This window comes from Dipodomys merriami, unplaced genomic scaffold, assembly GCF_024711535.1.
Source record: "Dipodomys merriami isolate MVZ:Mamm:240054 unplaced genomic scaffold, mDipMer1.0.p SCAF_30, whole genome shotgun sequence".
NCBI lineage: Eukaryota > Metazoa > Chordata > Mammalia > Rodentia > Heteromyidae > Dipodomys > Dipodomys merriami.
The window spans coordinates 10,084,235-10,660,950 of NW_027204493.1; the positions used below are offsets into that span (position 1 = coordinate 10,084,235).

Below are 576,716 nucleotides of genomic sequence, written 5' to 3' on the forward strand. Positions count from 1 at the left end.
GATCATAAAAATGATAAGACTGAAGCTGAGTAGGGAAAGAAGATGACCAATGAAATCTTACTTTAGAATGACCAGCTGGAGAAAGTAACCTAGCTAATATAATGGAATAGATACCAAGAATGGAATCTTAATGATTATCTGTACCAAGCTCCAGGAATCATTGCTGAGGAGATATGCTATACTTTGAATGCCCTCTCCAAACCATGTATTTAAGTTTAATTGTCATTTTAATGGAATTGGAAAGGAGTAACATTATGGGTTGTTGCATTGAGGCTTGAACTCAGAGCAGGGCTCCACTTCTTACTTGGGGTGGTTATTGGAGTTAAGAGCCTCACAGACTTTCCTGTGGCACTGTCTTCCCACTGAGATCCCCAAATCTCCACTATCTGAGTCACTAGGATTTCAGGTGTGAGCCATCAGCATCAACTTGTCCATGTTCTTTTGTTCTCCCTCACTTTTCTCTCACACACCTTCTCTCGACATGTGACATATCCTCCATTATGGGAAGATGGGGCATGAAAGTCCCATCCAGATGCCTGCACATTAACATCAGATTCCCACCCCCTGTAAGGAATACAATACTTTTCTAAGTTACCTATGCTGTTATATTGTTGATAGCAGCAGAAAAGGCAATTCATACTGTGTAGTTTTCATTTGAGCAAGGGATTCCACTGCCATGCAATATATTTCTCATTACTTCTGAAATGATGGGTGTAACTTCTGTTGGAGGAAGAAATGATCGCGTTAATCAAAGTCCAGCTGGTCCTGGCCAGCCTTCAGAGCCACATTGGGACAGCATAAGGCTGGACAATCTCTACAGACTACAGTGAGTTTTTTAGAATTTCTTGTCTCTGTTATCTCAGTTTCCTGAATGAAAACTGTGAGACAAGAATATGTCAAGATAGCAATAGAACAAGATAATGGGTGTAAAATGACAGAAAACAGAAAACCTCTTCCTGAAAGATAACAAACTAATAAGAGCCAGTTAGGCCTGGAAAAGGTTTAATTTTAGCTCAGAACTGATGAAATGATTTGTTTCCTGGACAATAATCTTGGGAATTACTGGCCAACAAACATCACGTGCAATTAGCAGAGTAAGACTAAGGAATAGACACAGTGATTTTTTTGTAATAAGACTATTTTATAAGTTACAGCTTGGAGATTACCTCCATATGTATAATCTTGCCTTTACTATAAACTAAGAAAAAAAGTCTCAGTAAAACAGAAAGTCACTATTCTACTCTAAAACATCAAGTACTTTATATATTATATTAAAGGAAATACATATGAACATGTATATAAATATATATACATACACATGTTTACTGAATGGCATTCAGAAAATGTAAAATTATAGCAAGATTTTTTGTGAGATTAAGATAATTTGTTTCATAATGTGTACCAATAAAACAATTGCTCATGCCTATGATTTTAGCTACTCAGGAGGCTGAGTTCTGAGGATCACAGTTTGAAGCCAGCCCAAGCAAGGAAGTCCTTAACACTCTTACTTCCAATAAGGTATACTCAGATAAAGCTGGAGGTGGTGTTATGGCTCAAGTTGTAGAGCTCTAGCCTTGAGCACAAAGAGGCTCAGGGACAATGCCCAAGTCCTGAATTCAAGCCCCAGGACCAGCCAAAAAATTCATAACATAAAATAAACAAAATATTTCTCTCCCCACCAAAGCAGATCCTCACATAGAAGATAACTGATAAGGATGACTGCATTTATTATAGGGATTCTCAAAGCAGTGTGTGACTTTTATCAATATTTTGATTGCTTTAACGTTTCATTTGTTATCAAATCTAGTGAGAAAGTTGGCAGAATTAATAATTAATTTGAAAAGTCTCTAGCAGTGACCTATATTATAGTACATTACTTTCCTTCAGCCATTTCCCAGGTAATAGCATTTTTAGATCCTTGGTATTGTGTTCATTTTACTTCAAAGTATCTGGCTTTAAAAACAATTCTGGGGTAAATAGTGATTTTTATTTTATTTTAAAACTTTATATGAAAACAGTAACATTCTTACACTTAGTGATTCAAGTGTGATTCTAGTTATTGTGATCTGTTGATTCCAGAGCAATCTATTAGGACTATAACTAATTTGTCTCTAAATCATAACTGAGCTATTGAAATTGTTGAAGATAATTTCCAATGTTTTCTTTTCTCAAAGGTTAGGAATTCCATCTCCTTTTCTCTGCTATATTATTTTCTTTCTCATATTTATTGTCCTCTTTGAGTGTGAAGCAGTGTATCTGTATTATCCAATCATAAACAAAGAAGTACAAGAGACAGTTTATTAATGTAGTCAAAGAGAACAGTGGTTTTTCTAACACTTATTTTACCAAAATCCTTTAATTAATGTATCATGTTTTAGATTTTTACATTTTATGCACACACATGGAACTATACTATTTCCCTCTGTCTCTGATCCAGGTTTTTCTCAATCATAATTAAAGACTTACATTACATTTTATTATAAAACGATTGGATCATACTAATGTCTTATATGTTAACTTTTTATTTGTTACATAACATGCATTAGCACATGCCCAGATTATAATACATTATTGCTTATTATTTCATAAAATATGGTTTATTACTTACATAGATCCAAAGTATTACACATACGGCAATTAAGCCTATGTGCACTCACATAGTAACTGATGAAAATGTTAAGATCAATGTGAAGCAAAAACTCTTGTGAAAAAACAAAATACCTAGGAATTAACTTAACCAAAAAAGTGAAGGACCTCTATGATGAAAGCTTGAAAACCTGAAAAAGGAAATCAAAACAGAACTTAGAAAGTGGTAAAACCTTCCATGCTCCTGGATTGGAAGGATCAACATCGTGAACATGGCAATACTTCCCAAGGCTATCTACAAATTCAATGTGATACCTACCAATATTCCAACCTCATTCTTCAAGGAAATAGAAGAGGCAATCCAAAAATTCATATGGAACAGTAAAAGGCCCCAAATAGCAAAAACAATCCATAACAGAAAGAACAGTACTGGAGGAATATCAATACCAAATTTCAAACTCTACTACAAAGCCATAGTAATCCAAACAGCTTGGTCTGGCACAAGAACAGACCTCAGGACCAGTGAAACAGAATGGAAAATCCAGAAATGAACCCACAGACCTATAGCCACCCAGTCTTTGATAAGGGAGCTAAAAAAATAGAGTGGAAGAAAGACAGCCTCTTCAGTAAGTGATGCTGGCAAAACTGGTTAATCACTTGTAGAAAACAAAAGGTAGATCCTTATATATCACCCTGCAGTAGAATCAACTCCAAATGGATCAAAGACCTCGAAGTCAAAGCAGACACTCTGAAAACATTACAGGATGTATAGGAGAAACCTTTGGTCTCCTTGGCACAGGCTGAAATTTTCTTAATAGAGACCCAGAAACACAACAAATCAAAGAAAGGTTCGACAAGTGGGATTGCATGAAATTGCAGAGCTTCTGCATGGCAAAGGACATAGCTAGCAAGATCAATAGAAAGCCCACGGATTGGGAGAAGATCTTTACTAGCCATACAACAGACAAGGGTCTCATATCTAAAATATACCTGGAACTCAAAAAAGTAAATCTCCCAGCAACAAATTCTCAAAGAAACAACTGCCCAAAAAATAAGTGGGCTAAAGACTTAAAGAGAAATTTCTGTAAAGAGGAAATAAAAATGGCCAATAGACAGATGAAGAAATGCTCAACCGCTCTAGTCATAAAAGAAATGCAAATCAAAACAACATTGAGATACCGCCTCACCCCAGTTAGAATGGCTATAATCAAGAACTCTAATAGCAACAGATGCTGGAGGGGATGTGGACAGAAGGGAACCTTACTGCATTGTTGGTAGGAGTGTAAGCTTGTTCAGCCACTTTGGAAAGTAGTATGGAGGTTCCTTAAAAGACTACTCATAGAGCTCCCCTATGACCCAGTAATCCCACTTTGGGGCATTTGCTCAAATGATCACAAACAAGACCATACTAAAGCTACCAGCACAACTATGTTTATTGCAGCATTATTTACCATAGCTAAGATATGGAACCAACCCAGATGTCCCTCAGTAGATAAATGGATCAAGAAAATGTAGTATATTTACACAATGTAATTCTATGCCACCATCAGAAAGAATGACATTGCCACATTTATTAGGAAATGGAAAGACTTAGAATAAATTATATTAAGTGAAGTAAGCCAGGCCCAAAGAAACATCGGTCCCATGGTTTCCCTTATTTGTAATTACTAGTTTATGTCTGAGACAAGCAGAAATGGTCAGATACGTTGATGTTAGACAAAATGAACTCCAAGATAAGGACTCAAATGTTTTTTTTTCTTTCTTGTAATTGTTCCTAACATATTTATAAGATGATTTTTTGTTACTTTTTATGTCCCTCCCTCATGATATAACCCCTGTTTTCACTGTATTTGATCTTTCTATAATTTGTGGACAGTAAGGGAAAAAACAAATTGTTTAAATAGGAATTCAGATGGACTCATTGCAACAATGAGATGTACAAGATGTTATGTCGAAAATGAACTTTACAACTTTGGCGCAGGGACACGGAGATTGGAAGGGATAGTAAGGGGAAACAAAGAAAGAGGCAACAATGCTTGATAAGAAATATACTCATTACCTTGCCCATGTAATTGTTGCCCCTCTGTACAGCATTTTCACAATTAAAAAAAACTTTTGTGGTGATATGTTATCAGAGATCTTACTACAAATTGGTAATGTTTTATTCAACAAAATAGTTTTCTATAAGAAACCAAGTAATTACTTATGATTACCTTTGTCATTGTAATAACAATCCCAGAAATAGTGAGTAATACTGGTCACAGTTCTTATGAGGAAATAAAGCTCTAATAGAGTGAGTTTAGTTCTAAATCTACCACCAGTTCGCAATCTTCTTCACTTCTTTCTTTGTGAATTGAGACCCACTTCTGTCTGACATTCCTCTAGTTGCTTTTTATTTTCTTATATTACTTCTCAAGTGACCATCTTCATTATAACTTTGACTCTATAAAACACAAGATATCAGAGTATTCTGAAAGGAAATACTTATACATATCTGTTTGCTTAGTTTTAGGAAATAGATGCTCTTATATAAGACCATGTCTTCATTATAACTTTGACATATAATCAAAAAGGAGTCATTGATTTCTTCTGACTACTCTATAAAACACAAGATATCAGAGTATTCTGAAAGGAAATACTTATACATATCTGTTTGCTTAGTTTTAGGAAATAGATGCTCTTATATAAGACCATGATTCATCTTCCTTAACTTAGATCAATCAAGACTTTGTTTTAGAGCCCTATAACATATAAGTCCGTACCAAATAATCTAAGACATAGAGAACATGCAAAATATTTGGAGTCTATACAAGCCTATTATCCATATAAGATAATCAGTACCTTTGCTGAAAACCTAAAGAATGAAGAACTTGGGTTCTTCTGCCATCTAATGGAGCTATGTCCCAGTAGATTTCACCATGGCCTATCTGAGAGCTTCAGTAGAACAATTAGTTCACTGATGCTGCAAAGAAAACACATCTCCAGCTGGTGTCAGCAAGGAATGTTTGCTTAATGTTTCCCTCTTTCCCTTTGCCTATTTTTAGTTTTCAGAATTAAATCTTTCAGCTCAAAGACTGTGCAAAATCTCTTCATCTATCTTTGCTCTAACACAAATGTCTTATATCTGGACAGAAATCATGGTATGGAAAATCCAACTGGTAATGATTTAGGCCAGGAAATATTGGGTAGAAGCCACTATGCTATATGGCCACACCTACATGTCCGTTCTTGGACTGGCACAAGGGCTCTATGGTATATCTTTTATATAGAGAAACATTATCATTTTGTTTGACATGAGGCTTGAAACTGTAATACTTTTAGAAAGAATATTAGGGAAACAAGTGGTTTTACATTCATTCTAATGATGATTTATTACTTCTCAACAAAAATACCACTAAGAAAAGCAAAAATAGAGAAAAGGATGACATCAAAGTGAAAACACTGCTGAACAACAAAGAAAATAACAGAAAAAGAAGATGGCTTCAAGAATGGGCAAAAATATATGCAAGCAATGAATCTGATAAGAGATCCTTATCCAAAAAGTAGGAGGAAATTATATAATTGAAGAACAAAAAAACACATTTTTAAATGAGAAAGAAACTGATTATATATTTCTAAAATAAGATACAAAGCAATCAACAGTTATTTGAAAACTGGTTAAACATTAGGAATCATTATAGAACACAAGAGTGAGTTACCTGTACATCTATTCGAAAGGCTGCTAAAAAAAATCTTGAGTACTAAGTGTTATGAAGTTCTGATGAAATTGAAACTCATATGGGGTTATCAGCATATAAATGGCAATTCTAAAAAATGTAAAATCAAAGCTATTACATGACCCAGCATTCTGGGTCATATACCCAAAAAGATTGAAGTTAAAATTTCATACTATATTTCTGTGTTCATTGTAAATATTCACAAAAGCTAAGTTATAGAAATAACTCAAATGCCCATAGATGGATGAATGGATAAAGGAAATACTGCATATACACAAAAAGGAATAATCATAATTAAAATAAAATCTTACCACATGCAAAAGCACAGATGATCCTGAAAATATGGTAAGTAAAATCAATGTGTCATAAAAGGACAAATATTAATGATTTCTTTATACAAGGCACTGAAAGTATGTGAACTTGTAGGAAAAGAAAATAGAACAGTGGTTAGCAGAGAACCAAGGGGAGAGATGGAAAATGGGCAGTTGCTGTCCTCATTTCACTTTCAGATGTTTTTCCTTTTTCTTGATTCAGACCTACATAGCACTATTTTTAGGCATATCTGCCAGAGCTAGGACCTACATCAGATTCATAAAAGAAATGAAGAGAGAAAGATAAAAAGAAATAAATAACTGAGAAATATCAAAGTGACTTTAACTGAATTCTGAAGGACAATGAAAAAATGGTAGAACCAATAGATTGAATAATTCAAGAGTCATCAGTGGAATTCTCTGCCCTGATCCTCAAGTTTAGGAGTATCTGAATAAATCAACTAAATGTGGGGAAAGTTTATTTTTTATCTTTCTAATGCTTACAAAGTGCTCAATATCAACCCCATAAAACATTTTAAGTAGTTCTTTAAAATCCAGATAATAAACGCTTACTTTAATTTTTTAAATTTGTTCTTTCATATGGGTCTGAATATTTGAAAATACAAAGTAATATAATATTGCTACCAATTTCTGGGTCTAGATATATTGAAGGATTCTACCACATATAAAATTGAATGAAAAATATAAGATATTATTATTTGATATGTATGCTTAAGGTCTTCAATTATGAAGAATACATTGCAGTTACATACAGAGAGATAAAAATAGCTAAGATGATAGAAGGATGATTAGATAGATAGATAGATAGATAGATAGATAGATAGATAGATAGATAGATAGATAGATAGATAGATAGATAGATAGAACTATGTCTCTTGGTTGTATTAGTTCCAGTTGATAACATTGTAAATAGTCAAACTCTACTCAAATACCTACCTTCTTGGTCTGGGAGAGAGAAGTCCTTAATTACCAGCAACTTATTTCAGATGTCTGCAAAATGCTAAGTTTCTAGCATCCAAAGTCAGGGAACAGTTATTGCACTCTCTATAGTGATGTCCAAAAAACAAATGTACTCTTTAACTGACTTTGTAACTGTAACCCCTGTGTACATCATCTTTACAATAACAATAAAAATGTTTAAAAAGACTCTATAGTGAGAATTTTACCATATTATATGAGCAATAACTACTCTGTTTCTCCATGTTTCTTATTTCTAAAATATCCATAGGATACTGCGGGGTGAAGATGGTAGGTTGTTTCTGCTTTATCTCTTTCCACAGACTTTTGGCTACTATTTTCACTCCCCATTAATCCTGAGGGTCCATCTTCCTCGTTATGCTGGTGGATTAGATACTACTTTTACTCATCACGGGACCTTAATCCTACTGAACATAGATCTACGTATCATGATAACAAAATATGATCCTATCTCTTCCTCTACTCATTATTGTTCAGTGGATTGAATACCATGAAGACTCTACTCACTAACTCATAAGTGGATTATAATTTCTTTTTTTTTCTTTTTTTAATTGTGAAAATACAGTACAGAGGGGTTACAATTACATGGGCAAGATGATGAGTACATTTCTTATCAAGCATTGTTGCCTCCTCCTTTGTTTCCCCTTCCCAACCCTTCCCATCTCCCTCCTCGCCCCAGCAGCTACCCCCCCACAACCCCCCCCCCCCCCGCCGCCCGCCGCCAAAGTTGTAAAGTTCGATTTTCGACCTAACATCTTGTACCTCTCATTGTTGCAATGGGTCTACCTGTATCCCTAGTTAAATGATTTGTTTGTGTCCTTCCCCTCCACAAATTATACCAACATCAAATACAGTGAAAGCAGGGGTTACACCGTGGGGGAGGGACATATAAAGCAATAAAGAAATCATCTTATAAATATATTAGAAACAATTGCATGAAAGCAAAAACATTTGAATACTTAAACCACCAGAAAACTGGAAGTGTCGCTGTGGGTCAAGTTGTAGAACGCTAGCCTTGACCTAAAGAGCCAAGGGATAGTGCTCAGGCCCAGAGGTCAAGCCCCATAACTGATGCCCCCTCCCGCCAAAATCTATCCTTCATATGTTTAGAGTATTTGCTTACCATAGTTCTCTTTGGAAGTTTTTGCTATGTCCAAAACATTGTAATTACAAAGATAATTTCACTAAGACAGTATTGAAAATAGGTATTTTGAATAACAATTGGTAATATACAAATCGGTACTCATGAAAAGTATTCTTTATTGTGAGTTTGTCTATTCCAATCGTGTGGAAGAAAAATATAGCACGACCATTATATTTCTGTTTATATTTTGTATAAATTAATCTGTGACTATAGAAAAACATAATATTCCATATCTACTACATTTTTTCTTTCTTTATTAATGCATATTAATTGTATAAAGTAAAAGGCTCAATTATGACATTTCCATATATCATACAATATATTTTGATCATATTCACTCCCTCCATGACCTTTTCCTCTTCCTTCTCAGTCATATCCTTTTCTCCTTTCACATTCCTGGTAATTCCCATTCTACTTTCATGTCCTTTCCCTACACACACACCAGAAATTACACTAAAGAGAGAAAATGTGATCTCTTTTTGTGACTGATTTATTCCATTTAACAAGACAATGTCTAGTTTAGTCCATTTTCCTTATGGAATATAAATCCATTGTGTAGAAATGTTATGTTTAACGTTTTTCTTGTTCCTTGGGTTTGATCTCAGGCTTTGAGCTCTCATTTTGGCTTTTTTGTGCATGCCTGGTGCTTTTCCATTTGAACCACATGTGTTATCCATTTTGAGTTTTTTTGTGCAAAAGACAAATTATCTAGTTCCAATGCTGTACATATTTATACTCAATTTTTCTAGCACCATTTGTTAAACATTCTGTCTCTTTTTAAAATGAATATTTTTGGCACCTTTGTCAAGAATCAGATAACCAGAGCCATTTGGATTTATCACTAGACATTTGTTTCTATACTGTTCATCTTCTTGTCTGTTTTTGTGTCAGTACCTTGCTGCTTTTGTTACTATGGTTCTGGGGTATGATTTGAAGTCAGATATTCTCCAGCCTTGTTCATTTTGTTTGGGATTTTTTAGTCATTTCTTCATATTTCTATATTTATGTTAAATATTTTCTATATCTATAGAGAATGTTATAGGAATTTTAAAGGAAATTAACTGAATTTGTACAATGCTTTCATTAATATAAGCATGGTTGAAGATCCCTGGTAATGTTTACCAAGTACCCTAATTTTTATTTTATCAAGTACCCTAATATAATTATATACTTTCTAAAGAATGAGGCTTTCCTCTTATTGATGGATATGTATCAGATTTAGATGTTCTTTTGGTTGATATTTTTATTTTATTTTGACATTAAAACTACTGAGTTATAATACACGAAAACCATGAACACCCTGTTATTAAACTAAGTGACATCATTTAACTTCCTTGACATGATGAAGGTAAAGAAGAGTGCTTGCTTCTAACTTAAATTACATTTAACACAGTTTTAACAATTTTTTTGTGCCACATAACCACTAACCAAGTTACCTCATGCTTGGTAAATAAAAGGGAAACATGATGAATATCTTTATACATTTTAATCTACTTCATTCACCTCTTTTAATGCAGTAAATGTTAACTAAATGATTAAATAGAGAGAGGAACTATAACATTGTTTATAATTTTTTAGACCAGAAGATGATTACACTACTGAACATATGAAATTAAGCAATAAAAATTACCCAGGTAATACTGAAATGCAAGTATGGAAGTCACCTATAGTGCTCTTTGAATTCAGTATTTGACCCCAATACTCTTTTTCAAATATATATTTTGGAGTATGTAAAATTACTATCAAAGTTCTTTCAAATACTTGTATCTGAGCGAGTGAAATGATCACCAGACTTTGTTTAAATTGTCATCACATCCATTTGTCCACTCCACAGCACTGTATGGTTGGGCTGACCTGAACCTATCTCAAGAACTGGTGATAGATACTTCAGGAATGACAGAAGGATGTCCATTTTCTCCACCCCTCTTCAATATAGTGCTGGAATTCCTAGCAAGAGCAATAAGGCAAGAGAAAAACATAAAAGGGATCCAAATAGGGAAAGAAGTACCACTATCCCTCTTTGCAGATGACATGATCTTCTATTTAAAGAATCCCACAGAATCCTCCCCCAAGTAATTAGAGCTGATCCTAAATGCTGGCAAAGAAGCAGGATATAAAATCAACCCAGAGAACCAAGTTCCGGTGGCTTAAACCTATAATTCTAGCTACTCAGGAGCCTAAGATCGTGGTTCAAAGCCAGTCCTGGTCCCCTGGTTAATTGGAAATAAGAGTTTCGCCATGAATTAACCCCTCAATTAACCCCTCAAAAACCAGAAGTGGTGTTATTCCTCAAACTGGTAACGCTAGCCTAGAGGAAAAGAGCTTAGGAAGAGTACCTCAGCTCCAAGTTCAAGCCCACAACGAACAGAAAAAAATCAACCCAGAAAAATCAGTGGCTTTTCTATATGCCAACAATGAGAAGATGAAGACTGAAAGCAGGAAAGCAACCCCAGGTATAATAGAATCAAAAAAGAAAAAAGAAAAAAAATACCTACAGATTAATTTAACCAAAGTTGTGAAAGAACTCTTTTAGGGAAACTTTTAAAATATGAAAAAAGAAAGTAAAGCAGAATTAAGGAAACTGAAAGAACTTCCATGCTCCTTGACTGGAAGAATTAATATTGTGAAAATGGCATTACTTCCAACACAATTCAAAGCAGTACCCATCAAAATCTCAACAACTTTCTTCAATGTAGAGAAAGCAACACAAAAATTCATATGGAATAATAGAAGATATCGATTAGCAAAAACAATCCTTAGCAGGAAAAACAATGTTGGAAGATTATCAACACAAAACTTTAAACTCTATTACAAAGCCATAGTTATTAAAAATAAACCTTGGTACTGGTATAAGAATAGGTCTGAGGACCAAGGGAACAGAATAGAATACCCATACAGACAGACATACAACCATCTGATATTTAATGAGGGAGCCAAAAACACAAGTTGGACGGTAACCTCTTTAACAAATGGTGTTGGCAAAATCAGCTATCCACATGTAGAAAACTGAAGCTTGGGCGTTGTCCCTCAGCTCTTCAGCTCAAGGCGAGTGCTCTACCACTTGAGCCACAGTGCCACTTCCGGTTTTCGAGTGGTTTATTGGAGATAAGAGTTTCACGGACTTTCCTGCCCGGGCTGGCTTTGAACCTCAATCCTCAGATCTCAGCCTCCTGAGTAGCCAGGATTACAGGCATGAGCCATTGGCGCCCTGCACATAATCAACTCAAAATAGATCAAAGACCTCAACGTAAGGTCAGAAACCATTCAAATATTACAGGAATGATAGGGGAAACACTGGGGCTCTAACACACAGATCAAATTTTCCTAAGATCCAGAATCATAGCAAATGAATGACTAGATAAATGGGACTGCATCGAACTGACGAATTTTCATAGCAAAGGACATGGCTAGCAAGAATAGAAATAGCCTATAGAATGGCTGATTTTCCTAGCTATATATTAGACAAGGGCCTCAAGTCTAAATATTCCTAGTGCTCAAAATATTAAGCCCCTCATTATAAACCCTCAAAAACTCAAGAACTCAATCAATAAATGGGCTAAAGACTTCCAGAAAGACTTCTCAGAAGTAAGAATGGCCAAAGACTTATGGAGAAATGTTCAACATCTCTGGCCAAAAAAGAAATGTAAATCAAAACTACATTGAGATTCCTCCTCACCCCAGTTAAAAATGGCCATTATCAAGAAAACTAACAGTAACAGAGGCTGACAGGGATGTGGCCAAAGGGAATGGTACTACACTGTTTGGGGGAGAGGGGAGGAGGATGTAAACTTGTTCAACCACTCTGGAAAGCAATATAGGTTCCTCAAAAGCTACAGAGCTATTCCATAACAGTAATTCATCTGTTGGTTATTTAGTCAGTAGAACACAAACAAGGTCATACTAAAGCTACCAGCACAACCATATTCAATGCAGCTATTTACCATAGCTAATGTGATTAGCTCAGGTGCCCCTCACTGGATGAGTGGATCAAGTAAGTGTAATATATATACACAATGGAATTATACTTATCAGAAAGAATGATATTGTACCATTTCATAAGAAAATGAAAGACCTGGAAAAATTATATTAAGCAAAATAAGCCAGATGCAGAGAAACATTGGTTCCATTGTTACTTTCATTTGTGGTAGTTAGTATGAGCCTGTAAATCTACAAGTGAACACAATAGATGGTGACAAAAAATACACAAATGCACAAACAAATGTGCAATATGTATGTACATCTAACCATATAAAGTAAGATTCATCGAAATGAACTTGCTGTTTTCATTGTCTTTTCTTTTTGTCTTGTTTATCTATCTTTAGGAGAGTAAGGGGAGGTACAGAAATGGTGGGACAAAGGGTGAACAAATGCAGCAGTGGTATTCACTAGACATTATGTTGAAACCAAACTATACAACTTGTGGGTGGGGAATGGGATAGAAAAACTGGAAGAGAGTGAGGGAAGGAGTGATATTGTTCAAAAAGAAAGGTACTGTTTATCTGATTTATGTAATTGTGTCCCCTCTGTATATTACCTTTAAACTAACAGTAAAAATTCATGAAAAAGAATAAAATTTACTTATCTCTCTCTCATATATACACATGCACAAACACACTTACTTCCAAAAACATCAAAATATGAGTAAAAACACTTTTTTATCTGAGCATTAACTCTATGTCCACTGGTGGAAGCATAAAAAATGAATTTCTTGTTTCATCCTGAATTAATAATAGACGGTCTTGTCATTCTCAGTACATGTACAACAAATGTTTTAGGAAGATTGCTTAATAAATCCAACTTATTAATTGCCCCAGGTGCTACATTATCACTTTGCCTAATATTTTTTCACTTATTTTGTCCAATTATGGTTCTAGGCAAATTTCAATAATACTTAGTTTTATTAATTATGTTCCCCTCTGGGCACTAGTTCAACTCTGCTCTTTTTTATTCCTTCTAGTCACACCCCCAAATATTGTAGATATTTTCCTTATTAAGACCGTATTTAAGACAATTAGAGCATTAAAAAGAGTCTGATATACCAATTAGCACTAGGGTGTAAACAGCTGAGAATCTCTAAAATGTGTTAAGTAGTCAGAAGTACTTACATGTTAATAAAGCAAAGAGCATTTCTCCAGAAATCTGAAGTCTTCACAAAGGAATTTAGCAATAGGGAGATATTGGCAATTTTGAAGGGAGGAATTGTGTGAATTCCCACTAATTTTACCCTATTCACAGATGGTTATGGGCAACTAATGTATGATAAGCTTTCATATGAATATTTATGAATATATATATGAAAGGGCTCCAGGCATCAAGAAACTATATTTAGATAGATAGATAGATAGATAGATAGATAGATAGATAGATAGATAGATAGATAGATAGACATACATGCAAATACATGTGCATTTTTTTTCTGAAAAACAAAATCGAGCATGCCATTGACTGTGCAGAACCTTCTGCCTCAGCTCTAGGGCTGGGATTCAGCTGGTCCATTTCATTTTAGTAATCAAACCTCACTCAGCAATACATGATGAACTTAGTGAATTGCTTCCCTTCTTCACTACTGGTGCATCCAAAGCATTGATAGATTAAATTCATAGATCTCTCTCAATTCCAATTCTCAAGAGAAAATTTCAGGAGGAAAGATGGAAGGAGAAAGGAAGGAAGGGAGAAAGGGAGAGAATAAAAAGGGAGGGAAGGAAGGAAAGAAGAAAGAAAGAAACAGAAAGAAAGAAAAAAAGAAAAGAAAGAAGGGAGGAAAGAGAAGAAAGCAAGAGAGCAAATGAAGGAGAAAGCAGAGGAATATATTTCAAAACCCCTTTAATTTACTCTTTAAGTAGAAAACAAGTAGATGACAAATTATAAGCAATACTTTCTTTTTTTCACTTCAGTGGTTAGATATTTTAAAATACATTTTTATTCCAAATTTAGTTAACAGATAGGAAACTGTCACCACATAGAATTTTACTTTTCATATTGCAAATTGGGCTTCTTTCCAGAGTTGTCATATTTTAAAAATATTATGTGTAGTTAATAAGGTGTGTTTGTGTTTGGACTAAAACTAGTAACAAGTTCAAAGGGTCAACTAGATGAATCTAATGCATCATCAAAATTGAAGTGAGCTTACTTTTACTATGAGGTGGCTGTGAGGGAGGGGTGTGCTGGAAGCTACGCATATACATGAACATGTCTGCAACCATCAGGGTATGTCATCAGAATCAATTCTCAACCCAATATTATCCACGTAATGGTTATTTTTCATCACTTATCTCTCGGTGTCCATAAATTTAATATTGAGATTATGGCCCATGACCTTATGGTAACTTTTTGTTCTGCCAGCATCCTGCATTTAGTACATTAGTCTCATTCATGGAAGTGCCAAATTCCTAAGCCAAGACTTCCATTAGGTTAAGATTAATGTAACTAATGAGAATTCTGTGTCTGTGTTGGGAAACCTCCCCCCCTCAGTCATTTGCACTCCCCTTTCTGACCTGTCATCATGACACAGGCACCTTTGATGGAAGGGATGCTGAGCCAAGTTGGACACCCTGTCACTGAAATGATTCTCTTTTCTTTGTTCTACCTCTACTCTTCAGCTCTCACTTTCTGATAGAGGGGTTAGACTTGTGATTCTTATTATTAAGGTAGTAAATTCCTCTTTAAGAACTCCACAGGAAAAGATACAATGCTTACTTAAAAACTGAAAGCATTGACCTTAGTTTACCTGGCTCACTGGTTATTCTCAATTGTTTCCTCCATTAGAGTTAGACACGTTAATGAGGACATGTACTACTTTCCTTCCAATAAGCCAGAATAATTGGGAAGATTAGAAAATTAATTGTAAAGAGCCTTCCAAAAGCTTTTTCCTAGAAATAACCAAAACCTTAGCAACATAAATACAATATTTTGAATTATAATCCATTGAGGGTTTCAAACTTTGTTGTCTATTACCTGTCGTAGTATCTTTGGGCATAATGTTATTACATCTTAAATTTTTTAAGCTGGTAAATTCATAAAAATTGTTCATATATATGGGGTACTAAATGATATTTTGATGCAAATTTTATTTCAAAACAACAATTGTACATTGTTGTATTGTGTGAACTGACACAGTATGAATACTACCTGAAATGGCATGTGTATATAAGAAAACAAAAAAAGATCTTAATTAGGTTTCAAATATATGATCAAACTATTTTAAAAAATAAATAACTTCATACTTTTCCTTTTCTCCAATCTCTCAACATAACTCTTCTCTTGCCTGTTTTGGCAATAAAAGATAAAGGTAGAAATTATATTTAGTTTCTTCAAAGTAGAAAAATCTGTACTAGCAAAAAAAAAAAAATCTCTGTCTCCTAGGTTGAAATTTGGTATTTAATTCTGAGGAATGAACTGATGATAGATCACTTAAATGGGAGAAAAGCTTACAGATTCATTCTATGCACTGGGCATCATAGTGAAAAGTATGTATCAAGTAGTATATCAAGTATATCAAGTATAATCAAGAAGCATATGCACTTCAGGAGGAAAAGGAAATATGAAGGCAATGTAGATGAATAGTAAATGAATTATGGGAACTCAAAAAACAGTGTCCTGAGACAAATTTTTCCAGGACCTGGGTGTGGTTTTTGACTTTCACTCTTTTCTGTGATGTGAGTTTTGTTTGATTTTCTCTGGTTGATGAAATAACAGAGTGAGTGAGGATCGAAGGGAAATATGTGCCATTTTGGATAGTCTCTGGGAAGATAAAGGAGCTTCAGAGAAAATCCTCTTCTAGCATGTGCTGATAACAGAGTACACTCAACTAATGTAACAATGCTCAGGCCAGGAGTTCAAGCCCTAGTACTAGCACACACAGAGAAAAGGAATAAAGGATAATGTTATGACAACTGCAAGATTTTATGAGAAGGAAATATTTTTCCCCCTGGGGGATGGTGGTATTCAAAGAAATACTTGTGGACAGGAAGCACTGAAGATGAATAAAATATTGACCATGTGCTTCTAAATACATTTTAATTTCCAACATTCTGTTATTCAGTATTGCAAGCACTCAGATAGTGGGTCATTTTGCATACAATCAAAAGTCTTCTCGTTGAAGTTGGGGGAATCCTAAAAGGACTTAGAAGATGATTTACACCTAATTCTTACCTTTATATGAACAGAAATGTCAGAGACAGCCCAATGATCCAAACTCTAATGCACAGACAAGTTATTACATCACTTCAAGAAATCATTTTTAATTTAGTTTTTAATGCAGTTGTATATAACAATATTAAATTTTAAAAAATTATGGATTCAGATTGAATGTATCACTGAGTTGTATAACAATCAATAAATTTGAACTTAGAAAATGCACTGCAAAGAAGACCGGAGGAAATGGTGCTGGCAAAATTGGTTAACTACATGTAGAAAACTTAAGCTAGATCCTTATATATCACCCTGCACCAGAATCAACTCCAAATGGATCAAAAACCTTGAACTCAAAGCAGACACTCTGAAAACATTACAGGATGGAATAGGAGAAACCCTAGGTCTCCTTGGCTCAGGCCGAAATTTTCTGAATAGAGACCTGGAAACACAACAAATCAAAGAAAGGTTGGACAAATGGGATTGCATAAAGTTGCAGAGCTTCTGCAGGGCAAAAGACATAGCTAGCAAGATCAATAGAAAGCCCACGGATTGGGAGAAGATCTTTACTAGCCATACAACAGACAAGGGTCTCATATCTAAAATATACTTGGAACTCAAAAAATTAAACCCCCCAACAACAAATCCTCAAAGAAACAACTGCCCAATAAATAAGTGGGCAAAAGACTTAAAGAGAAACTTCTCTGAAGAAGAAAGAAGGATGGCCAATAGACACATGAAGAAATGTTCAACATCCCTAGCCATAAAAGAAATGCAAATCAAAACAACATTGAGATATCACCTCACTCCAGTTAGAACGGCAAAAATCAAGAACTCTAACAACAACAGATGCTGGAGGGGATGTGGACAGAAAGGAACTTTACTTCATTGTTGGTGAGAATGTAAACTTGTTCAACCACTTTGGAAAGCAGTATGGAGGTTCCTCAAAAGACTTCACATAGAGCTCCCCTATGATCCAGCAATCCCACTTTTGGGCATTTACCCAAATGTTTACAAACAAGACCACACTAAAGCTACCAGCACAACTATGTTTATTGCAGCATTATTTACCATAGCTAAGATATGGAACCAACCCAGATGCCCCTCAGTAGATGAATGGATCAAGAAAATGTGGTATATATACACAATGGAATTCTATGCCTCCATCAGAAAGAATGGCATTGTCCCATTTGTTAGGAAATGGAAAAACTTGGAAAAAATTATATTAAGTGAAGTAAGCCAGGCCCAAAGAAACATAGGTCCCATGGTTTCCCTTATTTGTAATATCTAGTATATGTATGAGTCAAGCGGAAAAGGTCAGATAATGTGATGTTAGGAAAATGAACCCTTAGATGTGTATTTTAATGTTTTTTTTCTTTCATGCATGTGTTTCTAATGCATTTATAAGATTATCTCTTTGTTGCTTTGTATGTCCCTCCCCCACAGTATAACCCCTGCTTTCACTATATTTGATGTCAGTATAACTTGTGGAGGAGATGGGGAAAAACCAGTTGTTTAAGGATACAGGTGGACCTGTTGCTACAATGAGAAGTACAAGTTGTCATGTCCAAAACGAGCTTTACAACGTCGTGGGGGGTGGGGGGGAGAGAAGGAATAGGATTGGGATTGGGGGGGAGGAGGGAGGCTGGGAAGGAATGTGAAGGGTAAACAAAGGAGGAGGCTGCAATGCTTGGTAAGAAATGTATGCATTATCCTGCCCATGTAATTGTAACTCCTCTGTACAGTATGTTCACAAATAAATTAAATTAAAAAAATAAAAAAAGAAGAAGACCGGAGGAAGATGTCGGAGATGTAGCTGGGCTCTATGTGTGCTCTCCATAAGAAACCAGTTTTCACATTTCAGGAAATAATTCACTACGGGAAAATCACACCAAGTAAGCTGTAATAGTAGAGAGATTCTGCCTAGCAAGGAAAAATTGAGGAAGTGTGCACCAGAAGTCAGATGTGAGCACAAGTTGCCCGGCCGCGGGCAACTGCTGTGGGGCCAGACAGACAAAGCTGCAGACTGAGGGCCACATCTCTTCAATCACATAGCTGGGACTGGACGATCAGGAGTGGAACGCCACATCGTGTTGACCACAGGCGCAGATCAGGACGGGCCAAAAAGCCAAGGGACTATCCCCACTCCTTTCCACAGAACAGCTGAGGGAAGGCAGCCCCGGCCCCCTGCCTTCCTCACCAGAGAAGAACACCATATTGGATACTGGCAAAGACTCCACCATAACAGTTAGCAGATAGTTTGGGACACAAAAGCAGCAAGCAGCACTATTTTTCTCAAGGGCAAGGAATTGGACCTATGAGAGTCGGCTCCGCCCTGGGGAAGGCTGGCCCACCCAGGTGGAGGGAACTTCTCACTAGGCCAGGGCACAACAACCCTCAGTACCTGTTGAGTCAGCCACTGCCCCCTGCAGGCAACAAAGGAATTCCATCCTTACCTCAGCCAAACCAGCACCTTAGCTTGCTGTGAGAAGCTCACTAAAATTCGTTAAAAATAACAAAGAAAAGCTGGACAGGCTATAAAAGCTGAGAGAGGATCCAGGTTAGTAGTCCAAAGGGACTTCCCACTTTGGGAAAGACCACTGACTCCAGACTGGCCAAAACCCCAACCACATCCCACTTAGTCCCAGCAGCAACAAACTACAGTCTCCAGCCACCTCCTCCAGCAGCACAAAGCGGGAAAATAAAGCAGACCATGCGTTTTAGTCTGGAAAGAAGGTCGCAAAGTTTCCAAGACTGTAAAGCAGAACTTTTTTCTGCACACCCAAACGAGCTGATTTGAGAAAACAATCAAGCAAGGAGGAAAACTGTTCCCTACAAGTTAATCAAAGCTGCATCAAGGGACTGGAAAGCGGGAGATGTAAGAGCCCCCCAAACGCATAGAAGATACCTTTTTCTCTCTTTCCTTTTTTTCCCCAATTATAATTATTTTAATTTCTTCGTTGTTTTCTTAAATTTCTTTAATTTTTTCTTTTCCTCTTTTTATTTTTTGCAACTAGTTCAACTCTCTGTTATCTTTTTTTCCTGTCTTTTTAAATGTGTTTTTGGTTTTAGCTTTGCTTTTATGTTATTGTTTTTTTTTAACAGTCCTGTTCTTTTTTCTTTCCTTCCTCATTGCTGTTCTGTTCACAACTTCATACACATCCAACAGTGACCACTAGGCTTCCTCCATAATTGTGTATAGATTTAATTCAGAGTATAAATTGATTACCTGATTCCCTCATGTACAATATTGGTATTCTTAATTTTAACATTATTACTTTATATGTTTATTTAACTATACTTTGTAATTATTCTATTTTTTATTATTTGTATTTTTCTTCTTTTTTGTGTGTTTTTTTGTTTTAATTTTTCTTCTGTCTCTCTTACATAGAAGTTAAGTCACACCTTTCCTGCTTCTGTTCCTTTCCTTTGCTACATCCCTCTAATCTGATTTTTCTCCTCCTGTATTTCATTGTATGTCTTAATCTTTCCTCTAACTATACCCCATTCATTAACAATTATTTCTATGCCTTCATTCCCTTTTTGCTTTCTTTACTCTGTTGATCACCAAGTGTGAAACATTGAGCTAGACTATATCTGTAGTCAGTGAGACTGTGCCAAAGTGGCTCAGGGTGTTATCCCTACACCCCAAACCATTCTAAATCTCGTAACATAGCTACTCACTGATTACAACTGTTTATAATCCTCACTTCTGAAACACAATACTCCCCCCCTGACAAAGGAGAGATAAATAAGGGAATACCTATATACGATTGCGAACCTCTAAAATCAGTGCAAAGATACTGCCTAGGTGGAATTTTGTCCTAAAACTGGGCTCAGTGGTGGTATTGGGTCTATTTACATATCTAATACTGGAGAGATAGAGTGAAATACTTATTTGGATTGTATACCTCCAAAGTCTGCACAACCACAGTACTCTGATTAATTCTTATGTTAAAATTGTGTTCTGATGAGGGACTGGATATACTTTCATCACCAAAGAAGGAGAGATATAGGGAAAACATCTATCTTTGCATGAGAACTTCCAAAGTCTGTGCAACTGCAGGGCTTTGGGTTCAGTTCTGGTTGGGAACCAGAGATGTTTTCAATTCCAAAATGGAGAAATAGAGTGAAGATACCCATTTTGAGTGCAAACCTCCCATTCCTGTGTAACTATAGGGCTCTGGGTGGGGGCTTGCTTGCCTTAGAATTGTGATTTAGTGTGTAATTGATATAATCTCATTCCCCCAAAAAGTGAGAGACTGTGAAAACTCACATTGTTGATTGTGAACACCCAAATTCTGAATTACTACAGTGCTCTTGGTAAGTGCTAGTCTTAAATGTGTGTTCAGGTGTGTAACAGTATATAATCACACTTGAAAAAGGTAAGATAGAGTGAAAATACCCATCATTGATTGTAAACTACCAAAACCTGTGCAACTACAGGGCTCTGGGCAGGTGCTTAGAATTGTGTTGTGGTGTGTAATTGGATGTTGTAATTACTTAGAAGTTAAGTCATACCATTCCTCCTTCTGTTCTTTTCTTTGCTACATCCCTCTAATCTGATTTTTCTCCTCCTATATTTCATTGTATATCTTAATCTTTCTTCTAAGTATACTTCATTCATTTACTATTATTTCTACTCCTTCTGCTCTGGTGATCAACAGAGTAATATGTAATTGTAATATGTAATTGTAAATCTCCAAAATCTGTGCAACCATAAGGCTCTGGGTTGGTACTTGTGTTCCAGTGAGGAATTGGATTTGCTTGCATTCCCAAATGGGCAGAAAAAGCCAAAGATACACAAGAAAAATGGCAAGTCAAGGAATTTCAACTGTACCCCAAGAGAAACAGGCAACAGAGCAGTTAATAAAAAATCCAGAGGATACCTCTCAAAATGCTTTACAAACACTACTGGTAAACATGCTGAATGAAAAAATGGAAAGCCTAAATTAGGCTATGTGTGAGCATGATTTGGCAAACAAAACATTAATAGACAAATTCATGAAATCCACAACTAGAAAGCTGAATGAATCCAACAAAAGGAAAGGGAGTCCAGCGAAAGTATAGCTACTCAACTACGGGATCTGAGAGTGAACAATAAAACCAAATCAAAGAGGCATACAAATCCATACAAGACCTAAAACAAACCTTCATCAAAGAAATTGAAGCCATTAAAACTAAACAATTAGAGGCAGGGAAATAAAAAACAAAGTAGAAAAATCTGGACAGTAGGCTAGACCATGGAGAAGACTGTATCTCTGGGATTGATGCCTGATTAGACATTACAGAGAAAGAGCAGACAAGTACTCAAAATAAATCCAAAAAGAGCTGGGAAGGTGGCTCAGTGGTAGAGCGCTTGCCTTGCATGCCTGAGGCCCTGGGTTTGGTTCCTCAGCACCACATAAGCAAAAAGAAAAAACCCGGAAGTGGTGCTGTGGCTCAAGTGGTAGAGCACGAGCTTTGAGCTGAAGAGCTGAGGGACAGCACCCAGGCCCCACAACCAGACCCTCCCCCCAAAAAATAAATAAATCCAAAAAATATGATCTATCCAGCATATAGAAGATACCATTAGAAGGCCTAATTTAAGAGTGTAGAAGAGGGACTAGAAACAGAAGCCAAAGGTCTAGGAAAATTATTTAACATAATCTTAGCAGATAATTTCCCAAACATACATATACAAGAAGCCTTTAGAACCCCAAATAGACCAGATCCGAACAGGCCATCCCACCTCCACATTATAATCTGCACAAGATCAGTAGAAACCAAAGAAATGATCCTTAAAGCTGTCAGGAAGAAAAGATCAATCGCCTATAAAGGAAAACCAATCAGGATAACTTCAGATTTCTCAACAGAGACCAGGAAAGCAAGAAGAGCCTGGAATGAAATATGCCACACCCTAAAGACAATTATCCACCAAGAATAGTATACACAGCTAAATCTCCTTCATAACTGAGGGAAAAATAAAAACCTTCCACAGCAATGAAACACTGAAAGAATATGTCTCCACCAAACAAGCATTACAAAAGATACTTAAAGATGTCCTACACATAGAGAACCAACTAGAACACAATGAAGTCAGAGAAACAGCCTCCAAACACAGAATTAGATAAACATAGGCAGAACCTAGGTGACAAAGCCCCTAAAAAGGTAAGTAACATGACAGGAACTATCAATCACCTCTCAATCTGAACTCTCAATATTAATGGCCTTAACTCTCCAATCAAATGACATAGAATCTCTAGATGGATCAAAAACCAGGATCCATCTACCTGCTATCTTTTTTTTAGGGGCTTTGTCACCTAGGTTCTGCCTATGTTTATCAAACTCTACTACAAGGCCATAGTAACCAAAACAGTTTGGTACTGGCACACGAACAGACCTGAAGACCAATAGAATAGAACCAAAGACCCAGAAATGAACTCCCAGACCTATAGCCGCCTAATCTTCCATAAGGGACCCAAAAAAAACAGAACAGAAGAAAGTCACTTCAGTAAATGGTGCCAGAAAAATTGATTAAACACCTGTAGAAAACTAAAATTAGATCCTTATCTATCCTTATCTATCTGCCCCAGAACCAACTCTACTATCTGCCCCAGAACCAACTCTAAATGGATAAAAGACATCAAACTTAAAGTAGTCACCCTGAAAATATTACAGGAAGGAATAGAAGAAACTCTAGGGTTCCTTGGCACAGGCCAAAATTTTCTTAATAAAGACCGAGAAACACAACAAATCAAAGAAAGGTTGGACAAATGAGATTGTATGAAACTGCAGAGCTTCTGCATGGCAAAGGACATAGCTAGCAAGATCAATAGAAAGCCCACAGATTTGGAGAAAATCTTCACCAGCCATACAATAGACATGGGATTTATAGCTAAACTATACGTAGAACTCAAAAAATTAAATCCTCCAAAAGCAAATCTTCAAAAACCTAGTGCCCCATCAACAAGTGGGCTAAAGACTTACAGAGAGATTTCTCTGAAGAGGAAATAAGTATGATCAATAGACACATGAAGAAATGCTCAACTTCCCTGGCCATAAAAGAAACCACATTAAGATTCAAAATCAAAATCACATTAAGATTCCCTCTTACCCTAGTTAGGATGGCTATAATCAAGAAATCTAATAACAACAGATACTGGAGGGGATGTGGCCTCCGCATTGTTGGTGGGAGTAAAAACTTGTTCCCACTTTGGAAAGCAGTACAGAGGTTCCTCAAAAGACTACACATAGAGCTCCCCTATAACCCAGAAATCCCACTTTTAGGCATTTACCCAAATGATCACAAACATGGCTATACATACTAAAGCTACCAGGACAACTATGTTTATCGCAGCATTATTCACCTTAGCTAAAATATGGAACCAACCTAGATGTCCCTCAGTGGATCAAGAAGATGTAGTGTTTGTGTTTGTGTGTGTGTGTGTGTGTGTGTAATGGAATTCTATGCTTCCATCAGAAAGAACAACACTGCCCCATTTGTTAGGAAATGGACAGATTTGGAAAATATCATATTAAGTAAAGTAAGCCAGTCCCAAAGAAATTTAGGTCCCATGGTTTCCCTTATTTGCAATAGTTAGTATCCACATAGGATAATCTAATCGGATGAGCTGAAAAGGTTAAAGATGTGGCTAAGTAAAATGAACCCCGAGATATGGATACAAGAAGTCTGTCTTTGTTGTTATTGTTTTAAATGTACTATGTGATTTTTTTTGTTTCCTTTGTATGTTCTTCCCCTATGGTATATCCCTTGTTTTCACTGTACTTGATTTTGTTACCCTGCATCTTGCATATACATTTGTCTAATCTGGGGAAGGGAAGGAAAATAACAAAACGCTGAAAGAAGGGCACAGGATGACCCATTGCAACAGGCTACCCATCGGAGAGTATATTGGAAACTGAACTTTACAACTTCGGGTGGGGGGTGGGTGGGGTGGGGAGGAGTGTGGGAGGTTGGGGAGGGAAGGGATAGTGGGACAACAAGGGAAGGAGTAACAATGATCCATAAGTAATGCACTCACTACCTGACTTATGTAACTGTAACCCCTCTGCACAGCATCTTTACAATAAAATAAAATAAAATATATTTAGAATCTAAAAACAATCCCATTTTAAAAAATCAATATTTGCTTGGCTTTCAATAGGAAAGCTGGAGTAGAAAATTTGAGGCAGAAAATTGTCATTCTATCTTGTACCATTTGTAAGGAAATGGAAACAGTGAGAAAAAATATTATATTGAGCAAAGTAAGCCAAACCTAGAGAAACCTAGGTTGCGGTGGTTTCTCTCATGTGTGGTAGCTAGGATGTATCTATAAATCAATAAGTAGACACTCTGGGTGGTAAGCAAGAGGGTACAAATGAATTAACTTAAGTGCAATGGACTCTGTGGAGAGGACTAATAGTGTAATTCTTTCAAAAGTCTAATTCAATATGTAAAACTAAGTACCAAGATACGGGTACTTGCCAGAGGGGAGGGGAGGGCCAAGGAGAGAGAGGTAGAAGAATGAAGAGGGAAGTAGGGAGAAGGCAGGCAAGAATTTATTGTATATACACCAGAATTGAGAAATGCAAGGGGAGGGATTGATTAAACGTGGGTAAAGATATTGAAGTGATGACACAGATCAAGATGCGTGCTAGTCATAAACTGCTTTGGTGAATGGCAGCTCTTTTGTACAACTACTTAAAGACAGTAACAGTGGAAAGTCTTCCATTAATTGTGGCATTCTCAGGCCATATTTGAAACAATGTTGTCAAGTGAAAGGACAGTCTTATCTTCCTAAAATAATATCACAAGTCCTCCAGCTTCTTTTTGTGGGGTCCCTGCCTGAGACCGGGTGTGGTCCGCAGCACTCTCTGACTAGAAAATGCGCTATGTGTGATGCATTTCAATGGAAGATTGGCATTAGAACCAATGTTCACAAGGGAGTGAAATTCTGTGCCTGGTCCAATTATCAGTAGTAAGTTGGTCAAGGATCCATTTGAAGCTACACAAAAAGCATTTATAAAAGCCCTGTGAATAAATTTTATGGTTTGTCCAAAATCCCTAGACCTTCACCTTAATAATTAACAGCCTAAGTACTAAGTATTAAGTACTAAGGAATATTAACAGCTTAAGTACTGTGTTTGTTAAATTGGGGTAGTTTTAAAACATGGTTTCATCTTGTCCCAGAAAAAGAAGAATCTTAATAATACCTACTAACTTATTTAAATATATGGAATACATAAGAAAGTATACACTTTATTGTGTTCAGCAAAGGTACTTTAGAATTTTATAGGTAACCCAAGATATATCAACTTAAATTTATGAATAATTCAAAGCAATTTTTATAAACAAGTTAAGTATTTACTAGTTGTTAGAATATTTTTAAAAATGTCAAATATTGTAAGGCAATACAAATGTTTTGGTAACATTAATTTTGTTATATGATAATTTCATTGTATAATGAAAATAACTCCCTATAACACTTAATATTAAACTCAAAGTAAATATACAGGAATATTATGCTACATATAATGTTAAATATAATTGTGTAGTGCAGAGAAATACAATAGATTTATTCTTTCCTACAATAATACATTTTAATAATAAAGACCTGAGGAATAGATGAAAAGATGTAAAGAAATCTACCCAATTGACATTGCAATATCAGAATTAAAAGTGAAATACCATAAATAAATAAGATAGACAGATAATAGATGGCAGATAGACAGACAGACAGACAGACAGATGGACAGACAGACAGACAGACAGACAGACAGACAGATAGACAGACAGACAGATAGATAGATAGATAGATAGATAGATAGATAGATAGATAGATAGATAGATAGATAGATAGATAGATAGATGGATGTATGGATGGATATCTCTATATGGGCTATGAGATACTTAGCCCATGACTGTATGTATGTATGTATGTAAGTATGTATGTATGTATGTATATATAAATATATCAAAAATGCCAATGTACTTGCCAAAAATGATGCAGTCAGCTAACAGCACATTAATTTACTAGTTCAATTGAGTTCAACAACCATTATTGTTGATGAAAACATCAGGCACATTTTGCCTTTGATTGACAGTATTGTTCTGTACTTTGCTTTCAGCAATAAAACATTACATCATTTGTTTCCCTGTTGCCAGAAAACTGTCATGGTCAAGGAAACAAGCTGGAGTAGATTCCTTGGATTCAAGTTGTTTTTGTTGTTTTAGTTTTTGGCCTCTTACATACTGGTACATCTGTTCAAGATTAACACTTCACTTTCTGTGGCTTCTTTGGCATAGCTCCATCATCATTCGGATAATTCAATAAGGTCATTAAAGTTAAGAAATGGCACAAAGGCTTGGAACAGAAAAGCTCAGAGAGTCTCAACAAGTATTATTCCTAACTCCAAAGTGCTAACAGTGTAGGCAGGTTGCATAGTTCTCATTCTGGTGCTTTGAACAAATAATATATCTTAAAATCGATTTTCTTTATCTCTTCCATAAAGTTTGTAGTTATAGTTATTCAATATAATGATCACTAGCAATATGTAATTGCTATGTATTTAAAACTTGGCTTATCTAAGCCTGGCTCTAGTGGTTCATGCCTGCAAATGTATGTATTCAGGAATTATGGTGTAAAGCCAGTTCATACAGAAAAGTCTGTCAGTCTCCCTCTCCAGAATAATGTGAAAAAAAAAACTGGACGAGCTGAAGCATTGTTCAAGTGGGAAAGTTTTCTTCAAATCTTCTTTTTCTTTTTTCTTTTATTTCCTTCTGATGCTGTTTTTGATCTCTGTACCCTTTGTCTTGTATATAAGTTCATCTGATTTGAGGAGAGGATGGGGAAGCACAGAAATGGTGGGACAAAGGGTGACAATTCAGCAGTGAAACTCACTAAACACTATGTTGTAAAAGAAAGATACAAAGTGTGGGGAGGGAAGTTGGACGGAAAAAACTGGGAGAGAATGAGGTAGGAGGTGACACAGTTCAAAAGGAAATACACTCATGACATGACATATGTAACTGTAACCCCTCTGTACATCACCTTGACAATAAAATTTTAAAAAGGAAAAAGGAATACCTGAAAAATAATAAAATAATTTAAAAGGAAGGAGAATAAGCCCTATCCTGTTTTCATTATGGTTTCTGTTTCCATGTGACCAAGGAAGATGGCTCTCTCATCATTCCTTTTTTCTTCTTTTTTCTCCTCCCTCTCCTTCTTTCTCCTTCTTCTCTTTTTCTTCTCCTTCTCCTTTTCCTCTTTCCTCTTCCTCCTCCTCCTCCTTTGATTTAAGATCCAGTAATTACACTTATTCTGGCACCTTTACCCTAGATTGCTAACTTGCCTATTTTCCTTCCCTTTACCATGTACCTGCAGCAGACTGAACAAAACACAGGATATCCATCCCTGTCATCAATCTGCCATTTTCCTCCCCTCAAGTGTCTTTATTTTTAATCATGTGTATAATCACCTTAATTAATTTATTTTTATTGTTGTTGCTTTCCTTAGTTATACACATAATAATAATTAACCTGTCCCACATATGTTACCAGCTAATGAGTACTATCCTTAGAAAAACATTAAAAATAACTTGAGTTAAGAGTTGAAAGAGAATTGAATCTTTTTTCTCAGTTTTCCTGTTATATAATCATTCATATTCATTCATCTTTAAACCCAATGAATGAGCAAGGGTTTGATTTGAGCTGTCCTAAAGCATGTCTTGTCTCGTTTCAATTAACTTGTCCTTTACTTCATAGCAAACTTTTAAAAACATCATGGTCTCCTTTTTATTTATTTGAATTACTTCATTGGATTTTTCTACATCAAAATTCCTGTAAAGATTGGGCTTTTCTACATCAATATTTCTGTAAGCAGAAACAAGAACACCATAACAAAATGTGTTTTCTTCCTACTGTTTGAGAGGAATGTCTGCCCTATTTGAAAATAACATATTTATTTGAAAATAAACACATTTAGCCAAAAGGCTGTCATCATGTATAGTCAAATTCCATTGATTTGATTTTTTTCTGAATGTCTTTCCTGTCATCATGCTTCCTTTCATCTTCATTACCATCAAAGAGATTTTCAGTCTTAACTTTTCTAGATGTTTTTCCAGTAGTTTCAACCATATGGTAAGCTTTTCAACCTGAACTTAGACCTCATTGCAAATCACTTACTCTAAGACAGTGATGTTTGAATCATTACTTCTTTTCATATTGTTCACTAGTTCTTCAATATTTATACTACCTATATGGTACATAATAATTGTCCCCCTAGTATGCCTTAAACAATGGGCCACTTTTTCTGACATTTTCAAGTTAGATCATGTGCTAATTATACTGGCAAGCATTTTTTGGTGTTCCTATTTTCTTTGGTGCAACATAATATTATGGATACTTCTATCCTGTACCATATATATATTACAATTGCGTTCAGGTTATTTCATATATATATATATATATATATATATATATATATATATATATATATATTCACTCAATAAGTGTTATTGTGAATGTTGTATATTAGTACAGTGCTTGAATATTTTCAAAAAATAAAGGATTCCCATTTTCTGAATTTTATGGACAACTACTTTTTTTAGTCTAATAATTATGTTATAACAAGAGAAGAACACAGTCTGATTTGAATTCCATCAACTACCAACACACTCTCGGTCCCTACTTATATTAGCTTATCTGTCTGAAAAATGGAGGTGTTATCTTATAGCAATGTGAGTTTACAAGCAATTTAGGGTTTACAAGTGTGAGGTGGTTTTAGTAGCATTTAGAATTGGGCTTTCATCTCATTTTTGCTAATAATGAGTAATGTGAATAATGCATTAAGCAACATAGTCATTCCACTATACTGCCATTTGTTTGAGGTATTCTTGGTTAAAAACCTCACAGTGGAAAAATGGATGGAAATAATTGTTGTATAAATATACAATGGACTTTTATGCAGCCATCAGGAAGAATGCAATGATGTCATGTACAGAAAAATGAATGAATCTGGAAAAAAATCCTACTAAACAAAGTAAACCAGGTCCACAAGGACAATAGGCATATCTTTTGTTCTCTCGTATATGGATTGTTGACCCAAAATACCTTCCTTTGTCAACACACACAGGGGCATATGATATAAACATTATTAAGTAGATTAAAGTATAATATATGCAGCAGAGTAGAGAATATGGTATATTTGAACAATTAACAGACATTTAACAAAATAAATAACAGAAAGTTGAAAGAAGTTTGAATAATGGAAGAGGGAGGCAGATGAATTAAAAATTAAAAAGGGAATGGGGACGGATACAGTCAGAATACTCAATATACATATGTGATAAGGATGTGGGAAATGTGAAATGTATCTGGATTAAGGGGCAGATGAGGAGGAAAATGATGGAAGAAAGGGTACTCTGATCAAGAAGTGCTGTATGTATAAATGGACATTTAAAATTTTAACCCTCTTGTAGAATCATCTGACGTTAAAATAACACAAATCCTGAATTTAAAATGTGTGCAGGTTTATGCTGAAAAGAGAGCTGAATTTTTACTCAAAAGCATCTTTGAAAGATTTTGTTGCTGGCTTCTCTTCCTGTGAAGCAATGACATTACAATAAAGATGCCAAAGAAATACAGACTGAATTCAGTGTCTTCTTAAATTGAATTTTTTTTTCATTTAGTCAGATCTAGTACCAACTATTTAAAAAAATGAAGTTAAAATATCAATGGTATTTAAAAGATATTACTAAAAGTGATGTCTGTCCTATTTTTTTTTCAAATAAATGATGCATTTTGGGTGGGAATAGAACTTTCTGATTGAAGTACTGGAATACGGGTCAGGTCCACAACTGCAATCTTAGCTACACAAGAGGCTAAGTTTTTTTTTAAGGTGTTTTAATAATTTTATTTGGCAAAGAGAAGCCTAAGAATCTTTACAAAAACATTTCCAGAGGGAATATATTTTAGTATAAAATAAACCTATTTGGTTGGAGAGAACAGATCTCAAAGGTGTATGTTTGACTTTGCCAATTTTATAGCCAGTACAAAAAAGATAGTTCATTGAAATATTTAAAAAATGTAAAGTTTTTGAAGCCAAGTTGAGCAGACAAAAATCTATGCACTTCTTATTTCAAATTGACCAGCAAAATGCTGGAATTGGAGGCATGGACTAGTTATAGAGTACCAGCCTTGAGCAAAAATAAAAAATAGCCAAGTGAAAGCATGAGGCCCTGGGTTCATACCCCAGTACTGGCACAAACACACAAAAGGTACTGGCATGTGTATATGATCTGAAATCTTTGACTAGGAAGATATTTTATTGATCATTTAATGCATTTTTAAACTCAAATAATAAAAATCTTGGGTAATGTATGAAACCAAGAGTAGAAGCTTCATTTGAATTTTAAAATTCATTTATTCCAAATCTGATCCAAAATGAAATAAGCTTGGGAATAAAAATTGAAAACATCTCTGATGGTGCTATTTTTATTCTCCTCAAATTAAAAAAACAAAAAACTACTTCATTATCTATATTGGTTAGTCAGCTTTGATTATTATGCCATCTTAAAGATTAAATTAAATAGCATTCTGAATATATTTAGTTTTGTTATTCAGAAAATAAAGTTATAAAATGATTTTCCACTTAATCCACACTGTACTTAACAGTACTATTTACAAAGTCACAATGTTGATTAGATCAACTCTTACTAATATGATAACTTTGAAAACATATTCAGAGATGCTAATATCATCTTTATGGTCTCGTGCCACCCAGAAACATATTAGCCAATTTATTCTTCACTTAAAAATGGATTGCTTCTTAACCTTAGACAGGTCGCCAGCAATACTTGTCTCTTGAAGAAAAAGTCCCAATCCATATTGAATGTCTATGTTTGTGTCTACTAGAACGTAAATATGGATTAAATTCTAAGTCATCACTAATATTAGATCTCAGAAACAGTTAAGGCATATGATTTATATGACAGCCTAACATAAAGAATAATGCCATGATGAGCAGAGAAACTCCGTCATCTGAGACCATTGAGATCTACAAATTGACTCCTTTAGGGCATCAGCTGTACCATCTGGGTCTGTAATATGTACAGGACAGTTGCAAAGTATTTCAAAATAAGATCTTCTAATTTTAGCATCCTTTTCTAAAATAGCAATTTGTGAAGATATCCAGCTGGAGCAACTCACTGAATTACAATTTAAATGAGCGGATTGGCTGAGATACCATAAAGTAGGTTAATTCAATATGTGATTTCCAAATCCTTGATTCTATCCAATGACCTTGACAATGGGAAGAGTTATACACCACAAGATAGACAATGTCTTATCACTTAGAAAGATGGATTCTTTCATGTATATGATTCTTTCCCATTTGCCCAAATGCACTCAGATGAACCTTTCAAAAATATGACAACTTGCAAACGCCTCTGGCAAATATATCCCACCAGCCCAACATTTCTTCTTATGCCCTTTACTGGAAAATATTGTTCAGGGTGCTCTCTGCAATGCATGAGCCAACAAATTAGCTCACGGCCTTTTCTGATAATAAGTACACTAGCTAAATTCTCATCTGACATATGGAAATGAAAACCTCATTACTTCCTTAAAGTTCCCTGGGGTGCATCTTTATAATTTACTCAGTGAGAAAGCCTCAAATTGAAATTCTTAAAAGATCACTATTCTAATTACACCTAAGACTAGCCAAGTCTAATTTCTAGATCCATTATCATTTTTGACAATTGTACTTAATTCCATAGTAAGTCAATGATCATTATTCAGACTCAATGAAAACTTTGGAGAAATAAATAAATATGAGAGTGATGTGTGCAATATAGCACATATAATAATAATACCAAAATATTTAAAATATGATACTTTGCCTAAAGAGGAAATTTCCATTTGAATCTTTTCATTTGCAGAAAAGACTTTCAAGAAAAGACTGAATGCAAATGGTGGTAAGTGACTATCATTATGTAACTTGATAATTTTCACATTGGTTAATAACACTTAATGATGGTGGTAATCACATCCACAGATGGATACTTACCACATCAAGGAGTGCAACTAAGCTTAATTTAACTCTATAGGGAATAAATGCTGGGGAACCTATTTTCCCTGGAGAATTAGGAGTTGGATGATTTTTAGATACTATTACTGAAATGCACTTACTATCTAGCATGGCTATGATAATTAATTTTTTAATATCTAAAATTACTACCTGTGACAAAGTATATTTACTTTGTTTCCCTTGGGAATTCATGCAGCATATCTATCTTAAAATAAATTAGAGCACAGCAGTAAATGTGGAAATCAAAAGATACAGTGGAAAAAAAAAACAGAATTTGCTGACAGATTCCTCTCTTCTCTTATTTCACTGAAAAAAGGTAATGGGAAAATACATTATGTTGATGAACTATATATTGAATCTTCTTGAAATTATGAGGCTATTCTTTAAAGAATCTTTCTGATTAGACAACATTTAACATAAGATATACCCAGGTTATTTATGCAGCATATTGCTTACACAGATTATTAGAACAGCATATTTTAATGTTGACTTTGAATTTTAGAAAAGACCAGTAGAGTTATGGTATCTGAAGGATTAAAAATATGTTATTTAGTTTGAATATTTCTTTTCAGACAGCATTGTCTTTCCCACTAAGGCCTAAAACTATTGTCCCAAATTGGACCTAAAACATGTTTTGGATTTGGGTTTTTTTCTTCCCCTCTCCCTCATCCTTCCCTCCCCTCTCCCCTTATCCCTCTAGAAGTCTGTCCTTCACCTCCTCCCCTTCTTCCACTCTCCTCCCATCTCACACTCTCTCTCCCTCCTCCACACTCTCTCTGTGTACCAGAGGCTTGAACTCAAGGCTTGTGCACTGTCCTGGGCCCTGACCTGAAGATTTTTGCTTAAGGCTAGTTACTACTTGAACCACAATTCCACTTCTGGCTTTTTAGTGGTAAAGAGATAAGAATCTCACAGACCTGGCTGATCTCTGTGGTTTTGAGCCTCAGATCCTTAGATCTCTGCTTCCTAAATTGCTAGAATTGCAGGCGTAAGCATATTTTGACGATATTTTCTGGATTTGATCATGTTCATCCCTCAATTGATGACCTGTTTCTAAACACGTAAGTTAGTTCTATTCCACTAATTCTTCACTTGTTTCACAACTTTATGAACGGTGTCTTGACTTCCTAGTTCTTGATACTTTTATCTACACTTAATTTTAGGAAAAGAAAATCAAAAGAAAAAGGAAAAATTAATAGTGCTGCATTCAAAATAAATAATCACATCTCTCTGAAAACTTAGGAAGATTCAATTATGAAACTCAGAAAGCATTGTTTTAAAATGATGGTAAGTCTTTACCCACTTATTTATTGGGCAGTTTTTGTTGGAGGATTTAATTTCTTCAGTTCCAGGTATATTTTAGATAGGAGACCCTTGTCTGTTGTATGGCTAGTGAAGATCTTCTCCCAATCCGTGGGCTTTCTATTGATCTTGCTAGCTATGTCCTTTGCCATGCAGAAGCTCTGCAATTTCATGCAATCCCATTTGTCCAACCTTTCTTTGATTTGTTGTGTTTCTGGGTCTCTCTTAAGAAAACTTTGGCCTGTGCCAAGGAGACCTAGGATTTCTCCTATTCCATCCTGTAATGTTTTCAGAGTGTCTGCTTTGACTCCGAGGTCTTTGATCCATTTGGAGTTGATTCTGGTGCAGAGTGGTATATAAGGATCTAGTTTTAGTTTTCTACAAGTGAATAACTAATTTTGCCAGCACCATTTACTGAAGAGGCTGTCCTTATATTATTTTTTTAGCTCTCGTATCAGAGATTAGGTGGCTATAGGTCTGTGGGTTCATTTCTGGGCTTTCAATTCTATTCCATTGGTACTGAGGTCTGTTCTTGTGCCAGTACCAAGCTCTTTTGATTACTATGGCTATGTAGTAGAGTTTGAAATTTGGTATTGATATTCCTCCAGCTCTGTTCTTTCTGTTAAGGATCGTTTTTGCAATTCTGGGTCTTTTATTGTTCCATATGAATTTTTGGATGATCATAAACAAGACCATACTAAAGCTACCAGCACAACTATGTTTATTGCAGCATTATTTACCATAGCTAAGATATGGAACCAACCTAGATGCCCCTCAGTAGATGAATGGATCAAGAAAATGTGGTATATATACACAGTGGAATTCTATGCCACCATCAGAAAGAATGACATTGCTCCATTTGTTAGGAAATGGAAAGACCTGGAAAAAATTATATTAAGTGAAGTAAACCAGGCTCAAAGAAACATAGGTCCCATGGTTTCCCTTATTTGAAATTACTAGTATATGTCTGAGTCAAGCAGAAACAGTCAAGTAAGTTGATGTTAGGTGAAATGAACCCCAAGATAAGGATTCAAGTTTTTTTCTTTCTTGTGATTGTTTCTAACATATTTATAAGATTATTTCTTTGTTGCTTGGTGTGTCCTTCTCCACGGTATAACCCTGTTTTCACTGTATTTGATATTGGTATAATTTGTGGAGGGGAAGGGAAAAACCAAATTGTTTGAATAGGATACAGGTGGACCCGTTACAACAATGAGATGTTCAAGACGTTAGGTCGAAAAACAAACTTTACAACTTTGGCAGAAAGGGGGGGCAGGAAGGGAGGGTAGGTAGGTAGGGATGGGAAGAGGAAACAAAGGTGGAGGCTACAATGCTTGATAAGAAATGTACTTATGGGCTGGGAAGGTGGCTCAGTGGTAGAGTGCTTGCCTTGCATGCATGAGGCACTGAGTTCGATTCTCAGCACCACATAAGCAGAAAAAGCCAGAAGTGGCGCTGTGGCTCAAGTGGTAGAGTGCTAGCCTTGAGCTGAAGAGCTGAGGGACAGCACCCAGGCCCAGAGCTCAGGTCCCATGACTGGCAAAAAAAAAAAAAACAAAGAAGAAATATACTCATTACCTTGCCCATGTAATTGTAACCCCTCTGTATGGTATTTTCACATAAAAAAATGTGACACGAAAAAAATAAAATAAAATAAAATAAGATGAGGGCAAGTGGGAGGGAGGTTAAAGGAATATAATGAAACAAGGAAAACCTGTTCCAATTACACTGTATACATCTATGGAATTATGACTATGAAAACACTTCATACTATTCATGTGTGGATAAATAACAGAAAAAAATGGAAAACTTAAAAGACATGGCAAGTATTAAACAAAAATGCAAAGCCATGAGGATGAAGTTAATGTGTTCATAATGAAAAGGGAAAAAATCAGTCTCTTGATATGACTATATAGCTGTACATATCATATAATCACTCACATCTCAACAGAAATCATACTGCGGAAGCCAGGAGCAGAATTGTTCTTCTAAGTGAGTTAGTGCCTTTCAGAAAAAAGGTTCAAAACTTCGTAAATTTAGGAACCAGTTCTAGACAAGGTGATCTTATTTTATTTCCTTGCTTTTGGGTTTCTAGAGACTTTTCATTTATTTCTGGAATGAAGGGTTTTGTTTTGCTGAAGCAACTGATATATTTAACCATGCTGGAGCCATTTTCTTTTTCAGTTTCTGTGCTTTGTTATTCTATTAATCATTTGGAATTAATTATGAAAACATGCATTATCTGTGTTTTGTGTATTGTTTTACTCTGATTGAAACTTTTAAAATGGCAGCACAGTACCCTTAAAGAGTTACTCATTGGAGGTGTAGCTGTGGCTCAAAGTGGTAGAATACTATCCTAGAGCAGAAGAGCTCAGTGACAACACCCAGGCCCTGACAGAAAGCCCCATGACTCACAAAAATAAAAATAAAAAACTAAATTTCTGGCCAGGAGAAGATAATTCACTCCTATAATCCCAGCTACCCATGAGGCAGAGATCAAATGCAGCCTGAGCAGAAAGTCCCTGTGAGGCTTTTAGCTCCAATTAACCATTCAAAAACCAGACGTGGTATTGTGGCTCAAATGGTAGAGCACTAGACTTGAGCACAAAGAGGCTCAGGAACAGATTTCAAGCCCCACAACTGACAAAAAAAAAAGAGTTACTCAGGAGTTATTGATGATATTTGTTGGATTCTGCCTTGATTGATGTGTGCTAATAAGGTGCTAAACTGGTGAGAAATACCAGTTGGTAGCTAGGTATCTAATTGAAGAAGTAATAACAGAGTGTATTAATGTTCAGTAATAGAAGAGGAAAGGATGAGTTAAAGCTATGTCTATTTTGTTAAGAGGCAATTATACTCTGAGGATCTGATAAAAGCTGCCAGAAGTGACGAATTATGCTCCACTTTTTCCCAGGTGTCTCCATTTACTAAGCTGTGGTTTTCCTAATGCTTCCATCTCTGGACATAGGCAGCCAATAGTTTCTTATAAGAAATTTGTTAAGTAAAATTTCTTAGTATGAATTGCTAACTCTGGACTGGCTAATGCATTTATCTTTGAAAAAATTATGTTTGAATAAAATTCTTCTTCTTCTTTTGGTAGTATGGGGGATGTAAACTCAGGATTCCAGGCTTGATTTTGTACATACTCTCTCTTGAGCCACAGCCTCAGACCTTGATTTTTTCCCCCTTTTTGGAATTGAACACAGTAAGATCAAGGCAGCAAAATTTTCTTGGATAAAAAAGGACACCCAAAGAAAACAATAGAGAATAGAAATGTAAATATGATAAGAAATGATCCAATTTATTGAAAGTATTGATAGAGATGACAGGCAGAATATTGAGGCACATGGTTCTCTCATCTCTGAGAAGTTTGGAAGCAAAGCTAGGCCCAAGAAACTTCTACTTTTCTGAATATACATATCCATTAACTTAGTGTTCTGCATTTCTCTCTTCCTTGACATCTAGAAGAAGCTATTACGAGGTTAAAATTAAATTTTATCTAACAATGCTAAACTTCTTCATTGAATGTAGAACAAAATGCCATCATGTCAGTCAGCATGCCTAACTAATGAGTAGCAATTCATTCACTTCTTTAGGTAGAACCTACTGAAGTACACAACAATGACAAATCTAACGAACACTGAGTGGAAATACAAGTTAGGAGGTTTGGTTCTGCCAGGTGCTGGTGACACACACCTGTAATTCTAATTAGTCAGGAGGGATGAGACTGGGGATCACTGTTTGAAGCAAATCCAAGCAGGAAATTCTCCAATTAACCACCAAAAAGCTCAAAGTGTGGCCATGGTCCAAATAGTGGAGCAATGAAGTTCAGACACAGCACTCAGGCCCCAAGTTCAAGCCCCAGGACCAACCAGTATTAAAAAAATCTGTTTTACTCCTAAAGAACTGGAGAAAGATAAAAAGGAAATCAAACACTGGGGAAAAGTTTACTAAAGGTTGATGAAGATTGTTAGGGAATACATACAATGGCACACAACCAGGATGTGAGTAATGATGCAAGCATTTATAGAGATGATATTTGAAATTATACTAAGATATAGAGTGGGTCACTCCATTGAAGAAGATGAATGAACATCTTTAGCTGGATGCCCTTCTAAAAAACTTTCAAGTCTGAGGGACCCAAGCATCATTTATAAGTGACAAAGGGTTTCATTACTGGGAAATGAATGAATGATGTGATAAAGTTTGAGTGACTTCAGGGACAAAACTTGTCATCCTAATGAGAAATCAGGCACAAGGAGAGACTGAGTTAGACAGAGAAACATTTCTAGATTGTACATTAAGGAAACGACTTATTAATATTAGAAACAAGTTCAAATTATTACACAATTTTTGTGAAAGATTATACCATTTTATGAAACATTAGATACTTGACTCCTCCATCTAATGAATATTTAATCTATGAATAATGAAAGCCAGGGCATTTTCAAAACTTTCAGTGTCTAGATCTGTGATGTTTAAGAATTGCTCATCACCCCCAAAGACACACACACACACACACACACACACACACACACACACACACACGTGTGTACACACACATGTGTATATACACATAGCTAAAGAGAATGAATTGCTTGAAGTATGCACCGTTTGCAGCTGTATCTGCATGATGGGGACACATTATGATATCAGAGATGTTCATTTTGTTTACTGAAATATATCTTGTTTTCAGTATACCATTTAAAATAAGGACATTCTCCTCATTTTTCATACTCAGCTCCTCAAAAGGTTTGGAATCCACTCATGAAAGAAGTAGCTTTTAATTAATTAATTAATTAATTAATTAATTTTTGTGGGTGGTGCTGCTTGAACTCTGGGCCTGGGCATTGTCCCACAGCTCTTCAGCTCAAGGCGAGAGCTCCACCACTTGAGCCACAGCACTACTTCCGGTTTTCTACTGATTAATTGGAGATAAGAGTCTCATGGACTTTTCTGCCCAGGATGGCTTTGAACTGTGATCCTCAGATCTCAGCCTCTTGAGTAGCGAGGATTACAGGTGTGAGTCATTGGTGTCCGGCTGCTTTTAATTTTTTGAGCAACAGAAAATTTGGGGGAAAACGTCTTTCTTTTTCACAGTGCTGGAGATTTCACTGAGGATCTTCTGCATACTAGGCAAGTATTCAACTGGTAAGATCTACTCCCCAGCCCAGTAAAGTGAGTTATGGAAAAAATTAGGTTCTAAAACTTCTAATTTGCATAAATAATCTTTCTACAAATCTCATTATTCTTCTTAAATTTTGGTTGCCACTACTTCTACTATCTATTGATGTAAATCTGAGCGTTTATGATTCTTACTAAGATAATCATAAACCCTCAGGTTTACATCTCTTAATGATTTGCCCTCTTCATGATGAAAATAAAGGTCACCACTCATTCTCTGCATAGTAGTTTCCTGTAAACCTGTGAGCCTTTTCCTTCCAGGACTGAGATTGTTGTTACAAAAGTATAGGCATAAGGTATATACAAACTTATTACTGCTGCTGTGCTAGACCACTTCATACTCTTACTTCTTATCCTTGTATCCAGCAGTGCTTGAGTGAACAATCATTAATGCCGTGAAAGTGTAGCCAAAGATTTCTGCAAAATGTATAGCGTCTAGCTTCAAGATCTTATGAATTATTTTATGCATCAAAAGCTATAGCTATATCGTGTGAAGTTGGCAAGATAGAAAATATGTACAGGGATAGTATAATTAGCATTGTAAATAAAGCTTTACAATAATGTAGCCATACTCCACTCACATATTCCATGTGGCTTCTGCTGTGCTACAACGGAAGAAAGGAATAAATGAGACAAAGAATGTCAGACCCACAATTGCTGAAAGGTTTTGCTCTTTGATCTTTTAGAGAAAAAGGTTGCTAATATAAAAGATCTTTATTGATCCTATGTCAGAACTGTCTACTCAAAAACCACTCCCAGAAGAACTAGTTGCCAGTTATTTTCTTCATCAATAAAACAATAATGTACATTTATACATGAGTTTATAGTTCATCAAACTATTTTGATATTGTACAATTTCTTTAGGTAAATTACTTATGCATTTTCACCTTAAAATTTTGCATATTCAAGTAGACAAGTATATTGTTTGACATTGCAGAATTCCTCATCTAGTGCATGTAATTTAAGGAAAAGCTTCACCTCACATTCTAAAGGAGTCTAAACTCCTCTACAGCTGGTTCTTTCCTCAGTAAATACAGAAATCTATAAATCTTGAAGAGGTCATAATGTCTGTAGCCTACTTCTCATTTTTTTAATGATCATAGTAACGTGCTTGGCTTATCTAGGCTTAAAACTAACTACTTACTATTTGTCATTCTGAAACATAAGAAGCATTGGAAAAAAAAGTTTATTCAAGGAAAACCTGAATTGATTTGAATACCCCATTTGTTACAAACATCCATATGCTGCACTGTTGTTCTGTCAATATATTTGATTATGAGATAGCTCACATCATTGTAGAGGTGAATAAATTGTGTGTGTGTGTGTGTGTGTGTGTGTGTGTGTGTGCACGTATACGTGTGTACAGTTTTTAAAAGTCAGAAATATTCTGAATTCTGAAACGCATTCAGTTACAAACTTCCTAAATACCAGAATGGGGCTTGCTAAAATAGGAAAGGGAATAAAGGGTGTGAAAAATCTACCTTGTGAGTTACTGAGGAGGGAGTAGTATTGTTCCTTCACTTTCTCACAGCCTTCACATTTCCTACACTGTCCAACACATACTTGCAAACACATGAACTAATACACAAAAGACATATAAAAACATACACATTTGAAAGGCAAGATGTAATAGAAGAATGGGTTTGTAATGAGCCCTAGTTTGAGGATGATGAGATAAAGCCCCACTGGAACCTCCATAAAGTTTCTTGATAAGTGTGAATAAAATGCTTATACCATATTCTATGCTCTTACTCATAGAAGTCTATAATTATAACTTTTTCATATGGTTGGGTATTAGAACTAGTGATATAACTAGATTGTGAAGGTACACTCACCTGCTGCAAATCAGAACAGTGTAAACTATGAATCTGCCATTGACTAAGTATGCAAATTAGTAGCATCTTCACCCTCACTTAATCTTGAATTTTTAGTTCAAATCCATCAAAATAATCGTGGCTTTGTGCTATATTAACAACAAATCTTTTCATGGCCCAAGGTTCTATAATTCATTTCCTTAAAATTTAATTTTGAAATAAATGAAGTTTTTGTCTATTTTAGCCAAAAGAATTGTATACAGAATCACAATATAGCTAACACCTTCATTCTTTAATGAATAATTGGCTATATTTGTCTATCTATATATCTGTCTGCCTGCCTGTCTGTCTGTCTCTCTATCTATATTCCTTTCTATTCTAAAAATTCACTATTCCATTCTCCTTCTTATTTCTCTTTTTGTGGACACTGGAGATTGATTGAACTCAAAGCCTTGCACTTGATAGGCAGGTGCTATATCACATGAGCCATGTCCTCAGTCCCTATTTGCATTGTTTATTTTCAAATTAGGGTCTCACTTTATATGTGGGCTAGCCTGGGCTGTAACCCTCCTACTTGTGTTTCCCTGCAGCTGGAATAACATGTCATGGCATTATGTCCAGTGATTGATTGAATGAAGTCTCAAAAACTTTTATGCCCAGACTGGTCTTAAACTGCTATTCCCTGATTTCTGCTTCTCAAGTAACCCATCCCATTTATATAGCATTGTATTAAATTTGGTGGGGAGGGGTTAGTTTACTGACCTCATATATTAGAAATTAAAGATACTCTTAGTTTCTCCAGTGTCTCACTTAAGTTAAAGAAAATGACTCAAATGCAAAATATTCAATATCATGATAAACACTAATCATAGATGCTTCTTCCATAAAATCAAGGACTAGAGTGAATGAGAAATAGCAAAGAAAATTTACACTCCGTTTTATCACTATTAGCCAGGAAGTTGTGTGTGTGTGTGTGTGTGTGTGTGTGTGTGTGTGTGTGTGTGTGTGTGTGTGACACACATAAGAAGTATGTTGCCATGCAGAAGCTCTGCAGCTTCATGCAGTCCCATTTGTCCAACCTTTCTTTGATTTGTGTTGCATCTTTTTTTTTACAATGACCTTTAGATTTGAAATGAGTTAACATATAGTTTCAAAGAGCAGTCTGATCTAAGATCTCATTTTATACTTATAATTCCTTTGACTCCCTCTCCACTCCCTACTCACAATTTGTCTTACATCCATATTTAGCTCTTAGTGGTTTCCTTAAATAGCTTTAAAGATCACGTTAGCTAATCAATACCCATTTGAGGTAGGCTCATTACCATTTCTACACTTGAGGGAACAAATGCAGAAAGGCTAAGTAGAGACATTGTCAAGGTCATGTCACTTGAAATTAAACAAGAACACTCTATATTATATTTGTTCCACTGATATGCTTCTGTAATCTCTCTTCTAATGATACAAAACAGCATTAGAAATAATGGTGGGAAAATATAAAATTCAGATTTTGCAGATACCTATAATATTTAAAAGCATAATTAAAAATTACAAAACTTTAGATAATTTAAATATTTAAAGGATGACACAATTAAACATGTTTTAGGATCCTGAAGGAACTTCAAACTTTTGTAGTGTACAGATAAAGATGCATTTGTATATGTAAAGTCATTGTTAAACAGCCAAAAAAACTCAATACCTAACCTAAAAATTAAGAAAAGTGAAGGAAGGGGTAAGGGGGAGGGGAAAGTGAGAATTTTAAAAGGGGTGATATTGATCAAGAGGCCCTTTTTAAAATAAACTATTCTTTTAAATGGAAAATCCTTTGTACAACTACTTAAAAAGAAATAGGCTGCATCATTTTTCTCATTTGTAATCATCAGAATATATCTATACATGTACAAGTAAACCCAATGGATAACAAAAGACAAATAATTACACTTGGATGTGATTAATTGAACAGCACTCTAAACATTCACACAGTGAGAACAAAGGAAGACATTCTTAGGAGAGGATCATAAGGGCTCAAAAACTATATGCATACGTTCATATAAAATGATGCTTGTGGAAATGAACTTCAAGAAATGGAAATAAGAGGTTTTATATTATACTGCTTACAGTTATTTTTTTCTTTTCCTTCTTTCCTTGTTTCTTTGGTTTATTCCTTTCTGTCACTATATTTGATTTCTGTACCCTTTTTACAGGGGAAGGAGAATCACAGAAATGATGGGACAAAGGGTAAAGCAATTCAGCAGTGATACTCACTAGGCACTATGTTGGAAATGAGCTATACAACTCGGAAGGGAGGAAGTTGGGAGAGGAAACATTGGGAGAAAATGAGGGAGGAGGTGACACTGTTCAAAAGGAAATGAATTCATTAGCAAACTTATGTAACTGTAACCTCTCTGAACATCAACTTTACAATAACTTTTTTAAAGAAAATATTTTTTAAAAGAATTAACTTTCTTTTTATAATTAAAAATGAAAACTTTATGATGTGATGATTATCTGCTCAAACATGAAAACTCTTCTACTTGTGAAGGACTTCTAGCTATGTGGTAGTTTATAGGGCCTCTCTGGTTTTGAAATGGCAGATACTATTCTAGCTGCAAGGGCTGCTCTGGTGGAGCACATAGGCTGGTTTAAAGGTAGTAAAGCAATCAAACATGGAAGAATAACTATAGCGGCTAATTTTTGGCAGTGGTGATATATGTTCAGGCAGTTACTAGAGAATAATGGTTAAGATTTCTATGGCTCCCATTGTTTAGAGTTTAAACAATTTTTAGATCAAGTCATACTCTTTTAGAGGAAAAACCATATCTTTTCACCTTGTTTTCAGGAACATTGGGTTTTTATTAACCAAGAAACACAAATTTAAATAAAACATAGTTGTTTCTTCTCATTTTTGTCTGCCTTTTTTCTTGTCATTATGAAGTGGTTAATATCTCTGATAAATTCTTATGCATATCTATTTAAGATCAGTCTGCTTCCAAATAATTACATGACGAATTCTGATCAGCATGAGAATTGTAATAACTAGTTTTTTCAGATACAAATATTTGGAAAAATAGTGTATGGATTTTCTATGCTGTACTATAATTATAGCAATTTAAAATAGCTATTAGTTCTGCTGGTCTTTAGGTCAGAAGTCATAGTACATTGTGGCTCAGTGAGGGCCTTTTATTAGATTTTCATGATGCTGAAATGAAGATGTTGACAATACTTTGTTCCTTTTAAAAAATTTATATTCTGGGGATGTAGTTGCATCCAAGTTAATTTCTGTCACAGTCCAAGTTCAATTTTTTGAGGTGTAGAATGAAGATACCTATTTACTTGCTGGCTGGCCTCTGAGCATAGGTCTCTTCTTCCTAGTATCAAGTAAGTTATTACTTTCCAAATGGCCCAAGGTCTTTTACTAGCTTCTCTGTAACTCTAAAGAAAGTCATCTGCTTTTAAGAACATATGTGTAAAGAGGTTCCGGGAAAATGGCTGAGGAGAAGCTGGAGTCTAAGCAGCTCTCCCATAGAAAGCAGTTTTAGAGTTCCAGTGAACAGTCCTAAGCCAGAGAATTATACCAAGTGGGCCATCACAGAACAGAGAGATAGGCCAGAGAGGGGAAACCCAGGCAAGGAGACACTTCTGAGCCCTTGCCAGCAGCTGCCGCGGCGGTGGCAGCTGTGGTGGCGGCAGCAAGTGCAGGAGCCATACCTAAGCCACAGAGAGTCCGGGACGAAGGAGCCAGATGCAGTGGGCGAGCGGATTCTACTCAACACCAGCAAGAACCGACAAGGACCAGACATCTTCATCCTGCAGTTCGCAGACCAGAGACGACCCAGGAACCAAGACTTGGCGTGAGTAGAAGCCCGACGTCCTCACTCCTTCTCAGGGAGCAGAGGAGGGAAGGCCACCCCCCCCCCCAGCACTGGAGATCTCCATCTTGGATACTGACAAAGCTCAGAGGAGCTGCTAGCTCCAACTCAGGCCTTGGAATAAAACGAGTCATTTAGCAGGTCACAAGAACCTAACGGCAGTGTGACCTGCCAGACTCAGCTCCACCTAGCGAAAAGTCATCCAGGTCGGGCACCAGCCCTAGGAGAGACTTTCTTCACTGGGTAATCAGAGCCAGAGGCTGCCCCTCCCTCTAGCAGCCTCGACAATCAATTGAAAACCAGTAAACAGAAACCCTGAGAATAGCTCCAGGCTGGGCTCTGTGAGTTTTTCACAAAATAGCCCCTGGGAAAAGCTACTGTCTGTTGAAAGGCCTCAACTCTACCCAGAAACTAGCCTCATCACTGCATCCCCCTCTTTTGTAATACTCAAAGCAGATCTGCCTCCCAATGAACTAGCCTGGGAGGAGGATCGCCAAATCCTGGGTAAAGCAGAGCATTTTTCTGCCTGTTCGAACAAACTGACTTAAGAAACCAACCAAGCCACAGGACCACAAGCAAACCAGAGACTCCAACAAGAAGCTGGTTACAGACACAAGGGAGATACAGGATTTTTCCCACCCCTCCCAAAAAAATCAAAGAACTTTTTTTTTCTTCTTCTTCTCCTTTTTTTTTTTTTTTTTGGTACCTTATATAAAAATTTTTTTTTCTTTTCTAAAACTTTTTTTAATCTTTAATTTTTGCCTTTTTTTGAAAAAAAATGTTTTCCAGAAACTTTTTTTTCCTCTTATAATTTTTATTTTAGGGATACGTGAGTGTGCGTTTTTCTTTCTTTTTTTGTTTTCTTTCTCTTTTTTTTTCTTTTTTAATTATCTTTTTGGTTTTTGTTTAGCTCTACAGAACTTCTCATCTTTTTTATCTTCCTTTCTTATTTTTTTCACCTTCTCCTCTCTTTCATTCTTCTTTATGTGACTTAATTCTTGTCCTGTACATCCTCAGATAAACCCGTGGTTGACTATTAGACCCTTTCCCCCATTGTGTACACACTTAATCCACAAATTTATTACTCAATTCAAAACCTCTGAGACTTAAATTCCTTAATAGCAGTACTACCTCTTTATACCTATATAATATTTTAAGCATTTTTATTTTTAAGTTTTTCACATCTCCTTTATATCCCTCCCCTTGTCTCAATAAATTCACGTTCTTCTCTAAACAGATTGTTATCAGCTCTACATAATTTTATTAATTTTTACTTTTCTATTTTTTCTGGTCTCTTTTCTTTTCCCTTTCCCTTTCTTCATTTTCTCTCTTTCTCTACTTTCATCCTACCCAACCTATTTCCTGCTTTGAGATTAGGACTTAGTTAACTCTCCCTGAGCCTCCCCACATCAATCTATTCCTATTTTGTACCCACATCTCTCACTAACCCTAATAATTTCTGGTCTTCCAAATTCTTCTTTGCGGTTCGAAGCCCATTAACATATAGTTGTTTGATGTGGAATAGATGTATCTGTTGAACTAGATTGTATCTGTAGACTATTGACTGTGCAAATTCAGACTTTGGTTGATGCTTGCCTTAAGATAGTGTTCTAGCACAAAACTGGTGCTATTTTCATCTCAAATGGGCAGAGTAAGCCAGAAAAACACAAGAAAAATGGCAAATCCGGGTATCTCAATTTCCAATCTTGATAATCAGGGGACAAAACAGATAATGAATAATCCAGAGGAGAATTGCCCAATTAGCTCCACAAACACTGATGGCAAACATAATTAATGAAAGGATTGAAAGCACACAAAGGACTCTGTATGAGCGTGATAGGGAGAGAGAGGAGGCAATCCCAAAGTTTATACAGGAATATCATAAGCATGAAGAAGCTACTCAAAAACTGATACAGGATTTGCATGAGCAGCTTGAGAATACTCAAAGAGAAAGGCAGGAATGGCATGAGAAGGCTGAGAACACTCAAAGAGAACTACAGGAATCCCACGAACAGGAGAAAGCGAATCAAAGAGTAATACAGGAATTGAGAGAGCAGGAAGAGAATACACAAAGATCACTAAAGGCATTCATGGAATCCATTAACAAAGAGCTGAAAGAAGTCAGGGAGACCACAAAGGGAATGCTGAATGGAACCCAACAGAAGGAATGGGAGTCCAAGGAAACCATAACCAATCAACTAAGTGATTTGAGAATAAACACTGAACACCAAATTAAGGAAGTAAAGAAGTTCATACAAGATCTAAAACAAAGCTTCAACAAAGAATTTGAAGCCATCAAAGCTGACCAATTAGAAGGAAAAGAGATAAAAAACAAAGTGGAAAGTCTTGAAAGCAGGTTAGACCATGCAGAAGATCGAATCTCAGGGATTGAAGATAGCCTAGATATTATAGAGAAAGAATATACAACCATCCAAGACAAGTCCAAGAAATATGATAGATCTATCCAACATCTAGAAGACACCATCAGAAGGCCTAATCTAAGGATAATGGGTGTAGAGGAGCACCTAGAAACAGAAGTTAATGGCCTACGAAATTTGTTTAACAGGATCCTAGCAGAGAACTTCCCAAACATGCAAAAAGATAGGCCTATTCAGATACAAGAAGCTTTTAGAACTCCAAATAGACCAGACCAGAATAGGACATCCCACAGTCACATTATAATCCACACAGGATCAACTCAGACCAAGGAAAAGATCCTTAAAGCTGTCAAGGAGAAAAGATTAATCAACTACAAAGGGAAACCAATTAGAATCACCTCAGATTTCTCAGCAGAGACAATCAAAGCAAGAAGAGCCTGGAATGATGTATGCCATGCCCTAAAAACAAACCACTATCACCCAAGAATACTGTACCCAGCTAAACTCTCCTTCATAACTGAAGGCCAAATAAAAACCTTCCATAGCAAAGAAAAATTGAAACAATACATCTCCACCAAACAAGCCCTACAAAAGATTCTTAAAGATGTCCTACAAATAGAAAACCAACAAGATCACAATAAAGGCTAAGAAACTGCACCCAAACTGAGAATCCAAGAACCATAGGAAGAACCCAGTTTTCACAGCCCCCAAGAAGGTGGAAAACATTGCAGGAACTCCCAAATACCTCTCAGTCCTATATCTTAACGTTAACGGACTGAACTCTCCAATTAAGTGACATAGACTGTCTAGTTGGATTAAAAAACAAGACCCTTCTATCTTTTGCCTTCAGGAGTCACATCTTGCCCGTAAAAACAAACACATTTTCAATGTTAAAGGCTGGAATAAAATCTACCAAGCAAACGGCCCTCATAAACAGGCAGGAGTTGCAATCCTAATATCAGATAAAATAGACTTCAAATTAAAATTCGTGAGAAGAGATAAAGAGGGTCGCTAAATACTAAATAAGGGATCTCTCCTTCAAGAGGATATTGCATTTCTAAATATCTACTCGCCAAACAATGGAGCACCCAAATTTATCCAAGAAACACTACTTTTCCTCAAATCCTATATAGATCCAAAGACATTAATTGTTGGGGATTTTAACATAGCATTCTCCCCACTAGATAGATCAACTCCGAAAAAACTCAACAGAGAAACCACAGATCTGAACAGCTGCATAGATCAACTAGATTTAACAGATATTTACCGAACATTTCACCCAACAACATCAGAATACACGTTTTTCTCAGCAGCACATGGAACATTTTCTAAATAGACCACATTTTAGGCCACAAAGCAAACTTGTCTAAATTCAGAAACATTGAAGTTATACCTTGCATTCTCTCTGACCACAAGGGAATAAAATTAGAACTCAACACCAAAAGCCACCAAAGAAAGTCCGGTAACACATGGAGGCTGAACAACACACTGCTGAATCATGAGTGGGTCATGGAAGAGATTAGATAGGAAATTCAAATGTTCATGCTATTCAACAAAAATGAACATACAAATTACCAGCTTCTCTGGGACACAGCAAAGGCCGTACTCAGAGGCAAGTTTATAGCTCTGAGCTCCTACATCAACAAATTGGAGAGATCTGAAACTAACAATTTAATGACACATCTAAACCTCTTTGAAAAAGAGCAGCAAGATAAACTCCAATCCAGTAGATGGAAAGAAATAATTAAAATTAAATCAGAATTATATGAATTAGAATCCAAAAAAAACTATAGAAAGAATCAACAAAACAAAGAGTTGGTTCATTGAAAAAATTAACAAAATTGACAGACCCTTAGCAAATCTTATCAGAAAAAGAAGAGAACACACCCAAACAAATAAACTCAGAGATGAGAAGATGAGAATGGAAACATCACCACGGAAACAACCAAGATTCAGAACATTATAAGGGAATACTTCTCAAAACTTGATGCTAATAAGTTTGAGAACTTGACAGAAATGGACCTTTTCCTGGCAAATATTGACATGCCAAAACTAAACCAAGATGAGTTAAACCAGCTTAACAGGCCCACATCAAGCATTGAAATAGAAACAGCAATAAGAGACCTTACAGCTAAGAAAAGTCCAGGACCAGATGGTTTTACAGCGGAATTCTACAAGGCCTTCAAAGCAGAGCTCACACCAATACTCCTCCAACTCTTCAATGAAATTGAAAGAGAAAGTTCAGTACCAAACACGTTCTATGAAGCCCTGATAATCCTCATCCCAAAACCAGGCAGGGACTCATCAAAGAAAGAGAACTATAGACCCATTTCTTTGATGAACATTGATGCAAAACTTCTCAACAAAATTTTGGCCAATCGACTTCAACAATTCATCCAAAAAATCATACACCATGATCAAACAGGATTCATTTCAGGGTTGCAAAGCTGGTTCAATATATGCAAATCAATTAATATTATTCATCACATCAACAGAAGCAAGAATAAGAACCACATGGTTATCTCAATAGATGCAGAAAAAGCATTCAACAAGATCCAACACCCCTTTATGATGAAGGTTTTGGAAAAATTAGGAATCCATGGAACATTCCTCAATACAATAAAGGCTGTATATGACAAACCTACAGCCAGCATTATACTTAATGGTGAAAAACTAAAGCCATTTCCTCTTAACTCAGGAACAAGACAAGGATGTCTACTCTCTCCACTTCTCTTCAATCTAGTATTAGAATGCCTAGCTACAGCAATAATACAAGATGCAGACACAACGGGGATCCAAATAGGGAAAGAAGAAATAAAACTCTCCCTCTTTGCAGATGACATGATCTTGTATTTAAAGAATCCCATAGACTCCACTTCCAAATTACTCAAGCTGATTCAAAACTTTGGCAAAGTAGCAGGGTATAAACTTAACCCCCCAAAATCAATGGCTTTTCTGTATGCTAACAATGAGAAAAGTGGCTGAAATTAGAAAAGCAACTCCATTTATAATAGCCCCACAAAAAATAAAATACCTAGGAATTAACTTAACCAAAGAAGTGAAGGACCTCTATGATGAAAACTTTAAAATCTTGAAAAAGGAATTTAAAACAGAACTTAGAAAATGGCAAAACCTCCCATGCTCCTGGATTGGAAAGATTAACAGCGTGAAAATGGTAATACCTCTCAAGGCTATCTACAAATTCATCGCGATACATATCAAAATTCCAACCTCATTCTTCAAGGAAAGAAAACTTTAAAATCTTAAAAAAGGAAATCAACACAGAACTTAAAAAATGGCAAAACCTCCCATGCTCCTGGATTGGAAAGATTAACATCGTGAAAATGGCCATACTTCCCAAGGCTATCTACAAATTCAACGCAATACCTATCAAAATTCCCACCTCATTCTTCAAGGAAATAGAAGAGGCAATCCAAAAATTCATATGGAACAATAAAAGACCCCAAATAGCAAAAACGCTCCTCAATGGAAAGAACACTGCTGGAGGAATATCAATACCAAACTTCAAACTCTACTATAAAGCCATAGTAATCAAAACAGCTTGGTATTGGCAGAAGAACAGACCTCAGGATCAATGGAATAGAAGTGAAAACCCAGAAATGAACCTACAGACCTATAGCCATCTAATCTTCGATAAGGGACCTAAAACAATAGAATGGAAGAAAGACAGCCTCTTCAGTAAATGGTGCTGGCAAAATTGGTTAACTACTTGTAGAAAACTAAAGCTAAATCCTTATATATCACCCTGCACCAGAATCAACTCCAAATGGATCAAAGACCTCGAAATCAAAGCAGACACTCTGAAAACATTACAGGATGGAATAGGAGAAACCCTAGGTCTCCTTGGCTCAGGCCGAAATTTTCTGAATAGAGACCTGGAAACACAACAAATCAAAGAAAGGTTGGACAAATTAAATGCCCCAACAACAAATCCTCAAAGAAACAATTGCCCAATAAATAAGTGGGCTAAAGACTTAAAGAGAAACTTCTCTGAAGAAGACAGAAGGATGGCCAATAGACACATGAAGAAATGCTCAACATCCCTAGTCATAAAAGAAATGCAAATCAAAACAACATTGAGATACCACCTCACTCCAGTTAGAATGGCAAAAATCAAGAACTCTAACAACAATAGATGCTGTAGGTGATGTGGACAGAAGGGAACCTTACTTCATTTTTGGTGCGAATGTAAACTTGTTCAACCACTTTGGAAAGCAGTATGGAGGTTCCTCAAAAGACTTCACATAGAGCTCCCCTATGACCCAGCAATCCCACTTTTGGGCATTTACCCAAATGTTTACAAACAAGACCACACTAAAGCTACCAGCACAACTATGTTTATTGCAGCAATATTTACCATAGCTAAGATAGGGAACCAGCCCAGATGCCCCTCAGTAGATAAATGGATCAAGAAAATGTGGTATATATACACAATGGAATTCTATGCCTCCATCAGAAAGAATGGCATTGCCCCATTTGTTAGGAAATAGAAAAACTTGGAAAAAATTATATTAAGTGAAGTAAGCCAGGCCCAAAGAAACATAGGTCCCATGGTTTCCCTTATTTGCAATATCTAGTATATGTATGAGTCAAGCAGAAAAGGTCAGATAATGTGATGCTAGGAAAATGAACCCTTAGATAAGTATTTTAATGTTTTTTTCCTTTCATGCATTTGTTTCTAATGCATTTATAAGATTATCTCTTTGTAGCTTTGTATGTCCCTCCCCCACAGTAAAACCCCTGCTTTCACTATATTTGATGTCAGTATAACTTTTAGGGGAGATGGGGAAAAACATGTGGTTTAAGGATACAGGTGGACCTTTTTTCAACAATGAGAAATACAAGTTGTCATGTCGAAAACGAGCTTTACAATGTTGGTGCGGGGGGGGGGGAGGAGGGGAGGATTGGATGGGGGGGTAGGGGGGAGGCTGGGAAGGGATGTGAAGGGTAAACAAAGGAGGAGGCTGCAATGCTTGATAAGAAATGTACGCATTAACCTGCCCATGTAATTGTAACCCCTCTGTACAGTGTGTTCACAAAAAATAAAAATAAATTTTTTTAAAAAAGAACCTATGTGTACTAAAACTACTAAAGTTTGTTTCAAGACTCATTATTTCCTGATTGATCCCTTAAACTGAAACAAATAAACATCCAAGGGAATCTATCCATCTATCTATCTATCTATCTATCTATCTATCTATCTATCTATCTATCTATCTATCTATCTGTTATACAATTTTCTATGTTATACAAACTTTCCCCAAACCTCAGTTCTTAGGTTAATCTCCAGTCATTGTACTTTGGTAAATTGCTGCCCTTGTAAATGAACTGATACCAATGTGAAGGAGTATATACCAGTACAACCATTTATGGTTCCTTGTATAGCCAGAAATTAAATCAAAAGTAAGAAAAAGGATGGGGGGAAGGAAAATAAACATTAGAACAGAAATCAGTGACACAGAAAATAACTAGAGAAATTCAATGAAGCTGAACAATTTTCCACAAGATTGATAGATTCATTGCACCTTTAAATAAGCCAATTTTTGAAAAGGCGCACATATTTCTTATTTCAGAAACAAGAGAGGGACTTTATTATAAATCTCTCTTTGAAAGTCTTTATTCCCTAAAATTTGATAACCTAGATGAAATGGACCATTTTGTTAAAACATGATCTGCCAAAACTTGAAAAAGGAGACACAGGTTAATTGAATAGGTCTATATCTACTAACTAAATTAAATCAATAAGTCTTCTAAGCCAGATTGCACACATCCAGATACGTTTTTTGTCTGGTGAATTCTGACAAATATTAAAGAATAAATTACAAAAACAGTCATTAAGCCTCATTAATAAGGTCGAAGCAGAAGAAATACTTTTTTAAAATCTCATTTTAAGAAGCTAGCATTACCCTGACAGGAAATCACTGGCTCATGCCTCCAATCTTAGCTACTTAGCCGGTTAAAATCTGAGTATTAAGGTTCAAAACCAGCCCAGGCAGAGCAGTACATGAGGTGCTTATTTCTCATTTGTAAGGTAAATTAGTTAGGTTAAATTAGGTTGCCAATGAAGAGAACACCACTTCACCAGAAAGAGAAGATTTATTTTATATTTAATAATTTCTGCCCCTGACTTGCATGGTGAAGACCACACAACCGAAAAGAGGAGAGCTGAGGTCAGGCCTGGGTTTAAGTAGGAAGGGGCAGGGAGAAGGTGTGACCGGGTTAGGGGAGATATGGCTACACTGGATGTGGATGTGGATGTGACCTCAGGACCTGGGACCCTTTCCTCGTCTGATGGGAGGTGTGACCTGGCTGCACAGGATGTGAACTTGGAGGAGAGGGAGGTGATTACCCAGGTGTGCCAGTTACCTAGGTGACACAGGTACTGGGCAGAGATATAGCCAGAAGGAGGGAGGAGTCTGCCTGGTCTTCCAGGGAAGACCTTACATAATGAGCCATCAACAAAAGCCATTTTAGCTCAAGTGGTAATCAACCTTGAGAAAGGAAAAGAAAAGAAGAAAAGCTATCTTTAACACAAAAGCCACACAACCAAATTAGAAAAAAGTGACAAAACTATATTTCTCTTGAACATAGATGTGAAATTTCTCAACAAAATAGTTTATTAAGTCTTATAATCATAAGAAGTATATATCCTAAGTGAGTATATAAAATTACAAATCCCAGGCTTACAGACAGTATTTTTTATTCAAAAAATATAATTCATGTCACCTATTTAATCAGTAGGCTAGAAAAGAATATCATATAACCATATCAAAGTATGGAGAAAAGAATTTTGACAAAACCTAACAAACATCCATTTTCTAGTAAGCTAAAAATAGGGAGCAATTCCTTAAGTTAACAAAAGGTATTTGTGAAAAACCTGTCCCAAACATTAAACTCAATGATCAAGAACAATACCGTTATGGGTCCTTTCATTACTGCGTTTCACTCTAATTTCAGGTCCTGATGAATGCAATAAGAAAAGGAAGTAAAAATATGTAGAGTGAAAAAGCAGTTATAAAATTGTCTTTTTGAAGGATAATATGACCTTTACATAGAAAACATAAGGTTGTGTGGATATATAAAACTCATTAAATCTAATAAACTATTAGCAAAGTTTAAGATATATAACATCAATTATTTTCCTATATACAAGCAAGGAACCATTGGAATATAAAATTTAAAATACATTACTATTTATATAAATGGTTCTCAAAAATTACATGCTTGGGTATAAAGCAGAAAGGGTACATATGCAATCTAGATGAGGAAATATAGAAGTAAATAAATGAAATAAGTTCCTTGTTTGGGAATAGAAAAACTCCCTGTTGTCCAGATGTAGATTTGTCCTAACAAGCAAGAATTACAATATAAACACTATCTGGCTTCATGATATGCTACAAATCTATATTAATGAAGGCATATTGCTCATAAGTTCTTAGATGATGTGTTCCTGATGCATGTGTTCTGTTTATTCATGTACATATAGAGATCACAAAAATTTCCAAAGAAGAGCCAGGTGTTGTCAGATTATCACTATCACCCTAGATAATCATGAGGCTAAGACCTGGAGGATTTGGGTTCAAAGTCATCCGGGCCAAAAAAAAAAAAAAAAAAAAACTGCAAACCTCCATCTCCATTAACCAGCAAAGTGTCAGACTGGAGGCATGAATTACGTGGTAGAACACCAGCTAGAAACAAGCAAGCCAAACAATGCAAGGCCCTGATTTCAAACACAGGTAACAAATTTAAAATACAAATAAAGGAAAAAACTCTAAAAATTACAAATAATAACAATGATCATACATTCTTTACACACATTTCATTTTACTTTTTGATCCATGGGGGACTGAGAGAAACATCTTTATTTATATTCACTTGAGTTATGAAGACAAGATGTCAGTTTGTAAGTCTATTGAGCTAACAGGTCATTGTACTGCAAGTTTTTTTTTAATGTCCAGACATTCGATGTATTGTGCAGCCTCTCCATTTATGTACTATTCTCTGCTCTGTATTCCATGTCATGTGGATTGTGTATCATGATAAAGCTCTCTTTACTTCTTTAGAATGGCATATAGTTCCCTGTATATACATAAACTCAGCAAAGTTCAAAGCCTAGAAGTAACTAAAGTTTAATATTTTCTCAACTGTGCTATTTGAACATATGAAAATAGGAACTTGTGAAAGAAGCAAAGTAGACAGAGGGAATTTTTATTTAAAAAAATGAGAAAAACAGAGAGGAGAAAATGGCCTAGTTATTTCCATGGTATTCATATTAGAAAAGAGAAAATGGAAGATATAGAAATTAAAAGACAGGAATCAATTAGAAGTATGTCACAATGAATATGTCCATGTGTTCACAGATTGCTCTGAGTAAAATGCCTTAAATGTTAGGGTTGAGGATTATATTCAATTCAGAATAAACATTTGTTTAAAAAAATGTGTTCTATGCTTTATCCAGGCCACACAGTATCATTGGTATATGTTATACAGGAAAAAAAATATTGAAAATGTTCATCAAAAAGGATTTTATTTAATGTTAAATTATTAAAGTAATAGCATTTTATTTAATAAAAGTATGATACAATGTACCCAAAGTTTTTCAACTGCCTTTCGAAACGCTGATGCTACACATTGTTGATGCTGTTTTTAGTTTAGCAGGTGGGCATCGGATAATCAACACTCTTAAGGTTAAGAAGGTCAGCCAGTATAGAAGGTGTGTTGAATGAAAGAGTGGTCAATTAGAACAGAATTTGTATGGGGAAATCTGCTTATTCTTTTTCCACACATTTAACTTCAAGATGACATTTTATGGTAACACAGTAGAATCTTTAAAGCAAGAAGCACCATGCCTGGGAACCCTGACATTACTTTCTGATTCCCTAAAATAACATGTAAATGTTACTGCTTCCCTTATTCCTAACATATGCCTATATTATTAGAATGTTAGTTTATTTGAAACCATACAACTTTCTGATACCTATTGCTTTTATATTCAGCTGAAACCTCTATGTGTCAAAGTTCAAATCCCAGAGAGTTATTGAAGGCAATCTATAGCAAGCTAGAATCTAGACTTTTCAACTAAGAGCAATAAAAACGAAAAGTATTGACCAAGTAGTATGTGTTCAAATAGACAAAAATATACTCTGAATTGTGTGGCTTCCAAAAAGTATTAGTCAGGGATCATTCGATTCTAAGTAACAGAATCCTCTTAGTGAAGCTTAAAAGTGAAGTTGCATTAATGAAAAAGATAAAAGCTCTGTGTCATAGAGCATAAGACCAATAGCAAAGGTCACATAAGGCATTAGATTTGGGGACTAGGAAGTGAGGTAAACAAAATCTGGTTGATGATTTGTGTATATACTTGTAGTTGTTTTTTCTGTTTATGCACACTCTCATCACACTTAATCAAGGAAATGACTAATTCATCTCCAGACTCACCTTAGCTTTAAGTTCAAATATCCAGGGATTATTACCTTATTCTTCCAAACTCCATGTATCCAAGTCCAGTCCTGGATGATCATAGAGGCAAAAACATGGGTTGGACTGCCTATCCGTTCTTTGTACAAATCATAAACTAAAAGCAGCCTTTGATATAAGCTTTCCACATAATTTCTCCATGACTACAAGCTGTAGACAAACTTTTATGGAGAAAATTAAACACAGAATTTTTAATCAATAAGATACTCAAATGTGACCAGCAATCATAAATTTTTTTCTCCATGAAATTCTCCTTTTTCTATTCCAAAGTTTTTTAAATCCCTTTCAAAAGCCTACTTATTCACATTAGGGAATTACAATCTGGTCTCCTATTTCATTGTCACAACATAAAATATTGCATGTTAGTTTCTCCACTTCCAGGTGTCCCTCAAGGACATCATCATTATCACCTTCCCCTCCCCCCTCATAATCATCATCGTTGCATCAACACATCATTCACCTCACCAACATATGCACCTAAAGTTTTGTTTGTGGTCAGTTATAATGGGAAAAGTCCCCCCCCCAATATAAATATGTCATTGATAATTCAAAAATATTTTCCTTCTTTCAAAGATCTTTTCTTGAACAAATAAGATCTTTATTCTGTAAATTGTACTAATTCTCCTGTGCTACCTAGACTTTCTTCTATACATCATAACCAGAAATATGCACTGCAGTGCATATTCAGATACTATAAAACACTATGTATATATACAACTCTCCCTTCCTAACTCTCTTGCCAATTCTCCTATGGACAGTTAGTTCTAGAACCTTCCAAATATACCTAAGTCAATAGATACTCAAACATTTATAATTGTGTAAGATTTGAATAACAATGAGCATTCCCCCATACACTTTAAGTTGTCTCTAGAATACCCACAGTGACTAATACAACAGCAATACTGAGTTAATAGTTGATCTGCATAGTTGTTATAATAGCTGTTCAACATCCTTAATCCAAAACTCTGAAATCTGAAATGCTCTAAATTCAAAGCTTACTGAGCACAAACATGACACAAGTGGGAAATTTGCATACCTGTCCCCATTTAGTGTGGGTTGCACTGAAAATCTAGTACAAATTTATATTGAGGACTGGGGGCCAGTGTCTCACACCTGTAGTCCTAACTACTCAGAAGGATGAGATCTGAGGATTATGGTTCAAAGCCAGCCCTGGCAGGAAAGCCCAATTAATTACGAGCATACCAGAAGTGGTGCTGTGGTTCAAGTGGTAGAGTGCCTTGAGCCTTGAGCTGAGGGACATCATTCAGGCCCAGAGTTCAAGCCCCATGACCAACCCCTCCATATATATATATATATATATATATATATATATATGTATATATACATATATACATAAATATGTGTGTGTGTGTGTGTGTGTGTGTGTGTGTGTGTGTGTATGTACACATTGAGGCTGCATTTTGGGGTATATAAAATGCATGAGTTTAATGTTTAAGCTTGTGTCTCAATCCCAAATTTATTACACATGTAATAATATTTATTATGTATGCAAAAATCCAAAATATGTAAAACTGGACTCCAAGTTCTATATGATCCCACGTATATCAGACAAAGGAGATTCAACCTGTGCTGTATTATTTAGGGAATAATAGAAGGAAGACATATTTGTAGATATTCAGTACAGATGATTGGTTTTATCCTCCAAATGTGGAGCTTACAGATATGGAAGGCTGATAATAAATCTAAGCACAGATTGTAATTTTTTTCAAAAGTTTTCATGAGAAAATGGGAGGGAAAGTAAAGTTCGTAAGTTAAAAAAAGAAAATATGCTGAAGTTAAACAAGAATACCATAGAGAATCAGAAATCTTGAATATTCAACATAAAGAACATTTTTATTCTTGTGGTGCCAGTTTTGAGGCTAGAACACAGGGCTCTGTTACTAAGCTTCTTTTCTGCTCAAGGCTAGTATTCTACCACTTGAGCCACTGAGCCTCTTCCAACTTTTTTCTGAGTAGTTTAGTGGATATGAGTCTCATTGACTTTCCTGCCCAGGGTTGCTTCTAACTGTAATCCTCAGATCTCAGCCTCCTGAGTAGCTAGGGTTACAGGCAGGAGCCACCAGCACCCAGCTGCATTAAGAACATTTTCATGGTTTGTAATATCATGTGACAGAATTCCATTGTTATTTTTAAATGCTTTCAAGTCTGAGAATTACTTAAAACTGAAATAGTCAGTTTAAGTCAACAGTAAAAATTGGTGTAAAAATTATATTTCTCTTTAAAATAGTATATGTCACATACGTCTTAATTCAGCATATCCTATTTATAGGATTACTATAAATAAACAAAATACATACATATGTATGTATGCACATATATATTACATATCATATATTTATCTTTATAATTTCATGTAACATTTACATATCATGTAATAGTTACATTTCATGTAATATTTCTGAAAGTAACAAAAGTGTTAGCTTTCTTTTTTCATTCTATTTTTGCTTATTTATTATTATATTTTCATAACTGTATGAAGGAATTACCATTTAATAAAGCAATTCATAAGTAAGTGCATCTTGATCAATCTTACTTTCAACATTCTCATCCTTCCCTCCTCTACCTACCCCTTCCCTCTCTCTGCTCTTCTTAATTTTGTAGGATATACATTGAATTCTTGAGTGCATTCTCCCCTTTTCTCCTCTTTATTTGTCTACCCTTTTCCCCTTGACCCTATTCCATCCCTTTTAATTACCTGTTTCTTAGTGTTTACTTTGTTAAACGTTGCCTTTCTAAGGAATTACACTATTTGGGATTCCCCTGACTCTATCATATTTCAGTTAATACATTTGTATACATTTGCATACCACCCTATATATTTACTTATAAGTTTATATGCTAAATCTAGACTCTACAATATTTTATTTTAAAAATCAAGTCTTACCTGTGGCAGCATTAGCAGCAATGAAGGCACACTGTGATAGAGAAAAGGCTATATTCATGATCTCTTAAAATTGCTTTCTTCAACCTTTGTATTTAAGATTACCCCTGCTTTACACAGAAGGCTAAGCTGAAATTTTATCTTATTAAGGTACAATTTAAAGGTCTTCCTATGTCTTGTGACCCAACTGTAAGCCTTAATTATGTGTCTTTCTTCTGTGCTAGTATCCTAATCCTTTAAGGATAAGATCATATTTCTTTTTCTTAAACTAGTTGATCTTAAACAAACACTTATTGATTGGAAAACGTATTTTATGCATGAAGCATTGGGTTGTTAGCTTGCTCAGTCACTTTTTGTTTGATGTCTTACTGATTGAAGAGTTTCATTATGAGTGCTTTCAAATGAATGCAACATAAACCAGGCTGCAAGTAGATTTTTAAAATTATATATATATATATATATAATGTTGTATAGAGGGTTACAGTTACATGAATAGGGTAATGAGTACATTTCCTAGAGAGCATTGTTACCCCCTCCTTTGTCTTTCCCCTACCATCCCTTCCCTCCCCACTTCCCCAACTCCTCCAGCACCCTACCACCCCGACATTGTAAAGTTCATTTTCAATATAGTGTCCTGTACATCTCGTCGTCACAGTCGGTCAGCCTGCATCCCCATTTAAGTGTTTCCCCAGATCCCTTCCCCTCCCAAAATACAAAAGGTGCAGAACACTGGCATCAAATCCAGTGAGAACGGGGGTTATACTGTGGGGGAAGAACATACAAACAAAACAAAAGAATCACAAAGTGCATTGTAAGTACATTAAACACCCTAGCAAGCGAGAAAAAAAACCCACTGTATCCTTGTCTTGGGGGACATTTTGCTTAACATCATCTCATGTGGTCATATATACATAGCCTTTGATCTTCTCTGCTTGTCCTAGACATCTCATACCTAAAATATACTTGGAACTCAAAAAACTAAATCCCCCAACAACAAATCCCCAAAGAAACAACTGGCCGATTAATAAATTGGCTAAAGACTTAAAGAGAGACTTCTCTGATCAGGAAATAGGAATGGCCAATAGGCACATGATAAATGTTCAACTTCTCTAGCCATAAAAGATATGAAAATCAAGACAATGTTGAGATTCCACCTTCTCCCAGTTAGAATGGCTATAATCAAGAACTCTAATAACAACAGATGCTGAAGGGGATGTGGCCAAAGGGAAACCCTACTGCATTGTTGGTGGGAGTGTAAACTTGTTCAAGAACTCTGGAAAGCAGTATGGAGGTTCCTCAAAAGACTCCACATAGAGCTCCCTTATGACCCAGCAATCCCACTTTGGAGCATTTACCCAAACAATCACAAACAAGGTCCTTGCAAAGCTACCAGCACAACCATGTTTATTTATTTACCATAGCTAAGATATGGAACCAACCCAGATGCCTCTCAGTAGATGAATAGATCAAGAAAATGTGATAGATAGATAGATGATAGATAGATAGATAGATATAGATATAGATATAGATATAGATATAGATATATGAATTCTATGCCTCCATCAGAAAGAATGACATTGCCTCATTTGTTAAGAAATGGGAAGACTTGGAAAAAATTATATTAAGTGAAGTAAGCCAGGCCCAAAGAAACATAGGTCCTATGGTTTCCCTTGTTTTTAATGACTAGATTTTTTGAAAGCAAAAAACACTAGACTTTACTGATTTTTGTTCCTTTTTATGAGTGTATATTAATTGTAGAAATTGTGTTCTTCCATACATGAGTATAATGTACTTGGATAAATTTCATGGGTCTATTATATTTTATCCTTTTATCTTTTTAAAAAGTTTTAAAGGGCTTCAGTTCTCTATACACATGTAAGTGCTACACCACTGTCGCCCTTGCAGAACCTTCTTCCTTTGGGTCCTCCCTTTTATGGATTCACAGAACAAACAGTCCTTGTTTTATACTGTATTTTTATTTTTCATATGTAGATATCATTGCACAAGAGAGAACATGCAATATTCTTTTTCTATTTGAATTATTTTACTTAACATAGTACCTTGTTCCATCTATTATTTCTCTGGACAAAGTAATTTTATTATTTTTTATGACTGAATAACAAACTATTGTGAATATATATCATAATTTCTTTATCCATTCATTGGCTGATGAGAATCTATGCTAGTTCTATTGTTTGGATATTGTGAATAGGGCTAGAGTAAACATGGATTTGCTACAGAGACCTAGCAACAAAATGAACATGATACTGACACAAAAATGGACCAATAAAAGAGAACAGAAGACCACAATTCCAACAAAGATGTCAAGAATAAACATTAGCAAAATGACACAGTCTCTTCAACAAGAAGTGTTGGGAAATCTGGATGCCCATATAGAGAGAAATAAAAATAGATCTTTATCTCTTCCTATACGAAAATTAATTCAAAGTGGATCAAGGATGTTCATGTAAGACCCAAAACATAAAACCACTGATGGAAAATACTTGAAATTACTGATCTTAGTTAACCCTCAGTAAGAAACCAGAGAGGACCTCGTATTTTAGATACTTAAAAAAGGACTTTCTCAACCTTACTGATTTTGATGTCATTCCTGTATTTAAATAATTTTCATCTTCCTCCTCCTCTTCTCCTTCTTACTCTCCTCCTCTCTTTTCCCTCCTCCTCCTCCTTTTCCTCCTCCTCCTCCTCCTCTTCTTACACTTCCAGAAAATATTTTTCTGAATGAAGTACAGTAGCTGGATTTAGTGGGCTCTTTATTTGCATACATCAGTTGGAACATCTAAGATAATGTAACTAAGGGTTCTGAAAGAAAACATATCAATTTGGTGTGTTTATTTCTTGTATCAGCCATTATTTTGGGGAAAGAGAAAATTTCAATATGGGTTTGATTTATCAAATGTTAGTATACTATATGGAAGTCAATGATTTATAATACAGTTTTATAGGACAGCAATTCCTATTGAGTTGTCTGTGTAGTTCTCATCTTTGCTGTGCTTTTTTATGAAGTTCAAGTCAAGGGTACTGTCTGTTAGAAGCTGGCTCTTCTAGGATGGCCCAGACTGGGTGTCATGTTACTATTTAATGGGCTTTCCTGTGTTTTCTGCAGGCTATCATATTCTGAGGCGGTTCAAGATTTAAAACTAGAGACTGGAAGTTTATAAAATGTCTCAAGATATAGGGTGGGATTGAGACATCTTCATTTCTACTGAAATCTATTAATTCAAATAAAATGAATCCCAGTTCAGGCTGAAGAAGCAAAGATTTTTGGTGGGATGACTTGCAAGTAGAGGATGTACAGATAAAGACAGGATTCTGGCCAGCTGTGCAGCCTGTATCAATAGGACTGTGCTGTAGATGGGATGATTCATTACTCATATCCAGGGAGTATGAGGAAGTGTAAACATCAGAGAAAATATCGCAACACTTACATAGCCAGAACAACCATTGTTTTAGATTCACAGTTACTTCTGTTTCTGTCACCTATTTTGGTCTTCCCACTCTCAAATAAAAATATTTTGGACTCTCTAGGTTTAGTATTGTTCTTCATTGATTTCCCCATGTTTCTGATGCTCAAACCCACTGATACCATTCTGCAAATCTGATCCCTCCTTAGATTTTAGATCTAGTCTGATAGGTTATTAATAGAAAACCCATCACCTCTGGATAGCATTCTGTAATTTCTCCCGTGCAGATAGTTTTTCCCTTTAGAACTTATAGCAGTGGTTCACAGTTTTGTTTACATGTTAGGATCTTTTTAAAAATCTTATCGCCAAGGCTATTTCTATAACCAACACAATCAGAATCTTGGGGAAACCTATTGTAAAGTCAAAGTCTACCCAATATCCTAAAGCAATACCTGGTAAACTTACTCATTCATGAATAAATATATCAGGGCTACAGTTGTTGATTTGTGCTCCATATTACAAACTGAGGGCAAGAAACAAATATAGTGCCCAAATATAGGCACAAATATAGTGCCTAAATGACACGCCCTATACAGTTGTTGATAAAATGTTCTGCCCTAAATGCATATGTCCCTACAAATTTTACGTGCTGTTAAAACCCTTGTATGTGATGTTATTAATAGTCACAGTCTCTAGAAGGTCAATACATGAAGTTATGAAGATGGAGCGCCATTGAATGGGATCCATGCACTTATAACAGTGCCAAAGAGCATCTTTACTTCTTTCTGTCACATTGGAACCACAGCAAGAAGTGAGACAGTCACATCTATCAAGAAGGCAATTTAGGTCCCTGATCCCAGACTTCTTCCTCAGCAATGGTGAGAACTAAATTTCTGCTGTTTGAAAGCCTCCCAGGCTTAGAGAGATGCATTATAGCAGCCTAAAACTGAATAAGATAGTAAGTAAGTGAGCTATATTTAATATCCATTGTTATCACTAAATTCAAAATAGCTCTATAAATTTTTAAAGGAAATAGCTTTTCAATAATCCTGACATGTCCTGATATTTAGAAAGTCAGTGCACAATTAGTTTTCCAGAAAAGTTTGTAAGATCAATCATTTAAATTACTAAAATCATTGGCTGATATTTGATTTGAAAGTATTTTCCCACATGGATATATTTATTTTGTTTTGCTGTCTCTTATTACTCTAAGGAAGTCTTTAAAAATTTATTTAGTATTCCTCTGTTACATATTCTTATTCACGCCCATTTCCCACAGATTTGGCTAAGATAGTGTTAGTTGCTTGATGTGGTGTTTTTAAATTGGTCTTAACAGCCACATTTAATGGACAGAAAGTACATAATTTCAATACACATACACACACACACACACACACACACACACACACACACACACACATCTCCTTAAAACTTAAGCTTTGATTGCCACAATGGCAGTGTGGGTGGCTGTAAGAAAAATGTGTTATTTTTGCCTTCAGACATAAAAAACAATATCAGCTAAACTACAAATCAACTTTAACATACAAATATGCCTTCATCGTGGCAGTAGATGAAGAAGTTTTGGCTGTAATTGCTAAGTTATTTCACACACTGACTCCAGAGTACAATATTTCAAAATTGTTCTTACTGAACATTTTTTTATTCCACCCACATCCACAGAAGAAAAAAAAAGAAATCACTACACAACCGAAGTGAATTTATGTGGAATCTGAACTTGCTCAGAGTAGAATGAACATGAAAATTTTCTTTTATTTCCTTAGGACATAGTTGCTTAAAAATATATTTCAAAAGATTTTTCCACCTCGTGGAGCTGGGAAGGTGGCTCAGTGGTGTGAGTGCTTGCCTTGCATGCATGAGGCCCTGGGTTCGATTCCTCAGCACCACATAAGCAGAAAAAGCTAGAAGTGGTGCTATGGCTCAAGTGGTAGAGCGCTAGCCTTGAGCTGAAGAACTGAGGGACAGTGTCCAGGCCCAGAGTTCAGGCACCATGACTGGCAAAAAAAAAAAAAAAAAAAAGATTTTTCCACCTCGGTTTCAGGTATTTATTGCCTTAAAAGTTAAGTTGTCCTGGACGCCCAAGGCTCATGCCTGCAATCCTAGCTACTCACGAGGGTGAGATCTGAGGATTGCTGATCAATGCCAGCTCAGTCAGAAAAGTCCATGAGACTCTTGTTTTTAAATATATGTTTTTTAATTGTAAAAATATTGTACAGAGAGGTTACAGTTACATGAGTAAGGTAATAAGCAGAAAAGGTCAAAAGCTATGACCATATAAATGATGTTAAGCTAAATGAACACCAAGATAGGGACACAAGTGGTTTTTTCTTTCTTGCCATTGTTTTGAACATATTTATAATGTACTATGTGATTTTATTTTATTGTGAAAATACCGTACAGAGGGCTTAAAATTACATGGGCAAGATAATGAGTACATTACTTATCAAGCATTGTGGCCTACTCCTTTGTTTTCCCTTCCCATCCCTTCCCATCCTCCCCTCCGCACCCCCCCTACCCAATCCTCACCCCCATCCCCACCCTGGACCAAAGTTGTAAAGTTCGTTTTTCCACCTAACCACTTGTATATTTCATTGTTGCAATGGGTTCACCTGTATCCCTATTTAAACAATTTGTTTTCTCCCTTTCCCTCCACAAATTATACCATCATCAAATACAGTGAAAGCAGGGGTTATACTGTGGGGGAGGGACATACAAAGCAACAAAGAAATAATCTTATAAATAGGTTAGAAATAATCCTATTAAAGAAAAAAAAACATTTGAAAAGGATCCTCAACAGAAAGAACAATGCTGATGGAATATCAAGACCAAATTTCAAACTCTACTACAAAGCCATACTAATCAAAACATCTTGGTATTGGCACAAGAACAGACCTCAGGGCCAATGGAATAGAATTGAAAACCCAGAAATGAACCTACAGACTTATAGCCATCTAATCTTCGATAAGGGAACTAAAAAAATAGAATGGAAGAAAGACAGCCTCTTCAGTAAATGGTGCTGGCAAAATTGGTTAACTACATGTAGAAAACTAAAGCTAGATCCTTATATATCACGCTGCACCAGAAGCAACTCCAAATGGATCAAAGACCTCGAAGTCAAAGCAGACACTCTGAAAACATTACAGGATGGAATAGGAGAAACCCTAGGTTTCTCCTTGGAGCAGGCCGAAATTTTCTTAATAGAGACCCAGAAACACAACCAATCAAAGAAAGGTTGGACAAATGGGATTGCATAAAATTGCAGAGCTTCTGCATGGCAAAGGACATAGCTAGCAAGATCAATAGAAAGCCCACAGAGGGAGAAGATCTTCACTGTATGATTTTTTTTGTTTCTTTTGTATGCTCTTCCCCTATGGTATAACCCCTGTTTTCACTGTATTTGATTCAGTGAGACTCTTATCTTCAAAAAAACCACCAAAAAACCCAGAAGTGGTTCTGTGGCTCAAGTGGTAGAGTACTAGCCTTGAGCTGATGAGCTGAGGGACAGCACCCAGGCCCAGAGGTCAAGCCCCACAACTGACAAAAGAAAATAAAAATAAAAATGTTGTAGTTGGAATGAAGACTTGAGGGGAGCCTGTATACGATAGTCTATTTAAATGGTAGTTTCTGCAGCTGTTATGTGTGCTTTTATATATTTGATGTAAAATTTTATAAGGTATTAATTCATTAACCTAAAACAGTACATTGCTTTAACTTCCCTCAAAGTGAAAAACAAACAAAAATAACAATATTAGGTATAGCTACAAACAACCAAAGCAGGACTGATGGTTTCAAAAGGGGAAAAAATAACTTTCCCTTTGAGCTCAGGACTTGAAGTGCAGGCAGTGGCTTCAGAAATTGTTTTATACCACTTAAGTGTCACAAGTTGGAACTGTAGAAATAATATTCCACCCAAATTTATTCACAAGATCACAAAAAAACAAACAACATAGCACCGAACATTTACAATAAATATTTGTCATGCTGATTTTCATATACTTTGGCTATTCCATCATTTTGAGTAATTAACGATGAACATAAAAATTATTCATTTGTAATAATTATTTGGGAATCATTTGATTATTCAGGAAACCTTAACTGTTTTATTTGAATCTTATTCTTTTGGTTATGTAGAAAAGAGGAAAGAGGAATTAAGTCTGAACTGCCAGAAGTAGTAGATATGCTGGATGGAAACTACAAGGAGACACAAGAAAGTTTACCCTATTTCAAATTTAAACCCCTACTTAAAATGTTACTAAATGTGACATCTGGTTAATTGCTTCTGTAGAATTTTTTGTAGAATTAATGTTTTATCTGAACAATGATTCAACAACTATCACTGCTGGAATTATCATTTAGAGATGGGTATTGTTTTATACATGGTTGTTTCTGGAACCATTAACAGGAAGTTTACCGGTTCAAAACATTTTCTGGTCAGGCCCCAGTGTCTCATGCATGTAGTTCTAGTTAATCAGGAGGCTGACATCAGAATATCAAGGTTCAAAGCCAGCCCACACAAGAAAACATATGAGACCCTTATTGCCAACAAATCACCTAAAAATCAGAAGTGGTAAAGTGCTAGCCTTGTACAAAAAAAGCTCAGGGACAGCATCCAGAGACTGAGTTCAAGCCACATGGGCGACAGAAAAAAAAGAAAAGAAAAGAAAAGAAAAAAAAATGAAAAAGAAAAGCGACCAAGATATAACACTAGAACCAAATGATATAGAAAATTTAGAGTGACTATTTCAATTCACTCAGTTTATCCATTCAACTAAGATTTATTGGGTGCTTACTATGTTGACACTACACTTTACTTTTCAAAATATGATTTTTATAAACCACTATTGCCATTGGTATTTATGCTGCAACTGGAATTCAGACCAGAAACTACACAAATGGATTGAATTTTCCATCTGATACCAGTTTACAATTCCATTTATCCTGTTTAAAGATAATCTCTCTAAAAGTATTGTTTTCACTAATTTTCAACCATTTTCTCACTGTTCTTCTACTTCAAAGCTATCAAGCGCTCCTTCAAGTCTACCTAGTAAAAATGAAATTCTTTAAAATCATCATTAAGTCTTTCCTCAAAGTCTCCTCTCTCAAACACAATATCTGATGTTAGACGAATATATATTCATGATCCATTCTTATACTGAGGGGCATCTGGGTTGGTTCCATATCTTAGCTATGGTAAATAATGTTGCAATAAACATAGTTGTGCTGGTAGCTTTAGTATGGTCTTGTTTGTGATCATTCGGGTAAATGCCCAAAAGTGGGATTGCTGGGTCATAGGGGAGCTCTATGTGGAGTCTTTTGAGGAACCTCCATACTACTTTCCAAAGTGGTTGAACAAGTTTACACTCCCACCAACAATGCGGTAGGGTTCCCTTCTGTCCACCTCCCCTCCAGCCTCTGTTGTTATTAAAGTTCTTGATTATAGCCATTTTAACTGTGGTGAGATGGTATCTCAATGGAATTCTATGCCTCCATAAGAAAGAATGACATTGCCCCATTTGTTAGGAAATGGAAAGACTTGAAAAAAATTATATTAAGTGAAGTAAGCCAGGCCCAAAGAAACGTAAGTCCCATGATTTTCCTTATTTGCAATAACTAATACATGTCTGAGACAAGTAGAAACGGTCAGATACGTTGATGTTAGGCGAAATTAGCCCCAAGATAAGGACTCAAATGGTTTTTCTTTCATGTTATTGTTTCTAACATATTTATAAGATGATTTTTTTTGTTGCTTTGTATGTCCCTCCCCCAAGGTATAACCTCTGTTTTCACTGCATTTGATGTTGGCATAATTTGTGGAGGTGAAGGGAAAAAACAAATTGCTTAAATAGGGATACAAGTGGACACTTGCAACAATGAGATATAAAAGTCGTTATTTCCAGAACTTTACAACTTTGGTGCTGGGCGGGGTGAAGGGCGCGGGAGGCTGGGTGAGGGGTTGCGGGGGGAGATGGGAAGGAATGGTATTGGGCAACAAAGGAGGAGGCAACAATGCTTGATAAGAAATGTACTCATTACCTTGCTCATGTAATTGTAACCCCTCTGTACGGTATTTTCCCAATTATATATATGTATATATATATATATATATATATATATATATATATATTCTTGCTGTTAAAGTTATACATATGGCAAAAATCCTGGAACATACCAGCTACATTTTATTTTCATTTTTAAAAATTACTCACGTTGATCTAAGAGGCAATAAAATCATATAAATCATTTTAGAGCTTTACAACTTCATAGTAGAATGAATCAAGAGCTTCAGGTGAGTTATAGCCTTGAATCTTCATGAAATCATGTGATGCTGTGATCTGTTTTTTCTTCTATAAAAGAGTTCAACTAAATAAATTCTCAGGACCTTCCTAACTTCCTAAAACTCTCTATTTTTTCTTGTTCATTTGATAAGTGTATTTCCTGGCATAACTGAAATATAAAAGCATGAAATAATATTGAAAAGGTTAGCTAGAGAATTTAAAGGAAACAACATTAATCATTTGTGCATAAGGATATGAATTGTGGGTTAGTCATGAATCTCATCTCTAAAGAAAAAATATATTGCCGGGCGCTGGTGGCTCACACCTGTAATCCTAGCTACTCAGGAGGCTGAGATCTGAGGATCGCGGTTCAAAGCCAGCCCGAGCAGGAGAGACCGTGAGACTCCTATCTCCAATAAACCACCAGAAAACCGGAAGTGGCACTGTAGCTCAAGTGGTAGAGCGCTTGCCTTGAGCTGAAGAGCTGAGGGACAGTGCCCAGGCCCAGAGTTCAAGCCCCACGACCGACAAAAAAAAAAAAAAAAAAAGAAAGAAAGAAAAAATATATTGTATAATCATTTATTTGAATTAAGGAAAGGAAGGAGAACAACAGAATGGTGAGACAAAGGATGAGGGGGAACCAATGCAACAACGATATTCACAAGGAAATAGCTTGGAAATGAGCTGTATAACTTGGGGGGGTTGGGGGGACGGAAGGTAGGAGAAATATGAGGGAAGGGGTAACAGGTTTGAGAAGAAATGTACTTATTACCTTATTTGTGCAACTGTAACCCTCTATCACCTTGCCAATAAAAAATCCAAAAATAAAGAAGTATTCTAAAAATGACCGAAATATTAATAATTGACCAGATGCTTAGAGAAACAAGCATATGAAGAACATTGGAATAAACCTTTTATGTCCTACCAATGTCAAAAGTTCATGCTTGTATAAATTGTAGGATAAACTAAACTTCTCACTTGCATTTAACATTAAAGCAAAAACAATAGGCATATATAGTGCTGTGATTAGAATACACAATGAATTATTTCTTTTAAAATAACTTTTTTCATATAAAATTTAGTTTTTATTTGTCAGTCACATTTAGTATAATAATTAAATAGTTGCTAAAGAACTAAAAGAAAATACAAATATAAATTTTCTGCTTTGTCTAATAGGTCTGTGGTCACCCTTCCCTTAAATCTCTTTTTTAACGTTAGTGTTTATCAATAAAGCCTGCATGAAAGGAATAGGGTTCTCTGGACTTCTGTCATTGGACCAAGCATCTGATTAAGTAGACGCAGCTGTTTTGAAACTCCCAGAAGCTTCCATTTCCAGACTTCACGGTTCTTTATTTCAGTTCCGTACTTTTATCACCTGTCTGCAGATCTCTGACAAAAATGTTCACCACAGTAACATTAAAGTGCTTTTCACTGAAGTGGATGTTTTTTTTTCCTACTTAAAAAAATAAATAAATCATGAAACACTAGCGAGAAGCTGAAATCTCAGCTCATGCTGTGAATAGTGCTTTGAGAATGGAGTCCTGATAATCTCCCGTAGAACCAAGCAGCTCCAAAGACTTTGTGGTTTTGTAGTAAAAGATTTCAAAGTATAAGTTCTAAAAAAATGAATGGTTTTATATCAACTTCTTAAATTCTTACTGTCTAGCAGTAAGCCTCAATTTAAAAGTCAGAGCAAGAAGGTCAACGTCTTGGGGCACAGTGTTCAGGGCATGCTGGAGGAGTTGGACGCATGCCACTTAGACATCTACAGAGCCTCAGTTATATAGTGGTCGGCAGGCTCAGCACATGAAATAGGCACTAGATGCTTATGTGGGATCTATATATCAAAGAAAGAAGAAAGCATTTGGGCATCCTGTCTTTAAGAAAGCTGCCTCTTGTCAGGTAACAGACAAGATTTTATTTGTGTAAAGTGATGTCTCAATATGAATGTACAGACATGTACGTTTTCATTGCTACCAACTTAACCAAGAACAAGATGATTATTGTACTCAGTCATGATGCTTATTTTGAACAGGTGTGGTTACAGTGATGTTTATCATCAAATATAGTAGATCTAGCATCCAAGTTGAGTTCAAGGCAAATTTCACTGTCACGTGGTAGTTATTAAGAGTTAGGATCATATGCCATTTTGTATTGTCCTCTTCTGCCATCCCATGGAGAGCCTTGCTGAGGTCAGTGAGTTAGTGTGCAGCATTTCCATCATGTCATTTTACTACCTATAGGACATATAGAAGAAAGCAGCTTTATCCATCATCTGATTAATTGACTAAACATGTGTCAACTGCTCATAAAACTCATCTGGAAATATCAGCTACCAAACAGGTGTTTGTATGCCAGAGAAAGGTTGCAGTTGATGGAAGGTGCCATTCCTCGGGGAAGTTGAAATTGCATGCAATAGTCCCTTTTGATCAGAAGACTATGCCTGAGTGGCCAGGCCCAACTCATTCATTGTGTAGGCTACCTGGCATGACTTAGAAAAATCTGCTCATTGTATCTTGAGGGTTGGATGAGGGCCAAGAGTTGGGGTAAGGTTTTGGGTTTTTGGTTTTTGTTGTTTTAAATAACATATATGTTTATGTAATTCTTATGACCACCCATAACAGAGAAGTTATTTAATTTCCTTTGTGCAATCAAAGGAATAAATATATGATAATGTAACACTACTGAGGCCACAAAGGTATATAAATACTGACAATTTTTGTAAATAGACTTTCTAGACCCTGAAAGTATATGTGTGCAGCAGATGAATAGAAGCTCACTTATAACACATTAATCAAATTTACATTTACAATGTGAAAATATTACTTTTAGCATTAAAGTGTTACAGAAAATGATAGATGTATCAGATTGATTTGATGTGAGATTACAGAAAAACATTGATGGCTGTGACACCAAAATTTATTCAAATGGAATGATTGCATATAACACTTATTAATTTCTTCCTATTTCTTAATATGTGCCAAAGCTGAGTGCATTCACACACATCTAACATAGGAGGCAAAAGAAGTATTTTGAGCTCAAGGTCAACCTGGGCTACATAGTGAGACCCTTTTAAAAACCAAATATACATGCAAATCAAGATCTGAGGAGGAAGCTCAGTGGTAGAGTTCTTGTCTAGCATAGGCAAAGATTCCTGGGACAACTCCACTATAACAGAAAAAGAAGTTGAGCAGGAAGCCAGCTAAGAAGATAGCATGACCTGCAGTCAACATATTGGTATATTGATTGCAGAATAAAAATATTAAATTGGTGATTTGTCACCAATTCCAGATTTTTCATTTATCTTTAATGCCCTCCTTCTCTCCTTGCCTAGGCAGAAACTTTTGGTGTGTTATCCTTCTGAAAATGGTCCTCATATTTAAAATATTATTTAACATGCCCTTCAAATTTTCCTGCCCAAGGCCTATGCCAATTGTTCATTATCTAGCTATTCTGGAGGTCCAGATCTGGGGGTTCTAGTTTGAAGCCAGCCTTAGCAGGATGACACAGGAGACTTTTATCTCCAATTAACCAGCAAAACTAAGCTGTGGAGATGTGGTTTAAGTGGTTGAGTGTCATCCTTGAGAAAAAATGCTAAGGGATAGCACCTAGACCATGAGTCAAGCCCCTAGTATTGGTAAAACATAGATAGATAGATAGATAGATAGATAGATAGATAGATAGATAGATAGATAGATAGATAGATAGATAGAAAGAGATAGATAAGTGTTGATTCCAGAGTCTATCAAGCTTTGTTAATATATAGAGTTATAGTTATTTATATTGTGATATGTTATATATATTGTTAGTATATATATGTATACATATATATATATATAGTTAGCAAAAATTCTTGGGGTTCTTGTCAGCAAACAGAGACCTACTTTATGTAAAGGGTGAAACTCAGCATCTTGCACTTTTATAGGCTCTGGGGTGGTCATGATAGCAGCGTATAAGCCTCACTTTTAATAGTGAGACACAGTGACACCAGGTTATGTGATTGTTTTACGGTGATAATTATTTAATTATTTCTTGTCTCTCTTGAAGCACTCTTGATCAGGCTTCTTTTTTAACCCCCCCCCCCGAATCTTTATTTTTAGCATTCCTTTCCTTTCCTTCTGCCTTGTTTTTCTTTTTCTTTTCTTTTCTTTTTTTTGTGAACATATTGTACAGAAGTTTCTTGTGTTTCATTTTTCTTACTTATTTTCCTATAGATTTCTTCTTCAAATGATATAATCTTGATCAGAGTACAAGTTTTCATCCTTCCTGTTCATTATCTGAGACACTTCTTTGCATACCATCTGTGCTCAAGGAGTGAAGTTGAATTAATGGAGCACTTAATTTATGAGTAGAATCAATGACTCAGTTGGATCCTCAGGGGTAACATATATAGCAAGAACTTGACATTACTGAAGGTGAACAGAGTGAAGTAGTAGTAGAGGTTCAAGCAACATGGAAAAAATTATCTAACCAGTATCTTTCTCATGTTGTCATTTCAGTACTTCTATGCTGCTCAGTAGGCTCCTATTAGCAGTTTAAAGCTTCATTAATGGAAACCCATGTTTTTGTACCCTTAGGTTATTTTTACAATATTTTGTGTTTCAAATTTATAAATAGAATTGTAGGAAATCTACAAAAGCATACCATTTTGTTACTTCTAATTTACTACTTTTTTCTGTGATGCTTATTGTTACTCAGGTTTATTTGTCCAAAGTCCAATCACTTATTTTTAAATTATTAAGTGTACTATCATGCAGAATTTGAAAATCTATTCATCACTAGGCTATTATAGAAATTTTTGAATATGCCAGTACTTAGGATGTCAGTTCTCAACTATATAAAGATATCTACTTTTATGATTATTATTTATGACTAAAATTTATATTAGAATGAATCATGTATTATTAACATTAATATAAATTTTATAACCGGTATTTTATCATGTCTTTTTTCTCTCCCTAATCAGTACTGATTGAAAGAAAAAATATACATTTATAAATATAATGCATTATATATGACAGGAAGAGACTAAAATATGTATAGTAAAATAAAAAATTTGAGGATGTGGTGCACAAAAATGGTTACAAAGAAATCCTTTAGAAAAATGTTTCAAAAGATCAGTAAAAAGCCCATGGATTGGGAGAAGATCTTCACTAGCCATAAAACGGACAAGGGTCTCATATCTAAAATATACCTGGAACTCAAAAAATTAAATCCCCCAACAACAAATCCTCAAAGAAACAACTACCCAATAAATAAGTGGGCTAAAGACTTAAATAGAAACTTCTCTGAAGAGGAAAGAAGGACGGCCAATAGACATATGAAGAAATGCTCAACCTCCTGAGCCATAAAAGAAATGCAAATCAAAACAACATTGAGATATCACCTCACCCCAGTTAGAATGGCTATAATCAAGAACTCTAATAACAACAGATGCTGGAGGGGATGTGAACAGAAGGAAACCTTACTGCATTGTTGGTAAGAGTGTAAACTTGTGGTTGAACAAGTTGGAAAATAGTATGGAGGTTCCTTAAAAGACTCCAAATAGAGCTCCCCTTATGATCCAGCAATCCCACTTTTGGGCATTTACTCAAATGATCACAAACTAGACCATACTAAAGCTACCAGCACGACTATGTTTATTGCAGTCTTATTTACCATAGCTAATATATGAAACCAACCCAGATGCCCTTCAGTAGATGAATGGATCAAGAAAATGTGGTATATATACACAATGAAATTCTATGCCTCCATCAGAAAGAACGACATTGCTCCATTAGTTAGGAAATGGCAAGACTTGGAAAAAAATACATTAAGTGAAGTAAGCCCGGCCCAAAGAAACAGGTCCCATGGTTTCCCTTATTCGCAATAGCTAGTATATGTCTGAGACAAGCAGAAAAGGTCAGATAAGTTGATGTTAGGTGAAATGAACCCCATAATAAGTATTCAAATGTTTTTTTCTTGCGATTCTTTCCAACATATTTATAAGATGATTTCTTTGTTGCTTTGTATGTCCCTCCCCCACGGTATAACCCCTGCTCTCACTGTATTTGGTGTTGGTATAATTTGTGGAGGGGAAGGACAAAAACAAATTGTTTAAATAGGGATACATGTGGACCCATTGCAACAATGAGATGTACACGTCATTATGTAGAAATAGGAACTTTACAACTTTGGCCGGGGGGGGGGGGGGGAAGGGGGGTTTAGGAGATGAGAAGGATGGGAAGGGGAAACAAAGGAGGAGGCAACAATGCCTGATAAGAAATGTACTCATTATCTTGCCCATGTAATTGTACAGAGGTACGGTATTTTAACAATAAAAAAAGAAAATAAAAGAAAAATGTTGCAAAAGAAGAAAGATACAAAATGGTGTAAGGAAGGGTTAATAAGCAAAAAGTAATAGAAGACATGGCTATGATGAAATATATGCATATGCATGTATGGATATATCACAATGGAATCCTCTGACATAATGGTGGAAAACTACTTCAGAAAATTTCTTGTCTCACTTTCCCTTACATACTCTTTGTATATCCTGGGTTGAATTTTGTACACAAAGAATGCTGCTAAATACAATGAAAACAAACAAGATGGTCCTTTTGTTAGACATCTATTCTCAAAAAGAACCTTGCTGCTGATAGTTTGAGAGACATTGAGCAATTGGGCAAGTTTGCAAAGTGTTAGGAAAGGTTTCACATGTAAGGTATGCAAAACGTTATCCATTTTATATTCCTTTGTTCTCTAGAAAAGCAGGTATCTTCACTGTGTTCGGCTAACTGAAGACTTTCCCACCAGAGGAGCCATGCTTTCCTAGATGTTTATCTACCTGAAGGCTTTTCGTGTGTGTGCGTGTGGTGCACACTCCATTCTCACTTCTGACAACACTCTCCCCTCTTCTTAATGGCTACATTCCTATTAAAATACACAGGCTTTATACTGATGTGATTATAAAGATTTCATGGATAAGAGAACTATGGCTGGATCTAAAAATAAAAGCATAAAAATGACTCCAAGATTGTTTGCCCCAAATTTTCCTTTTTCCTGCAATATATCCTGCATTTCCAATTTATTGAAGCTGAGCTCCTAACAGCTAAACATTGGTATCCTTCTCCTTTATCTTCCATTACTCTTATGAATGATTTGTCGTGCGGTATTTCTAATTTATTTCAAAACATTTTAGGGCATCCTTTTGGATGAATATATTTAAATAATTTACACATGTTAACTCCATTTTAAACAACACACAGTATTTGAGTGGATTTTCATCACACACAAGTATATTAGTAAATACATTGTTAAGCAAGCTCAACAAAATTAAGGTTTAAAATGTGTGAAGAAAAATTGAAGAATGCATGAAGAAATTACAGACAGCAAGTGAAAAGAAGGAGGTGGCAGTAAGTGATTATCCTGTCTTCCTAACCTTTTCAGTAGTGCTATGTATACTTGACAACTGAAAGTGTACATATACCTTTAAATCAAAATGAATCTTTAAAGATGCTTTCAGAAATGCACTGATCTTCATTGGTGTCGTTCTCTTTCCTTTCATGCATTTTACATGAATTGCTTTTCCCAACTTACGTTGTCATCATCTTAAATTTCTTTGACTGGGGATCCAAGGACTACAGACCTTGTTTGTGCTTCCTAAACCAATCCCCATTAAAGGAGGAAAGTAGAATTTTTTCACTGTAGTTATGAATAAAAGATGAGGGAGTTGAAATGTGATGCATTATTATTTGGCTAATGGTCAATTCTCCTAACTTTTGTTCCTGCTCTCATATTCAACTAAAGCAATAAAGCAATTTGTTTTCAAATTTTCTGGTTTTCTTACTCAATGTAAGTGATGGATGTCATAATTTTTGAGGTATAGCACCTTTAAAAATGTTGTAGTTTCATCAAGAAATTCTACTTTCTTTTTTGTTTGCTATCAGAAATAGCATATAATGAACGATATATGTTGCTGAGGTAACTGGCAAAAATTGCTTGAGATTGGTTACAGATATTTATGATTTTGCAAATACAAAGAAACTTATTGAGTAGTCTTCACTATACAAGTCATTCAAAAATGTGTGTAGGAAGCATGCTGTTGACTCTCAAATAATACATACCATTTTTAAAGAACAAAGTGTACCCCAAACTTAAGGTCAATATTTTGTCTATAACATTTTCCCTTTAGCAAATCATTTAATATTTCTAATAAAATACTTGAACAACTCTGAAAAACTTTCAAAAAATGGAGAATTCTACAAGGAATATTTCCCTCTATGCAACTAATATTCTGATTAATGATGAAGTTAATAATATCCAACCAGTTAATTTGGTTGAATCAAACCCTTCCTTCTCCTTCTTTCCTTCCTTCCTTCTTTCTTCCCTTCCCCCCACCTTTTTCTCTTTTCTTTCATTTCTAGCTTCCTTCTTCCCTCCTTCCTTTTCTTATTGTCCTTGTTCTCTAGATAGATCTAGAAGGAATCTTTGTCTTACACAGAACTAACTCCCTTGTCAATGTTGGACTAAAATGTTGATATATACCTTAAATCAATTTAACTGAAATAATTGCTTTAACTGAAAAAATAGTATGAGCAAAGCCAGCTTTAGTCCTCTCATAACTTGCCACATTTCAAAATCTGGAGTAGCAATTAACAAAATAATGTGATAGATTTCTGCTTATGTAGCTCATATAAAGACTAATAGGATGCTAGCTCAGATCATCACAAAAACTGATTTAAGAAGGTACTCTGGCAAATAAGAAGTCAGCCTTTACACATGAAATAATGTCATGCATAAAGTAAATAAGTATCATCTTTAAAAAGAAATATACAAAATGATAGCAGATGAATAGATTTAATTTGTGATTGCCTATGAGAGTAAAAGTAATTCAGGTTATTATGCTATGATACATTAGACGTATCTAAATGTCACTAATTGTATACATTGTGCAGGTTAGAATCTGAGAAGCATATTTGGAACACTTTCTAGAAGGCATTCAGGATTATGAGTTACACAAAATTGTAATCACAGTTTTATATTTGATATCAAAGAGTAGTGACCTTAATCTAGATTATATCCCAGATTAAGAAAGTATGGCTTGCAAGGAGTTTCATCTGAATGGATAAAACAGTTCATAAAGGGACTGCTGTTATTAAGAGACAAAACATTGATGAGAATACTGGTAAACTTAACACTAGGGCTGGAAGCTATTCTTAATTCAGAAGTTAAACATATTTTGATTTATGGTATCTTTGGGTTATATCTTCAACACTTTAAGGGGCTATATATGAAGAAGATAATCACCGCTTTTTGCACCCATGTTCATAGTCAATCAAGTCAATATGTATTTGATCGTGGAGAATATATTCTTAGTATGCTCAAGCCTTCTATATCTATCTATCTATCTATCTATCTGTCTGTCTGTCTGTCTGTCTGTCTGTCTGTCTGTCTGTCTGTCTGTCTGTCTGCTTATCTGTCTGTCTGTCTTCAGTCTGTCTGTCTGTCGAACTATTGGACTACCATCTACTATCTGGAAACCTGGGATCTGAAAAGAGGACTTCATGCTTTCTAGGAAGGCACTCTTGTACTTTTGCCATCTTGCTAGCTTTTTGCTGTGGTTAATTTTGAAATAGAATGTCATGTTTTGCCCAGGCCACCCTGGATCAGGATTCTCCAATTCTTTTACTGTAGATAGCATGACATGTGTGTACCACACACATATCTTTTTCATTTATGGTTTTTTTTCAGATGGGGTCTCATGAACCCTTTTGCCCAATTTGTCTTGGAAGCACAAAACCCCCTAATCTCAGCCTTCCCAATAGGTAGGATGATGGGCCTGCTAGAAATCAAATCACCATACTTTCAACAATTCAGAATTGTATATTTTAATAGTTGTAGAATTGTTAGTTTGGCAATAGATCTCATAGAAGTTAAACAACAATTTTCATCTTTAAAAACTAAGATAATAAGGTCATGTGTAAACACAAGAAAGAAGAATATATTGGTAAATTCCACATCATTTTATCTATGTTCTTCCTTCTTTCAAGTGTCTTTTTTTTCCTTTTGTGTCTAAAAACCTGAATTTTCTCTATAGGAATCTATGATAACTCTGCTATATTTCAAAATTATTTTGTAATATTCCATTATTAAAAAAGAAAATAAAGCAAATAAAAGAAGTTTGACTATGTTTCATATAACTTCACAAATCTGATGGAAACATAAAAGGGTTTTTTATCTTTGAAGACTTAATATATATTTTAATTTACTCAGATGTGCTTAATTGAATAAATAATGTTTTCTTTTCAAATGTTATTGTTTACAATTAAAACAAGTGAAGACTATTTTCTCTTTGGCCACAAGTGAACATTTATGTTGTGCTAGAAATAAAGCATATTCAAAACATGTCTACTTTTGTTAATCTTTGGAATATGGTTCTTGTGGTAAAACGTGGATAGAAAAAGCTTCATTTTATCAGTTATTTTCCATCTTTCACATTCTAATTCCTTAGGTTCTGACTTTCATGTAAACCTAGCCTGTATGTTGTGTTATTTTCTTCCATATTGGTTGCATTATGAAAAGCAAGTGAAATTTAACTATCATCTCATTCCGGTCTCCTAGTAATCTTATGCTTTCCACTGGGCCTACAACCCACATAAGGTGATATGGGCTATAAACAGCCTCCAGGTTTGGTCTCTGAAATTATGAATTTTTTTTCAGGTTAGCACTACATACAATTTTAACATACAGCTTAACTGATAATCATTGTTACACAACATTTTGATGTTATAGAACCTTTGGCCTGATGACAAAACCTTTTTTTAGATGGAGATTTTAAGTCTCTACGTCCTTTGTGGTGACAGATGTGTAAAGGTGTTATTCCTATACAGAGAACCTTGTATCTTTCATAACTTAAAGCTGAGAATATGAGTTAGAGCAATGATATATATTAATGAAAATAATAATTACTCTCTTGGGAATGAAAAAAAAAGAAATGGCCTTTGGTTAAATCTCCAATGTGGGAGCAGGATGCATATGTGTACTATGGAATAATTTTCTACTAAATCCCTGATGGACTTAGACAAGGTCATTTATACTTTTTAACAATTCCCATTAAAAGTAGGAGTTCTTTTTGTGATCAACTAAATAATTTGCCTGTTTTTATGATGCCATTTGTAAACAAAGAAAGAATTAAAATTGCTTAAGAGGGTCACTGTTGGACAGCTGTATGTGTAAATAACTTTAAACATAATGACAGACCTTTTAAAGAAAATCTCCAGTTTGATTTTGGAAAAAGTTCTTGAATTCTGTTATAGGATTAAGGTGCAGCCCATACCAGGCAACTACTGATACCTCCTTAAATGTTTGCCCATTCTTTTCAGAACTCACAATATCTCAGAATTCAATTCTACATGTCCATACTTCCTTCTCATGGAATAGCATAAGAAAGTTCACATTGTCCTAAAGTGTAATAAAACTTTGTTAGGTACAGTGCATATGAATAAACTGACTATACTTATATTTTATAGCACATATTTTCAAACGATAAAGAGAGAAAATCTTGTTCCCACAAGATTTCATAGAGCAAAGCACTGGTGGCTCACACCTGCAAACCTAGGTACTCAGGAAGCTAAAATATGAGGATCACAGTTAAAGACTGCCCAAACAGGAAAGTCCGTGTGATGTGTATCACCATTTAATCATGGTGGAAAAAATGATGGAAATGGAGCTGTGGTTTAACTGACAGAATTCTAGCTTTGAACAAATAGTTCAAGCCCCAGTACCAGCATACACACACACACACACACACACACACACACACACACACACACACACACACACACACACACACACACACAAATGAAAATGAATTCCTTAAGAGGAAACAGTAATATTAACAAATTTCAGAACTTAAATCTGAAAAAGAATGTATAGATATTTCAAAATAATACTGAGAGATAGTAGAGATCACATTTAAAGTATAAATCATCTGATTTTCAAATTTTTACATTTAGTGGCCACGGGTGGTACCATAAATTTATAATCCAGTTATGCAGGCAGGCAGTAGAGAGGACTGCACACAGTTCAAGACCAACCCAGGCCAAAGGTTGGTGACACCTTCATTTTGATAAACAAGTGAAGTGATACATACCCATAATTCCAACTACCCAGATGGCATAGATAGGCTCTCTGAGAAGAGTCCATCACCTCAATAACTGAAAATGAAAGTGGTTGGCAAGGAGGATATCTGTATTCCAATAGTAGAGCACTTGGCCTCAAAAGCACAAGGTCCTGAGTTCAAAGTCTGGTACTACCAACATAAAATGAAATGAAACAAAATAAAATTAACAAAATATAAAAGGGCTGATTTCATTATTTTGTGGAATTGCTTAAACCTTGTAGGAATCATTTGAATAACATGGACTTTGTGATATGTTAAAAATACGACACCCATTTAAGCATGTAAATTTCAAAATAGCCACCTTTTAGAACTAGAAAGGCTTTCATCTGGGATTTTTTCACTAATGGAGAGGTCACAGAGAGGTAGTTGGAGACAGGCTATGTACTTGATGAGGAGAATCTGTTTCCAAGCCTACCATTTATCCTTAGTTTCAGATGCACCTCACTATTTATCATCATTCTCATGAACACCTCACTATTTATCATCATTCTCATGAACTCCAGCTCAGGCTTTCAAGTCTGATTCAACATTAACTTATATGGGAAGGTAACACTACTACTGAAAAGCCTTTGCAAGTTCAAAAGCTGTAACAAAATAGGTCTACAGGTCAGTAATTTCTTATTCTCATATCCAACAAGAATGGCTGTTTGGAAATTCAGAACCAATCACACTCTAAGAAGGCAAAGAGCAGAGAATAAACTCAAATTTAATATGAGAGGAAAATCAAAGGAATGGTTGGGAAGCAAAGGTTCTAACTAAAGGATTCCAATTTTACAATTCTACATTTATAATAAGTTTGTATGATGATTTTCAAATTCAAGCTCGCTTGGATGTCACTTGATAAAAAGAAATACAGAGGCAAATCTGCACTCATTAATGGAGCAAAGTATTAGATTAGAGCATATTGATAAATAAGGTATTCATGATTGTAGTTCATTTTGTAGAATTTATTAATAATCTTATATATATATATATTCATATGTGTATGGCTTTGAGCAAAGACAAAAGAAATACTCTACTTCATCCCTGATCATACAGTTGTAAGAATTAGCTATTTATCAGCTAACTTTCCAGCAGCAAAAGACTAGTCTTTTCAATAATACATTTCTTTCTGTACAGATTAAAACTCCATACTTATGGGCTTAGCTATGTACAGAAAAAAGAGGTCACTTCTGACTATCAACAAACCTTTTATAATACAGGAATGTGAGTCTTTTTATCTTAAATTAAACATATATACATTCATACATATAGGTGCATATAATTTACCCTGTACCTTTTCATTAGTTTAACATATAAACCTTAGGGGTTTTTTCCATTCTATTACAAAGTGAATAAAAATTGTATGGTTGCACTGAAAGACCATGCAATTCAATTATGCTTATGTGTCCCAATAGTGCTTAAAATAAAAACCCAAAAATTCATATATATAAAAATATTTTACTACCAAACCCATTAATCCTATCAAATGTAAACCTTTAATAATTTAAAGGACCAATGCATGATCTTAATAAGTTGGTGTTAATTCTCACATTTTAATAAAATAAAGTTTTGTACTGATATGTAAATGGTCTTGCAGCTCTCCCATAAATTCTAGGTAGACCAGACAATCTCACATAATTCCTGACATGCTACCATTTGTCACCAACATAGCAATGAGAACATTGTGTTAACTAGTATTGTTGATTACTTCCACACAAGTTGGGATCTGTTGGAAAGTAAATGTGACATCTTATTTTGGTATTATAGGTATCCATAAAAGGCATAACAGGCAGTATGGATCCACTTTAGAGTTTTTGCTTTTGTTCTGTTTTCTGTCTTCAAATCTGTCTGGAGGCCCTGCCCCCTGTAGTATGTCATCTTCATTAAGTTCTTCTTAAATGTATCATCAGTGCCAGAGATGTCGAAGACCTCCACTTTAGCTCATATTCTCAACTTGAGTTATTTACAGAAGTTGGGTATCAGGAATCTTCCCAATGTGTTCCAGCCATCCACCACATTTGTGGGATGCATTAGGCACAAATGATTACTAAAAAGACTTCTTTGAGAAGAAGCTGATGCTCACAGACCTTAAAAACAATTAAGGTAACAAACAAACAAGCAAACAGTACTCATAGACATTCAACATTCAACATGATCCCTGCTTTCAGTCCACAGTAAAAAATCAAGCCCCTTATCTAAGGCCGATGTTAGTCACCACATGCCTTAAGATTTACCAATCACTTACAAGATACATAGAGTAAAAAATGTGTGTTCTCAAACAGACATGATGGTATATTGTATTTATTTAAATTAACACCACAGTAAACCACAACTACAGTGAAGACACAGAACACACTATGATCACAACCCTAAATCAACTTGTGGTTTACAAATAATTATTAAAAATAATAATCACTGCAATAATATGAAATGAAAGTGTAAAACCTCACTTCTAGACTTAAGTCAGAGATCCAAGTCAGCTTTATAAGAATTTTAAGATAGGCAATTAATGAATTGTTATACTTTTCTAGAAATGAGAAACACGGTAAGCCTTTCCTTACAATGACTGATTTGAACCTACTTGCCCTCCCCCCCACAAAAGCATGCAGGAACTATTTTGAGATGCTTGATTATGGCAAGAAGGAAGAAAAGTAATTATTTTTGGGGTGAGACAAGCAATTTGGAGATTCAAGCATACAATTTTGCATAAAACATTGCAGGTTAAAATAATAGTATAGGTTTCAAGCCATTGCATTACAATTGAATAATTGTCACAGATTTTTTTTATGTAAAATTTAAAACTCTAAGTTTTGAAGTGAAGCAATAAAACTAAATTATTCAACAATGACTTTTACCCTCGTACAACACAGAAGAGCTATTTTTATTTGGATTGAAAAAGTTATTTACAACTAACATTGAGTCTTGGTAAAAGTCCCATAACACATGAAGACAAATACCCATGCCCTCAAGGTTTCCAAGAGATCAGTGAACACGTTCGCAGTTAGAGAGATATAGCCTTAACTATGGAAATAAATGCTAGTTTCTTATGGTGCCCAAGCCTGCAGTGCATACTTTTATTCTCCTACTTCAGATTTGAAAGCACCAAGATATAAATTAGATCTACAAAATGGGATTTGCTATTTAATCCCCCGTAATGAAGGAGTAACAATTTAGATTCCTAGATACCTCTAATGTAAGAAATAATTGACTGGTGCTATTCCCAACCTCAGTTGATTTGCCCCCATCTTGTTTTTAAATCAGAGTTTTGTTCCCATTGTATCCAAGAACTCTTCATAAGATAGAGAAATACATTTATCAAAGGAATCAAGTAAAAATAGATTCGAAATAAATAATCTTACAACAACATTTTAAATCCTTTAATGATTTTTGAAGAAAGGAAGACACATAACACTGAATGCTAAACAGTCCTCTTGAACTTCTTTTTTGGGAATTTCAATATATATATATATTTAATAGTGTATGTGTGTGTGTGTATATATATATATATATATATATGTTTTGTTTTTTGTTTTTTACATTTTACATGAAGGCCAGAGCTGTCTAAAATATCTCTTCGTGATAGGCTATATGATCTATCAGGAGATAGAATAAAAGGAGATCTGAGGAGATTCTCAGTTTAATTATTAGAGTGTTTTTCCCTCTGCTTCGATAATCAGCAGGGATCATAAATTGGAAGCGAACCGTGGCTTTTCTGCGTCTGGGTCTGTGCTGAGGACGGAGGAAGGCTCTCTCTGCAGGGCAGCTGGTGGAGGGGGCGCGGGTGGGACTCCTCGGTTGGGGGGGATGGCTCCGGATGACATCTGTCGGAAGAGGGTGACCCTCTGCGGGACAGTGCTCCTGCCTGCGGCGGGAAGGCCGGTGCTGTGGACGGCCGTGACGGGCTGAGGGATGGAGGCCAGGGACTCGCCCACGGTAGGATGAGGTCTGGAGATGAGAGTGGACACCTCGTGGGGCAGCGAGGGCTGCGAGGCCGAGAGCGGCCTGACCTCCCGCGTCAGGGTGGCGTTATGAAGCGCCTGCGTACTCTTGTGCACTTCGTTTTTCGGCGTGGAGCTGCTGGGCGTCTGTGGCTGTTGGGGTGGCTGCTGAGGCTGAGTCTGCGGGGCCTGGGGCTGCGGGAGCTGCGGTTGCTGCATGAGCGACAGCTGGGAAGCGGTGGGAGAGGCGTAGTGGAAAGTTCGCGTGGCCAGCGGGCTCTGTACTGGAGGGCTGCACACGGCAGTGGTGTAGGAGCAGGGCGAGAGGATGGCCGAAGGTTGGGGGGTCTGTGTGCTGGGGTTCGGGGAGTGCAGGTTGCTGTGAGGCAGGCTGGTGGCGGTGTAGACGGGTGGAGATTGTGTCCGTAGGCGAGAGGTCGGGGTCGTGCTCGTGGATGTGGAATTCAGGCCCGTCATTTGGGGATAGTTGAGAGGAGCGATGGCTTGCACCATCTCCCTGTCATGCTTCACGATCTGCTTCAGGATCTCGTTCTCCTGATTGTTAAAAACACCAGTGTTCAGATCCTTCTGGAACTTTTGCAGAAGGATGGAGTTTTTCTTACCTGCCAGCAAGAGGAAAGATAGACACTGAGAGAGGTTGCACAGAGCTCGGGGGACAGCAGCTGGGAGCCACTCCTGGCAGCTGAGGGGGCCAGTGTTTGCAAGCACAGGCTTGGAAGGCAAGCACGAGAACAAACCAACCAGCAGATCTCACCTTGGGACACCAAACGGAGATGGATTTCTGCCTTATGGTTCCCTGTTATCAGCCTGGAAAACTTGACCTCCTACAAGCTGACACACACTCTCCTTTCAGAGGAAGTAGAGATGTTTAACAGGAGAACTATTTTTTTAAGTGAATGTTTAATTTCATCCCGTGTGCTCATGAAAGCACCATGGAGCGCAGAGCTAGCTGCTGAGTGCTGTCCTGACAGGTGGACTACCAAAGACTGTAGGTAGGTTCCTTGTGGCTGTGGTTGTCATTGTGAATTTCATTCTGTAAACTGGTAAGCAGTGTGTTTATAACCCTGCTTTTACTAGAAAGGAAAATTTGACAGAGGAAGACCAAAACAACATCAAGAAAGTTAGAAAGAAACAGGGCTGGGAAGGAAAGAGAGAAATCTGCTCATGCATACCTGATGGGGACAAACTCATGTGCATCTATGGTGATCCGGTGCACCTTACATCAGACCAGGCTTACTGAATTGATGCTGGCTATTATCCTACAGCTCCAGGAGATTTCCATGTGCAAGTTCAAAAAACACTAGATCTTGGTTTTTGATCAGTGCCCAGAATCAACGATTCTTAATTCTAGCTGTATATTTCTCTCATCTCTAGAGCTTTAAAAAATATGTATGTCCAGTCATGCCAATTAAGTGTAAATAAGCTGGCATGAGGTTTAGATTTCAGTGTTTCAAAAGCAAATTTCCCCAGGGAATCCTTATGTGCAGGCAGATTGAGAACTGCTTCATGATTATTCCTCTTCTGAACTGTCGCTGTGAGCGCCAGGGCATAGGGCTTGGCAGGCTTTCCACTCACTCCAGGACCTCAATAAACATTAGCTCTGCTTCCTGCCATCCTCTTTGCATTGGTTTGCAATAAACTGAAATTCTCTGGCAGGAGAACAATTAAAATCAATAGTCTATTGATGAAAGAAAAGGACCAGCTTGTCCATTACCTCTTGATGCAATAATGCCCAGGTGGATATAACTGAAAAGTGAATCAATTTGCTGAATAAAATATCATATCTAAAGTTACAAGAAATGTGTTTTTCAGGATGGAACTAGATATGCTTTTCTGAGTGCTGAAAAAAGTAATAATCATAATTATTGCCAATATAATTATTTGTCTTTGTCCCAAAATGATACCACTGTCTCAAAGAGCAATATTTCTACATTAGTAAGCAATACAAATACTTACATGGAGGCAGGTACATGTGGCTCACACCTGTAATCCTAGTTACTGAAGGGTAGGTCCAGAGGATTGTGTCTCAAAACTAGCCTGGAGAAAGGAGTCTATGAGACTCTAAAATCATTAGCAAAATACTGGAATGGCTGTAGGACTAGAGTGCCAACCGAGCAAGTATGAGGCAATGAGTTCAAACCCTAGTACCAGCAAAACCAATCAATCAATCAAAAACAATCAAAACTCCACTTTACTTGGCACATTTCCTCAAGGATCTACAGTGTCTGGTTGCAAGCAATGGTCACAAAACAAGAATAATCCTTCTAGGCATTTGAATAGTCAAAATTTCCTAATCTTAGTGCCTCTAACTACAGGAAGAATTACTGGAGAGCTTTTCATTCACTGTTAACAATAATAAAGATCAAAAGTGCAAAAGCCTGGGGCTTAGCAGTAATTATATTGCCTATATAATCAATTGTAAACCGTCTCACGCAGACTTTCTTTAACAACTACAATAATTTGGGTAAAAGTTAAACTATGTCGGACTAAGAAAATCTCAATTGAAATGTCTTCAATTTTGTCCTTTACCTAAAGATGTCTATCGTTTGGGGAAAAAAAAATCAAGTACTCAAAGAGTATAGTCTCTGTGTCTAACCTAAATACTATAAAATAAGTAGGTTTATTTTTTCAAATTATGCTTTCAGGAGTTCCCACTTCTTTCACAGACACTGTCTCCTTGGGTAAGAGTACCCTGTTAATTGTTAATATAAATCTCTTATATGTTCTTTTTTTTTTTTGTGTGCTCTCCTGAGGCTTGAACTTTGGGCCTGGGCGCCATCCCTGAGCTTCTTTATCTCAAGGTGAGTATTCTACTTGAGCCACACTTGAGCCACAACACCACTTCTGGCTTTTTTGAGTAGTTTATTGGAGATAAGAGTCTCATGGAGTTTCCTGCCCAGGCTGGCTTTGGCCTGCAATCCTCAGATCTCAGCTTCTGGAATAGCTAAGATTACAGGCATGAGCCTCCAACAACTGGACTCTTGTATGTTCTCAATAAGCAATGGTAACATCCCTTTGTACCTTTACTTCTCCTAATTTCATAATCTTCGTCCTGTCTATGGTTCTATAGTATAGAGCAGAAAGATGGGAGGTACAGAAAAACTCTGATTTAATCATACATCAAATACCTTACCTTTAATAACAAGAAAACAACTCAGTAACTTTGTTTACTTCTGACTGATCTCAGCCCCCATCTCCTTAGAATCCACTTATTTTCTCCTCTTTTCCTCCCTCCTATTCTTCAACACAAGAGCACTGTGTACAAGGTACTTTGAATGTAATAGTAAATTAAATGTTATCTTTCATCTATTCATTCATAAGGCATAATATCCTTAGAGCAATTGCTATATGAAGGTGGCGCTAGCTTACAGAAACTAGAATATAGGGAAGGCCTAGTAGGGGGTGGGAATTCAGAGTAGGTTTGTCTGGGAATGATATTTAACTGAGATATGACAAAAGTTAGAATTAAGCTGAGAAAAGGGGCAGAGAGGAGTAGGGTGAGTAAAGAGGTAGTTTTGGCATTATGACACAGAATTTTTCAGGATATCTAGGGAACTTAGTAGCAAGCCAATTTGATCTAATTTTACTGGCATTTATACAAATCTTCAAACTAGCAAAACTAATGAGGTCTAATATATATTTTGGGGAAGTTAAGAAACATTGATGTTTGCAAAGGAAAACATCTATGTGGGACTCTTCTATTCAGGTGCTTTCTACTGGAGTCTGTATTACAAGTATTTCATTACATTTCTACTGAGACCAATTTAAATGTACACATTTTCAATTTGTTAACAGAAAGATGAAATATAAAGTTGAACCTTAAACATGAAAAATGTGCCACATGAGGAAATTTGATTTGTAATACAGACTCATGCTATTATATTTTAATTCTATGTTAATACTATTTAGAATTTGTGTCAGTGCTTTTGTTACCTGAAGATTCAAACCGTTTTGGCATCATCATTTGGAGTTTCAGACTGCGCAGCTGATAAAAACAGACATAAATAAATAAAACCAGAGTACTTACAAAAGCTTGATAGGACCTCAGATCTTTCTAGAAGTATGACTACAATTAAGTGGTAGTTCTACACAAACTAACAAGGAAGGCATGAGCTAATATTGGAGAGTGACAATTATATATTTATATCACTAAGGACAGTAGATTCAAACTATATTGGATTTGAAGGAAATTAAAAACGGAACAGTACCTATTCGATCTAGTCGGTCAATGGCAACTGTCTCGAAAGCTCTCCTCATCATTGGGTATTCTTCCAGGACCTCATTGAAATTGTCCACAGAAAGAGAATAAAGACGACAGTACGTATCAGCACGGACACTGGCAGTGCGGCGTCCCTTGGTCAGCAGGCAAATCTCTATTAAAAAAGAAAAAGAATGGCTATTGTTTTGCAATATGTTCAGACATTTTATCATTAATGACACCTATCATGTGGAAAATCCCAGTGTTTAGCAACATGACAATTAAATGTCTTCAATTGTCAGTACCAATTGAAGAAAAGAATATTCGTTTTTTGAGCATTTAAGACTTCAGGTTTAGGAAGGAAGACATATATTCTTCCTCTCCCACTCCAATCAGTCTGAAATAGCAGGAACTAAAAGAGATGAATTAAAGGAAACTTTAAAATCCACACGGGAGTTCCAAAAAGGAAGGGTTATAATCAGACAGACGATTTCCTGAATTCTGGAGAGCAAAAAGCAGATGGTATGATATAGAAAGAAAAGAACATAAGTCCAAACATTGGCAATGAAAAGATCTATGACCATGCAAAACTGGAAAAGAGGCTCAGATAAATATAGTCTATATATTGCTACTGAGATCAGAATGAAGGAAATTATAAGTCAAACATAAAAAAGCATTATATTAACATCTAAGAAGAGTTCTTTGGTGAAATTTACATTCTCAAAATATAGTAAATGAACATTTCTAATTTGGATTTCCTTTTTTTGCTAACTAAAATCTACAAGATATAATTTTTCCAGCTCAATTTTTTAAGTTTTATGAACTAAATCAAATTCCTCCAGGCTTGGAAATTTTAAACTTGGAAATACTTAAGAAATTATATTGAAGATTACCAATTTAAAAATGGTAAAATAATTTCTAAAATTTATAGTTCCCTAATGAAAACAGCAAAACAATAATTAAATATCTAAATTCATATTTTTCTAAACTTACTTTGTTGAGTAGAAATTATATATACATTTTTTTTTTTTTGTCAGTTGGCCCTGAACTCTGGGCCTGGGCTCTGTCCCTCAGCTCTTCAGCTCAAAGCTAGCACTCTACCACTTGAGCTTCAGCCCCACTTCCGGCTTTTTCTGCTTATGTGGTGCTGAGGAATCGAACCCAGAGCCTCATGCATGCAAGGCAAGCACTCTACCACTGAGCCACCTTGCCAGCCTGGGATTTTTATATTTTCAAATTGTCTCCTCAGTACTAGTTGTATCTTGCTCTCTGGTTTAAGATTATTTGAAGACAGTAATGATTCATTTGTATTATTTTATCCCCAACAGTGCCTTTTACAGAAATCCTGAGCCCAAGCAAAATGATGTAACAGTCTTTAAATATGCAAATGATAGTATGCAAACTCAAGATTAACAGGAAGTTCTATACTTAAAATCTTAAGATTTAGATAATAGAATATCTCCTGCTAGATGGTTCTGTGTTTTAATGATACTTGCCAAATGTTTCCTGTATTTCTTTAAGCAGTATAATATATATTTCTAAGGCTTTTGTGAAGTCTATAATGAAATATTAGAGAATTTGGAATTTTTTTTCTTTCCTTTAAGAAATGTTACTTTAAAGGTGATACACAGAGTGGTTACAGTTACATAAGTAAGGTAATTAGTACATTTCTTTTCAGACAGTGTTACCCCCACCTCCTTCCCCACTTTCTCCCGCGTTCCCTCTACTCCTCCTGTGCTCCCCCCAAGCTGTAAAGTTAATTTCCAGCATAGTGTCTTGTGACTATCACTGAACGGTTTCATTGGCTCACCCTTTGTCCTTCATACTGTATAAATCTACACCTTTTTTTTCTTTTTCAATAGAGATATGCACTTAGAATTAAAATGAGTTTTGGGTGCCCAGGCAGTATTCACAAAAGATATAAAATACAATTTATGGAGAAAGCTAAGTGCAGCTTACAGATATAAGCTTTCAAAAGAGTACCATTGCATATTTTCTAGAACCAGTTTGTTCTGATCTTTTTACTTTTCTTTGTTCACATTTTGAAAAGTTGAGCTAGGAATTTTGTAGTAGTGCATTCACTTCTGTAAGAACCTTAGTGCAAATTTGCTTAGTTGTATGCTCATTAACCAATATTTTATAATCACCAAATCTACAAACATTTCACATTACAATTAAATGTGCGAATAACGAGACGTGTATACATTAAATTCCATTTGTTCAAGTTTTTTTTCAGTTTCCTTTACAGTGCTTTGTGGTAGCAGTGGATATGTATGGTTATTGTCCCGTGGCTTTTTCACTCAAGGCTGGCACTCTACCACTTGAGCCATATCTCTCCTTCTAGCTTTTTGGTGGTTAACTGGAGATAAGAAGCACACAGATTTTCTTGTCCTTTGCTGGCTTTGAACCATGATCTTCAGATCACAGCCTCTTGAGTAGGTAGGAATTCAGGCATGATTCCCTGATGCCCAGATTTACAGTGACTTTTTGAAACAGCTAACAAGCTATTTCACTTGGCTAAGAAGAAACTGTCAGTCGTGTACCCTGTCAAAGGCACACACACACACACACACACACACACACACACACACACACACACACACACGTTTTCTCAATTTTGGCATCAGAAACCATGAGGCCTGGGGGATTGGATTTGGCCTACCACACTATGTCTACTTTCAATAATCATAGGTATGTGATATATCATCTCTGCCCAGTGCTATTTTTGCTGATATTCATTAACCCTGATTGTAAACATTGAAGTTAACTTGACTTTGCTGTCACCTATATAAGCAGTTATTTTACAAGGTAAGGCAAATAGCTTCAAGCATTTTACAACTCAGAAATATTTTCCTGACCTCCAAAACAGCTTGACATTGACAGAGTTTATCAGAAACTTGTGGCAGAAATCTCTAGTATGTTCATCTCATGTTTCTACAATTTTTCATTGTAACCTAAGCATGATAATTCCTTCTATTATATCCAATACTGTGCAACAGAATTTCACATTTCAGAGAAATTTCTTGGGTTCCTAATACAGTGTCCTTAGCATCATTCAAGCAAATACTCAAATTTGATTTTCCTGCCATATTTGTACTTGTATTTTTTACATATTTATTGCAGTGGACAACAAAAATATTGCATCTGGGTGACAATGGAGATAGTAATATCTGGCTTAAACAATTTACGTATCAAACTCAACTTCTGGAAGTATTCTTGGTGTTAAATGAATTTGATTTGACTCTAAAGCATTTTACATACCACAGATTATAAAATAAATATTGATTATGTGGTATCTGTTGTGTTTATATATTTAGTGTTTTATATCATTTTCTCAAACTGGAAATTATAAAAGAGTGATTATAAACATGCACAATATGTATATGTGAACATATATGCATGTATATGTATACATGTGTAAGTGTGTATGTATATATATAGAGAGAGAGAGAGAGAAAGAAAGAGAGAGAGAGAGAGTGAGAGAGAGAGAGAGAGAGAGAGAGAGAGAGAGAGAGAGAGAGAGAGAGAGAGAGAGAGAGAGAGAGAGAGAAAGGCACAACAAGAAACTGCCTTTCTCTAAAGCTATAACTGGTCATTTCAATACAAATACATATGGTCCAATTTACAGTTACTTGTCCTCTCTTCTATTTATGTTAACTATTATTTGTGATTTTCTGGTCATGTCACCTTAGCACCTTTATAGAAAATCTTTCCTATCCCTACAGGTTTAATCATTTCTCTTAAAACATAAATTGGAGAGCTCACCTGGGGCTCTGAATATTGATCTAGAAGTCTCACCTCGGACCAGTTGCATATTGGTGAAGTTGTCATGTGGATAACTAGAATAGTGCCTATGAAAGCCTTGCAACAGTCTAGATATTTTGGGTCCTTGAAAAGTATTAGTTTCTTTCCATTTCCCTTTATACTCTTTCTTGTCTCCTTTAAATTCTTTGTGATTTGGGCTTACCCTGACAGAGCTAAGGGAAAAGTAATGTGTCATATATCAAGCAGCCTTGTAAGTTGTCCTCATAAATAATTTTCTCATAAACAAACCATGCCAGTTCCTTATACTGAGTCATAAGTAAGATGGCCGCACAGCACTGTGAGGCCATTTTTTAAAACTGTCCAAGGAGGATTGTCTTTGTGCTCATTTTCTACTTTGACCGCCTTGCATCCTTAGCTCCCACAGTGCATTGTTGAACTTACTTGCATATATTTCTCTATACAAATCATAAGATGATTAAAGCTAAGTATGGCCATCATGTTTGCAATATTTACCACTTACCATAGACTTATACAGATAATGTGTGGTTGTAAAATATGGACCAAGTGAGTCAATAAGTATAAACAGAATATCTTATTCCAGATCATACATATTTTCCATCAAATGAGATTTTCACATTGTATCACAATATTCCTAAGACCCACATTTTTGTATTTGTTTTTGAGAAGCAGCTTTGGCCTTATTTTCTAGAAGTTATGATGTCTCCTACTTTTTTTTCATTACAAATAGTTTATTTTATTTTATTTAGCTGGTTTTTTTTAATTGAGAAAATACTGTATAGAGGGGTTACAATTACATGGGCAAGGTAATGAGTACATTTTGTATCAAGCATTGTTGCCTCCTCCTTTGTTTCTCCTTCCCATCCCTTCCCATCTCTGCCTCCCACCCCCAACCTGGCCAAAGTTGTAAAGTTAGTTTTTTCTACATAAGGACTTGTACATCTCATTGTTGCAATGGGTCCACCTGTATCCCTATTTAAACAATTTGTTTTTTTTCCTTCCTCTCCACAAATTATACCAACATCAAATACAGTGAAAGCAAGGGTTATACTGTGGGGGAGGGACATACAAAGCATGATGTCTCCTACTTTGTTTAACTTGATTATAAACATGTTTAGGAATTCAGGTGATTTCTTGTTCTTCAATTCCTTTGTGTTTCTTTAAGTAGTCTCATGCTTATAAAATTATACTTAATCTATAGTTATGCTACTTACCTTTGCATATTAAATTACTTGATAGACTTTATCTGAAGATAACTACTGGTTAGAAAAAACACTTCTAGCCTCATGTTAACACAAATGTTAAACACAGAAGATTTAAATCTGTATGTGATTGGGATAAAAGTCACATAAAAATATTAAAGCTAAGAAGGACAAAAACCAGTTTTCTTGCTTCTATCCAACTTAAAAACCAGCCAGATTATTTCATATTTTTCCTTCTTATTTTAAATCAGCGCTCAAATCTTTAAAAGTTAATCAAACACCTTGAATTATAAATGCCTTTAAAAGCAGCCAGGCTTTTAAAAAATTCATCAAATGATTTCAACTCTTAGTACCTCATTTTTTTTTGAAGTGATATCTTGACAGCTGTTTTCCTGGTTGGCTTAATATACTTGCATAAAATGGGGGAAAAAAAACAATAGTTTCCGCAGAAAATATATTTTCTAGCAAGTTTCTTTATTTAGGAGTAATTTGAAAATAGAATGGAAGAAAAAGAAATAAATTAAGGTTTATGAGGGAAATCAACAGGAAAAAGTTTATTTTTGGCTTCATGCATCTCTTCCTCTCACAAACACATTCTTACATGTCACAGTGTAAGCATAATAAATTATTGATAAAATACCCATTTTCTTTAATATAAAAATAAATGATGAACACATTCAAATTGAACTGTTTAGTGAAGATTTTGTTTAGCTTTTATGCATAGAATCACCTGGGTGTCATTTTAAATACAAGATTAAAATTCAGAAGATATAAAGTAGGAACCTGCATTTTAACAAGTTCCTATGTAACAAGTGCTCAGGAATGACTTTTTATGCATGGAATGAATGCTTGAAACTATAAGATTTACACCTAAAGCAAGTTTCTTTATTTAGGAGTGATTTGAATCTAGACATGAAATATTAAAGGCATCTGTTCTATGGGTGAATATAAAAGGTTGTTTTAGGGGAATAAAAGTTAAGCAAGAGCTGACATCAGAGAAAATTTCATTTCATAATATTTCTTTACATCAAGCCATTTCTTTCTCTCTAATGATACTTCAGAAACAATGTTTGTGTGTGCCCACAAACTGGAAATAAAATGGAAAGAAGAAAGAAGACATTAAAGGAAAATAGTTGTTCAAGTCAAGGAATAATTTCTCTGAAGCCAGAATCTTGAAGGAAATTATGGGGAATGCAAGAAAAAGGAATAACATTTATCTTGCTTGAGAACTGGCACTCCATTGGGAATTCAATCATAATATTTTTTAAAGTTTCAGAATAATTTCAAACCTAAATTTTCTGCTATTGACTTTCAAAAACCTTAAATAACACATGATTCATCACAGTATACATAGTTCTGAACATCTTGTGTGACAAGCATGGCCTTGCATAAGAATTGAAACAAGTATAGGAGTTGCATGCCATAGGCCATGAAGATAGAAAGGAGAGAGGAAGAGGATGCTAGGATGAAATAGTATGAGTGCAGGTTCAGGAAAGAGGTTGTGGGGGCAGAATGTGAAAGAACAGAATCATAGGAGTTTGCCTAGGCATATGAATGGAATACCATTCTTCGGAAGCCTGGTCATTTCTACAGTCTTATTTCAAGGTTCTTTGGGCAGAATCTGAAGGTAAAATACTTTTTAGGGAACAGGGCATCATCTCTTGTCATGGATGGGAAAGGTACTCAACTTCTATCCTTCTCTAAAAGGTGATTTCTCTCACAACTGTTTACAATACAAGAATATATATATATATATATATATATATATATATATATATATATATATATATATATATATATATATATAATTTGTAAGACAACCTGAGAGGGAAGGTCTTAGCAGTCAAACTAAAGATGTTTTGATATTAAATGTACAAATGAGAAACAGGGATTTTCCCTGAATAAAGCTGTCACACTGAGAACGAAAGCAGTCTCTCCCAACAACCACCATAATGTGAAGCTTCAACAGAACTTCAAAGGAGTGAGGCATTTAAGATTTTGAACCTAGACATAAAACACTGAAGGCATTCATTCTACGGGTGAACATAAAAGGTTGTTTGAGGGGAAAAAATTAAGCAAGTGCTGACATCAGAGAATTTCCTTTCATGACATTTCCTTAAATCAAGCTATTTACTTCTCTCTAATGATACTTCAGAAATAATGTTCGTGGTGTGCCCACAAACTGGTAAACTTTCATTATGTTCCCCAGAAAACCTGTGATAATAGTTTAAGTTGGTCTGCAGATGATTGCTCATGATCCAGCCGGGGAACTCCACTCAGTAGGTGTACTTTTTGTTGTTGTTATCAGACTGTACATAGTAAAGAAGCCTAACACTATTACGAACAGTTTTAAAGTAAGAAATGGACATCTTGGAAAGTTTAAGCATGTCTGCATGTTAAGCATCTTAGTCCACTGAGAAGGTTCCTGGCCTTCAGGGGCCAAAATAAATCTATCTCTGACATTTCTGATAGGGTTCCTTTTTTTCAACTCTTCTTTTCTATGTAGCCTGCAATTCATTTAGTTACATTCAATTAGAAGGTGCCTGACACATACACACTTATATCCGTAACTTTGTTTTGGTGTAGATGGTTAGTCAATACATTCTGTTAAAGGACTCTACCTTTTCTTCTCTTCCACTGTCTTTATAGACAATAATGCATTCTAGGAATTTAGTATGTGAGTAGCTATTGAGAGACCATGAAGTAAGAAACTAATAGTCTCTTTATGGAGTACTCATTTTCTGCTTCTGAGTATTCCAAGGTATAGGTTGACATTCCAGTTGGAAATATGTTTTTCTGGCATTTACCAGCAAAAATTTATTATGTAAATAAAGTAACTATATTAACAGCCATCAACTAAACCTGCCCATACCAGCCAATTAATCAAATGAAGGTAAATATCTGTTCACTGTTTTACACCCTAAGAAATATCAGTCTATGTGAGAATTAATGAGCATATTAAAGGCAATAATTAAAATCATAAAATGATCATGAATTTCTAAATATAATTATTTTTTGATAGATTTAAGAATAAATTGATTATAAGAAATAATTCACATCAGTAATTTCCTGCTTTGGTCAGTAGAATGAGTTGATAGAGGTAAACTGCATATGTAGTGCAGTGGATGCATATGGATGATACTATACTAAGGAATACTTTTTCTTATATTACCTTACTCAAAATACATTAAATTTGGAGAAAAGCATAATTTTGAAATTATGGGTTAAGACAGAAATCCAACAGTGAAATCTTACCATTGTGTGTTTTTGTCCTGAGGTAAGAAAAGGGTTTTTGTTGTATTTTTAATGGTTTGCTAATTTTAAGAAAAGGACAAATGTCAATCCCTTCATTATACACCCTTCCCACCTTACAAATACTAGTCTTTAACTTAACCAGTAACAAAATCTGAAAACAATGGAAATATGAAAACTACAAATAAATTGGTTTTATCCTTTGATTTTTAAGCAAATGGAAGTGAATTAAAACTATGAATGTGTATCCAATCTTAAGATTATCTTGTATATAAAAAACCTTCTCCAGCTCATTTGGTTAGATGATAAAAAGACACCAGTAGGGTACCATTGAAAATGGTCGGATGCTCATTACAGAGAAAGAAATGTACTCATTCTTCAAAAGATTAAATGAGGTGTGATTGCATCCTTTCAAAAAATGTCCAAATGTTCAAAAAATGGTGGAGTCCACCTTCACCAGATAGTAAATCAACCAAAATGTCTGTGTCTATGAAGGAAGAAGAAGGATCAACTGTTTAAAAGATAAAACATTAAAAATGCTTATTTTTCTGCACTCCTCTTATTTTATATTATTGTTAATTTCTTTATTGTTGGAAATTATAAATACACAAAAGGTAGACCATTATAAAATACATTATTATATCTGACTGTTTCCTCTGTACACTTTCCCTTCCTTTCTTTTATTATTTGGATATACATTTCAGCCATCTTACTCCACCTCAAAACAGTATTCATTAAATGATTAGTAAAAATCTCTGTGATATCATTAGCACATCAAAAATAACAATTTCCTAATATTCACAAATATTCAGTTAGCATTTGATTACTAAGCAGGTACAAATTTTAAAGAACACTTTCCAGGACATGTCCATTCTCTGATCTTCCCAAAGGAGCCTAAATAGAATGATTCTTACATCTTAAACCACTTACAATGATTAAAAGTAAGTCTTGAAAAATAAAATAAAATTCCATGCCAAGGCAAGAAACTTATATTCATATATTCCTTTCATGTATAAGATACAAACATATTTTTGAAAGAGGATCCACTGAAATTATAAAGGCATCTTTGCTTTTGTTGAATACTAGCAAAATATCATTAAAATATATTGGGGCAATGTTCATTTATTAATATAAATCTTTATTTTTTCCCCATCATTATTGCTATCATTAACAGAAATCTTAAATAGAAAGATGAAGGAACATAGGAACTTCACATGTCAACTGACAATAAAAGAGCAGTTGAAGGATGTAAGGATGAAAACAAAATAAATGCAAAAATGGTAACTTTTACATATGACTACACCAGTACCAATTACTGGGTTATGTACCATATGTATAACTAACTTTGCTGTCTAGGGTTTGTCAATATCTTTGTTATTGACATTTGGGCCTGATAATTCTGTCTTCTATATTTTAAAATATAGAGCTTGGCTGGCAGAAATATTTTTGAAGCATTGTAAATGTTTACAACTTTCATTGTGTTTACATACTAGTTTCCAGTAGCCAACCTCCTGAACAAGAGGTAGTATGACTGTGATTTGGTAGGGACATGCTTTCATCTCCTATCTTTATTAATCTTACTCTAAGATTCAAGATGGAGAACAGTGTCTTTGGATGATCTTTATACCAGAAGCTCAAAATTGTGCTTTAGATATCAAAGCAATTATAATAAAACTCTTTGGGACATTTGCTTTAATTATGTAGTCTTTTTGGATTATCTTCTTGGAACATTGTAAAATGAATGCTAATCACTTTGTTAATGAGATAAATCTATTTAAACACATTAGACATGCTTTTCTAAACCCCTATGTTTTCTCTTTTCCTTTCAAATGTCAGGTAATTCTTTCTAATTAAGAATGATAAAAATGTTAAATACTCCGTGACTATTAGACATAGAAAAAACTGAGAAAATGGGGACATAAATTTTATGTTAGTGTTAATAAGCAATAACCAATGTGGAAATTGCTTAGGACAGGAAGTTTGATTTGAGAAATTTTGCAGACAGAAATGTATTTGAATGCTTGTAGGCTAAGAATATGTGTTCTTAATCTGTACCATGTGAATGAAAGAATGTTAGAAATAAGCCACATGTAAGGATGAAATGTGAAATTTCATCATACATGAATTGTTTTAACAAACAAAGGTGTTTGTGGTAGAGAAAACTGCAGAAACTATGCTCAACATGGCAAATAGCATTGTTATATATCTCTAAAATGAATTTGTGATATCTACACACATATATATGGAATTGAAAAATAGGTATATAAATTTAATGGACATTCATTATTATCTATTCCAGTATAATACCTAACAGAGTTGAAAGCCATTTTGGAGTTACATTGACAGGATTGTTTGACTTATTTTAAGAGCATTGAAATTACCTTGCCAATACTAATATAAGAGTAAACAATTTTTTTGTTATTGGGTTACTCAAAATATGCTACAAATATCTTGGAAACACTAAAATATGAATTCAAATTTACACTTAGTGAATAGTGAGAAGAAAATTTATGCTGCACAATCTTTCTTTAGTTGATTTTACAGCTAAATATAGTAGACAATTTTTCATAGCCAAAGAATTGTCTTTACAAGTTTTCCCCCAAACGAGTTAATGTTTCATAAAAATTCATTGGTGAATGCACTTATCCTTGGAAGTAATTTCAGATTCTTATTTCCACAACCTATCATAATATCATTGCATGTATCCAGTCAGGATGACTCTCATCCTAATCTCAAATGCTTCGTGTCAGAATTATCATATACTTACCACCAACCATGTGTTTCATACTGTGTTCTATATATGAAACATCAAGATTGATTACTCATGTCAGTTTCCCTTATAGATCTAAACACTAATTCTTTCAGTCAGTAATTCCTTTCTTACAAAGACTGCTTTGGTCATTCTCCTAAACCTTCTTTTGTATGGTCCCCTGAAAATATAAATATCAGTTTCCAACAAAGTTTCAGATTAAGTAATAATCCCATCCATAATCTCTTCCCCTAATGCTACAGAGAATATTAATGGGAACACTAAGCTATACATCACGAAGGTTTTGGCCATAACCTATACATTAATGCTTTCTCCTTAACACCTATATCAATCTCAAGATGTTTGTCAAACCATTTGAACCAGATCATAATGAATATGTGACTTGGGAACTAACACATTAATATTTTAGACCAAGATTTGATTGCCCAATATACGGGAAAATTAACTATAATAATATCACAGTTCTAAATTTGGTTCTATAAGTAAAATTAATTATTTAAATTAAATTAAATTAATTAAATTATTTAAATTAAACATATCTCTCTTTTCTGTATCTCACTTAATCTATAACACTTAATGTATCAATAATGATATTAAGAATATAATAATATTTAGAATAAGCATAAACTTGTATATCATTTCCTGCATTTGAGTATATAAAACACACATAGTATGCGTTCAGCTTATGCTTTTGAAATCCAATTAAATTTATTTCAGTTTTTAGATATATTCCATTTAAAATCATGTTGATGTTCAGATTAAAGTATAACATTTCTTTTATCATTCACAAACCAAAATAATGGACATTATTTTCTTTCAGTGCAATTTTATGTTTTTAGGTTCCCAGTGCAACTAAGCAGAAAACATAGAGATTTTCTTTATCTCCCTGCCCCTGTTAGTTTGACTAAGAATCTCTCAGAAAAAGAAGAAAATAAATATCATTTGAAATTTCAATTAATTCTTCCTGTAAGCTATGTAGTATTGTCCTTTATTACTGCAGGGCTTTGATTTTCCAGCGATCACAACCGGAAACACTGTCAGCTCATTACATTACATGGTCGGTTTAATATTCATGATAGGCCCACAACTTGATTATTTGCCTAGACATGCATGAATTTTAGGTGCTGCTGTACAAACTATTTGGGTAGCTGGTGGTAAAAATGGTCTAGGACCTACACCTCTGCCTGTGATTAGTCAGTTAATAAGGAGAATAGACTCAGAATTAACATACAGCAGCAGCAACATTTCAGGAGGAAAACATAAGATTATACATTGAAAATACTTTTCTGGCTTAAAATGACAATGCTACACTTCACTTGTAGTGATTCCAAACTGTTCCTTTCACTCTAAGAATAAATGTTTATAAATAGTTTTGAATAAACTGTTATCAAGCTCTGATTAGAAAGGCTTAAAAGTGTGTACGTTTATATTCCACTGAAATTTATATCTACCACTGATAAATCTTTCTGCTCATCAATAAGTATTTATGTATATAACAACTTAATACCATTTAGGGGTCATAAATGATATTCAATTTTATAGATATGATGGAATTCACAGGATGGGCTCTCTTTAGATATTTTAATGCTATTTATAATATAAAAACATATACCAGCTATCTATATGGAGATTATCTGTGGATAATATAGATATCTATAACAAAGTATAATATAGATTAAGAATAGAAATATACAAATACTATTAGTATTAATGTAGATTTGTCTTGATCAGGATAGCACAAAAGGAAACAGCACCTTTCAACTTTCATAGGAAAATGGAGTAGACCGCAGCCAAATTTGAATCCACAGATGATGATAAGGACAGAATAGGAAATGAAAAGGTCAACACGTGTCAAACTTCATTCTGATACATAATAAAGGCATATTTTCTACTTTTCACTAAATGATAAAAAGAAAGCCAATATCTTAGGATAATCTCTATTACTCTTAATATACATAAGAAAAAATTATCTTGAAGTGTCAGAATAAGCGTCTTCAAAATATTGTGAACAATATCTTCAACAACATGGCTATTGTCCATGAAACAGTTTACTCCATGAAGTAGATTATGGGTAACTAGACCAGATAAAAATGATCTACTTCTACCCATAGAGACTTCTTATGTAGAAATGTTTTTTATAGCTTTTTCAATGCATTCACACCTGCAATGACATTATTAATTCACTTTCTTGGTTATGGTCTGACTCCTTTAACTAAACTATACATTGCATTGGGGCAAAATAATACTTTTCTTCATTCCTCTGTGTATTACCATTATCTTCTACAGTCACTAACACTTTGAATTACTCAACATAGGATTGTTTGAGGAGCCATTAATAAATCAGTTAATGAATGAAGTGGTTCTGATGCACCTATACATTGTGGACCAATAACATACTTAAATCTTGGTTTAATGAGAAACAAGAAATAGTTGGCAAGTTTTTTTCCTGTGTATGGACACTAATAAAACAATAAAAAATCTGGGCAGTAGTAGCTCATGCTTGTAATCATAGATACTCAAAAAGCTGAGCTCCAAGGGAAATGGTTTGAAGCTAGCCTGACCAGGAAAATCTATGAGATTCTTCAATTAACCACTTAAAAAGTCAGAAGTGGAGCAGTGACTCAAGAGGCAGATGATTATCCTAGAGCAGGGAAGCTCAGGGTAGTACTCAAGCCCTGAGTTCAAGACATAAGACTAGAATATATAAACAACAACAAAAAAATCCGGCAACAATCTACAACCATCTACAAACAGAAACAGTCATCTAAATTTTTAAAAGCCCATAAGATAGAATAAAGGACAATTGAATAAACTCATTTGTAAGGATAACTTATCATATTGTTTTTATATTTCTTATTTTTCTATCTTCCTATTTATTATTTGCCTTACAGTGTAATGGCTTTTTTTTTCATTCAAGGGTCTTGAACTGAAGGTGCTGTCCCTAAGCTCTTCAGCTCAAGGCTAGTGCTCTACCACTTGAGCCACAGCACCACTTATATTTCTTATTTTATCACAGACCCATACAAAGTTGAAATAAATGAACACAAAACTTTAAGTAATGTGACTATCAAAAGTGGGCTTCTCCAGTAGAACATGGAAAAGAAATTGCTAACATTTTAACATAGAAACATATGTTTCTTCTCAGCTTCAGACTACTGGGCTAGAGTATTAATTTGTCACAATATGAGTGTGGAAAAGAGAGCTGAGTAATCAGTATTTGGGCCAAATGACTGTCATGAATGTGAAGGTTTTTCTTTTTTCTCATTATCTTTTTCCAAAGAAGACACTGTAACAAGCCGGATGCTGGTGGCTCATACCTGCAATCCTAGCTACTCTGGAGGCTGAGATCTGAGGATCACAGTTCAAAGCCAGCCCAGGCAGGAAAGTCCATGAGACTCTTATCTCCAATAAACCACCAGAAAACCATAAGTGACACTGCGGCTCAAGTATTAGAGTGCTCGCCTTGAGCTGAAGAGCCAAGAGACAGTGCCCAGGCCCAGAGTTCAAGCCCAACACTGTAATTGCCATTTATATAAAGTTTATATTATACTTGAAAAAATAGGTATTCATGATATGGATTAAGTACGTGGGAAGGTGAATGTAAGTTATATGCAGATAATATTGCCTTGTATCAATTAGCTTTTGTTACACTTGGAGTGCTGGAACCCATATCCTTATAAACAATGAGGGAAGGCCATATAGACATACAAAACCATCTACTCCTTACAGTTGTCCTACAAAGTATTATTATCATTACTTCATGTTTGCATTCAAGGTAAAACTTTCCAATGTCCTTTAACCTCAAATAGTTGAGTCCAACATGACAGCATTTGAATCTCAGTCTTTTTGACATGATCCATATGTCTCTGCTACTCTGTCAGATACTTATTGGGCTGATTAAAGTGGCACTCACAAAATAAGAAACTATTTTAATATACTTTCTTCCCCCAAAGAATATTTTTGAAGTATCTTGTGATAATGACATTCATATAAATTGCTTTAAAGATGAAACTTAAAAAAAAGAAACTAAAACTTAAATATATTTAGTTGATAGCTAAGTAGGGGAAAAGTGATCCAGAGCATAGCTCCAAGGAGACTTGGCATCTGTGCACTGAAACACTTGTTTTAACAAGTCCAACTGTGTTTCCTAACTATGTCAACCCTTTCCTTTGGCTAATTCAGAATCCAGTTTATAGAATATATCAAGCTGTAGCTTTCTTGCTGAGAGGAGCTGAATGCTGCTTTAATTTTACAGCCGGAAGTTGGTATTTCATCTTGAACCAAGCATATTAAATTGTTGTGTAAGTGGTAAGACCACAATGTCGGCCATATTGCAGCTTGCGTTTGCAGAAGAAAGGACTGCAAACCAAACTGTTAAATCTGAAAACATCTGATGTCACAATGATCAATTTGAAGATATGGGCAGATTTCTTTTTGTCTTCTGAGTATCAAGCCTTCTTTCTAGTGTCCTATAAGAATAATGGTCCATTCAAAGGGAAACACCAACAAGTAACATTCTGGGTCAACCTCATATATATCATGCTCCATGTGAGATAATCATTATCTTTCATGTCATAACACAGGGGAAATGTTACTTTAAGATTAGTTTTTCAGGCTCACATTTAGGGTCCTACTTTGCTCTGCATCAAGCTGGAGAGAATCTCAGATTGTCAGAAATGGGAAGAAGCACAGCTGAGTACACATAATTTTTAATGCAAGCCTCACTTTCTCACTTGCCACATCTTACCCGACTTTTAGTGGTCACACTTTTTAGTTTCACAACTCAGCTCAGAAGTTACCTCATTCATCCTCTAAATATTTTTACATCACAGGCCCACTCTACGTCAGGAATCTAAATGCTGTACATATACTCTCATGAAACTCACATTTTGGGAATCAGATGAAAATACACAAATAAGAAACACAACATGAATAATGAATCTTTTTTAAAAAAACAAGTAATATGATATAATCCCTGATAATTATAGCATTATGTGTTGAGAACTCTGGATGTTCTAAATTGATTGTTAGGTGTTTAATGCTTACTCCCTGCCCACAGGATTCTCTTCTCTTCCCTTTAAAATGCATAGTTTTCTGAAACCCAGTCTCAGTGTGTAGTTCTTCACAGACATGGTCACAGCTGTGTCTTCCCTCCCCACTATAGTTGTGGAAAATTCAAGTTCAATACCTTGTAATCATGTCATTAGACTTACAGAAGAAACTCTTTCATGAAAAAAAGGGCCACTGGCAAAGGCAGTCACGAAGTTCACCTCTTTTACAAAACAATCACTTCTGTCTTTGCTGTGCAACAATCCTTCCCTGGCCCTGACCACTCTCAAGCTTGACATTTGACGCAGGTATAATTGGGCCAACATACACAGCAAGTGTGAAGAAATGAGCCACAAATCAAAAATATCTTTCTAAAATGTTTTCTTCTAGGTTGAAAATGAAATTTCACATCTCCCAGTGCGATCTCCTTTCCTCATTTTCACTTTACTTGTGTCATTACAGACTTCTTGCTAGGAAGTAAGTGGGAAAGAGGTTTATATTCTTGGGTATTCCTGAGGTCCTGCAGACCTATAGACACTTTTGGAACAATATATTCATTTGGAATTTTATTACACTTAAACATTTGTTTTTGCTGAATTTTTTCATCTTTCTTCTTTTAGTTTTAAATTTTACAGGGTATCTGTAATTTGGATTGTGAGTTCATTTCCATGCTATCTGAGGACAACATTTCTTGATAGTTTCTCAAAAAGTAGTCATGACCAATTATCACTCATTTGTGTTGTCTTCGGTTCTATCAATAAAAAAAGATTTGGCTCAAAGATATTCCACCTCAGGATGGCAGGGAAGTTGAGGTTGTTTTCTTTCCTAAAATAACTCAAGCCTTCCAGCAAAGCACAAAGCAGAAGCTTACATCACAGAAAAGCATGGGGATTGTGACAAGCACGATTCAGAAAGGCCCCAGAAACCAGAAATGACCACGCGTGCATTCAGTATCAGTCACTTTATGAATTTTTATACACTTACCAATGCTTACCATCATTCCTGTTATCTTCCACAAATCTTATTTTTCTACTGTCTGAGAGTATACACAAAGTGCAAATTTAAATACTTAAAGGACTACAAAGTTAAGGAACAATGGCATAGCTTTATTAGGTAAGGTTCAGATTTGGGGGAGAGGAATTATAAACAATATTAATATATCTCCCTTTTCTGAGTAATTACACAAGATTATAATCTGCAACAAAAATCTAAGATGCAATACGATATGCTCCTAACTAGAACATAAAGAAGCACTTCATAAATCTCTAACACCTATATTCCTCTCTGTAACACCTTCTTGTTCTTCCTTCTTAATATTATTGTTCAACAAAAATCAAATAACTCAAGAGGAATAATATCCATCTATAATCCAATCCTTTGGTAAGTTTGTGTCCATACTAAGAAGGATCAAACTATCAAATACATGATGAGAGAATTGGCTGATGGGGGATAACCGAGAACAAATAGAAGAATGAGAGGAAGAAATGACAAAGAACATACAGGTTGCACCCTTCAGGGATCTCTTCTCTCTACTAGAATTCTAATTCTGGTATTTTGATACCACACGCATTGCTATTTTGCTTAGAATTGTTTTGACTATTCTAGATCTTTTATTGTTCTTGAATTTTTGGGCTGTTTCCTCTATTTCAATAAAGCATGTCATTTGGATTGTAAATTTGAACAATAACATATGCTGATGTGGATGAAAAGAAAAAAGAACCCTATAGCACTATTGGTGGGAATGTGAACTAGTACATCCACTCTGGAAAGCAATCTGGAGGTTCCTCCAAAAACTAAATCATACTACTCCTGGGGATCTAATCTGAACATCATGGGCCAGGATATGATAAAGACACCTGCACATCTGTGTTCACTGTGGCACTATTCACAATAGCCAAAATATGGAAACAGCCCATATATCCCACAACAGATGAGTAGAGCTAAAAATGTGGTACCTCTGTATAATGGAGCTTCAAACAGCCATTAGAAAGAATAAACTAATATCATTATATAGGGAAATGTACTGAACTAGAACAAATCATGTTAAGTGAGGTAAGCCAAGCTCAGAGAGACAAATGGTGCATGTTCTCTCTGATATGTGGGAATTACATCTGAAATGAATTGGGGATTTGATCAGTTACATAAGATTCTAGATACTCACATACAGTAAGACCCAAAGAGGATACTCTTAAGAGAAAATCACAAAGGTGTAATGCCTAAGTGCCTCTTCATAATTATATAAAATAACATACTTTCTGAAACAAACTCCAAGATATAAGTAACAAGAGGCTTCTTTTCTTTCATTTTTTTAGACCTTGATGATTCTGTCTTTCTCACCATATGTATTCTATAGTCAAGAGTACATTTTCATTGGGGGGGGAACAGAACTTGAGGGAAAAAAGATAAAAAAGTGCAGCAGTGGATTTCTCATGGGTGGTGATGGGAGGGAGCATCTGGGAGAGAACGAGGGAACAGAAGACATTATATGAAAGGAAAGGTATTCATTTCCTGACTCATGTAATTGTAACCCCTCCGTATATCGCCTCTCCAACAAGAAAGTAAATTAATAAAATAAAAACACTGTTAGCAATTTTAGTTTGCTAAGGATAGTTAAACATTTCAATGAGTTGATTATACTTTGAAAAATAGATGCTCATGTATTCTGACTTTTTTTCACAAAGTAAATTCAATTGTGGTGGAAAAGTGTTTCCTTGGATAATACATAAGTCAAAAGAGTCACACTTAATTAGAGAATTATTATATTGAGTAAATTCAAGTTATCACTATGTTAGAGAAAAGTGTGTGTGTGTGTGTGTGTGTGTGTGTGTGTGTGTGTGTGTGTGTGTGTGTGTGTGTGTGAAAAATGACTTTCATAGTTCCATCCAAGTGGAAAGAATCCTTATTTCCCCACATGTTGTACAGTAAGATCAGTGATAACTTACACATAATGCACTTGTAATCTAAGAACAAGGCTGATGAGTGATTATCCTGAGCACTGTTATCATCAATGTTTGAGCTTCTTCATCTTTAGGCTACATTCAAGGTGATTACTGAATTGGATCTATCTGAATTCGAAATTTACAGACATGTTTCTGAATAATTTCATTTTGACAACTATATATGTTCATTCATTTTCTTGAAATATATTTGTGAATTTGGTACTAAAAATAGATAAATCTTACATGTTTTTAGTTCTTTGTGTGTGTGTGCTGGACCTGGGATTTGAACTCAGGACCTGGGAGCTGTCCCTGAGCTTTTGTGCTCAAGGCTAGAGCTCTAGTACATGACCACAGATCCACTTCTGACTTTTTCTGCTTGGACTGGGTTCAAACTGCAATCCTCAGATCTCAATATCCTGAGTAGCTAGGGTAATAGGTATGATCCACCCGCACTTGGCTATTTTTACTTCTTTTTAACAGATATATAAAACATAAATATGGTACATATTCAGGACACTTTTGATGTTTTGATTCATATATACTGCATAATGTTTAAATCAGATTAAACGTATCTCCCAAGATATTCATTATTTATTGATAACAAAATCCATTATACATACATGGCATTCATTTCTGGAAAATTTAGATTTTATAAATCCTGGATTGCTATTTCATGTATGAGAATGGTTGTTGGTGTGTATTCACATTTTTGTGGAGGATCAGGTGTATAGAATTTGCAGGTGATCCTTAGGTTAAAAATATATTTCAGACTATTTTACCAAGCCTTACTTTCATTCCTTACACCATGCACACAATTGATATAGGATCATAACTAACACAAGACCTGAAGAATATACAAATTAAAAATCAGATTCTCAAGTGTTGGTTCATTGTTACAAGCAACGAATCAATAATTCCTAGGTAATGTTTTTTGTGTGTATCTTTAGCTATTTTGCTTATGTCAATATTTAACATATAACACAGACTATATGAAAACATTTTAGACATGTTGAATTATCTAATCCTCTAAGCAAACGTAATCATATTAGCTCAAATTTGCAGATATGGAAATAGTGCCTTAGAAAAGATCCATGATTTTTCTCCTGGCCCAAGAACATCTCCAGGTCTTCTACTAATATCCTTCTGCTTCTCACATTTTCACAAGCTTTATAGCTCAGACTCTGACAATTTTTTACTTTTCATTACCTATGAGAAAATAGCTACAATCCTTTCCCACCAGAACATGAATCATCACAAGTATTACCTGCGGCTGTTTCATTTTAAAATGTTATGTGGTTGGCTTAGAAATCCTCAACAGTGCTACAAACAAAAACATAGCCATTTTTCAACAATACTGGGACTTTAGAATAGGCAAGGCATCAGTTTAGATGCCCACAAAGTGACTAAAATAAAACAAAGCAAATATGCCTTCCCCCAAGAGCCTCATTCCAACAGAATTGTCATGCTGTTAGGATTGTAAAGAGTGTCTGTCTTAGTGACCTCATTTTACAGATGATGGCCTTGAGCCTTTGGACCTTAAACAAATTGCCTGGCAGCTCCATCCTACCCGGCCCTATAGGACTAGCACATTGCCACATCATGCTGCTTCCTAATCCTTTTCATCCTAAAAATAGAATTTTGATCATTTAATTTGCAATATTATGAGAGACAATCAAGTACTAAAATATGTTTAGGCTACTCAGAAACATCCAGTTAAATGACACACAGCGCAAAGTTCCAGAAGAGCAAACCCATTGGTACAATTGCAAGGTGTGAGTTATTTAGACCTGCAGACTTGAAGTGAGGTCTAAATTTAAGAGCACACAAAACCTTCATAATAAAGCCATTTGCTATTTGCACAGGTAGAAGGCCACATGGAAAAAGAACAAGCTACAGACAGAGTTGAAATAAGGACACAGTAAGAAATTAGCCATCTGTCTACCAGCAATGATGCCCATACAGTAACCCAAGGGCATCACTGTCATCCAAATCTCAGATTCCTGAGATTAGTGCTTTTGTCTTAAAACATTCATAAAGTTGCCTGGGACACTTACCAAGTACGACCTTAGGAATGTGTTAAATAGCACAAGACTAAAAAGCCCAATATCTTATAGATGTATGTCTACAAATCATGGATGGGAAGGGGAAACAAAGGAGGAGGCTACAATGCTTGATAAGAAATATACTCATTGTCTTGCCTATGTAATTGTAATCTGTCTGTACAGTATTTTCACAATAAAAAAAAAAAGGAAGAAATCATGAAGGAAAATTTTTTAAAAATCCAACTGTTACTTTGAGAAAGTCAAAGAAGTTTTCATTAATTCTGGATGTACACTTATGTTTCCAAAGGTAATATTGACTTTTCCGAGGATGACTTGCTCTACTTCCTCAATTCTGAAATGATAATATAGAGTTTATATGATCAAAGGAGCCCCACCCCCTTTTTTGTCACTTGTGGGACTGAGTTCTTTTGCTCAAGACTCAATCAATTTGAACTACAGCTCCTTTTCCCAGCTCCATTTCCAGTTTTCTGGTGGTTAACTGGAGATAAGAGTCTCATGAGGCTTTTCTGCCTAGGCTGGCTTCCAACTGAGATCCTCTCCGGAGTAGCTAGGATTAGCAGCATGAGCTACCAATTCCTGGCTAAGAGGGCCTTTTCATATGTAAATTTTTTGGGGGGGGGTCTGGTTGTGGGCCTGAACTCTGGGCCTGGGCACTGTCCCTCAGCTCTTCAGCTCAAGGCTAGTGCTCTACCATTTGAGCCACAGTGCCACTTCCGGCCTTTTTTTTCTGTTTATGTGGTGCTGCGGAATCGAACCCAGGGCCTCATGCATGCAAGGCAAGCGCGCTACCACTGAGCCACCTTCCCAGCCCTCATACGTAAAAATTTTAACTTCAGTTCTCGCAAGCAGTTGCTCTCCTTGCATGCTTCTTAGGAGCTGCGGGTTTCTTATAGACACATTTCTCCTTCGCTTTCTCTCCTACACTCCATAAATACAAGGAAGTTGGATGGTGGACATTAAAATAGTGCTGCAACATGCTAGCAGTTCACTCAACTTTACCCAAAGAATGTGATACACTTTACTAACGTCAGCACATTAATCACACCCAGTTGTGACAGAGGAGGAACATATTTGCTCAAGTAGGACAAAGATCTTAGTCAGTGAAGTTGTACTGAGACTCTGAAACCCACATGTGATGCTGCAGAGCAAAAACAGAAATAAATGAGGAAGAAATCAAACATAGTCTAGCTACTGTATTTAGCAATGTCACGGTCAATTTGGGCTACTGTAACAAGAGACCATGGACAGGATGATGTATGCACGACTGAAATACCTTTCTCTTAGGAGGCTGCGAGTGTGCCAACATGGCCAGTCTCTAGTTTCTGCCCTCTCACAGATTGCAGGCTACCCATGTTCTGCATAATCACATTAAAGAAAGAGAAATATCTTTATCCTTGACACAAGTAGTCCACTTTCAGGACTTAGTTTGTTACCAAAGGCTACTCTTCCTAGTACAGTTACATTAGGATTAGAGATTCAACATACAAAAGTAGGGGGAAAAAACACATCTAGGACATAGGAAGCTCAAAAATCGGTATTACCAAAAGATTAAATCTAGTTATTTCATCTATTTTATAATGCCTGTTAATAATTTCTATAAATATCAAAGATTAGAACATGGTTTTATATTTGAAAAATTACAGAAATATTTAAATATCCAGCATTTATTAAGACTTTGATAATGTTGAATATCTGATTCATGATAAGAATTATGTAAAGATGGCTTCAAAATTAGATTTATTTAGCCAATAAAATGATATATCAATCACTATGCTAAGGATGAAGGTCCAAACTGCATATACCCAAGTGCACACATTTAGCAGTTCAATAAAGATAATTTCTTAAATGTTTGGTTTTTTGGGGGTCCGGTCGTAGTGTTTGAACTCTGGGCCTGGGCGCTGTCCCTCAGCTCTTCAGTTCAAGGCTAGCGCTCTACCACTTGAGCCATAGCACCACTTTCGGCTTCTTTTTCTGCTTATGTGGTGCTGAGGAATCGAACCCAGGGCCTCATACATGCAGTACATGCAAGGCAAGCGTTCTACCACTGAGCCACCATCCCAGCCCCTCTTAAATGTTTTTCTATTAGCATGTATTACTTTTAGAAAGAGTAGTATACATGTATATAATCTAATTGGATCAAATTTGTCTCCTCTTTCATCTTTTATCTACAAAGATGTATATTAAATATATTATATATAAAATATATATTCAATTGTATTAGAATTGACAGGAAGTGTAAGCTATAATTCTTATTTAAGAGGACAGAATTTCAAATGAATTGACAAAGAGAACAATCAGTCTTATCAAACACAGGTTAGTGAGATTTACCTCCATTTAAAATATTCATAGGCTTCAATCCAGTAGTTAAATTTCTACATGTATACAAGCATAAATGCCTATTTTGTTATAGTAAAAAAATGCTTGAATAATCCAAATCCTCACACTTTTTCCCAATATATTTGCTACCTAAGTAGAGGATCAATTTCTCCCCTTCACTTAGAGCTAGAGGTGATACCACCCCTGGCCCAGATATATGTGAATCACTGTCATACTGGCACCTTTGTGGCACATAACTGAAGAAAAACTGCCACATATTCCTTTTCTTCTTACTGTATATCAAAATATAGTAGAAAGAATCCCTCACATGTAGCTAAGGACAAATAAAAATCATGAGAGACCAATAAAATAAATAGAATCAGGGTCTCTAAAAACTACAGTGGAGACAGACATGTAACTCTCTGAGGACTTCTGTGTCAGGAAGAAATATTTTCCATGTGACTTAAGCTGTTATTGTTTAGTTCCTATAAAAGAGGTTGAAACAATACCCTACAAGGTGGTAGTAAATACACATGTCCTGAACTTGTAGCCCTGAAAGGTGAAAAAAATTACAGAAACACTTAATAGACTTCAAAAACAAGTTCATATTAGCAACAACAACAACAACAAATCATATTAACATCTCCAAAATTCTGAAAAAGACATACAACTCAAGGAAGTTAGATTTTTATCTCAGAAAAGTTAAGATTGCATTTTATATGTACCAACCTCCAAAATAAGAGCCGTCTGTCAGCTTCATTTCTTTACTGGATTTTGTAATGACACCAGCAACACCATGTTGAATGAAATACATTTTCTTCCCCACAGCTCCTTCTCGAATAATATAATCTCCAGGTTGAAATACCTCAAATCTCAACTTGCTCAGCATAGCAGTCACGAAATTAGGATCGGCATTTGCAAAAAGAGGCATCGTAGCCACCAGCTTTCGACAGTTGAAGTTGACAATCTCCTAAAGTTGGCAAGAGTTAACAAATATAAAGAGAGATATAAATCACATTTTAAAATTCTGTAGTACAAAACTGCAACTAATTTTAGAATAAAAATACATCAGTTCCCAAGTCTCCCTTATGTCAGAGATAATCAGAAGGAGTTCTGAAACAAATACCCACCTATGTCAATAAAGGCATTTTGATGCTGTTTCATTAATGTCATTCACCTCAGAGCAAGTAAAATGCAGTACAAAGAAAGATTATCAAAGGACACTAGCTAGGCATTGGTGGCTTATGCTGGTAGTCACTCAGGAAGCTGAGATTTGAGGATCATAGTTTGAAGCCAGCCCAGGCAATAAAATCTATGAGACTCTTATCTTCTATACAGTACTTAGAAAAAGCCAGAAGTGGCACTGTGGTTCAGGTGATAGAGTGCTAGCTTTGAGCACAAAGAAGGTCAGAGATAAAACTCAAACTCCAAGTTCAAGCCCCAGGACTGGCAAAAAAGAAAAAAAAAGAGAGAAAGAGACTTATCCTAATTAATTTTTTTTCAAAACCTATTTTGTCCAAACCTCCTTGATTTCCATAAGGAATCAACTGAGAATGGTTCCTTTTCATTGCCTGAATTGTTTGCTTGTTTGAATTCTAGGCTCAGGCCAATTCTAAATTAAAAAAACAAAAACTAAAACAACAAACAACAAACTAAACAACCCAAAACACAAAAGTGAACATTCTTGATTCTGGTGCAAATTAGATGTGTTGTTATCTCTCTGGAATGGAACAGGAATACTTCACTTGTTTATGGATAAAAAGATGCAATCCTTACCTTAATAATAAGGTGCTCTTGGTAACAAAAACAGTTATGGCAAATGTACCATACTAAGAGTACAGTGGGCATATGTTTCTATTTTTATATTTACAAGTATAAATAGCCATAAATGGTTCAAAGTTTGAAATATGTTTTACAGCATTAGAGTCACCAATAATGAGAAAGAAACAAAAACAAATGTCACAAATGTTCCCAAAGTAACATTTTCTTACAAAATTCACATAGTGTCAGTCTGAATTGTTTAATGTTCTCAAGTTGCCATCTAGCAAAATGATGAATTTCAGATAGCAAGGCTAAGACAATTTCACTTTCTTCTTACATTTGAAAATCAATTCATATTAGGGAGTTAATTTGAATGGGACTGATCATTTTTGTTAAACTTTTACTTTGTTAAAATGACAACAAATATTTGGTGTAAAGAAAGTATTCATGCCGGGCGCCAGTGGCTCACGCCTGTAATCCTAGCTACTCAGGAGGCTGAGATCTTAGGATCATGGTTCAAAGCCAGCCCGGGCAAGGAAAGTCCATGAGACTCTTATCTCCAATAAACCACTAGAAAACCAGAAGTGGCGCTGTGGCTCAAGCTGTAGAGCGCTCGCCTTGAGCTGAAGAGCTGAGGGACAGAGCCCAATGCCAGAGTTCAAGCCCCATGCCCGACAAAAAAAAAAAAGAGAGAGAGAAAGTATTCATATAGAAATCAGATACTGTAATTATACAATATTAAATTCTTGAAAATGGCCTCATTTCTTAAAGACTCATGATAATTATGCTGAGTGTCATGATCCATAAATTCTATTTTGCATATAAAAGCTACAATTCCATATATATGTTAATTAAATACATGGCAAGAATGTCTTTTTTGCAAGCCTTTTATATAAGGTGTCTCATAGTAAAATGAACAAGGCCTGATGATTCACTGATTTCTTTGAGAAACTGAGATCAGGCATTACACAGACAGAGTATCCTGTTGCCTTGGTGCCAGGAGGGTATTTTCTCCTGCTGTGTTTGCCAACTGTGTTCTCAAATTCCTAGCTGGAGATGAAACACTGGGAAGCCAAATAAATAAGCCTCAATGCTTTGAGAAATGATGCACATTATTCCCTCTAATATTTCACATTGGAAATGATATTTGTTATCCATTGTATCCAAGCTGTGAAGTATGTTTATTTGTTAAGAGGATGTATTTTAACTACTATATAAAATAGAAATTTAACCAGATTTTTCTGCTGCTGTTTGAACAAGCAATAGTTTCAAGATTTCTAAGACATTCACCCATGCACAAGCATGTAAAATTTTCTCTTTTCTTGTATGTCTTCAAGATGCTTTCAAATACTGGAGGGCAGTAGCCCTATTAACAAGTGTTTTATGACTTTACATCAACTTCTATCTATTCCAAAAATGGCATATGAAAACAAGCAAATTACAACCAATTACAACCAATAATTCATATTTACAACAAATGCTGACAAGAATGTGCGGTGACAATGGAACCTTCATATACTGTTGGTGGTATTGTAAATTACTGCACCCCATTTAGAAAGCTATCTGGAGATTTCACAAAAGATTAAAATCAGAGCTTCCTATGAGTGTTTCATACCGCTTCTCAGCATATATTTGAAGAAGTATAAATTAATATACCAGAAAGGTATCTGCTTATCTCTGTTCACAATATCCACCAGTTAAGATGCCCCATAGTAGGTGAATGGATAAAGATTACACAATGAAGAAAAGTGAGATCAAGATACTTCCAGAAAATGGTCAAAATAGAAGGACATCATATTGAGCAAGATGAGTGCAAAAAGCAAAGTATTCAATGCTTTCACTCATAATGTGGAAGCTAGAACTAAAAGACATGCATATTCATGTACATATTGATATATATGTATGTATAAATGTATATATAAATTTGTAGGCATAGGTGTATATAGGTATAGGTATATGTACATATGTACACCCATTAGATAGATAGATAGATAGATAGGTAGGTAGGTAGGTAGATAGATAGATAGATAGATAGATAGATAGATAGATAGATAGATAGATAGATAGACCACATGAATCTAGCTAAAAGGACTACTTACAGGCAAAGAGATGAAGGTAAAAAGAAAAGATAAAGAATTATGTGATACAGTAGAAGTAAATATGTATACAGCAAAGTATATAGCAAAACTCAGTGAAAGCTGTTGATCAATATGGTGATGGTAGAGAAAGGGAAGTAGAGGGATGATACATCATTAAATATAACCTTCACCATGTAAATTCCATTTTACAAAGCATTGAATTCTGCTCCATTCTAAAACATTATTACTAAACAGTTTAAACATGATAGCTCTAACTACAATTGCCATGATTACATAAATTAATCACAGAGTAAATCATAACAAAATGGACCTGTGGCGACATCACTCAGTTCCTGCATGCCAAAACACCCCATATTTTTAGTGTCTGCTGAGCAGTTAAGAGCATCCTTCTAAGAACTGAGATAGACAGTTGAAAGTCATCCAGAATCAGAGATTTCTAAATTGTTTTTAGAAACATTTTTTAGAAAACACTGAGTTCCTAAGTTCAAACAATATCAATAATACTTCATCATTTAGAAAATTCAAAGCCCCCTTTTCATTCCCATTTAGTAGCCTCAAAACAAAATTGAATGTTTGTGGGGGCTTCTTAAAAGGAGTAATTTTATTTCAAAAATAAAAGAGCCAACATTTATTGAATTCACAGAATTTAAGATGTTGCTTGTATTTTACAAGTGTTAACTTACTTTATTCTCACAACAATAGCCTGTCCTAGGTATAACTTCTTCTCGTTTTAAAGTTATTACATAATCTCCCCTGAGCACAGACAAGGCTAAGAATTCCAATTTATCAGGCGGCCTGGTTCCCTGGCTTGGGGTATTGATGGATTTTGACAAGCCACTGTGGAGTTAATATCTAGAATCATCATAAACCCTGAAGGCTTAGATTTTAACCATACATTGGTTCTTTTGAATTGTACATAAATTTTACAAGTCTGCCACAACTTTTTGATGATTGTGAGATGGCAAACTAATAGCTTTAAACTTGGCCCTTCCTATGTCTCACAAAGTGATGGTTTTTACAAATCTACGTGTAGGTGTCTTTATAAATGGTATGCATATTCCAGTTTGGCACAGTTTTGAAAACACCATCTGTGTTTAATACTTTGCTACTTCCTACAGTTAGGCTATTCTGACTGTCTGCTTGAGGCAAGAGCCTTCATGTCCTTTTGGTCTGCGCAGCAAGAAACTGCAAAAGAACAAAGTATATTCCGTAATCATTCATTGGGGGCAAGTAATGGACCATGGCAGTGTCAATACGCTACATCTTCCTCATGGCTTGTCAATATCTTCCTTTTATTTCAACCCTTGGAAGAAATGTTCTAGTTCACTGGTGTGTGTGTGTGTGTGTGTGTGTGTGTGTGTGTGTGTGTGTGTGTGTGTGTGTGTGTGTGTATGTGTGTGTGTGTGTGTGTGTGTGTGTGTGTGTGTGTGTGTGTGTGTGTGTGTGTGTGTCTTTTACTCTATAATGCCAAGGGAAATTGTCATTTGAGTATAAACTACAGATACAAAAGGAAAAGGGAAGGTAACAGGACTTACAAAGTCTACAGCTCTCTATAGCTAGTAGACCTTGCTGCATTCTAGGAGAAAATAATCTTGAATTCAGTTTTGCTTTTTCACGTATACAGAAGAAAGCAGGATTAGAGAGAGGAAATGCATGGCCTAGTCTGCAGAGATGATAATATCTAGAGCAATTAGCCATGCCCATTCAACCATACCATGGGACCTTGCTATCGTCTGGGCCAAAGACATAAAAGCTTGGCACCTTATATTAATCCACATTTTTTAAATTTTGCAATTGTATTTGCTTAAAAAAGAAATACTTTAAGTATATCATAGGCTCTTTAATCTAAAAGTTCATTCATCTTAGCATAGCTACTACTTTTATACCCAAATGTATTTCTTATTAATATTTTAACAAATTTGATATCTCCATTGCATGAACTCTATAATTTTTCTGCTGTATCATTTAATGGTGACATATAGTTGTTACTGTGGAATTTAATACATAGTTCTATTTAATAAAATATACAGAGATACTTATGTATCCTTCTTAGATAATTACAAATTTATGATCAGCATGTAAGTTCATTGTTTCCTTTTCTCTACGTTTATAGTATGAACTATTTCTCATGTTGTGAGGTGGTTCTCACTGACATTTCATCTCATCTTTGTAACATCTAGACAATATTCCATCATAGCATACTATAAAAAAATCCTAAAAAAAATCCAGTCAGTATAAAGAAAAGTATATCACAATGGGCTTCTATACAATAATGGGTGGTAGTGTTTTTCATTATTACTTGTTGTGAAACCAGCAACATTATTAATTACTTGGATAATAATCATCAATTTACAAATCTAAGCTAATTAGTCTACAAGCTTCTGCATGTGCAAATGGGAAATTATGATTGAGTAGCATGAATTAAATATAATTGTTTGTAAATGATAGATCAGAACAAGCTATATTTAATGTTTCTGTAGGTATAGTTTTCATATTCATCTAATTTGTTTTTTAGCATTTTTAGCAATTATATTTAAATTTACACTATGAATGAACATGAATTTTTAAATTAGTTTAGTCAGCATAGTCCCACTGCTTTGCTTCTTAGAATATAAAAACATTTTGTTTTGAAAAAGACCAAGTAGGGTGAAAGCAGATGAAACATATGTAATTTTCATAGCATTCAGTTAAATTTGATTATAAAGTAAAAGGATAAAGGTAAAAACAAACACTCAAAAAATGCAATTTAGCCAATGAAACATCAAGAAGTTGTTTCTTTATTTGGGGTTTATTAGTCTGTTTCTCAGCTTCACTGTGAGATATCAGTTGATGGTGTTATAATTTGATCTCTGTAAGTTCCAAATGCAATTTAGTTCCAGCTGACTCTGATAAGGCATAAGAAAGACTTGCAAAATGGCTGTTAAATCTATTGCATAGAAAAACAGATTAAGTTGAACTGTCAAAGAGATCTTACTAAAAATATATTCCCCAAATTGGAGTGGACCACTTGACAGGAGAGTGACTTAAGTAAGAAAGAAAGTTATTACAGAAATTGCTAAAATTTTCCATTTAAATTTTATACTCCACAAAATGCATGTTCATCATCAACAAATAAGAACTAGAAACAAAAATCTATGCACAAAAATTATTATATGAGGATGAGGTAAGAGTTAAGCTTTATTGGAGAGGTTAATGGAAAGGTGGAGTAAGTGAGGTAAGGAGAAAGAAATACTGTTAGTAGCGTTTAGTTAGGGTATGGTGGAGGTGAAAATAGGAGAAATGAGTAGGTTTGGGCACACACAAGTAAGTATGAAGCAGGCAGCACTGGGTATCAAGGAGGAGGAATGAGAAATGGAAAACAAGAGAAAGAAAAGATAAATGATAAACTGCAAGTAGTAAGAAGCAAAGCAGAAAGCAAAAGAAAGAAAAACAAAATGAAGAACAAATATTCCATTCTGTCAGTGAGGTTTCCAGGTAACATTTATGTTCTTAATAAGATTAAATGGTGAGAGAAAGTGACAGAAGAGACCATGAGTAAGAGAAGAGTTTCTGTCAGCTGAGCATATGTCAAGAGAGTATAAATGGGGTGGGACTACAGAAAAGAGATGACATTGATTTAAAGGAGAAGGCTAACAGATAATGTGGCTCAGATAGGATGATTTCCATTAAAAAGGAAGAAGAGAAGCAAACAACAATTAAATGGGAATGGGTACTGGGACTATGCTACAATAACAGAACTGAAAGGTAAATGCCATTTTTCTGATTTATAGAAAGAGAAATCATAGAGTTAAACAAATACAACATTCAGTACAGTTGAACCAATTTATTTTAACAAAGGCAAACAGACATATACTGTACAACAATTATGAATATTAGGTTGATCTTATTTGTACACACACATACACACACACACACACACACACACGTACTGTTAAGTGCAACAGTTTTGTTTCTTCATGTAGAGCATCAGAGTTAGGCTATTGTTTGGCAAGGAGTTCCAAAGGGGCTAACCTGTCCGTATAGCATAGCTCTCTCTATAGACTTTTTTGAGCTACCATAGTTTGGCAGTCCAAACTGGCTTTGAGCTGTGACACTCTGGATTTCTGCTCAAATCTCTAGAATTACAGACATGTGCCATAGGCATTTGGTTTTACTCAATTTCTATAGATTTTCCTGCTTATGTTCTTTGGAGGCCTTTAATAATATGAGGTAAAGTCCTCATATTAGTAGCTCAAAACATTTCAATAAACTACAATTAGTATAAACAGTTCCTAGCCCAGTAATCATAAAATAATATTGAGCAGTTCTTTTCTCACTAAGGTCTTTGCTTAGTGTTGGATTTCCTAAGCATGACACCTAAACAGAGAGAGAGAGAGAGAGAGAGAGAGAGAGAGAGAGAGAGAGAGAGAGAGAGAGAGAGAGAGAGAGAGAGAGAGAGAGAGAGAGAGAGAGAGAGAGAGAGAGAACTTGCTAGAGAGCAGAAATAGGCAGGTCTCTTCTCTATAATTAAATTTACTTTTACTACACATAAAGTACATTGTTTTCACTAAACACAGGTATATAAATAGGAAGAGAGTAACAATGTTGGACAAGAAACGTACTCATTAACTTACTTGTCTAACTGTAACCCCTCTGACATCACCCTTACAATACAATAAAATAAAATTTAGCTGGGTGCTGGTGGCTCAAGCCTGTAATCCTAGCTGCTCAGGAGGCTGAGATCTGAGGATTGTGGTTCAAAGCAAGCCTGAGCAGGAAAGACCGTGAGACTCCTATCCCCAATAAACCACTAGAAAACCAGTAGTGGTGCTGTAGCTCAAGCACTCGCCTTGAGCTGAAGAGCTGAGAGACAGCACCCAGGCCCAGAATTCAAGCCCCATGACAAAAATAAAATAAAATAAAATAAAATAAATTAAATTAAAAAGGAAAACAGAAGTCTGATGATTTCAGAGGCAAAATATAATATTCTTTCAGGATATATTAATATTAGACTTCCAAATGATTAACATGTATATTTTAAATCACAATTCAACTGGATCTAATCCAAATGTTCAGATCTTCATAAAATTACAAGTTTTGAGCTAGTTTTAAATTCCCAGAATATATTGTTTCTATGCTTATTTTATTATCCCTTAGTGGAAGTGATTTATCTCAGAGCTGAGATGCTAAAAACTAAACTAAAGTACCCAACAGTGACATGCGGTTTCACTTAATGTAGCTGTTTACAAAAAAGTATCCGTCATTTCTTCCTCCTCCTCCTCATTTTATATGATGATATAATCACTATTTACATAATGTAATAGTATGAATCTCTAGTCACATGAGTCTATTTGAGGGACATTTTAAACAATAAGGGGTTGGTTTGTATCAGCTATAAAAATGCATTTTAGATATTCTCCATTGAGGGTACAAATTTAAAATTATGGAAATCAGTATTTTCTGTTTATGCTTTAGCTCAGTGATAAAAAATACATGTCTCAAAGCCCACATGTCCTTTTAATCTTAATATTTCAAGTTTTAGATGTAATTTTAATATGTAACACTAAAGGCATTGACTTTTTCCTGATAATCCAGGTTGCTTTTCAGTTTGATTTTCAATTCTAAACTTATTTGAGTTCTATGATTTGATTCTCTACCTCAAGACTGTTTAAATAATCTTCACTACTACAATAACATGAAGAAAAAAACTGCTTGTGTCCTTTCTTAAAATAATTAATTACAATGATGAAAAACAGCTTATTTGATTTGTAGTCACATACACTTTATACTTCTGTGATTTCATTGGGAAAATTTTCTCTTCTTGGGACCAAAGAAAAGGTAAAACAGCAACTGGATTTGGGTGTTAAAGCATCTCTTTTATTAATCCAGTGTTCTCTACCTACAGCCTCATCTTGTATCCTCTTAGACTATATGAGTTCCCCATGTACATCCATTCAAATCTTCCCCTTTGAAAGCTTTCAACTCTACTCCAAATCATGCAATTTTTCCCTTCTGACAACTTTTTCTTTTGTACGCATAGGCTGTTTTAAAAATATAAATGATTTCCTACATTTCTTCTATTTTTAGTAATCTGCTTTACTTTCTCTTCATAGTGTTTTAACCCCTATTTATTTACGTATGCTCTCCAAGCATACAATAATTACTTCCTTCAATGCTGAAAACTACATCTTATAATTTGTTTCTCCTATCACATGCACTAACAAATCATTAACTGCTTTTGTCTAGTTCTTGTCTACAGGCTGAGGAAAAATAGAAAAAAGAAAATTTAAAAAACACTTGAGGCCAAAAGAGAAAAGACTTACATGTTACATGAATGTATAAAAACTTCTAAGATCTCAGTATAGCCTTAAGATGTTATGATTCTAGGCCATTTTACTTAACTTTAACTGAAGTACATTTTTAGAAGGTATTTAAAAATCAATGAATATGCACTTTAAAAGTGATGCAGAATATAGTATATAAATACACATGCAACTCATACTTCCTGTGTTACAATCTATTTGACAAACTAAAGGTCAGAAGGACAGGATGACACTCTCAGTCCAATTCATGTTCTGTGAAAATGAAATATACTGACATTCTTTATTCCACTGGGACACGTGATTTGTACCTATTTTCAGCCCATGGCTCTTCACACTCCATTGTTTAAAAATAGATCAGTTCTGAACTTTGAAGACAGGCTCAGAAGGGCATTAACCTCCTTCTTGAGTGTTAAGTTTGCCATTTTGCTCTAATCAAATCAGTTTAAGTCTGATCATGTTAAAAATAGAGATAACTTTGTACACATTCTAACTAACCCTTATATGTAGGGGGTAGCATAGAATCGAATTTTTATAATTAGTTCTTATTTTTTAATATGCTGCCAGCCTCTGCAAAAGCATACATCAGTCTTATGATCCTAATATTTCAATGTCAAGTTTTGATGCTAAGACATTGCCTCCAGAAAGCTGGCTGCTAAAATGAAGGAAGAGTTATTAGCAGATTGAATTTGTTCCAAAAGAAATAGGACATAGGATAAGGCAGGGCTTTGTGTCTCTCTGGTCTAATAACTTTGAATCACCCTCTCAGCAATCATAGAGGTAATAAAGATAAAAAAATATTTTTGCATATCCTTTGATGTGACTGAGTTATAATGATGGGACAGAACATTTATATAGCTTTTATAATAGTCTTCTACTGGAATCCTTTGCCCCATCCCACTGATTAATGCATAAGCACAGAGAAAGTTAGGAAAGAACGTAAAACATCTACATGAAAAAAATAGAACTCTGGCTGGGTTTGGCGATGCATGTCAAGTAATCCCAAGTAATCCCATCTATATGAAAGGCAGAGATAAAGGATCATGGTTTGGTTTGAAGTCAGGCTTAGACAAAATAGTTAAGAAGAGTATCTCTAAGGAAAAGTCACATGTGATGGCAGATCAGTCAGGATCAGAGTTAGAAGCCAGTCTCATGAAGAAACCCTACCTAAAAAATAATGTAAAAGAAGTTGGGGACATGGCCTAACTGGTAGAGTGGTTACTTAGCAAATATGAATCCCTGAGCCCAGTCCCAGTACTACCAATCTTTTGATTCCCATTGGATAGAGTAGAGCTTTCAAGCTCTAAGCCATAATATGTGCACTCACCTCAAACACAATGGGTGAGGGATCTAAAAATGCCTTTTGTATCACAATAGAAAAAATGCTGAGTACAGTGAAATATACAGTTATAGTAAACTTGAGCACAGCTACTCAGCATGGTGAATACTGTTTTCATTAGCCATACAAATAGCTTTGTTTATTTACAAAATACTTCCTATGCCCCTCCCCCCAACCATCACTGATTCTTTGCGATAGTTTGCTGAGTATGTGATCCCTATTTAAGTTGAATGTGTTTGTTTATCATTACTAAGTATATATTACCGGTGGTCTGGAATTAGGGTAGACATTAAGAAAGAAGTCTTTCCTTGCTGAATTATGAGTTCACATGGCAGAGAAGATAACAAAATTATAAATATTGAGGTTTGAAAGCAAGGTTGGAGAGTAATGTGCAACTCAGAGAGATGCTGACATGAGGAAGACTTGACTACAAAGGATCTAGCTGGATGAGTTTCTCAGGAGAGGCCTCTTCAGGGAGGTAACGTTTATAGAGACTGAACTATAAGTTTTTCTCTTTAATGTGTTACAGCAATTTGCCCCTAGTATATGACAAAGATAAATCACCTAATTTTTGCCATAAATGGAAACAGAATTATATCAACAAAGCAGTATTTTTGAAATATCAAAAACAATTATGAGAGTTGTTTGCAAAAGTCATCTAAATGAATTTATTCCTACTATTTTAGATCTTAGGCATATCTTAAAAATATTCAAACACATTTAAAACAAAGGTTTGATTACAATGAACTAAAATCATACAAACTAAATTTAATATGAATATACAATAATTTTTACTTTCCTTACATTTTTGTTTTTCCTCTTTTTATTTTTAAGTTATAAGCTATTTATGTATTTTTAAGAGTCCTCAGCTATAATGTATCCTTCATTTTATAAAACCCCTAGTCCCTAAACTTCTATTAGGGAAGATCATTACTGTTAACTATTTGTTAGCACCTTAAATATGCAAAATATTTATATAAAATGAGATTCCTGACAATCAAATATTTTAAATTAGAAGTCTTAGTATAAGATTTCATGATTGACTCATAGTGAACAATTTTATATTGTATATGTGCATATATGTACAATTAATGTCTTATGTTTTTGCCTCTTTACTATAAAATAAATATCACATACTCAGATTTCCCTTATGAGGGCCCTGGTTCACGCACTGGATATACATCGTACCTTTGTTCAATGTCTTACATGTAATCAAACACCTTCTTGGTACTAATTGCAGAGTGGCAAATCAAAATATACCTTTAGGAAAGTTTACGGTTTATCTCCTAGCTAAAATGTAACCTGTGAAAGGTGGGATGATGTGTTTTGCTGTTATTTTATAAAAATAGTTCCAGTGATCTAACATGACAATTTAACTGTGGTAGGTCTTTCAGGGAGAAAGGTCTTTCAGGGCTCTGTCATTTCTCTTGTAAAACATTTGTTCAGCACACATTTGAAAGTTTTAGATTCAATTTTTTCTTTAATAATGATTTTTGTTACTATCTTTCTTATGTTCCTTACTTGTCTTTTCAACCCATGTTTTTCAGATCAACATGCAAAGTTGAGTTTTGTGTGATTCTGGTGCCAAAAGCTGGGGAGTTCTACAGTAGATGTTGAACATTTAATGTTTTCTAAAGAAGTTAAACTTCTGAATATTTTATGCATCTGTTCACAGGAAATCTACTTTTATTAGGTAGCCATGACTTTCTTTTGGTTTTCGTTCATAATTCTTTTAAAGAAGACTGTTTACTCAGTAAATATTTCATAAGTTCCTGATACATGCTGGTTGCTAGAGAAACAAGAAAAATTAAGACACAGATTCAAGAGAATATGATGATAACCTGAAAGATGGAAAACAGTGCTTGTGGTAAGTTTGCGCAGAAGGAAGTGGATGGTAGAAGGCAAAGGGAAAATGAATAGAAAGGGTTGAAGGTAGAGAGAGCAACGTGACAAAAAACAGATATCATCAACAATACCCTATTAAATCAAGTACTGATATGAGGAAATGATGAAAAAACAATCCACAAAGAGCCTCCTGCCTCATGTTACATTACGGAGCTTGAACAGTTTTCCGAAAGGTGAGACGTCATAGTCATGTTCTAGAAATAGAACGACATCATCACATTTGGTCCAGATGCCAATTAGTCTAGTAGCACTCTTAGGGAATTCATTGAGCCAGTTGATTTTAAAGACAAAGAGAGAGAGAGAAGGTGTGAATACACTATAGAAGTTGAGGCCAAAGATGTTGAAGAAACTACACTATGGTCTTTGAATAGTTTGGGGCATATTCTAGAATTGTAGCAGGTGAGGAAATGGAAGGTTTTTCTGGATGCAGATAAAGCAGAAAAATGTATTCCAGTTAAGACCATGTAAATTATAGTGTGAAAATAGTAAATAGTTGTAAATATATTCCCATGATTTTAACCACAGAGGAGTCTCACACTTCATGGTTTAATTCCTTCCTCCCCCCTTCCTTTCCCTCTTTCCCTCTTTTCCTTCCTTCCTTTGACTGTATTCCTTTGTCTTTTCTTTGATGTATCTGGGGTTGAACTCAAGACATCACAGGTACCAATGAGAAATTCTTCCATTTCAGCTTTGTTCTCAATCTATTTTGCTTTCATTATTAATGAAGTAGCGTCCCTTTTTTTTGTTGCTTTGTTTTTTTTTTTTTTTTTTTTGTTTTTTGCTCTGGCTAACTGGGATGAAAGACAGGAATAATCAAACTCAGTTTTTTTGCTAGTTGAGAAGGTGGGGGGTCTCATGAAAGTTTTGCCCATATGGGCCATGGTAAACTAGGGGACCACAATCCTCTCCAATTATAGTCTCCTAAATAGTTAGGATTACAGGCATGAGCCATAATTTCATAAGATTCATTTTTATGTTTATTCTGTTGACTTTTACATTCTTGATTTTGCATTCTCTCATGACATTTTATGCAAGGATCCTAAATTTCCTTGGAATAAATCTCAGTTTTAGCCTCCTTTCCTATTTCTGATGTGATCTTTGTCTCTGATACAGTACCTTGAATTAATTAGTTGCCTCCGTGTTTGTGACCTGTGCGGACTCTGCCTGAAATCATCCAGGCCCTTGAGAACTCAACCTTGTTCCCATGAGTCAAGCTTTTCATTTTATTGAAAATTTTGATTGACAAAAAATTATGCATTTTAAAGCTCGAAGCCTATTGGTAGCTCTTTTTAAGTAAATAGAATATTTCTTTCTTTTACAAAAATATGGAGATTTTTGAGTTATGTGCTGCAAAGAATAAAAAATTTAAAACTTCTAATTTTATTGAATACTGGTAGGAGAATAACCTTCAAATATATCATTGATAGATATTTAATTGCAAAACATTTAATTGACATTTGATAGCTCTTTAAAAATATGAGTAACTTTTATGGGGCATAGAAATTTAGGGTTAATTATAAAGAAAAAAGCCAGCAATTGAGATGAAAATACTTGTGTAATTTATGGGGAATGTACTAGGAATTTCAAGGAAAAGATACAATGTATACTAAGGGCTCTTGCTCGTAAGGAACTTTCAAGATAAAGATGGAGAAAATAATGAGAGAAGGAAGTCAACATAGACAGAAAGGATAATAACCCAAAAGTTTACAAAGTAAGCACATTGGAGGTAAGAAAAGCATGGTATTGTATCTGATCAAAGAAGGGAGAAAGTAAGAGACACTTGAATTATATTTTGCCAACAGATGACAAACACTTGTGGAAAACATAGAATACAAGAGTGAAAAATTATAACTGAGTATCACATCAAGTTGACAACAAAATATTTTGGCAACAAAGCATTTTGTCAAATGTAGGGTGATAGCAGAGAGGAGAGTTGGAAAATCAGCTGGTAACAGAGTGTAGCAGGGCTAGGATATGAGCCTTAGGGTCTATACTTGATCTGATTTGAAAGGAAAGAGAACATTTCTGAGAAGAGACATGATCAGCTAAAAAAATTAGTCTGGTAGTGTTGTTTTAAGTTATAGACAGAGAAAACACTGAAATTTAGAAGGCAAACTAAGGGGAAAGTTAAAATATTGCTGTGAGAATTAGGTTACTGTGGTGAGTGAGGAAGTAAGCAAGGCAGGGAAGTGGAGGTCTTGCTAAGATGTACCAGTATTTGAAATCTTATGAGGAATTTGGACATAAAAGAAAGCAGAGGGTTAAGCAGTCTAAGAAATATAAAGAACGAAGCATGCCTTTCTCTTTCGGTCTAGGAGGGATGTGACCATGCTGGTGGGTGGCAGGAAGAGTTGGCTCGGGGGAGAAATAAAACAAAAGACAAAGGGTTGTCATTGATATTGCACAGTATTTTAGTGAGGTAGTAAGAGAGGAATTGCTCAAGGTAGGTCAACTGCTCCTGCTCAGGGCAAGAGATGATTAAAGAGAATGAAGCTGAAAAGAAAAATTGAAATGGAAGGAAGGAAGGAAGGAAAGAGGGAGGGTGGGAAGGAAGGAGGGAAGGAGAGAGGAAGGAAAGGAGGGAGGGCGGAGGGAAGAAAGGGACGTATTTACTAAGCATGAGAGAGTAGAGATTGGGAAAATGCAGAAAATAAGGGTTCCAAATGGAACTTTTGAGAACCACAGATACTGGCTGTCACATAAAATGGAATACTCAGAGAACATAGTTAGAATAATTTTCTGCTATGTATGTGCGCACAGGTATGTGCGTGCGCGTGTGTGTGTGTGTGTGTGTGTGTGTGTGTGTGTGTGTGTGTGTGTGTGTATGTGTTTGGTTCTGGAGCTTGAATTCAGGGACTGGGCACTGTTCCTGAGCTTTGTGCTGATGGCTAGCACATTACAGCTACAGCTCTATTTGCAGCTTTTTCAGAGATACATAGTTTCACAGACTCTACTGCCTGGGAGATTTGAACCATAAACCTCAGATCTCAACCTCTAGATAAGCTAGGATTACAGGCATGTGACACTATTGCCCAAACAATTGAAAATCTTTCTAGAAGAAAAACAAGAAAATATATTAATATTTAGTTCTTATTTTTCTTTTGAGCAGTTATGACATAGTCTAAATGACTTCCCCTGAAAACAGAAAATAAACAATAGTTTTTTATCATGGAAGCTGAGGACAAGAACCTTACCTCTCTCAAAGGATCATTAAGTTCATTTAGAATATTTTCTTCATCGAATATTTTGCCTTGATATCTGTGTTCATAATAATCATGTATCTTCTGACGCATATCTGCCGGGAGCTTGTGGAAAGACATGTATTGTTCCACTTGCTTATACTGTCAAGAAAAAAGAAAGAAAATTAGAAAACATTGTCAGATGAGAAACTGTGACATCGCTTTGCTGTGCTATCTTCAATATTTGAAGTCCACAGAACAAAAGAAGAAATCCTTTAAGGGGAAGGAACTAATGTACTAAGTCCTTGTGTACCTATTCAATGTCATGTGCTGTAGAAGCCCTTGTATTTAGATAATCACTTCCTGTAAAGAGACATCAAGGAGACACGAGTGGAATTTAGAGTAATTTTTTTAAGGTCTATACAAGCCAATGATGATACAGGGGAAAAATGAGGTGTTAGGCTTTTTTAATCGAGTCCTAAGACAAATAAGTTGCTGTTTGGCTGTTGATTTAAAAGAAAAATCTTGTTAGTGAATAGCACAAAATGTTTTATCTTAAGCTTTCTGAACCCAATTAAACATTGATTCTACAGGAAGAGAGCTTGGAAATCATACACACTTACGTGATATAATGTCCTGTTATGTGCTGAGAACTAAGAGAATATATCAGGTTCCCAATTTAGGGTTTAAGAAAACATGAGGATCAAAATAGATTTGTTCAAGGTTAATTTAGATGTTTAAGTTAATTTAAGCAACACATCTTTAAGTGAGTTGTTTATAAAACCTAGAAAGGAACTTGCAGACTTCCTCTTTTGGAGGGCAGCACTGGAGACTTATGAACAGCCTTATGTTTTGGTAGGTAGGAACTCTCCAACTTAAGCCCTGCTGCTCCCCCTTGGATCTTCTTGGAAGATCTTTGTCTTCCAAGTAGATGGGATTACAGACATGTGCCACTATGCTCAACAAAGGAGCTTGTTTCTTGAGAAAAGCAGACCTTCCGATTGAGTTCTGGAGATTGGTTCTATTGATGTGCCAACTTTTCCTATTTGTGCACATACATGTACAAGGTGTTTTAATGTAACATCCTTGCTAGTCATCTAGGAGCAAACAAGCAGGGGTATTTACCTGTCAGTCTATGAGAAGAGAAGAATTTTAGCTCTTACTCTAGGCAATGGGATCAGAATCTGCATCTTTTTTTTTAAGTACACAAAATAAGAACATAATATTAAAGTTTCAGAAGCCAGGAAAATTTAATCAGACAGCAACAATGCTTGATAAGAAATGTACTCATTATCTTGCTTATGTGATTGTAACCCCTCTGTACAGTATTTTCACAATAAAAACTTATTTAAAAAAGTGTTCTTGAACTTGTGGTGCTTTACTTGCATTCCTTTTCTCTTGCTATGTAGTATCTTTGCCTTATTCTGTGGAGTATGGTAAGTCTTGAAAATATCTAACCTTAGAAAAGCAATGGTAATCACAATAATCTAGGACTGAAATAATTTTTATACTCACTGGAATACATCCATGGAGTCCTATAATTTCTGACTAAAGAAGGATTCACTCTTCTTTGGGGCCAATAGGTGGTAAGCTATCTCTACTTTCTTTCCATAATGCACTGTTTAAACAAATTCTTGGAACCCTAAGAGTCTGTGGTCACAACCTACATGTTACACCTTAGTTTCTTCTTTCCTTTCCTACACGACACAAGGATGTGGGGGAATACTATATCTGCTATCTCCATCTCTGGTATGAGAAAATTCATCCTCAATTAGCAGTACAAATGTTACACGTAAAGATAGTATATTTTATTGAAGACCGAAGTTGTTCGATCAAGTCATCTCATCTCTCTGCCAATTCAGTTGTATTAACTAGAGAGCGCTCTGTTGAGTAACCTTTCTTAATTATTTTACAGTCACAATGTTCTATGGACATTGGATGTGCATATTTTAGTATATATATATATTATTCATTTTAATGATTCATTATTGTATACTAGCTATTGATCTCACAAATGAGGAATGATTTCTATGTGCCAATGGTATTTTAAACCATTGTCAAACCAACCATATTACCCAGAGCTTGACAGTAATACATAACCATAGTTGCTACCAGACATCTACTGAGTCAGAAAACTCTGGAATTGAGTCCTCACAGATTGTGCCTTAGCAGGCCTTCTACGCACTAGAATTTTAAGCACCATGTTATCTTAGGACATAAGGAAGCAAGCCTGAGTGAGAGCAGGAGAATGATAAATTTAGTTGTGACAAGTTAAGATTTAGAGACTCATGGTATATCATCATGCTTACATATAGGTCAGGAACCCAGAGGAGGAAATCACACATCATCAGTGACTAAGGGAGTGTGAAGGGATGATGTGTCAAATGAGAAGAAAAGAGGAAAAATCATGGAACTGGTACTTTTGAAAGCAGTTGGATCATAAAGATTGGAAAGGGGTGACATTGATCAAGATGCGTTGTACTCATAAACTGACATGCTGAACTGAAATCTCTGTGAACAGCTACTTAAAGAAAATATTTTTAAAGAGTATTGTTAATAACCATCAAGACATGAGAACAGTGTTTGCTTGGGCAGCACATATACTAAAATTGGAACAATACAGAGAAGATTAGCATGGCCCCTGGGCAAGGATGACATGCAAATTCGTGAAGTGTTCCATATTTTTTGGAACCAACCCAGATGCCCATCAGTAGATGAATGGATCAAGAAAATGTGGTATATATACACAATGGAATTCTATGCCTCCATCAGAAAGAATGACATTGCTCCATTTGTTAGGAAATGGAAAGACTTGGAAAATATTATATTAAGTGAAGTAAGCCAGGCCCAAGGAAACACAGGTCCCATGGTTTCCCTTATTTGGAATAACTAGTATATGTCTGAGTCAAGCAGAAAAGGTCAGATAAGTTGATGTTAGGGGAATGAACCCCAAGATAAATATCCAATTTTTTTCTTTCATGCAATTGTTTCTAACTTATTTATAAGATGATTTCTTTGTTGTTTTATATGTTCCTCCCCCACAGTATAACCCCTGCTTTCATTGTATTTGATGTTGGTATAATTTGTGGAGGGGAAGGGAAAAAACAAACCATTTAAGTAGGGATACAGGTGGACCCATTGCAACAATGAGATGTACAAGTCGTTATGTCAAAAAACGAACATTACAACTTTGGGGGGGGTGGAGATGGGAAGGTCTGGGAAAGGGAAACAAAGGAGGAGGCAAAATGCTTGATGAGAAATGTACTCATGGCTCAGTGGTAGAGCGCTTGCCTTGCATGCATGAGGCCCTGGGTTCGATTCCTCAGCACCACATAAGCAAAAAGAAAAAAGCCAAAAGTGGCGCTGTGGCTCAAGTGGTAGAGCGCTAGCCTTGAGCTGAAGAGCTGAGGGACAGTGCCCAGGCCCAGAGTTCAGGCCCCCAACCGGACCCAAAAAAAAATGTACTCATTACCTTGCCCATGTAATTGTAACCCCTCTGTACAGTATTTTCACAATAAAAAATTTTTTAAAAGACATGAGAACAGAACCAAAGAAAGATGATTAATACAACTCAGATATCAACTAGGAGTGGTTAGAAGGTACATAGTCAAAAAACAAACCCAATACAAAGCCAACACAACAGATGCCAGCTATTGGCCAAAAATTTGGAAATTGGGCAATACCTTTTCTTGGAATAGGGCACGAATAAAAGCCTGGACTGTTTCTGTCACACTTAATAAGCTTTGCAAAAGTAAATGGAAGAATCATTTCTATTTAAAATGTTTAATTAAAAATGTGTTAGATTTTAAGAAATACTCTTTGAAAAGATAATAGTGATGGCTTCAAATTGAAATAAACTAAAACCTAGACATTGTAAATAAGTTGGGAAATTCGAATTTGCCAGTCATTGCTTGATACATTTATTAGTGATCAGCAAACCGACTTTTTGAAAGGCAGAGGTGAAAATACAATTTTTTCTTAGACTCAAAAGATCAAATGTACTGGGGCAGTGACTTGTGGAAAATAAAGTCTAGCAAGTGTGAGGCAGGGCTAGAAGAGGTAGAGAAAGAAGATAAAAGAGGAAAAGAGGAGAGGAGTGGGAAAGAAGAGCTTAGAGGAGAGGGGAGAGAAGGAGGAGGAGGGAAAGGAAATGGGAGGGAATATTAGAGAGGGGGAAAGGAAGGAGAGGGGGAAGTGGATGGAGGGAAGAGGAGAGAGTTGAGGATGGAAAGGTGTAGTAGAAAACAAGTATTTTTAAAATTTGAAGTAATTCATGCATATAGTATTAAAATATGATCGAATAGGAGTGTTAAAATGGTAGATAATGAATACTCCATTTTCAAACCTACCCGTTGTCCGTCTCCTATAATAGACTTGACTTTTTGCCATGAATATCAGGGTTAGCCACATTTAGTATCCCAAATCTTCCTTTATTTAAAAAAAAGATTGCTATGATTAGGTCATGTCACTAGTGTATCTTTCCTCAGTCTTCCTTGTACTTTAATGTATTTCTATTGTTCAGAATACTGTGGACAGGTTATACAATGAAAGTAATAAATCCACTCCCTCTTTCCAGCTACCATTATCTCTACTTTACAATGCTCAGAGGGATTAAAACTTTGTACTTGTGATTTGCTTTCCCAACTCATAAAGTTCTTTCATTTTCTGACCATATAAATATTGACAACAATTCCAGGTAAAACATTTTATGACATTTACTTTCCTTTCTTAGACATTTAGAAATTTTCTTTTTCCTGAGAGTTTCCTGTTTTCTGAGTATGTTCTCTTCCTTTAGGATATCCCAACCCCCAGGATTGCCTTTTGGCTTATTTATTCCTGTTGCTGGAAATAGCACTCAATAAACAGCTCAGAAATGTTATGTGAAATAAAGATTCTGAATCTTCCTATGTGTGAAAACGTAACTACTACCATCTCTTTTCTCCCTTTTCTCTTTTTCGATTGTCAATGTGATGTACAGAGGGGTTACAGTTACATAATAAGTAATAAGTACATTTCTTATCAAACGTCTTACCCCTTCTGTCATTTTCTCATACTTTCCCTCTCCCCCAAATTGTACAGATCATTTCCAACATATATTCTTGTGAATATCACTGTTGCATTGTCTTTTATCTCATCATACTGTTGTTCTCCTTCCCTTTCCTAATTCAGATAAACATATATACAATACCAGGGTACCAAAATCAAATACAGTGACAACAGGAGATATACCATGGGGGAAGAACATACAAAAGGTCAAGAAATCACATAGTACTTTAAAAATAACAACAACAAAGAAAAACATCTTGTGTCCATGTCTTAGAGTTCATTTCTCTTAGCATACTCTTAAATGGTCATATATACATACCTATTGAGTTATTCTGCTCATCTGCATATCCTAGACATATTATCCTAGACATATACTAATTATTGCAAATAAGGGAAACCATGGGACAAAGGTTTCTTTGTCTAGCTTACTTCACTAAATATGATTTTTTTCAAGTCTTTCCATTTCCTTACAAATACATTCTTCCTAATGGAAGCATAGAATTCTATTATATACATATATATGTGTGTGTGTGTATATATATATATAAATATATATCATATTTTCTTGATCCATTCATCTACTGAGGTTCATCTGGGTTGATTCCATATCTTAGCTACGGTGAATAATGCTGTGATAAACATAGTTGTGCTGGTAGCTTTAAAAATATTTTTGTGAAAATATTGTACAAAGGGGTTACAGTTACATGAGCAAGGTAATGAGTACATTTCTTATCCATTATTGTTGCCTCCTCCTTTGTTTTTCCCCTACCATCCCTTCCCTCCTACCTCCTCAGCTACCCCCCCCCAATACAGCGTTGTTTGTGATCATTTGGGTAAATGCCCAGAAGTGGAATTGCTGGGTAATAGGGGAAATCTAATGTGCAGTGTTTTTAGGAACCTCCATATTGCTTTCCAGAGTTGTTGAACAAGTTTACAACCCACCAAGAGCGCAGTAGCTTTCTCTGCACAGTTTAAACTTAGGAACTCTTAAGCAATGACCTAGCTCTTTTACTTGTTTCAAATAGGATTGTGCATTTATACCTGGACTGGCCTGGACCATAATTCTCCTATTACACTTCCTAAGTATCTGGGATGATAGGAGCTTCACACCACTCAATGCTTGCTTATTTATTTATTTATTTATTTATTTATTTATTTATTTATTTGTTTGTTTGTTTGTTTATTTATCAGTCTTGGGGCTTGAACTCAGGTCATGGTACTGTCCTTCAGCTTAAGGAAAGCTCTCTACCACTTGAACTATAGGGCCTCTTCTGGTTTTCTGGTGATTTATTGGAGATAAGAGTGTCACGCAGTTTCCTGCCTGGGCTGGCTTTGAACTGCAATCCTCAAATCTCAGCCTCCTGAGTAGCTAGGATTACATGTGTGAGCCTGGCCACTCCATGCTTTTTATTAATTGACATGGAGCACTAGAGAACTTTTTGTCCAGTTTTCCTGGAACCATGATCCTCTTGATTTTAGCTGCTTGAGTAAGAAAGATCAGCCATAGATTGGCCATACTATTAGTATTAATTAATAAACTGACCACACATATGATGAATTTCACAAATGTATACATTTCTCCCACATTCTAGGATATTGTGTGAAGTTGTAAGAAATGATTTTGTTATAAAGTAGTTCTTCCTGTTTGATTTCTATAATCTTAATATTTTAGGTTAAAAGATACAAACGTTTTAAAATATTTTAATACTTGTAGGGAATAAGAGCCATGCAAATGTAAGGCCATCCAACAAATATAGGAAACAATCCTTTTAAATATCATTTATATTGTTCTCAGGGGCAAAATATGACATCTTTATCAACCATGAGTCATCAGATGCTTTCATCTTGTTCCCCAAGGCATCAACAATTCATATAAATTTTACCAAAAATTTCAATAATTTTCCCTTTGTCTGCATCTTCATTATTGCCCTTCTTGTCAAAGCTACTTTATCTCTCCTACACTCATGATTACCTTTCTAACGAGATTTACTGTATCTATTTGCATATGCCTCTTTTCAATTATGAATCCATTTTTATGATTCAGCAAGGCAGAGTAAGATTTCAAAACAGTCAACTTAGCAATCTTTATCACTGAATCCATTTTTATGATTCAGCAAGGCAGAGTAAGATTTCAAAACAGTCAACTTAGCAATCTTTATCACTTAACTAACCAAGTACATGAAAACAAATAGCAATAATGTGAGGTTAGTAGATTTAATAATTAGAAGAAATTGCTTAATTCCTAAGCTGGTAAATCATCCATATAAAACATTCTTAACTTATTTGTAATTATGGAATAAAAATCAAGGAGACAGATTATTTTCAAAAATAAAAATAGTCCTTAGAACAGTTATAGTCCAATAAAAATGTGCTCGTTTCTTTTAACAATCTTTTGCAAGAGTTTGCGGTTTAATGACAGATGATCATTAGTATAATATTTCTTTATATTTACATATATTGATGTTTAAATAAGAATACAATGTGCTACAGCATCCCTACTATGATAACTTATCACTCCTTTCCCTTTCCAGAAGATTCTATGCTCCACAAACTTACCTTACTTCCTCCCTTCCACGATTTCCCTCAATTATAATGGCTTCATCTAAAATTTCAAAAGCAGAAATTTCCCAACAAAATATCCACTAGCCCGTTTAGAAAGGTACCTATTCTTTTCTACTTCTTTCCTTCTCTTGTAAACAATGGAAGAGGTGGGTCTTCTCCACTGGAAGTTAATATTTCCACTTTTTTTTATTAAGTATCTTCATATTATAGTTGCAGAAACTGTCTCTTACAGTTCTTTGTATCCTCCATTATGTCTTCATATCTACTCTACTCAAATAGCATTTATTTGCTAGTTTTTTCTTTAATTTTATCTTAATTGATAAAGTATAATCATACATATTACAGAGTATGATGTGATGCTGTGACATATATATATATCCATCCATCCATCTATCCATCTATCTATCTATCTATCTATCTATCTATCTATCTATCTATCTATCTATCTATCTATCTATCTATCTATCTATACATTGTATAACAATTCAATTAGGGTAATTAGTCTAAGCATCTGTCACCTCCAACAGTATTATTTTTCTGTAGTAAGCAAATTGAAAGTCTTTTGTTTTGGAATATATTATGCATTAATAACCTTCATACTATGTAAGAGTACAATTGCTTATAGTTTGTACATTTTATTATTAATCCTATTTGGCTTTGTGCCTATGGCCATCTTCCCTTATCTTCCTTTCTCTTATTCCTCCCCAGATTCTGGTAACTACTAGTCTAGTCTCCACTTCTTTTTGAAAAATATTTTTAGGCATGGCATATGAGGGTACTCCAATTAGTTTCTTTCTGTGTCTGCCTCATTTTACTTCACCTAATTTTTTATGTGTTTCGTTGCAAGTAATGGGATTAATTCTTTCTTTTTAATTGTAAAATTAGTGTAGAGAGGGGTTACAATTACATGAGTAAGGTAATGGGTACATTTCCTATCGAGCATTGTTACCTCCTCCTTTGTTTTTCCCCTACCATCCCTTCCCTCCCCCCCTCCCAAACTCCCCACTCCCACCTAATTCTTTATATAGTTAAATAATATGTGTTGTTTAAATATACAACATATATAAATACATTCAATTCTCAAGTTAAAAATAATCTATCATACCAGGTGCTGGTGACTCACACCTGTAATTCTACTTAGTCGGAGGCTGAGAACTGAGGACTTCAGTTCAAAGCCAGCCCAGCAAGGAAAGTCCATGAGTCTTGTTTTCTCCAATAAACCACCAGAATACTCAGAAGCGGCGCTGTGCTTAAGTGGTAGAGCACTAGGCTTGAGCTGAAATGCTCAGGAGAGCATCTGGGTCCAGAATTCAATCCCCACAAGAAACAAAAAAATCTATCACAATCACAAATACATTGAGAATGCTTATGCTATTGAATTATCAGATAATTAAAGCTCTTTGCTAGACATTCAACTAAATATTCACATTTATTTATTTTATCCTCATACAAAGATTTTAAGATTGCTAATAGCATTAATACTTTCTAGCTGATGGAAAAGGCACAGAGAATTTATATAACTATGTAAAGACACAGATAACTAATACTAATGCCAGTGTCTGAACCTAGGCAAAATGCCTTCATTGTCTGTCCTATTGTATAATATATAATATTCCTGTCTTCAAAGACATCATGTCTATTGTTCAAAGTGTCCTGAAACCTGTCATCCCAGTTTTCTTTTCTCTTTTAGCAAATTCCTTAAAGAGTGGTATTCACTCACCCTTTCACTATCTCCTCTCAGTAAAACCATATACTTCTTATATAGCTGTGTTCCTCTAGTTCACTAATAATACTCATGTATTTCCATGATTTTTTGAATTATATTTAATTAGTTGTTTCACAAAGTTGATCATATTTCTTATCTGATTATTACTGAACATTAGTGGCAGCAACTAACAATGTTCCATGAAACCGTGTATCCTTACAAACTGACTCACCTATGACCTCTACCATATCTACTCTGGACTGTCCATATCAGGGCTTTGTATTACAGCTATCCATTGAGCTTACAACAAGCATTTCATGAATGTTTGGTATAAGGGAGAGGTTTGGTGACCTGTTTTAAAGCACTACTCAACCAATGAGGGACTTGTATCTATAGACTACTAACAGCCTTTCATTCTTCAGTGACAATTCTAACTTAGGTTCTATAACAAGGCTTCAGAGGATTCTCAGTGGAACTACATATTACTTGCCTACAGTAAAAGACAGCTTAATGAAACACTCCTCATTACATTTCTTTTGTCCCAACCAATTCTTCTTATTTCCCAATCCTGCTTCATAATGATTACTTCTCAGTAAATTATCTATATCCAGATTCATTCTTTGGGCTCTGCTTGTGGAAGAACCCATATTCCATAATATTACTATTGAGTCTAACTAATTATCAAGCAAAAGCACATCTCAAAAGCACATCAAATACAGAAATAAACTTCCCATTTTGACTCCTGTATCTAGCCATCACTAGAAGCTGCATACTTGCAGTGAACCTCACTTTTATGTCTGTAGATTTTTTTTTCTTTCTCATCCATTTCTTTAATTTTGATGCTGAGATTGAATTCAGGGTCTCAGGAAGAAGCTCTCTACCACTGAACTAAACCACAACCCCAGTCAAGGAAGTTAATTTCTTTTGTCATTGATTACTGACAAATTCTATCCTGTATATAGTGTGCATGTGCACGTGCCTACTAAGTTCTTAATGAAAAACATTTAAGTTTAGGTATGTTGGATCTACAATGGAAATACATATTCACTCCTTTCAATAAATTAAAAATCTTGTAATTTTCAATATCTTGTTTCCATACTTCTAGTTAATTTTTAATTTGAAATAGGATATGATTTTAAAATTACTGATAATCCTTGTCAGTATTTTTAGTCCAAATATGTCTTAGCATTAGCAATAGCCTGGTTTATATTTCCAAGTCTCTGAATTGCTTTAAATACAGCTGTTTCTAACTCTATTTTTCAGGTTTTCCTAATTTAAAGCAAGTAAATATCTGAGGATACTCATAAATTACTAAGAGCAAATATCATCCAGACAATAATTAATGAATCAACAATTAACAAGAAATTAATAACGCACCAGAAAGCCAGGCGCTGGTGGCTCACATCTGTAATCCTAGCTACTCAGAAGGCTGAGTAGTCCAAAGCCAGCTGAGGCAGAAAAGTCCGTGAGACTCTTATCTCTAATAAACCACTAGAAAACCGGAAGTGGTGCTGTGGCTCAAGCCATAGGGCACTAGCCTTGAGCTGAGGAGCTGAGGGACAGTGCCCAGGCCCAGAGTTCAAGCCCCATGACTGTCAAAAAACAAAACAAAACCCAAAACGACACCAGAAAATGGGGAAGCAGTGTGTGATGAAAAAAGGGCTTTGCATATACTTAATTTTTATTTTCCTTTGGGGTAACCCATTTTTCAAGAGTGAAAATTCTAATGAAGATATATTCCTTAAGTACAAATTAAATTAATGGTATATTTTAGGTGCATGATAAGAAACAATATTTAAATGGATGTCCTTGTAATACTTGCCAATTCTAACATGTTGTGATTTGGGGAAGCAATGAAGCAGCAAGTACAGATATTAAGCATAATTATTCAAAATTCCAGCTTCAAATTTATGTGCTGCTTAATACGAGTCTTCTTCTCATGAGAAAATTCAATTCCTGTGTTAATCCAATGGTTCATATAACATTACATAATCACTATTGTAACCTTTGGCAATTACCTAACCAAGAATAACAAGATATTATTGTTCAAGATAATGCAAGATATTGCATTTAAGAATAAGAAAATAGCTAAGTGACCGAGAATCAAGTATCAATGTTATTGTCTATTGGTGACTGATTTTAAAGATAGTCATTTTTATATGTGAAATATGAATTTTGACTCTTTTCAAAAGATAGCCATTGTTTCAGTTCTAAAACATCTTTGCTGAAGTAGAAAGAAAAAAGGATAGTTTGAATAGTTAGTAATTGAAATTAGAACTATTCACGAAAGCAAAACAAGTTTTCCTGGTAAACATCATCATAGCTAACAGACTATTCTCCTAGAAAATGAGGGATCCATTGAAGGCCAACTGTTTCCCACACAATATGAAGGTGAGTCAAGACAAACATTATAAGACAGCTAGTGGCCAAACAGTGTCAATTAATAGAGTCTTACTAATAGATTAATGGGCCATTCACCATACTTCATCAAAATCAGCTGTACAGGAACAACAATAGAGCAAAGAATTTCCAGACACATTTCACTTAATCATAAAAAGACTCAAAATTTACGTTGTTACTCAAAAATCAACAAGATTTTGCTAATTTATTCTAAAAAAGAAGACTAGCTTCTAACTCAATTGATAAGTATTATGGAGTCTCAGAAGATAAATAACATTTTAAATATGCTGAGGCTTTATTATAATGATGTGTTTAATTTTTTCCTCTTGCAAAGTTTTCTTCTCCACAGTGAATGATTGTAAAGAGTTCTATTCAACTCATAGTCACTATTAATGAGAATCTTATTACCCAAACAATAAGATGATAATATTCATTTTGCTTGATGAACGTTGTGTGAAGAATTGGATGGGTTATAAACAACATATCAAGAAAATAACTAACAGAATGTAGAAATTATTTTAGTGTTCTTCTACTATAATCCTGTTTTGTTGCTAGCTTGAAGCTTTGTGTCACATACTAATTTGCCTTAAATGTACATTATTGAAGAATTTGATTTTATACAAGAGTCTAATTAGCATCTCCATTCAGTAAATTTTAATAAAGATATCATAATTTACACATCTAAAGCTGAAATCCTCTACCAAAACCTCATCTTAATGGTTTTCTTCATGTAAATATATCATGTAGTTTTCCTGGTGACTGATATTGCTGCTAAGTTTTCCCTTATTTCTTTTTCTCATACTCCACTTCTGTCACAAATGTAAGTACTGAATGTACTTATATTTATAGCTTTTCTTCTGTACATACAATAAAAGTTAACATGCTTTAAGTTGACTTTCTATGAACAATCATAACCACGACCAAAGTTAGAATGTCCCCATCACTTTCAAAAGTTCCCTCTTTCTTCTTTATGGTTAAATTATCTCCCTATCCTTAGTCCCAAGAAACTACTGAGCTAATTTTTTGTCACCCTTGTTTTTCAAAAATAATGCAATATTTAGTCATTTACCTGTGTCTTTTTTTCCCACTGAGCTTCTAAACTGCATCCACTGCAGAGCGTGTGTGTGTGTGTGTGTGTGTGTGTGTGTGTGTGTGTGTGTGTGTGTAAAAGAGTTGGTATTACTTTTTCCTTTTTCATTGCTGTGTGTGTGTGTGTGTGTGTGTGTGTGTAAAACAGTTGGTATTACTTTTTCCTTTTTCATTGCTGTGTGTGTGTGTGTGTGTGTAAAACAGTTGGTATTATTTTTTTTCCTTTTTCATTGCTGAACAATCCTGGTAGACTCACTTTTATTATACATTAGCCTATTTATTCCTGTGAACCTTTATGTGGATTATTGGCATAATTCTTACTGGTGTCTGTATCTACACCTAGTTTCCACTTAAAATTTATTCTTAATTACAAAACTGTACTATTCTTGTAAAATTTAAGTCTGACCACAGCAAGACTTCATTTTACATTCCAATTATTCTAATCTGAGAGGGAAAACTGGGCCTTTAAAATGAACTATATGGACATGTGAATCTCAGCCCCCTGTCAGGTCTCTCCTATCAATACCTCCTTGTCACACATCTCCAGCCCAGCTGGAATTCTACGGCCTATTGAGTCAGAGGAAAAATGGAAGTTTTTCAGCCAGGGGATGCATTTATTCCTATGTAGCCAGCTGTCCTCCGTGGTGAAAAAATTAAACGGATTATATTTAGAAATATAAATTGTGATACTTACTGTAAAATTGGTCCTTGAAATATATTTTCAGTTACTGAAGCTAATCTGCACTTCTAAATATCTTAGCATATGTGCTTAAATTTTGCTACATTTTAGTTGTTCTCAGTAAGAAAGTGTGAAAATCATTGACTTAATTGACAATTATAGATGACAAGCATAAAGAAATTTAATTATAGTTCAGGCTGAGCTAAGATATGTGCAGAAAGAAAACCCTCAGGAATACAGAACATTAGTTCTGAATTGTGCTAAATCAAGTTCTCAGGATTTTAACAAGAATGTCAATGACACCAACAAAATTTATTGTGCTAAAGGATTTGATGTTTGGCTAATATTTTGCTTTCACTGGTTAGAATTCAAAAAGCTAAACTAATTTAGAGGATGCAGAAAATAGTATGATTCATATTTCCTTTATAAGACTATTTATTTCACTGTTTATTCACAATAATTGAATGAGAAAAACGAGTTATTTGTTCCTCAAAAAGATAAAACTATGTGAAATTACTATTAACAAACTTGTTTAATAATATATTTCTCCAATGTTACCAAATACAAAAAAGTTACACTTAAAAATGGAAGGGTCAGCAAACTACTCTAAAATTATGATGTTTAACCAAAGTCTTGATTCATTAAGCATTTTCAACTGAACTCTCTTAAAAGTAATGTCATAGAACATTAATTTTCTTCTACACTGAATAGTCTGAATGACTCAGAAAACACTGGGGACATATATGTATATATATCCATATATAACATTGGTGAGATAAGAAAATGATGCATAACTTTGTCTCCAAATTTCTAAATTTTAAAAACAAGTTTTTGAAGAACAAAAGATAATTGGGAAATAATAAATAAAGATATAAACAAAAGTTATAAATAGTACAATCTATGTAGATTTTTGAAAATTATGATATAATTTTCCTGTAACTGTTGAATATTTACATTACATTCATATACTTCCTTAACTTTTCCAATTATTTCTGTATAACAGCAAAGGCTGCAATGTTCTCTTCAATGCTCCACAGGTACTCTTAGTCAAATACAGACACATACACACACACATACACATAAACACACTCACACTCACTCACATGCACATTGAAAATGAACATAGGAGCTAAAGGTAACATAGGCAAGATACTGGATATACCAGAAGTCAATATTTGATAAGTTAAAATTTATTTTTTATACTCTTTTGAATACAAATATGTATATTTTGAGACTTTTCAAAGTTTCTGTATTTTAACTGAGAAAACCTAAAGAAACAAAACAATAGCCCAAAGTTAGAAAAAGAAGATAATGATGCAGATAGGAGGTTATACACTGAGTAAGCAGAGATACGGACAAAGATTGAAGCTGACAATAGTGACATTAATAAGATTTTTTATGATGACTTAAAGTTTATAAAAAAAACTTGGTTGTTCCAACTACTTTATGAGTCTGGACACACATGACTATATTTATATTCATCAAAATATAGGCTTTGTAAGTAGAAAATTACATAATTAAGGCTACATAGCAACTTCTCTATGTTATGGGGACTCTGAACCCTGCTTCTTAGTTTATTTCACAGCAGTGCTGAAGATCAAATCCACTTACTAAGAAATATGCCTACGTACACCACCACTGCTTGTTTGAGTTAGTGCTTTGTTGTGCACTGGTAGCAAAGCAAATGAAATCAACTGCTATTTGCTAATGCTATTATTTCTTAAAGATTCATATGCGATTCTACCCATCCAATCCGGGGTTGAGTCTAAGAAACATGCAGAAAGGAGTTGGCATGTGTCTGTTGATAATAGTAAGCTCTAGTAAACCAGGCAATAGGGACAGTGGCTAAGGGCTCTTGAGAGTCAGACTTCTAATATATTTTTCTTTTCATTGTAACCTTTAAGTAGTTGTACAAAGAAGTTACCTTTTAACCAAGAACTTTGTGAATACAATATTTCTTTCTTTATTTTCTTTTTCTTTATTTTTTTCTTTTGTCAGTCATGGGTCTTGAACTCAGGGATTGGCTGCTGCCTCTGAGCTTTTGTGCTCAAGGCTAGCATTCTACCACTTGAGCTACAGCTCCACTTCTGGTCTTCTGGTGACTAACTGGGGATAAGAATCTCACAGACTTTCTTGCCTATACTGGCTTTGAAACAAAACCTTCAGATCTCAGCATCCTCAGTCACTAGGAATACAAGCATCAGGCACTAGAACCTGGAAAATGCAATATATCTTGATCAATGCAATCTCTTTCAATAAATTTTATAAAATTGACAAAATTGAGACAGTTCAAAGGAAACGTATACCTTCTGAAGTTGTAACCTTCACAAAAGTGCTCAGGTAAAAAGTAGACTGCCAAAGATCAAGGAAAATGGTAAAAGCCAGTAATCAAAGGTGTGAGATATAAGAGACAGTCCAAAGGCTCTGTAATTTCAGGATAATTATGTACTTTCTAGTTTGGAAGTGTGACTTCAGTGGTAAAGTGCTTGCTGTAGCATGCATAAAGCTCTGAATTATACCCCATTATCATCACACAAAATAATGCACTTTCTCAATTGCTATGAACCTAACTTCCATGCTTTTATGATAGTTGAAATTTTGTTAAGTGTGTTAATTACTAGAAATATAAATAAATGTGTTCATTTAAAAGTTACCTTGGGAATTTTCTTGCCTTGTAAAATATGAGAAAGAAATACATTTTGATAGAATTAGAATGATGCCATTATCTATGTTTCCTTGGAGATATTTGGATGCAGAAAAAAGCGCATGTTGAACAAACCTTGCTCACTGGAGACAGATGAATTCAATTTCAACCCTGTTCTTTTTGCATTTCATGCTTTGAACTATTAACTTGACCACCCAGATCCTCTGTTTCTTCAACTCATAAAATATTACCGCAAATTACAAAAGCTATGTTTCAGAGTAAAATATCTCAACCAATGTCTGGATATTGTGTTGAATGCCTGTAATCCCAGCAATATAAGAGACATAGTGGCAAAGGTCAGTATATGTACCTGACATCCCCAGAAACACAGAAAAAAAAAATAGGAGGATCATAACTCAGGTTGGCCTATTTATAAGGCACAAGAAGAAAGATCACATCTCCAACTGGCCTGTTCAGAAAAGAAGTAAAACTAAAGGGGCTATAAATATGGATTGAGTGCAAGGCACTTTCTTTGCAAGCATAAGCCCCTGAGTTCAATCCCCAGTACTGCAAAAGAAAAAGTGTGTTTCATACATACGTATTAGAGAATAAATGTTTTCCAAATTATGGCCACCTTAATTAGAAACAATTTATACCAATTGTACAAACAAGGATACTTGTAAAATATCATCCAGGACATTCAATGATGAACAGATAATAAAGTATCATAATTATGTTAATTTTTAAATAGAATGAGACAGGGAGATGCTCCCTTGCCAATGTTGGGTATCTTCACATTCTAGGGCAGACATTTCTCTTAGCTTAGAAACTTGTATTTCCCAATCAACAGACTACCTTTTCTTCATGACACAGTAAATCGAACTTACTCAAAATAATTTAAACTGCTCTAGATGATTCAGGGGAATCATACTTCAGCTTTAATTATTAAAGTGCCTACAAAATCTATCCTGGAGTAAAATGAATGCCTTTTGATAGAAATAGTATAAAGTATTAGACAAGTGATAAAGGAAACAACTGCAAAGATTCACTGTATCTGTCTTCTGATACTCACTTCCCTGACTCATGGAAATTATACTTTAATTATTTTAGGTGTATGACTGATCTAATTGAGATGTTTGGAAGACATGATGTTATTATTACATGGAATAACACAACTTGTTAGACTGTAGTTCTAAAATAGAAACTAGTGGAAATAAAATTGTCCAAGGGAATAGTATGAAAAGTGTGTATTTAATTTTTGTATTGTTGACATAAGACCACAGTCATTTATAAAGAATAAAAATAGTCTGATGACTAAGAAAAGTGATTTCCTTACACTAAGTCCCCAGCTAGTCCTATATATTAATGAGTTATGTGTATAAGGATGACCCAAAGTCATTTAAAGTGTCTTTTGAATACAGAGAAGATTAACATACATTTAATAGAAAGAGAGACATTCAGAGCTGGAGGGCACCAGAGATAATTGATTCTAATCCACTCATTTTACAGATGAGAAAAAGAAGCCTGGAGTAGGAAATTTATTTCTACACATCTTACATCTAGTTAGCAAATGTCTTCAAGGAAAACCCAGGTCTCCGAATTTCTAACCAGCATCTACTTTGAATAATCCTCATGGACACCATACTATTCCATATTCTTGGCTCAGAGTTTTTGTTAACAATAGTAATTAATAATATAGAACACTATTTTCTTCATATGTCAAAATAGAGTTTAAAAATGGGTGAGAGAGAGACAGAGAGAGAGAGACAGAAACACAGACAGAGACAGAGATTATCTTCTGCAACAGTAGTGCATTGTATATTTGAGCTGGAAGATGGAATAAGATTCTGGCAAGATGGGGATGTTTTCTCTAGCCCTGATTGGGAGCTTATGTACCTTTCTTTCTATGCAAACCATCTACCGTGATAGATCCCATCCATTGATTCATTGGTCCAGCTATTCATTGATCAATTTTATAATGCTGGGTAACTAGCATGTATTTCTAGTTTCATGTGAATTTTACTGGAATTTTCCTTTTGATCTAAAATCTTATTTAGGGAAATTTTCACTTCACATATGAATGTGAATGGTATATGTCATAAATACTCTTTTTATTGTGAAGTTAAACTTTAACATTTAGTGATGGCTGTTTTGTTTATTTGAGACCACATAGAATAGATGATTGGGAACAGCCTGGATAAAATCTACCAGCTGATATAAAACTTAGTAAATTTTTATTTCAAGTAAGTATTAATCAAAAGCAATGGTGTAGTCTTTAATTATTGAGTGTCTTCAGAAATGTCCTATATGTTTTTTGGCTTCTCAAGGTAACAGTAAAGATAAATGTAAGTATTTGTACATAGGATGTATGAACAGAGCTTTAACTAATAAATCTTTCATGGGAAGGATAGTAAGGTATATGGGTAGCACCATAGAACACAATCTTGGGTTCTGTTTGTTACTTCTACTTTAAGTATTAGTTGATAGCAGAAATATGGCTTATCTAAAAGTTAATAAAAACTACTAGGAGTTGGGCAGGGGTGGCTCATGCCTGTAATCCTAGCTACTCAGGAGGCTGAGATCTGAGGATAGCAGTTCAAAGCCAGCCTTTGCTGGAAAGTCTGTGAAACTCTTATCTCCAATAAACTACCAGAAGAAAAAAATGGAAGTAGTGCTGTGGATCAACTGGTAGAACACTCACCTTGAGCTGAAGAGCTCAGGGACAGTGCTCAGACCCAGAGTTCAAGCCCCACGACTGACAAAACAAAAAACAAAAACAATACAAAAAAACCTACTAAGAGGCATGGTAAGTTATTGTTCAACTGAGAGATTTCAGTTTTGGATAGAGAATGTTGTAAAAATGACAGCACTAATAGTTGCAAACCAGAAACAAAAGGCAGATTATTAGAAAGGTTTGAAAATACATTAAAATTATTAAATCAAAAAATAAAACTTGAAAACAAGTTTGAAGAATCTGAATCCATTGTCTAGTTTCTATAAAGGCTTAGTATATGCTAAGTGAATATTGTAGAGGATCCAAGTTACGCTGGGTCTTGGGATATTAACATTGTAGTTTGCTAAATTATTTGCTATTAAATAAGTTTGTAATGTTTTCATTTTCATCAAAAAGTTAAATAGTAAATTCAATTGAATTATATATATATATATATATATCTACACATATACAAAAAATAAACACAGATACACAAATGTAGGTGGTACTGGAGATTGAACTCTGGGTGTTGTGCTTGCTAGGAAGGTGTATTACCACTTGAGCCATGCCCCTAGTCTTTTTTAAGTTTTAGTTATGTTTAAAGAAAGTCTCATATTCCCTGGCCCTGCCTGAGCCATGATCTTCTGTTTACACTTTCTGAATAGCTAGCATGATTAAACACACCACCACGATGGCTGAAATGGTGTTTTGCTAACATGTGACTTGGACTGGCCTCATACAGTGATCCGCTTGATCTCTAGTATCCAGGTAGTTAGAATTACAGGTGTAAGCCATGCCCGGCTTAATGTTACAAATGTTTGAACACTCACCCACACAAAGAAAATCAAAATGAAACAAAAACATAAGATTTCATGGTACTGACACCAGATGATACTTCTTAATTTACGATACATGTTGTGCCTTTTTCATACTTGTACCTGTACCTCCCTTTTGTATCTATAGTTTAATCAATACTGTGTTTTGGTGGCTGGTATGATTCTGATATTGAAGGTACTCTCTAAAATCCAGGCATTACAAGCTTGATCACCAAGGTGGCACTACTGAGATAAACTAGAACCTTTAAGAGGTTGGGCCTAGTGGGAGGACTTTAGATTATTGGGAGGGAAGCCTTAAAAGGTACACAGACCCTGATTGTTTATCCTAATTTCTTCTGCATCATTTTCATGAGGCAGGGTGATTCCATTCTACCACGCATCCCTATGATGTGCTGTCTCATCACAGGCTTAAAAGCAGTAATTTTTCTTATCAATCTGTGAGCCTAACCAAGCCTTTTCTCTCTCTTCAAAAGTTCTTTCAAAGACTTTATTTCAGTAATGGAAAGCCGATGCCTTAACACAGGATTATAAGAAAATCTTATTTCTTACATGATAAGAATTTGCCTGGGAACCAGACAATAAGGCATCCTATTGAATATTCAATGTGGAGATTATTCTAATCTATGTGAAACTGGAAAAATATTAAATGCTATTTCCTTTTCTAGAGAAAGATGGCTCAGATCAGAGTGTCATGAGCACAGTAATTATTAGCCACTATCTTGAGCTACACTGAATCATAGTGTTTTTCTTTAAAGGAGAATTGCTATGATATCACAAAGCTCTTTTTCGAGGAAACAAAGCCATACTCATTCAATTTCATAAAATTAATTTGTGTAAGATCTCAATAATAATGATTGGATTAGCAGGTATCAAAATGAACACATGTTAGTAAGATATTTAATAAGGCTTATACTCTATAAACTCTGACACTTTGAAAATAGTTTGACATTTTTCAGACAAAGCTCTAAGAAATACTCAGATCTGGCAGAAACTCACCATATAATATTCTAAAGCAAATTCAGATAAGTTTTTTTTTTTGTTTTTTGTTTTGGGTCCAGTCATGGGGCCTGAACTCTGGGCCTGGGCACTGTCCCTCAGCTCTTCAGCTCAAGGCTAGCACGCTACCACTTGAGCCATAGCACCACTTCTGGCTTTTTTTTTCTGCTTATGTGGTGCTGAGGAATCAAACCCAGGGTCTCATGCATGCAAGGCAAGTGCTCTACCACTGAGCCACCTTCTCAGCCCATCAGATAAGTTTTGACACAAACTTAAATCCCATGCTGCCTCTCTTGTCATTATGGAAATAAAAAAGTGAGTGTCTACTTTCTGATGCACCATTCTATGTCCATGAATTATGTACTAAAAGAGTAGTTACAAATATAAGACAGAATTAAATTTAAAAAAAGTAAAATACAATTTTGCATATTATTAGAGTTAGTGAGTAAAATTACATTGAGTAAAAACAATTCACTTGTGAATGTAATTGTGAACTTCAATTGTACACATGTGTTCTTTGTTTCTGGTGTGTGTAAGGGGGTTTTACATCTGAAAAACATAAAAAGCTTCTAATTAAGGCACATGGAATTGATGTTATACCTGTTTTTATTACAAAACAGTGAAATTCTCTGTGTCCTGAAAAAGACTTTATAATCTATATATACTAAAATTTCTACCTATAAAATAGGAAAACTAACTCTTCTATGAGTTTATAGAGGAAATTCTAAAAATAAATACACTCACAAATCCCTTTAGTTCTTAGTGCAATATTGGATGTTCTGTAATGAAGCTTATAATGCCCAGTTCGTTTCTTTCAGGTAAATCAAACTTCTGTTTATAAATCTAGTGGAGGGAAGTAATAGGATACTAACCACCTTCACTAATATGGGAATGAGATTATGTTACACTGTAAATAGAATCAAAGAAAAATGTGGGGAAATATGAAATATGTGATATTCCTTTTTAAGTTAATAGAACTCATAAAAATTAATAATGTAGTGAAAATGCATTGTGTACACAGCCCCAAGAACTTAAACTTAAGCAAAGTAAACTTTTTGCAGTGAAAAGTTATGTATATTCACACACTGCCAATTTACATCTCCTTTTACAAACACATGTAATTAATCAGAGAATGATTTAATTATCCTAGTCATTAGATGCTTCAATGGTTCCAAGATCAAACTTTTTGTACAGATTTTAAAAATCTTACAATTTTAATTCTGGCTCACAGTTCATGTCTTATGGTGTGTTTGGTAAATGTAAGAAAAATATAAAGTCTGGTTCTCAAAGTACTTTTGGGGGTGAAAACTAAAGTCAGCAATTACCAAGATATTCCTTCAAAGTACATTGGGCTGGAAAAGAAGAAAGGTAGTCAGTTGTAAGAATGAAGGAAATGATTTAATCTCTTTGCACTTCAGTATATTTTTAATCTCTAACATATGAATTGAGAATAAAATGAGTAACAAAGCAGAAAATCCAGGCATCTCAGTACAACACACACCTAAAATATGATCGGACAGATTTTTTTTTCTCTCCCCATCTCTCCACTTATTTGGAGGTAATTTAGCTATTTTAAATGAAGTCTTTTATAAGTCTGATGAGCTCCATGTAAACTCATGTAAACACTACATTCCTGGTTATTATTCCTCAGTATTGTGTGAATTTAGAGTCCTGATAATATCAAAAAGTGGCCTGAAAATTAATTACTGCTTTATATATTTTTAAAAATAAAATATGGCAATCTACTACTATTTTTGGTAGATTTTTTTCTGGTTGCTAATGGAAGCAATTTTGGCTGTGATCACATAAAGAATATTTTATTAATTTTATGAGGTTTAGAAGTAGGATATCTCACTTGTTAATTAAAAAACAGAATTTCTTTGTAACTTTAATTTGTAAAACAGCATATTCTTTTTTTTTTCCTTAACATACAACTTTCCAGTACTTGCATACTGGACCACTCTAATACTCTTGCCAGAAAGCAGAGAAGAATGAGCCATCTGCTCAAGAAGAAAGGATTAAGGAAAACATACCTCACCTCTTAGGAAAACAGCAACAACAACAACACAAGAACAAATTTTTAACATATTTCCACAAAATCAAATCCATTGTGAAGTTTCTTCAAATCCAATGTAATATTTCCAGGTATTAAATAGTGTTTACCACCTCTTTAAGAGTTTATAGAAAAATGTATATACATGATGCAGGGCATTGGAATCAAATACTGTGAAAACAGTGGTTGTACCATGGAGGAAGAACATACAAAAGAAACAAAAATATATAATAGTACATTAAAAACAACAGCGACAAAGATAAAACGCTAGGAAACAAGTACTTAAAAAGGGTGGGATGGGGGGTCCAGGGGAAAGTGGTAGAGGAATAAAAAAGACAAAGAGGGGAGGAATGCAAATAAGAATCCAATGTATATTCTACAAAATTAAGAAGAGTGAGGGAAGAGGTATAGGGGATGGATGGATGAAAATGTTAAAAGGGATTGACATTGATTATGATACACTGTATTATGAAATGGACTCATTATCTTACTCATGTAACTGTAACTCCTCTGTAGCAATAAAAATATATATTAAATAAAAAAGAATCAATTTTGCCCTCTTACCTTAGAAATATGAAAGGTTGCTGTTAATATTAAAATTTATATCTTTATTTCAGCTAAAAAAGATACACTGTATTTAACACACTTTGTTAAATGTCAATACCTCTGTACAACTACCCACAGATAATAATAAATAAAAAATGATCAGTGGGTAAAAAAATAAAAGTTTTTAGAAAGATTATTAAAACTTTGCTTTTAAGTACTTAAAAACTGAAAGAGAATCTCCACAAATTATATACCAAATTATATACCATTTCAATTAAAAATAAAATATTTGGGTAATTGGTAAAGAAACATTCTCTTCAGATCTGGGCTGAATAACTAATATCACCTTCTTCACCTTCTTTTTCTACCCTGTGTAATATTTCCCCCTAATAAAAACAAACTCTTTCTTGTGTGTGTATATGTGTTTTGTTGTTGTTGTTGTTGGTAGTGCTTCTTGAACTCTGGGCCTGGGCGCTATCCCTCAGCTCTTCAGCTCAAGGCTAGAGCTCTACCACTTGAGCTACAACACCATTTCTGGTTTTCTGGTAGTTTATTGTAGATAAGAGTTTGACGAACTTTCCTGCCTGGGTTGGCTTTGAACCCCAATCCTCAGATCTCAGCCTCCTGAGTAGCTAGGATTACAGGCGTGAACCACCAGCGCCGGGCTTCTTTCTTGTGTTTTTGAAGTTAATATTAGTCCATTTGCTTAATGGCCAAATATTAGGCCATTTTTCATTTTCTTTATTCTATTTTGAATACTGTTTAATTCATTAAAATTAAAATCAGTGATTTTTATTATCACCACCCTTCCATCTCAAATTCCTAGTAGATTTTCATTGCATTTAGAGTAAAATACAAGATGCTGAACTAGGCCTGCAAGGTCTCCTAATCTGATCCCTGTGGGTCTCTTTTATCTCATATCACCTTTCCCAAACTTTAGTTCTTGAAGTATGGCAAGTCTTTTTATACAACCATATTTTTGCCCATTCAGATTACTCCAAAATTTCCCTCCTCCTCTTTAGATCCCTTTACAAATAAAATTTCTTCTCCCTTCTAACTCCAATATGGATAAAGACACTGACTTTATTTCCCTCAGTAGCAGTTTAAAGCATTTTTTATTCTATATCACTTTCTATAAATCTTGTTAGTGGATGTTTTTACCCTTTCTTCCCCACACATTATACTATGTGATAATATGTGACTTAAGGTGAGATGTTATTTTTATTTGTGTATGCCCAGCATGGAGAACCAAGCCTAACATATATGTATGCATTCAACAGATATGCATTTAATGTATCAAATTTTAAATGGCCAGGTGCTGGTGGCTCATGCCTGCATTCCTAGCTACTCAGGAAGCTGAGATACGAGGATCACAGTTCAAAGCCATCCCAAGCAGAAGTCCTGTGAGCCTCTTATCTCCACTCAAAAACTGGAAGTGACACTTTGACTCAAAGTGGTAGAATGCTAACTTTGAGTCAAAGATCTCAGGGACAATGCCCAAGCTGAGTTTAAGCCCCATGATTTACAAAAAAAAATTATCTGGAACATAACTCACATTAGATTTTATTCTGAAGACTAATTTGATACTGATTTCTAATAAAATAATGTTATTTCCTGGGGTTTTAATATGAGAGTTCTTTCTACATACAATGTTGAAGTTCTTGCTTAATATATTCATATTAATAATTTTATTGGAAAATGTTTATGATCTAATGCATCTGACCATGAAACCTTATAATCTAGGCAGGGCAGTAGTACCAAATATCTCACTATGGTTCTGATCGCTTTTCTTAAGGCATAAGTCTAATTGTACATACTATCACCAATATTTTGCAATGCATATCCATCTTATCACTCTAGCATTCAAAACTATTATTAGAAGAAATACACATTTTGTTTTTCTCACATATTTCTTTCAAAATAGGATGATTTTGCTTCATTTGCATTAAACAGCTAAATAGTATATCTCTATCATTGACCACTGCACATTTTATTCCTTAACTTCTGGGACTCCTTTCAAAAGTGGAGCTTTTTTTAGGTCATTTCTCCCTTGGCGATTATGTCTGCTGATTTCTTCATGATCCTTCAAGGCCTATTTCCAACTCATCCCAGTGATCCTGATAATCAATCTCAAATTATATTCAGAATGAGAGGATCAGTTTTAGTCACAGAGCCTCTCATCAGGTCACCTGTGAAAGTGCTTCATGAAGCACTTAATCTTATGATATATAAGATACAAATATACTAAAAGCAAATTCTTGAAAGAGAAATTGAGTTGGTTTTTGTCCACAAAGTCAAACACATATAAAAAATCAAATCCATCTATCAATCAATAAAAGAATACAGGAAATGCAATTCAAATTTAGAGCTACTTAACAAGCTGTTTTATGTGTTCTAAATAATAAATAGAGATGTCAGAGAACTAACAAAAACATACTGAGGACAAATTTTAACACTTCTTATAGTTCTGAAAACATGAATGCCTCCAATATACATGTGAACATTTTAATCATGGAACACAGAGTCATAGTATGGAAATCATCACTGTAGAGAAAGAGTACCACATCTCTCTAGGCATATCTCAAATATTAAATATGAAAATCACTGAGATAAATGATTAATAACCAGAAAAATACGTTTTCTCTTTAGAATCAAACTTCCGTCCTTTACTTGCTTTAGTTTTTACAACAGTCTTAGCTAAAGTCAATTCGTTCTTCCAGATGAGAAGATGTAAAATATTTGTAGCCGAACAAGTGATTAGCAAGCAGGAAAAGTGATAATACAAGGTTAGCATTGTTATCTCACAGAGATTCTCAGCTCTAAGATTGGCCTGGCCTGACCACATATGGAAATACTACCAATTTAACATAAAACATATATTAATTTCAGTTCCCAGGATGCACAGTCTGCATTGATTATTCACAGATATTTTCTGCACTAATTAACAAGCCATGTGGGAGTTGTGCTCATGGTATTTTCGTTTGTGAAATAAGAAAAATGCATTTATGAATTAGGAAGAAAACCAAGGAAAACTGTTTTCTGTTGAATGGACATGGATTTCAGATTTATCTTTTCTTCTTAAGAATGATCCAATTGAAAATTAGAGAATCAAATAAATTTTCATTTAATTACTATATATATATGATTTTCTTAAGTCAATACCAACATAAATTTTAAATCCTCTTTTCTGAAATTAAATACCCCATGAAAATCAGAAAAGTACAGTAGTGGTTTTATTTAAAGAGAAACAGGTGAAAACCAGGATGTAACTTTGGGTTCAATTCCATGAGTTGGGATAAAACATACAACAGCAAAGATGCAAATGTTCCTAACATGGTATTTATATTTCCTTTGGACAGAGATAGTATACACAGAACTCAGAATATTGTAGGTAGGAATGGTCTGGGAGACATATAGCTTTCCAAAAGAAAAATGAAGTGTGAGCCTTGGTGAAGGTGAGCAAGGAAAGTGAACAGTGTAGCAGAAGGATTTCTTGTGTTTGTAAAGGACAATGATTAGTTTCCTGGAAGAGAGATTTGGGTAAGATATTCTTAAGAGTTTAGAAGCTGATCTGCTCTATCATTCATTCAAATTCCTCTTTAGATCTCACCAAGTGAAATAGAATTCAATAGATCCCACATGGTGCACAAAAGATTTCATATGGAATATATCACTTGTAACCAGCAACAGACCCACTCAGAAACATCTGCTTAGTACATCTGCCGGTCAGATTTGAATTGTTTTTTTTTTTTTTTAACCTCCTCTTAACCCTTCCGTTCTATCCTAGAAAGATAACACCTTCTACTTAGGTTTATGATAGGAGGGAGGAAAGAGACTATGAGCCAATCATCTTTTGTTTCTCTGAGCTTCTAGCCCCTAAAAAATTATAAGTTGAATTTGTGAAGAACTGAATTTTCTCAGGAAAGATAAAATTCATCAAATTAAAAATAGACATTTTCACCCCAAATTAAAACTGCTTTGGTTCTGTCTAAAGTTGAGTTTGTTCAGTACAGTTAAAGAAACTATTGAAATTTCTTGTAATGCATACAGGATAAGTGTAGACACATTTTAAATACTACTTTCACACCATAGGTCTTCCTGAGAAAATGGTAGAATGGAGTTATATGAAATATAAAATATGATAACCCATGAGATCATAAGTATTTCTTTTGATTGAAATGAAATTTTAATCTTCAATGCCACATAAAGATTATCAGATGCATCTAGCCATAAAAGAAAACTAAACATCAAAATGATAGTGGTGGTATGATGAAAATGATGGTGCAAATGTGATAGCCCTGTCATATTTTTAGCACTGAAATATCACTTCGTTAAAGGTCTCACAATTAATAATTTATGCTACTAGTTATGATGATAGAGCTACACAGACACAGAAAGTTCCCTGGGAAGGATGACATTTCAAATAAAATTTCAAAGAATGGGATTTCAAAATAAAACAATGGGCTTATGACTTGGACCAGATCAAACTTGATCAATCTGTTTACTTACGCCAGTGTGATAAATGATATAACTCAGTGCAATATTACTGCAAAAAGATAGTACAGCTTGCTTTGATTACATAGAAATGTTATCACTGGCTATCAAGAAGTAAAACATAATACCAATATTAATTATACAGGAATTATTGACAGAGTTTCAAGATACCTAAAGGGAATTATTAAACATGAGAATAATTAAGCAGTTCTCCCAGCACTTAATAGAGTTATCTTATGATTCAGTGACTCTACTCCTAAGTGTATACTCAAAAGAAAATAGATACTCAAACAAATACTATTGCAGAAATGTTAGTAGTACTATTTATAGTAGGCAAAGATGGGTAGAAACATCTCAAAAGTCTATCAACCATTTAATGAATAAGTCCTGTCATTCATTATGATAATAATGAGTCATAAAATGGAAAATATTGATAGATAGGAATGAATCTTATAAGATTTTTAAAGAAATATTCAGAACCAGGAAACTGAGACAAAATTGACTAATAATTGACCTCTAGTAAAGAAAGATGATATGAGGAATGACTACAAGGTTCTTCCTGATGAAGGGAACATGTTTTAGAACTAGAGATACTGGTAGCACAATATGAGAATAGACAAATCATCAACAATTTTATACGGCAAAGCAGCCAATGGTGACTTTGAGATTATGGGAATTTCATTTAAGCAAAAACTAATTTAGCCAAGAAGTCAAATGGCTAAATCACAGAAGAAGCTCTCATTCAACCATACATTATTCAGAGAAATAAAGAAACTCTATAATATTGCTAGAATGCTAGGAGTTATATATATATATATATATATATATATATATATATATATATATATATATATATGCATGCATGTATGTATGTATGTATGTATATATATCATAAAAGTATGATTGTGAATATCTGTGTAAGAATAGTAATGATTCTGACTAAAAATAAATACAGTTGGGCTGGGAAGGTGGCTCAGTGGTAGAGTGCTTGCCTTGCATTCATGAAGCCCTGGGCTCGATTCCTGAGCACTGCATAAGCAGAAAAAGCAGGAAGTGGTGCTGTGGCTCAACTGGTAGAGCACTAGCCTTGAGCTAAAGAGATGAGGGACAGCGCCCAGGCCCAGAGTTGAGGCCTTACCACCAACAAAATAATAAATAAATACAGTAAGGTGGAACTCAATTTATTGGCAGATCTTGGTTAGAAGACAGATAATTATATATATCTATATATCCATATATAGATATATATAGATAGATCCCTCAGCACCACATAAGCAGAAAAAGCCAGAGTGGTACCGTGGCTCATGTGGTAGGGCGCTAACCTTGAGCTGAAGAGCTGAAGGACAGCGCTGAGGGATAGCTGAGGGGCTATTCCAGTTTCCTTGCTCTGTAACAAGCATTTGACAGATTAACAACTTTATAACTTGAAATACAACGAAATTAACAATATTCTTACATATAAATGTCTCTGATGGGACTAGAGGTTTGGATCGAGTGATATACCACCCACCTAGCAAACTCTATGCCCTGACTTCAATCCTCATGCTAGGCAAAAAATAAAAATAAGAATTATGATTGTAGTGTTACATAAATTTTGTCCCTGAATTAAATTTGGCCTATATGGCTTCCTCAACCCAGTAAATTAGGATTCATTTACTATGCCAGACAATGCTAAACAGTGAAATTTTGAAAATCTGTTTAAGACAATATAAACCAGTGAAGCAGAAAAAAATCAGAAAGGATTGCTTTTACATATAGCCAAAAGAAAGTAAGAAAAGGCAAGACTATAAGCCCAAAGTCCATTTGAGTTTATCAATTTTAGTCAAATTCAATAGAATATAGACTCTTCTCTCTTATTATGCTTTTTGCTCTTTACAATTTAATTGGAGCTTTCATTTCAAAAATCTTTAAATCAGTTTTGATGGCTCCACTTTTTATTACTTGACTACTAAAATACCATCTTTCTCACTTTAATGGTTTGTGGCAGTGTAATATATTGAAGGGAAATAAAATACCTAGGTTCTTTTTCCTTATTGTGTGATTATAGTTTGAAGATTTCTGTAAGTAAAGCCACAGCTAAAATAATGTTCAGTTGTTTTAAAAATAATTGAAATAAAGCTATTATCAGTTGGCACATGTATTCGAGACCATTTTAAGGACAACTTTCAGAAATGCTCTTTTGGAAAGTGAATGTCGTGTTCTGTCAGGAGAAAGAGAGCCATGCTAAGACACTGAGAGAACTCTTTATTATTAAATAGCCTAATAAAACTGTTATACATTTTTCAACTATAAAATACTTTTGATTTTTCAGAATGTTATTGGCCTTTTTCCAGGAATTTTAGTAGTGTACAATGATCTAATATTTAACTCCTCAATGTAATACATATTTTTAATGCAATGAATCAATCATTGCAGAAACTTACTTTAGTCCCTCTCTTTTCAGAAAAGTTTAAAACAGCCATCATTTTAATTAACACATTGCAAATAAGAATACATGATAGCAGCTGTTAACATGCATTTTTAAGATTGTGGGGTGTGGTAAGTTATCTAGATATAAGTGCAACATATGCTCAGCTAAGTGTGTGGATTGTAATAGAAATTAAGATTATAGCATGCAGAGAGAGGTTCTACAATGGGGTCTGTTCCTATTGGGTCACTGATGTCCTTCTGACCTATACTAGAGAAGGGTTATTATTATATAATATTGAAATATCCCTTTGAAATGTGATATATTTTGAACAATAATAACACATTACATTAGCTTCATACATCTTAAGACACATAGCTATAATTGTAGACCTATTTTTTAATTGATTAGTCCAGACAGGAACTAAAAATAAATGAGTACTATGAGGCTCATGAGAAAACCTCAAAATATCAAAACAGATTGTTTTCTAATTTTAAGCATGTTAACTCATTATAATTTTGATCAGAGATCATTTGAGTTGCTTTAAGACAATTAACTGAACTTAGTAAGTAGTGTATTGAAGATATGAGAGATAAAACAAAATACCTTCTCTTGATATTGCCGCCTGGAAGAATCCAATGACTGGATTAAAGCTGTGGCGTGGCCCACAAACATGGCATAGCAAGTTGCTCCCACGATCATACTGAGCATGGTGATCCATAGATCGGACATGCTGACTGGGGCTTGGGCTCCATACCCAATGCACAGCATGTGACTCATAGCCTTGAAGAGTGCATAGGAATACTGCTTTCCCCAGGAATCATTCTAGAACATAAGAGGGAAAAACAACCAGAGCGAGCCATTAGGATAGCAGAATGAAAGTATGATTTTACTAAGTCCCAACTCAGCAGTCTGGTCTGCAGTGTGTCTAAGACATATCTGGGTCCAGATTAACAGCAGTAAGATCAGTGGCAGCAAAATTAGCAATCAGAAGAGACAGGAAAGGCTCCCCTTGCCAGCAGGGAGAGCACTCATGGTGATCAGCTTGCTAGCCAGGATTCTATCCCTGTACTCTCTACATAAATATCAAAGCTGTCACTTAAATTCCCTGACAATGCATGTGACATTCAGGCAATAACCTTTGCTGATAATTTTAAAAAAGAAGTGTATACACACATTTTAATAAGTAAAGTGAGAAGTTGGAATTTTTCAAAATACATAAGTAACAATATTTTAAAATGAGCAATGAATTGAAACAGGCATTTCTTAAAAGAGACCCACAAAAACATGGAAAAAATGCTCATCATCATTTAATCATGAACCAATCTAAGAACCAATAAGAATGGTTATTACTCCAAAAGATTAAATAGATATAAAGTACTTGGAAGAGCTAGAATGAGCATGTAAACTTATAAGTTGATATTTTGGGTAATGTGCAAGTGAGTACAAATGTTTTAACTGAGATATGGTAGACTCAAGGGAAAGTTCAAATAATGTAGTTCCTTAAAAAGTCAAAGTCAAAATTCAACAAAATAAACACCAGGAAAGAGTACTTGAAAAGGCTGGAAGAGTACTTAAAATGTCAAGGGACAGAGATATACTAATGAAGAGAAGAAGAGGGTTGGAAGTGAGAAGTTGGAAGTGAGAAGACAGGCAAGAACTCAATGTATATCCTACAAAATAAAAGTGAAGGAAAGGGTGGTTTGGGAAGGATAGGTAAGAATGTTGAAAGAGTGACACTGTTCAAGATGATCATTCACATCATCAAGATGATGGTTTGTTAAATGGTGACTACTTTGTACAACTAAAGGTAATAAAAAATTAAAATTAAAATTAAAAGAGTGCTGGCAAGAATGTGGGAAAATGATGAATAAATAAGTATACTATTATGGAAAACAGAATGGAATTTTCACAAAAAAGTTGAAAATAGAGCCATCATCTGATCTAGCAATCCCACTTTGTGGTAAATACCTAAGGGAAATAAAATATTATGTGGAAGAAATATCTTCAGTCTCATGTTTATTGCAACAGGTTCTACAAAAACCAAGAAATGTCTATTAGGCTCATCACCTGATGAATGCATAAAGAGAATATGGTGCATCTATGTGATGGAGTATGTTTACCTTGATTTAAACATTATGTCATATATTATTATATTAAAATGATTACACAGTACCCATTAATAGGTATAATTTTTAATTGCTTTAAATTAGTGATATCATATATTCCTATATTAAAATGATTACACAGTATCTATTAATAGATATAATTTTTAATTGTTTTAAATTAGTTATGAAGTAACTTAAAAAATGTCCTTCACTGCATATTGACTCTGTGTATATTTGTGTTTGTTTCTACATGAAATATTTTCATGTTTCTAATCTATTTGACTATATTTAGGATGAAACCTTATGGCTTTATTTACAGCGATGTTTTAGTTTATGTTAATTTTTATGTAAAACAAAAACATCCTTTAAGCTACAAGTAGCAATTAAAGTGAACTATTTAGGTGTAGGAATTTGCATAAGATCTTGAGATAAATGGGTAAAACTCCGGATATTCAATGATGGATGCAGGACCATCAGAGTCATTGGAAAGATAGTATTGTTAAGAATAGTCCTCAAATTCAGAAAATCCCTATGTATCCAGACATGAGGCAACTGAGAAATACACATAAGTGTTCAAGTACCAAAAGAGTAGAAAGATAATTAAGTGAAGACAACAGAAATGCAAAAAAAGTACCTCTTCCATGTAGGGTCCCAAATTTTATATCAGTTATAGCAATCCCAATTAGGTAGAAATTACATTAAGGGTTAGGACAAAAAATAGAATATAGTAACATTTTCTGATGTCACAAGAGTAGCATGACAAGTTGCTAATTCCTGAGACTGTTCATTTGCATGTATCATATTCTCTGTTTATGAGAAGACTGTCAGAGTAATAAATGGTTGGTCTTTATAGATTTCACAGTATCAAAGTATGATATAAATAGAGCAAGTTTTTCACAACTAATGGTCCAAACAGAAATATCATTGCTAAAAGTATGAATTTGATTTTTGTATGATATAAAGTACATTCCCTAGAATTACTACAAACATAAACATTGTGATTGTCCCTGAGGAGAGGGGTTTTACTGAAAGAAAACTTTTTTTTTTTTTTTTTTTGTCGATCATGGGGCTTGAACTCTGGGATGAGCACTGTCCCTCAGCTCTTCAGCTCAAGGCTAGCACTCTACCACTTGAGCCACTGTGCCACTTCCTCAAAGAAAACTTTATATGATACTTTAGGAAGACAAATAGGAGGAAACTGACTCAATTTGGTCAACTCTAGTACTCTTCAGCAGGAATATGTATCCTAAGGCTACCTGGGGCAAATACAAGACAAACTTAATGAAGGTTCAAAATGGAAACCGTCAAATAGAATATGTGTTAAAATACATATAGTTAAATAAATAAATTATATATGCATACATAAATACAATGTTATGTACCATTATATATAATTATATTTATATTATTATATAACATAGACAATATATGATATATTTTACACATAACGAATTATATATTTGTGTACATATATGTATATGTGCATACATGTATGTACCTATGTGTGTGTAAATGTATCAATAGTTCTCTATATTATAAGAAAAAACAAAGCAAATGTAAGACTGCAAAATATGAGGTAGTAAACTAAGCTACTAAATAGTTGTTTGATTTGATGACTGTACAACTTGATACACATTAAATTTATATCTTTATATTTGTTGGAAAATAGTACATTATTTCCCTTCATTTTGCATAATAGATACGCCTTTGATCCTTGAATTTAAATATCTCCAGCAATAATGTTTAAAGAAAAAAAATCTCATACAGAGTTGTTCGCCAGTGACTCAGGCCTGTAATCCTAGTTACTAGGGATGTTAAAATATGAGGACTGCGATTTGAAGCCAGCCAGGGAAGGAACGTCTGTGACACTCTGATTTCTAATTAACCACCAAAAAAGGCAGAAGCAGAGCTGAAGATCAAATGATAGAGTATTAGACTGAGCAAAAAGCTCAGTCAGGGACAGTAGACAAACTCTCAGTTAAGCCCCAGGCCCAGCACACACACACACACACACACACACACACACACACACACACACACACACACACACACACACACACAAACTCACAGACATGCAAATAACCTTATATTATTTTTCTGTTAGAAAAGTATATTTATTTTTGAGATAGTCCTGTGATCCACATGCAAACATTTGTACTCCTTTGTAATACAGGTAGATTAAAATGGCTGTTAACAAACTATAGAAATGATCCCTGAAAGTAAGCAAAGTAAGCTAGACTCAGAAACATAAGCTGCATGCTTTCCCTCATTTGTAATAACTAGAATATGTTTAAGGTAGTCTTAATAGAGGATCCAGAGTACCTCAATAGCTATCTGGATATGACCATATAAAACAATGCTTATTAAAATGAACTCCAAGAAATGGAAACAAGTGATTTTTATTGTACTGTGCACAGTTATTTCTTTTTTCTTTCTTTTTCCCCCTTTGATTTATTCACTGTTGTCACTTTTTTATTTCTCTGCTTTTTGACTTGTATATAGGTTTATCTGATTTGGGGATGGGAATCACAGAAACAGTGGGACAAGGTGTAATCTAATTCAGCAATTTGTTCCTAGGTCAATTTAGGCTTAAAATCCTAGGTGTACTTTTGCTGAATTCAGTGATGATGAAAAAACACAAAATTAACAGTAACTAGGTTTGTAAATTAACATTTAATGATGTTAATATCATAAATATTTTTCTCATATTTAGTTTAATGTATATCATTTTAAAATAAAAATTATACAATCTAAAGCGTGGCATTTTTGTTAACCCATTTTGTGCCAAGATTTCACTGATATTTCCTATTAAATCTCAAAATTATCATACTTTAATATTTTAAGCTTCAAGTTTTATATTTGAAAGATTTCATATTTTTATTTCAATTTTAAGTGAGCTTTCAAGTATAATTACCTAGTCAAGGAAATCAAAATATTTTTCATAGGACCTCATTGTATAAGTAAATATGAACAAATTTATATATGTTTGTCTGTAAAAATTTCATATATTTTGTAAGTTTGCACATGTATATACATATGTAAAGCTATACAGTGTAAGAAATAAGTATTAGCATTCTCTTTGTGAGGTATTATTATATCAGCTCCTTATTCTTTCCAACAGTCAGCAAACCTGATATGATATTAGAGTTCTATCATAGAAACAGAGAAATTAAGAAATTTGCTCAAGACTACACACTTATAGATGTCACAGATTGAATCCAAGAAGAGCTGAACAAACACCATTATAAATTTTGTTCATTCTAACTGCTATAGACATTACTCTCTGGAGTATTTATGTGAATTGGTCATGATAATTATAATTCAAAAGAAATCCCTACTACACCTCAATTAAATTTAGAGCAAATAATGCAACGTTTTGATTACAATTTTTAAAAAATGCTTCAGGGAGAAAATTCCTTGTTGACTTTGAAGACAATATTTGGCCATACTATTGTTCTTTCTTTATATGAGAGTTTTGTATTAGAGTCTTCCTCTTTCTACCTCTCTTGAAAGCCTAGGCTTCAGAAATCTATAAGCCAGGCCCAAAAAAACATAGGTCCCATGGTTTCCCTTATCCTGTTATTTAATAAGAGTACTTCTCTGAAAGGAAATGCTTGCCTGGGGCTTTATATTCTACAGTTTGGATGGACAACAATATCATATATCTTAAGCATTATTATTTATTATTTAAAATCATTTCATTGGTTTTAATCAGGCTAATTCATACTATTGATCATCTTTTTATTGTATTAACAATTATTTAATTTTGCTACTGCATGATTGGAGCATATTGGCCATGTTCAAATTTTCTAAAAACCCAGAGTAAAATTAAAATAAGTCACAATTCATTTTCTATGTTAAATATTTGTTCTTAATAAACAAATGTCCTTCTGCCTGATACATAAAAGAAGCTGCAAAGTGAAGAATGACTTTTCAGTACTTGTGGATAGACCTTCAGTGTTTATTTTCAGTTTTTATATAGTAGTACTTATTAACAATTCATTTTGGTTAATATAAATTTTATGCTATCATAAGAAAGACTAAACCATTTGAATTTCATTCTAGAAAATCTACATGTAAATCAATTTATATGAAATATGGTACCATGTTGAAAAAATTTCACTTATTTTAATGACAAAATAAAAATAATAGAAAAGTCTGACAGGGGAAAATGCTATAAATTGAAGGGCTAAGAAAATTGTAAGTTTACCAATTCTACCTAGATAAAAATATTTGAAGGAATAAATTTATTAATAGTATGTGTGAATTTAACAAGAATTGTATAGTATTTTCTGCTCCCAGGCCCAACAAACCTAATTACAAATATGTACATGAGAATATTACTAAAATCTAAGTTTCACAGAGTGATATCTCTAATATAAAATTTTAAAGCATGGAAAAATAAAATATGTGTATTGATAAGATTATTTAGCACTTGGTTATCTGGTTTAGTTATATATAGTCACAATATGCATGCAATCTCTCAACAAATTGTAAAATTCTCCCTTAGTAATTTTAAAATTGTTCCTTAACATACTTTGTTATTTTAATAGGGTGGTCCAAATTTCCCTCCTTTTTCTGACTAAAGAGATTTGCTAGCAAATGTATTTCAGAATTTCCATTATTACAGGATGGAAATATACATATGTACATATATGAAAATTACATATATTGAGAGATATTTGTATATGTAATATTAAGCTCTCAATATACAAAAGAAGGCAAAATGTTCAGAATGTACATTTTATGTTACTCTAATGAACAATGCATCTTCAATAGTATTGTTTTACCCATGAATTGGAAAACAAACAAATATATAAAAATCATTCCCTATGTGCTTGCAAGTATTATTTTCATTAGATTTGAATAATCATAATAATGAGCATAACACAACAACAAAAACATTGAGTGGATGGTTTTACAGATCATTTTTTATAAATGCCTTATTAGTCCTGATTATCAAAATAACCTTGTATTAGCTGGATTAGCTTCTATTAACTTCATTTTACTGGTGAAGATAAAGTTTCTGATTTTATTAACATGTTCATGGTAAGTAGCAGCATCTCTTCAGTATATCTCTGGCTTACTATTGAAAATAGAATAAATATCAAGCTTATCTGTGCTATCTGGACTCTGTCCCCATATATCCCTCTTAAGAGGGATAAAAATCAACTATGGTCTGTTTAAACCATATCCATTTCAATAGCATAAGGTAAATAATTATTTCAATCACCAGGACACATGCTATCACATGCAGTATGATCTGTGCTGTTCAACATCACCAAAAGAGTGCTTGTTTTAAGTATGGACTCAGAGGAGATGAGCAGCTCACTGTATTTTACAGAAAAAAGGAAGCCCTTTTCTAAAGTTGCTTCAGTTATGAATATTCTAATGAATAGTTGATTAAAACGATTTCAATACTTTAAAAAGTCTTCTTATTAATAGTTAAGTGATTACACAAATGAGCAATGATGCATGTTACTAAACTCAAAAGGCATGACCTCAAATTCCAGACAAACAAGAACATCCTTCAATTATAAGTAATGCTAGAACTTGGTGTATTGATTATCCAATCTAACAAGATAAGCCTAGGAAATCCTCTGCTGTGTAAGGGTGTGTAAACGGAAGAAAGTATTGAGCATTTACAGTTATTTTTAGAAGCCTAACTCCCAACTTAAAACTCTTATCCTGTGATGCAATTTAGTATATTCTTAGTAGCTAAAAAATTCTGTGTCAGTTACTCCTCTGAGAGAATATCCTTTTTTGAATTCTAAGTCTAGATAATCCTTATACAAATTTAAGTTTTAGAAATGCATAGCCTCCTTTATCTCATGTACAACTTCACACAAATCCTAATACGAAATGATTCTTGAGTATCAAGATACAACTTCTTAGGTAAAGAGTAAAGCAAAATGCCTTTTTATTCCTACTTAGAAAAATGTTTAATTCCTAGAAAACTTAGTAGTGTCTTACAAAAGATTTCTCCTCTTACATTTAGCTTTGTGTATGTGTGAGTGTGTGTGTGTGTGTGTGCATATGTAAGAAAAAGACAGAAGAGACAAAGAATGATTAGAGAGTAATACAGAGAAAGGAAGAGAGAAAGAGCCTTCTTTCCAAGGTTATGATGATTTCTCAGTCATAACCCTGAATTGAAATGAAACTAAGTTGAAATTGGTATAATCAGACACAGAAAGAATATGTGAAACATGTTTTTTAATTCTGATTTTGGCTTTTTAGTTTCTAAGATTTTATTTTATCAGGCTTCAAGACTAGTAAAATAAAATGGTGATTCTTGCATAATTTCTATAGATGAGTTCCATTAAATTCTCTAAAATCAGAACAAAATACATAGATAAATGTCCCATATCCAGCCATGCATTGCTAACCAAAGAAAATGATGTGAAACAGGTTCCCATCAAACAATATACTATTTTTTAAATCATGTTAATGAGGATATCTTATCTAAAATAGAAAAGGAAACTAGGATTATCCTATTTCTAAGAAATAAGTCGTTTTTACTGCATTTCTGATAGCAAATAAAAGATAATAGAAAGGTAAATGTGAACCAACTAATATTAAAATCCATTATGAGGGTTTAGTTTTCCAGAATGAATAATAAATGAGAAAGGTAATCAAATGGCCAAGAAATGGAGCTTTCCCAAATTCTTCCACAGAATTATGATCAGCTTTCAATTATAATACTATCTAATGCTAATATCATCTCTGTCTGTACACTTTGATTGTGAAGCATAATAATATAGGTTTGCGGAAGGGAGCACAATACTTTGATTTTTCTAGAACTACATCTTAGACTATCAACTTTGCCAAAATTGGAAGATTATTCTCGAAGAACACACTCAGTGAATCTTGCCTTAACTTCTTTGGCATAGAAGAAAACAGGACTATGGTTCATTGGCAAAGGTGGTGTCTTAATAATTAACAGTATGCACTTCTTAGTCAATAGGGATTGTTCAGGAAAAGAAGTAAACATTAAAACTTAATGATTTCGCCTATGTATCACTTTCACATTTCATGACAAATTTTTCCATGCTAGCTCTAAAATGATTTTTTTGCTCCATTGATTCAATAGCTTTTCATCTGCACATTTCTCTAAGCATTACAAACAATAAAATTATCTGTATCTATAAAGGTGTGAGAATACATGTATTTCCACCCTAGGCCTCGAAGAAGGAAAAGTTAGTGATATCTCTCATGTACAACTGACATGATACCCACAGTTCTGTGTATAGGCAGGCACAATAATAAACCTGGGGGAGACAAGAACTCTCACATCAAAGAAGAGACATAGAGGGAGGTATCCAGTTCCCCAAACAGGGGAAAAACACTGAAGATATCCACAGCTACTCAAAGATATCTCCCTTAACTTCTAAGAAGCTTGAAATTAACTCCATTGAATCTCTCTCTTTAAGACAAGAAAATAACCTCAATGTTGATGACTCTGTAAAACTCATATTTAAGTTTCTATACATTGATTTTAAAACTCATTATCCAAATATTTTCCATCCATGGCCTAGAGGTTTTATGGATGATGCCAATAGGGTTCAATGCTGGCTCACAAACTAAAATTTAGTGAACAGGTTAACACAGAGAAGAGAGAACATGGAAGCATATAATGACAAATTGTTTAAGGGAGAAAAAACACTATCAGATAGTTACAGGTGTACTGATGTCAGGTCAGGATATTATTGGCTTGACTCCATCTACCATTGGAAATATAATGTGTGCTTAATTTCCTCCTCATATTTATGATGCAGCTATATGCTACCACACTTTCTCTCACAGTTTTTCCCTTCTATCTCCACCCACAAATTGTAGAGTTCATTTTCAACATAATGTCCAGAGCTTGGCTTACCTCACTTGACATGATTTGCTCTAGGTCCATCATTTCCCTGTAAATGACATAATATTATTCTTTCTAATGGCTGTGCAAAATTCTATTGTATATAGGTACCACATTTTGTGCATCCACTTATCTACTGTAGGATATCTGAAGTCTGCTTCTAAACTTAAGGAAATCAGGATCTCTCATTGAAATTCAGAATATTTCCAATGTGCTTGAAATATGAACTTTAAAACTAATGAAATTTAACATATGTCTTTAGCTCTTTGATCAACTGTTCTCTGAACTGATATCAACTGTTCTTTCAATTTTATATCAGCATATATTTAAATAATGATATAAAATTGAAATAATACAACATATTTGAAATTTGTTAGATATTGTCTTTCTCATGAATACTTATGAGGAAGTCAGGATCACTGGCTAATTTTTCAGATACACACTGTCCTCACATTATTTGCTTTCAGGAGGAATGCAAATGTCTCTTACAATGATAAATTTGTACTTTATACATGAAGTTAAATTTGGAAATGTCATTGTAATAATGTATATATTATCCATATATTTTCTCCTGGACACAAAGATGGAATGTATACCGGATATATATCATCTGGAAAGCTACCTAGCACAAGTTGGTCTGGGTAATCTAGGTGAGGATAATAAATCTAGCATTTGCATTAGAAATAAAAACTTGGTTCGATTACTCAAATATATAGATATGTGGCTAGCCTGGGTGGGGGGAGGAAACAGTGCTTAAACTTCTGGTGAGAAAAAAATGGATGCTAAACCTAAAAGTTGAAGTTTTATTTATAGGGTTTTCTTATTAAGTCTGATCATTTCTGCACATATTACAATTGAAAACAACACAGAGCTATTTTTACTTTTTAAACAATTTATTAGATAAGATTATCCTCATTTTGCTCTAATTTTTTAATGGTAGAGATCAAAAGTGGCAGAAGTTTCTTCTCATAAGAATACAGTAGATGGGCTGGGAAGGTGGCTCAGAGGTAGAGCGCTTGTCTTGCATTCATGAGGCCTTGGGTTTGATTCCACAACACCACATAAGCGGAAAAAAAGCCGGAAGTGGCGCTGTGGCTCAAGTGGTAGAGTGCTAGCCTTGAGCTGAAGAGATGAGAGACAGTGCCCAGGTCCAGAGTTCAGGCCCCATGACCACCACCACCACCAACAATAATAACAACAACAAAAGAACACAGTAGAAATCACTTGGCATAGAGGGCACTGAATCTTACCCTTCCAGTTCCTATTCCCCTTCTACCACTCCTCATGCCTCCTCACTCCTCAAATTAGAAAAGTAGAGACCATGCAAAGGATGCAAAACATATTGCAAATGTTGCATTACATATTACAATATCTGATTGTCTATCCCAGAATCATTCCCTATGTATAGACCAAAATAATGAAATATATTTAAATTTGGTAAAATTTGAATTTAGTTTGCCAACAACCCTGAATAATTTTGACACAGTATAAGGCTTAAACCTCTGTAATAAAACCAATATTTCGAATTTTTTCTTACAGTTAGATCAGGCACAAAAATGTACGTAATTTTTTTTTACTGGATTATATATTATTGGTGTATGATTTAAGGTGTTACTTAGTTATGCCTATATTGCTATATGTACAACTAATTAAACAAATGGTCCCTAATAACTTTCTTTTCTTACTACTATGTTCATGAAATAATTGTGTAATAGTTTAGTGTCTAAACAAACAACAGAAAGTCTCCAAGAAATATTTTATTTTTAATTTACTCTTTGGCACTAAGGTTGCAGTTAGGGGTGAGATTTATAGTTTGGATTTACATATTCCTATAATATTTGACCTCTAAAGTACTATTTTGTCATGCAATAGCTATTATAGAGATAATGCTATATCAAGTTAAATTTCTAAAATAAATTCAAGGTCATTATTTCTAGCAAGTGAATTACAAAAATCCATTGTAATAATGTTAATTGTGACTCCTAAACATACAAAAAAATTCAGGCCTTTTTGAATTAACCAAAAACAAAAAATAAATAAAACAATAGGCTCTCCAAAGCCAGTTATGATCAAATTAATCTGACTAAATAGATAAAAGCTGCTTCCTTAAGAGTTACCCAAGGTATCATTAGTGCAGAGAAAAAAAAATCAAGGTCATGATCAAGGTATAAGACTTCATGGTGGAAAATTTCAATCCTCCAAATAATTCCCAGAAAATAAACCAAAAGCTAGAGGAACAAGAAACAAGATTAAAAATTTTTGTTTGGGCCTGACACTGGTAGCTCTTGCCTGTAATCCTAGCTACTCAGGAGGCTGAGATCTGAGGATCGTGGTTCAAAGCCAGCCCGGGCAGGAAAGTGTGAGACTCTTATCTCCACTAAACTATCAGAAAACCAGAAGTGGTGCTGTGGCTCAAGTGGTAGAGTGCTCACCTTGAGCTGAAGAGCTCAGGGACAGCACCCAGGCCCAGAGTTCAAGTCCCAGGAACAAAAAATAAATAAAAGTTTGGATTATTAGCAAAATAAGAAAAAAGTGGAAATTCTGAATATGATGAGTTAAGTTGGACAAGGTTGAAAGTTGGAGGTGGGTATGAAATGTGGCTTACTAGAATGGAGTAATGTTTATTATCACAAAGTTTGAATCCATAAAAGAAGGCAGCTCAAAACACTAATGTACATATATACATATGTATACACACATATTACATATATATAATATATATCAAGAAGAAAAACCAATGGACTATAAATTGCTATTATGAATAGATACAAGTATATTATTGATATATCTTAATTTTCTCTTTATATATTGCAGAAGAGAAAATGATCATATTGTGTACTGTATTAAAATGCAAGCAAAAGTGAGACACAATATTCATTAAATTGAATTTATTTAATAATGCATGCAAATCTAAGAATAAAGATATGTTTGCTTCTATCTAGTTCTTTCCATTTACTTCCTTTGAGAGTACACTATCACAGAGTTCATCTGAGCTAAGATAATGTGATAGCATTAATGGACTTACAATAAATGTGATTTTTACAAACAGCTTCTAAGACTAAGTAATCTAGTTTTTCCTAAATGACATGTTGGTACGAGAAAACAACCATAGGTTTAAGCAGGCAAACCCATGAGGAAAATAATACCACATTTTCCCATTAATATCTGATACTGATAAATCAATATAACTACCAACAGCTGGATTCTAAGATTAAAACAGATGTGGGAAAAGAAAGCAAACGCAACTGTAGAAATGGAAGCAAACACTATGTAATGGGTATCAGCCATATGGGAATTACTTCTTTGAGCAAAAGATGCAAAACTGCAAGCCAGTTTACCTGTGAAATATTCTAATAGTTCTCTGAAAGAATACTTTAATTCGGAGATTTATATGTTATTCTAATTGCCACTACTCTACCTCAATCCTGAAGTACTATCAGAGCCTAAGTTAGGCATGAGCACTGGACAGAATATATCTCTGGACTCCTTTGCATATACACTAGAAAGTACAAATGATGGAGAAGTCATTGCTTTTTCTTAGTACCTTCCTGAGACATTTTTAGGAATAAAACATTGTTTAGGATCAACTTTGGGGATGCTCCAAGTATGATACACTATGATAGTATACTTGTGTATTTCATTAAATCTAAAGTGAATGTGAGTATCCAGAAAAAGTGAATAAGTGAATTACATATCCTGAATTTTCTATGATATAGCTAATAGGATTGGACTGTCTCATGAAAATAATGGAAAAGTTTGTCAAGAAGCTTTTTATCCATTACTTGCAAATAGCTAATGGCAAGCATAAGAAACCAATTTCTTAAGTAGTTGAGACCCTAAAGAGGTTGATCCCTTCAGTTTTGGGAGGAAGTAATAAACAATAGCACTCTAAGCAGGCCTCCAAAGGTATTCTTGTCTAACAGGCTAGGACAATCAAGCATAGGAAGTCACCTATGAAATTTGAATGTGTGAATGTTTTCATAGAAATATTTAAAATGAGGTATGGTGCTGGAAATCAATTTGTCTCTCTGTATTGTTAAATTAATATTTATACCTTAAAGAGCCTCTCAATATATTTTAATTTTAACCTAAAGATTTTTCTTTACATAGTAAACTGTAACCTGACCACATGTAAATAGCCTCTAACCATTCACAAATAGGTAAGTCTTTCAACCATGTTGAAATATGGCAAATTAGAACTATAACCCATTGGGCTGCTTGTGCATAACTTCCTTTTCTGTTTGTCACTTCCTTTTCCCTGACTATAAATGCAGCCTGCTACGTGCGAGGGAATGGCACAGTTTTTTTATTTTTATTTTTGAAAAATGAAGACAGATGTTTATTTCAAGTTAAAAAACTAAGCAAATGATACAAACATTTTCATCTTCAAAACAAAGCAGTTTTCTTTAAATGAAACAAACAAAATATCTATGAAATGATTTTTTAGAAGTATTCATGTAAGTGGTTAAAAATTACAGTATAGCAAAGTAAGAGAATAAAAGAAAACTGAAGATGATGGTTGTCTATCTCTTTAGGGCTATAAAGGGATGTAATATAGACAGCTACACAAAGAATGCTGAATAAATAGTGTGTGGGTAGTTGTTGGACCCTCATTTCTTAGCCCCACGCATGTGTGTGTGTGCATGCACACATGCATGCACGTGTGTGCATGCACACACACACACACACACACACACACACACACACACACACACACACACACACACACACATACACATTGCATGTAGGAAATAGCCTGCAATGAAAAGTTCTTTGTTGGTTACCACCATTCATCACGGGCTGCCTGAAACCAGATTTTGCTCTCAGCTATTACTCTCTACAAGAAAAATATTGAGCTCCTTGGTTGGAAGATGCATTCCTATCTTGAGGCTTGAAATTAATAAAGAGGGCTGGAGTCTGAGTTGGTGGAGCAGGCCTGTAATCCAAGGGAAAGTGAGCAACGCCAACCTGATCCACATAGTGAGACTGTCTCAAAACAAAGAAAAACCTAAAAGCAAAACTGTACAGGCATTGTCAATACAGTCAGAACATAAGTATACTGTTAAGACAGTCTAAAGCTGGTGCTGAAAGCACAAAGAGGTCAGCTTCAAGGCACACCATAGCCAGTGTGCGATGATGGGACATCAACAAGAACAATAACCACGGTTAACTGAAACAAGCTGATTTTGTAAGGATGGTTGAATTACAAAGTTAATTTAAAAAAAATAATTGAGGATAGCTTGGTGCTGGTGGCTCATGCCAATAATCCTGGCTACTCAGGAGGTTGAGATCTCAGGCTCATGGTTTGAAGTCAGCTCCAGCAGGAAAGTCCTTGAGACTCTTATTTCCAATTAATCACAGAAAAATAAAAAAAAGAAATGGTCCTGTGGTTCAAATGTCAGAGTGATAGACTTGAGCAAGAAGAATCTCAGAGACAGCACTCAGGCCAAGAGTTCAAGCCCCAGGAGCAGCAAGAAATAAAGGTTAATAAAGAGGGAGAGAGGGAAAGAGAGGTGGGAAGGAGAGAAGAGAAGAGACAAGGAGATTTGCACTCTAATTCAAATCTGTCACCTAGATTTGTTGTAATTTGTTCTTCTTTTAGCAGCCAATAAAATTTAATTAATGAATCCACAAGACCTTTAACAAATTCATTCTGTGGCTACAAACGTCCTCCAGATCTGCAAGTACATCAAGGATATTTTGTCACTTCACCTTCAGAACATCTCTCAACTTTTAAAACAGAAGTTGGCAAGAACAGATATTTTGTCTTCATACTCATACGTGTGTTTTCTCTTTTCTTTTTGTTCTCTACAATTTCTATTGCTTATTGTGCTGCTTTTTTTTTAAATTGTGAGAATACCGAACAGAGGAGTTACAATTACATGGGCAAGATAAGGAGTACATTTCTTATCAAGCATTATTGCCTCCTCTTTGTTTTCCCTTCCCATACCTTGCCATACTACCCTTACTTCCCCCTACCTAATCCTCCCCCCCCACCAAAGTTGTAAAGTTTGTTTTTTGACATAACATCTTGTACATCTCATTGTTGCAATGGGTCCACCTGTATCCTTAATTCAATGATTTGTTTTGCCATTCCCCTCCACAAGTTATACCAACATCAAATACAGTGAAAATAGGGGCTATACCGTGGGTGAGGGACATACAAAGCAACAACGAAATCATCTCATAAATATGTTAGAAACAGTTACGTGAAAGAAAAAAAGCCATTTGAATACTTATCTTGGGGTTCATTCCCCTAACATCAACTTATCTGACCTTTTCTGCTTGACTCAGACATATGCTAGTTATTGCAAATAAGGGAAATCATGGGACCTATGTTTCTTTGGGCCTGGCTTACTTCACTTAATATAATTTTTTCCAAGTCTTTCCATTTCCTAACAAATGGGGCAATGTCATTCTTTCTGATGGAGGCATAGAATTCCATTGTGTATATATACCACATTTTCTTGATCCATTCATCTACTGAGGGGCATCTGGCTTGGTTCCATATCTTGGCTATGGTAAATAATACTGCTTTTGACCCACTTTTTTGGCCTATTCTTTTCTATACTTTCAGAATTTTTATCAAGCTTCTTATTTTGTTATTAGTTCAGACAGTTTTTGTCTCTTTCTCCCCCAGAACTGACACTGGGACCCTGGATATTGAATTCCTACACTTTAATCCATATTCTGTGTTAGCTCTCATTGTTATTTTCTCATACTATGTTGGAAAAATAATCTTGGTGAACTTCTGTGGGCAACATGCCTTCACATTTTTGTCTGGGCTCCTCAAAGGAAAACCAACCATCATTCATCCTGAATAAAATAAGGTTTACATGTTGCGCAGGTATCTTATTACAATGGTCTATAATAGGTAAGAATTAAAAGAGCAAAGGGGGCTGGGAAGGTGGCTCAGTGGTAGAGTGCTTGCCTTACATGCCTGAGGCCCTGGGTTCAATTCCTCACCACCACATAAGCAAAAAGAAAAAAGCAGGAAGTGGCGCTGTGGCTCAAGTGGTAGAGCGCTAGCGTTCAGCTGAAGAGCTGAGGGACAGCACCCAGGCCCAGAGTTCAGGCCCCAAGACCGGACCCCCACAAAAACAATAAAAGAGCAAAGGTATATTGGAATACTGGAGTAACAGAACTTTTTAGAAATATCATGAATTGTCTTCTCAATGTATCCAGGAAATAATTATTACTTACATACCAGAGTGTTATTAGTATTAATTGTTAGTTATTAGTATTATCATACTATATTGTATATAGAGTATGTTTTTGCACTGTATTGCATTCTTTTTTATTTTTTTATTGTGAAAATACTGTAAAGAGGGGTTACAATTACATGGACAAGATAATAAGTACCTTTCTTATCAAGCATTGTAGCCTCCTCCTTTGTTTCCCCTTCCTATCCCATCCCCCCCCCACTCTACTCCCCCGACACCAAAGTTGTAAAGTTCGTTTTCAAGATAACGACTTGTACATCTCATTGTTTCGATGGGTCCACCTGTATCCCTATTTAAACGATTTGTTTTTCTCCTTCCCCTCCACAAATTATAACAACATCAAATACAGTGAAAGCAGGGGCTATATCGTGGGGGAGGGACATACAAAGCAACCAAGAAATAATCTTAGAAACAATCGCATGAAAGAAAAAACATTTGAATACATATATTAGGGTTAATTTCCCTAACATCAACTTAACTGACCTTTTCTGCTTGACTCAAACATATATTACTTATTGCAAATAAGGGAAACCATGGGGCCTATGTTTCTTTGGGCATGGCTTACTTCACTTAATATAATTTTTCCAAGTCTTTCCATTTCCAAACAAATGGGGTAATGTCAATCTTTCTGATGGGGGCACAGAATTCCATTTTGTATATATATGCCACATTTTCTTGATCCATTCATCTACTGAAGGGCATCTAGGTTGGCTCCATATCTTAGCTATGGTAAATAAGGCTGCAACAAACATAGTCGTTCCGGTAGCTTTAGCGTGGTCTTATTTGTGAACATTTGGGTAAATGCCCAAAAGTGGGATTGCTGGGTCATAGGGGAGCTCTATGTGGAGTCTTTTGAGGAACCTCCATACTACTTTCCAAAGTGGTTGAACAAGTTTACACTCCCACCAACAATGCAGTAGGGTTCCCTTCTGGCCACATCCCCTCCAGCATCTGTTGTTATTAGAGTTCTTGATTTTTGCCATTCTAACTGGGGTGAGGTGGTATCTCAATGTTGTTTTGATTTGCATTTCTTTTCTGGCTAGAGAGGTTGAGCATTTCTTCATGTGACTATTGGCCATCCTTCTTTCCTCTTCAGAGAAGTTTCTCTTTAAGTCTTTAGCCCACTTATTTATTGGGCAGTTGTTCCTTTGAAGATTTGCTGTAGGGGGATTTAATTTTTTGAGTTCCAGGTATATTTTAGATATGAGACCCTTGTCTGTTGTATGGCTAGTGATGATCTTCTCCCAATCCGTGGGCTTTCTATTGATCTTGCTAGCCATGTCCTTTGCCATGCAGAAGCTCTGTAATTTCATGCAATCCCATTTGTCCAACCTTTCTTTGATTTGTGTGTTTCTGGGTCTCTATTAAGAAAATTTCATCCTTTGCCAAGGAGACCTAGGGTTTCTCCTATTCTAACCTGTAATGTTTTCAGAGTGTCTGCTTTGACTCTGAGGTCTTTGAATATATTGTATTATTTTTGCACTATTTTAGAATACTCTTCCATACATTAAGCTACGTTATATTTCATTGGCATAAATTCTAAGCCATGTAATGAGATATCACAAGTACATTTTTCTTTTACAATATATTATTTCAGAGTTAATGGTTAAGTATTACTAGAGTGCTGACATAAATATTTCCTCTTTGTTTTTAAAGTATTTGTTCATAGGAAGTAGATTGACCTCTTTCAGGTTCTTGTTCATTGTCTTGTGAGACTGGAGGGCCACTAGATTTTCAGTATCTTTTATTTTTTAAACCTTACTTGGTAAGTTGATAACTAATTAATGCTTAAAACTTTTATTCATGTACATTAATTGTATAAAATGGGCTTCAATATTACATGATTCATGAACAATCTAGACAACAAACCAAATCTAACAGCCAACAACAGTCCAGGGAAGGACTCCAGTGAGAATGAAAAAGAGATGGAAGACAAAAGAACCATCAAAAAGATGGTGACAGAATTGTTCAATAAAGTAAAAGGGAGATGCAAAACAACTACAATAGCACAAAGAAGAAATGACAAAAATATCCAAGACTCTCAGAAAGATACTGAGAGAAAAATAGACACGCTATATACCTCATTAAAAGGTTAAGTGGACACAATGAGAGCTGATCTCACAACCTAAAAAGGTTAAATTTCCATAATGCAAACCACAGTGGAATCCATAAGTAACAGAATAAATGAAATGGAAAACAGAACTCCAGAACTGGAGAATAAAACTGAAGAACTAGAACAAAAAGTCAAAAGTACGGAAAAAACACTCAGAACTTATCAAAGAGAAGTCCAGGAATTAGCAGACTCAGCTAAGAAATCAAACCTACACATAATTGGAATCAAAAAGGGGAAGAATTTAATAGTAAAGGCATAGAAAATCTATTCAATAAATCAATAGCTCAGAACTTCCCTAATCTTAAGAGAGAAAATCTCACCTGCCTAATAGAAGCATATGGAACCCTCAGTGACTGGATCCAAGAAGGAACGCTTCTAGACACATCATAGTAAAAACAGTCATGAATAGCCAGGAACTGATTTTAAATGCAGCAAAATTAAAAAGGAGTTACACGACAATGGAAAGAAAATCAGAATCGCTGCAGACCTCTCACACAAACCCTCAGTGCAAGGAGAGCCTGGAATAGTATATAATCGAAGCACTGATGATCAACCACTGTCAATCCAAACTGAGCTACCTAGTGAAGCTATCATTTACATTAGATGGTGAAATCAAAACGTTTCATGACAAACAATAATTAAAGGAATTCATGATCACTAAACCAGCATATCCAACAATTCTAAAGGGAGGAATACAATCTGAAGAAAACAATCAAAATAGAAGAAACACATCAGACAAAAACCACTAGAAGATGAATTTAATAACCAAAGGAGAGTAAAGAAACAAAATATAGGAAATCAAGAAAAATAACAGAAAACATGACATCTCTTTCTATAATAACCCTAAGCGTTAATGGATTCAATGCCTGAATCTAAAGATAAAGAAAAGCAGATTGGATCAAAGAACAATATCCATCCAATGTTTGCATTCCCTTTTGGGTCATTTTTTAATTCATTAAACCTTCTGCTAATTATGATTTATGGTTTTTACTATATTACCCATATATCACACTTATTGAATAAATAAAAGATTAATCTCTGCTTTTAAAGAATTGAGAACCAGATAGTTGCATAAAATAATATACATTTAAATATAGAGAACTATATGAATTATATGCAATTCACAAATAGAATTCTCTTACCTTTACATAATTTTCAGAAATAGCTATTCCCTTTGTTAATAAGTTGATTATATGATAAATGTTATAGTCAAGGACAACAAGCAATGAATATAAATATAATTTCACATACACATCATCAAAAAAGCAAAGATTCATCTTCATAGTCACTTCATAGTCACTTATGACAGTATTTCCTTCCCTTGTAAATAGTGAATGATGATTCATATACATTCATCCATTCACATTTTTAAAGGCTATTAACATAACATATGATAGAAAATAGTCCTAGTGCAAAAAATGGACTTTATTATGACACTTTTATACATGTACATACATACTTTTGTCAAATTTGCTATCTTTACTATTCCATTGATGGGCTCTAGAATATGCTACCCAAAAACACAGCACCTTAGACATTTGGCAAAAAAGCAGAAACAGGAAGGATATTCTTTGGTATTTCCCCAAGTTTCTATGAGAAAGACTATTAGAAAATCTTATGATATATCTACTTTGAACATTAAGTTATAAAACCCTCTGTATGTCATTTGATCTGCCTTATATCCAGTGGAAAAGGAAAAAAAGACACAGATATATGAAAAAGAATCTGAACAAACAGACCTTGTTAAGTTTCAACCATTCATTAGCAGTAATATTCCCTTCATGAAATCATACTTTTACAAGACTGCTCACTCCTCATCAAACCTAAAGTTATATATGGTATTTATTCCCTGGGGTTGTGGAAAGTCTTCTTTGAAAATGATATGTTGTAATGAAAATTTTCTTTTCAAAATCTCTTATGATTTTCCTAAACTCATCTGTTTTTTTCCTCACAGTTATATCAGTCATGAATCTGATAAGGGATGAGGAAAAAGTACAGGATCTACTCTCACTGACCCATAAAAACCTAGTTATTTACAAAAGACCAAACCTGCAGATGCACCACATTGGAGACTATAAATTTTGGAAGAGACAACAACATTGTCATTACTGTAAATTTTCTAACTTACAATCTTAAAATAACTATTGTTACATGTACATATTTGAAGACAGACATTTATCCTGAATTTTCACTTGGAAATTCCTGTGCATATAAGATGTGTAAAACATGAAAAAATAAATACACTAACTAATAAATATTTTGCAGGCTCACTTTTCTCCATGAATCAGTTCTTCACAAACAACCTTTTAGGGTCAGAAAAACTTCCTTGCTTTTTAATTTTTACACTTCAATTCAGGAAAAGTACACTATCAGCAACTCATCACTCATGAAGTCATTCAGTGTCCAAGCTAGCCTCTTTCTTGTTACTGAGATATTACTGCAATAAACATTATACTCAAGATATGGAGCAGACATTGATTACTGTGTGCTGTTTAAGAGCAAGAGATGCAGATATCCTTCAGGGGTTCTCCAAATCTTTAGTTTCCTTTCATCAGCTAAGTACTCAAATTCTCATACTATCAGGCTGAAGCTTTCCTTTCTTTTTCTCTATCTCAAACCCTATCCCCAAACTCTCTACTGTAACTGAATTCCTCTTGAGCTTCCTCTCCCTCACAAATGTCCATAGATGTCAACATTTCTCCACTGGGGAAGAATAATGAAAGACTTATATTAATCAAGATGCATGGTACCTGTAAACTAGAATATTCAAGTGAATCTCCTTTGTATAATTTCTTACTGAAAAATTTTAAGTGTTCATTTTGACAATATTGTTGTGTACTACATGTCTAAATGGCAGCAAAGCACTCTCTCCTGATAAAATAAATTACAAAGACAGCTGGTGATCCTTTATTTTAATTGTATCCATCCTTGAAAATTCAAGACAGTTTTATCTTCTTCGAAAACATTCTTTAGAATTGCCATCAAAATTTTCATTAATATAAAATTTATGCCACGTTCTATGGTGTTATATGTTTCTGGGGCATGTTCATTATCTCATTGTGCCAGGCTGTAACACAGTGCTGAGTTTGTGCAACAGGCTTTCCTGGCCTTTGTAATGTAGTAACTCCAAAGAATATGTCAAGTTTCTTTAAATTGTATATTTCACATTTTATCTTGCCTCTGCTAAACTTCTTTATTATATAGAACTATATTTATAATATACTCAATTTGCCTGATCTTGTCAAGTTCTTCATAAAAGTGCTCCATGGAAATTGATGCTTTACTTTAAAAAAATAAAAACATTAAAGTCACGGCTAAGAGTTGATTTATTAAGTTTGTTTTTTGTACTTTTGAAAGTGTATCAATTAACAAAGTGCTATAGTTCCAAATACATTAGAGATTAATTATTTATTTTCTGAGGTTGCATTAAGGTTCAGAATAAAAAATATGAATAAAAAATCTATTTATAAACCCCTGCACTAAATTTTAGGAGAATATATTTCATGTAAAACATACAGTAATAAAACATTTTAGGTACATTCACTTTTATAAAATTTAGTGTATTTGAACATTTAATGTATGTTTTTAACATTTTCAATTTATTACTGGTAATGTAGAAAATTAATCCAGATTATAGAGGTGGACTCCACTCTTTAGTATTTATTGATGAATATGTTTCATTAGACTTAATAAGAATCTTAATAAATAATAATGTTTATTTCTACTGCATAGCCTGGGAAAATACTTATATTTCCCATAATATCTATATGTATCTACACATAGCTCATGTATAAGATACATTAAACTATCTATATAATTTATAATGAGCAAAGGGATATTTCTTTAATTTTCTCTAATCACCTGTTTTGCAGGGGTTTAGTATATGATCAAAGAGCAATTACTTATAATGATAAAAAATAATCAACAGTGCCAAGGGTTTAGTATGTGAACAAAATGAAATCAGTGATGACAGCATGTTGTTTTAGAATAATAATAAGAGATATTGGATGACTTGTGATTTCTAAACCTTTAAAATAACTTTAGTGCATAAGATAGTAGGAAACCTTTATACAAAATAAACATTAGTCTTTTTTATTGTGAAAATACCATACAGAGGGGTTACAATTACATGAGCAAGGTAATGAGTACATTTCCTATCAAGCAAGCCAACTCTTAGCTGTTTGTGCCTTCTTACCTATATATCATACAAAAAGTATTTGTATACTTTATGTGCACCCAATTCTAATTGTGGCAATTCATTTCTTACATTACTCAATAAAGTCAGAAAATTTTCATTAATGTAACACACACTTGTAATCCCAAATACAAGATGGGACAATGGGGAAAACTTTGTTTGTCTCCATTCTGTTACTGAAATCCTATGTCAAAAAGCAAGTGCACAGTGATACATCCTGAAATATCAACTACACAGAAGGCAGAGGTAGGAAGATAACTGTCCTTGGCTAGCCCTGGGCAAAAAGTGAAACCCTATCTGAAATATAATGAGAGCAAAATGGAATGAGATGATGTCTTACGTGTCAAACTCACAAATCTACCTCCATAAAACCCCGAGTTAAAGCCCTACTACCACCCAATAATATTCACCAAATCCTTAGAAATGATTCCAAAAGCATGAAATAACTACAGGGAAATTCTTGGCAGTATGTTAACACTCACATTAAGGTTTCAAATAGAACCTTCAAGTACCTCCTAGTGATTTAGTTATAGATATGGCCAAGGTTATTTCACATGAGGGTGATCAGGAATGTATATTGAGAAGTCAAAATAATCTAATCCCCAGTGAGTGTTATCAAAGAAATAACTGAAAGACTAAGATGGAACATATTTAAGAAAGAATTCTGAATAAACATTGTCACAAAGTTCAAAATGAATTTAAGAAGAGACAGATCCTTAAATTTCTGGGCCATTGTGATAGATTTTTTATTTATCTATTAGATTGTACTATCAGAACAACCACATACAAAAACAAATCAGAGGAAATGAAGGCTAGAAAGTTAGGCTATTTCATCTGAACCTTGAGTATGAATGATGGCTGGAAACATAGATCTTGAGGATGGAACATGGAACACACATAAAAACATACGGCAAATTACAACATTATGTAGAAGCAAAGATGAGTGTTGAATAGAGTCATTTTAATTCTGTGGAAAGAAGAAAATAGATACTAGATACTCATACTTCTGAGCCATGATGAATAAGGTTCTTCAATGTCCTTTCTTCATCTTCAAGCCTCTCGGTAGTTAATACGACTTAAATGTTGGAATGGGAGCGACAAACTATGTAAATGAATTGTGGGTGATATAATGGATGTGATTATTGTATTGATGCTCTCTCTGTCTCTCTGTCTCTGTCTCTGTCTCTCTGTCTCTGTCTCTGTCTCTGTCTCTCTGTCTCTGTCTCTGTCTCTGTCTCTCTGTCTCTCTGTCTCTGTCTCTCTCTGTCTCTCTCTGTCTCTCTCTGTCTCTCTCTGTCTCTCTCTCTCTCTCTCTCTCTCTCTCTCTCTCTGCCCTATCTCTTTTTCTCTTTTAATAACTATTTCATTGGGACCACTAGAAACTAGTGGATTATGCAGAAAAAGTGCATCGTCAGTCAGTAACAAAAACCTCTCATTTCTCTTCTAGAAGCAGCATTCTTATCTCTGCTCATGAAAACGATCTAAGAATATTTGGATGAGCATGATAGCACATAAGTATAACCTCAGCTACTTGGGAGACAAAGGTAGGAGGACTGAATTGTGAAGCAACTGACAAAAGTGAAGGACCTTATCTGAAAAATAAACTAAAATGTGAAAGGAAGGGGTGAGGTATGGATGGAGTGGTAGCATGGTTTGCCTAGCAAGTGCAAGGTCTTGGGTTCAGTTCTCAGTACTGCCATTAAAAGAGGACCCTGTCTAAGAATGTTTCATCTGAATATGTACTTGTCTTTCCCAATCAAATGCTAAACAATAGAAAAGGAAAACCGTAAACTATAATGCAGATCAAATGAAAGTTTAACCTGAAATCAGAATGCAACAAAAATTTGCACATTATATGACAGTATGAAAGACATATTGGTAGACTCATTTGCTTCATATTAATTAATTACAGTATTAGTATAATATGTATGTATAATATTTTAGAATTATATGAATTATATACAAGGAAATTTGAAGCAGTTTTGTTTTACATGAGCCAGGTTTAAATGTATTTTGCATACTAACATTTTGTAGGAGTTGACTTCTATATAGATAGCGTGCTGGCCCTGGTCAGCTGTATTTTTCTTCCAAAAAGTGAAGTGTTTATTTTAAAGCTGCTTGTTTCTAAAATACTAAGATATCAAGGACTGAATACATCACAAATTCCTACTCTTAATGTCAATATACACACACACACACACACACAAAGGTGGCTACTGTTCACAGAACCTTCTTTCTATTAGTTTTTCATGACAAAAAGTTTTAACTTGTTATAAAACAAAGACCTTCTGTGTTTTCTGTATTTAGGAAGAACCTGGATAGTTCTCCAATTTTATTCAAGCATCTCCTAGTTTTCCTATGAATTCGCTTGCAAAGCAGCTACATTTGGCTAACATGTAGGTTTATGATGAAAATTTACCATTCATTCAATCCATTCAATTTACAATGAGAAAATGTTTTCTAAGAGTGAGTATCCTTTTCTAGTGAGTATGGTTCAATTACATTGGAATCATGTGAATGTGTTTTTGAATATAGTTATTGCTAAAATCTTTGCAACTAAAACATTGTGTAAAATGCATGTAAGGTCAATCATCAAGTTTGATATATACCCTGGGAAACAATTCTTTAAGTTTAAGTACCAAAAAATAAAATTGTCTGTTAGTAAATGTTGATAGAGCTACTCAACTCAAATTAGAATACAATAATAAGATATTGTTCTTATTTCATATAAAATACCAGGGAGTGTTTCAGGACCTGATACAATTTGCCATATCCTATTTTGCTATGATTGAATTCAGGTAGCTCTTTGATTACTCTCCATTTTTAAAATTGTTGGCCATTAATGGAAAGAGAACATTATGTCTTTGGCCAGTAAAATCTGTACCACAGATGAAAAAGGCACATTTTGTTGTGTGATAGGTCTTAAGTAAAATCTTGGCCCTACGCTAACAGTTTTATATTGAGTATCACTTAGTCTTCCCAAAGCTTCTCTGCCTTTTATTCTTTTTCTGTGGATAAAATTAGTAGAAATACTAAATGGGCTACATTAGATACCAAATGCAAAACCCCTGCCATGGAATGGAAATACCATTGGTAAATAACCTTATAAAACTTCTCCATGCAATACATTATATGAAAGGTAAGTAGCAGAATACAAACTAAGTTTTAGAAATGAATTTAAATGTTTTTTGCTATGAAGTCAATTTTTCTTTTAATCTTAATGATTTGGATTCATTTTTATTTAAGATTAGGGTTATTCAATTCAAGAGTCACTTAGAATCTTACTATTTCTCCATTACGACACTTTTCAGTCTTTTAATGTTAACTTGAAATAATGAGAAGCATTCACTCTAATTTACACTGTACTTTCATGAATGTGTAAAATACACAAGTAAAATTTATATTTTAGTGTTTAATAGCTAATTTGTACGTAAGTATTTAATTTACTAGCAATAAAGGTTATTAAAATTTTAAACATGTAATATGATTTGTAATGATTTAATCTTTCATGTATTTCTAAGTAACTGTTATTGATACCCTGCAGAATTTCAAAATCAAATTTGAGATGGGAGTGATGTAGCAGAATGGTAGAAAGGTTGGAATGGCAATTTTTCTGTGTCAGATAAAATACAATATGCTATTTCAGTTCCCTGTACAACCTGAGATGAAATAAAAAAGAAAAGGTTGAATTGCATTGTATTGACGTTTCACTATATTGTGGTTCATATAATAAAGGCCCTAGATCGCAAAAAATATTGTATTTGCAGATTAGATTAAACTAGAACTTAAAATTGCAATACTCTCTTTATGTTGAGACTAGTGAAAGAAGACCCCTAGTCAAGGTTAATGAAGATATTTACTTATATTCAGATAATAATAGCATAAGAGTATATAGTATAGGTGAATGAAGATATCCATTCATACTCTTATACTTATTAGCATAAAATACTTTTAATTATATTTTTAAGAAGAAGAAAATATTTAGGTAAGCCAACCTATAATTTATGCTATAGTTTCATAAATTACACAATTCAATCATTAATATATTAAAAAGGAAATTCATTACTGCAGAAAATGAAATAATTTTCCAATCTATTGATATTGCCATTGATATCTAAGGCATCATATATTATCAACATAAAATTTTCTTCTTCTGATATATTGCTTTAAAACAGAATTCATATATTAAATACATATTTCACTTAAGGCTTTCAAAAGTCAATTATTACCTAACTTTCTCAAAAATTACTTATCCTGAAATATAATTAATTTTTGAAAAAGAAAATATATAAAATTTTGATGATGAGACAAATTTTCACTTTTGTTTTTTAGTGTTTTTAATTTAATTGAATTTGTAAAGGTGTTGTACAGAGAGGTAATAGTTACACAAGTGATGTAATAAATACATTTCTTGTTGAGCATTGTTACTTCCTATTCTCCTACTTTCCTTCACCCCTGATTCTCCCCAACACCAAAGTTGTAAAGTTCATTTCCAACATCGTATCTTTTGAGTATTGCTGGTGAGACAAAGGACAAAGGATAAAACCAATGCAACTGCTTTGTACTTTTGATAAATAAATTCCAGGAACATGATTAAAAACTATCAGCCTGGTGCCAGTGGCTCACACCTGTAATCTTAGCTACTCAAGAGGCTGAGATCTGAGGATCACAGTTCAAAGCCAAACTGGGCAGTAAAGTCTGTGACACTTATCTTCAATAAACTACTAGAAAACTAGAAGTAGCACTGTGGCTCAAGCGGTAGAGCATTTGCCTTGAGCTGAAGAGCTGAGGGACAGTTCCCAAACTAGGGTTCAAGCCCCACGACTTACAAAAACAAAAACAAAAACAAAACAAAAAAACCCCACCACCAACAAAAAAAACTATCAAGGAAATACTAAAATATTTTGTATTATAAAATAGCTTAGGTAAATAATTTTTAGTGGTAAAAATAAAAAACAAATCACAAAGATCTGTTAGACTGAAAATGACAAACTAGCTATTTATAACATTTTCCAAGGTAGAACATAGATTTATGCTCATATAATAGAAAGGGTGAAATTGTTCAAAGTATAATATATGTATGTATAGAATTATCACAGATAAGCCTCTCTTACTATTAATGTATGTTAATTTGAAAAATAAAAATTATTGTTTAAAAATTCATTTACAATGAAAAGGAAAAGGACTACTTAAGATTTTGATAACCTAGATTCTACCAATCAAAATTCTCACATTCTTTATATTTAATGCTCATAAATATGTGAAAAAAAGATCTCAGAGATTAATTAAAATAACAAATTGGCTACTAATGCAGCAGCACTTAGAATGTATTTCTGGGGAGGCAAATCTACAATAAGTGTAATGTTGAAATAAATTCTAGAATATGACTTCAGATTTGAGGTATTTTCCATAAACTCCTGCTCTGAGAAAAAAGAACAAAATTTTATGCGAATTAGAAAATTCGCCTACAATAAAGTCTGTATTACTTCAATATTTCAGCTGGACTTCTTGAATTGTTCCATTTGTGTTGTAAAAAAAAACCACTTCCAACTTCATTTTCTTCTCTATTTACAAATATGCAACTCACATACACATAATGCATATATATTTGCATATATAGACAGCACATATGCAATCTGTTGTATGGCTTGTGAACTATAAGCAGGAAAGTCTCCTCACATCCCACATATGCCTATTCCCACAGTTTTTATTTCATATTGTCACTAGATTATTCAGAGAATTTAGGTTTGTCAAGTGAGTTCTCACTAAACCCAATACATACAACCAATAACAAATGTCTTACCCAAACTAAAGTAACTACATAAAATACTCCACATGTTCTTTTTAGATCAAACATATGTTGCTTAAGACAACAGGAAGTCTTGTACTAACTATGCCCATAGTAACCCCACTAAATTTTGATGTAGGTCACCACAAAGAGGTTACATATTATGATACAACAATGAAATAGTGTTAAGTTATTCATGTGTAATAAAAAGAAAAGTGTTTATGAATGAAAAGAGGTATAAATGAAACTCATTTAACTTTCCATTTCATGGCAAGTAGCATATACTATATCTGTCTGTCTATCTATCTCTATCTACCTATCTATCTATCTATCTATCTATCTATCTATCTATCTATCTATCTAATTAAATGGTTGATGAGTGTCTTTGAAATGATATAAAAGCAGTGACCATAGGAAGCACTGAATCTGTTTTGTTGCTATATCATGTTCTCAGCAGTGCTATCAGAGAAATGGAGCCTGTGCTCTATGACCCCACTCTGTGTCAGCCAGATCAGTTAGGCTTTAATTTTTATTTGCACATTTATTTATTGAAAACTATTAGCAGCTTTGTTTGAATTCTAATACTAAATATCAGTGTTAGGAATTTAGAAGAGCACTTGCCTAGTAAGTAAAAATCCTTTCGTTTGTCCTCAGCTCTGAATGGAAAAAAAAATACCTTAAGTTAAATATGAATGATCGAGGTCCTATGTTAAATGAGTCAAGAAGGGCCACAGGAAATACATTCTACTTAGAAGATTAAGCAGTTCAGAAAGGGAAAACTTTGCATTAGAAGTTTTGTTAATTCTTTATGAGTCATAAAGAGCAGAGCACACATGACCATTGACTTCCTACAGCAGATAAACCAGGAGAAAAAGGTTATAAAAAGAATGTGATCTGATCTCAGAAGTGGCATACCATCATCATTTCTGCCATATTTTATTGGCATCCCAGAACAACTTCCATGAATACCAGTGAGCAGAACAATTGTGAGATGGATGGTACACCATATGAAGATGTGCCAGGTCACAGATAAACTAGAAAGAAGAATGAAAACTGATTAGCTAGACACTGATGTCACAGATACTGAGATAAAATGACAAAGTTACAGGCATGGAAGTCTCAGCCCAGTTCCTTTGTCATAATATTAGGGAGAGCATCATGTGCTTCGAAGTTGTCAAAGAAAAATGAGATTGTGTGGACATCAGAGTTCCTAATTAATAAGCACAATTATTAAAGAACCAAAAAGAAAGAGAAGTATGATTTCAATTTTGTCTATGAGAGTTGTTACAGCCCTAGCTACAAGAAGAATTACTACTTAAATTGTACCTCTATGCAACTATTTCAGTGACAATTTCAGCAGTGGCACCAAATACCTGGTAAGACAGCAATCACACGAAAGAATGATGTGCCAGTCTGGATTCTCTTTAAGCTTTTGGTATATATTTCTTTTGTTAATAGAAAACATATAGCTCATAAAGAATAGGAAGATATATTTTAGAGGAAAATCTATATGCATTTTTATTCCATTAATGTATTTTAATGAAGTACTATTTATTGTGGATGCTAGGGTTTGAACTGAAAGCCCACAATTGCAAGGCAGGTAGTCTACTAGATGAGCCAAGACCCCAGTCCAACAGTATTTAAATCTAATGAATTGATAAATTTATTATTTCAACTACCAATAGCCCACTGAAGTCTCATCAGAAAGGTTAATAAGAAATATTTTCTTTATTAGTTAAAGTTCTGTTTTCTCTTTTTAGGGAAATTTAACTGTAATTAATTCAGGAGACTATCTTCTTGAATGCAAATCTATATATTATAAAATATATATAAAATTTTTTGGGGGGTCCGGTCATGGGCCTGGGCGCTGTTCCTCAGCTCTTCAGCTCAAGGCTAGTACTCTACCACTTGAGCCACAGTGCCACTTCTGGCTTTTTTCTTTTTGCTTATGTGGTGCTGAGGAATCAAACCCAGGGCCTCAGGCATGCAAGGCAAGCGCTCTACCACTGAGCCACCTTCCCAGCCCAACAATATAAAATATGTTATTATTGAGAAAATGTGATGGGTAAATGATAATTTAATATTCAAATTAAATGCATAGGTATTTGATACTTTAGTGATTTTTCTTTTTTTTAGTTAAATTTTTATTGTCAAGGTGATGTACAGAGGTAAGGTAATAAGTGCATTTCTTGTCGAACTTGTTACCCCTTCCCTCATTTTTCTCCTACTTTTCCTTCCCTCACTCCTCCACAAGTTGTACAGATCATTGCAACATGTTGTCTTGTGTATATTGCTGTTGCTTTGGTTTCCCCCTTGGTGAACTTTTCATCTAAAGAAAAGATGTAAGACAAGCACGTTAATGAAGGAAATTTGCATACTCGTGTTACCTTTTATCTTCCTTAGCAAAAATTCAGGTAAATTCCAATCTGTTTATATTAAAAGACATTTGTTTTATTTACATGGGATTATCCCTGTATTATGAATCATAAACTTTGAACTTTCTCTGCAATGTTATAAGAAGCCATCTTACCAACAGTATATTATTTTAATAGTTATAGAAGTTTTAAAAATTGATTTACAGTGACTTCATTTGTTATAAGGCAAGTACATTGAATATTTAAAGAATGACGTCTTGAAAGAGATGCTATTGAAGGACAACACTACAAGAAAGATAAAAAGAAAGTGATACATTGATACTTCATAAACTTATATACATTGACAGAACAGGGCTCTGTTTGAGCTAAGAGTTGAGAACCCTTCAGTGAAGACAGAATAAACAAAGAGCTCAACTATCAAAAAAGGATCAATAGTGCCAGAAATCCAGTGCCAAGTTTTATTTCACAAATCATAATGCTTAAAGAAGTAGAGTTTATCCTCCATTTTCTCCTATATCATAACTAGTCAAATTTGAACATTGAATTCCCAGGGAGGGATAATAGTCCTACAATAGTGAATGGCTCAGAATGGACAGTAGTGTGAACTGGTTGACATAATTAAAGTGATTCTTCCTAAATGACCACTTCACAGTATAACACATGTGCTGCTTAGTGACTGTACCTAAATTATGTACTTAGTACCTCTAACACACATGACTACACAAACACATGCCTCTGTGATCGTTACTCCCCGGTGCTGGAAAATATGTCACACGTGTATTCAAACAAGTCTCATATCTTCATGTAGCTTCTATCCCCAAAATACAGGGAACTGCAGGCCATGTATTTGGACCTCACTAATCTGCATCAAACTGGATATGCTGCTGTGTTGCTCTGTGTTAAGTGTCGCAAACGTTGATTGCGTACTACTAACCATTATTCTGTTCTGACCAAGTTGCTGTTGACTAGCTTAGACATTTGCTCATACCCTTTTGCCTTAGTACTTGGTGCTGTAGCTCATTCTGTGAACTAGGTAAATAGGCATCCTTTCTCAGAAGAGCTAATCAGGCCTCGTCTAGCTTTGCATTTCACCCCATGTTTTCATTCTCAAAAATTTCCACTCCAGCTATACCATTAATATTTTTCTGGACTGCTTTTCTCGCACATGCATAACTTCTTCAGTCATTTCCTTCAGTTTTCTGCCCAAATGTCACCTTTTCAGAGATGGCTTCTATAAACTTTTCTATATTAAATAAATCTTCTTGACCCAGGTCACAGTGTTCTCTCCTGCCTTAGATTTTTCAATAGGATTTGTGTCACCTGACATTGACATTGTATTTTATAGCTGTTTGTGTATGGTCAGTTTTTCTGGAGGGGGAAAACATGTTGGTGCAAGACTATTTTATCAATCTGTTTTCCCACTAGATTAGGAAATATAAGTTTATTTGTAAATAAACAAATAAATAAATGTAATAGTATTTGCGCATCGTAATCTCTTGCAAGTTGATCTTCTTGTATAAGAAGTTATTTATATACGTGCAAATGCAATACTTTCTGAGATATTTTTTGAGTCTAACTTAAATACCACATTTAAAACTGAAAAGTAATTCTTAGATAAATTTGAGAATCTGAATATATTTTGATCTTGTCACTGTCATGAAGATACTGCTGCACAGCCCATCATTTAAAATGCTTATGTTAATCAGAGATATGTAGAATGGAAAGCTTAAATTGATGTCCCTGGAGACACATAACTCTCTACTATGTCTATGGATTCAGGAAAGCTTTAGACGTTGAGTTATTAATTACAGTTGGACATCAAAATACCCTTATCAATAGGTAACATGAGAAATGAAGGAGATGTGGTATTAACTTTGAGAAAATTTGCAACAGATAGAGAATTGTTCTCTAACATCATAACAATACAGATGCAGTACTTTTCTCCTTGGAGCAATACAGCATCTTCAGGAAACTGATTGATTTAATGTCTGTCATTTAAAAATTATGTATAAGAAGCTTTCAGTAATTATTATATCTACTTAATAACTTTTTAATAATTTTTCATATTATATTGAAACAAATTGCTAAGTTACAATATTTTTTACAAACATAAATTCAGGTGAATGAGATCACTCAGACTAGTCCACTTGAGCAGTTATTGTGAACAAATGCAATTTTTCCTTGTTTTTATCAGGTTACATTTCATATTCTTTTATTCCATTTTTCTTTTGAAAAAGGAATAGAAAATGGAAATTCTTCTAGTTCATAAGTCTGAGAGAGCAGATCAAGGGATATTGTGCTAAAGCACATATGCATACTCATGTTCTCCACTCTGTCAACTATTTTTGATCAGTTTCACAATAGGAAACTGATAAGCTAGTACTGTAAATCAAGATGATTTGTTTGGTGTGTTTCTTTTGGAGGGATGCTTGTTCCTTTGGTGAAAGTAACAATTTATCAAATGATATATAGGTATATTTGCATGGAAAGTTATTTTGAGATGTATCACCATGAATTTATCACCGTAAATAGCAGAGGCCAGTCACTCTACATGGTCTTTTGATACAGTCAGGTGGTATAGTAAACATGATCTGGGTGAGGCTGCTGCCCAGCTAACAGGTCATATTGTTTTACAGTAAACTTGGTGTTTTATATGTAGAAATACCTCTGAAATAGCAATAACAAGTACTGCGTAGTAAGTACATAAATCAGTTACATAAACTTTTACTTGCATTATCGAGTTTTATGTACATTAGATAAGGCAGTATTTGTTGAGTGGAAGCATATTAGATTTGTTTACATTAGCCTCACCATAAATATACAGGAGTAATGCATTGTGGCATGACATGTCAACAGCAATGATCACACTAGGTGTAGCAATTTTTAGCTCCATTATAATGTTTAGAAACTACTGTGAGATACATGGGATCTCTCCTATATTGAAATAATATGCAACATATTAGTATATGTATTGTATATACATATAATTTATATATGCATAAATCCATTATCATGTTTCAAAATTTTAATTTCCAGTATATAGCTAAATATTTTCATTTTCTTGATAACTCTATACATGATTGTGTGTACTATTCACATGACATTTTCTTCTATGTTGATCTACACCTGTTGCTCTTTATGATGTGAGGGCAAGAAATAGTTATTCAACCAACTATGATCCCATTCAGTTCTGGTATTCCTTACTCTAAATATTTCATGATGATGTACAAAGTACCTTGCAAAAATCCTCACATAAGTGCATTACTTGTGAAATGTTTGATACAAATAAAGTCAATACTGAGTAATATTGTCTGGTACATTTACTTAACAAGGCTTTCAAAAGCCCTGCCTCCTATATTATCATATATATATATATATATATATATATATATATATATATATATATATATATATATATATATATAAGGGACAAAATGGAGAGGAGTTTGACTCTGACATGACTTGATTTCCTTAAGGCAGTTCTTGTTCCAACCACAGAGAACTACCAATTCAAGTTGTTCTGGGATATTTTCTTTCATAAATTAGTGCTTAATACTATCTATAATTAACAGAAAACATTGTGAGACTCATTTTTTTGTCATTGTAACGTTGTGAACTCACACATGACTTTCATATTCCAGGGACACACGGTTCTCCTCACTTTATGGATTGTGAAAAGCACTATGCAATTGAGCCAGCCTTTCTTCTCTAACATTTGACTCTTTGGTATGTAATTCCTGTGATCCTGGAGCCAGAGCTCACTTGTAGTGCCCAACTAATGCTTGAAGAGTTCAATTTCTCTAAAATTGTCTTTAGTCTACTCAGTTTTACATATTTTATCTCAACAGGTGACAATATTTAAAAAGACTGAGAGTATTCTACTTATATTCTTTTATTTATTACTACTCTCTAGATACCCAGCAGAGAGTTCTGTAATTCCTAATCTTCCTCTATCTATGATTGAATTCCATTTATGTGTCTCTCTTTGGGGAAATGCCAGTGGGTTCTGGCTTTTTGTTTAGTATTCTGTAGGTTGTAACAAAATAAAAGCAAATTTCCACATCTGAATTCTGTTGGATTTTTTAGCCAGGTTTACACAAACTTTTTCACTGTGCCTTTTCTATTCATATTTCTGGACTAAATTATATCCGAGTATTCACAGCTTCCTTAAACAACTATTTTTAAATGAGAATATTGTATGCCAATGTAAAAACAAAAACGAAGTCATACAAACTACAACTTTTTATAATAACCTGTGGTTTTGGAGCTGAGAAATGTAGTAAGATATGTTCTAGTACTTTACATGTGAAATATATTGTTTCCCTCAAAATTCTGTGTGGTAATTATGATTAAGATTCTTACTTTATAGAAGGAACTAAATTAAAATTATGTTAAGTAACTTGTCCACAATCACACAGCTAGAAGACATAAGAACAGAAGATGAATCTAAGTAATCTAGTTCCAGGGCATAATCATGATTAACTACTTCTTTAGTTTAGTTTAAATTAGTGTAAAGTTACTTACATGCTTCCTTTCAGGTGTTCATTACTTAGCCCTAGTCAATGAGTTCTATAACTGTGGTTGAAGTGGACCTTCACAATTTGCATTATGTTTTGTGTATCAAAGAGACAAAGCCAACAGTCATCAGTATTGTGTATTAATGAAAGTAAGTGTCCAGATAGCATCACTGAAGACCTTCTCCAGTTCTATGGTGTACCAAAACTTTCCTCCATTTACCAGCTTCATATCCTCTACTATACTCTTAACAATTCCTTTCTCTTCATGTTTCTATTCCTTTCTCTTAATGTTTCTATACAATAGAATTATTCCAATATTCCCTAGCATGGTATATTTCTACATAGATGGCGTACGAATCTGACAGTATTCTCCAATTAGGTCAATAACTGTTAAAAAATATATCATAAACCTAACATGGCAAATCTTATATTTTAATTTAGAATTTTTAATCATTCTGTCAAAACTATGAAATACAGTGCTGATAATCTAAGAGTGCAAGTTAATTACAATTATTATTCATACTATTTCTTTAAGACAGGTTTTGCTAAGCTATACATTTTTCTCTCCATTTCAGTAGCAAATTACAGGGTGTTAAGATAATACTTAAAGTGAAAAACAATGAAAGGGAAGAGAATTTTATTCATATACTTGTGGAAATAGAGATTGCAAGTAGAATCTGCTGGCTTAACTCCAGTTTGACCACTAACTCTTGCCTGACATTTTTTTTGCGCTGGTCCTAGGAGTCTAGGCACTGTCCCTGAGCAATGGTTCTCAAGGCTAGCACTCTACTACTTGAGCCATATCTGTGCTTCTGGGGATTTGGTGGTTAATAGAGATAATAATATCACAGATATTCCTTCCTAGGATAGCTTCAAAGATCAATCCTCACATGTCAGGGTCGTGAGTAGGTAGGATTACAGCTGTGAGCCACCACTGCCTGGCTTATATGACTTTTGACGTATATTTTTAGTATGTTTCCTAATTCATACTATGTTCTCAATGTTGGTTTTTGAATATTAAAGTACTTTTAAAGATATTTATGACAGTATAATTGGTAAGTTTTTATTAATAAAATCTGCTGCACTCAACAGTAGATGGTATTACAGAATTGCCAAGTTCACAAATAACCAAATAACAACAGCACTGGCTGTTGTGTATTAAATATTGTTGTGTATACTAAATATTATATATATTAAATGACTAATACATATGCTGCATATGCTAATGACTGCATAAATACCTGTATTTTTACATATTTCACACAGAACAGATGAGATGAAGTAACAGACACCTTTCTTAGAATTGATTTTAGTGCATGGTGATCAACCCACTTTTAGCTTTCTGCATATGGATGCTCAGTTTTCCCAACACCAGTTTTTAAGAGGTTATTTTTTCCCTACTGTATGCCTTTGGATCCCTTATTAAATATCAAGTAACTGTAAGTGTATGGTTTTATTTCTTGCTATTCTATTCCATTCATCTTCAGGTCTGCCAACTGATCTGTTTTTGTTATTGTAGCTCTGTAGTAGAGTTTGGGGTCTGGAATTGTGATACCACTCACATTGCTTTTTTTGTCTAGAATTTCTTTGGCTTTGCTAGTCCTTTAATTGTATCAATTCAAAGTGGATCATCAATTCAAAGTGGGTCAAAAATCTCAATCTCAGAACTGAAACTTTGAAAGTACTGCAAGAGAGAGTAGGAGAAACTATAGAACTTGTTCATATAGGTAGACACATCTTGAAGAGAGTCCCAGGGGAACAACAAATAGGACAGAGACTTGACAAGTGGGATTACATCATTCCAGAACAGCTAAGGACATAGTAATAAATTACAATGACAGAAACAAATTAGGAGGAAATCTTTACCAGCAATATATCAGACAAAAGCCTAATATCCAATATATACAAGGAGCTCAAAAAACTAACTCCTCCCAAACTTAATATGCCAATTACTAAATAGGCAAGGGAGCTAAGGAGAGACTTCTCAAAAGAAGAGGTAAGAATGACGAAGCAACACACGAGGAAATGCTCATCATCCTCAGCCATAAACAACTCAGATTCCATCTCACCCCAGTTAAATTAGCCAACATTGTGAATTTGACAACCACAAATATTGCTGGAGATGAGGGGGAAAAAAGAACCCTACTGCACTATTGGTGGGAATATAAACTAGAACAACCACTCTGGATAGCAGTCTGAAGGTTCTTCAAAAAAACTAAATACTCAAATCCCTATGACCTAGCCATACCATACTCCTGGGCATCTACCCTGAACATCATTAGCAGGGATATGGTAAAGATAACTGCACATCCATGTTCATTGCTGCATTATGCACAATAGCCAAGACATGAAGACATCTGTGATGTCCCCCAATAGATAAGTGGATCCAAAAAGTGTGGTACCTCTATAATGGGATTTTTCATAGCTATTAGAAAGAATAAAATAATGTCATTTTCAGGGAAATAGATGGAACTAGAACAAATCATGTTAAGTGAGGTAAGCCAAGCTCAGAGAGACAAATAACAGATGTTCTCTCTGATATGAAGAAATTAGATCTAAAATACACTAGAAGATGATGAATTATGGAGGATTCTAGATACTCACACACAGTGAGACCAAAAGAGAATAGTTTTAGGAGAGAAACACAAAAGTGCAATGCCTGAGTGTTTCTTCATAATCACATAAAATATATAATCCTAAAACTTGAAGATATGGAAACAAGAGATCTCTTTCTATTTTTTTTATTTGAAGCTTTTAGTTTTTTGATTATTTTTGTCTTCTTCATCTTATTTATGGTGTATTCAAGTGTACATTATTGAAAGGGGAAGGGGAAGGTACAGAACTTGAGGTGAAAAGGGTGGAACTCACTAGATACTGATGAAAGTGAACTATACAACTGGGTGGAGACCAGAGGGTAGGACTGGGAGACAGTGAGGGAACAAAAGACACTGTACAAAAGGAAACATATTCAGTACTCATAATCTAACTCCTGTAATTGTAATCCCTTTGTATATCACCCAGAGCAACAATAATGTAAATTAATAATAAAAAAATTTCAAAGACACACTCAAGATAAGATATGAGAGCTAATTTATTAAGGGTAGTAAATTTGTGTTTTGGGAAATATTAGACTGCAAATATTTTGGGGGTTTTCTTCAGTTTTAGTTGGTTTTACTTTTTAGAAGATATAACTTCATGAATGATATCTCTTTCAGACATTCGTTACTTAAATTTAATAACTAGTATATAAGGACAAATGTTTAGGACTTATTATACCTTGGTTTGGAATTGCTAAGGCATCTTAATTTCATTATAACCAACAGATAACAGCAGTATTTTAAATTTTCTCTATTAATGAGAACTATGATTCAAATGAAAGGTTTTCTGGAAATCAAATTATATTTGAAAATGAAATAAGAAATATAAATTTTATTTTCCAGCATGTTTTTCCCATAAACAATACACATCTAAGTAAGAAGAAAGAACACTGTATGCAAACCACATTCCTTTGTGAGGTGCCAGAGTCTATTCAATAGAGAGTGGTTGCCAGGCAGACTTTCCTAATGGGTAGAAACAGGACAGCAAAGGAGAAATCACGATACTCAGCAGGATGATGACCTACTTTATTATTATAACTCATAGAAGTTATGAATGCTTTTTTTCATAGTAAAGCTACAATGATTTGTCAGCAAATTACTTACCTTTTGTTAGGACAGTTTTAAAAATTCTATGATGGCAGGACTTTCTATTTAGAGCTAATAATTTTATAACTATACAATTTGTAATGCATAGAAAACGAAATCCATGTATATTATTTAAACTCATGATAAGAGAGGTGTATTTCGTCAGTACCTATTTCCATTATATTTACTTCATTTCTTGGATATTTTAGTGTAGTTATGTGGTTTCATTCGTCAGTTTTCAAAGAGTTGAATGGATTTTGTAAAAACAATGTATATATTTAAATTTCACCTTTATACATTTTCTAGAATATCAATAGATATCAGAGTCACCTTAGGTTTCATGTAGTACTTCTATATGGCAGCTTACATGTAATAAATACTTTTTTCCAACAAATCATTTACCTAAGAGACAGCAAGACCTCCAGCATACATTTATAGTTGTAAGGACAGATGTTGAGCTAGAAGTAACTGAAGTGATTAGATTCTTTATGTTGAAAATGTTTTTGATCCAAAGCCAATTGAAACTAATTGAAATAAATACTCCCCGTGTGTGTCTCTTTAGTGATTAGTTTCTACTCCTCAAAGACATTCTGTCAATGTATACAGGCAGTAATCAAGTAGGAATAAAATATACTTACTGAGTAGCTACAAAGGAGGGTATGGGAGAAAGAGAAATGGGGAGAGAAAAAGGGAGGGAAGGAGTGAAAGCAACAAAAGGAGAGAAAGAGAGCAAGCCTCCTGTGACATGCTTCACATTCAAAGGTACACAACTTGGTCAGCAGAAAGAGGGCAGTATTTCACCATGTTCAGGAGTGTTGGGTAATGCCTGTATTTCAGAAGCCTCAGTCCAGATTCATAATAGATAATATACATAATTTCACAGGAATATGAATTCTTTCATAGAAGGGCTTAATTTATTAAAATATGTGTAGGTTTCACAACAAGAAAAAATGGAATGAATAAAAGTTTGTTAGAACACAAGCTTATCAAAGACATTGTTTCATTCTCCACTGTATGTTTGACACCTGAGATAATGCCTGCACACAGAAGTAATCAATAGATAATCTAGATGAAGAACAAATCTTAAATACTCAACTCCAAGCTGAAGAATCTAAGTGCAGGAAAGTTATGTGATATGTCTAAACTCGTGGAGGTATTAGGAGTAGAGTTATTGTGGAATGAGATTCTAACATTCAGTTCTGATAATACAACCTCCCAGGTAATCATGTAGATTATGAGAGCAGGAGTTGTCATATGGGTTGCAAAACTAAGATATGACTGTTGAGATAAAGAAGCCAGAGGAATGTTGTTTGCAGTGTGTGTAAATTTAAACATTGTATAGTTGTGCTATAAAGTGCTTTCTTCTGTGTAACAACTATGTATCTATTGACTACGGGGGGGGGCCGCGGGGGGAATTTTGTGCAACATTGGCTCCAATGTCATTTAACTGTTATTTGGTACAGATGCAGTATTTATTTGTCATTCTCATAAAGCAAGATTGTTTGATGCAACACCTTGAAGCAAAATGTGCTCCAAACAAAAATCATAACCATACTTATTCCATGTGTGGAACATTGGGTGGTCCTAGATTCCTAATTAATTTATATATATATATATACATATATATATATATTATATGCCTTTAAAACTATTGCCAACATTGCCAAATGCAATGAACTATGAACTAATCCTTGTTATTCCCATTAAAATAATGTGTTAAACATCAATGAACTTCATACATATCTCATTTTTTGTGTACTGAGGAATATGCCTTGGTATGTTTGACAATACCTACAACTTTGCTTAGAGAATATTAAAAGCTGAAAATAAAGGTCAAAACATAAAAGGAATTATCTGAGGAATAGTTTCAATAAAGCATGTATGGTGATTATGTGTATATTTGTACTTGTGAAATATAACATGTCCCAATACACACACAGAACAAATCTTATGAAAATAGGTGCTGAAAGATACACATTGCAGAGAGCATGAGAATGAAATTGTGTTGAACAAAATACATGTGGTTTCATATCTATAGAAGCAAAGTCAAGAATTCTTTAAACATTTATGGATGAGGCAGAAGACTATTCTAGCATACGTACTTGAATGATTTAGGCAAACGGTTGAAAAGGTAGGAGGTAAAAATAATACGAAGTACTTACAACCATTTCATTGAGTGACACCCAGCAATCTGGTGGGAAATCCTGCAGCAATGGGACCAAAAATTGAAGACAACCATCCCAGTGACACAGAAGCAGCATCATGCCGATGAGATTAAAAATCCTTACCACCGCACTAGCAAGGTCATATGTCATGTGGAATATCTGTTAACCAAAACATCAAATCAAATAATTAGAGATCATAAAAAAACAGCTCAATATTAACATTAGCAGTGCTGCCCAGTTTGTAAATGCTGATTTAAAAAATGGGAGCACTTTCTTCAAAAATAGAAATACAGATTTTGATTATTTGCCTTTCTACTCACTGAGGTTAGCATTAAGCTTGATGAACATAATAGCCTTTTCAGTTAAAAATAGAAAGGAATGAAATGTATGTATTATATAACATTAGTTTTGTCAGCTATTTTCATTTACTGTCTGTGACCCTTTGAGTCAGACTGCTTGAAAACAAGGAAGTAAAATTAAAAAGATAGCTTTTTTTCTCTGCTTCTCATCCCTTAAGAATTAAAAATTATATGCAAAAAGAATCCATTACAAAATATAATCAATACAAAATGTAAATTAAGATTAAGATAATATTGGTTATTAGACAGCGCTCTAAACATTCACACAGTAATAAGAAGGATATTCTTAAGAGAAGATCACAAAGGCTCATAACTATGAGTATATGATTATATAAAATTGTGCTTATCAAAATGAACTCCAAGGAAGTGATGTTGTGGCTCAAGTGGTAGAGCTAAAGGGCTGAGGGACAGCGCCCAGGCCCAGAGTTCAAGCCCCATGACCAAAAAAAAAAGAAAAAGAAAAAGAAAAAGAATCAAAGTGTACTCCAAGAAATGGAAACAAGAGTTTGTTGTGGTTGTGGTTGTTGTTGTTTTTTCTGTACTGTTGCAGGTTTTTTTCTTTCCTTTTTTCTTTACTTTATTATGTTTTGTCACTATTTTTTTTTATTTCTGTACCTTTTGTCTTGTGTACATAAGTTTATCTGATTTGGGGAGGGAATAAGGAAGTACAGAAAGGGTGCTACCAAGATTAAACCAATTCAGCAGTGATTCTCACTAGATTTTACCTTGGAAATGAACTATACAACTTGGGGGAAGGAAAGTCAGGGGGGGGAAATTGGGAGAGAATGAGGGAGGAGGAGACACTATTCAAAAGGAAACGTACTCATTACCTAACTCATGTAACTGTAACTCCTCTCCACATCACCTTTACAATAAAATTTAAATTAAAAAAGAATAATATAGTTAATATTCTGTCTTTGAGTAAAATGGTTCTTAATTGTGCATATTAACTTTGAATAATTACTTTTTAGATAAAATTACCAGGAGTTGATTTAAAATGTGTAATTATTTAAGATGTTAAAACTAGTTGTGTTACTTTTCAAATTTTTATGGTGGGCAACATTACTTCATTAAAAAGAAAACATAAAAATATGACCAGTCATTATCTTCCAACAAAATTAGAAAATATATGTGCAGTTTTCATGTATAATTCCTCATTTTTTATTAAAAAAACTAGAATATGAACCTACTCTTTTCTCTTAAGTGGTTTACAGAACTCTCCCACATATAATATTTTACTTTTTTAGAATAACAAACCCTATTTGGAAACAAACCTACACTCTAGATTGATAGCCAAAAAAGAAAAAAAACAGTGAAAATAATTACTAATAAGTGCAATAAACAAATATGAATAAGTCTACATTAACACCTTGAAATACTGAAAATTATATGCACAATTCACCCCTGAATTCTCTGATTAAACATAATGATTTTTTAGCTAACAAAAACTTTCTACAAATAACAGAAGAAAAGAAAATCACCATGGAGTTAGATATACTGCAAATTAGAATTCCATATTCATATTTAATTATTTACTTATAAAATCATTATGGAATTCTTGTAGCTTCAGTACTTGCAAGAAGTAGAATAACATTATAAAATATATACTTCTGGATCAAAAAAGACACACTACTTTTCAGTCTAATTACTTGAATAACTATCTGAAACTCTGTCGAAATTACAAACTATAAGCATGATTGAACTACGAGGACTCTGAATGGACTCTAGGGTGTTCTAGAGCATGAAAGCTGACTTTTTTGTCTTTAAGGAATTGGATCTTTTTGTATATTAAGTGTTCAAGATTACTTACTAAATGGCATGTGCTATCGATTACCATTTCCATTAGGAACTCTTTATAATGTCTAAAATGTTCTCAAAAGAACCCTAACCATACAAAATCCTAACCATATAAACCCCTTCATAACATGTGAGAAATATTTTGGGTCCTTTTCTGCTGTGTCATTATGAACTTTTCTAAAAGGCAATCCTTAGATTTGAGGTTATCTTCTCCATCCCTATCCATATCACTAGAATGTTAGTACTTGGCACTAGTATTATGCTAAATAATCATAATACTTTAATAACCAATACAATTATTAAATAATTAGATATTTAGTAAATAGTGATAGAATGTAATTTTGCTTTAGATTAATCATCCTACTAATTTGTTATTTTTAATCTGAACACTCTTAAAATAGAGAGATCGCTTCATTTTACCAGTTCTCATAATGAACTGTTATAGTGGAGAAAATTTGGAGGAATATGTTTAAACCCATTTTACATAGCTTGTGAGTTCTACTTCCATAGACAGAAACTTGCAGATACTCCATAAGCAATAAATAATTATTTTCAATTCTACTTTAATATTGTCCAAGAAGAATTCTATAGCATCCTTAATCAGATTGTTTTAAATTGTCCCTGAAATATGTTTACAGTATATTACATATTTGGAATATGTTTGCTAATGTATTTTAATCATATCCCAAAATAAGCCATGTACTACAATTTCTTTTATTTTCTGAGAGTGAATCTAATCCAGTAGTTTTACTCTCACATTCCTGATGTTGGCTAAATTTACAGATAAGTGATTATTGATAAATATTTCGCATATCATCCAACATATTTGGCTTACCTACTGCCAATGGTAGACTTTTTGGTGTGGCAAAAATCTTAATTTTTTTCATCACATATACTTTTATGGAATATTAACTGAAAAGTACATAATATATATATATATATATATATATATATATATATATATTTCAAATCCTGAAATAACCATTTCTAATCTTAGAAACAACAAATTTGCTAAGAAGAAAAGGGGAAACTTATTAAGGAAGCATAACTTGAGACCACAAGACCAGAATTCTACTCCTCAGTTTGGATTAATCAAGTCCCAAAAACTGACTAAGCTTTCCACTAAAATAAAATAAGGAGGAGCAATGACTTCTAAAGTTTTGCTCTGCCTTTCTTAGGCTTCTCTACAAAAGGCTTGGGTGCTAGAAGCTGGCTCCAATGACGTGGCATGGAGTGGAATTGAAATGACATAAAGGGGATATTTAAGAAGGGGGTCCCGGTGAAAGTGCTGAGGTTCTGAAAGGTACCCCCTTCCAAATCAATTGTCATTCTTGAGCAATTCAGTTCTCTCGTGACCGGATTATGTCTCACAGAGTGAGTTTAAGTCTTTCAGTAGAATGCTAGTTACTAAAGAGTGGTTTACTTTTAAGGTAGAGAAGCATCATCTTTCTCTCCTTCAAGATTCTTCCACATGACCCCTGTACCCCTTTCTGCATTTTTTCTGTGATAGGATGCAGTGGGGTCCTTTCCAAAAGCTAAGTCAGTATCAGTGCCCTGGACTTCAGTCTCCAGAAATGTGAGACAAAATAAACATGTCTTCTTGATAAATTTTCCAGACTCGGGTACACTGTTATAGCAAGTGAGAATAATCTAAAGTAAATCTTCCATTGACATAATTCTATAATAGTTTTTTTCTTAAAGAGAAAAACAAATGGACTTTTTAAAAGTTAAAATACAAACTTCCACTTTATCACACCATAAACTATAGTTTTATTATATTTATTATTATATTATTATTACTATTATATACCTATATACATGACATAAAACTTTTTTCTAAACAAGCTTCATTTTTTGTTGGTAAAATAAAATTGAAATTAAAAGTTATAATTCAACTGATACACTTGTTTCTACCTGTAATAGCTACTCAGAAGACTGAGATGCAGAACATGGTTCAAAGCCAACTGGAGCAGAAAAGCCCACAAGATCCTATCTCAAAAGTAATCAGTAGAGTGGAGCACCCACGGCTACTTCTAGCTACTCAGAATGCTGAGATCTGAGAATTGCAGTTTGAAGCCAGGCCAGGCACGAAAGTCTGTCAAACTCATATCTCCAATTAACCTCCAAAAATCCAGAACTGAAGCTGTGTCTCAAGCAGTAGACTATTAGCCTCAAGTACAAAAGCACAGGGACAGCCCCCAGGTCCTGACTTCAAGTCCTAGGACCAGCACCAAAAATGAGCAAAAGAACTGGGAGGGGACTGTGGCTCAAGGTGGTAGAGCCTAGTTTAAGAGCACCATGAAAATATGAGTGCAAACACTAATCTTGGCAAAAACAAATAAAGAAAATGGTGTAATGAGTAAAACCTCCCAGAGACCATTGTATTTAAGTCCATTTTACACTATCCCTCATAAAATCCCCAGCCTATTCTCACCATTTTCAACATAGAAAGGCTGCAGTCAGCTCACTGCACCATCTTCCAAGTGAAGTTAATAGTGCAAAGAAGAGAAAGAAACTGTGAAGACAAAAACAATCCATCTTTCTAACTTTTTATACTGTGGCTATCAAAGTGACATCATGCATTGGCACTCCCTCCAGAGATTCTGGCCAGCAGAGCCAGTCAAGCTGAGAATACTCATTTATCTGAGTGGTTGTTATGTCAGAGATGCTCTGGAAAAAAAAAAGCAGAGCTGTTCACTGCCTTGGCAGATGGCTTCAGAAGGAAATCACTAAGTACATAACTTTGATAGGATGCCAAAAAGACAGAAGACAGAGAGAGAGAGAGAGAGAGAGAGAGAGAGAGAGAGAGAGAGAGAGAGAGAGAGAGAGAGAGAGAGAGAGAGAGAGAGAGAGAGAGATACAAATCTTAGTGAAGAAACCACACATTCTGCCATTTGATAAAACCTAATAAGAGAAAAGCTTACTGGCTATACTCCCCCAAAAAGAAACTAAACCTTACAAAATAAACAAGTGTTGGCAAGTTGTTAGCAACAACCCTCCCAAAGAAAACAATTGAGTAAGATCTGTTCTATTGAAAAATGTCATAATTTCATATTTAGAAGTGGGATAGTAACCTAATCAATTTGAATGATAGTACATCTAGATATTTTCAAACCCCTGAAGTGTCAAAATTACTTAGTTTATCATAATTTCTGTAAGTATATTATTGTTTTGACTTTTATCCAGAAGGTCTCTTAGAAGGAATAAATCCTACTTGTGAAAACTGAATTTTCAAATCACTAAAACCACTTAAATATTTGCTATAGTCAGATTATAACCTTAGACATTGTTCACATGTCTCCAACTAATATCATCTTCCTCAAAGATTCCTCACCTATTTCAGTCAGTAATCATTTTTTTTCTCTGCACCTATCACAGATTTCTCATGAATGCTGTTCACTTTTAGCACATTCTGGAGTAAGTAACACTTATCCATGAAAGCAGAATCAGAATAAGTTTGAGAGTATACTGTATTTCCCTTTTAGCTCTAGATCGAAAATTATTATTCCCACAGATAATTACAAATTCAATTTTACCCTTTTTAACATTCAGTGAAATCCAATTATTCCCTAAAAAATATGTTTCACTATTTTAGTGAAGAGTTGGAAAATTTTCATAATACTGGACAAATTCTGTGAATGTCCACAGAGGACAAGGGGCAAGCTATGGGTAATGACGTATGAACTTGTCTCATCAACCTCAAATTAACCTTTCCTATGTTCAGGCCTCCTGCTCACTTTTTCTTTAGCAATATGTCTTCAGAATACAACTCCAAATATCTCAAACATTGCTTTGTACAGACTGGATCCTACAGTTTATCTTGGTTTTGTTTCAAAAACTCATTTTTTAATTTTTTATTAACTTTAAGTAGTTATACAAAGAAGTTCCTATTCTACAAAAGTTTGTGAATACAAAGTGTCTGACAACATTGTCACCCATCACTCCTAACCCACCCTTTCTCTCACGTTTGTTAATGTTGAAAGATGTACACTGAAGTTTTGACTGCATTCTCCCTCCTTCTTGTTTTGCAAATTTTTCTAGTGTTTTCCAAAAGGTGCTTCTTTCTTTAGTGCACTGGTTTCCCATATTTTTTTAAATCTGAGGATTTTCTTTTTATTTATTTATTTATTTATTTGTTTTTATTGTGAACATACTGTACAGAGGGGTTACAATTACATGGGCAAGATAATGAGTACATTTCTTATCAAGCATTGTAGCCTCCTCCTTTGTTTACCCTTCACATCCCTTCCCAGCCTCCTCCTGCCCCCCACCTAATCCTCCCCCCCCCCCACCAAAGTTGTAAAGTTTGTTTTCGACATGACAACTTGTACTTCTCATTGCAAATCTGAGGATTTTCTTCTTTTAACTCTACTGAACTTTTTAGCCTTCTGCTATTTCAGGTATATTCCATTTCTCACCTGATTCTTTAATTATGTTGAATTCTTTGAAAGCACAAGAAACCCACATGCATTTGTTTTCTACTTTCCCAGCAATCCTCTTTTATAATGTATAACTCCTCAATCTTTTATAGTGTCAATTCTACTATAAATGATTCATATAACCCAAGTTCATAATTGCACTTTTTCTCTGGGCCATTCATTGTATTCCAATAAACTGTTGATCAATTCAAATGTCAATAAGCAATTACTTAAATCAGTTTTATTTCATAATAGATCTTTCTAATCTCTAAACCATCCTATCCTAATAATTTTCTTTGGAAACAGTTCATGTTTAGCACACTTATATTTCAAAATAAATTGAGAATCAACTTGTCAAATCCCTCTCTCATTCATAAAATTAATTTTTTTCTTGTGATTGAATTCATAAATTAGATGTTAGTTGAATCTATCACAATTTTATCAACAGTATGACCCCACATGAAATCTCACTCTCTTGAAAATGTAGTGAATGTGAGATCCAGGATTGCCATTATATGAATTAACTTTGATCTTGCAAGTTATCTGCTGAGATTTCCACTAGAGAACAAAATAATTTTCATGATGCCCAAACTCCTTGGCCATAGATGAAAGACCATTTGTGATCTTTCTTTCCTTCTACCAAATAATGATACTCTCTCACCTTTAGAAGCTACTCTGAGTTATCTGGGCATCATTTCTTCATGCCCAAGCTATTCTGAAGGCTGAGATATGTGGACTGCAGTTCAAAGCCAGCCCTGACAGAAAAGTTTGTGGCACCCTTTCCTCCAAGTAACTACCCCAAAGCCAGAAGTAGAGCTGTGGATCAAGTGGTAAAGTACTAGCCTTGAGCAAAAATGATTAGGAACAGAGTCCAGGTCTTGAGTTCAAGATTCAGGACAGATAAAAAAAACCAAAAAAGTATAATCTGAGTTCAAGGCAAACCAAAGTTACCAAAGTTGTCACAGTGGCTTTTATTTTTTTTAATTTAATTTTATTGTGATGTACAGAGGTGTTACAGTTACATAAGTAAGGTAATGAGTACGTTTCTTGCTGAACATTAGTACCCTTTCCCTAGTATTCTCCCATGTTCCCTTCAACTTGACTCCTCTCACCCTTAAGTTATAAATTTCATTTCCAACATAGTGTCTTGTGAGTATCACTGTTGCATCGGTTCACCCTTTGTCCTTTGTCTCACCATTTTGTCATCCCCCTTCCCTTCCCCAAATCAGATAAGTGTATACACAAGACAAAGGGTACCAAAATAAAGAATAGTGACAACAGGGGATACACCAAAACAAACAAAAAGAAACAAAACAAAAACTAAAGAAAAAACAGATAACTTTACACAGTACATTAAAAACAAAAACAAAATGCAAAAACAAAACAATATTTTGTTCCCATATCCTGGAGGTTATGTTGAGTAGCATCATTTTATATGGTCATATGAACATAGCTATTGGGCTATTGTGATCCTTTTCTAGGATTATCTTAGACATATACTAATTATTACAAATGAGGGAATCCATGAAACCTAGTTTCTTTGGGTTGGACTTAATACAATTTTTTCCAAGTCTTTCTATTTCCTTATGAATGGGGCAATGTCATTCTTTCTGATGGAAGCATAGAAATCCATTGTGTATATCCATTGTGTATATATACCACATTTTCTTGATCCATTCATCTACTGAGGGGCATCTGGGTTGGTTCTATATATTAGCTATGGCATAAAAAATGTTTCAATGAACACAGTTGTGCTGGTAGCTTTAGTGTAGCACAGTAGCCTTTATACAAGAACTCATCAGGGATTTCACTTGTTGATAGTCTACTCTTATGCTGTTATCATATCTCCTATCTTTTTCTTAAGTGGTGATTTTTTTGATTCATATTTACTACACTTCTTCACTAAAGGCTTCTATGACTTCTCCTGGGACAGAATTAGGTGCTTCCTCCCAGAGGATAGTCTATACTTCTGTAGAAGTGTTTAATACATTGCATTAATTATTTATGTATCTGTGTTTTCTTTAGATGGTGAACCCTAGAGATAAAGGATTGCATTCACAAAACATTGACTTCACATACAGTTACAATATACAAGGAAGAGAAGGGGTGGAGGGGGGATGAAAACAAAACACAAAGAAAGGGAAGGAAGGAAGGAGGAAGAGTTCCCAGTTTAGAAACATGTAGTATGTTTGTGCAGTTCAGAATCTCTACCATAACAAAGAAAGTTTGTACTCAAATTTTGTTTATGACTCCTTAAATCTAGAATATCTTTGTTATATTCGTTATCACATGAATATCTACAGAGATGATTGTCACCATTTTTGCCTTGTCCTCATTTTGAGCCTTTAGTTACCAAAATTTAGTTCTCTGATCACATTAACTTTATAGCCATATTTTACTCTCCATGTCTTACTTTCACTGTACTAATTTTTCCCATTCTTTGAGACCTAACAATTAAAAGTTCTATTTAGCCAGGCGCTGGTGGCTCACACCTGTAATCCTAGCTACTTAGGAAGCTGAGATCTGAGGATCACAGTTCAAAGCCAGCCCCAGCAAGAACTTTGTTTTGTTTTGTTTTGTTTTGTTGTGAAAATTCTGTACAGAGGGGTTACAATCACATGAGCAAGGTAATAAGTACATTTCTTATCAAGCATTGTTGCCTCCTCTTTGTTTTTCCCCTACCATCCCTTCCCTCCATTCTCCACAACAACATTCCTCCCCTCCCATGCCCTCACCCCCCATGCCTCTACCCTGTCTTGTAAAGTTCGTTTTTCTACATAGCGTGTTATACATCTCCCTGTTGCAATGGGTCAACCTGTATCCCTATTCAAACAATTTGTTTTTTTCCCTGCCGCTCCCCAAATTATACCAACATCAAAAACAGTGAAAACAGGGGTTATACTGTGGGAGAGGGACAGACAAAGCAACAAAGATATCACGTGGTACCTTATAAATACGTTAGAAACAATAGCAAGAAAGACAAAAACACTTGTGTCCTTATCTTAGGTTCATTTCCCTTAACATCATCTTATCTGACCTTTTCTTATCTCCAATAAACCACTCAGAAAACAGGAAGTGGTGCTGTGGCTCCAGTGGTATTGCACTAGCCTTAAGCTGAAGAGCTGAGGGACAGCACCCAGAGGTCAAGCCTCAGGACGAAGAGAAAAAAATAAAGTTCTATTTATCTCTTTCCCTTTTCCTCACTCAGCATCACTGCCTTTCCCTCCTAACCTGAGATTATCTTAATGAACATCTTAAATGATAGGTGATTGCAGGCCCCATTATTTGACCTCTCTATACATTCACCATGTTACAAATGACTAGTTTTCACACTGTTTTCTGTTTCAGAAATTCGTATTTCTTTCATGCTCCTGGCATATGCTCATTTCTTGGGTCATTCACATATTGCTATCCATTAACTCATTCTCTACAATATCTAGTTTGAAGTCTCCTGGTTCTGCTCTGCTGTTGTATTTTCATGGTAATATGCAAATTCTCAGGGTGCTCCAAGACAGTTTTTCTTCATTCTCATTAGTATGTAAGAGCTTTCATATATTTCTAGGAAAATCTTGCAAAACCATAAAACTGCCTCATGGTATGAACACCCTCTAGATATTCAACAAGGTCTGCTGGGATTGTCACATTCCTGGGTAACACACTGGAATCTCCCTGAAAGGACCTTATCAACCTTCCTCACATCAATTACTAGAATGTTATTAACTTCCACCTATACTGAGGAAATATTGTCCTTTAAACATGGTTACATTCATCCTCTTCTACTGGAGTGTGATGCACAGTGTCATTTTTATTCTCTCTAACACCTCTTCTTTTATAGATTTAGTTTCCATTTTTTGTTCTTGGAATAGTGAGTCACCTTGCTTCTTTAATCACCTCCACTATTCTTCCATAGGTTCTTCCCCATATTCTTCATCAGCCTTTTAGTCTACCTATGTTAAATATATATTCTGTTCTATCCATTCTACTAATGTCTACTTCCCAAACATACTCAAACACTATTTATACAAGGTCCACTTCTTTATATTGACTTTGTAAATCAGTTTATCTCCTATTTTGTGCACATCAAAATTTGCACATATTGTTGGTATTTAATCCACTGTACAATTTACAAGCTACATAGACCTCACCTCTCTACACTCTTACCAGGTAACAAATTCCTGTGCTCTTACATTTCTTTCTCTTTCTGTAAAGCATATATCTTTCTTGCTCCTGGTTTATGCTAATTACTTGGGATTCTCATTCTCTGTTCTCTCAAGTTGGAAGAGGTCAGGTTATACTCTCCATATGTTGCTTGACAGAATCCTTCCTCATTCATAACTCCAACTATAACTTCTTTTAGGTCTTTATTTAAATTTTATTGTCAAGGTGATGTATAGAGGGATTACAGTTATATAAGTAAGGTAGTGAGTACATTTCTTGTTGAACTTGTTACCCTTGGCTTCATTTTTCTCCCACTTTCCTCCCATTCCATCATCTCCCAACCCTAAGTTGTACAAATCATTTCCAACATGTTGTTTTATGAATATCACTGTTGCATTGGTTCCCCCATCGACCTTTGTTTCACCATTTTTTGTTCCCCATCCCTTCCCTAATTCAGATAAACATTTTTTGTTTGTCTGTTTTTTCTTTATTTGGCAGTCCTAGGGCTTGAAATCTGGGCGTGGGCCTAAGCATTGTTTCTAAGCTGCTTGTGCTCAAGGCTAGCATTCTACCATGTGAGCTATAGCAGCACTTCCAGCTTTTCCTGTGATTAATTGGAGAAAAGAGTCTCACAGACTTCCCTGCCTAGGCTGGCTTAGAACTGTGATACTCAGATCTCAGCCCCCTGAGTAGCTAGGATTACAAGCTGGAGCCACCAGTGCCCAGTTCCAACTAAAACATGTAGTCAAGTTATTTCACAAACTTCACCTCTGCTGACTAGAATAGTCTTAATTTTGAAGCCCACAATCAAGTCATTCAGAAGATTGCTGGTTTTATTAATATTTTCATAGTCCACATTTTTATTGTCACCTCTAAAAAGATGCATCCTAACTAATGATTTTTAAGATCATCATATTGCATTAAAGGTATGATGAAGAGGAGCTCCTTAATTATAACACAGAAGATCCTTCATGATCTGGCCATCACTTACTTATCATACCTCATTTGATTCCCTTTCTCTTAGCCTACACATTCATTTTGTTCTGTCATCTCATTTGTAAAATTTATGAGTCACTATTCTTCCTAGTCTGGGGTTATGTAACCACTGTCTCTATTAAAATATAAACTCTTGGATGGAAAGGATCATATCTTACTACCTGAGAATCTCAAGGAATTTGACACATATTTAATTGGAATAAAAATAAGGAAAGGGAAAGTGAATGAAGTCTACTATTTATTAATGTTCATTCAATTTCAATTCATGTACAATAAAGTGAGTGTAAAGATTACATAAAAGTCACCTTTTTTCAAAAAATCGGCATGACTTTGTGAATGTATTTATTTTTGTGTCCATTTTATAGAATCAAATTGAAATATTTGTTGGTTATCAACATTGTAATAGTGACTTGTATAATAAGTGCATCAACTAATGATTAAATTTTGATTACACATAATCAATGTATGAGAGCCATTTTAATTACTTCTATGGGCATTGTCACATGCAATAATAAAGTTACTATTAAACAGGAAATTGGTTTATGTGTTCTGTTCTGAATACATTATATTCATGCAAAAATTCTTAAACTTTACAAGACTGTCAATATTTGATATTATGATAATGCAGGTTATTTCAGATCTTCAGATTATTTTGACTGAACAAAAAAAAAAAAACTAGTTTCTGCTGATAGTGGTGCTGACAACATAACTCACAAGAAATTCCAGATCCATTACCAATTTCAGTAACAGGCTATCCTTGTAACAGACACCTAAGCTGTGCCAAAATCCACTCTAAAAAATGAGATTTGGACTTATTCCTATTGAGTTGGCACTATGTAAACTCAAAAGAATTCAGGATTTTTGACAAGTTCTAAGTGGAGGAATTTAAAAGGTTACTATCCTCATAATCCTGGCTTTCACCCAGCATTCAAACTAACAAATCACTGTCATGCTTTGAGCAAAATCCAGCATTGGTTCCTGCCTCTGTATATTCCTTTCAATTTGGTGTATTTTTGTAGCATGGCAGTTCAAAGAAGATAATATTTTTATAGTTTGTTTAGCAATTTATTTAAAGAAAAATCCAAATCATTTTAAGATTATGAAGAAAGAAAAGTTTTAATATTAACTCTATACTTAAATTCTTGTATTTTTATCACGAATAACTGTTTCTAACGCCCTTCATAAAGGTCCTCACCCAAGGGCTCAATTTCTGTGTTCAATATTCACAATGATGTGAGTTTTTTAAATTGTAGGGTTAAATGTTACATGAAAATATTTACAAGTCATTTAAAAAATCCAGGTGAGAATAGTTATGTGATAAAATTTTATACCTAAAGGAAACTAATCTATTCTCAGGAGTTTTACAGATATAATGTCACAATGCTTTTTTAAATAATTTCATATTTTTATTACTCATCAACCAAATTTACTGATCTATCAGTGGCTCTTTAGAAGACTCAATGTTTATGGCTCTTTCAAATTTGTATGTTGAAACCCTAACTCTGTCATGATTTTAGGAAGTAAAGTGAAGTGTCTGTGTTTGGGAAGCAACTAGCATGAAATCCTCATGAAGGGTTTAATTCTTATAGAACAAATGACTAGGCAACTTTACTTAGTCTATCTGTATCAAGAAAATATACAGCACAAAAGAAACATTCTAAGGATCAAGGAAGAAAACATCACCTGTTTTCTGAAACAGAAAATCAGAGACAAATATACCAAGGGGCTTAGAGATAGCACGGTATATGATATAGCATGAAAAATATTCAAACAAATCAGGAAGATCATCCAAAGTCCCATAGCAAACCTTCCAAAGACGTAAATCAGAAACAAAGAGAAAGAACAGAAAAACACAGGAATTATGGGGGCAGAGCAAAAGTAAATATCATTTCTACTTTTTCCTAGAGATGGGTACTGGCCTATATACAACTGCAGTGAACCAGTTCTGATATTTTATTACATTAAAACATTTCAATGGAAAATATGCCACTATTTTAATAATATTTTTATAAATTATATTTTCAATATTTTAATTTAATAATTAAATGGAGTATGTAAATTTTTCCTTATACACACACAAAATAACTTTCAGATAGTATAACTTTCAGATATAAATAACTTTCAATAGTATTATGAAATTTAAGTTTTCCTCTTAGTGCAGATACTTTCTCAAAATCTTATGTATTTTTGACAAAAAATTGATGAATAGAAAGTCATGGATGAATGGAAAATTTGAAGGGCAATTCCATCCTTCAACAACACAGCGATGACCTCCAATGCTGTCTTTAGAAACCATATACCAAACTATTGTTGGAATTTTCTCTGGAGCACTCAGCCCTTGTGGGGTAAAAAAAAAAAAAATCAAGTCTCATGCTGCAAAAGTACTTACAGCTTAGTTAGATACAATTCTAGTTATTACATAATTCAGAATCACAAAGAAAATGCTTGGGATCCATCTACCCAACTCTCTTGATAAAATTCAGAGACACAGATGGGTTGGGATACTCTTAGTACAGCGATGAGTGCTTACTTTGAAAAGGAGCTCTTAGACAGACTTATTTTCAATATGACCCTGAACAGAATGCTCAGTAAAGAAGCATCTACAAAATCATACAATTTCCCATGTCCAGTGAATACCACTCAAGGCTCTCTGAGTTGTCCTTTTGTAGGCAGAAAAGATGAAAATCAGATAAACTAGTACGTTCATTGATTGCCATAACTATAAGAAGAATCAAGGGGACTGAGTTTGTAGCTTAGTAGTAGAGTAAGTGTTGAATTTCTCTGATAGAAACTGTGTTTATCTTGAACATACTCCAGTCTCTGTGTGGGAGTATTCTATTTTTCCATATTTGTAACAGATCATTTGAATGTGACGTCCCTTATCATGCTGAAAAATAAGAAGACATTTTTCTTTTGCCGTTATATTTTGTTGAAACGAGTTTAAATTACTCTAGATATACCATTGTTGTCTTTTATATTGCCTATACAATTATTTTAACCCAAAGGTCAGTAAAGTGTGTATAAGAGAATGGCATATGAACATATTTTTGCTTATCTCTCGTTTGAAGTTGAAGAAGAGTTCTGAAAAGAATCTATTTGCCCATTGAGGTATGTACATTAAAAAGCACAAATTACTCATCAAAATATATAAAAATATTAAAAACTAATTGATTGGAATTCATGCAACAGGCTATCTATTTTACAACGCAAGTGTATAATGTATATTCAACAGGAAATAATGCTGCACTGGTCACCATAAAAGATTAAAAGGAATAAAAATATCTTGTCTTCTACGGTGACATGGCAGTAATGATATTCTAGATTATGTTATTGATATTCTAGATTATGTAATTGTACATTTACATTTAGCAATATTTTATTATATGTGGTATTAATACTTATCCAGAAAAAGGTAATTTCTTCCAGTTTATAAATAGGTTAGTCTTAATTTACAGTGTTTACTTAAGTTTATTGTGTAAACATGCCATTTATCATTTTAACTGAAACCAGAATAAGATAGAAATAGTTTATGACACAGTCCTTTTAACTCATTTGTAGAATTTCGTGCATAAATACTTGTAGGTATGTGTGTGTTTACATCTACATGATATACATACATTTACATGTATACATATATAACATATAATATATGCTATGTACATATGTATACATGTATGTAATATATATAAAACCTATGTAATACCTATTGCCAGTCTGCAGTCAGTTACACAAGAAATGTTAGCTACTCAGGAGGTTGAGATCTGAGGATTACAGTTTGAAGCCAGCCTAGGGAGACAAGTTTGTAAAACTTATCTCAAATTAACTATACAAATACAAAAAGAAGTCTAGATATGGCTCAAGTGGTAGAGCACTAGCTTTAAAAAAAAAAGCCCAAAGATGATGCATAGGACCTGGGTTCAAGCCCCAGGACAAGCACACAGACACAGAAAAATTAATATATATACATATGCATTTGTATATATATGTATACATGTACATGCATATCTATAGTATACATATGTTTATAGATATGGAAATATATAATAGCTATTTCATATATACATATATGTACTATAAGTTATATATATGTAAATATATGTATGATACCATAACTATAAATTACAATATAAACACTAATTATATTTTCAATTGCTATTTTTGTTTACTGCATAGAAGCTTTTTTGTATTTATGTAAAGAATATATTCTAGAATATAAAGAAAGCTTTTTACTATGTTTAAGTATAATTTTATTCTTCTTAGTAGGCTTCTTTATTGAAAACATGAAAAGAGGGGCTAAACTGTAATATTAACAAACAAATGTAATTTTCAAATGGCATATCCATGCATCTAAAACAAGCTAAAAAATAAAAACAACTAATAATGCCCATGAGTCATATTTGTACTATTTTTATACGGCATTTAAATATCTTATCGTTGCACTATTAAGAAAAAGAAGTGATGAGGTAATTGAAGTGACTATGAGCCACTTTAGATTTCTTGACCTTTTTCACCTTCTCTGTAATTTCATCTCGTTTCTTAACAAACAGCCCTACTTCCTCTAGAAAATGTTTCTTGTGTCTCTGGGGATTGTGTTGGAAATACTTCCTCATGTGTTCCCACAGCTCCCTTGTGTTTATTTTAGTATTAATCATGCTGAAATATAATTGCCTATTTATTTGCCCTCTTCATTAATCCATATGCTTCTTAAATATAGGAATATGTTTTGCCTTTATTATATTTCTACTAACTTGCTTCAATTTTAACTTCATATCAAGTTCAGTGGATACTCTTGCATTATAAATTCAGGAACATTAATAAGTTTTCAAGGGCATAGCTCTATCTAATTTAGAACTATACCAGTCCCACAATATATTTATAGAAATACTTCCTTATAAATACATCAGAATACAGCATACAACCTAATTTCAAAAATTTTGCTACCTTGTAGTATAAATTAGTACTCTGTCAACGTCAATACTTTATAACTTCTCAACATAAAAGCATTCTTTTCAGAAAGAGAAACCTCTACATTTTGCTACATTTTATCACATCATTGAGAAGTTTTGGGTGCATCGAAAACTACACAGCAGTGAAAGTAGATTATGGTTATCTTAACAATATTGTTCATTATAATGGGTGAATGTACATTTTTCAGTGGTTTGTAAAACTTGACTGAACCTACAGAATTGCTCAGATTGGTTAATTCACAGTTATTCATAGATGAAATACTACAAAAGAAAGTGCCTAAAACATTCTCTGTGCAAAATCTTACAGAAAGTATTGCTAGGATTATATAAGGTTGAGAGAATGCTACTTGGTACTTGCTGTTGACAGTATGTGCAGAATGAATCTGATAGTATTTGGTGATGAACTATATGCAGAAGAAAAGTAACCAACCTGAAAACCTCCAAGTTTGTCACAGTATTTATATGGAACAGCATGTGACATTTAATACTGGAAATAAAAATATTTTTTCAGGATTTAATAGCATTTCATGTTTGGTTTTCCAGTATACTTTATTGGTGTATTTATTTTTTATATTGTAAAGGTGATGTACAGAGGGGTTACAGGTACATAAGTCAGATAAAGAATATAATGCTTTTTAACAATGCCACCCTTTCCCTTTTTCCTATTTTTTTCCCTCTTGTTCCCTACCCCCATGTTACATAGTTAATTTCAACATAGTGTCTAGTGAGTATAACTGCTAGATTTATTGATCCTTTGTACCACCATTTCTGTCTCCCATTACTTTCCTAAAGACAAATGAACAGACAAGACAAAAATGACAATTAAAACATCAACAAAAAATGTCTTATTTCCATGTCCTGGAGTTCATTTTGATAAATATTTTATATGATTAGATACATGTAGCTATTGCTACTCTCCTAAGAATATCTCCTTTGTTCTTATTCTGTGTGTCCAGTTTACACTGGGACATGATAAGTTATTGGTGCTCTTTTTGTTTGAACTGAAGACCTCATGTTTGCTAGGTGCTAGTGGCTCATGCCTTTAGTTCTAGCTACTTAGGAGGCTGAGATCTGAGGATCTCCGTTTGTAACTATTTTAATTTTTGTCTTTCAGTTGGCCCATGTGTTCACTCTTATCTTGTGACCTATCATGTCCATGATAAACTCTATGGAAATGATTTAGACTAAATCATATAATTTCAGACATCTCTTCATCTTCCATGTGTTGCAAGGTCTGGAACTGGGAAATAAGCGGGTTCAAACACAGCAGCAGGAACAGTGCTAGGAAATGATGCCTCAGAGCTTTCACCCACAGTCTCTATCCCCCAGTTCTTTCATGTGCACCAGGGGAAGGTTCTCAGTATTATTTAAAGAACTTTATTTCTGCAGCATCCAAAATTGTTCATAGGCCTCATTCCTTTTTCAAGAGATGCCTAAGCTCCTACAGACATTCTGGATTTGAAAAATACTAAAGGAAGGAATATCAAAAAGACTTTGCAGAACCACAGCTGGAGGAGAGATACAGAAGGGTAAGAAGGTTCACAGACAAGACTTCTGAAGGGATTTCTGAACATTAATCAGCTGTGGGAAACATATCTCTAGAATTTTGTTAAATAACCCCCAAGTTTGATATTCTATAAAGTTTGAGAAATCAATTTAATTATAATCCATGGGAACAATAGGTACTGCAATGGTTAATTTTCACTGTCAAATCGGTTTGGTCGAAAAAAGCCTAGGAGATAAGTAAAGCATCCTTTGGCATATTTCTTGTAGAATTAACTCTGGGGCCTTTATGGTACAGTCTGCTTTTCTCTGTCACATTCTCCCTGCCATGACTGACTAAAACCTCTGAAACCATATGTCTCAGCAAATTCCTCTTCCTATAAATTTTCTATGTCAGTTGTTTGTCACAGAAAGGGAGAATTTTACTTATACAGATATATTTAAGGGGTATGCTGAGACGTTTTAATCTAGGTACACATTTCAGGAACAATTTTATTAAGCTATCTAGCATATTGCCTCATTAGCTTATTTTTTCATTGACTTTAAGTAAGTAAAGTTTCAGTAGTTTTGAATTATACAGTAAAGTGTTCTGAACTGTGTTCACCTTGTTGAACAGATATCTGCAAATTCACGTTCTTTGAAACACTATTCATAATAATTAAGATACAAAGGCAACGTAAATGTGTTTGTCAGTACATGAATTGATAAAACCCTATATGTACTCGATGAAATAAATACTCTCCAACCTGTAAAAAGTAAGATATCTTATAAAATAGATATTGAACAGGATTCGTTTGAATCAATTGTGCTTAAGCTAAGGTAGAGCCCTATAAAGCTACTAGTTATACTTATTTACTACAATATCTTTATATAATTGGTAGATGGCAAAAACTCCTGGTAGCTTATCCAATAGTCTTGTGTCCTTAAAGTCATTTTACTTTACAGTATTAGAAATGTTGCTAATTACAACTTAAAATCAGCAAGTTCCCTTACAGATAGGAGAAGGCAATTAGAACTCAACAGAAATATCCCTATTGGGTTTCCCAGACCTTTTAATGGAACAAGATAAAGCAAATAAGATGTTGCCTTTTGCCCTCACCTCTTCTTCCTTTTAAAAAGAGGATATGGTAATGAGGAACCCAGAAGTTATGTTGTGGTTGTAATGTTACCTGTATAAAAGAAGCCATAGACAGATTTATCGGAAAGAGAATTGGCCTAGGTCTCTGATGACCACAAAACTGCCAAGTAAGCCTTGGGCTTTATTTGTTACCATGGACCTAATAATAACAAGTGGATCTAATCCTCACGGATACAGAGCATACACATTATTATATTTGCCAAAGGAAAATAAAAGCTTGTGAGCGAGAGTCGAGGGCATTCAAAGTCAAGGTGAATGTAGATCTTTGGTCCAAAACTATTGATGCTATGCATGGACAAACACTTTGGTGTGTAGAGGGCTGCTGTCCCAGAATCCTGAGAAAGAATAGCTGTTCTGAAGCACACTTGTGGTATATAGGGCACAGGTGGAAATTTGGCAACTAAAAGCCTGATCTTCTGAGTTGCATCCAAAGCAGAATCTGAATAAACTCACCATTATCATGAATGCTCTAATTTCCTGACACCTTTTAGTCAAATGTAATTTTCTGCAAATCTTCCTTATCTTATCACTTAATATATTTGCTGAAGGAGAAAACTGGTCTAGAATATCCAAGGCTAATTAGTTGGTGTGTACATTACTTCAGGCTCTTAAAAATTCTATTTTAGAAGGGAAGACTGGGAGAAAATGAGGGAAGAGGTGACACTGTTCAAAAAGAAATGTACTCATTACCTGACTTCTGCAAACTTATGTAACTGTAACCCCTTGGTATAGCACCTTTATACTAAAACATTTCTATGTTAAATGAAGAGTGATTTAGTGACAAAAAAAAATCCTTCCAGCAGGCTTCATTTTATATTTTCCTACTAACAACTATGATTATCCGAATTAATAATCATAATGGAAGTCATGTTCCTGTCCTCCTCTCTCTCCATTCTTCTGGTTGTAGTCTCTCATAAGGCTTAAAAATACATTTTATCAAGCATTATTATAAACATAGCAGAAAAACAGAAAACAATAACAAAATGTAACTTTAATTTTAATAACAATCATGACCAAACTTAAAAGCTATTTTCCTCTTATTTGAATCGTTAAAAGTTATTTATGCTTCATAAAGCCCAAACTACTTGTAAAATAAAATATTCATATTTTATCTCAAGGCTCTTTGTTATCTATCAAGTGTTTTAGTAATCTTACTTGGTCTTGCTTTCTTAAACCATATGTTTGTAAAACCTTGAGTTCTCCTCTACCTATTATTGAAACAAGCTGAAACAGAAATATTACTACATTTACAAATCTGTGTCCTTATTCACAATATGCTTAATAATAATTTTAGTTTTGCAGGGGTTTTTATGGTACAGGGAATTGAAATTGGGTCTTCAGTTTTGCTAGCAGGTGCTTCACCACTTAAGCCATATCTTTGGCCTAGTGAACTTTTCTGCCCAGATTGGCTTGAAACTACAATCCCCTCATCTCTTTCTCCCAAGTACCTAGTGTTAGAGGCTAGAGACACTGAATCTGGTACCAATGATAATTTATGTTACTGTAAAATATTTCTGACCAATAGAGTTAAAATAACTGTTAGAACAAAACACATTTAGTATTTAAGAATTTGAAAATGGTGAATGCATAGTTTTTCCATAGTTTGCATTTGCTGATTTTAGACAGGACAACAGTTTCATACAGTGACTCACTCAAGCTTTGTTAAAAATATTTTTTGTTCAATACCAAATGCATTTCTGAGAATAGCATGTACACTTAAAAGGTCAGGAAGAGCATGGAGATTGTGCAGAATCAGCTCTTGGTTACAGAGCAGTCGATGGTAGCCCAATCATTTTTTTAAAAATATATCTAGGCCATTTCAAAACTTAAAGGCATATTTTTTCTGAGTTTTTACCCTAGTGTATTCTGCAACAAACAAAAAATCCATTTTTTGACCTTTTCGAAGACTTACATGCAACTCTGAGGATGGTTTTTTATTTTATTTCTTCTGAGAAAATAGACTAAATAAATAATATTAATTATTTTAAGTTATATAGCTTAGTCTTTTTATTAATTTCACAATAATGCAACAATATTATTATTAGGATGTAGTATGTTGTATATAACAAGGTTTTGAAGAATACAACAAATAATGAATAACTTATGTTATTCATTTCCTTGAAATGAGAATATCCAGAGAAATGAAGTCAAATTAATATACTAAAGGGAAATTTGGAAAAAGAAAGATTAACATGTATATCCCATAGACAAATTAGTCTTAGAAATTTGGATCCAATGAATCAGGGATCCCATTAAGAAGAGATGGGGAAGAAGCCCTGGCACTTGCACTGAAAAGATTAGTTTGGTTCTGTTCTACTTTTAAAGGAAACAATTGATTTTAATGCTTAAAGATCTGGTATTGCTCTATGTTTACAGTAATCTTTCCTGACTAATACACAGCTTGTATGAAATAAGGATTATCTAAAACTAGGTGAATACAGAGACTTACCACCTTTTAAGACTGGCTCAAATTTGATATTTTAGTGATTCTTTCCCCCAGCAGCTGGTTGCTTAGTGCAAACTGCCTTGTCCCAACTCTTTGAGAACAAGCTCATCATCTTCCCATGGTTTTACAAATTTCCTCTGTAAGCCTTGTAAGTCCAGAACACTTTATAACTGATTTTTCATATTTGTACCTTTACATAAATCTCTATTAAGGTATAAACTTGGCAGAAGCCAGGCTTTTGTTTATCTTTTTCTCTACAATGGATCCCAAACAATCATGGAAGGGCATTTAATAGTAGTTTAATGAGTATTTGCTCAAATAGGATAATATATAAAACATTTAATTTCATTATATTACCATCACTCACTTTAAGAAAAATAGCTTGCTTATATTCTGATATCATACAAAGTAACAACACAAACCAATTGTACTTTTATTTTATTCTTTGTACAACTACATTAAAAGATGTATGCTGCCAGGCTCCAGTGGTTCACTCCTGTAATCCTAGCTACTCAGGAGGCTGAAATCTGTGGATCATAGTTCGAGGCCAGCCTGGCGGAAGGAAAGTCCATGAGATTCTTATCTCTAATTGACCACCAGAAAGCCAGAAATGGCACTGTGGTTCAAAGTATCCTTGAGCAAAAGAGTTCAGGGACAGTGCCCAGATACTAAGTTCATGACCAAAAAACATAAATAAATAAAAATTTTAAAGAAGACATATGTTGGGCTGGGAAGGTGGCTCAGTGGTAGAGCGCTTGCCTTACATGCATGAGGCCCTGGGTTCGATTCCTCAGCACCACATAAGCAAAAAGAAAAAAGCCGGAAGTGGCGCTGTGGCTCAAGAGGTAGAGCGCTAGCCTTGAGCTGAAGAACTGAGGGACAGCGCTCAGGCCCAGAGTTCAGGCCCCACGACTGGATGCAAAAAAAAAAAAAAAAAAAAAAAAAAGAAGACATATGTTATTTCTATATTTACAGAAGATATATTGCAATGCCCTAAGGAGGTTCTAAGTTCAAAAGAACAATCTTTGAAATCTGTTGTAAAAACCTTCATACTGGGACAATTAGAAACAGTTCAGAAAATCTAAAAGTTACAGGTCTATTGAAAAACATCTCATAAACCAGATAATTGGGGAAAATACCTACAAGACAAAACTTAAGTGATGAATAAGACTGTAGTTACTACTTTTCTCCATACATTCCTAGGGTTGGTGTTTAAGTGTTTTTATATAGTGTGGAATTCAATATTCTTTGTTTTTCCCACAGTATTCTCAGGCTGAGGAAACACATAGTTTCAAAACAGCCTCAGGACATCTGTGTGGCGTTTTCAGCACAAGTTCTTGACCATGAAGTACACAGGGTTAAAAAACAAAGTTACTAAATCCTGCTGAAGTCATGTCCCATTTTGGTCCCCAAATATTGCATGTTGCTTTGCGGAAATCTTATCAATTGGCCTCATGACTCTCTCAAGAGAGTCCCCCTGTGTTAGGTATTGATTTGTGTTTAAAAAAGTGAAAGATGGTAGAGTGCTAGCCTTGCGCTGAAAAGCTAAGGGACAGCGCTCAGGCCCAGAGTTGAAGCCCCATGATGGACAAAAAAAAAAAAAAAAAAGTGAAAGATGTGGCCAGTGAATTGCTCCTCTTGAGGGAAAAAGTGGTAGGCAATACAATAATAGGTATTATGAAAAAGTATCAAAACCCACCAACCTTGGTGTGTATTTCTTTTGCTACTAATGATAGATTTTAAATTTTAGCAAATACGAGTAGAAAGCAATTAAATTTGTATTTGTTCAACAATTAATGGGTTTTAAATATGGCTGTTCCTGAATATTAAAATTTAACTAGCCATTCTAAATTTTACCTGGCAACCCTGCTGACAAAACCTGCTGGATATAATGCTGCAGGAATAATATCTCCAAGGAGAAGAACTGAACAGGTGAAACACTAAGAAGAAAATTTCAGACAGAGGGAGCAACATATGGAAGCATGAAAGAAAATCGCTCATATGGAAAAGCAGAAGGAAATTGACTATGACTAGATCGTAGAATTCCAACAGTGATGACAACGCAATAAATTTGTAGGAGAAATCATGACTCAGATAGTGAAGATGATGATGGGATTGGATTGTCATCCTAAAGGAAACACAGATATTAGAAGTCTTGCTGGTAGATTTGCCATGGATTCCTGCTTTTACAGAATTTATTGGATCTTCTGATGGTTAAAAATTATATAGACCACAGTATCTTTACTTATATGTCACGATATTACTTGTCATTTCTAAGTAGTTATTTCTAACGTTTATAATTCTATCTTCCTTGTACCTTCTGGTTTCTCAGTATTCTTTTCAAATGACTTTCTGTGTAAAGGAGGAGGAGGAGGAGAAGGAGAAGGGGGAGGAGGAGAAGGGGGAGGAGGAGAAGGGGAAGGAGGAGAAGAGGGAGGAGGAGGAAAGGAATAGGAAGAAGAAGAGAAAGAGAGGAAAGGGGAGGAAGAGGGGGAAGAGGGGAAGAAGAAGAAAGGGAGGAGGAGGAAGGGAAGAGGAGGAGGACTTGTAACTTGAACTTATTATTTACAAACTAAAACTTTACAAAATAAAACTTATTGCACAAAAATTCTCAACACTAAAGCCAAATAATGAAAAGAATAAAGATTATGAGAATAAAATGTATATATGCAGAAAATTGTAAGTTAATTAATATTTTTTCAAAGTCATTAAAACCAAAAAAAGTCTTGAAATATGTTTGAATGGGAGAGCCATACATGTTATATAGTTACTTTCAGTGCAGTCCAATTTCTAGCATGACTTACGATAGAAATTGACAAAACATGGATAATCATTTATTCTGTACCATCATTTATAAAAATAAAAAAAATCGAATGTTAGTGTAAATACATGTGATAGAGTAAAGCACAATAATGAATAAGTTGATGGAATCAGGCACTTATTTTGATTTTTGCTATAAAAATTATGAAACATTAGTAAAACATTTGATAAAGTAATAGGTCCTCAATGAATATATCGAGAGAGTATTTGTATTGTAGTGCTGGTTTTGCAACCTTTTATGAAGTCATGGGTTTAGATAAAGGTGGTCACCAATAGTACAAAAAGAAACATACTGTTTTCCTTCTGATATAAGTACTTATCTCTGCCTGTGTTACAGTTTTGTCAAACTCAAAACAAAACATAACTACCAATTTATAAGAAATAGAAAAGAGGAAATATTTGGAAATCTATAAACTCTAAACCTATGTAAACTTTCATCACCAGTAGGTAGGTTTCTCCAACAAATAAATAACAAGGAAAGCAGAGAAAGAAGGAAAAAAAAGATACTGAAACTGACTTAGATATAGATTTAGAGGTGCAGATATTTAAAATATACATTTATTTGATTTACATGATAAAACAAGTTTTACATTACTTACAGAAAGGAGGCAAGGGGCTGGGAATGTGGCTTAGTGGTAGTGTGTTTGCCTAGCTTACACACAAGCCTGCATTTGATTCCTCAGTGCCACATAAACAGAAAAAGCTGGCAGTGGCACTGTGGCTCAAGTGTAGGAGTGCTAACCTTGATCAAAAGAAACTTAGGGACAGTGCTCAGTCCCTGAGTTCAAGTCCCAGGACTGGCAAAAAAAAAAAAAAGAAATGAGGCAAATTTGGAAAACTTGAACACTGAGAATTTAATAAAAATGAATATCCTTAATTACTTAAGGCATTATAACTTTTTTTAATTTTTAAAATCCTTAGTTATAAATTCAAAATTTTAACATTTTAATAATTTCTTTGATTTTCTACATAATCATATTGAAAAAGTTTTATGCACATATAAATGAATACACAAATATTACCAGTGGTTAATGTGGATCAAATCTACTTAAGTCAAAGTGCAATCTTGCTTGTCTTTTCCTTGCTCAAGGGACAACAGTTTACATGAACTAAAATTAAATAAATATTAATATTCCCAAAATTTATTAAATGATAATTGTAATTTACATTAGTTTTTTACAATTTATACATTTTTACTTCCTAAATATAATTCACACATAGAGGAGGTCATAATTTTCCATAATATTCTAAAAACATTTTGGAAATTATTCTTGTCATCATATTTCAGGTATATATGTTCATATAACTTAGGAATTACGCTTCAATAAAATCAAAAGCAACCACATTTCCATGTAGCTGTAATAACCAGTGGGACCACGATAATCAGAGGTCTGAGGTTTACAGACCAACTAATTGGTGGTTTGCAGACCAACTAATAAAGGTCGGGGGGTCGGGGCGGCCTATTGGAGGCTTGGAGGTTTGGTGGTGGAGTATCTAGTCCAGGACTAGGTAGCCACAGGCCCCCTTTCTGGTGTAAATAGTGTAAATAAACTTCTTTTGTCCACCTTTAGCTGTGCCTCAAAGGATTGTCTTGATCTCCAGAGGTCAGGGAATAAGAGATCTCAATTATAATTCTTAGGCCACTCATTCCTACAATTAAGGAAAAAAAAAATCTCTTTCAAAATTATCCTTCAGTTTAAAACTTCTTTAGAAAGTAATGTACCATGATGAAAATATCAACATTGTTTGGCTCATTTATCTTTTCTAAGTTATATTTTCATTTTTAATAAAATAATAAAAAATGTTCAGGTGAATTATGATATGAAAAATGAAGTTACCATTTAAATGCACAAATGTATATTTTAAGATGTTTTATTTCACTCATTTCGTTTCTATCTTTATACATGAGGCTTTACAGCCTCTTGTTCAGATATATTCTTTGATAAAAGTACAGCTCTCTAGAGAACTGATTTATTGATATATCAGGTGTTATTCTTTTTCCTTCATTTAATTTTGATCTTCAGTATAATTAAAGCTCATCAAGAAGAGAAAATCTTATCCCTAAAGAAACTTATTTAGAATACTTATAACAGAAAATGTCATGTAGTTGGCAAATTCAAGATGGTAAACTTATATTTCCTACTGTAACCATCAGTAATAAAGAGATATAATGGTAATGAGAAATAGAATTATTTGTGAGAGCAGGAAGGAAGACAGGATAAAAAATTTTATTTGTACAGAGAATATTCACAGAAAGAACATTAGAACGAGTTTACATCATAGTCTTTTTCAAATCAAGCACAGATAGCATGCTCTGTACTATTTAACAAAATGAAATAGGACATAAAGACTTCAAATTGACATGGCCTACACTCTCAAGTGAACAAATGCTCAGATTACATGGTGCCCCACAGTTTCAGCCCTTTTCCTTCCCTTTCCATTTTGCCTATCTATGGGTGAGGATTAGAAACAAGTTCCAATTCATCACTGCTACACACAGCTTCCCTACCATGCTGCCACTGGCACCAACTCCTTCCATCTGGCCTTAGTCTGAGTATGGTTTCCTCTACAACTGTTGCCAGTCTGTTGCTATAGCAGCAGCTAGGGCAGGATAGGAAAGGTATAATAGCACACTCCATTCCTGTTAGGATTTTGGAAATGGTTCCTAGGTCCTACTAAAATTGTGAAGCAGTTTAAAAAATAAAAGATCAAAAACAGCTTCACAAAAAGATAGCATAATCATAGATATACCTTTAAAAACATAATGTGTATGGGTGAAAATATTTAACTGTGTAAATTAAGGATTAAGGGGACCTTCATGTGGTTGAAAGGTTACCCATGGATTACATGATTAGCAAAGGATGAAAATGATAAAAATAGTTTTTAGGATTTCATTTATGGGAGATTAAAAGGAGAAATTATAAGCAAAAGCATGAGATCAGTGGAAATTCTTCATTACTAAAAATTATGTGCTTATCTCTCAAAAGGCTACCTCAAAATACAGGTATTTAAAAGCTACATTAACATAAGTATGTTAATAATTAGTTTATGATTTTAAAAGGACATATTGTGCACCTTTTGGTATTTTTTAAAATATATGTTCAATTAAACTTTTACCAAAACCATATTTTAACTCTAGATTCTGAAAATTATCAGGAATACTCTTGGCACTGACATGAACAAAGCCAAAGTCATGAACCAAAAGCACCAGGATACCAAAGAACAATAGAAATTGTTGAATTATAATTTTGACCAAAAAGAGCCTTCCTGGTAACTTTAGACAAGAAGAAATTTCACTAAATTTTAGTGTTTGTGTGAGCATTACTGTGGAAATGTGACTTAAAGCGATCATATTAAAACTGCCACTACTCCCTTCAAATGCATGTCTGCAGAATAACCCATGCCAAAGCCACTGTGTCCCATTTTGAAAGTCACAGCGTCAGGTTATGACATTTGACACATAATCCAGACTATTCTCTATGCTCCTATTTTCAACTACTTATCAGTTAACAATAAATAACTGCCTGAATCTCCTTCAAATATTCAGCATAGTATAATTGAATATTGTCTATTGTCTTGTCTGGGAAAAATCAGAGGAAGAGAAAAACAAGGAACATAACATTAACAATCATAGCTCTGGCATACACAATGAAAAATATGAACATTAAAGCATTCTCATTCAAGGCCAGACTATCCTATCTATAATATCTGTGATTTACTATCATCCAATAATGGAAAACTTACTAACAAATATATTTTTATTAGACAATGCGTAAATATCAGACACTTCATGAGCGGAAGTGGCTGCATTTTATTACTGGGAAACTTGGCTGTACTGTCTTATTTCAGAAACAAGAGAGAGATACAATGATAATGCAGAGATACAAGGATAATGCACAAGGCCTTCAAAGAAACTAATGCTGATGAATAAATGAAAAAAATGCAATAATTCTTACATAATGTCATTTTATTTCTCCTGGTATGCATCTGCTTTTAAAATTGCTGCTAATATACATGGTAAATTGTGCAAATATTTACTAAGTCATACTATAACCAAGCCTCTGGGGCAAAAGTTACTTTCCTTGCTTTCAAGATTTTAAACATAGCCGGGCGCCGGTGGCTCACGCCTGTAATCCTAGCTACTCAGGAGGCTGAGATCTGAGGATCGCGGTTCAAAGCCAGCCCGGGCAGGAGAGACCGTGAGACTCCTATCTCCAATAAACCACTAGAAAACCGGAAGTGGCGCTGTAGCTCAAGTGGTAGAGCGCTCGCCTTGAGCTGAAGAGCTGAGGGACAAGCGCCCAGGCCCAGAGTTCAAGCCCCACAACCACCAAAAAAAAAGAAAAAAAAAAAGATTTTAAACATGATTTACAAATAACATTCTTCTCTGAGCTTTAAAAGAAATGACAATCATTCACAGTATTTTTTTTATTGAACTGGGAATTTTGTTTGTTTTATGGTACTCGAGATTGACTATAGTGCCTTGTGCATTTTTAACAAGTGCTCCTATTACTGAGCTATACACCATTTCTTAGTATTAGTATTTAACATATTATTATATGGACTTCTGCTAAACTGATGGTGTTCATTTGTAACTAGATTGTTTTTTTTTTCACTCAAGCAATACTATTGAGATTATCATGAAGTAAATGTGATATCATAGGTGAACATAGTCTAGAGATTTGATTGTGCTACATCTAAAAAGGTCCCTAAAGACAAACCAATTATGTCAACTCATCCAAGTAAATGAACATGATGTATTTTATTTCAAGAGGAAAAAGTGACTCTGTTGTACCTTCTGATTATACCTTATATCAGACATCTTGGATCTGATGTCATATTAGTGGGTAATATTTTTTTTTCTTTTTGAATGAAAAGTTACAACCAATCTTCAAAAGCTTGTGGTGGACTAGAAAAAATGATATAATGGCAATGAGCTTTACAATGTATAGTACCTGTTCAAATGGCTACATGAACAAGTGAACAAGACCACTTTCATATACAGGAGGAGTTCATACAAAGAGTTTTTATTCATGCCATAAAAATGACTGATACCACTTTTAGAGGTACATTTAGAAATAATAAGGGATTGAATTGAGTATTCAGGAAACATCTTACCACTTGACTGAATTATAGACTCAATTGGTAAGGGCTGTTTTTTAAAAAAAAATATTCATTTTAAAATTTCTTCCTAGCTCCAATTATAGAGCCTGTCTCACAGAAATGCTCAATAAATATTTCTTTGATTAGATGCAATTGACTGGCATTTGTAGTCATCTAAATTAGGTATGCCAAATATAGTTAGAATTAGGTTGGGTTATGGTGACCAAATGAAGAAAAGCATGTGTCCATAATCTAAGGATCAGAAAGTTCCTTCAATCTATTTTATCTCAACTTCAGGAATTGTGAAAAGGTCCATTCTAATCTGCAGTTTAGCTTAGAAATATGGGTGGCTAAATCCAGTCCATTTTTAAAAATTGCTGTAGATTAAATTCTATCTCCAAAACTCATGTTGAAAAGTAATCACCATAGTAATAGCTTTGAAAAGTAGAATCATTAAGAAGTGACCACACCATAAGGGTCTGTTCCTGTGAATAAATTAATGTCAATATCATAGGCATTAACTTATCATATGGTCTCTGCCACTCTTCCCCCATTTCCTACTCTCTCTATCTCTTTGTCTCAGCCAGGCTCCCTCCCCCCTTCCCTCCCCCTCTCTCCCTCCCTCCCTCTCTTTCTTTCTCTCTCTCTCTCTTTCTGTTCTCTCTCCTTTTTAGGTGCTTTACACTTCTCAAGGCAAGATTGAAGCTTCTCAATCTTGAAATTTCTAGTATCCTGAACAGCATGCCAAACAAACTCCCAATAATTTACCCAGTCTGTGGTAATCTGTTACAGCAACAGAAAATGGCCAAAGGTAAGTAAGTGTCCTATTGAAGGGAACAATGGAAAGTAAGTGCTGTGTGAAAATGATATATATCTGCTCCTCAATCTAATAGTGTTTGGATTTTTTCATTTAAATAACATGATTGTAACAATTACTTAGACTAATTGTGTGTGTTCACTTCACAAAAATGTAATGCTACTAGCACTAGCAATGAGCACACCAATGTTATCTCTTATGAGCTCCAAGTGGGAAAATTTGAACTACTGAAGCTACAAAAATATGTAGTATTGGATAGAAACCCAAACTATGGAAAAATTGTCAAAACAATATAATAATAAAAATGAATAATGTAATCAATATGTGTGAAAAAATGAAACAACTTACTATGCAAAAGTACTACAAATAATGGCGATACACTCTCCTTAGAGAGGGCACACAGATGATAATTCTCCATCCCGTAAGTATAGACTCTATGTCATGATTCCTTTCCAAATACACATCATGTTTGGAGAAAAAATACAATGTATAACCTTGAACACACTACCTCATATTGTTCACTGAATCCTGTATCAAAGGTTACCAGATCAATGATAAACAGTATTCACTTTTTAATCTCTTAATATGAATGTGACCTCAGAGAGCTGACAATGATGCCTTATTCTCAGCTCTTCCTCCTTATGACATCTAAGACATCTCTCATCTAACCATGAGGAAAAACATAGACAACCCCTAAACAACAAATATTTTTAGCTAATACTATTTTCATAACAATATGCTGAAATAAGGATACAGGTTATGGGCTGGGAAGGTGACTCAGTGGTAGAGCGCTTGCCTTGCATGCATGAGGACCTGGGTCCGATTCCTCAGCACCACATAAGCAAAAAGAAGAAAGTCGGAAGTGGCGCTGTTGTTCAAGTGGTAGAGCGCTAGCCTTGAGCTGAAGAGCAGAGGGACAGTGCCCAGGCCCAGAGTTCAGGCTCCACAACCGCACCCAAGAAAAAAAAAAAAGGATACAGGTTGACCCAATGTAACAGTGCATGTACAAGACACTATGTTGAATCTGAATTTTTCAACTTGGGGGTGAGGAGGAGGGAGAAACTGGGGAGGTGGAGGGAAGGGATGGTAGGGGATAAACAAAGGAGGAGGTAACAGTTCTCAATAGGAAATGTACTCATTACCTTACTCATGTTACTGTGACTCCTCTATACACTATTTTTACAATAAAAAAAATTAAAAAGCAAAAGAAAGTTCTGAGAAATGTAGGGGAGAAAATACCACACCTATATGCCATCTAAGGCCTATAAAACCACTTGTATGAGACAGGACCATTATATATCCTTTGGCCTTCTACTTACATTGATAATTTTGTAAGATCTGGCAAATTATGTTATAATTACCTAAATGGCCCTTGACAGATAAAATGTTCTGGATAAAATGTTCTGAACCTCTAGGAGGATCTTAAGGGGACATGAACATTTGATATTATGTGGGTATTCTTTTGAGATTCTAGAACTGAAAAATAAATGGCATAAACAAAATCTCGAAAAAATCTGGATAGAAGCATGTACTTCATTTGCTAATATTCAACATGTTGCTTCATTAGTTGGACAAATATGTCATGGAAGATGTTATATAGAAGAAATTTAATATGTGTTATAGAGAAATGTACTATCGATGCAATTTTCTATAAATATAAAACAAAAAAGTTTACCTAGTAAAATTGTAATGTCAACTTTTAGGGAAAAAACAAATTGTTTAAATAGGGATACAGATTGACTCATTGCAACAAGGAGATATACAAGATGCTATGGAGAAAAAAACATTACAATTTAGGTGAGGGGGGGAGAGGAAGCATGGTGGGGAGGGTATGTAGCTGAGGAGGTGGGAGGGAAGAGATGGTAGGGGAAAAACAAAGAAGGAGGCGACAATGCTGGATAAGAAATGTACTCATTACCTTGCTCATGTAACTGTAACCCCTTTGTACAGTATTTTCCCAATAAAAAAACTTAATTAAAAAACAGACTTTGAAAAGAAACAGAGCATCTAATTCACTTTCTATAGAGTTGAAACTAAAAATTCATCTAACATGTATGTATGTATTCATGTAAATATGTATTCATCTAATAGAATTTCATCAAATCCAACTAGAAATGTTTAAAAATCACACCTTGAAAAAATATGGGTTTAGTGAATCTTCACGGATCTGATTTAAAATCTTTTCAGCCATGTCAAGGAAGAATATCTGGACACCCTAATCCCCACTCCAAATTCAGACTCTCTGAATATTGCAAAAGTAATTGGTTGCTTCACTAAGAACTAATCGTTGAAGATTGTTTTTCGTTTTTAGTTAAACTGAAATCATTTTTATGCCCCTCCACATATCCCAAAAATTCTGTGTCAGTTGCAGTGTTTTAAAATATCATTGGCATTAAATTTTACTGGTAATAATATTCCTTGTATACTTTCTTTTCCATCAATGAAAAATTAAAGATAGAAACTATACAACTACAAATATAAGCCTTTAAAAAACAAACCTTACCCTGGTATAGAGACCATATGTGTACAGTTTTCATTTTAACATATGGAGGACAGAAGGAAAATCAGAGTTGATGTCCAAACACAGGACAATCTTACCATTCATTCTGTGAAGTTAATCAAGCAGTATTGTTTTTTTTTTTGTTTTGGGTTTTTTTTTTTTTTGTTAGAGAGAACCAAGCTACTTGCCCAGAAAAGTCCTAATTATTGGTAACAAATAATACTTCAAGATATAAAATGGAAGAATAACAGAAATAGAATTTTTTGCTAACAGTGGAGTCACTGCTGAAATTTCAGTAGTCATTTGTTCATTCCACATCGTCCTTTCTATTTATTGATATGTTTGAAAATGAGAAAAAATAATGTCAGAATAAGTTACACTCTAGTCAAGAAAAACATATAAAGCTTTATTCTCTATAAGCTACAGTGTTAATTAAAGATAAAGCCCTTTTGTTTCCTAATCATTGTCATATACCTGGGATCCAAAGATCAGAAGTTATAAACCCAGGCTTGACTAATGTAAAAATGCATACAACATTGATTCAATAATACCTTAAAAGTTAAATCATAGTTCTAATAACTTCTCATATGGTGTGTCTCTGGAGAAAGTTCACCTCTCCAGCTTGTTACTTCATACTCAACTCAAAACCACATGATGTCTGCTTTCTTCAGATTCTTAGAATACTTGCTATTGGTTTCATATTAGAGATTTAAAGAAAGCTAGTATTTCATCTTGTGGTGATGGGTTGAGTATGGAGTAGCTAGCTAGATATTCTTTTTTTTTTTTAAATTAAACCACATTTAGTTTTCTGGTAATTATAACATCTGTATCAACATCATGAAATGTATAGAAATACATATATATACGCTGTATCTACTTTTTATATATTTTTATTGTAAAGATACTGTACAGAGGGCTTACATGAGCAAAGTAATGAGCACATTTCCTAAAGCCAGATATTCTTTTTTTGGGGGGGGGGGTCCGGACGTGGGGCCAGGACTCTGGGCCTGGGAGCTGTCCCTCAGCTCTTCAGCTCAAGGCTAGTGCTCTACCACTTGAGCCAAAGCGCCACTTCTGGCTTTTTTCTTTTTGCTATGTGGTGCTGAGGAATCAAACCCAGGGCCTCACGCATGCACGGTAAGTGCTCTATCACTGAGCCACCTTCCCAGCCCCAGCCAGATATTCTTAAGAGAGGATCATAAGGGAGAAAGAGTATTTAATTCACGGTCTATGGAGTTGAAGATAAAATTTTATCTAACATGTATGTAGATATTCATGTATGTATTAATCTATCAGGTAGTCCCAGTAGCTAGCTATGTACATATGATTATATAAAATGATGTTTACTGAAATGAACTCCAAGAAATGGAAATAGAAAAGTTCTTTGTTATTTAGCTTTTTGTTTGTTTTTCTTCGTCACTGTTTTTGATTTCTGAACCTTTTCTATGTAAGTTTATCTGCTTTGGAGTGGGTAAGGAGGAGCACAGAAAGGATAAACAAATGCAGCGGATATACTCATTAGACATATGTTGAAAACTGACTATACAACTTATGGGGCAGGAGGATCAGGAGGGAAAAATGAGGAAAGAGGTGACAGTTCAAAAAGAAAAGTGCTCAATACCAAATTTATGTACCTGTAACCCTTCTATATATCACCTATACAATGACAATAGAAACATATTTAAAAATTATTCCCTGAAGAGAACAACATATGAGCTCATCAAATAACGTATTAAATTTACCAATAAATATCTCTTTCAGATAAAATATAAAAACATTTTCAATGACAAGAAAATGTAATTCTTCATTTTATGTAAAATAATTTATGATACTTAAATTGAGAAAAACCAACAGCTATTTTTTCATATACAGCCCTCACTCATAATACTCATTGCACAAATACGACAGTTCCTATTTCTGTCTTTCTATATTATATCCCCACATTGGATTGACTCATCTTCTGAATGTAACCCATTAATTACAGCAGCTCACATCTTTTGTCATCCTCCAAGGCCGAAGCCTTTCAGTTTCAAAAGGTGCATGTTACTTCTGCTTAAATTATTAGACTATTTATACTTTGGATAAAACATTTGGCATTTGATTAAAGTATACCATGTAAATCCCCAAAACATGGTTTGTGGAAAGTAACATATATGTTATAAAGACTTTAAAACAAATAAAACATTTTCTGTTTTCTTTTTCTTCTTCTGGTCCTAGGGCTGGAACTCAGGACCTATGTGCTGTCTTTGAGCCTATTTGTGCTCAAAGCTAGTGCTCTACTATTTGATTCAAAATGCCACTTCTGCATTTTTCTGGGTAGTTTATTGGAGATAAGAGTCTCATGGACTTTCCTGCCTGGGATAACTTGAAACCATGATCTTCAGATCTCAGCCTCCTGAGTAGCTCGAATTATAAGTGCAAGCCACTGGCATCTGGATAACATTTTCTTACATATTTTCTTTCTCATTTGGTCTTTTCACCAAGCCTAAGATAAAATAGATTTCATGATGTCTTATCCAACTGAAGCATAATATAGTTTCAATCTGGAATGTCAATTTAGGTATGAATTTGTAACTCCACTGAAAATTGTTTTCCTGGTTTAATAAACACCAGACTTTGTTAAATTCAGATTTCATTTTGGAAATAGGCCTTGGCAATATTTACTGTAGAGTAGGCTGAATTCAAGCTAATGTTTCTGTGTAATATTCATTACCTTACTTACACATTTCCTCTTTTATTTTTACCTTATCAAGTATTTGATAATAGATATGAGAAATTCTTAACAAATTATTGTTATTTCAGTTTCCACTTTATTGAAGACACACTCTATTATTTAAAGAATTACGTTGTTCCCTACTAACTTATTAATAACTCATCTAAGATACAAACAAATGCAATTTTTTAATTTTTAGGGATAACACTAAAAACTGTAAGTTCTTATTTACCTATCTGTAAAAATAACTGTAGACAGCTGTTTAAAAACATGTAAGCCTGTTTGGAGGTTTTATTGATATGTTCTTTGATTCATGATGAAATGTTATGAATGTAAGTATTATGATCTCAAGGTATATTCATGGATATTAGTGACGACTAATAAAACTATTCATAATTGAGCTATGACAGTAATAACCTCTAATAGATATTCTAAGCGAGTTATGGGGATATATTCTGATCACTCTTTGCTTTTACCTATGACTTCTTTCTGATCCTGACCCTACTCCTACCACTCATGTATGCATGCTCAAATTTTATATTGTTCAAAGAAATTATTTTATCCACTACCTTATCTTCTCTTCTATAGCAGAGTCTTTATTTGTAATGCCCTCTTCTTTAAAAGTAGAACTATGATTTTTGCTTGGGTTAGAATATTGCCAAAGTAGCATTTCTAACTCCCTCTTAGAAATATCCATATGGTGTTTATCAGAATGTTTGTATTGAATTTTAATGAGGTTTACTGAAATGGTTTATACTCTAACCATTGACTCTTCATGCTTTATACTTTTTTAATTGAAAAAAAAACATATTGTCTCAGGTTCCAGTGAAAATGTTGTAAATGGGGAATAAAAGAACTGAAAAGAATTGAAAGGAAATTACCAATGAAATCATGTTGTCACCATGCCAATTTCTCCTTGCTTATCTTTGGATTTATCCATATGCAGAAAACAAAATCACAAAGCAATCTTCAAAGCCAGGTGTGAGAGCACATGCCTAAAATCCCAACTAATTGGACGCAACGTGGTTTGAGGCCAACTTAGGCCTAAATTACTGAGATTGTTTCAACAATAAACCAGTGTGGTGGCACTCACTATTTCATCCCTAACTGTAAAGGAAGGCAAAGTTAGGATTGCAGGTAAAAACAAACAAACAAACAAACAAAGGACACTTAAAGCAAAACGGGCAGGAAATATGATTTAAATGAGAGAGTTCTTGCTTAACAAGCACAAGACCTAGAGTTCAAATCACAGTAGTGAAAATGAATAATAATCTTTAGCTTAGTAATTCCTACTGATATTCTGTCCTAAACGTTGTTAGAAATGGGAGCTTCAGATTAATAAGTTTTAAACCAATGTAAGCAGTTGTGATTGATCATATGTATAATATTCAAGGCCCATGGTTAAAGTACTCATATTTTAGATTCATTTATCTTGCTGTTCAGCAACTGTATACTAAGAGATGTAATATAGATATAGCTCTATACTCTTAAATCAAATACTTTCAGGGTAGTTTAGTAATGCTTTTGGTAATATTATATAAAATTTTAAGGATAAAAGTATTGAGATTATAGTTTATGATATGAAATGTGCTATCTCTATTATTTTTCTTAACATTAAAGGAGACCCTCAATTGTTGCAGGCAATCTCTCATCAAAGTCTTCAGGCCTTCTGGACCACATGAAAGAATTGTCCAAATGCCCCATAATAAAGCTCATTCTCATCTGCGGGAGTATACTGAAGCCATTGTTCACTAGGCAACATGTTTGCCTTTCCATGAGAGCTCACCGCTGTGAGTACTTGCAATATGTGTGTATCAGTTAATACCTAGTTTGCATGTAACTTGTGGACAATGTTAGTTAGGCACTGCTCTTATTTTGTATTTCTATTATCTGTTAGAAGGCACAAGATCCCCCTGATAAACCTTGTATAATTATATATCATAATATGATATGTATTAGTCTACTTACTACATCCATATATTCTTTCTCTGACCATATGATCTTCAAATATTTAATATTCTCTGGTGCTTATATTTTTGTTATCAAAAGTTTCTTTTTCATGTGAAAGATAAGATATATAAACACTGTACAAATAAATATCAATCTATGAATTTATTCATTAAGTGTATATTAAAAATTGCATTGTATCAGAATCTATTTAAGGTATTTGCTGCTTTACAGTAGAGAAGTAGCTTTGAAGATGGACATACCTATACAAGCTAGTTATAATAGTATAATATAGCTAGGAGCCGCTATCTCATGCCTGTAATCCTGGATACTAATGAGGCAGATATCTGGTTCAAAGCCAGCCCAGGCAGGAAAGTCTGTGAGACTCTTACTTCCAGTTAACCATCAGAAAGATGGAAGTTGTGCTGTTGGTGAAATGGTAGAGTGGTTGCCTTGAGCTAAAGAGCTCAGGGAAAGCTGGGTGCCGGTGGCTCATGCCTATAATCCTAGTTACTCAGGATGCTGAGATCTGAGGAACATGGTTCAAAGCCAGACCAGGCAGGAAAGTCCATGAGACTCTTATCTCCAATAAACCACTAGAAAACTAGAAGTGGTGCTGTGCCTCAAACGGTAGTGCGCTGGCCTTGAGCTGAAGAGCACAGGGACAGCGCCCAAGCCCAGAGTTCAAGCCCCACGACCGACCAAAAAGAAAAAAAAAGAGCTCAGGGAATGTGCCCAGGCCTAGACTTCAATCCCCATAATCAACAGCAAACTAATAATGTAATATAACATTTTATTTTATGTACAGTGCCCAGTAAAACTATAGAAATTATAAACTCTATTTCATAGAAGAAGTGCTGTATCAATCAACACCCTGTCAAGAAAACCTGTCATAGGCAATCTCAAAGGAGTTGATAGAATAAATATGGGAAAGAATAAGACATGACAAGGGTCCTAGAAGGTTGCCACAGTAAGGAACCTTCACTGCCTGTACATGAAAAGACAAAGAGAAAGAGGGAGGGAGAGAGAGAAGTAAGGGGGTACAGAAACAGAGAGAGAGACAGAGAACACGCTTCAGGAACCATAGGAGATATACTAGGAGAGCACCATAAAGAACAGTGAATCTCAATCAAAGATTTCTGCTACCAAAGAAACACAATAACAAGTACCCCACCTCCTATAAGCCTGGTCTCCTCCCAACTTCTGATGTCTCCCATTGCTTTAACATAAAGGGGAGCCATAAGGAGAGTATATTAACTACCACAGATTACCATATTAAACTACCACAAATCAGGCAACTTTGAAAGGACAGTAACTGACTGCCTCAGTTCCAGAGACTCAAAGTCCAAATTCAAGGTATTGGCAGGATTGGTTGCTTCTGAGCACTTAAAAAGAAAATTTGATCTATGTCCTTCTCTTAGATTAATAGTTTCAGGTATTCTTGAGTTTGTGTGATTTCTAGTGCTACTGCCTTTTTCTATCATCTTTCCTCTGTGAGTCTCTGAGTAATGAACTCTTCTAAATCCTCTATGTAAAGATGTCAATTATTTTGTAAAAGGACCCACCCCAATGATTCTTTGTAACTTGGTGACTTCTGTAATATCTCTGGAAATAAGGTCACATTCTGAAGAATGGACAGTTAAAACTCCAATTTTGAGTGGAAGTGACACAATTCAATCTATAATAGCAAAGACTGATATAATGAACAGCTTTATAATTCTATATGCTTATTATCAGCAGAGATATAGTCCAGCACTTTCAATAATCTTCAGTTACCTGTATTATATTTGGCAGAATAGTATTAGAGTATTAAAGGGGAAGTTTTTTAATTAAATTAAAACTCAAATGATTTTAAGATTACACTAAACTTTGCTCATAAATGAAATTGAAGTACAGCTTAAATTTTAAAATACTACAAACTAATGACTTTGCTATTTCATTCAACTATGTGTCTCCATCTTATCTAATAGTCATACAGCCAGAATATAATTTATTCCATTATTTTAAAACATAGAAATTTAAGTACTAAGTAGTCATTCCATTTTGATTCCCCTAAGTTATTATAAAAGTTATCTGTCCAGATTTATTTTGCTTTCAATACCTATAACTTTCAATAACTATGACTTCAATTCAGTGTAGATATTTAAAATTAGTATATAAATAAAAATATCTGAAAATGTTAACAGATTATAGAAACTATTATTAAATTCTTCAACTAGCTATCTTAAAACAGCTCCAGGTTTACTCATTAAATAAAATTAATTTAATAACATGAATGAAATTCATTGTCTACCACTTCCAAAAACACTGTAAGTCTAGATTCATATCCGTTCATCTGGGCCTGGTAACTAGGCCAAACAGCTCCTTTGAGAATAACAACCTACTCTAACTCCTTGGACTGGGGCAAATACACATTCCTAAAGATATAAGTTATTGTATTTACCGATTGTCACTGTTTTTTAACTACATGATTCATCTCCTAGACTAGATTTCTTCTTCTTCTATTTTTTTTTAGGCTAAACAGTTCTTTATTACTTTATCAATTCACTTTCTTCAAACTCTCTTTTTTTTCTTTTTCTTTTTTCAAACTGGAGACTTGAACTGGGAGTCGACACAGACTTCCTGATTCTAATTGTGTATCCCTGTGGCACAGAGGATGACAGGCAAATGCCAGTGCTTTCAGGCACTGGTTGAGACGGAGTGTTACAAACTTAATTTTGTACGGGTATAGATGCAAAGTGGGGTTCTCCAGTCTCCACCTTCTAGCTAGTTAAGATTACATGAGCCACACAGCCTGGAGTATAATTTCTAGGGTTAAAATAAAAGTCGAACAATGCTTGATAAGAAATGTACTCATTAGTTTGCCCATGTAATTGTAACCCCTGTACATGGTATTTTCACAATTTTAAAAAAAAGTAAAAATAAAATAAAAATAAAAGTCGGAGGTATTAGGGTTTGAACTCGACTTAATAGGCAGGTACTCTACCACGTGAACCGTATGTCCAGTCTCACTGACAGCATTTGAACATAGGCTGAGACTTATTAGGAGGCCAGAAGCATACGTCACAATATAATTATGTGCATTCTTTTTTATTTGCATGCATTAATTGTTCGAAGTAAAGTATTTCACCATGATATCTCCAATTAATGTACTTTGGTCACATTCATCCCTCTCTATTGCTGTTTTATACACTTCTCAAATAGAATATGAGGTGACTAAAGGAGAAAAGACATATTATGGCTTTTTTTACTGAATGGCATGTAGTGCATATTCAGTGAGCATTAGTGTGTTACATCTCAGAAGGAAATATGTTCCATAATTGTGGGCCTGGGACCCAAATCAAGCTGTAATTCCAGTGAAGGCTGAGTTCCTACACCAGGTAGCCTCCATACTCCCAGGAAAAGAATTTATAAAATCATTCAGTGCACTTTAGTTCCATTTATTCTTTACCAATGAGTAGAGAGATTATTCTAGAGTTTTAACTGTATAAATAAATTTAAATTATGGAGATCTTTATATATATGACAATGAAATTTTTACTTGCTTGATAATGAGACACTAACCAAGAAATATTGTACTCATAACCTGACTTATGAAATTGTAACCCCTTTGTACAACTACATCATCATTATCATCATCAACATCATCATCATCATCATTAACAGTTTATTCAATCTGCTGTAATAAATTCTGGAAATATCTATTTAATCTATTTTGATGATATCTTATGCTTATTTATACTTGTAAATTAAGATTGTATTTCGTGAGACCCATCTTCAAATATTTCTGCAAATATTTTTACTAGTAATTCGTATTTCAAAGGTCCAGCCATGGAGAGTTGTAGAAAATGGTTTACCTCAGCACTATTAGCTTATGTGATCCAGTGCTACAGACTAGTTTGTAGTCATTACTAGATTTACTGGTTGGTAAATATTTTTATTAATACTATTCTTGGAACACACACTTTTCATATTGAATTTGGGGATTTGAATAAGCTTAGGTATATGAAAAGACATTATTCTATCGATTTCATTAAAATAGAATCTGGCTCCCATACGGAGAAGTGAAATGACCTTCCTAAAATGTTTCATTAATGTAGAAAATATCTAAAAAAAAACAAAAATATTCAGAAAGTAGGAGTAGGAAGAAACCAAAGAAAACATATCTCTCCAAAACACTTGCTCCACACAGTCTTCAAAATCTAGGAACTATGACAAAATAATCCTTTGACAATCACTTGGTTGTGATTTGGAGTAGCAATGTTTAGATCATATCACAGAAATTAAAATCAAAGATACTGAAGGAAAGTTTACTTGACATGGCAATTACAGATAACATCTATGATTAGGAAGGAAAGACAAGTAAAATTTAGTAAAGTTGTCATTAGCTTTACAAAACCCAAAAGTTCAATGGAGATAAAGATGGAAAGAAATCTACTATTCTTTTAATGGATTCAAACACAGTAGAGACTGACAGATAATTTTAAAATTTAAATGAAAAAGGAAGTAGTTTTCCCCATTATTTCAGGAGGATTCATGAAGATTTCTTAGTGTTTCAACCACCACTTGTCACTCGATAAAAAGAAAAAGAAATCTACCCTAATGAATTAATATCATAACTTTTATTATATTAAACAAATTCAAGAACTCTTTTCCTAAACATTTATTTCTTTATGTATATACTGTCTGAAAGTGAGCAGAATGTACTCTCCAGTGGCAACAAAATAAAGCTTCTATTGTCCTTTATTCTTTTAACATATATGAGTTAATTAGTCACTAATCAGGTAAGTAATAAATAATGAGAACACATCAACTCACATAAAGCCAATTTTCATGGCTTCATTAAATAAACACATAAGCAGTGAATTTTAGCGATCTCTGCGGAATTTTGTTGTTATTGTTTTGGGTTTTTTGTGCCAATCCTGGGGCATGAACTAAGACTCAAGAGGACTACCCTTGAGGGTTTTGTTTTATTTTTTTTTTTTGGTTTGGTTTGCTTTTTGCTCAAGGCTAGCTTTCTACCACTTGAGCCACAGCTCGACTTCCAGCTTTTTCCTTGTACTTTATCAAGATAAGAGTCTCATAGACTTTCTTGTTCTTGCCAGCTTTGAAACTTGATCCTTTTATCTCAGCCATCTGAGTAGCTAGAATTATAGACATCAGCCATGAACATCATTTCTTATTATTAATAATTTTTATTGTGAAAATACTGTACAGAGGGATTACAATTATATGAGCAAGGTAATGAGTACATTTCTTACAAAGCATTGTTGCCTCCTCCTTTGTTTCCCCTTAGCATCCCTTCCCTCCCATCTTCCCCTTCCGCAGCCCCCCCGCCCCCGTGAGTTGTAAAGTTCGTTTTTTCGACATAACGACTTGTACATCTCGTTACAATGGGCCCACTTGTCCCTTCCCTCCCATCTTCCCCTTCCGCAGCCCCCCGCCCCCGTGAGTTGTAAAGTTCGTTTTTTCGACATAACGACTTGTACATCTCGTTACAATGGGCCCACTTGTAACCCTATTTAAACAATTTGTGTTTTTCCTTCCACTCCAGAAATTATACCAACATCAAATACAGTGAAAACAGGGGTTATACCGTGGGGGAGGGACATACAAAGCAACAAAGAAATCATCTTATATATGTTAGAAACAATAGCAAGTAAGAGAAAAAAAACATTTCAATCCTTCTCTTGGGACTTATTTCACCTAACATCAACTTATCTGATCATTTCTGTTTGTCTCAGACATATACTACTTATTGCAAATAAGGGAAACCATGTGACCTATGTTTCTTTGGGCCTGGCTTACTTCACTTAATACAATTTTTTCCAAGTCTTTCCATTTCCTAACAAATGGGGTGATGTCATTATTTCTGATATACTTGGAACTCAAAAAATCAAATCCCCCAACATAAATCCTCAAAGAAACAACTGCCCAATAAATAAGTGGGCTAAAGACTTAAAGAAAACTTCTCTGAAGAGGAAATAAGAATGACCAATAGACACATGAAGAAATGCTCAACCTCCCTAGCCATAAAAGAAATGCAAATCAAAACAACATTGAGATACCACCTCACCCCAGTTAGAATGGCTGGAATCAAGAACTCTAACAACAACAGATGCTGGAGCCTGGAGCAGATGTGGACAGAAAGAAACCCTACTGCATTCTTGGTGTGAGTGTAAACTTGTTCAACCACTTTGGAAAGTATGGAGGTTCCTCAAAAGACTCCACATAGCGCTCCCTTATGACCCAGCAATCCCACTTTTGGGCATTTACCCAAATGATCACAAACAAGACCATACTAAAGTCACTAGCACAGCTGTGTTTATTGCAGCATTACTTACCATAGCTAAGACATGGAGCTAACCCAGAGGCCTATCAGTAGATGAATGGATCAAGAAAATGTGGTGTATATATACAATGGAATTTTAGGCATAGGACTTTCAAGGTCGGGGGATACATATTTGTCTTAACAGCACATGATGTAAGACATTTGTGTTCATATTATATGGTATAGAAAAATGAGTCTGCAGTCATTTATTTGTGTTTATGTTAAAGCAGAGCAAAGATATTTTAAGAAACTTTTAGCAGCCTTCTACGTGGACGTTTTATTAGTTCTCACAATTTTTATTAAGCATATACTTTCCAACCTTTAATAACAAAGATTGACACTGTATACTTTATAATCATGTATCAAAATGGAATAAAGAAAATTTTAAATTGTTGAAAAAGTGAGGGGAAGGGGTAAGAAAAACAAACAAGTGGTAAATTGAAATTGCAGTATATGTGTATATGGATGCATCACAATAAACCCTTTTAAACAATTATTAAATAATTATTAAAAATCAATCAATAAATAAACAAATAGCACTGTAAGGTACAGGAATTCAGTTTGAACCTAGTAGACATTTATATTAAATATTTAAAAAATAGTTGAGAGACGCTGTATCTAATTTTAAATATAAAAGTTCTATCCATCGTCTATTCTTGGAATGAGACAAAATCTACCCCTGAATTAAATAATTAGAGTGGCATATAGGTTTTATTTTTATCACAACATATGGTACTAAGGCACTTCTAAATTGAGTATTAAGAGATTATCCTGTATAACTTGCTGTCCTTCAGCCAAGGTGGATTCATTCAGGCCAGTGAACACAGTTCTTTCTGGAAGAATATTTTTATATCCAATTTCTTCACCCATAACCTGTACTTTTAATTGTAAATGAAATTTCCTTAAGAAAGAAAAATTAAGTAATTCCCTAAGATACATTACAAAGCATAAGCTTCCCCCCTCCCCCCCCCTTCTTTTCTTGTAAATTGTTCTATTCAAAGTCGCTGTGAGACAAACCAGCCAGTATGTCCTGGCTCTTGAGAACATGTCACTGACAAAGACAAATAAGTCTTAATGAGTTTAGGGGAAGTTTGATAGCTAAGATTTGGAGTTCTGAGGGAAGAACAACTGCATTAGGGACACAGTTCTAATCTGTCAGGTTCCAAGTGAACTATGTAGAAATCAGTGCACTGATGTATGTGGTGTAAGTTTTGGTAATGTAATTTTTTTCCACAAATACACAAAGCCAGGCCCAAAGAAACATAGGTCCCACGGTTTCCCTTATTTGCAATATCTAGTATATGTCTGAGTCAAGCAGAAAAGGTCAGGTAAAGTGATGTTAGGGAAATGAACCCTAAGATAGTATTCAATTTTTTTTTTCTTTCATGCAATTGTTTCTAACACATTTATAAGATTATCTCTTTGTTGCTTTGTATGTTCCTCCCCCACAGTATAACCCCTGCTTTCACTGTATTTGATGTCAGTATAATTTGTGGAGGGGAAGGGGAAAAACAAATTGTTTAAATAGGGATACAGGTGGACCCATTGCAACAATGAGATGTACAAGTCGTTATGTCGAAAAATGAACTTTACAACTTTGGTGGGGGGGGGGCGGGGGGGAGGATGGGAAGGGATGGGAAGGGGAAACAAAGGAGGAGGCTACAATGCTTGATAAGAAATGTACTCATTATCTTGCCCATGTAATTGTAACCCCTCTGTATAGTATTTTAACAATTTAAAAAATGTAATTTTTTTCGATAAATACACATATTTATTACATAGGAACTATTTAAAAATAAAACAATATCCTTACTATAATTCAAAGATACAACCAATCACTCAAGACATACAAGTAAAAGCAAAATCAACACACTGAAGTTTGCAACTTTCAGTCAGTTCCTTTTTATCTGCCCTAAATTTCAATTTATTCCACAGGGCTGACATATTCGTATGTCATGCTTTCCTATTTTTATTGATGGGATAAAGCACAGAAATTCTATCCCTTGTCACACATTCTGAAGAGTCTCCAAGGTTCTGCAGAATCTTCCTAAGGTAACTGATAAACTCTATTTATTTTTTAGGATTAAAATGTATCTTGGCACACAGTGGTGAATGGCTGCAATCCTAGTTACCAAGAGGAATACATAAGAAAATGGGGGTCTGAGATCAGCTCCAAGCAAAAAATTATATAACCTATTAAGAAAAATCTTAAAGCAAAAAAGGACTGGGTCATAAGTCAAATAGTAGAATAGTAAACTACATGCCATGTGAAGCCCTGCATTCAACCCAGTATGAAAGAAGATAGGGGGAAATGTATTTTCAGGACACCAAAACTCAATGACTTCTCTAACCAATTTACAGGTAAAGTATCGCTTTCAGTTCAATAATTTTTTTGCAAAAATAAAAAATAAAAAAAAATTGATTCTTGCGAAGAAGAGCCTGAGTCTGGGTAGAGTCAGACAAGACACAGAGAAGGGCCTTTGTACATTCAACAATATGCACAAAACATGGCAGTTTACTGCTAATGAGAGGGTACTGGTGAAATGCAGCATGGAGATCTGTGGGTTAGAAGCCATCTTCTAAGCTGCAATGGAGGGGAGGAGAGAGAATAAGAAGCGGCAGAAACTGGCACCTATTTTCAAGATGCCTCGTTATAAATATATGAAATTTAAAAGAAAATCCAGTTCTACCGGCCATGGATTTCAGTTCACAGCCACCTACATATTACCAACGAACATCTACAATGTATATTTCTAACATTGATTTCTATATTGAAAATATAAATCACAAATGAAGGTTGGTATGGATTTGGGGTTTTATTTTACCACCATTTCTGTTTGAAATTTTAAATTGCCAGTAGAAGTGCAAAAGATGTATCTCAGCAATTCTAAAACAAATAAGAATCAGGCTTATCTTGAATCAATTGATGGTGAAAATTTGATCATCAGGAAGGATATGGAAAATGACAGAGATAATCTGCTAAAATTATACTTGGGTTCATGATTTGGAGGCACCTGACTTTTATTCAGAGAAAGGAAAAGGTATTAACCCAAATGAAATATTTCTTCAAACCCAAAAGTCAAAATGTGAAAATCCATTTAAAGCATAACAATCTATTTTAATAGACTCATACATTCATTGCATGCCTGACTAGAAAAAAGGTAAGACAATAAGACCTAGCTACGCTCTTTTCAAAATACCAGCATTTTCCTCAGGGACACCGTTGACATGCTATGAAATTAAATCACACACTATAAAATAAAACTAAACAAAAAGTCACGCCTTTGTTCTCAGAGTGCAAAGCATACAACTTGAATAAGGGAAATTGTTTTACACAAAGTGAAAAAATAAATAAACTTTAGACTCTTTTAATACTGCACTATAGAACTGGAGAATATCATTGCACAAATTCCACAAACATGTTTGCTAGTAAACTACACAATGGGTGTGAAGGTCTTTATATTCCTCAGCCTGTACTTTTATGTGAAAAAGAGAGAAAATTTAATTTCATAGATCTCATTGCCTTGTAATAAATAATAGCTTCCCATATCAATGCAATTTCTCCATGTTCTTTTCAATAATAAAGCTGAAAATTAGTCTATAATATGAATATATGAATATGTAACATATAATAGGAATAAATATACACATATTTATTCATTATTCTTCATTATTCATTATTCTATGCCTGGGATTTTGTATACTTTTCTGTACCCTTTCTTCTTGTAGATGTGAATCTCCAGTGGGTGTCATTTCCCTTCACATTAACAACGTCATTTCCCTTCACATTAACAACTTTCCTTTCATTGGTTTGTACTACACCGTTTTTTAAAGTTATGAAATCTGTTTTCTATAGATCTATGTTCCTATAGAATTCAGATTGACAAGGGGGCTTGTGACGGTAGTAGTAGCAGTGGTGGTGGTAGTGGAGAAGGTTATTATTTTTCACTTCCTTCAGCAAGTTCCTTAGCTCTCATTATTTGTAATGAAAAGTCCACTGTCATTTCTATCACCTCTTCATCCTCTGCTAGAACTTCAAATTTTTCTTCTTCATTTTCAAATTCATGTAGTTTTCTTTTTGTACCTATCTTTTTAGAGTGTATTAATCTTTAGGATCTGTATGTTGATGCCTTAGGCAAAGTTTTCAGCCATTATTACTTCAAAATATTTTTTTCTTGTTCCAATTCTTCTCTCATCTTATTCTAGAATTCCAATTATATAATATTAGACACTTACATTGTCTGTGAGGCTACACTCAATATCCTTCAATTCTTTCCCTCTGTCCTTCAGTTTGGATAAGTTTCTTCTTTAATTCCACTGACTTTGTTTTCTGTCACCTCCAATCTTCTAAGCATACCCAGTGATTCGTTTTTCATTTCAGTCACTGCATTTTCAGCATTAGAGTTTTCATTTTATTCTTTTAATAGTTTCTATTTCACTGCTGAGATTCCATTCTGAGTCTATTCATTACACTCGTATTTTCCTTTAAGTCCTTGAAAAATGTAATAGCTGCTCTAACATTCCTGTCTACTAATAGAAACAAGTTAGTCAGCCTTTGTCATATTCTATCAAATGCTTGTTCTTGAGTATAGGTCACATTTCCTGCTTTTTCATCATTCTATGCATCTTAGTTGGAAAATAAGTAGTTGATAGTCAATATAATTGAGAGTAAATAGATGGTCAATATAGTTGAATTTAAATTCTACACACATCATGTCTTAAGGTTAGCAGCAAATAAAATCCCCAATCAGTTTTCCCAGCTGAAGTTGCTGCTCTTGCTCTAGCCCTTCCAAGGCCATGCACAACTTTGCAACCAGCATCTGTAATTTACAGGTCACATAAAACTTTAGACAGATTTTGTGCCAAGATTTTTGTTATTTCATCCCTTCTGAGTACTTCTTCCTTTCAATAATTTCTGTTAAATTTATAGTTGCTCTTTCAGTTTTAAATTCTGTCCTCTGACAGTTGAATTTAGGAAATTACAACTTTTCTGTTCTCAAGGTTGTATAAAGTGTAAAATTTTCTACTGCATCAAATCTGCAAAATTTAAAATCTTATTAGATGCAATTCCCGTCTTTTCCAATAGCTGTGATCTTTGATCAATCTCTAGTGGCTTAAATCAATGAAAATATTTGACTTTATATGATATTTATTATCTTTTTATTTTGCCAAATAAGGAATAATTCAATACTGAATATAAAGTTATCATTTAAGGACCATATTAAAATAATGGTTCAGAAGCAAATAGCTATGAGTTTTATGAATACCATCTTTGCCAGAAAATATTTGCCACATGTGTTAGACCTTCATTACTTTATAATATGTTCATTTTTTTGAGTTTTGATTATTATAAGATATAATTTTATGTTTCATTTATTTGCTACCTTCCAATCTTCTTACTGTAGAGCTCGAGAGTTTGGAGTTTTCTGGTTTGTTTGCTTTGTTTTTTGTTTTTCCCAGTTTCTGTTTAAACATTTTGGATATTTGACCACAATCTAAAGAATATTCCTAGATGAATCTGGGAAACTGAATCTATCTAAAGGATAGCACTAACTTTGTAATATACTCCAGTATTAATAGAGCTCTGACTGAAAACTGAATAGACCAGGTTTCTTCCTAACTGACATGAAAAGAGAAATATCCCAATTGTATTAACTGGCCCTGCTATGGAATGTGATTTTTTTCTTTCATGCAATGTAATTACAGTTAATTAACAGTTGTTAGATAAACGATGCAAAATTAATATAAATCCTCCTAATTTGGTGGGTGGTGACACTGTAACTTCAATTCCAATCATAAAGGCATTTTGGAAGAGTTTCCATAGTTAATCATGGAAACTAGGATTTGAACCTGAGAGAATTGTTCAGACTGAGCACCTGTAGGTAATGCCTATAATCTTAGCTACTTGGGAGTTTCAGATTGGGAGGAATAGTTTGAGGCCAATCCAGGATGAAAAGTTTGTGTGACCACTTCTCAACCAAAAGTTTGAAGTATGGTGGCACGTGCCTATGGGAGCTTAATACAATGCCTCAGTGAGAAGTGAGACCCTATCTCAAAAGGAAAATAACGACTGTCCAGCTGCTGGTGGCTCATGCCTTTAATCCTAGCTACTCAGGAGGCTGAAATGGGAGGATCTTGTTTCAAAGCCAACCCAGGCAGGAAAGTCCATGAGACTCTTATCTCCAATTAACCACCAGAAAACTAGAAGTGGTTCTATGGCTCAAGTGGTAGAGAACTTGACTTGAGTTAAAGAGTTAGATAGAGCTTAGAGTTCAATCCCAGCAACCAATAATAACAACAACAACAAAAATAAAAACATGGTACAATTAATTAAGAATTAATTTTTAAGTGCTGGAAGTATGACTAAGTAGTAGAGCTGCTGCCTAGGAAGCATGAGGCCCTAAGTTCAAACCTCACTATTGAAAAAACAAACAAACAAGAATGAAAGGGATTAGCTATCTCATCTGCAATATTCAATGAAAATTTTGAATGAGCAATAAATTAAAAAACACACCTAATCCATCTCAAGTTAAAATAATGCACTAAAATTGTAACAGTATACTAAATAAATATTACTTATTTGTAATGAAATCACACATAAATTGGAAGATTTCCCATGGTAAGAACAAAATAAAAGTAAGTTTATTATTTATACAAGAATTCCTTTAAAATAGGATTTGCTATAAAGTAGATAGACCCCAATAATACATTTCCATGTTCAGATATTATCAAATACAGTTTCAAATGTACGTTGATTTTGTTCTTTTATTATTATTATTTTTATTGTGAAAATACTGTACAGAGTGGTTACAGTTACATGGGCAAGATAATGAGTACATTTCTTATCAAGCCTTGTTGCCTCTTTTGTTTCCCCTTCCCATCCCTTCCCATCTCCCACCCCTCCACTACCTTATCCCCCACCCCCAGCCAAAGTTGTAAAGTTCGTTTTTCAACATAATGTCTTGTACATCTCATTGTTGCAATGGGTCCACCTGTACCCCTATTTAAACGATTTGTTTTTTCCCTTCCCCTCCACAAATTATACCAACATCAAATACAGTGAAAACAGGTGTTATACCGTGGGGGAGGGACATACAAAGCAACAAAGAAATCATCTTATAAATGTGTTAAAAAACAATAGCAAGAAAGAAAAAAATATTTGAGTCTTTATCTTGGGGTTCATTTCACCTAACATCAACTTATCTGACCTTTTCTGCTTGTCTCAGATGTATACTAGTTATTGCAAATAAGAGAAATCATGGGACCTATGTTTCTTTGGGCCTGGCTTACTTCACTTAGTATAACTTTCTCCAAGTCTTTCCATTTCCTAACAAGTGGGATGATCTTATTCTTTCTGGTGGATGCATATATATTTATATATATATATATATATGAAATACATACATATATATATATATATACATATACACATCACATTTTCTTGATCCATTCATCTACTAAGGGGCATCTGGGTTGGTTCCTTATCTTATCTATGGTAAATAATATTGCAATAAACATGGTTGTGCTGGTAGCTTTAGTATGGCCTTGTTTGTGATCGTTTGGGTAAATGTCCAAAAGTGGGATTGCTGAGTCATAGGGGATCTCTATGTGGAGTCTTTTGCAAAAATCTGACATTATATCACTTAGGGTTTTGTTGTTGTTACTGTTTGTTTTATCACTGTGACAAATATATGAGAGAAACAACTTAAAGGGAGGAAACCTTTTTTTCAGAGCTTCATAGGTTTTATTTCATCATGAAAGAGAGGGTATGTCAGGTCAGCAAAGGTCACACTGGAATGTCCAGGAAGCAAAGAAAGAGAAAAATTTCAGAGTTAGAAGACTTGATCCTTTTTTCCCCTTTTTGTTTCATAAGGGTCACAGCTGCCTACCCTATAATCAAATCTTCCTCACTTAGTTAATCCTCTCTAGAACGGTTCATGGAATCTTCCAGAGGTTGCTTTACCCAAGTGCTTCTCAATCAATGTAGTAGAGCTGATAATCACACTTCACCATGGCAACTGGCAATCCCCAATTTATCCTCCTGGAGGCAAAACAATTTACTGCTTCTTATAATTTTAGTTTTCGGATGTATTATGCCATATGATCTTAAAAGTAAAAAAAAAAAAAACCTGGTTCTATAACCTTAGCTGATAAATGAGTTCTTACTACAACAGAACAAAATTAAAACTCAAAGGAAACAAGGAACCCTTGATACATTCTTTAAAAATGTTTTTAAAATAGTAAAGGAGATTCTAATTTTATAGATGATTGTTACAGATTCTACTAGAGTGTCATTGGTCTATTCTGTAAAGATGGTACATACATAAATGTTAATTTAATCTTGTGTGGAAAAGTCACCATCATATTAAAGAAGCACATTTAATGCATTTTGGTAACTACCATGAATATTTCTAAATCTCCCATCTGCACTTGCTTAGAAGTGCAGTATAAAACTCATTTGAGAATTGAAGTTTTCTTCAATGTAGTTTCTAGGAAACCATTCATAAAATCACAGCTGTAGCTAATTTCCATTTCTACAGATTTTGCATTTGTTAAAAGTAGAGAAAAGGGTTCATATTATTTTTGAAAGCTATGCACTGAAAACTAAATTGCATCATTTGAAGTATAGAGATCTTAATAATTCACAAAATGACAAGTCATTATTCCTATTCTTAAGTAAAACTCTGGTGCATGCTAGCAACCTATAATAGTCAATTATATCTCTCTACTTTATAAACTAAAATTTTGAAAAATCACTTCATATTCTGTGATACACATGTCTGCCAAAATTATCTGACCAACTTCCAGACTGGATATTACTATGAAGATATGGACAGTAACTAATAATAGAAAACCAATCAGTGAGTAAAGAATTAAAAACAATACATGCTATTTTTGCACATTTCATTTCAATTCAAGCAAATGAACAAAGCAATTTGATAAAATCCACCAATATTGTTTTGTTTCTATGATGGATTATGTCATATCTACATAAAGACATATATAGACAGATATATGTACATACATATACATATGTGTATATATACTTATATATTTATATGTATATATATATTTATATATACACATTTGTAGAGAGACAGAAAAAGTGAGAAAATAAATGATAAAATAAGGTCCTAATGCATTTTTAAGCACTCATGGAGAAATGTGTAAATATTACCTCATGTGTAAAATATTACCTCATCAAGCACATTTTTACCTAAATTGTGGTTAATACAATGGTACAAAATTTCATTGATAAAGATGATCATTTTATATTCTCAGCAGTTATACTCTAACAACTTTTATTCTTTAAATATACACAACTTGTCAACTCTACAGAATGACTATATAACTCCACAAATAATTTATAAGCCAGAGGGCTCAGGCTTACACAAATGGCTGAGAACAAAGGATCATGGTTCACAAATAAGCTAGGGAAAAAAACGAGAGCTGGAGATCTGGTCCAAGTGGTAGTGCAATAGTCTAATGACCATGGGGCCTACGTTTATGAAAAAATTGATATAATTGGAAAAATTATTTTCAATGGATGACTACTTTCCAATTAAATATAAATTACAAAAATACTATCAGATGTTAAAACTACATTTTTGTATTATTTCTAAATAGTACAAAGTATAATAAATTAAGATCCATATAGTGATTAGATTTATAATAAGATATATCAAAATTTTGAAGTTAAAATATATGCATTGTGATCAATTTCCATTTTTTGCCATTATACCCAAGATCATCCCACATGTTCTGCTAGAAACCATGATCCAGATAGTGATTCAAAGAAGCAGATTTATTGTAAAATTTTGCATATGATCTTCACCTAAGGGAAAGGCAGGTCTATAAATAATATCTTTAGTAAAATCTATCACATTTCTCCAAAGAACTGAAAAGGCTTCATTAAATCTGATTTCTCCACTAACATCTGCAGCAGTATTTCTCTCTTTAATGTCTGATCACTACTTCCCATCTCTCAAACTGTGAATTTGCAATACTGTTGGTTTTGATACCATATAGTTAAAAAGGTTCAGGGAGGATTAGGCAGCACTGAATTCAAATAATACAGTAGTGATCAAGCAACAGCATTTCATTTCACCTAGCAAGTCAATGTTCCCTTGCAGTGTAGTAATATCTTGCAAATGTGGGACAAAAAGAGAAATGTACTAAAATGTACTGCAAAACATCATTTTATATTAGTTTACTACTACCAGCTACAAATTTAATCAAGTAAAATGCTTGAAATCTCCTCCTAGAATAAGCAGAACAGATTTCAATAACAAAAATATCATCAATAGATTTAATTCTGTTTAAAAATGGTCACATCTGAAACTGTTTTTATCAGATCTTTGATTTCAAGGAAGAATTAAAGTTTCCAAAGTTAGTAAGCAAGACTTGATAAGCCCAGAAATAAGCTTTATTTTCTTCTCCAAAAAATGTGACTTACATTATAGGAGAATTCTCAGAAAAATCATTATGACTAAACTGCCTATTTCTGTAAGTCTATTATAAGAATTCATACCAAGGAGTAGTACCGAAAAACAAGTGAGTTTATATCAGCAAAAGGATATATGTCTTCTATCGTAAACAATGTATGTGAAAATAAAAGACTGGATATAAAGAGCCTCATAATGCCAGATGACACACATCTGAAGATGAAATTAACCAAAACTTAAAAATAATCAGGAAATGCCACACCAAAATAAATCATTGTAGTGTACAGATTCCTGTAAACATAGGCAACTTGGAGAAAGCACATGGAGAGATGAGCTTTCTCTGAATATCCCTTATCTGACAGAGGCAAATCCTTCCAAAGGAATGCAATGGTCATGATTCTGCTCCCAGGAATAACTTCCACCAAGGAAAATTAAATGCCCCACTGGAAAGTGAACTGGAGAGTGATGTCAAAGAGATACAGACTTCATCACAAGCCATCTAGTATTCTGCAGATCCATTTATCTTTCCCCCAAATCATTTACTCTCCCCTGTAGGAATATACCTCAAAATACATTATATCTAATCTAAGAAAGTTAAGAATGAAATATTCTGTCACTCATTTTCACTCACTTTTCCACTTACATAAAACTTGTATTGCCTCAATACCCAATTTAGCTATAGGATGCACTGCATTCCCCTCAGCTTCAACCCTAACCACTAACCCACTGAGGATTTATCATATTCCCCTCTCACAACTTAAAACCTGGTTAACACAATAAAAAGTATCTATGCCATGCTACTAAAATTCAGAATAGCCATTAAATAACCAGTAGAAAGCCACAAAATCCAGTAAACCTAGACAAGGAGCTATTTAATTGCCTATGAATTATCAGTGTGGCAGTTTGATAAAGCTAGCTTGACCTTAATATGTAATCTTCTCATGAGACAGCCTGATTAACTTTTTTATAGTAGTTGTTTTTTATACTGTACAGAGGGGTTACAATTACATGGGCAAGGTGATGAGTAAATTTCTTATCAAGCATTGTTGCCCCTCCTTTGTTTCCCCTTCCCTTCCCTTCCCATCTCCACCTCCTACCTCTTCCTCCTCTCCCCCCTTCCCCCTTCCTCACCCCCCCCCACTCCTGACCCCTCACCCCGGCCAAAGTTGTAAAGTTCATTTTTCGACATAACATCTTGTCCATCTCATTGTTGCAATGGGTCCACCTGTATCCCTATTTAAACCATTTGTTTTTTTCCCTTCCCCTCCACAAATTATACCAACATCAACTACAGTGAGTGAAAGCAGGGGTTATACTGTAAGGGAGGAACATTCAAAGCAACAAGAAAATCATCTTATAAATATGTTAGAAACAATTGCATGAAAGAAAAACCATTTGAATCCTTATCTTGGGGTTCATTTCGCCTAACATCAACTTATCTGACCATTTCTGCTGGTCTCAGACATATACTAGTTATTGCAAATAAAGGAAACCATAGGACCTATGTTTCTTTGTACTTGGCTTACTTCACTTAATATAATTTTTTCCAAGTCTTTCCATTCATCCTTAACAAGAAGCCTTCCTCTGCATTTTTAGGAGGCAGATAAATAGGGGTATATCTCAAGCATGAAAAGTAAGAGATTTCTTTGTAAATAAAAAAAGTTTACATTTTCATAGCTGTTTTGATGCCACTGCTTCGAAATTCACTGAAGGCAAAACGCCCACACCAAAACACTTGGCTTTGAAATGAAACTGCTCGCAGTCATTTTCCTTTAAAATCTAGCAACATTTAAGATATTCTGAAATTTTCATTTTCTCCCTGGGGGGGGGAATAAAAATTTCAGAAACATTTCTATAATTATGTAATTAATACTTATTTGACTGAGACTTTCAAGTGATTCATAGACTTTTCGTATATCCAACAGGTGAATATTATAAGCAGTGTCTTTAGCTATAATTATAAGCAATTATAATTGCAATTATAAGCAATTATTTTAAATATGGATCAATTGATTTCTGAAATAAAAGCCAGCCTTCAATCTCTTGGATGTCTCCTGAAACATCACGTTGATGGTCTTTTCCTGAAACTCTTTCTGTGCTTTACCTGTCCTTTCCTTGTCTCTTCCATGTCTGTTGATTCTCATGTAGTTTATGGAGCTCTCTCTCTCTCTCTCTCATATCACTCCAATCTCTTTCATGGTACAAGCAATGAGAAGTTGGCATTCATCTTTTAGAGGTCCCATCTAACTTTAAACACCACTCCTTACACTGGGTTTCTCTCTCAATCCTTTCTACCAGCTGCTAAGCAGCTATTTTCTCAAAATTCATTTTCCCGAGTCTTCCCAATTCTATCACTCCTTTCTCCAAGACTTGCCATAACTTCAGCTATCATTTAAAATTTGGAAACTTCTTTGTTCATTGGTATTAAACATGATTAACGTACCAACACTAAATCCTCCTGATTTCTCCCAAACTCTCTGCTTTTTCACTTCTGGAGGTTGGTATTGTTGTTCTTATTCTGCCTTTTGGTTTTTACTTTGATCCTTTTAACCCCATACCCATAGGTAGGGACACCTAAAATTCTCCTAGGTACTCATCCCTAGGTCCCTTCAGTTGATAAGAGAAAAGAATTCTTGCTTTTACTTCTTTGTCCACTGCTCTTTTTGTACTGTTGTCTCATTCTACATTACTAAGCCAACTCAGAATAAAAAGGTTGAGCTTATCACGCACACTTTTGAAATTGTTTTGACACTTCTTATCATTCCTCTTATGTAAGGAATATAGGCATTTCCATCCATGTCTTGGCAAGTTATGCAATATGGTTCTTTCTAATGGACAAATAGAATTCCATTGTTTGTATAATCCCACAATTTCTTCATGCATTTTCCATTGAGTGACATGTGTGCTAACTACACACCTTGGCTATGGTGAGCAGTGCTGCAATGAACATGCTATGCAAGTATCCTTACTACACCCTCACTTGTAATCTTTTGGATAAATGGCCCCAGGGTGGAATTGCTGGGTCATAGACAAGATGTTTTTCAGTTTAGTTGTTGTTAGTGGTGGTGGTGGTAGTGTTCATGGGGCTTGAACTCTGGGACTAGGCACTGTCTCTGAGCTCTTCATCTCAAGGTGAGTGCTTTCCCACTTTAAGCCATAGTGCCGCTTCTGGTTTTCTGGTGGTTCATTGGAGATACGAGTCCCATAGACTTTCTTGCCCGAGCTGGCTTTGAACCATGATCTTCAGCTCTCAGTCTCCACAGTAGTTAGGATTACAGGCATGAGCCATCAATGCCCAGCAATTTTTAGCTTTATGTAAACACTAACTCTTGAAGGTTGATGTAAGAAATCAACCTAAGTGTACAAAAACAATATTAAAGTTTCTGACTATACAAGTCCTCTGAGTTTGTCTTTTGTTTAAAAAAAAGTAAGATATTTTCACTAATTTACCCAAACAATAATTACTCATATTTTAATTCATTGAAACTATTAACATAGCATTTAAAAGATGAAGACATGATTTTTAAATAAACTTAGTCATTAATTAAACAAGGTAAAGGACAATGGCCCTGAGACTATGGAATAACTAGACTTATATGAATAACTTTGGATGAAATTCCAAATTAATTATCTATTTGTATCTCTCTGTGTGTCTCTCTCCATGTGTTTCTGTGTCTCTCTGCATCTCTCTTTCTCTCTATCCATATGATGTATCTTCAATCTCAAAGTAGAATAAAATAAAGAAAACATTAAATTTTGCTATGTCAACTTGGTAAAACAATCAAAAAGATCATTAATAGACAACTGAGTTGGCACATTTTCTAATTTTTAAGTACTTTGTTAAGTTATAAAATTCAATGCATATGCTACACAATTAAGAAAATTGACCAAATTGGTAGGGTTGGGAAGAGGGAGAAAATGATGAAAGGGATGACATTGATCAAGATTAACTGTATTCATATACTATTTTGTTGAATTGCAACTCAAATACTTACAGATAAATATACAATTAAAAAGGAAGAAATGCCGGAGATGTGGGAAAACACAGGGAACAAGGTTGGTGCTTTTCCTAAATCATGATTATAGTATGGAGCAAAGAAAGAAAAGTATGTTACTGAGCTGGAATTCATATTTATATTTAAAATTGATAGAATCAATGCTCATGAATAAGATTTTGACTGGTTTTATCTCTGGTTCCTGTGAGGGAACCTAAGTAATAAAAATGTTTTTAATATTTAGAAGCCCTTTGGATCACACCTGATTTGTACTAGGAATATAACTCAGAATGGAGACTAACAACTGGAATAATGAATTATGATTAGAAGGGGATGGGGCTTTGAGCCAGTCTGACTCCAGGAAAGGAAAGGGTCTTGAGAGAGCAGAAATAGCATTCAATGACATGACTAATAATTCAATATTCTAACTAACAAGATACCAATAAAACTGTAGACATGGCCAGGCGCCATTGGCTCATGCCTATAATCCTAGCTACTCAGGAGTCATATCTGAGGATCATGATTCGAAGCCATGCCAGACAGCAAAGTCCCTGAGACAGACTCCAACAATCTCCAATAAACTACTCAGCAAAAGCCAGAAGTGCACTGTGGCTCAAGTGGTAGAGCACTATACTTGAGCACTAAGAGGCTCAGGGACAGCAGCCAGGTGCTGAGTTCAAGCCCCAGGATCAGAAAAAAAAATAAACAAAAATAAAAACCTGTCAGTGGGGGGGGTGAGGGAGGATGGGAAGGGATGGGAAGGGGAAACAAAGGAGGAGGTACAATGTTTGATAAGAAATGTACTCATTATCTTGCCCATGTAATTGTAACCCCTCTGTACAGCATTTTCACAATAAAAAATAAATAAAAATTAAAAAAAGAAAATAAAAACCTGTCGACATCATAAGTTCTGGTTGACAAATGGGTCACAATAGTAAAGCAAACCTAATTTAATGGGGAGAAAATAGCATCTTCTAAGACTCAGCTAGATTTTAACCACCTATTCTTAATTTAAATATTTCACTTGGGAGCTAGATAAATAACACTTTCTGGATCTCTGTAAGTCAATCTATGAAATAATCAACTGGGAATACACCAGGTTTGTAGCCAGTGAGTTAAAAGTATATGTGACTTGGGGTCCCTCAACATATTGCTTCCAGGTGATGTGACCTTACTCTCTTGAGGATCATGACTTTAATGCTGTGAAGTCTGTTCATATCCCTAAGAGTTTAACATCAAAATTATGTTGCACTGTATTTTGTGGTTCTATTATTCTTTGTGTTACATCTTCCTAATCTACCAACAACTGTTTTCCTACTTTTTCTCTAGGTAACATCACCCAAATGCTGTTACCTAAGCAAAGGTATTGCTTAGGTCTGTTCACTTAAAATGTAGTTAAATTTTGCACACATATACATATGCTCATGCCACATAAGAAGCCATAAATTAATATTCAGGCAAATATTGCATCCTCAAAGGCAATTCTTTGACATGAGCCTTGTGATTTAGAATATTAAGACAGTGAGAAAGTGCCAAAGTAAATGTGATACAAGAAAAGACTTAAAGAAAATTTTCCACATTTACTTTCTATAGACTAATTTGGAATAAAGTTAGCTCAATAAATGTGCAAAACCAAACTTTGTCTACATTGTACTTGTCTAGATCACATTTAATGTAAATGTAATGATTTCTTAACACCAAAGCTAATACCATTTTCTGACTGGAAAAGTAACCAAACAAAAATCAATTTTATTTTGAATTCAATGAAATATATAGAGTATTGGATAGGACACTGAAAAGCAGCACATGAAAAAGAGAAAAATACACTTGGAATAGAAGTAAACAGGAGATATTCTAGTGCATGCAACAACCTTTTGTTCAGAGGGAGAAACATGGATGAGTCAGTTGTAAATATTCTGATAGGTTTCTCTGGAACAATCTCTTAAATCAACACAGAAAAAAACAAGTTAATATTTATCATACATAGAGTTTTAATTTAATTATTAGCAAACTTACAATACAGTCATCTCACTAATGCATTGAATGAAATGTTGAATGTGATGTGACATAAGCATTCCTTTTATAATGGAATTCCTACAGTAAGCCGAACCAGTATTAACTATTGTCCAATCAGTCATGTAATATAAGATTTTCCTAAACCGGGCGCCAGTGGCTCACACCTGTAATCCTAGCTATTTAAGAGGGTGAGATCTAAGGATCACGGTTCAAAGCCAGCCCAGGCAGGAAAGTCCGTGAGACTCTGATCTCCAATAAACCACCAGAAAAACTGGAAGTGGTGCTGTGGCTCAAGAGGTAGAGTGCTGCCTTGAGCTGAAGAGCTGAGGGACAGCGCCCAGTCCCAGAGTTCAGGCCCCACAACCTCCCCCCCTCCCAAAAAACAAAAAAATTCTCCTAAGTCTTTGACTCTCATTTCCTGTGTGGGGAGCAGGGATTTATTTATTCTCCATTTCTCCCCACATTAAACCTACCTTACTAAAACAAAGTTTTACTAAAACTAAAGAAAAATTAATATAAATCATTATGGAAAATTTTCAATAAAATTTCATATCAACTCATAAACAATTTTTCTATGCTGTTTATTCAACTACTTAAGTGAACCAATAACAAATATTCAAAAGCAAATATAATATACATCTGGTAATACCAGAAAATATTTCATAAACTTTGTATTTTTTTCTCAGTAATTTTGGAATTAAATTTATATGCACAAATGAAAATCTTGAGTCATGGAAAAGCAAGCAATACAGCAAAAACTAAATAGTTCTGAAGTAGCTGACATGGGAATTTTTAAACCAGGCTTTCCTGCCTTCAAAAATCTAAGACCTTAAAGTTAATTGTACATATGCTCCCTTATTTCCTTTGGAGTTTCCTCCAGAATCTTACTTAGATCAGTTAAACTCTGACTTAGTACTGCATATAGTGTCATAGGTTAGAGCAACATATTAACAGTGAACTTACAAAAACACTTTGCATCTGGGCAGAAGTTTTTTGTTTTTTTGGGGGGTCTGGTCATGGGCCTGAACTCTGGGCCTGGGCACTGTCCCTCAGCAATTCAGCTCAAGGCTAGCGCTCTACCACTTGAGCCACAGCACCACTTCCGGCTTTTTTTGTCTGTTTATGTGGTGCTGAGGAATCGAACCCAGGGCCTCATGCATGCAAGGCAAGTGCTTTACCACTGAGCCACCTTCCCAGCCCCTGGGCAGAAGTTTTGTCTTTGATATTAACCTTCAAGATCCTGAGACCAAATCATAAATATCATAAATTTCACCTGACAAAAGATAATTTTGTATTAATGAAAATCTAAAGGCTGAGTAAATTTAAATCCATTCTTCTCCACAAAGACAATATGAATGAGTAATTCCACTCTGGTTAGTCACATATAAGTCTCCCAGCCAAAATGTATTTTGTGAGCCAGAAAGAAAACTCTTAACCTCCAGTCAAACACCTACTCTACAACAAGTGTTACATCTGCAAAGATAATGCAGTGCACATTCTCTTTGCTAAGGATTTACTCTAAAAATGACAGCTGTGTTGTTCTGAAGATATGCTCTTGTATGCTAGTAGCTTTTAAAACGAGGAAATAGCAAACTTAGTCTTTACAAAAGGCCCCCTTTCAACAGGCAATTTAATATTAAAACAAGCTAGCTATAATTGTCAGTGTAAAGAAAGAGAGAAGATTTCTTAAAATCTTAAATAAACAAGATAAAGGTGGCAGCCTCAATTACATCTGTTATTAATCTGTATCAAACCAAGAGGGGAAAAAAAAGACAAGAGAAAAACAATAAAAGAATCTGTAGCATGCTGGTGATACATATCAGTGTTTGTTAAGAACTTTTCTTTTTCTGCCCTGTAAGCTAAAAATACCTTTGTAATATAGCCTAAAGTAATTATCTTGTCAGACTCTTCTGTGCATCAAATTAAATTGAACTGAAATCCATCATAAGAAGAAGATACCAGACAAAAAACAATGAAACTGCCAGACATTAAGGGCCTATCCAATGGCACTTACTAAGAAACTCATGAGTTAACTTCACAATATGGTACTATTCTCTCATATTTTATCAGGAGAATGGTATAAAATTTATTACAGACATTTTTTAAATCTTCATGAGCCAACAGGAGCATTGAATAAAGCATCACCATTAATCTGACAAGATTTTCCCCAGTGCTTAATAAACTACAGAATTAGTAGACTGATGTGGCCTAAAACAATCTTAATGTGAGTATCATTTCCTCTATTGAATATATTTGCATGTATAACAATGCATTAAGAACTGTTTTAAGGTGGAAGGCAATTTTCGTGAGAAGTTGTATCTTGTGTGTACAGGAAACAACTTGTGATATTGTAGAAGTTGTAAAAGTAATAAACAAGCATTCTGTTTGTTAAGATCTCTCTGCTGTCTTAGGAATGAGATTAATTGGACATGATTGAAAGCCTTGAGAAAAATTAATTGAATAATATCTTCATTGAATTGCATCCTCCTATGTTGGTGTAACAAGTTGTAAAAAGACAACAAAATCTGAATACAACTATTTCATTGTGGTTTTCTTACACTGAGGTATACTCCTACAACAAATTACTCTTTTGTCCACATAGGCAAGCCTAATTCTATTATGTTAAGGATCAACTCATGACTTTTCTCATTGTTCCTAATCAGAAATGCTACTCTGATTATCATATATTTGAACTTATTTTTTAAAATTGTAAATCAGGCTGTCTCCACTACAGGATGAAATTGATGTAATAATCTTAATATAAGAAAGGCAATTCCATTGAAGTAATACCCTATTCTAATTATTTTCTCATATTTGTAAAATCCAAAAATTAATACACAAATACTTTTAATTACTCAAAAATGTCTACTGATTTATATTTCAGAATTCAGTATTTAACTTACTTAATTCTACTTAACTTACACAAGGATATTATAAGTATATCAAATATATTAATATATTAAATTAAATGTCCACATACATTAAATTATTCTAACTTAAGACAAATTGAGATGAATCAATATTTGATTGAGTCACATAGATACAGCAAAAGTCTCAATTTTTTCCTTTCTCACTAATTCTGGTAAAGTATCAGAAAGAATCCAGAACTACCTTGCAGAGTGATTGATTTGCTGTAACTGTACATATGGAGCTTTTAAAACTAGTAAAGTTTCAATGTGGGTGCTAGTAGGCCCAGCTTCTCAAGATGCTGAAACCTGGAGGATCACAGTTTGCCCCGTGAGTCTTCAAGACTCAATTTTCAATTAAATAACAAAAAAAAATAAGCTAAAGGTGGGGCTCAAATAGAACAGTGCCCTTTATGAGAAAGCATGCCAAGAAAGCACAAAGCCCTGGTACCAAGAGGAAAAAATATCAAATTTTGCTGGTAGGCAGAAAGGTTTTGGAGGAGCAGCTCCAGTTCACATCCCAAAAGCAAAGTAGGTTTATATATTTAATTCCATTTTTTAGTCTTGATTTTCTCTCCGACATTCTTTTCCTATCTTCATTTTTCTTTCTCTCCCTCTTTCTATCTTTACTTACCTCATCTCTATAGAAAAGCTTACATAAATGAAAGCAATTATTCTGGAGCGTTTTTATTTCTATCATTACCATCTTTTTGAATTCAGTATCTTCTAGAGCATAGAATCCACTGACATACATATTTTCCATTTCATCATCTGCATGTTTACCAAGCAGCCTAATAAACTGTTAAAAGGGCTTTCTGCACCAGTCTTTCACCAATAATTAAAAGAGAAGCAAGTAAGTTATTTTATTGTTTTCATAGTTTAGACAGATAGTTTTATCACTTAGGTCATTTAACTGACTTTTATTTTTTCCTTTCTATTTTTCACTAGGTGGTTAGATTGCTTTAGCTAAGGACAAAAGAAAATAAATACGAACAAATTACTCTCATTTCCATTTTTAAAAAATAAGACTTCCAGCTATAAGTATTTAAAGATAAACAACAAATCACAGACAATGTATTTGATTTCTAATTACCTTAAGAATTAATTGATATTTCTAGCAAAACTTTACAATAAAATCTGCATGGGAAAACCTGCTAAGAAGGCTTTAATTTCTTATTTTAAAGTTCGTTTTCAACATAGTGTCTTCTACATGTCATTGTTACAATGGGTAGATCTATATCTTTATTTCAGCATTTTGTTATTTCCCTTCCCTTCCCCAGATTAGAAAAGTGTATATACAAGATGCAGGGCACCGACACAAAAACAGTGAAAATGGGTTATACCATAAGGAAAGAACATACAAAAGAAACAAAAAAAATCTCATAGTACATTTTTAAATATGTGAAAAACAATAGCAAGAAAGAAGAAACAAGTTGTGTCCCTATCTTGGGGTTCATTTCACTTAGCCACCATCTTACATGGTCATATGTACATAGCTTTTTACCTTTTCTGCTTGTCCCAGACTTATACTAGTTATTGTGAATAAGGGGAACCATGGGACCTATGTTTCTTTGAGCCTGGCTTACTTCACTTAATATAAATTTTTCCAAGTCCTTCCATGTGTGTGTGTGTGTGTGTGTGTGTGTGTGTGTGTGTGTGTGTGTGTGTGTGTGTGTGTGTGTGTGTGTGTGTGTGTCACATTTTCTTGATCTATTCATCTACTGAGGGGCATCTGGGTTGGTTCCACATCTTAGCTAAGGTAAATAATGTTGTGATAAACTTAGTTGTGCAAAGCCATAGTAATGATAACAGCTTGGTACTGGCACAAGAACAGACCTGAGGACCAATGGAACAGAACTGAAGACCCAGAAATGAACCCACAGACCTATAGCCACCTAATCTTCAATAAGGGAGCTATAAAAGAGAATGGAAGAAAGACAGCCTCTTCAGTAAATAGTGTGGCAAAATTGGTTAACTACTTGTAGAAAACTAAAGCTAGATCCTTATATATCACCCTGCACCAGAATCAACTCCAAATGGATCAAAGACTTCGAAGTCAAAGCAGACACCCTGAAAACATTACAGGAAGAAATAGAAGAAACTATAGGGCTCCTTGGCACAGGCAGAAATTTTTTTAATAAAGACCCAGAAACACAACAAAGAAAGGTTGGACAAATGGGACTGCATGAAACTGCAGAGCTTCTTCATGGCAAAGGGCATAGGTAGCAAGATCAATAGAAAACCCACAAATTGGGAGATCTTCATTACCCATACATCGGACAAGGGTCTCATATCTAAAATATATTTAATTTATTAAGTGGCCATTTTATTTTGTGGCAAGGATATTAGTTTGGTCCTACAATATCACATTTGATACTCTCAGCATCAGCATGGATGAATGTTATGGGTAGTCATGCTAACTTTCATAATCTTATATATGATAATTACTATATTTTACTTAAACACTGTGGAGAACTATTAGTATTCTTTCATTTAAAAAATTCTATCATGTTTACATCACTGACTCAGTGATTCTAGTATCTAATGCTTTTTTTTGGCAGGCACAATTGTTTGTTCAACTATAGCTGCTTCTTCATTTCTACCTAATAACATAGAGAAGATGGATTGTTTGGTGTGTGCACTGTTTCTCATTTAATTTATATAAACCTAAATTGGTGAAGATAGCTACCAATTGGAATATGTACATGTTATGGTTTCATAAATAATTCATATATATATATATATATATATATATATATATATATATATATGTCCTGGCTTTTAAAAGAATCAGATAAATAGGTGAGTCCTTTGAACATAATTTTTCCTGGACATATTACCTGGGTTACTGCACCCATCAACTGAAGACCAAAGCAGACACACTAGAATAGCAAGGCTGATAGATGACATACACATGATACTTCTTGAGCTCATGAGCCATCAAATAAACTAACTTAATACCAACTCTACCCTCAGAATGTTATTATAAATTAGAACATATATATTGAATTTAATGTTACTATGATTTATGACAACTTCCCTTTTGTGTACAAGTCATAGGAAAGTGTAGAGTATCCTTCTTTTTAGGTCCTATGTTTGATCTAATCAGAACAATGAAACTGTTGGTTCCTAGAAAATATTTATCTTCAAAATTCCTAATATAGGGATTTTGAATTGTTGTTGTTCTTTGGGAGTTTAGAAATTAATTCACATGGTACATTCATTCTACTTTTAACTACATTCCTAACCTCTTCATTCATTTTTGGATATGTTGAACACTGTTAGGCCCCACTTAGTCTGATTAGATAAACTGCTTTAATATCAATGTCAAAAGACAGTATCAAATACATACTTTACATCATATAAAGAGTTTTAAAATACACTCTAACCCAAAAGAATGGAATGTCTAAGATAAGTGATAGAAATAAAGGAAGACTTGTAGGAAGGGCGTGTCATTGTTTTACAATATCCCCCATGACATCCTCAAGATTAGCCCACTCTGACTATAAAATTTCATTTCAAAGCAGAAGTGCTCAATATATTTGTAAGAAAATGGATTTGAATATTTGCACACTGCACAGAACTAATAATACCATGACAACACCAATTTGAGAAATAGCTATATGTAATCAAATAACAGGGAAAGCATGCAGACATATTTTGTATGTGTGTATGCATAATAGCAGCACTTTAACCCTGAGTATAGAGCCAAGATTGAAAATGACAAGATCATAATACTTTCCTTTTTTTTAACAAATGAAGAAATGAGATTATTCCCTTTTAATAGTTAGATAGATTTACCAAAAATAAGTTTGTTGGTACAAAATTGCAGGGTATGATAGTACACTATGATATTAATTTATCCAACAAAATCGTTAGTATTGGTTAAGTCTCAGACAAAACTTCAAGGGCCCACATGCCCCTGAACTCACAGACTTTTAGTCATGATGTAGATGATTAGGAAAAAGAGATTTTTTTAAAACACAATTGTAGAAAAAGTCAAATAGAGGACATAAGGCTAACAAGGATTAATTTTTATTTCAAAAACAGCAAGTCAGGAAAGATTTTATCAGAGCATAACATCTGAGAAAACACCTGTGTTAACATTCCTTCTACTATATTAGGATATATTTTGGAGATATAAAAATAATTTGAGAAGTTGATGATGACTTAGTAACTTTAAGAAGAGTTTATGGCAAGGTGCCAGTTACTCATGCCTGTAATCCTCAATACTCAGGAGGCTGAGATCTGAGGACCACTGTTCAAAGCTAGCCCAGGCAGGAAAGTCTGGGAGACTCTTAACTCCAATTAACCACCAGAAAACCAGAAGTGGTGCTGTGGCTCAAGTAGTAGAGTGCTTGCCTTGAGCTGAAGAGCTCAGGGACAGTGCCCAGGTTGAGAGTTCAAGCCCCATGATCAACAACACCAACAACAACGCATCATCTATGTACAAAATGAAATAGTATGTATGCATACAATAACCTCTACTTCAATTTCCCAAAAGACTTTCAACTTCAAAATATCTAAAGGGAAGCTCATCATCTCCTAAATCCATCACTCTCTGTTTCTCCTTTCTCTTTCAACATGGTATAAGTAGCACAACCACAGGCATTTTTACTTTGTGTGATCAGCTTGAACAGTACAAAACTCTGGGAACCATTAAGAGAATACTCTTTTAAGTGAACACTCCAGGCCTAGAAAGGCATTATTTCATCAGGGAGACTGTGTTTTCTATCCACAACCCATGGCTAATGGTGCCAAATAAAAACAACAATTAACTGAACTCTGATTTTTATATTTTTACTTTATAAGTGTGTTTATTTTCAGAGAACTAAAATCAATGGAAGAAGGGGGAAAAAAAAGTTTTATATGCTCTGGGTAGAAATAGTGCCTTCCAGAAATAGACTTGCAAATTGCTCCCTGAGTGAGTGCCATCCCATTTGCCTTGTGCTTGTTTAAAAAAAAGAAGAAGAAGAAGAAGAAAGAAACCTATGTGGATTTATGGATTAAAAATGTGAAGATGCTTGATTTACTATGTATGACATTGCTGACTGACATTTTGCCTTTGTAAATTATATTCAAATTAATCTGCAAAAATAATAAAATGAGGTTTCTAAACAAAAGAAAGACAGTTGAATAAGGTATTTAAAGCATGTCCTTAAAATATTATAATTTGTAATAACAAATTTAACATAAGCTGTTCCCTAGCAATACACAATGAAATTTGTTTATAAACAACCATTAAATATAATTATCTCATTAAATGCTATAGTAAAATAAAAATTCCTCTATTTATAATATCATAAAGATACGTGGACGTAGAAGAATTTATATCAATTCATCCCAACTGTCCAATTAGCACATCTTCCAGGTTCCTAAATTATACTGAAACTAGATCTTTATTTCTCATCCCCAAAAGACTTTGCTAAGGCTTTTAAAATATTTTAATCTTACAAATCATGTCCTAACATGGTTGTGGACAAAATGAAAACCTGACATTTACCTCTGATAGAATACTTTCTCCCGGCTCCTATACTTTTATTTTGACAGGGTTGAAATATCACTGTTAATTCCAAGTAGTCATGCTCACTATAAAGTCATTTAATCAAGAAATATTAATATCATCATGTGTTGTTTGAGATAAATAAAATGAACAAAGTTATATTTTCTTTCAAGACAAATATATTCTAATAAGTGGAAAAATACATGTGAAAAATAGCATGATGAATAACATATACATGAGTTAAAATAAAGGATAATGGTGGCAGCAATACTAGTTATGGGTGAAGAGGTGGTATTTTAATATGCCAGAGTGATCTTGCATGTAATAAATATTCTGTTTTATAAATGTATAAGATATTTATACCATTCCTATTCCTTAGCAAAAAATAAAACAAGTATTTCTGGAAGATAATCTTTTGTTTGTTTGTGTTGTCAGTTCTGAGATTGGAACTCAGGGCCAAGGTATTGTTCCTGAGCTCTTCTCTCAAGGCTACATTGAGCCACAGCACCACTTCCAATTTTCTGGTGATTAATTGAAGAGAAGAGTCTTATGGACTTTCCTGCCCAAGCAGGCTTTGAACTACGATACTCAGATCTCAGCCTCATGAGTAGTTAGGATTATAGGCATGAGCAACCAGTGCCCAACAAGACAATCATTTTAAAAACATAATTGACATAGCTTTCTATTTATAGTTAAGCTATATGTTTAATTCTGATATGCAAACTATAAAATGATCTTACATTACAAACTTATCTCTCAGTACTTTTACATATTTTTATCTAGTCTCCTTAGCATCCTTAGAAATATGAATGAGCAAGTCTGTCCTTTGAACTAAGTTTGAAAGAAGAAACTAAAAATTGAGAGACCATAATGCTGTAATGATGGATATCAAATAAACAATGTTGAACATATGCATTTCTAACTCTCAGAATTAGAACATATGCTCAGAGCTCAAAGCAACATTTTGGATTGTGATTGGTCAGAATTAAGTATTCTTAAACCCCAAGCACAGCTAAGTTGAGATTTGAGTATTGACATTGCTTATTGCTACACTGTTATTTCTTTCAATAATCTTCCAGTGTATCATTAAAAGCTAACAGGAGACAAGGGAAGCCTATTAGAAGGCATAAGGCCTTTTCTACAGGACTCACCTAGGTACTTGCTTGTCAGCACTAGGCTGGAAGCACATAACAGGCAGTGATTAGGCTATGTCTTCTAAGCAGTGAATATAAATTAGTATTAGATATAGCCTTGACAGTAAAATATCTCAAGGCTTTTGACCTAACATGCAGCACAGATTGTTTCTTTCCTGTAGTTATGGTGGGAAAACAAATGCTGCTAGTCAGCTTCTCACCAGTGTACTCACAAGGATACTCCAGTATTTCCAGGAAGCATTGCATAAGAGTGTGTGGGGAAACTCACATTAAGTGAAGTAAGCCAGACCAAAAGAAATATAGGTCCCATGGTTTCCCTTATTTGCAATCATTAGTATATGTATAAAATAATCTTATCAGATTAACAGAAAAGTTCAAAAGCTATGTACATGTGACCATATTAGATGATGCTAAATATGGACACAAGAGGTTTTACTTTGTTGTTATTGTTTTTAATGTTCTCCATGATTTTTTCTTTGTTTATTTTTTATGCTCTTCCTCCTATCGTAAATGCCTGTTGTCACTGTATTTGATATTGGTACCTTGAATCTAGTATATACATTTATCTAATTTGGGGAAGGGAAGAAGAATAACAAAATGCTGATACAAGGACAGAGGATGACCCATTGCAACAAAGATATTCACAAGACACTATGTTAGAAATGAACTTAATAACTTTGAGGGGTGAGGATGGAACAGGTAGGGAAAGGAAAGGATAGTGGGAGAAATACAAAGGAAGGGCCAACAGTGCCTAACAAGAAATGTACTCATTTACCTTACTCATGACCTTACTCATATAACTGCAACTTCTCTGCACAGCATCTTTACAAGAAAATAAATTTTAAATTTAAAAAGAGTGAGTGGGGGTGAGTGTCAACCCCTCCTTTAGTCAATTCTGAGACCACCTGACTTCTGACTAATAAATGCTCATCAGTGCTTATGGTTCATTTCACTTAAAATCATCTTATATGGTCATATGTACATAGCTTTTGACCTTTCTGTTGTTGTTGTTGGTCGTGGGGCTTGAACTCTGGGCTTCGGCGATGTCCCTCAGCTCTTCAGCTCAAGGCGAGCTTAAGGGCTCTACCACTTGAGCTACAATGCCACTTTCAGTTTTTCTGTTGGTTTATTGGAGATAAGAGTGTCATGGTCTTTCCTGCCCGGGCTGCCTTTGAACCATGATCCTCAGATCTCAGCCTCCTGAGTAGCTAGGATTACAGGTGTGAGCCACCAGCGCCCGGCTGAGCTTTTTACCTTTTCTGCTTGTCCTAGACATATATTAGTTAATGAAAATGAGGGAAACCATGGGACCTATGTTTCTTTGGGCCTGGCTTACTTCACTTAATATAATTTTTTCCAAGTCTTTCCATTTCCTAACAAATGGGGCGATGTCATTCTTTCTGATGGAGGCATAGAATTATATATATATATATATATATATATATATATATCATATTATATATATTTTTTCTTGATCCATTCATCTACTGAGAGGCATCTGGGTTGGTTCCGTATCTTTGATATGGTCAATAATGCTCCAATAAACATAGGTGTGCGGGTACCTTTAGTATAGCCTTGTTTGTGATCATTTGGGTAAATGCCCAAAAGTGGGATTACTGGGTCATAGGGGAGCTCCATGTGGAGTCTTTTGAGGAACTTCTATACTACTTTCCAAAGTGGTTGAACAAGTTTACACTCCCACCAACAATGTAGTAGGGTTCCAAAGTAGATGAAGCAAGGTTTCCCTGGGCAGGAATTGAACCCAGTGGTAAGAGCACAGAATGCTAACCACTGGACCACCAGGGAGCACTGCTGGCGATATTGGATGTGAAGTCTCACATTCTTTTATGTCACCGATAACCTTTAATTGTAGTCTTCTACATCTCAGCCATTTTTGTAGCTAGGACTACAGGTGTGAGTCAGTGTACCTGGCTACAACTAATTTTTCAAATGTGGCATCACTGTAATCTCATGATGTTCTCCAATTCTCGAAAGTAGCCAGTCTTTATAAACAATGTGTTTCTAAATGAAACTTTGTTGTGTTTGTGTATAAATACTTACTTTATCCTATGTTAACAGCTATTATCATAGTAAAAATATATAAATAACTATTGAGTCAATAGAGAAGATATGCTATGAACATGTAAATACTAAAACTTGAAGATACCTTAAACATTTAGACCAATTATCAAAGTTTACAAATGAAAGACAGACTTACTTATGGTCAAATATACCTATTAGGTGATTTTGTATCTATATCTTTTAGTTTACACTATGTTATGGCTACAAAATCATTATTACTTGCTAGGCTGTACATCAGCTCAGAAGTTGGGTTGCCCTAAAAACTGGCTCAACTTTGCTCGTTGCCCTATAACTTGACATGTATGAAAAGTAAATCTTCCGTTGTACCTTTCTCCATGCTTCTGTTTCTTGCACATACCTCCAAAGGCTTTGCAAAAGAGGAGAAAAAAAGGAAGTGGAATAATGTGTTGATTTAAGATGGAATCTTTGTGATACCATTTCAAAACTGGGTCAAAAATCAGAAGCCATACTTAATCTGAAACATACACAGAAAAAGAGGCAAAAAAAGGAAATATGATGGGGTTTGTTTCGTGTGTGTTCAGGAGTGCAGCAATGCAGTAATACATGAGGAATGAGGTCCCTTCAAAATAAGGGATTCACTACGTCTCTGTCCCAATTGTGTTATATTTGGATAGCGAGTTTGTCAAAAATAATGCCTGTGGTGTAACGGTCAATATCTTTTTCCTCACAGTCTTCTGGAATATTTCTTGGAAGAGATAAACCAAGTTATCTTATATTCTTGAAAGAGATAAACCAAGTTACAGGCCTAATACTCTCAAATAATCAGAAGGCTGAATAGTGGTCTCCAAAGCTCTATTTCTTGATCCCTGATTGAAGTTTATGAAGTATTAGCTAACACGGTAACAGAAATCATACATGAAATTAGGTGTTGAATAAACACAGTTTAAAATAGGAAGAGTATCTTGCACTTTCTGAGTGAACCCAATGCAATGACAAAAGCCTTTAAAACTGGAAAAGGGAGGCAAAAAGAGAGAAACCAAGAGTGTGATTGCTGAGTTATAACAGAGTGATAGCTGTGAAAAGGACTCAAACTGGTTGTGTTCACTTGGAACATGTGAAGGGGCCACAAGCTAAGGGAACACCTAGGTGGTAGCACCTAGTAGCTGAAGAGGGCAAGGAACCAAAGTCTCCTTAATCTCTAGGAGGTTATAAAGGTGGCCTGCAGCATGTTTTAGTAAGATTTTTGTCTGGCTTCAAAAACTGTAAATTCCTTGTCAGTTTTTTATTTTTTATCTTTATTTTTTATTGTAAAGAGGGGCTACAGTTACATGAGTAAGGTAAGTGTACATTTTTTATCGAGCATGTTCCTTTGTTTTTTCCCTACCATACCTTTCCTTTCCACCTCCTCAACATCCTCTCCCCTCCCAATACCTAAAGTTGTAAAGTTCGTTTTCAACATAGTATCTTGTACGTCTCATTGTTACCATGAGTCAACCTGTATCCTTGTTTCAGCATTGTGTTATTCCCCTTACCCTCCCCAAATTAGAAAACAGTATATTCAAGTTGCAGGGCACTAGAATCAAATACAATGAAAACAGGGGTTATACCATAGGAGGAAGTAAATACAAATCCTTGCCATTTTAACTCACTAGGACTGTGGCAATCCTTTATAACTGCAATAGAAAACTTACTCATCTATATAGATTCAAGTTAGGGGTCATCCCCTCTAATAAGATGTCACTGAATGTTCTCCATGTTAGATTAGGCCTTCATATTTCTACACACACACAAACCTGTGCCTTTTTCTCTTACTGCCAGTAGTAATAAATAACAGCACAAGCAGTGGTCAATGTTTCTCTGAGTGGTCAACTTTTGCTGAGTATGCTGAGCTCTCCTGTGCATCATGTTAGGTATTTCACAACTGATAAAGATGGATTGATAACAGCAGACATGACAGTAGCTCTAAGGATGGTTTGCATGCAAAAAGAGCTAGAATGCTGATTTTGTTTTCAAAGTAGAACAAAATAAAGATTGTGAGGAGGTAAAGCTAGCAGCAAATTGGAGAAAAATAAGAAAATCAATTTTGAACAAAATTTTGAGGAGTATAAGGTCTGACTGGATTCATTAATTTCTACAATATCTAATTATTGAAACATTCCTTCTCTCCATTGTATAACTTTCATTGTAGAAAACTTCCTGGGTTCTCTATTTTAGTCTATTGATCTATTTATCCTTTTCTCCACATTTCTAGTCTTGATTACTATAACACACTTTTAGTGTCAATCTCTAATTTGGTGAATAGCTCTAAGCATGAAACAGTAATTTGAGTTTAGTATCTGGCTGATTTTAACACAAGCTTTAGTATCTTTAACACAAGCTTTTTTTTAACACAAGCTTTTTTTAACACAAGCTTTAGTATCATTTAGTATTTAGTATCATTTAGTATTTTAACACAAGCTTTAGTATCATTTTTTCACAGAAATGATAGCGGTCTTAAAGAAAATAAATATCAGATAGCAATTAGCTATTATTTTCTATTTAAATTTTATTTCATTATATTACATATTCTAATTAAAAATAATATATTTACTTGAGAATCTTTCTCCCTTGCATTGACTTGTTTCTTCGACTATTGTTTATGATCTTATTTAAGGGAATTCTGTTAAAGTATTTCAATATGACCGTATTAATTTAATTTATTGGGATTTCTGTTTAGAATAAGGGACTGTAAATGATCCATTGTAATGTCAATTTTGATATAAGTAAAAGAAAGAACCTACTGAAGAATTCAAAGTGGAGTAAACTATTTCCTTCAGTTCTACAATCACTAAGGATAATGAGGCATTGGAGATACTTTAATTAAAAATGTATCATGCTATTTACATTTTCTAAATGTTATAAATATAGAAAATTTATTCATGTATGCTAATGCATTTATTTTAAAACAGCATTTAATAAAATCACTAGTTGTTTAATTTTCAGTAAGGATAATAATTTGGAAAGAACACAGGATGCTCATCACCAAATCATTTGGATCACTGAACAGCAATGTTTGTCAGATAGCATTTTATAGCTAACATTTCCTATTTACATTAATCCTTATAGGAAGACATATAAACACATACTGGCAAAGCTAACCAGTTAGAAACAGACACACACACACACACACACACACACACACACACACACACGCACAATGCACACACCATACACAGGACATCATGTACTGCATTTATATTGGGAAGCCACAAGTTTTCTCATCACAACTTCACTTATCCCTGATGGTGAGCCATATTTAGCAGACAGTAAATCTGGTAAATCTCTGTAACACCTGGGCAGAATTCCAATGGGAATACCCGCATGCTTTACAGACAGACCAGAAACCTCATTTAACCTCCCTGCTGCCAACACGAAGATGCAGAGGAGCAAATGAAATGTGTTCTGAGCTTTCTAAATGACTACAAGAGGGAAGCTCTTTTAGTGATAATCTATTACTTTTCCCTAAATTTAGAATACGGCTGTTCTTCTGTAGGTCTGGGCCAGTCCCTTTGGGAGGTCCATTAATACTTCCAGACCTCTTAGGAGAACCTGAAAAGTATTTCAGTGGCTATTTAGTAAATGGTTCTCCCTAATGGAATGAATGGCTTACCATGTCAACCCAAGTACACCAGGCTCAAAGAGTCTGGAGGAAAAAGGTGTTCACTGGGTGGTTTGATGATAACACCATTTTCCAGCTTTGCTTTCAGGTAGCCATTATTGCAGCAAGATATGATGATATATAATGATTCTTATGTTTTAATACCAGATAAATCACCAACTCTGGTATCTTGTGTCACAGATGAAAGAAGGGTCAGTTTTGCTAAATCAATCACAGGTGACAGAATGTGAGGCTTTCCCAGCCATTGATTGAACATACTACCTCACTATTCTGCAACTCAGTTTTCTCAGCTGAAGTGTTCAGGTGATTCTACTGAACACTGCAAGGCCCAATTATGGCTTATCATTATCTGAATTTTAGGTTCTTAAACTTCACCTTTAGCACGGTCACAGGAGAAACAAATAGACAAAGATTCACCTATTTTTCTAAATTATAATTTTAGTACAGCCTGCAGATCTTTATATAATGTACTAGAGATGTGCCCTGAAATACACTGCATATGATGTTAAACAAATCTACCCACTTCCTTACCCTCAATTATTCTTCTACTTAGTCAGATATGACCAAAGGACAGAAGCTGCATCAGCAACAGTAGGTAAGTATCAAGAATCCAATCAATTAGTAATATGGGTGAAGTTTTACCTGGAAATCCTGTCCTGTGGACTGTCTGAGTTAAAACTTCTAAGAATAATCTCAATTTGGAGTTGAAGACAGAAATGGAGGTAAAATATCCATGTGGATATCTCTTTATTAGATACTGTAGATATGAGGGACAGAAATAAAGTAGAAAATAGTAGGATTGTTTCTCAAATAATAAAGACTGATAAACACTGAAATGGGGATAAATAGAAAAATTCTAAAAGTAAAAAGCCTGAAGCCTTCTTACATCCAAGCTGTCAGGATCAGTCATGCACAAGGAACTCAACCCTCAGGACTGCCTTTCAAAGCCTGGTTACTTCTCCCATTATGAGTAAGTTGGCAAATGTCACAGTAATCACAGTGACATGAAGGGAAGAAATACATAGTCAAACACTCTGTGGAGCTCCAGTTGTTTGCCTAATTTGCTTAAAAGATGTATAGAATCTTATACCTTTGATTGTGCCATATTTCAATTTCAGTAAGTGGTTATATAACTCTACAAATATATTTATGGTCTTACTTGTGAAAGGAGCATGACCTCATAATCTACTAGCTCATTCTACTTCTTAAAAAGCTAAAAGACTTTACAATTTTCTCTTCAGTGCATAAAAAATAAAAAATAAACATCTGAATACCATTCTCTGCTCAACATCATATGGACAAAAAAAATTGGATTTAACTTGGAGTTCAAGAAAACATTTGAATGATGTAGTTAAGAGCAATGCCGAGCATATAGTAAGTAATAAAAAATATCAGTATTTTTAAGTTTTTCCATCATAGTAACTGCATAATGGAAAAGTTTGCATGAAAACTACAATCTGTGAAGAGATCCAATTTGATTTCCCATTTAATAGAAATGAGCTGACAGAATACAGGTTTCGAAGTTTAAATAGTGCCTACATACAGTCATACACACATAAACATTGACTCATGTATGGGATATTCAAGTGGCCATCACTGAAGCTCCTGTTGCCTTTCCAGAACAATGAGTTAGAATATAGATTGGCTGGATGGCCCAGTGATTTCTTTGTCTCCCATTGCCAATTAAATACCTGTAGCTAGGTCAGGTTAAGGGTGACTGTGAATCTTAGGAACAAATATGCCAAGTTCGGTATAGTCTCTATGTATGTATTTTCATATAAGTCTGTAATTTGCATCATAATTAAGTTCTGAGGGGAAACTGCTGACTGGATAAACCAAATTAGAATAGCTACAGAAATTCTGCATCACCCAATGTAAAATTAGAAGAGTATTTTAAGGAAGATGAGAAAGAATGAGAAAAAATGAGTGCTTAAGGTTTCTCTCAAAACAGAACAAAGGTAATATTTTCTTTGTTTGGTTGCTAGTTTATTTGTTAGCCTTAGAAAGTAGTTTTTTAGAGTTTAGACACAACTCCTAAGACTTGCAGTAAACTAGTTAGATAAATAAATATATAAATAAAATGGAAATCTTCATATGTTTGGGTTTCAGCATAACTTGAAGTTCCTCCAGTATCAGATAGTTCTTTCTCCAAAAATCATAGCTAATGAGTTGCTTCTTATCACTATTGGTATAAAGTTTTTTGATATTTCCCAGAGAGTAAGTGTGTTAAAAGGCCTTTGCAAACACATTTTTTGGTATTATTTTCTAGTCTTCCACTTTTTAAAAAATATTTTTTCTTTGCACTTTCACTGAAATTAAAGTAAGATCGCAATCAATGCAGGTGTTAGCATGGATGCCGCTTTGCTATGTCATTAAGGGTAACAGGGCACAATACCCTTCTAAGAAGTGATAATGAGAGCATTATTACTTGTCCTGACTGCCCACAACTCAGCACATATTGGCTTCCGGAGGCTAAAGATTACAACCATCAAGCTAGCAAGTAATTACTGTGATATGTTTAGATGTGTGTCCAAGGCAACTTATCAAAACTTACTGTGTAAAAAGTTACCGTTTTAATCACACTATCACAATATTCATTGGGTCTCTTTGTCTTTCTGTATCTCTTTTCCTCTCTCTCTCAGTCACTGTCTCTTTCTCTGTGTGTCTGTCTGCCTCTCTCTCTCTCTCTCTCTCTCTCTCTCTCTCTCTCTCTCTCTCTCTCTCTCTCTCTCTCTCTCTCACACACACACACACACACACACACACACACACACACACACACACACACATACATACACACTCACATTTGCAAATGTAGGTTGACAAACTCAACAAGAGACCTGCAAATTTTGAGTGGAAAAATTTATTAATCATACCTGTTCTCTTACTCTCATCCTACCATCTCTTTTTTCTAGAAATACCACTCTCTTTCCCCCATCCGTCATATAACCCTTCTTGGATCAGAATATGTTAAATATACTCTTAAAATCCTGGAAGTTCAGCAGTTTATCATAAAATTAAGAGTCCCTGGAATTCTTATTTATAATGCAAGTTTCATTGCTATAATTTCAGAGTCTAAGAAAATATTTTTCCATGTAGAGTTCTACTTAGTGTATACTCTGTATTGGGAAATTCCTCGAGAAGTTCAGCACCTGGAAAGAGCATTTTGAAGACCAGAAACAGGACAGGAGGAGATATAAAATGCACTTCTGTGCATCACTGGCTGTTCCTGAACTGAGAGTCAGCAATTTTGTACAGATTGAGCAAACCTTTCTTGTCAAGAGGTTTGCAATCAAAGTTAAAGGCACAGTGTTAGCCATACAAGCCAGGAAGTGTTACTGATGACATCAGAAAAGAGAGGACTCTCTATGGGTTACAAAAATTTGGACACACTTCCTAGGATATAATTAAAGCTCAAGTAGCCAAAATTATTGTCACTTCAGAAAAGTAGTAGAAAGCTGTCCAAGAGCCATCTAAAATCTAAAAGTACAATTTTCTCTTAGTGTTAGGGAATTACAGCTGAAATAATTACATATATACTAGATGAGATAAAGGGAATATTTTTTCTATTTTTTATCAAAACAACTATTAGAATAAAAAGGTAGATGAAATTCTACATTGTAGAATGGAGAGGGAGGTTGATGTAGACTAGTCCAATTTAGGTAGAAGATGAACAAGTCGAATTTTGTCATTGTGTCTATTTGTTATATATCATTTGACTTATCTTAATGAGTGGGTATTTTGTCTATCAAATGAAAATCAATCATTTGAAAATCTATCATTTGAAAATCAAATGAAGTGTTTGACTCTTCTGCCAAAAGGTAACTGAAGTAAACTTTTCCGATAGGAATAGCTCTTACAGGGAGAATCTCATCCACAATCTGCAAGCTGCCCATGGACAACAGGGTAGGACAATTTTTACTGTGGGTTTTTCCATTGACCTAAGGAGCCTATATGTTTCCTGTCTGTAAAATTAGGAGTTAAGCATAAAATGGCTAAAATCACTTCCCTTTCAATCCTAATCCTTTTCTAATGCTATAATCCCAGGAAATCAAATAATCATTTCTGTTACATGCATGGATAAATAAATGCAAAGTAGATCACATCTGTGTGAGGAATTGATGTGCCGCTGTGAGCAAAGCATGTGCTTTTGTTTCACATGGTTCTGTGACATCTGTTTAGGCTGCTTAGAATCTTTAAAAAATATTGGTTAAATTTCAGTTATTTATAATTAGATATAAGTAGTCTATCTGCTACATTATGTTTTAACCTCAAGTAGCTAAAGAAACTTTCTAGCAATGCATCTGTTTTCCAAATATTAAGTGAGCAAGAATAGAATGAACACAGTTATGTAATAAATTGTGTCCTCTCCAAATTCCTGAGTTGTAGCTCTAACTCCCAGTACCTCAAATGTAGTTGTGATTAGGAAATGGCCTTTAAAAAGAAGTTCCCCAGTTGCTAAACAGCAGTAGCTCATGTCTATAGTACTAACTACTCAAGAGGGTGAGATGTGAGGATCATGTTTCAAAGCCAGCTCAAGTGGAAAGTATGTGAGAGTCTCATCTCTAATTCAACACTAAAAGGCCAAAAGCAGGAGCTCAAGCACTCAAAACTCAAAGCAATAGCTTTGAGTGAAAAATGCTTATTAACAGTGCCCAGGGGACTGTTAAGAGTGACAGAGAAACAAAGGCATTAGTTTAGGGATTAATCCAATAGACCAGTGTCCTTCTGAGGAGACAAATGGACATTCAAAGACACATCATGGATGTGTGTGCACACAGAAAAACCATGAGAGATACAGAAAAAAGAAGCAGTCAACATGTTAGAGTGAGAGTCCTGAAGAGAAACCAAACCTGCCAACAAGTTGTTCTTGGGCCATCATCCTCCAGAGAAGTGAAAATAAAGACCTTTGTCACTTATGGAACCAGATCAGTGGCATTTTTCTATGGATACCCCAATAAACTAATTCACAAGTCCCTTTCACACTTTCCTTTTATCCAAAAGAGTTGAAAGTGTGGCTTCTTCTTACTGAATACTTTTAATACTGATGGGGGCGGGGGAGGAGAGTGCTAAAGTTTCCCTTCATTTCTCTTGTGATTATGATAGAACATTTATTTATAGTTTTGCAATCCTCTCATCTGATTCCTGTGCCTGAGAGGCTGTCTGCAAAGTGTTCATCAAACCACAAGCAAATACACAGGTATACATCTTTGAAACAACAGCACAAAATGTTGAGGTATTTGTGACCAGAATTAATGTTTCTGTTCTTATCCATGTAAACATAGAAGTATACTTAAACTCCTCATTTCTTAGTGTTCAATAGCAACTCAAGGAATAGCAACAAAGGCTGAATATGGCAATCAAAATTCTGCTTAATTCAGAGTAAAACAAGCGAATTTATGGTAAAGAGGTGGTATAAGAGTTTAAAGTCAGGGTCTTAAGCTCAGATTTAGCTTTCTTACCCACAGCTGGAGCTCCATAACTTGAGCTACTTCTCCAGTTTAGTATTTTGCCTGTTAATTGGAGATGAGTCTCAATGACTTTTCTGTTTGAGCTGGTTATAAACTACAATCTTTCAGATGTCAGTCTCCTGGATATCTATTACAAGATATGAGGCAGCAACACCATCTATAAAGTATGTGATTTGTAACACGTTGTCAGATATCTTTCTACTAAATGTGTTTAAGGGATAAATTGAGTATCATAGTGTTCTTCACTTCTGTTCCTTTCAGAATTTTAGAAAGGCAGAAAATATGTCCTACAATGAGATGGTGACACTCAAATGTACGTTGTTATAGTATCTGAGTGCATTTTCTGTTTCAGTATTGCCAAAGATAACATTCTCAGACATCTCCCCAGGTATACTTTTTAAAATTTATGTGGATCATGGCTAGAACAATTTCCAAATTGTTTTCAATATTTTCCTTAATTATCTATGCTTTTAAAAATCAGAAAAATGCTCTCCAGTAATAAACAGGAAGACCATTTGGAAAGGCTGTTAAAAGATGAAGTAATCCAGCTTCTAATGCTTCTAGATGATTATTGGATGAACATGGGTGATAGCACACCTTCCAAAGAGATTTCTTTAATATTTATCTCATTCTTTTTAGCAGAATGTTTAAAATGCACTATAAACATAGCCTTAAATTGTAGGGTTTGTTATAAGGGAAAATAGATGGCTTTCTCTATGCAATTTATAGTCAAAAGCCTTGCCCACAAAATCTGTACTGCCAGAAAAAAAAACATTAAAATGGTAATCAGTTGTGGAGTGTCCAGCCCAAAGGAATAGTTAACGTAAAATGAAATCTTGGCAGTTATTGGAAACATTCCCCAGTATGGATTTTAAAATATGACTAGATGTTTGACAAACTTTCCATATCACTTACTGCAGAAACCTATAATACTAAGCATTTTAAAAGAAAAAGAAATGGTTTATGGTTTACTTTTTGCTCACTGAAATAATATGGTGTTTGTTGATAAATAGCTTTTTTTTTCATTTTCCAAAACCACTTTTGCACAGTTTGTATATGTTCAAAGAACTTTAGTCGCTCTGCATGGTTTTATTTTCCATGGTTTGTTACCACAATCAACCATTATTTGCCATTAATTAGAGTCTGAAAATACAAGATGAAAAATTTCAGGAAAAAAGGAAAGCAACTTTTCAGCTTCAATCGAAAGCCTTTATGAGTAATATGATGAGACCCTGAGCTCTGCTCCATTCACCTCTCCACTGAGATGCTAATCAAATTTGTCATATGAATACTACATGTGCCACCTGCTTATCATTCACGTATAACTCACCTAAAATGCGATTGCAGTATCATAGTGCTCATGCTAAATAAACTTTATTTTGCTCAATAACTTGAGAGATATAAGGGTAGAGATGATGGGAGCATATTCTGGTAATAGTTACAGCTATTCTCAATTTTTGGAGGTAATGAGATTTGAACTCATTACTATGCTTCCCGCCCTTTTTTTGGGGGGGGGGTGCTGATTATCTTTAAGATAAGGTCATATTTCCTGTTTGGCCTGGACCATAATCCATCGATTTTAAATTTTCTTCCATAGTTTGGATGACAGGTAAGTGCCATCACACTCAGCTATCTGTTAAGTAGGTGTCTAGAGAACTTTTGTCAAAGCAGGTCTTGAGTGACAAACCTTATCATAGCCTCCTAAGTAGCTAAGTCTACCACTGTGACCCACAATTGCCTGGCTATACCTATTATTTTATTGTCAGTTGCTTTTGTTAATTTTAAACTGTGTTTAAATTATGTTAAATGTTATCATACGTATGCATGAACAGGCAAAGACACTATAAATACCACAGTTTTAGATATCTAATCAGGATGTCAGAACATAACTCACATTTTATTATTATAAGAGTTTAATAAAATAATATATATACAGAGATTTGAAATGATTGAGGTTAAAATGTGTGTCATAACTAATATACATTAATTGAGGAAGTCTTTTCTTAGTACTTTTTTCCCTTGGTTCATAAAGCCCCACACATGAACTGAAGATTTAGTATTAGAATGACTATGAGTTTGATTACAGGTCTTTTATGTATAACTTTGGTAATATTCCCTTGGATTTTTGCACAATGCTTTGGACCAAAGAGTATACATCAAAGTCAGTAGTAATATACTGAAGCTCTGCTGTGTAAACCTCCTCCCCACTGCACACACCATGTGATTATCTGACTCAGTGGGTCTCACCTTTATTAGAACCTTGTTATATGGTCAATGTGAGGGGGTGATGCCTGCCATTAGCCAAAACAAAAGGCATCTGCCTGTTTGAGGTACAGTGTTTACTTTCTTCCTTTATGATTATAAAGGGTTTCTTATTACTTGTCAGTTTTGGGCTGGATGGTTGGTTGACTTTTTGAGAGAAGAAAAAATTAATTTTGAATTGAAACTAGATGATCAAAAAGGTTAAAGGAAATCTAGCTAAATATTGTTTAACAAAATGTTTGAAATGAATTCACAACTTAAATGAAATGGACATTATCTTTGACATATAATCTGTTCATACTACTGGGGAGGTGAAAAGAAGAATATGACAAATAATTTATTGTGAATACTTTTCTAAAATTAGAAGAAATTTGTAATAAGAGGTAGATGCCACTTTCTCAGCATTTTATGTGGTCATTCACAGACAATGTAAAGTTTACCAGTGTCTAAGTTGATAAAGTTAACAAGTAACACAGACAAAAATCCTAAAACATACCATCTGGGTCGTGAATAGAAAGTAACCATTTTGCTAGTTTTTTTGTTTGTTTGTTTTGGGGGGGTCCGGTCGTGGGCGCTGTCCCTCAGCTCTTCAGCTCAAGACTAGCACTCTACCACTTGAGCCACAGCACCACTTTCAGCTTGTTCTGCTTATGTGGTGCTGAGGAATCGCATCCAGGGCCTCATGCATGCAAGGCAAGTGCTCTACCACTGAGCCACCTTCCCAGCCCCAGGCTAGTTTTGTCATTATTTAATTTTCCATGTAAAGATAATAAATAAAGTATTTCTGACACCATCCTAGAGGTCCTATAAATAAATGGTGGTATTGCAAGAGATTAGAGCAGCCACAGAGCTGAGAAAGCATATATTAACTATGAATCTGTGGTCTGCTGATAAATGATTCTACAAAATGCATGAATAATGGAATGAGTGAAATCATATGTCACATGTTCAGAGGCTAAATATATCATCCTTTTCAAAAATAAAATATTTGAACTAAGGAATGCTTGATAGTTAAGAAGTGGAAAGAATATATAAATCGACACATTTCTCACACATTTTCAGAATAATTGAAAGATGAATAACAACCAAGCTAAAATCATTATTAAAAACAATAATTTGAGTTACTACCAAAGAGGAATAGGTATTTAGAAATAGCAAGTTACCCAAAATCTGCATTGAAACAGTAATTTACTTTTAGTCATTTATAATTTATCAAAAAATACTATTTTCTGGTAAGAGTTAAAAAGTAAGAATTAGTCTTGTATCAGAGATTATATGAACTTTGATTTTTCTCTGTGTATTTTGAAAGAAATATAAACGCTAGTATAAACAGTGCAACTTTTTAATGCTTAAGGCTTACTGGAAACTTTGACAATGAAAGAGAATCATATCATACTGTGCAAGCATATAATTGAAACCAAACAGGTGATGAAAAGAAGCAAATATTTGCAGTCTAGTCAGGACATATTTGACACAGGTGTTTCAAGTGCATGTATGCTTGAAATTAAATGGGCACTTATATTTATTTTCAAATATAACCAAACATTTAATGACATTATCATGTCCTTTCAATCATAGCTCTTCAAAACTAAAAAAAAGTCCCTCATGCTTTTAACTCAGTTATTTTTCTGGACAAAAATAGTTGATTTTGTTGAGTTAATTATGTATGAAAATAAATATCTGTAACATTGGGTCTAATTACAATGAATGGGCAAACAAAAAAGTGTATTAAAACAAAAGACCAATATAGAAGTAGATATCTAGATGTTAATTAAATAATTTTAGGTTTGGAAAAACACAGGAAACACAATATGACTTGGGGTTTCTTTTTGGTTTTATGTGTTTCTTGCACTGTCAGATGCCCTTAACTCCTCTTCCTGTCTCACAAGCCTGAAAGTTGAGATTAGAGGTATGTACCACCCAAAACTTCAAAAGTCTGAAATATGTGTGCACTTCAGTTTTTAAATGACTGCATAAATAGAGACCTTAGGAGTGAATAAATTAAGTTAATTAGTGTATGTTGTTGTATAAGAATAGTGGAACATACTCATTACCTTGCCCATGTAACTGTAACCCCTCTGTATGGTATTTTCACAATAAAAAAAAAAAAAGAATAGTGGAATGTTAGGAAATGGAAAGATTTGGAAAAATTATATTAAGTGAAGTAAGCCAGACTCAAAGAAACATAGGTCCCATGATTTCCCTTATCTGCAATAACTAGTATATGTCTAGGACAAGCAGAAGCGGTCAAAAGCTATGTTCATATGACCATGTAACCTGATGTTAAGCAAAATGAACCCCAGATAGAGATACAAGAGGCTTTATCTTTGTTGCTGTTTTTTTAATGTACATAATAATGTACTATGTGATGTTTTTGTTTATTTTGTATATTCTTTCCCCATGGTACAATCCCTGTTGTCACTGTTTTTGATTTTCATGTCCTGCATCTTGTATATACATTTTTCTAATTTGGGGAGGGGAAGGGATATAACAAAATGCTGAAATAGGATACAGGATGACCCATTCTAACAATGAGATGTACAAGACAGTACGTTGAAAATGAACTTTACAACTTTGGGGGAAGGAGGGATACGAGAGTTGGGGAGGTGGGGAGGAAAGGGATAGTAGGGGAAAAATAAAGGAGGGTGTAACAATGATTAATAGGAAATTTACTCATTACCTTACTCATGTAACTGTAACCACTCTGTACAGTATCTTTACAATACAAAGTATATGTTAAGAAAAAAATAGTGGAGTAAGATGAAAGTTGAATTTTCATGGAGTATAATCATATATAAAAGTTGTCCCCACAAAAACACTGCAGTGTGTTTCTTGTATTTTACTACTTACAAAATAAGTAAACATTAAAAACAAAATTAACTCAATGTGTGAAAATTACAAGTGAGCTCAAAAAGGATTTTTAAAAGTAGAAATAAACATATCCAAATAACTACCACTCAGTTGTGACTTCCATATGACAATAGAAAAGCTAAGAACTGAAAAAGTAAAAGAAACCACCAGGTAAGCACAGGTGATGGGAAATACTAGCTTCATGTTCATGATTTTTTTAACTCTAAGCTTTTACAGTAAAAGTTTAGAGTAAAAGTTGTTTTGTTGCACAAAATGTGAAATATTCTTTCCAGGCAAGATTGGAAATGCTGAGTCAGTTCATTGTTCTCTCAATGACTAGCAGGAACAGCATGATTCTTCCACTTCTCAAGTGTCCATGGTCACAAAATAAAAAGCTCACTTGCTATTTGCCTTAAGTAAATCAACCTTGCTTTAAAGCTAATGAAATTGGTAAGACTACAGATATATTACCTCAATGCATGTTTCATCCACAGCACCCCAGGGGACACACAAAAAGATAGAAACAGAGTAAATGACTTGTTTTAGACAATATGACCAAGTGTTTCAATAGAGAAACTCCCAAAGGTAAAGGACAGATTAGGTGATGGAGTTTGCATATACATATGTCTATGATGATGTAAGAGAAAAGGATGAAAAGACAGTAACAAGAGGACCAGGGTTTGTATAGCACAGTGGTAGAGTACATGCAAAACATGTGAAACACCCTAAGTTTAATTCCCTCACAATGATGAATAAGTGCTATATAAATGGAAAATTAATTTAAATTAAATATTTATCACTTTATGGGGACTTAACACAAGAGATAAAAAATAATAACTCTAGTCAGGAAAGGAACAAAATTCTAAATAGTTGCAAAATATGTTTATTTAATTGGAATCTAAAAACACATTAGAAAAATGTAAAAGATTGTTAGAAATATTGAATTTAAAAGAATTTTTGAAAAGTCAATTATTCCGGGGCTGGGAAGGTAGTCAGTGGTAGAGTGCTTGCCTTGCATGCATGAGGCCCTGGGTTCGATTCCTCAGCACCACATCAGCAGAAGTGGTGCTATGGCTCAAGCACTAGCGTTGAGCTGAAAAGCTGAGGGACAATGCCCAGGCGCTGAGTTCAGGCCCTATGACTGACCAAAAAAAAGTCAATTATTCCTCTACATAATAATAACAATCACTCAGGAATGGAAGTTGAAATTATATTATCAAAAATAAGAAATATTGATAATTAGAAATAGATCTAAGAAAAAAGTGTATCTATAAAATTATGACATTTTATTCAGTGTATAAATAAGACCTAAATTAATAGAAAAGATATAATTATATCAGGTACAAATTTCAATATTATGAGGACATCAATTTTACTTCAATGCACTTTTGGAGCATTTTAATTTTATCTGACTCAAGAAGATACATGACATACATTATGTTTTACAAATTTATTTACATATTTTAATATAAAAGAATATACAAAATCTATTATTATAAATATATAAATTATATATATATATAAATTATATAAATATATAAATTATACACAAAACATGCAACTATAAATACTATTTGAGAATACCTTCATAATTTCTTAAATTATCTCCCTTAAGCCCTCAGTGAAAACTTGGGAGGTATAAGGTAAATATGACTACGAGTTTTAAAAATTAATTCTCTAATTTCACATGACCAGGAGTTAAAAGAACATAGGTTCACTTCAAGGACTTCTAACCAATAGTGCAATCATGATATAAAATTTACATAGCATATTACTAGCAGAAAGGTATGAGAGAATGTGGAGTTAAGTATATATAGTCTTTCCATTCTATTCTGTTTTTTAAATTCACCATTGTCATTAGCCCAATCAATGCTCAGACATTGGAATTCTCTACTTGGTGCACACACAGTAGCTTGGCACATGGCGTATTCAAGCCCCTGTTCCCTGAACTATGAATATCTTAAAAATACTCACATCTTTTTAAAAACACATTGATTGTTATGTTGGTGCTTTTGTGTGCATGTTATTTTTCTAGTCTGCCATATGTATTCCATCTCAAGTGAAATTTTGATGATGATTTCTAGAATGCTGTCAAGTGTAGATATTTCCATCAGAAATGTGCATTTGATCTTATCCCATTCAAATATGTAAATTCATCCATTGGTATATTTGGCTGGAAAATGGATATAGATAGGTGGCTAGCAGAATTCATTTCATACCCACAAAGTAAGAAAAGAAACTTAGGTCAGCTTTGTTAATTTGGTTTTAATTTTCCAGAGTTGGAAAATCCCCAATACTTCAATTTAATCTTAAAAAGCTGTAATTTTTTCCTATATCTCAACTGATTCATTTTTTATCCAAAAGCTATCACTTCTTATAACTAGCTTTTATCTCCTTTATCCTAACCAAAACAATATAAGTAATAATGAGTAGAAAAGTATCCAGGTATTCAAAATAATCACAGTTAATTGATTAACAAAATAATTGCAGCTTAAACATTCTGGTACTTTTCTCATTAATTATATAAATCTTAATGTGATGCATAATGATGTTTGAGAAAAAAAGTGGTATCTTTTTTTCAAATACAACCAAAATCAATACTATGAGACATATCATGCATCAGAATTCATGGAAAATTCAATCTGTTAGATTAAGTAATTTTCAGTATATAGTTTTGCATATGACAGAAAAACAAAAAACTGCCTAAAACATTCATGAAATTCCAACTACTGAAACTTGGACTATCTCAATAATAATTTAAATCACATTTGTCTATTTTGAGCACTTAAATAATTGACTCAATTTGATCTTCATTTCCACTCTATGATTAAAGTAATACTTTATCAATAATGGGACTCTAAAATTTAAATAATCATATCCAAGATAAATTGATGATGATATGCAAATATTTTACACTGATAAAGCAACAATCTTTATTCTACATTAGAGAGAATGTAATAAAAGAACTTCTTTAGCTGGGTGTTGGTGGCTCACACCTGTAATCCTAGCTACTCAGGAGGCTGAAATGTGAGGCTCCTGGTTCAAAGCCAGCCCAGGCTGGCTCTTATCTCCAATTACCCAAGAGAAAACCAAAAGTGGCCCTGTGGTTCAAAGTGGTAGAGCACTAGCCTTGAATGAAAAAGCTCAGGGATAGCTCCCAGGCCCTAAATTCAACCTTCAGGACCACCAAAAAAAGAAGAGAGAGAGGAAAAAAAAAAGAATTTCTTTGGCTTCCCAGTAAATAAAACAAGAAAACAAATGAATCAACACATTTCATTGATCGAATTACATCAATCAACTCTGACTTTCCTTTAGCTTTCAACCAACATAAAATGGCTATATTACTATAGACACACAACAGCCATATTTCCAACCAAACTCAGAAATAACACTCACTTTTCTCATTCCCCTAGCATATCCTTTTTTTTTTTTTATTGTGAGAACACCATACAGAGGAGTTACAATTACATGGGCAAGATAACGAGTAGATTTCTTATTAAGTATTGTTGTTTCCCCTTCCCATCCCTTCCCATACCCCTAGCATATCTTATTGGCACTTCAGCAATACACCAGTCTTCACAAATGCCTCTGACAATGACAGGAGATTGAAACTGTTGCTATTATTTATAATAGTAAAACACCAGTATTTATAATAGTAAAAGTTTATAAAACAAAAAATACCTATTTACCTATAAGTCATAAAATCAGATCAAACTACACTTACATTGCTTGCACATATTATTTAAAAATATGTGACTTTTTACAGCTTAATGTGTATAATAAGCTCTCTACTTCTAGGGTTATGCTAGCACCTTGAAATTTTACCCTTAATTTTTCCAGTTTTTAAAGAGACACATGTCAGTCATGCCCATCCAAACCCAAACAGTGATGTTGGAGCAGATTGGTGTCTCTGTTCCAAGTATAAATTCTAGAATTCAGGCTCATCCATTCTACCCTCAGATTTCTTTTCAGAAAGAAAGGGAAAATGGTAACTGAGTCCCAGGAGAAATTATAACAATTTCTGCTACATCCTCAACTGACTGCTCTGTAAAATTAGGAAACAGACCCCTTGTGCCATGTTTTCATAATGTTAACTAACAAAATGCATTTGAAAAATTTAGGAGCAATGTTTTCACAGTGTAAACAATCCCTTAGGGGTAACCACTGTCAGTTGTACTAGTCTTCATTATTTTAACGGAAAACTTGATTCAGGTCATGGCACAGAGATGACTTCTGAAAAAACACACTTGATTAAGATTATGATATCCTTCACCCATCCTAGTCTATTCCAGAATCCACTCAGCCATTCACTATAGATTATTTTAAGTTATTTATCAACAAAATGAAAGGGAAAATCTGGAGATCACTACACTATAGGATTCAACACATACTTTGCAAGTTATGATAGAATAACAGGAAATATGAAGGAGAAAAGTACAGAAATTGAACTTAAAATTTTGGTCCTGAAAAACCAATCATTTTTTAAAGTGTAGAGAGCTGTGGTTGCTTGGCAAATCTAAATCAACCTGCTTAATGAAATGAAGGAAAAAGGAAAGGAGAGAGGAGAGGAGGGGCAAGGAGAGGAGCAGGACAGGGCAAGGTAGGCGGTGGAAAAAGGTAGAGCAAGGAAAGAAGGGAAGCAGAGGGAAATGGGGAAGGGCAGGGCAGGGGAGGGCAGGGCAGGGCATGGAATGCAGGCCAGGGAAGGGGGAAGGGAGGGGAAGGGAGAAGGGAAGGGAAGGGAAAGGGGAAGGGAAGGGAGGAAGGGAAAGGAAGGGAAAGGGGAAAGGAAGGGAAGGGAAGGGAAGGGAAAGGAAAGGAAGGGAAGGGAAGGGAAGGGATGGCTTAACAAGTTCTAAACAGTAGACTTAATAAATGATTGGATGGGAGAGCTGATGGAGCCAAGTTTAAATGCCCAGATAGATATTATTACTGTTGGGAAAGATACAAAGGGACAAAAACCTTCCTTTAGTAGTATAGAGTCCATATATTATTTCATTTTGTGTATGTATTTTTATTTTTATTATATTTAAGTAATTGTACAAGTTTCCATTCAAACAAGCAGTTTATGATATGAATACAGTGAAACTTGATCAATGTCACCCCTTTCAACATTCTCACAACAGTCCATATTTTGAGTTTGAAATGTCACGTAGACTTTCAGGTAGAGATATTTATCAGACACCTGGACCTAGAGCCTGAAACTCTATCAAGGATAGAATTTTCATTTTGAGATGATCAATAAGATGTGGTAGCAGTAAAATCTTATTCTCTGCCAGTGTTTGTTTTTCAAATATTTTTGCCAACTACATGGTAGAAAAAGTAGGTGTAGGGAACACAACATCAGTAACATCTAAGTCCTCAAGCAACACAAGTAAAAATGTAGGTACCAAGCCTCCTAAGAAATGTTTTCAGTTAGAGATGTAGCTCAGTAGTAGAAAAATTGCCTAGAATGTACAACAGCATGCATTTGACCCTAATATCCAAGGGAGGGAGCCAGGGACAAAGGGAGAAAAGAAGGAAGGGAGCATGAGCGGGAAGGTAGAGGGAAGGAAGGAGAATCTTCTACAGACACTAACTAGATTTAAACTACTCCTGCTGTCTTGCTGTTGACTAGCCATAGAAATACACCTCAAGACTTACATATAAATGAGTCTGTTGCCCAGATCCAATAGAAGGAATAAAGAAACTGTATGCTGAAGATCTAGGGGAGGAACAATACAAAATAAGTCTTAAGAGGATTACGCAGTGACAAAGGTAAAGGAATACTGAAAAAAGTTTATGGATATGACTAAATAGTAAAGAAGGCAAAATAAAGGGTCTTGTTGAAGTAGGGCTAATTTGAATAAGAAAATAAGAGGAAGAGTCATTAAATGCAGTTATAATACACAGTGTACATATATGAAAATGAAACAGTAAATTGAGGTGATGGGAGAGATTGGTTGGGAGAGATGAAAATAATGGAAGTTGTGACATTAATCAAGATGTATTTTATTTATTAGCAGACATTTCATTAAAACCCCTTTGTATAACTATTGAACCATAGTAAAACATAAATAAGAAAATAAGAGACAATAGTATTAAATCAAGCCAAATAAATATTTGTGAATGCATATTGGTATAAATAAGGAAGAAATGAATGAAAAAGAGCAAATTTTCCTTACATAGTAATTTCAAATAACTATTGTTGGAGACATTATCAAAATAATAAAATCACTTTGAGATCACCACAGTAATATCTTCAACAGAAAGCCTCTTTTGATTATGGTAAAATTAATATATAAACCCCTAAGGATAAATTGGATATGGTCAGAGTCCAGAAGTATCTCTCTAAACAAGTTATTGATCAGTGTGGTGATTTTAACTCATGATCATAAACCCTTTGATACTCCTCCCTGCAGGTAGTAGAGATTAATTTCTTTCCCCCTAAGTATGTACTGTCTTTAGTGACTTGCTTCTAATGAATAAAATATAAAAGGAAACACACATCATAGCTTTAACATTGACAAAACTAGAAAAACACTTCCTTAATAAAATCACGAATTCCTACATCAACAGTGGTATGTCATGATGGCACCAGGTTCCTCTAATCAGATGAAATAAGAATATTTCCCCCCAGGAACATTTTTCCTAAAACAACAACTATTGAACAAGTTTAAACATGAGTAAGAGATAAATATCGCAAAAGATATGACTTACATTCTCCAGAATGATAAGGTAGAAAAAAAAGTAAACAAAGTCAAAGGAACATCATATAAACAAAAAACTCCACAACCAACAGTGATGTATAACCCTGGATTTAATTTTACAAGAGGAAAAGAGAAATTAGTAGAAAATGCAGAAGAACGTAAGTAAAGTCTGTGGTTTAATTAAGTGTCTTATCAAAGTATTAAAAGTATGTTAAGTGTTAGCACATTTATGTGAAATGATAACATTTGGAAAGTTTGAACAAGTGTCATAGAGTCTGTCTGCCTTACGCATGGGGTTTATTGCACAGAGATTTGACTAAACACAGGAAAAAATACTTTAAATCCAAAACTCAAAAGAAATTTCAAGAGAAAAATTCTCAATTTTTCTATACACATTACACAGCTCAGTAGATATGGAGAAGCAACTCAACCAGTCCCATGTTAGCTGGAGTTGGTTTAAGTTCTTGGGTGATCGGCTGACAGGTTTTCTGCCTTTAATGTTGGGAATAATGACTCCCAAAAAGCAAATGGTGTAAGATAATACATCTAGTTTAAGGGAAAATGTGAACAGTTTAGCAGAACTATGGGAAAAACTAATCAAGTACTAAAATCTATGCATCCTGAGTATTTGAAGTTTGTTTTTTTTTCCTCAAAGGGCAATTTCTTTGGAACCATACCACTAGGTAGCAAGAGTATGCATACAGTAATATCTAATTCTGTGCAAATGTGATATTAATTCAAAATAAAATTTGAACTCTTCCGTTTATATCATGAGACACATATTTGTATATATGTGCTTATGTACGTATACATCTATGATTATATCTAGATCAATTCTCATTTACGTAAATTAGTTTTGTAGTCAAAAATAAAGGATCAGAAGCTCATAAATAAAAGTCTACATATTCAACAAAATTCTAATAGTAAAAGTGGGAGAAAATGATTAGTTCTCTCAAATTTTCTCCTTAAAGTAGTGGTCTCTAATAATGCAAATTATTTTCGTAATTTCTGTGGTAAGTTACAGGCCCCAGTCTAACAAAGAAAATGAGAATAGAATAATGATATAATCATTAATTTATCCTGTTATGAAATGAGCATCTATTATGTGCCAGGCATTCCAGAAAGCTAGAATGCATCTGTTGTTGCTGTAGCTGGAATAAACTATATATAGCACTTAGCCTAAAGTCTTGCTTACTCAGATTATATAAATCCGATATTCTCATATTTTATACAACTTAATTAAATCATAAAGTTAAGAATGTAAGTAGAATATAAATCTGTCTTTTTAACTTTCTTCTCAAACAAAAAATTCTAATTGAGTAGAGAAACTGGAAATATTTTTAAATGATTTTGTTTCCTTTCTAACTAGTACATGCTTGTCTAACATGTTTGGGAGCTCAAGATAGTTATTTATTCAGTGATTTAATCTCCTGAAACTCCCTGTTAGATAAATCTCATAATTGTTCATCTTCCTTTTCCTCTAGAAGTAGAAAGTTAGGCTTTGAAAGGTTAAATGCTTTTTTGAGCTCATTTAATAAGATAGTGACAAAGCCAAAAATAGAATTCTCTGAATTCCTCAAATTTGCCTTATTTCACCTCATGCTATCACACTGAATTAAATTCTACTTTTTTGTAGTACTCTCCTTATCAAGTCTAGGCGTTCTGAATTACTGTGAAGAAATGGAGACAAAGACACTAATGGAAGGTATTATGCATGAATTCAAAATGCAGCACTGCTATCATCAAATGTTCTTACTTACAAGGATATTCTCTCTAATTTCCTATGACTAACCTCTTAGTTTCTCTGAATCTACCTTTATGGTTATGATGAGGATTATTTGATACCCTGAATTTGACATAGTAGAGTTTGGCAATTTTATTTTACTTTTCTCTTGTATGTATTGTGTATACGTAATTAAGCTGCCCTCTATGTCTTTGCCTATGTCAATATCAAAAACTCTAATTTAGAATACAAGATAATTAAGAAAAGCCTCTGTGTAGTACTTTGACCTATAAAACATAATGAATTTTTAAATGTGAATATTTGTCTTTAAGATGCAAGATACATTATTTAGGATAATATAGAAAGATTTTTCAATGATTTTTGGTATGGTTTTTACTGGGCAGAAGGGTTACAGTTACATGAGCAAGGTAATGAGTACATTTCCTATGGAGCATTGTTGCCTCCTCCTTTCCCCTACAATAAGCATTTAAATATTTGAATAACCTCAGCGGGGGAAAAAATGTTTCCCATGTAGTAAAATTTATTAAGAAAAAATATTTTCAAAACTAACAAATGCCTTAAATTTATTTTTTTCTTTTCCTTACCAAACAATCTAAGAGCTTAATCATTATGTTGACTTCATATTTTCCTATCATTCATCTTCGGTAACACCAAGAAGCATTGTTCTTTGGTATTTAATTTTTTTATGTTGAAGATTTATTCCCTATGTGCTTCTTCTTTATAGCTTTTAGTTTGTGTGTGATACCTTCCTAAGTAAATTTCGACCAAGATATAACAAAGGAAGCTATCACATTTCTGTTACATCCTCTGAAAACTAGAAAGCACACAAACAGACCAAGGTAGCAATGAAGGGAGTTATGAAAACTGGAGTTTGGAAATTTGATTTTACTTCTGTCTTGTATGTGTTATCTTCTAAGACAGTTTATTTTTTAACTCTGAAAAAACTAGGTTACTTGAAAATATAGTCTTTCATTGATAAGAAGAATTTAAATGATTCTTCTTAGACTAGAGATGCAGTTCAGTGGTTGAGTGCTAGCTTATTATGCAGAAATTCCTGTTACGCCCTCAGCATTTAAAAAAAGATGTATCATTAATTCTATAACTTTTCAATCATTTCATTTAGATTTTTTATACCTTACAACATTTCTTTTCAAAAACAAACTGGATGACTCAAGTATGAATGGAGTAAGAATTTCTAAAGAAAATAAGCTACAACTGAAGACCATTTGAAGGAAATTTTTGAACAAAAGAAAAAGGATTTCTCAGTGAGTACTGTGGTTGGAGTAGAAGTTTGAAGCTAGTCACCATGATGAAGAGATGAAAGGTGCTGATCATCTGTTATAATTTCAGAAATCATCATTAAAATCTAGCCATGTCCATATATAGGCACTCATGTTTCCTAATTTTAAAAAATGCACCTGTAGCACATTTTTTTTTCCTCCAAAAAGGCACAGCCAGCTGGAGAGAGAGACAATTAAGCCTGATTGGACGACTCAGCAATAAAGCAGGAAGCTAGCTGGATGAGAAAGTAGGAGCTACAAAGAAACAGATTGTCAGAGACAGGGTTCTTTGAAAGAAAGAACAAGGAATGAAAATGAGCCGATCAACAAGAACAAAGAGACTAAGGTTAAACTTGTTCTCCTAATGCCAAACTCTAGAAAAGGTAAAAGAATAGGCAAAAGAATGTTCTCTTTAATTTCAAATTACGTTCAAAGTTTTACAATTTGAGGGCATCTATTTTCTTTTATGTGGTAGTCAATAGGGCAATAATAATAGCAAACCGGGAGTCTGGCATTATTAAAGGGCAAGGAGGCTTTCCTTCTATTGGGTATTAGTTCTCTGCTTCTTCCTGCAACAGGAGTTGATACTTCGTCATTTTGCCAGGAATATGTCTCCCTCCTTTTTCTCTTGCAAACTCCTCTCATCACTCAGAACTGCACCAGCTCCACATTGCAGTTAGCTAGAAATGGGCTTCTGGTTACTTTCCTGTCATAAGTCACTTCACAAATACTGCCTCCTCTTTCCAAGCACTAAATACAAATACTCCTGGGTATATGTATTTAATTTAAATAATTTTGACAAGTAATAACTGTACCAATACTAAACAATAAGATCCATAAGGAAATGACTGTGTCTGTCATCTTGCCCATGGATATATATGTAGAAAATGTCACCACTGAATTAATGAATCCTGGATAAAGAATAATGAGGCTGAGGTTCAATGCTACCTGCCACCGGTCGGCTCCATGATTCTGAACAAATTTATTTGTCCTCTTCCACCTCTTGCTTCACATCACTTCTGTCTTTAAGATGGAAGCTTTAACAAGTAGGTTACCTAATACTCTCTTCTTGGTTTAAGACATGAGATTTCCAAGAAACATTAATAACACATACTATAATACCGTCATCCCATATAATCTTGTCCTGCATTATATCTACAGGGGGCAAAGTTAGTTATTTTATTAAGTGAACATTTAATGACTAAGGTGAAGAATCCATCCCACTCTAATTCAAATGAGGGTTGAGATTTTTCATTCTAGAAATAATAAATATAATTCCACTAAAATCCAGAAATTGTTTTAAGTCAAGAGAGCCAAACAGTCAGGAGACAGGGTCTTAATTCTCTTAGAGCTTTCATTCATTCACACTATGGAGAGAGGGAAAAATGTAAATGAGCTTGTGATCGGTGCTATGAAGACAAAATAAGAGAGGGTAGGATGGATGAGAAATGATCAAAGATGAATACTGCTTTACAGAGGGTAATCAAAGAAAATATCAGTGGAAACTTACATGTGAGTAAAGATTTGAAGGAAGTGAAAGATGAAAGGATATTTTGGCAAAAGAACATTGTGGGTAGAAGAAAGAGCTAATCTATGTGAGTCACAGGACTCTTGGCAATTTCAGGTCCAATAGGAGAGAGTGACTAGAGGAAGCAACCAGAGCTGTGCAATAGATAATGAGGTCACAGAAGTAGTAGAAAGTCACCTTATGGGTGGCCTGAGGCTGTGATGTGATGATTTGGCTTAGATTCTCAAAGAAATTCTCTGAATGTTATCTTAAAAAATAAGTTAAAATAGGACATGGGTAACAGTAAAATAACCACTTAGGCAGTGTTACAGCATTCCAAGTGGGAGATGATGGCTTCAAAGAGAATGATGTTGGTATAATTTGTGGAGGGGAAGGGAAAAAACAAATTGTTTAAATAGGGATAGAGGTGGACATATTGCAAAAATGAGAGGTATAAGACGTTATGTGGAAAAACAAAGTTTACAACTTTGGCCAGGGGGCACAGGAGGGGGGGCGGAGAGGGGAGGGGGAGATGGGAAGAGATGGGAAGGGGAAACAAAGGAGGAGGCAACAATGCTTGATAGGAAATGTACTCAGTACCTTGCCCATGTAATTGTAACTCCTCTGTATGATATTTTTACAATAACAAAAGTTATTCACACTCTGAATAAAACTATCAGTCACAACCAAGAGAGAGAGAGAGAGAGAGAGAGAGAGAGAGAGAGAGAGAGAGAGAGAGAGAGAGAGAGAGAGAGAGAGAGAGAGAGAATGTTGTTTAGAAGTGGTCAGACTCCAGATCTATTTTTAAAAGAGTCAGTGGGATATGTTAAATATGGAAAAGAGGATCTAAGAAAGCAATAAAAAAGAGAGATTAAAATAAACTCTAATTAACAACAGATGTTAAAACACCTATATCACTTGCAAAATCTAAGAATAAGCAAAAGAAAGGAAGAAGTCTCTACTTACAAGGGCTGTAGGGGAACAGAATTCTCAAGCTGGAACTAGGTTTTTGTTTATAAGGGAAAAAAATAAATGAGATATTTAAAGAAGAATGGAGTCAGTAGGACTTTGTCGACAAAAACCTGAAGCTCCACAGGAATCAGTGACAAGTGTGGGGAATAGAGGTTAGAGGGAATGCATGAAATCAGAATTGTAGATGGACACCACTCTCTGAGGGTGAGAAGCAGTGGGAAGGGTGAAAGGCAAGGTGAATCAGGGTGTCCTCTGGGTCTAACAGCCATAGACAGGATACAAACATTAGACTACATGCCATTGTAGGCTCAATATGGAAAGAAGAGAATTCTTTTGTCAGAAACCTACGGCTCTCTGAGATGCTGAGGACATTCTTCTGTCAGATTCCTAGCTAAAACATTGCACTTGCTTTGAGTGCATCAGCATTTGATCTAATAATTGTTGGCTATATGAGACAGTGATTACATGTAAGTAGTAGATGATTATGTACCTTCAGAATCAGTTAATGAACACTGGCTTATTCCTATACAATCTGAAAACATGAGGCAAACACAATGGTACCTCCTGCTTGCCATATTGTGAGTTACTGTAACAACTCATATCACTACCCTTAGCAAACTTAGGGCTTAAACATATTAGTGGGAAGTGTATGCTTACTATATGATCCTGTTTTCTTGGTTAGATGTGAAATGAGGAAAATATGAAGAGTTCTAATTAACATTTAACCTTTAAAAATCACAGAATTCAAAACAAGCTCAGGTGGGAAAGGAAAAATGAAAAAGAGAAACAAACTGTTTTTGGAAGTCTAAAAGGGATATAGAAAATATAAAATATGAAATATCAAAAAAATAAAATAAAGTTGGAAAAGTGCATTGAATTCAGTTTTACACTTTGACCTCTGTAGAATTTTTATTCCTTTATTACAAACACCTGGACAAAGTCAGTAATATTAAGTGGGTGATTAGCTTTTTTGGGGGGGGTGGGGGGTCCGGTTGTGGGGCCTGAACTCTGGGCCTGGGCGCTGTCCCTCAGCTCTTCAGCTCAAGGCTAGCGTTCTACCACTTGAGCCACAGCACCACTTCCATCTTTTCTTTTTGCTTATATGGTGCTAAAGAATCGAACCCAGGGCTTCAGGCTTGCAAGGCAAGCGCTCTACCACTGAGCCACCTTCCCAGCCCCTTAGCTTTTGATCCATATAGATTTTTATCTCTCTGGACTCATTAATATAGAAGACTTATATATAAGGAAAAAAAGAAAATTTACGATAGGCAAAATTTTAATACATTATTCACAAAGTTCTTTCTATAGGCCAGATACGATGTTCAATCCCTTTTTGATGTCTTAACTGAGACTATATGGAGAAGGGGCCACAGTCTTGGCTAGTCTACAGAACCCTTAAGAAGCAGTAGCCGAAGTCTCAAACCAAATTGTATGTATGTTGATACACTACATTGCTGTCATTTATTAGTTTCATGGTAATATGAAATACACAATTGCTAATGTCTAATAATGCTTTTTTGCTGAAAATAATTACATGACTCTCTACTCTAGAAGTTCTGCATAGTGAGCAGAAATAATTGAAAGACCACAATCATCAGTGTGGCTTCCAGGAAAGCTTCAGCAATCACTTCTTGAGTTTTCAAGCAGGAACTATATGAATACTGAAAATTCATGGAAAATCAACTGGCAATCATCTATTATCACAGAGAAGACACAGAATAGTAAACTATTAAACTCATAAAACCATTCTTAGGCTAAGAAATAAAAGACTCTGGATGTGAAAGTTAGTGTATGTGTACAGAATGGTAAAAGGATATGCCTAACAAGATAACATCTAATCTTACAGTGAATAGGTAGAGAAAATAACCAATGTAAAACTTCAAAAACATCAGGCTTCAAATAGCTGATATAATTTTAATGAAGTGAGGAAATGGTTTATAAAAGGAAAGAATATTATAAAATGTAGAATATGGAGCCTAAGCAGGGGCTAGGTTATTCAGTTTTCATCATGTGGATACAATAGAATTTATTCTAAGCCCTGAAAAGTTATAATCAGAAGATTTGGAGTTATAGAATACACATCTGGAAAAAAAAATAAAACAGACTTAGCAGAAAGGTAAGGTTGAGATATACATATAATTTGCATACATAATATATTCTATATATACATCTTGTGTGCATACATATACATATGCATATAAATATATCCATTTCTTTGCCTGTACTTCTACTCCAAATATATTTCTCAAAGTCAAACTCTTTACAGCTAATGCTGAATAAAATGGTTATGCTTTCAGGCAGAAAGGAATACAGTTCTATAATTCTGAAAACACCTGATTTCATCTCCTTTCTATCCCCAGGACAGGTTTCCTCTTGCTAACTAATATTAAAAGGTAGAACCGTCAAATTCAGCCACATACTCCAAGTCACCAGAAGTTTTCCTAACTGAATAGCAGAAATGTCACCTTTAACTAAGTCACACACATCATGTTTCCTCAAGAATAATCTGGTTATGATTGTACAAGATCTCATGGGAAAGAAATGCATAATGTTTTTTTTTTCATCTTGTTGATGGTTTGCCTTAATATTCTGCCATAGCTCAGGTACAATCATAGTGAATTTTCTGATTGATCCAGGAAAGAAAGGAAAGTGTTGATTTTTGTTTTTTTAATCATCTATTCATATGGTCTTCTAAATTTATACTATACATAAAATCAAATATCTTAATATACCACATAATATTTGAAAAACTATATGAAAGCACTAAGATCTCAATAACTCAGCAAATAAGAACAAAATTTGGCAAGTCATATTGCATCAAATTAAGCATTAAAAGAAACTAGTTATCAGAATGAAGACATAGCCAACCAAATGGGATAAAAATCTTTGCAAGGGGGCTGGGAAGGTGGCTCAGTGGTAGAGCAATTGCCTTGCATGCATGAGACCCTGGGTTCGATTCCTCAGCATCCCATAAGCAAAAAGAAAAAAAGCCGGAAGTGGCGCTGTGGCTCAAGTGGTAGAGCACTAGCCTTGAGCTGAAGAGCTGAGGGACAGCGCTCAGGCCCAGAGTTCAGACCCCACGACCAGACCCCCCAAAAAAAAATCTTTTCAAGCTATTCATCAGACAAATGAATAATATGTAGAATAGATGAAGAGCTCAAAAAACTAACCACCAGGAAGTAGAGGTATGACTTAAATTGGTAGAGCACTAGCCTTGAACCAAAGACCTCAAGGACAGCATCCAGGCCTGAGTTCAAGCCCTGTAACTAGCAAAAACACACACACACACACACACACACACACAAACAAAAAATTAAACACCAGAAAAACAATTGTTTATAAATGGTCAATCAAACTGAACAAACAGTTTTGAAAAGTACAAATACTATTACATGAAGAAATACACAATATCATTAATACTAAAAGAAATAAAAATCAAACTGGCACCAATATTCCATCTCACCTTAATAAGAATGTCAAATATCAATTAAACAAATAATAGCAAATGCTGGTAAGAATGTAATGATACAAGTCAGTATTGCCACTATGGAAATCAGTATGAGGATACCTCAAGAATCTGAAAATAGCACTACCATATGATCCAACTCTTGGATACTATGTACTATGTAAATGTTTACACACTATCTATAATAACTAAGATATAGAACCAAAGATATAGATGCCAAAGATCAAGTATCGGTTAAAGAAAATGTGGGGTATACGTTCAAACAAGTATTATTCCAACATAAAGAAGGAAATTATATCATTTCCAGGAAAGGAGATAGAACTGAGATAATCATGTTATTCAAGGTAGGTGTAGTTCAGAAAGACAGATACTGCATTCATGTGCAGAATCTAGACATAAAAGTACTATGATATAATGGAAAAAGGAAGTTTGAAAGTAAAATATGAAAAAGTATATCATTGATTATTAAACAAGATATAAAGTGTCCATATTAAAATCAAACATAGTAGGTATCAGATATAATGAACATCATTTTATAGGGGAAGAGGTTGCAAAAGGATACAGAAAAGCTATGTGTGAAACAATGGCATAGCTTCCAAACAGATGTCACAAAAACTGACAGAATTGAAAGGACAAAATAGACAAATTCAGAATTACAGCGTAGCATTTTAATATTCCTCTCTCCAAAACTGTCAGACAAAGAAGTCAAACACTGTAAGTATGACTATAACGACACTATTAAATGAGTTAATTTTACCTAAATAACAGTATTAGAACATTCAAATTAATTAGTCAAACGCATTTTGGGAGAAGAGGTTGAAACAAACCAGGCTGGCCTAATGATTCTCCTGTCTCAGCCTCCTGATGGCTGTGTTTACAGGCATTCCCTCCCATACCTCCCCTCAGGTGGGAGTCAATATTTAAGCTGGTAGGCAGAGAACAACCCCAAGGAAAAACAGGAGGTATTACCTGAAAAACAGCTCAAGAAGGAATGTGATGGGATATGGCTCACTAGTAGAGCTGCCTTCCTAACATCCATAAAGCCATCTATGTTCATATCTTAGTTCCACCAACAGAAGAAAGAAAAGAAGTATCCCCTTGGCTAAGACATCTTTCTTTACTTCTCTTTGTCCTTCCCATCTGCTAAGACCCATTTAGGTATCATTTCCTGACAGAAACCTTAGCTAGCCTCCTAAACTATGACACATTCTTACCAGGAACTCTGTAATTTCCTTCATTGCATCACACTTTATTTTACACATCTTTATCACTGAACTAATTAGAATAAGCTATTTAAGGGTTGCAACTGTTTTTGTACACATGGTATACATGAGTACATTATAATTTATTCCAGTAAAGCAAGAAATAAGATGATGAATAAATGAACCAGGTGTGGTAGAGCACATCTATAATCTCCCACATGGGAGGTGAAGGCAGGAAGATTCTGAGTTCAAGACAAGTCTGAGCTATATAGCAAGTTTAAATCCAAGGCAATATAGTAAGACCTTGTCTAAAGAGGAAATAAAACCTATAGAGAAAATGCATCATAGAACAATAGTTCAAATGTCTTACATCAGGACCTCATTAACTAGCTAGAAAGTTGTCTGGGTAGGGGAAAAATCATCCAGGGGAGATGCATTTATTTTTTAATAGATCCAAGTTGATGCAAGTTAGCTACAAGATTTAGATGGTCTTCCAGTATACACTGTCCATTTTTTCCAGCTTGTCCAATTCCTGAGGTAGGGATACTAAGCAACTAGCTCTAATTTTTCTCCTGTGTACATACATTTTTTATTTCTCCTTTGTGACTTTGTTGAGGATGAATATGATTGTGTGACAAATTTTGGCAAACAGGTGACATTCCTCACTTAAGAATCAGATCAGTTAACTTACATCAAGACTTGCAGTACTAAAGATCTTCCTGTTAAAATAATTGGCAATGGAAGCGGCTTGCTCATCCTACATCCAGGTGTGAGGTACCAAGCAGCAGGCCTGGTGGTTTGTCCATTTTGACTATGTAAAGAGAACAATATAGATCTCTGCCATGAGAAGCCACTAAAACCTGTTTAAACATCTTTGACATTGCAAATAAAAATCTCCAGGAAACAATGAACAATTTCCTGATCTGATTCTAGAGGATGTGTATAATGAATTTTAAATACCATTCAAGCAAAAAGGAAACATTCCAATTAAACCCTCTCTCAAGTCTTATGATATTTTATTTTACGACTGCATGTCTGTAACATTGACATCCTTTGCATGGCTAAAGTTTGGACTATTTTCCTTTAGGAAAATATCCATAGAATAATTTGGTAAAAGATATTCATAGAACATATGAAACTATATCACACATGAATTTTATATTTACCTTGAAAAAAATCTGTCATTTTCTATCCCCAATAAAAACATGAACAAATTTTTTAAAAAATTAACTGGAGACCTTAAATGAGATGTAGAGGAAAATAATTAATCTGATATTTTTTTCTGGATGTTGAGTAAGATAGTTTGCCAATTTGGAAGTGCTCTATCTTGAATTTAATCATCTTAATTGCTTTTATTTTTCACAAAAATGTTATGGTGTTTTTTCTGTTTTGAAATTAAAAAAACTAAAATGATAAAATAATTAATGAATGAATAAAGTCAACTGTCTTCCAACCAAGGAATGAAAACATTAATTTCTTTACTCTTAGGATCAATGAATTACATGGTATCTTTGAACCTGGTTAGCTTTGAGTTGTCTTCCTTGTGTCTGTGTCTGTGTCTTCATGTACATATATATTAATAAGGTTATTATATTTGTTTTCTTGTAGTTCGAAGAAAACATAAAAAGGATACTTCACTGAAACTTTGCTGTTATACTTTCTGATGAGAAATGTGACAGAAGAAAAGGCTGGAAGAAAATTTTACTTCCTTAAAAGTAAAGATAATTTTTAAAAAAAGGACTCAGTCATGGGAGAAAGTTCCTTTCTCAAAACACAGAGACAGAAATTGATTTCATAAAGGTGATAATTAGATCTGAGCTCCTTTGATCTCTCACTTCTTAGAAAAACAGGTATTGCTATCTAACCTGAGGTTCTGGATAATTTCACTATCTGCTGCTTCTCTTGACAGAAGCAAAACATCAATAAAGAATCCTACCATGGAAGAGATACTACATAGTAGTTTAGTGGAAAGAATGCATTTGTTTTACTGGTGGTATCTATTACCACGCAGATTCTTCTGGGCATAATTTCAGCATTAACTGGGACAGCCAAAAATGTTAGAAATAAGAAACTGGGTGATACAAGATAACTGAAGGGCGTGACACTCATGAAAAATGTGAAGACAAGTTTAGCTTTCTGAATAGAACTAGCATTTCTTACAATTATATAATTAACTCGTTCGCTGTTGGTACCTCAGATCATGGAATAACTTTTTTGTATCTGTTAAGCTTTGTAATCATTCATTTATTAATGATACCATATTTTCCAATTAGATGTTTTAGGAAGGTAAGTCTGTACTCTAAGAAGGGATAAGGGAAGGAGAGATAAGTAGAGAGGAGGAATGGAAGAAAAGAAGACGGGAGGAAGGGAGAAAGGAAGGGAGACACAGACACCAACATCAATAGACAAGCAGAAACGGAGAAGGTCAGGGAGGAGAGAGGGAGGGACAAAGGTTAAAGACAGAGAGCAAGGGGAAGAAGAGAAAAGAGAGAAGGGGAGAAGGAGGGGGGAGGGGATGAGGTGGAAGAGACAGGAGAAGAGGGAGACTGAGAAAAGGATTGGTTCCTTTTTGTTAAATTATCACTCTGACTACATCAAGGTTAAAATAAATTGTTTCTTCTTCCTTAAGAAGCTAGTAGTATATATGGATAGTTCATAAACTTGTGTGTTTTATCACCAAGTACTGTTTCATTTCATACTCTGAGGAAGTCATTTTCCAATTTTAAAAAAACTTTTAATATTATTTTAAGTAAAGTTTATTTTTCCAAATAAACTTAGCAAATCTCTCATTTTAGTAGAACATGGTTTGTAACAGCACTTTCATTTCTACTAACTCATTTGAGGGTGGGAATCTTCTAGCCACAACACACTTCTCCCCAACTCCAGAATAGCTAACACATCATGAATTGAGTGTGATGGTTGGGTTGAGCTGTCAACTCCCCATCTTTTGTGACATCTTAAGTTACTTGGTCAGCATGTGGGCGTCCGTGCCCTGAGCATGCTAAGTATGCACTGTATCAAATGATCCCCCTTTTTGGCTTTAGGCTATTTTTTTTCAGATCGTGTCTCATGCTATGTGCCCAGTGTAGGCATAGAACCTCCAACTTATGCCTTCTACATAAATATTGATGCAAGTATATATGACTATGCTCCATTATTTGTTGAAATGAAGTCTTACTAAATAAGAAGAGCATGTGCCAGCATTCCAGCCATATGATTTACTAAATACTACTAATGGTAATAGTACAACATAAACACAAAGTAACTGTTTATAGTCTTATTTTTATTTGGTATAGCTAGTAGAAAATTGCATATGCAGTATTTAAGTCATTATATAAAACTATGTTGTATCATGTTGTAGCATGCAACAGAGGCTGTCGATTCATCTTTTACTTTCAACTCCTTGGAGAGTTTTGGCACATTGAAAGTAATAATTCAACTAAAGGAGAAGGAGAAAAGATGATTTGGCTGACAAAGCTTCCCAGAATACTAACAATGCTGAAATTCTAAACTGTCTTTGATATTTAGGCAAATGCAGGTGACTTGAAAATAGGGAAGGACTTCATCAAAACTGAAATATATTTTTATCTGTTGCTAGTGTCTCCTGACTCCTCTGTCAGCCCCTCCAAACTTCCCATCTCCAGATGGAAGGTCCTTGTCATACAGATGCATATTCTTTCACTTAGGCTATGACACTCACATTCCTGCCTGTATAAAGAACAGCCCTCAGCTGCCTGTCAACTATAACCTGCCAAAACTAGTAATGGCTCAATGTGTATTTCAGGTTTTATAAGATGCTCTTGAAGCTGAGAAACTATGAAACATGAATGACTCAGGACTCTACAGTGAAAGTTTAGTTATTATTGTCACAATCCCCTCAAAAATGTCTGAAAGCAGAAAGTTAGACATAGAACTTCATCAACAGTTTTTCAATACATACATGACTTTAAATCTAAACATGCCCTGAAATTTAAGAAAATCACGTAAGCCTAAAATACCACTAATCTAAAACTTGGTTAATAACTTATTCCAAATACATTTTATTAGCCTCCAATGAAAATTTTTTATTACACATTCATTATACTTCTATAATAATGTATGCAGGGTTGAAGGTAGAAAAGTAATTGTCTATTGAACTGAATATTCTGTAAGCTACATTGTTCTAAATTGCTGACAGAACATTTTATTGTGTATTATTATTGAAAACTGTTCATTCAAATACCAATAATTCATGGTCAGTCAATTAGAAAAGGTTTCACTAAACATTTCCCTTTCTCTCCAGTTTCATTCACAAGAATATTTGACAGTATGGAGAACTATTGCCCATATGAAAATGCTTTCACTCCACTAAGCTGAAACCCCAGACATTATTGGTATATACCATTAGGAAAGTTATCGGTCCTGAATTCTAAATTTCCAACCACAATTTTAATTCTACTCTTTTCTTTCAGGTATGTTCCAAAGTATTAAAGAAGGTAGATATTTCACTTTTTCATAGACACTATCAAATAAGTGGTGAATTGATTGGACAAACTAACTACATCCTAGACTAAAATGCTTTAATTTTTTTAACTTCAGCATTTGCAAAGCAGCTTCAGATAAATTCTCATTTATTATTAAGACAACTACATAATTCAAATAGAAATAATTATTTGTGTTTTGATCTGAAGAGTATCTTGAAGAAACTTGTACAAATTTTTCCATGATTCCTGACTCTTCAATGTCTTTCATTTTAAGATGTAACAAGAAGATTTTGTTAGAATATAATATAATAAAAAAAAGTCCCAAATGGCAGACTAAACTCAAAATAGCCATGAGAATTATGTAACTAACCAAACGTATTTCCTTTTTGCATGAAGACATGACTCCTCCAATGCAAAATTTAAAGTGCATACATCAGCAAGAAAAAAGAATCAAAGTAGGTCTTTCTCAGCCACCATTCAGTCCAAGTGAAGGGCTCTAATTTTATTTATCCTCCAACTTCCATTATATAGTTATAATAACTCTTAAAACTGATTTTCTGTGTTAAACTTTTATATATTTCAAGAATTATACTTAATTAATTAGGAAAGCAACTATTTTAACTGAAATAATGCAGACATAATTAAAGTATTTTAAATTAACAAAACTTACTTTGACACATCAAAAAGAATAAAACACTAATTTTTGGGGGGGAGTTCCGGTCGTGGGGCCTGAACTCTGGACTTGGGCGCTGTCCCTCAGCTCTTCAGCTCAAGGCTAGCGCTCTACCACTTGAGCCACAGTGCCACTTCTGGCTTTTTTCTTTTTATGTGGTGCTGAGGATTCGAACCCAGGGCCTCAGGCATGCAAGGCAAGCACTCTACCACTGAGCCACCTTCCCAGCCCTAAAAGACTAATTTTTTAGAAGCTTTCAATGAAATTCATTTTGCTTTTAGGATTAGATAAAAGTACTTTTTAAAAGAAACGTTAAAGTGAAGATAACATTTTTTGTATGTTAAATTTAATTTCACCTCACCATTTTTAAAACCAAATATTCGTGGGTGTAACTGTACAATATTTTCATGTAAGTCATGTGTCATAAAATTCTATTTTGTTTCAGACAGACAACCAAAGTTGCTCTAATTATGTGGACAATTACAAATACCATATGTTTATCATAATATACTCTAACTGTTAAGAGAAATTTAAAATACGAACAAGAAGTACATTACAAAATGTGTTTCCAACATTAATGAAGAAAAAGCACTCCCAGTATTTATAATCACACAGATAAAATAGCAGTCATCATAGAGTATGCTATGTCTACATAAACAATAGATAAACTAAGACATTTACCTGTAAACATTGGAGACAAATGTAAGAGTAGATGCATTTTCTCCTAAACTGGCCTGAATCATGAGCTGCTTTAATTGTCCACTTTCTATATCTGGGGCAGAAATAATGTAGAGTAACATTTATAATGCCTTCGATTTTTGAATGGACTCAACGTACAATGAAAGGTCAGCAGTTAAGCTCCCTTTTTTGAGATGAAGCATACATAATAAAAAGACACTTCCATAACCATGACAAGTAGTTAAGTATTTTTATGTTCCATTATTTTTTGAATAGTATGCTAAAAGCTGAAGATGTAGTAAAAGGGATTATAGTCTCTTTCTGAGTTTGACATATACTAAAGAAAGCATAATTTAAGAGAAATTACCAACTGATGAATGGTACAAAGCAAAATTATGCCAGATTAAAGACAGAACTTCCTTAGAGAGATTAGTTAATTTCATTTTAAGGAAGTGATGTCAAAAATGGGATTAACTATTTGGGGTTGGTGAACAGAACAATGTTCAAAGAAAAATAAATACCTGGTATGCAAGTGGTTACGAACGTATTAACTGAAATGTGATAGATTCAAGGGAGAACTCAAATAGTGTAATTCCCTAGACAGGAAAAGTAGAAACTCAACAAAATAAACACTAGGAAGCAGGTACTTGAAAAAGGTGGGGTGGGGCCAAGAGGAAAAGGATAGACAAATGAAGAGAAGTGAGAGAGAGTGCAGTAAAAAAATTCAATGAATGGGAAGGGATGGGAAGGGGAAACAAAGGAGGAGGCTGCAATGCTTGATAAGAAATGTACTCATTATCTTGCCCATGTAATTGTAACCCCTCTGTACAGTATTTTCAAAATAAAAAAATTAAAAAAATTCAATGAATACCTAGAGAAATGAACTCCAAGGCATGGATACAGAGGTTTTACCTTGTTGTTGTTTTTTTTTAATATACTATGTGATTTTTTTTGCTTCTTTTGCATGTTCTCCCCTCTATGCTATATCCCCTGTTGTTGCTGTATTTGATTTTAGTACCCAGGTATTGTATAGGTATTGTATAATTAGGGAAGGGAAGAGGAACAACAGAATGAATGGTGAGACAAAGGATAAAGGGGGAAGCAATACAACATCAATATTCACAAGACAATATGCTGGAAATGATCTGTACAACTTCGGGGGGGATTAGGGAAGGCAAAGTTGGAGAAAGAGGGAATGGATAACAAGTTTGACAAGAAATGTACTTATGTCACTGTAACCCCTGTGTATATCACCTTGACAATAAAAAAAATCAATGAATATACTACAAATTTAAGAAAAGTAAGGTAAGGGGCTGGGTCAGGAGGTGTGGGTGAGAATTTGAAAGGGGTGACAATGATCAAGATATATTGTATTCATAAACTGCTGTGTTAAATGGCAAATGCTTTATACAACTACATGAAGATAATAATAAAAGATATTTAAAAGGCTTATTTGTGGATCTAAAGAGATTCCTCATAGTTGAAGAATAAAGAGCATATTTTCCCAGGCTGAAGGAGTTTCTCCATAATCAGATTTCAAATGGTCTTATATATGCTTACTATTATGGTAACAAAGTATTACAGAAATATCTTCAGCAGATAGATAGTATTAAACTTATAAATGTCACTTTTGAGTCTCTAGCATGAATTTTAGAATGTTGTTAAGAGTCTTACTTTACAAACCAGCTGAGAGGCATCTAAAGTTGGCTTGTATGGGGTTGGTGCTAATTAAAGAATAGAGAAAAGATCCAAACCATATTTAAGAAGGATTAGTGGAACTTGGATATTTTCAGCTGTGGCTGATTGAAGGATGAATCTAGGTCTACAATATTTTCTTCAATTTTTCAATTCAGTTGACTAACAGGAAACAAGATGGAAAGAGAGACTTGAAGAAAAAAACATGAGTATCATGAGTATGAAGGCACAAAATATATTTATATAGGTGGAATTCACTCATGGAACAGAGTGCATCCTTAGCAAATCTTGATATAAATTTGATTATTATCTATATCTAGTCAAGGAGACCTTGAAAAATATACAAAATATAAACATGGTTTGGACTAAGGGTACTAAATATTGCAATCTCAAAAATAAGAGGCCAGAGCATTTCAAATTTCCATATTCATCTAATTTCAATATCCATCTGACTGGATAGAACCTTAAAATTTAAATCCCCTACCTCAAGTGAATTGTTGACACACTATTAAGTTCATTATTAGCACAAATTCTAGTTTATGCCTCCAAACTCAGTTAAGAGATACAAAATTATTTGCTCTTCTAGGCTAACTTTACCCCATATCCTATTTTTACGTCTAACATGAAACTGGGATTTCCATTTCAAAAGCAATGTTATTATACAAACTTGCTGTAAGGCTTTGATTTAAAAAGTATTAAATAAGGTCTCTAACACACATATGTGTACACCCACATGTACCTTGTTAACATCCTTGCAAAAATCTTAACATTTTCTGTCCAAAAAAAAAAAAGACTCATCAAATCACTTTAGGATGTCTGTGAAAAATACAAACTCAAAAATTGTATGTAATACTGAAAAGAATTCTCTAAGAATAAAAATGATTTTTTGGTTTTTTTTTTTTTCGGGGGGGATTGGTTGTGGGCCCTGCACTCTGGCCCAGGGCATTGTACCTCAGCTCTTCAGCTCAAAGCTAGCACTCTACCACTTGAGCCACAGTGCCACTTCTGGCTTTTTCTGCTTATGTGGTGCTGAGGAATCTAACCCAGGGCCTCAGGCATGCAAGGCAAGCACTCCACCACTAAGCCACCTTCCCAGCCCCATGAAAATGATTCTTTACAGAAGTAATTTAAAGCTCTTTCTCTAACCTCATAACAAAGCATGCAGAAAAACAATTATACGCATGTGAATACCTATTATCATTTAATTAAAAAAATAAACCAGAAGGTGACTTAATATGATTCCCAAGGAGTAAAAATTATTCATTTTTTTAAAATGACACGTTGTACTATTTTAGACTATAGAACCCTGAAGTAATATAACCAATGGAGGACAGGTAGTAGTCTTTAACAGAAACAATATGTGCAGAAAATGTTGGGTCACACTAGATAATGCGAGATACACTAACCTGAGTACGACATTGTCATAACAATATTTTTAACAAATATTATAGATATACACCAGTTTAAAATATTTCAAAGAATGTCCACATATCTTGCTTCATTTGAACTTCAAAATTGTGCTACTGCTTGGCACTGGTGGCTCTGCCTGTAATCCTATTCACTCAAGATGTTGAGATCTGAAGACATTGGTTCAAAGTTAGCCTGGGCAGGAAAATCTGGGATTATCTCAAATAAACTATTCAGAAAGAGCCAGAAGTGGCACTATGGCTCAAATGGTAGAGCAAAGCCTGTGTTACTATTAGCAGGCATAAAAAAAATTCATTCTACAATATTCTCTCTGGAGTACATGGAAAATAAAGGTAAAGTTATCAGCTATATCCATTTATACAAATTTGTAATATAGGGGCTGGGGAGGGGGCTCAGTGGTAGAGCGCTTGCCTTGCATGCCTGAGGCCCTGCGTTTGATTCCTCAGCACCACATAAGCAAAAAGAAAAAAAGCTGGAAGTGGTGCTGTGGCTCAAGTGGTAGAGCGCTAGCCTTGAGCTGAAGAGCTGAGGGACAGAGCCCAGGTCCAGAGTTCAGGCCCCACAACTGGACCCAAAAAACAAAAACAAAACAAAACAAAACCAAATTTGTAATATAGAATCCAGTGCACACCCAGGGCAAAAAAAAAATCCAAATTTCTAGCACATTTGATATTTACTTGTAAAACACTACAAAATAGGTGTCTTAGAAACAGTTAGCCTACTGTATTTACTTGCATACATAGTTCAAAGATAAGCATGCTTGGAAACTCTAAACATTTTTTCAGCTATCCTGCCTGAAAGAACCATATCCAAAACAGTCTGGCAAGTGATAAATTAAAGCTCCTTCCTCATTGGTAATATTAGTTCTAAGTTCTAAGCAGTCTCCATCTCACTGGATAGAACCTTAAAATTGAAATCCCTTTCCTAAAATGATTCATTGACACACTATTAAGTACATCCTAGCACAAAATCCATTCTATGTTTCCAAACTCACTTCAGGGATGCCCAATTATTTGCTCTTCTAGGCTGCTTTTACCTCATATCCTATTACAATGCAATCCTCTGCCTGGCTCATTTGTTCATTGTGATAGTACCGATTTCAGCCTCAAGACTAAACACAAATATCTCTGAAGGCCTCTACTTGTGCAAAACAAACTTCATTCACTACTTCCTTCATTAAACTTCTTACTATACTATATATTTGTTCACTTATCTGCTTTGCCTACAAAACTATCATCTTCTTTTTTTTACATTATGTAGCACCTCCATTAGTAGGTACCACATAATAAATGCATGGGAGGAAACACTGATTACTTCCTTGTAAGTAATTTAGTGAATTTAGCACATAGAAGACTGCCATGTATCTACTAGATGGGCAGACTATGAGTTTCCATTTTATTCTACTCCTATACTAGGAAATACTGGGGAAAAATTGACAGTAACTCTTGATATATATGTGCATGTACAGCAAAAAGAAAGGAAATGTATATAGTTAAGCAGTCTCAACAAATGTATGCAAAGCCAATACAATATTTTATTGCTAAAAAGTATTATTACAGTCTATGCAACAATATTTTCTAGAAATGAGTTTGAATCTGTAGATACCTAAGACAAAATACCAAAGAAAAAAGGGGAGGGGGGAGAGAAAGGCTTTTCAAGAGGCATGATAAAACTAGAAAACAAACAAACAAACAGTAAGACTTGTTGGTGCAAATATGAAGTAACAGTGTTGAGTCTGAAAGCGGTCGGTTGGAGTGCCTCAGATGCACTACAAAGAAATGCAGACTTGATGGGGAGCTTTTATCAATTCTATAGGGAGCTTTTATAAATTTAAGTCCAGGGCAGGCTTAGGACACTGCTAATTGCTTATGGCAAGTCTCTGAAGTTTATGGGTTTTGTAAAAGATGAAAATAATTAGAATATACATTGCGTAATTATAAATAGACAATTCATATGGTTGATTTCAAAACCAATTTTAATGGTAAAAATTAAGCAAAGGCAGTTCCCTACGGACTGAATTTCCTTTTTAATGCTCGGTTGCTAAATATAATTTGTGGATTATGCCAATCATTCAACCAACATAAAATCCTAATATTAATTGCCAGAAAAATATTGCCATGCTCACAATATGTTTTTATTTGAAATTGCTTTTAACTTATAAGTACAAAATCACAACTCCTCTTTCCAATCTCAAAATGTACTTAATTAAATGTTATATGCATAAAATCTACAGAAGGGAGGTTAAAAAGAAATAAAAAATAAAATATATTTATGCTTTAGGAAGCAATAATTATTATAAGATTATGTGCTTCATCATGCTTTTACATTACACATGAAAATTTTAAATTTTATATATGACATCGATTCTTATCAATAGTTATAATGTGGCATTTCTCATTTTATTTAGTTTTGTTTTATTTTACTTAATTTTTATTTATATTGCCCAAGCTGACCTGGAAATTACAATCCTCTAGCCTTAAATTCTCAAGTAGCAGGGATTAAAGGCATGCACCAAAATACTGGGCACAAGGTGTCATTTTTCTTTTCAATTAACCTTTTCTAAATCGCTGAAAATGTCAAGGGTCATCTCTCTGACAAAATGACTGAGGTTAGCACTTGAGCACTTGAGCTTCCAGGAACTCTTCAGTTTTGCAAACAGAAAAATTCCTAAGTACTCAACGCTTAATCTAGACTTTATCTCTTCAGTGGCCTGTGACGGTCACAAATTGTTAATAATATTCCATTTGATTTCTAGGGATTTTTTTTCTCTCCATATGTCTCTTTTAGGAAGAATCTGGCCAGAATCATGTCTTTTTTGAAATACAGCAAAAATAACAGCAACGCTAAATTAAAACAACTTTTTTTCTAAAACCAAAACATGAGTGAAAAAGACTTACCTCAATTTTCAGGAAAAGGAATTTGCTGTCCTGATTTATCTAAATTACATCAAACTTTTCACTTTCACTTGTAATATGTACATAAAGTTGCAGTCCAGTGTCAGTGAGCTCTATTTTTACATCCTAAAGCTATTGATCTTATAATTGGCTCCTGCAAACAACTTCTCTCCTGACATCTCAAAACCATGGTATTTCCTAAGCCCAGGATTGAGCTATTCCATGTTACGTTCTATTGGAGCCCTTACATTTAATGTCAGTAATTCTGTATCTGTTAAGTGTTAAACTTCTTGTATTTTCATTCATAACCTTTCTTTAGTTTATTTGGCTTCAGAGATTCTTGTTGTTTTTCAGTTGAACTAATTCAGGCCAGAAAAAAAAATGTACCATCGACAATGGAAGCAGTTTCTTATGGAAGGCGGCCGCTTTCCTCAGGAATGATTCATTTGGAACAGTGGCAGCTTCCAGACTTCACACATTACTTCCTCAAATTTGCTGAATTTAGCATTAGCCAGCTTGGTACTAAAACACTCAGAACTCAAAGACATGTGGGTGAACTTATATCTTCCTCTGCAGTCTTATTCCAAAAGCTCATAGAGCTACTTCTTCTGATTAATTTGTTGTATTTCTACTTGCAAACACAACCTGGTGGCATTTTAAAAAGCAGGTAGAGATGTGCCAGGTTGGGAACCATTCAAGTTTCTTTGTGATTATGGTTTGAATCATGTAGGTGGAATAATGAATCTGTATTAAATTCTGTATTACGAATCTTTTTCTTCTTTAGCAGTATCACTATCAGGCATTAAATATCCATGACAGAAGCTGATATTAGATGGGCATATCATATGATCAGGAAACATTCCTCACCTAAATGAATTTATGGATCATTTATACCAAGGTCATTTATTTATAAGAAAGATCTTGCCAGCTCACAGTTCTGTCCTGAATGTGTTTAGTTACCAAATGTCTGTAAGTGCATATTAGATTGCATTTTACAACAATGATGCCAGACAGCTGATGCTCCTGGATTACATCATGGCATTTTTACAAGCTCGACATGTTGCACAAATCTAAGTGCCTATGACCACTGCCAGGAACAGAGGACATTGGTGTTAAAGAGTGTCCTCTTCTCTGACCACATGCTTCATCTGATAGGATGCCATCTGTTCATCCTGCTGCCATTCTCTAGGGTAACTAGGTTGAAACAGAAAGGCATTAAAAATAGTCACACTGCCCACTGTATTTTTAATTGACCGAGTCATTTTATCAGTGACCTTTCTCTCATAGGCTATTCATTAAAATATTTTTGAAGTTTTGTTTCAAGATGGATCTGATCGCTTCTGTTAAGTTGTATGAACCACAGCTACAGTCACAAAAAGTTGTCTATATTTTAATACTTTTTAATATAAAAAGTGATGGGACATCAAGATGTTAATAAGAGTGAGGGCTTTTTTTTGCAGGTGAAGATTATTAACTCTGGAGTTAGCCTTTTAGAAGCCCAGCCCTGCCTCTCATTATTTCTGAATCTGGACAAGGACCATACTATGCTTAAACAGCCTTAGCAGTAAATGATGATAACAACTGCATCTAACTCATGAAGTTGTTAGGGAGATTCAGTGAACTAATCCATGTAAAGAATCATCAGTCATAATGTTTGACATATAATAAATTCTCAATAAATATCAGACTTTATTATCTGCAACCGTTTTGGTTTTAAATTGATCTCAAATTAGGGCAAATCACTTCTGAAAATTGAACATATGTACCATTTTAGATAGTGTGTTCTAAAGAGAGAAAAAATATAAATGGGTCCAATTTCTCAAATGTACTTCATTTGATTTTAAATATATTCCATACCCATATTTTAAGAGTGATCCATTTTATGCCTTTTTGCCAGTGTATTATGCAGTGTTTTGTTATTGCATGTCATTTCCTGAAAGCCTGTGAACCAAATTGTCATTGACAAGCACACAAAAACACTGATACAGCCATACAGAAACCAAACAAAACTTCCATTTTGACTTGTTTAAAAGCATAATTCATACTGAAAATGCTAACAAGCATTTTTGTAAAGTGAAATGTAACAAAGCGCAGTCAGTGTACTGCTTTCACTAGGGCTAGTTTTTGAACTTTATGGGCCTCTTTTACTCCCATTTTTATGACAACAATAAAATTCAGGTTGTATTTCATATAAAAAGGCAAATACAAAAAGAAAACAAAGTCAGAAAGGTTGGCTTGCAGATTGTGGATGAGGGACATAAACTCATTTGCTATTGATGACAGTGCATTTCACTTAGTCCTTGGGAATCTCCAGTTGGCATTTTTGCCAGTTCTACCCACTGCCTTTGAGCAGCAGATGCCCTCATCAGCAACATTAGGGCCTGTCTGGCCAGATTCACTCCATTTAGTCCGTGTACTATTTGTTTTCTGTGTAGCAACTTCCCTCCTGTGTATTCTGCTTTCCAATTTTATGAAATGAACTAGTTGGGGTGAATTATAATAAATTACTGTGAGTAAGGCATAACCATGAGCAAAATTAGTATGCTAAAATCAAAGTGTTTATATGTCTATATGTCTTAGACATATGCAAACAACTTTTTGTTCTTCAAATAGAAATTCAATGAAGTTTCAAATATTATAGGAAACAAATATCACACTATTTTTTATTTTTTAATTATGTTTAAGTAATTCACGCTATCTTTTTGAAGCTAATTATACACTAGACTATCAAGCACACCCTACATCTTTGTTAAATATGGTACTTCATATAGTTGTACCAATAAAAAAAATTCCCAAAGTACAAGGATTGCATTGAATGGGATAATTATTTGTTAATTAAATTCAATTTGTTTTAAATACACTAAACTAGCATCATAGCATTATTTCATATCCACTATTTTAAAGTTGATTTTTAAAAAACCTTTATTTTATTATCCTTCAGAGAAACAAATAAAATTACTTATGCATCAGAAAGAGTGCTGAAAAACCTTTTTCTCTCCTCAAATTTCATATAACTTATTACAATAGAAGCATATCCAACAGTCATATCCAAACAAACATAATGAAAATCTCCTGATACTGTGGCTTTATAAAAGAAAAAGTGTAACTTACCTCCTCCCACTGATGTATGTATCTAATTAATCTTGAAAGTCGTAATAAACGCAACAGACTGAGAATTTTTGTAAATCTCACAATGCGAAGGGCTCTGGCTGTCTTGTAAACTTCCGAATCCATTCCTTTTTCTACAATAAGAAAGATATAATCCACTGGAATTGATGAGATGAAGTCCACCACAAACCAGCTTTTTAAATAATTCATCTTGATCACTTTAGGGTCCAGGATGATTTCAGAACTGTCTTCATTGACAGTTCCAGTCCTAAAATTCATAATGAGGTCCAATAGGAAAACGGTATCTGATGCCACATTAAAAATAATCCATGGTGTGGTTGTTTGCTCTGTAAAGAATGTGATCCCAACTGGTATGATGACGAGATTTCCAACCATCATTATAAGCATTATTAAATCCCAATAAAACCTACAAGAAATAAAAAAATCACATTTTAACATGTGGAAGATAATCATCCAGTTCTCCTCTCATAAAGATAATACTGGTTTATGGTTAAATATATAAGAATAAGAATAGAGAATGTTTTAAATATAAATTTAATATACATAAATTTAAATACAAATTTTTCCAATGACTGATAATTTATATCTAAGTGAAACCAGTATATTTCTACACCAATGCACTATTTATATAATATATTATAGTAAAATTCAAGAATAGCCATGCCTACATTTATATAATAGAAAAGTAAAAGAATTTCCCTAGTATAATTAAACAAAATATAGAGAGAAACAAGGGACAAATACAAGATGAACCTTTAAAAACTGCTTCTGGTAAAACTCTTTTGAGGTATTTTGGAATATTCTGTGTATCAATTTCTCAACCACATGTAAGAATAAAAATAGTTGAGCAACATTTGGGTAAAGTATACATTAGCATGAACTTAAAGTTGTAACTATCTTTTTTTTGGGAGGGGGGGGGGTCCGGTAGTGGGGCCTGAACTTTGGGCCTGGGCGCTGTCCCTCAGCTCTTCAGCTCAAGGCTAGCACTCTACCATTTGAGCCACAGCGCCACTTTTGGCTTTTTTTTCTTTTTGCTTATGTGGTGCTGAGGAATCGAACCCAGGGCCTCATGAATGCAAGGCAAGTGCTCTACCACTGAGCCACCTTCCCAACCCCCTATCATTATCTTTAGTTATGACTGACTCCTAGGACAAAAAAGTCATACTTGACAAAAATTGTAACACGTTCTTTTTCTGCTTAGACTCTAGCCCGACGATTATATAAATCTGTTTCCCTGTGGAGATTTTACCCCTACTTCTGTTAAGACTTATCTATACATTTACAGAACAGTACACGAATATGTCAGTCATTTATCATGCACTGGCAAAGTAAATGAAAGCTTTCTTTTTTAGTCTCTTAATGGAAATTCAAATTGTGTCATCTAATACACTAAGGACAGAAGAGAGAGAGGTAGAGCAGATGCGATACTGTACTAGCTACTTCACAAAGAAATGACATCACTGAACTCTAAAATGAAATCATGTGTTCCCTGAGGATTTTTCACTTCTGGATATTCTTCTCTGTCTCTCCTGTGAGCTTCTTTCTCTGCCTCCCCTTGAAAGGGGAACCTGGTGTCACACACAGACCTTTTCTCATTATTCTTCATGTGTTCTTTGGGCAAAAATATTACGTATTCATCCCTATCATTAATGATTAATTTGTACCTGATGACTCTAAAAACTTGATCTCTAGTCCACTTTTGTTTTTAAGCCTTCAGATCCTGGTACTATACAAGCTATTGAATCTATTCTCTTGAATATCTCACACTGGCCTAAAGCAGCATGCCTAAGCTCAAACTCCTAATATCCCCTCCCAAATGTAGACCCCCACATACTCTCTACCTTAGGGATGGTGCAAGTCTATATGTAATTGCAGGTAGGCTTCGCCCTTGGTGTGATTCACTCTATGGATATGAGGTAAATTTTAGTGACATGTACATGAGTACATGTACTCATAACACATGCATGAGTAATGTCGCTGTCCCCAAATTTCTCTGTAGTCCCTGCCTACTCATTTCTCTCTTTCCTCAATCTTTAGTTTTGTACAACAAATAAAGAAGCAACATTTCTGTTTGTTTCCTATTTTTACTTTTGATTTGGTTGCTATTTTTCTTTTTTCCTTATTATTACAGATTTTAAGTTGCTTAAAGTTTAAACTTGTATCTTGTATTTGTCTTCCTCTGTAATGTAGACAGCATCTTCATTATATCATGCCTTCCTATTTGCACCATGAACTTCATTTTCTTTCTTTGCCCACATAGTTGATCTACCAGATTTCATATAGTAATGTCTGCTGAACATGGCATGTAGAAACCGTTATATAGGCAAAGGGATCCAAGACCGAAAAATTAGATGGGTGCTCCAAGTCTTCTGATTTACACAGCTATCTGTTTGGTATCCTAAGGAATGTTACAGTTCTTAAAAGGCTTGAGTTAGGCCTTTGCTTGCAATTTCTGATACTCATGAGACATAAATAAGAAAGACAAATCTAGGCATAAAAGCTGGTGAGAAGCCTAATTTAGTCAATATACTGAAGGTGTGAGGCACACCTGTGATCTCAGTCATGGAGAAGATCAAAAGAGGTAATGGTGTAAGGTTAGTGTTAGCAAAATTAAGATTAATAGACTGCCAGAGAATCACACAGACATCCAGGTACAAAGAACAAAGAAGGGCTTATTGTCAAGAAAGGGGGCCAGAAAGACTCCTTCTCACAAGGGAAGAATGAGAAAAGGCACTGGCTATTGTCTGGGGTGACCTATATAACGTAGGAGGTTTAGGAGGGGCTAGAAGAGGCTAGAAGGTGGAGACCCTGGTGTGGACATGTGGGCCAGGGGCTTCATCATGGCAGACTAGGATTTATGGCTGCTGTCCAAATAGTAGATAAGGGTCCTGCAGCTGCCCAGACCTGAAGGTCACTCTAAGGGGCTCTTATTGCCTTATATGGTGGCAGCTGCCCCAGAGAAGTGCTATCCCAAGGTAAAGGGGGCTGCTTATTTACTGCCTTTACTAAATGGGCCTCGTGTTGCCTAGGAAGGGAGCATGCTAAGCTGTGGAGAAGGGAAGAAGCGGACTAAGCTAACCTAGGAGACCCTGCCTGAATAATAACTAAAGCAGAAGGCTGGGAAGGTGGCTCAGTGGTAGAGTGCTTGCCTTGCATGCCTGAGGCCCTGGGTTCGATTCCCCAGCACCACATAAGCAAAAAAAAAAAAAAGCCGGAAGTGGCGCTGTGGCTCAAGTGGTAGAGCGCTAGCCTTGAGCTGAAGAGCTGAGGGACAGCACCCAGGCCCAGAGTTCAGGCCCCACGACTGGACCCAAAAAAAAAAAAATAACTAAAGCAGAAAAAGGTCTGGAGGTTTAAGTCAAAGAGTAGCACATCTTTCTAACAAATGCTAGGTCATGAATTCAAGCTTTTGAGAGGTAATACTGACTCCTTAAAAAGTTTGACATCCACACTGCTGGAATTATTTGAATATTTCCCCATCCTTACAATAAATCCCCATGAACTCAAGAAAATGGAGAAAGTAATTGTGAGAACAAAGTTTCTTTCTCGGAAATACCAACAAAGCAGTGTGAACACTCATGCAAGTTCAATAGTTACAATTAGAGCAGAATAATAATCTAAGTAATTATCATATCTTATATTGGAAGCAAATAAATGATAGAAGCAAATAATAAAAAGGTAAAATATTGTTTTCAATGACAAAATAGTGTTAACAATAATAACTATAACTTTTCTTAGTAATAAAGTAAATTCATACGGAATTTAGTTTATGTAAAGAAACCATTTTCACCATACTGGTATTCAGAAGAGGAAATGATATTCTGAAGAAGGAAGAAGGAATAATTCCACTATACTTCACTTTTTTTTATGTCAGTCATGGGGCTTGAACTCTGGGCTTCAGCGTTGTTCCTCAACTCTTCAGCTCACGGCGAAAGAGAGCTCTACCACTTGAGCCATAGCACACTTCCGGTATTCTGATGGTTAACTGGAGATGAGAGTCTCATGGACTTTTCTGCCCAGGCTGGCTTTGAACTTTGATCTTCAGATCTTAGCCTCCTGAGTAGCTAGGATTACAGGTATGAGCCACTGGTGCCCGGCTACACACTTTTTTAACCCACTACCATCATTCAAGACTTGTAGTAAATTCTTGTGGTAAATATCAAAAATATTTTCTTCTTCTACAAGAATTCCCACTGTCCTTGAGAGACTACTGTTCTGGCCTGGTGGAAAAAAAAAATCTACAGCCAGACAAATCTGATCTAAAACCTCAAAATGATTTAACTAATGGCCACTTTACTTCTAAAGAATTTATTTTTATAACTTATTTCCTAAGTACTGAATGCTTCTCTTCTCCTCTTTATGGGATGAGTTCTTTTGATAATTTCCATGAAACACAGCATTTCCTTTACCATAATGTGATATTTCTGTGACCTGTCACTGGTTTCAAAATTATTGGTGCTACAGGAAATTAATAAAATATTTGTAGATGTAGTATAAATGTGTGTCCATTTTGTTCAGAGAAATGTTCTAAAGACATCAATTAAAATTTATTTTTAGATATCAATCATAAGCTCAGCATACAGTTTTACTAATTTATCATGTCAGTGAATAAACACATCCATAAATTAGCAAACACCACAGTGGAAATTTTTATGACTACACATATTTTTTGCAATCATGTTCCAAATTTCATTTAAAATTATTCAGTTATCAAAAACCAAATTAAATATGTATCCTATGTTTAGGCACATATTTTCTGAAAAAGTAACATTGTTCAGTGTTTTTAGTGGTAGTTCATCTCTCTATGTAGACAGAGTATCTGAACTTTGATCTGATATGTTATCAGACTTCACTGACACCCAAAAACATCTCACTACTTAAGCCCAGAATATTTACACAAAAATTGAGAAAATGTGTGTTTTTGCACACTTCTCAGGTCTGTTTTAGATCTAATGCTTTTGTGGAGACATTCATTGTCCATGGCAAACAAAAAAACAGAAAATGCAAACAACTCAACTACAGGCAATTTGAAGTAGAAATACACTTGTTTTCATAACAGAGTAAAGCTTTGCTAAATGGCCCCATTTGCGAGAAATTTTAGTCTACCTTAGGGATAATACAAAGACCATATTTAAAGTCATGTAGTTACATTTTTAGTAAATTAGCCATTTATGCAAGGAGAATATGAGACAGCAAATTGTGTGATGGTTTATTAAAATAAGTGGGGGAAAGAAAAATCCAATCACAAAAGATCTACTCAATTGTAAATCTCATTTTTTTACTTCTCTTTCTCTATATCTGCAGTTTTTCCCGATGCATTAGCCTTCTAATATAATGGTCTTACATTCCTTCTTATATTATTCTCTATGATAGTTTACAATTTTAACTGTTTACTCCATCTACTTGAAACTCTCCCAGTTTTTGTTTCAATGACCTATATTATCATACTGACTCATTTACATTTTCTTCAATTCTCATTGCTTTTGTCAGCCACTAATGTGGGCATTCTACATGATGCTCTTGTGCTACCACCATTTCCTCCCCTCAAAATATTGTGACCTCATCACCTCCTACAAGTAAGCAGTTCTCAAATCTGTTTCTGGTCTTAATATAAGTGTGGAGTTACATATTCCCAGCAACATTCTAGAAAGTTTGTGGCCTTTCAAGTGTTTGACCCAACAAGTTTGAATTCCAACTAACTAATGTTACAATTTCAAAACTGTTGCCTGATATTTTATTCCTGAATATTATTGCACAGAATTTTTATTAAGTTCATAAAACTTGAGAACTGTCTCTGAATCTTTTCCACTAAGCTTGTTGTTTGATCTTGTAATTATTTTTTGTCTAGTAAAGTACTTTTCATCTTTAGCTTTTTACTTAGATCCATTGCCATCAAGTTCTTAGTCTATCTTCATTCTGTGTGCTAATTTCCCCATTTCTACCTTCCCATGTAAATTGTATCATATTTATACACAAAAGACATTCCTATAGCTTCCACATAAAATATAAACATTCAAAGTCTTCTAAAGTATGAACCTATTCTATGTCTTAAGGCTTATTTTGTGCACATAAGGCCCAGCTACATCTTTGTAAAGGACTATTATTCATACTCCTTCAACAAATACTATTTACTCTGGTATTTTTTCTTGAAACAGAATCTCAGTGTAACCCAATGTTATTTGTACTATCAATTTACATTCTAGCTCCTTTGGAGTAGCTCCTTTTTACTCTATCCACAGGCTAGTTGGAGCTTTCTCTTACCAACCTCAAGCTCCTATCTTAATTTTTCAGTACAGCTTCCAGCATCTTAGGGCACCTATTAGTTAACAGTGAATAATTTACCATATTATGGTATTAATGATGATTATCTACATAGAAAAATATATAGATACAGATATAATGAATCCCATTGACCAAACTCCAAATTAATCACATTTATATTAATGAGCATTTATAAAGTTATTGTAGGATGTTAGTTAAACTATGTTATCATGTTCTCTTTTTAATAGTTTGAAAATTTATTCATATACTTTTTAGGACCCCTTCAGTGGTAGAATTATGATAAATATATCTAGATGATTCTACTCTTGCTTTAGAGGAAGAACAGTGTCTTTCAAGAGTACTTTAATTATTCCATTCAAATTCCTTCCATATGAAGGGCACAACTTCCAGTTTGCTGAATCCAAACATCTGTTTACTGCTAATTGTAACCCATGAGTTTGCCTCATAACTCTATAGCTTTAATCAAAGGGTACAAAATGGAACAGAACTCTCTGTGTATTGAGTTTGTCTATGCGGCAGTATTCTATATTTGTGATGACATGTAGGTTTTCCATAAAAAGAAAGTCCTTAATTTACAAAGGTTGAGTAGAAATAGTACATGAAATAGCTTCCCATATTTAAAATTTAGAGTTTTTTAAAGTCCAAATCTAAAAGTATTCCTTAGCTTATATTTTTAACTGATTGGCCATTGAGTAATTTTTATAAAGAAATATTTTCTATTTATGATTATTGGTACTTTATTCCTTTAAGGAAAGCAAAAACAGTGTCACTAAGTCATCTTATATTTTAGGAAAAAAAATAAGTCCAAGCAAAATCTACTGCACTATAAAATACAGCAAACTGTTTCAAAGAGAAGTTTCTAAGAGAGTAAACCTTGCTTGACATTAAGTTATGCATGATAATATAATATAGTATAGTATAGTTATTATATAGTTATTATATAAATAATAACTATATAATATATAGTTATTATATAATATAGTTATTATATAATATAGTTATTATATAATATAGTTATTATATAGATAATATAATATAGTATAGTATAGTATAGTTATATATGATAATATAATATAGTATAGTAATATAATAACAGTTCCATGACACATACTTTGAGGACACTTTAATTTTGAAACAGAATGCTTTATGTATGTGGATATACTTGCATATAATCACTACACAAATTTTGAAAAGAATTAAAATGACTATATTCTCTCATGTCTAAATGAATAACTAAGTTTAAGGCTATTTAAGTTGGCAAAGTTTAACATCATCATGATTGTTCCCTCATGGAACCTCTGCTTATTTTCAAGTTATTCTGTGTATAGCCCTTCTCTCCTGTTCATTCTTAACCCACTAATGTTATGTAGATCTTTCACATTACTATGCCAGTTTAAGAGATTAACAGACAAATGTCCAAATTTTTATTATGTCCTTAATAAAACACCCATAGCTTTTGAGAGATTTGAAGGGTGTTCATGATTCTTATATCTAGGTTAAAAATTATGTCATTAAGTATCAAGATGATATCACTACAGCAATAAAATATAAATAACACTTGTTAAATAATATGTAGGACAGACATGATCTCATTTGATATTCAGAACAACCAAAGGAGTAAGGAATAGCATTTGAATTTGATGAGGGGGGAATTAAAACCATGGAGTTAGGCATCTTTCTTAAATTTTTGTAAGGATTATGGACACTGATTTTTGAACCCATGACGAACTTGTACATTGGTACTTGTACTTAAGGCCAGAAAAAGTTAATCATGTAGATCAGAGTAGCATTGTTAAAAATTCATTTAAGTAGGACTAAATGAGATAACACTGGTCATACTTTCAAGTGTCACTATGAAATCACTTGAAGAAATAAATATTTTACATAATTGTTTTATGAAAAGTAGATCCAAGCTTAGAAGGAGAAAAGGCTTTGATTCTATGAGCATATATCCAATGCTACCCTTTGGTCTTTGTGTATACCACTGAGAGTTTGCCTCAATTCTCAGAGAATCAAAGCCTTAGCTCTTCTCTCCCTACCTACATGTAGAAGCAAAATATTGTGTAAAGTGGCTATGGGTTAGCTTGTTTCCATAGGTATTTCTGAGTCCTCTCTGCCTTATCCTGAAAAGATTTCTTGCTAGTGTATTGATCAAGATCAATTCAGATGTTCTAAAGGCAAACAAATAAATAACATCGGAAAGCAAGTGTCAAATTCGGGACATAATTTTCTCCCCCAAATAGTGATATTATTATAATCTCAACAAATCTATGTTGGGTTTCTTCTATATAGCAGCATTAAAAGAAATTGATTTGTAAATTATACACCAATATTTCCCTCAGGAACTCCCAAAATTACTAAGTAAAAATTTAAACATATATAAAAGAGAATTTAGGACATGCTTATAAATACTTCACAAATAGAAACTTGGGGCTTCCAAAAGAGAGGAACAACTGGCTATCTCTTTAATATGAGTACTAGTATTAGAGAAGTTCAAGTACATCCTGAGGAGTGACTGCATATTCATGTACATATTCATGTACAAGGATGCACTATCAACAGACATGTACTGCTTCCTAGACTTGGCACTATCCCTGAAAAGAGAATTAGATGTAGGTTACCTCTCAAGAAAACATAGTCTTGCAAATTAAAATGGATTAATAATATCCTAAGCATTTCTAGCCAGAGCAATAAAGCAAGAAAAGGACATTAAGGGGTTCACATAGGGAAAGAAGAAGTAAAACTATCCTTATTTTCAGATGACATGATTTTATACCTAAAAGACCCAAAGACTCCCAGACTCCTAGAACTGATCAACCACTTCGGCAAAGTAGCAGGATACAAAATTAAATGTATGCTAACAACATGCAAGCAGAAAGGGAAATCAGGGGAAATAACTCCATTTGCAACAGCCTCAAAAAAAAATACCCAGGAATAAACATGACCAAAGATGTACAAGATCTTTACAGTGAATACCATAAACATTGGGAGAAATCAAAAGGAAATGGAAGGCCTTTACATGTTCATAGATAGATAGAATCAGTATCATTCAAGGGTCATACTGCCAAAAATGATACACAAATTCAATGCAATCTCCATCAAAATCCAAATGACTTTTCTTTACAATCCAAAAATTCATAATAAACAAGAAAAGACCTAAAATAGTCAAAGCAATTCTAGGAAAAAATAAATAATATGGGTATTATCACAATACCAAACCTCAAGCTCTACTACAGAGCTGAAACAAAAACAGCTTGGTATTGGTACAAAAATAGACCTAAAGATCAATGGAACATATTAGAAGACACAGAAGTAAAACCATATATTTGCAGTTACCACATATTTGGTAAGGGAACCAAAGACATACAGTAGTAAAAAAAAATAGTCTCTTCAATAGTCGGTGTTGGCAAAAGTAAGCATCCATGTGAAGAAAAATAAAAATGAATGCTTGTTTGTTAACATACATTACTATTAATTCAAAGTAGATCAAAGACATCAACATTTTAAAAAAATTAAATGTTTTTATTGTAAAGATACTGCACAGAGGGGTTACAGTTACATGAGAAAAGTAATAAATACATTTTCTATTGAGCATTGTTACTTCCTCCTTTGTTTTTCCCCTTCCATCCCTTCCCTTCATACCCCCCCAACTCCACCCCTGCAAAGTTGTAAAGTTCATTTTCAACATAGTGTCTTGTACATCTCATTGTTACAGTGTGTCAACCTGTATCCTTATTTCAGCATTTTGTTATTTCCCTTCCCTGCCCCAAATTAGAAAAATGTATATACAAGATGCAGGGCACCTGAATCAAATACAGTGAAAACAGGGGTTATACCATGGGGGAAGAACATACCAAAGAAATAAAAAAAATCACATAATACATTATAAATACATTAAAAACAATAGCAAGCAAGAAAAAAACCACTTATGTCACTATCTTAGGGTTTATTTTGCTTAAAATCTTAATATGGTCATATGTATATAGCTTTTGACCTTTTCTGCATGTCCTAGACACATATTAGTTATTGCAAATAAGGGAAAACATGGGACCTATGTTTCTTTGGGCCTGGCTTACTTCAGCTGCTGGAGGGGATGTGGACAGAAGGGAACCTTACTGCATTGTTGGTGGGAGTGTAAACTTGATCAACCATTTTGGAAAGTAGTATGGAGGTTCCTCAAACGATTCCACATAGAGTTCCCTTATGACCCAGCAATCCCACTTTTGGACATTTACCCAAATGATCACAAACAAGACCATATGAAAGCTACCAGCACAACTATATTTACTGTAGCATTATTTACCATAGCTAAGATATGGAAATAACCCAGATACGCCTCAGTAGATGAATGGATCAAGAAAATGTGGTATATAGGTATATATACACAATGGAATTCTATGCCTCCATCAGAAAGAATGACATTGCCCCATTTGTTAGGAAATGGAAAGACATGGAAAAAATTATATTAAGTGAGGTAAACCAGGCCCAAAGAAACATAGATGCTATGGTTTCCCTTATTTGCAATAACTAGTATATGTCTGAGACAACCAGAAAAGGTCAGATAAGTTGATGTTAGGCAAGATGAACCACCCCAAGATAAGGACTCAAGTGGTTTTGCTTTACTTGCTATTGTTTCTAACATATTTTATAAGGTGATTTTTTTTGTTGCTTTGTATGTCCTTCCCCCATGATGTGACCCCTGTTTTCACTGTATTTGATGTTGGTATAATTTGGGGAGGGGAAGGGAAAAGCAAATTGTTTAAATAGGGACACAGATGGACCCACTGCAACAATCAAATGTACAAGATGCTATATTGAAAAAGTAAGGGGTAAGAGGTAAGGGAGATGGTAAGGGGAAACAAAGAAGGAGGCAACAAAGCTTGAAAAGAAATATACTCATTACCTTGCTCATGTAATTGTAACCCCTCAGTACGGTATTTTCACAATAAAAAACTTATTAATAAAAAAAGACTTCAAATTTTGAAATTACTGCAAGAAAGAGTAGGAGAGACACAAGAATTGAATAGGTATAGTTAGAAACTTCTTAAAAAGAATTCCAGGAACACAACAAATAGCAGAGAGACTTGACAAGTGGGACTACATCAAAATAAAAAGTTTCTTCCCAGCTAAGGACATAGTTACTAAACTAAAAATACACCTAACAAACTGGGAGAAGATCTTTACCAGCAATAAATCAGATAAAGGCCTAATATACAACATATACACAAGGAGCCCAAGAAATTAGCCCTTCCCAAACTTAATAAGCCAATCACTAAATGGGCAAGGGAGCTAAGGAGAGATTCCTCAGAAGAGTTAAGAATGTCAAAGAAACACATGAGGAAATGCTCATCAACCCTGGTCATAAAGGGAATGCAAATCAAAACAACTCTGAGATTCCAGCTCAACCCAGTTGGACTTGCCAACATTGTGAATTAGAACAACAAATGTCGGTGGAGATGTGGGGAAAAAGGAACTCTATTTAACTGTTGGAGGGAATGTAAATTAGTACAACTACTGTGGAAGTTTTTCTAGAGCAGCCTGAAGGTTCCACAAAAAATTAAGCATAGACCTTCCCTACAACACAGCCATATCACTCCTGAGCATCTACCCTGAATGTCATGAGCCAGAATATGATAAAGACACCCACATATCCATGTTCATTGCCTCACTATTCACAATAGCCAAAAAAAGGATCCAAAAAATGTGGTACCTATACACAATGGAATTTTACAAAGCCATTAAAGAATAAAGTAATGTCATTTGCAGGAAAATGGATTGAACTAGACTGATTCATATTAGGCAAGATAAGCCAAGACCAGAGAGACAAATAACACATGCTCTCTCTGATATGTGGAAATCACATTTAAAATATACTGAGACAGCCGGTAATCCTAGCTACTCAGGAGGCTGATATCTGAGAATCGCGGTTCAAAGCCAGCCCGGGCAGGAAAGACCATGAGACTCCTATCTCCAATAAACCACTAGGAAAAAAAAAAGCAAAAGTGGTGCTGTAGCTCAAGTGGTAGAGCGCTCGCCTTGAGCTGAAGAGCTGAGGGACAGCGCCCAGGCCCAGAGTTCAAGCCTCATGACCAACAAAAAAAAATAAATAAATAAATTATACTGAGATATGATAAATTATATAGAATTCTAGCAGTATGATTAAAAGAGGATACTCAGGAGGGAAGGTATAGTAGGAGAAAAACAAAGGAGAGGGTAGCAATGCTTGACAAGAAATGCACTCATTACCTTACTCATGAAACTGTAACCCCTCTGTACAGCTTCTTTACAATAAATAAAATATTTATGCGATTGTTTCTAACATATTTATAAGATTTCTTTGTTGCTTTGTATGTCCCTCCCCCACCGTATAACCCCTGTTCTCACTGTATTTGATGTTGGTATAATTTGTGGAGGGGAAGGGAAAAAACAAATTGTTTAAATAGTGATACAGGTGGACCCATTGCAACAATGAGATGTACAAGTCATTATGTTGAAAAACGAACTTTACAACTTTGGCTGGGGTGGAGAGGGGTGGGAAATGGGAAGGGATGGGAAGGGGAAACAAAGGAGGAGGCAACAATGCTTGATAAGAAATGTACTCATTATCTTGCCCATGTAATTGTAACCTTTCTGTAGGGTATTTTCACAATAAAAAAATTAAAAATTTTAAAATAAAATTTAAAAAATTTAAAAAGAGGATACTCTTATAAGAGAAATACAAAGGCACAATGCCTATGTGCCTCTTCATATTTATTTTAAATAATATGCATACTCAAATGAACTCCAAGATAAGAAAAAAGACATCTCTTTTTATTTTTTATTTTTATTTTATTGATGATTCTGTCTTATTTTCTTTGTGTGGTGTATTTGCATGTATCTTTGGGAGGGTGGGAGAAGGATACAGAACTCAAGGGAAAACAAGTAAAAAAGTACAGCAGCAGAACTCACTGGACATTGGAGAAAGTGAACTATACAACTCCTAGGTGGAAAAGGGAGGGAGGGACCGGGACAGAATAAGGAAAAGGAAGACATTGTACAAAAGGAAATGTAGTCACTACCTGACTCATAGAATTTAAATACCTCTGTTTATCACCTTTATACTGACAATAAGACCAATCAAAATTGATTTACCTTAGGATATTGATTTGACTTAGCATATTGAAAAATCCTAAATTTTATTGTGGATTCATATAAAAAGCTATGATAAAACACACTAAAGACCATTATTTTGTGTGGTAATATCCTTTGTAGGAGAACAGCAAGAGGGTTAAATAAGGTGTCCTAAAGCCAGTGAATTGATTCATTACCTATAAAATTACAAGAGCTTGTTTTAGATTCAAGCATGGTGGTGGACGTCTTTAGGTCCAGCTACTGAAAGGTAAGAGGATTATGTGTTCAAGGACATCTAAGGCAGTGAGGGAGACCACACCTCAAAAACAAAACACAATTACATGAGCAAGGTAATGAGTGCATTTCTTGTCAAGCATTGTTGCCTCCTCCTTTGTTTCCCCTTCCCATCCCTGCCCTCTATTCCCCCCCACTGCTACCCCCACCCGCCAAAGTTGTAAAGTTTGTTTTTGACATAAGGTCTTGTACATCTCATTGTTGCAATGGGTCCACCTGTATCCCTATTTAAACAATTTGTTTTTGCTCTTCCCCTCCCCAAATTACACCAACATCAAATACACTGGGGGAGGGGCATACCAAGCAACAAAGAAACCATCTTATAAATACGTTAGAAACAATAGCAAGAAAGAAAAACTATTTGAGTCCTTATCTTGGGGTCACTTTGCCTAATATCAACTTAATTGTAACCACTCTGTATGGTATTTTCACAATTTAAAAAAGTTATTAATAAAAAAAGACAATGTTAGGCGAAATGAACCCCCCTCAAAAAAAAAAAAACACAAAAGAGTTAAAGATTTAGATTAAGTGAAAGAATACCTTCCTGCATCAGTGGTGCCTTGGGTTCAAGCCCCAGTACCAGGAAAAACGAAAATAAGAACTCATTTATTTTCACATAAGTACAGAAACATCCACATAGACAGGCTGCAACGTGCAACATTAGGAAAAGTAACTACAACATACTGAAAACAGGGTGAAAAAATGTCATGCAAAGTTTAATGTTCTACTTTTAAAAGCCTATACTTTCTCCAGTTAATGCCTTATGTGTTATGACAGGAAATAAAACTAGTATTACATAAAAATGTCTTCATTTATTTTAAAGTTACCGTTTTCTTAGTTAAAATCATGATGAAAGACAACAAAAAATGTAATAAAAAGTGTTAAATTCTAGTAAAGATTATTAATTTTATGAACATTTTTCTACAGAATGTTTTCTTTGAAAATAACAAATATTAAAGCACTCACTCTGTGTGTGTGTGTGTGTGTGTGTGTGTGTGTGTGTGTGTGTGTGTATTTGCCTCAAGCACTCCCTTAGTTTACTTGAATATAACTGGTGCTATATCACTTGAGTCTATCACTTGAGTTATTCCTCCAGCCCAAGTTTTTACTTGTTGGTGGGAGATGGAGTTTCTCAAACTTTTCTGCCTGAGCTAACTTTTCATCATAATCTTCTGATCTCAGCCTCCTGAGTAACTAGGATTACAGGTGTGAGCCATTGAAACAACAGATCTTTGAAGGGCAAAGTTGTTCATTTCCACAGGTTTAGTACCCTACATGGATAAACAAGATTGCCAGGTCTATTTAGTATGTGTTATTTTCCCCCTCAAACAGCAATGCTTGAAGATATTATTTCATACTTGAATTGCACTGAGGTTTTCACCCACTAGCAGCTGTGTATTAGCTGAGGAGCAGGAAGGGGTATGTGTTAAGGAAGAGAATGATTCCACCAAGAGCATATGTTTCCAGGTCTGTAACAAACATTCAGGCTGTGTGGGCAGAGTAACATTTGCTATGGAGTATTTGAGAATTGAGGACCAAATTTCTTTAATTATCAGGCAAATCACACAAACAGTAGGATGTATTTTAAGCAGAACTGCCAGTACAATGAGAAATCTTCAGTCATCTCCAAAGAAATGAAATGATTACCCAATCCAATTCACTTCAGTCCCTACAAAGAACTCATAGATGTATGTTTTGCGTAGGTATAACTAAAAATACATTTTTGTCCCTTTGCTTTTGTCCTTTACATCATTATTCAGTGGAGTTATTAAAATGCTTTGGTTCCACAGAAAACAGTCCCATGACGGGATGTTGTTGCTCAACAGGAAATTAAGTCTTGTTGGTAGGTGGAAGTTGCTTCTTCAGAGACACAGAGGGTATTTTTAAATTAATTATAAATTTAGTAAATTCTTCAGGGCCTTTTGGTGATTTGTATAGTTCAGCTTCTATTTAAAATAAAGTTCTTCCACCTTGGGGTAAATGAAATGGCAGGCTGGGTATGTGGTTTCTTTAACAATGATAAAGGAAACAACGAAACCAGAAACATGAAGAAGTAAAAATCTTGATGGGGGAAAATACATTGGGGGGGGGAACGTTCTTAGAATCTAACTTATGTGTATGTCACAAAATATCAATTTTTGAAATATGATATTGAAGTCTTTTGAGATTATTAACTCAAGTCATTATTTCAAAATCCTTATGGCATCATATAATTATAGGAGATATTGAAAGAGAAAGATCCTATAGAATATATTTATGCAAATTGTATAATGCCAAATCTGTTGGCAGATAAATTTAAATAAATGTCTTAATTTACATCCCTAATCAATCTCTGTGTTTTCTCATTAGTCTTCGAGCTAATCATGGAGCTGTAGACAGACTTAATACTTCATTTTTTGGTTTCTTCTGTACAGTTGCTCCTTGAAAATGCTGAGAATACACTTCCCTTCTGTCTTCCTCTTCACCTCTTCCATGCTCACACGGCTGCTAATTACACACATGATCCCAGCATATCTGGGCCTCCTCTTAGAATGTGTTGAAGCCAATCCTGGGATAAGCAATGGTGCCTCCAAAAATACTTAAGTGGAACTGAGCACATGGCAATGTGACCACATGTGGGAAAGAAGGTGAAAAGTAAAACTGCTTCCTTAAACAGGACACAGATTTTGCTTAGACTTTAGTCAATAAAACCAATAGCAACATTCATATAGGATTGCAAAAACATTTGAATAAGCACTCAGCCATCCTTTCTTTTTTCTTTTTTCAGCCACCCTTTCTTGATTCTATATAGGACAACTTATTTTTCTGTTGAATTAAAGAAAGTATGCAAAACATACTGAACATAGGTGAATGTTCATAGATCAAATTAGGGCATAATCTGTACACAGGTGCCTCAGTAATTCGGTTCGCATAGCATGTCTTCTCTTTTATACCCCTAAAATGCTTTGTACTTTTATATGCACACAGAAAACTTGATTAGATCAAAACTATGAAAAAATGAAAGGTAAACCTTTAGTTTGACCAAAATAATAAGTGGTAAGGAAGAGCCACTCTTATCTACAATAAACCACCAGAAAACTGGAAGTGGCCCTATGGCTCAAGTGTTAAGAGTGCTAGCCTTGAGCTGAAGAGCTCAGTGACAACACCCAGACTCAGAGTTCAAGCCCCGTGACTGATATAAATAATAATAATAATAACAACAACAACAACAATAATTATAATAATAATAATACAAATCCTACAATAGTAGTATTGGATTATGGGGAAAGCAGAAGAATGAAATTTCTTACATCCAATGTTAACTAGGTGTTATCATCTTGAGATAATATCCTCCCTCAGGAAAACAGTGAAAACAGGGGTTATACCATGGGGGAGCGACATACAAAGTAACAAAAAATACCTTATAAATATGCTAGACACAATAGCAAGAAAGAAAAAACATTTGAGTCCTTAACTTGGATCAAGAAAATGTGGTATATATACACAATGGAATTCTATGGCTCCATCAGAAAGAATGACATTGTCCCATTTGTTAGGCAATGGAAAGACTTAGAAAAAAATCATATTAAGTGAAGTAAGCCAGGCCCAAAGAAATACAGGTCCCATGGTTTCCCTTATTTGCAATAACTAGTAAAAGAGCAGAATTTTTAAGAGTCCTTTCTTGTATTTCAGAACTGAAATGGGGAGGCACAAATCCTTCAGGGGAAAATAAGAGGTAGAAAAGGGAAAAGAGCCAATGTGATGATAATGGACTAAGTCCACTAATAAGCACCAAGAGGATTCAGAAGCAACTAAGAGAAGCTGAGATAGAAATCTGTAAGAGAGTCACAAGGTTGGCAAGGAGAATGTATACAAATTTCAATCTTTTATCATTCTTTAATGTATTTGTACTATGGTGTTAGTAAGTTTTTAAATTAAATATTTCATAAGACTCATTTTTAGACATTGCATATTTACGTACGCCTGTCATTAGTCTAGATTTCAATAACCAAAGAACAGAAGGCAATTACATAATTAGCAATCAATGTGAAATGCTATATTTGAATAATTCACCTAAATATAGTTGTTAGGGCCATGTTTTCATGTCTATCAAACCAAGTTTTATTTTTGTTAGATAAAATATTTGATATTTTGCTGATTATTGGACATCATTACAATTTAGATCCATGAGTGAAAAAGTACTAAAATAGAAGGTAAAATGATCAATTCAGGTGACAAAGAACATAATATAAATCATAGTGGAATATGATCAAGGTTTTCTACACACATGTATGCAAATATGACAACAAAAGCTGTTGAAATGGTTTCAAGAAGGGGAAACGAGAATGAAGAGAATGAAAGGAAGTAATAGAGAGGATTGGTTTAACCAAGTATATTTGTATAAACATGTGGAAACATCACAATTCAATCATTTTGTATAACTAATAGATGCTAATAAAAATGGACAAAAATGAAAATATAATGTAAAATCATCAGAGTGGATATTATGGAATCATAAGAAGCTATGGAGAACACCTAAGCCATACTAAGTTTTGAAGAACACCTTTACATTTGCCTCTAGCAATTGTGTTGTCCTACGGAGTTTCAAAATTTGGGTTTGGGGCTGAGAAGGTGGCTCAGTAGTATAGAGCTTGCCTTGCATGCATGAGGCCCTGGGTTCAATTCCTCAGCACCACATAAGCAGTAAAAGCGGGAAGTGGTGCTATGGCTCAAGTGGTAGAGAGCTAGGCTTGAGCTGAAGAGCTGAGGGACAGTGTCAAGGCCCAGAGGTCAGGCCCCACGATGGACAAAAAAAAAAAAAGGTCTTACATGAAGATCTTTGATTCACTAGGCATTACTTTTGTATAAGGTGAAAAATAAGGTTAAGTTGTAGTATTCTATTCCATTTTCCAACACCATTTGTTGAAAGAACTCAGTTCTCTAATGTAGGTTTTTGGCACCTATTCAAAAATCATATGTTGTAACAATGTGGATTTTGTACAAGGACCATGTTGCTTTGGTTACTGTGGTTCTGTAGCATAATTTGAAGTCCAGTATAGCAAGATCTTTAACATTCTTCTTTGGAATCAAGATTACTTTGACTATGTGGGATCTTTGTGGTTCCAATTAAATTTTAGGACTGATTTTCTTCTATAAAAAAGTGCATTGAGGGGCTGGGAAGGTGGCTCAGTGTTAGAGCGCTTGACTTGCATGCATAAGGCCCTGGGTTCGATTCCTCAGCACCACATAAGCAAAAAGAAAAAAGCCGGAAGTGGCGCTGTGGCTCAAGTGGTAGAGCTCTAGCCTTGAGCTGAACAGCTGAGGGACAGCGCCCAGGCCCAGAGTTCAGGCCCTACTACCAGACCCCCTCCCCAAAAAAAGTGCATTGAGACTTTGGTGAAGATTATATTTGATCTATATATTAAATGCAATACTATAGCCACTTTCACGATATTAATTCTACTGAGCCATGAACATGGAAAGGCTATTTCTATTCCTATCTATGTTACATAAATTGGCATGTTGAATTAAAGCCCCTTCGTACAAGTACTTCATAATTTTGACATGTGACAAGCCTTCAAAAATGGCAATTTTAGGAATATAGAAACAAAAAAATCTATATTTCCAAAAGACCCTTCAGTAGGCATCTTCTTCCATAATGAAAGAAGTCAATTGACACAACCTAAAGTCACTGCATCATAAACTTTTCAGTTGAACCACTGAAGCTGGCAGAGAATTTTAATTACAAGTTTGGGCCTGGATGCTTAGGAACGATTGCTCCCAGAGAAGTTTATAAGTATAGCAGCAGATTTTGCATAAGGAATGAAGCCATCATTTATTCTGCTGCTACTTCCAGATATAAATTTCTCTAGTGTTCAATATCCATAAAATAAACTTTTGTATTTCAAGATTTGTCTACTGGAAAAGCAAATCGCAGGTTTCAAAAATAAGATTAGTCTTTGCATGAACATTTTAAAGATTATGGGTAACAGGAGCACTAATATAATTCTACAATGTAATCAACTGTAATTCATTTCTCCATAATTTTCCCTCCAAAATGAGTTTACTAAAAAAAAAAGCAACACAAATAGTACATATAACAAAATCAAATAAGTATTCCTAAATCTATTACCTCTTAATAGTAACTGATAGATTGGGAAAATACAAAAATATAACCATTAATTACATTTTAAATTATACGGTCAAACTATGTTCAATAAAACGCAATCAGTTCAATTTCTTAAAACACGGCAAAACACCACCAGATACATTATCAGTCAATTCCTCAGACATTTTAGAGGAAATAAATTTCTTATATAATTACCTTTCTTAGTACCCCCGACCACTCTTTCTTACTGTTTTATAACCATCCATGTTTGAAACATCTGTTCTCACAACCTCCACTATCCAAATTCCACCTCTTATTTAAGATCCAGTCCAAATGTGAGTTCCTTCCTTTAACTGCCCTGGAACATATCCATTTGAAGTTATCTCTCTAATTTATTTACCCTAATGTTCATTACCAGCAATTCAGGTTCAGTATGCATTGAATTACTTAGTATTACACATAATAATATGTTATTAGAGTACACAGGGCAAGGCACAATGGTTCATTCCTGGTGATACCAAGGCACTCAGCAGGAAGATGTCAGTAGGAGAAAAGTCTGAGGTCAGCCTGGGCAAAAAGATAGCAAACCCTTGGGCTGGGAAGTTGGCTCAGTGGTAGAGCGCTTGCCTTGCATGCCTGAGGCCCTGGGTTTGATTCCTCAGCACCACATAAGCAAAAAGAAAAAAGCTGGAAGTGGCGCTGTGGCTCAAGTTGTAGAGCACTAGCCTTGAGCTGAAGAGCTGAGGGACAGCGCCCAGGCCCAGAGTTCAGGCCCCACAACCGGACCCCCCCCCCAAAAAAAGATAGCAAACCCCTATCTCTGGAAAGAAACCTGATACAGTGGTAGACATTATAATCTCAACTCTGAACACAGGTAGAGGATTGTGGTCTGAGGCCAGCCCTGGGAGGGGGGAGGGAAAGGGGAAGAGAGACTAGATCCAAATGAATGAATGTTAGTAGCAATAATAACTAAAGCCTACCAAGTAAGGCCTTTAATTCAGTCTCTGGCACCACAGAAATAGAGTACCTATTTCATTGCTTCAACTCCTGACACTTTTCTCCCTAGAATGTAACATCCTTAAAAGCAGAGTTCATATTTAAATCTTTCAATCTATTTTTGCATCTAATTCATGGTGATATAGTTTCAACCTAATACACATATAGTAAATTTTCACAAGTGCAATACCTTTCTATTACTGTAGTCATACAGGAATAATATATGAAGGCAGAATTCAGAAAATGTCAACTGCAATTGGTGTGTATTACCTATATTTCAATTTCAATTGTAAAACTTTGTGTTAAGTGTTTGCAAATGTGCCAAAGTTAATTCTTGGCTAAAGTTTATAAGTCATATCAGATAGATATTTATTGTAGAAAAGTGGTTGAATTGTCTGTCTGAAATTGACATGTTATAAGACTCTTCTAAAGTTCAACAACACCTTACGGGGAAAGAGGATAGGAAATAGAGAATGAGAGAGAATATTGTAGAATATGAATTTTTTAATATTGTAGGTAGATGTATAAATGAGCTTGATTAATAGAATATACTTGATGAGTTATAAATACCCTGTGAAGTATGGACATGTACATTTGGGCCCCTAACGTAAGCATGGTATCAAGTGAGTATAGTCACTAAGCTTAACAAATGCTGTCTTCATACAAGTGTGTTTGTGCATTAAATGTAAGAAGCTATTTTACTGTATTCATCCTTAGCATTATGCTCTTTGAAAAATACTGCTATTGTGAACAACGTGGTGATAGTCAAAGATTTCTTGGGCCCCAGTGAGCATGAATACTCAGCATATTGCAAATACTCTGCTAATATTCATAGTGGTCTTGCTACAGTCACTCACAGGCTAGAAGTAAATACATTACCAACTCAGTTTAGAGTAAAATTCTGAATTACATCAAGTAATTAAAATCTGGTCATGAATGTCTTTAAAATAAGTATAATACCTTTTTTTCTATAATTACTCACCCATGACCTAATATGGCACAGACGGGTGCCATATTAAACAACTCAGAAATACAAATATGTCATTAAAAAATCTGGAAAAAAAGCTATGTAATCAACCCAGATTTTTTCCATTGGCAATGCTATTGCCATTACCTTTGTATTCTGTGTCATACACTCTGCTCTAAGTGGTAAAAATTGTTTTATCTCTTCACTTTAGCAGACCTTTGTTTAAATTTCCTAAATTCTAGGACATAATAATGAATGTATATTCTCATGTACTATATATTATTTCCCCTATTTTTTTTCTTTTTTTGTCGGTGGGTCTTCATCTCTGGGCTTGGGCACTGTCCCTCAGCTCTTCAGCTCAAGGTGAGCACTCTACTGTGTGAGCCACAGCACCACGTCCAGTTTTCTAGTGGTTATTGGAGATAAGAGTCTTACGGACTTTCCTGCCCGAACTGGCTTTGAACAATGATCCTCAGATCTCAGCTTCCTGAGTAGGTAGGATTATAGGCATGAACCACCGGCGCCCTGCTGCTACTTCCTTTTTTTAATAAGTGTTTTTATTGTGAAAATATTGTACAGAGGGGTTACAGTTACATGAGCAAGGTAATGAGTACATTTCTTATCAAGCATTGTTGCCTCCTCCTTTGTTTTTCCCCTACCATGCCTTCCCAGCCCCTTTTTTCATGATACCTCAGACATAAATAATGCACAGTATCATTTTTCATTAGTAACTAAAGTCAAGACTATATTCAAATATCATTACATTTTTTCCCTAAGCCATAGAGTCCTTTTTCTGTTCCAAGATCCTATCCAAGAGACCACACACCAGCTTATTGTATCTCCTTAGCTTGCAATAGCTGGTGCAGTTTCTCAGAATACTCTTGGTTTTGATGACCGTCACAGTTTGATGGAGATGGCTGAGACAGTTTTATGGTAGTACTGAGCACAACTCTCAACCCATTCTTTGAAAGAAATCACTGTTGCCATCCCAGAATTAAGGAACAAAAGTCTACAGTCCATTTCCTTGAAGAAATAATACCTACATAAATTACTTGGATTTTTTCGACTGTACTTATTGATTAAACAATTTTTTAATAGTAGTATGGAATCCAGATATTTATTTTGTACTTTGAGTTGTAGTTCTCGATTAATTTGTTTATTCAATTGTTTAATTTGTTCCATCTTTGGACACTGGAAACTTTTAAAATTACCTGTTCAAAGTTGCATACAACCATGCCAAGGCATTAGTGTCTTTTTCAAGTACTGTACCACAATTTTTTTTCATACTGGTATCACAAACAGGGATTAAGGATGATAGGAAAATGTTTGTCTTCACACTATGTTGAAAAATGAACTTTACAATTTAGGCAGGCAGGGGAGTGTAGTTGTGGAGATGGGAGGGAAGAGATGGTAGGGGAAAAACAAAGGAAGGAGTAGGCAACAATGCTTGATAAGAAATGTATTGAATACTTTGCTCATGTAACTGTAACTCCTCTGAACAATATTTTCACAATAAAAAACTTGAAAAAAAAAGAAAAATGTTGGTCTTCAAATAAAGTTTTCTGAGCTACAAACAACAGACAAGATATTCTAAAACAGAACCACATAGCAACAATCACAAACTTGCCCTTCCATGCTGTACTAAAACTAAGGCAGAGCAGAATCATTCCAGGGCTTAATTGTATTTTGTTACTTGTGGTTTACTTATGAATATACAAACCACATCACATTATTTATTAATTAAACTCACATTTTTAATTTTACTTTATTCTAAAGATGCTGTATAGAGAGGTTGCAGTTACATGAGTAAGGCAGTGAGTACATTTCTCATTGAGCATTGTTACTCCCTCCCTTGTTGTTCTCCCATTATCCCTTTTCTCCCCCACCTCCCTCACTCCTGCCTTCCCCCCCCGAAGTTATAAAGTTCATTTCCAATATACTGTCTTGTGGGTATCATTGTTGCAATGGGTCATCCTGTGCCCTTGTTTCGGCATTTTGTTATTCCCCTTTCCCTACCCAAATTAGACAAACGTGTATACAAATTGCAGGGTACCAAAATCAAATACAGTGACAACAGGAAATATATCATATGGGGGAAGAACATACAAAGGGAACAAAAAAATCACATAGTACATTAAAAACAATAACAACAAAGAAAGATCTCTTGTGTCCAGATCTTGGGGTTCATTTCACTTAGCATCATCTTATATGGTCATATAAACTCACATTTTAAGTGAGTATTATTATGACATTTACAGCAAAACAATTATCTTTCCCCTTTCTCCTCCCCCACTTTCCCTCCTTCTCCTTAGTTGGTCCTAGGGCTTGATCTCAGGGCCTGGTTGCTGCTCTTGAGCTGTTTTTACTCAAAGCTAGCTCTCTAGTACTATGATTCGTATCTCCATTTCTGGGTATCCTGGTGGTTTATTATTGATAAGATTCCCAAGTCTTGGCTTTGAGCCAAGAGCCTCAGAACTCAGCTTCCTGAATAGCTAGAATTTATTTTTAATTTTTAAATGTTACTTAATTTTATTGTAAAGGTGATATACGGAGGGATTACATTTACATAAGTTAGGAAATGAGTGCATTTCTTGTTGAACATTGTTATCCCCTCCCTCATTTTTTCTCCCATTTTCCCTCCCCCAAGTTGTAAAGTTCATTTCCAACATAGTGTCTTATGAGTATCACTGTTTCGTTGGTTCATCCTTAGTCCTTTGTCTCACCATTTTGTTATTCTTTCTCCCTTCCCCAAATCAGATGAACATATATACAAAACACAGCGTACCAAAATCAAATTAGTGGCAACAGGGATAAACTAAAGAATAAATGAAATAAAAAAAAGAAAAAGAGAAATAACTTCACAAAGTACATTAAAAAAAAACAACCCTTGTTTCCATATCTTTGAGTTGAGCCAACCCAGTTGCCCCTCGGTAAGTGAATGGATCAAGAAAATGTGGTATACATACATAATGGAATTCAATGCTTCCATCAGAAAGAATGACATTGCCCCCCATTGGTAAGAAAATGGAAGGACTTGAAATAAATCATATTAAGTAAGGTAAGCCAAAGAAATATAGGCTCCATGATTTCCCTCATTTGTAATAATTAGTATATGTCTAGGATACCCTAGCAAAGGCTCACAATGGCTCAATAGATATGCAAATATGACCATATAAAATGATGCTAATCAAAATGAGCTCCAAGATATAGCTAGGATTTTAGCTGGTGAGCCACCAACAGTTGCCTGGCAAGTTTTCCTTCTTTGACAAAAGAACATACCGAACATTAGAAGTCAAATTTTTCAGGTGTCACTCAAAACTTTTCATAAGACAGTTGTGGTTTAAATTTTAATGCTAAAATGAAAGGTTTCATTGACTTTTAGTTAATACATATACATAAACTGGCCTTTCATTATAAGGATTACTATAAACGAAGTAAATTAGCCCTTTAGGATAAATACTGAATGATTTAAAAGTATCTCTAGTGAGAAGCCAATAGTTTATTCCTATTTTATGGGAGAACTTAAAAATCTGTCTTTGTGAAGTCCTACAGCGTTAGCAAGGAGGTGAACATCAAAACAACTCAAAATAATGCATAATAATAAATTTACTCAAGGGAAGGGATGGGTGACAATGTTAAAAAGGATAAAATTGATGAAAAAATATTGTATTCGTAAACTGCCTTGTGAAATGGCAACTCCTTAGTACAAGTACTTAAATAAAAATAAAAAAAACTTTACATAATACCTCACATATTATACCATGCAATACAAATATCTGAATCTAAGTGTGGACAAAGAGGAAATAAAATATAAATACTGAAGATAATATAAATATGTTCTATAATGAATGCATTTTGAAGCTTTATGTCCTTTTCTTACCCTTTATCTCTCCCTTCTCCCTTACCATCTCTCTCCCCCTTCCTTCTTGCTGTAGTCCTTTGTGCTCTCCGTTTCCATTTCCGTCTGTATGTAAGTATAACATATTTGTTTATACTTTTATGTTGTTTGCAACATAAATTTTTTCATGACATATAAGGAGTAGTATTAATTATTTGTATACTCCCATACCTCTTAAGAGCTAATTTAACTGTATTTTCTTTATTGAACAGAAATAGAAAGTGTTAAAAATTTGTACTTTAAGAATAATGTACAAGATGCCATGTCAAAAAACGAACTTTACAATTTAGGCAGGTGGGGCAGAGAAGTATAGTTGAGGAGGTGGGAGGGCAGGGATGGTAGGGGAAAAACAAAGGAAGAGGTAACAATGCTTGATAAAAAATGTAGTCATTACCTTGCTCATGTAACTGTAACCCCTCTGTACAGTATTTTAACAATAAAAAACTTACTAAAATAAATAAATAATAACTAAAATTTAAAAAAGAATAATGAAGACGACTTCCGCTATTTAAATAAGAAAGTACCAGCAGGATGATGTTGGCTCATGCCTGTAAATCATGCTACTCAGCAGACTGGTATCAAAAGATAAATGCTCACAGCCAGCCTAGACAGAAAAGTAAATAAACAGCAAAAATCCAGGCCTGAAGTATGGGTCAAGTGGCAGAATATCAACATGAGCAAACACTTAGAACAAGTACAAAGCCTTAAATTCAAATCCTAGTACCAGCAAATAAAATTGATAAAATAAGAAAAGTATAAAATTACTGCCTTTTCAATAAGATAGTCATAGAAATAAAAACATTACACCTGTTTTATGTAAGTAGCACATAGTTGAAAGTTCCCAAACAATTATCATTACTTAGAAATATATAAATGGCATTATGGTTTCTAAAACTATGGTCTGATAAACATTCTGAATTTTATTATATATAACGGGATAAGTCCATCACAAATTCTTAGATAATATATAATATCCATCTCATATCATGCATGATATTAGCTACTTTTCTGATGAAGATATAGCATAAGGTGACCTTTCTTGTTTAAGGCCAGACACAATCTCTCAAGACACTCGCAGTTGTTCCATTTATTATATACTGTTTGATTTTAATATGAAGTACCCATCAAAAATGCTCATGTACTGAAGGCCTTAACCTAGATGCAAACAATGTTCAGAGACCTTTGCTTTGTGGGAAGCAATTCAATCATAAGGACTCTGCCTTCACCAATGGATTCATCCACTGATGGATTCATGATCTGATGGTATTATTGGGAAGTGATGGAAATTTTCAGACCTGAAGTCTAACTGAAGTTAGTGAGTCACAAGAGGTGTCTGTTATCTTCACCCCTGTCTGTCTCAATTTTTTGGCACCATGAGATGAGCAAACTCTACAGCACAGAAGTGATGCCAGGAAACCCTTCCTTTCCTCAGGCCTAGAGCAACAGATCCAGCTCACCCCAAGTTGAAATCTTGGAAACCACGAACCAACATAAATAACTCTTCCTTTAAATTGCTTTGCTCAGGCATTTGTAAGAATGACAAAATGCCTGATACACACCCATCCAAATCTTTTTCTGCTTGTAATAGTCTCAACTGATAGTTCATTCAACCATAAGCCAGTGGATTGAGGCTATAATCTGAATTCTCTCTTAAAGTGATGCTGAGCTGTAGAGAAAAAAATCACACAACCATATCAAGGACAGCAGTACAAATTGATGTTCTTAAACCTGAGCTTCATTTGTTATACTCCACTGTATCTTTTGACCTTTTCCTGGATCATCCCAAAGTAGTAAATCAGCTTTAGCTTCAGGGAGAACCAAGCCAGTCTAATATGATTTAAGGGTAATCTTTATATAGTTCGCATCACTCTCCTGCATGTAACCTTTTTGCTCACTTTGTTCCATTGTGGGCAACTTCTTTTCTCCTATTAGATATAAACACTCAAAAGAAAAAATATGATAAATTCATCAGTGTGGATATAGGTGAAACAATAAAACATTAATAATTGGTTCATATTAGAAGATATATTTTTCTATTTTAATAGAGAAGAAACTCAAGTGTAAAAAGAAAAATTATGGAATAGAATGTTGGAGAATAAAGAATAAATTATTCCTACTTCACAAATTTTCCAGCACTCGGTCTTATTGACATTAATTTGATCAAGACAGATAGACAACTCTCCACTGTACAGTAAGCATATAACCCTGCTTCACATGAAGTAGACAGTATAGGTGGAAAGGTATAAATATTTGTTAGCATTTTAACGTAGCTGAAAATCATACAGACCAGCTTCACTCTCAGAAGACCTATTTCTATTGCAAATTTTCACAAATAGTAATTTATCACCTCTCAAGTATGATTTGCATTATTTTAACAGGCATCTTCTGATTATATATCAACATATACTTCATGATTTTTTTTTTGGTCCAATCGTGGGGCCTGAACTCTGGGCCTGGGCGCTGTCCCTCAGCTCTTCAGCTCAAGGCTAGCGCTCTACCACTTGAGCCACAGCGCCACTTCCGGCTTTTTTTTTCTGCTTATGTGGTGCTGAGGAATCGAATCCAGGGCCTCATGCATGCAAGGCAAGCACTCTACCACTGAGCCACCTTCCCAATAAAGGTAACAATTTTAACAATATATAATCAGCTGTTAGATAGCTGTTAGGTAATGTATGACTATAATTATAATTTAAAACATGTTACTCATATTTTTCTATAACCAAATCCAAAAATATTAACATGTTTGGCGCAAGATGTCCTTGGAAAAACACATGGAGTAAATGAGATAAATGTAGAGCAGAAGGAGACGTCATAAATTTCTTCCAAGGATTCTGGGGAAACAACTAAAGGGGTAAAATAAGTAGAGAATATATATTGTCTCCAAATAATGGAATCTGAATTATTAATAAAGTCTCCAAGAATGTAAAGAAAAGCAGCAGTCATTTACTTTCTTACATGTTGAAAGATTGATGGGCAATTAGAATCTTTAATGGGATTATAACAAAATTCAATTATGACAGTCAAATAGACAAAGGTTGAAATAACACATGATAGAAGAATAAAAATACACTATGATCCTCCAGCTATCCATCTATATATCATCAGTCTATATCTCTTATCCATCCAACTAATGCTGGTGGAAAATGACTCCAAATGTTACCACAGTGGTGTCATTACTAGGTTCTCAATGTCAAGTGTTTAGCTGTTCTCATACATGCCTAAAACCTGTTTGTCTTTGAATTCTAAATTCAAGCACCTCATTTTTACAGAGACTTTTTCTATTGTCTTGCATTAAACTCCTAGATATAATCATCCATATAGTATCTGCAGTTCTCATTTCTTGGCAGAAGTGAACTCTCATTATGTATTTACTGATGCCTCTCATACATAATTGAGAGCTCAGGAAAACAAGGAATGATGTTGCCTTCTCTGAACTACCTTAGGTTGAGCTTAGTGGCTGAATAAACGCAGGGATTCATAATCTTCATTGAGTTAAACTGTGTAGCTCTGAAATCTCAGAGAATTTCTTAGAACCTTGTCTCTGAATTTCATTGTAATTGTCTGGCTCTAGTTTAATATGGTGTTTAATTCATAATCTAATAATTTTCTTGGCTAACCTCTAGATAATGAGACAAATTTATTAAATTAAGTTTCAATTTAAATTTTCTATAAATATATACTAAATAGTTGGAACTATCTGAAGGAAAAAAGCTTAGAATAGGTATCTAGAGATTAGTAGTGTATAAGAAGAATATGTTGTTCATTTAGCAGAGAGAAGTACAACCACATTAGAAGCCAATGAAAAGTTATAAGAGCAAAAATGTAAAATGGAGACCAAGTTGACTTCCAGGTCCTCTTAGTAGTAATAACAATAATAATGAGAATCTCTTCTCTCTTCCACCTTTCCCTCCTCTCCTCTTTCCCCTCTCCTTCCCTCCTCCTCCTCCTGCCCCCTTTCTCTCTCCTCCCCTCTTCTCTCTCCTTACCCCTACCCGAAGTGAGTCTGTGGGTGTCCCATGTACCCATGCTCACATCTATGTACAAGAGTCTGAATTTCAAAAGAGAACACAAAGAATCTAAACACAAGGTTAAGTATAAGGTTAAGTGTCATTGGTATTCACTCACTTCTTAAGGAACCATAGCTAGAAATTAGATTTAGCCATCAAGTCTGTGGTGGGAAAATAGAAGAGGGGTTATATAGTCTTGTGCTAAGGGATGGAACACATGAGAGCATCATTATTGGTATCAACAGGGTGATAGTTCAGAACATATAACAGGATGACCTTTTCCAAGTATAATATATACAAGAAGAGTGAAGCAGTACTAAGTTACCATTATTTAAACTATGAGTGTCAGAGTCTCACATGAAGTTTGAAGAGTACTGGGTACAGTTGCAGGGAGAGAGAAGCTGAAGAGAGAAGATTCAGAGAAGTCAAGAAGAAATGCCAAGTACCACTAATAGGTTAAAACAAGTAACTTCTAGAAAGCTTAGATTTAGAAATAGGCAGTTCAATGATAAAACAAGATTTAGTGTTGATTTATTTTTAATTAATTTCATGTTATCTTGTTCTGTTTACTTAGTGTTATTTTCTTCGTGTCTACACTGGACAAAGTAAATAATGGAAAAAGATTATATTAAAACTAAGGGATTTCTGTGCTTAAGTATTTTCAGTTTATAAATTATAATATTTTTTGTTGCTTCAATCATTATAGAAGAAAAATAATGTACATTTTAAAATTGTCCATTCTTACAAAAGATTCTGACCTTGAATATTAGGAATATACCTTCATTTTTCCAAGAATTCAGAAACAACACTATTTTTAAACAGAGAAATTGCAACCAGAGTTTTCTAATTCTTCACAATATTATTGTTTTCTTTTAATGGATTCATGTTCCTCATTCGCAATAATAAGTAACAATGACTTAAATCATTATTGTGCAGCAGTTGCAGTTCTATCAGGTAGAATATCACGTTGTCTGACCCCAGTAAAAGGCATAGCTTCAGAGGTCTAACAGTCCTGTAGTTACTGGGGGATGGCTTAGTCATCTACCTACACATGAGATGCCAAGCAAGCACTGTTTCCTGTTTTTTTTTTAAGCTGCCTTTCCCTCAGCTGACTCAAAGTCTAATAGCCATCCTGTTATATTTCCCAAATGGAATTGCATCTCTTTCGAATAAACTCAAATCATAAGCAATATAATATGCAATCTTTATATGGTAGTAAATTGTAGCCTAATGGCTACAATAACTATATATATAATAACTATATCTCTCTTCAGTATTTCTGCTCCAATTTTAAATCCATTTTCCATTGTCATATACCACCAATGACTCATTATGAATATAGCTCTTCATTATTATTTTCACTTAAATACTTGGTGAATTTGGTATGCAAGTACTACCACAGAAAAGTATGCAGAAATACATAATGAAAAGAAATTAAATTATTTTAAGGGGTAATTGTTTTCATTAATTCTCAATTTTTCTAGACTACTAAACTTAAGCATAGTTAACAGAAGTCTTTACAGTTTTATTTTCACATGCCTGCCTGGATAAGTACATTGCCATTTTCAACACTTACCCCTAATTACTTATTGTCAAATATTTAACTTTTGGGAAGAACCTTAAATAGTAAGACTATGACACAATGGAAGAACTGACAATGAAAGAATCAGAAAACTCCGATCAATTTTGGGCAGATGAAGCACCCTTTCCTAATTAAGATTATCAGCTAAATAACTAGAGTTTCTACACCTTGATAAAACTGACAACTCTGTGAGTATCAAAGGAATAATCAACCTGTAGAGACAATGCATGGGATAGCAGAAAATATCTGCAACTTGTAAATTGGACAAGGAGCTAGCATCCAGGATATAGGAGAAACTCTAAAACTCATAGGTTTAAAAAAATAATAAACCCACTCACAAATGGCTATACGGACTACTGGTGTATAGCCTAAGTGGTAGCAAGCACTTGTCCAGATGTGCAACATTCTGGTTCCAATCCACAGCAACACCAAAACAAAACTGGGGGAGAGGAAATAAACCTAAGTGACATTCCTAAAAAGAGTTGTGCAGATAAGGAAAATACTCAAAATTTCTAAGTATCAAAGGATACAAATTAAAACGACAATAAAATCCACTTCAACCCTGTAAGAATGACCTTACTTTTTTTTTTTTACCTCAGCCCAAAAGACCAAAGATAGCAAGTGTTGATAACGACATGGAGAAAGGGAACCTATGCACATTATTGGTGGGGAAACAGTATGGAAGCTTTAAAAATTAAAAATAGAATTGAACATATAATCCACAAATCCCATACCAGAAATATGTCCAAAGGAAAAGAAATCAGTGCACTGAAAAGGAATCTACACTCCCATATTTATTCTACCATTCCTCACAATAGCCCAAAAGTGGAAACAACCTACATGTCCAACAACATATGAATAAATAAAAGAACAATGAAATACTATTTAGCCATAAGAAAATAGAAATTCTGTTATTTGTAGCAACATGGATAGAATTTGAGACTATTATGCTAAGTGAAATAAGCCAGGAACAAAAAAGAAAAGTATTCTTTGTCTTTCCATTTCTGTACACAAATACAGCAGTGGCTCACTATGTTGAAAATGAACTATAAAACTTGTGAGTGTGGACAGGAAAGAAATACTGGGAGAGAGTGAAGGAAGTGGTGTGATACTGTCCACAAAGAAACATACTCTTCACCTGACTTTATAAAAGCAATAAAATATGGAATTTGAAAGGGTAGATCGCTAGAAGATGAGAGTAGAGTAATTGTTACAAGAAGTTAGGAGTTAAACTTACCAATATATCTCAAGTTAAGTTAGACAGAAGAATCACTAGTGTCAATGTACAGGATGCAGACTATACACATGATACTGTAGTGCATATTTAAAATTCAAGAACAAAAAATTTCTCCATAGAAAATGATAAATATTTAATAAGGTAGATATGCCATACCTCTTTTAAACATTCCACAATTTGTACATGAATCAAAACATCATATGGTACCTGATAAGCATGTTAAGATGCTTGCTTTATGTCAGGTAAAAATAAATATAATAAAATATCCTTTCTAAAAGAGTGTATTTTATTTTCTAAAAAAGGAAAAGCTTGAATCACTCACTACATCAGGATATGACTGATCCTCTGAGGACAGGGAGTAGTGATTAGGATCCTGGATTTTGAAACAGATCTCAAGACTCAAGCCTCAGTTTCCTCACTTACCTAGCTACTTCAGTACCTTAACATCTGCTTCCATAGTTTGGTTTCCTTAACTGCATACACAAATCATAACTGTCATCAGTAAGAAAATAAAAATAAAGATGCTTAAAATGGTGTCCAGCACATAAAAGTATCTCTACATTTTCATTATTTTTGTTATAATATTCCACTGGTAGTGGCTTTTTCCAAGTTAACATAAAGGTAGATGTGCCAAAGTTGGGGACTGGAGGCTCACATCTATATCTTCGCTACTGAAGAGGTTAAAATCTGAGGATTGTAGTTTGAAACCAAGATAAGAAAGCCAAGAGACTCTTATCTCCAGTTAACCACCAGAAAACTGAAAGTAGAGCTGTGGCACAAAGTGGTAGAGCTCTAGACTTGAGCAGAAAAAGCTCAGGGACAATGCCAAGGACTTGAGTTCAAGTCCTCTGACAGACAAAAAGTAAAGGTAAATATGCCAGACATTGCTTAAAATATCTACTTTTTGTGGACTGATGGCATTTAGTCCAACAGAGAAGCGTGTATTCCAATTACAGTGAGATAACTTTTATGTAAATTTAATTCTATCTCCATATGAAGTAAAAAAAACTCATTTATTGATTATGAAAAGAATTTGAATGTGTAGGTGTTCCTCCAGTTTTACTACTAGATAAAAAAACAAAATGCAAAGTATCAAAAAGAGATCATTTAAAAATTATATTGATTGAAATTATATTTCTGGGTAGAAGGTCTATTTTCTTTTTTGCATGGTTTTTATTGTAAAAATACTGTACACAGGGGTTACAGTTACATGAGCAATGTAATGAGTACATTTCCTATGGAGCATTGTTGCCTCCTCCTTTGTTGTCTATTTTCAACTGTCAATCTTTTCCCATTGCTCTAATCGCTCTGTTTCTGAGACATTAAATGTTTGTAGAAACATGCTTGCATTAGTCATGTCACTGATTTAAGAACATGTTTTAGTCATTACTATCTCTTGTTATTTGCCTTCAGTGAGCTCTCACATAATTAGGGCTGAACACACTACACTTTTTAAATTAAACCAAGCCTCTGGGAAAGGATCATGGAAATAGATGGCTAAAGGACACTCAGGCAATTAACAAGCACGGTAAAGTTAAAAACTGAAGATAGAAAAGTAGGTTAGGAACTTTTCTCTCCTTCTCAAATATGGTTTACATAAAACACACCTGTTTTATTTGACATGGGAAAGAGAGACAGCAACACTTGACAGTTTTATCAATACCTAACTTGGATACTTTCCACAGATTTTGTCTCTCTTAGGTGCACAATTTCTGGAATAACACTCCACAGGATTGTTTTTTAAAACAAGCCTGGAGACCTTGTATGCAATCTGAAATCATAAATGTATTAATGAATCAATAAACATTAATCATACAATTTCTGTGGAGATAATTGTACCACAAGTAATTATTTTGTGAAAATAAATCTTAAAAGCATTGACTATGTGATGGTTTACAAAAAGAGAGAAACAGAGAAACAGTGAAAGACAGAAATAGACAAAGACTCTGAGGTTGGCAGAAAGACTGACTGAGAACTGTGTAGTAAAACAAATTCTAAATTTTAAGTGATGGTGAAATATTATGAAACTACAGTATCATTATGTCCCCTCATGGTAGATCATTTCATGCTATTTTCTTAACAGCAATTTCCCACACTAATGATAGATGGTTGTATGCCTTATTCCTTTAATACACTAAGCATACTATCCCATAAAATGCTATAATTTTACTTCATACTTTCTTGGATATAAAGCATACATAAATAAAAAATTAAGAAAATATTTATGAATAAATGACTCTGTGGCTTCAAATGCGTGTCTTTATTGTGGCTCACTATTTTTATATTTTTAATGTTTTATTATTATTATAAAGATGATGTACAGAGGGGTTGTTACTTTTTTGTTACATAAATATTAATCATTAAAGAAGAAAATTTAATATCTATAAAACATTTGCCAAATCCAGACATCTTTGGCATATTGTTTCCTTATCAAAATATACTTAATTTTATTGACATTATTTTTTCAAAATTTGTACTTTATCTTCAAAGGAATTGAACATCTGTTTCAAAATACCAGTTAAAGGGAAGAAGGAGCAGGTTTTATTGTGCATCTTTGTTTTCACTACACTAACCAAAAACTGATACAATTTGCATCCTCCAGAAATTGGTAGCCACAAAATTTCCATCTTTCAGAAGAGTGAGAAAATTCACTTAAATCAAAAGTTAGTGAATTTGACCTTTCTGATCTTATGTTTTTTGTTTTGTTTTGTTTTTGGGTCCAGTCGTGGGACCTGAACTCTGGGCTTGGGCGCTGTCCCTAGCTCTTCAGCTCAAGGCTAGCCCTCTACCACTTGAGCCACAGCACCACTTCTGGCTTTTTTCTTTTTGCTTATGTGGTGCTGAGGAATCGAACCCAGGGCCTCATGCATGCAAGGCAAGTGCTCTACTGCTGAGCCATCTTCCCAGCCCTGATCTTATGTTTGAGACAGTTTTACAACATAAAGTCTCATTAAGCTGCTTTGCTCTGGTTTTATTAAAAGTTTGATGCAAATTCAAAGCAGATATGTGAGTGAAACAGACATGCAGTAATGATGTACTGTCCTTTCATTATAGCTTGATATTTCTTTTCCAAAATTAAAGCTTCTTCCTTTCCTCACCACTTCCTTTTTACTGTAGAGCAATAAAACAGATTTTAAAATATATAAAGTGAGTTACTATGAATTTAAAACTCTTGAAATCACACTTAACACAAGAAACAAACTTTGGGACCAACTCCAGAAACCATTCACCTGCTTAGTCTCCAAAAAAGCCACCTTCTAAAATATACATTTTGCTGAAATTTTCTTTAGCTCATTTTGACTATGCATCCCAACAAGTTTGGGTTACTAGAACATTCATTATGAAATTTATTTTATGTCTTCATCTGCAAATTTCCCCTCTGTATTAGGATTGAGGACTTTTTCTTCTTATTTTGTTAAAGGCTCTAAATAGCAGCTATATCCATTTTACCTCAGTAGATTTTACTGATAACATACCTAAGTACATGCAGTTCAACATGAGCAGCATCCTCGGTTTTCTTAGATGCTGACAATAGAACCCAGAAGCCTAATTACAGTCAGATTCTTTCCCTTTGGAAAAACTACAAGTGATCAAGAATTTGTTCCTCAAAAAGATGTAATGCTTTTATTTGCTCTTGTTTGCTATTAGTGGCCACTGATGCTCAATATCTACATCTATCAATAAATTATGTCTACAAATGTCACTAAACTATTTTAATGTAAGTTGAAATCATTTTATAGATATCCTATTTCTAATTATATTTTTAATTAATAAACTTTTGCAATATGAAAAGATTTCATTGTGATATTTCCATACAGTGAACTTTGAACAGATTCACATCGATCATCGAGTTCCATTCCACTTACCCTCTTTCCTGAATTTAGAAATAGTATTTGGTTGGTTCAATTATGCTGTATTTACACATTCTCACTCACACACACACACACACACACACACACACACACACACACACTTTTTCTCTTTTATTGGTTACAAATTGTTCAACATTGAATATTAAGTGCTGTATAAGTACTTCATTCCTTTTGCTTACCTTGTTTAAGGTAAGGAATAGGTATGTCTAAGCCTATAATCACTTTCACACCCATGTGAACCTAAGTTTAAATATCCAGCTGGTTTGATCTCACCAAAAGTCTCATCCTGTTTTGAAAGCCATCCTTGGCTTCTTCAAGCAGACTCCTGATTCTTCTTGCTATGACCTTAGCTGCCCTTGATAGCTTCCATACAGTCTGGCATGGCAAATTGTCCCAAAACTAAGAATAGTCATTTCTCTTCTTCACATTAATGTTGAACACTTATTCTAACCCTATCCCAGTTCCAATTCTTTTTCCAACCACTATCTGTTTTTATATGGGAGACCCACCTGTTCCCAAGACTTTCTGCTTCTTCCTTCCACATAGTAGTTCAACTTCATAGATGTGGCAGGTTGTTGAAGGGTTTTTTTTTTATTTTTTTTATGGGAATAACTTCACTGTAAAATATGTTCATGGATTTTTGTCCTTCTAAGTAGTTACACTGTACTTGTTGTATAGGAAAGTTACATATATATTTTGATATATTTATCTTATAGGCAGTCATCTTATTGAACTTTGTGGTTGAATCTTTTTTCAGGCGGTTTATTGCATTTTTAAGGCAGGTAAAAATAGTATGCAAAATTAGACACATACATACATACATACAGATCAGCCTCTTCTCTCCCCAAGTGATGTCTACTAACCAGATTCTAATCTCAAAACCAGATAACTTTGGTGAAAAGAATTCTCTCTCATGGCAACATATCCTTGATTCAGCTCAAGTTCTAAAACTGAAATTCAACCAAAATGGTGTCCTTATATCTTCTTCCATACATCAATGTTTCATAGTGTTTCTATTTCTCCTTTTCAATATTAGCTAGCTCAGGAATCTTAATATGGTGTTCAAAATATGACTGGGAAACCACAATCTTCCTAAAACTATAGATAAATATTGTGAATATTTGTACTATTTGTGATAAAGGCCCTACATCTTTAATTTAATTCTTGAAGTATTCTTTGACTTTTGAACTGTAATAGACACTAATGTAAAATATGTAACAATGACTAATAATAAAAACAACAATATTAGTAAACAGAACTGGGGGATTAACTACAATAAAATTAGCTATCACATTTCTCTATTTTACATAGACGAAATGTATCTTCCTCCAGTTGTCTTTCCTAATTCATTTACATACTTAAATCAACCAAATTACCAAATGTATTACTAAGAACAAGACATTAAAAATATTTTTGAAGCAATGTATGACCTCATACAAAGAAATGATGCTTGATCTTCCTATATACACTATGCACGTAACTTTTATATTTTAGCCTCTGCTTATTTCTCTGAAACAACTAAAAGAATATACTTTTAATACAATATATTCTCTTGTTAAAACATAATAAAGCTAAAGTATTCTTCAGGGTGATAAGTAACATCTGTTCTAAAAATGATGTAAGAAATATTTTAATAGCCATTCTGCCAAATTTATAATATTTTTCAATTCTTAAAATATATATTTAAATAACAATTTTTAGACAACTGAATTTGACAATGAAAAGGAAAAGGAAAGAATTTAGCACATATGATTCATTTTATTTGGCTCATATATAACATTTAACTGATTTACAATAAGATCCCAAATGCTCTAACTATTCCATTTTCTTATGGAAATGACAGTTAACAGGAAGGAGCACATATAACTGAAGTCTATTAAAATTTTCCCTAAAATCTTAGGTTCCACACTGTCTCCATCTATACCACCTAAGAATACCAAATTGTTTTTTATGTTTTTTAAATTTTTTATTATTATTATTAATAAGTTTTTTACTGTGAAAATACCATACAGATGGGTTACATGGGCAAGGTAATGAGTACATTTCTTATCAAGCATTGTTGTTATATCTGGAAATTTTTGTAAGAAGAGAATACATTAAAATTTCTCAATGTAAATTGTCTCAGGTATAGACCTAGTTTACAAAGCACACATAAAACATGCCATCTGTTAGGGATCCTGGGATCCAGAATTCTATATAGTAGAAAGAAAACAGAAGCACAGACTGAATGACTTACTTCACATATGCATTTGCTTAAGAAGGTCTGAAGACTTTCAAAACATATACTTAGTGAATGTTTTCTTAACTCAAATAGATAAGATATGACTTACTTCACATATGCATTTGCTTGAGAAGGTCTGAAGACTTTCAAAACATATACTTAATGAATGTTTTCTTAACTCAAATAGATAAGATATTCTGTGTTTGTTTTCCTTTATCATGATGGCAAATAACAGTGAAGCAACATAAAGTGCACAGCATAAATTTAAGAATGACACACAATGGTTATAAATGCATAATGTATATAGAATTTATAGATAGAAAATACGTATTAGTCCAACAACACCATGAGAAACACGGTTTACTTTCCTCAGTTTATAACTCATGAAATCAAGTCCCAGTCACTAGGATGTTAGACCTAGGATTCTCATAAAACTAGTAAATAACAGAAGTATATATAATATATGCAAGAAGTACATATAATATATACCCATAGCCATTTGAAGTAAAATAGTATTGAATGGTCATAAGAATTAATGAACATTACGCTGGCATATCCATTAGTTTAACTACCCTAACATTTCTTCTTATGTAGTTATGGTAGTACTGAAGTTTGAACTCGGGGGCCCTCTGCATGCAAAACAGGTCCTTTACCATTCAACCATGCTTCTAGTCCCTTTTTTGCTGGTTCTTTATGAAAAAGAGGTCACATTTTTTTTGCCCAAGTTCACACCCGAACTGTGTTCCACCTACTTTAGGCTTTCCATCATTGATGGAGAGATGACAGGAACTTGCCACCACACTCAGATTTTCTCTATTGAGATTAAGTCTTTCTGCCCAGGCTAGTCGAGAGCCCTGTTCCCCCAATCTTAGCATTGCCATATAGCCTAGAATGACAAGCTTGAGCCCCTGGTGCCCAGCTTTCTTTCAGCCTTTTACTCATATTTCAAAAATAAATGTATTTATCAACTTAATTATAGAGGGTGAGATTTTAGTATTCTTATGCCAGACAATCTACAATTTCTTGTGCATACTCAGAATGATAGGGCTAAGTGCTAGGTGCTTACACCTGTAATCCTAGCTATTCAGGAGGCTGAGATCTGAGGATCACAGTTCATAGACAACCCGGGCAGGAAAGTCCGTGACTCTTATCTCCAATAAACCACTCAGAAACCCAGAAGTGGCACTGTGGCTCAAGTGGTAAAGCACTAGCCTGGAGCTGATGAGCTGAGGGACAATGACCAGGCCCAGAGTTCAAGCCCCAAAAAGAGATGAAAGGGCTAAAATCTTTGCTTAAAACATTTGATCTGACTAGTACGGATTACTAAGTAAAGCAACACACTGTTTATCATCTCCTTTCTATACAACTTTAGATCTATCTAAGGATACTTGCTATTTGCTCCTATTCAATTATGTTAATTTTCTGGTTTTGTTCTCAGTCTACAATTCCCCCAGACAGATTATAACTTTATGAGTTGATCCTATATTTTGTAATATTACTTATATGTTCCTTTCAAATTCTTTCTCTATTACATATTTTAATTATATAACAAGGATTCGTCACTCCATCTGTTACTCTTTCTTATCCCCTTCCCAACTTTTTAAACAATTTGAATGAGTTTCATTTTCTGCATGCTTTTTCCACTGAGACATAACTCCAGTCCTGTTTCACTGTTTATTTTTAAGATAGGATCTTGCTTCCTGCCTGGGCTCGGGATGACAGCTAGGATAACAAGCAAGGAGCATCATGTTTGAGCCTCAGTTGTAAAGAGGGGGGTCTCATAAATTTTTTTCAAGTTCTTTCTTTTTATTTTAGTTAGTTATTGTCAAGGTAAGGTAAAGAGAGGTTACAGTTCCATATGTTAAGTTAATGAGTACATTTCTTGTCCAACATTGTTACCCTCTCCCTGGTTTGTCTCCCACTTTTCCTCTTCCCCAACCCTCTCCCACCCCTCCCCTCGAGTTGTAACATTCTGTTCCAACATACCTGGTCTCAAACCTTAATTCTCCCAATCTCAGCCTCCATTGTAGTTAGGATTGCAGGAGGGAGCTACAGGTTCCCAGCTTCTACTTCTATTTGTTCTAATTCTGGAAAGTTCCCTAGACTATAATCTGCTAACTTATTCCATCTAATTCCATCTTATTTAAACTCTTACTGCTTTCATACCATATTATTCTTATTGTTCAGAGGATATTACACACAAGTAACTTCTTACAAAAGAAGGTACTGTTGTGCCTTCTTTTGTCCTCTTCAAAATACCTTCCTCTGGGGGGGAGGGGAGATGGGAAGGGATGGGAAAGGAAAACAAATAAAAAATAAAAATAAAAAATACCTTCCTCTGTCCTTTGGGCTCTATTCTGTTGTCATAGTGTTTTTTTTTTCATGAAGAAGACTGTTTCCACAATTCACAAATATGTCAATAGTTTATTTTCAGTTCATACTAAACAATATAATACAAAAAATAATTACAGCTTCATGTAACATATATAAGGTCTTTGGCAGAGTGATTAGCTAATAAACAAGGTAGTTTTTATTGCAAGGCATTAAAATGTCTCCCTACTTTCTACCTGGGGAGAACTGACCTGGCTCTAAGCATTTTAATGTCAGCCCTGAAACTTCTGCTATACTCACTGAGGAAACTCTTATTTGACCTGTCAGCTTGGCTTTTCTAAAAGTATCTCTTAAGTGTTACTTCCATATACCAAATTGTTCTGAAGTTCAGTGAATGAAGGATTGTAGAACTAGGATGGTTTTATCCACCATCTTTTTATTTCCCAAAATGTTTTAGGATATTTTATTCTCTGCTGTCTCCTTTTTCAGCAACTCTTCCATGTGTCTGAGTGATTTTTGTCCTTTCCAATATTATTTTCAAATGATTATAAGAAGGATAAATAATTATGCTTACATATAAGTTTAGAGAATTGTTTATACTTTTGCCTTCTTACTGAAATGACAGCAATAATATTCAAAAAGAACTGAATTCCTGTCCCAGTTCTTACTATGTATGTCACTGTGTTCATGCTACTTAACCTCTCTGCAGTTTTGCCTATTTGTTTATATATTTGGCAAGGAAATGTAATTCTTGGTATTATATTCCAGGTAGCAGCTAGAAGAGGTTGCCAGGTATTGCTACAGGGGAAGAAAAAGCTTTGGCTGACTTCCTTTGCTTAATTAACTCTAAAATTAAATGTTTATAGCCCCTGATTGTTAACTCTTTGTTTATTCATTTAATAAATATTTGTGTGTACATGTGTGTGTGTGTGTGTGTGTGTGTGTGTGTGTGTGTGTGTGTGTGTGTGTTTATGCTGGTACTGGGATTTGAATTCAGGATCTCTGATTCTTGTTTGGCTATTTCACTTAAGGCAGGAACTATGACTGGAGCCACACTTCGACTTCCAGAGGTTAATTGGTGGATAACTGGAGTTAAGAGCCCCAAAGACTTTTCTACCAAGGCTAGCTTCAATCTGGGATCCTCACACCTTAACCTCTTGAGTAGCTAGGATTACAGGTATGTAATCTATCAGCACCCAGCTCACTATTTTTTTTAAATTTTTATCTTGACCTAGTAGGATCAATCCTAAGAGAAGTGAAAGTCTATCTCTTCACAAAGCCATGTACAAGAACATACACATCAGCAGTATTCATAGGGCTAAGAAGTAGAGATAAACCATGTATGCATCAATGATGGGTGGCTTATTCAGTTATGAATTCACTGCATATCACAGAATATCACACTCAAATGGTTGAATTATATACCATATTAATTATATCTCAAAGAACATTACAATGCATCTAACAAGTTTGGCAGAAAAGTCTGTTACATGCATTTTTATTGGATTAGAATATAAGACAATAATACTGATGGGTAGCAGGGTTTGAGTCCTACTGGAGGGGCACACAAGAGGCCTAGATAGAAAGCAAAATTGTCACTGGATCACAATGATGACCTGTATGGAAAGAGAAATATGTGGTATCATAATGATTAACCTAAAATGTAACTGATGAACAGAAACTACTATGTGGAATGATGAAAAGTTGAAAGGAGAAAAGGTAGGGTCACATCAAAAACTCTCTGGTTCAGGAAAAACTTAGTTTGTTCTGAAGTCTTACTTGTGTAAGAATAACACAGTGTTGGACCGGGCGTTGGTGGCTCACACCTGTAATCTTAGCTACTCAGGAGGCTGAGATCCGTGGATCACAGTTCAAAGCCAGACCAGGCAGGAAAGTCCCTGAGACTCTTATCTCCAATAAACCACCAGAAAACCAGAAGTGGCGCTGTGGCTTAAGTGGTAGAGCGCTAGCCTTGAGCTGATGAGCTCAGGGATAGCACCAAGGCCCCGAGTTCAAGTCTCATGACCAACAGAAAATAAAAGGAATAACACAGTGTTAGAGCGAGGGTGTCAGGGGAGGAATGGAATATGTTGTTTATATAGAGTGTAATTCATGGAAATTTTGTCAAATATGTTCCAAGAATAATGGGCAGCTATCGAAGACTTTAAAGAAGCATAATATTATTAGGTTTTAAGATCACATTTGTCATTCTCTGATGATAGGAATGGAGGACAATTTAGACTTTCTACCTGTGCATTATCTTAATAGAAATGTCAACCACTAAGAACCTACGTCATTTTTGTCATTTTAAGAACTGTCTTAATATCTGTCAGTATTAATTGTAAAATCAATATGTATAGTACCGCAAAATGTCCATTCCGGAAACTTTAGTCAGAATATAATAAAAATCTAATGCATAAAGATGATTACTACTTATGATGTATTGGGAAAAATTATAAAAATTATAAAATTGACAAATTCTAAGAATAAAATCTAAAAAAATCAGCCAATTAATTTAACATAATAAATAGGTGCTAACTACAGGTATGTATCATGAGTTTTGTTAGTTCTTTATAATTATAGTTAAAGTCCTGAAAATAAACTCAGACTTACACAAATAAGAGGCTCACACCTCACACCTGGAATGGTAGGCTACTCAGGAGGCTGAGATTGGAAGCAGGGAAGTCCATAAAATTCTTACACCCAATTAACCACCAAAGACCAGGAAGTAGCGTTGTGGCTTATATTGTGATCGCCTTGAGCAAACTTTAAACTCAAGCAAAGTTCCCAGACTCTGAGTTCAAGTACCAAAATAGAAACAAAAAAATTGTCTAACTATAAATTCAGATTATGTGTAATTTTGCTTCTTTGCTTTAAGTGAGTGTTCAATTACAATGAGAAAATTGAACAATAATCTGAAGAGTCAAGGAATCAATTTTGTCAGCAAATAAAATTGGCAAAAGTTATCTGATAAAAGTTTAACTTTTAAGACAGCTTCTCTATAACTTCACAAAATTTTATATCCATAGTCCATAATTTTATAACCATAATTTGTATAACACATGAAACATCTACACACACAGAGTGAAAGAGAGTCAGAGAAAGAGACAGAGAGACAGAGACTAGAATTTAAATATCTGTTTTGCAAAAACAGAACAAAAAAATTTCCAAGATGTATCAAGAAGTTGTGATTTTTTTTCTGGAAAACTAATGGCAGGTTATGGATCAAAATGCTTTTATATGAAAAGTATTTTTAGAAGAAACTTACTTAGGATCAGTGCAAATACTGGTTTTTCCTGTGTATGTGTCAGCCAAATTCATAGTTTGCCACTCTTCACATACAATGCTAAAAACAAACATTTATCACAGACTCTGAAAATATCCAGTATTACTCATGCAGCTAATAATCTTCTATAATTTTTACAGTACTTATAAGAGACTATTTGAAATTCTTCATCCTAAGTGTCCTAAGTATCTCCACCTTAAAAAATCTACCTGCAAGCAACAAAAGCATGTTATCTGTGAAATGCAAAAATAACAGAACCATCTTGTTAGATGGTCACCTGGAAATATCATCAAGTGTCTTTTGTTGTCTGCATGTGCACATTGGGGCTGAGGTTCATTGAATGAAATGTTAGAATTTCAGATACTATCCAAATGGGTTTATTGCTCATGCTACTCTGCTTTGTGGTTTTGTTGATCAAGCAGATCATATTGAATTCAACGTATTTAATTGAGCCTATGATATAACTAGTAATGTACTTATCTAATGCCTTAAATTTCTTTCATTAATCAACAAATGCACAGTTACATGTTCATATATCCAAACAACTGATACCATGAGACCACAGGATCTCAATTTACAACAACTCTTCAAAAGTAAGCTAAATGGGAAATTTACTCAAGAAAAAAAAAAACTTGTGGTCAAAAGCAATTAAATAGTGATTCATTTGCTAAACTTCCATTTTGTAACTTATACATAGCAAGAAAAGGTAACTGAATATACCTTCAAATCTTTCAGACAGTTTCACTTTAATTGGGTTTACCATTTGCTGGTGCCAATAAGAAAAACCTTAATTAAATGTTAAGATATAAAAAGACTCACTTAACATAGAAAAGAAAACGAATCCTTATGGTTTATTTTGGCTGTGTTAATGTGGACCACAAAAGATGCACTGCTGGGAGAATACAAAATTCATCCAAAAGACAATATAACACTTGGCTAATTAGACTGTAAACCCCAGAAGGTTGAACTGTTTCCTTGTGAGAGGCTCCTGGAAACAAATGATCTCTCTATGACAAACTATACATTATAAGCAAAGCCTCCTCTCCCAAGTGAGCACAGGAATGACCTCTGACTCAGTACAATTGGATGCAATCCCAGGCAGAGATGAAAGGCAGGAATGGCAAAATCTTCAGGAAGTGACTCCCTTCACTAATCCCCAGAGTCCTTCAGTACTTGTGAGCTTTTCACACAGTCACAAAAATGATGAAGTGAACTGGAGGAAATAAAAAATCAAGATACAAAACCCATGCCCCCAAAGGGTAAGGTGTCATCTAGCATCTAGAGAAAATAGTTGCATTATTCTTTAAGAGCCCTGGTGTAAGCATGATCCAACAAAAGAATATCAAATCCTAAAATGGACAACATCCTGGATGATAACTTTTTCCAAGGTAAATTACTCACACAATAAACATCATACATGGGGCAGAGGAGGTAGCTTAGTTGGAGAACACTTCTCTAGCATGCATAAGGTACCGGATTCAAGGATCCCCAGCATTTTACACACACACACACACACACACACACACACACACACACACACACAACTGTACATACGCAGGCAAGCATGTGTGTTTGCACATACACACAGATGTACACAGGTTCCACTCACAAAAGAACTCTAAATATTCTCCCAATCCATTTAAATAATTGTAACCCTGAATTGGCTGTAAAAAGCCCAGTATTTAGCCATGTAATGTCTTGATTAAATGAAAGAAAAGTAAATTTTGACTAATTAACATATAATCACTACTAGTAACCTCAAAATATTCATACTTAACCTTGAAAATAAATGTGTAGTATTCACATGAAATCCAATATGACTGAGGCCTAGCCTTCAAGAACCATAGACTTCTGCAATTTTTAAAATACTATTTATATTTTCCATGGACTGGAAAATAGCATATGATATTATAAACATAGACATTCTTTTCACTAAGTTCTCTCCTTTCCACCTAATTATTTCACATAATAGCAATATTACTGAACTGTTCTTAAATCCCCGAAGGTTTTAAACATCATCTTCTCCTAAGAAGGAAGGAAAATGCAGTGCTTCTGCCCTACTTACACCAGTTAGGAGAAAAGTACCTGCCAGATACAGAATAGCATTGTTTGGCTTTGGATGGTAAAAGAAGCCCTAGCTAGCATGTTGGGACTCTCAGTAGAAGACTAGCCCTGCCCCTAGAGGGAAATAGAAAGGAACCAGCCTTAGAAATATTTTGAAAAGAGAAACTAGAACATTAACCACAAGCCCTGGAGAAAAGGGTCGTCCAGAACTCACCAGTGTAGGCGTGAGCAACAAACAGAAAAAAAAAAAAATCTTTCAGGCAAAGGCTCATGAAAGTGTCAAGGAGTCGGTGCATCTACCCCCCCTGCTATGTCTGCAGATCACTTTCTCAGCTGCTAAATGACTGGCAAACTTAAATTTAGCATTTTAGAAATGGTAGTAAAGTATGTCTCTTAAAGTATTTTCTAGAGAGAGCTGAGTTTATCATCATTCTATGCAACTCTAGTATTTGTTTAAGATTGCACACACACTGACTAACCTCTAGGGGGGAAAGTGTACTGTTAGGCTTTTGTCTTAGTTTTGCTTTATTTTATACTACATTATCTATTTTATACTACATTATCATATAGATCTGGGAAAAAAACCTTATGTCAAAACAGAAATCACATATTTATGAAATATTAAGATAGAAATATCTTCTGAAAGCAAATAAGTACATGATAACTTCTTTAGTTGGTTGTTTTAGAAAAGCCGCTATAATTACAACACTGTATTCTGATTTCTGGAAGATGGTCCTGTATTTTTATCCAGGATGTGCGGAAACATTTAATTTTTAGATATAGGCCATTACTTTGAAAAGCGCCCTCTTTAAACATGGTTCAAGAAATAAAAGCATTGAAATCAATCATTTACATGAGTGTGAAATTAAGTATTTTATTTGCATGTTACTCTTGAGTGCCATATATTTCTGTACATATCAATCTCATTTGGTGATTAAGACTGAAGACTTTCATCATGAAATTGTTTTCTTTTCAAAAATAAAAATCAATGAAAATCCATAATAGGAGTTGCACCATACCTCATGAGGGACTGAACAAAGGATGATATTCTTCTACACTTGATTGCAACCTTTAAATTTTTAAAGAGCTTAACAATCGAATTTGCCTTAGAGAAAGGCCATTTGTAAGTTGGCCTGAGCATCTTGCTGGTGAAGGAAGCATGCTTGATTATTTAGTAGGTTCTTCTAGCATGCACGCTCTTTTGATCACACTCAGTTTTTCTAAGTCTTCCGTTAGACTTCCCTGTGTGTGCGAAGAGGTGTCTTAATATTGAATCCTTCCTAATATCCGTCTATGAGTAAATCATAAGAGCTACTGACCACAACTACCTGAGAAAGCCCGAAGGGAGGGGCCTCCGGAGGGTTGCGGGACCGGACTACAGGTTTCCCACACTAAGAACGTTCAGAACACTGGACAGTTCCTCCCAAGGCCGGCCGCGAAGGCAATCGCTCTTGGTTTGGAAGCACAGCTCAGAGTAAGGCTGCTCTCTGCTGCTGTACTTGTCGGCGGCAGTATAGGAGTCTGCTCGTGCGCTTGGGGCGCACAGCCACTCCTTCAGGTGAACCTTTCGCTTTGGGGAACAAGTTCAGCTCGCGATACAATAAATAATTAAATGATCAAATACATTCCCCCGAGTCAGTAGCTGGGGATTGTGAATGAGGGGCCCGGTGCCGCAGCACTGAGAGCCGACACAACGACTAAGAGGATCGGCTTTGCGACCTTCCTTCGACCGTCTCTGTCTAGGCTCGGAACCGGGCTGAGCGCGGACTGAGCGCTCCACATCCCACCTGGGAACGTCCTGACGTCTGGATCGGCGAGGCTGGAGTTCTGACAGCAGCCGCCGAGCCAGGCGTGGAGGCGCACCTACGGATCTACAGATCCGGAGCCCCGCGGGAGCCTTGTAGTCAAGGTCAAGCGCCGGCGCCGCCGCCTGTCGTTCGGGAAGGCACTCGGGAGAACGCCCCCCCCCCGCCCCCGTTCCCTACCCGTCCCTGGTTCGGGAACTCGGGGCTTCCTGTCATGCTCTTGGCCAGCCAGGCAGCGCAGGCTCTCCAGCCAGACCACCAGCCGGACCGCCAGCCACCGGACCCCAGCGCCGGAGGAGCCCTACTCCGCCCGCCAGCCACGAAGGCAAGGGCAGGCGGGGCCCTGCGGCAGGTGCCCAAAGCCTGAGAACCACAGATGGACGCTCCCCTCGGGATGGCGGGACCTGGGGGGGGTTCCCTGTGAGCCCCCCACTTAGCCCGCCTCCTCAGGACCCCCAGAAGCGTCTCCTCCACCGCCCCCCACCCCCTCGAGGAGGGGGGCAGCGCCGCTTGGGACGGTGTGTCTGCCCTCTCCCGGCCTCTCACGCCGAGTAAAAGTTTCCAGGGTACAACTTAGCGCCCTCTCCTCGGGGAGGGCGGCGGGGGGGGGTCACCCTTCCCCGATCGTTCCCCCAAAGTTCTCAGGCGAAGCCAGGGGACGCCTTCCTCCACCACCACCCCCCCCCCCGTCCACCACCCCCGGGGCTCGAGGGCGCGGCCCGGCTCACCTGAAGTCGCTGTACGGGTGGATGATCCAGAAGCCTGCAGTTTTAACCCTTTCCTGCTCCTTCTCCACCGCCTTCTGGCTCCCGAACATGCGGAGGGAGAATTTGTTGACGCCGGGCTGCAGCATGGAGGTGAACTGGCGCTGCATGAAGCCGTACTGCCGCCGGGGCCCGTCGGCGTCCTCGAGGCTGCCCGCCGGCTCCTCGGCGCCCGCGCCGCCGTCCACCTTGAAGCACACCGAGTTGGCGTGCTCCTTGGCGCCCGCGCCGCCGCCGCCACCGCTCCCCGGCGGGGTCCCCCGGCGCGGCTGCTCGGCCGCCGCCGCCGGCCCCGAGCCCGTCGCGGGCACCTTGGCGGGGAAGACGCTGTGCCCATCGTCCCGGCTGTTGGACGACGAGTTGGGTTTGCCGCCTCCTTCCATGCCCGGAGGACGCGGCCGGCGGCGACGGCGCGGGCTCCAGACTCGCCGGCCGCCCGGCGCCGGGAACCACACGGAGCCGAGGGGATCGGGGGAGCCCGAGCCGGCTGCCCGCGAGCCCGGGTGCCCGTCGCGGCGGCCCCGGCAGCGGCGGCAGCAGCGGCGGCGGCAGCGGCGGCTGCTGCTGCTGCTGTGGCTTCCCGCCCGCCCGCGCCGCTGCTCGGCCGCGCGTCTGGCTCCCGCCGCCGCCGCTGCCCGGAGAGGCTGTGCTCTGGGCTCCGCCGCGCCTGGCGCTGAGGATGAGAGGCTGAGGCTGCCGGAGCGGGGCGCGGCGAGGCGAGGCGAGGCGGAGAGGCGAGGCGAGGCGAGGCGAGGCGAGGCGAGGCTCAGCGCAGCCCCGCGCAGCCCGCGCCGCCAGCGCCGCCCCGCGGCTGCCCTCTGCCGGCCGAAGACGGCGCGTCCCCGCCCGCGTGCCGCACGCGCTCTTCTGACACTTGCTCCACTTCGGCCCAGACTGACATTGAACCCGGGGGGGGGGGGGGGCTTGGGCACGCTTATTTATACGCGTGGTGAGACACTCGCTCGGCACATGTGTGCAGAAACGGGGGTGGGGGAGGGAGAGAGAGGGACGAGAGAAGGAGGGAGGGAGGGAAGGAGGGAGGAGGGGAGTGAAAGAGAGACAGAGAGAGAGGGATGAGCCTAAGCGAGCCAGCGAGTTGCTTTCAGACACCCTCCAACCCGCGGAGACGTCGTCTGGACGCCTGTTTGAATGTCACAGATGGAGAAAAGGGGGACAGGCTCAACCTCCATGCTGAACACCATCTGAACGCAAGAAAGCAACGCTTGACAGTGGAAAACACAAGTGTTAGGAATAGCTCTGCGTGTGTGCGTGCGTGTGCGTGTGTGTGTAAGGAGAGAGAGAAGACACGCACGCTGAGCGTGCTGAAAAGAAATAGGCAGGGTGAGAGCAACTAGATCTTTGTAACCCTGGGTAATCAGCTGCTCCTTGGGGCTTTTCAGATTAAGGCTCAGCACCTAGGGACAGGCTGCTGACCTCCTTCCATTATCCTTGTTTATTCTCCTCCTTAAGCATAGGAGCGGATTTCTATCTTGCCAACGGCCGCTCACATCAACACTCATGTCAGCAGGTCTATCAGCCAGTCCACCAACTGGGGTGGGGATGGGGATGGGGGGGGGGGAGATGAGAAGGCTTCGCCCTGAACTGACCTATCTTTTTCCAGATTAGTTATATAATCAATTAAACCGACAAAGTGGCAGGTGTGCTGGTCAGCCTTCATTGACACATGATAGGAAGTGGAGAGGAATGCGAGCATCATTTGGGAGAGGCGTCGTCTCCAGGAGATCTTACAACAGGCCACTGCTGCTGAGGAGAGCAGTTCAGCTTCCCCTTCCTCCCTGGGATTAGCTGAAAGAAGCAGAATGTGCTGCCAGCCTCACCAGTCACACAGCAGGGCAGCTCGGGAGTCTGAAGAGCTCCAAGTCTCATCAATGTCCCAACACATCTGTTCCAGATACAAGCATGGCCTTGCTACCCAGGGAAATCCTGCCCAGCCAAGGCCCCAGCCCTCTGCTTTCCTGACAGCTGTAGGCATGCTTTCTGGGGAGGGGGGACAGGCACTTCAGGGTGGGAATGGTCAGGCCAGCAACCTGAAACATGGCAATCAAAGATATTCTAATCAGGCAAAAGGGAAGGCAGCCAGAGAACCGAATGGATGTGTCCATGAGGGGATTCACAGTGGCTGAGAACAGGGCAGAGAGAAGCAGAAACAAGTCTGTTAAACCAAGACTTCCTTGACCTCACTGTTTACCATAGCCTGAAGTTACAGCTCCTTTCGAAGTGGGCTATGTCCTGAGTTAAATATCATCTGTTCTCAGCTAATCAAAATCTAGAAGCCCAAGATAAAGTCTAGATGACAAAACATGAAGGGAAAGAAACTGGGGGCCTATGCATCAGAAAGAGCTCTGATCTCCAAAGGTATAGAGACCTTGGAAATTCAAGAGGTCAGGTGAGGATGCCAAGGGCAGAAAGAGAACACAGGAATGAATATCAACAAGCATTGCCTAAAGCACACTTCTGCCTCCAAAAATCCCAAATAGGAAAAGATTTCTCGACCTCTCTTCCACTCTACAAGCTTCCCCAACCCCTCTTTCTTCAGTCATGAGTGTGAAATGTATATTTTAACATAACTCTCAAATTTTAAAATAATGCAAAGCTATACGGTGTAAAAATGTTATGCTGACTAAGATTAAGTTTCTTTCTTTCTTCCTTCCTTTCAAACGAATTCATTTTGTTCTTCAAGCTTAACCATGATCATGACCAGGTAGTTATTTTATTCCATTTTCCTGTGTTTCAGTGTCTGTACCAAATATGATAAGAGTACTGAAAAACAGGATTGCAAAATAAAACTAAGAAATGTCTTCAAAGGACCACAATTCATTAATTGTTCTAAGTATAGCTTTTAAGGGCATATTTTCTTCATTAGAAAATTCAAAACTACATTATTTTTAAAATCTAAAAATGTATGTATTGTATCCATTTGTTGATTAAATGTTGTCAGCCATATAAAAAGTCAAGTTCATCACTTCATGTTGCTGACTGGTTAGTATGTGGAGTTTCATGAACAGCTTCCCTAGGAAGGGGAAACTTATGATGGGCAAACAAAGAACGAAAAGATCATAGACAATGAGCATATTTCTATGTCTCTTTGTCAGTAAACTGCCTTAGACTAAAGTCTACTGAACTAAGTGAGGATGTTTCCTTCAACATCATCCTAGAAACAAGACTACCACCATGTTTGATGTATTAATTAGATTTCCATGTCAAAATGCCTTGTATTTTAAAGGAATCTGGTTTCTAAGAAGTTGGAAGCAAATATCAATTATGAATTTATTTCAAGAGAATATCTCATCAAGAAGTGTAATGACTGTGACTGCTATTTAGTATACACAAGAATTGTACATCTTCTAAAATGTTCCCTGTCTCCTTTAATACTCTGCTTAAGATCAAATTGCAGACAGCAGCAGAAGATTAATATGAATCTAAAATAAAATCTCCATGCAGCAGATGCAAGCACATGTGAAATGAGACAAAAAAGATAGATGGGTGACTTGAAATCTGACAGCTTATTGAAAAACTCCCAGTGGAACTTAGAGGTTTAAGGGATAAAATGGTTCAGCTTTCCTCCTAGGATAGAGGAGTATGTTGAAACACATATTTCATATGTAAAGAAATAAAGTTAGAAGATCTGTCTTCATTAAAGAAGTAATGGTAAAGAACAGTGAAAAATAGCTTGAAAAATGTAGCCTCAGAGCCTATTTATGCATCTTGTGAACAGTCAAATTTCATGATCTGGAAAGTAACTGCTAACATAAGGTTAATTCTGAAACACTAGGCCTATCCAAATCAGAATAAGATACTTAGATCCAGCATTTTTGTAATACCTGATATGTTAAATTGATAATATCATCTTCCCCCTTTCCCTAAAGAAACACCATCATCACAAGTAATAGAATTTGGAAAGATTTGTTATTTGCTTTGTACACCTGTTACTATTTCCATAAACATCAGCAGCAACTATAAGGATGTCATAATGATTCCTTCACAATCACAGCTAACAGTGAAAACAACACAGTAATAAACCTAGTCTAAAACACATTAATATTTTAAGTAAACAAACAGATACATTTGAATAAGTTAGATTATACTGCTCATGCATAACAGATTTGTTATTATAAAGGTGGTAATTCTAAATTGAATTGTAAGTTTAGAAGAAAATTGGATGCCTTGTATTATTTTTCCTTGTACAACAAACATGACAAAATGAGTTTTTTAGGTTCATTTGAGACAAGTACAATGATGTAACTATGCCTGTTTAGGAAGATCATGGTCTGATGCCAGTTGGGAAAAAGAATGAGATGCTATCTGAAACAAAACCAAAGCAAAAAAGTGTTCGGGGGATGGCTCAAGCAGGCTTGAGGCCCTGATTTAAAACATGAACATGAAAAAAAAAGTTTCATTTGGCTTAATAGGCTATCTTAGTAAATTATAATTTAAAAATTAAACTAGGTGTTTGAGTTACATAAGGTAGTACTGAACACAGAACAGACTGAAGTAGCATAAACCAGAACAGACTCAACAATTAGCAACAACTTAAAGATGCTATTTCAAATTAACAAAGTAAGGATTTGTTGAGCAAGGAATTGTACTACATGGGTGCTTCTCAAAGTGAATTTAGTATGATTTAGTACTACAATGCAAAGATTAAAGCCAGGATAGATAAAAATGTACATAAATGTTTGTAAATGAAAAAGCTAGGAAGTACTTCCAAGTCATGATAGCAAAAGAAATTAGAAACCATAAAGAGCAATATATATAAGTATATATGAATCTATGTATAGACATATATGTACTATATACGAGCATCTATGTATAATATGTATATATATACATATGTATATATATTTATATGCACAAACAAGTTCCATATGTATGTATGTATGTATAAGTACATAAAGACAAATATCAAAAGGAAAATTTCAACGTATATAAAAATGATCTTTAACATATGAAGAGCTATTTACATGTTTAATACTCTTTATGAAATAGTTCCATATATATTTCATGTATATAAATTTTATTACCAAACAATTTGATTTTGCAGGTGTAATACGAAAAGCTGTTAATAGTTTGAGGTCTTAAGTAAGAAGGTTTTTAGGTAAATAAAAGGCAATTATTCCATAATAAAGGAGCCAGGTATCAGAGATTCATCCTAGAATATTTAATAAAAACATAATAATATATAACATCAGATAGTATCAAACTATTTCAATTTGAAACAATAATTTTAACTCAAAATGTGTAAAGAAAATAATAATGTCAAGACAGCATAGGTGTTTATGTATGTTATACACATAAATATATAACACATTTTTTTTACAAATTCCTGTTATTCTTTTGTGTGTGTGGTGTTAGGCATAAAACCCAGGGCTCAGACCTGCTGGGCATGCGCTCTGCTATGGGACCACATCTCATTTTTCCTCTGCTGGTCCAGTTTTGATTATAAAACAGTAAAAATTCATAATTTTTCACAAAACCTTTACCTAGAGTGAAATTATAAAATACAATTGAAAATTTTCCCTCAACTTTTGTTAACAGCAATTGTATATTTGGAATATATAGATTTTTACTGTACATTAGTATATATGATATTCACCCCATAAAATTCAACCTTACCTTTACTATGACCATTTGTGTTTTTTACCTATTTTGCTGTGGTAAGTAATGTAATTAATTCCCTTCACACCTATGTACATAAGATAATAAACCAGGAGAGAAATATAAGAAGAAAAAAGATAACTAAATCAAATTTATGGATATATTTACTTTTGATAGTAACTCCCCCTCAATAAATATACCTACCAATCAATATACCTACCAACTTACCTATTTCATATGCTTGCACAAACATAACAAGAATTTTAATTTTAAGATGGGGAAGAAAAACAGATAGGCTTATTATAGTTTTAATTATATCTTTTGTAATCATTAATAAAAATGAATGCATTTTGCACTGGGTTTCTTGTAATTTTTATTATTTATTTTACTACCTAATAAATCATAATAATCTATACAGGGTTATTTTCAATATATTTCATGCTAACATATGGATTATGCATTGATTTTTACAGTAATGAATTTCCTCCAAAGTATGACAAGAAGCCATGTATGAAAGCGTTACATTTTTTAAAAATCCACAATCATTTTTATTCTGTTCTAAATACAATTAGCATCCTTTTTTGTATAGTTAAATTTTATGTAGTTGTACTAGTAATAGATAGGGAATCTACCTAAAGTCATTTGGATATTTATACTAAAAAATGTGTCTGTCCCATCGTGAATCATATAATTTCCCAGGCCTTCAAGTAAGAGGTTCTACACCCAGGTTACAGCATTAAGACATTTTGTTCCAAGCAATATTTTCTGTTCTTAGTTAGCTTTAGTTATGGTGCCTTTTCTTAAAGTGAGGGATCTGAGAGCTTCATCACATTTCCTCTCCGATCTATTACAATCCATATTCCAGAGACATTAAAAACACATTTTAGGTAGAATTAATATAATTATCTAATAGTATCTATTGACTGTGATTTGGATTTTTTCTGGAATTACTATTACAATCTCTTCTTACTGATTTTAGAGTGCTAATTTATATTTCATGAGAGCATTTTCCAACTCACTTAAAATTTAAAGGTATGTGTATTTGCAAACTGTATTATTTTGAAAAATATAAAGAACAATTTCTCCTCTGTGTCTGTAGCTTTGTTGTTTCACTAATTCCCAAAGTTTGGTTTTGTTTTGGCTTTTGGTTGGTCGTAAACAAAATTCAATGGGCCTATTCATTTCATTTCTCTATTTTTTTATTTTTTCAAAATATAATTTTTAGTTTTTAATCAAATCAAATACATCTTCACCTAATGCTTCATTGGTTTCTACGTAACCAATTCTTCCTACTCATCTGAATCAAACTTCTAAGTAAATGCATTTTTTGAAATTTGTTACTGGTCCAATTCTTCAGATTGGAAGCAATTCTGGAAAAGATCTGCCTTTCCAATGCCTTCTCCTAGTAGAACCTTTTGTTGGCTTTATTTTGTTTATTAAATTATTTTCTTCTGAAAGTTGTATGACCTTTACTTTCTGTACTCTTGGAAGTCCTTGAAATTTCTGTTGTGTAGACAACACTCTTAATCATGTTTTCCCATGATGTTATGTATTACTTCCTTGAATTTACTGTTTAATTATTTTAAGAAAAATAATGTTGAGGATTTTAGTTGATGAACACCTTGATTTCTCTATTGATCCATTTCCTGCTGTAATTACCAATTTAATTAAACTTTATTTAATTAGTAAACTTCTGTAGTCTTATGAACAATTATTAAATATTTTCTAGTGATGTTTTTTATATTTGTAATAATAAATAGATTTGTTTCTAGTATAATTCCTTTTGTTAATTTCACAGAACAGAATGATTTTAATTTTATAACTATCCATATTCTTTAAGTTCAGTAGTTCTGGGATTGAACAAAAAGGAATTAAAAAATCCATCCTGTAGCATTCTGGTTTTTTTTGGGGGGGGGAAGTAATCGTATCATGAGCAGATGAAAAGTATTCTGTATTCCTTCCTACTATTTATATTTTTTACTATATATCTTTTATTGTAAAGATACTGTAAAAAGGGGTTACAGTTACATGAGCAAGGTAATGAGTACATTTCCTATCAAGCATTGTTACTCCCTCCTTTGTTTTCCCCTACCATCCCTTCACTCCCCATCTTCCCAACTTCTCCCCCCACCCGCTGAAACTGTAAACTTCATTTTCAGCAATTTCTTGTACATCTCATTGTTACAACAGGTTAACCTGTATCCTCATTTCAGCATTTTGTTATTTCACTTCCCTGACCCAAATTAGAAAAATGTATATACAAGATGCAGGGCACTGTATCTTCATAAATGTGCTTATTATTTTGGAAATGAACTTGTACATTTTTTATTTTTCCTCTTCTTAACTCAAATTATATAAAAAAACTTCAATCTTCCTTATAGTGTTCAACATGAAGGCAACAGTGCAAAGCAGACATAAGTGGATGAAAGCAACTTCTTAGAAATCCTTAAGCATGGTCTAAAATCTTCTCTATGCTTTCAGAACACCAAACATGTATCAACAAAAATAGCAGTATTATAGCAATTATTACAATACATTCTAATTGTTGGACTATATCTCCCACCCTAGAGTATGAGTAATATTAACTATTGCTTTTGCAAATTCTAAAGATAAAACAAAATTACATACTCCAGGAATAGCTCACATAAACCTCACCATAAGTTTTAAAGATAAATATTGTTTCCATTTTACCATCTAGGATGGAAAGTTTATTAACAAAACCAATTTTTTAACATGGCTTTTTTAAAGTATGGTCTTTCTGGTTACTTCCTGGTGCTCCTGTAACTGAATTTTTGTATCATCTATTTTAGCTAGAAGAAATACAAATGAATTTCCAAATATAGTCAGTATTGGCATTGAAAATTATTCAGATTCTGGTTAACAGACAAAATAATAAATGAGCAAGTGAAAAGGGGTTAAAAATTTACCACCACTGACTTCATACATTTTAATTTTCCTCTTAACATTCATTTCTCTTTAAACTTTCACTTACAAGGCCAACCTCATGACTCCTGTCCCACAGAGAGGGGGTGGAAACTGCCACCAACAAAGAAACTATTGATATTGTTTGTCCCAGAGAGCCTAATTTCTCCACCTCTTTAGCAAGACATTTCAGGAGAAGTCTGGAAATGAAATTGCAAATGACTATAAATAAAAAATATGGTATTTTTGCATTTAAATCAATTAGGATGTCAAAACTGGGTTAATTTTAATTTTTGCTTTTTGTCTAGTAATGAACAGAACCCTATATTTCAAGGTTTATCTCCCTATAAGTGTTTCATTTTCTCAAGATAACACAGAATGTTCATATGCATATGTATATAAAGGGTACATGTATTTGTACATAAATGTGTGTGATGTATATACATCTAAATCTAATATATAATTACATATTATATATTTTTTCTTACAACTTACTGAAGGTTTAAAGACATTTTTTATTGGATCTTTTTATTCTATATTCACAAGGGGTTTCTATTCTATCTTCATTTTACTTTTATTCATTTATTTAATTGTATTTATTTTTTAGTACAATGTGTCTTTTATTATTATTCTCTTTAAGTAGTTTACAAAGGAGTTGCCACTTAACAAAGCAGTTTATGAATACACTCCATCTTGCCAGTGTCACTCCATTCAACCTTATCATCCCTCTCTTCCAAACCCATCCAATAAAGAGCATTTTGATAGCATCTTATAGATGAAAAATTTTAAATCGCTGAGCAATGATAGCTCATACTACCCAGAGGGTTGAGATCTAAGGATTATGGTTGGAAACCAGCCTGGGCAGAAAAGTCCATGAGATCCTTATCTACAATTAACTACCAAAGTTGTTCAAAATGGAGCTGTGGTTCAAGTGGTTGAGCATTAGCGTCAAACTCATGACTCATGCAAGCCATGAGTTCAAGTCCCAGGACCCACATGAGAAAATAATTTACAATGAAAGTAACCATATTAAATATTTATAATGTGGACATTTGTACTTAATTTTAAACATTTCATTATCTCTATTTTAGAAATGAGAAAAGTGATGTCAAGAAGTTAAGTAGTTATAGCCAAGGCACATAGCAAACAAAGGGAAAGGGCTTCAATCTTGGCTTTGAGATGCTAATTCAGGTGTTCCAACATCCAGTAGCCAGTACTTCCTCCCCATATTGTCTTTGTCTATCTTCACTCGTTATTTTTCCTTAATAAAGTTGGCCCAGACTTTTTGGTCTGTTTCCTGGGGGCAGGCTGCCATACTCAAATCTAGTTTCTGGACCCATCAGAATGGCTTGGCACCATGTATCCCTTCCCAAGAGTTAATGAGCATGGCTTGGTTTATTCTGTTGCTGTTGAACATACTCTTGATGTTATTATAGAGACCTATTACCTAGAGGACCTCGGAGGAAGCCCAGGGCAGGAGAAAGATCGATGGAAGCCCAAAATTCTCTCACGTAGCTGAACCTTGCATCATGTTATCTAGATGCCAGGACAGATATTCATTTAACTTTTAAATACAAGAATTGTATTATAGGAGCAGGATCATGTCATTCTTAGACAAACAATATTGATGAAACTACTGAGTCATTATAATTAAGAATTTTTGTGACTTAAAAGAAGATAATAAATAAGCTCAAAATAAATAAGCCCAAGTATTATTTTTTGATAATTTTTGTATTTTTCTTGGAACAAGGAAAAGTTATACTAGGGTAATAACTTTAACATGAGTACTAAATAAAGCTAAGGTAAGGGGAATCCCAATTACACAATTCCTAATCAAATGCAACTTTTCAGAAAAAAAAAAAGTAGTTAATCATTACAGGTTAATAGACTTACAAGTAGATTTGAAACTTTAAGTGTCCAATGAGTGAATGAAAATCTCTTTGTCAGAACCCTGGGTGATGGCTGAAGACTAGTTTCAGGCTCTTCATTCAGGCCCATTGCTTCACTAACAACAAGGCATGAAAATAAGGAAACTAGTCACGCCAAGGCTAGTTCAGAGTCAAAAATACAGATTCAGAGAAAGCTACAGTCTTAACCAGAGCATTCAGATTTAAGAATGCAATGTACATACTATGAAATTAAGAAAAGTAAGGGAAGGGATGCACTGGGAAGGTTGGAGAGAATGATAAAAGGAGTAATACTGAGCAGGATGCATTTGATTCATAAACTGCTGTGTTAAATGGTGACTCTTCTGTACAACTACTTAAAGAAAATTGTGAAAAGAGAATTCAGAAAGCTGGGCTCTGGTGGCTTACATCAGTAACCTTAGCTACTCAGAAAGCTGAGATCTGAGAATTGCACTTCAAAGCCAGCCCAAGCAGGAAAGTCCATGAGACTCATCGCTAACCAGCAGAAAACTGGAAGTTGAGCTATGGCTCAAAGTAGTGGAGCACTAGCCTTGATCAGAAAAGCTTGGAAAGAGCTCCCATACCCTGAATTCAAGCCCCACAACAGTGTCAGAACTATTGACACTATGTCTAGTAAATTAATTAATAAGTGGGATAACTAAATTGATAACATCAGCAGCCCAGAGAATCTTCTTAAGAAAACTCCTCAAATAAAGAGGCCAGTCATGGTGAACATGGATTGTTCCAACAGCTCCAATAAGACAGAGTGAATTCTGTGCACAGTAGTGCAGGTCCTGTGAGTAGACACCATTTCTGCCTACATTGTGCAACAGAGAAAAAGGAAAGAACATCATTTTACCAACCTTGTAAACCAGAAGAGAAATAGAATATTTGGATAATTATGACAGAAAAGATAACTTCTTTGAAAGATTGACCCCCCACTCTATTTTCCCAGGTGCTTACTGACACCAGGAAAAATCCAAAGTATGAGCAAACTTGTTTGATGTGCATGCTGAGCAGTCCACGTAAGCCCAGCAGTAAACATCCCATGGTGGGCCCATATGAAAGGCTTCCACCTTCCTTGACGTAGTGGCTTTTTCATTCACTTCTGCCTCCTTGCTTGGACCTCCTATAAAAACCCACCTCCTGTCCCAACTCTTCGGTCCAACCTCCAAACCCACAAGAAGGTCTGTGCCCCTCAATAAACAGTGTTCCTCAATAAACAGTCCATGCCTGTTGATGATGGAGTCAGGCCTATTCCTTTTCCATTCTCCTCCATTTTGCTAACACCTTTCAGTGTTACACATTGATTCACATATATATTCAGGCATCAAGTTACTATGTTCCAATACACAAAAGGGATGGCAGACATAATTCTGGTTCCATAAGATGGGTAACGGAACTGAGAATTCCCACCATCTAGTAATAAATTCTGCCTTCATAATGCTGCATTACAAGTTAATACTTGTGTTCATGGTGGCACTGGTGCTTACCTTATGAAGGTAAGCTTCATACTTCATACTTCAAGATATGTAATGATGATAAACAATGAAATTACTCATTTATATATTATATAATTTAAATATTTATGTATTTATTATATTATATATACTCTGCTTATTAAAGCAAAGTTTGCCATAAAATGGTATGTCTTGCTAGACTATAAACAACCTCATATATCTGATGTTTACTGTGTTTCTCAATTGCATCGTTTTTCACTGTACTTGATTCAATGTTGTTTGTTTTATTCATCATAGCCCTATAAACAACAGGGTACACACACATATGCAAATGTTTATGTGTGTATAGTCTGGTTATGCTGTAGACTCTACCACCTGGGTGTGTACAACTACTTCATGCAGTTATTTCACTACAAGATTCCCCTAGGTGAAGCTGTTCAAGGACTTGTATCATTTTATATGGTTATTAACACATGGTTATTAACATGTTTGTGCATTTAAAACTTATAGCAATATCAAGCCAATCCTAGTTTATTAAATTAAGTAGTGAAGTTGAATGCTGACTTTAAAATGTTTTACTTCTGCTCTCCACGTGCCATAAATTAAAGCCTTCAGGTTTTATTTTGAGAAGAGTCTTCTTACTGACATACTTCATTAATCTAAGTCATCCTCTGTGAAATTTGAAATGAGATAGTGCTGTTGTGAGACAAATCTCTCTGCTTCAATTTAGGAGGGCCAAGGGATGGACCTAAATGTCTTTTCTTAAGAAGAAAAAAACCAGGTGTGATTTTTCTAATGTATTGTGGCAAGAATGGCATTCAGGTGAGACTAGTAAGTTCTTTGTGCCTCAAAGTGTCCTGTGATACTTTACTTCTATACTGCTCTTTCAAATTCATTTAACTTCAACACATAAACCATGGGTGATGAGAGAAAAACCAATTTAAGACAATAGCGTGTGTAGGACTCATGTCTGAGTGCTAAGTATAACTCTGTTAATGAGTTCCCAAGTTCATTGTTTCTGTATACCCTTTGAACTCTAAATTATGGAGCTAATTAGACAGTTTGGAGGTTGATTTTTGAGGGTTATTTTTTTTGTCGGTTGTGGGGCTTGAACTCTGGGTTTGGGCACTATCCCTGCGCTCTGTAGCTCAAGGCAAGCACTCTACTGCTTGAGCCACATCACCACTTCTGGCTTTTTAGTGGTTTATTGAAGACAAGAGTCTCACGGAGTTTCCTGCCCAGGCTGGCTTTGAACGTCGATCCTCAGATCTCAGACTCCTGAGTAGCTAGGATTAGAGGCGTCAGCTACCAGGGCCCAGCTTCATGGGTTATTTTTTCCTGATCAACCACAAATGGCTCTTGTTTTATTTCTCTACATTGTCCTTCACTGAATCCTTATCTTTTTTTCTTGATAACCATCTGTAAAGGAACACAATTCCCAGAGATTCAGATGACTTATTCTCAACTGGTTGAAGTTGATTGTAGAAAAGGAGCACAGGTTGCATGATCTTGGTTTTGATAAAGTCAAGCTTCTACATCCTTACCATGAACAATTCTGGAATGACTGTAAGTATGTTTGTTTTCTGTTTGTTTTATAATATAAGGCAATGCTATCTTTTTCTTTTTTCCAAGGACTTCTAAGTCACACCAAATCTGCAACTATCACTTAAAAGGTGATCACTAAGATGCACTGTATTCATGTTGTCATGAAAGACAACTTCTTTGTACAGCCATGTAAAGAAAATAAAAACTATTCAGTAAAAAACCCAAATCTTTGTTCAATAGTTCACACTTACCATAACAATGTGCCCTTCTACCCAGAATTTGTCCTGAAATTTTAATTTTAAAAATAAATACGGCCTGATAGAGGAGGCTAAGATCTAAGGAACAAAATTCAAAGCTTGCCCAGGCAGAAAATACTCTTAAGTCTGAAGGGTTGCTGTGGCTCAAGTGATAGAGTTCGAGCCTTGAGCACAAACAGGCTCAGGAACTGCACTCAGGCCCTGAGTTTAAGCACCATGACTGGTAGAAAAACAATATAAAGTATGGCGTATACTTAACAATTAAATCAGAATGTATTGAAAAAAATTTTGAAGCTGTATCACAGCTTCATCTAATAGTATGTGATACACACAGTGAAGTGAGTTGAATTCTTCTGTAGTGCATGGGAAAATCTACCTAGTGACCAGAAATAACTTGCAGTTCTTCTGTAAGCCTTTCCAAGAATGATGCATCTATCGCCTCCCTTTCGAGGTAGCATGAAGGCACTCACTGATAAAACATGATTCCTAATATATGCCTGGACACAATATCTAAATATTGTAATCCTCCAGGGTAGGTGGAAGAAATAGGCAATGGTGCTGCTGCTAACAGCCAGTTGGCATACTGGCATGCTAGCTGGCACCTACAAGATGCACAAAACTGCCAAAAATGCAGTGAAGATGGTGTAGTAATAACACGTAAAACCTTTCTAACATTCATAAATAGTAAATGAAAATTTGATTTAATTTATTCAAAGGGGGAAGGGAAAAATTGTTTGAATAGGGATACAGGTGGACCCATTGCAACAATGAAATGCACAAAATGCTATGTTGAAAAACGAACTTTACAACTTTGGCGCAGGGAGTGTAGTTGTGGAAATGGGGAGGCAGGGATGGTAAGGAAAAAACAAAGGAGGAGGCAACAATGCTTGATAAGAAATGTACCCATTACCTTGTTCATGTAATTGTAACCCCTCTGTACCATATTTTCACAATAAAAAAACTTATTAATAATAAAAAAGACACCGTGTTGAAAACAAACTTTACAATTGGGGGGGAGTAGGGGAGGTAGGGAGGGAGGAAAGGGATAGTAGGGGAAAAACAAAGAAGGATAGATAATGTACTCATTATCTTAGTCATGTAACTATAACCCTCTGTATAGTATTTTTACAATAAAATATATATATAAATAAAAAATATTTTATGAAATGAACTCTAAAAAAAAAGAAAAAAATACAATTTTGAAAATGAGCCTGTCAGCCAGTAAATCAATGCACAAAAAATTTAGGACCCTATTTTGAATTTTGATTATATGATTTGTTAGTCCCACATTTCCTTAGCCATAAGCAGAAGAAGCTCACTAGGCTGACTCACATTATAAGCATTTCTGATCAAGAGACACAATTCTAAGGCTCAGATTTCACTCAATTATTATCATTTTTATCAGAGTACTACATTTTTTTATCTATTCAGAATCTGGATCATTATTAAGACAAAAAATTTAGGGCTCTCCATTCCTGACATGCAGCATCCCAAATTCACCTTCTTCCTCTTCCAGTGTAGTAGAGGAAATGGGCTTAGAAAACAGTGAGTGACTATGGTTGCCTAACCAGGTTCGCTACTCCCCCCCAGCTGAAGTCCCAGTTGTAGTTTCTAAGCTGGAGAAATAGCAGTATATTTCTCTGCTTCTGCTTCTGCTTTTGTTTTTGTGTGCGCTGGTTCTGGGGCTTGTATTCAGGGCCTGGGCACTGTCCTTGAGATTTTTTTTTTCTTGTGGCTACCACTCTATTTCACCCACAGCACCACTTCCCAATTTTTCTGAGTAGTTTATTGGAAATAGTCTCACAGACTTTTTTTCCCTGGCTGGCTTTGAACTGTGATTCTCAGATCTCAGCTTTCTGAGTAGCTAGGATTACACGTATTAGCTACCAGTGCCTGGCTCATTATAGCTTCTGATGTATGGTATGCTATTGTTAAGCCAGAAAATATTTTCTTCTCACATTGCAATTTTTGACAGTCACTAGATCTCTAAACTAATTTATTATACTTTTTTAAATAAAATAACTTTTATTTTTTAAAGAAGAGCGATTTTCTATTTATATACTTTTTTTGTCACAACATTTACCACATATTCCTAGTGTACTAACAAAAACAATAAAAATAAAAAATTCATTAAATAGAGGCATTGTAAACACTCAGATTTATTATAAACTGTAAAAAAATCAATAAACTCTATTAGAAGACAGTGATATTAGATTTATCTATGATTTGTTAGAAACCACCTAACCTTATAACCTTTCACACTACTAATTTGAGCTTTTCAGAATTCAACATGTTTAATATCTTTTAAGCTACTTGTAGTTAAATGCATTTGTCAAATAACCGAATTCTCCTTTTTACAGGATTACCTATTGCCCTTTCGATTGCTGTATCTTTCAGTTTTCTGTTTCAGTATTTTTATGTGCTCCCCCCGCCCCTGACACCAGCAGTGGGACAGAATGTTTGACAAGCATTTGTTTCAAGCTTTTAATTAGATTCAATATAAAAGTAGGAACAGCTGACTCAGATATTATCTTGTGAGACTGATTTATGCTTTCATGAAATCATAGTGTGCTAGATGAAGACTTGTGTCCTAACTCAACAGGAATTATAGTGGTATTTGTCTTTTCAAGTGGCATCGTTTATCCAAGAAAAAGGAAGGCAGGCATGCATCCAAAGCACTAGTGGCTGCCAGCAACCCGAAATGCACTTGTGAGGGGTAGTTCCTGCTGAGTACTTGCTAATAAACTTGAAATGGACATACTGCATATATTAATTCAATTTTAGCTACTGTAAAGCTCAGATTATTTTTAAAAATGCTGTTTAGGGAGCAGAAGAAAATTTAAGTGATAAGAATGGTAGATGAAAATGGAAAGAAAAGGAGAAATATTCAGAAGGAAAAGTAAGAAAGATTATTTTCCTTTATTGAGACATTCTTCATTTTTTCCATTTCTCTACACTACTACATCATTGATATCACAATCTTTGGGTGACATGAGTAATAATCATTATTAATTAACAAGCAACCATAAAATTGAATTATTACCTGATTTTTATTTGGACAAACTAGAAATAATAACAAATGCTGGTTGCCTCATGAATTTTCAGCAAATGTAAATGCTAGTAATGCTCTAAGCTAGGAATGACCAAAAAAACTAACCATAAAAATAATCGTTCCTTCTATCATGTCTTTGGGCATTACTATTAGATCATGACATTATGAATCTAGTGAATCCAAGTGAGGCCTCAAATGCATAAGTTTTAAGCATTACTCTGGAAAGACTACCAAATGTTTATAGATGGATACCAATATAATGCTTATTTTCCCCTTCTTTTATTTCTGAAATATTGTATGCAGATTGAGTATGATTTTTATCTATACCATTACCCTTCCAATACTTCCAATAATTTTATCATTAATTCATAGGGAGAATAATAAGAGACACACATGAAGAAGAAAAATTTTCCACCAAGTTCAGTTCATACTCTTAAAATAATTAAGCTACTTTATAATAAATAGTCTCAGGTTGCTAAAGCACATTAATACTACATTACAGGAAGTAAATCATTTCCATTTCTTATATCCTATTCATTTAAAATGCTATGGATGTTATGCATTTCCTGCAGTGATCACGGAGCTAGATCATTTGGAATCAGAATTAGCTATGTATAAAACTGTCACTACAGCTTTCTTCCACTCAAGAAATCTACTTGACATATGGAATCTTTTTTTTGCATTTAGTAAAGAGTTAACTTTTTAAGACAAAAAGGTATTTTACTAATTCTCTATGTGTTTAATAAGTTTCAAACTTAGGACAATTAGAGGTTTTATAAACTGAAATTGCATATGAAAGATGAAACAGAACAATAATCTGTTCTACTAATCGTTTCTGGCAAGTACCTCCTTGTAAATGGAAACACTGTATAAAAATACATTCATATTAAATAAGCTATGTGCATCATGCATCCAAGTGTTTCTGAGTTATTCAAGAAAACTAACATATAAAATTTTGTGTTGACTGGCAAACAATTACAGACATCAGAAGATACTATGATTACATGTACTAGATATGAGAGCCATTTCCCAAAAGAACAAAATTCAGATATATTAAATTATTTCTTACATTCCCAGCATTGCTACTTAAGATATTCTGTGCTAAATTTTTGCCAAGTGGGGAAACATTCTCATCTACTCAAATATATTACAGTAAATTCATTATCAAGTCTGGGCCATCTTTATGACTAACAGAGAAGTCTGTAAATTTTAAAATGACTTGTGTTGTTCAAGTTAATGAATAATTTAATTAGCTCAAAAATAACTCAGAAAATGAAAAAATCAATTTTATTTTTATATTTTTGACAGTTCTGGATCTATAATTAAATCATGTATTTATTTGTTAGTTTTCACAAAGCTTGAATTTTGCATATGTAAGCCATCCTAAAGAAGGTAAGACAGTATTGATGTAAGTTTGTACTTAGGAACAAACCCTTACTTCTTTTATACTTTCAAGAGCATTTAGTTTTAAAATTATCAGCATATATAAATTCATATATAACATGCCAGCAGTAAAATATTTTCCTTTTAAAAACCATTTTTCCTTTCCTAACCTGCTAGTTATGAAATATGTTCTTCTTCCCTGCCCAAATTAAGGAATTTACAGTTATTTTCTACAATGATGTTTAATCAAATGGTAAGATTGTGAATTTAGTGATCATTGAAGCATAATCTTACAAAATTGACATAATTCATCTGGTACATTTTTTGTAATCCTGTTGAGTTACTCAAAATTTCAAATTCCATACTTGTCATTGATAACATTCAATGATTCTTCATGTAGAAGGTCAGAATAATATTTCTATAACTTTTGTTTTTCTATTCTTCTAATTTTCCTTTCCCATTAGATTATCCTTCTCCTCATTTATTCCTTATCCTCTAATTTATAGCAAAAAACCCAAAACATTATTCATTATCCTTATCAGTGTACTTTATCATGTTTTGTCTTCTCAATCACCCCACATCAAAAACAAGATTATCAGTCTATTTAGTCTATTACTTGAAATCCCATGATTATTTGAGACAAGATTTTTAAAAATTTCTTCTTTAACAACAACTTGGTCTTCAGCAGTGTGATAAGGTTTCCCAACTGTCTGTGTGTTTCATAAACCACAACATAAGCATCCAGTAGACAAACTCAGACATAAGAATGCCAACATTCCAAATGTTTATTAGTGAGGTCATTGGAAAATACGAATATACATTCCATGCCATAAAATAAAATCCATGTCAATCTAGTAAGCTTCTGAGGTAGGAAAAGAAGCAAGCCCATAGCAGTAATCTGTATAAAACATCTGAAAGGCACCCTTCCATTCTAAGTGGTGTGGCTTGTGACTTACAAGCCATTCTTCTTCAGTGCAAAAGAAAAATGCTTTGTGAATTTCTGTTCTTTTTTCCCCTCCCTTACCTAATTTTAGTCAGTAAATAAATGTGTTGACAGAAGAGAATATTCTCTGATTAAAAAACAAATTTTTATGACATTTGAACATAATAAATGTGGCAGACATTCCTACGCATTATCTTTTATTACAATAAAGGTTGACCTTGTTTATTGCATTATTTCTCATCACCCCCCACTCCCACACACTTTTTTTCTGAGGCTTGAAATTATTCTCTGGTGTGGCTTCATATTAAGAACACTGCTCTTTGTCTGAACTCCCACAATGCATTCTTGCTTTTTTCCCTCCTTCCCAAAACACTTCCAAACAACTGCTCCCTTGTAGTGTGCATGAGTGTGTGCTCCTTCTAAGTGAAATTTAGTAGAATTTTATAAATGCCAACAAGGCATGGGAGTGCTGGCAATCTCAACATGATGACCGTGTTCTTCATTTTGTACAATTGGGCTTTTACAACATCTTACATACAAATTTTTCTTTCTTTTGAGGTATGCATGAAATACTTAACAAAGAATATTCCATTTAAAGTCCAGACAACATGAGTTAAGTTTTTATTTTCTCATTTTATAGATGTCAACTTTATCCTTTATCTTCATCTGAAAAATTGGAAATATAGGATATATATTTCCCAGGTCTGTGGTAATGATTCACTGAAACTGTATTTTTTAAATATACATATTGTATATGACCCCAAAAGTCACTCAATAAATAAGCACCCATTTCATATTCTCACTAAATAGCTGGTGGTTGGCAATGAATCTCTTTCAAATTTCCCGTGTTCTTCAATTTTTATATGGTTACATATAATGATCCTACAATGACCAAAATAACTAAGTAAAAAACTTGATGTAAGATATTGGATAGGTAATGGGTTATTTTTTGAAACATAAGCCTATTGATATGTAATGTGTGTATTTGAATGGATGGTTAGAAGTGAATTTTAATGCATAAATCATACATTATATATTTTCTTATGGCTAGAAAATAATAGTTTGAAATAGTCCCCAGATTACAAAAATGCTATTTCTATGACTAAGAAATAGTGTATTGCCACTTATCATTTTCTTCTCCTATTTAGGTTCATATATTTGTTTCTGTATTTTGTTTCTTTAGCAATGAAACAAAATAGTTTCTGGTTAAGAAATGTTAAAAAATTTACTTTGCTCCAAACTTGATTCTCTTCAAATGAAACTTTGTGACTGTTTTCTCTCTCATAGATCACAGACGATGTGCAAAACTTTTTTTTATAGAAATGACTAGGAGTTTTCAGTTTACCGCTGACTTTCACAGTGACATTTTTAAACATGTATTAGAAAATATGTCTGGGAATTGTTATTGTTCTGTATCTTTCTGTTACATGCTGCTACAAATTCTGAACACTGGGTAGTTTGTGGAAATCAGAATAATACCTGAGGTAGCTTATTTACTTACCATAACAATTGTTCAGAGATATTTGTTTTGTAACTTATTTTTTTCAAGTATTATACCCACAAATATTAAATTCTGTCTTGGTAATACTGAAATTACTTAAGTAAGTACTGAAATGTCAAATTTTCTTGGCAGTCATTCTGAGAGCTTAAAATAAATCCTAAAATGACCTAGGGGCAAAATACTTGTCCCACATAAAATTACTGGAACAAATTTTTACTCTATACCTCAGCAAAGTTCTTCCTTGCCCCTGAATAGCTTTCCTGTGGATAGAATTCTGCCACCATAATTAGAACTGTCACTTAATAAATTGTCTTCAGGGCATGAAGAACAATTCTGTAGCTCGGCAGAAGGTATAGATTCAGTAGAAAGACTTAATATGTGTAAAGACAAAATTGTATATACCTATAATTTAAAAATATTGATATAAAGAGTGTCTCATCAAAGATTCTACTATATAGATTGATCACTGTACAACATTATGGTCCAAAGAATGGCACAGCAGAACTTCCTTGAGTTTTTGTTGTTCTCATATATTTCTCAGATTTGCAACCAAATAGTTCAAAGAAAACACAACAAAACATGAGCAAGAAAATAAAAACCTAAGCCCGGAAAAAATGAAAATCTAAACCATTAGACAATAAACATTCTAATCTAGTCTAGTATCACAGGGAAAGTACACCATGTATACTAGAATTTAGCAAGACTTTGAGCTACTCTTCCTAAAATACTGTCAATGGAAGTCAAGCAGGAAGCTGGGATTTCCATTCCTACCAACCTGTGGTGAGGCACATGTGTATTACCACAGTAATACCAGTGGGTATTATCTACTGCTCTCAGGAGATGACATATTGCATATAGTACATAGTACATACCAATCAGATTACATATATAAGCAGTACTTCCCCTTTCCATTGAGATCACGTCAGAAAAAGTCAAGTGAAGATTCAGGACTTGCCTCATCACTCAGTGGTGATTAAGATATCTCATGATGTTGTCAGTGGAAAGTACTGTGGCAGCTATTCCTAACAGCACAGCTCAATAGTATGAGAAGCCCAACCCCCTCGTAAACTGAGGAATCTAGACTTTCTACCTTTATCCCACAATTTACGCACACTTACCTTCTGCTGGAGCACGTTTAGAGATAGATAGCTGATATATAAGGTTTACAGAACAATTGGGTCCCATGTTACAAAAATTTTAAACTTTCCATTGAAAATTATGTATGCCAAGATTGAGGAAAATGTCAGGCTGAATTTAAAGGGAAAAATTGACTAAATTGAACAAACTTAAAATAACCTAATAAATATTTTAAATCAACAGTGACAAAATGTTTCTACAAATGATTTAAACAAGCTTAAGATAAACTTAAAAATAAGGAGTTGGCACAAAATTAAATGTCTTAGGAAAGAATAAATGGTATAAAAGAGAAGTAAATTTCATAACTAAAATATACAATGACCAAAATTAAAAGCTCAATGGATGACAATTTTTGGAGTGAAAAAAATATAAGAAATGATCAAATCTGAACAATGGAAAAATAGACTACAAAACAATAACAAGATCCAAAGCTTTGGAACATAGTACTCTACCTAAAATGTAACATTCATGTCATCAGAATTCCAGAAAGGAGAGAGAAGAGGGAGAGGAGAAAATACTGAAAAATAATGGATGAAAAAATTCTGGAAAGAGAAATTCATTCATGTGACTGAATGAAATAAGTACAGCAAAAAGCAAAAGAAAGAAATAAGGGAAACCATGGGACCTATGTTTCTTTGGGCCTGGCTTACTTCACTTAATATAATTTTTTCCAAGTCTTTCCATTTCCTAACAAATGGGACAATGTCATTCTTTCTGATGGAGGCATAGAATTCCTTGATCCATTCATCTACCCTGCTTTCACTGTATTTGATGTTGTTATAATTTGTGGAGGGGAAGGGAAAAAACAAATTGTGTAAATAGGGATACAGGTGGACCCATCGTAACAATGAGACGTACAATTTGTTATGTCAAAAACGAACTTTACAACTTTGGGGGAGGAGGGTTGGGTGAAGGGAAAGGGGAGGGAGGATGGGATGGGAAAGGGAAACAAAGGAGGAGGCTACAATGCTTGATAAGAAATGTACTCATTATCTGGCCCATGTAATTGTAACCCCTCTGTTCAGTATTTTCACAATAAAAAATAAGAAATAAGGACAGCAAAAATCCAAAGAAATCTATGTCATGAAACATCATAAATAGTTAAAAACTTTAAGAAAAAAATATTGAATGTTCTCAGAAAGAAAAATGAAAATGTCATCTATTGAAAAAATTAGAATGACAATGATCTTTACAATAGAAATCCTGGAGACAAGAAGGAAGATATACACAAGAAAATCCATTATAGCCGGGCACCTGTGGCTCACACCTGTAATCCTAGCCACTCAGGAGGCTGAGATCTGAGGATCATGGTTCAAAGCCAGCCCAGGCAGGAAAGTCCCTGAGACTCTTATCTCCAATATTAAATACTAGAAAACCAGAAGTGGACCTGTGGCTCAAGCGGTAGAGCACTTGCCTTGAGCTGAAGCACATAGGGACAGCTTCCAGGCCCAGAGATCAAGCCCCACAACTGACAAAGAAAAAAATCCATTATAATTTGTCTCTAGTGGCAATAAACTATCAGAATAATTAAGGGAATTTCTATTCACAAAAATTAACTGTCTATAAAATGATCCTTGAGCTACAAGAAAGAAAGGAAGAATAGAATAAAAGAACTGTAGCTTAATATGATTACCTTTTTCTACTTCTGAGTTTATTATCTATGACAGTGGAGGCAAAACTTACAACATTTTGCTGTAGGTCCAAATGTTCATTGAAGAAATATTGAAGATTTTATGCAATTATCTAAAAATTAAAAATTTTAAAGCATGGAATAAAAAACTCACATGACATCATTTAATTTGGACACAGACTAGAAAAAGACAAGTATTAAAAGGAAAAAAATGTTTGAAACATATGCTAAGTTGCATCATAAATACAATTTGGCACAGAAATAACTGGAAAATGGTAAGAAATGTGTCAGCTGAATTTATTTGAGTGGATATTTTTTTGAGGACAGAATATTCTGGAGCTTGAGGCCTGAGTGGGCTGTGCATAGGTGGAAATGACCTTCTCAGAAAGGGGAGGAACAGCAATGCTAGGAAAGTCAGTAGTCCACTGAGTATCAGAAGTTGTACTTTAAAACTGCACCACCATATGCCAAATAATACAATTCTAGGACCCAAATTATTTACCTCGACTGTATGGAAAAAATGGGGAATGAGAAAAGTGGATCTGATTTTGAGAATGCAATAATCTTTGGTGGGTATATGTTTTCCCTACTTATTTTTATTATCATCAATTAATTATATAAGGGATTTCATGTAGACATGTCCATATAGTCATACTATTTACCTTTCAATCACTCTCATCTCCAAACCTTTCTTCCAAAACCAATCTTAACAAGCTCCATTTCATTTTCTCAAGTGTAGAAAAAGTAGTTTGATTATATTCATTTCTTATGTAAACTTTCAAAATTGTTGGAGTTCCTAAGTGATCTAATAGAATATTTTAGGGATACAGCAGCATTCTTCATATTAAAACTAGCAGAGATTAACACCACACTAATTTATCAGAAATTCATGCAGACTTAGTTTGGGGAATATCTTAAGACCTGTTACTCCCAAAGCAATTTAAGGTTACTAGTTAATGTTTAAATAAACTATATTTAAGATAAAATACAAAGTATGATAGATATTGATAAATGGAGAATCAAAGAAAATTCTCTTAATAAGAAATTATTTTGGCAAAATTGAGAAAGCTTTTAAAGAGAGAACCTTGGTTACATTAACCATAAAGTTCCTGAAACTAAAACAAGCTTGGTATGCTTAAGGAACTGCTAAGTAGTTGAAGAAAGAATGGTTGCTTAGTAGTTGCTGAGTTGAGAAAAATCACTGTGAGATGCTTGCATTGAATGGAAGAACAAAAGTTGGACAGTTTATCATCACATAAACCATAGTGAAGTCACTGGTTATTTTAATCTCAAATGAGAAACATCTACTTTCTAAAGCAAAGAGTGGCTTCATTTATTTTTGTTTCTTACAATCTTTCTTGATGCTTTAATGAAACTATGACTGGTGGATATACAGAGACAGATCATGAATTTAATTATGCAGCAAAGGCAAAATCCAGCTCCAAAATAGCAGCAGTTTCTACCAGAATATCTGTATAATAAGAAAAAATTATAAGATAATGAATATTTGTTGTGAATATAGACTTGACATGGTGTGCAGAAAAAAGGAAAAAAGAAAGGAGTAAGGATGATCTCAAGGTCTCCAAGCTGTGCAACCAGAAGAAGGCTGTTATTTAATGATATAAGAAATCCTAAGAACAAATAGTTATCATGGGGCAAAGAGGCAAAGGGTAGGTAATTTTGCTACTAATTATCTGTGCTCTGACTTTATAATTCTTAAGAAAAATGTCCCTGTTGAGTCCAAAAATGTATGTAAAACTACTTTTGTATATTTTCCCTATTGCAGTTTTGTGAATTTATTCTATTATTCCAGTCTCCTTCCTTCCTTCCTCCCTTCCCACTTTCCTTCCTTCCTTCCTTCCTTCTTCTTTCATTTCTTCTTTTCTTCCTTCCTTTCTTCCTTTTCCTCTCTCCTCCTTCCCTACCCACTTTTATCCCTCCCTCCTTCTTTCCTTTCCTCTCTTCTCCCTCCTCTCTGCCCTTTCTTTTGCTTTTTCCTCATTATCTTCTTTACTGCATCTCCCTCTACATAATATTCTTTCATTTGTGGACAACCCTTTAATCTTGACTGCTCTCTGCTGAGGAGAGCATCTAGGTACAATATCACTCATGAAATCCAAAGTGCAATCATGAGAGGAAATGTTGGGAAGCTGTCATTCGTCATTGTTTTGAGACTCATTCAATTAACTAGGTCTTATTAAAAATTATAGTACAATTATTTATAATAAGAATTTTTGTTTCTCCTATTTATTTTATGTTTAGTTCTTACTTTTTTCTGAATGTCAAAAGATCGTACAAGGGGTTACAGATTCAGTACACATTTCCTACTTCCTTTATTAAACATGTATATTGAGCATTCTTGATGTATTTTTCATTGACCCATCCTTCTCTTCCACTAGATCCTCCTGGAATTTTGCTAACAGTAAACCTTCTGTATGTTTTCATTAAAAAATTATCTGATTTGTTTGGAAGCAAGTTGGCTAAATGATGTATACAGCCAATTAGGTAGGAGCAATTGTGAGAAAGAAACAAAAATGTTGGCAAATTCAATTCTGAATTGTCTTCACTTATTAGCCCTTTGTTTTAACCTCAATTTAAATGGAAACTACTGTTTATTTTTTTCCAATATGCATTTTAGATGTTGATTTTAATCCTTTTTGAAAACCATTAATTGGCTATAATACCACATTTATATCGCATCCTAATTTTTTTGTTGTTGTTGTTGGTCATGGGGCGTGAACTCTGGGCCTGCGCGCTGTCCCTCAGCTCTTCAGCTCAAGGCTAGTGCTCTACCATTGAGCCATCTTCCCAGCCTGCATCCTAAATTTTTAAATATTAAAAAAAGTAGCTAAAAATAGTGGGTTTAATGGAAACACTTAACATCATTGTTTTCTAAATATGAGATGCACTGTATAAATCTTGTTTGGGCTGATTTGGCCACCCAGGGACAGATGCAATGTTGGCCCCCTTCCAAGCTGTCCACCCCTAATCTTTGAAGCCTTTGGGTTTCCAGTAGGTCAGGGCTTTTGACTGCTAATTAGTAATGCAATGACTTGAGTTGTTGCAGATAGGAAAGGAATAGCAAAACCACGCCTCTCTAATTACATGTATTAGCCTTCCAGCATTGGAATGCCTTCTAATGTATTAAGGTGGGGGGGGCATGCTGAGTACTCACATGAAAAAATACAAATCTGCAAGAGCTGACAAAGTCGTCCCAGATTCTAGCTGCCAGACAGTCTCTGCCTTGTTCTGATGGTAGTATTGACAGCCTGCCTACCTCCTGTGTATGTCAAAGCCAAGGTCAAGGCCAAGGGAAGTGAACAAGCTGTCAGCCTAGCATAAGAAAACAAGTAAGCACATGGCAAAGTTATAAAGGAAGACGTTCATAATTGGCAGAAAGATTGGGAAGAAGCTGTAGGTCATGACATTAGTGGAAATCTATGAGATCACTCTCTTCTTAATGTGCTCCCAGGAAAGAAGAAAAATCAGTACTTGATGGAGGTCAGCATTTTATGGACTGACTTCCTCTCACCTATACTTTTCAAATGCCTTTCCTCTTTTAGAACTTACTGCCTCTATTTTATTTTTACAATCAGCTTTTTTATGAGTTTTTTTTATGAACAATAAATCTAAGTGTTAGTTAGGAAGTAGGTAACATATGGCACTGAGCAATTGCAGAGTTAAATTATAATAAATTAATTGAAAAAAAGGAAATTAAAAAGTAACACCATCAGCTTGTCTTTCAAAAAGGCATTGTGATTAAAATATGTAGAATTAAATTTCTAAGTGAATTTCAAATCTGAAAAACAATAAAAATGGTAGTTTGAGAACATTTGGTATAAGTACTAAGATTTCAAATGATTATATTGTTCATGTCTGTATCATAGACTTGATAATGCACTTTATGACGTAAGGTAACTTTCCCGTGTCTCACATACTGAGCACATATGTAGAAATAATTCATTTAATTCACAACATAAACTTTTTATCTAGGTAAATATGGGATGAGAAGTATGTTTGGTTGCTTGAGAAGTCCCTTGTCTAGAAAGTGGTAAATTTGGCCTTAAAATTAAATGTGTACCTCAGAAGTCATTACTCTTAATCTTACGTGGATATGGTCCCTCCGGAGGCTGAGTTCAGGAGAATAATGTGGAGAGGCCCTCCCAAGAAAACAGTTCAGAAAAAACCCATCTCAACCAATAAACAGTTGAGTGAAATATTACATACTTCATCCAAGCTTCATCCACACTATGTAGGAAGCTTAAATGGATGGCCAGTGGCTCAGATAGGGCTGGGCAAAAAGCTAAACCCTATTTGAGAAAGAGGGGGTATTGATGAATGCTAATAATGGGTCTACAGCAGTTCTCTTCCTCAACTTATTACTGTTGCAATATTGAAACATTAAGTTTATTTAAAACAGTTCATTTTAACCAGTACACAATGAACATCTTCCAAGAAAAATTGATAAGTTCTACTAAAAGGTAAAAATTACTTTGAAGAGAAAGAACACCAGTAAGATACAGTAGAATTGTTGAAATTATCAGCTCAAGATTTCTTTTTTATATTGCTGATCAATTTTATAAGGCTTCAATAGAAAATTTGGGGAATGATGGCTATCTTAAGCAGAGAGATAGATGTTCTAACAATGAAATCAAGAAGAAATAGTAGGGGTCAAAATAGCCTAACAAAAAAGAAAGCCTTTGATGATGTGTTAATACACAGGGAATGCAAGTTTCAGTGTATCTCCAAGCTGAAAAGGAAAGACCAAACAAAACAAAAAAACTAGACTGGTAAGAAAGGAAGTGTATCTAAGAACTGTAGGGTAATTATAAGATATAATAAAATGGCAATCCCAGATTTTGAATGAAAAGAGAAAAATATAAAAGAAACATTTAAATTAACAATGACTAAGACTTTCCTAAAAATATATCAGATACCAAACCATACATGCAAGAAGCTTAGAGAAAATTAAATAAGATATATTACTGTATGCTTAACAGATCAAATTTTTGAATGTTAAAAATATAGAAATATTGAGGAATCCAAAGGAGGAGAAAGCACTTTTATTATGGTGAAACAAAAGTAAAATTTTCAGTATTATTCACACTATACCATTCTCTTTTCATTCCTACTTCACCTCAGAGTTCCACAATTACATATATGCCATATATAAAATACATATCAATATGTGATCCTATGTGTTTGTGTACATAGATGTTTGCCTTTTTCATCTTTGAATAAAGATGGAATAATGAAACTCACAAAGCTCTTGAATAGTAAGTATTGAGATGGTGAATGTTATAGTAAGCAAAGGGGCAATCTAACTACAATACTGAAATACTATTAAATTTAAAAACCCTCGAAGAATAAGCACAAACTAAAAATAAAAAATGTCAGGAATATGAATCACAAGGTGGTAATAGTGGGAGGTGAAGACAAATGGAGAAGTGAAGGAGTGTAAAAGAAAGAGACAAAAATTTTCCATTTAATTTCTCCTCAGAGATCAAGGAAGAAAATAATGGAATGAGAGATTTAGTGTTAAAAAGTGGGGGAATCACCAATGCAGAATTCTGTACCCTGTAAAATTATACTTCAAATGTAAAGGAAAAATGCAGGTATTTTTCTTCCAGACAAATAAAAACTGATGGTATTTGTTGCCAGTAGACTTGCCTTATTAAAGGGAATGTAAGGACCTGGGAGTGGCTTAGTGGTAGAGTGCTTGTCTAGCATGTATAAAGCCCTCGGTACAATTCCTCAGTACCACATAAACAAAAAATAATAAAAAAGAATGCAAAATGAGGTTCTTTAGAGAGAATGAAAATAATGTAGATCAGCAACTATGATGTAAATGTAAAAAAGAAAGAGGATAAGAAAAAAAGAGAGAATATGAAAGCCTTAGTCTTCACTTATCTAACAGATAATAATAATGATAGAAATAACATTTATTATATATTGCATAGATGATTATAACATACATTTATATAAGTGTTTAGCATATATGTCAGTCAATTATAATCATTATAGAAAAGATGTGGGAAAGAAATTTTAGGGGTATCTTGTTATTATAAAGTAAGTATATATAATATAATATACTTATATGTAATATAAGTAATATAATGTTAAGACACTATACATGTGTATTGTAAAATTAAGTGCAAACACTAAAGAATTTTTAATAAGAAAGTACCACTATTATAATTAAGATTTAGAGCAAAATATGTGCAAATAAAGCCACAATAGATAGGAAAAGTATCAATAGAAAAGGGATTAAAAAATAAAAGCAGCAAAAAGAAGCAATAATATATATGGTAGATAATAATCTGTCAAGGGATCCCAACACACTAACAAAGACAGACATTGTCAAACAGAATGTAAAACAGAAGCAAATCATAGTATTGCCTGCAAGAAACTCACTTGAATTTAAGTCACAAATAGAGAGAAAGTAGAGTAGAAAAAAATTCTACCAATAATCATCAAAAGTAAATGAGAATTATATTAATCCATGGGAGTGTGCACTTCAAAGGAACAAGGCAATAATCATCTTAAAGGAGCTCCCAACCACCCACAAATTCATTCTGTCTACTCAACACTAATTGAGAAAGCATCTAAGATCATCTGTTCTTTCAGATCTATAACTTAGTTTAATTTGAGAAATAATGGGGCTGGAAAGGTGGCTCAGTGGTAGAGCGCTTGCCTTGCATGCGTAAGGCCCTGGGTTCAATTCCTCAGCACCACATAAGCAAAAAGAAAAAAGCCGGAAGTGGCGCTGTGGCTCAAGTGGTAGAGCACTAGCCTTGAGCTGAACATCTGAGGGACCGCACCCAGACCCAGAGTTCAGGCCCCACACCAAACCAAAAAAGAAATAATAATTTATGGCTATGAAATCATAGGAGATGTAGTGGTGATGAATTGTTCCACTGAGACCCCAATTGAGTCCCTGAGAGAGAGAGAAAGATAGAAAGAGAGAGAGACAGAGAGACAGAGACAGAGAGAGAGAGGTGCACACAAGTGTGTGTTACAAGAAAGTGATAACAAGAGAAATTACCATCTCTTTTGGGGAATAACAGAAAGAATTATTGGTCTTGTTGGGGCCCCTTGTCTTAAATGTAGATGGTGTGGCAAGAACTACCTGAAAACCTTTAAAAATAGTATGTGTTGGGGAGGAAGGTTGACCTTCCTGGCTCTTTGGCTATTGTCTGTCATCAGTCCAGAATGGTCCTGTCACCGACAGGGTCTTGCCCCCACTCTGCCTTGACCCCTCAGTTTCCCACTCATACTGCTAGGCAGCCTCCTGGCTGGGAAAAGGGCTGGTCTTTCATGATCTAGATTCCCAAGGTGTTTACCTGGAAAACAAACCCAGTGAGGGTGAGGAAATGAGCAGGAACAGTGTGGATGGAGAGCAGAATTAGGTTTACAATGTACTCGTGTTTAGAAATACATTTGTGGTCACTTGTCCTGGGCTGCAAGCTTGGAGGGCTGACCTGTAGCATTCCACACCCTCCAACTTAACCCTATCCTCTCAATTTGAGAGAAACCTTTTTTGAGTGTTATCTTCAAATAAAATTAGTCTTGAGTCAAAGACATGAATATAAGTTATATCCTGAGGAGGTTGGGGATTCCACCAAGAATCTCCAAGAGTTAGCATGGTTGAGTAACAAGAAGACCACTAAGCCATACCAAATCTCAGAAATATATTTTCATTGTGAGCTATACACAATATGATAATTTCCTAGAAACTTATTTGCTTAAATCTTTGCCACTGATATTTTTAAAAATATTTTATTATCTTAAATTAGCTATACAAAGAAGTTGCCATTCAAAACAACATATAAAAACAAACACCTCAACAAAAAACACCTCATTTTGATCAATGTCACTCTTCATTCTCAACCAGGCCTCCAACCCATTCGTTTCCTGGTGTTACTTAATTTTGTGGGTTATCCTGAATTCTTCGTTGCATTCTCCACCTCTTCCCCAGTTTACTGTCTGTCTGTCCCTATCTCCATGACTTCACCGTCCTTTTCAAGTACCGGTGTCCTGGTGTTTAGTCTGTTGAATTTTTATCTTTCCTTTCTAAGGAATTACACTATTTGAGTTCTTCCTCGAATCTACCATAGTTCCATTAAGACATTTGTATATACTTGCATACTACCTAAAGTATTTACTGATTAATCTGTAAACAAAGTCTAACTTCCACATCTCAATGAAAACATGCAGCCTTTATCTCTCTGGACCTGACTTATTCACTTAACAATTTTTTTCTAAGTCTTTCCTTTTTTAACATCTGATACAATACCATTCTTTCTAAAGGATGAGTAAAATTCCATTGTGTGTGAGTGTGTGTGTGTATATATATATATATATATATATATACATTTATATGTATATGTATATATATGTATATATATGTATATATCACATTTTCCTGATCCATTCATCCATTGGGGGCATCTGGAATGATCTATACCTTGGCTCTGGTAAATAGTACTACAGTGAACATGATAGTATGGTTTTAAACTGAAGATACAACTGTGTAAATTTTCCTCAGTGAAGTTTTTATTTGAATGTGTCTATAGTGTGCCAGAACATAAAGTGAAATAGGGATCATGGTTCAGTTACAATGCTCGCTTGAGGAGGTAGTGGCATTTGAGAGGAGATATGAACAAAGGAAAGGAATCCATATGAATATACAGAAGAATACACAGTAACAGAAAACCCAAGTCTCTGAGATAAAAGGTATTGAATTGTTTGTGTTGAGACAGTGCCTATAGAGTAGGAAGCGGTTGATTATAGAAACAGTCAGAACTTGCTCATATATTGTTTTTTTGAGTTTTTAAAGGATTTTGACTCTACAGTATGGGGAATGAACAAAAATAAAGAGCAGCCAGCAGGGGACTGACATACTCTCATCTATAAAGATGAAGGAGTCCATGCAGCTACCATGTGTCAAAACTGAAGGAGCAGAAAGACCAATTAGGACATGCTCATTGAAAGGAATCCGGTGACCCAAAGTTCCTTCTATATACTTTACTCCATCTAAAGCAGGCAAATCATTTGAAGAGCAGCTCTTTTTGTTTCCTTTTTGCCAGTATCGGATTAAACTCTAAACCTCTGGCTTGCTCAGCTTGCTTTTGGGACTCTGCCACTTGTGCCAAGACTCTAGCTCTCTCTACCTTTTGCTTGTTCTTTTGGAGATAAAGCCTCTTAGACTTTGTTGTTTGTTTGATGTTTGTTTTTTGTTGGTGGAGATGGTGGTTTTGGTAATGCTAGGGACTGAACTTGGGGCACTGTGCTTGCTATGCAAACACTCTACCACTTCAGCCCTGCGCCAAATCTTTTTGTGTTTTACCTGGATTTTCAGAAAGAATCTTATGTTTCAGCTTGAATCACTATCCTTCTACTTCTGATTCATGACTAGTTGGGTTTTCAAGAATGGAATAGCACATTTAGCTTGTTTGGGAGATACAGTTTAACTAACTTTTCCCAGGGTGGGCTGGAACTATGATCAATCACCCATATCTCTGCCTTCTTTTATTTGTTTTATTTTTTTGTAAAAATACTGTAAAGAGGGGTTACAATTACATGAGCAAGGTAATGAGAACATTTCTTATCAAGCATTGTTGCCTCCTCCTTTGTTTCCCCTTACCATCCCTTCCCATCTCTCCCTCCCTCCCCACATAACTAATTTCAGATATGTGACATCATATTCAGCCCTTCCTTCTCTCTTCTCTGGGTAGGGAAAGTAAATCTGTTAAGATAATGCAAAACAGTGGTTTTTGGTGTTACAACAACTTTTAGGATAAAATGTAGAAACTTTAATAAACGAAGGTAAACAGTGTTAAAATAGATTCTCAAAGAAACAACTGCCCAATAAATAAGTAGGCTAAAGACTTACAGAGAAACTTCTCTGAAGAGGAAAGAAGGATGGCCAATAGACACATGAAGAAATGCTCAACCTCTCTAGCCATAAAAGAAATGCAAATCAAAACAACATTGACATACTACCTCACCCCAGTTAGAATGGTTATAATCAATCTAATAACAACAGATGCTGGAGGGGATATGGACAGAAAGGAACCTGACTTCATTGTTGGTGGAAGTGTGAACTTGTTCAACAAATTTGTAAAGTAGTATGGAGCTTCCTCAAAAGACTCCATATAGAGCTCCCCTATGACGCAGCAATCCCACTTTTTGGGTATTTACCCAACTCATCACAAACAAGCCCATACTAAAGCTACTAGATTTTGATTTTCTAAAGTACTAATACTTTAGAAAAGACAAGAAATCTGAGCACAAAGAGAGTTTTGAAAATCATGTCCCATATATCTCTTTAGTATAAGGGCTCTACCTTGGACCCACCACCCAAATTCTGCATGTCTGTTGACACGATAAAGAATACTTGCTGTCATTCCAGGAAAAAATAATTCTTTGCATGAGTATTTTGAGATTATCTCCAGAAGCAGATGAGACTAAGTAAGGAGAAGGAAAACAGAAAGGAAAGTAGCTATCTATGAGTACTGACTTCAGGAGGAAAACATAATCATCTTCTGTTCTATTCCCAGATTATATATACTTCTGACCACTTAACCAAGAAATTATTTTCTTTTTGTTAGTCTATGTCATTATATCTTTCTAGATAGTCAAACCATAACATAGCCTTTCGTTCTAACATCTTCATATATTTTATGATCATATCTACAGCTATACCCTTATCTGTATCTATTTCTCTATATTTAGATATTTATCTAGTATTTATCATTTATGCACCTCTCTAGATTTGTGGATCCTTACTTGAATATTTCGTCTAATTTGCAGATGAATCAGAATTTATGCATACATCTTATCTATCGGTGCCTGAGCACAGAGTGGAAAGACAATTGATTACCTAATATGAAGGTTTTACTTGTATTACCATTTACTCTGCCTCCATTTTTCCACGCCTGATTTGAAATCAAATAGAGATGCTTATAGATGTTTAATTTTAGAAGTATACTAAATATATGTTATTCATGGGAGAAGTCAAAGAGTGTAATTCTTTAGAAAGGCAAGGTGAAAGTACAACATAAACACAATGAAATTGGTCCTTGAAAGGGGTGGGATAGAGTCAATGGTAAGAGGATAAACGAATGAAAAGAAGAAGTGGAGGAAACACAGTCAAGGCTTAATGTACATCCTATAAAATAAACAAAATCAAGTGACTGGGTGGGTTGGGAGGGATGGGTGGGAACATATTGAAAGGATGACATGAATCAAGATGCATTGCTTTGTTAAATAGCGATACATTTGTACAACTACTTAAAGATAATAAAATTTTTTAAAGTATATGAAAATGAGTATTCCACATGCCTTCAGTAGGAAAAGTGCCTAAAATATCTCCCGATAAATATACAAAGTAAATGCAGTCTTGAATACTATCAATATTCTATGTGAATTGTGCAGAATGTGCCCAATTCTCTAGAGCTGATCATTATAGTCGGTTTGTTCCCAATTCACTAAATGTTCTCAATTCATATTTACAAAATTATTTAATCTAAAAGAAAGTAGGAAAAATCCCACCCTGAAAATAGTGTACATTGCTTGCTTTCTTAAATGAGATAGCACCTGTGTCCTCAACTCACTTTATTCCTAATTTTCCCCAAGATAATAGCTCCAGGTTATAACTGACCTTACCAATGAATTTGAAAGGAATAAGAAACATTACAAGTAATAGCATGTTTTTGAAACTCATTTTATCAAGAACTTCCTATCTGTCTAAATAGGGTTACAGGTGGATCCATTACAACAATGAGATGTACAAGACGTTACATCAAAACATGAACTTTACAACTTTGGCGGGGTGGGGGGTGGGGGAGTGATGGTAGGGGGGTGTGGGGGTGGGGGGTAGAGAGGGGAAGGGATGGTATGGGGAAACAAAGGAGGAGGCAACAATGTTTGATAAGAAATGTACTCACTATCTTGCCATGTAATTGTAACCCCTCTGTATGGTATTTTCACAATAATAAAAAAAAAGAAAAAGAAAAAAAGAACTTCATAGCTATATCTTCATTTAAGATATCACTGAAAATTTTGAATGTTATCAACTTTGTTTATTTTGTTTTGTTTTGTCAGTTGTGGGGCTTGAACTTGGCCTGGGCACTGTCCCTCTTCAGCTCTTCAGCTCAAAGCTACTGCTCTACCATGTGAGCGACAGCACCACTTCTGGTTTTCTGGTGATTTATTGGGGATAAGTGTCTCAAGGACTTTCCTGCCAGGGCTGACATTGAACTGCAGGTTCTCAGTTCCTGATCTCAGGTTCCTGAGTAGCTACGATGATAGGCGTGAGCCACTGGTGCCCGGCTCAAGATTTATTAACATAGAAAAATTTAAAAATTATTCATGAGTCCAGGAATACTTGCTTAGTCCAAGGCAATGAAGAAGTTTAGCTGGTGTGGGGACCTGTTGACATTTGGATAGGTTGATTTCTTCCTTATTTATATGTCTTTTGAATGGAATACTGACAGTGGTTCTGCCAAGGTAGGGCAGAGCCTCACTAGCCTTGCTGCATTTCAGCTCACATAGATAAGACCAGCACTGCCTCTTCTCTGCTGACTGATCCAGAATAAAAAGAGCTTGATTCTATCATGCCAAGGTTCACAATTATAGATCAGCTTTTCCTGAAAGCATTACTAATTTATTCAGGAACACCTTTCTCCTTCTAACCTAGGAGACAGATAAACCCTATTATGACAACCATTTGCTCATAATCATTAGGGAATATTTGTAGATGAAGTAAGAGGGGCTAACATGCTGTCCCTACCAATTCTAAATTAAATACCCATAAGCTTACTGTTGGATCAAAAGGGCAAAGTACTCTGGTATCTGAATAGAACAGTCTATTTTCAAATTCAGTCTTTGGAGGAACTGAGATTCATGGACTTGCTTTCCTGATAGACGTTTTCTGCTCTTATATTTCAATGAAATGAAAAACAAAAGAAGCAAACCAAATCAGATTATTTGTGGAGGTCTTTTTTTCTTTTCTGCCTGAAAATTAGCATGCAGTGGCTCCAGCATCCTGACTAATGAAATGTTATACCCATGAGGATTTTTTGCCGTCCAGACTGCTCCGAATCACCCTCCTTCCATCAGCCTACTTCCAGCAGCCTGTGAGCTTCCTGCAAGCAAACATCCATACTGATAGATTGGCTGCATTCCAACGTCCCAGGGAGGGAGATTCTGCCAAGTTATCTCCGGCAGAGAATGCTTTGTAGGTGACACTGATGAGACAACTCGCGAAGGCAGCTGTGACGTGGGTGGAAAACCCATGCTTCACCTTCGGTGGAAAGTTGGGTTTTGTTGGCACTCTGTTGCCCTTACATTTGGAGTTGAGCTTGATGGTGCTGTTCTAACAGCTCTCGGTAGGCACAAGGGCACTCTTGATTAAGTTTCTACTTACTTTCAAACAGTTACCATACATTCAGCTGCTTGGGAAAAAAAGAACAAATCAGCACCACACCTTGAAATATAGGTGCTGATTCAGGTGCTTTTGAATTATGAAAACGTTATTTGTGCTCTAAGGGCTTGGGAATTTCTTACACTGGTGGTTTACTTTCTGGACCAGCACATACAAATTCAACCCATGATCTAGCTGGTAAATTAAATGAAAAGGAACCTAATGACAGTTCCAAGTATAAGTGAGGGTTGTGGGTTTTGTGGGGCTGTTTTCCCCCATGAACTTTGAAAGATGGAAACCTCGTCTGCTCCCTCTGAGGTTATCTCAGCCGCAAAGTGAGCAACAGCCTGGGAATTCTCATCCCCCACACACTCTGTTTGTACAACTACATCCCTGCCTTCTCACTTATTCTAGGTCTGGTGTATGCCTTTTTCGGAGGAGGAGGAAGAGAAGAAGGGTGGAGAGGAGAAGGGGGAGAGGAGGAGGAGGAGGAGGAGGAGGAGGAGGAGGAGGAGGAGGAGGAGGAGGAGGAGGAGGAGGAGGAGGAGGAGGAGGAGGAGGAGGAGGAGGAGGAGGAGGAGGAGGAGGAGGAGGAGGAGGAGGAGGAGGAGGAGGAGGAGGAAGGAATTATAAATCACCTTTGCCTTAAAGCATTACTAATTTATTTAGGAACACCTTTCTCCTTCTAACCTAGGAGGTAGATAAACCCTATCATGACAACCATTTGCTCATAATCATTAGGGTATATTTGTAGATGAAGTAAGAGAAGCTAACACGCTGTCCCTACCAAAAATGAATTTCATGTGTATTTCCCATGCCTACAAGTGCCCAGGGAACTGCAACTTGTTTCCTTTCATGGTAATATTTTCAGTGATTTCAACTTCATTTCATCTTTTAAAATCTCAGTACAAGGGCCTCTGCAATGTGGACACTGAAAAGTCAATTACTGCCAACTCTATTACTTGGAACAACACTTTATGGTTTTATTACTATTAGTGAATTGGAGCTTATTTTTGTCTTACCAGAATCCAGGGATACAAATATTTCTTTGAATTCAAGATCACTTCATTTTTCTAAAATTTCTCCCTACATTCACCAAGGGAAAACCATGTACTAGGTAGATAAAACACTTAGAAAGTAAGAGCTGTCATTTAACAAAGCAGTTATGAATACTGTTATAACTTGATCAACGTTCAGTCATCTTTCCCCTCCTCACACCTTCCCTTACTCATCTTAATTTTGTAGGATATACATTGGATTCTTTACAGCATTCTCCTCCTCTTCTCTTTATTTGTCTACAACTTTCCCCTTGACACTGCCACCCCTTCCAAGTACCCTTTTTCTGGTGTTTTATTTTGATGAACTTTGACTTTGCCTTTCTAGGGAATTATACTATTTGACTTCTTCCTTGAATCTACCATATTTTGGGGGGGGGGTCCGGTCGTGGGGCCTGAACTCTGGGCCTGGGCACTGTCCCTCAGCTCTTCTGGCTTTTTTTTTCTGCTTATGTGATGCTGAGGAATTGAACCCAGGGCCTCATGCATGTAAGGCAAGTGCTCTTCGACTGAGCCACCTTCCCAGTCCAAATCTACCATATTTTAGTTAATGCATTTTTATATATTTGCGTACCACCCAATGCATGTATTTATAGGTTTACTAAGCTAAATCGAGCTTCACCATATAAGGGAAAACATGCATCTTTTGTCACTCTGGGCTTGTTCTTTATTACAGGCTTTTCAGTGTCATTTGTATAAAGATATACTGTGTACCATGTCTATATTAAAATAATTATTCCCAAACAGAATTTTTCCTATATCTATTTACATAATTTTAGTAACAGTCTTTAAAATTTGTCTATAAAATATTTATCTATAAAATAACATGAACTAGAAAAAGACTTAAGTACTTTTCTATGTCACTGTTTATGAATTAACATAACAAGTAAATTAGAAAACATCATCTATTCATAACAGCTTCATACAGTAAAATCGCAGGGTCTAATAGAGAGTCTATGTTTGAACCAAACTGATGGTCAAATGCTCTTCCAGTCAGCTAGCTAGAAAGTTATTATGCATTTTAACTGTAAAAATGCTTATTTTGAAAATTAAAGAATTAATTTAAAAATTATGAACACCCATTCTTTAATGTCTGAGTATCATGAAAGAATAAATAGACTTTATTTTAAAAATGTACTCCAAGATGTGTATTTGGTGCCCTAATAGTCTGATTTTTCTCAGATAATCAGGAAACAACTAAAAGCTTTCAGCTAGAAATAGAAATATATAGACGATAGATAGCTATAATAACTGTATGCTTCCTCTTCATCCTCCTCATTGTTTTGTGTTGAGAATTGAATTCAATAAGATGCTTTTTATTTTCCTTAGTTGCTCTTTACTTTTTAAATTTATCCTTTAATTGACATATTATTTGTGCATTGAGGTACAATGTGATGATTTGATAAATATATTCATGAGTAACAATCAAATTACTTGGCATATCTATCATCTCATAATCAGCATTTCTATGTTGAGAACATTCTACTTATTTTTGGAAATATACACTATAAAATTGCCACCATACAATGCCACAGAATATAAGAGCTTGTTCTTTAAAATTAATTTTGTATCTGCTGACCAACTCTCCCCATCATTAACCTTGTCCCTCTCCTGGGCTACCATAATTACTGTTTAGCCATAAAGAAGAATAAAATTTTGTCATTTGTGGTAACATAAATGAACCTGGTGGACATTATTTCAAAATAGCCAGATGTAGAAAAGCAAATACCGCATGATCTCTGTGGTTTGTGGAATGTATAACAGCAGATCTCATAGAAATGCAGAGTAGAATAGTGGTTTCCAGAGGCTATTCATTTTTAAAGTCACACCTGATTTTGATGACAGAACATCTATTTGATTTAATCCACAGAGTACCTGAAAGAACTTGGAAATTAAGTTCCCCAGATTGCAGATGCCTCTATGGAGAGATGCAAGTGCTCCCTGAGCTGAGTTCTCCTAGGTTCCTCAGAGTACCTAAGCAGCAATGGTGGTGTGCAGCATTGATTTACGGCTCTGCAGACACTTCCATAAAGGGTAATTCCCTGTGGTTCACTGAGGGATGATTGACTAATCCTCCACCCCACACACATACCAACTATCCTCTCATCAGCAATCCCTCTCTCACCACCTGAAGACAAATGAATTATTCATTACTGTCTGGATCTTATTCATATTCATTTTATTCTGCATAGGTTTGTTTGAAAAATAAACAAATCCAATAAACCAAACATACTTCAGGTCATGGGTATCTTTAAAATGATCTATTTAATCATTTGAATCTAAATATTAAAAACTGTGAACACTACCTGATAGTTAAGATGAAGAAGTAATTCTTAAACTATAGCTACCATTATGTAGTTATGTAGTTAAAGGAAGATTTTGGTTATTTTGATGAAAAAGATATATTACAGAGAAAGATTCAAAGTATGTTCAATATTGAAGCAACCTTCAGAACAAAAAAAATCAGCTTTTGTTTTGTTTGTTAGATTCCACAAAAAAACATAACATATTGCCATTTAGTTTCTGTACATATTTTGGTCACTGATGCTACTTTACTCTGAAAATTATAGCTACTCTACATTAACTACCTGCTATCTGCCAGACAAAGTACTCAAATCCTTATAAAAAAATCCTTAATAGAGACCCAGAAACACAACAAATCAAAGAAAGGTTGGACAAATGGGATTGCATGAAGCTGCAGAGCTTCTGCATGGCAAAGGACATAGCTAGCAAGATCAGTAGAAAGCCCACTGATTGGGAGAAGATCTTCTCTAGCCATACAACGGACAAGGGCTTCATATCTAAAATATACTTGGAACTCAAAAAATTAAATCCCCCAACAAAAAATCCTACATGTATATTTGCTATTTGCTATAATACTTCCCCATGGATAACAATCTCTATTAAAACATTTACCTTCTAACGTATTTGTAAGGTGATTTTTTGTTGCTTTATATGTCCCTTTCCCATGGTATAACCCCCTGTTTTCACTGTATTTGATGTTGGTATAATTTGGGGAGGAGGAAGGGAAAAAGCAAATTGTTTAAATAGGGATACAGGTGGACCCATTGCAACAATGAGATGTACAAGGTGTTATGTCAAAAAACGAACTTTACAACTCTGGCATGGAGTGAGGGAAGCAGAGGGTGGGGGGAGATGGGAAGGGATGGTAAAGGGAAACAAAGAAGAAGGCAACAATGCTTGATAAAAAATGTCCTCATTTCTTTGCTCATGTAATTGTAACCCCTTCGTATGGTATTTTCACAATATAAATAAATAAATAAATAAATAAATAAATAACATTTACCAACCCAGAATTCTTCCCTTCAGTTTTTCAAACAAAATCCACTTATTAAGAATTATAAATAAGAAGAATTAAATAATGGAGACAGAACTGTGTTTAAACACAGGTAATTTACTATATTATAGTAAAATCTTTTTATATAATTTTTGTTTTCTCACAATTACCTTTCATCATCACTGACGTAACAACTGTGCCAAGTAATTATCTATTTGCTCTCTCTCCATCTCTATTTATTGATATGCTATCCTTGCATTCCAATAACTCTGCATTATCATTCTCTCTTCTTTGGTAATGGTATTTTCTGCAGGAGTTTCCAGATTTTTAAATAACAAATGTGTTAATTTATTCTGCCACAATTTAATAAGAAAACATAGACAGACCGCTTGTGTCCATATCTTGGGGTTCATTTCACTTAGCATCATCTTATATGGACATATGTATATAGCTTATAGATTTTGAGCTTTTCACCTCATTTGACAAAATTATCCTATATGTATACTAAATATTGGAAATGGAAATAAGGGAAACCATAGGATCTAAATTTCTTTGGGCCTGGCTTACTTCACTTAAGGTGATTGTTTTAAATGTACTATGTGATTCTTTTTTGTTGTTATTGTTTCCTTTGTATGTTCTTCCCCCTATGGTATATCCCCTGTTGTTACTCCACTTGATTTTGGTATCCTTCATCTTGTATATACATTTGTTTAATCTGGGGAGGGGAAAGGGAATAACAAAATGCTAAAACAAGGACACAGGATGACCCATTTTAGCAACAATACCAAAGGACAGTATATTAAAAACAAACTTTACAACTTGGCAGGGGTGGGGGGTGGAGGGGAATGGGGGGGAAGGGAGGGATAGTGGGACAGCAACAAGGGAAGGGGGAACAACAATCGACAGGTAATGTACTCATTGTCTTACTCTTGTAACTATAACCTCTCTGTACAGCATCTTTACAATAAAATAAAATTTTAAAAAATTAAGAAAACATAAACCAAAGACTTGTACCTAACTTGTCATTATTCTACAGGGAGTAAGTAATTGAGCTTGAATTCAAACCGAAGTTCATCTTTTAAGAAGACCAATCATTTCCATTCCATAAGACCATTTGTAGGAAACTCAACTAGGATTCTAGATACCACATCTGGAGATATCTAAGTTATGACTTGGAGATTATTTCATTTGAACTCTGAATTTAGTTTTCTTGGGTTTTTTGTTTTTGTTTTTGTAGGTTTTTTCTGTTTTTTTTTTTCATTGTTGTTTTATTTTGCCAGTTTGGTGCTTGAACTCAGGGCCTGAGCACTGTCCCTGAACTTCTTTTGCTCAAAGTTAGTACTGTAATACTTTAGACACAGCACCACTCCCAGCTTTTTCTGTGTATGCGATACTGAAGAATCCAACGCAAGGCTTCATGCATGATAGACAAGCACTCTACCACTAAGTCACATTCCCAGCCCTGAATTTAGTTTTAATGTAGAAATCCATTGATACTACATCAGTTTTATCTCTATACATCATCTTCAGTGATGCTTTAACTGTAAGGACTACTTAGAAGCTTCCAGCTGAAGTTTTTCTATCTATTTCTAGGCTCTATCAATCTCCAGAAATTTTGAGCTCATTCATAGGCTGCATTTCATTAAATGTAAGAAAGTTGTGAATTTTCTTTTTTTTCTATTTTTTTAAATTTTTATTTATTTTTTTATTGTGAAAATACTGTACAGAGGGGTTACAATTAGATGGGCAAGATAATGAGTACATTTCTTAACAAGCATTGTAGCCTCCTCCTTTGTTTACCCTTCACATCCCTTCCCATCCTCCCCGCCCGCCCCCCCACCAAACTTGTAAAATTCGTTTTCAACATGACAACTTGTACTTCTCATTGTTGCAACGGGTCCACCTCTATCCTTATTTAAACGACTTGGTTTTCCCCTTCCCCTCCAAAAATTATACCAACATCAAATACAGTAAAAGCAGGGATTATACTGTGGGGGAGGGACATACAAAGCAACAAAGAAATCATCTTATAAATGCGTTAGAAAAAAATGCATGAAAGGAAAAAAACATTTGAATACATATCTTAGGGTTCATTTCACCTAACATCAACTTATCTGACTTTCTCTGCTTGTCTCAGACATATACTAGTTATTGCAAATAAGGGAAACCATGGGACCTATGTTTCTTTGGGCCTGGCTTACTTCACTTAATATAATTTTTCCAAGTCTTTCCATTTCCTAACAAATGGGGCAATGTCATTCTTTTTGATGAAGGCATAGAATTCCATTGTGTATATATACCACATTTTCTTGATCCATTCATCTACTGAGGAGCATCTGGGTTGGTTCCATATCTTAGCTATGGTGAATAATGCTGCAATAAACATACTTGTGCTCATAGCTTTAGTATGGTCTTGTTTGTGATCATTTGGGTAAATGCCCAAAAGTGGGATTGCTGGGTCATAGGGGAGCTCTATGTGGAGTCTTTTGAGGAACCTCCATACTACTTTCCAAAGTGGTTGAATGAGTTTACACTCCCACCAACAATGAAGTAAGGTTCCCTTCTGTCCACATCCCCTCCAGCATCTGTTGTTATTAGAGTTCTTGATTTTTGCCATGCTAACTGGGGTGAGGTGGTATCTTATTGTTGTTCTGATTTGCATTTCTTTTATGGCTAGGGAGGTTGAGCATTTCTTCATGTGTCTATTGGCCATCCTTCTTTCTTCTTCAGAGAAGTTTCTCTTTAAGTCTTTAGCCAACTTATTTATTGGGCAGTTGTTTCTTTCAGGATTTGTTGTTCGGGGATTTCGTTTTTTGAGTTCCAGGTATATTTTAGATATGAGACCCTTGTTGTTGTATGGCTAGTGAAGATCTTCTCCCAATCCGTGGGCTTTCTATTGATCTTGCCAGCTATGTCCTTTGCTATGCAGAAGCTCTGCAACTTCATGCAATCCCATTTGCCCAACCTTTCTTTGATTTGTTGTGTTTCTGGGTCTCTATTAAGAAAATTTTGCCTGCGCCAAGGATACCTAGAGTTTCTCCTATTCCATCCTATAATGTTTTCACAGTAAAGTCGAATGGCCAAAATTTTGGTGAGAAGTTTTGCATCAATGTTCATCAAAGAAATGGGTCTATAGTTCTCTTTCTTTGATGAGTCCCTGCCTGGTTTTGGGATGAGAGTTATGATGGCTTCATAGAATGTGTTCGGTAGTGAACTTTATCTTTCAATTTCATTGAAGAGTTGGAGGAGTATTGGTGTGAGCTCTACTTTGAAGGCCTTGTAGAAGTCTGCTGTAAAACCATCTGGTCCTGGACTTTTCTTAGCTGGGAGGTCTCTTATTGCTGTTTCTATTTCAATGCTTGATATGGGCCTGTTAAGATGGTTTAACTCATCTTGGTTTAGTTTTGGCATGTCAATATTTGCTAGAAAAAGGTCCACTTATTAGCATAAAGTTTTGAGAAGTATTCCCTTATAATGTTTTGAATCTTGGTTGTTTCTGTGGTGATGTTTCCATTCTCATCTCTGAGTTTATTTATTTGGGTGTGTTCTCTTCTTTTTCTGATAAGATTTGCTAAGGGTCTGTCAATTTTGTTAATTTTTTCAAAGAACCAACTCTTTGTTTTGCTGATTCTTTCTATAGTTTCTTTGGATTCTAATTCATTTAATTCTGATTTAATTTTAATTATTTCTTTCCATCTACTGGATTGGGGTTTATGAAAGTTGTGAATTTTAAAAAAGTATTTTCAGATGTGTTTTAGGTTCACAGCAATTGAGACGAAGATACAGAGATGTCCAATAGAACCACTGTCCCCACACACATGACTCCATTATCAATAGTTTTATTGGTACTTTGATTCATGCAACCATATTTGATATAGCAGAATCCATAGCAGAATCAGGGTTTACTTTTGGCATATTCTATACAGACATAGACAAATGTATAATGGAGAAAAGCACAGTGCTGTCAATTCATCATTCCTGTACCACACAGAATGCTCTGTGCTCCACCTACATACCTCTCCTAATACTGCCAACTACTGGAACTATTCATCATAGTGTTAATTCCCAAAGTCTACCTTTCCCAGAATACTGCATTGTTGGAATCACAGTGTCTTCTTTCACTTCCTATTACACATTTAAGGATCCTCCATGTCTTTTCACAACTTCATATCTCACTGCCTTTTAGTGCTGAATAAAAAATTGCTGAATATGTATACCATCATCTACATCATCTATTCATCTATTCACCTACTGAAGGATTTGTTGACTACTGCCATATTTTAGAAATAATAAAACTTTGAAGACCTATATTCAAGTTTTTGTGTGAACACTGGTTTTCTTTGGTTAAACATCAAAACTCAAACTACTAGATTATATAAGAATATGTTTTGTTTTATAAGAAACCATAAATTATAACCCAAAGTAGCTGTGTGATTTTCATAAATTATATCCCAAAGTAGCTGTGTAATGAGCAATAGATGTGTATACTTTTGCTCCTCATCCTTGACAACATTTGTGGCATCCAGACCCTGTATGATGGTCATAGTAATAAGATGAGAAGAAGTATCATGATACATTATAAATTTTGTTTCCCTAATGACACAAGATATGGAATATATTTTATATGCCTACTGTCATCTGTACACCATCTTTTCTAAACTATCCAAGTCTTCACTTACTTTTAGCCACACTGTTAATTTATTAATGTTGAAATTTAAGAGATCTTCATATATTTTAGATAACAATATTTTTACTTGTGTAGTTTCTTAGAAGTCAGATGTAAGTCTTGACTTTGTTCCTTTCAAGAAAAGTATTTAATTTGGGATAGAGAGGGGAGGCTTTTGTCATAATATTTTAGATTTCTTGTTTTAAAATTAGATGTTTAAATGGACTATTTTATCTGCATTGGGGATTTCTCTTGGTTTCCTCTGAGTTCTGTATCTATGATTTGGGTCATGATATTATTTGCAGATAATTCTCAGTCTTTAGTATAGTATTTCTTTTTTTGGGGGGGGGTCCAGCCGTGGGGCCTGAACTCTGGGCCTTTGCGCTGTCCCTCAGCTCTTCAGCTCAAGGCTAGCGCTCTACCTCTTGAGCTACAGTGCCACTTCCGGCTTTTTCCTTTTTGCTTATGTGGTGCTGAGGAATCAAACCCAGGGCCTCAGGCATGCAAGGCAAGCACTCTACCACTGAGCCACATTCCCAGCCCCCTCAGTCTTTAGTATTTCATGCATGTCTTCTGTTACTCTCTCACTTTCCTTCCTTCTGGTGTTCCCACTACATGCATGCTGTACTTTTTGCAAGACTTGGATATTGTGTTTTATTTTTTGTTCCATTTATGTTTTCTTTGCTTCTCAGTTTTTGTGGTTCCTATTGATGTATTTTAAACTCACAAATCCTTTCTGTGATGTTCAGCCTATTAATAAACCTACTAGGGCATTCATTATTTTTGTGATAGTTTTCATCATTAGCACTACATTTTAGCCTTTCTTAGAATTTCCAACTCTATGTAGGAGCTATCCATGTGTTCTTACATGTCTCTAGTTTAACAGTTAGTGCCCTAAAACACTAATCACCTTCAAAAAAATCCATTCTGATGATTCCCATCTTGATGTGGTGCTTATTGTGCCTCAGAGTTGTGATTTTTGCTCATTTAATGCAATGTTTTCTTGATAGCCATAAGTATAAATAAGTCTTTAGTGATTTGGTGATTAAGTCAGAGACAGGACAGGGTTGGGGTTTTTTTTTGTTGTTGTTGTTTTTTGTCAGTTGTGGGGCTTGAACTCTGGGCCTGGGCGCTGTCCCTCAGCTCTTCAGTTCAAGGCTAGTGCTCTACCACTTGAGACACAGCTCCACTTCCGGCTTTTTCTGTTTATATGGTGCTGAGGAATCAAACCCAGGGCCTCATGCATGCGAAGCAAGCACTCTACCACTGAGCCACCTTTCCAGACCAACAGAACAGTTTTTAATGAACTTATTCCTTTTCAGTGACAACTTCATAAACGTCTTGTTCCCCTAAGGTAGTAAAAAAAAAGGATATAATCCTTCATGGGCTCCACCAAAACATACAGGTAGGTTTTCTCTGCTACATAATTTCCTCCTAGGATATTGTCTGGTTAATATGTTTTTGTTAAGTATAGGTTTTGTTAGGAAGAATAAAATAATCTGGGGTGGTTCAATATAATTATTTATTCCCTCACTTTGTCAGAAATATAAGGAGATTTTCCTTTAGTTTCCATTGTAGGAATCTTACTGAGATCTCAGGAATAAATATCAGGATTTTGAGCTCCCCAGCCCATGACTGGATGTCCCTAGAATTTTAAACTGACTTTTCCACCCAAGACCCCTCAATTTGTCAATTATGCTTCACAGTTTCCTATCCTGGCACAGGTTCTCATATTGGTTTCCAATGAGTCATCTCCTGTCCAGTAAGATGTGAATCTATTAGCCTGTCTTCAGTTTTGCAGTGAGAGTTTTGCCTTGTCTCCTCCTTTCTCTTACCAGTTAAAGTGCAGTTGTTTATTTATCAAGTTGTTCAGCTTTTTACTTGTTGTTATGATAAAATAGGAATTTCCAACTTCCTTGAACATAGAAGTAGAAGCAAGAAATCTGCATTTCCCAAACTATATTTGATTCTAGTAGCATGCTATATTTAGAATGTATTCATTGAATGTTTTTGAATGAATAGCAGCACAAAACCACATTGTTATCTTTGGCTCTTTGGATTGAAAGGAAAAAAAAAAGCGTTGCTAATCCTTTGCTGATATTTCAAGACATTTGCCAACACTTTCATGTAAATGACATGTTAATATTTTTGCAAGGCTCAGAGTGACCACAGGATCTAGAATTGCCATAATTTTGAAAAGAGTACTTCAGCATAGCTTACTGCATGGGATTTGAGAAGCGACGCCATGTATTCTTAGCAGAATGCATGCACAGAAAGAGACCTATTAATAGCATGGCAGGTTGGATCCAAAAGTTAGTGCTATTGCTGCCTAAATTCAAAGTTTCAAAGCATGACAACATCATTTTATTATTTGTGCTTTTTATTTTCCAAAAGATGAAATCATATTCACACACATGATTATATAATATGTGAATGCAACATGAGCACTCACATTATTTAATTCCTTAATTCACTATCTTTTCTAGTGTGTCCAAGAACATAGAAATTTGGCATTCTGTACCAAGTCTATAGAAAGAAAAAAATATGGGTAAAATAATTTCAGTGAAATCAGGTAGAAATTAACAAAAAGTTTATATTTTCCTTAACTCAGGGGAAATATGTGACCATTTATGGCATCTTGAATTCAAAGAACAAATGAGTTATTAAAATAATGTTCTTTAACTTTGTAATCAAGTCAGGTTCACTTCATTTCATTATATTTACATCAAGAAAAAATTCTAATAGTGCCTTAGTACATGGCAAAAGCTCATATTTCCACATGCAGAATTAGTACTCCCTAATACTTAAAAACAATTGAGGACATGCAAAGTCATCAGAACTTTCTTTCCAATAGGATATTTTCCACCTATATTTATATAAGTACCATTTCATTTTGGAAATTCCAGGATTCATTATTCATTTTTGTTAAAATATCTTTTTTTTGTCAGTCATGGGGCTTGAACTCAGAGCCTGGGTGCTGTCCCTCAGCCCTTCAGCTCAAGGCTACCACTCTGCCACTTGAACCACAATCCACAATGCCACTTCTGGTTTTCTGAGTGGTTTATCTCCAATAAAGATAAGAGTTTCATGGACTTTTCCTGCCCCGGCTGGCTTTGAACTGTGATCCTCAGATCTCAGCTTCCTGAGTAGCTAGGATTACAGGTGTGAGCCACCAGTACCCGGCCTGTTAAAATATCTTGGAGAGTGAAGCCACCTGAAGAAGCTTTTATAAGATATGGTTTAGATTCATGTATGGTTTATTTTCTCTTTTCATCTCAATTGAAGTAAATACTGTTAGAAAGATATAGAACATGTGGTGTATGAGTTCAAGAAAAAAATCATCTACTGAAGGTCCTCTTGGTTGGTTGCATATCTTAGCTTTGGTGAATAATGCTGCGATAAACATAGTTGTGCTGGTAGCTTTAGTGTGGCTTTGTTTGTAATCACTGGGGTAAACGCCCAAAATTGGAATTGCTGGGTCATAGGGGAGCTCTTTGTGAGGAACCTCTATACTGCTTTCCAGAGTAGTTGAATTTACACTCCCACCAACATGCAGTAGGGTTCCCCTTTGGCCACATCCCCTCCAGCATCTGTTATTAGATATCATAATTATAGCCATTTTAACTAGGGTGAGGTGGAATCTCAATGTTATTTTGATTTCCATTTCTTTTATGGCCAGAGAAATTGAACACGTCTTCATGTGTCTATTGATCATTCTTATTTCCTCTTCGGAGAAGTCTCTCTTTAAGTCCAATTATTAATATCATTAATAAGCCCACTTATTAATGGGGTAGTTGTTTCTTTGAGAATTTGTTTTTGGGGCATTTAAGTTTTTGAGTTCTAAGTATATTTTAGATATGTCTGTTGTATGGCTAGTGAAGATCTTCTCCAGATCCATAGGCTTTCTGTTGATCTTGCTAGCTATGTCCTTTGCCATTCAAAAGTTCTGCAGTTTAATGCAATCCCAGTTGTCCAAACTTTCTTTGATTTGTTGTGTTTCTAGGTCTTTATTAAGAAAATTGTGGCCTGTGTCAAGCAGCCCTAGAGTTTCTGCTATTCCTTACTGTAATGTTTTCAGGGTGTCTGCTTTTACTTCAAGGTCTTTGAACCATTTGGAGTTTATTGTGGTGCAGGGTGATATATAAGGATCTAACTTCAGGTTACTACAAATGTTCAACCAGTTGTATATAAAATGGAATTCTAAGCTTCAATAAAAAAGAATGACACCACACCATTTGTTAGGAAATGGAAAGACTTGGCAAATATCATATTAAGTAAGTCAGACCCAAAGAAATATAGGTCCCATGGTTTCCCTTATTTCCAATAATTAATATATGTTTAGGATAATCTTATCAGATGAGTAAAAATGGTCAAAAGCTATGTACATATGACCATATAAGATGATGCTAAATAAAATAAATCCCATGATATGGACACAAGAGGTTTTTCTTCATTGTTCTTGTTTTTAATGTACTATATGGGGATTTTTTTCTCTATTATATATTCTTCCCCCTATGGTATATACACTGTTGTCATGTATTTAATTTTGGCACCTGGCATCTTGTATATACATTTACCTTTGGGGAGGGGAAGGGGAATAACAAATGCTAAAATAAGGACACAGGATGACCCATTGCAACAATGATACGCATAAGACACTATGTTGGAAATGAACTTTACAACTGGGAAGTGTCGAGGGAAGGGATAGTAGGAGAAAAAAGGAGAGAGGTAACAATGCTCGACAAGAAATGTATTCATTACCTTACTCACATAACTGTAATCTCTCTGTACAGCATCTTTACAATAAAAATTGTAATACACTGAAAGAATAAAATCATGATTCATAATTTTAATGGACACTTGGCAGTACAAATATATTTTCAAGCAATTCAATTTTACTGTTAATTTTTTTACCTCATTTTATATTTTCTAACTTTGGCAGAATTTTTTCTTCCACTATCTTTTTTCACTTTTGAGCATAAAATATCCTCTTGTCTCAGTTTCATACTAGAGACCTAATTATCTCCAAAAGTCATAACACAATTCTTGTTATTGATTTCTTCCATAACTTTGTGAGGAAACTATTTACCTGGGGTGTTTTTTTTGTTCTGTTTTTTGTTTTGTTTTGTAGGTCATGAAGTTTGAATTCTAGGCCTGGACACTATGCCTCAACGCTAGCACTCTATCATTTGAGCCACAGTACCACTTCCAGTTTTCTAAGTGGTTTATTGTAGATAAGAGTTTCAGGGACTTTCTTACCTGGGCTGGCTTTGAACCATGATCCTCAGATCTCAGCCTCCTGAGTAGCTAGGATTACAGGTGTGAGCCACCGGCACCTGCACTATTTCCCTTTTAATGTGACACATTTCAAGAATTAGAAAATATTTTACACAATACTCTTTAATTTATTGCTTCTACCCCTGTTTGTGACTCAATGATACTTACATTCTCACTAATTTTCTAATAGGGCAATTACTTTAGCATGCTGAGTATAAGGGGTTTAGATCATGTTAAGTGTCTGTGTAGAACTGAGGGGATTGTGAATCTATTCTTTAATATTTAACTACATTGGATAAACCCTTGACACACTTACAGAAAATCCCTGGTTTTAGCTGTTACATATGCACAATTCAGTATAGCCACTTCTGTGCAATAGACCAGCAAGCATATGGTGTGTATTCTGGTATGTTTCATACAAGACAGGTCTCCTTGTCTTTTTAAAACATATCTTGTATCACTCGATTCCCATCACAGATATTCAAGTCTCTTGCTACAGAACATTTACTATTAATTCATTATTCAAGGAAACATTTAGTGAACAGATATTTCTACAGTAAGCCTTGTCTTTATGTCAACAGATTCAATAATAAATCACAAGTGCTTTGCAGGGATCTTGTGGACAGGTATAGTATCAAGGAAAAAAATACAGTTCAAAACATCAATTTATCTCATTTCAATAGTTTTTTTCTTACTAAGCATAAAATGTTTACCTATTGATATAATTCTGAATTTTTAATCTCTGAAGTTTGCACCCTCTAGTCATAGCAAATGGCTTTGGGAAGAATACACCACTGTTCAAAGATTAAAACATAGCATTTATATGTTTACTAAAACCACTAGCCTTCATAGACAACATCAATAAACTTCTCTCATCCAAACTAGCTTGGGGAAAAATACTGTATGATGGCTTCTTGAATAGCCTATAGTCAATAATAGATAGCAGGAAAAATTGACACATAAATTTTTCAAGGAAAGCAGTATTGGCTGTTTAAAAAACTAGGTAAGTAACTTGAAAAAAGAAAAAAATAGAACATAGTATCATTGGCCTATACAACACTTTGTCTCAACTATGTCTTTCTATTTGGAGTTGTAGGGTAGACCAGCTGATATCTCTGAGTTCCCTCTCTTGGATATAGATATATCTCTGTAATATTTTGTAGCTTTGTAGCCAAATAAGTAGCTTCCTTCACTTTGCACTGAAGTGCTTCCTCAAGTGAGATATCAAAATCTTAACAGAAGGTAGATGCCTTACAAGTCCCCTTTACTTCCCATCACTTATGACATGATAGTTTGATCAGAGAAGACAAATTAGCAACTCAACATTCTGAATTACGAATTGTCAGTGATTCAGGTGATATCAAGTTTATTGTCTCAAACATTCTATGAGTTTACTGTGGAAGAAGGGACAGTACTAATTTTATGGATTATACATGTTAGTTTTGACATTTATAAGCTAAGAATATCAGTGTAAATAGAGCCAGCCCACAACCTCCTATGCAACAGTCTCTGTAAGATTTTACTGAAGAACTTGATGACCTTTGATGGTTTTAGGTAAGCCATTATCATTATTTATGTAAACCTATAAGTGTGTGTATGTATATGTATATATTTATATATGTATGTATGTATACACACATATAACACACACACACACACACACACACACAAACACACACACAAACACACACACACATAGATAGTTGGTTGTGGGGCCTGAACCCTGATCTGGGCACTGTCCCTCAACTCTTCAGTTCAAGGATAATGCTCTACCACTTGAGTCAGAGCACTGCTTCCAGCTTTTTCTGCTTATCTGGTGCTGAGGATTCAAACCCACGTCCTCATGCATGCAAGGCAAGCCCTCTACCACTGAGTCACATTCCCAGCCCAGCATATATTTTCTAAACTAAAAATTTAATTGTTAGTTCAGTCAACTCAAAATGAGGGGGGAAAGGTTTAATTGGGAAGAAAGAATCTAAGACCGATATTACGTGACAAAATTTCTTACTTTCACTGGCTCCCAAATTGAGAGAATCAGAATTTTATAATGCATAAAAATAGAAAAATGCATTCCCATAAATCTAAAAATAGCCTAAGTGCAGAGAGTGTTTTTATTGTTTGAAAATATGACTTCATTAATTCTAATGACTTCTAAAATTATATTTGCTGGCAAATGTAGTATTTCAATTGCCTTGACTCAAAGGGAGGAAAAGAGTTCGCAAATTTGTGCATTGCATAATAGCTATCAAAATATTCACAGTAGGCTGCGAATATTATGGCCTCAAGCTCATTTATTTTGTCTAATTCATAAGACAGAATCTAAGTTAAATGTGTGAAATCATCTGACTGTATCCGAGTTTTATGCACCAGTGCTTACATTCTTTACAGTACAAAAACGTTTTGAGAAATGAACGGAATTAATAAAGCCAATTATATTTAAATTAAATATGGTTTTTAGCTCTGAGATTGTATATCCATGCTCTGTAGTTTAGAAACAAAGAAAACTTCAAAAATTTTATTATATTCAAATAAAACCCTTTCATAGCTGATTCAACAATTTTCTGTCCAAGATGTTTTCTTCCTGGAGTTCCAAAGCAATGTTTTGTAAAATCCCTGGGAGTTTAAGTCAAGGATCACAATAGAGCTTTATCTCAGCACCAAAAGGTGGCAGTAATTTTCATCAGAGCTAACTGCCCTCTTGAGTTTTAAATGTTTTCAATATGTTCATGTCATTATTTTAAAGTTAGGCAGAATCTCTGCGTTCACTCATACATAAATGAGCATTTTTCTTCTGAGTTGTATTTGTGAAATGATAAGGGAAAAGGAACAGAAAAGAAAACAGAGGGTAAACTAAAGAACAAAGAAATGAATTATCTTTATCCTTTTCAAGGTGGGCAAATGTACTCTCTCACACACAAATACAACCATACACACACTCCTAACCATGCATCACAGGCACATTGATTTATTTGATATCTAATGAATGGTAGGATATTTGCAGCATAAGAAAAGCTAGTCTGGTTTACAGCAAATGTTATTTTTGCTTTTGAATTCATTTTCTTACTGCTTTGTGCTTCCTTAACCCACTTAGGTTTCCACACCACTATCTAACCCCCTCAACTCATTGGGAAAAAAAATCTTTAGAGCCCCAAATTTGTTTAACACCCTTTCTACACCCTAACAATTTCATTCTCAACATAGAAATCTCTTAAACTGTGACAGAAATGCTCATCATAGCATGCATAATATCATAGACATTGAAAGAAAAACGTATCATGTTGTTTTTTTTACATTTCCAAAACTCACACTTACCAAATGATATGTTAAAACAGACAGTAAAATATCACTTGTAATAGCTTTAATTTTTATAGGATGATCTTTATCAGGCAATTCTCTATTATTTACCATCTTTCTATTAGGTAAGTATTGTAACTCACATTTTTTTTTTTTTTTTTTTTTTTTTTGTCGGTCGTAGTGGCTTGAACTCTGGGCTTGGGCGCTGTCCCTCAGCTCTTCAGCTCAAGGCGAGCGCTCTACCACTTGAGCTACAGCGCCACTTCCGGTTTTCTGGTGGTTTATTGGAGATAGGAGTCTCAAGGTCTCTCCTGCCCGGGCTGGCTTTGAACCGCGATCCTCAGATCTCAGCTTCCTGAGTAGCTAGGATTACAGGCGTGAGCCACCAGCGCCCGGCTGTAACTCACATTTTACAGACAAGAAAACATAAAGTTGTATAACAATTACCTGACTCTAATTCTAATCCAAACTCTTATTCCAGTGTCAGGTTGAGACGTATCATCTTGGAGCTCAGATTTTTAATTTGATTCTCCCTTTCCACCATGGCATGTTCTTTATTTTGGTGCATCTCAGCCATAAGATATTTAAGGCTCCACTCAAAACATATAGTTCTAACCAATACTTATATGGCCACAATTTTCTCAAAATAAAATTTAACATTTTTATCAGTTTTGTTCCTCAATCCAAGCTACAGTGTATGAAATGCCATTAATCTTCTGAGCAAATACTGCCCATTATTTGGGAATGTTTCTTTTACCTTCTACATATGTATTATGTTATCCTGGATTATTCTACTCTACCCAAACCCTAGTAAATAACTTATCAGTGGGATCCAATGTATTCTCAACACTAAACCAAATACATTCCATAAATGCCTGTAATTGCTTGAATCCTTCTTAGGGTAAGATAGATATAAAATTTCCACAAACAACAAAAAAGAAATTAAGATTATAATGAGGTAAATATATTTCATGGAAAAATAAAATCTGAGCTACAATAGAACTGTTTATCCTAGGAAGTCATGATTTCAAGTACAGAATTTCAAGTAGTGAAGTATTTTTAATGTTTTTTTTCCCTTTTATATCCAATGCAAAAACACTGTAAAGCAGAATAAAGACAATAAAATAGATGCAAAATTCTGAAATAAACAGAAGTTGAAGTTATTACAATCTACTTGAAAATTATCACGTTTTGAGGAATTTAAGGCCAGTCTAGTGAAGAAAAAAAAGGCAATTGTTGCATGCCATTAACCCCAGCCACATGAGAAGCATTAAGTAGGAGCCTCACAGTCTAGGGCTGTTCCAGGCGAAAAGCATATGATCCTATCTGAAAAATAACCAAAGCAAAACAAAAATACTGACTGTGTGATTCAAATGATAGAGAACTTGCCTAAAAAATGCAAGGCTTGAATTCAATAATTACTTAAATAAGATAATAAAATGAAATAAACCAAATGAAAAAATAAATGTTACAGTGATATAATCCTGCACCAAATTTAAATGACTAACCATGACCCATATTGATGAGAATGTAGAACAGCTAGAACTTTCCTGTAAAGCTGGTAGAAATGTAATAATTTTATTCTGTAGCATTAAAATTTATAATACACATATTATAATATAGTTGATTGCATATTTAATATAAGATATAACAAATAAGTCATGTCATGTTTACCACATGATCAGCTAGCTCAAGAGGAAGGGAAGTGTATAAGCATACAAAGTTTTTTATATAAATAATTATACCACTCTTAATTGTTGATACCCAAAACTGAAAGCAACCCTAATATCTATCAGCTGATGAATTAGTGACAAAGCTGTGGTGTAGTGAACAACTGAGTACTAATTAACAATACAAAAGAACTTAACTATTGTTATATACTTCACATGAATGAATCTCAAAATACTTATGCTGAGCAAAAGAAGCCATACAAACAACAGTATATACTGTGGGATTCCATTTAAATAAAGTCCTAGAAAATAGAAACTCTTTTACTAAAAGAAAACATATCAATAGCTTTATAGACATGAAGGTCAGAAGCAAGGGAAAGTAATGGGCCACAAAGAAACTGTCAAGAGTAACAGATAGTTCTGTTTTATTTTTTGAGGAACTTTCATACTGCTTTCCAGAGTGGTTTAACAAGCTTAAATTCCCACAACAGTGTATTAGGGTTCTCTTTTGGCCAAATCCATATTATTTGTTTTCATGATAATGGCCACTCTAACTGGGATGAAGTGGAATCTCAGTGTTGTCATGATTTGCAATTCCTTTATGGCCACAGGTGTTGAACATTTATTCATGCATCTACTGGCCATTTTTAATTATCATTCTGAGAAGTATCTCTGTAAGTTATTAGCCTACTTATTAATTGGGTTGTTGGTTCTTTGAGAATTGAATTTTTTGTTTTGTTTTATGTGAAAATACCGTACAGAGGGGTTACAATTACATGGGCAAGATAATGAATACATTTCTTATCAAGAATTTTTTAAGCTCTACGTATACTCTGACTATTAGGTTTTTCTCTGATGTATAGCTGACAATGGTCGGCTATATATATAGTCTTTGATCCATTTTGAATTGATGCTGGTATAAAGTAATACAAAAATATAGTTTTAGTTTTCTGTATGTGGGCACCAGTTTGCCCTGAACCATTTGTTGAAGAAGCTGTCTTCCTTTCTAACTACGCTTTTGGATCTCTTATTGAATATTAGATAGCTAAAACTCTTTGGGTTTATGTCTGGATTCTGTTTCATAACTCTTTAGAAAGGCAAAGGCAAAATCCCAATAAAATATGTATAAGAAAACTGGTACTTCCAAGTGGGGAGGGAGACCAGGGAAGAGAGGTAGAAAGGAGAAGAGAAGTGGAGTAATCCAGTCAATAATTCAATGCATATTGTACAAAACTAAGAAAAAATAAGGGAATAGGTAGGCCAGGAGAAGTGGGTAAGAATGTTGAAAGGTGTGGCACTGAGCAAGATATATTGCATCTATAAACTACCATTTGAATAATTGGAAATAAAAACTGAAAGAATAGTTAAAAAGAGTAACATTTCAATCATTGTGATTGAAATGATGGTTTCACATACATGTGTGTATGCATTCTCATACACGAATTAAATATTTTTGTTTTAGATATGTGCATTTTATTACACATAGATTATAACTTTTCCTAAAAAAACTAAAGATATAAAGACCATGTTTCATGAAAGGAAAAGGGGCTTAAAAAGGATTTTTTTAATGGCCATGTACTCTCTAAAGGATAAAAAATAACAGACTGCTTTATGAAGGAGCTAAGGAGTTAAGATTCTGGGTTCTTTTCATAGTAACCTGCTTATATACCAATTATGCACATGTTGGCCCTTGTAGTGGAAAAAATAAATCATTAATTATTTAAGCAACTGTTAGTTGATTTTTCTTTTATATGAAGCTGCAAGCAGTACTGACTGATAAAAATGTTAAGATATAATGGATGAAACCTAGCTCAAAAATGACAAGGTAGAATCAATTTGTTTCAGAAATATAGGCTGTTAAACAAAAACAAACTGGAAAACAAACACAGGAAAACACTACAAGAAGACAAATGATATGACCCCCCCAAAAATACATATATTCTGAGATAGTTAAGCCCCCTTGCAAATTATATGGATTCAGCAGGTGATAAATGGAAAACAAGGAGCTGTAATTAGAACAGTTGAAACAAGGCAGGATACAGAAAAGAAGGGGGTGGCTCAGAAGTGGCTCTGTGGCTCAGGTGGTAGAGCATAAGCCTTGAGACTAAGAGCTGAGGGACAGTGCCCAGGCCCAGAGTTCAAGCCCCACCACCAAAAAAAAAAAAAAAAAAAAAAAAAAAAAAGAAGAAGAAGGGAGTGGCTGAAAGAGTGAAATGAACTCAGTTACTATCCAGAATCTAGACACTAAAGCAAAGTTCTGCATGAAGCTGATTGTAATAGCACTGCAAAAGCTTAGCAAAGATGGCAAAGCTAGATTAAGATGTAAAGAGAATGAAAGAAACTAAAAGGCTCTATGAATTTAAGATATCAGATTGAGTCCAGATAAATGTCAGGATTCAGAAGTGATGATTAAAGACAGCCATCCTTTCAAGAGAAACAACACAAAAGAGCTGTGCCATGAAAACCTCATATATAAGAGCAGAATGGAGCTAAAATCTATACTAAATTTTGAATATGGGTTGAGTATAATTATATATTTAGAAATCTAGAGAGTATAGAATGTGACTAAAGGAAAAAAGATAGTGACCCACATAATTGTTTCAGTTGCCATTTAATTCATTGTAAAATGGACTTGCCTTTCAACAAAGTGAATACAATTCACCTTAATCAATGTCACAACATTTGTCATTCTCCTTATCCTTCCCAACCCTACCCCTTCACTCCATTTTATTACTTTTGTACAATATACATTGAATTTTACGACTGCGTTCTCCCACTCTTCTCTCTTCGTTCATCTACTCCTCTTGATTCCAACCCCTGTTTGAGTACTTATTTCCTGGTGTTTATTTTGTTGGACTGTGACTTAGACTTTCTAAGGAATAACACTGTTTGAGTTCTCCCCTGAATCTACAATATTTCAGTTAATACATTTATATACACTTGGATACTACCACAAACTGTTTACCTACCTATTTATAAATTAATTCTATGTCTCACATATGAGAGAAAATATACATCTAGTCTCTGTGTGAATGACTTACTTTACTTAACATGATATTTTTCAGGTCTTCATTTCTTTACAAATAAGGTAATATCATCCTTTCTAATGCATGAGTTCCACTATATATATATATATATATATATATCACATTTTTCTTGATTCATTTGCCCATAGAGAGGCATTCAGTTTGATGCATTATTTGGCTATGGTGAATGGTGCTGCAATGAATTTGATTGTGCCTTTTTAGATAACAATAGTAATTTAAACTAATTCAGACTTTAATGAGCATTTTTTAGAAGTTGTTAACCCAGATGGGTGTTGGAGACTCATGCCAGTAATCCTAGCTTCAGCAGAGATCTGAATCTTAGTTGGAAGCAAACCTCCATCAGGAAAGACTCTTATCTCCAATTAACTACCCTTAAAAGCCATAAGTGGAGTTCTGCCCCAAGTGGCAGAGCACTACCCTTGAGCACAAAAGCTTAGTGATAGTGCCCAGGCACTGAGTTCAGGCTCCAGGACTGGCACACACACACACACACACACACACACACACACACACACACACACACACACACACACAAAGTTGTTAATCTCTTTCTTACAGTGTGATTAACAATTTTAAATGTAGTTTAATTTTTATTTTTTAGTGACTACAAAAATTTGTCAAAAATAGTTTTAGGCTATTTTTTTAATTTAGGCTTAAAAAAACATATTGTATAACTATTTGCTGGGCACTGGTGGCTCACGTATAATCCTAGCTACTCAGGAGCCTGAGATCTGAGGATCATGGTTCAAAGCCAGCCTGTCAGGAATGTCCATGGGACTCTTATTTCTAATAAGCCACCAGAAAAGCAGAGTGGTGTGGTGGCTCAAATGGTAGAGCCTTGAACTTAAGAGCTCAGGAACAGCGCCCAGGCCCAGAGTCCAAGCCCCATGACTGACAACAAAACAAACAACAAAAAATATGTTGCCTAACTATCAATTATTCTGGATCAAAGATGATATAACTTAACTTACATATATTCAAATTATAATTATAACTAATTATCATAGTATATTGGAGAAACCTATGCGACCAAGATTAATATGGTGGTCATAAGAAGTTCAGGAGATGAATCATAATATCAAGTATATTATATTGTAGAATTTGTAGTCAATTAATTACCTCTATGTTTTTGTAAAATGTTAAATTTCAAACTGGTAAATATAACTCCTTCCAACCTCAATATCATGACTTCCCCACTACGTCTCAAATTTCAAACCAGATCACTGTACTAGAACCTACTGATGTAGGTCTAATCTTCTTTCTTTAAATGCAAATGCTGACAAAGGTAATCTGTCATTTTTCCTTTTATATTCATGTCTATAATGAGCTATCTACAATTTATTTCAAATATTGTTTCCTTTAAAGTAAAATCAAGACCTCACCTAAAACCACCTGAGAAGCAATTTGACTGCAGAGAATTTTAGTGTTTAATGATTCTTCCACCCACACTTAATTTGATGTGACATTGTAAGAGAAACTCACTTTCATGAAGTCTTCCCCCAGTATTCAGAAAGTTTTGGAATCATTTTAAGTTATGTATGTTCCATAGTTTTATAGAACATAAATTACTGTTTGAATTACTGTAATTGAACATTAGGTAAAACTAACATCAATGTATTATACATGATATCACACACACCTGAAGTTTGGTCACCATTGTGTATGTCTTTGGGGATTTACAGCAACATTGAACATTCCTCCTGGATTGGGAAACTTTCCGTAGTATGAGTTAGGCTCCCATAAAGGAGAAGTTAGAAATCTCTTCGATCAACTTCTCTGTCAGTTAAGAAGTATGTTAAGCAGGAGATGAATGACCCAGATTCTCTTTCTGTTGGCAAGCCTAGCCCCAGGAATTGATTTTCTTAATGGGAGTAGTGGTGCAGCTTCCCAGCATGGAAGAAACTTTCACAAGATTCTGATATCAGATTACCAGGTATCAACATCAGACATAGCTCCAGGGTGCCTGACTGGATGACTACAAGAAATGCCACTTTGCAGCCCTAGCAACTGGTACACTTTGGACATATCTATCCTCATGAAACAAGTATATCTCTAGCATTAAAGGAAAGAATGAGTTTCTGGAACATATTTTTAATAAGTTTTTTAATTGTGAAAACACTGTACAGAGGGGGTTACAATCACATGAGCAAGGTAATGAGTACATTTCTTATCAAGCATTGTTGCCTCCTCCGTTGTTTTTCCCTACCATCCCTTTCCTCCCATCTCCACAACTACATTCACCCCCCACAAAATTGCAAAGTTCATTTTTTGACATAGCGTCTTGTACATCTCATTGTACAATGGGTCCACCTGTATCCCTATTTAAACAATTTGTTTTTTCCCTTTCCCTCCCCAAATTATACCAACATTAAATAGAGTGAACAGGGATTATACCATGGGGGAGAGGCATACAAAGCAACAAAAAATCACGCAGTAAGATAATGAATACGTTTCTTATCAAGCATTGTAGCCTCTTCCTTTGTTTCCCCTTCCCATCCTCCCTCCCGTCCCCCTACCCAATCCTTCCCCCCCCCTCGCCCCCGCACCAAAGTTGTAAAGTTCGTTTTCAACATAACGACTTATACATCTCATGGTTGCAATGGGTCCACCTGTATCCCTATTTAAACATTGTAAGCCCTCTGTACAGTATTTTCACAATAAAAAAATCACATAATTACTTATAAATACATTAGAAACAATAGCAAGAAAAAAAACACTTGTGTCGTTATCTTGGGGTTCATTTTGCTTAACACCATCTTATCTGACCTTTTCTACTTGTCTCACATATATACTAGTTACTACAAATAAGGGAAACCATGGGACCCATGTTTCTTTGGGCCTGGCTTACTTCACTTAATATAATTTTTTCCAAGTCTTTAGGCCAAAAGCCCAATATTTCCTTATCTACCTGGATATTTTGGTAGGGTCCATTCCAGTTACTTTTGAGTCCATTCGTTGAAGGTACAGTGCAGTACAATTCTGTGTCAGCTCACAGGTCTTGAGGTGTGGATTGGGTATCCACACAACATTCACGAGATGCCTTTTAGGTGTCATGGAGAGCTCGTGTTCAGAGCTCTGGTGCTGTTTTATTATCTCAGCTTCCCAAATGTTGGGGCAATACTGGTCAAAACCTGATGCTATGGTTTTCCTGGAGGTCCTGTGAACTATCTCACATTCCAGGTCAGCAATTTTCCTGTTTTCAGTAGCAAGAATATGTTCTGTTATAGGAAATTCACAACACTGGCCAATACTTGCTGTAAACATCTTAATATTTTGAAGTTGATGTCTACATTTACTGTGTCAAAAACATCTGTCTGTTTTTTAGGAAAAAGGAGAGGCAAAAATAAGCCAGTAATTTATATGCTGATTGGTTAAAGAAATTTTACTCTTTCTGGTAATTATTTCTTAGGATTTTGGCTGAATGAATTCATGTTCATACATGATTCTAAGGACTAAATAGAGGACCCCTGGTAATTTTGTAGTCAGATTTGTGGAATTAGAATAATCAGATGAAAGTATAAAATTATAATGTTCTCTATGGTTCTGTCTAGTGAGCTCCAAAAATTAACGATAAGCCAACTAGCAAAATTCAACATCCTGAATTGCTCCTCTGATATATTGGTTTATTGTCAAAGACACCAAGTTTACGTATTTGGAAAACGCTTGCAAGTATTCTTAATAGAAATCTGGAATCCATTACATTCAATGTTGTAAACATATAATTAATTAACAGATAAAACTCTTTAGATTTTCTGAAAGACCAATTAAATAGCAAGAAAAAAAGAGCCATTACAATGTCATATTGTGAGACTGGAATATCCTATCATGGCTAGTATAAATACTTCCTCCTTTCCTCATCAAGCAATCTTTAAAAAGGAAATTAATATACTTTCTTCCTTTTCTTTTTTTTCTAGAAAGTCATTTGTCCTGGTTATTATGTAAACCTCCAATATTTAAACTAAGGATTTTGTTTGATGAAGACTTTAAAGAGTATTTGTAGGCTGGGAAGGTGGCTCAGTAGTAGAGTATTTACCTTGCATGCATGAGGCCCTAGGTTCGATTCCTCAGCACCACATAAATAGAAAAAGCTGGAAGTGGAGCTGTGGCTCAAGTGGGAGAGTGCTAGCCTTGAGCTGAAGAACTGAGGGACAGCACCCAGGCCCAGAGTTCAAGCTCCATCACTGACAAAAAAAGTGTATTTGTTATGAATAAAGAATATATATAGATTATAATTCTACAATATATTTTTCTCTATCTTCTGTTATTTCTAAATTATTGTTATGTATTGAAAAAATTGTTAATTGGAATTTAATATAATCCGGCTCCATTGAGGAAAGAGAAGGTTTCATCTGGTATACCTAAAAACATCAAAAATTCAAAGTGTTGCAGACGTTGAAAGATATTAGAAACAAAATACTCTGAGGTTCCTTTATTTGTTAAGAAAACAGGAAATGGCAAAGTAATAAAGAGAAAATTTCCTTACTTTGGAGACTCTCCATTAAACTTATACTGTTTAAATTTTCAGTAATGAACTTCAATGATACACTTTAATGAGCTTTTGAAGCAAATCTGTGCAGTACAGAGATCTGTGTCTACTGAAACTATATATTGAGGCCTGTGAATTAACTTCTTGTACTGGATGCTATTTTCTAAATCAGGCATAACTATTTTCTTTGCTGAACTAATTTTAAATTGAACATAAATACATCCAAGATTTTCTGCTACTTAATTTTTCAGAAAATCACAGTGATCACAAAGTATTCAAATACTCAATATCATATTTATTTTCCACATTGGGAAACTCTGGCCTCTTATCAGGCATGGAAGATACGTTCCTTCCTTTGTCATTTAGCTGGATTTTGTTTTTCAACAGTGCTAACTTGTCACAAATTATCTCTTTCAATACAAATTTAATACAGGTACAAGTGAAAATGACATGTGATAATTTCAGATAACATGAACTCATAGTTCATAACTTTACTTATTTTTAATGAAAAGGTAATATACAAAGGGGTTAAAGTTTATATGTTACTCGGGTAATGAATACATTTCGTTTTTAACAGTGTCACCTCTTCCCTCTTCCCTCATTTCCCTCTCCAAGTTTTTTCCCTCCTGCCCCCTCTGAAACTCCCCAAGTCATATAATTCATTTCCAATATACTGTCTAGTGAGCATCACAGCTACGTTTGTTCATCCTTTGTCTCACCATTTCTATGCTACCCCTTCACCTCCCCAAATCCGATAAACATATACAAGACAAAGGGTACAGAAACAAAAACAATGACAAAGTAGAAAAAAGCAAAAAAGCAAAACAAAAACCAAATAACAAAATACCTTCTTGTTTCCCTTACCATGGAGCTCATTTCAATAAACATCATTTTATATGATCATATGCACATAGATATTGAGCCTCTGTGACTCTCACTTAAGAATATGCTCCTTTGATCTCACTGTGTGAATGTTTAGAGTCCTATTTATCATGTCTGAGTGTAATTTTTGTCTTTTACCATGCATTGTGTTTACTTGTAGTTTGATAGGCACATTCTCATGACTACAAATGAGGAAAACCATGCAGCCTATTTTTCTTTGGGTTTGGCTTTCTTTGCTTAGTATAATTTTTTTCCAAGTCTTTCGAATTCTAGTTCATAACTTTATACTTAAATGAAAACACAGTACATGTGCTACCTCCCAGTGGCTATTGATAGGAACTGCTCTATTAATTTAAAACAAAAGTAGAATATGATGTACTCTTAAAATTACACTGGTGAAAAGAGTGAAAAATAAAAAATTTAGAAATACTTATGACAAATTTCAATTGATATAATAAAGTTTGCAAGGTAGAAGGGATTGAGATAAGGGACCAAGAATAACTTTCTAAATACATTATAATAATTGTTTTGAATATTATTAAGGATATTATGCTAAGGAAGAACATGAAAAATAAAAACAAAACAAAGAAATTTGAGGGATTTACAGAGCATGGGGAAAGTGGAAAGACAGTGAAAAATTCCCTTAGAAAAGAATTTTCTTGGAATACAAAAATGCATTCCTCTTTTTTCAAGAACTTTATCTGACATTCTAGGTCACAAGATATAAATACTTAGAAAATGATATCGCAACTGCTTTGAAATACTAATATGTAAGACTATTGACTAGGGCCGAAACCAGAATGATTTGTAACTATTGACAAGGAAGACACACACACACACACACACACACACACACACACACACACACACACACACACACACACACACACACACTCCAGATTATGATGCAAGATTTTTGTCCAGACTATGTCCAGGCAAACAAAATGAGTAACAACCTAGACTGCAAACTTAACCGCACTATGAAAGAATATAGCAAGTTTTAAGGGAATTAGGATACTTTAGCTCCTTCAGCACAAATATAAAAAGAATATCATATATCATCAACCTATATTCCAACTTGCAAATATATACAAAATTAATAGATAACCCAATAGGCTTCTTATTCTACTTCTCACTAAAATCTTTCCATTTAATTGGAGCTGATGTCTTCATGTTATTCTACTTCTGTTTGACTTCGACTAAGTTCTTCTGCTTGAGCTTATCTATAGCTCAGTCATTTGTTCTAGCTCATAAGTTAATAATTTCACAATTATCCTGCTTTTTTTGCCATCTTCCAGACTGCCAGCAATTGACTGTACCATAGCTTGCTCTGACCAATTTCAAGCATATTATGATCCTGGTTTAAGTGATGCTTGACAAATTTTATTTTTCTTTTTTTGGGAGGTGAGGAGGAGGTCTGGTCATAGGCCTAATCTCTGGGCCTGGGCGCTGTCCCTCAGGTCTTCAGCTCAAGACTAGCGCTCACAACTTCTGGCTTTTTTTTCTGCTTATGTGGTGCTGAGAAATGGAACCCAGGGCCTCATGCATGCAAGGCAAACACTCTACCACGGAGCCACCTTCCCAGCCCCCAAATTTTATTTTTCAACTGCTTGGGCAACTTATGGGATAATGGAGTTTCTTACTTGCTTGTCTTCCCTCTACTCTATAGGCCAGTTATGTTGGATCTACAGAGCCTCTGATTCTGGATTTCAGTAAGAATCTATTATTGTTCATGTTTCAAAATTGGATATTTCCCCACTGATTCATTTCTAGGTCCTACAACATTCTAGCAGCCTAAAATTCCATTAACAATTCTTAAATAGTGTAATAAGTGATTCTTGTATCCATGCACAAACCAAAAACTGAGGCAGGTACTACAGAAAATTTGGTTAAACCATATTCAGTATCTTTGACCACTAGTAGTTATTCTAAATGTGCATCTTTATGTTTCCACAACATAACTCATATTAAGATGTTCTTAATGATCATTTTATGTGCCTAATTTACATATTTAAAACCCCAGTTTAAGCCATACAACAGACAAGGGTCTAATATATAAAATATACCTGGAACTCAAAAAATTAAATCCCACAACAACAAATCCTGAAAGAAACAACTGCCCAATAAACAAGTGGGCTAAAGTCTTACAGAGAAACTTCTCTGAAAAGGAAAGAAGGATGGCCAATAGACACATGAAGAAATGCTCAACCTCTCTAGCTATAAAATAAAAGAAATGCAAATCAAAACAACACTGAGATACCACCTCACCCCAGTTAAAATGGCTATAGTCAAGAACTGTAACAAAACAGATGCTGGAGGGAACGAGGACAGAAAAAAAAACCCTACTGCATTCTTGGTGGGAGTATAAACTTGTTCAACCACTTTGGAAAGTAGTGTGGAGGTTCCTCAAAAGTCTCCACATGGAACTCCCCTATGACCCAGCAATCCCACTTTTGGGCATTTACCCAAATGATCACAAACAAGACCATACTAAAGCTACCAGCACAACTATGTTTATTGCAGCATTATTTACCATAGCTAAGATTTGAAACCAACCCAGATGCCCCTCAGTAGATGAATGGATCAAGAAAATGTGATATATATACACAATGGAATTCTATGCCTTCATCAAAAAGAATGACATTGCCCCATTTGTTAGGAAATGGAAAGACTTGGAAAAAATTATATTAAGTGAGGTAAGCCAGGCCCAAAGAAGCATAGGTCCCATGGTTTCCCTTATTTGCAATATCTAGTATATGTCTGAGTCAAGCAGAAAAGGTCAGATAGGATGATGTTAGGGGGAATGAACCCCAAGATAGGGACACAAATGGTTTTTACTTTCTTGCTATTGTTCCTAACATATTTATAAGGTGATTGTTTTGTTTCTTTGTATGTCCCTCCCCCACGGTGTGACCCCTGTTTTCACTGTTTTTGATGTTGGTATAATTTGGGGAGGGGAAGGGAAAAAAAACAAATTGTTTAAATGGGGATACAGGTAGACCCATTGCAACAGTGAGATGTACAGAATGCTATGTTGAAAAACGAACTTTACAGCTTTGGGGGTGGGGTGGAGATCGGAGAGCAGGGATGGTAGGGGAGAAAGAAGGGAGGAGGCGGCAATGCTTGATAAGAGGTATCTTATTGCCTTATTATAATTGTAACCCCTCTGTACAGTATTTTCACAATTAAAAAAACTTATTAAAAACAGTTTGTTTGGTATTAGTTGAGTTCACAGGTAAAACACTTCAGGAACTTTAGGAACTTTCTTTTGTAAGTAGCCTTTTTACTGTATAAATATGCCTATTTATTTATTCATAACTATTAGATTCTGAATTCTTAGGTTCAAGGCACTTTGCTATATTTTAACCTTGCCAACTTCTTCCTTTTGCACGCAATCTTAAAGTTAATCAGCTGCCTGTCACCTTATCTCTGCCTTAATCGTCTTCATTGCAACAGTCCTCTTGATCTACAATAATTGCTATTGCCCAACTGGTTAGATGAATTTCAAGTCTTGGCTCATATACAATTTTCCTAATTCGATTTCTGCCAAAGTTCTATTTTGCCATCAAACAATATTTTTTATCATGAATAATTGTCCTTGCAACTTGAGAAAAAATATTTTTCATCAGCAAGAGTTTCTGAAACTTAAGAGGCTCTAGTTTTTGTATATATTTGTTAGCTCCAATAATCAACTTCTTAATGGTACTCCTAGTAATTATCTGTCAAGTTTCTCTCGTGAAATCTTTCAACATTATATTACCAGTACAAGTTAATGCGCTTTGGAACACAGCCTATAGAACCCCTAGATCAATATGGCTCCCTATCTAAATTGGAAATGGGAGATATAATATTTGGGACCTCTGAATATTCACAAAAAATACTCAAGTCTCCCAAAGAAATTGAATAAGAATGTATTATAAACTATGGGTGAGCCAATACTTGCACAGGACCAGACTCAAAGGAAGCAGCCTCTTCACCAATAATTTCCCAAAAGTCAACAAAGATAAAATATCTCTACATTCCTAAAATGATTTTGTTGGCTAAGTAAATCAAAAGATGAGTCATAATGGAAGTTTTCATCAGTGAAATGGAATACATTTTATGGCACAATTATGAAGAACATTTTTATATTTTATTCTGTTAATAATAGAATGTTTTATTTTTTTAAAAAAAGGTTTTCAGGCATTGGAAACATGGTGAAAATTTGTTTTGTTTTGTTTATATGCACAATGCTCCACCATTTTGAGGCAGTTAGGCCAACAAAGAGAGAATCAGAAAGAATCAATTTTGATGCCTCTTTGCTCTCCTGATTTGAAAACATCAAAGCCCTTATTCAAGTAAGTCAAAAAATATATAATTACTAGTGCAGAAAATGAAACCAATGATCTTCCACCATTCTTAGGTCTCTACTTTACTGAAATGATTGGTCTGATCATCAGAAGTCATGCACAAAATGTTTATAGTAGCATTATCACTAAGTATTAATTAATAATTTTGAACTGGAAGCAGTTCAAAAGCTGAGACGTCACATATTTCTATGTGATGAGATGTTATGTAGAAATTAATATAAGAAAACCATTGCTTAAAAGATGCCAATCTCACAAAATAATGGTATTCAAAAATTCAGACCTAAAATACTGCATGCTATATGATTTCAATTATTTTAGTTTCATAAACAATTTTTTCTATGGTGTTAAAAGCTCAGTCTGTGAGAGGCCAGTTCTTTTGTGGAATAAGAATGGGAAGGGAGAATAAGGCTGGTTCTTTTTTAATTCATTTTTTATTGTAAAAATACTGTATAGAAGGGTTACAGTTACATGGGCAAGGTAATGAGTACATTTTCTACCTCCTCCTTTGTTTTTCCCCTGCCATCCCTTCCCTCCCACCTCCACAACTACACTTCCCCCTGCACCTAAATTGTAAAGTTCATTTTTCAACACAGTGTCTTGTGCATCTCATTGTTACAATGGGTCAACCTGTATCCCTATTTAAACATTTTGTTTTATCCCTTCCCCTCCCCAAATTAGAAAAGTGTATATACAAGATGCAGGGCACCGACATCAAATACAGTGAAAACAGGGGTTATACCGTGGGGGAAGAACATACAAAGAAATAAAAAAAAATCACCTGGTACATTATAAATAGGTTAAAAACAATAGCAAGAAAGAAAAAAAATACTTGAGGCTGGTTCTGAGCTACCTCTCCTGTTGCTTCCTGATCTGAACTCCTGTTGTATCAGTAGGCTTGTTTGCCTTGATTCATCTAGTTGCATACTTAGGCTTATGGTATTTTTCTCCTCTATATGATTTCAATGAGAATACTATCAAAAATAACATGGCAAAGTAATTGATTGGGCTACAAGAAAAGAATGACTCAAAGCAATTAAGGATACCCAAGTGACTCCTTTTTTATGTATTGTTTATTGAGTTATATTAAGTACAGCGTACTTGTCATAAATAAACAAAAGTGTTATGGACATTTTGATTCATACTTAGGGGATAGGAATTCTCTGTGTACAGGATACAGCACTTAAATGAAAGTTTAGAGGATTAGGGAAATTTTAATCACTAGATGTTAACAATATTTAGATCATAAAGAAATTTGAATAACAAGTTTGAAGTGTGTTAGGTATGGAATGGAGGATTTGAATTTTTTTTTCTTTTTTTTGGGGGGTCCGGTCGTGGGGCCTGAACTCTGGGCCTGGGCGCTGTCCCTCAGCTCTTCAGCTCAAGGCACTCTACCACTTGAGCCACAGCGCCGCTCTGGCTTTTTTCTTTTTGCTTATGTGGTGCTGAGGAATCGAACTCAGGGCCTCATGCATGCAAGGCAAGCGCTCTACCACTGAGCCACCTTCCTAGCCCAAGGATTTGAAATTTTACTGAGTAGAAGAGTATCACGAAGCAAGTTGTGGACTATAAATCATCCATGAAATGTCTTAGACACAAGGGTTCAGTCAGGAAGCTTTTGTATACTACTGCAATGGTCAAGGTAAGGAACTTTATACTACCATTAGACCAGCAGAAATGGAAGATAAACATCACTGAGGGGAACAGACAAGTAATTAGCTGTGGGAGTGAGAGGAAACATACTTGATGAAAGATGATTCTTGGATTCAACCTCAGAAATAAAAACTCAGATTGTAATATCCAAATCATATTGAAATATCCAAATATCTGTGTGTGGGTGTACTGATAACTATGGCCTTTCACATGCTAGGCAAGTTTTCTAGCACTTGGATACATCCCTAGCCTCACATATCTCTATTTATATAAATTCTTTCTGAGTTTTATGAAAACTTAAGTTTGAGATCCAATTTCTTATAAAAAGATATATCAAAATGAGTGGGAAACATGTAACCCCTTCTAAAAATCACTAGCTAACAATTGAAGTTTAAAATATGCCAGATCTCAACACTATGTTTTAAATATAAATACAAATGTAATATCATTTAATATAATATAATATAATTAAATATAAAGTAAAAATATAAATATAAGTGTTTTAAATATAATGTTTTAAATATAATATATAAGAAGTGATGAAATGGAACTGAGTGGATGAATGCTTTGAAGGAGACTATATCAAGGGTTCAGTAAATGCATCTCCACCAGCAAAGAACTCTGAAGTTAAAACTCCCTTCACCATTACAGTAAGTAACTGAATACACTTCAGAAACGTCTATTTCGAGTGTCTGGCTTTCTGCCACCATCTGAGCACTGGTTACTCACACCTGTCATCCTAGCTACTCAGGAAGCTGAGATCTGAGGATCACAGTTTAAAGCCAGCTGGCGCAGGAAAGTCCTTGAGACTCGTATCTACAATTAACCCCTAGAAAAGCAGAAGTAGAGTTGTGGCTCAAAGTGATAGAGCACTAGCTTTGAGCAAAAAGAGTTCAGGGACAGCAACCATGGCCTCAGTTCAACCTCCACAACTGACAAAAGAAGTATATGAACCTTTATGAAGAGTCACCTTTCACACACACAAAAAGATATGGACAATTCACTGCACTTCTGCTCCTACCACATCTCAGATGACACCTTCCTTATTGAGAAAGACAACAGTGTTCAACATACAATCACACCTTGCCACTGTAATCTGGAAAGAAAAGTACCAGTTCATACATTGAAGAAGTGTTAGGTTCTGCCTTACCTCTTGATTGTAAATGGGTTAACATTAGGATATCCAGGCTAAACCATACTATTGATTTAAAACAAATACTTCAGCATGTCAATTAACCACCGAACTATTCAATATTATTGGTTTGCTATAAGCCTAAATTTGTATCAGAGGACTTTTAAGGCAATAACTGTTAGAGGAAATTTACATAGATGGATCTCAAAGCCCTAGAAGGAAAATGTAAAAGCCTAGTCTGGCAGCAGTGGCTTGTGCCTTTAATCCTAGCTACTCAGGAGACTGGGCTCTAAGAATCACAGTGCAAAACCAGCCCAGGGTAGGAAAGTCTCCAATTAGCTACAAGAAACAAAAACAAACAAAAAACATCCCCCCAAAACAAAAAAAAAAGCTGGAAGTGGAGCTGTGGCTCAAGTGGTAAAGTGCTAACCTTGAGCAAAAAAGCTCAAGAACAGCATCCAATCCCTAAATTTAAGCTTCAGGACTGCACACACACATACCCACCCACCCATGCACTCACACAAAGTAAAAACCCATCAGTGATTGTCCATGATCCATTTTCTCACAACCAAGATGTTTCCCACATGGCCTTGATTAGAAAACGAGGTGTCTTTACTCTGTACACATAGGCGTTTCCCCACAGCAAATAGACCTCTAGCAGTAGGAAACCTCATTTCTCATTTCCAGCTATGTTTAAATGTGTTAATTTAAATAAAAACAAAATATTTCTGTAAACTCCCACCTACATCTCTTTTAGTAAAATATAATAAAATTTTACCTCTAAACTATAAATTTTATCGAGTTTAGACAAATATTTAAAATTACATAACCGTTATTCCCAACAAGTTTTATAGTGTTACATAATTTCAAAATCTTCCCTGTGCCCATTTCCATCAAGTATTTCCTATAGCACAACTCTATTGCAATCATTGGTGTGACTTTCATTCTTACAGGGCTCCCTTTTCCAATCTAATATAAATGGAATTACACAGCATGGACTCTTTCTATATGGCTTCTTCAATCAGCAATGTAATTTTGAGATTCATCATGGTACATATGTCATTGGTTTGTTCCTTTTCATTGTGAAGAAGTAGTCTATGAAATACGTATTCTTTGCTTATCCATTAAAAATTAATGACAATTTAAGTCTTTTCCTATTTGAAGTAATTTATGAATGAATTTGCCTCAGAGATTTGTCTTTTTGTGAACATAGTTCCAATTCCTTTTGTTAAATGCCTAGAATTGCAATGTAAGTGTACCTAATGCTAAAAAACTGCTATCAGATCTATTCTCCCTACTTACCACGGTGGTACTTACAGATGCCACAGAAGATACAGCTGCGCAGTGACTTGAGTTCTTAGATGAACACTGCAACTGAGAAATCTGCTCAGTTAAAACGCACTAAGTCAGACTATTCTTTTTGTTGTTGGTGGTGGTGCTGCTGGTGGTTGTACGGCTTAAACTCAGGGCCTGGGTGCAGTCCTTGAGACTCTTTGTGCTCAAAGCTAGCTCTCTACCACTTGAGCCACACTACCACTTCTGGTTTTTGATCGGTTAATTGGAGATAAGAGTCTCACAGACTTTCCTGCCCGGTCTGGCTTTGAACTGAGATTCTCAGATCTCAGCTTCTTGGGTAGCTAGGATTACAGGTGTGAGCCACCTGCACCCAGCTCCAACTATTCTTTATACTATCAGTGCTTTAACTGTATCTCTCAAAATTGTTGGACATGTCCTTGTGGACATGGCCTTGACAGATGAGCTAGAATGGTCAGGAATTTTCATTCTTGGCACATTCAAGCAAGAATGTGCCAGAAATCTCAGAGCCCACTGTAGATTTCACCTACTGACAATGGTAAAAGTGCTCTCAAAAGCTGCTTTAAATTTCTGTATTCCATAAACAGCATACGAGGAAGGCTCAAACTTCATGTGTTGCTTGGAATTGGATTTATTGCACTTTTTAATTTGATTCATCTGTGAGGTCATTGTTGGATGCTATGGTAGCTTCATTTTATGTTTCACTACTGAACAACAGTGTTGGACAGATTTCCATGTGATTATTTACTATCCACATACATTAATGTATTCTTTATTCCTTGGCATAACTTTGGTAGATTTGCATAATTTGTCTAACATTAAATTTAAAAATTCACTTATTCTAGGAATCAGTCTTTTGTCATGAGGGATTAGCAATTGATTTTGTCCTTATGACTTCTCTTTTTTCTTCCCTTAATATGTTTAAGAGGGCATAAGCATTTAAGAAAAATCATTATTGTTTTAGCTCCTATAATGTGATCTATTTCAATTAATTTTGTATATAATACAAAGAAAAAATTAATCTTAATTCAATGTTCTGGTACTGCATGATTTGTCTAATTCTTGATAAATCTCTTCCCATTCAAATAAACATTAAAATTTTATCATGCCTGAGTACAACTCTAAGCAATATTCATGGGGATATTTGGACAATGTATTCCTTTATTATTCATTACAATTAGAGACAATTTCTTTCTTTAGTGGTTTTATAGGTTGAATATTTTGTAGAACTTACCATTTTCATCTAATTGAGTTTATTGGCACAAAATTCTTCATATTTTTCCAAGATTTTTTTTGGTATTGGCAAATTGTTTCTTAACAGACAACTATCGAACTTTAAGCAAAAATACATTTAATCTCTTGGCGTCTTGTCCTATAGAGAATTTCCTGCTCCTCTTTCACTGACAGCAGAACTGCACTTTCCATTATGGCAGGATCCAAACATGCTTTCTCCTTTCCTCCTTAGGAACAGCAGGCATTTTGTGTTCCTTTCTTGGGGTGCTAAAATTTTACCTGGGACTTGGGGCATGAGAATACATTGTGTATTCTTGAGCATTGGAAATCTTTTACTTGTGGCAAGGTACAAAGTTCATAATGAACATTGATTTTCTTCTACCTCTCCCAAGAGCAGACAACATTGGTTGGCTATTTGTAATGGCAAACATTACCTGGATACGCCAGAACTTCTATTCCTCCCTAAAAGTGAATGGCTATTGTTTCCATTGTCCTTTACCCATATTGAATTTTTTGCCTGACCAAAGGTGATGAAAGATTCTGCTGTTTTTCCTTTACCTTTATGCTTTTAATTTGTCTGAGATAAAAATTCAAGAAGCAAAAAAAAAAAAAAGATTTTCCTTTGTATGCAACTAACTATGAGGGTTGTGGACAAATTCAGGTCCCTTGGGTCTTTTGACCTGCTCCACTGTCTTATATTATAACATTCAACGGCTACCACAGTTTCTCATGGATTCTAAACTGGCCATTATAAATTGGTCTTCTAGAAAATTATTAACATTTCAACCGGTTTTGTCTTACACATTAGCATTATAGCCTCTTCTTTTGCTTGTGCTCTGTCAATAATGCAACAGTTCATGCATCCTTTGGCTCTTTTAAAAGTTGTTCCCCTTTGGACTTTAGATTACCAGATTGCCCTAAATATGTAGCACTCTGACAGTCCTAAGAGTCATACCTTAAAGGCATACCTTAAAGCTTTCTGTAGTCACATCTTAAATAGCCTTTTGAAAAGTGTACATTTCTTCAGTTTCTCTCTCAGACTCATCAAATGAATGACCAACAGTCTGTTAAAATGCAATTTAATCACATTTGTCAATCAGAAAATCAATCATTTGAGTATCTTGATCTATGATATTGTTTTTTGGAAGGAAGATAACTTCTTATCCAATAGGAGAGAGCAACAAAGATAGATTAATTTGAAGTATAATATGTCTGCAATAGGTATACTGAATTTGTGGCAGTGGTAACATAGAGATAAATTGCCTGAAATTCAGCAACTCTGGGCCTGGAAGAAAATTGTTATTGTTAATGAGCATTAATTAAGCAATACAGAGGAAAAAGTTAAATATTCACTCAGAAACACAAGAGGAAATTGATCTTAGTGGAAAGGAAGAAGACTGAGTTTTTACAGTTACATATAAGATTTATACCACTCTGTCAAACTGGACTTCAATTTTGAGTATAGTTCAGCATGCATATTTATGTGAAACTGTTACGTTGCTTCAAATATCTCAAATAAAATACCATTACAGAAAAGGAAATGTAAATAAAATGAATTTTGAGCATTAATAAAATACCTGCTGGGTTTGGTTCTCTATGCTGCCATTCTGAGAGTCTATCATTGATCTATGTGGGACTGCAGAAATGAGGTGAAAGGTAGGGACTTATGCCAAAACTGGTGAGAGACTTATTTGGTAAGAAATAAAACACAGAGACATTGAAAATATAATTTAAGTTTCAGGTTGAAATGACTAAAATCTAGTGTGACTTATAAGTGGGAAATAGAGACTTAGTGACATTCTTGAGGATTGTACTGTCATTGTCTCTCCAACTTGATCAATTCAAGCCATGTCAAGTTCTTACATTCTCCATAAGGGCTTTCCCTTATAAGTAAAGCATGAGCTGCTAATGTTCTTGTTGAGTTCTTGCATTGTGACAGACCAACAACCAAAATAAGTGTAAGAAATGAAATGAGTCTTGAAAATAATATGCGCAGAACATAAAATACCATTAGGTTTATTTTTTTAATTAATTGAAAGGTCACTAAGCTAAAGTAATTCTGGCCTATTAGGTTTCTACATAAGAAAACCAAAAACTAATTCAATGGAAACAATAAAAGGAAATTTAATTTTAACCAATCAGGAACTCCAAACCAATCTGTAGCTAACTCTAACCAGTCAGGAGTGGCTGTCTGATTTCTGGGAATAACTTCTAAAGTTTCTTCCAGGCACTTTATGGTAGAACCCTGAAAAATTAAGGTCTGCTGGTAACCCAATTTATGAATCGCCATCTGCTCAAATAAACACTTTTTTTTCTTTTAACAATACCAAGTGATTTAAATCAACACACCATAAAGAACACATTTATCAAACAAGTTAATTGTCCTCTAAGGCTTTTCTGAGGCTCAGAAGAGAAACAATTGTCATGGTTTCAGCTCTGTGGTTAGCATTATATTGCTTTTTTGTCACTTTTAGAGCAAGTCCTTATACTTACCTTCTAATAGTCACTTGACCCAAATCTCCTGCTGAGTGTAATTATGAAAAGATTAAAATATAACACAATACAGCCATAACTGATTTTCAATCAAAGTACTAGAAGTGAACATTTTACTTGCTGATGGAAAATGATGATTTAAACCAGAACAAAGAGCATGTAATGTTTCTTGAAGGAAAAATAAAACAATAGAACTTATTTTTTCTCTTCATACTTAAAGAATATTGAGAGAAAAATGTAATAAAGAACTTTATTTTTATACTAAGAGAAAAAAATCATTCTTACATTAAGTCGAGATATTTTGCTGTTCCTTCTGCTTTACTTTAACTTTATGAATCCAAAAATGGTTTTCCTGAAACAAATTTAAATAACCAAAATTTGAAAGAGCCCCAAACTAAAGTTAATGAAGAAATGAATGAAGAATTAAATAATGAAATTATTGATTATAATCACATAGTGTGAAATGTCAGAGTGAGTGGGAGTAGCCATTATTATTTTCATATTTCTAGAGTGAGAGGTTGGTGGAAGAAGAAGAAATTCTAAAATTAGGCAGAAGCTACTTTGTTGGAGACCAGACTAGCTCCTCAGAACTTGGAGACATTTGAAAACACAACACAAATGTAAAACCTTACTGGAGTGATGAAAATAGCAAAAAACTGGCTCTATTAAAAAGCCAGGGTACTATCTTTGGAAAAAAATATGTGGAATAAATACAGAATGGAAGAAAGATGCAAGTTGGGATGCCAATGGAATGGTGTAGACAAGTTGTGTGTTCTGTGTACGTGCCATAAGCGATATCCTTTGTGTTTTAATATACCATGTTTTTCCTTGTTATGACTGCACTAGTTAAAACCACCCAAAATATATTACAGGTATATATTTTGTGTGTGTGAGTATAAATACAAATAGACACATATGCATACAAATATTAATATGAAACTTTACACGTTTATTATAAATGTTTAATTATTATAAATATTATATCTAGTAAATAATCCTAGTGGCCTTCTCATATAATGCTAATTGTTAAAGAATTAAAATACATTTTTTAAAAAGACCAGTCCTTGGTTAACCCCAATGAAATTACTTAAGAATGAGTATATAACATTTGCTACTTTACTGCTTTGGAAGTACATTTTCTTTAAAAGTCAGCAAAATGGTATGATTACAAAGTTACCTTCATCATCAATCATATATATGAAAGCTTTAGGTAAAAGAAACTTGTTTAAACTGGAAAGAGCTAGAAGCAAAATTAATAAAAATACTGAAAAAGTTAAAAACTAGAACAGAGTTCATTACCCTAGGAATAGTGTTCAATGATTACTTTCCTCAAACTGGAGGTTGATAGTATTGAGATTATTCCTCAAAATATAACATCTTAAAGTTGAATTTGTAGTGAAACACTTTAGAAAAGGCATTAAATTAATTTATAAGTGAAATAGATTGATTTTAATGTGATTACAATGAGAAAATATTAAATGTTGATGTTTCTGAAGATTTTTACTACAAAATTTCAGTTGTATTGCTTAATTTCCAGTTTATGTGTTAAAAATAACAAAATGGGAGATCATCCTGAATTGGCATAATTCTGCTCAGAAGGCAATTATTTTACTTATAAAAATGTCATCAATTATGCTATATTTTAAAAACTGTTTTAATCACTTGGAAAAGAATGCATCTATATTATTTTCTGATATAATAGTAATATTACATCAATGAGCCATCTCAATGAGGTCTTAATCCCTTCTTTAAAATAAAGCCATGTGCCATGCATATAAGATTATGGCTCAGTAAAATATTTATAGATTTACTACTCTAACAAATTATTTTGTTTGCAATAGTTTCATATATTTTATGTGTCATTAATTTTCTTACATTGTAAATGGACAGTTAAGATATATAAAGTAAAAATGTGAAAATAATGATGTGTAAAGTATAGAGAACGTTGTTCCACATATATAGCTTAGTTTTGCAATCTGTGTAAGAACTCAATTCTTGCTGGGCATTGATGGCTCATACTTGTAATCTTACTTAGGATCCTAAGATCTGAGAATTCTGTTTAAAGCCAGCTCAGGCAAGAAAATTCATGAGATTCTTGTTTTTAATTAACCACCCAAAGTGCTGGGAATGGAACTGCAGGTCAAATACTACCCTTGAGCAAAGAGGAAGGAGAGAGGGGGGGGAGGGAGGAAGGAGGAAGAAGAGGAGGAGGAAGGAAGAAGGGTGGGAGAGAGGGAAAGAGAAGAAAAGAAAAAGAAAGAGAGAAAGAAAGAAAAAGAAAAAGGAAGGAAGAGAGAGAAAGAAAGAAAGACAGAAAGAAGGAAAGAGAGAGAGAAAGAAAGAGAGAGAGAAAGAAAGAGAGAGAAAGAAAGAGAGAGAGAAAGGAAGAGAGAGAAAAAGGAAGAAGGTAGAAAAGGAAGATAAGGAACAGGAAAGGATTGTAAAAAGGAGGAGAGGGAGGAAGATGGGGAAAGAGGAGGAGTAGGGGGAGGGAGAGAAAAGAAAGAAAAAGCCCATTTCTCAAGCAAGCAGCTTTCCTCTGTTATGGGTTTCCCATATACTTCTTAAATCAATACCTTTGATTAAATGGGTAAGGGAGCAGGACAAGACAAAACCAGTGAGTAAAAAATTTATTGAATTATCTGGGTACCAGTGTCTTACCATAGCTACTCAAAAGTCTAAGATCTGGAAAATTGTTGTTTAAAACTAATCCAGGCAGAGAAGTCCTTTAGACTCATTCCAAAATAACCAGCAAAACACTTGACTGGATTCATGTCTCAAGTGCTAGAAAATAAGTTGAGTACGCAAGCCAGACACATACAAACCCATGAGTTCAAGCCACAGTACTGGCAAGTAAATAAATAAATGCATAGATAGATAGATAGATAGATAGATAGATAGATAGATAGATAGATAGATAGATAGATAGATAGATAGATAGATAGATAGATAGATAGATAGATAGGTAGGTAGGTAGGTAGGTAGGTAGATAGATAGATAGATAGATAGATAGATAGATAGATAGATAGATAGATAGATAGATAGATAGATAGATAGATAGATAGATAGATAGATTGAGTGATTGATGTAAAAATCTACCTTCTACAAAGAACAGCACAAAACAAATCACCAATATAGAGTGCAGTGAATGTTTGATCCTTTCACATAGGGAGAAAAATAACATGGAAGAGCAACTACCTCTCTTTTGCTTTGAGATTTAAGGAAACAAAACCATGTTTTCTTTCCTTTTCTTTGTTCCTCTGATGTATTACTCTGGGATAGATCTAATACAGTCTAATATAAATGGGTAAAATAAAAACATAGTTTTGAACAAGTTTACACTCCCACCAACAATGAAGTAAGGTTCCCTTCTGTCCACATCCCCTCCAGAATCTGTTATTATTAGAGTTCTTGATTTTTGTCATTCTAACTGGCGTGAGGTGGTATCTCAATGTTGTTTTGATCTGTATTTCTTTTATGGCTAGAGAGGTTGAGCATTTCTTCATGTCTCTATTGGCCATCCTTCTTTCTTCTTCAGAGAAGTTTCTCTTTAAGTCATTAGCCCACTTATTTATTGGGCAGTTGCTTCTTTGAGGATTTGTTGTTGGGGGATCTAATTTTTTGAGTTTCAAGTATATTTTAGATATGAGACCCTTGTCCGTTGTATGGCTAGTGAAGATCTTCTCCCAATCCGTGGGCTTTCTATTGATCTTGGTAGCTATGTCCTTTGCCATGCAGAAGCTTTGCAACTTTATGCAATCCCATTTGTCCATCTTTTCTTTGATTTGTTCTGTTTCCGGGTCTCTATTCAGAAAATTTCAGCCTGCGCCAAGGAGACCTAGGGTTTCTCCTATTCCATCCTGTAATGTTTTCAGAGTGTCTGCTTTGAATCCGAGGTCTTTGATCCATTTGGAGTTGATTCTGGTACAGGGTGATATATAAGGATCTAGCTTTAGTTTTCTACAAGTAGTTAACCAATTTTGTCAGCACCATTTACTGAAGAGGCTGTCTATCTTCCATTCTATTTTTTTAGCTCCCTTATCAAAGATTAGATGGCTATAGGTCTGTAGGTTTATTTCTGGGTTTTCAATTCTATTCCATTGGTCCTGAGGTCTGTTCTTGTGCCAGTACCAAGCTGTTTTGATTACTATGGCTTTATAGTGGAGTTTGAAATTTGGTATTGATATTCCTCCAGGAGTGTTCTTTCCCTTGAGGAGCGTTTTTGCTATTCTGGGTCTTTTATTGTTCCATATGAATTTTTGGATTGCCTCTTCTATTTCCTTGAAGAATGAGGTTAGCATTTTGATAGGTATCGCATTAAATTTGTAGATAGCCTTGGGAAGCATTGCCATTTTCATGATGTTAATCTTTCCAATCCAGGAGCATGGGAGGTTTTGCCATTTTCTAAGTTCTGTTTTGATTTCCTTTTTCAAGTTTTTAAAGTTTTCATCACAGAGGTCCTTCACTTCTGTGGTGGAAAGTAGTATGGAGGTTCCTCAAAAGACTCCACAGAGAGCTCCCCTATGATCCTGCAGTCCCACTTTTGGGCATTTACCCAAATGTTTACAAACAAGACCACACTAAAGCTACCAGCACAACTATGTTTATTGCAGCATTATTTACCATAGCTATGATCTGGAACCAACCCAGATGCCCCTCAGTAGATGAAAGGATCAAGAAAATGTGGTATATATACACAATGGAATTCGATGCCTCCATCAGAAAGAATGACATTGCCCCATTTGTTAAGAAATGGAAAGACTTGGAAAAATTATATTAAGTGAAGTAAGCCAGGCCCAAAGAAACATAGGTCCCATGGTTTCCCTTATTTGCAATATCTAGTATATGTATGAGTCAAGCAGAAAAGGTCAGATAAGGTGATGTTAGGAAAATGAACCCTAAGATATGCATTTTAAATGTTTTTTTTCTTTCATGCATTTGTTTCTAATGCAATTATAAGATTATTTCTTTGTTGCTTTGTATGTCCCTCCCCCACAGTATAACCTCTGCTTTCACTGTATTTGATGTCGGTATAATTTGTGGAAGGGAAGGGGAAAAACAAGTCGTTTAAATAAGGATGCAGGTGGACCTGTTGCAACAATGAGAAGTACAAGTTGTCATGTCGAAAACGAACTTTACAACTTGGCAGGGGGAGGATTGGGGGGGAGGGAGGATGGGAAGGGATGGGAAGGGGAAACAAAGGAGGAGGCTACAATGCTTGATAAGAAATGTACTCACTATCTTGCCCATGTAATTGTAACCCCTCTGTACAGTATTTTCACAATAAAAAATAATAATAATAAAAAACATAGTTTTACAATTTGTATTAAATGTTCAAAGCAGTAAAAATGGGCTTTTCCATTTGTCCTTAGGAGGTGTACTCCTCAAGGAGGCTGTGGTAAAATACTGTAAAGGGAATCTGTAGCTAGCCAAAGTAGGCCACAGGAACACCTACCTTTCACTACAAAGGTTGGACTGCATAAAGTAGATGGTTGAAGTACTGGAGGATATTGGAGCCAGGAAATCATAAAATTGGTATGCAAAATGTAATCTTTGAGAAATAGTACAGTACAAAATCAATATATTATTTTATATACTAATATAAATAATCACTATGTGCTTTATGGAATTAGCCAAGGTGTTCAACAAAAACCATGAGACTCCTATCTCCTAAACCACTAGAAAACCAGAAGTGGCACTGTGGCTCAAGCGGTAGAGTGCTCGCCTTGAGCTGAAGAGCTGAGGGACAGCGCCCAGGCCCAGAGTTCAAGCCCCAAAACCAACAAAAAAAATAAAATAAAAAATAAATGGAGAAAATGTGGCATATAGATATGGAAAATTACCTATATAGATGGTATGGATACACATGGGAATATTTACACAGTCATAAAGAAAAATAAAATCATGCCATTTACAAGAAATTGGTACAGTTGGAAAACATCATTTGAGAGAAGCCAAGCTCAGAAACAAAATATCATATGGTTTTACTCATGTGGAATCTAGGACATACATATTCATGGCAATTTATATAAGTATATACACATATATTCATAATTAAGTATGTATATATATATGAACAAACACAAAATGTGAATCTAAGAGTGAATAATCTAAGGGTGAATCTAACTAAGAGTGACTAATAATGTAACTAAAAGTGAATGATTTGAAATACATTGCAAGAACATTTACAAACAGCATGAAGCAGCTCAATGAAAGTTGTTGATCAATAGAGGTGATGATAAGGGAAAGAGAAACAGGCTCGGTCTTGGACAAGGACTACAAAGAGGAGTTTGGATATAAATATAAATGTATATATATATATAAATATATATATATATGAAAACAGAATAACAATACCTTTTGAAATTATTTTGGGAAGAGAGGAAGGGAAGATGAGGTAGTTAGAGAGGGTGACATTGATTTGGAAAACATTATAAACATTTGTGGAAATTTTAGAATGAAGTCCCTTTCTGCATAATTAATGTAAGCTATAAACAACAAAAAAGAAAGAGTAAATAAAGAAATGCACTGCTGCAACAGGTTGATTTTATTCTAATGAAACCCACTTTTAACTTTTTACTTCCAGAAATATAAGCAGCAAATTTGTCTGATTTTCAGAAATACATACACAGATAGATAGATAGATAGATAGATAGATAGATAGATAGATAGATAGATAGATAGATACAGATGATAGATGTTTTCTGTATCAATGATAAAAGTATTAGTTGCAAACCAAGTTCATAAAATGCATACTTTCTGCTAGATCTGTCTTGTGTTTATTGCTTTGCTAGCGACATTCAATAGGTGCTACTCAGATACCTCATTCCTAGCCCTGTTTATCCCCTGGCCTCTAAATAGGACTAGAATCCATCTTTATAAATTTGAAGTTTACCATATTAGTAGCAGTCCACTACTTCCACTATGTCTATAACAACAGCTTTCTCACTGGACTTCCTACCTCTGTTATTCTCCAGTCCTTTCATTCGACTCATTGCTGCTGTTACAGTTTTCTTCCTGAATTATTGTGATTTCATCAATTTTCAGCTGAAGATAACAGTGCATTCACGGTCCATGGGAATAACTGTAAATTATGTTCTGTGATCTCTTGCCCTGAAGGGGACTGGCAGTGTACTCAAGTCATGGCTTCCAGTGTTTGGGAAAAAATATCAAATATCATGCCTTCTTAAGTGTCTTCTGATGGCAATCTTTCTTCTTTCCTATTATTTGAAACTCCAGCTAGACATAACAATAAATATTAGGGGGCAAGGCATCATAGTGCATTGCTGTAATCCCAGCTACCATGAGAGTTAGAATGTGAGCATCTCAGTTCAAGTCAACCTTGGAACAACTGTTACTGAGATTACATCAAAAACCAAAGTGGGCATGATGGTTCATGCCTATAATTCCAGAAACACAGGAAGTAAAAGTAGGAAGATCTCAGTCGATGGTTGGTTCAGGTAAAGTTGCTGAACATCCTACTTAAAAAATTAATTAAAGCAAGAAGAGCTGTGATGTGGAGGTGTCTCAAGCTGAGACTGACTGCCTGGCGAGCATGAGGCTCTCAGTGTAAACCTTGGAACTCTGTGGTGTGTGTGTGTGTGTGTGTGTGTGTGTGTGTGTGTGTGTGTGTGTGTGTGTGTGTGCGTGTGTGTGTGTGTGCGTGTGTGTGTGTGTGTGTGTGGTTTGCTCTGATGCAGACCTGACTGTGCTCCTTGGTGGGAGCTTACTGTCATGTTTCAGTGATGCTCAGGTTTTCAGACTCCCTGGTGCCAGTTGAGAAACATCAAGTACCTAGAGAGAAAAGCAGCCCTCCTCCATCTTTACCCCTCATCTCTATGCTTATTGTCAAAAGCTTATGATGCCTCTGTGTACAGTTATTTCCTAATTTTATAGAACTCTCCTCTCAATTGGTCAGGAAGCACAGTATAAAAGAAGATACTTGCGAAATATAAAACAAACTTTACAACTTTGGAGGGGGGGGGGCGGGAGGAGGATGGGAAGGGATGGGAAGGGGAAACAATGGAGGAGGCTATAATGCTTGATAAGAAATGAACTCATTATCTTGCCCATGTAATTGTAACCCCTCTGTACAGTATTTTCACAATTAAAAAAAAGAATTAAAAAAATAAAAAATAAAGATTAAAAAAACTCTCCTTAATTTTTTTCTGTGTGTGTGTGTGTGTGTGTGTGTGCAAGTGCTGAGTTTTGAACTCAGAGCCTAGGCGCTGTTGCTGAGCTCTTTCACTCACAGCTTCACTTCTGGCTCCTTGTGGGTAATTGGAGATCAAGGTCTGTAGGATGTTTCCTACCTGGGCTGGCTGTGAGTCAAGATTCTCAGATCTCAGCCTCCTGAGTAGCTAAGATTACACATGTAAACCACCTGTGACCTGCTTCCTGAATTGATTTCTTTTGTAATGGGAGATTCTGTACAAAATCACAAAAGGTGTCCACCCGGATTTCACTGAGACACTAAAGGTTGGCAAGCCATGGAGCAAAAAGAACTTGCATATGTTTATTGTGGGAATGGCAAATGGTATAGACTTTGGAGGGCAGCTGACAATGATCTACTTACGTGTTGCAGTAACGACACTCTGGTACTCAATTAAATGAGTTAAAAACTTCCCTAAACTTTCCGATCTGAAAAACCTACATTCTACATGTTCTAACTATGACATTTTGAAACCCTAAACAGTAGGAAGAACAAAAGATGGAAGAGACTGAGAACAGGAATAATTCATGGGTACTGGAAGTTTATGACAAGAAAACCTTTTGAGTATGGTATATAATTGATGGGTACTGAAGATTTATGATACTGTTGTGCACAGCACATAATATGGATATATATATATATATGTATATATATATATATATGTATATAATTACACGTTCTGTTAAAACCCTTAGACTAGATTAGGGGTAGAAGGAGAGACAGCATGAAGGCACTGAGCCTTTCTACAACCATAAAACTTCCTTAAAAGATAGATTGTCAATCAAAACTTATCCACAAATTGGAGCACAAACTATTTTCCCAAGCCAATGTGCCATATATAATTTATTTTCAAAAATAGGTGAACATAATCCTGATACTTCATTGCTATTAATTTGCATATATGTAGCACAAACATAAAACAACAGCTTATTTACTGTACAGGTTATTTGTTCTCAGGAAATCATTTTTATTAACAAAAGTTATCATATTCAATTTTACAGATTTATGTTAAAGCATAGAGCTGGGCCAATTTATAAAAATGAAAACTATTTTTTTAACATTTGGGCTTTGAGAACTAGAATCATAAAAGCATATGGTTAGAGGAGCACACACCCACACATACAATTTCTCTTCTTGAAATCTAGGTTAAAAAAATAAAGGAAGCTGGGCACTGGTGGATCATGCCTGTAATCCTAGCTACTCAGGAGGCTGAGAACTGAGGAAGACAGTGTAAAGCCAACCTGGGTAGGAAAGTCCTTGAGACTCTTATGTCCAATTAACCACCAAAAAACTGGAATGGCACTGTGGCTCAAGTGGTAGAGTGCTTGCCTTGAACTGAAGAACTGAGGGACAGCACCCAGGCCCAGAGTTCAAGCCCCCTGACTGAAAAAAAAGTACATTTCTTCAGCTGAGAATGTGACTAAGTAGTAGTGTGCTTGCCTAGCATGCATGAAGCCCTGGGTTCGATTCCTCAGTACCACATACACAGGAAAAGCCAGAAATGGCAGTGTGGCTCAAGTGGTAAAGCACTAGCCTTGAGCAAAAAAAACAAAAAAGAAGCTCAGGGACAGTGCTCACGCCCTTAGTTCAAGCCCCAGGACCAGCAAAAAAAAAAATAAATAAATAAAAAGCAAAATAAAGGAAAAATAATCTCTCTCTGATATTAAATCAGCCAGCTTCTGCTATGAAACAGTTAAAAAAATCTCATCAGTGTACAAGAAATAGCTTATCTGAAGCATTGCTTATTGATTTGTCATTCCTTATCTGGGACATTCTTTCTCCCCAACATACTTTTTAATTACTCTCCTAGAACAAAAACCTGGTGTCGCTACCGCCTCGACCAGCAAGGAAGACGCGACACCGAACTCTTCTCTCTGCAGTTTATTCAGGACCTTTGAGTAATCTTCTGACCCCAACCCCGGGGAGAATTCCCCACAGCCTTAAGTACCCGCTGGGTAGCCAACCCTGATACGCCACGTGGGAACCACCAATAGGTTCAGGTGCGCGGAAAGCAAGCCAGATTCTTTGCCTTAGCCATATAAGGAGTTGTTTACCACAGAGAGCACTCGCCATCGGGAAGGCAGAGGGCGGAAGCCGGCACCATCTTCCAGGTGAGGCCTCTCGCAGCTCTCTACAGTTCCCCCTTTTTTGTTTAAAGAACACAGATGAGTTGTGTGCAATGCAAGGACTGCATACAAGCCTTCTCCCAGAGGGCGCCTTCTCTAGGGATGACTCAGCCTGTCCATTGATTCGTTTTTCACAAGGACGGGAAAAGGCGAATCGAACCTGTGTGCAATCAAACATGCTCTCCTCGAGGGCAAAACTCATGTCTCTCGACTGCAGTACTTTGGCTTTGCAATCTGTGTTCATTGTTTTAGGGTGGCAAGCCACGCTTGGGGGGACTGACCTGCTCCAATGGCTGTAAAGGCTTGGATAATCATGGCTGCACTGCGACACTGAGAACCTCTAATTTGGCAAATGCACCACAGACATACCAAGGAGGCTAACACCAGGAGGCCTGTCAGGGCTCCCAAACCCGCCCATTCCTTAAGATGATTCATAGCAGCGGAGATCCATGAAGATAACCCCTCCGCCAATCCGGCATCCACTCGGGTCGAGTTCACCATGACGATGGCAACCCTGAGCTGTTCCATCAGGCTGTCGAATTCCCCAGTTCAATTACCTAAAAGATAACTAGACAACTGTTTAGACAACTTTACAGCGTTTTTTGAATAGGTTTTTTCCTGGGCCTGAACTCTGGGCCTGGGCGCTGTCCCTCAGCTCTTCAGCTCAAGGCCAGCGCTCTACCACTTGAGCCACAGCGTCACTTCTGGCTTTTTTCTTTCTTTTTTGCTTATGTGGTGCTGAGGAATCGAACCCAGGGCCTCAGGCATGCAAGGCAAGCACTCTACCACTGAGCCACCTTCCCAGCCCCACCTTCTCAGCCCCTTCCGATCATTCTTCCTGCAGCATTTCTAGGGCAGCCTAACCATTCTCTACCGCCTTACTGCAGTGCTGGTCCTCAAGACAGCCTCTTATCAGTTTCCATATTGGTCTCACTCCGCTCTTAAGCGTTCCTTGTTCAGAGGCAAAATCTAGGTCCCTCCCTAGTTTCTACCAAGAGGCCACTGTGAGGCTTCCGGAGACAGTGAACCACGGGGCAACGATGTCACATTCATTCAAAAATCTCTCTAAAGTACTCTTTTTTATTTTTAACTTTTTTGAGTGCAGTAGCTCATTGAGAGCCAAAAAAATTGGGTGCGAAGAAGAAGCGCCCATGTTTTAAACATTTAAAGCTGGTAAACAAACCTTTACTTTTACTTTTGGCTACTCTATTGACTAGCCCCGGGTTCTAGCTCTTTCCCTATCATACAGAGAAGAGCAAAAATCCCCCCCCCCCCCCCCCGCTCTTGTCGAGGATTCCCCTTTTACCTGGGAACTTATCCCCTGCTCTTGTCGCGGATTCCCCTTTTACCTGGGGACTTACCGGTGCACCACCCTGACCGCAGAGAGTTCTGAGTCCTCGTTGGGGTTATGGCTGAGTTCCCGTACGGGCCACCACGTGTCGCTACTGCCTCGACCAGCAAGGAAGACGCGACACCGAACTCTTCTCTCTGCAGTTTATTCAGGACCTTTGAGTAATCTTCTGACCCCAACCCCGGGGAGAATTCTCCACAGCCTTAAGTACCCGCTGGGTAGCCAACCCTGATACGCCATGTGGGAACCACCAATAGGTTCAGGTGCGCGGAAGCAAGCCAGATTCTTTGCCTTAGCCATATAAGGAGTTGTTTACCACAGAGAGCACTCGCCATCGGGAAGGCGGAGGGCGGAAGCCGGCACCATCTTCCAGGTGAGGCCTCTCGCAGCTCTCTACAACCTGGGTATATATGCTCTTCAATAAGCAATAACAGAAGTTATTAGGTAGGCCAGGTTCATGCCGGCAGTCTGAGCTATTTGAGATGTGGAGACAAGGGGGACAGTAGTTTGAGGCCAGTCTAGGTAGAAAGTTAGTGAAAACCCCCACTTCTCCTTTCCTCTATCTCAGTGAAAAAGCTGGCAAACCATATGCTCCTATTATTCCAGCTATATGGTAGGAATAAAGAATAGGGCTCACAATCTAGGCTGCATGGGCAAGAAAATGATAGCTTAGGTTTAAAAAATAACTAAAAAGGCATACAGGGAAGTGTGATTCAAGTGCAAGGCCCCATGTTCAAGCCCCAATACTGTAAATAAATAAACAAATAAATAAATAACACAGACAACAGGACCCTCTAACTCATGAGTTAAAACTGGGCTTGGAGATAGAATATTATCCTGACTACCGGGTTTTATTCACCAAACCACTTGGAGCATCAACTGGCCGCACCCACACCTTTATACAAATACATGCCTAAGATAAAGAGCAAAGTGAAAATCTAAGGTTTTATTTTTGTGAGTTTTATTTTTTGAAATTTCTAAAGTAGTGACTCACTCTTTAGCAGCAATTTTTGTACCATTCAACTTCCTCACAGGAAATGTATTCAGTCTTGTGAAAGAAAGAACACTGTAGCCAAAAGAGGGAAACTTTCATTACTAACTGTGATTTATTTCTAATGGTAGCACTAGAAAAACATCCAAGTTGGAAAATGTTCTTTTACTATCAAAATGAGTCTATCAGCTTCCTCAATTTAATTTATATGTATAATTCATATTTGTTTTGTGAGACTACGATTGCAAGGTTCAAATTGGATCAAATAATATAATTATAGCATCTTTGATTATTGTTTAAATTATTATGTCTAGAAAATACCAAGTGTACAAAAATGATATTGGCACTTCCAACTCTTTATGTGCCATGTAAGGAGCTGAGACTTCACTACTTTGACATAAAAAGTCAGAACTGACTGAACAAAACAACCTAAAATTCCACTTCTTATGCTGACCATAAAACTGAGGTAACTGCTCAAAGCCCAAGAGAAAAGATGTCAGACAGAGAAACATAAATTCCCTGAGTAGAAACTTTTGAATACATATTCAGGAGCAATTAAAACACTGCTATAAGTTCTGTGTGGGTATCCCTGAGAGACTGAGACCTCCAGGGGAACCCACATACAGAAAGGCCCTCACATTCTCTGCACATTTATGTTCAGGAGCAGGAAATAGCCAGGTGCCCGTGCTCATGCCTGTAATCCTAGCTACTAAGGAAGCCAAGATCTGAGGATCACAGTTCAAAGCTATTCCAGGCAGGAAAGTCTGTGAGACTCATATCCAATTAACAACCAGAAAACCAGAAGTGGCGCTGTGGTTCAAATGGTAGAGCTCAGGGAAAGCACCCAGCCCCAGAGTTCAAGCCCCCAAGACCAACAACAACAAAAAAGAACAGGAAATACGTAATTGGGATGAAACTATGGTTTAAATATACCAATTTAAAAAAACAGGTCACTAACACTAATGAAAAGAAAATGATGAGCATCCAGTATCTCATCCATTGCTGGTGAGAATGAAAAATGGTACAACAATTTAGCCATTTGGCATTTTCTTCCAAAAGTCCAACATACAATTACCATACAATCTAACAGTTGAACTTATATAGTATTTAATCGAATGAATTAAAATCTGTCCGCACAAAAACTATATACCACAGCCATATATAATTACCAATGCTTGGAAGTGCTCAGAATGCTCAATAGTCAGTAGACAAAACTGTGGTTATATCCTGGTAATGAATAATATTTTTCAGGACACAAAAAACAAGTGTGCTACTGATCATGAGGAAACGTAAACACATATTACTAAATAGGGAATAAAGCAAAGCCTAAAAGGTTATATTCTGTCTTACTACAACAACAGGTAAAACTATATAGAAAACTATATATACCACTTGATAGAGACATGGGTATATGGAAACTCTCTGTTTTCTGACAGATTTTGCTAAAAAATTAAGTTTAATAATCTAAAAATGGTGATGTTATCTATTTATTTTTGTCATTTCAAATAACCTACATTGGTTTAAAATACTCTGAATTTTTTTAATATTGAAAGGATTTAGATAGCTTTTTAAATGAGATATATCTCATCTTCATTTTTCCTTTATGCTTTTTACATGCAGGGTTATTTTATGTTATAGTATTACCAATTAATTAACTATTGGTTGACGTGTTCTTTAGTTAGTTTCTTCAAAGACATATATTTTCTGAACTTCTTCTTCTGTGGTTCTCATACAGGATTTTGATTGTCAGTATTGATAGGTATTTGAGGTTCCCTGTTTCTATGTAAGTGAGGTATTTTGGCTCTCATCTGTATGCTTTCTGCAAGGAACAACTTAGAAGACAAAATTTGGGACTCATGACTACAGAATGAGTGTGAACAATTTTTTTCACTGAAATGACCAGATGTCCTGCTGAAGTAGACTGACTAGTACCAATAAAGGTAAACTGAAATTTGAAAGATTAGCTGCCTAATCTTTTGATTAAACATAGATGTTGAAACAAATTAAGTGTGCACAAACACTGTTTGCTATCTGAACAAATTATATATCATCTTTAACTTCATTTTCTGATAAAATTAACCTTAAACAATGTATTTAAATTACATAAACTGAACTGTGTACAAAAACATTTTGTATACCAAATACCATTTAATAGATATTTCATAAACATTAATTGCATTTCCCTAGGGATGACACTAGAATTAGTTTGATTTTCAGTTTTATGATTAAAATGAATCCTAATATACTTAATTTTTTTACCTCAAAAAGGTGAGGTGAACAAAAACTTAATAGGATATTATTCTAAGACACATAAAATATTCTTTCTCTTGAGTCAACTTTTGAGGATACATAAGAAATGAATTGTGAAAGAAAAATAAGAACTATTCTGGAAGATTCTTTCAGACACTGATGCTGCAGATCAAATGATTTCAAATGTTCAGAGGACACTCAAGGACTTCTATTTTGAAATAGGTTGCTCAGGGTAGTACATGAAGTGCATGGAACAATTCATTGTCTATACCACAAAATTAAGAAAAATAAGGGAAGGGGTGGGTTGAAGAGGGTAAAAATGTTAAAGGGATGACACAGATCACGATGCATTGTATACATAAACTGCTTGTGTAATGTAAAAAATCCAAAATGCATTCTAAAAAATTAAGAAAAGTGGGGGAAGGGGTGAGTTGGCAGGAGTAGGTGAGAATGTTGGAAGTGTTGTCATTGATCAAGACCCACTATATTCGCAAACAGCTTTGTTGAATTGGCAACTCCTTTGTACATCTACTTAAAGCAAATTTTAAAAATGTTTTTGAAAAGAAAGACATCAAACTACCTCATGAGAAGAGATCCCAGACAGTCAATAATCAGGATCAGTACAGAATTATCCACAGCAGCAAGATGGAATTCCTGGGTAGCTCAGCTATAGACATTAATAAGACCAACTTCCTACAAGACATTCTGAGGAGAGATCCACACAAAACTCCACCATAGAAAGATTGTCATGGTATGGACAGTATATATATAAAACTCACAGAAGGACAAGGTGTTGGAGGTGTTTTTTGTTTATTTGTTTTTGTTTTTGATTTGACAATCTGAAGCTTCATTTCCCTGTGAATTTCTTGTTTGGGGGTGTTATTAAAATATCTTAGTACTAGTAATCTGATACATTAATATAAATACATATGTGAACTGAGATCAAAAGTATGTCATTTATACGACTGACAAATGAAAAGACTGGGTTTCTGAGTATGGAACTGACCTGAGCCTATGAAAATATTTTTTCTTTGACTTTGCCATGTTGTTATATTTGATAAAGTGGTTTCATAAGCAATTCCATAAAAGATATTGATCTATTTTAATAGAATATTTTAGGTAATCAGACTAGTTTTACTATATGGCACTGTATAAATTTCTTTTTGACAGTGCTTAGCAAATCACTTAGTTATGTGACTTTCTTATGTGATTTCCTATCAAAGCAAAATATATTCATCTCTAAGGTAAATTTTCAATATGGTCTAGCATAATTTTATAGTAGGTTGATATTAAGACAATTGGCTAAAATGTATGAAATTTGTAGTATAATTTTCATTTTCATGAACTTGATTTATGAGAAACATCATCTAGAAAACACTAATGTATTCCCATTTTATGGGTAGAAAATTGGGATTGCAAGGAAATAAAATGGTTTGCCCTAATGCATCTTGCAAAATGATGGTGAAATTGAATGATAATGTAGTGTCCTAATTCTATTGTGTTGGGCTCTTTTTGCTTGAATAATACAATTAGTGCCTCAGAACTGCTGGCTCAGGAAAGCTCACTCATAAAATTTTAATATCCTCAAAGAATATTAATATTCTTATCATAGTAGGAAGATTTGAAGAGAAAAGATTTAGGAAGCATGTATTAGACTAATCCTTAAACTAAATCAAAGAAAATAAAAGTGATTAAGTGAGACAAATGTTTTCTGCATTCACAGAACATCATCAACTTAAAACTTTGGTAAGGACTCAGACTTTCCCACAGAAACTTAATTACACTTCTTTTCTTTAAAGTAAAAGTAAAGACAGGTCTATATGAATAGCTAATCAATGACATTGTCATAATGGTGATATCCACACTTAACATCATGTGATTTAAAATGTTATTTAATTTATGTGCTTTTCTTTTCCCTAAACTCTACTTTCTGTCTCCACTTGTGAAAAAATATCAGACAAATCTTAATTAAGGAACATTGTTTAAAATATCAGACCAGAACTCAAAATTCCCAAGATCATAAAAAATGAGCGAAATCTAAGATTATTAGCCAAAAGAGAAAGAAAGAAAGAAAGAAAGAAAGAAAGAAAGGAAGGAAGGAAGGAAGAAAGGAAGGAAGGAAGGAAGGAAGGAAGGAAGGAAGGAAGGAAGGAGACCTAAGAAGAAAGCACCTAAGAAGATAAGACTGGCAAATGTAATATATTCTGGAACAGAAAATGACATTAGGTAGAAATAAAAGAAATATGAATAAAATATGGGATTTTGTTAATAAAATGTTATCAGTATTGGTTCATTAGTTTTAATAAATGTACCTGATAATAGAAGATGTGAATAGTTAGGGATGTGAATATGAAAACATATGAAATACCTCTGTACTCTCTTTTAATAACTCTTGTAACCTAAAACAACTTTTAAAGATTTTACTTTTTAAAGTAATTTTTTAAAATCCACCTCATTAAATTATGAAGACATTGTGGAGTGTTGAGGACAATTAGATTACCTGATATTGATTTACAGAAAGACACAAAAAAAACAATAACCACAGTATTAATTGAAAATGTAAATAACATTATATTTTATTAGATGAGACATTACAAATGAGACCAAATAAAAATAACTTCACATGATGGAATGGAAAATATTTGTAAAGTTGAATTATATAAATAACCACCTTGTCATTTATAAACATAGAAAGAATATTTTATTAGACATGTAAGAGGACAAAAAATTATTTCCCCTGAATCCTCTGTCAGGATTTATGACTACAACTTCAAAACAAAGAGGAACACAAATGAAGGGAAAGACACTGGCTTCAGGATATGAAGCCTCTGACCCATGAGAAAGATGAAATATTGCCTGTTTGACATTTGTGCACCAAGCCCAAAGATCAACTACAGTAGAGCAAATCAAGAGGACAGACAGGCTCAAGGGGATTGTCTTTAAGAATAAAATAAATAAGTACTTTATTCATTTCCAAATTTGATATGATATATTAAGAAAGGATATCCATTAATTCAGAGAATTTGGTGGTTAATTAATGATAAACAACTAAGCAAATAAAAGAGGTAATTATTAACTCCTAGATGCCAAAGGGGCACAACAAATAAAATTATAAAAAATTGCCAGATTAATTGTGAATAATATGTATTTGTCTTAATAAACTAAGCTTTGACTTGTGATCTAACAATTATGGTATATAAATCATAGGGAATATTAAAAATCACAATCCATTTTTAGGCATTTACCCAAATGATCGCAAACAAGTCTGTACTAAAGCTACCAGCACAACTATGTTTATCACAGCATTATTTACCATAGCTAAGATATGGAACCAAACCAGATGCCCTTCACTAGATGAATGGATCAAGAAAATGTAATATATATATGTATATATTAAGTGAAGTAAGCCAGACCCAAAGGAACATAGGCCCCATGGTTTCCCTTATTTGCAATAACTAGTAAAAGTCTAGGACAAGCAGAAAAGGTCAAAAGCTATGCACATATGACCATAGAAGATGATGCTAATTGAAATGAACCCTAAGATAGGGACAAAATTAGTTTTTTTCCATCTTGCTATTGTTTTTAACATATTTAAAATGTACTATGTGATTTTTTTGTTTCTTTTGTATGCTCTTCCCCCACACTGTAACCGGTGTTTTCACTGTATTTGACGTCAGTGCCCTGCATCTTGTATTACATTTTTCTAATTTGGGGAGGGGAAGGGAAATAACAAAATGCTGAAGTAAGGATACAGATTGACCCATTGTAACAATGAGATGTACAAGACACTGCTGAAAATGAACTTACAGCTTCCTGGGGTGGGGTGGGGGAGAAGTTGGGATGTAGGGAGGGAAGGAATGGTAGCGGAAAATACAAAGGAAGAGGTAACAATGCTCGATAGGAAATGTACTCATTACTTTACTCATGTAACTGTAACCCTTCTGTAGACTATTTTTACCATAAAAACATATTTAAAAATAATTTCCTCTGTAGCGTTGATATAAAAGAACTAGAATCACATAGTATCATTATTGGCATAATAGTTAGAAATTAAGGAATATATCTAAAGAAACTTCTGGACATGCTAAAAAGTCTAAATGAATAGCCAGATTCAGATGGAAAAGGGGCTTGCACTTGAGGATTTTGTACATTAGGAACATGGGCTTTTCATAAACAATTTTCTTAAGTTAAATATGTGGAGATTCAATATCATTGGCTGTGTCAATCTTTTGAAAACAGATTCAAATTAGAAAACAGATTTCTAACATAATTAAGAAATTGTTTCTTGCATTTATTAGTGAGACATCCCTAAAACTATATATATATATATATATATATATATATATATATATTACTTCAATCATTAAGGAAAAGGAAGGTTTCTTTTTTAATATTTTTATTGTAAAGATATCATATAGAGGAGTTACAGTGACATCAGTAAGTCAATGAGTACATTTCCTATGGAGCATTGTTACCTCCTCCTTTGTTTTTCCCTTACTATCCCTTCCCTCCCCACCTCCCCACCCCATCCTTCCCCAAGTTGTAAAGTTTGTTTACAACATAGTGTCTTGTACATCTCATAGTTACAATGGGTCAAACTGTACCCTTATTTCAGCATTTTATTATTTCTCTTCCCCTCCCCAAATTAGAAAATGTATATACAAGATGCAGGGCACAACATCAAACAGTGAAACAGAGGTTATATCATGGGGGAAGTCTATACAAAGAAACAAATAATCACATAGTACATTTTAAATACGTTAAAACCAATAGCAAGAAAGAAAAAAGTTTTTTCCCTATCTTGTGGTTCATTCTGCTTAGCATCATCTCATATAGTCATCTAGTCATCTGTACATAGCTTTTGACATATATACAATGGAATTCTATGCTTCCATAAGAAAGAATGACACACATTTGTTAAGAAATGGAAAGACTTAGAAAAATTATATTAAGTGAAGTCAGACCCTAAGAAACATAAGTCCCATGATTTCCCTTATTTGCCATAAAAAGTATACGTCTAGGATAATCTTACCAGACAAGGAAGGTTTCATTATTGTGTCGGTAGTGAATAATTACCTAAGGCATTAGAATATTGTTCAGCATCATATCAATGAAACAAATTATGAAAAACAACTTTAATTGCTTAATATGGAAGGGATAGAGATCCCAGCCACTGAAACATACAATTCTAACTAGCCAGAGTTGTTTTTCCTAAACTGAGCAGAAAAGCACTAGTACAGTGAAACCTGGAGATTTCTTTAGCAGCTTTTGTTACGAATTTTTAAAAGTACACTTCTGGATGGGAGAAATGTAAGTTTTCACCTCAAATGTAACAATCTCATTTTTAAAGTTTCTTTTGTCTCACCAGACCTCATGCAGAAATTTCAGCCTACTTGCATTTCCATTATCCTCCACAGTATACAACAATCAGAAATAAGTGCTATTTAAGATAATTATATTTGAATGCTAAGGTGGAGGTAGAAGTAATTAATCACAGTTTCAAGGAACCAGAAAGATACATGAATCAGCAAAGTATCGAAGATACATGATATTTAATTTATTAACACACAACTTAAGTACCTAACTATTGTGTTTGTTATATATCATTATTATTCATGAAATTACTTTCACCTTTCTATCTAAGTACATAATCTAAAAGTTATCTATGTGGATATCTTCCTTTTTAAATAATAAAAGTACTTTTGCAGAAGGTTCATTCTGGCATACTCTATTCTTCCAAAATTTGTCAGAGTGCTTCTTGTACAGCAATTGGAAACATAAGCTATTGTAAATAGTGCTTAATTTGAATAAGATAAATGAGAACTTTTTTAAATGTGGAACCTAATTGTTTCAGAAAATATCACTAAGCATATTTAATTTTATTATGCATTTTCAAACTGGAATGGATTTTCTGTTTTGAAGTAGATTATAGCCCAGTATTTATATCTTTACAATATCATTTTTCTAAAAGTTGGCCTTCTTATTTCTACATTACATAGATTTTTCATGGATGGAAATAAAAATAGGAAATATATGAATGATGGAAGAGGTGACATTGATCAAGACAAATGGTAAGAATAAATTGACATGCTGAATTGAAACCTATTTGTACAACCACTTAAAGAAAGTTTGAAAAATAATTTAAAATATAAAAAAACAAAATGAAATTAGAGCTGTTCCCATGCTTGCTTCTTTGTTTAATCTGTAGATATTCAGAGGCAAAAAATGGGGAGAAAGTCACAAGTCTTATGCAGCTAAGTAATTTGTCAGAGGACTCCACATTCACTAAAACAAATGAGTTTCGAAATGTGACACACTTGTGCCTAGTATGCTTGTCCTTCACCCTTTTTGTTACTTACCCCTTCCTTACTGAACAAGTCCTCTGTATGACACCACTCTTGAGACCTTCACTTCCTTTTTCCCAATTGTAGTTAGTATCTCTATACTATGAATTTTATGTTTCCACTTCCCTGTGTAATAAAGCAACTAGGTTTATTTTAAGAATAAGTAATGCAAAGTAATCACCTCCATCCTACAGAGCCTAGGTATAGACATGGCAATTCTTTTTTATTTTTTTACTCAATCATGTATTTGTCAACAGTATGGGAAATAAATAAAAAGTACAAACCTCACCTCCGTTCATTGGTGTCATTTTCCTGTTTCATCTGTTGAGTTATTGATGTTCTTGCTGTTTGATGAGCTCATGAGAGAGTGCTACTCTTGATTACCAAGATGTGATACAAACATGTCTGAAGAAGTAGCATATTCATTCTATTTATCATGCTTTAGTGTGTTTATGATGTATGTGTTTAGTTTTCAATATTAAAATGACTAATATTTGCTTCCTGGGCATGGATGGTGTAGGCTGGCATCTGGTAGTTTGCAAGTCACCTGTGCTAGCCATTAGCACTATTTTCCCCTTGCTAATCATGTCTTCCTACTCTCCTTTCCTTCTTTCTTATTCTGCTTCTTCTGTCTTGTATCAATGGCAACTGGCATCTGTGGTTATCTCCATCACTGTTAGAAATGGTTAGCATTACTGTGAATACCTAGAAGGCAACAACATAAAATAGTCTCTAAGTACATTTTTAGAAAGATGTAATGAACAGTAACAAGAATATAGTATATAGTTGTAGGAACCTAGTGATAAACTTACCTCATTCCATTCAATTTCATAAGCTCAAAGTCGTTCTGAATGAATGAATTAGTCTCTTTAACTTTCCATGCTTATCTGACTGTATGTATTCATAAGAGTTTGTAGTTTATGAGCAATTATAAATTCAATCAATATCCACTAGTTGTTTTCTTTTTCTACATGAAAATAAAAACCCACTGTGAGCTGGCACAATTTTGTTATTTTATATTTTAAACAGAAAACTGCTTTAAATAAAGCAGCAATTTTAATCACTTCCACTTAGGGAAAGCAATTGAGATTGGATGCGAATATGATCTGAACTCCCTCCCCACTCCATTTCATTTTCCTGCAGGGACTCAATGAGTTGTAAAGAAAGCAAATAAATGATGTTGCATAAGTACTCTCTTTAATGAGTGAATGGCTTCTCCAAGGCAATTATACATACTTTTTGGCTCAAGACTTACCTTAAGCTATAGTATAGGGCAGTTTTTTTTTTACATGCTTGAGGTTTTCCAAAATGTTTTCAGGCGGTCCACATGTTAATTTAGAGTTCAAAGATAATAAAATACAGTACATTTTACTATGTCTGAAAAGAAACTGCTGCTGCTATAATTTAGTCCTAGTGTCCTGTATTTTAGTAACTCCAAGAGCAGAAAACAAAATATTGTAGAAATTTTAAACAGAGAAATAAAAGCCAGAACTTTTTGAACCATTCATTGGACATTTGAATCAAGAGCAAAGTCAACCTTTGTTGATATGCAAGAAAACAAAGACCTCTCTCTTTGTTCCTTTATGGTCATTTCATCCATTTCCTTCCATTTGTAATGTAAAGCTAACAGGCTATGTGGCCTTTAAACATGTTCAGTAAATGCCTAAGGGTAACAATGCCCCATGCTTGCAGCTTGCCTTTTGATGGTTTTTAGGATATCAGTGTCAGACTGAGAAAGAAATTGAGTACTATGTGTCTTCATCCTAGGAAAGAAGTTAAAACAATTACATCATCGGCAAGTGTTACTTTCACAGTGAGCTTACCCTGAGTCCTTCTTACCTGCATTTCCATGGTTTGTACATACATGTGGGATTTCCTCACCTACCTTCTGCAGTACTACAGCATAAGCATCTTTAAAGATAGATTGTGTCTAAGTAATCCTCTATGTTCTCTTCACCAAAGCATCAGAATGTCTTCAACGTATACTACATGTTGAATTAATTTACTTCAAACTGTCCACACTTGGTTCTACTTTACTCCCAAAGTAATTAACTCTATAAAGTATCCTTATACTCAATTTATAATTCCCTTCAAGTTTTTCCTGCTTTGAACATCCTATCACAATTATAATATTCTTTAAAAAATTGCTAATATTTTCTATATAAATTCTGTCTTCTTAGCTCTGTTGACAAGACTTGCATGTTTTCCTCTGATGTTTTTAAATGAGCCCAGGGACTAAAATGCATTTGGCAGTTTAAATAAAAGCTTAAACATTGTTAAGTTTCATTTCTCTAGCACCAGGGGAGAGATTCTCATTTGAGGTTTCCTGGCACACACTCAGAGCCTCCTCACGTGTATAGTCTTGTTTCTAGATGGGAATGGAATTCTGAACTGAAATCAATCTCTCATTTCCATTCCTATTAAGAATACCAGGAAGTAAAAACCAAGGCAGAGAATTAGTGAGGCAGATGTAATGCAAATCTAAAATATAAGAGATTTCATTCTTGTCATCTTGATCTTCACACGTTTTGTCTATGTTTATCCTTGTTATTCCAGTTAAGAACATTTGGAAATAATTTAAGCAACAGAAGAGAACTGTATGCTAAGCAAACACAAAGAAAAGACATGGGGACTAAATGTCACATGGTATCCTTGTTGAGACCCTTTGAGATAAGAAATTGGGTAAAATAGCTAAGATATGGAACCAACCCAGATGCCCCTCAGTAGATGAATGGATCAAGAAAATGTGGTATATCTGCACAATGGAATTCTATGCCTCCATCAGAAAGAATGACATTGCCCCATTTGTTAGGAAATGGAAAGACTTGGAAAAAATTATATTAAGTGAAGTAAGCCAGGCCCAAAGAAACATAGGTCCCATGGTTTCCCTTATTTGCAATATCTAGTATATGTATGAGTCAAGCAGAAAAGGTCAGATAAGGTGATGTTAGGAAAATGAACCCTAAGATATGTATTCAAATGTTTCTTTCTTTCATGCATTTGTTTTTAAAGCATTTATAAGATTATTTCTTTGTTGCTTTGTATGTCCTTCCCCCACAGTATAACCCCTGCTTTCACTGTATTTGATGTTGGTATAATTTGTGGAGGGGAAGGGGAAAAACAAGTCGTTTAAATAAGGATACAGGTGGACCCGTTGCAACAATGAGAAGTACAAGTTGTCATGTCGAAAATGAACTTTACAACTTTGGTGCAGGGAGGAGGGTTAGGTGGGGGGACTGGGGGGGGGAGGCTGGGAAGGGATGGGAAGGGTAAACAAAGGAGGAGACTACAATGCTTGATAAGAAATGTACTCACTATCTTGCCCATGTAATTGTAACCCCTCTGTACAGTATTTTCACAATTAAAAAAAAAGAAACTGGGTAAAAAACATAATTAAATAAGGATCAGAACTTCCTTAATCAAACACCTTATCTTACAAATCCTTATTATAGCTTCTTAGAATGTGGTTAAATGCCACTTCAGTTGTTATAGTAGCTATTCCAATGATATGACCAAAGCAAATATATGGGTGAGGGGAAGAAGCTTCCTTTCTATCTCAGATGTAGGAAAATGCTACGAAAGAGATTATTCCCAAATTATATACTGTCTCTCTTCAGACTATTAACTCAACCTGTGGTTGAGTTAACTTAGTTTGGATTGTATGGAATGACTGTTTCCACTGCTTATTATCTTTAATTCTTTCAAAAGCCTAACAAGCTTGGGACATGCAGCTTTCAACTCAGCACAGGGCAATGCCAAGTCTCAAATTTTATGTTTCTGTCTTACCACTCCTATATGTTGTTTTTCACTTTCTTTTTTAAACTTTGCTTGCCCATTCAACCCTAAATGCTACTTTTTATTTACAGTTTCTCCAGATCTCATATTTGTAATTGGATAGAAGCCTATTTCCAGAGTTAAAAAAAAGTAACCTCTTATTAATATTATTCATAGAATCTCTTAAACTCTTTCAGGATTGGTCCAGATCATGCCTTGAATTAAGAAACCAGGCAGAATTTTACATTTATTCATGTCATCCCTCTGAAATATTTACTCCCTGTAAATATTCTTCTTCTATGTCAATGTTCTTCACATCTCTCTCCTGGGCCTTCTTGAGGTTAACCAGATGTCTCCTGCAAAGAGTGCGCGAAAACAATGTGAATCCTGGTCAGAGGAAAAAGATCGAGTTTCTAAGCAAAGCTAGGCTTAAATTAGCTGTTCATCTTTGTGCCAATACTATTCCCTGGGTTGAACTTTTATCACTACCAAGTTCCTTGGTAGAAGTGTGTAGAGTGTAGGGAAATAATAGGGATATAATAAGAACACAACCAGAGAAAAGAGCCAGAAGCAGTAAAAGTGACCACCTTATCTTTCTGATGCTCTAGTTAATCAGAGCCAGCTTGAACAGAATCTGTGGTTATATTCCTCAGTATTATTACCCAAAAAGCCATTCTCCATGCCCTCAACAGGAAGCAACTCTACCTTTCTGGTCTGTCTTAGCGAAGCTGTATTCTTCTAAAATTAATTCTTTGTTTTGATTATAATTATTTATACATATTTCAAGCAAAAAATTAATTACTGTATGGAAAATTACCATGTTAATCTTATTTGAATATAGTAAGTAAATTAAAATTAGAATGTATCTGGCTGTCTTCCATGACTGAGAAAATTAAAAGGTTGAAAAAATTGTTGAAAGGCATTTTAGAACCTTTTTCATAAATGCACAGAAGAAAACATTAGTAACCAAGCAACCCAGATAAAATGTTTTTAGTCTAGTGAGCTTACATTAAAAAAAAGATGAGATATAAGCTGTAAGAGAAAAATTACTCATAATTATACCCCACTTTAAGATAAAACACCCTGGTCTGTCACTCAAACACTTACTAAGGTGCTGGGCAGAAATGGAAAGTGTATAAAATTTCACTCCTCTAGTTGAGACACTTCTCAACTGATAAAGAAGACAAGAGGAAGATAAATAATTCCTTATATAAGAATTTTAAAAAAGATCAAATGTCAGAGTAGTGGTTCCACTCAACATAGAATACCTTTAAAAAGAGTTAGAGCAGCTTCAAATTCATAATGGGCCAAAACATTTGAGAAGATGTCATGTAAAGACAAACAACTTGTATTCTATCTGGTATAAATGATGATCAGGATGATGGAGGCAAGAGTCAGATATATGTGTGTGTGTGTGTGTGTGTGTGTGTGTGTGTGTGTGTGTGTGTGTGTGTGTGTGTGTGTGTGTGTTATGAGATTCGGGGGCGGAGGGTTGTAAACATGCTTCTTTGTTTCCATCACAGGTGCTATTTGTCCCTTTGGAAAATTACCTGAGTTACAGGACTGGAAGTTTCTTTCATGTTCCACCCTGTGATCCACTGGACAATGGGGAGGCCATAAGAGAAGACAACAGTCAAGAGGAGGAAGGCTGAGGATTTTCACATAGATTATATGCTGAGTGACTGTCTGTCCAGCCAGTGTTCCTTGCCTGAGTAATAGATATCTTTATTCATGTTCAGCACCTAACTCTTCTCACAATGTTCAAATCCTTTCATCAACTGATCCTTAATTACAAGATTTTTTAATATAAATTCTTAGTTCTAGGTTCTAGTAACTACTCTACCTTCCTACCATCACACCTACTCTTCAAGATCTAAATCAGGCAGTGTCTCACTGTTAACAACCCAAGGAAGTTCTTTTATCAAAGGAAATCACTAATGTTATGCAAACTTTGAGTCCAGCCATTAATCTGCCCAATTCGTACACGTATATGCACATGCTGTTCTATTGTGAATGGTTTGCTCATTTCTGATAAAAGGTGCATAACAGTTTCTTCTGGCACATTGAACTTAGTAGTTGTGCACATATTTTCTAGTATTATTTGACAGTACAAAAGATTCTATTATGGTATTCTAGAGGAAAAATAGCTACTTCACAGTAGGAATCTTAAATAATAACATGGACAATTTCCCTGATTCTTTTTTTATCATGAACCGTTGCCATATAAAAAATAAAAATGGAACAAGCCATCTTACACCTGTAATCCTAGCTACTCAGGAGGCTGATATCTGAGAATCACAATTCAAAGCCAGCACTGGCAGGAAAGTCCATGAGATTCTTAATTCCAATTAAATATCAGAAAATTGAAAATAGAGCTTTGGCCTAAAGTGGTAGAGCACTAACCTTGAGTGAAAAAGCTCAGGAACAGCACCCAACCTCTGAGTTCAAGCCCCATAGCAGACCCAGCACTCCAAAAATTGGAACAAAAAAAAATTGCAATGGAGACCAGTGATCGGAAATAAACATTCTTCATGAACACTCCTTACAAACTACCACCATTAATTTCTCGTTTGACAGTGTTTTTATATTTTAATTGAGGTTCTATTTTAGGCTTAATTCATTACATTCATCCAAAGTGACTAATATTTTTATTTTGTGTACCTATAGGCTACTCATAATATTCTAACATAAGCACAATAGTATACATGAATGCTTGGAAGGATATATTGATGGGATATATGGATTCTTCTCTTGAGCAAATAGATTTTAACTTATAAAACTTTTATAAACATTTTCAACCTCTGGTATATTTAACAACATCAAGAATTTAATTCTTCTTCCAATTATTGCCTTGATGGTTCTATGTATGTAATAATAAGATAATAAAATTATAGGCTACCTTTCTGCTCAGGAAACAAAACTCTAAAAATCTTTATATAGCTGAAGACATGATGCAAACAATTATTGGAGAGTTGAGTGAAGAGTCATGAATTAGGACTGCTCAATCTTGTTCCAAGTATTGACTTCATATGCTTTTAAGCCTATTACCTAATCTAATTTACCCAATCTTTTATATGATGAACTCCACCCTTTGTTTCAAAGGATAAACACATTTCAAATAATGATTAATTGATTAAGTCATTCTGCTAGCAAGTGTCACATTAACTTTTAATGTGAGTCACAATTTAAGAATAATTAAATCTATTTGCAGATTGCATTCTGAAGAAATGAGTTTATCTGATTTATGAAATTGATTCTGATGAGGAAAGTCTAGAATTTTATCAGCCAGGAGCTCCTTTTGAGTTCAAGTTAGGCAGCAAGGATTGTGTTTCATTAGCACATTATTTGGTATTTTCTTATGTCATGCCGTAGAAAAGATTGTTGGCAAGGTTTACTATACATAATTTCTTTATCTTTTGTACAGCCCGAAAAGAATCTACTGTGTACATCTGGTGTGTTATGAGGCTCTCCTGCCCAGTTCACATACAGTGATTTCCTCCTTTTCTCATTTGGAGAAGAATGTTCACCTGGTTCATTTCCTTTCTTTCTAAAGGCTTCTATCACCACATCTACCCCAATCCCAGTCATCACACAAAACCCAACCTCTGAGTGCCATCACCATAGTGATGAAGGTTTCAATACTTGAGTATTGATAACACAGGCATGCAGTCCAGTGCACTTGCTAATCTGACATGTAAGAGAAGGAGGTCCTTTATAAATGGCTCATCTATGTCCACATTTTTATTAGATTATCATCTTTTAAAAATTCGTAAAATCATTTTTGAACATTGGTAATATGAACTTATGTCTACTAGTGTGTGTGTGTGTGTGTGTGTGTGTGTGTGTGTGTGCCAGTAATATGGCTTGAACTCAGGGCCTGGGCATTGTCCTTGAGATTTCAGGTGAAAAGCTAGAGCTCTACCACTTGAGCTACAATTCCACTTTCAAATTTTGTCTTCTACACTTTCATTATCAATATTTGTTTTCCTTTTCTAAAGGCACTTTAGATACCTGTACTACTTGTGAATTATGTTTAAAACATATCTTCAGAAATTTATTTAAAGTACTAAGAGACTATTTCTTTTTTGTGTTTTATTACCAAGGTGATGTACAGAGGGACTGCAGTTACATAAGTAATGTAATAAGTACATTTCTTATCAAATTTGTTACCCCTTCCCTCATTTTTCTCCAACTTTCCCTTCCCCTAGCCCCCCCACAAGTTGTACAGCTCATTTCCAACATACTGTCTCTGTTTCATTGGTTTAACCTTGTCCTTTTGAAGGCTATCCTGTTAAAATTTGCCCTCCATTTGTATAACATGAAGTGCTTTTCCTTCTCATTTTATTGGTATATATCTGACTTACTGATAGACATAGGAAGAAAAGTTTGATGACCTCTGTGTCAAGCTGCTGGAAGAGCAATATGAGAACCTCATGAGTTCCATACAACCATATGCTGAGAGATCACAGAAAGAAAAGAAAAATCTTTTAGACAGAAGCAAACCACCCACAGGAATCCTCCTCTGATTCCTATTGCTCTGCTATGGGACTTAATGTAAACAGTTATACTGTGAACCATTGTGCTAAACTCTGGCCTGAAATACCTTACTTCCCTTGCATAAGGAAGATAAAAATATTATTGCTATTTTGTAAGTTGGCAAACTGCTTTTAGTTTGGCTCAAGATTCCAGGAAGTTAGTAGTGGAGGTGGAAATTCAATCCTGCAGTGGGAGTCCATAGTTGAGGTTCTGGAATATTATGAGAGTAGATATAACAGTTGACCCGTTCCATACATTAAAAGGTCTTTTATTTAGGTGGACATTGGTCTATGTTCAGCTAAGCTTGCCATTACCTTTGTTTTAAGTGCACATCATGACATAAAGTATGTAAAGTATATGTAAATTTGATGTTTGCATTTTTCTCTCTTATATCACATCTACAAAATATAGCTGGCAGAATTAGTATTCCTGAAACTTGAAACTGGTTTCATACATTTCCTCCCTTTTATGAATGTCCTTATACTACTATCATCAATTCATTGACTATGTTTAAAAGTGACATAAATTCTCACCACATTCCCCAACAAAATTGCAATTCCAAATATTATACTTGTATGAAACTGCATATGTGCTAAAATGTAGTGAGCATAATTTGTCCCTTTTATATTTCTTGTTGCACTTGTAATCTAGGAAAATGAATTGCCAAACATCTTTTTTTAAGTGCTCTTTATTTAGTTAACAATTAATATTGTTACTCAACATCAATAAAGTCAAAAGGAACACTGCTGTTGTTCCACTCATATTCCGTGGCTTCTAACCTTTCAAAATGCAGCTATTGCTAGTTTATTAATTTTTAAATTTTATTTTATTGTAAAGATACTGTACAGAGGGGTTATGATTACAGGAGTAAGGTAATGAGTACATTTTTGTTGAGGATTATTACTCCCTTCTTTGTTGTTTTCCAACTATCCCTCCCTCCCCATCTCCCTTACTCCTCCCCTCCCTCACAACCCTGCCCGAAATTGTAAAGCTCATTTCCAATGTAGTGGGTATCATTGTTGAAATGGGTCATCCTGTGTCCTTATTTCAGCCTTTTGTTATTCCCCTTCCTCTCCCCAAATTGGACAAGCATATATACTAGATGAAGGGTACTAATATCAAGTACAGTGACAACAGGAGATATTCCATAGGGGGAAGAACATACCAAGGAAACAAAACAATCACATAGTACAATAAAAACAACAACAACCAAGAAGAACCACTTGTTACTATATCTTGGGATTCGTTTCATTTAGCATCATATTATATGGTTATATGTACAACAGATGCTGGGGGAGATGTGACCAAAGGTGAACGCTACTACACTGTTGGTGGAAGTACAAACTTGTTCAACCACTCTGGAAAGCAGTGTGGAGGTTCCTCAAAAAACTACACATAGAGCTCCCCTATGACCCAGCGATCGTACTTCTGGGACTCTACCCAAATGTCCACAAACAAGGCCACACTAAACCCACCAGTATGACGATATTCATTGCAGCATTATGTACCATAGCCAAGATATGGAGCCAACCCAAATGCCCTTCGGTAGATGAATTGATCAAGAAAATGTAGTACATATGCTCTATGGAATTCTATGCTTCCACTAGAAAGAATAATATCGTTCCATTCATAAGAAATGGAAAAACTTGAAAAAAATTATTTTAAGTGAAGTAAGCCAGACCCAAAGAAAAGCAGGTCACATGATCTCCCTCATCTGTAAGAACTAGAATATGTAGAAGATACTTTTAACAGGGGATCTCAAGATCCCAAAAGCTTAGTGCAAAGGAATTGCCAAACATCTTAATAAGCACTCAAAAAAAATTTCTGTAGAAGACAGAAAATGAAGAAAGAATGATTGAAATGAAACACACTGATTTCATCTTAAAATGGCATAGAATATTTATGCTAAAGTAACCAACCCAAGGAAAAGGGCAGAAAGACATTAGGAACTACAGGAAGTATGTTTACCCTGAGTAGGAGGATCCTTGGCAAAAGACAAACTCAATACCAGACCCAAATTTGTCACTGAAGAAGCCTCATTTGTCAAAGTGTACAAGTCTCTCTTGATCTATATAACTTGCACATAATGGATACTGTTCATATCTATTAAAGAAAGACATAGAGAAGGAACTTAGATATTGGGTATTTATGCTTTCGGTATCAGAGAAATACAACAAATCACAACTGGGAAGTAAAGGAGAGTCCTTCCCTACATTGTGACAACAGCAATTAGAGCTCAGAACTTTTTTTTTTAATTTTATTTTATTTGTGAACATACTGTACAGAGGGTTACAATTACATGGGCAGGATAATGCATACATTTCTTACCAAGCATTGCAGCCTCCTCCTTTGTTTACCCTTCACATCCCTTCCCAGCCTCCCCGCTCATCCCCCACCCAATCCCCCCCCCACCGACGTTGTAAAGCTCGTTTTCGACATGACAACTTGTACTTCTCATTGTTGCAACAGGTCCACCTGTATCCTTAAACGACTTGTTTTTCCCCATCTCCTCCACAAGTTATACTGACATCAAATATAGTGAAAGGGGGGTTATACTGTGGGGGAGGGACATACAAAGCAACAACGAAATAATCTAATAAATGCATTAGAAACACACGAATGAAAGAAAAAAACATTAAAATACATATCTAAGGGTTCATTTTCCTAACATCACCTTATCTGACCTTTTCCACTTGACTCATACATATACCAGATATCGCAAATAAGGGAAACCATGGGACCTATGTTTCTTTGGGCCTGGCTTACTTCACTTAATATAATTTTTAGAGCTCAGGACTTTGTAAACAAATAATACTTTTTAGAAGAAAATGACAGTATATAGCTACCAGCTTGGTGCTGATATAGGAACAAAGGTATCTCAGGAAAGATGAGTTAGGCTGGGTATGGTATCTCATGCTTGTAATCTCAGCTGCCTAAACAAAGGGGAAACCACAGTTCCTAGATAGCCCAGGGAAAAGAATTTCATAAGATCTCGCCTCAAAACATAAAAGCTTTGTCCAATGGCACATGCCTGTGATTGCCGAGGTGCATGGAAAACATAAAAAGAAGGATCATGGTCAAGGCCAGTTTGGTAACAAACATGACACCAAATTCAAACAAAAATGATTAAACCCCAAAATAAGGATTTGGGGTGTGGTTTAAGTGGTAGAGAACCTATGTAGCAAGCAAAAGGCTTTGGTTTCAAATCATACTACCCTCTACCCCGCACACACAAACACAGAAGAAAGTGAGGTTTATGTGCTCAGGCTAAATTACTTGTGATCATGATATATGATGATAAAGAAGTTATATTCATTACAAAACAATTGGACTAGAAGCCTCAAATCCAAGCCCTAAACTCAGCCTGGCCAAACCCACAGTTCAGATACTCACAGCCTTGTCACTAATGCCTATGAAGAGAAACTCCTAAGACCAGGAGTGTGGTTCTCTACATAAAAATGCAACCTTTGTTTCTATGAGGATTTTTAAGATTTAAAACAAAATAGAATAGCTGAAAATGTTATGTTAACTCACATAGGGAAGGGGGTAGGGTATGCTTTATCCATAAAATCCAAGCCAAAGCACTTTTTAAATTGCCTGTAATATTCTTTTAAAGATAAACTCTAGAATTTTCTACAGTTCATCAGAAGAAGGAAACTATTTCCAATATTTCCTGGAAGAAAACTTTACTTATATTAAGTTTAAAATTTCCATGAAATGGAAATTTTTTTAACAACATATATGACATCAAGGTTGTGTAATAAGAAAATGCCTTATTATAGAAGCAAATGTTCTTCAATTGAAATTCTAACCTATATATCTCACCAGAAATTCCCAGCATGCCTCGAGAGAATTCCATTTGTGATAGTCCATGCTCCACTGCATGGCAGACCTTCAAAGGTTACTGTACTGGTATAATCAGCACAACAGGATGGAACAATTTTCACAGTATCAAAGCTGCAAAAACCACTGTGTCTTGAGAACTTGAAGCAAGCAGAAACAAATGCTAGACATTCAAAATAGTCAAAGGATATATTTACATATATACAGCAATATAATGATACATAAAAATATGAATACATATAGTAAAGCACAATTAAAAAAAGAGGCCAACAAAAATAGACAGATTTATATGTCTATGTTATATCAACTATCAATTTGGACTAAGAAACACACATTTCAATGTCTCATTTTCACCATTCTTCTCTTGTCCTTACTCTTTAGATAATGTACTTTAGATACGTTCAAGACATACCCCAAATTTTCCAGCCCTAGGGAGATATTCAATTATGTCTCCTTTCTTGGGCCCCGAATGCCTTCAAGATGTATACTTTCTCATTTATGGAATGGAACAAGAGTAGCTGATATCATAGCTATCTTTCAACAGTTGGATGAAATAACTTGTTCTATAACTCATTTAGCTCTCTTTGATTTCTCCCCAGTAAGTATTCCTTTATTATTATATCTTTTCTTCATATTCCTCTTCATCTTCTCCTTCTTCTAGTCCCTCCTCTTTCTCATCCTCTTCTTCCTCCTCTGCTTCTAATTCTAATTATAAACAGTCTTCAAGATTCTAAGTTAGATAATCCCTCTATTTTTCTCTCATACTATTTTGGTACCATTATCCACAATTATGGATCAGATTCAAAATGTCATATCTTTTCAGAGACCTTTCCAAATCCAACTCAATTAGAAAACTTCTCACTTTTCTGTACCCTTTATTATTTTGTACTCTAATTTCAAAAGTTAATTTGACCATTTATAATAAAAGTGGAAAATTATGACAATATGCACTGCTAACAGACATGAACACAAAACTTATACATGCATCAAAAATAACATAAGCCAGATAATTTTTTCTAAAACTTGAATGAAATTCAAGCCAGAATAAAACTTATATAGTCCTGCAGTCATTGAATGAGAACAAAATAAGAATTTGAAAATATTCTTTACAAGTAAATACTTAATTTTGTTTTTATTGCAAGTTCCTTAGGTTCCACATTTCAGTTTTTCTTCCTTCTGCTCACTCTTAGTTGGCATTAGTGAGAAATGGAAGCAATCAGCAGAGAATTTCCACAGGATGTCAGGACCATAAATACCAGGCTACTAGCCTCTAGGGAAATGGTGTCTTTACGTGAATTATTAATGAAAAGTCATCAGTGTTCCTGTGAGGAATTAGCTCCTCCCTCATCTCCACTGAAGTTTATGTGCTTTGCTCAATTCAATAATTGTATGTGCTCCCTCCTGAATCATCAATCACTCACTTTTAATATATCTTTCCCATTAGGAATGCATGTTCTTCATCTCACCTCTTTTAGAGGGGAGACAGAATAAAAGAAAGACAGAAAGAGAAATACAGAGAGAGCATAGGAAGGCAGAAAAGACCCCTAGATTTAATATACACATATAAGAGACAAGTGATTATGGGAATTGGCTCACGCAATTGTAGAGGCAAAAAATGCATGTGAGCTGAAAGAACAAGAAACCCGTTGGTAGTAAAATTCAGACTGAGTCCAGGGTCCTGAGATCCAAATATATAACTGCCTACTTTTGATGGAATGATGGAGGGGACCTAAAGTAAAGGTAGCTTTTCAGCTAATGAAAATCCTAAACACTAAACTTCTAGGGCTATAGAAAAGCAGTTCCTAAAGACTTTTGGAAAACAGGAGCAGTGATGTCCAAGAGTAGCAGATCCTAGAAATCCCAGCTCAAGAAGAGAGAGAGCAATATTGTCCTTGCTTTGCTGTTTTCTTCTGTCCAAGCCTTCAAAATACTGAGTAATGCATACCTCAGCAGGGATCATGATCTTTACCTTGCATATCTGTCACAGCCACATCTTCCCCCAGACATATTGAGAAACAATATGGGCACCCCTTAGCTCAGTTAAGATGATACAAAAGGTTAGCCATTATAGCATTAGCGCTCATTTCTCTTTTCACTTTAAAAATAAAATCACTGTAGATATTTTCCTTACTGCTTTTCTCTAAGTCTTAGTCCCCTTTCATGTCTAAATAATTTTTATTCTGCTTTTATTCTACTTGCCCATTGGAAATGAGGAATTTAGGATATCCAATGACTTCATATCATTAAATCCTACCATTAATACTTCATTTTTGAAGTAATGGTCAACTCATGGTCGAGCTAGAAGGGGAATAACAAGCTTCAGGCAAAAGTCCTACAGTCTCATATAACTAAAAGAACAAGTCTTCATGTCCTTAATGAAATGAATTTTACCTAAAGCATATTTCTTATTTTAAAATGCTCAGAACAATGGAAAGTCCTCAGATTAAAGAAGTACAAATCAGAGTAAACAAGTGTAAAATCACTTTCTTTCTCCATGAGCATTACTCTGGGCTCAACAGCCCAAGCTCCAACTAGCCAGCCCCCTCCTTCACCACCTTGTGTTCCCCTAATTGTCAAAAGCTGTTTTATCTGATAATATGTGTTAAGTGTCCATATTCAACAGAGAGTTGGTATACAGTTTAAATATTTTATATTACTTATACCAGGGTTAGATATTAAACCTAGAATCCATTGTGGAATTCATTGTCATTTTTGACAAGAAAGAGTAGGAATTTGTATTGAAAACTGAAATCATTTCCCCAGAATTCTCTGCCTGAAAAATCCTAATGACTTTCATCCATACTAGAAACAAGTTTCTTTTATCACAATCCATTTAGTCAAGCTACAACCAGTCTTTTGGATCCTGTGAATTTCTACAATAAGTTCAGGTATTTACATTCAACTGCAAAGCTTTATCGATGTAAAACCAGTATAAATTATATTTACTTTTACATTTCTAGTTTTATATGTTTAAAGATATGAAACTGCTTTGAAAGCAAAATAGTCTAAATAATGATTTTATTTCATTGTTGATAAAGATTTTTCCGGACTTTCAATGTCTCACAAACATCTTTAATTTGAGGCTCAATAGCAGAGCAACAAGATCCAGGTTTAGAAACTGTCTACATTCAAAAAACAAAATAGCCAATTGATTGATGGGTATATTTCACTAGGAAAGTTAGCACCTTGAATATTTCGTACTTTTCCCTTCAAGGAAGGAGTATTGCTCTTAATTACACAGAAATATATTTCACTGAACTTAAATGGAAAATTATTTCATAAAAGTATTTCTTACTTAATGATTCCACATTCAACCAAGATACTTCACAACCCATAATAAATTGATCCTTATAAAATAATTTAAAAGAAATTAGTGACTAGCATTTCCTTGTTTTCTTTACTACATACCTTCACAGACTGTTAATAGTTAATGGTTGAAGAGAGGAGATTAAAGGCTCCAAACATGAAGAAATGATACAGAGATGTAAATGCTAATGGCTCTGATTTGATCACTATATTATTTAACTTATGGATTTTATTTTCACCCTGTACTCAACAGATAAGTACAATTATTATGCATCAGGGTTTGTTTTGTTTTGTTTTGTTTTGTTGGTCGTGGGGCCTGAACTCGGCCTGGGCGCTGTCCCTCAGCTCTTCAGCTCAAAGTGAGTGCTGTATCATTTGAGCCACAGAGCCACTTCTGGCTTTTTCTGCTTATGTGGTGCTGAGGGATTGAACCCAGGGCCTCATGCATGCAAGGCTAGCACTCTACTACTAAGCCACCTCTCAGCCCTATGCGTCAGTTTTTAAAAGATGAGCAAACTAAAAGTAACTGAAATCTAGGAAACTGAGGAACACTTGAGGATAAGACTTGTTTTTTTTTTTTTAAATCTATCTTGCTATACATGATGTATATGTGATATTTTGAAGCATGTATACAATATGGTCCATTACAAATTATATGATCATTGAAAAAAAGAGACCATGAGAGAAGAGATATTACAAGAGCTTGAAGGATCCTGTCAACAACCTTGTGAATGATGCCACACAAGGTCCATTTTGAAGTCAAACATTTTTTATAAATTTCACAGACACCAAGTATTAAAAATGAACATGAAAGTTCCAATACAACACATGATAAATCTGCATAGAAGCTGTGGATATTCAACTGTTTTTAACTGCTTCTGAAAGTTTATGTCTTTTTCATAGTCAAGGTCAACATTACACTTCTAAATAGGTTTTTTTTGTTTTTTTGTTTGTTTTTGTTTTGTTTTGTTTTTACCACATGCTTTACTTTCTTCTACTTAAATTGAAAATTGTTGGACTTATAAGGTCTGTAATTTGTTGCTGTACTTCTTACCACAAGTATTTTTATTACCTTAATTGATGGAATCATTTACCACATAATATTATTCAATTTAGGGTTACATGGCTTTCAGGCATGAGTAATATAAACACTATAAATTCCAAGCCTTATGAGTTAAGAACCCTCCAATAGTCCAGCAATTTACCTTGAATTATTTCATTCAAGTTTATGACATCATGTATGGATCACTAGTCATTTCAGATACACACATAACATTGGAAAAATGTGAAGTATTTTGTAGAAGGAGAAAAAATACATAAGAATTTGTATTAAAAGGTACAAATTAGTGAAATCTGAATCCTCTTTATTTTACATGTCCCTAGCTCACTGATTCTTAATATGTGTGAACTGTATACTCTAAATTGACTAATTTATTGATGAGTACACTTTTAGGCATTAACATTATTTTATAACTCAGATTATTGACTCTTTTCGGCAAGTTGTTTCATTTATCGTAAGCCAAGTCATGATTTGTATTTTATGCCCTTTGCAAAAATCAATAAAGATAATTTGTTCCCTTGTACAATCAACTTTAAAAAGTAGCTACAGTTTGTAATCAAAGAAGAGGTAAGAATGTTCATTTTGAAATTAAGAAAAATGGAAAATACAACATAAAGATTCCAACTGAGATGATATAAAAATTGTAAAATGATTAGAAAAGTACAATGTTTGGACATTTCACCACAATGCTTTTTAGTCACCAAGTCCATTTTACACACTGATGTTCCCATTGTCAGAATGCTATTTTTTTTATATAGTGGTGATGTGATAGAACATTTTCCTGTGGCTTGAATTCGGGGCCTCATTTTTTTTGCATAGCTTTTCACCTGTGACTGTTGCTTTGTGAGTCATATTTCCAGTAGAGCTTTTTGCTAGTTAATTGGAGATGGATTATCTCAAACTTTTTTGCCCTAGCTAGCCTTAAATCTCAACCTACAGAGTAAAAGGTTATAGGTATGAGCTACTGGCACCCAGTTTCAAATGAGTAATTTTATATACCGAAAACGGTAGTCATGCAAAAGTTGGAACAAATAAAATGCCTATTCACTGGCAAATGCAAGTTTGTGGTTGCAAGCCTAACTTTTAGATCCTCTCAAGCTAAACATGTTTTATATTACATGTTATAATATGTAAGAAAATGCAATTTTGTTTCAAAAGTTTAAATATGATAAAATGTAATGCAATATATATATATACACTATTTCTCATATTTTGGTAAATCATTTATTTTTTTCAACAAATATTTTGAGGCTGTACTCCATACTGTATTGTAAATATCAAAGCAAACAAATTCTATGCATTCACAGAATGTACAGTCTAGTTGAAAATGACATTGATGATGGGGCATAGGAAGCGTAGCTGGTTATTAGAGTACCTACTAACAGATATATTTGGTGACAACTTAAGGTCACATGTTTCCACAAAAATATTTTCATTTTCTTCTAGCAATTCATTTTTATCCTGTTTCATATCTTAAATATTTTCATTTGTCTTTTTAAATAAAATAAGGTTTACATGAAATATTATCACTCAATAATACTACTAAATAAGTGATCTTTGCCAATATAAAATAATAGCCTTTATCAGATGCTACATTACAAAGTACATACCTATGTGCTTCTGCATTTTTTTCATTTCCAATAATTTGTCTATAGACATAACAAAAATACAATAACTTTAATTTTGTAACACAATTTGATTTCCAGTGGGAAAATAGAAACCAAATTTAGAAATGTTGGATATAATTTCTTTTTTAAATAAAACAAATGAGCAGACCTCCAAATTTCATAAGCCATCATGGTAGAACTAAAGTTGAACTTACACTAACCTTACATATTATTGAGAAGGAAAATAAATAATAAGCATACAGTACTATATTACTAGCTTTTGAACTCATACTTCAATATATCTTCTTTACAAGACCATGTGGCACTAATGAGAAATGGAAGGATGGATGCTGCTAGTATATAAATGCATACATATATGTGCACCTCACACACATATGCATGCACATCCACACATCCATATATACATATGTAAATGTGCAAATGCACAAGTATATCTGTGTGTACCCATATATGTAACTGAAGTAACATCAATGATTAACATATATGAATAAACAAAATATGATGAAATATTGGCTCTCCTTTAGTATGCAAGTATTTTAAAGTATTATAATTTTTATCTATAAGGTTGATGTTTCTTTTTTCCTATTGGAAATATCACATTGGAAATATTCTCCATACCCTTCTTAATCTGAAATGTCATGATTTTTTTTCAGTTCTTGATTATTTGCTTTATTCACCACCTCCATTCTCAAAACCAATGTTTTTAATTTTTGTATTGTAAAGGTGATGAACAGGAGTACTGAGTACATTTCTTTTTGAACATTGTTACCCCCTCCTCATTTTCTCCAACTTTCCTCTCCCATTCCCCTCCACCCTAAATTGTAATGTTCATTTCAACATAGAGACTAGTGAGTACCCTTGCTGCATTAGTTCAGCCTTTGTCCTGCTATTTCTGTGATCCCTTTTCCTTTCCATGGATCACATACAGTTACATATAAAACGAGGGGTACAGAAAACTAAATAAGAGTAAGAATAACACTTGCAAACAATACATAATAAAAAACCTCTTGGAGTTCATTCTGATACACTTCATTATATATGGTCATATGCACCTGGCAATTGGTGTAATGTTTTTCTTTTCATAATTTTAATTAGGTAAATTTTGAATATCAGTTCTATAGATAATGACAATATACTCTTTCATTTTTAAACTTTGTCACTTTCACTGTGCTCTCATTCAGATCCTTAGCTTCATCTTTTAGATATTCTCATTGCTGTCAGTTGTTTCTCTTCTAATAATTAGTTCTCTGACTGAAATTCATTCTACTCATGTCTCTTGTATGTAGCTGTTTATGGAATCTCTCTGAATACTACTGGTATATAACTTGTCTAATATATTATATATAAAATATAAATCATCAATATATAAACATATATAATCATCAACATATAATGTATAATCAATTGTTAATATATGTCTATATGTATTGTATTTTAAATATTTTCTATAAAATATAATATAAACATATATAAAATATAATATAAACATATATTTATACATTTGTATAAAATATATTTAATTTATCATACATTAATTTCCTGTACATAATATATTACTATAGATTATATTTATATAATCAATTTGTATGCAAAATTATTATTGTAAGTATATATTTATATATAAATGTACATGATATGTTAAATACATATACGATATATTTAAATGTATTTTATAGTTATGTATATCATATATTTATTTTATATATTTGAATAAATAAATATATTGTAATAGTGTATTATATATAGTGTGTGTGAGTGTATATGATCAGCTCACAAGTAAAAATAAGCCCACAAGCTCATCTTCTGTTCTGTTATTTCTAGTTTTTGGTGTTGGTCATTGGTTTCCTTTTTTTAGTTTATAATTTTTTTCCATTGAGGAGTATTTTCTAATAACATGCTGGTTCTTGCTTATTTGGTAAGTCATACTTGAAGTCTAAGTTAAGTATTGATTTCTGGAATTTATTTTTTCTGCCCAACAGGAGTCTCTGGAACTTGGCTATCTTGTCCTACTTCTTGAGAAATACCAACTCGGTACCAGTTGGGTAGTACCCAGTGTCAAGAACTTTCACTTTAAAGACAAAATTGCTATGTGTTTGTCTTGGGACACACCTCACAGTGATAAAAAAAAAAAAAAAACAAAAAAAAAACAAAAAAAAACTTCTTTCTACCCTTCCCTTTCATTTCAAACCCACACTGAGATTTGAAATTAATTTAGGCTCTCATACAATTCTTTCTTAAAATTATTTTTCCTATGGTATGCTTTGAACTCAGGACCCCACTTTTGCTAGGCTGGTATTCTTTCACTTGAGCTATGCCTCCAAGCCACTGGTGCTGAGTCTATATATTTCTAACTAGTCAAAAAGTCTTGGCTTGGGACCGGTGGCTCATGCCTGTCATCTTAACTATTCAGGAGGCTGAAAGCTAAGCTTTTATATTGTTTAGAACTTATTATCTCAGCTTTAAGATATCCTGTTCGTATCAGGAACTAATATGGCAGATTAAGACTACAGTATTTTGCTGCATCTTCATGAATCTAGCAAAATCATCAGATTTGTAGCAAAGAGAGAGGATGGTGGTCTGGAAAAGCAAGGGAAGATGCAATAAAAATAATCCATATGAAATTTAGAAACATTGATGTTTAGCTTTATAAAGGAAACAATAACTCTTGACAGAAAGCACTCACAAAAATGGTCAGGAAGAGGGAGATTTCTTACTGAAAGGCCTCCAAATAATAGAAGCTTTCAAAGATCCACAGGTGCTCACTTGCTGGCATTCTACAAAAAGAAAATCCAAGACAGTAAAGCTACCTACCAAACAGCACAGGGACACAGGAAGGGAGCCTGCTGCCAAAGCACAGCCACTTGGTCTCATATTAACCAAGAGAATCTACTTGAGGATATAGTGGAAAGAGTAGCACCAGGAGCACATCTGCAAAATCGAAGAGTAAAATAATAGTCACGGAGCTGCAAGTAAGAAATTCTGCAGTTAACTGCAGAAGTGGACCTGCAACACAAACTTTGAATTTTTATTAAGATAAAGACACAAGTTGCTTCTGGCAATACAGAAAATGGTGAGCCAAGCCAATCATCAATTATTGTCTCATCAATTAATGCCAACCCAGTGCGAAATGAATTGTCTTAAATACTTTTTATTTCAATCTGTTGTGGGGCTTGAACTCTGGGCATGGGTGCTGTCTCTGAGCTCTTCAACTCACGGCGAGCGCTCTACCACTTGATCCACAGTGCCAATTCCGGTTTTCTGGTGGTTAATTGGAGATAAGAGTCTCACAGACATTCCTTCCCCTGGCTGGCTTTGAACTGAAATCCTTAGATCTCAGCCTCCTGAGTAGCTAGGATTACAGGTGTGAGCCACTGGTGTCCGGCCTATCTTAAATACTTTGAAGACCTCCAGCAGCCCAAAGTGATTGATGGAAAGCAAACCCTGCTGGTATTGTTTCTGTAGTAATAATTTGTTTCCACCTCCTTGAATGTCACAAGGCATAGATCTCTCAAGTGAAAGCTTCCCACAGAATAGATCCCCAAATAAAGTTGGAAGAGATGTATGTACCAACAGATGCACAAATCAAAGCTACAAATATGAAAATGAAACTCGACACAAATTGCCCTAAAATTTCCTTACCATTCAATATACTTGAATTGTTGAAATGCCAAGAGAATCAAAATATCTAGCTTTTAAATGATCAATGACCCCAAAAATTATTCCAATCAACATATAAATGAAACAAGTCAAGAATTTAATGAGGAATTTTTTAAAATGTAAATGAGAAATTCAATAACTTAGATGATTAATTCAATACATAGATTGTGAAAAACAAGAAATCATGGAAATGGAGATCTCAATAAGTCAAATTTTAAAAACTCACTGGAAAGCATCATCACCAGTAAACTAGATCAGGAAGAAAGAAGAATATCAAGGATCAAAGACAATGTTCAAAATGCTTATGGTCAGACAGCAATTAAGGGAAAAAAGGCAATCATGATCAAAACATCCAAGGCCTTACAGACATGACTAAGAAACCAAACATACAATTCTGTAATGTTTAAGAGGGATTCAATATAGCCTTATACAGAAAAAAATCTACTTACAAAAAAAATCTACTCAATGAAATTTTAACTGTAAATTTCTCAAATCTAGAAATAGAAATGTATATTCACCTACATGAAACATTCAATCTTTAAGTTGACAAGAGCGAAAGGAACTTATCATCATTGTAAGTGAACAGCTGAAATTACTGAATAAAGAAAGAATACTGAAACCTTTGAGACAGATTTAGTTAGAATGGAAAATTTCTAGACACAAGTGAATTACCAAAATTGAACTGGAGGACATAAACAATACAGATTTATAATGAGAAAATAGGTTAACTATCTCATTATAAGTAAGAAATTTATAATGAGAGGCAGAAGCAAAATATTTTTCAACAACAAAAATAACCCACTACCCCATGAATTCATTGCTAAATTACACAAAATTCTTACAGAAAAACTAACATCAATGTTTCTTAAAATATTCCATAAAATAGAGAAGGAATATTAATAAACTCATTCTATGAAACCAGTGTAATCCTGATACCAAAACTATGCAAAAAAACATGGCTACAAATAGAATTACAAACCTACTACAAAATTATTGTATAGGTTAAAATAATAATGGCATGACCAGAAGAGTAAATAATGACTTTGATTTGTGGAAACAATAAATAGTGAAGTCAGTAAAATAATAACTTTTTTAAAGAACAAAATAAACAAAATGTATAATTAAAATATAGTTGATATTAAAATGGAAAGATCATCCACCATGAAAATAAAAATTAAATGTCAAAAGAAAAAAATCAAGAAGATGTGTATACTTTCAGTAGGTAAATGATAAATATATGTGGATATGTGATGTGTACATATATTATGCATAGCATAATTTTAAAACATAACTATTTTCATTTTAAAGTTACAAATGTATGCTTAAAGAAATTTATAAATTGGGCAGTCTTACTCTGGATAGCAGTTAAGATAGTAAGAAACTTGATACTTAATGTCTGTACTAGTGTCTCTTTGAAAATTTGAGCCTACCATTTTAGTCAAATGATGGTTCCACGGCTGACTGTCCAGTCCTAGACACTGTGATGTTCAGGTTGTCTGAAGAAACACTCAGCACAAATCCTAACGACCAAACTCTGTTTTGTTTGTCCTAATAGCAGGTCATGCTGCCAGTCATCATAAACTAAGACTATTGATAACCAAAGAAGTTTATTCTTTATTCCTTGCATCACATTTCTCTTCTCACATACTCTATAAACAAATGGCAAGTCTGGAAGAAATAATCTAATTTAAATTAAAGCCATGTCAAGAGATCATAAACCAGCATGTTTTATTTTCTCTATAACATTTACCTAGCCTCATGTGCTGGTGGTATAACTCATTCTCAAGTGGCCATGGGGCTAAACATTCAGGATAAGACCTACACATTGACTGTTTTTATTCTAGTTCAATTTGTGGCATATAATTTAGTGCTATAATTTCTTTCATAAATTAATTTTCTATGTACATAATAGCATTGTCTACATAGTATTTGATTCTATAGACAATTATGAAACAATACTTGAACCATGTAAATTTCTTTAATATATGTTTTATTGTAAAGACACTGTACAGAAGGGTTACAGTTACATAAGCAAGGTAATGAGTCCATTCCTATCAAGAATTGCTACCCCTCCTTTGTTTTTCCCCTACCATCCTTTCCCTCCCCTCCTTGCCAACTCCTCCCTTCCCCCCAAAATTGTAAAGTTTGCTATCAACATAATGTCTTGTACATCTCATTGTTATAATGGGTCATCCTATATCCTTGGAGAAGCACCCTGCAAGGCTGAAAATGAGGATTTAACTGATTAAGCCCTGTGAAAGATTGAGACTCAGCCTATGTTCCAATTATGTCAGTATCCCCTGGATCTCAGATGTAAAAATATCATGAAGGCTCCTTTTGTCAACTGAGTTTGCCAATATTAACACAAATAGGATTTAACAAGCAATGTTTTGTGTGATTGACTTAGCATTAATCACACATGCACAAATGTACACACACACACATATACACACACATACACACATACTATACCACATACATATACAAACACATCTAAAACTAAGCAATCCTATGATAATGAAGAGAGTTTCCAAAACTCTTCATTCAAACATCACAAAGAGTACTAAGAATAATAAAGTAATAAAGAGAGTTACACATCATTTGAAATTTTTAATTGAAATATGAAGATGGCAATGTTGTGAACTGATTAATTTCTATTAAAATAACTGCAACAGGATTTAAAGTATTCCATTGAAGCAATTCAAAAAGTATTCTCCATCTGGAACTCTATTTCTAGTTGAAATTAGGCAGTCATTTCTTTCTTCTATTGTTAAAACACACTGAAGTTCCCAAAGAAATTAAAGCAAATTCCTAGTATCAATAGAAGATATGAAAGACGTTCTTGGTAAACCAAGCATCAAGTATATTTCCACATGAAATTAATAACAGGAGATCACATTCATACCATGAGAGTTACTGCTATGCATAAACCATATAGAGAGGGTCTTAATAAGAAATAAATAGAAATGCTTAAATATCACTCTCATATGTAAGTGCAGTTACTGGAGCCAGTATTGAGTAGAGACATAGCAAAGGATTTATTAGATGTCAATATTTTCTAGAATTTTATATAATCCATGCTAAATATGCTGAGGAACTTTTCCTAACATAGGACATAGCCAAGACAGAAAGGGAATGCTATGCTACTTAATTTTTTACAAAAGATAACTGGCATAGTCCAGCAGTGAAACCCCCAAAGTCAACATTTTTTTATTATTATTGTGAAAATACTATACAGAAGGGTTACAATTACATTAGTAAGATAGGAGTACACTTCTTATCAAGCTTTGTTGTCTCCTCCTTTGTTTCCCTATACCATCCCTTCCCCTCTCCACCCCCCACCCCCACACCTCCCTACCACCACCACCACCACCATCACCCCTCACCCCCCACCCCCACCCTGCTAAAGTTGTAAAGTTTGTTTTTCCACACAACATCTTGTACATCTCATTGTTGTAATGAGTCCACCTGTAGCCCTATTTAAAGTTTGTTTTTTCCCCTTCCCCTCCACAAATTATATCAGCATCAAATACAATGATAGCAGGGCTTATTCCCTGGGGGAGGTACATACAAAGCAACAAAGAAATCATCTTATAAATATGTTGGAAGCAATCACAAGAAAGAAAAAAACATTTGAATCCTTATTGTAACCATTGCCATCATTTCTTTGTTATTTGAAGTAGTTAACAATCCAAATTTATACATGGTGCTAAACATTAACCAAAGGATCCTACAAAAATTTGTCTATACAATACATAGAAAATTAGTAAGATTTATTAGTGATGAGAAAACACAGCTTTTAAGTGAATTGTTTTAATTAAACTATGGGTTAATGTTTAAAACCAAAGTCACTTGTGAATAATCATGTCTCTGCACAAAGCATGCTCTTAGAAATATCAAAAATCTAATGTTGATAATACTCCATTTCCCAAGGCTTCCAAGAGCTTAGACTGATAACCACCAGCCTGAAGGAGTAGCTGAATGTTCAACCATTTCCCCAAATCATTGCCATGTTTCTATTGCACCTAAATGTCCAAGACCACACTGTCAAACTGCATTCCCACTAGCAAATGCTAGAGGCATAAATCCATGACAAATTCTGAACTTTCTGGGAGTGAGTAGGGTTTAAAAGCACTCAATAACTCCTCCAGTTCACTACTGGCAAACAACAAAAGGCGTTATCTGTTCATGGCTGAGTGAAACAAATAAATTCTCATTGTCAGTCAGTGCTCAGCCACTTTCTGTATACATGAGAAAGTTGGCAAATGCATTGAAAAACCTCCTTCACTAAGTGGAACCTGCATAGATTGCAGGGGTGAGGGTGGGGAGACTAAAAAACTATAACCAAAAAATTTGCAAAGGAATGTACTCTCTTTAATAATGTGTATCAACAGAGAAGGGATCTTTAAAATGCAAAGTATTGGAAGGAAGTATTCAAGCAGGCTCCACCCTGTATACAGCTATCAAATACTAATCAATATAAACAAATACTAAAATAAATTTTAACATCTTTACCCCCACAGATCCAGATGCATTGTATACATAGACTGCTTTGTTAAATGGAAAAAATATTCAATACACATAACCTAAAAATTATGAAAAGTGAGGGATGGGGTGGGTATGTGAGAGAGGTAAGTGAGAATGTTTAAACGGGTGACATTGATCAAGAGGTGTTGTATTCATAAACTGCTCTGTTGAATAGCAGCTCTTTATACAACCACTGAAAGAAAATAAAATCGTATTTAAAAAGGAACTTCTAACTCAAGCATAGGCTTTGGAATATAACAATATTGACAGTGAGATCCAAGAGTATGTGAAATTTATTCAGATATAATATTCCATCCATAAAAGATAGAATAAATATCAATGAGTACAATTGCTGAATCCTACAGTAATGATTATTTCCAAACCAGCTTCTATTTTCCATCCTGATAAACAGTAAATGAGAGTTTCTGTTGCTACACACCTTCAACAGCATTTACTAATGTCTGTTTTGAGTTTTACACACTTAATATGTCTCTGGTGTATCATACTGTTTTTATTTTCAGTTACCTATTGCTATTTGATGTTGAGTAGCTTTGATACGTACAATTGTCACTTGCATATCTTCCTTAGTGAGACATGTACATCTCTTGCTCATTTCTAATTGGCTTATTTAGTTACTGTTGAGTTTTAAATTATATATTTGGTGGACCCATTGCAACAATGAGATGTACAAGTCGTTAAGTCGAAAAATGAACTTTACAACTTTGGTGCGGGGGGGAGGATCAGGTGGGGGGAGATGGGGGGAGTATGAGAAGGGGTGGGAAGGGGAAACAAAGAGGAGGCAACAATGCTTGATAAGAAATGTACTCGTTATCTTGCCCATGTAATTGTAACACCTCTGTACGGTATTATCACAATAAAAAATTATATATTTATAAATTTTATATTTATTTATATTTTGGAAAAATTTTTGTGGCAATTCTCCATTGGTTTTTCATGTTGTGAGTCTGTTTGAACAGGCAACTAAAAAACTAATTAGGAGATATTCAAGATTAGTCCAAGATCCAACTCTGCAACTACAAAATTGAATCTTTGATTTTAAACCCAGCTCAACTTTTGGGAATCTTTTGGGAAACAAATATTGTTGATTAAAATTTTTTTCTTATATTTCTTTGAATGTAGATATTCTGATATGACATTTATTTATTAAACTGATACAAATGTTAATTCTAAAGTGATGCATTAACAGCAATAGAAAGCAATAATACTTATACATCACCAGTTTTCTTATGAATATTATATAAGACACTTTAGCAAGCTCACTTCTTGTCTTCAAACTATCGTTCTCACACTTCCCACTCTCAACTCTGAGTCATAATCATTTTTATACTAATCTTTTAACTGTGAAGTAATTTATTTGAGTTGACATTCAGGTATTTCGTGTGAAAGTTTGAACATACTTTTATGTTTTTCAAATATCTACCAAAGATCACACACAGTCTAGATTTTAAGTGTTATAATAATGGGCTACATTGCATTTTACTTTAATTTATATTCACAGTTCTAATAACATATTCTGCCTCAGAGAATATATATATCCACTCTATTTAAAATAATGATAGAATGTCATACTTCCAATGGCCATAATGGAACTATAATTTCATGTTTCCATGGCAATTGGCCAGACATTTTCCTTCTCTCTCATTCAATAAAGCAATGGGAATTAACCTCTACTAAGTGGAATCTCCTAGATTTCTTCCAGGAGTTGGATTAGTAATATGTCCACTGATACTTTATTTCCAAAGAGGCCAATAGTGGCCAACTAAAAACACAGATATGCTTAAACTTATAGATTCTTTGAAATGTTACTAGCTGATGCTGCTAATAATTTATGTAACTCCAGAAATATAAAAAAATCACCTCTTGTAAAAGTAGACAAAGTCATTAAAATTCTCTGTTTGGAAGCAAAAGAGGTTAGGCTACAGATGCTGCCTGGCTGGGTGTAAGCACACTGAGGTGAAAAGATTGGTATTTTCAGCCTGGTAGCAGCTGCGGAGCACTGTAGGGCATGTTTCTATTTACATAAAGATTAGTTATTCTAGAAATGTTGGCACTGGGAACAGAGGAGTGAGAAATCCAAGAAACTCATGACTATGAAGTAGAATGATTCTTTTAAGTATCAGTTAACACAGCAAATGGAAGACAAATAAAAGTTTCTAAAGTTTGTGAAACTTGATTTTTTTTAACTTGCTTAGAAAACTGTTTCATAAAAGAAAACACAAAGCACAGTTTAAGGCACAAAATCCAATTATTCTCAGTGTCAAGATACATATTTGGATTCATGGCAAATAAGAATAATACTTGGACTATGAAATGCTTAGCAATATTCATGTTTTGAAAATGCTACTATTTAATTAGAGAAATACATATGCATTGGGTTTCTGGTTACATGAACAAGTAGCAAGTTACTTTTGCTACTTTTCATTGTATAATCTCAATAATCTTTAAAATATTGAAAGCCAGATTTCTCATTTATAAAATGCCACAGCATTTATTTTAAAACCAAGTTTCTTGTCAGTATAAGCAAATCTTCTGAGTGTTTCTTTTGGAACTCCACAACATCTACAGGTTTTCAGGAAACCCACAAGTGCAATGTAAAGTTTATGGCAAAAAAAGCTTATATTAAATAAACAAAATACTTCAAAATAAATATATCAGAAATATAGTGTATAGACAGAATATACAAAGACAAGTTTGGAATGAAAATCTTGGAAGCCAGTAGTGAATAATAATCATTCACACTAAAATTTGTGGAAGTATTGTGATTCATGATGTAGTGAAACAGGCCACACAGGCAAAGAGGAAGCTTTCTGATGGAGCGAATGACATGAATCCTCAGAACTCTGGCATGGTACCTTTTCTAACGGTACTATCGTGTGAATGTATATATGTGAAAATGTAACCAGGTAAATTGAGGAAATGAGTGGGGTTTGGAGAGATGGAGAAGAATAATGAAAGGCCCGAAATTAATCAATGCACTCACAAACTGACATGCTAGATTGAAATTCATTGGTACAAATACTTACCAACAATTTTTAAAGGGAGATAACTTATTACCATCACACAAAATATATAATAAACTAATAAAGTTTATAAACTAATAAAATATATGATAAACATAAACTTTTAGAGGTTGTTCTGTCAAATAGATTACATGTCTTCTATCACTAGAGTAATGACTCCAAAGGAAGGTACCATAGATTACCTTATATAAACTTCAATGTACAACTCCAACTATTGACTTCCGTTATTGGGTGGGCAGGGAAACAGAAGTCTATATAACTGGTGGACCTACTCATAGATCCATTACCAATAGTAGCACCTTATAGTAGTATCAGCTACCAAAATCAGTATCTTAACCACTTTGCTTTCTACCTAATGCTGTAAAAATATTAGTGGTAAAGAGGGAAAACATCTACTTTAAAAAAATTGCAATACCAGAATAAATACACAACATGGCTGTTGTGTATAGGTCTTTTATCTTCCAAATGGGTTGGAAGGAAGTTCAAATGTAGCAATAATGAGTCTTTCTTTTAATTATACTCTGCCTTTTTTTCATTCATCCTATGCAATTTACTATCCAAACCCTCTAACCTCTTTCTAGTTTTCCTGACATTTTCTTGGGAGTATTTTATGCTTTAGACTATTTAGTTCCAACAGTTTCCTATTAAAACCATTCACATTTCATTTTATCATTGAAACCCTACAAAATCATGACCTTAGTATTATGTAATGGTCATACTACTCCACACTTGCTTTTTTTTTTTTTTTTTTTTGTGAACATACTGTACAGAGGGGTTACAATTACATGGGCAAGATGAGTACATTTCTTATCAAGCATTGCAGCCTCCTCCTTTGTTTACCCTTCACATCCCTTCCCAGCCTCCCCCACCCCTCCCCACCTAATCCTCCCCCGGCCCCCCTCCCCCCCCACCAAAGTTGTAAAGTTCGTTTTCGACCTGACAACTTTTTCACAATTGAATATTCTTCTAGGAAATACATAACAATGCAGACACTTCTCTAAATCTTTTGAACACATATGTAAGAACAATCCCGACTCTTCCTTGATTTCCCTTCACCTTCAGCTCTTTGCCTTATTTACTTCACTCAGAAAAGCAGTGGGAACTTTCATATCTTCTTGCAACTGCATCCACAGAACCAATTTTGTCATTTCTGATTAATTCTGCCATCACTCATAATATGCACAAATTCTGCCTGCTTTTTATCTAATGGCAAATTTTTATCAACTCAAAAAAATTCTCTGAGCAAAGTTTCCTTTTTCACAAAAGCATTTCATTTTCTCTTCTTTTTGGATCATTTTTGTCATACAAGCATACTATTGTTTCTCCTCTATCTTAAAAAAACTTTCTTAATTCCTAATACCCTTCCAGAAAATGGTCTACTTGTATGCTTTACTTTATGACAACCTGAAATCTTCTTTTTTTGGGGGGGGGTCCAGTTGTGGGGCCTGAACTCTGGGCCTGGGCACTGTCCCTCAGCTCTTCAGCTCAAGGCTAGCACTCTACCACTTGAGCCACAGCGCCACTTCCGGATTTTTTCATTTTGCTTATGTGGTGCTGAGGAATTGATCCTAGGGCCTCAGGCATGCAAGGGAAGCGCTCTACCACTGAGCCACCTTCCCAGCCCTGACAACCTGAAATCTTAATATGTTCAGTGTAGCAAAATCATTTCTTCCTATTCTCTCTTCTACCACTGCTGCTAGCATCTTTTCTCCTGCCAGGCTACCAAGCATTACAAATAAATCCTAACTCTTCTTTTCTATATCAGCTAGCTCTGTGGTATTAGAACTCTGTAAACCACAGCTCTGCCTAATCTGATGAATCTCTCTGAGGATTTACCAGTGTGGATCACTAGAGAAGGTGGAAAATGACTTGACCTCTCTTTCTTTTTGCAATAATGGACTTTCTGCCTGCCTCCATTCCTTTTGTACATCACTCAGCTTTTATTCTTCACTCTATCATTGGCAGTTCCTTGCTGAAAAGTAGTCAAATTCAGTTTGCAGCATTTCTAACTCTTACAAAGCTAACTTCATTGTACCTGAGAAGTATCCAAAGCAGCCACTCCATTCCTGTTCACAGAGACAAGGCAAAGTCTTAGGTGAAGCATGTGAAGCACCAAGATCCTGTGTTTTGAGGAGGAATTCCCTCTCATGCTGGAACTCTTATTATTTAGGTTTTATTTGGGAAAACTCTGACATATTTGTGGTACACATATCAGAGTTGAAAATCTAATGTTCTCTGTAGTTTGACTATTTGATAAGTAAGTTCTGAGCATAAATCTCAGCTCTTCCCTTCAGCTGCAGGAAATCATAACTTTTTATGTTTCTCTGGTGTCCTTTCAGCCTTCACAAACCAACTCAGGCTTTACCACTGGAGCAAGATCTACCTGATGTCTTTGTCCTCTTGGTGACAGCATACTCAGATGTCACGAAAACCTGAGATATAAGAACAATTGCTTCTAGATCTTTGGTATTCTATCCTAGTAACATTATTGTACCATGGTAACATACTACTGAAGCCAATCTACCACTATTGACAGGGCTCCCAGATTAGCTGGCTAACTGGTTGTCCTACTGATAAATCCATTTTAGAATCAAATTCATTACACTAGACCTGGAACCAGCTACTTAAGATCAGATTTCCCATCAAACATCTAAAGCCAGAGATGCACATTCAGAACCAAAAAGAAAAAAATCAGATATCAGACCTGGAAGTCAAGATCTGTGAAAGAAGAAGGAAATAGGTTGACAGAGGAACTGAAATCAGTGCAGCTACTACTGAGACCTCAGTGGATCCCTTAGGACCAACCTTGAGATGTGCCTCATAGACCACTACATATGAACCCACCTGCCATTAATTCCAATGATTACTGGTGCGCACTTAGAGAGTATCATCACAATTCAGTCTCTGTTTACTAGTGAAGGAAAATATTGGGTTTTCCAACATTCATTCATGTTAAAAAGCTCTGGAGAAAATAGGAATAGAAGGAACATTCCTTAAAATAATAAAAACCATACACAACAGACCAATAACCAATATTATACTCAATGTGGAAAAACTACAACCAATTCTTCTAAAATCAGGAACAAGGCAAGGATGCCCACTGTCTCCACTCCTCTTCAATATGGTCATGGAACCCTAAGTCAGGGAAATAAGGCAAGAAAAAGACACTAAAGAGATCCACAAGGGAAAAAAGAAGTTAAACTATCCCTTTTTGCAGATGACATGATACTATACCTTCATGATCCCAAAAACTCCATCCCCAAATTTTTAGAAATTAAAATCACTTCAACAAAGTAGCAGGATATAAAAAATCAATCGCTTTCCTGTACATTGACAATGTACAAGCAGAGAGGGAAATAAAGGAAGCAACCCTATACACAATAACCCCCCCAAAATAAAATATTTAGGAATTAACCTAACCAAAGATGTAAAAGAACTATTTAATGAAAACTATAACAACTTAAAGAAAGAAATTACAGAAGACACTAGGAAATGGAAAGACCTTCCATGCTCTTGGATAGGCAGACAATATAGTGAAAATAGCAATACTGCCAAAATCAATATACAAATTCAATGCAATTCCTATTAAAATCCCAATAATGTACATTTCTGAAATACAGAAAACAGTCCAAAAATTCATATGGAACAACAAAAGACCTAGAATAGCCAAAACAATTCTAGGTAATAAAGACAACATGGGAGGGATCTCGATGCCAGACTTCAAATTCTACTATAGAGCCATAATAACAAAGACAGCATGGTACTGGCACAAAAACAGACCTGAAGACCAATGGAATAGAATAGATGATCCAGAAATAAAACCACACACCTATAGTCAGCTTTTATTTGACAAAGGAGCTAAAGACATACAGTGGAAGAAACATAGCCTCTTCAACTACTGGTGCTGGGAAAACTGGGCGGCCACATGCAGAAAACTAAAAGGAGACCCCAGCTTATCACCATGCACCAATATCAACTCAAAATTGATTAAAGACCTTAACATCAAACCTGAATCTCTGAAACTACTGCAGGACAGAGGAGGAGAGACACTTGAACTTATAGGCACAGGCAGGAATTGCCTGAACAGAGTCCTAGGGTGACAACAAATTGGAGAGACTTGACAAATGGGACTACCTTAAAATAAAAAGTTTCTGCACAGCTAAAGCTATAGCAACCAAGCTAGAAAGACCACCAACTAACTGGGAAAAAATATTTACCAGCAATATATCAGACAAGCGGTTAATATCCAGTAAATACAGGGAACTCAAGAAACTAATCCCTCCCAAACCTAACAAACCAATTACTAAATGGGCAAGAGAACTAAAGAGAGACTTCTCAGAAGAAGAGATAAAAATGGCAAAGAAATACATGGAAACGTTCACCATCCCTGGTTGTGAAGGAAATGCAAATAAAGACAACCCTGAGATACCACCTTACCCCAGTCAGAATGGCCCACATCCTCAAGTCAGCCAACAACAAATGCTGGAGGGGATGCGGAGAAAAAGGAACCCTATTACACTGCTGGTGGGAATGTACACTTATACAACCACTTTGGAAAGCAGTCTGGAGGGTCCTCAGAAAGCTAAATATTGACCTTCCCTGTGACACAGCCATACCACTTCTAGGCATCTATCCTAAACAACAGGAACCAGTATACAAGGACACATGCACCTCCATATTTATTGCAACATTGTTTACAATAGCCAGGATGTGGAAATAACCCAGATGTCCCACCACAGATGAATGGATCCAAAAAATGTGGTATCTATACACAATGGAATATTATGGGCATTAGAAAGGACCAAGTAATGGCATTTGCAGGGAAATGAATGGAGCTAGAAGAAATCATGTTGAGCCGGGTAAGCCAAGAGCAAAGAGACAAATGGCACATGGTCTCCCTGATAAGTGGATGTTAAATCCAAAATGTAAGCCCTTCCCAGAAAGGGCTCTGCCCTCGAGGAGTGACTTTCTTCAAAAGAGTCAGAAGCTATCCCTCCTCACTTCAGCCTAGGCTACAGAGGCAGCAGCTGGAGAGGTAAAAGATGAACAATTGAAACTCAATAAACATAAACCCCGAGAATGGCTCCAGGCTGGGGTCTGTGACTGTCTCAGGAGCTAGCCCCTCAGGAAAAGCTATTGATTGTTGATAGGCTTCAACCCTACCTACAACCTAGCCTCATCACAGCAACTCCAAGCTAGAGCAAACAGCCATCTCCCTCTTTTGTGACAATCAAAGATCTCCTTCCCACTGAACTAGCCTGGGAGGAGGATCACAAAGTCTTGGATAAGACAGAGCTTTCTGCCTGCTCAAACAAACTGAGGTAAGAAACCAATCAAGCCACAGGAAAATCAAACACCACAAGCAAACCAGACACTCCAAGAGACTGGTTATGGGCACAGGGGAGATACAAGATCCTCTCCTCCACCCAAAAAAAAATCAAAGAACTCTTTTTGTACCTATTTTTTTAATTAAAAAAATTATTTTCTATGTTTTTCTTTCACAATTTTTAATTTAGAGGTGTGTGTGTGTGTGTGTGTGTGTGTGTGTGTGTGTGTGTGTGTGTGTGTGTGTGTGGTATTTTTGTTTTTGTTTTTGTTTTTAAATCTCTTTTAACCTTTTGGTCCTTCTTTTGTGGCTGTGCTCATCTCCAGATATATACCCATCCATCTTCGATTATTAGACCTTATCTTTCATTGTGTGCCTACTTAATTCAGAAATTGATTAATCAATTAACAACCTCTTAGCCTTAACTCCATTAATAGTAGTATTATTTCTTTCTTTTTTTTGTAGGATGTGGGGCTTGAAATCTGGGCCTGAGCCCTGTCCCTTAGCTCTTCAGCTCAAGGCTAGTGTTCTCCACTTGAGCCACAGTGGACTTCCGGTTTTCTGAGTGGTTTATTGGAGATAAGAGTCTCATGGACTTCCCTGCCCCAGCTGGCTTTGAACCTTGATCCTCAAATCTCAGCCTCCTGAGTAGGTAGGATTACAGGAATGAGCCACTGGTGCCTCGCTAGTAGTATTATTTCTTTATACTTATATAATTTTAAGTATTCCATTTTTAAATTTTTTATTCTTTATTTTTCATTTTTCCATTTTATCTCTCTATTACCATTGTATCTTTTTCTCCTATCAATATTATTTCTTTATACTTACATGATTTATAAGTGTTGCATTTTTAAGTTTAAATTTTTGTTTTTTTCATTTTTTTCTTATTTCTTTATCTCTCTCCTCCTTTCATTCTGTTATATGTTTCCTCTCTGAAATTAGAGTTTGGTTAAATTCACTATTTCCTTTTACCTCTCCACATTCCTCTAATCCTATTTTTCCCTACAATTCTCCCTAAACCTATTAATTTCTGGTCTGCTGAATCCCTCTTTGACATTCTTAGCCCATTAATCCATAATCCATTGATGCTGAATTACATTGTATCTGTTGAAATAGGTTCCATCTGCAGCCATTTTGACTGTGTCAATCAATTTGTGCAACTATAGGACTATGGTTGATGTCCGCCTTAAAATAGTTTTCTAGTGTGAAATTGATGTTAATTTCTTTTTTTTTTATTGTGAAAATACCGTACAGAGGGGTTACAATTACATCGGCAAGATAACGATTACATTTCTTATCAAGCATTGCTGCCCCCTCCTTTGTTTCCCCTTCCCATCCCTTTCCATACCCCTATCCTGCCTCCCCCTACCCAATCCTCCCCACCACCACCAAAGTTGTGAAGTTCATTTTTCGACATAACGACTTGTACATCTCATTGTTGTAATGGGTCCACCTGTATCCCTATTTAAACAATTTGTTTTCCCCTCCCCTCCACAAATAAACTGGTGTTACTTTCATACCAAATGGACAGAACAAGCTGGAGAAACACAAGACAAATGGAAAGTCCAGGTATCTCAAATTCCATTCATGATAATCAGGTGACAGAACAGTTAATGAATTATCTAGAGGAGAGTTCCAAAAAAGCTCTACATACACTTCTAGTAAACATGGTGAATGAAAAGATTGAAAACCTGCAAAGGACTCAGTGTGAGCATGATAGGGAGCTAGATGAGGCTAACCAAAGATTAATACAGGAACTTTTCGAGCATAATGAGGCTAACCAAATATTAATATAGCAATTTCATGACCATGGGGAAGCTAATCAAAGATTAATACAGGAATTGCAAAAGCAGTCTGAGAAAAGTTAAAGAGTAATACAGGAATTGTGTGAGCAGGATGAGAATAGATAAATATCAGTGGAGGCATTTATGGAATCCATAAACACACAGCTGAAGGAATCCAGGGAGGTCACAAAGGGAATGCTGAATGGAGCCTGTCAGAAGGAAAGGGAGTCCAAGGAAACCATAACCAATCAACTAAGGCAGTTGAGAATAAACTTTGAAAGCCAAATTAAGGAAGTAATGAAGCCCATACAAGATCTGAAACAAAGCTCCAGCAAAGAATTTAAAGCCATCAAAGCCAACCAATTAAAAGGAAAAGAAACTAAAAAAAAAAAAAAAAAGTAGAAAGTTTTGACAGTTGGTTAGACTATGCAGATCAAATCTCTGGGATTGAAGACAGCCTAGATATTATAGAGAAAGAACATACAAGTATCCAAGAAAAATCAAAAAAATATGATAGATCTATTCAACATTTAGAAGATACCATTTGAAGGCTTAATCTGAGGATAATGGGTGTAGAGGAGCACCTAGAGACAGGAAATTTATTTAACAAAATCCTAGCAGAGAATTTCCCAAACATGCAAAAAAAAATAGGCCTATTTAGATACCAGAAGCTTTTAGAACATGAAATAGACCAGACCACAACAGGACATCACACTAACACATTATAATCTACACAGGATCAATTCAGACCAAGGAAAGGATCCTTAAAGCTGTCAAGGAGAAAAGATCAATCACCTATAAAGGGAAACCAATTAGAATCACCTCAGATTTCTCAACAGAGACAATTAAAGCCTGGAAAGATGTATGCCACTCCTTAAGGACAAACAACTATCAAATAGGAATATTGTACCCAGCTAAACTCTCCTTTATAACCGAAGGTCAAATAAAAACCATAAAAATAAAAAAAAAGCAAAGAAAAATTGAAACAATGTATTTCCACCAAACCAACCCTACAAAAGATACTTCAAGATGCCCTATACATAGAAAACCTACAAGACCACAGTAAAGGCCAAGAAACCACACGCAAACCGAGAATCCAAGAACCATAGGAAGAACCCAGTTGTCAGAGCCCCCAAAAAGGTGGATGACATGGCAGGAACTACCAAACACCTCTCAGTCCTCTCAATATTAATGGACTTAACTCTCCAATTAAGCAACATAGACTGTCTAGTTAGATTAAAAAGTAAGATCCTTCTATCTGCTTTCTTTAAAAGTCACACCTTGCCCAGAAAAACAAACATATTCTGAAAGTGAAAGCCTGGAATAACCTCTACCAAGCAAATGGCCCCCAAACGGACGGGAGTTGCAATCCCAATATCAGATAAAATAGACTTTAAATTAAAATTAGTGAGAAGAGATAAAGAAGGTCTCTATATACTAATTAAGGGATCTCCCTTCAAGAGGATATTACAATTCAACAAACAATGGAGCACCCAAATTTATCCAAGAAACACTACCCTCCCTCACATCTTACATAAATCCAAAGATATTCATAGTTGGGAGCTTTAACACACCACTATCCCCACTAGATAGATCAATGCAGCAAAAACTCAACAGAAAAAACTCAGATCTAAACAACTACATACATCAACTAGATCTAACAGATAGCTACAGAATATTTCACTCAGTAGCTCAGAATACATGTTTTTCTCAGCAGTACATGGAACATTTTCCAAAATAGACCACATTTTATGTTTGAGCATCTGGAAGAAATGGATGATTTCTTAGCAAATATCAACATGCTGATACTAAACCAAGAAGAGTTAAACCAACTTAACAGACCCACATCGAGCATTGAAATAGAAACAGCAATAAGAGACCTCCCATCTAAGAAAAGTCCAGGACCAGATGGATTTACAGTGGAATTCTACAGATGAATTCTACAGTGGAATTCTGCCTTCAAAGCAGAACTCACACTAATACTCTTCCAACTCATTAATGAAATTGAAAGAGAAAGATCACTACCAAATTCTTTTTTTTTTTGAATCCAGTCATGGGGCCTGACTTCTGGGCATGGGTGCTGTCCCTCAGCTCTTCAGCTCAAGGCTAGCACTCTACCACTTGAGCCACAGCACCACTTCTGGCTTTTTTCTTTTTGCTTATGTGGTGCTGAGGAATCGAACCCAGGGCCTCAGAAATGCAAGGCAAGCGCTCTACCACTGAGCCACCTTCCCAGCCCATCACTACCAAATTCTATGAAGCCATCATAACCCTCATCCCAAAACCAGGCAGGCACTGATCAAAGAAAAAAATCTATAGACCCATTTCTTTTATGAACATTGATGCAAAACTTCTCAACAAAATTTTGGCCAATCGATTTCAACAACTCATCAAAAAAATCATACACCACGATCAAACAGGATTCATTTCAGGGAAACAAAGCTGATTCAATATGCTCAGATCAATTAATATGATTCATCACATCAACAAGAGCAAGGATAAGAACCACATGATTATCTCAGTAGATGCAGAAAAAGAATTGACAAGATCCAACACCCCTTTATGATGAAGGCTCTGGAAAAATTAGGAATCCATGGAACATTCTTCAATACAATAAAAGCTGTATATGAAAAACCTACAGCCAGCATTATACTTAATGGCAAAAAATGAAAGCCATTTCCTCTTAACTCAGGAATGAGACAACTATGTCCACTCTCTCCTATTCTCTTCAATTTAGTATTAGTATGCCAAGCTACAGCAATAAGATAAGATGCAAACATAAAGGGGATCCAAATAGGGAAAGATGAAGTAAAACTCTCCCTCTTTGCAGATGACATGATCTTGTATTTAAAGAATCCCACAGACTCCACTCCCAAATTACTTGAGCTGATTTGAAACTTTGGCAAAGTAGCAGAGTATAAAATTAACCCTCAAAAATCAATGGCTTTTCTGTATGCTAACAATGAGAAAAGTGTGGCTGAAAACAGGAAAGCAACTCTTTTTGTAATAGCCCCACACACTAAAGAAGTCAAAGACCTCTACGATGACAACTTTAAAAACCTGAAAAAGGAAATCAAAGCAGAACTTAGGAAGTGGAAAACCCTCCTATGTTCCTGGATTGGAAGGATCAACATCGTGAAAATGGCAATACTTCCCAAGGCTATCTACAATTCAATGCGATACCTATCAATATTCCAACCTCGTTCTTCAAGGATATAGAAGAGGCAATCCAAAAGCTCATATGGAACAACAAAAGACTTGGAATAGCAAAAATAATCCTTAACAGAAAGTACAGTGCTGGAGGAATATCAATACCAAATTTCAAGCTCTACTACAAAATTATGGTAATCAAAATAGCTAGGTACTGGCACAAGAACAGACTTGAGGACCAATGGAATAGAACTAAAAACCCAGAAATGAACCCACAGACATATACCAGGTAATGTTTGATAAGAGAGCTAAGAAAATAGAATGGAAGAAAGACAGCCTCTTCAGTAAATGGTGCTGGCAAATTGGTTGATCACCTGTAGAAAACTAAAGCTAGATCCTTATATATCACCCTGCACCAGAATCAACTCCAAATGGATCAAAGACCTTGGAGTCAAAGGAGACACCCTGAAAACATCACAGGATGGAATAGGAGAAAGGCTAGGTCTCCTTGGCACAAGCTGAAATTTTCTTAATACAGACCCAGAAACACAACAAATGAAAGAAAGGTTGCATAAATGGGATTGCATGAAGCTTCAGAGCTTCTGCATGGCAGAGGACATAGCTAGCAAGCTCAATAGAAAGCCCACGGTTTGCAAGATTTTCACTAGCCATACAATGGATAAGGGTCTCATATCTAAACTATGCTTGGAACTCAAAAACTTAAATCCCCCAACAACAAATCCTCAAAGAAACAACTGCCTGATAAATAAGTGTGTGAAAGATTTAAAGAGAAACTTCTCTGAAGAGGAAATAAGAATGGCCAATATACATATGAAAAAATTAATACCCACAACAACAAATCCTCAAAGAAACAACTGCCCAATAAATAAGACTTACAGAGAAACTTCTCTGAAGAGGAAAGAAGGATGGCCAATAGACACATGAAAAAATGCTCAACCTCTCTAGCCAGAAAAGAAATGCAAATGAAAACAACATTGAGATACCACTTCAACCCAGTTAGAATGGCTATAATCAAGAACTCTAATAACAACAGATGCTGGAGGGGATGTGGACAAAAGGGAACACTACTGCATTGTTGGTGGGAGTTTAAACTTGTTCAACCACTTTGGAAAGCAGTATGGAGGTTCCTCAAAAGAGCTCCCCTATGACCCAGCAATCCCATTTGGGAATTTTTCCAAATGATCACAAACAAGACCATACTAAAGCTACCAGCGCAACTATGTTTATTGCAGCATTATTTACCATAGCTAAGATATGGAACCAACCCAGATGCCCCTCAGTAGATGAATGGATCAAGAAAATGTGGTATACATACACAATGGAATTCTATGCCTCCATCAGAAAGAATGGCATTGCTCCATTTGTTAGGAAATGGAAAGACTTGGAAAAAATTATATTAAGTGAAGTAAGCCAGGCCCAAAGAAACATAGGTCCAAAGGTTTCTCTTATTTTCAATAACTAGTATGTCTAGGACAAATAGAAAAGGTAGAAAGCTTTGTACATATGACCAGATAAGGTGAAGTTAAGTGAAATGAACCCCAAGATAGGGGATTTCTTCTTGATATTGTTTCAAACATATTCGTAAGGTACCATGTGAATTTTTTTGTTGCTTTGTTCCTCCCCCACAGCATAACCCCTGTTTTCACTGTATTTAATGTTGGTATAATTTGGGGAGGGGAAGGGAAAAAACAAAATGTTTAAATAGGGATACAGGTTGATCCATTGTAACAATGAGATGTACAAGACACTATGTTAAAAAATGAACTTTATAATATAGTTGGGGGGAAAGGGGAGTGGAGTTGTGACGATGGGAGGGAGGGACAGAAGGGGAAAAACAAAGGAGGAGGCAACAATGCTGGATAGGAAATGTACTCATTACCTTGCTCATGTAACTGTAACCCCTCTGGGTTTTTTTTTGTTTTATTTTTACAATTTTTACAATAAAAAACATAAAAAAGTTTGTTTAAAAATAGTTATTGTTTTTAAAACTAATTTGCTAATGGGAAATAGTCACAAATTTAAAAAACAAAATAAAATTGATACCATATAAATCAGATGCCCATAAAAGAGGGAAAATGCTTGCAACAAGCAGCACAAAGAGTCACAGATTAACTGTTCTTACTTTGGAAGTTTAAGTACAAATCAGAAATAGAAGCTTAAAGAAAATAAATTTAATTATCAAAATAAAAATCTTTATAAAAATCTTGGAATAGAAGTTTGACTTCTATCATAACTAGGGTAAGTTGATATTTTTAATCTATCAAATTGTAAACTGACTGAGAAATATTTAGAATAAATATTTAGAATAAATGATATAAGGGGAAAAACAATGAATGTGTAAAAGCATGAGGGTTAATTGCCAAAATATTTTTGAAAAACAATGCACATGTATGTAAAAAAAATTTCCAAATAATTGAATAACATTAATTAACTGAATGACATGAATCCATATTACATAGATGATGATTTTATGCATAAATATGTATGAAAATTAATTTTATAATTGAGAATTGTTCAAAACCATGGAAAGGGATAAGACAGAAAGGAAAACAGCTGAAAATCTAAAAAGCAAGCGCAGCTCAGCGTGTGAAACATAAGGTAGAGGCAAAATAGAGAAGAAAAGAGCTGGACTCCAGAGCCAGCTTACATGATGAAAATTGAGAGAAAATTAATTCACAGGGAGATGTCACCATGTCCTAGTGTGAACACTGATTCTTTAAATATTTTAAAGGAATAGTTTTATGAGTCACAACATGCTTTATTACTAGATCTACCCGTGGATGGAATCTTACCTTTGAACACATTTTTTAAATAGTTTATCCATACTCTCTTTACTTTCATGGAAAGTTAAAATGTCTTTCAACAAGAGCTTATGCAATTCAATACACACAAAGCAAGAAATATAAGTTTCGGGAAAAATTTGATTATGGCAATAAGGCAAATTTTGAATACTTTAATAATTTATACAACTATTGCAATTAACAGCAAAATACTGAACCATCATTTTTTGTAATACTTCTCTAAATAGCAACTGTACAATAGATTATAATTTTACTTTGGATGGGGATAGCATTTCACTTGAATCAAGATAAGTATTAAAATCAATAGTAATTGACTTTCTATCTTTAGTGTCACAATGACTAACGTGAGGAACAAGAGACTCCTCATCTCCTCATCACCACCTGAAGCCATCTGTGCACACCTCTATTACTGGGGGCAAGGGAAGGGATGATTGACAGCAGGTGGGAGGAGACATCAGGAAGGCATTCTGGTATGTGTGCAAAATGCCTGGATTTCTGTACCAGTGACGACTCACTATTTGGGGTTTAAAAACATAAAATGCCAGAATATGTCATCTTGTTATTCCTGTACATCATAATATGAATTTATCCATTCCTAATTTCCCTGCCATAGGGAACATCAGAAAGGTATGAAAAGATCATTGGAGAAAAAGTTGTAGGGGAAAAAATGAGTGATTGGCAAAATAGAGACAAATGTGATCTAATCTTGTGGCTTTATTTCAAATCGAACTTGACCTCTCACATCTATTTAATAACAAACTACTTAAAAACATTTTCTTTGGAAGATTACTGAATGTGAAGGTCTGATGCAATCATTACTTGAAGCTATCTTACAGGCAGGCTGTCCTAAGAATACCTGCTGTGTCATGGTGACTGCATCTCCACATGAAGTTTATGGAGATGTATTCTTTTATTCAGTCTTCTGAAAAAAGACACTGTTTCAAAAGGTGTTTTCAAAGTGGTTTACAATCCTACTGCAATTATTCATAAGGCCAGGCAGCAAATTTCATCACAAAGGGCCTTCTTGTGCCATGGGTGAGAAAGGTAGCCATCAAAGTTTTCATTTCAATCATGAAATAGATGCTAATGATCAGACATCATTGATGAAACTCAAGAATTCATGGACATGGAAAGAAAGGGAAAGATATGAGCAAAGAGGTAAAGTTCTACTGTTTAGGTTGGCTTTACTACTTATATCAATAAAAATAACTAGTTCAAGACACAGCATGGGAGTACAGAAAAGGCACAACATTTTGGATAAAAGCATTGTGGGTTTGAATATTCTTTTGTAATGTATTAGGCTTGTACATTTCAATATGTTGTTTAATTGTCTAGCACTGACATTTTGGGTGTGGTAAAATTTAATGACAATAATATATCAATTGTAAGATACAAAATAAGTAGATGTATATACACACAGAGACACACATACATATATGTGTGTCTAAAATGAAATGAAGACCTACATTCGGGAGTGTCCTTTTGGCATTCTCTTAATCCTCTAATTTCCTCTTTGAGAAAATTAACAGTGAAACAGTGAGTGTTCATTGCTATAGGAGTTATTTTTGAGTGAATTCTTTTTTTTTTGTTTTGCTATAGATATTGTTATTTTCCTAGAAGCCATGAGAAAGAAAGGAATTTCTAGGTAAGAAAATTGCATGACACCTCAGGCACGCCTGGTTCTCCTGATTATGTAGCCAAGTTCCTAGGGAGAAACATTCATGCACTCTATCGTTATTCTTTCTTTTCATTGTCTTGACTAGTTGTAGACAGGAGTTGCCATTCAACAAAGCAGTTTATGATTACAAAGCATCTTCATTGGAGGTAGTTCTTTCTGAGGTCATGTGAAACCCAAACCTTTTGGGAAATTGCTGAGATTTTTGTTAGTCATTGCTTCAGATGAAGAATTATTATATAAATATGGTTAAAATTATGCCTATCAACTACAATTTGAAAGTCAAAAAGTATATTTATATTTTCTTAGATCTTTGTCAAAGTATGTAGGGGTGGCATATGAATGTGTGTGTGATTTCTTTTCCCTACCTTCCTCATTGAGAATATACTTGGTCAGAACTATTTAATTATCCAAAAAGTGAATTATTCATGAAGTTAGGGAAACAAAGATAATTTTTCCAAAGAGCACTTCAAAAAATTTTTAAACTACATTGGGATAAGACCACTCTCTACAACTCTATATGGAACAACTACTCAATGAGACAGTTTGCCCTTTTAACTTCTATAACTTTTGTTTGTGATCTTTATGATTATCTAGTCACCAAGAAACTTTATTGGATAACATAAGAAGGTTTCGTTCAAAAGGATACATTGAGAAAAAATTCAAAATCTCTGTATATTTTTCCTCTTAGATCATAAACAGATAGGTAAATTATATTAAAGAGGAACACAATGAAGATTAGAAAATTTAATTAAGCATATTTTTCTGATACAACGTTGAAAACAATCTGCTGCCATTAAGATACTTATGTGATTGGGTTGTGGCTTTCTTTCTTTAAAAAGTACAATTTCCACTTTTTACTTTTGGAAAAGATTATCATATTAGTTTGTTAAGGCAACTATAACAAAGTATCAGTCTCACAGATTTATTCAATAGAAATTTATTTTTCTACAATTGTGGAGACTAGAATTTGAAAGTCAAGATGTCTCTGGGTTTGGTTTCCTAGTCTCCTCACCTAAGCTCTTCTCTCTGTGCATTTTTATTTTCTATACACGGTTTATATGCCCTCTAGGGGTTGTGTTTAAGTGTAATCTTCCCATAAAGTCACCAATTACTCCCTTCATCATACAGATTGAATTGAGGCCCAACCAAAGTGCTTCCCTTTATTGCACTTTTTTTTTCTTCAAGTACAGTCCACATCATAAGACTTTTATTTTCAGGGATTGGTAGGGGGACAAATCCAGCTCATAACATAAATCATTAAGACCACATACTTAGCAAATAAAATTACTTTGCAAATCTTTACTCAACAATAAATTAACTAAGATGCCAGAGAGGGAACAAGAAATATTTATGTGGCTTTTTACTTGAAGGGTAGATAGAGCCAAATGTACAGATAAAGGTTGTTACTATGGTTCATGAACCATAGTTTACTTATAGAAGTATGGATAGAATGTTTGTTTTTCTCTTGTCTTCTCTGTTCCAATGCCTGATATGACTCTACAAGAAGACCCTTAGACTCCCAGATTCAAGAAACATAAAGGACATATGCTTTTATTTTTGTAATTTACTGAGTCTTTTGTACTCAGTGATAGCAGCAGAAAATTGACTAAGACATCACATTTCTCCTTCATTACTCAGATTGTGGCAGAATGGCAGCAGCTCTGTTTTACTATTCACTCTCAGAAGAAGGGGAAATGAAGACAAGAATCCAGTGAATACACTACACAATTAAGAAGAGTGAGGGAGGAATGGGTAGGGAGGGATGGGTGAAAATGTTCAAAGAGGTGACACTGATCAAAATATATTACATTCATAATCTGCTTTGTTAAATGCCAAATCCTTTATACAACTGCCAAAAGATAATATTGAATATAAATGTATACATATATCAATGGTGGCAATAATGACTTTTTAACATAAAAAAACCAAAACCAAATGGTACTTTATTATGACTTCTCTAGTATGGCTCTCTTTCTTCCATGTCTACTTCTAGATTGTTGATTTCCTTTGTCTTTTTTTTTTTTTTGGTCGGTCATGGGACTTGAACTCTGGGCTTGAGTGCTGTCCCTGGGCTCTTCAGCTCAAGACGAGCGCTCTACTGCTTGTGCCACAGCGCTACTTCCAGTTTTCTGAGTGCAATTTTATTGGAGATCCGAGTCTCACAGAATTTCCTGACTGGGCTGGCTTTGAACTGTGCTCCTCAGATCTCAGCCTCCTGAGTAGTTAGGATTAATAGGCATGAGTCACCGGCACCCGGCCCTTGTTGTTTTTGAGAATCATGACCATTCTCATTTCATCTGATTTCACTAAATACTGAACTTAAGAAGCCATTCTGATCTTTGGCTGCTTTCAACCACCTTAATACATTTTGGAATTTAATTAATTGACTGCAAATTTAATGTGAATGCTCAATGGAAATAAAACAAATACATAATGGTACTACCATCAGTCATTATCCATAATATCGTGATGTTCTGGAAGATTTTTAAATAGCTTTCACTCTTGAAGGGAAGCTAGCTGTAGCAATAGCTATCAAAAGGGAGAGCCAGGCACTGGTGGCTTACTCCTAATGCTGGCTATTTAGGAGATTGAAAACTGACCATCATGATTCAAAGCCAGACCAGACAGGAATGTCTGTGAGACTCTTACTTCCATTGAACTACCAAAATAGCTGGAAGTGGAGCTGCGGGTCAAGTGGTAAAGCACTAGCCTTGAACAAAAAAGCTCAGAGCTAATGTCCAGACTCTAAGTTCAAGCCCCAAAAATGGAACACACACACACACACACACACACACACACACACACACACACACACACACACACACACACACACACACACACACACACACACACAACAGGAAAAGATTCCATTGATTAAAAATAATCTGAATTAGAGAAAAAAAGGAGATTAGAAACATTCACAGTAAACATGTTGTGCCTTTATATTATATTAGAAAATTTTTTCAACACTGCAGAAAAACAAAGTCACTAAATCCATACCACAGCACATGAAATTGAAGAAGCCTCCTGGATGACTGACTTCTACAGAGAAGACATATGTGGTACATGATGGACATTTGGGAGAAAATTGTCAAATAAGTATACAGTATTTTCAGAAATAACATTATACTTGAGGTTTGCTGTGGCTAACTCTACATTTGAGAAAATATTGGTGTTTAACAATAAAATTATTTTCCCACTTATGGAACCTAAGATTGACATACACACACAGAATACTACTTGACAAGCAAAGTACATGATATTTCTAGTGTACTATAATGTGCCACTGATAAAATTCAAATAAATGATTCTGTGTATGTGTACACTGTCCTAACTATTACCCTATAATCAAACCATAAACACCTTTTTCAAAACCTATAATTTTGTAAATACATAGATACATACATTTGATAGAATCAATGTAGGGCTTGAACTCAGGGCCTGGGCACTGTCCCTGAGCTCTTTCACTCAAGGCTAGTGCTCTACCACTCTGAGCCACAGCACCACTTTTAATTTTGGGGGGATTACTTGGAGATAAGAATCTTACAGCCTTCCTGCCTGGGCTGGCTTGGAACCAAGATCCTCAGATCTCAGCCTCCTGAGTATTAGGATTATAGGCATGAACCACAAGTACCTGGACTGTTAACAGAAACTTAACTAGTTCCAAGAGAGACAAAGACTCATGTCAAGGCTTTTCAGCTAAGTAACAGAATGCTTCTAACTCTTGACCTTCAGTATATATTTTCCAGTTAAACAAGATAATTTTTCACAAGAATAGATACAATCAATGGGAAAAACAACATCAACAAATTAAATAGTAGAGAAATTTAAATAAAAATAAGGAAAGAATAACCAAGATTTAAGAATATTTTCAATATTCATGTCTAGGTTTGATTAAAGTTGAAAAAAATTAGTTGTATATGTGAACATTATGATTCATTTTAATATCTCACCACTTTACAATTCTACAACAGTAAACATATTTTGTTTTCATATCCAGCAAAAGGTATATGAAAGAAAACTCATATTAATAATAATGATCAAATATACTTTTCATAAAGTTCTGTATAATTATACAGAATTAATATTTCTTTTTAGCTTTTAAATATGAAAAATTAAATAGTTGTTAATGAGTCACCTTTAAAAGACAAAACAGGCAGAAGATATAAATAGCTTACCCTACTCTTCAACATACAGCTATATATTGAGCAAAATCAGTTGAACAAGAGGAGATAGTCATTGACACTGTAGTTGGTAGATAAATTTGGTCAAATTTATTTAAATATTTATTTAAAATATCCTTTCCTTTAAGTAATTTGTGACAATTCTTCCTGATTACAAAGTGACCCAGTTCAATACACTATAATTTTTATTGTGCACTAAATAAAAAAATGTTTATGGAATAGTTTTCATATTTGAATGAAATTGAAATGTCTTCTATGACATAGATTTATAAATTAATGTTTGATATTGATATCTAGGTTTGCTCAGGTGAATGTCAATAATGATCATTAATCTCCCTTCAAGAAAGGGAGGAAACTCAGATTCATATGTTCATTAAATATGTGCATTTAAATGTGTGCATTTTCCCTAAATGATATGTTAAGAATAATTTATATAAATTAAGTCAAGTAATAGGGAAAGAAGGTATTTTTTTTTCTTGTTGCTGTTTTTTTTTTCTTTTCCTTTTGTCTAGTTTGTTCTTTAATCTGTCTTTGGGATGGTAACAGCACAGAAATGGTCGGATAAAGGGTAAAAAAAAAATGCAGAAGTGATACTCACCAGACCTATGGTGAAAATCAACTATACAGCTTGTGGGTGGGAGAGAATGAGGGAAAGATTAACATTGTTCAAAAAGAAATGTACTCTTGACTTATATAACTGTAGTCATGCTGTATATCACTTTTACAATAACAATTTTAAAATGCATTAAAATGCTAACCCATGATCTTAAAACTAAGTCTAAATGTATAAGTTTAAAGAAGTAAAAATAGCATCTTCTGAAACAAATCTCCTGAATAAAAGCAAAAATAAATGCAGCGATTGGATTTTTATGAGTTTGGAAATTAACAAGAGTCATAGTGTGAGTTTACTTGAAAAGTAAATGCTGAAAGTTAATGTGAATAGTTAGCATTCCGTAATTTTTATACCACACTCATCAGATCTACAATGAGCTTCAAACACAAATCAAAAGCCACAATCAAAAGTAACACTATAATAGCCTATATATAGAACAGAATGATATGAAAGTTTCTTTGAAGCCATGTTCCCAGAGATTCTGCTATTTGTTGTCCTTTGGAAGACCTACTATGTAAGACTGTCTTTGAGCTGACTCAGAATTGCCCTCTATAAATAGATTTTCCTTCTGGAGCAAATGTTGAAAAGCATCCGTTGCAAATACTAAACATCTCCACTGACAGAATAGTAAATACCAACTGGAACAAGCAACAAACTTGGAAAGGAAATGTTGAGTAATACAATGACCATATGGAACTTTAAAAAGCACTGAGATATATTCTTGGTTATAGTGCTGTAAAACTGCCTAAAGGACAGTTAGATTCTCCCATCTGCACACATGTGGGAAAAGTTGAATAGTAACAAAGACTTTTTACAAGGTAAATGCATTACTGAGTTGTGTAATGATTAATGAAGTGTAATTTTAATCATGTAATGGACTACTGCTACAAAGATTTTTGTAGTCAATTCAAATGAACTTATCAGATTGTTTCTGAGGTTTGAGTTTTAATCTCTAGGAGAACAGCAAAGAAAATTACATGAAAGAAATGAGAAGTTAATTAAACATCATAAAGCGTAAACATTTGCCAGGCACCAGTGACTCAGGCCTGTAATCCTAGCTACTCAGGGGGCTGAGATCTGAGGATCACAGTTCAAAGCCAGCCCTGGCAGGAGAGTCCCTGAGAGTCTTATCTCCAATAAACCACCAGAAAACCGGAGGTGGCGCTGTGGCTCAAGCGGTAGAGAGCTCGCCTTGAGCTGAATCGCACAGTGACAGTTCCCAAGCCCAGAGGTCAAGCCCCATGACCAACACCCCTCTCCCCCCAAAAAAGTTAACATTTACTAACCCTAAAGAAGGAAATAACAGGGGAACACTAGGGGAAAAATAAGATATATACACACAACGAATAACAGTATTGGTATAATAAATTCTACATAATTGCTAATGACCTTAATTGTAAATAGATTAGATCCCCCTTAATAAGAGGTTGGAAATGGACAGAAAGTTAAAGAAAAACATTATCCAGAAGATGTAATACCATGAATTAGAGATATCCATAAATGCCATGCATCTCTATGAATCTGAACAAAATTCATTAGACATTAGTGTGCTTATAGGTGTGCATACCTATATATCAATATCACCCTTTCTTCCACTCTCCCCCATTTCCCCTCCCCTTCCCACCCAACAGTTGTATAGTTGATTTTTCACCATAGTGTCTAGTGAGTATCACTGCTGCATTTTTCCCCTTTATCCCACCATTTCTATGCCCCTGCTCTTACCCTCCCAAAGATAGAAAAAGAAAAAAACTAGACAAAGGTTATGTATATAGGTATGCATAGGTATCCATCGGTATGCACCTGCTGGCACAGCAAACCTAAGAAAAGTAAGGGAAAGGTGGATAAAAGGGGGATGAGAATGTTCAAGGGTGACACTGATCAAGATGCATTATGTTCATAAACTGCTTTGTTATATGGGACTACCTTTGGACAACTACTTAAAGATAATTTTCAAAACAAATACAATTGATTTTGATCTGTGTCATTCCTTTAACATCTTCATTCACCCCCTCGTTCAACCCACTCCTTCCCTTATTATTCTCACTTCTGTGGTGTATACAATGCATTCTTGCTTACATTTTACTCATTTATTCCATTCTTCTACCCTTGTTCCCTTGACCACCTCTTTTCCCCTGCAAGAATCCGTTTCCCGTATTTATTTTGTTGGGCTTAATTGCACTCTCCCTCAGTTAACCTCAGTTAATTCATCTATAACTGCTTGGGAGCTACTCAGTGAGCTTACTTCTAGATTTATCGATCTATTTTAGCTTCTACAAATGAGGGAAACTATGCAGCCTGTGTTTCTCTGGGTCTGGCTTACTTTAAGATGCATTGTATACATAAATTATTTGGTTAAATGGCAAAAAAAATACAATGCATGACCTAAAATTTAAGAAAAGTGAGGTCAGGGGTAGGGTGGGAAGGGTAGCTGAGAATATTAAAAGAGGTGACTTTGATCAAGAGGCACTGTATTCAGAAACCAATCTGTTGAAGGGCAGCTCCTTTGTACAACTAATTAAAGAAAATAAAAATATTAAAATTTATTTAAAAATAAATTTTTCAAAACAAGATGGGAACTCTACATAGCATGAAGACCCAAGAGAAAGGCCAAAGCTCTTAGTCTTACAAAGCAACAAAGAAATACCTTATAAATATGTTAGACACAATAGCAAGGGAAAAAAAAAAACATTTGAGTCCTTAACTTGGGGTTCATTTCGCTTAACATCAACTTATCTGACCATTTCTTTGTTGCTTTGTATGTCCCTCCCCCACGGTATAACACCTGTTTTCACTGTATTTGATGTTAGATAATTTGTGGAGAGGAAGGGAAAAAACAAATTGTTTAAACAGTGATACAGGTGGACCCATTACAACAATGAGATGTACAAGATGCTATGTAGAAAAACAAACTTTACAATTTAAGGGGGTGTGGGGGTGAAGGGGTGGGAGGATGAGGGTTGGGGGGAAAGTGTAGTTGTGGAGGTGGGAGGGAAGGGATGGTAGGGGAAAAACAAAGGAGGAGACAATAATGCTAGATAAGAAATGTACTCATTACCTTGCTCATGTAACTGTAACCCCTCCTTTGTACAATATTCTCACAATAAAAAACTTATTTAAAAAAAATTTTTAAAGTGGCCCAAATAGTAGCATTTCAGCATTAAGCAAAAAGTAGATAAAGAAATAGCTCCCAGGCCTTGAGTTCAAGTCCCAGTAATGACACAGGGGGGAGAAAAGAGTGTGGGGGGTAAAAAAACTAGAAATAAAAAAGGGAGATCATAACACATACTAGTAGAAATCCAGAGTATCCTGGGGAAATTAAATTGGAAAATCTAGGGGGTGGGGAGGATATATTTCTCTACATACAATTAACCTAATGAAACGAAACAATATAACTTGTTGATCTCAGATTCACTGTAATAAACAAGCATAACTTCCTTGAGGTGGGGTACAGCGGGAGTTCAACCAAAGCTAAAATCACCAAAGCTCTAGGCATAGAGCTGCAAATGATAACTCTTCTTAGCAGCAGCGGAAACAGAGCTCTGCCACAAACAAATCTGGCAATAGGAGACATATAAGCTGTGTTAGGACAGAGGCTATGCCAATCTGATCAATTAGAGTCTAGAGTCTTGCCCAACTGGATTATCTTAACCCCTCTGCATGCACTCATAGGACCAAGGACATTAGTAGGCAGCAACATCTGCTCTGTAATTTATTTTTGAAGATAAACCAACTCAGACAGAGACAGCCAGTGGTGGTGGAGTGGTTTCTCTGTGAGGCAGGCCCTACATTCCATGCATCAATAGGACTCCTTACAAAAGAACTATCTTCAATGCAACCTAGCAAGTAAAACATGTTAAGGCTCAACCCCTTAACTGACTCTACTGCTCTTCAAAACAAAAATTATATTAAGTGAAGTAAGCCAGGCCCAAAGAAACATAGGTCCCATGGTTTCCCTTATTTGCAAAAACTATTATATGTCTGAGATAAGCAGAAACAATCAGATAAGTTCATGTTAGGCGAAATGAACCCCAAGATAAGGACTCAAATGTGTTTTTTTTCTTGTTATTGTTTCTAACATATTTATAAGGTGATTTTTTTGTTGCTTTGTATGTCCCTCCCCCACAGTATAACCCCTGTTTTCACTGTATTTGATGTTGGTATAATTTGGGGAAGGGATGGGGAAAAACAAATTGTTTAAATAGGGACACAGGTGGATCCATTGCAACAAAGAGATGTACAAGATGCTAGGTCAAAAAATGAATTTTACAACTTTGGCAAGGGGGGTAATGTAGTCATGGAGATGAGAGGGCAGGGATGGGAAGGGAAACAAAGGAGGAGGCAATAATGCTTGATAAGAGATGCACGCATTACCTTGCTCATGTAATTGTAACCCCTCTGCATGGTATTTTCACAATTAAAAAAACTTATTAACAAACAATTTAGAGAATAAAACAAACACAAACCATTTCCCATATCCAAAGAAACTGAAAACACAAATCTGATAAGTAGAAATCTATACTTTTCCTGAACAAGGAAGAAACATGTATAAATAGTGGCAGTGGTTTAATTGTTGAAATTATTATTCAGTTCTTTCTCTTTTTATTTTTATTTCTTTTGACCATCTGGTTTTCATTATACTTTGTTCTATTTCACCATTATAGTAGTCTTCCCTGTACTATATTCTTGTCCTCTTTCCAATTTTGTTTCCTCTTTCTCTTACCCTGTCTGCATTCTAGATATAATTATTCATAACACAGGTTTCTGTCATTTTCAGTTCCTAATGTATCCTAAGTATTCTGTATGTGTGTGTCTGTTTGTGTGTGTGTGTGTGTGTGTGTGTGTGTGTGTGTGTGTGTGTGTGTGTGTGTTGTGTGTGTGCTGGCACTAGGGCTTGAACTCAGGACCTCTCATTCTTTCTTGGCCTTTTCACTCAAGACTGGCACTCTACTACATCTCCACTTTCAGCATTTTCCTGGTTAATTGGAGATAATGGTCTCATATGGCTTCAAACTATAATCTCCAGATCTCAGCCCCCTGAGTAACCAGTAGGAATACAGGCATGAGCCATCAGAATCTATCCTATCCTAAGTATTTTAGTTCTTTTCCTTTCTAATTCTATTAGAGATATAGTCCATGTTTCTATTTTATGCTATATTTAAATATATGATGTTTTCAAATCATTGATTTTCCTAACTTCTTTCTTTCCTTTAAGTAAATAGTAGGGGTTTGACCCCAAAAGAAGATACCAGATACCAAAAAACCCCTCCAAAATAAATATATATCAAATCCAATTGATTATCAAATCATAACACAGAAAACCAAGAAATATGAAAAATAAAAGTAATAGAATCCTCTCCAAAAGTTCACAACTTCCAAATCACTAAATCCAAAAACAGTGAGATGATTGGAATACTAGACCAAAAAAAAAAAAAAAACAAGTTAAACTTTTCAAAAAGGACTGACAAATTCAAGATCTAAACATCTAAATAAAGTAACAATGTTAATTCAAGACCTAGGTTTCAAAAGTCAGGAAGGTGGATGAGAAAACCAGAAAGGATATGATGATTTGAATTTGAAAAAAAAATATTCAAACAGCAATATTGAAAATAAAAACACAACTAACAAATTAAAAAATTATGGCAAAGAACCAAGAGACTAAGATCATATTTCCAATAGAAGAAGAAGATTGTCAAAAGCCATGCAGGGACTATAAGCAAGATATCTGTGCAGGTGGAAATTCTGAGGTCACCAGTTTAAAGTAATTGACAGAAGTAAATTAACAGACAAAACAAGAAGGCCCAAAAAGAATGGGAAAGAGAAGTTGGCATGTACTTGGCATTCATGAAAGTGTCAGGAATCAATAATTTGTATCATCTGATGTTTTTATAATTATTCTAGAAGAATCTTGTAGTGATGGTGAAGTCTTTACCATCTAGCTTATGTTTTGCTTTTCTTTTGCAGCATTCTTCCTAAGGCGGGTAATGTGTATGAAATATTATACACTATTCTTGGAAAAGTTCACTATAAAGTTCTCTCTTAAATCTAATTTATTACTTTTTGATATCCCTATGATTTGTGTATTTCCACATTTAATAGTAGGACAGGATCCATAAAAGTCTTCTCTCTGATACCTGCATAATGAGGTTTAAATATTCTACCACCCAATGCATGAAGCATAAAATATAGTGTATGTGTCACTCATTACTTAGACTCTTTTATTCTTGCCCATTTTTATACCAAGGAAATGTTAAACAGACCCTAAGCAACTATCTGTGTGTGTGTGTGTGTGTGTGTGTGTGTGTGTGTGTTTGTGTTAGTCCAGTCCCAGTGAAAATAGATCATAGATCATACTCTCAAAGTTCAAGTGGGTTTATTTACAAAAGATCTGTTTACAAAGCTGCAGGTATGATCTAGGGAGATCAAAAAATGTATTAATTATCTAATAACTAGGAAGGTCTCCTATTAACATTATCTAGAAGAGACTAAGAGAAGGAGCAATTGCTATACAAAAACAAGGAGATTATCATCCACAGATTATCTAGTGAAGGGCCATGATAATGAACTTAGCTCACAGAACCTATTTCAGTGACTAATAGGAGAATAAATTCACTAGTCTCATTATTTCCTTTCCCTTTGGTGTGTTATGGTAAACAAGGAGATTATCATCCGCAGATTATCTAGTGAAGGGCCATGATAATGAACTTAGCCCACAGAACCTATTTCAGTGACTAATAGGAGAATAAATTCACTAGTCTCATTATTTCCTTTCCCTTTGGTGTGTTATGGTACTCCATTAGCTAAAATCATTATGAAGCTAAAGATCACCTAAGTCAGACCCTTAGGGAAGAGATTGTGATTGAACAGGTAGTCAGTGACAATGAAAGGACAAATGGAAGATATCCAACACAATATGCCCTCTGGAAAGTGTTTCATTTACAAATACTGGGGTTCTGGTTCGCATTAAATTGAAGGATGATATGGTCTCATTCAGAACCAAGGTTGTTATTAAGAAGCTAGCTCATCATATTATAAAGATATGCATGGCATGCAAGCTGAAAGGTACCAGAAACTTCAGTAGTGTCAGCACTACTCTTCCTTCAGTACAGAAAAGTTTGACAGACTAAATAATGGAGATAGCCTAGCATTGAGATACCCAAGAGACCACACACAGTGGAGCTGGACTGCCCAGATGCCATCTCTGCCCTGCTGCTTATTGCCTGGGAAAATCTCTTGTTCTAAGCTTTAGTTTTCTTCCCTATAAGCAGATGATAATTCTACCAATGTCTATTGTGAAACTGGGATAAGAATTCTATCTATTTTACAGGATTGCAATTCTGGTAAAGTGAATTAGTGCAAGAACAGTTTACAGAACAAGATCTAGAACATAGTGTCACCTTTCTATTGATTCAATGAAGAGAACAAACAGATTCTAAATTGAGAGGCTGGAAATTCATAAGCAAACTGAGAATCCCTGTAATGAGAAGATACTGATGTTCTATTCTCTAGAAATAACATCCTGCGAAGGAACCAAGAGCCATCTTTGTCTGCTATATAGAAAAAGTGACCTATGACCCTGTCTTTGCTTGTTGACACACTGATTATCTTAGAGGTACAATTATGCTATTCCACCTGGAAATGAGGAAGGAAAAGTGCATAATCAATTCAAGTCTAATAGTGAGATCACTTTGGGTCATTAAAAGCAAGTAATTTAATGTCAAAATTGTGTAATAGTATACAAAAATAATCAAAAGGGGCCGATTGCAAAACCAGAAGTCAAAGAAGCTGAATACCAGTATTAAAATTTTCCATCACATCCCCGTAGTTGTTTATGGGTTATATGATTTCAATTGCCTTTTAACTGCTCTCTCTGCCGCCATCTTATCAATCTCCAAACCGTCTTCCCCATTGCTCTCTTCATGAGCTACTGACAACTTCTGCACTTTAATTAGTCATAAAGTAGTTCCAGTTTCTAAATATAGCCTGTGCATCTGTTGATAATTCAGTTCAGACTCTCAGCTATCCAACAAAATATCTGACCTTCCTTCCTTAACATCATCCTTCGCCCCAGCCACACCGAACCACTCCACCACATTTCTGTGAGGTGAAGTCATGCTGTTCCCCTGCTCTTTCTTGTTTTGTCTGATAATACTTGTTGATTAGGGCCAAGCTGAAATGAGAAAGAATTGGCTCAAAACACAACAGCATGGTGTTCTGATGAAGGCTTTAATTGCAACTAATCAGTGTATAATTAAGCTTCATTTATATTCATTCTGATGGTTATAATCTATTTTCCATATGCTTGGGGAAACAAATGTAGATAAAGAAGTAAAGGATATATAGCTTCAATTTCACCAACAGTACACGGAACATAAGTTGTTGTTACAAAGCTTTACATTATTTGAAAGTTTCAGGAGGGGACTAGCCAATTCCCATGTTTAAACAATGCATGCTAATTTACTTTGTGCTGTTAAAGATGTTTCTGCTCTCCTGCAATAGAGCTTAGACTTAGGTCTGGCATTGTGATGCTCTTACTTTTCTTGAAACATACATTTGTTTACACACCGACATCTGAATCTCAAAAGTTGTCATTGTTTCATAAAGGACATCATTACTCCAGAAGATTTCAGCCCTTTAAAACCCAACATTGACCACTTTACTCATCTTCATCCTTCCCACAATTATCCGGATTCGTTAGAGCTTAGTTTTACAGAAGTCTTAGAAATCATAAACAAGTCTTAGATATAATAAAACAAAGTAACCTTTCAGATACACATGCCCTTTATAGTTTTCTTGATAACCTTAGTGCTAGACAAATAATTAATCACTCTCCCTCTGTACACTTACAATAAACTTTGTACAACCATTGTATCGTGGCCTCATTTCATTAACATTGATTGTGTATGTATATGATTGGGTAGAACAGGGATAGTTGTGATAATTTCATAGTTTAAAACAACTAGCAGTATTTCTTCTGTACAAATAATAAAGAGTAACAATTCATGTACAAAATTATATTTCAAATTCTAACAGAAATCCAGAAGCAATAGCAGTTGATCCTGGAAAATTCATCCGTGGTCACTAGATACTTCATTTCCACATATACTCAAGAACTTCCAAGTTTCACTTAGATTATATTTCATGAGGAGTAAAATATTAATATTAGTAAATCTCAGCCCTTGAATACTCATATTGTGTCTGAACATTCTTTGCAACAGGACAGGAACTATGCATAATACATTCTGCTTCATAATAAAGTACATTGGTGAAGTCAAGGAACAACAGTTGTTCAGCTGTCTAAACTAAGAGTTAGAAATCATAGTTATTTGAAAGAAAGAATGAAATAAACTATAGGTTTTCATATTTGGGTACTTGGTGGTGTTTTTTCGTTGAAAAATGAACAAAGTGATAGTCTTGAAGAAAATAACTGATACAAAAGTATTCATCATTTTTGTCTGTTAAAAAATTAAAGTTTTTCAAACTTTACAACTTTGGTGGGGGGGGAGGATTGGGTGCAGTATGGGGGGGGGAGGATGGGAAGGGATGGGAAAGGGAAACAAAGGAGGAGGCTACAATGCTTGATAAGAAATATACTCATTGAAAAGTGTGGCTGAAATTAGGAAAGAAACTCCATTTGTAATAGCCCCACAAAAAATAAAATACCTAGGAATTAACTTAACTAAAGAAGTGTAACCCCCGCTTTCACTATATTTGATGTCAGTATAACATGTGGAGGAGATGGGGACAAACAAGTCGTTTAAGGATTCAGGTGGACCTGTTGCAACAATGAGAAGTACAAAATGTCATGTCAAAACCAGCTTTACAATGTCGGTGTGTGGGGGGGAGGGGGGTATAATTGGGTGGGGGGAAGGGGGGAGGCGGGGAAGGGAGGTGAAGGGTAAACAAAGGAGGAGGCTGCAATGCTTGGTAAGAAATGTATGCATTATCCTGCCCATGTAATTGTAGCACTTCTGTACAGTATGTTCTCAAATAAAATAAAATAAAATTTAAAAAAAAATAATAAAATAAAATAAAATAAAATAATTAAAAAAAAAACAAAAAGATAAAAAAAAAAAGAAGTGAAGGACCTCTATGATGAAAACTTTAAAATCTTGAAAAAGGAAATCAACACAGAACTTAAAAAGGGCAAAACCTCCCATGCTCCTGGATTGGCAAGATTAACATCGTGAAAATGGCAATATTTCCCAAGGCTATCTACAAATTCAACGCGATACCTATCAAAATTCCACCCTCATTCTTCAAGGAAATAGAGGAGGCAATCCAAAAATTCATATGGAACAATAAAAGACCCCGAATAGCAAAAACACTCCTCAACGGAAAGAACACTGCTGGAGGAATATCAATACCAAATTTCAAACTCTACTATAAAGCCATAGTAATCAAAACAGCTTGGTATTGGCATAAGAACAGACCTCAGGACCAATGGAATAGAATTGAAAACCCAGAAATGAACCTACAGACCTATAGCCATCTAATCTTCGATAAGGGAGCTAAAACAATAGAATGGAAGAAAGACAGCCTCTTCAGTAAATGGTGCTGGCAAAATTGGTTAACTACATGTAGAAAACTAAAGCTAGATCCTTATATATCACCCTGCACCAGAATCAACTCCAAATGGATCAAAGACCTCAGATTCAAAGCAGACACTCTGAAAACATTACAGGATGGAATAGGAGAAACTCAAGGTCTCCTTGGCTCAGGCCGAAATTTTCTGAATAGAGACCCGGAAGCACAACAAATCAAAGAAAGGTTGGACAAATGGGATTGCATAAGGTTGCAGAGCTTCTGCATGGCAAAAGACATAGCTAGCAAGATCAATAGAAAGCCCACCGATTGGGAGAAGATCTTTACTAGCCATACAACGGACAAGGGTCTCATATCTAAAATATACTTGGAACTCAAAAAATTAAACCACCCAAAAACAAATCCTCAAAGAAACAACTGCCCAATAAATAAGTGGGCGAAAGACTTAAAGAGAAGCTTCTCAGAAGAAGAAAGAAGGATGGCCATTAGACACATGAAGAAATGTTCAACATCCCTAGCCATAAAAGAAATGCAAATCAAAACAACATTGAGATATCACCTCACTCCAGTTAGAACGGCAAAAATCAAGAACTCTAACAACAGATGCTGGAGGGGATGTGGACAGAAAGGAACCTTACTTCATTGTTGGTGGGAATGTAAACTTGTTCAACCACTTTGGAAAGCAGTATGGAGGTTCCTCAAAAGACTTCACATAGATCTCCCCTATGATCCAGCAATCCCACTTTTGGGCATTTACCCAAATGTTTACAAACAAGACCACACTAAAGCTACCAGCACAACTATGTTTATTGCAGCATTATTTACCATAGCTAAGATATGGAACCAACCCACATGCCCATCAGTAGATGAATGGATCAAGAAAATGTGGTATATATACACAATGGAATTCTATGCCTCCATCAGAAAGAATGACATTTCCCCATTTGTTAGGAAATGGAAAGGTTTGGAAAAAATTATATTAAGTGAAGTAAGCCAGGCCCAAAGAAACATAGGTCCCATGGTTTCCCTTATTTGCAATATCTAGTATAGGTATGAGTCAAGCAGAAAAGGTCAGATAATGTGATGTTAGGAAAATGAACCCTTAAATATGTATTTTAATGTTTTGGTTTCTTTCATGCATGTTTCTAACGCATTTATAAGATTATTTCTTTGTTGCTTTGTTTGTCCCTCCCCCACAGTGTAACTCCCGCTTTCACTATATTTGATGTCAGTATAACATGTGGAGGAGATGGGGACAAACAAGTCGTTTAAGGATTCAGGTGGACCTGTTGCAACAATGAGAAGTACAAAATGTCATGTCAAAACCAGCTTTACAATGTCGGTGTGGGGGGGGAGGGGGGTATAATTGGGTGGGGGGAGGGGGGAGGCTGGGAAGGGATGTGAAGGGTAAACAAAGGAGGAGGCTGCAATGCTTGGTAAGAAATGTACGCATTATCCTGCCCATGTAATTGTAACCCCTCTGTACAGTATGTTCTCAAATAAAATAAAATAAAATTTTAAATTAAAAAAAAAGAAATATACTCATTATCTTGCCCATGTAATTGTAACCCCTCTGTACAGTATTTTCACAATAAAAAAATAAAATGAAATGAGAGTTTTTAAGCAATCATGTCATATGAGAGATTACTTCTAAATGTGGCATAAACCAACAGATTTTAATGTAATGAGGTTTAAAAAAGCTTTCTGGCAACATTTCATATTCTCCATTTAATTATCCTTCCAGAAATTACCACTTACTGAGTTAGTCATAGTATACAGAACAACATCTTAAATGTCCACACAAAGCAGTTAAACCCCTCACAGCAACTTCCCAGATTGAATGCAAAAGCACATATGGGAATCTACTATTCTATGAAGCCAGAAACATTTTAATTCCACAAAAACAAAATATTGTTACTTTTCTCATTAATTTAGTTTGTTACAAAAGTATAGCTATTGTTATAAGATACATGTGTACTAGAATGCAATTATCTTATGTATAAATGGATTCATATTTTTATCCATTGATAAAATTCACATAAACAAAAAATCCACTGATATAATCTACACTAAAAATTTTGGCATTTAACATCCTCAATAATGGCTAGAGTAAAGAATCTAAGAAGTTTGGTGATTAGCCTAGCGATGGATGCCCTGTCCTATCAGCTTTGATGCTGGTATCTCTATGTCCAACCCAGTGGAGAGGATCCTGGCCTTCATCACTACCAGAAAGCATTTTCAAGACCATGTCTGTGTAGTGAAGCTTCAGATGGGCACATTTCTTTTTTTAATTTTATTTTCTTGTAAAGATGATATAGAGAGAGGTTACAGTTACATCAGGAAGGTAATGAGGACATTTCTTGCAGTTTTCACTGTCACAGCTGGATAAGACATCACCTTTCTGAGACTTAATTGTCTCCCACAAGCTGAGAATTAGAAATGGCTGGGATACCCTGAGATTCACTCATTCCATATGAAGCATGCAGAATATTTGCTGTTTATTATCTTTGTCATCTTTGTATTAAGAATAGAAACAAAATCAAGCCTGGTATATGTGTTTATAATTTTGGCACTTGAGAGGTTGAGGCCGAAGAATTGTGAATTCAAGGCTGGTTACATAGAAAGTTTGACCTGGACCACATAGTGAGACTGTCTTAAAAGAAAGAATAATAAAGAGAATATATTTAATAAAGAGAACATGTTTTGCATACTTATTGCTCAATTCCAGATCAGGTAGTGGGAGAATTCATCATACCACTGATGTGACAAAATTCCCATGAAGAAAACCAGTCTCCTCCATACGCTTTGTACATCATCCATAACAGCCACACCTGGAGATTTTTCTGTACTTAGGAAATGATCACATCCTAGCACTGCAAAAGATAAAAAAATCAGTTCCCCTTTATCTCTTTCACAGCCTACATGTATAAAATCAGTATCTATTGGAGAACTCAGAAAAAAAATATGGTAGCAGGTAGATCAGAGAAAGACACAAATTAGTCAAAGTCTTAACAATGGGTTGAATTTACCTTCTCCCTCTAATATTTTCTTGCTTGAATGCAATGTAACTGAAACATAGAGATTATCACAAGCAAGAACAGAATTCCAGAAGGCACTGACTAGTTCTGATTCAAGAAATCAGATAAGAAACTGAAGAGACTATTTTAAATGTGTCTTTTAAAGCCAGACTGCATGGATTCATATTACATTTTCCCTATTTAGTATTTTTGTAACATTGGGAAATTTTCTATCATGTTCTTCATCTCAAGCAGAAAAGGTCAGATAAGTTGATGTTAGAGGAAATGAACCCCAAGATAAGGACTCAAGTGGTTTTTCTTTCTTGCTATTGTTTCTAACATATTTATAAGGTGATATCTTGTTGCTTTGTATGTCCCTCCCCCACGGTACAACCCCTGTTTTCACTATTTGATGTTGGTATAATTTGGGGAAAGGAAGGGCAAAACAAATTGTTTCAATAGAGATACAGGTGGACCCATTGCAACAATGAAATGTACAAGATGCTATGTCAAAAAATGAACTTTTCAACTTTGGCGGGGGAGAGGGGAAGATGGAAGGGCAGGGATGGTAAGGTGAAACAAAGGAGGAGGCAACAATGCTTGTTAAGAAATGTACTCATTATCTTGCTCATATAATTGTAACCCTTCTGTACGGTATTTTCACAATAAAAATGTGATAACAATAGAAGTTATCTCATGTTGGTAGATAAATAGAATAAAGTACAATATTTATAGGACACATAATTAAAATTGTCAGTCACAGGGGCTGAACTCTGGGTCTGGGCACTGTCCCTCAGCTCTTCCGCTCAAGGCTAATGCCCTACAACTGTAGCCACAGTGCCACTTCTGGCTTTTTTCCGCTTATGTGGTGCTGAAGAATCGAACCCAGGGCCTCATGCATGCAAGGCAAGCACTCTACCACTGAGCCAAATTCCCATTGCACTTCTGTACGTCTATATACTTGCCTAAAGGTTTCAACATCTCTGTCCATAAAGGAAATGTAAAACATGTGAGCAAATGTCTTAAAAGGCAGCAAGCTTAGTTTTGTTTCAGATCACATATATGAAATACTGCAGCACCTTGATAAGCACCTTCCTCATTTCTTGAACCCTGAGGAAAATGAGACATTATAGGCTATATCATTCATAAAGATCTCATTGCCAAGGAAATGTAAAATGAGGAAATAGTTCTCTAAGACTGGAAAGACTATACCTAAATAATATCAAAAATTGTATTCGTCATTAGTTTTCTTTTTAGTAAATCCTGTAAACCTATTTTTAAAAAAAAAATTACTGATGGTATCCACATATATAATATGGGTGGTTGCTAACCAGGCAAAAATGGATAAAAATAAGAGAAAAAATTTCAAATCATACCTTGCTATGCAAATGAAGCCTTTCAAAAACTCAAGAATGAAAAAAGAAAGATCCTTCCAAGCTGGGAAGAATCCAGGAGACTCTGAGCTGGTAAAAGCCCAAAAGAGCTAGTACCAAAGGTTATATGTTAATTCTATGCATAAATATTTGTGTGTGGATTAGACTTTTAACAGAAAAATAAAAGTATAACCCATTCAAATTATGCTTCCCTTTGGATGATTGAATTACCCTTTCTTCTTCCTCAGTCTTATCTCCCTTAAGAAACTTCCTCATGATATCTCAGTTTACTCTCCTGTATGTCCTCAACATCCAACCTTTCTGGCATCCCATGTTCTTGGATCTATTGTGATTATTTATCTTTGCTTTATGTACACACTTTCCCTTACTTTCTTATCTCTTAAAATAAATTGTCTACTTCTGTGTTCCCTTTCTCTCCTTTAGGTAATTTCAGATACCTCAGGCTTCAATGTAGCTATTCATCTTTAGAGATAACCTTTTTCTTAATTTTATTTTTAAACTAAACATATTGTCTTTAAGTAGTCATCAAAGGGGTTTCAATACAGTATGGTAATTTGTGAGTACAAATCCCCTTGATCAATATCACCTCATCCATCATTCTCACTCCATCCACTCACCCCCAGATATTCCCTATAACTTACTTTTTTTCTTTATTCTTTTTCTTTTTTGTTTGTCATGGGGCCTGAACTCTGGGCTTGGGAGCTCTCCCTCAGCTCTTCAGTTCAAGACTAGCGCTCTACCACTTGAGCCACAGCACCACTTCCGGCTTTTTTCTGCTTATGTGGTGCTGAGGAATGAAACCCAGGGCCTCATGCATGTGAGGCAAGCACTTTACCACTGAACCAACTTCCCAGCCCTAGAGGTAACCATTTTTATATCACAATTGACACAGTACTTTGTTTCATTCACTGTAAATTCCACCTAATATAATTCTGATGTGCTCACTGTTTTTAAACACCTTAGGTCTGTTTCTTTTCTCTTTTTGCTGATGCATCTTTTGTTCATTAAGATTTCACTGATAAAGTCTTCATTGTTTGCCAATGTCTCTAAAACTACAATCACTACCTTATTCTAATGGTATTCTCTGATAATTCTCTCTGATTTAATGTTATGTCTTTTTTAATGATGCTTTAAAAAACATGTAGTAAGATTTCAAAACCATAATATTGCCAAGCACCAGTGACTCACACTTGTAATCTACCTACTTAAGAGGCTGAGATCTGAAGATCGTAGTTTAAAGCCAGCCTGGGCAGGAACGTCCGTGAGATTCTTATCTCCAATTAACCACCAGAAAACCAGAAGTGGCACAGTGGCTCAAGTGGTAGAGTGCTTGCTTTGAGCTGAAAAGGTCAGGGATAGTGCTCAGGCCCTGAGTTCAAGCCCCATTACAAAAAAAAAAAAAATACCCACCATAATATTCATAGCTATAGTCAGGGAAAGAGGACAAGATTTACTGCTCTTAGAGAAAGCTTTCCTTGCTGAACTTTCTATTATCTCTAGCTATTAGAAGAATACCTCTTTTTTTTTGCTAGTTTCATCATGGACAAATAACATATATAAAAGTAAACTTAGGATGCTTCCACAATTGCTGTTGTTGCTAGGCATTGCCAGAGACCACATATTGCTATTGATTATCGTCACCAGCAACACACTGAGACAAGATTTGCTTCATGTGGTAGGTGTGTCATCTATATTTGGGTCCAAACTTCAGTGAAAAATAGACTATTTCTCTTTCTATTTTAAATCGAGTGATAGACAATTTATACTTTCTAGAACTTCCATAATAAAAAATTTAGCATGATGTGACTGGCTTTTAAACAAAGGGACACTAAGCTAACCATCAAGTAATGAAATAAAGAGTTGTTAAATGTGATACGTGGTCATCAATAAAAAAAACAGCAGCATAGAATTCACTATGACAGGTCAATTCCATATTGTTTATGTCCATCACATTTTATATATATAAAATCCAATTCTAGAAAAAAATCATAAGACAAAGGGGCCAGAGAAGATAAAGTGAAACCAAGAGTAGAAAAATACTGGGCTGTCTAGGGATAAGCAATGTTGTTTTTAGAATGTACTCGCTGAGAACAGAATATTCAATAATCTTGTTTGAGGTCTGATGAAAAGAATAATAGAAAAAAATTCTGAGCTTAAAACTGAAATAAACCATTGCAATAATGTGGCAGACGTGTTACTTTATGAGTTTTATTTATGAGTTAAAATATTTGAGGGTTATATAAAATGTACAAAGTTAGTAAATCAATGCTATAAAATTGAAGGACAAGAAGTAATCTAATTTACTGCCACAAATATATTATTCACTGATTCATCTGGAAATTTGTATCTGTACTTTTAGGACAGGTATAGCCTTGGAGGAAGCTAAGATCCATTTCAGGATATTAAAGGCTGTTATTATCGTCCCTGTACAATTCTAACTTGTGTGAGTTCTCTTTTCACACTGAAAGAAGAAATAAGTGGTTTTACTCGACTTCAAGAGCTAGGTAAGCTTATTTTCTCACAACCATGTTGCCGTATCTTAAATTAGATTTCGATTTTGTCATTTCAAATTCTCTCTCTCTCTCCTGTTCATTTTTTCTCTCCTCTCTGTTCATTTTCTTCCAAGAATGTCATTTCTTCCTCATTACTGTGGTTGTTAATAAATTATTTTCAAAATCTGGCTATTTTGTGTTCAATAAGTGATACCGCCGGACACATGTTAGTTGTTATATGACTATCGTATTTGTATAATTACAAGTGATTTAACATTTATCTCCAGGTAAGAATAAAAACTTTTGGAGTTGCAGTAGTAAGAGAAGTTTCTGCTGGCATAAGCTAGTACATTTCTTTCTCGAAATATACTTTTGGAAGTGGAACAGAAAGTTTTAATAACATTGAAAAGATATGGTCTATTTACAAAGTAAAATTCTCAAGAACTTAAATATATAAATTACCAAACTGATCTTTAAAATCCAACCTGGAACGTATTTGAGAAACATCACAAATCTGATTCATGATTGTATAGAACAAAGACACAAGAAAAACATTGAAGTTGCCAATTTATATAATCTCACAAAATTGGAATTGTTGTTTGCAAATCACAGAAAGCACCTGACGTTCAGGTGTTGAAAGGACATGAAACACTGGGAACGTGCACCCACTGTTCATAGTACTCTAAATTGGCATGCTTGCTTTGGAAAATAATTCAGCTTTAGTGAAATTAGATATGTATTTACTAATTTGTGATTATGTAACTAAATAAATCCATATATACACCTGTGAACCAATAAACTCACACCTGAGAGACATATATGAGTCTACATGGTGGCATCTCATTTATTATAAACCAAAATTGTTAACTACAATTTTCATCAACAAGAAAATGCATGGTTATTTTACATATCTCTCGCTCTCTCTTTCTCTTTTCTCCCTCTGTGTGTGTGTGTGTGTGTGTGTGTGTGCGTGCGTGTGTTAAAAGTTATATTTTGTCTTTTTACTAGGCTTTGGTTATTTTAATTTTTTCATTTTTATATGTTTTTATTGTAAAAATACTGTACAGAAGGGTTAGAGTTACATGAGTAAGGTAATGAGTACATTTCCTATCAAACATTGTTACCTCCTCCTTTGTTTTTCCCCTACCATCCCTCCCCTCCCCACCTCCCCAACTCCTCCCTTCCAGCCCCAAGTTGTAAAGTGTTGACATAGTGTCTTGTGCATCTCATTGTTACAATGGGTCAGCCTGTATCCTTATTTAGGCATTTTGTTATTTCCCTTCTCCTCCCCAAATTAGAAAAATGTATATACAAGATGCAGGGCATCAACATCAAATACAGTGAAAACAGGGGTTATACCTTGGGGGAAGAACATACAAAAGAAACAAAAAAAAATCATGTGTAATATGTAATACAAAATAATGCATTCAAATGTTTGGTAATATCTGCAGCATAATACTCAAACAGTTACTATCAGAAGAATTATAATATTATTAGTACCTTAGAAATTATTTAGAATTATAATGTCATCTTTCTTCTAATTTTGCCCCAATTAACTAGCATCTCATTATCTTCTACATTTGAAAATTAATATTACATCAAGAACCTGTAGTTCACACCCATAATTTTAGCTACTCAGAAGGCTGAGATCTGACTATTATGGTTTGAATCCACAATGGACAGGCAATTCTGAGAGACTCTTATCTCAAATAACCATAAACATCTGGAAGTGGAGCTATGGCTTGGGTAGTAGAGGATTTTCCCCAATCACCTTCGCCAAAAACGTTGAAAGACTGTGCCCACACCCTGAGTGCAAGCCCCTACAGGCACACTCACAAACACAGAAAAAAAATAATTTTACCACATGTATTTCAATATCACAAAACAAAACATTTTGGTTTAGAAATGTGATGCTTCTAAAAAGGGACTCAGCACAAAACTTTGAAAACTTACTCTTTATGCCCAATATTGTTCCTGTATCTTATTCACATTGTTTTATGTTTTCATTTATTTCTTTATGTTTAGTTGGTATCAGAACTTGAACTCATGACCTGGATGCTCCTTTTTTTGTTCAAGGCTATCACTCTACCACTTTGAACCATAGCATCACTTCTGACTTTCTGGTGGTTAATTGGAGATAAGAGTCACATGGATTTCCCTGTCTTAACTGGCTTCAAACTGCAACCTTCAGAACTCAGCCTCCAAAGTAGCTAGGATTACAGGCATGAGCCACCAGCTCCCAGAAGTTTATTTTTTTTGCATGTAACAATGTTTCACTTATTTATAGATGTGTATACATACATTTTATGTAGGTTATATGTATTATATATACTAATTAATAGTGTATATTTTAAATATAAATATATACTAGGAAAGATAAGGGAAAAAAAACCAGATGCAGTCCCCTCTGCATCCAGATGGGTAACATAAACAGATATCTCTATTCTGAGTATTAAGGAAGGGAGCAGAGGGTCATTATGTAATAGCTATTTGGTCAAGAAATTAGAATAAAGATGTGATTATAATAACAACAAACTGTAGCATGTTCACTGTTTTGTGCATTTTTAACAGCTGAATAGATTCAAATAAGCATCTGCATTAATAAAAATGTTGGCAGTTTTAGAACCATTTTACTTTCTGAAAAGTTACTGTAGAGGGTAGATGTTTTATTTTTATGAAAAGTCAAAACATTATTCCAGTTGATGATAGATGCCCACCTAGAGAGAGATCTGCTGGCAATATATCATCACTCTGATTTTGATGAGAGTTTATTTTTTACTGAGACTGGTCTACCTCTTCTGTCTAGCTCTGCATGTTGAAAACCAAAAATAAAGCCTACATCCAAGGATCATAAATATGTTATTTATCCTCAGAAGTCCTGAAGGTGACCACATTGATCTGCAGCCATCTTAAACTCAAGGTGACTATAACAATGGCCTTAGATTCCATGAGCATTTGTTAAGAAATTGATTTTTATTAAAAGTGTCATTTTAATGCACATTTTGCTTTTCTGGTCTTACCTAGATTTTGATGGGGTAAGATAGTCTAGGAAAAACTGCTTTCTCTCAAACAAGCCAGTTAAATTTAGTTTTGGTGAAATTTCAACTCCACCTTGACATCCTTTACTGTTCTAAAAGAAATAGAAGACTTCCCAGGGCACAATTTAAATATGAGATAAATTTTACTTTATAATAATATTTGTCCACAGTAAGGTAAAAAAATCCATTCCTAATGATAATTTCCTCAAGTGACATTTCTTCACACAGAATTCCAATCTCCCCTAGGTTATCCAAAAATTATAACTATTTCCAACATCAAGATGCCCTTAAAATATATACAGATCTTCTTTAGCGCATTGTCTTCCTATGCATATGGCAAATCTATTATGTGGCACATGCATTACTGAAAATTCCTAGCAATTCAACATGATATTAGCCATTCCATTCTTCAAGACCTCCCAATTTGGAGAAAAATGTTAGATAGGACATGGTCTAAGTATTTATAGAAAGTCTTATAACTCAATGTTCACCAAAAAAACTAGATCAAAGTAAAAACTGAACATATAAATTAACAACCCAAAACAAAGCATTCTTAATTTTTCTAAAAATATATTTATTTTAATCTTTAAATATTCATTAAACAATCACACAGGAAGACCTTTATAATAGTCATTTGAATAATCATTATTAAAGTTCTATCCAAAATTAGTCAATTAATTTTACATTTAAAACCTTGTTCTAAATGAGTGAGAGATGAAAACAATAAAAAGAGTCCCACTTTAGATGAATAGTCAACAAATGCTAGTCTCATTCTCAGTTCTCTGACTTTTTTAGGAATGTGACCTTGAGGAAAATAACCTCTCTGAACTTCAGGGCTTTTTAAAAAATCTAGACAAAAGAAGGTATGTATACTTGTCTATTTAGCTGTCTGAGGGTAATTATGGCAACGATGTAAGTGATGAAAAGAAGAAATATGTTGCAACTCATATAGATCAGTAAATTATGTTTTTATTTACAATTAATGAGCTAAAAACAAGATGTAGTAAATCATTTGATTGGACAATTAAATAGATATTCTCCTAAATAAAGGACTCACAGTGAGTCATATCAAATCACTCAAAGAAAAGGTAAAATTTCTTTTTTTGCCTTTTTTCCCATTCTGATTGCTATTAACAAATAAGAATGTAGCCTAATGTGTCATCTCCTCCCCTTGCTCTTTCTTCCTCCCTGGGACAGGTGCTAATGAATAAGAAAATGAGAAAAAAGGAGAATGTTGAGAGAAAAATGTCACATTTCACACAGAAAGTAATCAAATCCTAAATAATTGTAAGTTGATATTGAAGACGCTAGAATGTCTGACTTTCCATAATTACATTTTCTAAAATAAAAGTACTATTTCCATTCTTGTGATATTTAACATTTGAGGCCCAGATTTTTATGGAAAATGAATATTATCTGTTATTTTAGAAGTGCAGATTTATTTTAGGGGCATAATTTTATACAAATCAATATATATCCAGGTTAAAAACAGTTCAAACCTTCAGAAACCAATTCTACCCACTTTTCTTAATTATTTGATAGCACATTTACTTTAATAAAATTAACTGTTATGTCAATTTCTGTTAAAACTTAAAGGCCTTGTTGGTTTATTTTAAAGGGCACAGACTACAAAGTCCAGGCTTGACACTATAGCTGTGACCAGAGGAAAGTCCAATATCTCTATTTTTTTGTACTAAAGAAGAAACTGGCTTTGATTAATCCTTAAGTGTCTTCTTTCTTTCCCTATGTATTTCTTTTCTCTTATAACTATTGACCTCACATATAAGGAAATTATTATCAAACAAAAATATGGTAAGTAATTTTTCTCAAGTTACCAATCATTTAAACAGATGACCAGTACTCAAAAAGGAAGAGAGGAAGGGAGGGAGGGAGGGAGGGAGGAAGAAAGGAAGGAAGGAGGAAGGAAGGAAGGAAGGTGTGGAGAGAGGGAAGGAAAAAGGGAGGGAGGGAGGGAAGGACAGAGGAAAGAAAGAAGAGCCAGAGAGAAGGAGGGAGGGAGGGAAGGAAGGAAGGAAGGAAGGAAGGAAGAAAGGAAGGAAAGAAGGAAGGAAGGAACAACCAAAGAGAGAGAAGTGGGGAAGGAGGGAGGGAAGAAAGAAAGAAAGAGAGAAAGAAAAAGAAGGAAAGAAGGAAGGAGAGAAAGGAGGCAGAGAAATAGGAGAAAAAATAATGCCATTTCTTTTAAGCTTAATTTGTTAATCAAATAATTTTTGTATTTTTAAAAGGATGGGCTCCAAAGTAAGAATATGTGTGCAAGTCCATGTCCGGCATCATATCACAAGACAAAATGGTAATCTCTAATGGCAACTCAAGCTCTAGAGAGTATTCCTGTAGACCCAACACCCATTCCAAAGAGGCCATTCATTACAAAAAAAATTATATATTTTTATTGTAAAGATACTGTACAGAGGTTAGAGTTACATGAGTAAGGTAATGAGTACATTTCCTATCAAGCATTATTACCCCCTCCTTTATTTTTCCCCTATGATCCCTTCCCTCCCCACCTCCCCAACTCCTCCTTCCCAGCCCCAAGTTGCAAAGTTCATTTTCAACATAGTGTCTTGTACATCTCATTGTTACAATGGGTCAACCTGTATCCTTATTTCAGCATTTTGTTATTTCCCTTCCCCTCCCCAAATTAGAAAAATGTATATACAAGATGCAGGGCACTGACATCAAATACAGTGAAAACAGGGGTTATGCTTTGGGGGAAGAACATACAAAAGAAACAAAAAAATCACATAGTACATTATAAATACATTAAAAACAACAGCAACATAGATAAAACCTTTTGTGTCTCTATCTTGAGCATATAAGATGATGCTAAGCGAAGTACAAAAATATTTTGTCTTTCTTCCTTTTTTGCATGTTATATTTTGCATATGATCCAAAGTTTTTTTTATATTTATTGTTTTTGTGCCAGTCCTGAGACTTGAACTCAGGACCCAGGCACTTAGGTTTTGTACTCAAGACTACTGCACTACCAGGTAAGTCACAACTCCACTTCCCACTTTTTGTGGTTAATTGAAGGTTAATGTTTTATAAACTTTCCTACTGGAGCTGGCTTTGAACCATAAACCTCAAATCTCAGCCTCCTGACTAGGAATGAGTTACCAGAACCAGGCCATATAGTTGGTGTGTGTGTGTGTGTGTGTGTGTGTGTGTGTGTGTGTGTGTGTGTGTGTGTGTGTGTGTGTGTGTGTGTGTGTGTGTGTGTGTGTGTTTAAGCTGATTTTTGATAGGGCCATGATTGTTACACACAGGAAATAGAGAACATCTGAAAACTATAGTATATCCAGGCTCTATAAAACTAAAGAAAAATTAAAATAGCTAATGTTTTCAACACTCAAACCTATATTAAATATACTTCTGTTTCATTTATTCTACTTTCCCTGTCAATACAATTACTTCAGGTAAAGATATCTTGAGATTTTTCCGAATGATTTAGGTTAGAAAAAAATTCTGATCAGTGTACTCCTTCACTGTTCTATGCTACAGTCAAATTTAGTTCAAAGCCGGGTGCCAGTGGCTCATGCCTATAATCCTAGCTACTCAAGAGGCTGAGATCTGAGGATCATGGTTCAAAGCCAGCCCAGGGAGGAAAGTCCATGAGACTCTTATCTCCAATAAACCACCAGAAAACCGGAAGTGGCACTGTGGCTCAAGTGGTAGAGCATTAGTTTTGAAGAGCTCAGAGACAGCACTCAGGCCCAGAGTTCAAGCCCCACGACTGACAAAATAAAATAAAATAAAATTAGTTCAAGTTTCAAATCAAGTTATATGTAACGTTATAAATACAAAATCCTGGCCCACAATATCTTTGTCATCACTGGCACATCAATTATTTAGCTGTCTTGGCTATTCACACAGGTAACACTCAGGAAGTAAATTGGCACTGCTATCACAGCATTGACTAAGCACTGTTTCCACGTAGCATTTAATGAGCTCATTTCTGGGCTGCTACTGATGGTCATATGTTCATTTGACAAGGGCTTGCAAGCTTCTATGCCTCATTACCAAAATGTGCCCAAATTTAAGTGCACAAAGGTTCAAACTTGATATAAATAACAATGTCCTCATTAGTTGATATTGTTTCTATTTCCTTTGCTTATAATATTCATCTGCTCTCACTCAATTGTCAGGTTCTAACCATGTATAGGTAATTGGATTTGGCTTTTTCCTTGCATTATTATTTACATAAAAAGTTTTACCAGGTAATTATTAAAAGGAATTCACCAATAGCAATAAAATGAAAAAAATATTTGAGAGAAGATGTATCACATAATCTTATTTTCCTTGAATTGTAACATAATTAACAACTCCAAGCCATTGACTGTGGACTTGATTAAAAAGAATGATGCTTATTTTCCTATGTCTTTAAAACATTGTGTTTCTGAACTATAAACATTTTTCAAGTGATAGAACACTTGTCACCATTCATGAAGCTCTGACTTCTAACCTTAATATTGGGGGGAAAAGAAAGAAAATTTATTCACATTTCCTAAAAACACACATCCCATATGTTGATCCTGAGATGGATGAGAATTAAATCATGAATAACACTTTATGTAAACTTTGTAATACAAATCACATTGTACCCTTTATCTCATTCAGTAGCTACGACTTTCAGTTAATTTTTGAAGGCTCTAAATATGCTTAATTTTCTGATGGATCTTTGTGAGGCTCTTTCTTTCTATCTTTTGTGTTGGTTGTGGGCTTGAACTCTGGGCTTGGGTGTTGCCCCTGTGCTCTTCAGTTCAAGGCTAGTGCTCTACCGCTTTAGCCACAGCGCCACTTCTAGTGGCTTTCTGGTGGTTTATTGGAGATAAGGGTCTCACGGAACTTCCTGCAGGGCTGGCTTTGTTTGAACTGTGATCCTCAGGTTTCAGCCTCCTGAGTAGTTAGAATTACAGGCGTGAGGCTCTTTCTGGTGGGTGTTTTTAATGGTAAAATTGGTAAAATTACATATGCTATACTTCATTTAGGATTTCAGAAAGATATTGGTAAGAGCTGTCCTAAAAAAATAATTGTTTTTCATCTATAAATCCCACAATTTTATGTTAAGAATTATTTCAAGGAAAACATAGCTCATCCATTATTGTAAATTAATCATCTTTTCTTTTTTTCCAGTTGTGGGGCCTGAACTGTGGGCCTAGGTGCTGTCCTTCAGCTCTTCAGCTCAAGGCTAGTGCTCTACCACTTGAGCCACAGCACTGCTTCTGGCTTTTTCTGCTTATGTGGTGCTGAGAAATCAAACCCAGGGCCTCATGCATGCAAAACATGCACTCTACCACTGAGTCACTTTCCCAGCCTGTTAATCACCATTTTTGAAAATAAAATATTAATAATATTTCAATGAATGTTGTGGGTTTCAATTCTCATCCTCTTCTTTATCCTCTGTCCCTTGTTATATGTTATAAACAAATAGAGTTTCTGTCAACACCCACAGAAAAATATACTACAGGAGAGAGAAAATAAAATGATTGTAAACTTAATCCTAAGCCCTAAATTCTGAACTATATTTCAAAACATACATAATAAGATCAAAATTTTATGAACAAAACGAAGTTCTTTATTATTGTTGTTTCTGCTTGAATCGAACTATAAGCCAAAACTATATAAAGTTTCAGAGCCATGAGTTCTTTACTTTGATGATCTTTTGTAGAACTGCCTAAACTCATAAATAACAATTTGCTAATAATTTGGATACATTTTATAGCAAAGAAAGCTTAGTCTTTTCACAAAATATTGGGAGCAGAAAGCTCCCAAAGAAGAAATGCATACGGAATGTATGCATGTAGGTAGGACTTCAGGCAATTTTTTAATGCTCTATCAACAACTGGCAAGAAATCATATAAAGCAATATCAGAAAGTACATTTGTCTTATCAGCTTGTGTGGAACATTCTTAAAAATAGATCACAAAGCAAAGCTGTACTGTACAAATTCAGAAATATTGAAATTATTCCCTGCATTCTGTCAAACCAAAACAGAATAAAATTAGAGATCAATACCAAAACCATTACAGAAAATTGTCTATCTCATGGAGACTGAACAATACATTTTTGAATGACCAGTGGGTCACTGAAGAAATTAGAATGGAAATTCAAATATTTATGGAATTTAACAAATATGAACACACAAAATACCAGTTTCTCTGGGAAATAGCAAAGGCAGTATTCAGTGAAAAATGTATAGTTCTCAGTGCCTACAACAACAAATTTGGGAAATCACAAATCAACAATTTAATGATGTCCCTTAAGCTCCTTGAAAAAGATAAACAAGTTGGGGTGCCTGTAGCTCACACCTGTAATCCTAGCTACTCAGGAGGCTGAGACCAAGGATCGCTGTTTGAAGCCATCCCCAACAGGAAAGTGACTGTGGGAATCTTATCTCTAATTTACCACTCAAAAAGTGGAAGAAGAGATCAAAGTAGTAGATCACTAGCCTTGAGCAAAAGAGCTCAGGAACAGTGCCCAGGCCCCAAGTTCAAGCCCCACAACTGACAAAAAGAAAACAAGAAAAATAGGAACAAGCCAAATCACAAACCAGTAGATAGAAAAAAAAAAAAGAATCATTTTAAATCTGAAATAAATAAATTAGAATTAAACAACAAAATAGGGATAAAGGTACAGGTCGACCCATTGCAACAATGAGATGTACAAGATGCTATGTCAAAAAATGAACTTTACAATTTAGACAGGGAGTGGGGGGGGGGAATGTAGTTGTGGTGATGGGAGGGAAGGAATGGGAGGGGAAAAACAAAGGAGGAGGCAACAATGCTTGATAAGAAATGCACTCATTGCCTTGCTCATGTGGTTGTGGCCCCTCTGTACAGTATTTTCACAATGAAGGACTTATTTTTAAAAAAAAAAAAAAGAAGGATTAAAAGAATCAACAAACCATCAGGTTGGTTCTTTGCAAACCTCAACAAAATTTACAAACGCTTAGCAAAACTGACCCCCCAAAAAAGAAGACACCCAAATACATAATATTAGATATGAGAACAGGAACATAACAACACAAACTAGCAGAAGTCAGATCATTATAAATGAATAATTTGCAAACTTTTATGCTAACAAATTGAAGAATCTGGAAGAAATGGAAGAATTCCTAGTGAATACTGATAAACTAAACAAAGAAGATGAAAACCAACTAAATAAACCCATAGCAAGTAATGACATAAAAGTGACAATAAAAGACTTTCATCCAAGAAAAGTTCAGGACAAGCTAGATTCACAGCTAAATTCTTTAAGGCCTTCACAGGAGAACTCACTCCAGTACTCCTTAAACTCTTCAATGAAATTGAAAAGGAAAGATCATTACCAAACTAATTCTATGAAGCCAGCCTAATCCTCATCTCAAAACCAGATAGGGAGGCATCAAAGAAAGAGAACTATAGATCCATCTCTTTGATGAACATCTATTTAAAAAAAAAAAAACTTCTCAATAAAATTCTGGCAAACCGAATTCAACAACTAGCCAAAAAAAAAAAAAAAAATACACTATGATCAAATGGGATTCATTCCAGGGTTGCTAAGCTGGTTCAATATATGCCAGTCAATTAATGTAGTTCAACACACCAACAGAAAAAAGGACAAGAACCACATGATCATCTCATTAGAATCAGAAAAAGTGTTTGACACGATTCACAATCCCTTAATAATAAAAGCTCTGGAGAAGCAAGGAATCCATGAAACATTGCTCAGTACAATAAAGGCTGTAAATGACAAACCTACAGCCAGCATTATACTTAACAGTGGAAAGTGAAAATCATTTTCTTTGAAATAAGGAACCAAAAACAAGGATGCCTACTCGACTCCTCTTCAATATAGTACTGGAATTCTTAACAAGAACATAAGGCAAGAGAGAAACCTAAAGGAAATCCAAATAGGGAAAGAAGAAAGTAAAACTATCCCTCTTTGCAGATTGGATGATTCTGTATTTAAAGAATACCATACATTCATCTCCTAGTTACTTGAGCTGATCTGAAACTTTGGCAAAGTAGCAAAGTATAAAATTAACCCCACAAAAATCAGTAGCTTTTCTATACAATAACAATGAGAAAAGCAAGACAAATCAAGAAAGCAACTCCATTTGTAATTGCCTCAAGAAAGAAAAAAAAAACTAGGAATTAACCAAAGATGTGAAGGACCTCTATGATGAAACCTTTAAATTCTGACAAAGGAAATTAGAGCATATTTGAATAAATGGAAAAACCATCTATGATCCTGGATTGGAAAGACTGACATCATGAAAATGGCAATTGTCCAAGTTCAATGCAAGACCCATAAAAATTCCAGCATTTTTCAGTGATATAGAAGAAACAATCCAAAAAATTAAATGGAATAAGAGAAGATCCCAAATACAAAAAGAATCTTTAGCAGAAAGAACAGTGCTAGAGGAATAGCAGTACCAAATTTCAAATTCTTTTTTAAAAAATTTTTTATTGTGAAAATACCGTACAGAGGGGTTACAATTACATGGGCAAGATAATGAATACATTTCTTATCAAGCATTGTTGCCTCCTCCTTTGTTTTCCCTAACCATCCCTTCGTCCCACCCCCACCAAAGTTGTAAAGTTCGTTTTTCGACATAAGGACTTGTACATCCATTGTTGCAATGGGTCCACCTGTATCTCTATTTAAACAGTTTGTTTTTGCCCTTCCCCTCCACAAATTATATCAACATCAAATACAATTACAAAACAATAGTAATAAAAACAGTTTGGTACTGGCACATGAACAGGCCTGGGGGCAAATGGAATAGAATCAAAAACCCAGAAATGAACCCACAGAACTATAGCCAACTGATCTTTGATAAGGAAGCCAAAAGCACAGGATGAAAGAAAGACAGCCTCTTTAGCAAATGGTGCTGGCAGAACTGGCTATACAGGTGTAGAAAATTGACGTTAGATCCTTATAAATCACCCTGTACCTTATAAATCACCCTGTACCAGAATCAATTCCAAATGGATCAAAGACCTCAATATACCAGAAACCTTGAAAATATTACATGAAGGTATAAGAGAAACACTTGGGCTTCTGGGCACAGAATCACAAAAAAAAATCAAAGAATGGATAAATGGGATTGCATTGTACTGAAGAATTTCTGCATGGCAAAGGACATAGCTAGCAAGATAAATATACAGCCCAGGATAGGAGAGACCTCTTCTAGCTATGCATCAGACAAGAGTCTCATATCTAAAATATACTGAGGGCTCAAAAAATTAAACCTCTGAAAATAAATTCTCAAAAAACAACAGCCCAATTAGTACATGAGCTAAAGACTTAAAGAGCAACTTCTCAGAAAAAGAAGTAAGAATGACCAATAGACATATACATAGATCTTCAACATCTCTGGCCATAAAACAATTGCAAGTCAAAACAACATTGAAATTCCACCTCACCCCAGTTAAAATGGTCATTATCAAGAAAATTAATAATAACAGGTACTGGCAGGGATGTGGCCAAAAGGGAACACTACTATACTGTTGGTGGGAATATAAACTTGTTCTACTACTCTGGAAAGCAGTATGGAGGGTCCTAAAAAGACTAAACATAGAGCTTCCCTATGACCCAGAAACCCCACTCCTGGGCATTTATCCAATTGATCACAAACTAAGCCACAGTAAAACTACCAACACAACTATAATTGTTCACAGTGTTTACCATAACCAAGAGAGAGAATCAACCCAGATGCCCCTCAGTGGACAAATAGATGAAGAAAATGTGGTATATATACACTATGGAATTCTATGCTCCCATCAAAAAGAATGATGTGGTCCCATTCATAAGGATATGGAAAGACTTGGAAAAAACATATTTGGTGAAGGAAGCCAAACCCAAAGAAAAATAGGTTTAATGTTTTCCTTCATTATAGTAATTAGAATGTGTCCATAAATATACATGTAAACACAATAGACTGTAAAAGACAAAAATTAAACTTGTGCATGATAAGTTAAACAGGATTCTAAAGATTCACACAGTGAGACAAAAGGAGGATATTTTTAGGAGAGGATCAAAAGACTCAATAGCTATGTGCACATGATCATACAAAATGGTGCTTATCAAAATTAATTTGGAGAAATGGAAACAAGAGGGTTTCATGTTTTGTGGATTTTTCCTGTTTCTCCTTTTTTTTCATTGTTTTTAATTTCTGTATCTTTTGTCCTGTATATAAGATTATCTGTTTTGGAGAGAGGAAGGAGGAACACAGAAATTGTGGGACAAAGGGTGAACTCATTCAGTAGTGATACCCACTATACAGTATGCTGAAAATGAACTATACAACTTGTGGGAGAAGGGCATTAGGGGTCAGGGGGGAAAACAGGGAGAAAATGAGGGAAGAGGAGACACTGTACAAAATGTACTCATTACCTGACTTATGTAACTGTAACCCTTCCTTTACATCACTCTTTCAATAAAAATTTATAAATGAATAAATATATAAAAATAAAAACTATTTTCCCTATATTTTTATATCATACTTATTGAGATACACAGCACACATCTTTCTAAAAACTGCAAGAATTTTAAGTGAGAAGAAATCCAACAATGATTCAAATATCCAGATCACATTGAGTTGAGTTTACATCTTGGATTTGGGAATAAGTGGAACTAAGGCAGATTTTCTTCAACTTCTTCTTCTTGGGGGGAGGGAGTGGGAAATAAGAATTTTTATTTTAAATTGTATTTCTTGATTAGCTCTAACATATACAAATGCAGGGTCTTTTAGTAATACACATAATACTAGGTTATGATTAAATCTGTTTGGACACTTTTCACTTTCATGTACCTGCATATTTTTTATCTTTCTCCTACTTTGGAACTATCTTTCTCTGTGCCTTTCGCTTCTTTAATTCCTGTGATTCAAACATTTGCTCTTTTGATGGTGTGCCATAAACCTCATATGATTCCTTTTTTTCTTTTTTATTATTTTTTTCTTTTTCTCTTCCCTCTTTGTACTATAAAGTTAACTATTTTGAATATATTTTAAATACCTCATGGATTTCTTCTTCTACTTGATAAATATATTTCTGTGGTGGGTTTCTCAGTTACACTTTTTATTTCATTTTTTATTCTTCAGCTCTAGAATGTCTGTTTGGGTTTGTATAGATGCATGTGTTGTTAAAACAACACTATTAAATGTTTTTAATTCATTTATTTTTCTTGATGTTTATTGAATTAGATCTATGCTTTAAAAAAAACTACTGGGATTTCTTCAAACAATTAATTTGTAGTATTTGCTCAATAGTTCCTATGTCTCCATTTCTTTGGAGTCAACAACTAGTACATTATTATAGTCTTCTAGTGTGATACATCTCCTTAGTTTGTTATGATTCTGTTGCTTTAGGTTGATACTTACACAGTTAGTGGAGCAGTCACTTCTGAACTTCTTGGTCTAGTTATGGTGTGGAAACTTTCCCTTATGGAGACAAGGGAAGTCAGGGTTTTTGACCCTGATGTTAGGAAAATGAACCCTTAAATATGTATTTTAATGTTTTCGTTTCTTTCATGCATATGTTTCTAACGCATTTATAAGATTATTTCTTTGTTGCTTTGTATGTCCCTCCCCCACAGTGTAACCCCCGCTTTCACTATATTTGATGTCAGTATAACATGTGGAGGAGATGGGGGCAAACAAGTCGTTTAAGGATTCAGGTGGACCTGTTGCAACAATGAGAAGTACAAAATGTCATGTCAAAACCAGCTTTACAATGTCGGGGGGGGGGGGAGGGGGGTATAATTGGGTGGGGGGAGGGGGGAGGCTGGGAAGGGAGGTGAAGGGTAAACAAAGGAGGAGGCTGCAATGCTTGGTAAGAAATGTAGGCATTATCCTGCCCATGTAATTGTAGCCCCTCTGTACAGTATGTTCTCAAATAAAATAAAATAATATTAAAAAAAAAAGACTATGAGGTCAAATGTAATCCCAACTTGCTATGATCATGACTCTGATATTTAAAATATGAATGCATGTAAGACAGCCTTGGAGCCAAAATACCAAGTAATTTTTAGTCACAGTGGATCTGGGGTGACCTCTCTATGACATATTATCTGGTGTTAAATCTACCACATTATGAAAATGGCTCCAGTTAGATGTAAAACACATCACCTGGGGTATGAGCACCTGTGGGACAGCCAAGGTTAGGCTTTGAGGACATATATCAGGCAGGAGAGGTAGAAACTCACTCTCAGAGTGGCACAATATTGTTTGATTTATGAGAAACAGGTGTAGCTACATCTCTGTCTGAATTTTGTCAACAGAAATGACTGTTCTTTTGGTCACAAAATATGCCAGTTCTTTTATGGAACGTCCCACTAGTGATCAAGCCTCCACCTTTTTTTTGTGAAAATACTGTACAGAGGGGTTACAATTACATGGACAAGATAGTGAGTACATTTCTTATCAAGCATTATAGCCTCCTCCTTCGTTCCCCCCCCTTTCCCCCCACCCCAACCAAAGTTGTAAAGTTCGTTTTGACATAACAACTTGTAATTCTCATTGTTGCAATGGGTCAACCTGTATCCTTATTTAAACAACTTGTTTTCCCCTTCCCCTCCACAAATTATACCGACATCAAATACAGTGAAAGCAGGGGTTATACTGTAAGGGAGGGACATACAAAGCAACAAAGAAATAATCTTATAAATGCATTAGAAATAAATGCATGAAAGAAAAAAAACATTTAAATACATATCTTAGTGTTCATTTTCCTAAAATCACCTTATCTGACCTTTTCTGCTTGACTCATACATATACTAAATATTGCAAATAAGGGAAACCATAGGACCTATGCTTCTTTGGGCCTGGCTTACTTCACTTAATATAATTTTTTCCAAGTCTTTCCATTTCCTAACAAATGGACAATGTCATTCTTTCTGATGGAGGCATAGAATTCCATTGTGTATATATACCACATTTTCTTTATCCATTCATCTACAGAGGGGCATCTGGGTTGGTTCTATATCTTAGCTATAGTAAATAATGCTGAAATAAACATAGTTGTGCTGGTAGCTTTAATGTGGTCTTGTTTGTAAACATTTGGGTAAATGCCCAAAAGTGGGATTGTTGGGTCATAGGGGAGTTTTATGTGGAGTCTTTTGAGGAACTGCCATACTACTTTCCAAAGTGGTTGAACAAGTTTACACTCCCACCAACAATGCAGTAAGGTTCCCTTCTGTCCACATCCCCTCCAGCATCTGTTGTTATTAGAGTTCTTGATTTTTGCCATTCTAACTGGGGTGAGATGGTATCTTAATGTTGTTTTGATTTGCAATATACTTGGAACTCAAAAAATTAAATCCCCCAACAACAAATCCTCAAAGAAACAACTGCCCAATAAATAAGTGGGCTAAAGACTTAAAGAGAAACTTCTCTGAAGAAGAAAGAAGGATGGCCAATAGATACATGAAGAAATGCTCAACCTCTCTCTCTCTCTCTTTCTCTCTCTCTCTCCACTATATTTCTGTAGCTATTTCACTGGAAATTTAAACCATCCCAGGACTATTTTGTTTTAGGTTATATGTCTATAGATCATTTTCGGTTATTATTGAGTAGATAGGTGTATGAGCAGGCTTAAGTACTGATATTTACACAGTTAAAAACACTTCACTATTTTATTCCCTTCTCCAAAACATTCTACTACACAAAACCTGGGATCTTACTTCTATTTAAAAGATTAAATGAAAAAAGTAAAATTCCATTTTAATTTGCTGTTTCCCATCTTATTAATAAAAAAGTTTCTATCTACCTACATTCTAGTCTTATTTCTACCAGTAATTAAACCATGGCTTGGATAGCTTACTTCATCTTTTCTAATTTTATTTTTTCTCAATAGTGTGACATGTTGGACTTGTATATATTTATAAGACTTTAAGGAGTCCAAAAATACAATTCATTCTAGCATAAGAAGTCTACTGTTTGACATAATAATATGTGTGTTTTTAAAGTAAAGTGTCTGAGTTTTAAAAGTCCTAAGTTTCTATATGCAATGTTGACATATGGAAGACATGAGTAGTTATTTGATTGCCTTTTCTATTATACCAACTGCATGGGTTTTCTTTTTGATTTTGTATTATAATAATTTTACTTTTTATATAAAGTAACAAGTTCAATTAATATAAATGGATATTTATAAATTTTATTCACCAAAATTAACTTAGAATTTTTTTTAACCATTTACGAAAGTAGCATTCATCTTGGTGGGCACTGGTGCCTCATACCTATAATCCTAGCTAGTCAGAAGGCTGAGATCTGAGGATCATAGTTCAAAGCCAGTGTAAGCAGAAAAGTCCTTGAGATTCTCATCTCTAATGAACTATCAAAAATCTGCAATTGGAGTTCAGTCTTGAAAGACAGAGCACCAGCCTTGAGCCAGAAAAGTTCAGACACAATGTCCAGGCCCTGACTTCAAACCTCAGTAATGGCATAAAAAAATTTATCTTCAGTGGATTAAACTCTAGTATACTCAGAATGACAAAAAAAATATGAAGCACAGAGGGCTGGGAAGGTGGCTCAGTGGTAGAGTGTCTGCCTTGCATAAATGAGGCCTTGGGTTCTATCCCTCAGCACCACATAAGCAGAAAAAGGCACAAGTGGCGCTGTGGCTCAAGTGGTAGAGTGCCAGGTTTGAGCTGAAGAACTGAGGGACAGCACCCAGGCTCCGAGTTCAGGCCCCATAACCAACAAAAAAAAATACGAAGTACATTAATTTTTAACATATAAAAAATAACTGATTTTCTGTATTATCCTTGGCTTGTAATCTTGTTGAATTTAACAGTTCTCTGAAATTGTTATACAATTTTCTGCATTTTATTATTTGTCTGGGTCTCCCTTTTCATCTAATTTATCACAATATTTGAATTCCATAATGAATTCAATTTTTATAGCAAAGAACTAGGCAAAGGTGCAAAGGAATTTAATGACAGAGTTATTCTTTCATACAGCTGCAGTGCTCCCTGTGGTCTATGATAGGGTCAGAGGAGGATAGGATCGTGTTGAGTTGCGTACACAGTGCTACCATACTAAACTCAGAAGGATTAATTGATTTTCTCTATTCCTAAAACCTACTCCTTTTTATAACATTCTATATTGTAATTTATGTTTGCCATTTGTTATAATGAATATAAGTTATTTTTATCAGGAATGAATATTGTAAAGGGCAATGATTCATGTATGGCATTAACAGAAAGTAAACCCTGATGAGCACAAAATGTTCTCAGCTTATGTAAGGGACTCTAAAAGATGTTTATGTACTTAAAAAGTAAGTTCATCTTCTGTTTTGAGCCATTATGCAACAAGCTCTGACCATGTTGACAACAATTTTCCAATACATTAATATATAAGACAAGATTAGAATACCAGAAAGTGAAGCAATAGAGATGCAATCATATTAATGGGATTTTGCAGATTTTGTAATTGCATCACAAAGTATGGATTTAGGGGAATGAGAGACAGGTTGGCAGATAGTGAAAGAAACAGAGATAGAGAAGGAGAGAGGGAGGGAGACACACAGTCCAGAGATGGGGAGGAGTAGAGAGACAGAAACAGACACATACACAGACAGAGACAAATAGACTGATATAGGAGCAGACAGAGAAGGAGAAAGAGACAGACAGACACAGTGAAAGAGAGAAAGAGAGGAAGAAAGACAAAGATAGAGACCCCAGAGACAGAGACCAAAAGAGATGAGTTTTTATTAGGAAAAGTAACTCTGAATGAGTAGCTAGCCTACTGGTGTTAAAATGGGTAAATTAGCCTATCATAAATAAATTGTAACTGGTTTACAATTTTTAAATTCAAAGTTTAAAATTTTTATCCATGGTCATAAAGAAACTTTAGATAAATACTTCTTTATCATGTCCTTATAATTTAGAATTATAGTGGCCATAATTATGTCATTCAAAGAAATACTATTTTATAAAGATGATGCAACTTTTTCATTCAATAAGTTTGCTATCAGGAATCTGAAAAGCAGCAACAGGTTTTATATCCTCACTGATGACATAATATTCATCTAATATTTTTATAGAATTACACCATTATTTTATTAAAAGAATTAATTTAAGTGATCCATAGAAATACTTTGCACTCACCATTTTTACTGTAATAATTTTGTTTGATATTTATCTGGGGATCAAATAATAATAAGCAAGAAGAGAGTAGTATTTTAAAATTGCTTTTAAAAAATAGTTGTTCCGGGCTGGGAACATGGCTCAGTGGTGGAGCGCTTGCCTTGCATGCATGAGGCCCTAGATTCGACTCCTAAGCACTACATAAGCAGAAAAAAAAAACCTGGGAGTGGTGCTATGGCTCAAGTGGTAGCGCACTAGCCTTGAGCTGAAAAGCTGAGGGACAGCGCCCAGGCCCAGAGTTCAGGCCTCATGACCGGACCCCCCCCAAAAAAATAGTTGTTCCCCAAAGCTATTATCAGATGAAATGTAGAATTATTTTTAAAGTAATTTTCCTTAAATGGTAATAATAATAATAACAACAATAATAATGAGGAGGAGGAGGAGGAGGGCAGGGGAGGGAATGGTGCTTTCTCTGGCTTCAAAACAAGTTAAAGGCATGACATAGAGCATCTGAGGACAACGGACATATTATATGTAAGTCTATCACTGAGCTCAAATGGCATTCACTCAAGGATGACAAAAGAACTCAGAGGAAAGATGACTCCTGCTGTTAAAAACAGCAATGTTGTTAGAAGAATACAGCATGCTTTTATTACTCCTGTGCATACAAAAGCACTCAAGGAAGAAACAGAAAATGAACTCAACTCATGCAGAGCAAGTTGACATACTTTGTAGTGAAATACTATGCAAGCCGCTATCAATTATTTGGTTTTGGTGGAAGTTCAGTAGTCAGAAGGACATCATGCTTCCTTATCTTGAAACTTCCACCAATAAGGAAAGAAAAGAAAGAAAGAAAGAAAGAAAGAAAGAAAGAAAAGAAAGAAAGAAAGAAAGAAAGAAAGAAAGAAAGAAAGAAAGAGAAAGAGAGAAAGAGAGAAAGAAAGAAAGAGAGAAAGAAAGAGAGAGAGGAGGGAGAGAGGGAGGGAGGAAGAGAGGGATGGAGTGAGGAAGGAAGGAAGGAAGGAAGGAAGGAAGGAAGGAAGGAAGGAAGGAAGGAAGGAGGGAAGAAGAAGGAAGAATAAAAAAGGAAAAGAAGTGCACATTGATAAACAAGTATTTACAAGATATTTGGTATTTAGTTTTGGTTTGCTTGTAATATTCAATGGGATTATTCAAAAATAAATAACATCTAAAATCATTTCCTGTCTTAAAAGAAAAAGAAGAAAATGGATAGAGAGTCCTCCTGGGCATGGGTAAATAATAGGATTACTGGGAATGATACTTGGGCCCTGTGCTATCTTGTACTTGTACTCATTCTAGTAAGCCATAATAAACTTTCCAAGTAATCCCTTGTCACTCTAATATAGATAGAATGTGAGTTAATGTAAAAATTTTTTGAATGGGTTAGAAAAATAAAAGCTGATTTTCTGTTTGTGAAGCTTATTGTAAAATCTAACTACATCAAGATGTGCTTCAAAGTACTACATTTGAATATCAGTGTTAAGTTCAGAGCAATGATGAAACATCAGAATTAGTGTGTGATGTTTGCTGGTAGGCAAAACATCAGTAGTTCAGACCATTTTAAAGAAGTTTGTTAGAAAAATAACCTCTTGTGTCCCTATCTTGGGATTCATTTCACTTAGCATCATCTTATGTGGTCACATGTATAGCTTTGACATGTTCTGCTACTCTGGTGAGATTATCTTAGATGTATACTAGTTATTGCAAATAAGGAAAACCATGGGACCTATGTTTTTTGTCTGGCTATATATATCACATTTTCTTGATCCATTCATCTACTGAGGGGCATCTGGGTTGGTTCCATATTTTAGCTATGGTGAATAATGCTGTGATAAACATAGTTGTGCTGGTAGCTATGGCCTTGGGTACATGCTCAGAAGTGGGATTGCTGGGTCATAGGGGAGTTCTATGTGTAGTGTTTTGAGGAACCTCCATACTGTTTCCAGAATGGTTGAACAAGTTAACACTCCCACCAAAAATGCAGTAGGGGTCCCTTCTGTCCACATCACCTCCAGGATCTGTTATTAGATTTCTTGATTATAGCCATTCTAACTGGGGTGAGGGGGAATTTCAATGTTGCTTTGATACGCATTTCTTTTATTGCCAGAGAAGTTAAGCATTTCTTCAAGTGTCTATTGGCCATTCTTATTTCCTCTTCAGAGAAGTCTTTCTTAAATTCTTTAGCCCACTTATTAATTGGGTGGTTGCTTCTTTGAGGATTTATTGTTGGGGGATTTAATTTTTTTGAGTTCTAAGTATATTTTAGATATGAGGCCCTTGCATGGCTAGTGAAGATCTCACAATCCGTGGGCTTTCTATTGATCTTGCTCGCTATGTAATTTGCCATGCAGAAGCTTTACAGTTTGATGCAATCTCATTTGTCCATTTTTTTATTCTTTTCTATGTTCTTCCCCCATGGTATAACCCCTGTTTTCACTGTATTTGATTCCAGAGAGGCATTCATGAAATCCATAAACAGACAGATGAAAGAATTCAGGGAGACCACAACTGGAATAATTAATGCAGCCCGACAGAAGGAATGGGAGTCCAAGGAAACCATAACCAATCAACTAAGTGATTTGAGAATAAACACTGAACACCAAATTAAAGAAGTAAAAAAGCTCATACAAGATGTAAAACAAAGCTCTAACAAAGAATTAGAAGTCATCAAAGCTGACCAATTAGAAGGACAGGTGGGCTCTGCATCTTGTATATACATTTTTTTCTATTTGGGGAGGGGAATGGAAATAACAAAATGCTGAAAGAAGGATACAGGTTGACCCACTGTAACAATCAGATGTACAAGACACTATGTTGAAAATGAACTTTACATCTGGGGCGGGGTTGGGGAGGTGGGGAGGGAAGGGATGGTAGGGGAAAAACAAAAGAGGGGGTAACGATGCTCGATAGGAAATATACTCATTACTTTAGATCTAGTTATGTTACAACAAAATGGGAGAATTCACTGTAAGTAATCAGGAGGGAATTACAGAATCCTAATTCTGTATATCAGATAGGACTAAGACTTAGAATAAAAGGAGAGTCAATGGACAAAATGAACATTTCAAGCCAAATCTTAATCTATTAATTTTCACACAACTTCATTGTGCTAAAGCAGCTTTAGGAATCTGGTTGAGGATTGCAAGTATTCAGCTTTCAGTCTTCTCAAATGTAGTTCCATTTTTTCCAGATAAAGTGTCAAATAACTTTTCTGTGCAAACAACATTAGATAATAGAATATTTTTAAATTATTCTGGCTCTGAAATGTGACCATTATAGCCAATGTGCTTTAGTTAAAAAAAACTTGATCCATTCATCTACTGAGGGGCATCTGGGTTGGTTCCATATCTTAACTACAATAAATAATGCTGCAATAAACATAGTCGTGCTGGTAGCTTTAGTGTGGTCTTATTTGTGAACATTTGGGTAAATGCCCAAAAGTGGGATTGCTGGGTCATAGGGGAGCTCTATGTGGAGTCTTTTGAGGAATGTCCATACTGCTTTCCAAAGTGGTTGAACAAGTTTAAACTCCCACCAACAATGCAGTAAGGTTCCCTTCTATCCACATCCCCTCCAGCATCTGTTGTTATTAGAGTTCTTGATTACAGCCATTCTAACTGGGGTGAGGTGGTATCTCAATGTTGTTTTGATTTGCATTTCTTTTATGGCTAGGGAGGTTGAGCATTTCTTCATGTGTCTATTGGCCATCCTTCTTTCTTCTTCAGAGAAGTTTATCTTTAAGTCTTTAGCCCACTTATTTATTGGGCAGTTGTTTCTTTGAAGATTTGTTGTTGGGGGGATTTAATTTTTTGAGTTCCAGGTATATTTTAGATATGAGACCCTTGTCCATTGTATGGCTAGTGAAGATCTTCTCCCAATCTGTGGGCTTTCTATTGATCTTGCTAGCTATGTCCTTTGCCATGCAAAAGCTCTGCAATTTCATGCAGTCCCATTTGTCCAACGTATTTGTTGTGTTTCTGGGTCTCTATTAAGAAAATTTCTGCCTGTGCCGAAAATGTGGTATACATACACAATGGAATTCTATGCCTCCATCAGAAAGAATGACATTGCCCCATTTGTTAGGAAATGGAAAGGCTTGAAAAAAATTATATTAAGTGAAGTAAGCCAGGCCCAAAAAAACATAGGTCCCATGGTTTCCCTTATTTGCAATAAGTAGTATATGTCTGAGTCAAGCAGAAAAGGTCATATAAGTTGATGTTAGGGAAATGAACCCTAATATATGTATTCAAATGTTTTTTTTTCTTTCATGCGATTTTTTTGTAACACATTTATAAGATTATTTCTTTGTTGCTTTGCATGTCCCTCCTCCACGGTATAACCCCTGTTTTCACTGTATTTGATATCAGTATAATTTGTGGAGGGGAAGGGGAAAAACAAATCATTTAAATAGGGATACAGGTGGACCCATTGCAACAATGAGATGTACAAGTCGTTATGTTGAAAACGAATTTTACAACTTTGGTGGGGGGGGACGGGGAGGATTGGGGGGGGGATGGGAAGGGATGGAAGTGGAAACAAAAGTGGAGGCTACAGGGCTGGGAAGGTGGCTCAGTGGTAGAGCGCTTGCCTTGCATGCCTGAGGCCCTGAGTTCGATTCCTCAGCACCACATAAGCAAAAAGAAAAAAGCCGGAAGTGGCACTGTGGCTCAAGTGGTAGAGCGCTAGCCTTGAGCTGAAGAGCTGAGGGACAGCGCCCAGGCCCAGAGTTCAGGCCCCACGACTGGACCCCCCAAAAAAATGGAAAAAAGAAAAAGAGGAGGCTACAATGCTTGATAAGAAATGTACTCATTATCTTGCCCATGCAATTGTAACCCCTCTGTTCAGTATTTTCACAATAAAAAAAAAAACTGAACTATGTAACTTAAGGGTAGGGATGGGAGGGGGAAAATGAGGGAGAATAAAGGAAGAGGTGACATACCTAGATTTGAAAAGTATACTTTTAATGTAGCTGGAGAAGCTCTCCGAGTATTGAAAGAGTGGATGACTGACAAAAATATTATCTAGACTCTAATCCACAAATAGATTTCCCTCTGTGTAGTGGAGAGTAGATGAAGTTAGTAAAGTACAGAAAAGTCAATTATTGGGCACAGGGGATACAAAAAAAAGGGCTTCTTGGGGATTAAGAAAAATAATAAGCAAGATCAATTTGATAAAAAGTCTACTGCATGCATGTATGGACATATTATGAATCCTTGGGGGATAATTCATTCATCCTAATAATAATAATAATAAGGTGCTGCTTAACTAAGAGTAGTACTCTGATTCCATTATTTTCTTGTACTAATTAGTTAACTGATTATTGAAAAAATAAAGTTTGCAATATAAAACTGATACATATTTTGAAATTGATTAGAATAATACTTTTAATAATTTTTAATGTACATTAAAAATCAGAGCTGTAAGAAAGCACAAAAGATGGTCAAAAGAGAGTTATCATATATTAAGCTGTCTTTTTCTAAGCACTAAAATTTTTAAGCCTCTTCAAATGTAGCACTTTCTTATGTGAGAATTTTCCAAGAAATATTAAGTTTGTTGGTGTAAAATTCAGTGCAGATGTCAAACATCTGATGGTGAAAAGCAAGGTTATATTTAGCTGTAACTCAGAGGGTTTTTTTTGAGAACTGGATTTATGTTTACTTGCGAAGGCATATGCTCACTTTGAATTTTAGTATGTTGATGAACAACGAAGAGAAATATTTGAAGGTGACAATCATCAAATAAACCACAATTGGAAATAAATAACATTTGTTGCTGAAATCCAAGAGAAAATTCAATTCATTCAAATTAATATGTATTAAATTATATTATCCAATAAATTCACTGACTCTAAAACAACTATAGGTAGCTAGTACAAAAGCAGAGTCCTTAGTTCTACCAAGACCACTCTAATTCAAGTAGCATAGACTTTAGCCTTGAATGGAGAATAGCATGAGAATTATGATATCTAATGTAGTAAAAAGGAAGACTAGCTTTGAAATGAAGAACAATTGTGGAAGGCTGCAGTGGCTCACATTTGTAATCTTAGCTACTCAGGAGATTGCGATTTAGAGGATCGTGGTTTGAAGCCAGCTTAGGGAGAAAAGTCTATCCTCTTGGAGAAGACTCCATCTCCAAACTAACCAGCAAAAAAGGCAGCACTGGAGGCATATCTCAAGTGGTAAAGTGCCAGCCAAGCAAGAAAGATGAACAAATGTGAGATCCTAAGTTAAAACCTTGGTAATGGCAAAAAGAAGAGGAAGGAAGGAAGGAAGGGAAGGAAAGAAGGAAGGAAGGAAGGAAGGGAGGGAGGGAGGGAGAGAAAGAGGGAGGAATGGAGGAAGGGATCTCATATTGCAGGAGATATACAAATAGTGAATAAACTTATGAAAAAGATGTTCAACTTCATATGACATTAGGGAACTGTGAATTAAAACAATAATAAAATATCGTTATGCACCTATTTGGATAGAGAAAATCTAGAACACTGACAGGACAAACTACTGGTGAGGATAAAGAGTATCAAGGACTGTCAATTATTGCTGGTGGGAATAAAAAGATGTGACTATCACTTTAGGAGAAAATCTAGCAGTTTCCTGAAAATCTAATGACATAATACAGCTTGCTGTACTCTGGTATTTGCCAAAATGAGTATAAAATATTCACACAATATGAACTATAGACTTTTGACACAATAATAATGTCAATGTAATTCAACCATTATAACATTGGTCAATATTGTAAAAGCATTTTTCAAGATGCAAATTCATTCTAAATATATGTGACATATGTTAAATTTCCATCGCTATAACAAATACCTATATTGATTTATTTATGTATAGAAAACAGTTTCTGGATCTTGGTTTTGGAGGTTTCAGCCCATGATTTTTTTTTTACCTTGGAGAACATAACATTTCTAGAACATTGTACTAAGTAACTAAAAAATATGAATTCTTTTCAGGTACATAAAAAAATCTCCAACAAACAACATCAAATTACAGTCTGCCAATTTTTGAAAACAAAGCAAGTTTTAAGTAATTTTAAGACAGGATACAAAGTAAAATTTCAGACCAAAATAGAATTAAGTTAGAACTTTACAACTAAATGTACTTGGAAAAATGAGAGATATTTTGGATATATGAATAAACCATGAGTCAAAAAAGAAATTTCAGTGAAAATTTAAACATATATGTATGTGTGTATATGTATGTATATAGACATACATACATACGTATGCATATATATTTGTATATTTGTGTATACATATGTATTTCAGTGAAGTTATATAAATGCATGTAATGTGTGTTTATATAATATGCATATATATTGAATTGAATTGGAATGAGAACAATACATACCAAAGTTTATGAGATGCAGGAAATACTCATCAGACAATTTATATTTTAAAATTTATAATACACAAGGAAAAAGAAAGGTCTCAAAACAGCAGTCTCTGTATACATCTTAAGAAAACAGGCTCATTGGAAGTTTCTAGAGTGATGAAGATGTTCTCAGTGTAGATTGTATTGCTATCGTATTTTTAAATAATTGAAAAAATTCAATTCGTATATTTTAAATAGGTGGTATTTCGATAAACTTCATAAAAGTTTGTAAAAGAATTCCAGCTTCAAGATATGGAACCAACTCAAATGCCCCTCAGTAGATGAATGGATCAAGAAAATGTGGTATATAATGCAATTCTATGCCTCCATCAGAAAGAATGACACTGCCTCATTTGTTGGGAAATGGAAACTTGGAATAAATTATATTAAATGAAGTAAGCCAGGCCCAAAGAAACATAGGTCCAATCGTTTCCCTTATTTGCAATAACTAGTATATGTCTAAGACAAGCAGAAAAAGTCAAAAGCTATGTACATATGACCATATAAGATGATGCTAAGCGAAATGAACCCTGAGACAGGGACACAAGAGGTTTTATCTTTGATGCTGTTGTTTTTAATGTGCTTATAATGTACTATGTGATTTTTTTGTTTCTTTTGTATGTTCTTCACCCATGGTATAATCTGTGTTTTCACTGTATTTGATTCCAGTGCCCTGCATCTTGTATATACATTTTTCTGATTTGGGGAGGGGAAGGGAAATAACAAAAGGCTAAAATGAAGATAAAGGTTGACCCATTGTAACAATGCGATGTACAAGACACTATGTTGAAAACAAACTTTACAACTTTGTAGGGGGGGGAGTTGAGGGGTGGGGGTTATGGTAGGGGCAAAACAAAGGAGGAGCTAACAATGCTCAATAGGAAATGTACTCATTACCTTACTCATGTAACTGTAACCCCTCTGTACATCACTTTTACAATTATATATATATATATATATATATATATACATACATACATAAATCTTAAAAAAGAATTCCAGCTTCTTTGTTGAAAAATAACTCACTGTAGAAGCTGAGGTGTCAGACAGTGAACAGGGATCTGGTCTGTTTCTCAAATGGATGGAGCTCAGGTGTGGATCCCAACTACAGGAGTCATACCTCAGGAGAGGATCCAGCCATTGTTTTCAGCCACTGATTTTGGGATGGCTTGCTAAGCAGCAGTGGGTAAACAGATTCTGGCATCCTAGGTCCTTTCTGTCTTTCTGAGATAAAATTCTCAGTGTGTGTACATTTGTCTCCAGCCTCATGCCTTGATATTTTTCATCCTGTTTCACTTTCCTTCCCCGCTCCCTCATTCCTTCTCTGCAACAGTTATCATCCTAACTTGGTGACATTCTCCAGAGAGAATCTGTTTGGTTACCAAGAGCTTTCTCTCTTCTTGAGGAAAAGTACTAAATTTATAATCAAAATTTTCCTCATTGGAAACAATATAAACCAAAACAAAATAATAGAAAATGCCCTTGAATAATATTGGAGAAAAACATATTGGAGAAAAACATAGCACCTAAGTATCAGATCATCAGGCTGTATATGAATTTATAACACATATTTTACTTAGGATAAGTCCACACATTACTTTTTTTTAATTCTCACTCTTTTAATGGATTAAAAAGTATTTTTTTAAAATTAGTAGCAATACAGGGCCAAATTTTCTTGAGAGACCCATAAACACAACAAATCAAAGAAAGTTTGGACAAATGGGATTGCATGAAGCTGCAGAGCTTCTGCACCGCAAAGGACATAGCTAACAAGATCAACAATGCTTGATAAGAAATGTACTCATTACTTCGCCCATGTAATTGCAACCCCTCTGCACAGTATTTTCACAATAAATTTTTTTTAAAGATCAATAGAAAGCCCATGGATTGGAAGAAGATTTTCACTAGCCATACAATGGATAAGGGTCTCATATCTAAAATATACTTAGAACACAAAAAAATTAAGTCCCCAACAACAAATCCTCAAAGAAACAACCACAGGATTAAAAAGTGGGCTAAAGATTTAAAGAGAAACTTTTCTGAAGAGGAAATAAGAATGGCCAATAGACACATGAAGAAATGTTCAACCTTTCTAGCCATAAAAGAAATGCAAATCAAAACAACATTGAGATTCCAACTTACCCCAGTTAGAATGGCTATAAACAAGAACTCTAGTAACAACCGATGCTGGAGGGGATGTGGACAGAAGGGAACCCTACTGCATTGTTGGTGGGAGTATAAACTTGTTCAACCACTTTGGAAAGTAGTATGGAGGTTCCTCAAAAGACTCCACACAGCTCTCCTATGACCCAGCAATCCCACCAACATTTGAGCATTTACCCAAATGATCACAAACAAGACCATACTAAAGCTACCAGCACAACTATGTTTATTACAGCATTATTTACCATAGCTAAGATATGGAACCAACCCATATGCCCCTCAGTAGATGAATGGATCAAGAAAATGTGGTATATATACACAATGGAATTTTATGCCTCCATCAGAAAGAATGACATTGCCCCATTTGTTAGGAAATGGAAAAACTTGGAAAAAATTATATTAAGTGAAGTAAGTCAGGCCCAAAAAAACATAGGTCCTATGGTTTCCCTTATTTGCAATAAGTAGTATATGTCTGAGACAAGCAGAAAAGGTCAGATAAGATGATGTTAAGTGAAATGAACCCCAAGATAAGGACACAAGTGGTTTTTTTCCCTTGCTATTGCATCTAACGTATTTATAAGGTACCACGTGATTTTTTTTGTTGCTTTGTATGTCCCTCCCCCATGGAATAACCCTGTTTTCACTGTCTTTGATGTTGGTATAATTTGTTTAGGGGAAGGGAAAAAACAAATTGTTTAAACAGGGATACAGGTTGACCCATTGCAACAATGAGATGTACAAAACGCTGTCGAAAAATAAACTTTACAATTTCGGCATGGGAGGAGGTTAGGGGGTATTGTAGTTGTGGAGATGGGAGGGAAGGGATGGTAGAGAAAAAACAAAGGAGGAGACAACAATGCTTGGTAAGAAATGTACTCTAACTTGCTCATGTAACTGTAACCCTTCCTCTGTATAGTATTTTCACAATAAAAAACTTATTAAAATAAAATAAAATAATTAGTGCCAGAATTGTGACCTGCACAGAATTCCACAAGAACCATGAATGAACACAGATACTATCCATTTAGAAGTCACTGTCTTTTTGACCTCAATAAAACTGTACATAGGGGCTGGGAAGGTGGCTCAGTGGTAGAGCGCTTGCCTTGCATTGCAAGAGGCTCTGGGTTCAATTCCTCAGCACCACATAAGCAAAAAGAAAAAAGCCAAAACTGGCGCTGTGGCTCAAGTGGTAGAGTGCTACCCTTGAGCTGAAGAGCTGAGGGACAGAGCCCAGGCCCAAAGTTCAGGCCCCACATCCAGACCCAAAAAAAACAAAAACAAAAACAAAAAAAAACTGTACATAGTGGTGTGACAACTCAGTTTAAAATTAGATCAGGTCAAACAAAAATTTTAAAACTTCTTGATTTTCCTAATTCCTGTTAATTCATAGATCACCTGTAAGAACAATCTGCTATTAATCTATCAACAAATACAATCACCTTCTTATTTATCTTACAGCACATCTCAACTGTGCATCATTAATGTAGCCCTCTCTCCTGTCTACTGTTTTGACAATGATTCTGATGCTGACCTGAGAGTTCCAACTCACTCAAGAGAAAAAAATTACGTTTTTTACTAATTTTAATAGTACATGTATTTCATTGAACAGAAAAAAATATTGTATTTTATATTTGTCAGATTCTTGTAAACAGGAATTAGGGCTGACATTCTTTGTCACCTTTATCTTGTCTGTATGACCTTGGTAACAGTCAATGCTCTTTAACCACAGACAGAACCATCAACCAGTTAGGAAAAGAGAGCTAAATTGTCCATAATGGTCACCTGTCTTCATTAATTGTAATAAATCATAAGTCACAAATGTTATAGGAAGAATATTCACAAAGTATCTGAGAATACAGAAAAATCTCAATATTATGTCATATGGCATGTAATACTGCATATATGCATACATTTTGTTACACATATGTGCATACATATTGTCTACATATATGCATACACAAATTGACTTATGTATTTTGCAAATGGTACTGACTAACCTTACAGAATGTTCAATAAAACATAAATCTATATACGTGTAATCCTTTCTCCAGGATATGGGCACTTCCATTACAAGAATCTATGTTAAGATTCTGACTAGAAATTACTACAAAAGGAGAAACTGCTCATCCTTAGAACAACACATTCAGTGGCAGAGAATTACTTATCAAAATAAAGGTTTTCCTAGTCTCCATCAAGAAAAGTATGGTATACTGACAAGATCCTAAAAGCCCAACAGGTTAATTTAAAGAAACATAAATCCTTCAATTACATTGTAAAATAACTGGCATAGCGATTGTTCAAAGACCAAGACTGCATTAATATCTCTTTAGTTTGGAAGGTACTCTATCTAGTGTGAAGAGCCTTCACTAAGCTGACAAGGCTAGATAAAACTACTCTCTTGCTTTTCCATCTTCCAATGTACCTTTTTGCATTTGCATGTAAATTTTCATTCTGGGAGAAAGTATGCTGACCAGCTGTATTTCCCTTTTCTTGGCAGATCTATTTCTAATTATGAATTAATAAACCTGCCTTCTGGCTTATCATGAGTCTCTTAAAGTTTCATTAGCATGAGTCAGTTCCCCTGAGTCAAGTCAGTCTGTGTTAGTGATCTGATTGAGTTTCTGGCCCTACAAAGCTTCACATCTAGTCTCTTGGGACTGCCAGCCCACTAAAGGTATCATGTCTATGGACCATGCCTGAATTTTCAATTGGCCTTTGCACATGTCACTTTACATTTTTTAAAAACAATGTGTTTTTTTAAAGCAGGCAATTCTTTCATAGCTACAAATAAATAAATGTTACCTAAGTGTATATAGGCAAATTCTAGGAGATAGGCCTTCTATGTTCTATTTTGGTCCTCTACCTTGACCCGTCTTAAAGTGCAGAAGGAAGCACAAATCTAATAATTTAGTCACTGGTTCTGATCCACTTAGATACTCAGATCTCAGTCAGATCAGGTCAGAAAAACCTGCACATCTGCAACTATAAGTCTCTCAAGTGCTCGATGTTTATCTTATCAGACAATTACCTCAAGTGTCTGTTTTATCTGCCTAGGTAGACAAAAACTTGTTCCTTCTTTTGTAACTGAAGTCAGTATTTAACAAATAGAAAAGAAACTTTTGTAAATGACCATATGTTCATTTCAATCCAGGTCAGCATAGCGGCTCTTCAACTGTCTGAGGAAAATAAATTTCCTCTCTTTTATAAACCACTATGAAAAATACACATTGTTGCATTCAAAATTTAAAGATAGTTCATTCTATAGGTGGAAAGACATATAAAGAGAACATCATTAGGGATATATGCATTTCAAGGAATAAAAAACCAACTTTACAATGTCGGTGTGGGGGGGGAGGGCGGTATAATTGAGTGGGGGGAGGGGGGAGGCTGGGAAGGGAGGTGAAGGGTAAACAAAGGAGGAGGCTGCAATGCTTGGTAAGAAATGTATGCATTATCCTGCCCATGTAATTGTAGCCCTCTGTACAGTATGTTCTCAAATAAAATAAAATAAAATTTAAAAAAAAAAAATCTACTTTTGCTACACTGGGAAAGAGACAATATTTCCAAAGCAACAATCCACATATCAAATTTGGTTTTATAATGAACACACTGTAAGCCACACCTTATTCTTTTAATCAGTCAGATCTGATCAGGATGAGGTGAAAACAGTTCCCAAGAAGAAACATTTTTATCCTTACTTCCTAATGTTCTTGTGTAGTGTGTTCTTGATAGGAAGATGTTCTGTTCTACTGATTGATTGATAGATAGATTGGTTATGTGTGCCAGTACTATGGCTTGAACTGTGGGCATTGGCCCTGTCCCTGATCTTTTTCTGCTGAAGACTAGCATCTCAGCACTTGAGCCACAGTTTCAATCCTGCCTTTTGATATGTAATTGAAGATAAGAATATCCCAGGCTTTCCAGCCCTAGCTGACTTTGAACTATGATGGTCAGCTCTCAGCCTCCAGAGTAGACAAGATTATAGGTGTGAGCCACAATCACCCAGCTAGAAAGTATTCCAGGAAAGGAAAGGAAAGGAAAAGAAGGGAAGGGAAGGGAAGGAAGGGAAGGGAAGGAAAGGGAAAGGAAGGGAAGGGAAGGATCAAACTTTTTGTCTTGTTCCCTGAAATCTATTATGGTCAACATTAGGATGGGGTTTCTATCTAAGAGAAAGGCAAACAAGGATGCTCTTGTTTTCCATAAGTGTCATAGAAAGCCAGTGTTAAGTCTGGTGATCTTTGTTTCAACACTAAGGCAAGATATACAGATAATAAATCTGTCATGTAGGTTGTGTGTGTGGGTGTGGGTGTGTGTGTGTGTGTGTGCGCGCACGTGTGCAGGTGGTTTGGTCTTGAACTCAGGGCATGTTTGCTGCCCCTGAGCTTTTTACCTAAGGATAGCACTCTACCACTTCAAACACAGCTCTACTTCTATCTTTTTTTTTTTTGGTAGTTAGAAGAGTCTCCTGAATTTCCCTGCTTAGGATAGCTTCAAACATAATCCTTATACCTCAGCCTCCTGAATAACTAGATTATAGGCTTGAGCCACTAGTGACCTTAATCACTTTCGTTTCTGAGGATGAGATTAAATCAAGTCAAATGGGACAAAAAGAATATATTGATCTATTTGTGGGTTTGGCTACTTTATTCACTACTTTTAAATTGTATAAATCAAAATAAGAATTTTATGAGAGAGAATAGATACGATGTTATGAAAAAAGAAAAGTATCTAATCATGCTATTGTATGAGCTACCATATACATAGACATATATAATTCTTCTGTTGAGTATAAGCTATTCCAAGCTCATAAAAATTAATTGAGATTTCAGTTCACTAAATTTTAAAAATGCTTTGTTTGACATAAAAATGTAATGCTACGGGCTGAGAAGGTGGCTCACTGGTAGAGTGCTTACCTTGCATGCATGAGGCCGTGGGTTCAATCCTCAGCACCACATAAGCAGAAAAAGCTGGAAGTGGCACTGTGGCTCAAGTGGTAAAGTGTTAGCCTTGAGCTGAAAAGCTGAGGGACAGTGCCCAAGCCCAGAGTTCAGGCCCCATGCCTGGCAAAAAAAAAAAAAAGTAATGCTACTATTTTACACTATTACTTTTATTACTTTTAATAACATGTCTTCATTATATAGGTGAATCAGTAATGCAGAATGATGACTAGAGAGAAAAAAAAACAATTTCATTAACAAGAAATCATTACAAAAATAAAGGGGACTTAGAGTGCTGCTTCTATCATACCCAATATGGAAATTGATGGTCTCTTCTCTAAAAAATGTACTTAAGTAAATATTTTATATTTTATATTTAAATAAATGTATTTAAATAAATATTTAATATTTAAATAAACATTAAATCATTGAATTTGGATTACATATAGCAAATATTTCCTTTAGTGTCTGTAATACGGTTTGCTGGATTAATAAAGATACTGTTTTTGTTTGCTAGAGGCAAATGCCAACTCAAGGAAAAGATATATGTATTTTTTTCAAACTATATTTTGAGGTATTGAGTTTTTTTCTTCCATTAGAGCACCAGCATAATCATCTTTGAAAAAGTAATGACAGTTTCTTTTAAAGTTTCCAAAAAAGTATCTTACATTTCTTGAAAAGTGCCATGTAAATGCCATTAATGAATATTGTGGTTTTCTAAAGTTGTAACCAAAAATACTGAATTGTGTTAAGAACACCAACTGTCTTATGTCAGATGCCAAAGAAGGAAAAGAGTTCTTTATAAAGCAAATCTACCTAAATATTACTTTTATGTATTTTCAAAATTATTTAAAGCTAAATATGCAATCATTTCACAAAAGAATGTATATACTAAGCCAGGCACCGGTTGCTCATACTTGTAATCTTAGCTGAGATCTGAGAATCAAGGTTCAAAGCCAGGCCCAGTAGGAAAGTCTGACTCTTATCTACAATAAACTATTGAGAATAAAACAGGCAGTGGAAATGAGGTTCAGATGATAGAGCATTAGCTTTGAGCAAAAAGATCAAGAACAATGCTCAGGCCCTGAGCTCAAGCTTCAGGACACACACACACACACACACACACACACACACACACACACACACACACACACACACACACACACACACACACACACACACACACACACACACACACACACACACACCAAAACTACATTGGTTATAAAAGGAGAAAGAATATAACATAGGAATATGACAATTTTCATGTACTAAGTACTTTTTCCAGGGAGAGTATCTCTCATTTATTTGCATTTTATTTCACTTATCTATCATTTATTAAATGTTTTATAGTATATATCTAATGTACCTCATGCCTTGCTTACAGAAGCCATAGAAATATAGAAGCCAGGAAATATAACAACTAGACTTTGAGGTTTCCCAGTTTAATGAGAGAAGGAAACATGAAATGATTCCTTGTCATAGAAAATGTGGTCTATGTTTAAAGACAATTTTGTGCTCTTCAGAACATGTTGAGAAAGGTTGACTATGTATGAAAACAAAGGGAATGTAATAACATGATCTACTCTGCATTAGTATTACATGATCTAAAAAGCAATGGGAAATAGATTTGCATTTGAGAAAAGTTTAAGACAAAGTATAAAAGTGAAAGACAGAACCCAAAACATGCTGATATAGTAGTAGAGGGTCTCATAAAACAACAAAGAATGGAATTGAAAGAAGACAAATGATATCTATATTACTATTTTAGGATATGTTTTTGGACTTTTAAACCATCAGCACAATGAGAAACAGCTCCACTTCTAAATTTTTGGTGCTTAATTGGAAATAAAACACTCATGTACTTTACTGCTGGGACTGGCTTCAAATGCAATCCTTAGATCTTATGCTCCTAAATAGCTAGGATTACAGACATGAGCCACCAGAGCCTGGCATTACTATTTTTGTTTTTTAAACTTTAGAGTCAATTGCTATTTCTATTCTTCCTCTGTGTTCAAAAATGTCCTACAGCCACATTCTGATGAGGATAACTTAGACTCTCCATATGTATATGAACTAATAGTTTTTCTTCAAATTCCACTTCACTTATGTTCTCAATAGAATAAAAATAATAGAATTACACCAGAAGTCATTGACATAAGGAGAGCTGAGAAATTCTAAAATATTTGAAACATAAATAACAAATTTCTAAATTACACCTGAATCAGAGAGAAAACTTCAGGGAAATTATTATATTTTGCCCCAAATATGAGGCAGTAGTAGATTAAATAAAAATTATAAGAAAGAAGAAATATCCAAATATAATAACTTTGATTTCTACTTTGGAGAAGTAGAGAAGAGCAAGTTAAGCAGAAACCAGGTAAAAGCAAAAGTAATAACAAAAACTAGAGCAGAAACCAATAAAATGGAGAACAGGAAAAACACTGAGAAAATCCACAAGCCAAAAACTGGTTATTTTTCAGAAAAGGATTAAATTTTTAACCTAAGACAAAAAGGTAAGGTACTTATTACCAATGCAAGAAATGAAAAATAGCTGTTATTGATCTCTGATTATTAATAGAATAAAGCAACAAAAGGCAGAAATGAAGTTGTTCAACAAATGGTGCTACAGCAACTGCATATCCACATGAGAACAGATAGAACTTTATCTTTAGCAAAATTAATTCTTAATGGACCATGGACCTAGACACATATCGCACAACCATAAAATTCCTAGGAGAAACACTAGAGGAAATCTAAATTACTTTGGCTATGGCAATGAATTTTTATGTTCAACACCAAAGGCATAATTTATGAAGGAAATAATTAACAAGCTTGACATCATTAAAATTAAACTTATCAGCTCTGAGAAGGGATGAAGAAAATAGTCAAGAAAATGAAATGACAAGCCACAGACTGGGGAAAAATTATTAGTGAAAGACTTGTTATTTCCCAAAATGTACTGAATATTTAAAATTCAGAATATTTTAAAACTCAGTTTTAAAATGGAGAAATCAAGCAAGGGTCACTCCCACATGCCTAATTACTCAGAAAGCAATCAGGAGGATGCCAGTTTGAAGCCAGCCCCCACAAAAAATTCACAAGGCCCTGTCTCAATGAAGAGCTTGGTGTTGTGGTGACCTGAGTTTAAAGCCCAATATTGCCTAAAATTAATTGAACAAAAATTCGTCATAGACACTTCACCAATAATAGCCAGATGGAAAATAAGCATATGAAATATGTTAATTGCAACATTTTTTTTACCATAGCTAAGTTATGGAACCAACCCAGATGCCCCTCAGTAGATGACGAGATCAAGAAAATGTCACACACACACACACACACACACACACACACACACACACACACACACAATGCCTCCATCAGAAAGAATGGCACCACCTCATCTGTTAGGAAATGGAAAGTAAGCCAGGCCCAAAGAAACATAGGTCTCATGGTTTCCCTTATTTGCAATAACTAGTATATGTCTAAGACAAGCAGAAAAGGTCAAAAGTTATGTACATATGACCATATAAGATAATGCTAAGTGAAATGAACCCCAAGATAGAGACACAAGTAGTTTCATCTTTCTTGTTGTTGTTTTTAATGTATTTACAATGTACCATGTGATTGTTTTGTTTCTTTTGTATGTTCTTCCTCCATGGTATAATTCCTGTTTTCATTGTATTTGATTCTGGTGCCCTGCATCTTTTTTTAAATGTCTTTTTTATAAGATTTTATTTTATTGTGAAAATACCGTACAGAGGGGTTACAATTACATGATCAAGGTAATGAGTACATTTCTTTTTTTTATTGTGAAAATACTGTACAGAGGAGTTGCAAATACATGGGCAAGATAATGCGTACATTTCTTATCAAGCACTGTTGCCTCCTCCTTTGTTTCCCCATAACATCCCTTCCCATCTTCTCCCTCCACCCCCCCACTCCCCCACCTCCCACCCCAAAGTTCATTTTTTGACATACATCTTGTACATCTCATTGTTGCAATTTGAGCAATTTGTTTTTTTCCTTCCCCTCCACAAATTATACCAACATCAAATACAGTGAAAACAGGGATTATACAGTGGGGGAGGGACATACAAAGCAACAAAGAAACCATCTTATAAATATGTTAGAAACAATCTCATGAAAGAAAAAACATTTGAGTCCTTATCTTGGGGTTCATTTCGCCTAACATCAGTTTATCTGACCATTTCTGCTTGACTCAGACATATACTAGTTATTGCAAATAAGGGAAACCATGCGACCTATGTTTCTTTGGGCCTGGCTTATTTCACTTAATATAATTCTTTCCAAGTCTTTCCATTTCCTAACAAATGCGGCAATGTCATTCTTTCTGATGGAGGCATAGAAACAACTGTCCAATAAATAAGTGGGCTAAAGACTTACAGAGAAACTTCAAGGCTAGTACTCTACTATTATAAGCCACATATCCACTTCCAATTTTCTGGTGTTTAATCAGAGATGAGTCTCCCCTATGGTATAACCCCTGTTTTCGCTGCATTTGATGCTGATGCCCTGCAACTTGTATATACATTTTTCTAATTTGGAGGGGAAGGGAAATAACAAAATGCTGAAATGAGGATACAAGTTGACCCATTGTAACAATGAGATGTACAAGACACCATGCTGAAAATGAACTTTACAACTTCGGGGGAGGGAGAGAGGAGTTGGGGAGGTGGGGTAAAAAGGGATGTAGGGGAAAAACAAAGGAAGAAGTAACAATGCTCAATAGGTAATGTACTCCTTATCTTACTCATGTAACTGTAACCCCTCTGTATTGTAATTTTACAATAAAATATATAAAAAATATGTTCAATGAAGGAACAGGTAATAATGTTTAAACAAAAATACACACATTACCTAACATATGTAACTGAAAACTCTCTGCACATTATTTTACAATGACAATAAAAAAGCATGCCCTCATGAAATATGTTCAACACCACATACACGCTGGAATTACAAATAAAACAATGAGCTACTACCATGTATCTACTAGAATATTTCTGGTTACATGCAGTTACAGCCCTTCTCATTTATTGTTAGTAGAAATGCAAAATATACAACCACTTCCAAAAACAATTTGATCATTTTTTAAATAAAACTAAACACAGGAATAATGCTGTTTTTTTTTTCTTTATTGGAATGAATTAGAAACCTATGTCCTCACAAAAGCTTCACATAGACATCGAGAATACTTTCATTCATAATTATAGAACTTTGAAAACAAGCAAAACGTCCTGCTGGAAGTGATTTGATAAGTAATGGATTGTGATCCATCAAGTACTCATAACCAGAAATAACTCATCAAGGGATAAATACATATGAAAGATACTTTAATGGGCACCACTAAAAGAAACAAGCCAATCCCAAAAAGACTGTTCCTGAATTATTCTAACTCCATCACATTAGAAAAAAGCACTATGACAGGGCCTAGGAAATATTAGTGGTCTCTGGGGCAGAGAGGCCAAAGGATATGTAGACAAGACACGTCCATGAAACTCTTTTGCCTGGTAAGATTATGATGAACACAATATCACTATAAATTGGTCAAAGCTGAAAGAACATTCCAAGTGAACCTAGTCCCTTGGGATGATAATACTGTGTCAATGCATGCTTATCAACTATAATAAATGTGTGCTCTGTGCAAGACATTGATAATGAAGTAGGCTGTGCATGTGGGTAAAAAAGCAGTATGAACTTTTAAAATGCCTAAAAAATAAGTAGTAGGAACCAGACAGTGACTTCCATGCTGTGGAAGAGTCCACATGATGAAGCATACACCAGGAAAATAATTGCTCAGAAAGAGACAGCCAAAAGTGCCCTCCTCATCAGCCTCTTGAGGAATTAAATAGAACTCTAGATCAGCTATTGCCACCTAGAAACTTCTCTAGGTCTTATAAATATGTTTGTACATAGGTCTTACATAATGATGAAAAAGCTGAGAAATCAAACAAGAGGAGGAGAGACAGCCACAAGATGAGTAACCTCAATTAGCTCTACCACTTCTACATCCAGAGGGACCAGGGAGCAGCAAGTATGATGGTAGCCTGGAAGTCTGACTTTGTGTTCTGTCTTGGTCAGTTTTCCCCCTATAACAAAAGTTCAGAATGAGTAGCCTAAATAAATTATCTGTTATAATGCTAAAATGGGATGTTACAAAACTAACATGATGCGGTATTATTACTTCTGGTCTTCAAACCATCTTTACTGGTGATATTCACATATGGTAGGGAGAAAGAAGAGAGAGACAGAGACAGAGAGGGACAGACAGAGAAAAGCCCTCTGCTCCACTAATCTCATGATAAGCGCTCTACCCTCCTGACTTAATCCCCTCCCCAAAATGCCAGCTCCCCACATCATCATATAGACTTTGAGGAGATGCATCTATTCAATCCATAAACATTGGGAACTGGAATGACAGGACAGGAGCACTCTGTGTGATGCTGCAGCCATGGAAAAGTCAGATAGCTGCTTACAAGTGCAGGTTAAAGAGCTGGATGGCAAAATTACAATGCCTTATTATCATGTCTCCACTCTCTATCCATTGCTACTCCCTAGACAAAGCTACCTATACCTAGAGGTATACGTTATCCTGGAAAAAATGTTCTCTTATAGGGGCAGAGAATGAGAAAGAAAGAGTCTGACAGTAAGGAACTAAGTGAAACACAGAACTGAAATGAAGCAGATATGTGGCCATGGAAATGAATACTTTCCAGGTGGGAACTTTTGTATTTCACCAAAAAAAAAGCATCTTGAAATTTTAGACAGGGCTATTGCTGAAATCATATCAGTGGTTCAAGTGCAAATGAGATGAGATGAAATAATGAGATTTCTGTTCATGCATGATTTAAGAAATTAGTCTTTCTACTCCCATTTTATTTCAAACTAATGGTCCTGAGATTTTAGTAGTAAGAAGCAAAATTTTCTTCCAAAATGTAATTAGAACCGTGAAGCTGATTAAATAAAAGCAGAGTGGAAAATAAACACGGTTTTAGTGTAATAAATTTTTTTGAATTTGCTGCAAAAATACATCCGTAGGGAAAACAGCATTGCTATTAATTAATCCCCAATGGGCTTTAAAGTAAAATCATTTCTAACCAAAAGTCATTAAACTTCCATTGGAATAAAATATCCATCTACTAAATATTGCTAGTAAGGGTTCATGAGAAAAGGAAGAGAACATTTTCCTGGTATACTGTCCATCTGAAGTAGACACCAGGCAGCAAGGTAGTAGTTCCCACTGTCACTAATTGGGTAAGTGACTTCCCAGTGTTTTATTCTTTTGTGCCCATCCTGGTGCTTGAACTCAGGGCCAAGACTCTATCCCTGAGCTTTTTTGCTCAAGAGCAGTGCTCTCCCACTGTGCTACAGCTCCACTTCTGACTTTCCGGGATTCACTGGCGATGAGTCTCACAGACTTCATACTGTGACTCTCAAATCTCAGCCAGTTGAGTGGCTAGGATTCCAAGCCATTTCCCACATACCAGTGCCCAACTTCACCTCCATTTTTTAATATACCAGGATAAGTATGCCTCTCCCACCAATCACAAAAGTATATTGGGGTTTTTGAATAGTCAATGCTTAAAATACACAGTAAAATTTAAATGGTTAAATCATAAAGTGATAAGAATACTACACGGTGTGAAGAGATATTTAACCAACTTTGAAAATAATGTAGTGAACATTCATTGTTCATAATTCAGATGAATGTTATATAAATTGAATTAAACTGAATAAAAGTTGGATAATATGTTAACCATTAAAATTTCTAAGAAAATGTCATTCCTAAAGGGTTAAGCAAATACATTCTATTTCTGCAGTAAAGATTAAAAATGTGATGTTTAAAAATAATATAATGACTCACTTTGTTTATTGAAGCTGTTTCATATTCAGCAGAGTTTTATTAGACACTTTCTGAACATTATGAGCCGCTGTGAATAAAGCAAAAGACTAGCTTAAGGTCAACGTAATCTTACAACATTGAGTAGTGATTAACTACATACAACATTATAAGTGGGAGAAAAATAATTCTATGCTATTTTGACACTACTCTTGTTTTCATCTGAAATATTAACAAAAAGCAAACTTTCTCCAACAGAGGGAAATAACTATCAGATCAATAGTACCTGAAGGTAAAAAAATTTAACTAGACAGTCCTTAAAAACTCACAGACACACCAATTTCATCATGAGCCGTCATTCTTTATTGCCTTGGATTCTGGAAAAATGGACCATGGTTATCTAATTGAGCTGAGACAGAGAAACTGGAATTGCAGTTACCAGAAGAGGTTGCCATTTGCCAGGTTGGATGCCTAAAAGACAGGATCTGGAGGAGAGGGAGCTATGAGGTGTAATTAAGGTGCTGATAGGATTTATCATCTAAATTGGACCACTGAGAAGTGGAGGCATATGCTATCTATCTATAATTCTTCTAGGATTACACATACAAAATTGGATGAGGCTTTAATATTGTGAGGTATTATCAGTCCAATAGCATTCTCCTTCTTGCTATTCCAAGGGATTTCAGTGGATTGGTCCTCAACATTTTCCTGGAACACACACATTCTTCTGACACCATTCTGATGCCTCTCCTACTCATCTCCAGAGGGCATCTAGCTTACATGCATATGTGCAATCCAATATTTCTAGGTTGAACAAACCTTAACATTACTCATCTACTCTACTAAATCAACTCCTACAAACCAATTTGATGAGTAGTGATAGATGCACAATCCTGTAAACATACTAAAAAGTTTGAACTGATGAGGTAAACGTCTGAGTATTATTGCCTATGAATTGTCAAGAAAGGTATTTTTTTTGCCAGTCCTGGGGCCTGAACTCTGGGACTGGGCATTATCCCTCAGCTCTTCAGCTCAAAGCTAGCACTCTACCACTTGAGCCACAGTTCTACTTCGGGCTTTTTCCGCTTATGTGGTGCTGAGGAATCAAACCCAGGGCCTCATGCATGCAAGGCAAGCACTCTACCACTTTCCCAGCCCAAGAAAGGTATTTTTGAAATATACTCTAGAGCATAAAACACTAGCTCAAATGTGCTGTCTCAGTTCAGGAGCCTCATGCAGCCTGCACTTTTGGTCATGCTTCTTTAGATACAAATGGATCTCAGAAAGTAGGAGGTGGGAGGGAATCATCATTTCTTTCCCATGATGCCATACTAAGTTCCCTATGAAGATTGGTACAGTTACCATTTCTGCATACCAAGAGATAATAGACAATGGTTTTTAAACGTTGGAATATATTTATCAGAAACATCTACAAAACTGACTAAAAGACAATTTGTTTGATCATGTCACCAAAGTCTAGTTCCAGAAAGCATCTCAATAGTTGAGATACTGACACATTCCCAAGTAATCCAAAGAATAAATCTTGAAAACCACTGTGCTAGGCCTTTCAATATTTAAAAAAATAAAAGGAAGCACACTGCAAAGGTCATCCATTTATCCTTTTCCACCAGGTGTTTATTTGCCTTATATTTGCAAAACTAAGAACCACTCAAGAGATTTTCCTCAGTACAGGAAAAAGTAAGTCAGCATCTCTAAGCTGTAATTTTAAAAGTGAATCTGCCAGGAAAGGAAAACAGATTTCAGGTGAAGAAACAATCAACCTTTTGGTAACATTGAACCATTGGAGAGGAGATGCTAGTAGAGATTTGTGACCTAATGCTTAGGTGAGAGTAGTTAAATTGTTGAATGTAAGTTTCTTGTGAACAGTGTCTCAGTGGAGGTCATGTTGAGGGCAAAGCCCAGTGC

General features: G+C 34.9%; 1 protein-coding gene and 1 non-coding gene across 2 annotated transcripts; one reads left to right on the forward strand and one right to left on the reverse strand.

The window, feature by feature from the left end:
- Nucleotides 1-82,455: 82,455 nt before the first annotated feature.
- Hcn1 (hyperpolarization activated cyclic nucleotide gated potassium channel 1) lies at nucleotides 82,456-369,397 on the reverse strand. Its single transcript, XM_070041145.1, has 8 exons — nucleotides 368,979-369,397; nucleotides 320,193-320,616; nucleotides 202,072-202,233; nucleotides 160,653-160,871; nucleotides 129,892-130,038; nucleotides 114,024-114,264; nucleotides 89,931-90,095; nucleotides 82,456-86,324 (listed from the first exon to the last, which is right to left on the reverse strand). The coding sequence occupies exons 1-8, from the start codon at nucleotides 369,395-369,397 to the stop codon at nucleotides 85,447-85,449; spliced, it is 2,655 nt and encodes an 884-aa protein (XP_069897246.1). The 3' UTR covers nucleotides 82,456-85,446.
- Nucleotides 132,456-132,562, forward strand: LOC138840832 (U6 spliceosomal RNA). The gene has a single exon (XR_011376236.1). It is a non-coding gene; the product is annotated as a U6 spliceosomal RNA (small nuclear RNA).
- Nucleotides 369,398-576,716: the final 207,319 nt, after the last annotated feature.

What these genes read in the sequence shown, in the direction of transcription:
- Hcn1 (XM_070041145.1), bottom strand. Translation starts at nt 369,397, where the DNA reads ATGGAAGGAGGCGGCAAACCCAACTCGTCGTCCAACAGCCGGGACGAT. An exon ending in ACATACATCAGTGGGAGGAG is followed by an intron (nt 202,234 to 320,192) that starts GTAAGTTACACT and finishes TTTGGTTAACAG; the next exon opens with ATATTCCACATGACATATGA. An exon ending in GGCGGCAATATCAAGAGAAG is followed by an intron (nt 130,039 to 160,652) that starts GTATTTTGTTTT and finishes TTTTCTTGACAG; the next exon opens with TATAAGCAAGTGGAACAATA.